This window comes from Monodelphis domestica, chromosome 4 (genome assembly GCF_027887165.1).
Source record: "Monodelphis domestica isolate mMonDom1 chromosome 4, mMonDom1.pri, whole genome shotgun sequence".
Classification (NCBI taxonomy): Eukaryota; Metazoa; Chordata; class Mammalia; order Didelphimorphia; family Didelphidae; genus Monodelphis; species Monodelphis domestica.
In genome coordinates, this window is record NC_077230.1 from 21,477,049 (window position 1) to 22,053,764 (window position 576,716).

A 576,716-nucleotide genomic window follows, 5' to 3' on the forward strand; every position below is an offset into this window, starting at 1 on the left:
GAAACAGAAATGCAGAAGAAAAACATGTTCAATCATAGTTTGATAGGGATATGCTCTGGGTTTTGATATTAAAGAATCACTCTACTGCAAATAGGAGTAACATGGAAATTGGTTTTGAAGAATGATACACGTATAACCCAGTGGAACTGCTCGTTGGCTTTGGGAGGGGGGGGAGTAAAGAGGGGAGGGGAAAAGTCATGAATCATGTAACCACAGAAATTTATTCTAAATTTAAAAAAAATTTTAAAGAAGAAAAAGAAAGTTTGATGTTGGGGAGGAGGTTGAAACTATTACTTAATGGTAAAAAGTGAAGTCAAGATGGCAGGTCAGTAAGAATTAGTAGAATGTCTTTTTCCCTCCACCTTTCTTCAGCAACTCCTACAAACAGTTACAGAAAATTTATCAGGATGAATCTTGAGGAATTCAAGAAAAAACAAACCAGTGAATCACTTTTCTATGCTTAAGTTGACACAGGGAGACAGAGATCTGTAGATACTGGAAGATAAGGTCTAGCCAGAATTGGTCCCAAGAATTCTAGTGCCCCAGGACTGTACCCAAGGGCAAGCTGAGGTCCTATACTCTCATGGAATGTGGTGTCATGCAGGATATAGGAATAAAGGTCAATTGGTGGCTCTGTTACCCTCTACTAGCATCAGTAACAGATGCAGATGGACATGCTGACGAGTGGCATTCCAGGGTGAGAAGCAGAAGTAGTGGACCCTAACCTGTGTTCTGAACAAGTAGAAAGTTCAAAAGCAAGAAATAAGTGTGGTTTATACCCCAGGAACAGAAGAGGGTCTCAATTCCATCTACTAGTCAAAACTGAAGACTGTAGAGGAATAACCAGGGTAGGAGTCCCTAAAAGGGAAAACTATCAGTCTGTCATGGACTCATCAGAACTTTTCAGCTGGCTGATAGTGCTTGAGTCCAGTAGCAGTCGACTATTGCTTAGATCTCAACTCTAGGCAGAAACTTGCAGGACTCAGACTAGGGGAACGGTGTTCAAACTTTGCCCTAGATCAGATTACTCTGGAGCACTGAAAGCTTTCAGCCCAAGGTGCCTAGGAGAGTCTAAAATAGTAACAACATACTCAATATCCCCAAGAAAGCAAAGAACCAGCCCAGACCTCTCCTCTAAAAGTGTGCAGAGCCTGGTCCTAACAAAGTTGAAAGTCAGGAAGTAGGCTGGAGTAATGAGCAAACCAAAAAAGAATTCCACCAGAAAAATCCAAAAATTTACTCCAAAACATCTGTAAGCAAAGCCTCAAAAGAAAAAAAAGATTGAACCCACATCCAACTAGAATTGCTAGAAGAAATGAGTTGATGTTTTTTTATAAACAAAATGAGAACACTAGAGGAAAAACTCAAGAGAAGAATTGGAAGAGTATGGAAGAAAGAATTGGAAAGGGAATTAACAGCGTGGTATAGAAGGCATAAAATCTCACCTAACCCACAAACCCCATGAAAATTAGAATGGACTAATAATAGTTAATAATGTCTTCACGAGAAAAAGAAATCCTTAGAAAATATTTTAAGACAAAGACTTTGAAAAAGAAAGAAAATGTAAGTGAATTTGTAGCAAAAATGACTGACCTAGGAAACAAATTGCTGAGAAAAAATTGGACTACCTAATGTCATGACAAAAAAAAAATACCCACTCATCATGTTTCAAGAAATCATAAGAAAAACTGTTTCGATATCTTAAAAAAAAATTAGAGGGCAAATTAAGAATAGAAAAATTGTATGTTGCCTTTTGAAACATCCAAATGAAAACTTCCAGGAACATTATGGCCAAAATCTAGAGCATCTACATTAAAGAAAAACTATTTCAAGTGGTCAGAAAGAATTCAAGCACCAAAGGGTCAATGTCAAACACTTGAAGGGATTTAAGGCACCCTGATCAGTGTAATGACCAACTGTAATTCTAGAACAAAAAGGGAAACATGCTATTCACCTCTTGAGAGATGAAAGATTAGTCAGAACAAGAATGTGTGTGTGTGTGTAGTGTATTACACTATACATGTTTGTAATAGGATATTTATTTTCCCATCATCTCAATTAGGGGTGGGAGAGCAAGTGGGTGGATTTTTACTCATAAAAAAATAAAATTTAATTAGAAAATTAATGGTGGGATTATCAGTGCATTCCAATTGCTTGTTATAGATCGCCATGGCTAATTACAACTTGGCTATGCTTTTCCTAAGCTTTTATTTAAAAAACAAAACAAAAAAAATTCGCTCAGGAGTGCGGACAAAAGTACAATGGAGTTTATAATCTTAACCCATAGGTTTGTATTGAATGATCACATAGTAAACAAAGTATTATGATGCAATCATAATACATTTTCAGTTTCACCCCCCTAGATGAGGGTCTAAAACAACCTGGAATTATACTAAATTCCATGCTCAGATTTATTGGAAATCTACTTGTGATTAGCATTGTCCTCATCAAACACTGTCCAATAATTTTAACACCAATTTTAAACTTATCTAATCATCCTGCACTTCCAAAAAAAGCTCTCAAATTTTGCTCTACATCAACTACATCAACATGTAGTTTCTCTTCTCTATACTTTCATAGCCCTTTGTACCTCTTATCCACTTATCATCTTCATTTTTCTTGTGCCCACTTATCATCTCGACCAGATTTCTAAAAGCAGGGAATTGTTTTCGTCTCTGTATCCTTAGAACCTGGTACTGTGCCTTGTACACAATAGTTGTTCAATAAATTTGTTAAATGGGTTTATTTTTCTTGGTAAAAATAATTTTAACTGTGGAAGCCAGGCCACTCTTATTCCTATCAACTTTCTAATGGGGTTCATTCTTTTAATCTTTCACCAATGTTTTCATGAGGTGAAAAGCTTTGAAAACACTGAATCACATTTAATTTCTTGACTCCTCTGCATTAGTATTAATGACTTCAATTTCTATAGCATTTTCAGATTTATAAAGTACTTTCCCAATAATCCTTAGGTAGGTATTGAGAGCATTATCATCATTTAAAAAAACCAAGGAACCTGATATTCAGATACAGTACTTATCATAGTTAATATGCAGGAGAGTGGAATTCAAGCTCAGGACTTCCTATTTTTAAAGCTTGTGTTTCTTTTCACTTTGATATTTCTGCCTCTGAAGCTAATTAGTTTGATCTCACAGAAAGACAGCAGTGGTTGAACTTCATTTTTACCAAAATAAAAGGCACCACCTAAATCTTCAAAGACAAAAATAGAGTTAAAATAAAGCTATGTAAATATAGCCTTTCAATAGATTTTTATACCTCAATGATACAGATACCGTTTAGATAAGACTGTGTCCCTTTAAAAGAGGCAAAAAGTTCTACATATTTAGTTCATCATCTTCAAGACTAATGATCCCAAACCAAGCATAGCTGTAAGTATCCCCAAATTGTATCCTTTTAGCACTTAAAAAAAAAAATTGAAACTAGAAGTAGTACAAATGCTCACAAGAATAGCTGAACTCTATCAGTATAACTTAATACAGAATAATTATTCCTTCTTCAAAATGGGAAAAAAAAGAAAATAAAACTTGTGGAGTGCAGAGGTGGAGGTGGTAAGGGTAAGAGAGTATGCATTTTGAAATATGATGCTAGCAACTCTACAAAGACAGTTCTCTAATACCAGATAATAACCCAGAGTTAATTGCTATGTGCCTGGTGGAGAAACTCCTCTTTGTGAGCTAAACTAGTATTTGGTCTACTATGTAGTCCTCCCTTCATTTAAAATAGCAAGTGGGACAAAATCAGATTTAAGGAAAATGACCCAAGCTGTCTAATTTATCTGAAATGGAAGTGCCTCATAAAAGCTCCAGCAAGGGAGTTTAGAGGAATTTATTTCATATGGGTGACTTTGCTGCTCAGTTCTGTTAACGTCATTCTCCATTCTCCTCTTCACAATTTTCCCATCTTTGGCCCCATGAAGAATTAAATGTCATTTCTGAGTTTCTGAAAGCACAAAAACAGAGCTTTTTCGAGGGGATTTTTTTTTTTTGCCTTATGTAACACTTGATAAAAGAGGATATCAACAAATGCCTCCCATTTTAACTCCGACTTGAATGAAAACAAAAATTGTATGCTCTTAAAAATACAAATGGCTACTGATGAACATACAGCTTATTTTTCATACACTTTAGATAACTACAAAGGAAGGTGCATCTTCAACCAAAACTGTTATTGTAGGATTTAATATAAACAAACCTTTTATTTTTATAATGTGGAAAACACTTGGGATTAAATTTGAGAATAACCACACACATAGCAATATTGCTTTATTAGCTATAGTAAATGGCTACTTTGGCTCCATGGAAACACCTGTTTCTCACAGCCCAGCCTTTTCTGTTAAACTCTAAGGAAGCAAACACCAGGGCCTAGTGACATACTTTCTTTTTGAAAAACAAAACAAAACAAAAACCAAAACCAATCCCACCAAAACAACCTGAAACAGGAGAATTTACAGCAGGCACAGAATACATCAAACTATCATTATGGAGAAGCAGCACCTCACTGCTATTCTCTTTCTCAGAGCAGTATTTCTAAGGTCATATGAATCATTTTATACCATCTCCCTCCCATTCCCCCAAGAACTGGCCACAGGCAAACAACTACAGCAGCTAGAAAAACAATGGCCCTGTTTTCAGGACGCTTATCATTTTCACATAAAGACTACCTCCCCACCCCCACCCCCCAAAATCTGGCTAAGGAAAAACAAAAGGTATATATTTTAACATTTAACACCATGACTCACATTAATGCTTCAAAACGTTTGCTCCTTAACTGAGGCCCAAATTAATTAACTATGTAGATAGAGGAGTTGAAAAATGGGATAATAAATTACTTTAAGCAGCTATAATCCCTTTAGAAGGAAAATGAAGCATTTCAAGTTTAATTTAAACACCTGTTAACTATGATTTTTCAAATGCACTATCCAAATTAATATTTTAAAACAAAACTCCATATAAATCAATCCTAACTCTAAAGTTGAGTACACATTAGCAGATCCAATACTTAATAACCACATATGAGTCTTCCTTTGGTTTAAAATAAATAAATATATATATATATATATTTGTACACTTTCAGTTCATACCCGATATTTAAAAAAATATAAAAATCCTAGAGTTGAACCAGATCCCATATAGTCACTGAACACAACTATCATGTTTTAAATCACCAATTCTCACAGTACATGATTATTATTTGCCCAGTACACTTTGGTATAGCAGGACCATATTCAAAAGTTTAAATGTGGATTATATATGTTTAACTGTTACTTCTCAAAGGCACCTGATAACTAAAAAATGTTGCCCTCAGTGGTTGCTTCTATTATCCAGTGTATCCTATGTTTAAGATACAAATTCTAAAAATAGGGTTTTTGAATGAAGGGGAGATGTTTCCAGCCCGGATATCTCATATCCTGCACATGTTCCAAAGAATAGCTACATTTTTTGAGAACTGAAAACAAGGGATAAGAAATATACATCTTTAAAAGAGCCACTATTTTTATCTTGCAGAGTAAGGGTACCCTTTTCAATGACTAAGTAGGTTTTTGGTCTATAGTCCTAAAAACCCATTATTCCATATTGTCATTTTCCAGCAGGAATAGAGTACCTAATAATTTCAGTGTGAAATGTGCATTTATGTAGCACTTGTCATTCAAACATTAACAGAGCATCAATCAGTGAACTTTGGTAGTTGTTAGAAAGACAAGGCAATTATTAATTTACAGCTAAATTTATGTTTTTGGTATTTAATTTTTAACTAAAAATTCCTTCAGCAAATATTGATTTTAATTCAGATCTAATAAAGGCTTATTTATTATCAATCAAAAACTTTAAATCTTCTTTTTCACACGAATAGATCTAGTCTGAAGTAAAGCAAGTTAGGCTTCCAAAGAGGATATGTTTGTGAGCTTTTGGAACCCTAAACAAAGTACTGAAGGAATTTATGCAAAATTATTTCAAGAAAATTGCTTCAAAGACAGATGTCTTTAAGAAAAATATAAATCTATTTTTAAAATAATTGATCTAACTAATGAAGTCCAATGAGACTTCTACTTTTGGAGAAGCACATACCCAAAGAGTGAGTTGTTTCCCTCTTATGGTTCTCCTCCCCTCCCCTCCCCAAAATGTTTTTTATAATCAGCAAACAACATCAATCAAAGCTGATGTCAATAGTATATTCCAGGTACAAAAGAGCTCAGAGAAAATGAATCAAGATGCATTATTTTCTCTATATCAATTATCAATTCTTTAAAAAAAAGGTTATCAAGCCTCCTGAGTACTTTTAAGGAGGTTTGATTCATGGACAATAGTCATTTACTTCATAGGCAGAATAAAATCATGAACATTTCCTCCTCCAACTCTTGGAGGCTGATTGCCCTTGGGGAATACTGAGAGGAGAGAAAGGAAGGAGACAGAGGGGAATTAAGGGAGGGAGAGAGGGGAAGAGAGAGATAGAGGGTGAAAGGGTGAGAGAGATATTGAGGAAGGGGGCAAGGATACAGTTAAGTGGGTAGGAATGGATAACTCCAGTAGTAGAATATTTCTAACAAAACTTAGAAATTACAAACTCCTGGGAGAGTTAGCTAAGTTTCTTAATGTGCCTAAATACATTTGAACACAAAACATAATTTTACAAAACCTGGTGAGGAATGGCAACTAAACACTGAACTTAAGTCTTCAGGAGCAGATAAAAATACTGATATTACATTCAATTTGCAGAAAAAGTGGCAGGATGGGAAAAACACTTAAGGGCAGTGAAAAGTTCTGTCACTATAAGTAGGCATTAATTAGGAAGTTGGAATAAGGAATCTTTAGTAGATCATTATTTCTAAGGCCCTCTCAGTTCCAGAAAACAATGATTCTAAGAATGTTAGCACTACATGGTACACCACTGGTTACTATGGGGCAAAAAAAAAAAAGTCAACATATCTTTAACACTTGTGGCTTTGAAAGGACCTAAATTTAACCTGTAGTGTTTTAGTAAATGACACATTTTAAAATGACATAGTAGTGTTACATTCATTCTTACCTTTTGGATAAATTATTTGAGGCATTATGACATAAATAGGGAAGCCTTGGAATCAGGAAGACCCAAGTTCAAGATTTGCCTTTGATAGGTTCTGTCCTGCCTTTGACACAGATACAGGCTGTGCAAACATGGGCAAATCATGTAATTTCTAAACATTTACAGACAAGTACTCTAAAACTTAAGTTGTGTTCTACATTTGTGGGAGTACCATAGAGTACCCTATGTTAATTAAATCACAGATTTGGATCCCTCTCCAAAATTCTTTTCATTCCTATATAACTTGTTTTTGGCATAATGAAGTAACTTTGCCCATACAAATCTATTTTATTACTAGGTAGATTTTAGGGATTTATTTTCCCCTGCAATTTTGTACCCATAAGTTTTTTCCTCATTGTATTTAATATGCACCTCTCAATTTTCAGAGCCTAAATTTTGTTAGATATTATTTGTAAGAGGTTAGAAATTTTCTTATTGTACAATCTGCAAACTACAGTGTGCAATCAAGAACTTCCTTTTTATAAAAATGCATGTTTTGCTAAGAGGTTTTGATTACGACAATGTGTGAAAGTAGTTTGTTAACAAAATTTTGATGATAGCCATTAAAGTTGAGACATTATCTAGAAAAGGGCTGCAAAGAATTTTTTTAGTAAAACCATTAAGTTAAATTTATTCTTCTCAAAAAAATGTAAATGCTTTCATTGTTTTCTTAGTAAATGCTACACCAATTCGCATTTTCATGTAATTATCAGTGACATTCGTAGCACAAAACATAGCAAAACATCTCAACTTTAATGTCTTTACAACTTATGTTGTAATCTTTCTACATCTGAATCTCAATTTTTCACATTGCTAATGGGTCTATGGTTTTAATTTCTTAGTAGTAAGAAATTGGGGGAGGAAATTGGGTGATTACAATCCAAGGATTTTCCTCTTTGCTCCTTGGTAATAAGGCAAATTAAAACAGAATTGAAGTAAAGAGAACTTATGGGACAAGATAAGTGCTTTAAATATAAAATCCTAAATTGAGGGAAAAAAACTGCTATTCTATAGTCTTCTAAATAATTTCCCACCATTTTTTCCATTTCTAAATATAATTTAAATCTAATACTTAAAGAATCTGATTTTGTTGTTATGGGTACTCTCCTCACTAAAACAGATTTCTAATCCTTTTTGACTTGGTAGGAAGGGTTTTAGAAGTTACTGTAGCTGAAGAATTCATCACCATCCAGTCAACCTAATAATAATGAATCTCTGAATTGAGATGGCCTGGTTCTCAGACAACTACAGTTGATCAGAGGGGCTTTCTTATCTTGGGAGGCCTTATTACAGACTTCTTAAAGGGATAGCATTCAAGAATGTAGGTCATTTTTGGTGCCACCACGAAGCCTCAAGGTAATAAGTTTGTTAAAAGTCAAAGAGCTCCTAATTTATAGTCTGTTGACTAGTACGCTAGTGGTAAACATTTTACAATAAAATTTAAGTTTTAGAAATTAACTAAAAAAGTTATAACAAAGAAAAAATATATAAAACATTTTAATAATTCTAGTTGTGCATACATAACTGCCCAAAGACACTGAGCTGGAAAAACCAATTATGATTGAGAAAGAAATCAATGAAAGTCCAAAACAAAAACCAAGAAACACGGTTAAGTTCAATTACTATGATACTCTTATTTTAGTCTATACCAGGCAGTGTGAAAATCTGGTTTACCAAATATCTTAGTAATAACAGCAGCAATGTAGTTTATGAAGTTGTACACTAAAATACTTAGGGTCCAGTGGGGTGAAGCCCTAGTTAACTCGGTTTCATTTAGTTGGAAGTGCTGAAAAGATGAATGTTACTATGGTAGAGAATTTTTTTTTCTTTTTTGCCATTTAGTACATTGCTTTTTAACCTTTCTGAATGGAAGACTAGAGATTCCTCAACAAATCTTTTAAATAGAATGTGTGTGTGTGTGTGTGTGTATACACATATATCAGTTGAAGGAAAATTAAATAACCTTTAGGCACTTTGAGGACTTATAATTTAAAATGTGCCATTTATATTAAAAAAACAAAACAACAAACTCAAAAATCACTACATTGCTCTCACAATAACATGCATTGTTAAATTTTCCAGTTGTACACTAATGCTTATTTAAAAATCAAGTGTAAAAAATACTGTGCACAGACCAAAGAGAGCAACTCTCTCTCTTAATTCAGTTTTCCTCATTACTGGTAATGACACAGACTAAGTGTTCTTCAAAAGGGAAGAATACAAAAAAGTTCACAAGCCCTTACCTGAAACAAAGAGGCTTAAAAATTCAAAGCAACCTAGGGCAGGATCTCCCATTAGGGAGAAAAATTCACAGCCTTAAAATGTCACAGGTTTTCCATGTCTATACAGCCACTACACTTAAAATTAAATTAAACATATTACACATTTTCCCTAAGGAGGAAGAAATGCAAAAATCACCTTTCAGATGGTGTGTTTAACAATAGTAACTGGTCCAAATAAAGCTGAAGTATTTTTGCTCATTATTGAGCAAGTTTTTAACTTGAATTAAACCTACCAATTTGAATCTCAAACGCTGTGTACAACTTTCAAGTTTTTAAGTCCAGGCTTTAATACTATAATTTAAAAATAAAAATATAATTTGTTGTTAAAATTTCCTAATACTACAGAAAACCTAGAAGCATAGATTGATTATATAGATTCCTGGAAGATAACCCCTCCCCTCCATTTTTTTCTTTTTAAACACCCTCCCTTTTAATCAAAAAAGAATGCAATTATATTTCTGTTTTGTTCAGTTCAAACTATAGTCTGTTTGAGTTTTTTTCCTATTAACTGAATTGTAAAAAACACCATCAAGCTTGTGCTCATTAAATATATATGTATATATAAAAACATACAAAAAGTACAAGATTGATCACATTAGGAAACTTTTACAGTGTCAAAGTCCTAATTGTTTCTTTTATCCTTAGTAAAGGCCAAATTCTTCTGTGCACAAAATCTTACTGTGACTGAAATTCCTGAATTCAGTGTCATGCTTTGGCATGCCATGCACAGAATTCAATTTTAATGTGCAGTCCTTCAAAAACAAAAACAAAAAAAACCCCCAAAACACACACCACAGGACAAAAAGTTCTTCTTAAATCAAATTCTATTTGTGAATTCAGCAAAATAATTTCTATAAAATAAAACAGCAAAATATTTAAATAGTATAGGGTGGGCTGTATCTGTTTTGCAGGGGTATTTGGTTCTTAGACAAGTTCCAAAAAAAAAAAATTACACACATTCAAGTTACCAATTCTCTGTTAAATACAGTATTTACTGATGAGTTTCTTGGAATCTTTAAACAAATAGTTTATTCTGGAATCGCGATACCTCAGAATTGTATTTGACTAACCAGTAGTTTCTTTTATAATCAAACCCTGCTTCTAACGTTTAAGATTTCTTTTATAATGGAAAAAGAGCTAAGACAATTCTTGTTTTCAAGTAGAATTGTGAATGAGCAGAAAACCAGCAAGTTAACTTGGTGCAGTGGTACTCCCAAGTATTGTGATTCTGACTTCCACTTCACTGGGATCCAGCAAAAGGAAAGTGTTAGAAGATTTCTCTAATAAGCTCTACCAAAGAAACAAAACAAGCACACCAAATACAGTCTATTATATGCTCCAGGCATCCTGGCATAGCAAATTTTTGCATATTTGTTTTAAATCTCTTAAATTCCTATTACTGAAACCTAAGTGTTCTTTATCCCACCCAGAGATAAACTGTTAAACATTAGATGTGAGGAACTTATGTGCAACTGAAAACCACCTGTTTATCTGTCACATTTCTCCCCCCCATTTTAATATTTTTATATTCTAGGTGTAAGAAGAAAAAGCTCTGAGCAATACAGCTGTCTCTTTGGGACAACTGCTGTCATTATGGTATTTTTTTTTCCTCATTGGCTACACTAACTTGGTGTGAAGCCATGCTAAATGTTACAGCATAACTATAGCTTCAAAGTGATTAACCTAATACCAGAATGAAAAAGGCAATGAAAAAGAGATCTAGAAACAATGTTACATCACCAATTTTCCACATCAACCAAATATTAAAAGGTTACCAGCCATTACGTTGCTCATAATAAAATCGACTCCAGTGGCAAAGAATTACATGAAATTATTGGTGTGGCTGACATGTATGGGCTCTTTTTTTGTTTTTTGTTTTTTTCTGTAAAGGAGTTGATCCAACTGCCTTGAGGCAGGCAACATCGGTTGGAGAGTGCAGCGGATAGATCAAGAAATTAAAATTTTTTTCTGTTTTCGTAGATCTGTGAGTTTCAAGACAAAAAAAATGTTTCTTGCTTAAGAATTAACAGTCAAACATTAATATACTATATACACCTTTGCCATTTACACATTAGCATCAGGCCATTTATTACAAAACACTATACACTTTCCACTGCAGGCGGGTTATATATTGACAGCAATTTTCTGCAGATAAGACAGTGAATAGACTCTCCACTCCAAGTTGATTAGGAATAGTTTTTTCTAGTTTTAAATATTAGCCAGACACAGAAAAAGGTTGGACTGTAAGGCCTGGGTGCACAGTCTTGATGGAACCAGTGAATTATGTGCATTTCACTAATCTTTTGTCTGAGGTGGGGAAACTTCTTCATTGCCTTCATAATTTTCTTGTGCTCGTTGGCCAGTTCTCTGAGGGTTGTTCATGTGATGTGCTGCTGGGCCTGTATATGGCTGTCCATGCACATGGTTATTCTAGGAAAAAATATATATGCATAATTAAAACTTTATACCTTACGAAATTTAAAATTGTAGGCAACATTTTATTTGAGAACATTTTTCATCTAAGCCTTACCACGTACCTTTTAGACACATTTATGCTAACGGTAAAAAAGAATGAAATCACCAAGTCAGTGAATCCAAATTCTACGGTGCCATTTCATGCAAAAGAAAAGCAGTAGAACAGAGTATAATACAAGAAAGTTTGGTATAAATAATAAAATAAATAACTAACTATTGTAATGCCCTTCATTTAGCATCATTAAAGTTAAACTTTGCCAAATCATTCTATGAAAGGTATAAAGTCACAGTGAAACTGAATAAGCATCTCAGAGATGCTCCCACAGAGTTGCTGGACAGGAAACATTTTTGTTGTCACAGTGACCAGTCCTATTTTTTTGTTCAGTCTATTGCTTTAATGTCAGGAAAATAAGAATTGAGTGGGTCAAGCAGTGAAAATGCCTTTTGCTGGGAGGAAATAAACATCACACGCATAATGGATTAATCTGTAAACTTGTGATAAAACATGGCTTTATCCTCACAGTAAAGATCGAAACATTTAAAGAGTCTTATTTCACTTACCAACTGCTCTGCTGAGAACATCAGTAAAGAGGGTAAGATGAAGGGAAATAGGGTTGGTGGGAAAGGAAATTATGTTAGCAGATGAAGGACATATAAAATGATTTGGAAATAAGGAAGAAAAATCTAGTTTCATTGAAATCCACTAAGTTACATATAATTGAACTAAAAATTTAAAAAAATCTAGTAAAACTGATTAGGTTTAAGAGATTTAATTCATAATATATTTTTACTTTTTGTAGGTATGGAATAATAAAACAAGATGCTATCTAGATGGACGCAAGATCCTGCCTTTAAAACGTATCCTGAGGACATGATTTTGGTGTACTTTTACTTAAGGCATAACAAAGAGAGTAATTGAATTTATTTGTTGTTGTTGAGTCATTTCATTTGTGTCTGACTCCCTGTGACCCCATTTTTGGGTTTTCTTGGTAGATAAGTCTAGAGTGGTTTGCCATTTCCTTCTCCAGATCATTTTCACAGATGAAAAAACTGAGACTAACAGAGTTAAATGACTTGTCTAGGGTCACACAGCTTACAGCTGAGACTGGATTTGAAATCATGAAGATGAATCGTCTTGATTCTGGGCTCGGTACTCTATCCACTGTGCCACTTACCTGTCCCTGTTGTATTTATATCATAGGATATATATATTCTGAATTAATTATTCTTAGAAAACATCCATTATAACAAGCAATGGATAAATAATAAAAGTAATCTATGATTTCCGCTAAAACTTTTTGGCCACTTAATCAATTTAACTTGGAAAATAGAGTTGTTTTACTCATTCAAAAGATTGTCATTTTAGTTATTTGACTTTTTAAATGTGACAGACTATAATAAATGAGATTCTACATAGATATGTACAGTGACTATAGAGTCTCAAGCTTTTTTATTTTTTGAAAGATAGGCATGCTCAGGATAAGTCTAAAAGGTCTGTAACGAGGAAATCAGTCTATTGGCAGGAAACAGGAATTAACTAGGTAGGAGAAAAGTGTTATTAGCCAAAAATCCAAAATGTATTAAAAAAACTCTATTTAAGTAGTGGTAAGGAAGAAAGAGGTACCAAAGAGCGGTAGAAAGCACATCATAGTGGGAGTTAGGAGTCCTGAATTTAAGTCTTGCTTTACCACTCAGAGTATGTGATCAGAAGTAAGGTCACTTTATATAGGTTTCTGTTTCCTTGATCTGTAAAATGAAAGGACTGAACTAGGTGATCTGCAAAGTATCTTCTAGACCCAAGTCTGTGGTTTTAGGGTTCAAGTGAGTGATTTTTATTAGCTCTAAGAAAATTAGCAATAGTTGCTAGGTTCAGAGAGCTGATAAAGTCCACTGGATTTCCCTTGAGAATCTTGGGGTCAGAGTGGAATAAGCAGCAATACTGTTTGCCTTCTGAACTAGGGTTCATTAGATACCCTTGCCTAGGATAGGGGTGATTCCAGAATTTGGAAATGGGCTAAGTTTACAGGTATATATTAAAAAACTTTCCTATTGATATAGAATCCATCAGTTTCCATTAAAAAAAATTTATATGTATTTTGGGGATGTGGATATTTTTGAATATAGATTCTGATCCTTTATTTCTGTGATCATGAATTTAATCATTGATTAGTATCTTCCTCAATGCATTTCTGTCAAGCTTTACAAGAGGCACGGTGTTTCAGTGAACAGAGCTGGCCTCAAAGCCAGAAAACTCTGAGTTCAAGTTCTGCCTCTGACAAAAGCTCACTGCATCATCTGAAGCTGCCACTTGACCTCTCAGTGTATCGGCAACTAAGACTACACGTTTCAGAGAAGTATCATCTGGCATTAGGAAAAAGTTTCTTCAGCATCTCTATGCCAATGGAATCACACATTTTCTTCCCTGAAAGATCAGAGTAAATGTCTAATCTGTTGTACCTGCTCATCAACTGAGCTTTACTGTGAATCTGCGTTTGAAGCTCTTTTATGTTTCAGCTTCCTGTCAGAATGAATCTACTTCTTTATCTAAAGTTTAAATCCATCATTCTCACAGTTAATCTATCTGAATAAATAGTCAATTATTTTCAGCATGACTGGACAACTACCATATAAGAACATTAAAAAACCTTTCATGAAAACTGAAACCCTTTGCTTTTGGTATTACTTTATCCCCATACAGCGGTACCTTGATACATGAGCACCTTAAGTCATGAGCAATTTGAGATATGAGCAGTCATGATCAGGATTTTGGAATCATGAGCTTCTGTCCATGCATGGGAGAAGCCTGAGCTGGATGAAGTAATCAGTATAAGCGAGAGTAAGGAAATGTTGAGGATTTTGGGGAAAATTAAACAGTTTATTGAGAAGACACACCCAGAAAGAGTAGCAACAGGTTGTACATTGGAGATGTGTATCAACATGTATTTCACACGTTATCGAAATGTTCAAAAGGGAGGAAGAAGCAAACTTCCATGGAAAGGTTTCTGTTGAAACAACCTCTAAGTGAAATCGAGGAAAGTGTGGCAAAACAGCCAAAATTCAATGTAGAAAATGATGATAAGTAAAAAAATAGCAATTAAGTTTAACAATAAAGTTACATATCATAAGTAATGTGTCAAGTCAATTTTGCATTTAAATGTATACATGTAATGACATGTATAGAGAGTAAGATGTATTAAGAGATAGTGTATGAAATGAAAATCTTCTCCGTCAGCACCTTCGCTTGACCTTGAAGGTAAAGAACACTTCACAAGCAAGTTTATTTCTTTACATTCTTTCTTATTATCTATAAATATATTTGTTACTTATAAAGCACATTTTCATATTTAAAAGCATATGAAACAAAAAATTTGTGTTTTTTTGAGGCTGGAATGGATTAATTGCATTTCCATTAATTTAAATGGGGAAATTCGATTTGACACACAAGCACATTGAGTTATGAGCTTGGCCATAAAACAAATTAAACCTCTGTGCCAAGGTACCACTGTATTGTTCCTTTTAATGGTGCTCAAAATGTATTTCATTTGCTCTTCACAAAAAATGTGATACTTTTTGCTCTAAGTAAGTCACTTGTTTATGTGTTGATATGAAACAACATATACTTCTATTCACAGCCACTATAACGAGACTAACTGGCCAACCTGAAAAGTATGCTGTGAGCTGAAATATGCCCCTGTCATACTCATTCTTCCTTTGCTTCCAAAAGTCACACCAGAAAACCAGTCTCATTACTTTACAGTCACACCTTGTATCAATAGAATTAGGATAGTCATTCTGGATATGGACACAAGTGTTTTTTTGGGGTGGGGTGGGGGAAAAGAAACAATTTATTATCTTACCTGCTGATACTGAGATCCAGGTGAGTGGGGATATAATGGGGCATCTTCTGGTGGAGATGATTCATGTTCATCTGGGGCATCTTGGTCATCTGGTTCCTTAGTAGACACATTTAAAAGGAAACAGAACTTGATTTCCCAGGCAAATTAAAAAATTTCAATTTCATAGTTAAGCTTCATTTTTGGTTATAGGCATTTCCATTACAATGTGTGTTTTGAAAATGGGAATTTTATTTTAATGCATTTGATATTAGAGAACATTTTGAGCATAATGTGAATTTCAAGTTTCTTCCAAGACTAACAGTGAGATAACTTAGAAAACTGCCCCACTTGATAATAATCCACAAGCTGCAATCCTTCTGTCTTCCATTTCCACAAGCAAATTTCAGTTTCTTGTTAAGGCAAGAGTACCATATTTATTATACATATTCTGGGGAATAGGAACGATGAGTAGAGGAGAAGGGATGGTCCTCATCACCCCCATTCCCTTCTGATATGGCCTCCTGCTGGCACTGAGTCTTGGAGTGGCTGCCTGCTCAACTTGCACAGAAGGTCCACTAGCAATTCAAGGCCAAAAGATCACTATTTATTGTAGAATTTATATATTCCATAATGATTTAAAATGTATAAAACTATGCTACTGTTTTTATTAGGTTCACATTTCTTATGTACCACTGACAAATTTTGTTTGTAGCCTCATTTACCCCATAAATTCTGGATTTTACTGAGAGATTCTGTATAGCATGCTGCTTTTTATAGGAACATATAATGTATAGCAGAACAACCTTTATTTTAAAGTTTCAAGTGGATTTAATGACTTTACTAAATTGTTTGTCTTCTAGGAATTCTAGCAATTTTTGTTCAAGGAAGGCCTATGTGAAGTATTTAAATATGAATTACGGAAAATTAAATTCCACCCCCTCTCCACTCTAGTTGTTGAAAAATGTAATTTTAACCTTTTTTACCTCCTCTGGACAGAGTTCACAAGCTTTTGCAAGGGTCATCCGGGCACTATGTGATCTCTCCAAAAAGTAACCATTTGATGTTTCGTTGCTTTGTACTGGAGGAGACCAGTTGTTGTATGTATATTGAGGATTGCCAGTATATGGTCGTCGTTCAAGCTCATCCCCAAGCCACTCCACTGCCCAGGTCCACTTTCTTTTTAGATCTCCATTACTCTTCAAAAAATATCAGATACATATTGTGAAAAGAAATTCTTTATGAAAACCACTGCCTTAAATATCTATTTTTCAGTAATAGTAGAGCTTAAGGAACTTAATTTGCTTAAATAATTCCAGTGGCATTAGTAGGAAAGATTTAGCATATAAATAAATTAGTTGTTAGGAAGTCTAGTACTAGATAACAATCTCCATAAGGCCAACATATTTTATCAAAACTTTTTAACTCCCCCAGCACTTAGTACTTGTGTGTATAAGTACTTAAATACAAAATTTCAGAGTAAACTTCATTTTTGAGTATTAGAAGTCTACTAAGTGTATATGGAGTCACTTTTCTATTTCTTTTAATTTTTGTCTATATCCTGGAGATAAAAAAAACATTGTTTCAATGATGTCAAAGTTGCTCCATAGTGTTTCCCATGATATATTTTCTACATTTTTCTCTGAGGCAAGAGTAGGTTGAAAACCATGACTTCCTTAATTTTCTAAATGTAAAGGTTCTTGGAAAAATCAATTTTAGGTTTCTATTTGCTTTAAAATGTAGTTTCTCATGCTGACACTGGATAACATGAAGTGTTCTCTAAACTTTTTTTTTGTCCAGGCCAACCTGCAAAAAGGCTCACACCAAGTTAAGTTACAGGGCAAGAAGGGATTTATTCCTCTGTGACTCTTCTTTAAATGGTACGTGCCTAATTTGTACCAGGCAACTTGAACATGTAAGAAAGCCAGAAAAAGATTTTAAATGAATTGTGTTGCAGTCAAGGTCATCTTTTTTTTTTTTTACAAGTTTAAGGTCACCTTGAAAGTGAGTGGTGAACAGGAATAGAAGCTAAGCCTCAACTTCAATCCAATCATGTAAGGACTGATTTCTTAGTATCTTTCCAATTGTGACCTAAATGATTAAATCAGAAAAAGCACACTGAGCAGACAGGGGAAATGTAAGGGAACCCAGAAGCCATAGATACTATCTCAAGATGCCAAATATACAAGAAAATTCTCACCTGCAGGATTTGGTAGGCTACAGGACAGTTACTAAAGAGAGCTACCATACATTTTATACACTGATAAGCTCTTTTCTGATAATGATTTTTAGAGCGTTGAATTGTATCAAATAGTCCATCTCGATCATCTGGGATTCCTTTAAGTGCATTATGAATTCTGAAAGGAGAAGAACCAGGAATTAAATTCTCAAACTGATAAACATGTTAATCAAATGTATGTGTTCAAAACTAAGAGGTATCCAAATTCTGCTGTACTGTAATTTTGTAGCTGGACAGGAGCATACTTAAAATGTTTAGTGTGTAGAAAATAGGATAAAATATCATCCAATATGATCAGAAAAGGCAGTGGATTGGTCATATAAATAGAATTAAGGTAAAAAAAAAGGGAGTTCAAGAGAAGTACTAGAACCCATGAAGTGGTTTTCCAAGTTCCTCATTTGATATCTTTTGTTTTTATATTACCTTTATTTCTGAATGTATTTCCTTCTCTTTGCCTATCTAGGTGATCTATCCCTTATGCAAATGAATAATAAAATAAGCTTCCATGCCCTTCCTTACACATAGTACTCCATCTCCTACTTTGAGCATTTTGTAGTTTCTCACATCTTATCTTATTGTCTCCCCAATTAGAGCTTCTTAAGGTTGGGACTGGTTTTTTTTTTTAATTCAACTGTCTTTGTACCTTAAGTGTTCAGTGATGTAATAATAACTGCTTATAAATGTTAGCCAACTGGAGGAAAAATAGCAAAATTAACCAACTGTTGAAGTTGACACACACAATCTTCCCTCTCCCTCCCATCTTAGCAAAGAAGGGAGAAAATGTGAGTTTCATCTCTTCTTGACTAAGCTTCAACATTATAATTCTACAACCTTCAGTTTCCTATTTTTTAGTTCCTTCCATTTATTGTTATAGCCACTGATACTTAAGAAATGTAGAAAGATCTAAACAATATCCTCCAGAACTTGATGTAAATTATGCAGGAAGAATTTACATGAGGACATGGAAAAGATCATCCAAACAATAAAAAACAGGATGAGGTGTGAACGTATGATCTGCACTGTTGTAGAGTATTTGCATTTATGTAATCAGTCACAAACAAATACCAAGTATGGTATTTGTTTTAATATGTTGCTAAATGAATTCAAAATAATTATAACAATAACTCAAAGTAAAAAAAAACTAAGAAGTAACATCAATGTAAAAGAAATATTTCTTACTCAGGTTAATTTTGCCTTCCATTGTAAAAAGAAGGAAACATTAAGAAGAACAGTGGGCTCAGGGGGGTGGAATGGGGTTAAAGATAATAAGTTGGACATGCTGAGTTTCAGATATCTATAGGATATTCAGTTAGAAGCAACTGGTGATATGAGACTGGAACTTAGGAGCAAAACTAGAAGTGGATATACAGATGAAGGATTCACTTGCCAAGATGACAACTGAATCTATGGGAACTGATGAGATCACAAAGTGATAGAGTATATACAGGGAGAAGAGGGCCTAGTATAGAACCTGAGTGTCACAAAATTCCAGAAAGGAGAGAATATGATAATCAGTGTTATGTATCTGAGATGTTAAGAAGGATGAGGACTAAAACGTTCACCAGCCAACTAGAAGGTAATTTTAACTTTGGAAAATGCAGTTGTAGTTATGTGATGTCAGATAGCAAAGGTTGAGAAAAGTGAGAGAAAATGATGTAGATCTATACCCCTTGGGCTTTCCTGGAATTGCTTTCCTGTCTATTAGACTCTTCCTGTCAGACTTTTTCTACTCAAAATTCCTCTCTTGCATTTCCATCCAGGTGAGGCTAAATATGGATGGTCTTGGGTCGTCTCTTCTTCTTTCTCTATATTATTTTGCATGGTATAATCTCTTTAGCTTCCATGGATTCATTATTATCTCTATATATCAATGATTCTTAGACCTATTTATGTGGCCTTAATTCCTCTCCCCATCCAATTATCTATTGTAAATATTGAAATAAATATCCTGTAGACATTTAAAACTCAAATAAGACAGAAATTGAACTCATTTTATTTTCCCCAATCTATCATCCTTGGTTTGAAGTTATTAATTCCATATCATTTTGACTTAGCCAACCTTTCTCCAAGTTCTATGGTTTCTACCTTTGAAACAACTCTTACAAGTTGCCTTGTTCCTCTGACATGACTCCTACTCTGGTGCAAGTCCTTATCACCTCAGATCTGAATTTCTGAGACAGCCTGCTTGTTAGGCTCTCTTGTCTTGTCCTTTCTTATTTCAATCTATCCTCTATTTAATTGCCAGTGATTTTTAATAAGCATAAGCCTTAGTATGTTCCACCCCTTCCTCCATTTCAAATGAACTCCACTGGCTACCTTTTATCTCCAGGATCAGGTATAAAATCCTTTGTTTGGTTGTTACATCCCCTTCAAAAGCTTCTTCTGTGGCTGGAATGCTCTCCCTCCGTCCTCCCATCTAATAACTTCTTCTAAGTCTCAAATGAAATCTTTCTTTGCCAAGAGGCCAGTTCCACTCCTTCTAAATGCTAACGTCTTTCCTCTGACAGTAGCTCCAATGTACCCAGGACATGTCTCTCCCATTAGAATGTGAGCTCCTCAGGAGGGAGGGAGGGAGGGAGGAAGGGAGAGAGGGAGGGAGGGAGGGGGAGAGAGAGAGAGAGAGAGAGAGAGAGAGAGAGAGAGAGAGACAGAGACAGAGAGAGAGTGAGTGAGTGTGTGTGTGTGTGTGTGTGTGTGATCCTACTCAGTGCTTAGCACAGTGCCTAGCATAAAAGTAATTGTTTCATTGTATAATTTTCTTTACCTAGGAAGTGAGAAAAGCAGAACAGATAGGGGTTAGCAAAGTTCAAAAAAAATTTTAATGACAGGAAACATTTGGGAATCTTTGTAGAAGAGAGTAGATATGGAGATTGAAATTTAGAAAGAGCAGGGAGAGTTATAGGAAAAATCTGCCATAGAAGATAGGAGGGATTAGAATCAAGAGCATATTTAGGAGGTAGTTAGGTAACTCACTCAATAGATATAGGGCCAGGCTTAGAGATGGGAAGTCCTGGGTTCAAATGTGACCTTAGATACTCCCTAGCTATGTGATCCCAGGAAAATTACTTATTAGCCTCCCCTTTTCCCCTGTTCTGCCTTAGAATCAATATACACAGAATTGACTCAAAGATGGAAGGGAAGGGCTTTTATTTGGGGGCAAAGGAACATATTTAGAGGGGCTTAACTTCAGAGAAGAGCCACCTCATCATCACAGACCTATGTAAAGAGGAATGGGGAACATGATTAAAGGGTTTTATGCAGCAAAGGAGAGAAGAGGGAACCTCATACCAAATGGTCTTTATTTTTATTTATTTATTTTGAAAAAACCCGTACCTCCCGTCTTGGAGTCAATACTGTGTATTGGCTCCAAGGCAGAAGAGTGGTAAGGGCTAGGCAATGGGGGTCAAGTGACTTCCCCAGGGTCACACAGCTAGGAAGTGGCTGAGGCCAAATTTGAACCTAGGACCTCCCATATCTAAGCCTGGCTCTCAATCCACTGAGCTATTTAGCTGCCTCCAGTTTTTATTTTTAGAACAAGGCATGAAGCAAGGTCTTTGGCTGAGAGGATAGAAGGCTGGTGTAGGAAGCTCAAGGAGAAAAGATTTGGATTAGCTGTTGTGGGGAGGGGATAGAGAAACAATTAAAAGATTATTTTGCTGGGAGGAAGGTCCACTTGAGATTCAAAGCTTCTCTATACCATTCAACTGATTACAACTGGCATCAAGAGCCTTCATTTCAGTAGAAATGAACCACCTTGATTTTTCCATATTGGCAGACTTCTGAAATGCTTATTTTTAGCTACATCACTGAATTAATAGCCTCATTGTTCCCTTTAGGTTTTTTACTTATGATGGTTTTTTTTAAAATTAATTTTCAAATTTATTAAGTCTTGAAGAGAAAGTAAATTGAAATATACAGTAAAAGTTCTGAAAATTCTAGCTTGTCTGGAAAACCTTACACCCTTAAATGCGAATGTGGTTGGGGAAAGCAGATATAAAAATGTTACAAAAATAAACTGCCTACTTTTTACCCTTGCATTTCAAAAGTCCTATCTTCTTAATTTATAGTAAGTTCTCCATTCCCCAATGTTTACAGGGCATGTCTATGTGGATATAAAAATAATAACTAAGACTGGTTTAATTATTTCTCCTCCACCTCCTAATACTGCTCTCCCACTTTCTTATTCTTGGGCATCACAATTTAACCTGTCCTACTTTATTTTACATGTAGCTCAAATATCATTTTCACCAAACCATTCCTTGGTATTCAAGAACCTGTTGGCCATTGTAGAAAACCTAAACTTATCTGCTATGCATCTCCATTAGAACCTCTTGCTTTTTTCATATTGCCAATGCTATTTCTTATTACTTCTTAATGCCTCTCTTTCCAAGAGAAGCAAGCATGCTTATTTTCTGAAATGCATAATTTGTACTGTCTCCACACTATATTGATATTTTAATTGTTAATCACTTGTTTACATGCACTTAAGTACAAATGCATAAACGGAACTTTAGGGGCTATTACTTCTTTAGTATTTCCTACTACAAAAGTACAGTGTTAATGTTTTATGCTGAGGTATTTAATAGTAGCTTGCTAAATAAATCCATTTCAACAAATCTAAAGTTCCATTTAGTTCTAAAATTAAATTAAAGTTTATGTGTACTCATCTATCAGGAAGATCAACAAAAGTGGGGGGAATGAACATTATTATCCAAAACCATGGCCTTGGTTGATTTGCCTACAATTGGTGGTTAACCACAACAACAAAGGAAGGTGGTGTTCTACTGTTTAGAATTCTCAGGCTCTCATGGAGTAATAATGTACTTTATCTACTGTATCATCACATTCTATCAAGTTTATAAAATCTGATGGGGGTGTGTGTTACAGGGCTGAGCACCATAAACATCTTGGATCAAGCAAGCAAAGACTTGTCACTGCCATTACAAGGTGTACCAATAGCCCCCCCAATTTTGTCAAAGAAGGCAGATGATTCAGAAGTGACATCAAAAATCTTTCACCAATTTATCATCTAAGTCAAATTATTTTTAAACCTTATTATTACAAATATATACACGGCTAAGCTATAACAATGTAAAAAAACATTGAAACTGTCATGAAATTAAGGCATTTTCTATAGTAATAATATTAACAAAAAATGGCTAAGGATTGGATGGTTTAATTGTAAGAAGGGCCTTTTAGAAGACTTGAAATGCTAATGGCTAAGAATGGCAAGAAACATCTAAGTAATACCATGGCTAACTAATGTGGAAAATGAAGAATGTATATACTTTCCTTAAAGAGAAAAAAGAAAGTAATTTTTCAAGAAAGTACAATTTTGTTTCTTTTACTACTACAATTTGTATTGAACATTACTTGAAATAAGTGGACTGTGACCAAAAAAATATTTTTTGCTACACTGGTGTTTAGTATCAGAATCTGTTCTATACAATAAATTAGTTATTCTAAATTCTGTGACAATTTGAAAATATTTATAAATTTTAGCAATGAACATCTAATCCAAAACATTGTAGCAATTTTAATTTTAGCAGTTATTTTTCCCTTTAAAAAAAGCAATACTACATTCTGTCTTAGTAACAACTCTAAAACAGAAGGGCAAGGGGGCAGCTGGGTAGCTTAGTGGATTGAGAGTCAGGCCTAGAGATGGGAGGTCCTAGTTCAAATCTGCCTCCAGACACTTCCCAGCTGTGTGACCGTGGGCAAGTCACTTGACTCCCATTGCCTAGACCTTACCACTCTTCTGCCTTGGAACCAATATACAGTATTGATTTCAAGACAGAAGGGGTATGGGTTTAAAAAAAATGCAACAAAACAAAACAAACCAAAAAAACAGAAGGGCAAGAGCTAGGCAAATAGAGTTAAGTGATTTGCTCAGGGTCACAAAGCAAGGAAATGTCTGGGAATGCATTTGAACTCATCAGGTCCTCCTGACTCCAGGTCTGGTGTTCTATCTGCTGTGCCACCTAGATGCCTCAGGAATTTTCTAAAAATCTTATTTTTACTGATCCTTTTTATATCATATTTACTTCTAATTATATCCCTCCCTTCTGCTCTACCTAGCAAGACAATTATCCCTTGTAGGGGGATTGTAAAAAGAAAGAAAAGCGGTGAAAAGTAACTCATATGTGGTCAATCTCTGACAATCATAGTCTTTCACATCTACAACGAAGGATGCATTTTCTAAACACTTCACTGGAGCCGAGTTTGGTCATTATAATTGGATTATATTCAGTTTTCCCATTTTCTGCAATTAGTTTTCAAAAGAACCAAATTTGACAAGATGCTAAAGTTTCCTTTGCAAATTTCTGCTTTCTTTGTTGGATTGGCCAAGAGACTAAAAATCCGATTATACTCAGAACTATTTTCTTACTAAAATAAACTAAATATATATTATGCCCTATTACAAGATACCATTCCAATGAATCACATTTTTGTGATATAGAAGACACCTAAGAAGAGTAAAGAAGTGGAATATGGAACAAATGGAGGAATTAATCCTTCTACGTGCTATACTATCACCTGTAGAACACTTTCCCTCCCAGAATTCTAAAATTTACTCTAAACACCCATTTCAAGTTGATATCTCACCCATTACCAAATCATAATTTTAAAGTTCATAAAGAAGAATTTAGGAAAATGTTCTTTGATCATGTGAAATGATTTGTGTATTGCATTATAACAACTTATGGAATCAAACACCTAGGCATTCATGTGTCAAGGTGGCATTTTTAGATATCATTTTAAGACTAATATAATGAACAGATTTTATATTTTGAATATATCTTGATCCCTTCTCCAATTTGTCCTCAGCTCTGCTCTTTACCTTTATCTTTGTTATCTTTAGATATACCAATAGATGTCTAATAAACGTTTGCTGGAATTTAACTTCAAATAACTATCAAAAACTGTTAATTTCCCAATTAAAATAGAAAATTTATCCTTAAAAAATTTTTAAAGTTAAGGAAGGAGTAACATGAAATCAGAAACGATAAAAAGTTCTTTGGAAAATTCCTATCATTAAAATTTTAACTTTCAACAGAAAAAATTCAGGCAAAGAGAGAAACTTGTCCACTAACAGAGATTTTGGCTTTGCCTTTCTTGAAAACAAGGATATTATTCCTAACAATGGCAAGGAGAGTTAGAAAATTACCAACCTGTGTGTCTGCCAGGAGTCCTCAATTAATAAGATTTGTAAAAGGAGATCCAAATAAGGTCGGAGTTCATAGGTATATGAATAGGCAACCTTAAAACAAAATAAAATGTGGTGATTTTTCTGTTTAACATTATAACCAATTAGATGATAGATGCACATTTAAAAGTTTGATTTTCTTTAACCTGCCAAAGTAGTTCACTGAGGACTGTAGAAGAGAACTGAGGATTCTCCCAACAGCAAAAACGAAGCAATTTGATGGTTTCCTCTGAGTTACTGCAGTCTTCAATAATTTTCTTCACATAACTTGTTCTCACAAACAAAATATCTGCCACATTCTGCTGAAGTGCCATTATAGGTTGAGATAAATTAGGATCACCATAAGGGTTCGAAAGAGGGGGATTACCTAGAAGAGAGTTGTTAACGGATGAAAAACTGACCATTTTCTTAATGGTAATAGAACAACGAAGATATTAACAAAGTAAACTAACCAGAAAAAAGCAGAATTTAAATCACTATCCAAGTCCCTATCTCTAGCATAAGAAAAGCAACTTTTATTAAAATTACTGTTGAACTAGCTTCTCTCTGAGCACATGTATAATTATTTTTGGGGGCACCTTGGAAATTAGAACATAGTAAGGTTCATGGAAGGGAGACAAGTTAAAAGATTCGTTTGAAGAATCTGCCAAGATTATGGAAAAGTAACATTATTCATTCATCAACCTGAGCTAATAGTAATACTTAAAAAAATATTTTTTTGTGTATTTAAATTTATTATTTAATAACAATTTAAATGCCAACCTTAAGTATGGGTGATAAGCAAATAAAAATATTTCAATCCAATTCCAAAAATTAACTACCTGATAAGCTGTTAATTTCAGAAAAATAAAAGGCTCTTTTGAATATTTTTGAAAATCCCAAATGTCAGGATTAAAAAAACAATACCCCCCCCCCGCCCGAACTCTTACAAATACTCTAAAGTATGCTTTTTGAAACATTAATTAAAAACTGCCATTTTAGAGAATCTCTGAGCCATTTTCAATGAGGTAATCTACTGAGTCTTTTTGTGTGGCAACAGTTCATAAAATTATCTATTAAAGTACAGAATAGTTTCAAATTGCAGTGGTGATGGAAATAGTCGCAAGTTTTTAAATTTATTTACTGAATAGTTACTATAGAAACTAGCACTAATTCTGGTAAATAAAACATTTAAAATGAATTTTAAGAATGTGATGCAATTTACCATTGATTGAAGACTGCATCCGGGATGATACATTGCAACAACGGATCAATTGTGACACTACAGTATATAATTTGCCTAGCTCGGCATACTGATATTTGATGGGTGGACCTGGCCCTTCATCCAGAGCTACAAGCATAAATGTGGCAGGCACACTCAGTTTCAAAAGCTGTGTTTTTTCTGCCATACCTGCAGAGTAGGAAGAGAATATATAAGAGAAGTGAGAAAATTAGGAGGGGATTGAAGGATGAGAGTGGTAAGAAAAACAATTACTTAAGAGGACATAGCTATAATTTTTATAATCCAAACCTACTCCTTAGTATCTTCATAAAGACTATGGTTGTTTCACTAAAGCTGATATTACCTTGGTGAATAGTCACCTGTGAATCCTGTGAGGAAGGCAGAGCTGGCAAAATATAAGGGAACAAAGGCTATGGAGTGACTCACTTAATGTTAAAACAACTTAATAGCAGAGGCAAAATTAGAATCCAAGTTCTATGACTTTTAGAATGTTAGTCACTAAACTAACCTGCTTCCATAAACATGACATTTGCCTTGGAGTAGTTATCTCTCAGAGCTCCAGCCATGTAGGCAAGACTAATTTATGTTTTTCCCTAAAAGGATGAGAAGCCATTCCTGATACTTGATGGGTCCAGGGAACTAAGGCTCAAGCCACTAAGGATACCTGGAGATCTCAGGGTATAAAAGTGGTTGCCTCTGAGGAGATAGTGCTACTGTATAACTAACTGTGTAACTAGGGTGAGTCAACACACTCTTTTGACTAGACCTACTTCTGAGGGGAGGAGATGAGGAGCCAAGAATTCAATGTTGAATCCTTGATGAGTATTCAGCCAAATATCCTTTTGTTAACTGCTGGATGGCTTAAGTGGCACATTTCATTTGGGTCTCAAACCTGAACTACCAGGTGTGAGGCCTGGAATGAAATGACAGAAGTTCGGGCAACATAGATGCAGAGGATGAGGTGAGTGGATGGCCAGATACAGCAAAGTGTCACTTGTAACAAGGACTCTTGTGCTTTATGGTGAGATCTCTCAATGGCATAGATGGTGGGCCCTCACTGACCTGAAGCAATTTGCTTTGTGACTGGGAAAGGAAGCTTTTGTGGAGGATAAAGACAGGACCAAAATCAAGCACTTTCTGGCAATTTTTAAGTCTTAGAAGAGCTGGATTGTTCACAAAAGGCAAACAAAAGTAAACTAGCATAGAATATTCAGCAATTAGACATGGAGCTCTGGGTTTTTAAGGATTTGCCATGAAGGCAGAGGATGGGATTGGTGGCATAAATGAAAGGAATAATTCTGATGAGGTCATTAAGTATGGTCTCTAACCCAAAGATTTTCCTGGAAAGGATATAAAATTCTGCTGAGACTGGAGAAATAAGGAAAGAATGGGAGTGGAAGTGAGAATAAGAATGGAGAACTGTCACTGGAGATTATGAAAGCCATAGGCTTATTTTACCACCCAATGATTTCCTTCACAAAGGGGTAAAGGAGTAACAGGCTCTCATCACCAGGGAAATGGAGAAGCTGCAGAAGAAGTATAAAGAATCTTATCAATCACTAAAACAATGGGTGTTGAGGTTATGGTGAATAGAGTTGATTTAGATCTCTTCGGAGTAGTTTCAATGGCTTTTGGGGGAGTTTATAGAAAACTTTTGTAAAGCCAGTTAAATCTTTTGGAGGTCTTCAGTCACAGGCTATATTTGGGTTTTTTTTTTAAGGAGGCTAAGATATAGAGCTGTGCCCTATAAAGGTAGGATTCTGTTGTACTGGTTCCTTTATGCAAGACCACAAGAGAGGAGGTGAAATTCCTAAAACGGATCGTTTTATAGGCTGGTTCTGTATTGTACCTTTAAATCCCACCTCTTTTCACATGACCTACCATAACCTATGACCAACTTATCTAGGGGTGTAATTAGATCTTTTTTTTTTTCTGAGTGGAATTTTATCCAAGGTATAGCTGTGACTTTACTTGACATGGACAGATCGATTGATAACATTTGTGTTGGAGATAAGGACAGTGGCCATCTGAACAAATATAACTGTCAGTACCAACAGACACTCTGGAATGGTGGAAGGCCTCACATCTGGTTAGGTAATTGATGCTATACACCTTCTCTCCTTTTGGGCAGGGCTCTTGACACAAGGGGTTGATAAGAAGACAATCTCTTAAGGTAGGTATCAATAAATCTATACTAAGCTATCAGACATCAGGATGGTAATGGTTCTTTTGCTCTATCCCTAGGCATCCCCTAAAGTCCTACTCTAAAAGGCAGTTTTGAGTCAATTAAATATCATATCCAAATTTCAGAGGTTTTTAGGATGATTCCCTTGGGCCATAGATGAGGCTAAGGTCATTCTAGCTGTAAGGCAATGGAAGGAGTGGAGGCCACATGCCCAGGTCATGTTGGGGGTGGCACAAACATATCAGGACTTGGTGGATGTTGGCAGTTAAGACACTGTCATAACAGGGGACTCTTCCCTGGGTCAGATAGAATGGAACAAGGCATCCCCTCCCCTTTCCATCTTCCCGTATTTATTTTAGGGGTGCAGAATGCTGAAGAAGCATTTTTGATGAGGTATAAGACCTTTTGTATAGGTCAGAGCAAGTAAAGTGAGGGAACAGACATCATAAGCTCTGGGTAATAATTACTTGTGATGGCCCTTTTTGGGCAACTTCTATTTCAGTTATTTTGGGTGGAGCCAAATGGAAACTCTTGGGAGGTGCTGAAATCATATGTAGCTAATAACAAAGAATATTAGGCCCTGGAAGTGTTGAAACATATTTCCTCCTTAGGAATGAATATGGAGGAGACTGGAGTACTTTACTATATTTAGAATAACTGTGTGGCTCTGAGAAAGTCAGATGGCAACTGGTGAAACCAAGTTGTCATATCCACTGCTATAGCTCCCAAGTCTTGAGTAAGTGATAGGTGAAAGAGAACAGCCTTTGACTAATTTTGAACACAGGAGTAGGAAAAAAAAAGCACAAGGTCAATACTTAGGTTCCCATTGAAGCAAAATGACACAAAGTTGTAATCTCATCCTTTGTCCAGAACTGCCTATTATGAGTTTGGTAATATAATATTGTTCCTTTAACAAGACTGAGAAAGTATGAAAAGTCTTTACTGCTAAATGAAATTGGTAAATTCACGATCCCTAAATCCCTTAGGAGTTTGTGAGCTTCAGTTGTGACTTTTCTAGAACCTGGGGCCTCCTCTTCAAGAGCCAGTATTTTGCTTCTTCCACTATATCAGTGGGCACTTACGAAGTTTCAGATCCTGAAGAATGCTGGCTTGCCAAGTTCAACAATGGTACTACCCACTATGAGAGGAGGACATGCTACTGTATCACTGTGGCTTATATCTGTTAATGCGATACCCTGGGGAATGGGGATCCTGTCAAGTCTTCCCAGTAGGCTGAAGTATGGTCTTAGGTATTGTTTCTGAGAGTCTTGAGAGACAGGGTAGATAATATTCGCATCTACTTTGATTGCTGGGTGGTAGCCACAAGCTTCATCAAAAGGTCTGGGGGGCTTGGAAAGAACTTTAATAGGACCAATACTTCCCCCAAAATACTAATTGTAGTTTGGCATATTAACACTCATGATTACAGATACCACACACACTATCCTGCATTGGATAACCAGGTTAATGCTCTGACAGAAAAAGGAGAAACTGAGGAGGGGGTACACTGATGATCTAATATGGAGAAAGGGGAATAGCCCAGAACCATGTGATTGGCTAATTCTATCTAATAGGGCTTATGATGTCAATTGGAGTGAAGGTTTGCAGAAGACAAGAATGGCATGATCCTATGTGACTACCAGCCTCTCTCCAATTGTCAAATTATAAACATTCGCTTCACCCATTTCAGGACTAAAATAGGTGACAGCTAAAATGAGGACATGACAGTGATATGCCAGTTCTGGACATACTACTAGCCTACCTTCAAATGGGGCTCGTACTTCTGACACTGATTTTACCAGGGTATACAACTTTTTGTACCCAAACTATCCTGCTAAGGGAGGCAAATTCTTATTTCTTCTGTAGGGATATTGATGATTAAAGAATGTGGTTTACCTTCAAATCTTTTCACTGACATATGGTAGTAATTTTTTTTTAAAAACCCTTACCTTCCGTCTTGGAGTCAATACTGTATTGGCTCCAAGGCAAAAGAGTGGTAAGGGCTAGGCAATGGGGGTCAAGTGACTTGCCCAGGGTCACACAGCTGGGAAGTGTCTGAGGCCAGATTTGAACCTAGGACCTCCTGTCTCTAGGCCTGGCTCTCAATCCACTGAGCCACCCAGCTGCCCCTGGTAGTAATTGTTTATCTTCTTTTGGGGGGAAAGCATGTTGAATTTTTGAGTCAAAGGACCTAGATATGAATCATGATTGTGGGCAAGTCATATAACCTACATATGGGGTCAGGTCATATCTGCTATAAAATGAGGGCCTGGACTTGAACCAGACAGATTCTAAGGTCCCTCTCAGATTCAATTCAAGTCTTCTCTGTATTTCTCTGAACATCTCCTATTCATTATTTCTTCAAGGATAATAATATCCCATTAAATTCATCTGACCATTTCTTTACATCAGGAATACTGGTCAAGCAGTAATATGGATGATGGATTGAAGGAGGAGTATGATGATATTGGAGCCGAGGAACTCAATAAGGAGGTTGAACTGAAATAATCCAGGTGAATAGACTTGTGTGCCTTCTAGGGCAAAGGGAGTGATTAAAGAAAAGGGGATTTTTGGAGATGTCAGAGGTAGGATTGCCAAACTTTTCAAATGACTGGATGTGGGTTTTGTGGGAGTTGTGCCATTAACAGAAATGGGATTTATTTTGGAGAAGAGGTATTGGGTTCAATTTTGGACTCTCCAAGCTCTTGATATATCTAGACAAAAAGATATAACTGACTTGCAGTCAAATGGTAACAATGAAGTAAAGTTTGGGACGTACGACAGGCCTGTGTATATGTAATTTGCAGAAGTGATAATGGAGATAAGACAATATAGAGAAGAGATAGTGGACAGATAGAGAAGAGAAAGTGGACTCATGACTGAATATTGAGGGATCCTCACACTTAGGAGAAAGGAGAATGGTAATGTTCCATTAAAGAAGACTGAAAAGGATGGCTAAGTAAATAAAGAGATAATCAAGGAAAGAAGTATCATGAAAGTTAATGAAGAAAGTTTTCAGTAAAAGGAGTTATATAATAATGTTAAAATCTGCAGAGAGGAAAAGATAAAAAACTATGAAAGATTGGATCATTTGGTAACCCTGGAGAGAAAATTTTCAGTTGAATGGTAGAACTGGATGACAGATTACAAGGAACTGAGAAGTGTGAAGTAAAGAAATGGAGACAGGTGCCATCAAGCCTTTCAAGGAACTTGGTAGTTAAAGGAGAGATAGAATGACCGCTTGAGGGAGGGATAGAATCGAGTTCAGGTTTTTTAAGTATGAGGGAGATCTAGGCATGTCTGTAAGCAAAAAAGATAGGCCATTGGATAAGAACAGATTGAAGAAGAGAGAAACAGAAGGTAAGATAGAGGGTAAGCTACTAGACTACAACAAAGGAAGAATGGAAAAAGAAGAAGAGTTATGAGATGTAGAATGGGTGCAAAAAAGGGAGGCTGGGGAAATATGGTCTACTTTCTTAGTAAAGTAGGTTGTGGAGGAGGTTGCCTTCTGAGGGAATAGGAAGGTTTAGAATGTCTGTTGTGGAAAATGTGAATGAATCAATTATGAAAGAATAAAAAGGCTGTAGTATAGTAGTAAGGGACCAATTTATATTAGATAACAGTTATAGTGTACCCAGGCAGCACAATTTTGGGACTTCCAGAAAGTTCAGAAACAGAAGGAATGAAGAGCATGATGTAGTTTGCCAAAGTACGACACAGGATTAAAAAATTCAAAGGCATCAGATAGCTAAACTGGTCAACCAAAGGTTCAAGATATGAAGAGAACTATGGGGGACCAGAGCAGGATTGATGAACTGTGAGATCATGGAGGTATGAGAGGATTGAGGGTGGAGACCAAGTTTAGGAGGGATGATGCATAAGGAGATGTTGAAAAATAAATGTTTGTACTTGGAGAGGAATTTCAGAGTTCAGAACCATTATGGTTGTAAGAGAAACCAAATATTACCACATCTCTCCAAACCTCCCTGTAAGAACAGATCATGTCTGCTAGGGGTTTCCTTGTATTCTCCTTCAATTTTGATACTATGGCTATCAGTTCAACCATACATTCTCACTAACTCTTGATTCTTTTACTCCCATTCTTATGTGTGGATGAAGTGGAGACTTAAAGGTAATGGGAGTTTAGGAAGTTGACAAACTGGAAGGCCAGTGTGCTTTGGAACACATCTATACTGAAATTTACAACAAGGTAGATAGAAAGGAAGTCTATGAAGTCAGGTAATGAACTGGACTGGGTGATAAAGCTGACCAACTGACTGTCAAAGAAACAATTTGTTAAGTGGTGGTGGTATAGTTGAGTGATGGTGGTGTGGCATTTAAAGTTCAACTGAGGAGAAAGATATATGCCCCATTTCTCCTCTTGTCCCTGTTCTTGCCAGTGACAGGATGATAGAACCCAGAATTGGAAAGGGAGGCCTTGTATGGTTCACAGGGTTGTTGGAAGAAGAATACTTTGTAGATCTTAAAAGTTATTCAGTATTACTTTCACATATGCAATCTTTAGCCCAAATGAACCATTTTTGGATCCCCAAACATGCTTTATACTTTCACATTTCTTTTGATTTTGTTCTCTAAGACTGGAAAGTAATCCTGTCATCCACACCTCATCTGAATTCCTAACCATTATTTAAAGTCATCATAAATGCCAATACTTTATTGTGGAGCCTCATGTTGCCTGACACTTCATATATCTTAAAAACAATACTCTCCCTTCAGGACTTGCATAGCCTTTCTTTTCAAGTGTCCGGTGCATTTACAGAAGTGAATATTATAGTTATCTGTATTTGTGTCCTATCTACTTTCTAAACTATAAGTTTCATTAAGATAGGGACCATGTCTAACCTTTTTGTTTCCCAGAACCCAATTCAGCACTTTGTATTAATATCTGTGCTGAGTCTATTTTTTGAATGTTAAATGCATGTAATTTTATATATCAAAATAAATGTATCAAGTTTTCTTTTTTTTTATCTTAATGCAAGGAATATGTCACCAAAAGCATAGTAAAATAAAGTTGGGTTGGTAATACATTCACATCTGATTCAACAGTCTATAGTTTTTATAATTCTAAAAGTAAATTTATAAAAAAAAATGTGGGAAAATGGAAAATCTATATTCTACAACATATATTTTGTGGAGTAACAAAAGTGGTAGAGAACTCCTAAAGGAGTTTATAATAGTAGACAACACATGAATGCAACCACAGAACAAGAATAATTCAAAACTGTTAGTACAAGGTAATACTGTAATAAGGCAACATATATTTGATGGAGAAATGAAATAAAAATGTGATTGGGGGCAGAGATTACTAATACTTAACTCAAGTAATAGAGCTTTTAGCTATGACTTGAATAGAAAAACAAGAACTTAAAATTTTATATATCAGTTGTAAATATACATCATTAATTTTAAATACTTAAAAATTGAACCACTTGAAGTATCTGCATTATTTACCTTTGTGATTCTCCATACTAAAATTAGATATTTAGGTAATGTTAAATTTTCTTCCAATTTAACAATTAAAATATCCGACTGGCACAGGAAAACTCCCTCTACCAATGCTGATTAGCACCTGCTCTGCAATTTATAATCTAGAGTTACTGAGGGCATCAAGAACTTGGGTAACTTGCTCAGGATCACATAGTCAGTATGTGTCTGAGATGGGTCATTCTGAGATACTACCTCCTCATTCATAATTGTGTTGAGGGCAAGGAAATGTACCTTATTTTAGGTATATAAAAACTATTTTACCTCTACATTTTCATCTTAAATTTTTTTTGCTTTTTTAAACCGTCACCTTCCATCTTGGAGTCAATACTGTGTATTGGCTTCAAGGCAGAAGAGTGGAAAGGGCTAGGCAATGGGGGTCAAGTGACTTGCCCAGGGTCACACAGCTGGGAAGTGTCTGAGGCCAGATTTGAACCTAGGACCTCCCATCTCTAGGCCTGACTGACTCTCAATCCACTGAGCCACCCAGCTGCCCCCAATCTTAAATGTTTTAAGGAGGCATGCAACTTCAAAAATCTTTATAGTAAGCAAATCTATTAACAAGAAGAATGTTATGGACTTTTTTGTAAATCTAAAATTTCCATACTAATTGTTGAATAACAAACATAATAAAGTTCAATTTTGAAATGACTTTTCCAATCTTTGTTTAAATTGAATAAGAATACAAGTTTTGAAGTACATATAAAGTTCTTACCTAGGTTGGCATACATCACAAACAGATTGAAATACTGCTGCAAATGACGCCCATGCTCTGAAACTTCCCTTCTGAGGAGATTTAGTACTGCTCTCAGCAAATGATCACTCAAGCTTAAATTATCATATGCCTGTTTAAAAAAAGATGATCACTGTAAAAGAAGGTTAAAATCAAGAGATTCTAGAAATCAAATGTTAAAATGCCCCAAAATAAATACCAAAGTCCTTCTGTTCTGAAAAGAGAGAGGTTTCTTTAATTTTCCTTCTTTTATAAAAGAGGGAAGGAAGATATACATTTAGTTGGGGATGAATTTAAAGCAATAGCTAATGTACTATAATCACAGTGGTAAGAAAAACAATTTTTAACACAATTATTTTTTCCTACAATGATCTTCACTAACTAGAAACGAAAAAGAAAAATTCCTAAAACTACATGAAAAAAGCTAAGACTTGCCTATAAAGTCCATTTTCAAAAACTTTAAAGTCTAATTGCAATGACAATACTAATACCTCCCAATACTTTAAGTTGTATAGAGCACTTTCCTTATAACAATGAGATAGGTTGAAGTATTAAGGACTGTCCCTATAATACAGATAGAAACTTAATTTTCTCAAGGAATTAGTTCTCAAGAAACTAATTAAATGTCCAAGCCATAATTTTAATTCTGCCTACTACATGTTAGGCATAGGGTTAGGTATTAGGGATAGTAAATGAAAAAATAGAATTAGTGCTGTTCCTTACGGAGCTTTACATATTACTAGAGGACAAGTAAAACGTTGAAATAACAATGATGATAATAATAATATTAGCACCTAATATGTGCTAGGCAAGCTAAGCAAAATAACAATAATATCTCATCTGATCCTCACAACCCTGCGAGGGAGATGCTACTATTTTACAGATGAGGAAACTAAGAGAAAAAGAGGCATCAAATGATTTTATCCAGGATCACATTGTTGGTAAGTATGTGAGACTAGATTTCAATCCAGGTTTTCCTGATTTGAGGTCTGGAGCTTTTACTCTATTTGCTTCACCACCCAGCTGTAATTACAAATAATTTGAGGAGAGATAGCACAAACTACTAGGCAGAACCAACAATTTTTCAGGAGGTGGTGGTATATGTCAAGTCTTTAGTTGGAGTCTACTCAAAAGTCAAGCTCTGTTCCTATGACAATATGCTACCTCTTTGACAATAAGGACAAACTGGAAACTAAATCAGATAACAAGTTGTTAATCAATTAAAAAGAATTATGATTAAGTGGCTCTCTCTGGTGTAGAAAACAAATCCCAATTAGATAAATAAGTCAAATTTAAACATGCTTTTTACTATTTTTGATAAGAGCTGGTTAATTTTCTGGCAATTCAGTTAAACAATTCAAAAACATTAAAAACATATTAAGGTACTGTGCTAAGTGCTAGGGATACAAACATGTCTGACAGTCCATATCTGTAGAGCAATAATAATCTAGGATAATTGTGATACGGATCTATGATTAGAGCATTAGGACTCTTCATTTAAGAAGTAGTACCAGAGGTGGGTGTGAGAGAAGATAATGATTTCAACAGGAAGAAATGTGGATGAAATCTATTCTGCGCACGAAGTAACATATAAACACACATGTATAGGTACACAGGCAGAATGTGTGAAGGCAGAATGGCACTAGGCAATGATGAATAAATTGGTTTGGGTAGAATAGGGAGTAAATAAAAGAGAGTAGTATAAATATCAAGTCCAACCCCTAAGTTCTTCAACCTATTCATCTTCCATGAGTTGTTTTTCTACTCTCTTGGCCACACACAAAGATGGCCACACTCATGATCTTTTCATTACCCACAAATGTACTTACTATCTCCATGCACTAGAATACTGACCCCCCATCCCCCAATTTATTGGTTTTCATCTCTTCTCTTTTCTCTTATAAAATCACACTTTTTGTTGGCACCAAGACCTTTAATCCCTTGAGTGCTGGATTCTTCCCCAAGGCTATTTCCCCTGCACTAAACACTCTCTTACCTTAACCCTTTGGAGAACTGATTAAAATCTACATTGTCCTTTTTTTCTTGAATAGCCTTATCCCTCATCATATATCACCAATTACACTCAGCCAAGATTTAGCCTTGGATCACTACCACCATTTATTGTCTTTACTTCTACACAAATGCTATGATGCTGTACAAAGATGTAGAAAATCACTGTTTTTCTTCACTAAAAATTTTTATGACACAACCTCAACTGAGCCCTCACTGCTATTATTAAATGATCTTTATACCTCCCTTATCCACTCACTATTCCACTCTTCACAGTGCTTCTTCCAAACTTGTTCATCCTTTTTGACAACTCCAATTGCTCTCCTTTCCTTGAATTTCTCAACTGAGACCCTTGCTTCATATTTTACAGAAAAAGATTGGGATCATTCCCCATGAGCTCCCTCTTCTTCATCCCTACCACTCTGGTATCTTCTGTCACTCACTCCTCTCCCCTTGCTTCATGTGATGAAAGTGGCCCTATACCAAGCTCAAACCTCTTCCTTGTTCAAGTGTTGCTATTCTACCCTATCACTTCCCACAAATCGTCCCCTCTCTGGCATCCCTATTCTCACTCATTTAAAATTTTCTCCTCTCTATTGACTCATTTCCTATTGTCTGCAAATGTATTCATGTCTTCCCTATCCTGAAAAATACCTGCATTTGATTTTTCCATCCCTGCTAATCATCTTTTCCAAATATCTTTTAGCCTTTGTAATTAAACTCTTCCAAAAGGTTGTCTACAAAAAGTGCCTCTACTCTCTCTTAACTCCTTTATAATCTAGCTTCTGATTTATAGAATCTTTATAATCTTACCATTTGATCAAAACTTTTCCTGCTTTTTCTCATACTATCTGACTACATCTTTGTCTTCTTTACTGGCTCCTACTAATACAAATTTTTATGACACCTCATCAGCTCTCTTGAATTGAATGACCATTTCTTAATCTCCCCCAGTCTCTCTCTGTTGACTTCTAATCTCATATTTCCATCTCAAATTGGATGTCTGGTAACTATCTTAAACTCGATGTGTCCAAAAACAGAAGATATTTTTCTTCTTAACTCCTCCTTGTATCCCAGATTCCTTATTATTGTGGAGGGCAATACCATCCTCCCAGTTTTTCACACTCACAATCTAGGAGTTATCCTGGATCCATTATCATCTCTCATCTTCCATATTTAAGCCACTGCCAAAACCTTTTGATTTCATCTTTGCAACTATTCTCTTATGACACTGACACCAATTCTCTTTTCTGACACTGCCACCACTTTAAAGAAGGAACTTACCATCACCTCATGTACAGGCTATTTCAATAGTCTATTAGAGTCTTTGTGCCTCCTTCCTCTCCAAACCATCCTCCATTCTGCCATTAAAATGATTTTCCTAAAGCACAGGTCCAATCATGCCACTCTTATTCAATAAACTCTAATGGCTCTCTATTGCCTCCAAGATCTAATATAAAGTGCTCTGTTTGGCAACTGAAGGCCTTCTTCTCTTCTACATTTTATTAGTGACAAAGGCCTCTTGACTATTTTACAAACATGACAATCAAATCCTCAGCTGGGGGCTTTCTTTCTGGCTCTCTATATCTGCAATGTTCTTCCTCCTCCACTTTGACTAGTGACCTTTCTGGCTTCCTCTAAGTACCAATATAAATATTACCTTCTGGAGGAACCCTCTTAATCTTAGTGCTCTTCCTCTCTTTATTTCCTATTTTTCCTGTATATAGCTTGTTTTGTTTACATGTTGTTTGCCTGATTAGATTATAGGCTCCTTAAGGGCAGGATTTTTTTTCCTATGCCAAACATTTTTTGTGTGTTTTTCTATGCCAAACAATTTCCCAGGTTGAGTGATGTAGTCATTTAAAAAGAAAGCCATATAATTACCTGACTAGAAGGTCCAGGAGAAGCAAAAGGTGAAGGACATGGCCCATCTTGCAATGAAAAATGTGCAATAAATACTATAAGTTTTGCAAATGCGCCCCTCACTTCTGCACTGGGGCATTCCAGAAGGTACTCAGAAAAGCGATTTGAAACATTAAAGAGGACATTATGTGCAAACCAAAAGCGTACATTCTTGCTGTGACGGAGTAGAATACACAATGCATCATACCTGAAACAGAAAAAAGAGCACATAATAAGCAATAACAAAATGGAAAGTCAATAAATGTATTCTCTGATTCTTAAACATAAATGACATTTTGTAGTTTAACCAAATAAAATATATTTTCTTAATATCCTTCCATTTTTGATTTACGTAAATATGTTATTAAATAAAAACAAAAGTTGTTCTTATTAGAAGTTCCTGAAGTGATTTATGGTTAATGACAATTACTTTACATTGATTAATCCAATTGTAAATGTATCAATGTAATGACAAAAATTCATTAATTGGGGTAGATTCCCATAGAGATTTATAGCTTACATGACATTAGAAGATTCTTTCCAGCTATAATGACTTTGTAAAAATAGCATTCCCAATTACAAACTGATAAAGATGCCTAATGGTCATCATGGCAGCTAGGTAATGTAGTGGATAGAATGATGGGCCTGGAGTTAGGAACATTCCTTTTCCCCCCAAGTTCAAACCTGGCCTCAGACCTTTACTAGCTATGTGGGCCTTGGTGAGCCCCTTCACCTTGTTTGCTTCAGTTTCCTTATGTGTAAAATGACATGGAAAAGGAAATGGCAAACCACTTTAGTGTCTCTGCCAAGAAAACCTCAAATGGTGTCACAAAGCAGTAGATATCACTGAAAAATGCCTTTAAAACAACATAGTCATCTAAATTTCATATTTGTTTTATCATATCAAAAATTGTTGAACAACAATTCTTGCACTATAATTAGGAAGTTTAATATAGCTTTCCTTACTATAGAATATTACTTGTTTCCTTTTATAATAAAGTCAATGAAATGCCATTTAAAAAACTTTGATCTAAAAGACACAAAGATATTATGAGTATTAGGAATGTGAGTGGTTTCCAAGTGAAAACAGCTGCAGAAAAACATCAATAATGCACTCTTCACTTCTATATGAGGAAAATGCAGATATTTTATAAACCTTGACTTTTGTATTATTTTGTCTCACTATTGTTACTCTTCTGTATGAGGGCTTCAGAAAAATATGAATGATTTAAAATTATATTAAGATCTTCATTATCAGAAGAAGTTAGTATAGCATAATAAAGACAACAAAACAGTATGAAAATTTAAAGCAATATACCAATCACTGGCAGGGCCACGGACTATTTTTTTTGTGTGAAATCCTGTGGTGAAAAGGAATCTAGCAGCAAGCTGAATACTAATCATTGTAATTTCTTCTGCTTCAGGCAACAGATGATCTTGCCCTATGAATAAAAATCACATGTAAAGATCAAACAAAAAGAAGTTCATTCTCATTAACTATCATCCACATATGTTTAAATCTATTGATATTGGCTAGGTACCGGGATTTAAGTAAAAGCATATATAGTCATAATTTGAACCATAACCAAATTAGTAAATTTTAAAAAGCTCTTCAGTCTTTTCCAGCATCATGTATCCACATTATCAATGTGGGAGAGTCTCAAGCAATATAATCCATAGCATTTCACACCTTAAATGATAGAAGATATTTCTATGGGAACTTTTCCCTGATCCTCCCAGCTATTAATATATTCCTATTTCAGATTACTTTCATTTATTCTGTATATAACTTAAATGTACCTAGTTATTTACACATTGTCTTCCTCAATGGAAAGTGTGCTCTTTGAGGGCAGGAACAGTTGCTTTTTGTTTATTTGGGGGTATTTTTTGCCTGTATTTGTGTTCCTATAGCATTCATAAGTACTTTTTGACTGGGGTAAAGATCTGGGATGTGATTTTTCTTAACGTCTTTTTGGAAGTGTTAAGCTGTTTGACTGAACCTGAGATTTACATGCATATCCTTTTAAAATCAAGGGTCATGTCCACATTTGAATGAAACATATGTGTGTGTGTATATATATATGTATATATATATATATAACTTTATAGAAAGTCACAAAAAAGCAATGACTACTGTGTATGAATGTTTAAGATAAGGCAAAATAACCCAATGTAATATATATAAATCCTTTCAAAATCACATATTGCATAAAATATAAAATTTAATTAGAACTGTTTGAATGAAACAAAAGCTAAAAACAAAGTTAACTTCATAAACTATTGGCAAAGATTAATGCCTCACGATTGAGATTGATAAGAATTCTTCTTTGTAGCATCAAACTAAATTGTAGGTACCTACCTGGAGGGGGGTTTAAGTATACACTGTTACAAGTCAGCAGCTTTTTTACGAACTGGAAATATTCCAAACTGTATTGCATACGATTATGCATGAATTGCACATTCTGTTTCCGTACACTTCTTTCAATGGCTGATGGCATTTTAATCTGGTGGGGTTTTGTGGTGACAACCAACTCTGAAATATATTTGATTAATTCATTGTCTTTGTCTATTGTGTCCATTCGTTCATAAAAAAGAATGTAAGCATTCCACCACCTCTTCTGGCGCCTATATGACATGCGCTTCATCATATGATCAAATACTTCACCCATGTACTCTCCACCAAAACACTGGTTTTTCATTTCTTCATCATCATCCATTTTACATTCTGTTACATCTCCATCATCAAATTTATACCAGCGATTTTTCTCACCATCTCCACCATTCCTCTGGATGATATAGGAATAATAATGTCCTCCACTTGCTTGACCACTGTGTACAAGTACACCCACCAGTCTATACTTTGTGCTTCCAGTTGGCTCATTTTCTGACTGTTCATTTTGTTGTATCAACTGATTTTCAGGGTTTACATCATCCCCTTCCAGCTTTGCAACACCTGCCACTGTATAAGGTTCCATGTCCAATTCCCGTGGAAATTCAAAGTAATCATTGAACTTGATTGCACATTCCCTTTCCCAGTCATAGTCGAATCGTTTTAGCTGAATGGCAAGAACCGGGGGCAATTTCTTAATTAGGAGGCGTTTTACTGTATCAACCTAAAAATAGAAGAGTTGTTGGATATTTCTTAGATGGTCATTAAAAAAAGTGCAAAGAGAACAACTAAATTATAGAAAATGATCATGTAGAGTGGTAGGAATTTACTTGTGAATATAGATGACAAATCAGTCCTGTCGAACAATGTGAATAAATTGATTCAGTTTTTACAAATTATCAAAATACAGCATAAGACTAATTATTTGTGGCAGATATGCTAATATGAGAGAGGATGACTTTCATTTGTGTGCAAGGTACACCTCAAGTGTGAGTAATAAAGTTTAATGCCTTAAAATTGCAGCACTGAGACTTTTGAGATCTTCTGTAATTTAGTTTTACCAAGTGCTTTCATAATTTATTTCACTTGCGTCTCTTGAGGCAACTAGGATTCAGAGAGATTAAATGACTTGTCCCAAATCATTCAACTAGTTAAAATGAGAGACAGAACATAGGTCTTCTGATTTCAGGTCTAATGTTCCTGTTACACTACACTGCAATCCCTTCTCAAACTCCGCCCTTGGGCTGGATCTCTTATCATGGCCAGAGAGGAAGTTTAGTGGCACTAAACGACCCAATCCCACTGTTGGATTTAGGTTGTAAGAACCTGTTAGGCAGCTCAATGGCCCTCTGATGCTGGGGGCTTATCATACTGAGCATGGTGAGGACACCCAAATCGGCTTGGCTTTATAGCCTTACTGCCTACTCAGGACTCCTGAGCTCAAGTAATCTCCCAGCCTCAGCAATGCTAGAAGCAAGGATTTGTAGGTGTTTATCACCATGCCTGGCTTCACGACCTTGAAATTAAAAACAAAAACAACCCCCCCCCCCCACAAATTTTCCATAGTGAAAAACCAAAAAAACATGCTTTAAAATTAAATGCCACATGATTTTGGTCACTGGGCAAAATTTATTTGAAAGTGTGAGAGACACATAATTACATGGCTTTAAGTGCCTCAAAATCAGATCCCTGAGGATGAATGGCAAAGAGGGAAGATTTCCAGAGACCAAAACCATAAATACACAAATCTAGGGATTTAACAGCAGTTCTGGACAAAAGTTTTACTTAATGGGATTGGTAGCTCTGAAGAATCTCATAGCAGCAGTTTATTCAACATGCTATAGTAGAAAGAGCAATAGATTTGAAGCCAGAGGATCTGGAATAAAATCCTGCCTTGCTATTTTTGTACTTAGGCAAGTCACTTAACCTCTGAGTCCTTACTTTATCTATAAATAAGGCAGTTGGACTAGATGGTTTCTAGGATCCTTTCCATTCTAAATCTATGATCCTATGCCAATCTAGCTTTGGGAGGTGGCTCAAGCTTGAAAGGTTTTACCTTCCTCAAGGATTAGCAGGGTAAAGTGATGCAGGACTATTATTAGGGCTTCCTGATCAGGTCTCACTGGCTATTTCTTCACGTACTATTATCCTTCCCCTTCTCCCCCTGCCCCAACAATATTCTGGTTAATTTGGAGAAAACAAGATATGTCTAATTAAAATGAACTTCAAAAAGAAAGTTGCCAATTGTCAATATACTTACCTTTTTGTTGCATTTTTCACAATGATATGCATTTGCGCCTTCCAGTAAGTCTCCCTTGACATATTGTTCCAAAGAATCAAGAAGGTTTTGGTGATTTCTAATATCTACATTCAGAGTCGTAAATGATTCTTCACATTCGTACCTAAAGGCATTATTTGAAGAGTTCAAAAGTGTTTTGCTGGGAGGCACCAGAGCATTCTAACTGACTACTTCATTTAATCTGCAGTTTATTTTATATCACATCAAAATTAGAAAAGAATGTTTTGAATTTAGCTACCATTTGCACCTCAAACATTCCTCTTGAAAATTCCTTGAAAAACAACTATTGGGTAAGAAAGGTTTCTTTTAAATAATTACATTTGGATGTTTAAGAGATTTTGGTCAGCAAGATTTTTGTTACCCTGGGCCAATTATTTATTCCACAAATATTTGAGTGCCTATGTATACTATAATGGATAATTTTGTTTTATCAACTGATTATACACCAGAGTTGATAAAAACAATCTAGAATACAAGGAAGAAGAGCCAGTTCTTTGTCCTTGACCTTGTAGTTTAGAACTTCTAGGAAACTTGGAGATTCAGAACTAGAAGCAGTAGAAACAATTTAGGAGATTTGACTTCAGAATCCAAATAGGGCCATGCCACTGTTAGTTACCCTCTTCTCAGACATATCAGTTATATTGTGCAAAGTTTTACACAGGCTTTATAGGGCTTAAGTCATTCATATATTAACACTGGTTTAAAACTGCTTCCTCATATCTAGTCAATGGCACTAAAAGAATCAGGAATTTGTTAGGGAAGGAACAAAGGTTAGAGTGTAGAACATTTTAAAGATGTCTATATCCAGTGGAAGGGACAGGTAGGTGTCACAGTGGATAGAGTGCTAGCCCTGAATTTAGGAAGACTCACTCATATTCCTGAATTCAAATCTGGTCTTAGTTACTTGCTAGCTGTGTGACCCTGGGCAAGTCACTTAACCCTGTCTGTCTCAGTTTCTCATCTATAAAACGAGTTGGGAGAAGGAAATGGTGAACCACTTCAGTATCTTTGCCAAGAAAACCCCAAATGAGGTCATAAAGAGTGGGACATGACTGAAATAAATGAATGATGACTGCCCAATGGAGAATTTAAGATACCATGAAGATGTTGGGTATCAGAGGACGATTATAAAAAAAGGTATAGAAAAGAAAATTGGAATACAAGGGACAAATTTTGTCTGGGAAGGGCCAGGTATCCACTACCTAGGTAAAAAGGTAGAACTCCTTCTAAGAGTTTGTCTGTGAAAGGGGGAAGAAATAGGTAATAGCTTGAGGGGAGAGTAGAGTGAGATGAAAAATTTTAAAAGGGATACTGGGGAATGCTTGTAGGAAGCAGCATAAAAGTCAATGGATAGAAAGAGATGGAAGATGAGAGAGGAAATGATGAAGGGGCCATCCCTTTCTCTCTCTCTGTCTCTCTCCCCTTTACAGTCTTAGTATCAAAAAAAAAAAAAAATTTTTTTTTAAACCCTTACCTTCTGCCTTAGAACTAAGTATTGGAACTAAGAACTGCGGGAGTAGAAACACAGAAGAAAAACAACTGCTTGGTTACATGGGTTGAGGGGATATGGTTGGGGATGTAGACTGTAAATGAACATCCTAGTGCAAACACCAACAACATGGAAATAGATTCTGATCAAGGACACATGTAAAACCCAGTGGAATTGCACGTCAGCTATGGGAAGAGGTGGGGGGAGGGAAAGAATGATTCTTGTAACCAAGGAATAATGTTCTAAGTTGACTAAATAAAAATTTCTAAACAAAAACAAAAACAATGGGAGGGGTGGTGGAAAAGAGGTCTAAAAGATATAAAAGGGATATGTGGTTTTTATTTAAAGTAGTCTAGGGGGCTTGAAATTGAAACTAGATAAGACACCCCCCCATATCTATTATTTATATTATATTTAATATCTCTTTTAAAAATTGAGGTCCAAATCCTCTCCCTTTCTTTGCCCGTCCTTGTCCTGTCCACTGAGAAGGCAAGCAATATGACACCAATTATACATGTAAAATAATGTAGAGTATGTTTCCATATTAGCCACATGGAGGGGAGAGGGGGGCAAGACATGTAAACAAATTATACTTCAATTTGCTCTCAGAGTTCATTAGCTCTTTCTCTGGAGGTGGATAGCATTTTTCATCATTGCATTGGTAAAAGCAGTCACATCTTTCACAGATGATTATCATTACAATATTGCTGTTATTGTGTACAGTTATCTCCTAGTTTTATTCACTTCACTACACCAGTTTTTACAGCTCTTTCCAAATTTTTTTTCTGAAACTATTCCTACACCTTGTTATTTCTTAGAATAGTATTTCAAATTAAACATATGCCACAACTTTTTCAACCATTTCCTAACTGGTAGCCAGATCTCCTTGATATCCAATTTTTGCCAACATAAAAAGAACTCTTTTTCATGACTAAAAGAGAACTTTGATGTCTTCTTTTGAAAACTGCCTGTACATATTCTTTAACAATTTATAAATTAGGGAATGGCTCTTTCTAAAAAAAAAAATTTGACTCAATTTCCTATATAGTTGAGAAAATCGGCCTTTATCACAGAAATCTGTCATTAAAACTTTAGATATTGTCTATGATATCTTTTATCAAAATATGTCTTCCTGATTTTGTTGTTCAGTTGTGTCTGACTTTTCATAACTCCATTTTTGGGGTTTCATGGCAAAGAAAGTGACTGATGGGGTTTCCTTCTCCAGATCTCCTCCACCTTTACAGGTAAGGAACTAAGGCAAACAGGGTTAAATGACCTGCCTATAGTCACATAGCTAGTCAATATCTGAGGCAAGATTTGAATTAAGGAAGATGAATCTTGCTGATTCTAAACTCAATCATCTATCCACTGTGCCACCTAGCTGTCAGATTAAGTTTCTCTATTCATCTCCTTTAATTACACGCATTTTTTTCCCTTATGCTTTGCCTTTATATCATGATTTTACTTCAGCTAAACCATAATAGATTCTGCTGTCTTATTTTTAACTCTGTAAGTCTTTCTGTTAAGTGTCTCGCTTAAACAATACATTGTTGAATTCTGCTATCTAATCCATTTTCTCCCCATTTGTTTTATAGATAAGCTCTTCACATTCAGTTATTACCATTTCCTTCTATCCTATTTTCTTCTGTATATCCTTGTCCTCCAAAGCTTGTTTTGCTTCTAACCACCGTCTCCTTTAATGTCTTCCCTTTTATTCTTTCCATCACCCCTCTTTCTCTTATCCCCTTTCTCTCCTATTTCCATGTATTTGTATTTTTTCCTCTTTGAACCAATTCCAATGAGTGAGATTCAGGTACTGCCCTCTCAATTCCCCTTCCACTGTAAAATCTCTTTCTTGCATGCCTCTTTTATGGGAGATAATTTCCCCCATTCTACCTCTCTCTTCCTTCTTTTTCCAATGCATTCCTCCTTCTCAATCCTTCATATTTGAGATCTTCTTACACAACAGATCCATACATATGCCCTCTATCTCTGTAGATTACTTCTAACTACCCAAATAATGGTAACATTTTTAAGCATCACATCTATTAATCTTCCCATATAGAAATGTATAGTTTAACTTTATTGAGTCTTTTACAGTTGATCTTTCATGTTTACCCTTTTATGCTTCTATCGAGTCTTGTGTTTTAATGTCAAATTTTCTATCCAGATCTGGTCTTTTTTATCAGGAATCCTTGAAAATCTTCTATTACATTAAACATCAGTTTGTTGTTTATCACTGTCCTGTGGAATTCCATCCTGTCGAAGGATTATACTCAGTTTTGCTGTGCAGGTTATTCTTGGTAATCATCATAGTTCTTTGCCTTCTGAAATATCATTTTCTGAGTTCTCTATTCCTTTAACATGAAAGCCACTTAATATTGTGTGATCCTAATTGTGTTTCATAATATCTGAATTGCTTCTTTCTGGATATTTGCTATATAATATTCTCTCCTTTCATGGGAACTCTGGTATTTGGCTATAATATTCCTGAGAGTTTTCATTTTGGGCTCTCTTCCAGATTGTGATCCATAGAGTCTTTGGATTACTAGTTTACCTTTGAGAGCTAATATTTTGGAGTAGTTTTCTTTGATAATTTCTTGAAAGATGCCTAGGCTCTTTTTTTGATCATGGCTTTCAGGTAGATCAGTGTTTTTAAAATCACCTCTCCTCTATCTATTTTCCAGGTCAATTGTTTTTCTGATAAAGTATTTCACATTTCCTTCTATTTTCTCCATTCTTTTGACTCTGTTTTATTGATTCTTTATGTCTCACGGAGTCATTAGCTTCCAGTTGCCCAATTCTGATTTTTAAGAAAGTATTTTCTTGGGGGAAGCTGGGTGGCTTAGTGGATTGAGAGCCAGGCCTAGAGATGGGAGGTCCTAGGTTCAAATCTGGCCTCAGACACTTCCCAGTTGTGTGACCCTGAGCAAGTCACTTGACCCCCATTGCCTAGCCCTTACCACTCTTCACAGTATTGACTCCAAGATGGAAGATAAGGGTTTTTTAAAAAAGTATTTTCTTCAGTGATTTTTTTAAAAAAACCTCTTTTTCCATTTGGCTTATTATGATTTTAAAGTTCTTTCTTTCAGAGAATTTTTGTGCCTCTTTTACCATTAGGTTAATTCCATTTTAAGGTGTTATTTCAGTATTTTTTTGGGTCTTCTTTTATCAAGCTGTCTCTTTTTACATAATGTTCTTGAACCACTCTCATTTTCCCCCTCACTTTTTTTTCCTTCTACTATTATCACTTTAACTCTTTTAGGAATTCTTTTTGGGTTTGGGTCCAGTGAGTAATTTTCTCTGAGGCTTACTTATAAATGTTTTTATGACATTGTTATCTTCTTAATTTGTGTCTTGGTTTTCACTACCACCACAGTAGTCTTTTAAGGTCATTTTGTTTGTTTGTTTTTGGTGTTTGCTCATTTTCTAAGCCTATATCTTGACTTTGAACTTTATTAATGCTGGAATCTACTCATTTGGGTAGGAAGTGTCCTAAGCTTTAGGCTTTTTTGTACTGCTGAGCTATTTCTGTGGGTTTTAAGTTTTTAGGGCTCCGAAAGTAGTGCAATCTGAAGAGAGGCATGGTGATTGCTCTCCAAGTATATGTTCTGGTTTTTACCTAGGAAAGGCCCTTGATTCTCTGCATCCACAAGCACTAGTACTACTTTTCGACCTGGAATTGTGACTACCTGGAATATTGTACAGCAAGCACTATTGCTCCTCTCTGTCTTGGAACTGTGACTAGGGCCACCTGCTTCCTTGGTGACCAACCACAAATGTTCCTCTCTGCCTAAGAACTATGATTCAGAACTGTGTAAAGGCAAAGAGTTACCAATTAGTGCCAGCAGAGTCCCCCATGTTATCTTTCTAACTAGTTGTCTGACCTCTTTTACCATTTCTGGGCTGTGAGTTTCTGAAGCTGCTGCCATTTGTTTTTGCTGTCTTTAGGGCCAGTCACTGATGCTGCAGCTTGTGTACTCTAATCTGGTACTCTAGACCTATCTTGCTGATGCACTAAGTTGTCTTAGGTTGGAAAAATGTCCTACCTTGATTTTTTGTTGGCTCTACCACTCTAAAATGATTTGAGGTTACATTTTGTTTAGAAGGGAATACTGGAGAATTCAGCTGTGTGGCTGCCCCCCATCCCCGCCACCCTCCTGGCTCTGCCCCCAAGATTTTAATGAATTTTTATTATTTTAATGAATCCCAGTGATATAATTATGTGACTTTCTTTAGTAGTATTTAGTAGCATGTGAATAGAAGCAGAGAAAGCAGATGAAGGTGGCAAACAAAAGTTGGGATTGGACAAATGGGTCAAGGTGGTAAAGGATTTGAAAGTCTATTGGTTTCTCTCCTCTCTCAAAACCATTTGCTGCATTGGGACTCAAAGGTATATTTCTGACTATATGGGGCTACTAAGCTCAAAACCTTCAGTGACTTCTTGTGTCTCAGATAAAATACAAACTCCTTTCCTTATCCTGATAAAAATATAAATTCTTTATCCTTTTAAATTACTAGCTCCTTATCCTGATACTATTCTGCTATTCCAGTCTACCTCTAGTCTGTCTTTTTAGTCACTTGTCCTGCTATTAACTTGAATACTATACTTTTTAGCATACAAATTAGAACAGTAGCTAACCTGATTTCATTGTATCACTCAGCATAGTATGCTATTCTCCATATTTATAAAGAACTCTCTCCACATTTCCATCTGCCAAAATTCCCTTCTTTCCTTCAAGAAACAGTTTGGGTAATTTCCCTGTTAATTCTTTCCAAAAGTTCAAAGAACCTTAGTTAGGAGGCACACTGTAGTCCCAATTCATATCTGTATAAGAATCTATAATACCCTCCCTCCCCATCAATTACTGAACTTCAGACTCTACATGAAGAACTCTAGTAAAGGAACTTAACACTTCACCCCAAGGTTCATTGTAGTTATTTATACCTTTAAATAGCTTTAACTATAAGAAAATCATTCCCTTAAGTTTAAATCTGCCTCTATGAAACTTAAATCTATTGTTTTTAATATTACTCTGAATTGGAATCCAAATTAAACAAATAAAATACTCCATACAATATATTTCAGATATCTGACAGATATCAGGCCTATACCTGGTTTTCTATCTCCTTCCCTCCTTTATTCCAGACTGAGCTAAACATATTTATTTCTTTTTTGATATGACTTCAAGCACGTTCACCACTCTGGATATACACACTTCTCTAGATACATGCTGGACTTGTCAATGTCTTTTTTTAAAAATGAACTTTTCCAAACTAAGCACAACACTCCAGTCTTCTGAACTGGCTAGAGTAAAATGGGACTATTATCTTCCTCATTCTCAACACTTCCTCTCATAATACAGCCTAAGGACTGCATTAACTTTTTGCCTGCTACTTTGTATCAAAATTACAATCTCATTTTCAAGGGTCTAAATTATATTTTGGGAGACAATAGATACATATATAAGTATGTTCAAAAGAAATACTAGTTTTTTGAAGGAAGGCACTAGTGTGGGGGGAGGGGTTAAGGAAAAGTGTCTTGAAGTTGAGCTTTCCACCAATGTCAAAAGGTTAAGCATAGGTAAGTTTAATAATAAACTGGGTAATATACATCAATAATGAGCCACTTCACAGATTATGCCTCCTTTGACATTTTGTTGTTGGTGCTGACAATTTATAGGCTCTTGGGAAACTAAGAGTGTTTAAAAAAAAAAGTGTCCCAGTAAACAAAAAGATGAATTTAAGAACATTTATCACAGTTATGTAGAGCAGTTTTAATATGCTTTGCTGATGAAAGAAGAAATGACAAAAGAGAAAACATGGATAACTTACAAAAGCTGATACAGATACGCAACTGAATGAGTATAATCAGGAGAACAAGTTAGATAGTGATTATAACACTACACAGAAAATACTGATTCCAGAAGACTACTGATGGAGTGTTGAAGACTAGAAGTGCAGACTGAGATATACATTTTGGTTTGAAGCATATATTTGTTTTGCATAAAATGCCTTTTTTTCAAGTTTTAAAAAAGGTTTTAATTGGGGGTGGGGTGGAGTAAAGTAGTCAAACAATGATTATGATTATAAAAAAGAGTTAAGAAAGTTATTGCAGATTTTTTTAAAATGAAGAGAATAGGAGGAAAGTTTTGTAGCTAATGTGTTGAGTTGATTATATAAATCTGAAAAGAAACAAGCTATTTTTAATAGAGATGAACTGTTTCATAAGCAATTCTCTTTTTCTGCTCTTTGTATATGAAAATTCTCATGTTTGACAAGATCAAAACAATATTTAAATGGTAATAAAAGATCAATTGAGAGCTTGATTGATGGACATGACTATGACAAGATATACATTTTAACAGAGATGAATGTTATTAATAAAAATGTACAGAAACATTGCTTGTTATAAAAAATTTTAACTCAGTATAAATTTACCAACCTTTCAAACTATGAACTTAAAAAGCTACTTATGGAAATAAAGGAAATTTGAGACTGAGGAAATGGTTCTTATATGTATGCCTCAGAGTAAAAATAATTCTATTAAAATTTGTTTATAGATTTATTACTACACCAATCATACTAACAAAAGATTACTTAAAAAACTAGTCAAAATAACAAAAATTCAATAATTTGGAAATAAATGATGGAATAAATGTAGAGATGAAAGGGTCTAGAAAGATAAGATTTCAAACTATATTTCAAAGCAATAGTCATATTTAGTTGGTACTGTTTATACACCCCAGAATACAACAATGAAGGAAAGTTCACTTGTTCAATGAAATCAGTTGGGAAAATTCAAAAGTAGCTTAGTAGAAAATATGTTTGGCTCACCATCTCACACCACATACAATAAGCTTCGACTAGTTATCTGACTTATGTTACATCAAAATAAAAAAATATCAGGAGGATAAAAGGAGCTACCTTTCATGTCTATAATTAGTAGAATTCTTAACCAGAGAAGACCACAAATAGAGAATTTTGATTATATAAAAATTTAAAATTTTGCATAAGGAAAATCAATAAGGCTACAAGAGAATCTAATAAATACAAGGGGATTTGGTCCTTAGAGACCTTTGAAGCATAGATCTCCAATAAAAGTATGCCATTCCAGATGAATAGAAGAACTGATACAAACACCCAAGTCAAAAAACCAATGACCAAAAAATAAGTAGGCAAAGGACTGATAAACAAAGGGGAAAAAATACCACCACCACAAAGAGAAATACAAATTAAAATAATTCTTAAGTTTCACCATATAAACACCAAATTGGCAAAGATGATAAAATACAGACATAGCCATTGTTAGAAGGAATATAGGATGTCATGCAGCCAATAAAACTGCTAATTAGTATAACCACTGTGATATTATATACAAAAAGTTAGTAAATTCTCTATATCTGCAACCTATTGATCATACTAAAAGATATAAAATGATAAGAGAGAAAGCTTCCAAATATATCATCATATTCATAGCAGCATTCTTTATAGCAGCAAAAAAGCTGATATGGTGGTTAAAAATGGGGAATAGATGAAAAAACTGCAGTATATGAATGAAATGCTTTTACAAAAAATAACACATAGGGAATTCAGGCAAGACCTGAATAAACTAATAGAGAATGAAGCAAGTAGAACCAGGAGAATAGGCACAACTACAATAATGTAAAGGACAATTTCTGCAAAATATTTAGTTTTTGTTTTACAAGAAATGATGGTAAAATGCATTTTATTCTCTTTTAGAAAAAACTGTCAGTAACGAGTATAGAATGTTTATCAGTTGGTTTTGCTTAATTGTTGAGGTTGGGGCTAACTGGAAAGGGATGGATGTATATAATAAGGATCAATAAGACATTTTACTATATATATTATAATGAAAAGGATATGGGTAGATAAATCAGATTTCTTTTGGAGGCCAAAGGGACCTTGGATATCATCTAGTCCAACTCATTTATTTTACAGATGACTAAGCAGGCTAAATCAAACTGATTTGCCTAAGTAATACAAATTTACAAGGAACACCAAGGAATGTTTAGTGCTGTGTTTCCCCTAACATTATACATGTTTTCACAGGTTAAAAAAGTGGTCACTAAAAAAGAATCTGTATCTTCCTTAAAAGTGTTATTCACTACATTAATATCAAGTTTCTAAAGAGAAGATATTAAAATCACATTGCAATGATTTATATGCAATAAAGGGAATTTTTATTTGGAATAGTAAAAAACCAGTACTAGGACTTACCTATGTGGACAACCTTGGCAAATCTTCTGATCAGCAAAAGAACCTCCTAAGACTTTACTTAGCATAGCAGGATGTCCCAATGCTTTTAAAGCTTCGTCTAAACTATCCACCAAAGAATTGAAAAATTCTAAAGCATCATGTTGTTCACGTAGGTTAACAGGTTCACCCCAAAGCCTAATTGTAAACAAAAAATATAACACAGTATTTTAGGGAAAAAGTTAACATAATGAAGAATATTTGTTTGTGAAAGACATGAACCTATGAACCCTAAGGCTAAGTAGAAAACACTACCATGTTATAAACACCAACTAGCAAAAAAAAAAAAAGATTTTACTCCCAATACAAAAACATAAGATTAGTACTAGGTAGAAAAGTGATCAAAAGGGAGGATATAAAAAAGAATATTCAGATAAAGAAAGCTAAAGATTTATTTATATACTCATATTGTGAACAAATTTGAATTTTAGTGATGATCGAATGTTAACATAATCCTAGTAAGCTTAACAAAACATTTCCTCTAAATCCAAGACACTCAGAGTCTTGCTCTATGGGACAACAATTAAGTCTGCTAAAAGTCAAGGACATTCTTGTCTTATTTACAAGGTAATTAGGTAAAAATATATATGCAGTTTATTTTAAGAATCTGTATCTTCCTTAAAATCTGCATGTTATCCTTAAGGAGCATCATAGGAAAACCTTTGTAAAGGCACTACTTATGAAAGAAATGAGTTAATTTGTCCTTCCTTCTTCCAGGTAGTGTGGGACAGGGTGAGAGAATATTAACTTGAAGATATCTGGCAGATAAGGCATTTGGTTAGAAAAGATTAACATTAGAACTCAAAAGAAAAAGATTAGGGCTCCCTATCTATTGATTTGGGAATTATCTGATGAGAGATCAATGAAATCATGGGATCTGATGACGATGATGATGGGATCTGATGAGAAGGTACTGAGTGAAAAGAGGGCTCAAACAAATCTTGGAATATTTACTCATGGTAGTAGTAGTGCCACATAAAAAAAGGAGAACAGATTATCTAGGAAAAAATAATATCAAATACTAGAGAAGGATGAGAATTAAGAAATCAAAGTACACATTACAGTCGCCAAGCATAAGGCTAGGAGATGAGGGAGAGAGTCAGGTGTCAAATTCCTAGAGGGAGAGAGAACAGAATTCATGAGAACAATAAGAAAACAGGAAAGCATATATTTAAATTCTAAATTAAAAGTGCCAGTAAGAGTTCAAAGGAAGGAAATAAACATGGAAGTTTAAATATTTAGTAAAGACTTCATGGAAGAAATGGAGAAATCTGAGCGAAAGATATGTAGGTTTTGGGAAAGCAAAGAGAAAGTGGCATTAACAAGGGCACAAGGAAGGTACAAATTAGCAAGCTAAATGTTCAGTGAAACAACAGACTACCTAAATGGAGATAAGTGTTCTTGGGAGAAATGGAAACTAAAGCTAGATAGATGGAGTTGGATGGAATATGGGCAAAGATAACATCTTTCTTCAAATCCATAAATAAGAACCCTCTAATTGAACCCCCACTGTGTTCTAGTCTCTTAAAAGAGAGTAAAAGAACATAGGGACTGGACCTCTAAGGATCAGTTGGTATATGGAACACCTGGAAAAAGCCATTCTATGTAGGATGAAACCTCAGCCTAGATGTGTCAGAGACAGGCCTTGAACCTTGAGGCCCTTTCTCTATTCACTATGCTTAGGCAGATAGAAATTAGTCAGTGGATTTTTAAATTCTAAAACCAAATGTGAAGCATTGATATAGCTTGCATTACCCAAGGGAAATAAATCTTTTTCAATTACTATGTTCATAATTTCAGGACTAATAACCCTGCCTGAAAGGGAGATTAGTTTAAAGAATGATCCAATATACTTCAAATAAGTAAACTATATTTTGAAAAAGTTAATTCATGTGATCCAACCATTCTGGAGGGCAATTTGGAACTATGCCCACACAGCTCTAAAAGACTGTCTGCCCTTTGATCCAGTCATAGCATTGCTGGGTTTGTACCCCAAAGAGATAATAAGAAAAAAGACTTATACAAGAATATTCATAACTGCACTCTTTGTGGTGGCAAGAAATTGAAAAATGAGGGGATGCCCTTCAACTGGGGAATAACAAATTGTGGTATCTGTTGTTGATGGAATACTATTGTGCTCAAAGGAATAATAAAGTGGAGGAGTTCCATGGAGACTGGAACAACCTCCAGGAAGTGACGCAGAGTGAGAGGAGCAGAACCAGGAGAACATTGTACACAGATATTGATACACTGTGGTACAATTGAATGTAACGGACTTCTCCATTAGTGGCAATGCAGTGGTCCCAAAGAACTTGGAGGAATCTACGAGAAAAAATACTATCCACATCCAGAGGAAGAACTATGGGAGTAGAAACACAGAAGAAAAACTGCTTGATTACATGGGTCGAGGGAATATGGTTGGGGATGTAGACTGTAAATGAACATCCTAATGCAAACACCAACAACATGGAAATAGGTTTTGATCAAGGACACATATAATACTCAGTTGAATTGAGCATTGGCTACAGGAAGGGTGATGGGAGGGGAGGGAAGGAAATAATGTGAAATAATGTGATTCTTGTAACCGAGGAATAATGTTCTTAAAAAAAAAAAAAGTTAATTCATGTTGTAATTTTTCATAACACTTCAAGTACTTTAATTTTTACCTAATTATTACTTACCTAAATTGCTTCCAAAATCCTCTTGGTACGTAGTATTGTAATCTAGAAGCTGCTAAATGACCAAAAATGACCTGAAGATGTCTTAAAACTCCAATATTGTATTCCTTTCTGTCTTCAGTTTTATTCAATGCTGGTTTGTCTTCATATTGATGAGGATACCCAAATACATCATCTCGAGGATCAACATTACTCTTAAAAAAAAAAAGAAAAAGCCAAGAACATTAAAAAAGTGTGTGTGTATGTGTGTATGTATGTATGTATGTATGTATGTATGTATGTATGTATGTATGTATGTATGTATGTATGTGTGTATGTATGTGAGAATGGTATAATGGAGTCTTGAAAATCTTTTACTTAGCTCAGGGTAAAGCACATTCAACTAATCATATTTTATATTTGTATTATAATCCTTATTTTCAAGCATTTTAATGAACAAACCAGGAAATATAATATTTATAGAAAACAAATACCTCTATTTTACATGGGTATTATTGAAGATCCCATTTGTTTCATGTCATTTATAGCTTAGGAAGGCTAATCTTTTCCAGTCACATTGTTAAAATAATCAATGATTTATACATTTTAAAATTACATTTAATTAGAATGATAGCTAATCTCAGTCATAAAAACACTTCATAATTCTAAACATTAGGAAGCTAGGGATATAATGTGTAGAACCAAATGAAAAACAAACAAAAAAAAAACATGGCAGATTTTCCTTATAGTCTTTCAACTGATATGATTACATATAGTAAGAGCTTTGATAATATTGGTGGGACTAATAACTAAAAAGGGCTAAACTTGCCTGTGTGAGTAGATATTCTAATATTCTGGCTAGTGAATATTTCTAAGATTGTGCTATAAAATAGAGGGAACAAGGAGTTACACAAACTTTTTTCCCCCTCAAAAGAAAATCAGAGAGACAGGTGGCTCAGGGGATAGAGAGCTAGGCCTAGAGACAGGAGGTCCTGAATTCAAATTTGGATTTGACAAATTCAGACACTTCCTAGTTGTGTGACTCTGAACAAGTCACTTAACTCCCACTGCTTAACAGTTCCTGCAGTTTGGCCTTTGAACCAATACACAGTATTGATATTAAGGCAGAAGGGAAGAGTTAAAAAAAATCACAGGGAAAATAGACAGTTTAATATAATGGACATAAAACTAATTCCCAGTTCTGACACTGAAGAGTTGTTTGATATATAGCATAAATATTTTCAAGTTTTGCCTTCCTCAATTGGAAAAGTAGCAGAAATAGTACTTGTCATACCTACGCTCACAGGTTGGTTTTGAAGGAAATCATTTCTAAACCTTTAAGTGTTAAAGAAATATAAGCTATTAAGGATATACCTACAATTTTAAATATTCACCCCCAATTCAGTATTAACTTAAATTTTCTATTCCCTAAGAATCATGATGAAACAGAGGGAAAAAAAACCATCAGATTTGAAGTCAGATGGCTAATTAAGTCATTTACTCTCACTAGGGCCCTCAAAGTCACCATCTGTAAATAAGGTGGATGCTAAGGAGGTAAAGGACAAAAACCAAGTTCTAACATATGACTGATACAGAAATATTTATATAAACCTTTGTTATTGTATGTTGTCATAAAAAAGAATTGGAAACAAAACAGATATCCAGTGATTCAGGAATGGTTGAATAAGATAAGAGTTTTAGCAGAATTTCATATTTAATAGAATTTATTTAAAAGAATATTATGATGTAATAAGAAACGAGTAGTACTAGAAACTCCAAGAAACAAGAAAATATTTGTATTAAATTTGGTGCAAAGTGAAATAAATAGAATCAAAAGAAAATTAAACACAAAGAAAGCAATCTAAATGAAAAGTTCACTAAAAAAGTCAAATGCTCAGCTACTGAAAAACCAATAGTAGTCTGGGAGCACAGATAAAGAACAAATTTCTTTCTGTTAGAAGAACTGTCAGCTGGAGTCATTGTGTTGGGTGCTTTGGTTGATTCTTTTTGTTACAAGATATGTTTTATTTTGGAGACCTGGGAGGGAATTTCCAGAAACCACAGTATTGTAAAAACAAATGGAATTAATAAAACTTAAAACGACAAATGGCGGGAAGGACCTTAGGACTTCCTCCAGCTGATTCATATGATGATCCTCTTTTACTATTTCCCCTCTTCCTAAAAAGAAGTCTTAGATGGTTCTAGTCTGGACTGAAAATGCTTGGGGGAAAAAGCTGTATTTTGATTACAAGCACTCCTATTTGTTTAAGACCCGAATGATATTCTTGCCAAGACACAGACATATATAGCTTCTCTTTTCAAAGAGGGCAGTAAATGTAACTAAGCTAAGTTATGATTTCTAATGATGACCTGTAAGTAGAGTTTACAAAATAAGCAGGTATTACAAAGGTAGCAATAAACTAATGAAGATGAATAATCAAGATAATAAAAATTATTCAAATGAAAATCTTTTAAATAAATGTTTTTAACCCTACATTATACTATTTAAAATTCTTAGATAGGAAATTTCAAGTATACTTCGTTGAACACATCAATTTCTAACACTTGTTTTTCCTGTCTCTGACATATACTGGCTGTGAGAATCTGGACACATACATCACTTTCTCAGTGCTCTAGGCACTCTCTAGGACTATTAAGTTGCAGAGAATTTGTGACCCGGCATTCAAAGAGGGAGTTAGTTTCCTTCTCTGGGAATTGCTCACCCCAATAAAATCATAGGTCTAGTTCCTCAACCTTTCTCTGTTACATTAAATAATGTATCACTAATCACAAAGGTGGTAGCTATTGAAGCAAGTCAAAAGCTCAAGAAGAAAGCATGATAAAAATATGAATGAAACTTTATGTCTGTGCTACCTACCACTAGTGTTTAAATTCCATATGAAAATTGAGAATAGTTTAAGCACAAATCCTATGGAAAACACAAAGTTCTAAAGTCAAAGTACAAATAGTCAGAAACACAATTTAATTCAACATACATTTATTAAGTGCCTGCTATATGTAAGGCCTAGAGGGGGATACAAAAGTAAAAATGAAACAGTTTTGTTATATAGAAGCAGCTGTGAAACACAGTGGCGAGAGCCCACTGGGCTACTTGAATTAAAACTCAGTTGCAGACACTTATCAGCTATGTGACCCTGGGCAAGACATTTAACCTTTGTTTACCTCAGATTCCAGAACTGCAAATGGAGATAATAGTACCACCCACCTCCCAGGATTGTGGTGAGGATCAAGTGAGATTTTTATAAATGTTTAGCAAAACTCAAATTGCCATGTAAATGCAAATTATTGTCATTATCATTACTTTTGTATACCAATATACTCACACACAAATATAGAAGAATGATGTAATAAAATTTACCTCATTGTCTTGCTTCTCATCTCCAGACATATCATCATCTACATCACTGCCAGTGCCTTCTATTGCAAGAATACCATTCCTGATGGCAGGAATCATGTACAGTTGCTGGATCACTGAATTCATATAACAAGTAGCACCAGCATTTTTCAGCCCCACAAATCCTTTTGGTGGTCGAGGTCCAACCGGTGGCAGATATTCCCATTCCGTAAGTGCCTCACAAGCTGAGAAAGAGTGATTAAAAGGAGTTGTCACAAGAGGACTAAAGTGCTATTGTTACTAGGAAATTCTAACAGGTTCACAAACCAGTAGACGCTCTAATAGCTTACATTTGGAGAATGCTTTATAGTTTTCAATGTGGTTTCACATATGTTCTCATATGATCCTTTTAATACTCCCAAGAGGTAAGTATTATCTCCTTTTTGCAGATCATCTCTGTGTTTGAGTTTCCTTAAAGGGTTTCTTCAAGGTTAGATGTCTACTTATAAGTTCCCCATGGCTTAGCCTAATGTATTATACAACTGGCTGTAGCTCTGCTAACACTATGATATGTAACAGTCAATGATGCATGTTATTCTGTTACCTAGTGTGAGGGCTAAGAAAGCACAGATCCATGACCTGCACCTGCAACTGCCTTGGAATACTGACTTTTTCTTTGATGTTATATGCACTATATGGCCTCATAAATGTTAAAATTGGAGGGCTTTCATAGAATCACAGAATTTCAAGACTAGAAACAACTGTAAGAGACTATTCTAGTTCAACTATATGTGAACACGAATTCTCTCCACAGATTTTTTTTAAACCTTTACTTTCCATCTTAGAATCAATACTTTGTATTGGTTCTAAGGCAGAAGAGTGATAAGGGCTAGGCAACCGGTGTCAAGTGACTTGCCCAGAGGCACACAGCTGGGAAGTATCTGAAGCCAGATTTGAACTTAGGACCTCTCATCTCTAGGCCTGGCTCTCAATCTCCACAGATATTCTAAAAGCAGGTATGTGAACTAGAACATGTGATCATATTTCCAGTAAAGGAAAAACAGACACAATTTCCCAGAATCAGGTCAGGAAATCTTTGTCTTGCTGACAATTTTAACTCTGAAAATGTATAAAAAGCTAAGGGGTAGAAGGGAAGAGAGAATTTGCATCTAATTCTAATCAGCAAAGAAGAATTGACTTCTGATTTGGAAATAACAATCTTTTCATGAAAGTGACTATATCATCTTGAGAATAAACAGTAGCCAAGGAAGGGGATGGTGGGCAAATAAATTTCAAAGGAATACGATATGCTCCCATGGCTCAAGTAATGAAATGTCTTCAGAATAGAAAATATGACAATACTATTGAGAATGAAGTTAATGAAGAAAAGGAGAAAAAAGATCAAAATGGCTTTAAAGAATCTTCTCTGATGATTTGAGATTTTAAAAGGACTTAAAAATTTTTAAAGCAGTAAAAACTTTTAAGAATAGTAGAAAAACTGAACTCTCTCTCCCTCTCTGCCTTGTCCCTCCCAAAAGGGCTATACAAAAAGCTTTTAAAAAATAAAAGGAAAAATAAAGATATAATGCCCAAGTCAGAAGCACTGTGGCATAATGGATCAAGAGCTAGATTCAAAGCTAGGAAGAGCTGGATTTAAGTTCTTCCTCTAACATAGACTATATGACTCTGGGCAAGTCCCTTTAAGTCTTCAATTGAAGCACTACTATTAGTTACTGAGAGAGACAGAGGCAGGCAATAAAAATAAACATGCATGTAAGTTCCTATTATAGCTATTATCATTAGAGAATCCCATTCTACTTTTATTTCATCTTGCATATGGATGATCAGCACAGAGTCTTATAGGACTATCATCATTCTTTTGTGCCCATGAAAATGAAATTAACTTATTTTTCTGATGGTCACCACTGACTCCCTGAACTTGAAAATTAACTTTCAAATCGCTTTTTAAACTTATGTATTGCTGGCTAACTTCATCTTACCTTTTCTCATGTGTGTACATGTGCATGTGTGGCTATTGTTGTTTTAAACCTTGAGTGCCTCACTTGACTTTTAAATATTGGACTGTGATTTCACTGGCACCTCCTGTGTCAAGCTCTATACAACAATAGAAAACAGTCCCTGCTCTCAAGAGCTTACATTTTAAGGGGGAGCCGTATAAACAAATAGGTATATACAAGATACACATACAGTAGACAAGAGGTAACCTTAGAAGGCAATGTCGTAGCAGTTAGAGAGGCAAGGAAAAAGCCTCCTACAAAAGGTATCATTTGACCTAGGTACTGAAGGAAACCATGGTTTTTGAGAGACAGGAGAAGAAGATTCTGTGCATGAAGAACATATACAAAGGAAGGAACATGGAATAAGTAGGCCAGTATGGATGGATTGGAGAGCTCATCAATAGGAGTAAAGTTTAAGAAGACTGAAATGGAGGGAAAGGAACACATACTTGAAGAATTTTAAATGACAAAGGAATTTATATTTGGTCCTAAAGATAATAAAGAAGCATTGGGGTTTTATTAAGCTGGTAATAACAAGTTCCACTCAAGGTTTTAGGAAAATCAAACTGGTAGCTATTTAGGGGAATGATTTAGAATGGTGAAAGACAATCGTAGAGACAACTATTAAAAGGTTATTGCAATAATCTCAGAAATGAGGAGAACCTGGTACCTGTGTGAACAGAGGAGATGATTTTATGAAAGTAACAATAAGAGGCAGCCAAGTAGCAGAGTGGATAGAGAAACAGACATGGAGATGGGATGACCTGGTTTCAAATCTGGCCTCAGTTACTTTCTAGCTGTGTGACCATGGCAAGTCACATAACCCCATGTGCACAGTCCATACTACTCTTCTGCCTTCGAAATGAATACTTTGTACTAAAGGCAAAGACTTTGGGGGGAAAAACTAAGCAAAACTAAGAACCAGCAAATGGAGCTGAGAATGACATGAAAATGAAGTCTGTGAACCTAGATGACCAGAAGAACGTGGGTGGGGATGGAATAATAATAATAACAACAACAACAACAACAACTAACATTTATATAGGGTCTACTATGGGCCATTTGTGACAAGCGTTATATATGATCTCCTTTGATCCTAACAACAATCTTGGGAGGTATGCTATTACCAGCCCCATTTTATAGATGAGGAAACTAACTTTTTATAGATGAGGAAACTAATTTTATAGACGAGACTAACAGAAGTTAAAAGGATTTGCCCATGTCATAGAGCTGATGTCTGAGGCCATATTTTAACTCAGATATTCCTGACCCCAGGCCTAGTGAACTAACCATCAAGGTACCTGGAATCATGTCCTATTTTGGACATACCAAGTTTGAAAGACTCAATAAAATGAGGTTAGAGGATAGGGATTGATATAGTGGTCTGGGAATAGTCAGCACTGAAACAATCATAGGAGCTAACTGGATCACTAAGTAAGAAAATGTAAAAGAAGATGGCAATGGATAGACAATGGAGGCAATAGTTAGAGAGCAGGATATGGATGAAGAGTGAGGAAAAGAGATTGAAAAGGTATAATCCAACAGGTACAAGAAGCAAAAAAAGGGCTGTAATGAAAACCTAAAAGAGCATCCAAGAGGAAAGTGATCACCAGTATTACAAGCTGCAGAGAATTAAAGAAGGATATGGAGTGATAAAAGTCCATTGGATCTGGAGACATCAAGACCACTGTTAACTTTGGAGATGACTGCTCCAATTGAATAATGAGGCTGAACACACCAAACTGCAGAGGGCTGAAAAGAGAGTGAAAGGAGAGGAAGAGGAGGCACCACTTTTTATTTAAAGAATTCATCTGAAAAGGAAGGGGAGAACAGATGGATGATGATAACTTGTACAAACAGCAGGGTTAAAGGGAGATTACTTAAAGGATGAGGGAGAATTGGACATTTTGGTAGGCAGCAAGGAAGAAACTAGCTGAAAGGGAGAGATTGAAAATTAGAGATGAAGGGGATCTGAATATTGTAGAGGCTGGATCAAGAGACTGGCCTGTGCAAGGACTACCTCTTGATAGGAGACTGGAGTGAAGGAAGAGGTAGAGGGGGATAAAGTGAGAGGCATTTGGTATGAAAAGGGAAGAAGAGAGCTTTCAGGGAAATGATTTTTTTTTTTAAACCCTTACCTTCCATCTTAGAATCAATACTGTGTATTTGTTCTAAGGCAGCATAATGGTAAGGGCTAGACAATGGGGGGTTAAGTGACTTGCCCAGGGGCACACAGATGGGAAGTATCTGAGGCCAGATTTGAAACTAGGACCTCCCATTTTGAGGCCTGACTCTCAATCCACTGAGCTACCCAACTGCCCTCAGGGAAATGATTTTTATTCCATTGAGACCACTGGTCTCATTCAAGGAATGTTCTCTTAGCTAAACAAGAGGAATGGGGAAGGGTGGAAGAGAAATAAGATGGCATGGATAAATGATAAGTGGGATAGAGAATCCACTGAGTAGAAAAAGTGCCTTACTACAATGAGGTTCTAGCTGATTTAAGAAAACAAGTTTCATATGGACTTCATCAATATGGTTGGTGACTTCTTATAGCTCCATTCACAAGCTAGAGAGCAGGAGGAAAATAGAAAGATGGCAGGAGTCACCCAGAGTTGGGATTTGTCAAGGAATGACAAAAAATTACACAAAGGAATAAAGGATTAGAAAACAGAGGAGGAGTTTTAGAAAGGCAGCTAGTAGCTTGTGGATAAAATGCTGGGCCTAGAGTCAAAAAACCTGAGTTCAAATCTGGCCTCAGACAAATACTGGCTGTATGATCCTGGGGAAGTTACTTAACCTCTGTTTGCTTTAATCCAATGGAGAAGGAAATGGCAAACCGGTCTAGTATCTTTCCCAAGAAAACTTCATGGGCAAGCATTGGCAAGCCATGGTCCATAGGGGTCAGATCCAACTAAACAACAACAAAAGTTTGTAGAATCAAATACTGAGATGATAATGGGAAGGGAGGCATGTGTAGCAAGAATAAGTATGCTGGGGGGAAGCTGGTTAGCTCAGTGGATTGAGAGCCAGGCCTAGAAATGGGAGGTCCTAGGTTCAAATCTGGCCTCAGACACTTCCCAGTTGTGTGACCCTGGGCAAGTCACTTAACTCCCATTGCCTAGGTCTTACTGCTCTTCTGCCTTGGAACCAATACACAGTATTGATTCCAGGACAGAAGGTAAGTGTTTAAAAAAAGAATAAGTATGATGACCTGAGAAAGTATTAGAGGAACTGAGAGGTTTGGGGTGATGGTAAGGACAAAAAACAAGATAAGGTATAGTAAACACATAGGGAAAGACGGAATCATAAAATATTATCAGATAAAGGAATTTCAAAGTTCACATATGTGAGGGTGAGGCATTTGTGGTTGATGGTAAGATCAAAGTTATGACTCTACATGTAGGTGAGGCAGAGTAGAGGAAGTAAAAATGAAGCAATCTGACTCACTAGAAAAACTTTGAAGACTGTAAAATGTAACAAGATATCTGTCATATGAGGTAATTAAATCTGTTCAAGAATGGATACTCATGTATGGGGGATACTGAACAAGAAATTCCTTCAACAGATAGCTGATGGGATTAGATAACACTAAGATTCTATCAATCTGCACTATAGGACTAGAACTTAGGTGAAATACGCTTAAAGAGAAGACTGAGGAGCTTTTCTATATGCATAATGTGAAAAGCAAATAAGCCTTAATGTATTAAATTTGAGATATATATTTTGTGTGCTCAAAATTTTTGGGGTGTGTGTGGGGGGGGGGGGGGGGGCTTACTTAAGATCACTGGCTATATTCCAGATAGATGAAATGTTATTATAGCAGTATCATCATGATTACTGTTATTAAAACCATTTCAACTATCAATTATCTGTGACATGAACATGTAAGCATTTAATAGGAAATATTTGATAATTTGGAGTAAATTTTTCTGTGTCAAGGTTTTTAGCAATTGTAGTAATAATGCATATATTTACTACAAATGTTAAGAGTTTGAGAAGAATCCATATGAGGTACCATTGTGAAAAACATCTGTGTCCAGTAAAATAACCAATGATTTAAAGATATTACGTACTAGTTATTGCTGTACCTATGTAATACATCTCTGTCAATGTGTCCACTATCTGTTTGAGATTTCTCACACAACCAACAGCTAATGCTACAAGCAGCTCAAAACCAGCATTGATGGTAGCTGGTGAACTACAGACTGGTATGGCCTGCTCAGCTGGCAGTTCTCCATTTCTCATGTATTGTAAGTAAACATTAGATGCAGGAAAGATGAAGTCATCAATCAACTCCTGAAAAGTAAAAAAGAATTAAATGTATTAATATATGGAGTCAAAGAAACTAATAAATGTTTTTAAAATTATATTTGGTATTTGTGGTTTTTTAAATTAATGATTAAGTATTATTTAGAGGAGATCATCATAGCAACTCACATTTATCAAGTACTCTGAAATTGTCAAAGGCCTTTTTATCACAATACTGTGAGGAAATCAGTAGAACCATTATTACTCTCATTTTATAGATGAAATTCAAAATGGGTGAGTGACTTAAACATAAAGAAGGAAACCATAAGTAAATTGGGTAAACACAGAATAGTATACATGTCAGACCTTTGGGAGGGGAAAGACTTTAAAACCAAGCAAGATATAGAAAGAATCACAAAATGTAAAATAACTAATTTTGACTACATCATTTTATAGATGAAGAAACTGAGATTCATGGACTTACCTTTGATCATACTGGAAGTACATGTAAAAAAATCAGGATTTAAACCCTTGTTCTTCATATTCCAAGTCCAGCACTTTATGTGCCACTTCAAAATTGAGCTTTTGTTCTATTTCAAAGCACTGGTAAATTTGTATTTTTATAGAAAGGGAATTTGTAGCATTACTATCAAATACTTTGAAAATAATAAAACTTCAGGGTTATTTCCCTTCCTTTTTTAGAAACTGACCTGATTTTTAATAAGATAATAGTAATAACATCTAATTGAAAGATAAAAATATATAAATCCACATGCACAAAAGCTTCTAAATAAGCACTGCATCCCTGCTTCAATAAATAAATCAACAAATATTTAAGTATCTATTTGCCAGGCCAGTTAGGTGCCATGAATATGACAGTCTATGCCCTAAAAGAGAGTATATTTTATATTGTGAGCCAACATCTTTTATAGGTAAGTAAATACAATTGAAGTGCAGCTATTTTGAAGGGCATTAACAATGGGGGAAATTGGACAGGTCTTCTGAAAGAATCAGCATTAAGAGTAAGGTTTAAAGGAAACTAGAGTGCCCAAGAGGCAAAGTTGAGGAGCAAAAAGCATTAGAGGCATTCCAGTCTATGCAAGAGAGCTGTGTGGAAGAATAGCAAGGCGGCCAATTTGGCAGGATTATAGAAAATAGGAGAGTAACGACATAAGAAAACTAAAAAAAGATTGGGGAATGGGAAGGTGAGGGAGGAAAGGATAATAAAAAGCTTTAAATGTCAAATAAAAGGAAATAAAATTGATCACAGAGAGTGTTACTGAGCATGGCAGTAACATGTTTGCCAATTAAGTAGCTGTTGTACAACTGGTCTGACTTCATGACCCCAAGGTTGATGTCATGCCAATCCTGTCCATGAGTTTTTGGCAAATTTATTGGAATAGTTTGCCATTTCCTTCTCTAGAGGATTAAGGCAAACAGAGGTTAAGCAACTTGCCCAAGGTCACACTGATAGTGTATGGGGTTACATTTGAACTCGGGTCTTTTTGACTGCTCTATCCACTGAGAACAGTTTTCACCTAATGAAGAATGAGTAACAAATTTCTAGAGGATCCAGTCTGGATTTCTCCAGTGTCATTCAGAAGTACAGAAATTAAGAAAGTAGATGGTAGAAGGGATAAATTAAAAGGTTGAAGTCTGAAATGGGAGAGGTAGGACAAGAAGGCAAGGAATATGTAAAGCTAAACTGATTAACTACAGTGTGGAAATTCTGAAGTAAGAAAAGTAGGACTGGAGCAAAGGTGATGACTTGGACCCTGCAAGTGACATAAACCATGGTGAAGATGGTCATGGATATGGGAGGAGTGAAGTACAGGGAGAGAGGGAAGAACAGCAGATACTAAATGGCCATTAAGGTCCTTTTAAACTCTCAAATCTTATGACCCACTGTGATCATAAAGAGACCCATTACAAAAGGTAGTATGCCATAATGAACAGAGATCTAGGCCCAGGTTTAGGAAGATGTGGTTTAAAAGAATGCCTCTGACACACAATGGCTATGCAATCTTTTGTGGTGGAGTTATTTTGGTTGTAGATGACTCTGTGACTTCATTTTGGGTTTTCCTGGCAAAGATATTGATTGGAGTTTTTGCCATTTCCTTCTCCAAGCTCATTTTACAGATAAGGAAACTGAAGTAAACAGGGTTAAATGACTTGTCCAGGGTCACACAGCTAGTTAAGTGTCTGAGGCCAAATTTCAACTCAGGAAGATGAATGACCTAGACAACCCCCAAAATAATCTTTGGGAGGTTACTGCTAGATGTAGAACGGATTGCTGACCAAAATTGGTAGTGGGAATTTCTTCACGGGGAATCACGTATATCACTGAAATCAAGAGTATATATTTAGAGCTGGAAGGGGTTTTCAAAGACCTCACCATTATATAGAGGAGGTAACTGGGGTACTGACATTCAGAGATATGAAGTGACTTATCTAGGTCACAGAACACATCCGTGAGACAGAATTGAACCCAGATCTTAATTCAAAGACCGATGGCCTCTCCACCATACCTAATCTAGGTCTGCTCCAAAAAGAAAGATATACATATCAAATAAGGTGGACCTATTCTTCCTCAAGAGATATACAGAAAGATTAATTAAGGTAGTTTTATTAAAACATTCAAAAGAATACATAATTTTCTAACTGTAACAGTTAAAAGATTCACAAAAGAAGTACTTACTTTAATAAGATTAGCACCCCCCTTTTCACAACCAATATGGTATTTCTTTTCAGGAGTTTGAAAGGCCAGTAACTCTTTTGTTACTCCAAGGTGACCTTCCAAGATTGTCTCTTCCACACCTGTTTCACCTGTTCTTTTAACTTCATCCTAAGAAAGAAAAGGTATTAGGAGAGTTAAGAATTTGCAGTCAGTAATGTTTAAAAACAAAGAAATAAAAAACACTTGATTAAATGCTGTATCTAGTTAAAAAAACTACAGTTCAATATTTATTAACAAGCATCTACTATGGGAAGCATACTGTACTAGGTGCTAAGGATACAAAGACAAAATATGATTCCAAATTTTTTATACACCATAAAAAAGTGAACAAGTGTGTGTGTATATATATATGTACTTGTGTACTATATAGATGTGTGTATGTGTGTGTGTGTGTTTGTAGACACAAAGTTGAGAACTGGGGGAAATTATTAAGTAATCTAAGAAATGATCACATTATTAATGTTGGTCTTATTTGAAAAACTAAAAACAGAACTCAAAATGTACCTCAGACACATTTTATTCTTTTTCAATCGTAATGATGCAAGATGATCATATAACACTAGATGATTATACAACATATGACTAAAAGTTTCATATTTCCTATAGTGATAGAATCTTAAAATATATTTCTTAAAATAACTGAAAATTTGAAAGTGACAAGTAAATGAACATTTGAACAGAAATTTAAAAATATATTTTTAGATTAAAGAGAAGTCAAATGATAGTTCATAAAGAAACTTTGTTAATTATAATTATTGTTTCTTATTAAGGGGCCAAGAACAAAATTGAAACAACATATTTATGGTTTCTGGAGACTTCTAAAAAGACTGAATAAAAATGGTCTATTTATCTTGCAATATGATAAATTGTTCACTGCAACTTACCCTGATCCTTTTAAGCCAATCAATTTCATTATTTAGAAGAACTTCAGCATTGGGCACATTAATGTTACTATTGTAAGCATAATTTAGAAGATGCCTTAATAGAGTAAAATAATCTCCTGAATGTTTAGCTTTCTCTCTTGCTGTGCTCTGAAATAGAAACCATAATGTATTAATACGCATGCACACACTCTCATATATATGTAAATATAAACTTTAAATTAAAGAGTTAGTCAATTTAAATGACTAACATTTCCTTATTTAAGGCAAGTCAAATTTTGTTCTTGTGCAGGGTCATGTAATTTTAATTAAATAAAATTCTCACAAAAAGCATAATATCGCACATATAAATTCAAAGTCAAATAGAACCTAAACCAAACTATTAAAAAGTATGTACATTAAGGGAAAAAATTACTAATATTTTTGTTCTAAACAAAACCATGCATGTAACCATCAACAAAATCACATAAGTAGACATGTTATTAATATTAATAAGAATATTGAATGTCTTACCCCTAAAACAGTAAATAATAAAGTAATGAAGAAAAGTAGAGGTCTGTGTCCCATGCAACATCTGGTAGACATTAAAAAAAACTGTTCCTGTGCCATCTGACGAACAGTTCTGAAAATGAAAATAATTAATGTTTGAAGATTGTCAAACAATAATAGAAACCTGTATTTGACAAAGCAGAAAATAAATAGTAAAAATGTTTAACTATCTCACCAACTCCTTTTAATGTCTTATTTTTCAGGTTGAGAATTAGTATTTGATTAACAACAGAAATAATAAGAGATTCATCTCTGAAAATTAAGTTTGGTTTTATAATATGATCTTTCTAAATAAGAAATTGTTCCTGTCAATACTCAAATCCATACTTCTAAATAGAAGACTTCCTTTCAAAGATTCACATCCATATACTTTCTTTCCTTCAAAGATGTACACCTCTAAAAGGATCAGTGTCCAAAGCTTCTGGCAGCCCCATAGCCTTCATAACTGATACTGGGAGACAGAACAGCATTATTCATACCTTATAAAGTTTACAATTTAATGGGAGCATGATGACATTAAAGCTGCCTGGAAGGAAAAAGAATGCTAGACTGTCACCAGAATCAGTGTTTGAACCAGAAGACCCTTTACTGAGACCAACAGTTCTCATTTTACAGATGAATAAAGTGTTCCAATATAGTAAGGGGACATAAGTCACATATCAAGGAATAAAACTAGTGTAAGCTATGAAAGGAACAGAATAATTATGCAAAGAACTGCTACCATTTGTATAGTGCTTGATAGTTTACAAAGTATTTTACTTACAAAAGCCAATGAGATAGGTGATGATGAACAGACACATTCTGACTTAAAACTACAAATACCGGAGTGTCTCCTAATGGGCTCATATCATTACTTTCATACTCATTTTGCTTATTTATAATATCCAGTTACCTTTCTTCTTTGACTTGCTCAGAGCAATTATCACATGTGATAGCCTTTAGCCAGATTTGATCAACAAAAGCTACTTTCTAGGGAGAAAGAATGAAAATATGATTTTTCATCTCCCAAGGTAGGATGGCATCTTCTCTTCAACTTAAAGTGTGTTAGAAAGAGTTATCTAGTACAGTGGTGTTAAACTCAAATAGCAATAGATTAGAGGCATATTGACTCAAAATATTACAAATTAACATGATCACACACCTCTGGTCTATCTAGAGCACTGGGGTGTTAAGTGACTTGTTAAGATCACATAGCCAGCATGTGCTAGGGGCAGGACTTTAACTCAGATTTTCCTATCTTCCAAAGCTGACTGTTCTCTACATACAATGCTACTTCCTAATAATAATGTTAGTATTTATATAGCACTCTAAGGTTTGCACAGCACCATAAAAATCTCTCACTTAATACTCAAAAGTCGGGGACATAGATGCTTTGATTATTTTTGCTTTACAGATGGGGGAAATGTAAGGGACCAAGGGGTTAAATCCCCACCCCCACCCCAACTCTCCCTCCTCTATCCTGTAGGGTCACAAAGATGACACAGGTACAGAGAAAAGAGCAATGTAACCTTGAGTATAATGATGTGAAAGCAGAGAAAAAACTCCCTCCCTGGCTCCCGATGCTCAGTTGTAGCCAAAATTATGTTGACTAATTCAAATTATGAATTAAGCTTAGTTCCCACAGTAAAAGAGATAAAATAGGAACTGCTTCTAGATTGGAAAGCAGTGGCCTAAAGCCTGATAAGAGTACCATGGTATATTAAAGCTAGATTGGTACAAGGCTGAAGAGTGTGAGAGTCTCTCCTTCCTTTGCGATACCCTATCCCAATCCTGGGATCACCAAGACCATGACAGGGAAGCTGAAACTCAAATGAAACTCATTATTTCCTCCCCAAACACCCCTCATGTGAACCTCCTTCTATCTGTCAAGGTTACTCCCATCCTTCTGGTCATTCAGGTTCACAAGTCATGGAATTATGTTCAATCATTCACTTCCCCTCTCATGTTATTGTGTGCCAACTCTTGTCATTTCTACCTCCACGACATCTCTCCTATCTGAACCATTCTTTCTACTCACATTGCCAATAACCCTAATTTATACCTCAATCACTTCTCAATGTCCCTGCTGAAAATGGCAACTCTTCTCCAGTTCATCCACTGTATAGCTTCCAAATAGATAGTCCTAATATACAATTCTGAACATGTTGCCGCCATGCTCAGTAATCTCTGCAGTCAAATTTAGTTGCTTCTCTTGGACTTGATTAGCCAGTCCTCCCTCTCCCCCTATAATCCACTTTTCTAGTTTAATTATACCATTACTCTCCTGTCTGTTCTCTATGGTCCTGCATGTACTGTTTTTCCTCTAGCTTCCTTTAATCCTTACTCTAAATGCAACCTTCTTTAGGATGTGGTCCTGCCAAACTGCCTATCTTGCCATTCCTCTAATACAACTTCCTCTAATGCTTTTCCTTTTCAAGCTTTGCTTCTTGGAAAACTCTAGCTTTCTTTAAGTGTGATCTAAACATGCTATTTTTCTATTAAATCAACTCCAGTGGTTCTCTGCTACTTCTATGATCAATTCAACAGCTTTAGTTTTATTTCAAAGTTCTTCATAGCCTATCTGCAACCTACTTTTTTCAGTAAATTTATTATATTATTTCCCTTTCTGTTGTCTATGGGCCAGCTGGCTTTCTTGTTAATTCTCCCACACAATACTCCCATCTTCCCATTCCATGTTTTTGCACAGATTGTACCCCATACCTGAAATGTTTTTCCTTATCACCTCCATTAATAAGAATCCAATTTGCTTCAGGCTCAGTTCAAGACAGTTTTTCTAACTAATTCTAATTTGCTAATGCCATCTCTCATTCACTTTATCTTGTATTTATTATACATATATAGTAGGACCACGTCTTATGCAATTTTGACACAAGAATTCTGGTATATGCAGTGGGCAAGAAGAAAAAAAAAGCAGAAAAAGGAAGTAAAATATAAAAACTTAATTACATAATAAATCTGTACTATTTCCCCAGGCTGCATAAAGCTGTGCCACGGTTTATTCAATCATTCTCATGCTCACTCTGAGAAGCATTAGTGTGTCATTGCACTGTTTTTTTTTTTAACCAAACATTACTCCTGCATCAGTCTTTGTCTAGAGTTCTTGCTTATAACAAGTGGTGTCCACATCAGAGCAGGGATTGTTTCATTAAGGTTATTTAATTATTAAAGATGGTCACAAAGATCAAGAATAGTGGTGTTAGGAGCCCTAATAAATTATAAAAAAAGTTGTAAAATGCCTAGGTATGTTTGCTTAGGAGATACTTATTAAAGAGTGAAATTAGTTAATTATTATGTTAATTATAAATTCAAATAATTATAACAAATTTACATAAATAAAAATAATTATAAAATGATATTATTTTATAAAGGATTTTGGAATTGTTTAAATTGTTTAAAAGGGCAGCAGGATTAGGAGTTGTTTAAAACAAGGTTCTACCTTACAGTTTTTAACTTGTCTACTTAAAAAATATAAGTGACTGTTGTGGGCAAGAACTTTTATTTCTGACTATAATCCCTTAACATCCATTTGGTAAATTAAAGACACTTAATATTTACTTGCTGATCAACAAATCTAGAACAAGTCAGTTAATATGCTTGAGGCTAAGGATTGAGGTATCAACCTTGTAACTGATGGGAACCAGATTAAAATGTAATAAGGTAAAACAAGGCATTCAAGGATGATTCTTAATGAACTTAAATGAAACAGCTTATTAAAAAAAGCTAATAGTTTCTTTTTACTTCTAAAGAACTCCATATCCCCTTGGTTTTGCTTAATAAAAAGCAATACAAATGAAATTGTGCACATAAGGCCCAGTTTCAACAAATTCTAATTAATTTTGACAGGCTAGATCCCTTACTGATATTGCTGTTGATACTAATTATCAATGGGAGAGGAGGTATAAAAATTTAATTATGAAACAATTACCAAAATAAATAAAATTACAACACAGATAATGTTCGTGTATGGTTTTCTAAGACAATACATGGCCTGCTGGCGTCTTTTTCCATTTGAATTTGACACCACTGGTCTAGATAACATATTAGTCTATGATCCTATGATGTAAAGACCTTTGTTGTCATGAACTTCTTTTCCCCTGTACCATACTTCAATCCTATTGTCTCCTATGCTCTGGTCTCTGGGAACAAGTGGTACTTCTCTTGGCAAAGGTAACTCCTATTTGTCCCCCTAATCCTGCTGCCCTTCCTATAGTCTAAAACATATCTTGCTCTCCCTTTAGAGACTTTTGCCTATATCTCTCTAATATCTTTCCTCATTCTTGCCTTCTCTTGATTGCCAATGATCTAGAGCTCTCCACTTTTTGTTTCTTTCTGTTTCCTTCCAATTCAGTTCTTACCTACTGAACCATATTAAAGCTTTTTAATCCATCACCTTGGTCTAAATTTAAAGGCCTTTCATCAGTCTTAATTTTCCTGGATTTCGCTGTAGTTTTTGACAATGCTGACCAGTTCCGCTTCTTTAGACGAACAGCTTTTCCTTGTCTCCCACCCCACCTCCCAAAGATTGCTCCTTTCAAATTATTTGCATTGGTATCTCATGTATGTAGGTGCCTGTCCTTAACTGTGATGCTCAAAGTTCTGGCCAGGGCACTATTCTTCTACCCTCTCTGCTTTGCTGAACTCATCCGCTTATATGGGTTTATTAGCATGAATCAGATTAGTTCTTAATTTTCCTCTTGAACTCCAACCCAGTATCATTAATTGCCGTCTATCCTAGATTTTTAGTTACTTAAAAATGTTCAACTTATTATACGTCTACCAAAACTCATTTCTTCTCTTGAACTAGCCTTCTTTTGAAGGTTGTTTACAATTGATACCTTCATTTCCTTTTCTCTCACTTTTTTCCTTAAATCTGAAGTTTGTTTTTTTTTACCTCATCATTCAACCCAAACTGCTCTCTCCAAAGATACTAATGACTGCTTAGTTGCAAAATCTTAAACGGTATTTTTTTCCATTCTTATCCTTCTGGACCACTCCAAAGTCTTTGACACTATTGCAGACATACTTTTCTTCCTTGTTTCCATGTCTTTGTTCTCTCATTCTCCTTTCTGCAAGACCGCTCTTTCCATCTTTTTTTGTTGGATCTTCATGTAGGTCATATTCACAAACTCTAGGTGTTCTCTAGGGTACTGACCTGGGCCCTCTTCTCTTTTTGTTATTTTTAATTGATCTCATTAGCAGACATAATTTCAGTAACCATCTTTATGCATATTTACTTGTCCAGTCTTTACTATTTAGTTGGCTGATAAGATATCTCTAACTGGATATTCTGTATGAACATCTAACAATGAGAATGTCCAAACTGAATTAATTTTCCTTCCCTCCAAACCCTTTTCTCTTCTGCTTTTCCTTAATACTGACAAGGATATCACCATCCTCCTAGTTACATAGGTTTGTAACTTCTGTGTCTTCTCTGACTCTTCAACTTTCTTTAATTGGCCTCTCCCACCCATTATATCCAATCAGCTGAAATGTTGTCATCTCTATAACATCTCTTGTATATATCCCTTTCTCTCCTCTGACATTGCCCCAACCCCGAAACAGTACCTCATTATCTCAGGTCCAAGATATTGCCAATAATTTACTGGTACCATTATATTTCCCTGCCTCAAGTTTCTCCCCACTTCATGGTATCCTCCACTCAGCTGCCAAACTGATCTCTTAGAAGCACAGGTCTGAACACACCACAAGCCCTTTATCATCCCTTTCCCTTTATTCCCTGTACTCTGTGGCCTACTGACATCAGTTCCCTTGTTTCTCATATAGGACATTCTATCTCCAGATTGAACATTTTCACTAGCTGTCCCTCATGCCTGACACATTCTCCCTCCTCATCTCATCATCCTACTTCCCTATTTTAAGTATCAGCAGAGTACCACCTTCTGCAAGAAACTGTTCCTAGACATCCTTCATATTAGTGATCACCCTCAATTTATTCTTTGTATTTCTTGTCTGTAGGTAGTTGTTTGCATGTGGCCTCCCTCATTAAACAAGGGCTGTCTTTTGCCTTTCTTTGTATCTCTGGTGCATAGCACAAAGCAGACACTTAATACTAGTTGACTGATATATACTTTGTACCAAGATATATACAAAGGACCAAGATGGTACTTTGCCTCTGTATATAACACAAAGCTATTGAATGTGATTAGAATAATGTTAACTGGAACGACTATGGGAGCACCAAACATGAGAAAATATGCTATATATTTAGATAAACAACGTCAACTAGAATAGGGGAAGAGAAGTTCACCTTAGTTTCAATATTTTACAAACAGGCTGTGTAAAATATTAATAGTCATGGAAGTCCATGCTGGAACATTTCAGTTTACTAAATAGAAGAATTCTTCAATAAGAAAAATATGGTTTCTCTACTACTTTTACCCCCCCCCCCCACCTGCTGTTCAATTTTCATATAAGAGAGACATAAGTAAGGACAGATCAAATCAAAGCTATGCAGTTTACTTTATACCTAAACAGATGCTTAGGGCGATGTCAAATTTTAAGAGTATAATTACTCCTATAATGGGGCCAGCACAAGTAATCCTTTTAAGTAGTGACACTGAATAATAAAATAATGAATTTTCACATGTTCAACATACTAGACCTTCAGGGATTATGCAATAATAATGACAGATTTTGCTAAGAATGAAAATAAATTTAAGTCTCAGCTCAAGTTTGGGCAAAGCAAACTTTAGATCCTTTAAGTTTCCATAGATAGAAATTTTATTATCAATTTAAACATTCTTGCCTTGAAGTGAGAACTAATTATGTGTTCTTTAGATACTTACTTGCTATGACAGTGCAAGAGCAAGTCAATGATAAATGTCTGCCATGCTTTTTCTTTACTAAGTGCATCTAAGGCTGTTGGAATCAAAGCAAAGCACAGTGTCATCACTTCCAATGCTTCACAACAAACGTGTTCATCTTCCATATCTGGTTCATTTCCTGCATTAGTCTGTAAAATTACAAGCAAAAAGAAATCATTTAACGATATGGTTGGGAACACCAATGACTTTTAGTTAAAAACTTCAAATTAAAGTGTTTATTTACCAAAAACAATTACTCTTCCCCCACAAGTCTTTATTTGTGATTTCCTTTACTCACACTGCATAATGTTCTATATAATTTGATTTAAAGTTCCTGCTTCTATGTCAAGGGCTCTGCTAGAGTACAAGACAGATACAAGTCTGAATAAAAGCTCTTCTAAATAGTATATAAATTTCAAAATATTATAGTAACATCACTAACAATTAAATTAGTACTGAATTAGTTCCATAGCTGTTTATTAAATTCCTACTATCTGCAAAGGTTTGTTCTAGAAGCAAAGATACAAAAAAAGAAAAAAAAATCTGTTAAGCAACTTATTACCTAGCAGAAGAATGCACACAAAATTTTGATGATTCTCAACAAATATTAAGTGTTGACTACATTCAATTTTAGATGGGTCAAATGAAGCAGGATGAGAAACTGAAGAGGAATAGATTACTTTGGGGAGAGGTAGGTTAAAAATGGTCAGGAAAGACTTCCTGGAAGATTATGGCATTTCAGAATGGTCTAGTAACAAAGAGAACTGTAACAAGCAGAAATATGCATGGGAGCCAAAAAACTTTTGCAAATGAAGAGATGTGGGATGATAAGATAATTGAATAATCATGGTATAGAAATTAGAGTGTGAGAAGAAAATAACATGTAAAGTAGGAGAAAAAGGTGAGGTACAGTCTGGTTCAAGAAGGCCCTGATAACCAGAATAAAGAATTTATATTTACCATATTACAGTAACATAAAGATTCATTTGGTAGCTTAATAAAAAAACAAAACATAACACTGTCTTGCTCAGCTCTGTATTTATATTTAGCTGGGTCTGGAGAATTTATAATTCATGGTGAAATTCTGTTCAACCATCATCATTTATATAACTTTTAATTTTAGAGGGACAACGTCTCATGACATAAAGGAGCTATAACTTTGCCTGAGTAGATAGCTATTTTTAAAGTTTCTGACCTGTCTACCCTAATCAGTATGAAAATACTGCTTATTATGTGCTCAGACTATTATTATAAGAAATAAAATAGTTATCTTCAGTGAAAAACAACTAATGTTCAGCAAAATAGATGCTTAACTAAAGACAGGCTCCTGTCATTTACTTATACGTCTTAGATAGGGGAAAAAAGATACAAGTAGGTAAGGCATTATGAAACGCTGAAAGGTGACAAAGTTAAACAATGACCTCAAGTAGTATTTCCTTTGTCTATAAAACCTGAATTATGTACTAAAGGAATGAGTAAAGGATACACACGATTATCAGGCATCCAAAATATCTGTTTGAGCAGACAAATGCCTAGAAAGGCTGGTTAAGGTTTTAAATTGAGAAAAAGATTTCATAGGTTTTGAACAATGATACCAAATAAAATCCAGGGGAATTGCTTGTTGGCTTTGGGAGGAGGGAGGGAAAGAACATGAGAATGACTAGTAGAAAAAAAGAAAAATATTTCTAAGAAAATTATCTGATAATATAATCAAAGATGCAGATAAATAGGTCTAAGATAATAAGTGGAAAATAATTGTGCTATATTATTAATAGATATCTAAACAAAGAAAAGACCCAAGGACAGATGCATCACTGTGGTGGAAATTTCAGGTATCATGCTATAAAAGTTTCAAGGGTAATCTTAGGAAAATATGCCTGTTTCTCATTAGAAAGGTAGGACCATGGCAACCCATTAAGAAAACAAACAACAAACAGCCTTTAATGTGAAATCATTATTCAAGTTCCATAAAAATGAAATACTCTTAAGAGTAAATGAATCATACAAACATCAAAAATCTTGCTATAAGTGAAAATGAAACAAAAGCTGCAACTGAATAGAAAGATGGTTTTCTTTGGAAAAGCAAATCAAGGAGTTTGTAGGAATTTGGTTTTTGTCCAAAAGGCAACCAAAAACACCATTTCAAGAAATACTTGGTTTCAAAAAAACCATTTTAATGAAATCAAAATATACTTTAGTAGTCAATGACTAATACAAAGGGAGGCATAAGGAAAAATGATTAAAAAATGCTATAAGATATGACTCGGGATTAAGAAACCACAAGGTTAAAGATCTATAGACTAAAAAGAAGTCACATAACTATGAAGCATGAATACTTTCTTTAAGAAAAGTATTAGGGAGGCACTAGACATGTTGACCTCCAAATAACCACACAAAAATAGAACTGTTTATAATATCTTAAAAGGACCAGGTAGGTGGCATAGTAGATAAGAGTATAGATAAGAGTCCTGGGCCTGAAAGACATCTTACTGAATTCAAATCTGGCCTCAAACATTTCCCAGCCATGTTACCCTGGGAAAGTCACTTAAGCCTGTTTAACTCAGTTACTTATCTGTAAAATGAGCTGGAGAAGAAAATAGCAAACTTTTTCACTATCATTGCCAAGAAAGCCCCAAATCGGTCACAAAGAATTGCATATGACTGAAATGACTTAACAACAAAAATCTTAAAAAATAGTAAATGACCAGCAAATAGTCAAACCATCACTATTTAAAAGCACCTACTGTATGCCAGGCATCAAGAGCCAGGTATTCAAAGAAAGGCAAAAAGCAGTCCCTGCTCTCAAGAAACTCATAGTCTAATAATCAACTGAGGAAAGGCACTAGCATTAAGGAGATAAAGAAAGAGTTCTTTTCCCCCAGAAAATGGAGTTTTAGTCAAAATCTAAAGGGATGCTAGGAGACAGAGATGAGAAGGAGAGCATTCCAATCATGGGCCAGATAGGAAAAATAAAGAATTAGAAGCTGTAGTGTCTTTTGCCAAGAAAAGTAAGGAGACCAGTATCACTTTATTTTAGAGTACATAGGGGTGAGGTATAAGAAGACCAGAAAGGTAGAAGGTGGTCTGGTTATGAAGGATTTTGAGTTCCAAACAGATTTTACATTTAATATTGAAGGTAATAGGGAACAACTAGAGTTTATTGAATAGGAGAGTAATATGATCAGAACTTTACTTTAACTGGCAAGTTACTAATAATGGGGTCCTTCCTGAATTAATTGTCTATCTAGAAGACTGTTAACTAGTTAAACGAGAGATGTAAATCTCTTCATCTCTATTTCTACCTTTCTCTATACACTAGTTTCTCCTCTACTGACTTCAAAAATGTCTGAGGCCTTTTTTCATGAAAAAAACTCAACTGATCCTACGTCTCTCATTCCTTTTAAAGCCAAGCTTTAGGGAAAAAAAAAAAGAGCTATCTATGCTCACTGTTTCAAGATTAGCTCAACAAGTTATCATCATGGACAATCACCTTTGGGGAAAAGAGTTCTCCACAACCAACACCAACTTCCACCAACAAGGCAGATAAGCCAATCTGGCTAAATCATCAAGGCACCATGAAGCACAGACAGGAAGTAGCATATGTTGAAAGCACCAAACCACTTATAACATCACCTTGACAACTTAGGACTCTGAGCTAAAGAGTATCAGGAACAGCACTGACTCCCAAACCAGTATTCCATGATTTGAGCTTATTTTTTGTCATTATTCCCTATATATAAACAGCACTAATCCATCAACTACCATCAATGAGTAGATAGACCCTAAGGACCTAGGACTACTTGTCAGAAGTTCAGTATTAGAAACTTCTATGGTTTCATTAATGAGAATGATACTAAAAAATGATTACATCTAGGTTCCTGCTGCAATCTAATACCAGTCTCTTTTCATTTGAAGTGCAGCTAAAATCTTGGCTATATGCTATCTGCGCCCATACAGAGGAGCTCTTTGAAACTAGGTATTGTTGTACTCTTCTGTGTCCATACTGTTTGGCATGGCCTTTATACACAGTAAACTTTTCCACACATGTATAACCTATATTAAGTTTAAGTTGTCTCAGGGAGGGGAAAAGGGTGTGAGGGAATTTGGAACTCAAAATGTTAGAAAATAAATGTTAAAAATTATTTTAATATGTAATTAGTAAAAAATAAAACATTAGAGAGAATTAAAAAATATTTTTCCAGTTCAAGCATTCACTTCTCAGCTCTTAGCTCTTTGCAGTCTGATCTCATCCCTTATCTCTCAATGGAAACTACTTACTCCAAAGTACCAATAATCTCTTAAGTGACCAAATCTGATTTTGGTTTTCTCATATTTAACCTTCTAGACTTTGTGCATGGAGGAGGGATTTAATAAGTTCTTAATTATTTCAAAAGAGTGGTTATAGATAATATTGCCACCTCTACAAAAGCTCTGAGAATAAGCTACAGGTATAATTAATGATATTTTCAAAGAATCTAAGATCACATTGTGAATGCATGTTAGCAAACTATGAAAAAATATACACATTTGACTTGGTAGAACACCAACTTAAAGTTCTCCTTCCAGCAAGTAGGTCCCTTATAGTAGGGACTTGGAAGCCGTTATAGCAAGAACTTTTGTCAACATATCACCATATGTAAAAAGTCAATCTTCTCTAAATCCTAATTGGTTATTTTAAGTATAGAAATGCTAAAAATTATAGACTCAAAGAGCAAATGCATTATTTTAAATTAACACAACATTTGTGTATTCTTACCTTCTCATAAATTTTACTAATATCGTCATTTGAGCTAAACACCAGTTGTACTGACCCAGACCCTGAGGCCCAGACAATTTTTTGTACAGCTCGAATTACACAGATATCAGGGATGTATTTTGATGCCTGGAAATAAATAGAACAATATGAAAAGAGTTAACAGGACTATCAAAATGGAATTACTGGAATAAATCACTTAAAAAAAAAGGAAATACATTAACCACAAAGCATAGAGGAACTTAATGTTTCTACATATTTGTTTGTGTCATTTTGATACATTATCCTAATACCTCTTAGCATAGAAAAGAAAAAGAAAAGTTTAAGGGAAAATCTTTAAGCAGGTTTGTTACAGAAACATAGTATATTTGACCTTTTATTTAAAAAATCCTATAGAACAGTATGAAATATTATCAATTTTACTCATAACAGTAATTTATCATTCTATTATGTTGAACAAGGAGAAAACAACGTAAGAAAAGCAAAATCAGAGTTTGAAGGAATTCATCCAAAAATTTAGTAAATGCTTTTGTTTTCTAACATGAGCATACAGAAGAAAAATAGGAGAACAAAATAAAATATTTGGCCACTTTCCTTTCCCCAAATAAAGCCATTTTCACAAATTGAAAACTAAACTTTTTTTATGATTAACACTAACCTCATCGGATATCTGCTGGGCAAGACGAATTGCCACATTTCTAAGCATACATTCAGATGTTGGATTAGGAATGTTTTGAAGGGCATTCTGTAGCACCACTGCTTGATCATGAGTAGCTTGATTTATCTGTAAAGAAAAAAAAAGTCTCACAAAATTAAACCCTTAACCATTTGTATGGAAAGAAGTTTTGTAAGTTAAGACTTATAATGGAAATTGATGGGTAAAAATTTACTGTACTTCAATTTCAGCGATTTTTAATTTCATTTGTATGCATATGCCAACACTGATTTCAAATCTATATTTTGTAGAAAAACTGAGAATTGCTATGACCAAAAAACTATTTACCCTTCAGAAAAACTACCAACCACTCCAAATATAGCTAGGCTTGTCCTTGATTAAGAGATATAAAATCTATTACCAGGCTATTACCTTTCCACCTTGGAAGAGTTTGCCAAAACTTGTGCAACCCTGGCAAGCCTTAAGAACACATTGTTCTTAAAAATCTCTGAGTTATAAGTAAATTAGGTGAACACAGAATAGTATACTTGTCAGATCTTTGGAAAGGAAGGATTTTAAGACCAAGCAAGAGATAGAAAAAATTACAAAATGTAAAATAAATAATTTTGATTACATTAAATTAAAAAGGTTTTGTACAATCAAAACCAATGCAACCAAAATTAGAAGGGAAGCAATGAATTGGGAAAAAATCTTTATAACAAAAAACTCTGACAAAGGACTTAATTATTCAAATTTATAAGAAGCTAAATCAATTGTACAAGAAATGAAGCCATTCCTCAATTGATAAATGGGCAAGGGGCATGAAGAGCCAATTTTCAGATAAAAAAATAAACACATGAAAAAGTGTTCTAAATCTCTTATAATCAGAGAATGCAAATCAAAACAACTCTGAGGTATCACCTCACACCTAGCAGATTGGCTAACATGATAGCAAAGGAAAATAATGAATGCTAGAGGGGGTGTGGCAAAGTAGGGACATTAGTGCATTGCTGGTGGCGTTGTGAATTGATCAACCATTCTGGAGGGCAATTTGGAACTATGCCCAAAGGGCACTAAAAGACTGTCTGCCCTTTGATCCAGCCATAGCACTGCTGGGTTTGTACCCCAAAGAGATAATAAGGAAAAAGACTTGTAAAAGAATATTCATAGCTGCGATCTTTGTGGTAGCAAAAAAGTCCTTTGATTGGGGGATGGTTGAACAAATTGTGGTGATGTTGGTGATGGAATACTATTGTGCCCAAAGGAATAATGAACTGGAATGAACTCTAGGAATTGAGTGAGAGGAGCAGAACCGGAAGAATGTTGTACTCAAAGACTGATACACACACTGGTATAATCGAATGTAAAGGGCTTCTTTACTAGCAGCAATGCAATGATCCAGGACAATCCTGAGGAATTTATAAGAAAGAACACTATCCACATTCAGAGGACGAACTGTGGGAGTAGAAACATAGAGGTCACTCATGGGTTACTAGGGATATAGACTCTAAATGATCACCCTAGTACAAATATCAATAATATGGAAATAGGTCTTGATCAATGACACATATAAAACCCAGTGGGAATTGTGAGTCAGCTATAGGAGGGGAAGGGAGGGAAAGAACATGATTCTCGTAACCATGGAAATATATTCTAAATTAACTTAATTAAAATCCCCCCCCCTCCCAAAAAATCTCAGAGAGACAACATGGTATGTTAGGAAGTGAACTGACTCTGAAATCAGAGGTTTTGGATTCAAATGGCACTCCCAACCCAGAGTTGGGAACGTCTGAGCTGAACTAGATGACCTCTTAACCTAGAAGGAAGATCCTCTGAGGGTAAACTCCATATGATCTATTGGATCATGACATGTATACTGTAAATTCCTATAGCAACTCTAATGATAAGATCATGCCAGGAAGGAATAACCCTGCCCATATTCCCTGAAGAAGCCCTGAAAGTACAATGTTTGGGTGTTTGTGTGTTTGATTTTGGGGGGACCGTGGGTGGAGGTGGGAGTTAGGACGTTTTTATGTAGTCAATCCTGTGGATCTCTAGAAGATTTCTGGAGAGGCTGTCCCGGATGGGAACAAAGGCAAACCATTAGGTTAGAATGAATCAAGAGAAGAGATGCAGCATAAAGTATTTAGAGATGGGTAGTAAGTTAACCTTTTCTCTTAGGATAAGCTACCACAACACAACAGCTCTGTTTCAATGCATATAGATCACACTGTTAGACTTAAGCCCCATGTTGACTTTTGGTTATTTTAATTGTCGTAGAAGACTTTATTATTTGTCTTAAATTTCAAATCACTATCAAAAGGGCCACGTATATTTTAAAGATAGATGAAACTTTGTTGAACAATGATTATATGTGAAAGGCGGAAAAAACAACTTTAAACATTTTGTAGTCAAATCTTGAATTATTTGTTCTCATTTGGCAAAGCAGAATAATGAAAACAGTGCCATGTTGTTATTAATATACTTTTTTTTACCGGTGACATGGGATTTGTGCCTTCTGCAACTGGTTGACAAGCTTCTGCCACAGCTCGAACGTGGCCATAGCCAACGGCAGTTAACAATAATTTGGCGATTTTAAGAGCATTAAGGTAGGCGCCCCGTCGAGTTTCCATATCTGCATTTGGCAGGAAATTATTTCTAGTTAGCATGCTCAGGACAAGAGGTAAGCCACCACTTTTTAAGAAATTATACTGAAAATCACTGGCATCTTCACCCAGAGGTGCATTGGCAGGCATCAACAAGGCATAAACTACCTGAAAGAAAGACAAAAATATAAAATCAGAAAACCAAGTGATGAAATATCTTTTCAAGTCTCTTCAATGTCTCTGTCTCCATTTCTCTTTGACTTACAAATAAGTTTTCATTACTATTTTACCTTGTTACAATATCATACAAAAGGCAAAGTTAACTAAAATGGAATAAGATAAAAAAAAAATTACCAACCTCTGTTAGATATAGCACTTGTGAGGCAGAGGGACCAAAGAAAAGTGAGTCAAGAGATGGACTGAGGCTGCTTTCTCCAAGTTTTGCATGGTCTAAGCAAATAGCTCTCAGTTTTTCAATTGTGGTATTATCTGAAAATTTAAAAACTGAGTATTAAAAACAGATTTAATTCAAAATATTTAGCTTCATATAAGATTTAAAAATCACGAGTCAACATATCAAGTCAAAATTTATTGGTCAAAAATCTCTAGAGTGACAAAGGGTTAAATTTGATAAGCAATCTGTCATAATGGATAAAACGTTAGCTTTGGAGTCAGAAAGAACTGAGTGAAAATCCCACCACAGATACAAGATGGGCAAGTCACTTAACTTCCTTTAGCCATAGTTTCCAGATCTATAAAAGGGGATAACAACTATCCTACAAGCTGTAGTAAAATTCAAGTGTGATATCTGTAAAGTACAATGTAACCCTCAAAGTGATATATAAATATTACTTTTCTTTAGACATCAAAGTAATTATGAAGGAAAAAAAATGAGTTTTCTAATCTTACTGAAGGTATCATTAACACAAGGACTCCCAATCTGTCATTTGCAAGTACCATTTTCACTCTCTCCCCTACCCATCCCGTGTCTTTCCTTTTTGAGTCTTTATGATTAAAAGCTCAAAGAAAATAAAAATCAAATAATTCTTCCTCACACACACAAAAAAAGGTTTGGAGTATTTGCATGAAAGCAATAAACATTATATACCATGTTTTCTATTATACAATAATCCAAATACAAACTATATATAAAAATACTTATTACCCTGAAAGAAACAGATTTTTTTACATGACTTAAAAAACCCCAAACCCGTACCTTCTCTCTTAGAACTGATATCAAGTACTGACTTTCAAGACAGAACAGCTATGAGGGCTAGGCAACTGGGGTTAATTGACCAGTCTAGGGTAATATCGCTAGAAGTATCTAAAGCCAAATTTGAACCCAGGACCTTTCTCTAGGCCTGGCACTATATCAACTATGCTACCTAGCTGCCCTCATGCAAAACTACTGTAAAAGAACTGTTGTACTACTGTAGCTATTTAGAGAAAAAAGAGGGAACCAAGAATTTTTCTGTAACTCCTAAATCTCTTCCCAGAGCTTATTTCCAGTTTCTAATGAGAAAACACAAGAATAATATTGTTCTACATTGCTCCAGATGTATGAAACAGATTTCATATTGTTTATCTATGCATTGAGACAGAAGGTTAAAGTTAACTATAAAAGGAGTTTTATTTTCATGCCTCTAAAAGACTTCTAAAGCAGAAAATGACAGTTTAACATTCTATTTAAATAAAACCATTGAAGGATAAAGCAAAGGTTCTATTAATATGGCATATTTACATAAAAGTTTTCATAACTCAGACAACTGAAGCTTAAAACTGTTGCTTGCAGGTTTATAGCAAGGGGACCAAGCATTGTAGTTTCTCAATAATTAAATAGTACTGTTAAAACTAAACTGAATCCAAACTTCCAAGTTGAGGCAACATCATGTTTCCAGCCATAAGAAAATGTTCATTTTTTTATATCATTGAGTAAAAAATAAGGGAAGTACAAATGAAAATGGATAAATGACCATTCATTCTTATTTCTTCCTTTTAAGTTGTCTTCAAACCCTTTATTCAGTCTACAGATTTAATCATTTGTAGACAAATCTCAGTTCTATACATAAGTCCAGTCTATCTCCCAAAGCCTTAGTTATAGATCACTAGTCTCCTGGAAATTTATTCCAAAATGGATGTTTTGGATCTATCTTAAATATGCCTAAAAGTGAATTTACGCTTTTACCCTTAAACTCGTTTCTCTTCCAAAATTTCCAGTATTATATTCAATTCCTCACTCTTCACACCTCACATCCAAATCAAATGCCAAATCTTGATGTTTCTACCTTCATATTTTTTGCTTTCACCCACTTCTCACCTTTTATAGCTAACACAAAAATTCTCCTGATAAATGTTCCTGCCTCAAGTGTCTCACCACTCCAGTCTATGCTACACACTGATGCTAAAGTATTCTTTCTTGGTTCCTTATTAGTCCTAGGATCAAATATAAACTCTTCTTCTTTAGCTTTTAAAATCCTACATGATTTCCACCTTCTATTAAGTCAGCTAAGGTGACACAGTAAGTGTTTGGAGTCCAGAAGACCCGAGTTCAAATCTAGCCTCAGGACGAAATGGCTTGGTGGATAGAGAGCCAGGCCTAGAGGTGGGAGATCTCAGGTTTAAATGTGCTCTCAGACACTTTTCCTACCTATGTGTCCCTGGAGACGTTACTTAACTACAACTGCCTAATTCTTACTTGCTCTCCTGCCTTTAAACCGATACTTTAGTATTGATTATAAGACAGAAGGTACAGGCTTTAAATAAACAAATAAATAAAAACCAAAACAACCAACCAGGATCAGGCACTAGCTGCACGATCCTGGGTAAGTAACTTAACCTGTCTGCCTCAGTTTCTTCAAATGCAAAATAGGGATAACATCTATCTCCCAGGGTTGTTATACAAATTCAATAATATTTGTAAAGTACATCCAGGACAAAAGTAGAAGTTTAATAGATGCTCTTTCTCCCCCCTTTTCCCATTTCCCTATTACAGTGCCTTGTACATAGCAGGCAATTAATAAATATTAGTTCTCTGCTGAGGAGGAAATACGTTTTGCATGATTTCATATGTAAAATGAGCACTAGATTTCTTGCCTTCTCAATGGTAGGAAAGGAGATAGAGAGAATTTGGACTAGAAATTTTAAATGAGATAGAAAGTAAAATAAAAATTATAATTGAACATTGTTGATTGAGCAATTGATAAAATTTTCAGAAAAATATGTGGGAGTGGATTAAAGCAAAGAACCAGAGCCTCCTGTTATAACTGGAAAAAAAACCCCACCCTATTATTTCATTTTTGACATGGGTCTGTCTCTGCAGGACTTTTATTACAATAGGTAAACTATCATTAAAAAAAATGCCTAAGTTGACCTTAAAATCTATTGTAACAAGGCATAATCTAACTTATTTTTACTACTCCGAGAGAATATAAAATCACTTTAATTAAGATAATCTGAATTTCAAGAGGCTCAATGTTCTTTATTCAAATTAATTTATAGTATCTGAGTTAATGATGGTTCAATTTTATTTTATATCTGATATTGTGAATTTTAAAACTATTCCACCCTAATCATACTGTACTTCAGAAGATCTGATTTAGCCATTTAGCCAGGATCAGTAACAATGGAGATACTTGGAATAACAGAATCAGGTCTTGGAAACTCTACATTTCTCCACCCTTCTTAATTTAACAAGATTAGGGAAGTCTGCATCAAACTCAAGATTTAATTACCTGAGGATAATTAATAATAATAATGCCTTCAACAGACATATGCAGAAAAAGGGACAGACCCCTGGGCTGTCCCAAGTCAAGTTAATCAATCGTTGGTACAGATGAGATGCAGGAGAGTGACACAAAACTGTACATATAAGGCACATCACTTCCTCTCTCTTCCTTTTTCCCTGGAGAGGTGACTCTGGCTGAGAGTGACATCTTGGAGTGTTGGTGGTGAGTTTTGTCCTTGAGCTGATTCAGGTTCGGACATCATAGCTGAGCCCCTTTGGAGGTCAGGCTGATTCTTTCCTCCTTCACACTCAAAATCTTACTTTCTAGATCTCCTAATCTTCCCACCCGGTACTAGCTCCTTCCTTCTTCCTTCTTCTTAATCTCCTCCACTATATTAATTAAATCACCATAAAATTTCCAGCTGAGTTTGCGTGTTTCATTAGGATTTTATAAATAAAATCTATGGCGACCAAATATAATTATTACATTCAGTCTCAACCATAATTTTAATCATTACAATATGAACACACGCTTAGAAATGTGTATCATATAAATCTGAGCTACAACACAACTATGTTACCGTACAAATTTAAAGTTAAAAATATTAAGCAAATGATTTGTAAGTAATGATAAGACAGAGTGATGTATAGTTAAAAACCAGAAAAATGCTCTCCTGTGTAAAGGATATAAACTCTTACAGAAAAATCTTAAGTATAATATACAAAATAATGTACGATACATTCTAAAGCTAAAAATAAGTAGCAAATTACTTTTCTGATTAGGAAAAATATCATATGGGTTTTAGAATTCAGCAAAAAGCTTTTAAAAATGTAGTTTTTTTCATTATCTGTTCTACAAGGAACACGAAACACAAGGTAGGTGAGAATGGGAGAGCTGAAAAGGCAAGCTAAATCAAAGATCAACAACTTTATTTTGTATTCTTGAACCAGATGATGTTTCAGGAAAAAATATCAAAATGAGAAAAAGAATGGCATCACATTGCCACAAAGGAATGCTTTCTCAACCTTAACTGACACAATATAGGTAGAAAAGCTTTGTTAAAAAACAAAACACAAATGTAAGAGAATGATATTCTTAGAAAGTTCCTGTTAAGGCTCAAAGACAGTATCCGGTTAGGATACTTCATAGATCATGCTCCTCTCCTACAGAACACCCAGAGAACTGTATCCAAGCACCACTGGTGGAAGCCAAGAAGCCTTTTAAGTCTAGAGGCAGATCTCTACTGTTATCCCTAGAAATTATAAAAGCAAAACAGTAAAGTAGAGAAGTAGGAGGAAAAGTTAATTTGTATCATTTTGAGAAAGCTAGTTGAGTTAGTAGATGAAGTACTCTACCTGAAGGAAGGTCCGAATCTCAAGACACCTAGTAAAGGTGTGTGATCCTGGTCACTTAACAAAGGTTAAGCCATTTAATCTGCCTTCCTCAGTTTCCTCATCTGTAAAATGAGGATAATAATAGAACCTACCTATCAGAGTTGAGAGGATCAAATGATAGTTGTAAGGTGCTTTTTGACAAACATTAAAATTTTAAGTAAATGCTATTGATGATGATGAATACTGCATTGAAAATACTATGTGTCATGATAAAATTACATCTTTGTAATCTTGTATTGAAGATTTCCTTTTATTCAGAATAATTTACCCCAAAATTAGTAACAAAAGTCTTGCGAGTGAGATCAATTCAATCAAAATTTGTATCACGCACAGTGCTTATTACGTGCAAAGCTAAATTTAAGCTACAAAGTTTAGGTGAGGGACAAACTAATCTCCTAGAGCTTACAATCTAACAGGAAGATAAGGAACATATTCAAATAACTGTGATTTTTAAAAATTGTAGGAAAGGTATAGCCAAAGTGCAACATGAAGTTGGGATGAGGACAGGAGAAGATCTCTATTGAATATGGAGGTGAATGGCAGATGGACCAAAGAAGGCTTCTTGAAAGAGAACATTTTAAAAGATCTTTAAAGTATTGGTAGGAATAAAATAGATATGGGAAAATAATTAACAGAGGCTGGAAAATATGATGTATAAAAGCAGATATGAATTTAGTGCAAAGGGGAAGAATACTTACATTAATATAATTAATTGTCTTTGAATCATTAAGTTATTAATATATAAATTTAATTTTAAGAATAGTATATTTTAAAATAATACATTATTATAATGAGGTAAAATTAGAAAGGTAGGGAAGTGACAAGAGTATAAAACATCCAAGTACCAGGTTAGGTCATTTGAATTTTACTTGATAGGAGGTAATGTATGGTAAAAAGTCACATCTCTAAATATATGGAAGATTAATTTGGAATTGATATAAAAAAATGGATGTGTGGGATTAAAAGGACCTACTAGTCTATCTGCCAGGCAAATTTTAAAGGCTGGTATGAAAATGTTGCACAGGCAGAACGGATAGGATCCTGAAAATGGCTGGCCATTAAAGCGAGGTAATGGAAGAGTTGAAGATGATACTAAGATTTTGAAGATGGGATAATGGATGAATGATATTGTCAATGATGGAATGAGCTATGTATGAAGTAATAGGATATTTATCGCTAGGGTCAATAAAGTGAGTTTTGAAGATATTGAATTTGAGGTAATAGAAGAAATGAAGTTATTAAATTAAATGATTATAAGCAGTAAGAGATGAGAATGTGGACCTTGGAAGAGAGGTCAGGACAAGCAATATAGACTTGGGAGTCAAAATGTGTACTGGTAATTATTCAAAGGGTGGAAAGAATGATATACCTAAGGAAGTCATATACAGAGAAAAGAAGCAGGCCAAGAATAGAACTTTGGAGAATAATTTAGAAATTTGGAAGAGACTGAAAAAATCTGTGAAGAAGACTGTTATAGACAAGCAGTCAGAAGGAAGAGAGTAAAGAGAAGGAAATATTAAGTGGAAATATCGAACCCTACAACAGTAAAGGAGGATGAGGATGGAAAAACTCATTATTGGCTTTGATGATGAAGGGCTTGCTGTCATCTCTGAAAGAGCAGATTCACTGGAACAGAAAGATATCTCCTATCTGTGTATCACAATACAGATGGCATGCACCCCAAACTGTTATTTAATCAAAACTCATTAAAATTTTTTTTTACCTGGTGGCATAAGTTTCATAAGTACTCGAGCTCCATCTCTGAGGGGTGGCATATTTAGGCTGCTACCCAAGTCTGCAACTTGCCAAAGGAAAGAAATATATCTGGGATGCATTGACATTATCTAAAATAAAATAACACATAAATATTAGTATCCTGGCTATTTTACTCAAAGTAAAAAACATTATTAATAAATGGACCAAATTAAAATATCTAAATGAGTCCACCAAGTATTCTCCATAAGAAGTTCTTATGTTTGATATTTTCCTTCCATATATTTATTCACAATTTTGCCTGATCTGAAATTCTCTCTCCACAATCTGAATTGTTAAATCTTCCAAGTCTCAGCAAAAACCTCCTATTTAAAGTGAAGCCTTTCTAAATCAAACCAGTGCACAATGATTTTACTTTCTGTCCCTTAACGTCACTTCTGGTACTTGTTTTTCCTACATATCTATAGCAGCTTGTATACTGTCTTCTGATATTCATGGAATTGTTGGATTAAACGATTGATTCACTCCTAGTACAGAAATTACCTGATTTATAAAACAAAATTTAATTTGAGTGACCACCTCCCTCTTGGACTAATGCTATTCTATGAGTGGAAAGGGTCTTAGTTATTGCTGCCAGGATAAAGTGAGAAATGTTTCCAGCATAAAGAAATACATCATAGAAAATTGTTCAATGAGGTTATGAATACTGGCTAAATGACATGATTAATGCCATAGAAATAAAATATGCAGAAAAATGTTTTAAAAATTACATATACTTGAATGTACAAATAGGCACATCATTTAATGGAATTTCTTAAATTATAGGATGTCTTTTTCTCACTGACCTTTAAAACAGACAGTTTATATTATTGTTTCCTTGAAAGACAGTTTAAATTGTTGACAATCGATTAAAAAAAGCTAACCACATCCATAGTCAATAAGAAGGGGAACATATGCATAGTTCATTAAAATTTTAATTTCTTCAATGATACATGTAAAATCCAGTGGAATTGGGCATTGGCTCCAGGAGGGAGGAGGGGAGGGAAAGAACATGAATCATATAACCACGGAAAAATATTCTAAATTAATTAATTAAAAAAATTTAATTTCTTACCTTGTCTTAGCCACATTATATCATCAAAAGCAAACTGTGTTTTAATAGTTAGCATCCCATACTAAATATTTGAATAGTTTATATTTCCTACTCACCACTCCAGGCAAACAGCTTTCTACCTCTGGATTGGGACCATCACTATAATGATTTCCATGGTTACCAGGAGAACCAGTTGATGAATCAGAAGAACTATCAGGACTTGAAGGCATATTGGAACTTATTTGTGTAAGTTTGGCTGTAATTAGCTGAAAATGATATTATATATTAAGACATAAATACAAGGAAAATATTTCCAAAAGAAAAGTATAGACCATACATATTTATATCTACAAAAAACTAAGACAACACTGAAAACATGATTTTGGAAATCAAAGTATATATTTTTAAAAAACCAGACATTTAAACAAATAGTCTTCCACAATAAACCAAAAACAAACATCAAATTTTCTTACCAAGTCTTAAAAATGTTCTTACCGTTTTATCTTTTAGATTTAATTGTCCAATTAGTTTCCTATCATCTGCAGGATCCACCAGTTCACCACCAATAAATAGCTCTATTTTTGTATGGGCACTATTAGCTTTAATACGATTGAGAATGCATCGTCTCACTGAACCAATTGTGTCATTTGTATGAGACCAGATGTCCAAGTCTTCTACCTGCCGACCTTGATTTGGAAAACGAACTACCAAAGTGATGTGTTTACCACGAAAAGCTCTGTAAAAAGAGGGAGTTAATACAATCACATAAAGATGTTTTATTGAACTATCAAATGTTATTGTTAATTAGCTACAGGAGTGATTTTACCTGGAGAATTTGATACTATTTCTAGATTAGTGACAAAATACAAGAATCTTAATACCATTAATATTTTCAGGATCTTGCAAATAAAAATTTCAGTGCTAGATTCCCTCATTGTTTGACCAACCTTACTATATAAATAATGTTACTTTGTCACAGTTTTGCTATTTATCATGCATCTAAGATATGAAACAACTTTCAAGTTTACTATTATAATTTTATTTACCTTTATGTTAGCAGGCTTGAAATATGTGAATCCTTAGCAAAAAGTATAAGATTATAATCTCTAAAGTTCAATGTGTGAGCAAAATAACAAACCTTGAATTCCTTTTGGAGAACTGTGAACACTAAAATTGGCTAAAATGTCATTTCCTTTTAAAATAATAAACTATCTTCTCAAGTACTCAAAAGGATTACACTTAAATAGTAACATTCTTTATTTATTGACAACAGTGAAGTAAATTAATTAAAAGCAAGCACTAGAGAGCATTCCCATGTAAGAATATAGCTGCATCCTATAAAAGCTTGTTGAGTTAACTATTTTATAGCAACCATATCAGAAGAAATTACACCAAATATTAGATTTTCAAAATGTTTTGCTATATCTATTTGCCAAGTTCTAAAAGACCAATTTGATTTAATTCACCTCAATTGTACAGCAATAATTTATTACAGGCCTCCTATGTGTAAATATCTAGACAAGTAGGCAATGAGGTAGATATAAAAAAAGGAAGAAAGAACAAAAGACATGGATCCTGCTCTAAAGTAACTTATTCTAAAATGTAAGGTGGGATACACCTGGGGAGGTAAACAGGAGGTAGAAAGCACAAATATCTCAAGGCAGAATGTGAAAATATATAAGGTAATAAAATTTAGAGGAGGAAGGGCATTTCAATCATAGATGATTATGTGAACAAAGATACAGACTAGAAAGTTCATATAATGTTTAAGAAGAATGTGTAGATTGGTTTTAGGTATAATACAATGCCTAATTAAAGAGTCTGGATTTATTTGGGGGGGAGAGGGGGACCACAGAAGGCTTCAGAAAGCAAGGAAGCAATACTATCCAAATTTCACTTTATATGGAGTACCACGAAGATAGTGCATAGGATGAACTAGAGAAGGAAGAGGTTAGTAGTGCTCAGATCATTTAGAGAAAGGTTACTTTAGGAGAGTTCAGATTAGGGATATGGGGTACAAGGGAAGAAAAGAAATAAAAATGTATTAAGCTCCTATGACATGCAAAGAATTATGGTAAGTGATTTATAAATATCTTGACTGATCCTAACAACAACCCTGTAAGTTGGTACTATTATTAGTTAATTTTATGGAGGGGGGAAGTGAGACTTGGAAAGAGAAAATGACTTGTCCAGGGTTACGTATTAATTATGTGAGATCTAATTTGAACTCAGTCCTTCCTGACTCCAGATCTACTGCTCTACCCATTGCCATACCACCTGCTTCCAAAGTTTTAAATTGGGAATGGCGAGACCCTACATAGAAAAAAGGAAGTTGAGAGAAAAAGGACAATTGTAAGGAAAAGGCAAGCCCCATCTAGGACATGCTGAGTCTGATGTACTGACAAAAGATGCAAGTAGAAACAAGAAGCATTCAAACTATATACACAGAAGGGTTCTGAAAGAGAGCAAAAAGAACCAAGGATAAGGCCATTGTCAATTACCCTTAAAGAATAAAGGAGGGAAACAGAAAATGATCCTTACTTCTAGTTACTTTCATTTAAAAAACTTTCAAATTTGAAAATATAACTGAAGACATGATACTTCTCTTGGAATAGAACAGTGCATGTTAAAAGACAAACGAGGCTACAAAAAAGTAGGAATTTTTTTTATGGCAAAAGTAATTTTCTGAAGTAATAATTCAGAAACAAACTTTTAATAGTTCACATGTTCTCACAAACCTTGACATAGGTAGAATTGTCCTTTCTTCATGATAATCACTGTCACATTCATTTATATATTCCCTTAAAACAGTCAAAACTCGCACCATTCGTATTGCTTCCTGTCGTGCACAATTAATACTGTCTTTGTCACCATCCAGGACACATAATGTATCATAGGAGGCTTTCAAGCGATCAAAGCAGGATTGAATGAAGTCTTCATGGATCACTACCTAAAGAAAAAGGTCAAAATCAGCCTGGTTAAAGCTGCTGACTTGAAATTTAAATAACATGTATTTAGAATTATGGAATGTCAGAACTGAAAGACAGGTCATCTTATTAAACACCTTCAATTCCACAAGGCGAGAAAAATGAAGTTCATAGGGGCAAAATAGCTAGAATTAACATTACACTTTTAAGTTTATGAAATGCTTTACATGTGTCATTCCATTTGATACTCACAACAATCCTGTGAGGCAGGTCTTGGTATCACCATTTTACTGAGATAGCAGTTAAATGACTAGCCCAGGCTCACATGAGATTTGAACTCATTTCATTGAACTTCTTGAGTTCTTCTCAGTCCAACACTATTCACTTAGCTTACTTGCCTAAATTCCTAGATAGTGCTATATACTGTTTATTTAGTTCAGTTGCAACTCTTTTAGAGTCCCTAGAACACTCAAATGCTTTTGTTTTTGCTATTTCTTTTTGTCCTGTACTTAGTTTTTAAGGTATAATCCTTCCATTCTGTTAAGCTATCTTTGCTTTGTGCTGAGAAATATTGCAATTCTTTGTTACTTGAATGCATTCCTTTGTATTCTTTGCTTTTTAACTTTTTATTTTCCATTAAGTTCAAAGTTTGTGTTTTATAGTTTGTTACAATATCTCCATTCTTTTGTCTTTCCACCGTTTCAAAGATTTTATCTCTAATTTCTTCTATATCATTTTCCAACTCAATTTCTTCCTCCATCTGCTCTTTAGTTTTGTGTTTTGCTTTTGGATCCCCTAATTCTATTTCCACGCATTTCCTTTCCCATTCATTTTCCCCATTTCCATTTCCCTCTTTGCTTTTTGATGTTACTCCTTGCATCTGGCTTCATATTCAACATTGTTTAACTGCAACTGAAACTACTTGGGAATTCTGAGGTTTTGTTCCCTGCTGGATGAATTTTTGTATAGTTTGAAGATCAAGCACACGGATAGAATTTTTGCATGTGTGGTCATAGCACTGGGAATGATTTTGTGTATTGTATTTTATGGTGTTGTTGTTTCAAGACTTCTTGCCATTGTTTTTTAAGTCTAGTTGTGCTTTCAAGTTACAAAAGCTAACTATGTGCCCCATTTTGCCACACAAAAAGCATCTCTAAAAATTGATTCTTTGGGGGGCAGCTGGGTAGCTCAGTGGATTGAGAGCCAGGCCTAGAGATGGGAGGTCCTGGGTTCAAATTTGGCCTCAGACACTTCCCAGCTGTGTAACCCTGGGCAAGTCACTTGACCCCCATTGCCTAGCCCTTACCACTCTTCTGCCTTGGAGCCAATACACAGTATTGACTCCAAGACGGGAAGGTAAGGGTTTTAATTAAAAAAAATTTTTTTTTATTCTTTGCCTATTCTGTTGGAAATCTCTTCTGGGTTTGTAAGACTGTAAAGTGGTTATGTTTTTGATTTCTTCTCTTTTTGCTTGATGGTGTTATTTGACTCTTTGAGCTGCTGTTTTAGATCTTTGGCAATTTCATCTTTTTCCTTAGCATTCTCCTTATCCCCTGAGTAAATATAAATAGATGTCTTCCTTAAATTCTATAGACTGAGTTCCTCCCATCCTGGACAGTGTAACTGAAAATATGTTTTCATGGACAGGCTGCTTCCCTTCATGAATTGTCTCCTGATGCGCTGGAGATTGCCTTCGTTCAGGCTTTGAAATCTGAGAATGTTCTCAGCGGCCTTGACTACCCTATCAAGATACACTGATGGGTGTTCTCCTATTTCCTGTCTCAGTTGCTCAAATCTTCTGCAACTATAAGGTCTTTTTGCAAAAGTTTTCATGGCCTCTACCAGATCCTCATGTGCCCTTCTTAAGTAGGGTAACTTTTAATTATTGGAAAGTTCTAAGTCTGTCCATTGTCCTGGCCATGAAGTAAGGTTAGGGTTATTTCAGGTTTCCTGGGTAAACTGATCCTTCTCCCTAGGGGTAAAAAGTTCTGTTAAAAGAATTTTCAAGTACTGAAATGTCAGATCAAACAAGCAAATGGCGCATTTGAATTCCTTAATTGCCTTGAAAGGATCTACAAAAAAGTTTGGCATTCTTGTTTTTAAGCTGTCCAGGTCCCCTGGTGTAAATGGCTTATGTAATTTAAGATGGACTATCCCTGAGTCAGCTTGCAAAGTTGTTTGATCCCTAATTGGCAAGATTGGTACAGCTGCTTCAGTCCCCTCTACTTTCTCTTCCTTTGCTACAGGTTCTGTTTTTTCTGTGTTTTGGTCATTTGCTTTATTGGTATCCCTTTCCTCTTTTAGTTGTTTGACTATCTCGGCTAAATGTGACACTCATTTACTAATTCCCAGAATCATAATTGTCACATCAACTTTGGTTTCCTGGCTACAACTTTGTTTATGCAAATTTTCAGGGCACAGTATAATTGAATCATGGAATATAATACCCCAACAAATGTGGGACTGAATGAAATCAAGCGATCTAAACGAATTTTCAGCCATTGAAAGCTTTCATATAGATTTAGTAGAAAATAAATATAATCAGGAATTATGACCAAAAAAAGGGTTTAACACATGTAAAAGAATTGTCCCATCAAAGCTAGATAACCCATGGCTATAAACAGTTTCCTTGCTGTCTTGTTTCTTAGAAAGCCTCTGGCAAAGGAAAAAATGTTAAGTTTGGCCCTTTAAGAGTTGCCTCCTCTCTTCAGAATGAGTGATATTCTGATTGGCTATGGTGTTGTTGGGCAGAGTAGCTGTACTGACTAGAACACTACTTTCAAGATGGCTACCTACTACTGTCACACTGGCTTTTGAGATATACGTAGGCCCCTAACCTCCCTGAAGCCTCTTTGAAACCTCCCACTGTCCTTTTCCTCGAAGTTTTTGATAAAATAGGCTGGAAACCTGGCTGGCTTCACCAAAAACTGTTATGATTATAACAGTTGAGAGGGAGAAGGGAATAAGGGATGGTGAAGTGCAGGGAGAGAGAGATGACTGATGGTGATGGAACATCTGTTTAGCTCTCCCTCTCCCACACTACACATACAAGAGGGGTATCCCTGTGATGATGTTTGAGCAGGGATGGACAGAGACTGCTGCCCAGACAAGAGGCTTCCGTGGGTTGAGGAACAAGACTTTTCCCCAGGGCTTTGCTAGTGCCTGCTTTCCCAGAAAACCTCCTCTGAATACAGTCCTGTTGGGGATAGGGTGAATGGCTGACAGCTGAGGATTCTGCTTGACCAAAGCTTGGTAGACAGCCTTTCCCAATTTCCTCCTGGTTTCCCTTCTTTTCTTTTATACTCCAGAGACAACCTTATCTGACTGCAATTTACTCAGAAAGGGGTGGTTTATTGATCAAGGAAACAAGGGAGAGATAGGAATGAAGGATTAGGAAACTCTTAAGAGACACCCAAGCAGTTTGTGCCCTCTCTGATAAGCCAAGCTAAATGGCTATGGCTTCTGTGGTCTTTTCTTCTTTTAGCTCTAATCCCTTTACTAGACTATGCTAAAAAAGGACACTAGTGCCTTTCTTGGGAAGGCACAGGTCAGGACAGGTCTTCGGGGTGATATTCATGAGGCCTCTGGGTTGAACTCCCCTCAGCAGCAGATGTTGATATCTCTGTTGCTTTGGTAGATGCTCCAGTGATTTCAGGGAACTTTCTAATTCTTCAGTACAAGGGGAAATTGAGGCAAATCTCAGGTTTTGGGGTCCCGAGCTCAGGTTTCCCACTTCTGTCTCCCTCAGACTCCTGAGAGCAAAAGACTCACTCCTCCTTTGTTCTATTTCCCACAAGCCACCTTGTTCCTCTGTGCCACTGGGCTCTTTCCTACACTTAGCTTACTTGCCTAAATGACTGTCTAACAATCTAACAATTCCTAGATATTGCTATTTCCTGTATATCTTATATCCTTTCATAAAGCTTGCAAAAACCTCAAATCTTAAGATGTAGCATAAAACTGCCAAAAATTTACTAAAAAAAATTTTAAGATAGGAATTAGGGGCAAGAGAGATTAGTTATTTTTACTATTCCATTTTCATTTCTATTACCTCAACTTTTATACCTAGAAATATTCACTTGTCAAAGATTAAAATGTGGTGAGTATGCTCAATATGTTGGGGAAATGGATTATCAAATTAAAAAAAAATTAACAGCCAAAACAAAAAAGTTTCTAGTAAAGCTTCCCATAAATTTGGTAATTATACTTATTCTTTAAAGGTTGACTTACCCTGATCAAAAATTGGCACTGAATCCAAGACTCAAATGAATTTATTTCATGTATCCTCAAATTATAATTAATGAGGAATTTGTTATTATGATTGTCTCTCTAAGTCTATTGGGACAACCACATCAGTTTTTATATTATATTTTGAAGAACTAAGTATTAAAGAAGACCCAAAATAATTTGTCTTTATGTGGGAACACTATAAATGATCACAAATAGGAAGACTGTTAAATTAAAAAATGTTATCTGTCCAAATTGTAACAAAGCAAGGAGAAGCATTAGATATTTAATTTATTTATAGAATTCTGTCAATACTCATTTGGCTTCCATAGACCAATAACTTGATAGATAACACAGAACTCTTTACTAAGCCACTAGAATTAATTTATACAACCAGAGAGGGGAAAAAAAAAAGTACACCTATGATAGTATTGGTATAGAATACCCTCTACTTAAAAGTTTTCAAACCTAAAGGGTAAGTGTAAAATTGGTATTTTGGTAAAATTGGAAGTTTTCCTAACCAGAATGAAATGTAACTGGGAAATATTGAACAAAATGAATCAAACAAGAGGGATAATGTTAATTTGTGGTTTTCTAAGACAATAGGCAATAGTTTTGAGTTTGATACTACTGACTTAGAGCATCAGGAGGTTGTCACTTGCTAGAGCCACATTGTTAGTATATATCAGAGATTAAGATTTATCTAGCTCTCTATCCAAATATGCTATGCTGCTTCCAATTCCACTTTATGAAGAATTAGCTGTTCCAATTTATTTCCATCATGAGGTTTTTTTCATTGTTATATGTGATATGTGTCTTCTTTCATGGAAGGAGGGATATGTAAATCTATTACTGCACGACAGCTTTGGTGATAGAGATGAGCAGTGAGGGGCTATAGTAGAAACAAGACTCTCATACTCTGATATCTTGTATCTCTCACTAGTTATAAGCTGCAAAATTTTTAATTTCAATATTAGTCAAGCATAAATCACAGAATTTATATTATTAATCAGTTACCCATTCTATATCATCAATCACCTGAAATGTTTTATACTGGGCAGCAGCTTTGTGCAGCTTGGTATTATTAATTACAACATTGTTATAGATTTACCTTTGTTCTGAATTGTGAGGCATTATTAACTACCTATAGTGGTCATTTATTGTACTGTATCCATTCCCCTTCCCGCCATGTTCCCATTCCACAAAGGTAGAGAGACCTCTCCTACCCTGAAAAATGATGACAAGTGGGACAATGGGGAGAACAGGATATGAGTATTAAGGGTTCTGGCAGTCCAGGGGAATCCCCCAAACCTGTACATGCTCCTTATTCCCTTTCTGGTGTCCTCAGCTCCTGAAGACATGCCAAACATAAAACTTCCACCCGAGTTTGGCCATGCCCATTTCTCAGGATTTGTGGGCTATAAGGAGCAACGGTGGAGACTTCCCTGGAATGGGAGGTGACAAATTCCAGACTCTAATTTGCAAACCTTGATCCATAGGGCTATTGCTACTCCAACACCAATTAGGATACTCTACTAGCCCCAAAGCTACTTTATTAGTTCCCAGGCTAATCCATTAGCTTCTAGGCTAATGCATCAGCCCCAAAGCCATCTAGTTAGCCTGGAGGTTATTCTGCCACTTTAAACCTCTTCTTCAAATAAAATTCTTGCTTTTTGATTGGAGTTTGAGTCTTCCATTCTTGGGGTGAGACCAGCTAGGTGTGCTTTTCCCATAACACTGGAATAACTTATAGCAGACTATTTACTTTTTGAACTATACAGTATCAGATAAAAAACTTTTCTAAATAAAAAAATTAATGAGAAAAATAACTTTGGTAAAAGTTTTTACAAATAACACTCAATATCAATATTTAATTCCTAAATTTTCTCACCTGATTAACTTGTAACCTTGGTCCAAGATTAGTATAGATCTCCTTAAGAAGGTCAATTGCTCTGCTGGCAATGTCATCGCTTCCCTGAATCACAACCTAGTATCATAAATATGTATGTGTTAATAGATACTAAACATATAGTTTGATCAAGTTGTAAAAACCTACATAACTCTTAGTGTAGAAAAGATAAAGGGATAAAAATTATTTATTTCACCTACAATATCTCTGATAATCTGGTGGATTTTTAGGTTTTGTTTGAATTTAAATAACACCCTCAGTCAATTATGTAAAATAAGAATCATTTAAAATGCACTTACGTATAGAAAAGACATGGTTTACTTAACCACATTAAATTAGGGGAAAAAACACTCCTTTGCTTTTACAGTTATGAATGTCTTGGTAGCCAAGTGTTCAGTTCATGTAGTGATTGAAATCAACTCTTAAAGAAGAACAAATAAGAAACTACATAGAGGTTTGGCATGAATAATCTATTTAGTATTCTGAGAGTGTCACCTGTATTTCTTTATCATATAGTCTTTTAAATAGTTTCTAACTTAAAAGATGATTAAACTTTACCTGAATAAAACTTCTGTCTTAATTTTCATGGGTTTCTAAAAAGGAACTTTAACAATAAAAGCTTATGATAGCAGATTGAATACTAATGATAAGATCTGTTCAAAGTTCTACTTTCTAAGAAAACAAAATGGTTAACATTTAACAGGATACAGAATTAAATACTTTAAAAATTGGCTACTTTGAAAGTGATTGAAGACAGAAAGGGGCAAGTATTTCAAACCTTAAAGTGCATATGTGTAAAAATGAAGATCTATGTGAATGGAAAACAACTTTGGCATCTCTGGCCAATTATGGTAATAAACAGCAAATCGGGAAAATTACTGCAGGTCCAAAGCAAAAGTAAATGAAATAAGAAAATAACAGCTCAGCATAGGCACAAATTTAGGCAGAAGTATTTGTCAACATTTTATTTTCTTAGCTATACAGAAAATAGTACAATAGACAAAAATGTTATGAATGCTGTATTCACTTATAATTCTACACTTACCCTCCAAAGATAATCTAAACCGATCAATTCTAAATCATCCATCATATAGGCTCGCCGTTTTGCTACTAGTTTCCCTTCTCGACAGTTCACAGCTTTGAAGAAACGCTCAAAACATTTCATTCCATTTTCTGTTAATAGGGAAGGATCGAGCTGAAGCACATTATTTTCAAAAAAATCCTTATTAATGTCAGGATCAAGGTCTGGTTCATCTCCCATCAACTTGGAATACCACTTAAAACAGGCTTCACGATCACAAAGATAAACTGCATTTTCAGCTAAACATTTCCAAATTTGCTTTGCCTGAGGAGCACATAGCCATAGTTGACCATCCTTCAACAAAAATCTTGAAAAAAGACAAAAAACTAGGAATTAATATTAAAACTAGGAATACATGACAAAGTCTGAGACGAAAGAGTATCAGATAAATACATTGAGGAGAGTCAGAAAGGACTAGACATTTATGTAGAACCTGAGACATGTCAGGCACAGTACTAAGTACTTCATAAATATAATTTATTATCCCAAATTTACAGCTGAGAAAACTGAGGCATGGTGACTTGTCCAGGGTAATATAGCTACTATATATGTATGAGGCTGGATCCAACTTCAGGTTTAGTGTTCAATCCACTATGACACTTAGGTGTCAACTGCCTACACCATCAGTCACAATGTTATTTCAAATGTAACTTCAATGGTCATTTATTCAAAATAGAATTGATTAAAAGAAATTGCGACTATCCTAGAATATAGATAGAAAAATTTCCCCTAAATTCAGCTAACATTTATTGAGCATGTGCACTATATATATACTATATTGTGTACTCTCTTCGGAAAAACATGTAAGAATATGAAATTAAGCAATGAAAGAATTTTCCTCCTTTGGCTTTCTAGCCTTTGAATTAAAAAGATTTTGTTTTATTATAGCACAATTGAAAACTCAATAAAAGTATTTTCCAAATAATTAAAAGATTCAGAACAGGGTTTCAATTACCTAAATGTTGTCTTACATATAGTGGGAATATTCAATAAAGAACTGTTAAATGAATTATTACCAACATAACATAGAAATACTTTAACTAGTCTTGATTAAAAATTCCTTTAAAGAATTCTTAACTTTTCCTGGCTTTCTAAATCTAGTATTTGAAATATATATATATGTATATATATATATATAAAATTATATAAATAATTCAACCTTTTCTTGAGAACTAAAGATCATAATAAATCAGTTGCCATATTGTTAAGAGATTGCAATGGTCCCAGGTAGCTCTGGGATGGAGAATTTGGCTGTAAATGCTCTCTTGCCCCTAACCACTCCCTTCTATTACTCCTTACCCAATTGTAGTCTGAATACTCCAAGAATTATGTTATCTAGAAATCCAGATAACAAAGCTAGTTAAACCAATAGGCTTAATTAGTACACAAATAAAAATGAACAAATTTTGTCTAAGATCTGAGGAGTTCTGATGCTGGCCTGCAAGTCAACCACATGACCTTTATAACAAAAGTCCACCTCTCTCTCCTCATTCATTTTACTTATTATTTTTTTTTTAACTTTTATATATCGTTGGAAGGCCTATAACTCAGAGATAAAGAAAAGTACAAAACATTTATAAGCAGCTCTTCTGGTGGTAGAAAAACCTGGAAATTAGGACTGTAGAATGGCTGAATAAGTTCTGTTATAGGAATGTGATTAAGTTTTACTGTGAATTAGTTGTTTTTAAAAAGGCATGGAGGAGGGGGAGACAGCTGGGTGGCTTAGTGACTGAGAGGCAGGCCTGGAAGATGGGAAGTCCTAGATTCAAATCTGGATTCAGACACTTCCTAGTTGTGTGACCCTGGGCAAATCACTGAACTCCCATTGCCTTTACCTCTCTCCTGCTTTGAAACCAATATAGTATTGATTCTAAGACAAAAGGTTAGGGTTTAAAAAAAAATAAAAGCATGGAGGAACAGCTAAGTGGTTCAATGGATAGAGTGACAGGCAGCATCCTGGGTTCACATCAAGCTCCAGAAGTTTTCCAGCATTGTGCCCCTGAGCAAGTCACTTAACCCCTTTTTCTGCCTTGGAATATCTGATATTCAGGATCAATTCTAAGATAGGAAGAAAATGGTAAAAAAAAAAGAAAAGAAAGAAAGAAAGAAATGGAAACACTATTAAATGATTTGGGGTGAAGTGAGCAGAAATAGAATAATTTAGATTCTTTTTTTTTTTAAACCCTTACCTTCCATCTTGGAGTCAGTACTGTGTATTGGCTCCAAGGCAGAAGAGTGGTAAGGGCTAAGCAATGGGGGTCAAGTGACTTGCCCAGGGTCACACAGCTGGGAAGCATCTGAGGCCAGATTTGAACCTAGGACCTCCCATCTCTAGGGCTAGCTCTCAATCCACTGAGCTACCCAGCTGCCCCCAACAATTTAGATTCTAACATCAATATTATCAAAATGAATAATATTGACTTTTATGAATGAATAAAAAATGAAGCGTGTAGAACTATAATCAATTCAATGACCTTTCATGATTTTCCATATCATGAGAAAATATGCCCTCCATTACAAACCGGTGAAAGATTTAAGGTACTGACTGAAACAAGTATTTTTTTGTGTAGTCAATAGGTGACCAATTTACTTTGCCTGACTACACATATCTGTTAAAAGAAATTTTCTTTTTTGTTTGTTCATTTGTTGAAATAGGGTAGAGTGGAGAAGGGAGAAAGAAAATAAATTTGTTAATCCCCCCTCTCAAAAGATGGGAAAGTAGACATATAGGTTATTAGTAGTTGAAATTAATTATATATTAATAATAATAATTCTATTGGTATTTACTATACAGTTTCAGATTTCTCCTGCATAAATAATCACATTATGAGGAAATGAATCGATAATCTTAAACTAGTTCAGCACATATGATTTTGGACTGCGTAAATGAGGAATTATGTATATTTCTAATCACATCTGAGTTCAAAATGGCAAATGAATACATGAAAAAGAATAACAACAGAAACAAACAAAACTATGAGTGTTATTCTGAATTAATTTCTCATTGACTAAAAATCTTATTCTGGGATATAGCAAGATAAAAAGGAAAAATCTTGGACTTTTGACATTTCTGAAAGATTTTAACATAATCTGATTTTTAAAAAACTAGCTAATTAGGTAACAAGCTACCCTATGTACAGAATTTTCAAGCCCCTTTATAATCCAGTTTTCAAAAAAATGTAATTTTATTGGGAAGGGCAAAGGAGGCCAGCCACAATTCAGTCATTGGAATGTCAGTTTCCAAACTACTTAGTACACATGGAAGAATTTAATCCTCTTTATCCTGACCTAGTTCCCTAACAAGACAAACTGTATTATCTTCCTATAAGGCATGACTAGTAAAAAAAATAATAATAATAACACCACACCCACAAAACACATTTTTCCTCCTAATGTGAATATAGGAATATGGGACCAAACTAAAAGTCTCCTAAACTCTTATTTTCCTAATTTTAATAAACTTGAATCATAAGAAATATAGTTTAGCAAGAATATTCTCTGATAGGCAAATTCTCCTGAAAAAAATTATTTTGAAAGATTGCCTAAACCAAAGCAGTTAAGATTTTATCATCAAAGACTCACGTTAGAATCCAACATCTTTCCATCTAAAAAATTGTGATTCAGACAGGTTCTGCTCTGAAACAGATGACAGGAGTCTGTTGAGTATAACACGGGTGAGGATCTTTCCAGCAGTGGAGAGTAGTGAGATGCCTCTGTAGTTGTCACAGGCTGCTCGTGAGCCTTTGTTCTTGTATAGGGCTACAATGGAGGCATCTCTGAGTTCTGGGGGCATGTCTTCCTCTTCCCATATGCTAGTCAGCACTATGTGGAATGCTTGGAGCGCCTTTCCATTTAAGGCCTTGTACACCTCGGTTGGGATCCCGTCTTTACCGAGTGCCTTGCCTGCACTCATTTGTTTAATGGCTTTTTGGACTTCCTCTATTGAAGGAAGGCCGTCGAGTTGTTCAATGGTGTGGTTTTGGGGAATCTGGTCAAGGGTGCTTTGGTCGACTGAAGAGGGTTGGTTGGGAAGCTGACCTAAGTGTTCTTTCCACCTGTTGCTGATGCCTTTTTTATCTTTTATGAGAGTGTCATCGTCAGAGGATAGCAAGGGAGTGGTGGTGGGTTTTAAAGGCCCATAGACAGTCTTGAGAGCACTGAAAAATTGTTTGTAGTTTTTCATATCAGCAAAACGCTGGATTTCTTCTGCCTTTTTTTCCCACCATTGGTCTTGCATCTTCCTGATCTCACGCTGCGCCGTGGATTGGAGAGACGTGAATCTGTCCTTTTTAGGAGCAGAGTTTGGGTTATTTTACCACTCCATAAAGGTTTTGTTCTTTTTGCTCAATAGGTCTTCAATAGCAGTGTTGTTCTCATTGAACCAGTCCTGGTGGCTGCGTTGTTTGGGGCCTCGGACTGCCTTTGATGTTTCCTTCACTGCATCTCTGAACTGGTTCCATTTCTCGGTTGAGCTTCCAGTGAGTGGTCCCTTGGCAGACAGCTTGTCGTCCAGGCAGAACTGGAATGTTTGCAAATAAGATGGATCTCTAAGACAACTCACGTTGTAAAATGTGCAAACTTTCTGGGCGCATTTTGGATGGCGAGGCTCAATGAGCATTTGAAGAGTCGCTCTAACCAATCGGTGGTCTGTCCAGCATTCAGCTTCTCTCATGGCTCTGGTGATCTGCACATCCTGGATGTCTCGCCAGTGTACAATGATGTAGTCAATGAGATGCCACTGTTTTGATTGTGGGTACACCCACGTTGTTTTATATTTGTTCGCCATTCTGAACACAGTATTCGTGATGGTGAGTTCCAACTCTGAGCATTTGCTGAGCAGCAGTAGGCCATTGTTGTTCATTTTGCCCACGCCGTGTTTGCCGAGCACTCCTTTCCATCTTTCATGGTCCTGGCCAATGCGGGCGTTGAAGTCTCCCAGTAGTATCAGCTCGTCATTGGTGGGCACTGAGTGCAGGATGGCACTCAGGTCAGAGTAGAACTGCTCGATGGTCTCCTCTGTGCTGGTCAATGTTGGGGCATATGCACTGATGATTGTGGCATACCGGTCTTTGCTGAGGGGCAAACGGATCTTCATGAGCCTCTCGCTGATGCCCACAGGCAAGTCTGGCAGCTGTTTGAGCAAACTGGTCTTGATAGCCAGGCCAACACTGTGGATTCTGCCTTCATTTGAGGCTCTACCTTTCCAGAAGAAGGTATATCCAGTGGTAGGTTCGCTGAGTGATCCTTCTTCTGGTAAGCGTGTTTCGCTTAGGGCTGCGATGTCAATGTTATATCGCGCCAGTTCTTTATTGATTAATGCTGTTCTTCTCTCAGGTCTTGGGGTATTCTCTCTATCAAGTAATGTTCTGATGTTCCATGCTCCTAGTAGGAGTTTCTTTGTATTTTGTTTCTTTTGATTTTGACCACTTAAAGGGATGACCTGCTAGCCGCGGTGTGCTGACCGGGTGTTTGTAGGGCAGGCAATGTTTGGGACACCTTTTCTAGTCCCCTCCCTTGATTAGGGTGAGCAGTGCTGTCTTAGAGAGGGCTGCTCAGTCACCCAGGATGCTGCCGAATGTCCCTGCTGCCCTACAGGGCCGAGCGACCACTGGTCCATGGGCTGCCTACGTGCAGGATCGTGACTACAACTGCCAGTGGTCACCTCCACCTGTTGCGTCGCCATCCCCCCATCGCCGCAGGTATTGAAGTGGGTAGACGGGGTTAGGATAGATGAGTGTGCACAAAGACACTTGTGCATGAAAGAGATTTAAGTGGAAAAGTCGATGCACAGAGACAGTCCCACTCTCTGCATTCCTATAAGACAACCTCCATATTTAGAATGTACTTCCCTGATAACTGACACTGAACTCTTACATGACTTCAAAACTCATTTTAGGTACCATTTGCTTCTTCTATGTCACATTCCCTAATTTCTTCAATATGTTCTCAGACTTTCTCACAGCTCTCTATGATTTTTTCCTTCCCTCATCTTTCTTTACCTAATATTTATTTTTGTATCCCTTGAGAAGCATGTTAGGGTCCTCAAGAGTGGGAACTTTTTAATTTTTATCTTAATATGTCCAAAATGTAGTATAATGTAAGCAACTATGATTAATAAAAGCATATTGAATTGAAATGGAAGTGAATGTGTCTGGGGGAAATGATGTTTGTAAAAAAAAAAAAGACAGCATAAAAATGGCTGATGTTAAAATTAAAACAAAACTCTTATCTACCACCTTAGAATCCATACTGTGTATTAATTCCAACGCAGAAGAGCAGTAAGGGCTAGGCAATTGGGGTTAAGTGACTTGCCCAGGGTCACAAAGCCAGGAATTATCCAAGGCCAGATTTGAATATAAGACCTCCTGTTGCAGGCCACCTAGCTGCCCCCCTCAGGTAGGAAAACATAAACCAATCATTGAATTTTATTTTTTTCCTAAGGATATAGATTAAAATCTGTGTGTTCTTGGTGTTAAAAAATTAATTTCATATTTTAAGTGTAGGATTTCATTGTAGAATAAATTTCTGTTACAAGGTATTTTGTACCATACCTCCCCACCCCCAAGGAAAATACTGAATTAGTAATTATGTGACCAAGTTGTTCCTCTTTTCTCAGTCTGTCTAGAGCTAAGTCATTCAAAACATAAGGCATACCTCTGTGATCTGTAGAATTGTTAGATGAGATCCTGTGTCGTCTAGATAAAATTCAGTAGGTTGGGGGTGGGAGGGTTGGGGTGGAAAGGGGGAGAAAGGGAGGATGGTGAGATGGGCTGTCTGAGCAGCAAGGTGGAGAAAAATGCAAGAGATATTAGAGGAATGGAAATGGTGAAATTAGACAATTGTTTATTGGGAGTAAAGTAAATGAGGACTCAAAGATAGAAGGATGGTAGAAGTGGATGCAATGGAAATTACAGCAATACCTTTTTCCTAAGGCTGGAGAAAACATGAGAATGTACAAGAGTGAGAGAGAGAGAGAGAGAGAGAGAGAGAGAGAGAGAGAGAGAGAGAGAGATTTGTAAAATCATATTTAAAAATATATTCTCGGATGAGAAACTCTAGAAATTTTAATAGTAAAGCACGCTGAAGGAACACTGAGTGAAGATCTAAGATAGGATCAGAAGTGATACTGGCATCAAGACTACATGAAAAAAAAAGGAGTCTGGGAAACAGATCACAATTAGGCATTAAAATAAGTGAGTACTGATAGGAAATTCCTGTGAGTTGCCCCAAAAGTTATAAAAATTGTATACTCTTTGACCCAGCAATACCACTCTTAGGTCTGTTTCTCAAGGTTATTAGGGAAAAAGGAAAAGAACCTATGTGCACAAAAATATTTATAGAGGCTTTCTTTGTGGTGGTAAAGAAATGGAAATTGAGAAACAGATGAATAAGTTGAGGTATGTAACTATGATGGAATATTATAGTGCTGTAAGAAATGACAAGTGACTGACTTTAGAAAAACAAAGACTTGCTTGAAATAATGAGTGAAACAAATAGAACCAAAAGAAAGTTGCATAGTGTAATAGTAATACTGTTCAAAGAGTAACTGTGAATGACTAAGTTCTTCTAAGTAATATGAGTATTTATTTATTCATTCATTTATTTATTTTTGTAAGCCCTCACCTTTTCACTTGGAATCAATACTGTGTATTGGTTCTAAGGCAGAAGAGTGGTAAGGGTTAGGTAATGGGAGTTAAATGACTTGCCCAGGGTCACACAACTAGGAAATGTCTAAGGCTAGATTTGAACTCAGGACCTCCCATCTCTGGGCCTGGCTCTCAATCCACTGAACCACCCCAGCTGTCCTGGTAATATGACTATTTAAATGAACTATAATAGACTTATGAAAGTCAAGGCACCTATTTCCAGAGAAAGAGCTAATATATGGTAGTATAGTTTTCCTTCCTTTCATCCACCCACCCACCGAACTATATTTGTGTCAAATGCCAGCTTTTCCTTGTGGGGATTGGGAGAGAGGGAGATATTTCAGAACTCAAAAATTAAAATAAATAAATTAAATAAGAAAATTTCAATAAGTCAGACACCACCTAGGATTCTTGTCTTTCTGACCAGGAAAGAACAGCTAACCTTGTGGACTTGTCTAATCTCCTATAAAAGGTAAAGAAAACCAGTGAGGCAGAATTTCTGTTCTTGATTGGATTTTAACCTGTAAGGAAAGGGGAAGTAATAAAAGAAACAAAAATGATGAAAACTCTCGGAAAGGAGTATTCCAAAATTAGAAAAGAATAGTGTCAGGAATACTAAGTATCAAAATGAGCTGTGCCTAAACAAAGTCAAGGTCAACAAAAGGGTTAATTTTAGTTATAATGGCAAAATAAGATCAAGACTGCAGAACTCAAACTCAAACCACAACTCAAAGTGGATGGAATTATGATAATATATGACAGAAAAAAAAAAGATGGAAAATTTACATCTATTCTGGTAAATTATTATTGAATAAGAAATAACAAAAAAAAATCTCAATAGAACTATGTGCTAGGATACAAGAGAATTGGCAGATGTGAGCAAAGACACTTAGTGATCTTTAAGGAAAAGCTGTAGAAAACTAGTTAAAGGATTAGAGAAAGGGAAATACTCAAAACTGGTTGGAGAAAGGGGGAAAGTTGGAGGAACAGAATCGGGAGAAGGGTAAGAGGAAGAGAACAGAGTTTACAAATTATAGGCCACAGATCATGACTTTAATTACATGTAAAAAACCTAGAATGCACCACTAAATGGATAATGAATAGCTAGAAATCAAAGAAGTTATCAGAAACATGACTTCATCTAGAATAGATCATTTCAGACTGATTTTATTTTCATTTATGACAAGTGTTCAGAGCCTGGGAGAAAAGAGGAATTTTGGAGATAGTTTACCTAAATTTCAGCAAAGCACAGACTTTTCAGGAAAAGAAGAAAAGATAAGGGCCAAATGATAAAATACTCAAGAGATTCAGAACTGGTTAACTGACTGGAACCAAAGAGTAGGTTTAAACGAGTTGACTATGATATTGTTTTATATGTAGTAGGACAGGGGTCCCCAAACTGCCACCACTGCACTTCCAGAAGCGGAACCTCTTTCACTGCTGGTCAGTGAGAGGAGCACTGCATGTGGCGGCACCGTAAAGCACTACTTCCGGTGACATTAATTCTTTGCAGGGCACCTTGTTCTGAGAGTAACTGAATGAGAACAAGACGCTGAGCAAAGGATCATGTGGCTGCACAATGGAAGGCATCAGCAAGGTGAGCGGCAATCTGGGGAGGGGATTTCGCACTGTGTATTCGGCTGCCCGGTATAGTGGTAGTGATGATGGGCCTGTGCAAGGTGTGAGTGGCCCATCACAGTCAGCGCTGCAGCCTCCATTATCCCAGACAGCGGTATACAGATTTAGTCATAGTTTTTTTTTATAGTTTGGCCCCCCCAAAGTCTTAGGGACAGTGAACTGGCTGGCCCCCTGTGTAAAGTTTGGGGACCCCTGCAGTAGGACCTTAAAAAAGTTAGTTGAAATAAAATGACCTTGGACAGTCACTAGGTGTGCTCCAGGGATATGTTTGGTGCTGAAGAGTTTAACTTAAAAATAACAAAAACAGGGGGCAGCTGGGTAGCTCAGTGGATTGAGAGCCAGGCCTAGAGAAGGGAGGTCCTAGGTTCAAATCTGACCTCAGCCACTTCCCAACTGTGTGACCCTGGGCAAGTCACTTGACCCCCATTGCCTAGCCCTTACCACTCTTCTGCCTTGGAGCCAATACACAGTACTGACTCCAAGATGGAAGGTAAGGGTTTTAAAAAAAAAAAAAACAGCGCCTTAGCTGTCCTTCAGAACTGAAATGCTCTCATTTCCTTACCTCTCATTTTAAGAAGCACTAACTTTAAGACTCAATTTGAGTGCTGCCATCTATAGAGTACCTATTTCAGATGTTTCAGTGGGTACTATCTTTCCCTCTAAAGTTACTTACCACCTATCAGATATACGTGTTCTATCTAGTAGAATAAGTTCCTTGAGATTGGGTACCATTTTTGCTTTTTACCTTGTATTTCCAGGCCTTGGAGTACCTGGCACATAAGAAATACTTAATAAATGCTCTTTGATGGACTGACTGAACTAGGGCAGTCTTTGAATATGCAGGAGATATTTTTAAAAATTTCCTGAATTTCATTCAGCAGTAATAATTCATTCCATTTTCTTTAAAAGCTATTTCTCTTAAACTAGTTTCTGTTGTTTTATTTTATTATATTTACTGTATTATTTGTGATTCCTTTCGGAAACAAGAAAACAAATCTCAAATAAGAAAATATGGAAGTTAAACTATGCCATGACTTAAGCATGCAGTAGTGTTTTTCATTTAAGTAGAACAATAGGAGTGAAAAAAATTATCTTTAATCTGTAATATGTTAAGATAGTATAATAGCATTTTATTATAAAAAGATGTATATAACAATTTAGCTATATATTAAAGAGTACGACACACAAATTTGATACATTAATATAGCATGAAATAATGCCGTGCTAACATTTTGTTTGGCAAATAATTCTTTAAAATTTTGGTTATTCCTAAAAAAACTAGCATTTCTTTTAGAGATTTTCTGAAGTCCACAGAATCAGAGTATAATAGTTGGAAAGGATTATAGAGTGATGATAAGAAATCTATATCTGCAGACATGATGATCTGGAACTCTATTTTTTATTTTTAGCACCAAACTTCCCCTCAATCAAGATTCTTGTGTTTTTATCCACTTGCATTTAAATGTTTTAAAGGTGAAACAACTTATTAAATATTAACATTTTATTTTTTAGACCCACTCAGTTTACAATGAATCAAATAATCAAAGGCATAGTTAAGCCAATAAACAAGAATCATACAATAAGAATGCCTGAGAAGGAAATTTCCCCAACAAAAAAACATAGAAACAGAAGCATGACAAGAAATCGAACACCTAAAAGGCTATATTGCTCCTCAAATTCTTATCTATTAACTATGACAAGAATTATTTCTTCAACTGATATGCATAGGAATGTTCTGGTTAAAACATTATCATTAATTAAAAATTAATGTTCTCAAATTAATCCCACTCTTATCATGTACTTGAAAGCGAAAAATGAGCAATTACAGTAGACACATTTTGAAGGAACAATGTAAACATTTAACTGTAAAAGATACAAAGATTTCTGTGGGACACTTAAATTCTAATGTGGGAAAAAGACACATGTTAACCTACTCAAGATCCATGATATGCTAATTAGTTGATTCCCTATTTCTTATCTGTCTTTCAAAGAAAGCAAAACTAGTAATTTAAAACCAACCTTAGGAAATTAAGTCGCTCTTGGACTTCTTGCACATGACTATATCTACTTCCTGGTCTTACAGTTTGTGGATCATATTCTCCATGCTCTGCAAATCAAGAAAATCATGTATTATACACTTACATCCAAATATAACAATACTGTATTGAAAAGAAAAGTTTCAATCTATCTACTAATGCCCAAAGATGGTATATTGATAATCTATATTCCATTCCTATGGCAACTTATCTTTTTTCTCTAGGCAGCAGCAATACATTAAAACCAAATATGTGCAATTTAATTTGGATAAATCTGAGGTTTAAAAATCCAATCACACTGGAATGTGGTGACCTGGCTTCAAAACAATTATGTAAGAGTAACAATAAGATATGATAGAAAGACTCTTTCTAGAAATTCCCTCCTCAGTAGATTTTTAATGACATGCATTTCCTGGATTCTCATCCTTCCTGTCTAAACACTTTAGTCTCCTTTGAAGGGCATTCATGTCATGGTCATTAATTGCTGGTGTCTCCCAATTAACTGTCCTAGTTCTTTTTCTTTTTTTCTATACTCTTGCATCTTGTGAATTTATCTACTCCCATGGGTTGAATCATTATCTCAATGCTGATGGCCATCAGACATTTAATATTCAGTCCTAGTCTCTCTTGAGCTCTAGTCTTGTAACACCAAGTGCTACTGGAAATTTACAACTGCATATTAAGGTTGACAACTAAGACAACAACCTCTGCCCCCCCCCCAAAACCCACAACTCAAAATAGTTAAAAGAGAAATTATTACTTTTACACAAACACTCACTCACTCTGCCCTTCTCCCAAAATTTGATTTTCTGAACACAATCATCTTTCAAGTCATTCATGTCTGCAACATCAGTGTGTCATTCTCAATTCCATGTCCAAATCATATGCTCAATTTTGTTGTATCTATCTCTATATCATGTCAAATCCATTCCCTTCTTTTTTCTCAGACAACTAGCACACCATGCCCTCATTCCCTTTTGCCTGGACTACTGAAATAGTCTCTTAAATGGTCTCCCTGTTACAAAACTCCCCATTCAAATCCATCCTCTACAAGACTAACAAAATGATTTTCCTACAGTGCATGTCTTACCACATCACATGCCTGTTTAATAAACTTCAGTGGTTCTCAACATTACTTCTGGAATCAAGCAAATACTATGCTGTGTGGCACTCAAAATTTCACAACCTATCCTCCTCCTTTATTTTTAGCCTCTCATACATTCTGTAGTCCAGCGCAAACTGACTTTCTTGCTATTATCCATGGAGGGGCACTATTTGTCATCTCTGTGTCTTCGCATAAACTATTTTATCCTCCATGCATGAGTGAATCTCTTCCTCTTAGAATCCTTAGTCTCCCTTCAGGATTAAGCTCAACTGCTATTTTTTGCATGAAGCTTTTCCTGGTCACCCCGGCTAGTTGACAACAATATGTATCTTTTTGGGTGTGTTCTATGACACCTATATTCATACACATTGTCACCAACATTGGAATGTAATCTCATTGAGTGGTAGGAATCTTTTCATTTCTTAAAAAATCACCAGCACCTAGTATCATGCCTAACTGAAACCAGATTCTGAACATATGATTACCAATCAATCTTTTTTTGCTCTGGCTATTCTTCTTAATGCTGATTCCTTTACTAGAACTTTTTCTATTCTGAACTTTTCTATTACTGTTGAGGGTACCAACTTCCTTCCATTCATTAAGGCATAAAACCAACGGATCATCCTTGACTTCATCGTCGTCACTATTCTTACCCCCTCTCATCCAAATCAGTTGTCAAATACTGTTATTTCTACCTTTTTATCATCTCTTGAATATGCCCTTTTCCCTCCTCTGACATTGCTACAATGCTAGTTTGCAGGCCCATATTCCCTAATACCTTTATTATAATAACTGCCAGCAAGCTGGTCTTCCTACTTCAAGTTTTTCCCCACTGCAATGATCTTTCATTCAGCTATCAAATTAATCAGCTTAAAATGCAGCTCTGACCACGTTGTTCTCAATTCAACAAACTCTGTTGGTTTGCTAAGACCTCCAGGATCAATAAAATCCTGTTTGGCATTCAAAATTCCTCATTAAATTTCATCCCCCATCCCTCCAGTTCTCTTCCACCTTACAATATTACATCCTACAAACCTCACACCCTGCCATATACATGCAACCCAGAAACAGCTATTCCTCAAACAAGACATTTCATCTCACAACTCTGGGCATTTTCACTGGCTGTTCTCCAGGCCTAAAATATTCTTTCTTCTTATTTCTGTTTCTTGCTTTCCTTCAAGACCCAAATAAAATCCTACAATCCCACATTCTACAGAAAACTGTTTGTGATGTCTCTTAATGCTAGTATCTGCCCTCTACTGATGATTAGCTATTTATTTTATCTTGTTTGTATATAAGTATTTGCATGATGTTCTGCCAATTGGACTGTTAACTCCCTAAAAGCAAGAGTCTTTTGCCTTTGTATCCTCAACACTTAGAAGTACAGTACATAGCACATAGTTAGCAATTAATGAATGCTGACTTTCTTAATTGACTACCAGCCTTATCAATCATCCTGCTGCTGTATTCTCTTATTATCTACTACTCCTACTTTCTCATTTTTAACCTTTATTCTCTTGCCACAGGGCAGCATTGGCAAACCCTTTTAGAGATCATGTGCCCAAACTGCCTATGAGTTCTCATATTGTACCAGACAGAGGAAGGAGGAAGTGTTCTCATTGGTCTGTTGGGCAGAGGTGGGGCATGCAAAAAAAATGTCCCCGGGCTCTGTGGAGAAGGGGAAAGGAGCAGCCCCCTCTAGCAGGCTGAGGCCATAGGGTTTCTAACTGAACCACTCCACTAATATTAATATGTCAAAGATTATTAATGATCATAACCTCAATATCTGATGTATTTTTCAAGAATCTCATTCTCCTTGAATTAGCTAAATGTCCCACATTTATTAGCCTCCTTCGTGGAATTTTTTCTCTCTACATTTGTTTTCTAAAATATTACTCCCTTGGTACTCTTACCTATCTCCTCATTTTCTTTTGTTAGTTTGTCATTTATATTTCCAAACTGTGGGTATCCTCAGGGTTCTCTTGTAAGTTGCCTTTCTTAATTCCTTAGGGACTTCTCCCCACCCCGCCCATATCTTATCTGCTCTAATGGATGCATGATCATCTTTAACAGGACTGCCAGAGCTATATATTTAGTCCTACTTTCTATGATAAAATGGAATTCATACTGTTTCTCCTTAATTTTTCATACCCTACCAAACACATACTGGTCACCCCAGGTCCAAAACTCCAGAACCATCTATTATTTTAACACTACCTGCCATATCCAATCATGTAAAATCTATCTCCAAAACTAACTCTCATATCTATTCTATTCTCTCCATTTGTTTTCTATCTAAGTGACTTGAAAATAGTAGATACTTAAGAAATATATAACTGGTTGAATGATTCAGATTTCAGACATTTATGCTCTTTTAGAATTTCTAAATTGTTTTCCTTGCCTCTAGTCTCCTTTCCACTCTAAATTCCACCCTACAGAGTTGTCAAAATAATACGCCTAAAACAATTCTGTTCATGTTCTTTTCCTGCTAAAAAGCCTTTAAAGTTTCTTAGTGCAGAGAAGGTAAAATACAAACACTCCGGCCAGACATTCAAAGCCCTCCATAACCTGGTTCCAAACTACCTTTATAGATTTCCTCCTTGTCAACATCACACTCTTCTGCCCAATAGACCATACTACTTATTTCCCCAAATCAATATGATTTTCCCTTTCTCAGTTCATATGGTCCCAATAATTGTCAAGTAAAACTTCTCCATCTTCTATTTTTTGATCCTTTATATAGCCATTGTTGACAGGCCTCAGTGTAAAGTGTTATTTCCTACCTCTAATTTTCTTGGAGTACTTTGTCTTGTTCTGTTCTTTGCCCCTAACCCACTTTATCCTTATGTGATATTACCTCTCACTTCCGGGTGAATACATATGCTCTCTGAGGACAAGTTTCTACTTATCTATTCCTAGAGGTTGATTAAAATGTCTTTCAAATAACAGGAACATTTTAAATGTTTGATTTTTATAAGTCCATTCTAAAGTCAATGAGTCTTAGCAAAGAGCCAGAGGACTACTGAGGCAGAATGCTGCCAGATCAGGCCACTGTTTTATCTGTTTGTTTTTGTTTTAAATAAAAACCCTTACCTTCTGTCTTGGAATCAATACCGTGTGTTGGTTCTAAGGCAGAAGAGTGGTATGGGCTAGGCAATGTGACGTACTCAGGGTCACACAGCTAGGAAGTGTCTGAGGCCAAATCTGAACCCAGGACCTCCCATCTCTGGTCCCATCTCAATCTACTGAGCCACCCAGCTGCCCCCTTTTGAGGTGTTTTTGCTTAATAGTCCCTTCTCTGTTATAAGAAAAGATTCAAAATTCCCTCAAGGAGGGAGAAAAAAGGGGGGCAGAAATGACTGATTTTTATAAAAGCATCAATAAAAGTGTTAACTAAAAAAGTCATTGAATAAGTTGGCAGAGTAATTTGGAGGTCTATAGATAGATGATGGTAAGATGAATGAGGAGAGGTGAGATGAAACAGAAGTATCAAAATCTGAAAAAGTAAAGATTACTGAAGTAGGATCATTTGGGCATAATCATAAAGAAATAATAGAAATACTTGTATTCCTTGGGCATGGATATAAAGAGATACTTGTATTCTTAAGTTTAATTAAATCGTTAGTATCTGATTGGAAAATTGATAGAGCCTCATAAAAATGAGGTTTAACAAAAATGTCATTCTAAAGAACTAGATTATATTCCCTTACTTTTATTACTATTTCTGCTGTCATAGATTTGTTCTGTTTGGCCCCAGAGGGCAGAATCAGGAATGATGGTTTGAATTTACAGAAGCCTAGCCTAAATTGGCCTCTTTTAGGTCAAGAAAAACTTCTTAAAGATTACACCTGTCTAAAATTAGAATGGATTACCTCTACAGATGGTGGATCTCTGGTGGTTGTCAAGAAGAAGCTAGGCAATACACATCTGGTATTATATAATGATGTTTCTTTTTATGTATGTTAGATGCAGAAAAACCTTCCAACTCTCAAATTTTCTAATTCTATTAACATTTTATAGTGGGGAGAGGGTTTTTTTGATAACTATATTTACATATTACACTTAATTCTTACTAGTGTGACTGTACAATGGCGCTTAGTACCCTCATATATAAAAGGTGGTCATTTAAGTTCTAATCATGACTATTACAAGAGAAAACATCCCTTTACAACTCAAATATGCCATGATAGTATCACTGTACTGCTATGAAATACAAATAAGCCCATGCTGTACAAAAATTGTACTCTAGTTAATTTTTGAAGTTTCATGTCTATTTGATTCTGAGATTCTTTATGAAAAGACTGTGCTATTTATCTTTTTAAATGTCCCACTCCATTACTTGTACTACACTTAATACATATTCAATAAATGCATATTAAGCAAAGTAAATCAGTTCTAGCAATAACAGCCTGGAAGGATCAATAAAAGCTTAAATTATGTTTAGTGTATTCTGTCTAAAAGTCTATGTGGCATAGTGGGTAGAAGAGGAGCAAATTATATTATCAGAAAGATCTGGATTACAGCTCTGCCTTTGATATATGCTGGCTAAATAATGGACAAGTCAGGAGGGAAGTATACTGTTTTTTTATCTTCATGTCTCTAGTGTTTGGTATGTAGCAAGCCTCTAATAAATGCTGCTTAAACTAAACTATTAGTAGAGATGGGCTCCAGCTTACTCCTTTTCTGTACATCCACTTTCTCCTCACTTCCCAGTACCCAGTAGCTGCATTTGGAGTTCTTTATATGATTAGGCAGGCAAATCAGTAATAAATTTGTTAACTGCATGATATTATAACAGAGCACTTTAGAGAGTTTACAAAAGAATGAATAAACAAAGAACTATGGGAAACTGTAACTAAGTTATGAGTCAGGTTTTATTAGGGGAAAAAAATGGACCCACTGCCACATTTAAGTGTTTCTTTGATGCTTCAATTCATGACATGAAAGTAACCCCAGTTATTGAAGGCTAGGACAGTGGTAAGATATGATAAATCCTAGGAAGTTAGAAAATATTTTATCCAGTCTGTTTAAGGAATAGACAAAGCCAAAGAGGTTTTGAGAAATGGTCTATGGAACACCAAAAAGTTGTAATCTACACCAGTGTAAAGGATATATACACATTAGATAAAATCACTAATCTTTGGAAAATATGGACTGGAGGGAATGAGGTCTGTATAGTTTAAGAATGAACAAGTTACAGGCATAAGGTAAATAATCTGTTATAGAGAAATCTATGTAGGGTAAATATGGTAATAAATGTCGTGAGATAAAAAGGAGTTAGTCAACAGCCCTGAAATGACAGGCTGATGTTTGGGGTCATAGGTGATTTTAGAAGGGAAAAGACTATTATAAACTTAATCAGATTTCTTTTCTTACCAACCCTTCTAAAATAAATACAGCGCCTTCTCAAAGAACACTCTAATAGATCATGGACTCATTCAAGTGTTGAGTCCCTTTACCACTACAGATCACAATCTATCCAACCTATTCTTTTAACATGCAATTTTTGTCTATGCCTTTGGACATATCTTCCACTGATGAACTACTTAACATATCAGAGACTTTCCTTGTAGTGTTATAATATTTCATGGTAACTATTATAAAAATTATCTTTTACTGTTAAAATATGGTAAAACAGATGAGAAAATAAGGAAATGTTATTAGAGAGAAAACAAAATTTTAAGTAAAATGATATATACTAAATTCTTAAATTTATTTTGATTTAGGGATCTGTATAATGAAACTTACCTTTTGCATACTGTCTCATGCTTTCCATATAAGCAGAGAGATTTTCTGCTACCAGAGTAACTAGGGCATGATTGTGCTGAAGTTGATTGATTAAATCATGACGATAAAACACATGTGGGCTTCGCTGTGTTTGACTGAAATTCAAACAGCATATAACAGTATAAGGTGACATTTAACTACTAAGTTTATTATGAATTTACACATTCTTATTTAACTATGGGCAAGAAAAAGGTAACATTTTCCATTATCACAGACAAGAAATGTTTATAATCATAATCACATTAATGTTGAGGAAGTTACCAATAGACACAAGGTTGCTTTTATTGTTTTCAAACAATAAAAATCTAAACATGGTTTATTAGAAGCGACTCCTCTCCTTCAGCATTTTTGAATAAGAAAAATCTGTTTCAGCACTCTTTAGTTTCTTTATTCTGTGATATCTTGAAAAGTCTTTAAAAAAACACTAAAAAATGGTAACTATTCTTCATATTTAAGCAGTTATAGAGTTTAATGAAAAGTGAGGAAAGTTACTTTTATTCGCTAAAAGCAATCTCAGACATTTTTACTATCAAGGAATAGAGGTCAATGAAACTCCTTTTTCTTTGGTTTATTAATGAAAGTGGCATTCTGATGTTTGAGGTACTTCTTACAGTAGATACTGTTGACATAGTTTTGCAAGAAAGATGATTAGGTACAACAAAGAAAAAAAATTGTTTCCTCTAGTTCTAGTACTCATATCTCTTCATTTTTCTACATTATATTTGTACCAGTGACAGGTTTCTTTGGTTCCCTATTTTAATGATATAAAAAAATCAATATCAAGTCTGAGGTGAGTAGGAAAAGTATTTTGTTTTAAACCAGTCCCTAAAGGTTTTGACTTCTTGATTTGTAGAAATTCTCACTAAGAAAAATTATAACCATATCATATGACTTCTTTGAGACAACTGTTATTAATACCCTAAGGACTAAAGGGCTGAATTTAGATAGAAACTCCCAGTTGAGAGTCTTGGAATAGACAGAAATTATAAAAGTTGTCATTTCTTCTGAGTGTCCGCTGTGGGAAGCAATCCACACTTGTTTCAATGATAAGTTCATTTCATAAAACATCCTGGAAATGTCTTTGAAATAAATGGACAGTAGCCCACTGGAACACCTCCGAAGGCTTAATATGGCTGTGTTTGGACTCCACTAATTTAATTATGTGATCTTAAGGAGTATTAAATTCAGAAATTTAATGATATGTCTTATCTATGAAACACGGAAAATAGACTAGATTGATTCAAAGGATTTCCAGCTCCTACATGATGCATTTCTATAACTTGATTTTAAAAATATCACTACATTATAGTTATACTTGGAATTCAATTGTAATAAATATTATACTAGGCAACTACCTGTGACCCTGTAAGAGATTTAAGAGATAATATCTGATATACTGCTATTATGCATATTGAAAAGGAAAATAATACGCAAATAGTTAATACTTTTTATGATTTCTTTGAGACAACTGTTACTAATACCCTAAGGACCAAAGGGCTGAATTTAGATAGAAACTCCCAGTTGAGTTTTGGAATGTACAGAAATTATAAAGACACCGTGTCCTTTGAATGTAGACATTTAAATCTGAGAGAAAAGTGCAATGTATAATATATATAATCTCCCAAAATTTAACCTTTGTCCTGGGGTTCAGAGCCACTGGTTTAGTATTCATCTATATGCAAATTTATATTTTTTTATACTTATTAAAAAGGACAGGGTTATAAAAAATGATGGTACTTCATCAATTATTTTCACATTTAACTCTTATGAAGGTTATAATTAAATAAAAATGTGAGCCATTCGGTACTGAATATCATTTAGATGAAGAACTCAGGATGGGAAAGTTCTGTATGAAATCTCTCAGTTCTCAGGAAATTAGTGTAATTTCAAAACCCACTTTTCACTTAGTTTATTTAAATACCAAATCATTACTCATTTTATATTTTCCACAAATTATGAGCTAAAAACTCAATTCTCTTGATTTCTAGTTCAAAGCTCTTTCCACAACTCCTACTTGCCTCCATTTTATGTTTATTAATTGCATATTCAGTTCAATTGATATTCAATTCTAGATTTTTTCATTTTGTTCAGAAAAAGACATATAAGCATCAGGCCATAATATTTCTTAAATGCCTGAAAATTCTGGTATTCAATAAGTCTAACTTCCAAAACGGAAATAAGAGCTGACAATTCTTAAAAGGGGCATAAATCATTTAAGCTCTGAAAATTAACAAGTATCAATTTTAAAAAGAATTACTCTCTATGAATGAAAGAGATCACAAGATTGCAATTAAAGAAGTCAAAAGGACAGTATGTATGGGCAGTTAGGTGGTTCAGTGGATTGAAAGCCAGGACTAGAGATGGAAAGTCCCGAGTTCAAATCTAGCCTCAGACACTTCCTAGCCGTCTGACCCCAGGCAAGTCACCTAACACCCAATAATCTAGTCCTTAATGCTCTACTGTCATGGAATATGGAAAAGGTTTAAAAAAAAGTATGAAACATACATTGTAAAATAGTCAATTCTAAGATTTTTCAGCAAATGGTAAAAACTTATTGGGAATAAATGAGGCTTTGTATTGTTAAAAAAATCACAAAAAAATAAATAAAATTTTCCTCTAAGTTACTTCAAAATACAAATTTATTAAGGGGAAAAAGGCAAAGAAAAAGCTCTTGTTACAGAAATTTCTATGAATAATCTTTATAAGTGAGAAATTGGCTGTTTGTGTACATATGTGCATCTGCATGAGAATGCAATACAATGATTGATTTATGGTTGCAAAGTGAAAAAATGGAAAAACAAGGATGTTACCGGGAAGGATTAAATATATAATTCTGTGAGCCACTTTGACATTATACTAATCTCTTTAATTAAAAAAAATTCAAACACTATAACACCTCAATACTCAAATAATAAGTTTTATGGTCACTTCATTCTTAGAAATCAAGAATAACCAAAAGTACTTTCCTAAAAAAAAAAAAATTTCAGTAATTAATTGTAAGTAGTTTAAGATATTTAAATTCCCCAAATGTTAGAGTAAACTTTCTAAATTTTTAATATTCCTTTTGCAATTTAAGTATATCACAATTATTTGAAATTAGTTGTTTTAATACAATTTTCCTTTTCCTTCATACTTAACTTTCAGATTTAATTCTTTGTTCGAACAAGCCATGATAATTATTCTCAAAGGCCAAATTTCCACTGTTCATAATTTATGGAAAAAAAAATCTCAAGATTTCTTCATCTTCAAATATAAAAATCATGAGCCTTTGAAGAAAAGTTTCTTCTTAACACATTAAGTTCATGGGGGGGGGGAGGGGGATCCATACCTCAAATTTTGTGGTGCTTCACCAAACAAACTACAAATTTCCCTAATTTGTTTCAGTGCAGGAATTACCCACTTATCATTTGTGCGAAGTTCTTCTATAAAACGATCTATCCATTGGATCTTTTGGGTGTCTCGATCCTTTAAAAAACAAAATTTCAGAGTTTAGCATAGACTGTAGCCACAAAAGAACTCTACCTTCAAAGAATTTTCCCATAGTTTAAGCAGACATACCTTGTTTGTGGAATTTGTAATTTAAAGGAGTTTATCTAAATTTGTATGACCATTCAATAAATTGAAAACTTACACATATCAGTCAAAGCATCTGCATAAGACTTAAATGTGTTTTTGAATAGGATTTTGGGGAATATTTTTTAAAGGTTTAAGGAAGCTATCAAACACTGAAGTTTAAATTTAGAATTTTAATAAGGAATGCTATTTTTCTAGAATAACTTTTTGTCAGAAAAACTTCAAATGATGTCATGAAGCATTGGACACAACTGAACAACAACATTGTGGGGGGTGCCTACATTACTACCATTTCATGTGTGTGAAATGAGGAAATCAATTCATAATCTACTATTTAATTTTTAATAGTGTCTGACTAGTTATTCTAAACAGGCAAATTTCCTTATTTCAGATTCTTCTAAAATTATCAATCACATTAAAGGAAGATAAAAGTTTTTATACCAATCATACACAGTAATGGTTCAGAAGAGAATTTAATCATTTTATGTTCTCTGAACCTCATTTAAAGAAAATTTTCTTGTGGCATCCTAACTTAATCAGATGCAAGTAGGTAAAAAATAGCAAATAAATTCCTTCCATAATATTCATCATTCCCTCTTTTCAAACTTAATTTTTAAAATTTGAACTCATATTTCTAAAGTGATAAGCTACTGGATATTCTTAGCTGGCAGCACTGCTAGAATATATAGAGTATCCAACCTTAGGTTTACCAGAATTTTAATTCCCACTTTGCCAAGGGTGAAAATTCTATTAATTGGGAAATGATTTCCTGCCAGAATGTATTTAGTAATAAACAGAAAGGTTCAATAAATGAAATTTTTATTTCACATCAACTATGGAAAGAATGTCATCTATTGATATGGGGGGGTATATACATTATAACACACATTTTCATATGGAAAATAAATATGGGTCTTTAATTTGGCCATTTGTGTATGCAGTGAATTTCACTATTCAGGAAAATCAATATAACATAATAAAAAAGACTAATTAATGTATTTCCAACTAACATCATAGAACATTAAATTTGATTACAGATAGGCAATTCAAGAACAGATTGTTTTATCTATGGAGCTGTTCCAAGAAAAGAATTTTTAAATTATGCAACATGGGTTTTTCACAATTATTTGCCAGATAAAAGACATCAAAAGTAGAAAACCACAATTTACCTCAATTGGGTTCAGAAAGTTCAAAAATTAAAATCTAGAATGAGAGAGATAATGGGAATTATTCTAAAACAAGGAGAGGAACCTGATGAGAGAAATAAGGCCAATACCCAAAGATCACTCTAAAATATCAATGATGGAATAGTCATATAATGAAGTCATCCAAATCTTAATAGAATATGGTGTAAAAAAAAACTAACAAAGTAGCATAAGGTTACCTGTGAACAACTATAATCTAAGATTTTAATGTGAGCACTAAGAGCCTGGTCCATGATATCAACCGGCACATCATCACTATGGGCCAAATTCCACAACAGGTTCAACACTTTATGGGCCATCACACCATCTTTATCATCTTCTGCAAGACGACGTATTAGCTCAAGTAATTTTTCACGCTGTTTTTTGCTTGCATTTGTCCAACTTGCCTAGAAAATAAATTCAGTACGCTATAAAGCATGTTAATAATCCAAGCCAATTCCAAGATTTGTACAGATTATTGTCATCAAAATATTGGGCTAGATGATGTTGCAGACAGAATGCAAGTCACTTAAATCTTTCTCTCAGTTTTATTTCCTCATTTGTAAAACAGGAAAAGTACTTATCTCACAGTGTTGTGAAGATGAAATAAGATAATATCAGCAAAATATCTTATAAACCTTAAAGCACTATAATGCTAGTTACTGTTACATTAAATTGTGTGAAAAACACCACCTCTTGGGGAAGAGAAAGGAAAAGAATTCTGAACTGAAAATACCATAAAGTTTCTAAGGAAAAAGACAGAATTTTAAAAATTACATCTTAGAAAGATTCAAACAAATTCAGAGGAAATTATATTAGATGTAAAAATTTTAAATAGAATGCTTATTTAAAGCTAAATATCTTTTGATAGGCTTTGCCTCAAATCAGAAATGTTACAGTAAACAAAGGTTACCACTTAAAAACCAACACAAAAAAATTAAGATATAGGCCTTTAAAAAGACTAACCATGAAGCAAAATAAGGCAAGGTTTTACATTTAAACAGAATTTTCAAAGGCTAGACTAACAGAAAAACTACACACTTAAGTAAATTTATCTATAGGCAACCAACAATTATTTTATTAAGTGCCTACTTATGTACTAGTGGGGCAACTAAGTGGAGCAATGGATGAGTGCCAAACCAAGTCAGAAATCCTGGCTCAGATTCCTCAGTTCAAATCTGCCCTCAGACACTTATTAGCTGGGGGACCCTGGGCATGCCACTTAATCTTTATGGCAAACCACTCCAGCATCTTTGCCAAGAAAACTCCAAAAGGGGTCCATAAAGAATCGTACATAAGCTAAGAGACAATTACATTGTGAAAGGCACTGTGCTAAGAAACACAAAAGTTAGTTTTTAGGCAGTCTTATTTACCATTTAGACATTGAAAGAAAAAATGCATTTACTACTTAAAGACACAGCCTAATAGTGCAGACACTTCCTCAGAACAAAAAATTATTCTATTATCAAAGTCAAAATGAAATGAGATTTTTTTTCAAACATTATCTGAAATGATTAAAATTGATTTAAAAACCCCACAATATATTCACTTTTCCATTTCAGTGTTAAGAAATGAAAATCATTCAAACATCTCTCAAGTTTTGAAATAAGCACAATTATGCTTTGAAAACTAAAAAGTGGACATATATGTATGTATTTTTTAACAACACAATTTTTCAATAAAAAAGAACAATTAAATGGTTCTGCTAAAAAAAGTGCATAATACTTAAAATGACAAATACACAATACTGTCAGTGAAAACAATTATTAGAAAGAAAATTGTTTGTTTTAGAAGATGTATCCAGACTTTCCCCACATAACTGCCAGTGATTTAGAATTATAGGAATAAAAAAAATGAAATATTAATTAACAATGTCTGATAAAAACAGAACTCTAAATATCCAGGGTAACTCTTATCAGTCCCCTCAAAGTAAAGAGAATACCCTCACCAACCAAGTCCTTCTTCAAGAGTTGACTCCAAAAAACTGGTATATTTCAGCAGTTAGGGGTTGGTGTTTTTAAAAGATTATTTTTCAAAAAGGATATATTGTTTTTACATTGGTTATATTTCCTCATTTTTGTTCCCCTCTCCTAGAGCCATTCCTTATGACAAATTATTTATAAAAACAAAAAGGGGGGGGGGGGGAATCCACACAATCTGATATCGTACCCAATGATCTGAAATTGTGAATCCTATTCTCTACCTCAGCAAAGGAGAATATTATGATCTTATAACTCTTTCTAGGTGGCCAAGTTTATATGCTTTATGGTTTTACAACATTAATTTTCTTTTAGAAATCTTGTTTTTATATCACTTAAAATAGTTCCCTGAATGCCTCCCTTTGCTAGATCTAATTAAAAAAAAAAGAAAAAGAGTAAGGAAAAGAACTCCTCAGAATGAATTAAGTGTATTGAAAAAATGATGATATAACTCAGTGTTTCATATTTGCTGACTTCCTCTCATACTCAGGGAGTATGGGGAGGTATCTTTTCAAGACCCAATCTTGATCGTAAAATTTTCAAACCAAGGATATATTAAACCTTTCCAAGTATGTTTTTATAGTCATTGTGAAAACTGTTTCTCTGGCTTAACTTTATTTTTTTTATTTTCATCTATTCATTCATGTCTTTCCATGCTTTCCTGTATTTTATCATGTTCATTGTAATATGTACCATAAATAGCTAATCCCCAATTAAAGAGTTTCCACATTGTTTCCAGTTCTGCTACTATACGGACTGCTGTTATATGTCTGGGTGTTTAGTAGCAGTGATATATTTGGGTGGAGTATAGACACTTTAATTACTTTATTTCCTTAATCATAAATTGCTTTCAGGAAGTTTGTGCTAGTTCAGTTTCCTAACAATTCCTGTCTTTCTACAACCTTTTCCAGATGAATTATTACCATTAACATCATTGGTCAGTTTGCTGGATGTGAAGTAAAACTTCATAAAATTATTCTGTCTTGTAATTCTCATTATTAGTGATTTAGAGTGCATATATGATTATTAAATCCTTTCACTTCTTGAGAATACAATTTTTTTCATACTCTTTTGACCACTTCTTTATTGGGAAGGGCTTTGGGATATATAGTTCTCTTAGCTACATACTTATCTTGGACACCAAACTCTTGTCAGAGATATTTTGTAAAAAGATTTTTTCCCAAAGTCTATTTCCCTTCTTAATCAAGGTGTAGCAATTTTGTCCATGCAAAAAGCTTTACAATTTCAAGTAAATAAAAAGATATATTTTATATTTTCTAAATATTGTTTTCCTGTTTGGTTAAGAATGCACAACTAATTCAAAACTGTAAAAAAGTACCAGATCTGGTACTCTTCTAATTTTTAATATGATTTTAAATATCTGGCTTATCCTTTTTGAATTCAGTGTTGAACATGGTGCAAGTTGGTAGCATAAACCTAATTTCTGCCAGACTGCATTCCAATCTTTGTAGCAGTTCATCAAATATGGAGTTTCTTCCTAGGCATCCCCCCCCCCCATCTTTATTGAGTTCTAGGCTCTATCTTTAATTCTATGGGTTTTTTTGCTTTCTAGTTGAAGGAGGTCCAATAACAACATGTGGGAGCAGCAGTACCACAAGATTAGGCCATGCTGAGACTAAATAACAGATATCTACCCTTTCTTCCCCCAAGTCTTCCCAGAGGAAGGCCAGGTCTAGAGCAGAAGTGACCCTCCCAAGACTAGGATTGGTAGATATAGCATCTACCTTGGCTTGGGGACCCAACTTTACAAGTGTTATCTGCCCACTGTCCCTATACCTCTCCCCCTCTCCCTAGCTACTCCAGAGGCCAACAGCTCTAGGCCAAGGCTGACATACTACTCAGTGCCATCTATGAGAAGTGTAGGACTCAGGTGCACCATCATTCATCTGTTTAATATAACAAATTAATAGAAATATAAGAAGAGTATTCCCAATTACTATTCCCCATTATCCTCAACCCGACCTGACCCACCCAAATCCTACTCTTCTTTCCCTTCTACTAAGTTCTCTGGAATTCTTGATTAATAATGAATCTTTCACATTTCTTTCAACTACTAACCTTCAGTGACCCTTGAAGATAAAATAATCCCTGACCCTTCTTCTCCACTAGCTATACTTTCACCAAATCTCCAACAGAGGCGATCCTAGAGGAAAAGTTAGAATTCTCTTTGCTCTCCAATGACACTTCCAGACTGTCTTGTTCTCATCATCATTCAACAAACAGATTTTTAGTATCAAAATTTTCACCCAATCTAACTTAAGAGTGACTTTACTATAGCTCCAGGTATTTATTTTACTATATAGCTCCAGGTTATTTTCCATTATTTTCTCACAAAATTCAACAACTGGTATAATTATAATTATATCACTTTAATTTCTTTTTCCATATGTTAAAAAAATGTTGCAAAAATCATATTCAATGTTTACACCAATTAGTAATTATGAACTCTATGACACAGGAAAATATACAATAGAAACAGAATGAAGGCTTAAAATTTTTATAGAAAAGAAAAGAAATTAAAATAAATATGCTTTTGTTTAACATTTACAAAACATTTATAAAAAAATGTTAGAAGCGTTGGATTTGACTCATCAAACTTAATTAGTAGAATTCTTCACTGAAGTCTAGCTCTTGCTGATCATTGTAGTAGGGGGACAATCTCAGGTTTATGTGCCAGCAGAAAACACTCTGGAATGTTGCCAAGCTGCCAAGTCTTTAATTATGCTGATAGATGTTTATTGCCAGTTGAATCACAAAGTGATGAGTTTTTCAGTCACCACAACTCTAGGCTGTTTTTTCCTACCTTTATTGATCCTGGAGCAAGCTATTTCACTAGTTTCTGTGCTTCAGTTTCCTTATGTGTAAAAGGGACACACTAGACTAAATGGTCTCAAAATTTCCTTTCAGCTCCAAATTCTACGATCCTAATAATTCACTGGGGGTGGGATGGGGGCACATTCTGCATTGGAATATATACTCTGATTAAAGATCTTTGAATTACTGAATAAGGCACACTAGGTGCTATATGGATGAGAAGAATTTTGAGATAATGGAATTTATCTCTTTGAGCATTAAATAAAAATTTTACAAAATTTGTTTTAATAACAATCACCAAAATCTTCCTGCCTTAGTTCAATGAACACACTACATTTATAATAAATTTGTTAAGTAAGGGGAAACATAAAAGTACTACATCAAAATGTAGTGTTCCTGAGGAGTTACCGAAGTGTGTAAATCTGTCAGTCACCATATCAAATCAACCTGGACTAAAAATACACCTATTAGATCAATATAGCAATCCTTGCTATCAGCAATCATTTTTTCTTGGTCAGTTTTTCTGTATCTAACAAGGCTTATTACACCAAAATGTCTATTTTGATTTTGGCACCTCATCAATTCTGGCCAAAATTAATTAGATAACAAAATTAGTTACATGTAAAAAGTAGGTAGCCTCTTCTTGAAACTGTTTCTAATATTAAGGAATAAAGTATTTATTTATTTATATTATTATTATATTATATTATCATGCAACATTTTCCTAATGCCAAGAGCCTTTATGATTAACTTTCAGATTCATATATGTCCTCAACATCTGAAATAATTTGAAGTGTGACAAAAGTATGAGGTATTAGTATTAATTTCATCGCTTGGATTTGTAATTTCAATTGCACAAGAAACTCCCAGGTGAAGAAAAATCTCTGTACCAATGCAGTGTGGCACATTCTATGCAACTTATCTTAAAAATGTGCCCTAGAGTAGTGGGAGGTTAAATAAATTGCCTAGGGACAGAAGGTGTCTGTGTCAGAACTGATTCCACAGCTAATTCTCTATGCATTATGCCATATTTCATCTTATTTGCTATTATTTCCTGTTGAAGAGAATGAAAAACATCCAACATAGTAAATATATTTTCTTGAATTTCTCATTTGCCTTTCAAATGTTATTTTTTGCTCATGGACTATATGTTAATGGAATAAAAATTAAGAAGTTAAAAATATTAATTTGAATCAATTAAAGGTGTGATTTACCTTAAAGCAGTCAAAGAGATGATCAAGTTGTTCAGGAGAAAAATCCCAAGCCAATTTTGCCAGGAGATCATGTACATTCTTTACAATGGCTTCATGTTTTCCTGCCTGCAAAGAGAGAACAACAATTTTATCAAACAGAAGGCTTATAGTACTGTCTTCCAAGAGGTATAAAAACAAATACTTTGGAATTTTAGGTAAAAATTTATCTGTGATGTTAATGAAAATCAATTTATTCATGAAAAATGGCATTTCTCAATTCAATATTTTAAAAAATCAAGTCATTAGATGAACAATGATGTCAAAGATGGCAGGTGGTCATAAAAATCCTATCTGAAGAAGGACATGAAGTAGAATTCTTTAGACAAACACCTATTCTTTGAAAATAGAAATTAAAGAATTTTACCAGAAGAATTATCACAACTAATGAAGTTAAGTAATTATCCTTTAACAAGTAGGCTTTAATCCTTAAGAAATTATTTTTAAAGGTTTCATACCCAATAATAATTTAGCTTTGGAGACATCAACTTTTTAATCACAAGACACCTTCATCAAGAAATTATATTCCTACAATCTCTACAAAAACTTTCCTCTTAGGTTTAGAACAATGGCTAGGAAAAAGCAGATGCTGTATAAATGTTTTGTTCCTTTTTTTCCTTCTTCCCCTTTCTTTTCATGTGAGAGTCAATACCAGACAAATTTAAAATAGTTGCTACATTTGAGGAAACTTTACAAGGAAACATTCAAACTTATGAAGCATAAGATGTGCTTTGCTTTCATAAAAGTTTTTGAATTCCTTAACTACTTAAAGGAGTGATTATACAAAAAAGAGATTATAAAAATCACTCATTCTCAAAACAAAACAAAAACTAGAAGAAAACTGTTACTTCTGAAAGGATAATTATTGTCCTTTCCTTTGATTTATAGAGACTTTGATTCTCTGTATTGAATCTTTGGATTCAGATTTAGAATTTTCAGTAGTAGAAGTTGAAAGTTTGGCTAATCCTTTTAAAGCTTTGCACAACTCCCAAATTTAAACATTCATAACTTAAATGATGAAGATATAAAATATATGATTTACAAAATTTAAAATGTTGTCCATACTCCTTTTAATAAACATTACCTCATGCATTAATTTGACATATTTTGTAAAAATTCTGATTATGAAGGGAAATATTAATTTCAAATTCCTTACCTGTGCTGCCCAAATATTATCAAGATCTTGCAAAGTGAGAGCTTTTTCTTTTATAACAAAACGAAGAATTTTCTCCAATTTTTCTACATACTGTGGTTGATGAAGACTATCCCGTAAAACTATGGATAAAATATTGTTCTGCTGTATCCATTCCTAAATGTAAAATACAATTTCAAAGCATCAGAAAAGTTAGAAGCAGAATTACTGAATAAATGTAAAATGAGGTCAGTTTTACAAAAAAATATCAATGGTTTACTCATAGAATACTTGAAAAAGTACAAGAATTACTTAATTTCTAAAATGTTAGTTCAGCTATAGAATAGAGTTCTACTACTATTAGACTCTAAATTTCAGGTAAGACGATTATATTTAATTCTCTTTCTTCTTTGTTCTGTTAGTATTCATCAAACATTTATGTTTAAGAACTGAGTTAGACACAAGATACAAAGACAAAAATGGAATATTTCCTGCCTCCAAGGAGTTTACATTTTATTGAAGAATACAAGATGTAAATGGATGAGTATTCAAAATAAATTCAAGGTAATTTAGGGGGAGAGGAGAGGAGGCCCTTGTAGCTGAAAGAGTATGCATGGGCCCCATGTAAAAGGTGACAAGTAAGTGAATGTAGAGATTCTAAGTCCCTGAAGGTGAAGACAGATTATCTAAGTCTGGGGAATAGCCTCTGCCAAGGTTCAGACATGGGAAATGGAGGGTTGTATTTGAGGAACGGTGTGGGTTCAAAAAAGAAGGTAATTATGTATAACGACCCTGAAAGATAGGTAGAGACAAGATTCTGAAGGGTCTTAAACTAGAGCCAATTAGAGGAGTCTGTATTTGATTCTAGAGGTAAAAGAGAATCACTGAGATTTCTATGCAGACTCAAGTTGTCAGTATCAATAAATAATTTCATGTTTATAAAAATGCATTACTCCCAAACTAAATTTACTATACACGCAAAAGACTATTTTTCCCTCAAAGTAGTCTGCCCAATAAATAAATAAATGAATGAATGAATAAATAAATGTGCTTCAAAAAGTTCTCTATATACAGATCTGAATTTTAAAAAACCCCGATTTTCTGCCTTAGAATCGATACTAGCTATCAGTTTCGAGGCAGAAAAGTGGTCATGGCAATTGGGATTAATTGCCTTATTTGGGTCACACAACTAGAAAGTGTTTGAGGCCAGTTAAACCCTGAACCTCTTGCCTCTAGGCCTGGCTCTGTATTCAGTGACCCAGTTGTCCAATATTAGAACTTATTAGTTTGATTACTCTCATTGTAACATTTGAGGTATAGTGCATCCAGGAACATTATCAGGGTAAGTTTCTTTCTTTGTTAACTTTCAGGTAACCTGAAGAATAATAGTATATATTCAATTAATGAAAAATTATCTAAAGCACAAAATTCTTCCCTAATAAAAGCTGTACTATTGTACTCTCTGTGTACCACTCTCATCTCAATACTGGATGTTTTAATATTTTCTAAAAATTTTAGGGAATAGTGAAAAATAATTTGATAATACAGCCTCCTAGTCATGAAATATTCTTTATAATACTGTTCTTCAAAAATTTCTTTTCTACAATTAATTCAATTAACAGTGGAGAGAAGGGACATTCCTTCTAATGCATTCTCATAAAAAATACTATTTAGTTTTAGAAATGTACCCTTTTCATATTAAAAACTGCTCATGTTATATAAGCTTTGTAGATTTTTGTTTTCTCTATGATTATGTTAGTTGCTTCCTAGTGCTGAGGCATCAGGCATAAAGTATACAACTAAGTAAGTCGGTCTCCTCAGGAGGACTTTATTTTAAAATTTTGCATTAAAATATTCACTAGCAGAGTTTGTTAAGAGAGCTTTCTGTCCTAATTCTGGTGATCAATCTGAGTAGCCAAGGAATTGCTCCTTAAACCTCTAATTAGACTTCATCTGTAATTCCAAACAGACCTTGAGTTTTTTCTTTGAATAACCTATACAGAAACTAACAGTTTCGTTTTTGGAAATTTGGTTAGCACATCTCCATTTTGTGGTCTGTTAACATGAATATTTTAAAGGTAATTTTGTCTTGTTCATTTAAAAATTTTATTCTTTATTTTTTTAAATCAGGTTATCCACAGCTGACCAATTATATTAGCATTTTTAAAAAAGCTTTGGCATATATCTATAGAATACTTTTCTTTGGTGTTTTATTGATCTTGTTTTTAAAAATTATGTAATGAGTTCGTAAGTCCTTTTCTTTTTTTGGTTAACAGGCTTTCAGAGATATTTTTTTCTGTGGATTGCTTTAGATGCATCTCAGAAGTGTCAATATAGAATACTGTATAATGATCAGTTGTGAAAGACTTTGTTACAATGATCTGGGTCAATTCTGAAGAACAAAGAATACTATCCACCTCCAGAGAAAGAACTGTTGGGAGTCAGATACAGATCAAAGCATACTATCTTTCACATTAATTTACAATTTTATTTTGGGGTTTTGGTTTTATAGAAGCATTCTTTTACAACAATGATGAGTATGAGAGTATGTTGTATATGACTATATGTATAATCTAGATCAAATTGCTTACCAAGTCTGAGGGGGGGAGGGAAGGAGAAATTGATTTTATAACTTTGGAAAACATGTTGATAACTTATTATACGAAATTGGGAAAATAAAATATCTAAGATTCAAAAGAAAAATTACCTTCCCTCTTAGAATCAATACTGTGCATTGGTTCCAAGGCAGAAGAGCAGTAAGGGCAAGGCAGTGGGGGCTAAGTGACTTGCCCAGGGTCACACAGCTATGAAGTATCTGAGGCCACATTTGAACCCAGAACATCCCGTCTCGAGGCCTGGATCTCAATCCACTGAGCCACCCAGCTGCCCCCGATATCTTTGATTTGGCATATTATCTCATCATTATAACTTTTCTTTGATATAGTTAGATTGTTTCTATTATTTTTCTTGTCAAAATTATTTAATTTATATTTTGTGCATCTGTTTTGTTCAATTCTTTGCTTTTTAATCATTTAAATGTGTCCACCTCTGAGGTAATAGTAAAAGTCTCTTAAAAGTTATGCTTTGACTATGTCTTTCTGCAATAGTTTTTCCTTTATCAATGAAGAGATAAGCTATTTTGTGCATATATACTTTGTATTAATATTGGTTCCTTATCTATTGCTTCATTAAATGTAATGCAGTTTCTCTTTTCATACCAGACTTGATATTATGGATTTTTAATTTTCTCTGATCGCGTGATAAAAGCCTATGCTTTGGGGAAATAATCTAATGAATGGTACATTTTGTTGTAGGCTATCATTTTCATTCAACATGTTCAAGCATATTTTATTTAGGTTACAGAGTCTTTTTATTTTGGTGGATGCTTTAATTCATTCACATTGAAAATTGTTAGGTTTGGTTTCTGTCATTTACTTCCTTAATAAGGATTAAAACCTTATTCCTCTTTAAGTCAATATATTGTCTGAGTAAATAATTTTGTTTATATTCCTTGATGCTACTTGACCCTAGTTTATTCCTACAGGCGGCTTTCCCCTTTTCTACTATCAGTTTACCTGTTTTATCCCCAGCTCTCTAAATTTGCTTAAAGAGTTAATTTCTTTCTTTCTTTTTTGTTTATCTATTTCTATTCCTTTTCTTTTCCCATTCAGCTGAATTAAAAATCTTCCCAGTTTAACTTATTTGTTATGTAGCTCTTTATTACAAGTATTTTGGAAAAACACTGAAAAGTGTGCTGTAATGCACTTCAATGAAGGCATCTCATTCAAAGATACATTATTTTATATCTTTTTGAAAGATTCTAAAAAACTAATGTTAACAGAAATGAAAGTTTATTACGAAAAATCACATAAAAATGCTACTATATTTTAAAACAAAATTCCATAAGGAACAGCTCCTGGATAAACTATTTTAATAAATAACTTTAGTAAGGGTCAGATTATATGGCAAATAAAGTAATAATTTGTCATACAATAAAATTAATCAATGAAGAAAGTTATTAGAACCATCAATAAAATTTGTTAAATTACCCAGATTTTTATAACTTCACACTTTGAAAAGTTTAATCAAAATTAATCTGATTTCTGTCTCAAATCATTCCTTCTGCATACAGAATTAGAAATACATAATTAGAAATAGATATTAAGGAACTTACTGCCATTCGTTCTGCAGTGAGCCACTCTTCTTCCTCAGGATTACCATGACGATGGGTATAATATGACACACTAGAGATCACCTTATTAACCTCATTTAGGGCATTCATCTTGCCATTGAAAGAAGAAATTTGTAACAACCTATAAAAGAAATTTGGTCTAAGTATTTTTTTTTCAACCCACATAAACAAATTCCAAATGGAAAGTATCTTACCTAAGTATCATTTTTAACCTAAATATTTCTAAATTTTTTACAGTTTCTTCTTGTCCTGGTACCCTTGAAGCTAAATTCTTCAAAGATTTTATTATCATAGACAAAGCATCATTTTTTGCTTCATTTTTTGCTTCTTTTTTCAGTTCATCATCAGTTAAGTTTTCTAAAAACTGTGGAACCATTTCTATAATTGGAAGGAAGTATTTCTTCACTGTATGAAGTGTCAGAAACTCATAGCATTGTCCAAATGGTCTGAAAACAAGGAAAGTGAGAACTTGTGTAAAATTAAATTTTTAATGAAATCATATTTTAAAATTTATTGGTGTTTATAGGAAACAAAATAAAAAAATGTCAATTTTAACTATTTTAACTTAATATTGGTTGAGAGAAAAATCAATCCAAAATGCAATCTTAAATTTGCAAACCAACATTTTGTTTCTAGAGTAAAATATTCAATTTGTAGTTAAACTTACTTAATAAGAGCTGCAATAATTTGGACATTCAATGCCGAGCCACTAATGAAGCGATCGTGCAAAATCTGGAACCCGTTTAATGTGCCAAATTTATTGATGAGATCCACTAACCAACCCTGTAATACATTTAACAATAAAAATTAATTTTTCTCTCTTTAGCATAAAGAAGTATTACTTACCTTAAATATCAACTTTCAAAGGAAGCACTTGATAATAGCAGAGTCCTAGACTAATAGGAAATTTAAATAATTAATTTATATAATTAGATTATTTTCTAAAGGAATTCCCTTTAAAACTATTTTATTGTACAAAAATATAGCTTATGTTTACATATAACTTTTATATGAGAGTAAAATGATTTGCCCAAAGTTGTATAATCATTTGGTAATGAACAAGAGAGAAAATCCATGTTTTCTAGCTTCTACCTCCAAGCTTTTCCCCATCAAAGGCTTTTTATGCATTTTTTTATTGTTTTTATCCTGTATGATAAAATTTCTTAAGGGGGGAAAAAAGCTTACCATGCTTTAGAAAGGAAAGCCCAATGATCACAAAATATTTTGCTTTTGTTTATTTCATATCAACAAAAGTATTACAACTAGTTACAAATTAAGAGCTCTTTTTGATGCTATAAATGTGCTATATAAATGATGCTATAAATGCTATATAAATGATGCTATAAATGTATAGTCATAAAATCCAGAAACCCCACTCACCTCACTTCCCCAGAGGCATAATATGGCAAACAGAACAGATAAGAAAATCTACTTTCTCACAATTGCCTGTTTTTGAAGAATTGGACCAATTCTTAGTTATCTCGGGGGAAATTCCATAATAACATGTATTGTCTCAAAGTTTCTTGCCCTAGGCTAAACCTACCAGAAACTTAAACTAAAAAGAACCTAGAATTGTTTCTAACATGTGAACATGAAAGGAAAATAAATTCACAAGTATGCATGACTTTAACGTGGCAGGAAAGACCTAAGAAATCAGATTATAGGAACATGAATTTCTGAAAGTTTGCTGTTACTTTTTTCCTTTTCCCAAGCCTTCTTTTAATATACCATCAATGGAAGAAAAGATAAAAAAGGAAGATATCCTTTTCCTTGAACTTTGTTATTTAAGCAGGTACAAAGGGAAGCTGCTAAATAAGGGTAGTTATAAAAGCATAATTATAAGTCAAAATTTAACATTTATTTCAAAACAAATTCAGATTTGCCCATATTCTAAAAAATATAGCATTTTCTATCATAGGAAAACATCTGTATACAGTGCAGTTTATGTTGAGTTACTAAGCACCATTGTTCAGACTATACGATAAAGTTTTTATCTGTATTGTCAATTAATAAGCATCAAATACCTACTGTGTGCCAGGCTCTTTTCTAAATGCTGGGGATATTAAACTCACAAGCAGAATAGTTCCTGTTGTCATTAAGCTTTCATTTAAAAATAGCCACCACACTCACATTAATGTTTATTCTTTTAATGAAAAAAGTATAGCTATCAGTAAAACATATTCAATTAATTGGCAGTGGAGGGAGACGGGAGGGTGAGGTTGGTAAGAGGAGAATCAAAGGAGGTATTCATTTAAACTCAAAGTAAAAGCTAGAAATGCCTTATTCCCATTCTACCTTAATTTGATATCTGCTACAAAGGAAGTCCTTTAGACAATTTTGCCTTATCCCATTTCCTAGATTAAGTATATTTATTTCTGACCTTGCCCTAGTGTCCCCTTTTTTGCCATAGATGCACTCAACCCTGAGGATCCCAAGCAAAGTTAGGGATGGCTAAGGAACAAGTTTAAATGTCTACCTAAGCAGAACAATCTTGATTGGGGCTCTATATCTTCAAGTTTTCCAAAGGAAACACAAGGAATTGCTGCTGTAATGATATCTCAATTTTTCCCTAAGGCTTTTTTGGAGAAGAGAACAAGTCATTTATTTTCATCTCCTTGGGCTTCATATTTGGAACTCTGTTTGCCAACTTCCAATTGAGGACTATCTTTTAATATCCTGTACAAGTGCACAAAATTTAATCAGTTTTGTAGATATAGATCTTTAAGACAACTTTGACTCAGAGACTTTGCTAGGAAAAATTACCAAAAAATCTCCCTCCATTTTCAGTACAAAGTAAATGCAAACTAATGGGCAAGCTTCAGTAAAGTAAGTTACTCCCCCCATGAATTTACTCCTATTCTGAGGTGGATTTTTTGCTTACCAGAAAAACTGACCTTTATTCCTATATGCTAATTTGTGCTGGGGGAATGAAAAAATTATCTCCATAGATGCTTTCAATAAAAAGGAAGAAACAAATAATTAAGTACTTTCTACCCAAAGCTTTTCACATAATACTAAGTAAAATATTTTTATTATAAAGAAACGGAACTAACCACAGACCATGGAGATTTCTCCTAAGCCACAAATTAAAAATGTTAAAATTACAAAGTTTAAGACAAAAAAATAGGAAACCCTTATCCATTGCTACTTTAAAATTTGAAACTATTCCCTTGATACTGCTTATAAAAGACCAAAATTTCACTTTACCACTTTTCCCCCTTTCATTCAATGGAAGAAGCAAACAACTGAGAAAAGAGAACTATAAACCATCAGAAATTTTTTCTAAAGGATTAGTATGATTTTTTGAACTTCCTTGATACAGAAAAACTTATAAAGTACAACACTCGTTTAAACATCTATTGACAGCTTTAGAGATGTGAATTACCCAAATTATTTCTTAGAAATGATTCTTAATTCTGAGAATGAAAACAAAATACTAAGAAAAGTTTAAATAAAACTTTGGCTATAGATATCATATTACCTTTAGATCAAATGAACAATTAAGAGGAACTTTTATTTATCTGTCAACAGCAAAAGGGTAACCACTTTCAAAATCCTTGACCAGTTGCACAAAAAAATTTCATCAACTTTGTGGATATAAATTTTTGAAAGAAAGCATACTACAGAGGGACCATTTGCTAACAAACCTGAGAAAGAAAATGTTTTTATTGTTTCCAGAAGGGAGCAAATAATAACTTATGGAATAGATCAAATGGAGTAAATTGCACCTTACTTGGGTATCAGGTGAAGTTAGGCATATTTTAGTACTAGTTTAGGGTACTTTAATTTAAAAGTATGCCCATTGTATATGATATTTTATACATACAAACATATATATATATATATATATATATATATATATATATATATATATATATATATATATATAAAATCTTACTCTAAAATTTTTTAGAGTTTAAAATATTGTCAGAACGTTTCTCTTGTATTACAGATCACATCATGCCACAGTTTGACAGAATTACATTTTGGAATCTTGTAGATTGTAGGCCAAGTTTTTGATGTATATATAATATTGTATCTATGAGAAAACAGAAGCTTCATGGTATGATCTTCAAGAAAGTATTTTGGCCAAAAATACCTAAGGCCTGTAGAATAGAAACGCTGAAGAGTTATAAATTACATAATCTACGGGGTTATCCTCCATTAGAAAAAGAAAAAAGCCTCCAAAGAGCTATAGTTAGTTTCATTTGATCACCTTATAAATTTTACTAATTGTTACATGTTTCTTAAACAGAATGATGTCAAAAGAAGTTAAATCTAGAAGATAGAATATATAAACTAAGTAGTTTCTATAGGTATGATTAAAAAGTCAAATAGAAAATGATGCAGAAACCTTCTTTTAAAAAAATAATAAATGTTTCTTGCTTTATTTTTCAAATAGATTGAATGGTTATTTAAATCTAAAAAGATGGAGCAAAAATGCAAGCGGAACTTTAATTTTGAAAACAAACCAACACACTTTTGGAGATCGTGGGTCTGGAGGACGGGCGTAGAGTTCATCTTCTGCCAACTGAACACCAGCAGGAATTGTTTCAGATGGGCGTGTACCATTATATATATGGAATTTGCAATGAGGATTTAAGGCCATAGCAAGAAGTTCTAGAAGTGGAAACCAGTCTTGAGAAAGCTTGGCCACACAAAGCTCCACTAGGCGATGAGTGTTGTTAATAATACACCTCTGTTTAAAGAAAGAAATGTTTTACACATTATAAAAATATTCCAATTTAAGCAATGGATGTCTTTTAAAATTATTTTAGCAGTGAGGTCTATTTTTCTGTATTGGTCACCTAGAGTAAAACTAATTTCACTATAGAATTTAAAACTGCTTTGCCAGTCAAAAATGGTGAAAAATTAAGAATACATACACAATCACATAACTGTTCCTCAAGAAATTTACAGGGAAATAACAAGAACACAGACAAAAAAATATGAAATAATCTGAGGAGAACACTAACAATGTTGAGATGAAGGAAGGAGGCAGCTCTTAAGCTAAGCACCTTGTAGGAAGATTAGAAATGTAGCTTACAATAGGAGAATCTCCATTCTAAGAATGTGTGGGTGGTGTTGAATACACAAAGCTCATAGATGTAATATCTAGGTTAGAGAATAGATATTTAGTAGAGTTTTTTAGAATGATTGTTTTAACAAGCTGAAACTAGATTATAGAGAATCTTAAATATATGTAAGACTACAGGGTTAATATTTTGTTCTAGAGAAAGCCACTTAAGAATTTTGAGCAAGATACTAACAAGATATGAAGATTACTTTCAGAAGACATAAAGTAAAGATCAAATGAAGAAGAGACTGAAAGATGGAATCACAAATAATGAGAAAGTTAGGTAATAACCTAGTTATTGGGGTCATGAATTAGGGTGGTGGTCATAGGAACAAAGCAAAGGCGTCAGATAAGGGAGGTTTCATGGACAGAAACTAATGCTAGAAAGAGAGAGAGAAGGAAGGCTCAAGGAGGACTCCAAGGTGGTAAAACTTGGTTGAACGGTGGTATGCTTAGTTGAAATAGGCAAAATGGAAGAGTGACTACATCAGTGGCAAAGATAAGTTTAATTCAAGATATACTGAGTTTTAGGTAGCAATGGGACACTAATGCAAAGATTCTGAGTACACAGATGATAGAGTAAACTACTAGAAGTTAGGAGATTAGGGACAGAGATATAGTTTTGGGAGTCATCCACTCAGAGATGCTAATTGAACCCAAGGGGGACCTGATGAAATCACCAAAGGAGATCACCAAAATAAAGCCCTTAACAGATACCTGTGCTTAACTGAGTATGGGAGGAAAACTATGAACCGGAAGATGATACTGTAAAAAAAAAGCCAGGTAAAAGGAGAATGAGAAGAGAGTAATGTTGCTGGGAGCCATTAAAGACCACACTGTTTGACATGGTCACACGTGGAAACCGGGGACTACAAAACAGCACCCAGGAAGGATGGAAACACCCACTGAAACTCCCCTGAGTGACTTTCCTTATTAATATTCCCTTATTATTAGAATTGCTATGATTATTATTCTTACTTAGACTCAGGAAAAACAGATGAGAGCAACATGCTTGAAGGGTTAATACAGATGTCCCACTTTGTCCCTCAAGGATATTTATTACCAGGAGATCCCACTTACAAAATTAAACCTAAGGATTCTTATATACCCACTTAGATAGGACCCTCTTTTCTAGGCATAAAAACTTCTGGCAAATCTGTGCTCTGAATTCCCCAATTTATATCTGGGTCATGTTGATTCTACTCTCTGACACTGTACTTAGCAACAATGTCTCATTGACCATCTCCCTAAGTTTCCTGTCTGTTGTTAGGTTCTATGGAAACATGTATGTTGAGAATGAAACTGTGTGCCAAGTAGATGTGTGATCATGAGGGTATAAAATAAAGTCAGGCTTCAGCCAAGGCAGAGCAGTTAATCATGTGAAAACTGTGAGGTGGGTTGAATGTGAAAGCTGTGTCCCATCCATCATTCTGCCAACACTGTGCCACCTCCAAGACCCCATCCCCTGTGGGAGGCTGGCCCACCCCACAGCATAATGTCTTAGAAGTCAATTAAAGAGAAAGTGTCCAGTAATAAAAATGAGACAGTGGTCAAAAGAGGAATATTGAGGGAAAAGCCTTAAAATTTGAGAATCATACCATTCCTATCCTTTTGAAGAACAATTTCAGTGGGTGGAAAAAGAAGATAAACTTTAAGGGAATAAAGGTTGTAAATTTAGATGCCTGTAAGAAATGTGGTCATAAAAGACAGTAAAGAAGCCAGTCAAAGGTTATCTAGTAAGAGGCTAAAGGAAGAAAGTACACTGAATGGTGATTACCTCAAAAACAACAACAATAACATCAAATATATGTCTCCTGGGCATTTATTCTAGAGGTGAAAGAATTTCCCAGAAATCGTCAAAATAGATGAACACTACACCTAACTTTGGTAATTCACATTAAATGGATAATATTGTCAGAAGGAATGTAGAAATTGCTTTAACAGATTAGGAAATATGGACAAGAAATCAGTTATGATGAGACTATCATTTCTCAAAGGATTTTATTATTGCTATTTGGAAATGTAGTTAAGAATTTTGTGTATTAAATTTGAATCATGCTTCTTTACTGAAAACTATTAAATGTCTCAGTGAGTTCCTTTGCTGATTCTGAGATTATCTTTGAAGTAAATAATGATGACATCAACAAACCAGGATACCTTTGGCATTCTTCCTGAATATAATGAAGCATTTAATTTCCTTCCCTTTTGGTATAGCTATCGATTTTATTTTTAGCCTATTTCAAATAACAATGGGAGGAGGCCTAGTTATTTCTTCAAGGAAATTATGTTAGCTTTTGTTTTTAGATAATAAAATAATATGCCTGTATTTTATGGGTTTTTTTTAATAGCACAAATGAAGTTGTAATTTATTAGTCGTATTTTTACAATTACAAATAGAATCACGTGGCTTTAACTATTTTTGTTTTAAATATAATTATGTTAATTCTTTTTCTAATGTTGATCGAAATGCATTTGTAGTATAAATTCAACTCAGAGAATACATTTTTTTGCTATATTAATATGGTTAAAAAACCACTTCAAATTATGATAAATAACATATCTGTTTTTGATTTAAACATTTCACTCCTAGGCATCTACCCCAGGAAGAACGAAGACAGAAAGGTTCTTTATATTGAAAACATTGAAATTAGCACTTTCAGTGGAAGCAAAGGAATGTAAACAGAGGTTTATCATCTGAGAAATGGTTAAACAAATTTTGGAATGTAGACATATTATTACTGTATTGTAATAAATGAAGAAAAATATGGGACGAAATTTATGAACTGGTAAAGAGTAAAGGAAGTCAATATATGCAATGATTATATATACAATGTATAAATAATATGCATAATGACTCCCTGGTAAGGGAGAGATGGAGGATTTTGAGTATGAAACACATCATTATAACCATTAAATTTAATGTGTTGCATAGTTTCTCTGACCTGCTTTCTTTTTCCCCTTCTCTTTTTGTTACAAGAGATAATTAAGTGGTTAGCAAAGAGGGAAGAGATGTATGCAGAAAGGAAAATTATATAAAAACAAAATTGAAAGAACTTTTAAAAATGAGAAAAACTATTATTTATATATCTAATTACAAGAGCTTTAAGTAGAAGAAAGTGAAAACTGCATCCATATAACAACAGATAACACAGAAAAAAACATGAGTATAGAAAGAACAGCAGCTGAATTAGACTTTGATAGGTAACAAAATCCAAAACAGACAAGAGTAGCAAAATTCATTTTCTGCTGTCTAAATACAAAACATAGGCAAACAAGCAAGATGAACTAGAGATCTTAATAACAAAGAGAAAAGTTTGACTTCTAGGTACTTGTAGAAAGGCAATGGGGTATGGTAGAAAACCAGCCTCAGAGTAAGGAAAAACCTAGGTTCAAATACTACTTGAACAATTCACTGAACAAATTGCCTAAACTTTACGTACCCTAAGCAACTTTTTAAGATTGTAGAAATTACTTACTGAACTGCATAAAGAAAAAGAGAGAAAAGTAAGGCTCTTCAATGGAAGAATCATTACTACTAATGAAATCAAATGGATTGGGAGGATGAGAAAGATGTCCTTCAGACCTAGTGGGAAGATTTGGAATTATTCTATGACTCAGGATAATCATACCTTAATTAAAAAAAAAAAAAAACAGTTAAAAGAGAAGGGGAGGAGAGTGTTGAAGTCCAAGAACTAGAGGGAGCGAGCACAATGAGAGTATTTGAACACCAAGAACTTAGAAGAAAAATATGGTTGGGAAAGAGATCAAAAAGCTGACAAAGATGCATAATTTGGTAGTGATATTGGGGGAAGAGTAGGGAAAAGGGAATGGAAAGGGCACAGAGAATTTCAATTCCATAGACAGCTTACACTGGACATCTTTTTTTAAAAAAAGAGAAGCAAATTAATGTCTTTAATAGCATTAAGGATAATTTCATCTGTCAAAAGATAAAGGAACCAACCAAGGGAAATTATATTCTGTATATGTTTTTCACCAATATGAAAACATTGAATGTTAAGATGAAAACGATGAGATTCCTCAGGAAGGATAGGGATAGGGTGTGGATTTCTCAAAATTCATCATAGGAGTGAAAAACATTGGGCATAGTCAGGTTATCAACCCAAGATTTTTGCAAAAAACATTTTTTTTACAATTCTGAGGAAAATAGACAAAAAATTCTATAGCCAAGTGAGCCCAGAAGAGATCTAAAGCTCTTTAAGACACAAATTTGAATTAGGGGGGGAAATGGAAGTTTGCTAAAGATATATTGATGCATAAATAACTCACCCATAAACATTAGATGTCAACATACACAAGATGGAACACAAGTTATGGAAAATTAAAATAAAAGGATAGCATTGTTCAATAAAAAAAAGTTTTAGGAGTGTCAAGACAAAGAATAAAGGGAAGTGCAGAAGAAAAGCTAAGCAGTATAGAACTAATTTTTTTTTTTTTAAAGAAAAAGTTCAAGGAATGAAGAGGGCCCCTGCTCAAAATGTTTGTGATTAAATGGGCAGAGTTGCTCAATTTTTATTTGGCTTCCTTCTCTACCAGGAAAAGTATAGAACAAAAAGAGTTCTATCCAAGATAAGTAATGAGATGATATGAGAGATGCCCTTGATATTCACTTGACACAGAGAACTGTATCTAAGAGGACTAAAATAATGCTTATGATTGGAGATCAAAATGACTGATCTAGAGAAATGTAGTTCAGATTTCCAAATATAAGAGAATGCACATTGCTAATTATAGATTAGTATATTTGATTTCAAAACCAGAATTAAAGAGATCTTCAGTCAATATTTGGAAAAGGAAGCAATAATCAGAAGTGACCAGCACAGGTTCATTGAGAACACATCCTATCAGACTAATCCTATTTCATTCAACAGATTTACTAGTCTGGGAGGTCTAAAAAATGTTCATAAAAATACGGTAGAGAGTTTACATAGAATCTAGCAAAACTTTAGCCTTTCGTCATATTCTCTTAGAAATGATAATTTGACTGTTATAGTTTTGCTTACATACTTTTTTATTTTCCACCAGTATAAAATATGCTGGAAAATGATTAATGCTTTGTAGAACAGTAGGAAATCTGCTAAAGCTAAGCCTCTTTCATTTCTATTTTTAAAAAATTATTTCCATCGAGATTCTTGATTTTTGATCTTCATTACTTTGTCTAGTTGTATAAAGTATCTTGAGAAATTTCACTGGAAGGGCATTAGAACTTATAAGCAAATTTAGATGCTTTCCTCCCATTAGTATGGCATAAAAATGGATAATGAATTTCTCCAAATAACTAAATTTTCTTTTATTTTTATAAAGTGTACTGCGATTTTATTGACTGAGTGTTATACGATTACCTCCCAAATATTTGCATGCTATTTTAGTCACTTTGAAGAGATTCCCACCCAATTTCTTTTGAAAAGCCTGCCAATGTTTGTTTTATATCTTGCAGCTTTATTCAAATTATCAATTTTGATTAATCTTAAAACTGAATTTCTAGATTCCTACGTAAACCATAATATCATAAAACATCATAAAACTATTAGTTTTTAATGAGTTCTGTACTTTAATCAAAGAATTTTTTTGCATTTGCAGATATTAAAATTATTTTTGTTCTATTATTACTATGGTCAACTTTATTTATATTTTTCATAATATTGATTCATCACTAGATTCGTAATATAAATCCAAACTGGTCATCTTCTTTCCTGCAATGTGCAGAGAATGAAGATCACAGTTCAGCCACAACACAGGAGCTATGAAGTAAACAGAGATGAAGTGGAGGATGGAAATATCTTTTTTCCTCATCTTTTCATGGTGTGTTTTGTCTTGTTCGTTTTGTTTTGTCCTTAGTCTCAGGTGCCAGTGGTGAGCGAGCCCCACTGGACAGGACAAGGAGCTATGATGATCTTAGATCCAGGATTCCAGGAGGATAGTACAGCCAGCTCATCTGGTGAAGAAGCTCTGAGAATCCAGGATGCCTATAATTCAACCCTGAGGTGTGCTTTGGTCTTATAACTTGTACTGTAGTCTACAGGAACTGAACTCAACTGGTATGTTTATTTGTTTTATCCCTTCGAGTAAATATTTCTTTGTCAAAGCTAATCCAACCACCAGAGTTTAAATGAGATTGAGGTGCTAGGGAGCTCCTCCCCTATGCTTGGGAAAATTTTTTGTGACCTTTTCATTAATTAATTGCTTGATTTTTAAATATAGTTAGTTTTTTAAACTGGATTCTGTCTTTATCTGTTGATATTAAAGCTTAATATGATAAATATGGCACCCAACACACCTACTGTCTAGTAGAAATGTTCACATTATTCTTTGGCACTTAAAATCAACCTAGACTGGTGCTTGGCTTTTGTGAAAGAAAATGCTGTATGAATTCTTAGGATCAGCTGATTTGTGTTTTAAATCCCCAAGTAACTGTTAAATCTTTTTTGCTTCTCTAACTAATCCTACATGTCTTCTTGTTATAATGGGTGAGTTTGTAGAAATTCCATTTGGTTTATCCTGGCAGTAGCATGGATCCATTTTGTGTGTTAGTGCATAATGTGCACATTTTGGAATAAGGACCCAGAGGAATTTGCCTAGATCTCTATGGAAAAATTGCTTGTGGTATGGAGCAACACCCTAAAGAATTTTTGTGTTTCCTGTGTAGAAAGAGACACATTTATCCCCATCCCAGTTGAAAGGCCTTATGCAATGAGGGAATCAGGAAGAATTTCCACCCAGGACAATTTTCTCATCTGAGAAAGGGGAAAGTTCCTAGTCAACCCCAGGCCTGAAGCCCTTCTGGGAAGAGTTCAATGTGGACTAGGTTTCCCTATGAGATGGGAAAAATATTCTTTGTTTTAATCTTTCACTTCTGGGTTGAAAAGGCCCTATAAAAGCTAAACAAATAGAAATATCTGGCAAACTTTGTGATATATTCCTTGTTTTGCGACTCTGCAAAATTTTATATGTGGTGATGATTATAATATTCTTTTATATGTGTGGGAATGTATACATGATTATACAACATTGACTCTTCTGAGATTTAACTATATGACACTGGAGAAGCAAGTGAATGGAAATTACTTATTCCTCTCTAGAGATCACGAGAAAACTGTTTTGAATTTGGGTCAAGGAAAAACTGTATTAATAAAAAATACACTCATGCTGGAAAATCAAAATCTGATATAGAATTAAGTATGCAATGTCACCTTTACAGGACATTCAGATGGTCTAACATGGAGGCATTGGGTTTCTCTGCACCCCCTCCCATATCCCCTTACCAGGTGGCTGACCCAGGAGTTGAAATCATGGTAAAAAAAGGAATCAGGATATCAATTAGCATGTTGTAATCAGCTAGCCAGGCAGGGAAGCCCTAAAATGCTGGGGTGCTTGAACTGAAGCTCGAGAGAGGGTTTGGACTTAAAACCAGGACTGAACTCTATAGGAAAGAATTAAACTATTTGTATATTTATTTTAAACTTTAGAAGTATTTCTTTGTCAAAGCTAATTCAATCATCAATGGTTAAATGAAACCACGGTGCAGAGGCCTCCCTTTTACAGGTGAGGAAATTCTATTGGGAGGAGGGAGAGATGATGTCACTTGCGGAGAGTCAAGACACCTCTTAGTCCCCCCCTTAAAGGTAATAGAGTACCCCAAGGAAGAGCTGAAATGAAACAGACCTAACCTTCAGATAAAACTAGCATAGTGGTTAGTTTTAAATGTGGGGTCTTATCTGGTATAAAAAATGAGTTCTTTGGTTTTCTTTGTGGATCCTTAAGAAGATTCTAGGCCCAGCATTTAAACTACTTTCTCATTGATATAAAGATAAAAGATCTATGAAGATCATAAGTACATCCTAGGAGTAAAACAAAAGTAAACTTGGAAGAAGAGGTAAAAAAAGATCTAGTAATTAGCTGACAAAGCCAAAACAGAATGTAAGCCTGGATTAGGGTGAGAACAGTAAGAAAAGATAATAAAAGAGAGGTGATACATTAGGAAATAATTTAACACGGATGAATTAATTGGATATGATTAATAGAGAAAATTTTTTAAACTGCAAAAATTCTAAAACTGCAGAGTATGTATATATTTTGTGGCAAAGGACAGGAAGAGTCATAGCAAAAAGGTTACATATAACATACAAATAGCTAGCAATTTATAGTGCTTCAAGGCATCAAGTAAGGAAAGTTAAAATTTTATTCATAAACAATATGCAAACAGTGTCTCAAAGGTGTATTATATGTATTTATATCTGACCTTCACAGCAATTCTTTGAGTTAATATTATTATCCCCTACTTTACAAATAAGGAGACTGAGGCTTAGAAAGGTTAAATGATTTGCTAGGTGCTCTATTGACTGCACTACCAGCTGCCTCAGGAGAGGCAACATCCTATAGTGTATACAGCATTAATAGCACCTGGATTGGAGTCAAGCACCCTGGGTTTAAATATCCTCATTTTGGATCAAATTGGGGCTACTGATATGACCTTGGTCAAGTTACCCTCTAAATAAGTGATTTTATTATCATTAACTTTAACAGATAAGGAGTTAACTTGAAGAAAACCTGAATGCCTTGCTCAGGATCACAGATCTAAGAATGTCAGAGGTAGGATATGAATCTAAGTCTTCTTATCCTAAGACAAGTGCTATTCAATATGCCATGCTGCCTCCATATATAGTTAGAAACATAAGCTCTCTTGCCTTTGGACAAGGATGTTCCCTGTTCCCCACATACCTATCATACTGTATTTTAATAAAGAACTAAAAAAATAAGCAAAGAACAAAACTATATTTATATAGGCTGGTGGAGATGGGGAATTTGAAAGGTATAAGAGATAAGACATAAGACGGGCCCTAGAAAATAAGGAGAGCATAGGGTAAAGGGTACAGTAGAGATTGCTACTGGAAATAAGTAGGGATTTCTTTCTTTTTTTGAGACAGAAGGACAAGAAGATACACTTCCCAGGAGTTGTGATCTTAAAAAGTTTTAAGAAGTTTCAGGGAAAAGGGAGGTAATTTCTGGGCTTTGATTGTAAAGAATGATGCTAAAATATCTGCTATTAGTGGAAAGGACAGATATCTACATATATATTGAAGATCTCATGTGAGAGAAAGAGGCATGATAAGTCTCTGTGGAAAATAAGACTGATAGTCATTAAGATCAGAACAGTGCTGACAAGTAGCAGAACAGGCAAGTGACAGTGGACAATTTCATTACTTTTTCTGGGAGTCTAGGAACAGAGAAATTTGATAGGTCCCTCACCCAGGATGAAAGATTAGCAGAAATAAAATGATAGGAGAGAGGTAAGATATTCCAGGGAACTAATTAGATAATGAATCCATAAAGCAGAAGATAATAGAGTTCAAAGCTAATAAACAAATTTTAATGCCAGATCTTCAATACATTAATGTTTCTATGGATTTTCTCAAAATTATGAACAAACACAATTGCCATTAGTTTATATAGTTTTCACAGACTAAATGCAAAACTCACATGAATTTCAAACTTCCAGCCACTCACTGCCTCATCCGTAAGGATTTTAGTGAAAGATATTGTTAGCCCATCTCGAAAAAAACGTTGACATGCTTCACTTTTAACATCAAGACCTATGAGAAATAAGAAAAGAAATATAAAGTTTTATTTATAAAATAATAATAGCATCATCTATGCCTATTATTGACCTGAACTATAATCATCCAGGTGGCTAGCAAATCAAGTAGTTAATAAATCAATAGTTCAATGAATCAAAAAAACCACCACCAATTACATTACAAACATTTCTCAAAACATTAAAATTAAAAAGCAAAATGACTGCTTTATATTTTTAAAGTGTGGAGAGATCAACATTTAACTTAATCATGTTATTCTCAATGAAATTTTAAAATGAATTCATACCCGTAATAAGTCTCCATTTATATATATGTAAATTAAAAAAAAACAACAAAGACATGATCAGTGATTGATGTATGAACTACCTAATTTTCCTCCCTGTTTTGGATTTTGTCATTTTTTCTCCTATTGAGATACTATCTAGAACTTGCCACCAGAAAAATCATAGCCTCTCCCCTTACCCTGGTGTTAGTGGAAATCATGAATGATTTATATATATAAAACACACACACACACACACACACACACACACACACACACACACACACACACACACACGTATTTTTAAAACCCTTCCCTTCTGTCTTGGAATCAATACTATATATTGGCTCCAAGGCAGAAGAGTGGTAAGGGCTAAGCAATGGAGGGTTAAGTGACTTGCCCAGGGTCACATGGCTGGGAAGTGTCTGAGGCCAAATTTGAACCTAGGACCTCCCATTTCTAGGCCTGGCTCTCAATCCACTGAGCCACCTAGATGCCCCCTCCTTATTACTTTTCAATCAGATACCCATATCTGTGCTAGCTTATTTCCCCCTAGCTTCCTTCTGATCTTGAACCCAAAACTTCATATTGCAAGCATAGCTTCTTGTCAAGGATAAGTAGGGTATGATTTTCCTCCCAAATAACCCCACTGTATTTGAACTACTTTAGTACCTATTTCCTATATATGACTATCTTTCCTTTGGGAATCTTTATATTATTTGTGATTTTTTTTCCTTCACTTACTAGCAGTTAAAAGAAGTAAAAGAAAAAGGGGCAAGGTGAAGGAGAGAATTCTTAGTTATCTAAGAAGATTTTGTATCCGATGTCTACAGCAAGCTTGGTCAAGAGCAACTGATGAAAGCAGTTGCAGCAGGTACTTTAGAAGCTCATTTCATAAATAAAAAAGCCTAAGCAGGCTCAATGTCATACATTTGGCAAGCATCAGGGGGCAAATCTAAAGAGCGGCTCCTCTAATCCCAGGGAAGGGCAAAGGTACCATACTACTCCATAAAAAGGGGTGTAGGTGGGCATATTCTTGAGAAGTTGGAAAAGTTAATGCTCTTCATTCATTCAATATGCATTTACTAAATACCTACACCACGTTCCCAGCACTGGGGCAAATACAAAGACAGAAGAAGCCAAGATGGTTTCCACATGTAAGGAGCCATTTGATTAGGGAGACAGGATAAAACTGAAATAACTACAAATGTTTGCTCAGACAAGTTGGCCTAAACTCCCATGAGCTCTAAAGAATAAGGTCTCCTCTACTTCCCTCCTCAGCAGTCATGTTAAAGCCAGGAGAATCACTACCAACACCAATTTAGGTCTGAGGATCTAAGGACATCTTATTTTTTTATTCCTATGGTGGACAAGGAAGATAAATCCCTGGATCCCACTATTATAGGTATAGGATTAAAAAAAAAAAACATATTTTGCAATATAAGCAAGTTAAAATGATAATTTATCTATTGCTATTATATCCTGTACAACACTTTCAGGTGCATAATGGTTTGAATAAGAGGAATTTTTGGACTACCACAAAAGCCTAAAAACAACATACAACATTATCTCCTATGGCAAAATAGATGGTATTTTGGCTTTTAGAGGTATATCAAAAGGCCATTTATTCATGTCTTCAAGTATTAGAGAAAATTACAAGTGAACTCAACCTTATGTTAAGTTGGAGATTGTTTGATAGAGTAAATCAGGTTTTATCATGATTTTCTTTTGACTACTCCTATGTTTTCATTGGTATAGGAAAGTCCTTCTCCATCAATGCAAACTAGCATCTTCTTTGCAATTTCTAGTTCTTGAGAGTACAGTCTAGAGACAATGAAAAGTGAAGCAACTTTCCCAGTCACACAACCATTATGGGGCAGAGGCAGAACTCAACTGAGATTTCCCCAACTCCAAGGATAGAGAAAGATATATACTAAGGCACATGGACTCTAGCATGGTAAAACAGTTTTTATATCAGTAGCAATCACTTTGACAATTTACTCCAGCAGAAATTACCTAGAAAATTTCCTTTAAATTATGTACATATAGGTAATATCTTACTAAATAGTTGAAATGCTACTAGGTAGCAAAAATGTTAAGAAAATCCAGTTGTGTTAATGTCCAGCTATACTTCTCCTCTACTGATTTCTCTGTTCTGTTTTTGGTCTTACAGTTGTGTCAAACTTTGCGCCTCAGCCTTTGGACTTCAAAGCCACATGAGAGTACATCAATAGATGATAATGCACAAACATCATTGTCATTCTCGGTCACGGAGAGACTACCACTTCTTCTTACAGTTGTGTCAATTATTGCTATTTTTTTTTAAATGGCAACAGAGAGTAGTAAATTATTCCAAAGAACAACCTTAAATAAACCAGATGCTAAAAGATGAAAAATAAGAGGCCCTCTACTCAAACTTATATTTGAACATACTAGGGCACAAGGCCTGGAGTGAGGAACACTCATTATCTTCTTCCTCAGTTCATATTTGGCCTCAGACACTTCCTAGCTGTGTGCCCCTGGGCAAGTCACTTAACCCTGTTTGGCTCAGTTTCCTCATTTTTAAAATGAACTGGAGAAAGAAATGACAAGCCACTCCAGTATCTTTGCTAAGAAAAATCCAAATGGAATCACCAAGTCAGACATGACAGAAAAAAACTTATCAACAACAAATTTACATATATGTAATTCTACCCATGGGAGGGGGTTGGGGGAGGGGGGTGGGGACAACTGCTATTTCTCCATTGAAGAAATTTCAATTCTACTTCAAAGTAGACCCATGTGGTATAAGCTTAAGAGTTACTAAGCTGTTCTTTTAAATAACATACAAAATATAAGCCATATTTCATTTCTGGATTTGCTTCCTTCATTTTATGAAGGACCTCTCCTCTTCTACCAGGACCTTTTAAAAGAACTTTTAAAAAATTACCAAGTTTTTGTGGTTGTACATTAACATGAACCAAAACAAAGCAATGAAACCATGTTTTCACATTATAAAAATGTCTCAAAATGTCAATAATTCGGCTATCTTATTAAATAAGGGAAAAGGATGAAATGTTAAACATTTGATTTACTGAAATTTTTGGTAGTTTTGGTGTAATTCTCAATCAATTTTTCAAGTATATTTTAAGTTTCCAGATGAATAAAATAAAAAATTCTACCACAGAAATAGTAGAAATCGATTTGGAGAGGGAGGGGAAGAAAATCATGAACGAGATCATCTTGAAAATAAAACAAAAGACACACAAACTTAGTGCTCCTGATTTTTAAAAGATAGTTGCTGTTATGTTAGCTTATTCCTTAGGATTCTAAGAAAGTACAGTTTCATATTCCATTAGGAAAAAGCATTATAAAGAAAAATCAAAGTCTTCAAGGTCCCAGACATTTTAATGGTACACATTTTACTAAGTAGTGATATATTGATAACTCACCTTTTTTACTAAGATCAATAGCAGCTTCTAAAAGAACTTCTAATTCCCCCTTTGGCAAAACTGGAACCACCCATCGGGGTCTGAAGGTTGTAACAAAAAGATTTTACTGGTTAATAGTGAAAAGGGCCTATAAAGAATCAATCAATTTTAACTTATTCACATTGTTGTATTTTGAGAATATAATTGAAAAATTTACCAGTCCATTAAATCACATTCTATGGTAGCCAAGGAAATCTACTGTATTCACCTAGTTCTCCTAAGCCATAAAGCAAAATACACTGGTAATGGTAGAGGAAAGGCATATTAAATTCTACTTTAACAAGATTAACATGACATCCAAATGGCTTTGAAATAATAAAATATCAGTACAAAGAGAATTTAATTACAATTTCAGAAATAGCAATATTCCTACTACTGAAAAAGACATTTATTAGAAACATCATTACTAGAAGTAGGGGTGAGTACAGATAATGAATGAGCTGCATTCAATATATATATTGAATAACAATATATATATATATGTATGTATATATATATATATATATAAACTTCTATTAATATGCAGTGGGCACCAACCATTTCTCAAGAGGGCAACTGTCACTCTTGCTTTCCAACAGGGAAATTCTTGACTCTAAGGTACTATAGAACTAGTAATTTCTTTGAGGTGTATGGAGTCTTCAGGAAAGACTAGTATAGCTCTGGCAAACCCTTTTCAGGGCTGCTTTTCTTCTTCATCACCTACTTGCCACCCACTTCTAATCTATTGCTCTAAGAAACTGTAACAGGCACAGTAGCCATATCCCAATAAACCTTCTCAGTAACCAGATTGAGGGCAAAATGACAGGCCTTCCTTGAGTAAGTTAGAGGGTTGAGTAAGTTAGACATAGGCATGTCAAGATTTTTTCCAGCAGAAGGCGTGAATGAATAAGATCAACTTGTTCCAATAGCCATGGACAATGGAAGCAGGCACTGTGGAGTGCTTAGTGCTTAGTCAGACATCAAAGAAGCCATTGTTATCCATCACCAATCATCTTGACTCTTGCCTTATCACTAGTCTTCAATGACTTTGGAAGAGAAAAGTAAGGCCAATGACTTTGCAACTCTGCCTCATATAAAACCAATTTATGTCTAAATCAAAAGATATCACCAATGATGTCATTTTGGTCCTCTGAATATGAAAGAAAACAATCAGATAACCAACTAACTAGTAATTTAGACTACATGACTCAGATGAGCCTGCCACATTCCCAACAATCACACAGCTTGTGCATCTAGGTGCTCCATCCCAGAAAGCCAATATGGGATACTGAAGAGATTACTAGACTTAAAATCAGGAGAGATGGACCTGTGTCACATATCTGTCACTTACTACTAGCTTTGTGGCCTCAAAATAGGTTAACAATCAATAAGAAATAATACAAGTCAAAAGAATGAAAAAATAGAAGAAAGTGTGAAATGTCACATTGGAAAAACAATTGACCTGGAAAATACATTCAGGAAAGATTGGACTACCTTAAAGCCAGAATTTAAAAAAAAAAAAAAAGAGCTTAGACATTATCTTTCAAGAAATTAAAGAAAACTGCCTTGATATTTTAGAACCAGAGGGTAAAAAAAAAACTTCTGAAAGAGATTCCAAAAGGATAATCCCCAAGAATATTGTAGCCAAATTCAAGAACTCCCAGGTCAAGGAGAAAATATTGCAAGCCGCTAAAAAAGAAGCAATTCAGACAGTATTGTGGATCCATAGTCAAGACAACACACGGTTTAGCAGCTTTTACATTAAAGAACCAGAGTGCCTAGAATATGATAACCAATAAGGCAAAGGAGCTAGGACTTCAACTAAGAATCACTTACCAAACAAAACAGAGCATAACATTCTTCAGGGGGGAAAAGGGGTATGTCAATTTAGTTTTTGCTTACATTATAATATCTGTGTGGTTTTAATGTAATCTGTACATCATTTTATTGTTTTGGCTTTTTTTTAATTAAAGCAAGAAAAGAAGAAAAACCTATGTGTTGCCTTTGCTTTTATTGATCTAGAAGTGTTCCTGGCCCCGTATTTAAAGTAAAAAGCCTCTCTCATCAATGGAGGGCTCTTAGTATTTTGTTCTACTTGACATGATTCATGAGATTCTCAAGCTTGCTTGAAAGATTGGTCCTAAATATTGCACTTGTCTAAAACAAAGCTTTAGCAATCCATAGGGAAGATGCAGTTTCTTGGAGAGGGATTCAATACTAATTTCTTAGTCTGAATTTCTCAAATACAAGAAGCACAGAAAGGTAAACAAAAAAGAGAAATCAAAAGGCATTCAATAAACTTAAATTTTATGTAAGCAATTGAGAATATGTAAACATGGGAAGATGATTCTTATAACTCCTAAGAACTCTATCATTATTAGGGCAGGTGAAAACAGGAACAAGATATAAGAGTTGAATATGATGGGATGATGTTAAAAAAATAAAATTAAGTCATGAGAAAGAGGAATGCATTGGAGAAGGGGGAAGAAAAAATAGAATGGGGGTAAATTATCACATACAAAAGAGGAATGAAAGAGCTTGTATAGTAGAGGGGATGATGGGGTAAGTGAGGAGGAGGCACGTGAGTCTTACTCTCATTAGTAAGGTGAATCTTGCTCAAGGTGAAGGTGCTCAATGAGGGAAGAGCAAACAATTATTTGGGTATAGAAACCTATCTGACCTAAGAAAGTAGGAGAGGAAGGGGATAATAGAAGTGGAGTAGGGCTAATAGAAAAGAGGGCAAATTGGGGAAGGTGGTGGTCAGAAACTAAACACGGGAAAACAGGATGGAGAATAATACACAATAATCATAATGGTACAAAATTTTTTTTTGAAGTCTTTCTAAAAACTTCATTTCTTAAATACATAGAGAAATGAGTTGAATGAATATGTCATTTTTGAAATGATAAATGATGAAAGGATATAAATAGGAGCACTCAGACACAGTAATTAAAGCTCTCCGTAGTCATTTAAAAATGCTCTAAATCGCTTTTAATTAGAGAAATACAAATTAAAATAACTTTGAGGTGCCATCCCATTCCCAGCTTGGCAATTATGACAGAACAGGAAAACTGAGACACATAAAAAAATAAAAAGGAGAAGAACCTATTTGTACAAAAATATTTAAAGCTGCTCTTTTTGTGGGGGAAAAGAATTATAAAATGAGGGGATACCCATCAATTAGGGAATGGCTGAGTATGCTATAAAAAGAGCTCAGAAAAATCTGGAATGACATGCAAACTGAAGCAGAGTGAAACAAGCAGAACCAGGAGAACATAGTACACATTGACAGGAATAAATTGTACGATAATTGTGAAAGACTTGGCTATTCTCAACAATATAATGATCTAAAACAATCCCCAAAAACTCATGATAAAAACATTCCAACTGCTTCCAGAGATGAATCCAGACTAGAATTTCTTTCTTAATTTCCTTTTGTTCAAATTTCCTTCCACTAAAAGATTAATATGTAAAAGTTTTACATGATTGCACATGTAAAATCTGTATGAGACTGATTGCCATCTCAGGGGGTAGAGAGGAGGAAAAGAGAATTTGGGACTCAAAATTCTTTTTTAAATGTTGGAAACATTATTTTTACATGTAGCTGGGGAAAAAAATTCTCTGTGCTTACAGTAGTACTTGGAATATAGCGGGTGTTTAATAAATGTTTACTGACTGACACACCAACTAGATAATCAGTAGAATTAGACAACATATGTTTATATTAAACATGTCTTATATGGTCCCAAAACTGAATAAGAGGAAGAGTGAAGGAAGGATTGCATTTGAGAAATTTCTCAGGGCTTTAAACACATATTCAAAATATGTCTTTGGCAGATCACTCAGGCTGTTTCTTAACCATGGTTTCTTGGTCTATAAAATGAGACCATTGTCCTCAAGAGCTTTCAAGATCCCTTCCAACTCTAAGCCCATGATGCTTAGATCGTTTATTCCAATGGTATTCTCTGACACAAAAATTCATATTTTAAAAATCAGTGTTTTTTATGATATATAGCTATCAGTCATTAGATAAACATCTTGTGTGTGTGGGTGGTGGGGAGACCAGGGAATCTTTTGGAAAGTGAGTTTTGGGGTGAATCTTGACCCAATTGGGATTCACTATAGTGTTATATATGACTGACATGCAAGTGGTGCAAAAGATATCAATGAAGAAATGTCTAATAAGAAAAGAATATGGATTGGTCATGTAGTAAAGAGGGAGAGATAACCGATGGAAAACCAAAATACTTCACTGGTATCAATAGAATGTTAAAGGAACTAAAGGCAGCTTCCAAAAAGTGGGTAATGATACTTTTAAAATATTTTATAGAAAGAAATGGTTAAGAGTCACACAGGAGGAGGGGGCATGGATGGGCTGTTGTAATCAGAAGGAATAAATAAATAATAAATTTTTTAAAAAGAAAGCATGTTAAAAACCATGCATCACTCTATCAATATATTTTTACTCAACCCCAAAGAAACAATCTGTTTTACTATTTTTCCCCTCTTCTCCTCTAAAAATATCTTGACCTCAATGTTATTTCTCCAAAGTAACTAACAACTAAATGAAAGAAGAACCAAGTAGAATAAATTACACAAAAGAGGTGCCATAAATTAAGAGGGGACTTGAGGGGGGGCATCAAGTACAGGGAAGACAGTGGTTCGTGGAAAAGAAGGGAATATACTGAGGCTCTCTGATGATGATCATACTTTACAAAATGCTCCAAGGTCTGCCTAGAGAACCAAATTAGCTCAGAGGACTGGAAATTCAGATTAAGAAATTAGTATTGAATCCCTCTCCAAGAAACTGCATCTTCCCTATGGATTGCTAAAGCTTTGTTTTAGACAAGTGCAATATTTAGGACCAATCTTTCAAGCAAGCTTGAGAATCTCATGAATCATGCCAAGTAGAACAAAATACTAAGAGCCCTCCATTGGTGAGAGAGGCTTTTTACTTTAAATACGGGGCCAGGAACACTTCTAGATCAATAAAAGCAAAGGCAACACATAGGTTTTTCTTCTTTTCTTGCTTTAATTAAAAAAAACCAAAACAATTAAATGATGTACAGATTACATCAAAACCACACAGATATTATAATGTAAGCAAAAACTAAATTGACAACTATGTAGAAGAAAAACTGGTAAAAGTATTTCTTAGAAATAACTATAACAAAATACATTCTAATAATTTCTTCCATTGTTATTTTAATTGGGATATCTACAACACCTGGGTAGTTAGGAGGACTGCTTACTGTCACTTCATTTGATATTCCTATCTTGAAGAACAAGGCCCAGCACTATTACACTTCCCCATTAACCACTGGAACTAAGAACTACTAGAAAGGCTCAAGCTTGAATGCCGCATAATATGAAACAAGGTTAAGTTTCAAGACTATCATATATAAGTAAAAATATAAACTAACCTGTTGATCATGTCGTCCAACTTTGCCAGGTCAGTGTGGGGAAATGCAGGTTCCTCATCTTCAAGCTGGGGTGGGGCATCACCTTGGCCCTGTTCATCAGGGGGTGTTGCTGGGGAGTTCTCATTAGAAGAATCAGGCGATGAAGTCTTAATTTAAAATGAAATTTTCCAGATTTAGTTTACAGACCACAGACAAAGTATATCTGGTAAGAAATCATATGTCATTTAGAAGTTTATAAATTCCCTTTAACTTCTCTTGTATTATCCTGTTACACATAATGCATATTCTCATGTACATATATCGACATATATACACATATCTCAAATTAGCCACTGTAGTACCAATATGAAACTTGTTTCCATAGAGATTAATTACACTAAATTATAAAGTTTCTTTGGATATATAGTTTTTTAAAGAAAAATTAAATTAGATGCTTAGTGTAGTTAAGAGCTTATTTGCATTTTCTGCAACTTAAATTTCTCTACTCTTATTTTCATATCAATAAGTATCTTAACTTAATAATCCACAAACAAAAATTTCACTTATCTATATAAAGGCCATATGATCCAATTTAATAAAAAGGGGGAAAAATCATTTTTTTCGGTCAATGGTCACTCAATTTTAACTAAAAAGATGCCAAGAAAGCTGTATGGAAATTACCTAATAGAGGAAGCTAGGTGGCACAGTGAAAGATCTGAACTCAGTTTGAGCTGAACTTCAAATTCTGCCTCAGACACTTACTAAACTAACTGTGTGACTCTAGGTAAGTCAATTTACCTCTCAGTTTGTTTCTTCACTTGTAAAATGGGAATAATAATAGTGCAATCAACTTCACAACATTGTTGGAAAGATCAATGAGCACTTTGTAAATCTTTTTAAGCACTATACAAAAGCTAACTAGCTAGTAGCATTTAAAACATTTTTAATTTAGTGTCAAATGCTGTAACAATCTCCCTTAAAAATGGAATATGTTGGGATGGGGCTAACGGGAAGGGAGATTCTAGAACTCAAAAAAAAAAAGAATGCTAAAAAGAAATATTTTTTAATAAAGGACATTCTTAAATGATTTGTATTCATCTCTGATTAAAGATGTGGCTCACAATATCTTCCAAGAGGTTATCCTCAATCGCCATTACCACTCATAGTCATGACTTCCTGTTTTTGGTTCTTCTATCTTTAAACATACTTTGTACAAACCTTTTGGTGGTTATAATTTATTTACTACTGTGGAATAATGGAGTGTTTCACTTATACAAATATCCTGATTAACAAAGTAGAAATGGCCATATCTATTATATAGGTGGTCTTAGTACTACATACATTAGAGCTACTTTATCAAACAAACCAAAGATGTTAAAAATAAGCCTACTTATCCCATTGTAACACCTGCATGAGGAAAAGGCCTCGTGGCTTCACTTGAATCACTGAGGGACTGGAAGGGAAGAAGGAACAAACGTAACCTGGTATCATAATTAACTGGCATATAGCCAGGTCTCCAGATAGACAGGCATATTTCTGACTTGCTACTAGAAAAATCCAAGCCTTAGGGTGTGTGAACACCTTAATGTAAAATTTTCCTCACTGGAAAGCCCAGCAGATAGGAGGAGTTCAGGGAGGTTTCTGCTTCCCTCATTTCCCTAGGCTCTTTTCCCCTTTTTGTTCCTGCGATATTCCTTCTCCCTACCTCACACAACCATCATCATGCCCCCCACCCCCACTCCGTACTACTAGTTCTACGGTAGTCCACTCTGACTACATCTTAGAACTTGTATCTTCCCAATGGTGCCCTTCCAAGGCAACATTTTCCCCACCAGGCTATCATTACTACTCCAACTGAATGAGAAGGGGGTTGCTCACTGTAATTCTTCTTTTAAGGTGCAAGACATATCATGTACTTTGACATTATGCCCTCCAGAACCACCTCCAAACTCCCTGCCATCTGACTTTCTGATACAACCTAAGGACTTCTGTTCACTATACTATTAGGACTACTGGACCTTTCCATCCAGCCTGAACACTCCTAGATGTATCTCCTAAAATTAGAACATCAGTTCTTTGAAAGGAGGAAACTTCTAATTTTCTACTTGTATTTCCAAAGCTTAGCAATGTTAGGTATGAAGTAATTGCTTAATATCATTATCATCTCTATGCTCCAACTGAATATTAGATATCTCATCTCTGTAATCATTTTAAGCTAAACAATATCCCAAACTGCACTCATTATCCTTCCCTTCCTAACCCTCTTCCTTTCTACACTTTCCAAATACTGTTTTGTTCCCCACTTCATCCTCCTGGTCCTCCAAAGCTCACCACCTAGATGCCATCTTTAACATCCTTACTACCTCTTACCCTGCATATTCAATTTGTTTCCAAGAACTGTCAGTTTTACCTGTGAAATATCTCTTGAGTATGTCCTCTTTTCTCCTTTGCTGTTACCATCATCCTGGTGCTCACTTCCTCACCTAGGCTACTTCAATACCTTTCTCACTATCAGACATGTACCTTTTTCTATTCCAGTCAATCCTTCATTCAGCCACCAAAATAATTTTCCTCAAGTATGGGTTTGACCATGTCATATCTGTTCCACTGCCACCTACTCCATTTTCACTACTTCTCCAATAAATTCCAATGTCTTTCTCTCACTTTCAGGATAGGTCTACCTGGGACATGACATGGATCCAGGTCCTGCTCAATTATATGTCTGGATTTTCAACTCTATTCTGTCTCCTCACTGTCACAAGTAGGAAACCATAGTTTTAGAGCAGATTCAAGGGGGCAGGGAAGCAGTAGTGAAGTTCCAAAGAAATGGAAGGGAGGGAGTAGGACTATCTAAAACACAGCTTACCTCTTTCAAAAAAGGTTGGACCCAAAACAAACATTTTCAGACCACCACAAATGTATTTCTGGTTTCCAAATAGAATATAACAAAAGGAACTCTAACTGAACTACTGAACTTAATTTATTCTTTTTTGAAAATTCAGAAGGCACTTCATAATACTAAACCTAAATATTCTATTTAGTAATATCAGTTTTAATTGTATTTAATAGACTTCTAACTAAAAAACTTAATTAAAATAATTGATTATTTTGTTCTACTGTCTATTCTTATGTTTCTTATGAAACCATTTTCTCTAATCATGTCAGCTCCAAAATTCCACCATTTGCCTTTGGATTCAAGGCAAGATGGATGGACATGTGATATTATAGTTTCTTTAAACTGTTTCCTCTCCCTCTCCTCCTTTCTCTTCTCTTTCAATTTGGGCGGCCTTAATATGAAACTGAAGTAAAATTTTAAATTATTGAAGTTTTTTTAGCTTGTTTATTCCTAATTTAAGAAACAAATTAACATAGTTATTTCCATTCTCTGTAAAATCCTAAATAATTCTAATCTTGTTTTAGAATATCTGGAGACCATGACTTTTAACAGATTAGTGGACTTTTGGAGAAAGTGTATTTAGACATGATTTAGAAACAGGTAGAGAATCTTTTTTTTCAAGCAGCTACATGGAAGAGCTTTGTAGTTATACCATAATTTAGTGTCTATTTCTCTCTCTCCATACATATTTGTAATTATTCATTATATGCTTTTAATATATTAAATATATACAGATAAACTGGTAGATAAGTAGGTAGGTTAATAATTAGGACCATAAAAGAAAATAGTAGTTATTTGGAGAAACTAGGAAGATTAGTTTTAATTTATCTAAAATGGCTAACTCTAGGGTCAGAAAATTGGTTTCATGTCCTGCGTCTGGAATATTAACTGTGTAATCACGATCACATCACTTAGAATCCCATTTGCTCAGGCAACTGATGAATGAAGTTTTCTAATACGAGGAGTTTCCCATACATATGACAGGTTTGGTTTCCACCTTCCCCACAAAAGTTACTTGGCAGAAATTAGACTTAAACCAAAAGAAGACAGTAGGAAAATGGTGAAAAGAGTTATCTCGCCCAACTCTTACATTTTAAAAATGAGGAAACTGAAGGCCAGGTAGACAAAGGCCACACAAGTAGTAAATGGTAAGACACAGGATTTGAAGCCAGGTTCTCTACCTCCAAAACCAAGATAAATTTCTATCCTATCATGTATCTTAATACTATGAATCACAATAAGTTCAAAATAGATATGAACAATATTAAGTCACATAAAAAATTAGGAAAATCACAAAGTATAACTGTCATACCTACATGAAAAATCTACATCAAATATCTTTGTTATGTATCTGATAATCAATATATCTATAGGTCATTAACACAGGTATTAAAAAAAGATTACTCATTGATATTGATCAAAGGATATGAAGAGTTATTCACACTGAAAGCTTCGACCCCCATGTCCTATTGCAGGATCAAACCTCAGTCTCTCTCATGTTTTGCTTCTATACACTTCCTACTAAAGACAGTCTAAAGGAAAACACAAAACTAAGTACACTATGGCTTTTTTAAAAAACAAATTTTCATTAAAAAAAAAAAATCCAAACATGAAATTCAAAACCTTTCTATTTACATTTCAGAAAGGGTATTGACTGAAAATGACAATCTTTATTACATAAATTTGACTTTTCTTAAGTATATGAATTCATTTTACAAACAGTCCTGCTATCTATCTGTAATTCCTTCTAGCCTTTCTTCTGTTTGTTTATTTTGGGGAAAGATGTGGCAAACCTATCCGCAGCTGATTTTCCTGTCTCAACACCCTCCAAATTGGAAAAAACATCCCAGCAAGAAATATGCCTAGTCAACTGATATTCTCAAAAGGCCAAGTTCAAAAAAGTTTATCACATTTCACATCTTGGTCAGGAAGAGGAAAGCATGTATTATTATTATGGCTATTCAGACCTGTAGCTATGCATTGCATTGATCAAAGTTCTTAAGTCTTTCAAAGTTGTTTTTCATTATAATACTAATACTGTATGACTATTTTTCCTTGTTCTACTAATTTTACTCTAAGTTGATTCATGAAACCATCCCTTATTAGATCATATTCATATATTATGCCACTCCCCAATTGATGGGCACTCTTAGTTTCCAACTCTTCACTACATAAAAAAAAACTACTATGAATATAGACGCTAGATAGAGTACTAAAGTACTAAACTAGAATTTCCACATCATTTGACCCAGAAATCCCACTGCTGTACATATGATCAGACATCAAATATGCACAGAAATATTTATTCCAAATTTGTTTTGAAAGCAAAGATTTTGAAACACAGTAAGTAGATGCATATTGATTGTGGAATGACTAAACAAGCTGTAGTATAAATATAGTTGAATTATTCTTGAGTTGTAACAAAATTTGAATATTATAAAAGCAGTAAGAGAATTGTGAATTGATGAAAAGTGAAGCAAGAAGAAGCAGGAAAATAATAAATACAATGACAAAAATGTCAAGAGAAAAAACTACAATGGACTTAGGGGTTCCTTCTGTGAAGAATGGATTTGGATCTCCCCTGATTGTAACAATGAAGGTACTTAGCTCTTCCTTTATTGTGAAGATTAAATTGTAACAATGCATCTCCCTTTATCTCTTCTTTGTAGAGATAGGTACTATGGGTGTGAGAAAATATTGTCAGATTTCATTAATGTACTGGATAGGGAAGTGTGACTAGGGGCATACTTGGAATATGCAATGGAAAAAAAACAAAAGATATGCCAAAATTTTAAAATTAAACTTTAAAAAGTTATTTGAAGTAGACCAACAAATGAGGTTCATTTCACTTTCAGCTGGCCCTGAAAAACAAAATGTTAAGTAAAAATATTTGGTATTAAAAAAATGAGCAATAAATAACCTTAGCTAGAATTTTGAGGTGACAATGGGAAAGAACTGCCCATGGTTGATAATTAACACAAACCTTGCTATAAAATGTATAATCTGTTAACAACCAACTCTCAATTTTATAGCTTCAGCAAGACTGTAGAGCTCTATTCCTCCTATATTTAAAATGAATTAAAAGTGATAATTTTTCTTTTGTGTTTTAATAATGGGAAATGTCAAAAGAGAATGTGTTCAAATTAAGAAATATCAGCTGGATGAATAGCCAACCAAATGGAGTTAGTCTAGTGAGTAGGGCTCAAGGACATGAAAATCAAAACAAATTTAAGGGGTCTAATACTATGCTTTAGTAGGAAGCACAAATAGGGCAATTTTGATATTAATGTGTAGAATATATTATGTATGACCTCAAAAACCAGTAATGAAAAATAGATGGCTCCATAGAGAATGCTTTTGTGTTTCACTATATTTAGAGAAATGCTCTTATTTTTGGTATATAAGTTCTAAATAAAAAAAGAGAAAGCATAGGCAATGACTATTTTGTTTCTTATTAATAAATGTGTTCTTTCCTTGATTTATAGCATTCAAGAAACTCAAGGATACTTCTATATCAAAAATGTAGCACAGGATTAGAATTCTATTAGTGAAGGAATTTTGTAATCTATTGTAAAATTCTATGTAGATACACTATAATACAATAAAAATATTGCCAAATGATTTCACTCAAGTAAACATTCTTCCTTCTTTTTTTTAATGCTTTCTGTAATGACAGTCACTTAAAAAAAGTACCCAAATAAGTTCCATAATGCCAAATTCAAAAACAAAAAACAAAATAGCAGTCTGGATTGATGCAAAATAATTGTAGGTACATTTATGTTGGATGCGATGATGACAAGCATAATTGGTCATGCTGCTTTTCTCTCTAAAGTATTAAATAGGAGGGGATAGCTAGGGTAACTCAGTGGATTGAGAGCCAGGCCTAGAGATGGGAGGTCCTAGGTTCAAATCTGGCCTCAGACACTTCCCAGCTGTGACCCTGAGCAAGTCATTTGACCCCCACTGCCTAAGCCCTTACCACTCTTCTGCCTTGGAGCCAATACACAGTACTGACTCCAAGACAGAAGGTAAGGGCTCTAAAAATAAATAAAGTATTAAAAAGGAGATTTAAATATTATTAGTATATACCATTTAATTTTCTTAGGACAATAATTTCCTAATGTTGCTCAAATTTAAGAGTCTGAAATTACTACCTATAGTTTATCTGAGAAAACATAAATCAATAACCTATTTCATCAAAGCAGAGAAATAAGCAGAAAGAGAAAAACTATACATTTTCCTTTATCCTGGAGTCCCTTGCCTTCTTGTTTTAATATACATCAAGCCTTGTCAAACTCCAACCAAGGATCATTTTCATCATCCTCTCACATTGTTCCAATTCATGAGTATGGAGCTAGAAAAAAAAAATCACAAAACTATAGTGGGTCCACTATAAATTCATATTACATAATCTCAGGAGGCTCCTCAGTTCAACAAACCAAGGCATTTGTATCTCCCTAATTAACTATCCTGGAGCAGCTGGGTGGTACAATGGATAGAGTGCAGGGCCTGAGGACTCAGATACTTATTGTTGGGTGACTCTGGGCAAGTTATTTTAAAGTTGGCTTCAGTCACTCATCTGTAAAATGGACTGGAGAGGGAATTGGCAAACCACTCTTAATATCTTTACTAAGAAAATCCCAATAGGATCATCAAGTGTCACTATAGAGTTGAAAAAACAACTAAAAATGAACTATCCCAAACACTAGGGACTGTTGTAAACATTCTATTTTTTCTTCAATTCCTCACAATATTTCTATTCCAAACCCTCTTAAATTTTAGACTTTCCCACATTCCTCACTGAAAAAATTGAGGTCACTGACCAAAATCCCTATGAGGACATTCTCCATCTTCTAAGTGGTCTAGTAGATAAAGTGCTAGAGTGGGGGTCAGGAAGAAGACAGTTCAAATCCAACTTCATACTCTTACTACCTGTGTAATATTGGGCAAATCACTTAACATGTATTTCAATCAAGATTCCTCATCTTAACTACCTAAGAAAAAAATTCCCAGGATCAGATGGATTCACAAATGAATTCTATCAAACATTCAAGGAACAACTAATCCCAATACTATACAAACTATATGGCATAATTAGCAAAGAAGGAATTCTACAAAATTCCTTTTATGACACAAATATGGTTCTGATTCCAAAGCCAGACAGGTCAAAAACAGAGAAAGAAAACTATAGACCAATCTCCTTAATGAACATAGATACAAAAATTTTAAATAGAACTCTAGCAAAAAGACTCCAGCAAGTGATCAGGAGAGTTATTCATTATGATCAGGTAGGATTCATACCAGGAATGAAGGATGGTTCAATATTAGGAAAATCATCCACATAACTGACCAAACACTAGCTGTAACAATTAGAGAAGAAAAAGAAATTGAAGGTATTAAAATAGGCAATGAGGAGACCAAGCTATCACTCTTTGAGGATGATATGATGGTCTACTTAAAGAATCCTAGAGAATCTACTAAAAAGCTAGTGGAAATAATCAACTTTAGCAAAGTTGCAGAATACAAAATAAACACACATAAGTCATCAGCATTTCTATATATCTCCAACACATTTCAGCAGCAAGAATTAAAAAGAGAAATTCCATTGAAAATCACCGTAGACAATATAAAATACTTAGGAATCTATCTGCTGAGACAAACACAGGAACTACATGAACACAACTACTAAACACGTTCCACACAATTAAAACTAGATCTAAATAATTGGAAAAACATTAACTGCTCCTGGGAAGGATGAGCTAAAATAATAAAAATGACAATCCCACCCAAATTAATTTACTTATTTAGAGCCAAAATTCTTTACGGAATTAGAAAAAACCATAACAAAGTTCACTTGGAAGAACAAAAGATCAAGGATATCTAGGGAAATCATGAAAAAAAATGCGAAGGAAGGAGGACTTGCAGTCCCAGATCTTAAACTATACTATAAAGCAGAGGCCATCAAAACAATTTGGTACTGGCAAAGAGACAGAAAGGAGGATCAGTGGAATGGACTTGCAAGACAATCTATGATAAACCCAAAGACCCCAGCTTTTGGGACCAAAATCCACTATTTGATAAAAACTGCTGGAAAAATTGGAAGACAGTATGGGAGAGATTAGGTTTGGATCAACATCTCACACCCTACACCACCAAGATAAACTCAGAATGGGTGAACGACCTGAATATAAAGAAGGAAACTATAAGCAAATTAGGTGAACACAGAATAGTATACTTGTCAGATCTCTGGGAAAGGAAAGACTTTAAAACCAAGCAAGAACTAGAAAAAAAAAATCACAAAATGTAAAATCAATAATTTTGATTACATCAAATTAAAAAGATTTTGTACAAACAAAACGAATGCATCCAAAATTAGAAGGGAAGCAACAAATTGGGAAACAATCTTCATTACAAAAACCTCTGACAAAGGTCTAATGACTCAAATTTATAGAGCTAAATCAATTGTACAAAAAATCAAGCCATTCTCCAACTGATAAATGGGCAAGGGACATGAATGGGCAATTTTCAGTTAAAGAAATCAAAACTATTAATAAGCACATGAAAAAGTGCTCTAAATCTCATATAATCAGAGAGATGCAAATCAAAACAACTCTGAGGTATCACCTCACACCTAGCAGATTGGCTAACATGACAGCTATGGAAAGTAATGAATGCTGGAGGGGATGTGGCAAAGTTGGGACATTAATTCATTGCTGGTGGAGCTGTGAATTGATCCAAATATTCTGGAGGGCAATTTGGAACTATGCCCAAAGGGCACTAAAAGACTGTCTGCCCTTTGATCCAGCCACAGCACTGCTGGGTTTGTACCCCAAAGAGATAATAAGGAAAAAGACATGTACAAAAATATTCATAGCTGCGCTCTTTGTGGTGGCAAAAAATTGGAAAATGAGGGGATGCCCTTCAATTAGGGAATGGCTGAACAAATTGTGGTATATGTTGGTGATGGAATACTATCATGCTCAAAGGAATAATAAAGTGAAGGAATTCCATGGGGACTGGAACAATCTCCAGGAAGTGATGCAGACTGAGAAGAGCAGAACCAGGAAAACACTGTACACAGAGACTGATACATTGTTTCTCCATTAGTGGCAATGTGGTGATCCTGAACAACTAGGAGGAACCTATGAGAAAAACCACTATCCACATCCAGAGGAAACACTGTGGGAGTAGAAACACCGAAGAAAAACAACTGCTTGAATAGATGGGTCAAAGGGATATGGTTGGGGATGTAGACTCTAAATGAACATCCTAGTGTAAACAACATGGAAATAGGTTCTGATCAAGGACACAAATAATACCCAATGAAATTGCGTGTCAGGAAGAATGGGTGGAGGGGAGGGAGGGAAATAATGTGATTATTATAACCAAAGAATAATGTTCTAAATTGACCAAATAAACTTATTCAAATGGAAAAATAAAAGGAAAAAAAGAAAGAACAAAAGATCAAAGATATCCAGGGAAATAATGAAAAAAATGTGAAGGAAGGTAGTCTAGCAGTACCAGATCTCAAACTATACTATAAAGCGGTGGTCATCAAAACAATATGGTACTGGCTGAGAGTCAGAAAGGAGCATCAGTGGAATAGACTTGGGATAAGTGACCTCAGCAAGACAGTCTATGATAAACCCAAAGATCCCAGCTTTTGGGACCAAAATCCACTATTTGACAAAAACTGCTGGGAAAATTGGAAGACAATATGGGAGAGATTGGGTTTGGATCAACATATCACACCCTACACCAAGATGAACTCAGAATGGGTGAATGACTTAAATAAAAAGAAGGAAACTATAAGTAAATTAGGTGAACACAAAATAGTATATGTCAAATCTTTAGGAAAGGAAAGATTTTTTATTTTTAAACCCTTACCTTCCATGTTGGAGTCAATACTGTGTATTGGCTCCAAGGCAGAAGAGTGGTAAGGGCTAGGCAATGGGGGTCAAGTGACTTGCCCAAGGGTCACACAGCCGGGAAGTGTCTGAGGTCAGATTTGAACCTAGGACCTCCCGTCTCTAGGTCTGGCTCTCAATCCACTGAGCTACCCAGCTGCCCCTGGAAAGGAAAGATCTTAAGAGCAAGCAAGAGTTTGGAAAAAAATCACAAAATGTAAAATCAATAATTTTGATTACATCAAATTAAAAAGGTTTTGTACAAACAAAATCAATGCAATCAGAATTAGAAGGGAAGCAAATACAAATTGGGGAAAAAATCTTCATAACAAAAATCTCTGACAAAGGTCTAATTACTCAAATTTATAAGGAGTTAAATCAATTGTACAAAAAAATCAAGCCATTTCCCAAATGATAAATGGGCAAGGGACATAAATAGGCAATTTTCAGATAAAGAAACCAAAACTATAAGCACATGAGAAAAAGTGTTCTAAATCTCTTATAATCAGAGAAATGCAAATCAAAACAACTCTGAGATACCACCTCACACCTAGCAGATTGGCTAACATGACAGCAAAGGAAAGTAATGTATGCTGGAGGAGATGTGGCAAAGTTGGGACATTAATTCATTGCTGGTGGAGTTGTGAATTGATCCAACCATTCTGAAGGGCAATATGGAACTATGCCCAAAGGGTGTTAAAAGCCTGTCTGCCCTTTGACCCAGCCATAGCACTGTTGTTGTTGGGTTTATACCCCCCAAAGAGATAATAAGGAAAAAGGCTTGTACAAGAATATTCATAGCTATGCTCTTTGTGGTGGCAAAAAATTGGAAAATGAGGGGATGCCCTTTGATTGGAGAATGGCTGAACAAATTGTGGTATATGTTGGTGATGGAATACTATGTGCCCAAAGGAATAATGAACTGGAGGAATTCCATGTGAATTGGAACGACTTCCAAGAACTGATGCAGAGTGCAGGGAGAAGAATCAGGAGAACATTGTATACAGAGACTGATACACTGTAGTACAATCAATTATTTCCTCCTTTATTCTAGTCTGAAAAAAAGAGGCAAACCCCATCTTCTTCAACAAAGCCCTTGCAGGTACCTTTCTTTACTCCCTTTCAGTTTCCTTATATTGGTAGTCTGTTGTGTTTCCCCATTGGAACATAGGGAAAAAATCATCCATGGAAGGCTCTTAAAATTTGAAAAATGAAACAAAGCTGGGAGGGACAGCTAATAACCAGTATGATAGGATCTAAAAAGACATTGACATTGGGAAAAATATAATATGAGAATATAAAATAAAATTCAATCAGAATAAATTCTTAAGACAAGGGCTCAAAAAATCAATTTTATACTTAAGTACAGGATGAGGGAAGAGAACTAGTTAGACTGATTAGTCAGAGAAATATCTGCTATTTTTAGCAAACTACAAATACAAAGAATCAGTACTATTAGGTGGCAGCCAAAAGAGCTAATGTTTTCTTTGATGAAGAGGTGGCTTATCTTCATGAAATAAAATGCTAGTCCCACTGTTTTCTGTTCTAATGAAATTATATCTGCAGTACTTTATTCAGTTCTGAAAACAACAACTTAAGAAGGACACTGAAAGCCTGGAGAGGGTGTTCAGGAGAATAAGTGGGATAGTGAAGTATCTTGGTTTCTGTCCATAACCAATCTAGTCATTAAATGGAAGGAATTGGGGATTCATAGCCTGGCGAAGAGATAAAATTATTGCTCTCTTCAAGTACTTGAATAGTTAGGTGAAAGAATTTCAACTTGTTGCTGGTCTCTTAGGGTAGAAACAAAAGCAATGGGTCACAAAAAAGTCAATTTAGGCATGGTGTCAGGAAATTTTCCTAATAATTAATCTGCCTCAAGAGGTGGCAAGCTCTCCTTGAGAGGTCTTCCAGCAGAAGTTACATGCACACTTTTCAAGTAATGTTATAGTAAAGATTCCTTAAGGCATCATCAAGTAACATAGAAACTAGAAAAGGAACCCAAGTATCAATGTCTAAGAAGTCTATTATTAAAAGAAAATAAAATGAAATTGAGTTAACATTCATTAAACATTTATATGCCAGGTGCTATGTTAAGTGAAAGGGATAAAAAAAAAAGGCAAGATAGTCCCAAGTCTCAAGGAGCTTACAATCTAAAAGAGGAGACAACAAGGAAACAAATATGCACCAGAGGGCAGTATATAGAATAAATAGGAAATAATTAACAGAGGGATGCCATTATAGAGGGATTGGGAAAACCTCCTGTAGAAGATGGAATAAAAAATAAAATAAATAAAAATAAAATAAAAACAGAGTAGAGAGAGAATATCTTTGTAGAAATCTTATTCACCATTTAAGCTTTAATGGTGAGTAAGATTTCTAAAAAAATGTAAACAGAAAAGTATACTAGGAAGAGAGAAGCAGGAAAGAAGTCCTAGAGCCAGGAAAGCACAGAATAATATTTAGAAACCTGAAAATAGTTTACTCTGGCTGGGTAGACCTTAAGAAAGTCTCAGAAAGTAAGGGTGTAAACAAACATTGGTGGAACTTGGGAAGATGATGAATTTTTAATGACAAGCTAAAGAGCTTACACTTTATTTGACAGACAATAGGAAATAACTGTCAGATGTGTCTTAGGAAACAAAAGTCAGCAGCATAATACTTTATGGTCTTGTATATAATGGCTGCTGGTCTACAGAGTAGAACAGTTGGTATACATCAAGATGTATGGGTAAAAACAGACAGGGGAAATAAAAATAATGAAACTTTCAACCTAATGAGGAAAAAAAATATGAGATCAACATGAAAACTGGGAGCTATAAAAGTAAGGCCTGATGTAGAACACATGTAGAACTAGAGAAGAGAAAGGCCCTGTTGGAAAAGGTTTATATTCAACCATGAGATCTCAATGAGATGTAAGTTTAATGTAATTCAAAATAAATTTAATTACATCATTTCTTATTACAATAATCAAAAATAATATTAGATTTGCTCAGTATTTTATATTTTGAACCTATAATGATTAAAGACAAATTTGTTACTAGTCCATTAAAGGGGTAGAAACTCACTATTTTCTGAAGCTAAACATTTCCCATAGATCTTTTGCTTAAATGGAATTTTAAAAATTAAAGTCTTTGTTACATTATTATAAATTCTGAATTAATTAAATGCAAATTATTGAAATTTTTACAATATACTCAAATATTTCTTATCACTATTAGCATTAAATATCAAAAATTTTCTAGCAACTCTAAACTTAATACCTAACAGGCATCTTAATTTCAGCAGTGATCTTAAAATAAGATTATGTAATAAATGAGAAGTACTACTACTATTTTTACATGATTGCAACAGAAATGGTCCTAAATAGGAATGAGAGTGAAAATGATATTACACGTTATATCTTTATATTAGTATAGTATGTATTAGGATCATAGTACAAATGAATAATACTCAAAATAAAATATGGAAAGTATTAAATGTGAGTAGAAGCCAGAGAGAATTAGAGGAGTGACAATATAGATTCTGAGGTATTTTTAAACAAATATCATATACTATTTTTAGGATTACAAAACCACAGAAAGGTAAGTAAGATCACTAGTTAAAGCTAGTGTTACAGGTTAAGTGACTCCATTCAACTTGATCAGTAAACATTTATTGAGTGCCTACTATGTGAGCCACTATGCTCAACACTGGGGATACAAAAAAGGGCAAAAGACAATCCCCTACTCTTGAGAAGCTTACAATTAATCAAGGTAGAAAACAAGCAAACAAATATATCTACAAAGCAAGCTATATACACAAGATTAAGAGTAAGGATTAAGAGAGAGAAGAAACTGGAATTAAGAGAGATGGGGGAGGGGGGGAAAACAGCACATGCTGGGGAGTTCAGTGGATTGAGAGTCAGGCCTAGAGACAGGAGGTACTAGGTTCAAATCTGGCTTCAGATACCTCCTAGCTATGTGACCCTGGGCAAGTCACTTAACCCCATTGGCTAGCATTTACCACTCTTCTGCCTTAGAACCAATACAAAGTATTATTGGTTCTAAGGTGTAAGGTAAAGTATTTTTGTTGTTCTTGTTGCTTTTTTTTTTAATTTATTTATTTAGTCAATTTAGAACATTATTCCTTGGTTATAAGAATCATATTCTTTCCCTCCCTTCGTTCTTGTTGCTTTTAAAGAGGAATGGGGAAGGCTTCCTGTAGGAGGCTGGATTTTAGCTGGGACTTTTTTTGAAAAGGCAGAGGTCACTAGTAAGAGTGGAGGAGGGAGAAGCATTCTAAGCATGAGGGACAGTCAGAGAGAATGAATGCCTAGAGATGAGAACATCTTGTTCATAGAACATCTATATGGCCAGTATCATTGGATCAAAGAGTAAGTTATAGGGGAGTAAGTGTAAGGAAACTGGAAAGCTGGGAGGGATGGGGGGCTAGGTTATGAAGGATTTTGAATGCCAAAGAGAGCATTTTATATTTTTTCCTAGAAGCAATTAGAAGCCACTCAAGCTTACTGAGTAGGAAGGGGGCATGGTTGGAAGATCTCTGTTTTAGGAAAAATACTTTAGTGGTTGAATGAAGAATGAATTGGAGTAGGGAAAGACTTGAAGCATGCAGACTCATCAGCAGGCTACTGCAATAGTACTGACATGGAGTAATGAGGATCTGTCTTAGAGTGGAGATGGTGTTAAGAGGAGAGAAGAGGACATATGTTCAAGGGATATTGTGAAGGTGAAATTAGTAGGCCTTGCTTGGATATGTGGGGTAAGAGACAGTGAGGAATCCAGGACGATTCCTAAATTTCAAGAAAGGGAGGATGATAAAGTCAACAGTGATAAAGAAGGGAAGGAAGGGGAGAGTTTAGAAAGAAAGGTAAAGACCCAGCTGAGGGAGTGGGAGGTGAAGAAGTCATGGGAAGTTCTGGAAGAATGAAAAAGTTTGCAAGACCTAATGTGGAGAGTGGAATAGTGAGTTGATAACAGAGCTAATACTAAGATTGCCTAGCAGCAGTGAGGGTCCACTTAAGGTTGTATGACTTAAATTTTTAGTGGACCAAATCAGAACGGTTGCATTTTTTTCTTCCTCTTCATTTAGTAACACGTAAAAGAGCAAAAGCAACAAATGATGGGAATGATTTAAGGCTAAAGCTTGGCTGGGTGTACTCAACGAATTACAAAGTTCCCTTAGGATTTGGGAATTAAGAGAGAAGACCGGCATAGAGTTATGAATTCATTCTTTAAGGGGTCAAGACAAGGAAAAGAAGAGAGTGTGGTTAGTGAAGAGGAGACGGCCAAAGAGAGAAATGAGGAATTGGATGTCATAGTGAATATTAAGATTCTGCAAGGGAAGACAGAGAAGTGGAAAACCAATAGATTATGCCTAAGATTTCAGAGTTCTTCAGAAAGTGAGTAAATTTATGAGTGCTTGGCAAGATCAAGGTTATGACCATCTTCATCTATAGCTGAGTTCATGGCAAGTAAGGAGGTTTAAGTGATAGGGAGCCACTGGCATTTCTGGGGTGGGATGGGATAAGATATGATCAGATCCATGTTTCAGGGAAATAACTTTGGCAGCTGTGTGATGGATGTATTGAGATGCAGACACTCAAGTCAAAGAAGTTAGGTGAGATATGATGAGTGCCTGAACTACCGAGGTGACTGTGAGTGGAGAAGAGGGCTTGTGGGGAGAGTTTTTGCAAACATATTGTAAGATTTAGCAACTGATTAGAACATCAGTTCTAGAAAATAAGCTGAGAACATAACAAATATTCAATAAATGCTTATTGATTGATTCCTTATAGTCTTCATTGACTCAAATTAACTTGGTTTTTAAAGATGTCAGACATCTCTGGAAATTGCCTTCAATGTTAGTGGCTCTTCTCCTACATTCTACCCTAACCCTTAAAAGCATGAAAGAGACAAGCAGCATAATTCTTGCTCCCCATTTGACACTGACAGCCATACTCTTTGAGCATTATTAAAAAACATGTTCCCGGGGGGCAGCTGGGTAGCTCAGTGGATTGAGAGTCAAGCCTAGAGACAGGAGGTCCTGGTTCAAATCTGGCCTCAGCCACTTCCCAGCTGTGAATTCAATAACTTTGGCACTTTACTCTCAATTTTCACTCCTACTTCAAAAATATCCATATGAAATCTCTTCTAATACTCTGAGATAAGAGTTCAAAGGATAAGAGGATCATAGAGCATAGAGTTGGAAGTTGGAATCACCCCAAAAGTCTACTACCTTCATTTACAGTGAACTTTATCTATTTCTGGGTCAGGAGGTTTTACAGGTTGCTAAGTGTCTCATATCTGCTTACGACCTTCACTTCTTTGTGGAGGTTAAGGATCATGTGTGAGGCAAAGTCAAACATTTTTGCTATTAGTTAAGGGCTAGTTTTGCAGATTTCTCCCCCCTTGTTTGCTCTCTTTAGAAATTCTTGAATACAAGGGATGGCTTCTTGTTCTAGGTAAGGGAGAAATATAGTAGGTAATATCGGTAATGTAAAATCAATAGATATAAATAAAAATTTATTTTAGAAAAATTACCAGATGGCTATGCAAAGTGGAATTTCACTAAAGAAACCAAGAGTAATAAATTTAGAGCTGGAAAGCACCTTGTAGATCACTGAATACAATTCCCTCATTTTATAGATGAGAAATTGATGTCCAAGCTGGGTTAAATGTCTTGGCAGTGGTCACACAAGGCAGTAAACAGCACAGCCAGGATCCAAACCCAGATCTTCTGATTAAAAATTCAGTGTTTCAATAAAATATTTCTATTATTTCTGTGAAATAATATAGTTTGCTCCAAAAACAACTAGTATGTCTTATTACAAGATCCCAGAGGGGCAAAGAGTACAATTACTTAACCACATTATGAAATGTTATTTTATCTATTCAGGTAAAATGCATGACTATGATTCCTTAAAATTTGAGATAATTTTAAAAATGTGAAAACACTTTAATGGTTTTGGTAGTTATTTTCTAAATTAGTGAAAATCTTCATCACACATATTTAATACTATATTTCACAAACGATATATTCTTATATAATGTGTCCAACATTTTCCACTTCATACCTGATTCTGTTGGAGGGGGGGCTGGGACTGTCCATCAGGAGCCTGGCCCTGGCTGTCATTCCCTCCTACTGGAGAGCCACGAGTCGTGGCTGTCATACTCGACACAGGGCAGATCTTTGCAATTTTGTCTGCTTATGTAGTTGTTGTGAGAGAAGAAATTATAGTCCACTTATAGAAGATGAAGTACCAGCATATGTCAGTCTTAAAAAGCTCCAAATTAAGGACAAACCATCTTGCAGAGACCATTGCATAACCTAAAATAGAAAGAAAAGATACATTTATTTTAGATGTATCAAATCAAAAAACAAGACCTTTGATTTTATATGCATGGCAAAATCACCAATAATAATTTCAAATTAAGAAACTATTTCTACTAAAGTTCATTAACTCCAATTCTAATAGGAGGTTGAGGGAAGAGGAAGAGGGAGAAAGAGGATTAGAAGTCTGAATTAAATAGGTGGGGGTAGGGTGGGAATGGGAGGGGTTCTATCCTCTAAATCAATCTTGTCAAATTCAAACAGAAACAGACGCCCATGGGGCACACATATTGATGTAGAAAAATCACAAATTAATAATGTTGCACTGTGTTATTTTATTTTGGTGAACATTTCCTGATTACATTTTAATTTGAAAACTACTCTAAATTTTAGGTTCAATTTATTAAATTTAAAACAAAGGATGTTATATCAATTGACATGTCAAAAGATTATCTTTCTGGCAATTTCAAAGATGCCATTGGCTCAGCACTGAATAATTTTAGCACAGAACTAATTTTGTTATGATTAAAACCCCAAGAAAGTATGCTGATATGCTTATATTTCCATATTGTTGATTGTCTATTTTTTCATACTTAAAAAGGATTCCTTTCCTACTCTCATCTCCTTCAATTGATGAAATTTCTCCCTTCAATGTCCAAAATATGTATACAGCATACAATTAGAACCAACTTAAATTTCAACATATTTTTGAAAATTAGTTTTGGATGAATTAAAAATTATTTTCTCTGTCTCCATCAGATTTTATCAAGTTCTTGCATTGCTGGGAAGTCTTTTAAGGAAGGCACAATTTACCTTGGGAGATCCATTAAAATATGAATGGGGATTGGGGTGGGGTGGGAGAATAACTCTTCATTCTTAAATTAACAGTGGGTAAAATAGAACTTTCTGAAAATATTCCTTAAAAATCCAGAAGCTGACTTTATATTATCGCTCTGGCCAGGGCTAGATTCTGCCAATGCTAAAAAAAAACACAAACAACAACAACAAAACACATGTATCAAGGTATAAATCTGTATTTTATAATGACAGTTTTGTCAATCATATGACACAGTAGGCAGTGATGGATTTGGAGTCAGGAAGAAGTGAGTTCAAATCTAGATTAACATCTGAAAAGTGTTTTACAATTCTTAAAGTATTAGCTATCATCACCACCATCATTTGAGGTACTCTCTTTTCACACTATCAAGAAATAATTCAATAGAAACATTTATTAAGCACCCAGTTGGTGCAAAGTATTATTCTATGTGTTAGAAGAAAAACAAATATATATGGAATAGGTCATGTTTTATTTATAATGCTTTAGATCCCAACAGGGATATTCAAACCTCCAAAAAAGTTTTCAATTCCTCCAAGCAAGCTGAAAGTCTACATGGGGAGAATATAGGCCAAGCTTATTTATAGCCCAAAGACTTGAAACAGTCATAAAAATAGCATTACACCAGTTTGAAAAGCGTTAACTACAAACTCTATTTAAAAGGGGGGAAGAGGGATATCACCCACAACAAAGTACTTAGAAATGCCAACTACTACAATACAACTTCACTAGACAGGTGTAAAGTAAGTGATAATGGAAATCTTAAAAGCAACTGCTGCAATATCAACTGAAATCAAGAGATGAAAGTAAAAAAAGTAATAAAAATGTTAAAAGAATGTACTGAAACAATGTAGCAAGAACTTATAATGCTAGAAAAATTATTTCAATAATTCTCTTAAAAAAAGAAATAACTAAGATTTCTAAAATTATTTCCAGTATTAATGAGTTATAATTTTGACTTCTAAAGCAATACTTAAACTTTTGTTTATTCCCTGAATTTTTGACGCAAGTGGTTTGTCATTATTTCATAGTCAAATTTTAAAAGGTTGCATATTTATTTGCACGTATATGCATGTGTATATTTATGTACACACATGTGCATATATAAAAACACATATACATAGGGATTATACATATTTGAAACTGATAAATTTGTGTAGAATTGTATAATTTCTTTGCTTTACCACAATTAAAACCAGTTAATTAAATCTCAATTATAATTGTTTGTATCTCTTTTCAGGCCCTTTCCTCTACTTATCTGCTGCATTTGACACTATTAAACATCCTCTCCACCTCAGTTTATGTAACACTACTTCCTCCTTGATGCCTTCTTGTGTGATCCTCCTCATCACCTTTTCTGGCTCATCAAATCCATACCATATACTGTGGGTAATTCCTACGGTTCTGTTCTTCCACCCCCCACCCCCATTTCTCTTTTTCTTGTTTCTTTCACCTCTACCAACTGCCTCTAAGAAATTTCAGACTCAATATCTCAGGTACATATCCAGTTCAACATGCCCAAAACTATTCATTGTCTTTCTTCCCAAACTAACCATTCTTCCAAACTATTCCCCATTTTCTGCTAAAGGAACACCACCACCAGTGTTCTAGTCTCTAGGGTCAAACCTCTGAAGTCAATGTCTTTTTTATCCTACTAGCTCTAATCTGTGGCCACATCTTTCCATTTCCACTTTCACATTTCTAGTATCCAACCCCTTCTCTCTCCTCAATTTAATTCAGGCTTTTATCACCTGTAACCTAGATTATTTCAGTGGTCTCCTAATTTATCTCTCTGCTCAAAGTCTCTCACTACACTAGTCCATTATACTTATTTGCCAAATAATTTTCTTTAAGCACAGTTCTGCCTATAATGTTCTCTTACTCATTCAAGTCCAATGGCTTCCTAAAATTGCCTTTGGGATTAAATACAAATTCTCTGTTTTGATTTTAAAACTCTATACAATTTAGCCCCAGCTTCTCTAGGTATCTTACTCCCACATATGCCACTCCATCTTCTCCTCTCTATGCCTTTGCATTGGCCACATCCCCTTATGTTTGAAATATATTCACTCCTCACCTTTACCTCAAAAAAATTCCCCTTCCTTTAAAAGACAGTTCAAGCACCCCCTACGATATAAAGTCTTTACTGATCTCCATGCCTTCTCTCCCAAACTACTTTCTATTTACTATGTAATTATCTGATATAGATTAGCAACCCACAGAATTCCAGTAGACAAACATCCTAAGAGAGAGAGGAGATTCAACAAAGTGTTTCTAAGTATTCACAATAAAAACCCAATGGAATTGTGCTTTGGGGGAGGGGAGGGAAAGAACATGATTTTGTAATCCTGGAAAAATACTCTAAATTAATCAATTAAATAAAAATTTAAAAGAACATTAAAGAAATAAGTATTCCCAATAATATGTGATTTTTTTGGTATTTTAAATCTGAACATACTACTCCTTCCACACCACAGGGGTTAGGGATCCAGGGCCCCAATGATCTGGAAAACTCTTGTAAAAAATTTTGGCCCTCCAATTATACCAGAGAAGTCTGAATTTCTACTTTTTCTTTTATGGGGTATTTACAGCACCTTATTGTAAAATTTAGATTAAGTATTTGGTCTCAGGCTATATGTAGCTAATCACAGGCTAATCTTTATAGCCTCTGTGTGTTATCTGCCAGTTTTCATGTTCTTTTCAGAAACTACCTTTTAATTTAACTTTAAAAAAGAAATGGGGGGGGGGGGTAGGGGTGGCAGCTGGGTAGCTCAGTAGATTGAGAGTTAGGCCTAGAGATGGGTTCAAATCTGGCTTCAGACAGTTCTAGCTGTGTGACCCTAGGCAAGTCACTTAACCCCTATTGCCCAGCTCTTACCACTCTTCTGCCTTGGATCCAATACACAGTATTGATTCTAAGGTGGAAGGTAAGGATTTATAAATAAATAAAAAGAAGCTGTGTATATGTGTGATATCAAAAAATAAAATACACTGACATTATATACTACTACACACATTTCATGCATTTCTGAGTTTCTAAATTTTTCCCGTGCTGTTTGCTGGCCAAGTATCATCTTGTGGCTTCCACAAACCATCCCTCCCCACCCCATTCCCATGTAATTTCTTATTCCAACTCTTGATATAACGAAACCATGATTGGGAAAGTTGTGATGTGGGCCTGTGTTTTCTATTTTTGAAAAATATTCCAACTTCACATTGTAACAATCTCACTTCTCAACAGTCAATATACTTTAAAGTGGAAAATAATAAAAATGAATAAATTCTCAGATCCCCTTGACATATGGAATGATAAACAACTGAACTGAATGCACTGATCTTAATGGAATTTATAATTTATTAACATTTGTGCCAAAACCTAATTTAAGTCAGAAGCATCTTTTCCCCCTCATAACTGTTTTATAAAACAATGTGTAGCTGTCAATTATAAGGAAATTACTGAAATTTCACTTAACAATGTCACAGTATTTCAATCACTCAGGGCCCTTGGACTCCAAATCCGATTTTCTACTGCAGAATGTTAACATTGTAGATGTGAAGAAATAAAGTCCTTGGTAATACATTCTGTGGGCTGGTAAATAATGAATAAAATTTCCTTCCTAAAAGAGAGAGGGGAGAGGTAAGAGACAGCTTTTGTAAGGTAAGGAATCCTTATCAAGTCCATAGTGAACAGGAAAAAGGATGATGATTCTTCCTAGTCAATCAGAAATGGAGGCTATAAAAGAATGAAAGAAATGGGCAGAAGGGATTGAAACTAGGTGAATGAAATGGATGAACTATCCCTGTGATGGGAAATGGGGACCCCTTAAAGGGGTTAAATATGGGGTGAAATGGTATACAACCTTCTCTGAAATTTTGTGCCACATCTCAGTCTAAGATGAGAATTTTAAAAAGTTCTTAAAGGCAGTTAGCAACTAGGTAAGTAATTTCTATGATCTTTCATAATCTCTCCTATTGGACTGTAACCTCCTTGAATGAAGAGACCATCTGGAAAATAACAGGTGCAAAATGCTAGTTGACTAACTGAATAACAGAGAAATAGCTAAAAAGAGGAAATTCAAAATTGATACTCCTTTAGAAGCTTAATTTCACAAGGAATACAAAAAGTCTGAAGGAATAAATCAGTACACAGGTCATGAATCAAAGAATAAAAGTTTAGAACAGAGAGAAAGGGTAGAGGATGAAGAAAACAAGATAAAGTATTTTTAGAAAAACTCAGAAAATTAAAAAAAAACAACAGCAAAAGTGAAGGGGGGAAAAGGAGGAGAGTCTTTAAGACAGAAAAGGGAAGAAATAAGTTGAGAAGAGTTAGAAAGCCAAGTAAAAAGAAAAAGGAACCAGTAAGTTAAAGTAAAATTCTAAAACCAGGGGGAAGGGTAATAAATGGATGAGGGGAATGATTTGGGGAGAAGCGACAACCCTAAGTGTGGAAAGAAAGATGCCTTTTTTAATAAAGAAAAAATAATTATAAGGAAAAATACTAAAAAACAAAGAGTAAAACAAAAAATTCTAATTCAGGAGAGGAAAAGCAATACAAAATAAAAATTATTGTTTACAAGAATGATACCTTAAAAGTAAAGATATATATAGCACAGAATACAAATGAAGAATTAGACAAAGGTAAAGAAAAAAGAAAAACAAGAATTGCAATTGTGCTATCTATATCAAAGCAAAAACAAAAACATCACCAAATAAGCAATTACTTGAAAGCAGAATACATTGAAATGTGACAGCACCTGGGGGCCAACCTGTTCCAGATGTAGCTACTACCTAAGCCTGGGAATGTGTTTCTCCTCCTAAGATCCCTTACAGGAAGAACTTCTGAAAGAGGGCTGAAAGAGGGCTTTCTTTTAGTCTCCCTCAAAGCTACTGTCCCTTTTCTCCAAGATTATCTTCAATTTATCTTGTATTTATTTGCATAGTGTCTCATCCATTAGATGATAAATGCTCATTGAGAGGGGGCTGTCTTTTACCTTTCTTGGTACCTTCAAATCTTTGGGTAGCAACTGGAATATAGTAAATGCTTAATGAATATTTGTTGATTTGACTTACCTAAAGGTAAAAGACTTCTTAAGGCAAAAAAAGAGAGATGTTATTACCAAAGATAAAATAATCAGCTAATAAATATTTATTAAGCAACAAGGTGCCAGGCACTTATGCAAAAAACTAAGAAGCTCACTACTTAATGGGGGAGACAACAAGCCAATATGAACAAACTGTATTCAGGATAAATATGAAGTAATTACTGAAAAGAAAGCACAAGAATTAAGAGGGATTGGAGACATTGTAGAAGGTAGGGTTTTAGCTGGGACTTAAGGGGAAAGCAAGGAAACCAATAGAGAGAGGTGAGGAGCAAGAGCAAAAAGGTTATGATGGGTATTCAGTGAAAATTCCCAGAGTTGAGAAATGCAGTGTTTTGTTTGAAAAATGGCAGAGGAGGCCAGCATCACAGGATTTATGAGTACATGGCAAGGAATAAGGTAAGAAAAAGCCTGGAAATGGGTTGGGGTTAGTGGTGGGGCACTGGTATAAAGGGATTTTAAAACCAAATAAAGAATTTTGCATATGATCCTGAGGAGAGAGGGAGCCACCATAGTTTACTGAGCATAGGATATGACATGGTCAGACAGGTACATTAGAAAATTACTTGGTAGCTAAAAGGAGACTGGACTGAAGTGGGGGAAAGATAAGGTATCAAGGCCCCATTAGCAGGCTAAGAAAATAGTGTGGTGGCACTAGGAGAGAAGATATGTATTTGACAGCCATTGCAAAGGTGAAATTGACACCCCCCCCCCCATATAGGAGGGCAAGAGATAATGGAGAATTGATAGTGACGACTAGATTGTAAACCTGGAAGACTGAAAGGATAGTGACACCTTTGACAGTAGGAGGGAAGTTTAGAAGTGTGAGGAAAGCATGAGGGGAAAATATATTGAATTAAATAAATAATTTCAATTACCTGAAAAAGAAGCTTTAAAATAAAAGTTTTGATTTATGACAAATAGCTCTGATTTGATTGATACAAAATACAGAGACAATTAATAGAAATATAAGAACAAAAGTGCTATTTCCCTAAATATATGGTTAAAAGATCTGAATAAGACAAAAAAAATCAAGATAATCACAAATTACTAGCAAGTTAATAAAAGAATGCACCAAATAACTAATAAGTGTAATGCAAATCAAAATCAGTCTGAAGTTTCACGGCACACTGGCATAGCTGACAAAAGATATTTGTTGACGAGGTTGTGAAAAGATAGGCATATTAATCCATTTTTGGAGGAACAGGGAATTGGTCCAACTATCCTGAAAGTAATTTGGAATGATAAGAAAATAACTGAAAAGGCCTCTAGCAAGAAATGAGATTTGAGCTCAAACTTGACAGAAACCAAGAAAACCAGGAGGGAGTCATATACAAGGAAAAGCAAAGCAGTAGAAGTAAGTAGTTGTACCCTAAAGTTCCTGGAAGGGAGAGTAAAACTTAAAAACACTAGGAAAGTAAGAATGAGCTGTAAAGGGTTTATAACAGGTTTTAACAGGGGATTTAACTTTGAATTTAATCTGTATTTAATCCCAGAGGTAATAGGGAAGTGACACGGTCACAGACTTTTGCTTTTTGGGAAGATCTCATTGGCAGTTGAGAAGATGAAATGGAAAAGAAAGAGACTGAGGGACAACTAGAAAACTACCAAGTTAGCCCAGGCCTGAGGTAGTGATGTCCTCCCACCACCAGTAGTAGAGGAAAGAAGGAAATGCGGAGGATATATGCAAGGTGTTACAAAAAAGAATTGACAAAACTTCACAACAGACTGGATATGTGGGATGAATTAAGATTGTAGAGTCAGGGATGGGAGGTCAGAGTCTTTATAAATGGTTAAACAGAGACACACTTAATAGTAGTAGAAAAGTCAGAAAGGAGAAAGGGTTCTGGTGACAATATGAAATCTTTTGGTTTGGTCATGGTGAGTTTGAGATGCTTATAAGCATGGAGGTTTGGGAAGAGGTTAGGTCTGGCTAAATATAAGAATAATTTGCAGAAACTAGTTAAGACACCAAGGTTAGTGAGTGTGACCAGAAGATCCAGTAAAGGAGATTGAGAAAGAGTTGTCAGAGATAAAAGAGAATCAAGTGAACTCTAGCAGTGTCAAGAAAACTTAGAAAGGAAAAAATATTGAGAAAAAGTGATGGTGGCAGAGGTAATGACAAAAAGAGGCCATTAGATTTGAAAATTAAGAGATGAATGTTAACTTTGGAGAAAGCATTAAGTTGACTGATAAGATTGTAGAGAGTTTAGAAGGGGAAGAATATGTTAATATTACATATTAGTAATATCGCATAACAAATATAGTGAAAAATTTTAAATTATTAAGAAAGTGAGGATAGAGGTAGCAGTCTGCTGGATAAAGTAGGATAGAAAGTGGCCAAAGGTACAAACAGGGTGATTTGCCTTGGAAAGAAGGGCTTCATGATGTGAGATAAAGTGGAGGAGTTAGGGAAAGACAGCTGAGTGATATGAAATAAGGAACAGGACAAATAACCTCAAATTTTCAGTGAAGTGTGAAGCTAGCTGAAAGTATATGGGAAAGGTATGCCATGGCAGCTTCAAAGAGGAGTCAAAGATTTGGAATAACTGCTGTAGTGAGATAATGAATTGATTGTGGAGGTACAAAAGGATTGCCTTGCTGTGGTAAGGGCTCTGTTGAGATAATATAACATACATAAGACTTGAGTCAAGAAGATAGCATACAGCTTCACCAAGGGGAGAAGAAAGGAGAAGGTAACCAGTTAGTTCAGGGGCAGTGGCTTGGTCAAGAACAGATGGGTTGGGAGATTAGAGGTCACAAAGTGAATGAAGAAAATGCTTTCAGACAGAGGGAAAGATGGAATAATGAAACGTCATGATTGGATAAAGGAATTTCAGCGTGTATAATCAAAGAATTTTAATGCTTGTAGGCTGTGGCAAGATCAACAGTATAACAACTCTGTATATTTGTGAGGTGGAGTGATAGAGCAAGTCATGGAAAGGTAGAGTAAAAATACCAGAATAAAAGGCATAGTTTGTTCCCTAAACAACACCATATCAAAAATCTAAAGAATGTACCAGAATGAATTATGATAGAGAAAGCTACAAATAAATCACAGTGAGCCATTTTTCCAGTTCAGGGTGCCTTAGGGAGACAGGTCACTGAGGGAAGGGGTCTGGCCAAGAACATGAATGTCAGCATCAGCAATAGTGGGGAACATGCTAATGCCCAAGGACAGAAAGAGGGCCAAAGTAGGGGCAAAAAAAAAGAGATCTTCATCAATCCCTGAGCAAGTTTTAGGTGTAGAAACATGTGCCATTCGGAAACTTGGGTCATGGATCCAAGGTAAAGGAGTTGTAAACATTGGCCCTCACTGTGCACTAAGCTAGGAACAAGCTCCAGGAAACAAACTAATGTGTGGCTCTGATTCCAGGAGCAGAGTTGAGCACTCCAGACCAAATAAGAGCCAGCAGTTCAGTTACTCAGAATCTACAGTCTCCCAAAGGGTGGGTAGTAGTCCAGCAGCAGTCTGCTAAAATTCCCAAGCAGAAACAAGTCAAAACATCTATAATGAAACTTAAGAACTATAGAACCTACAGACCAGGGAGGCAGGGAACAGAATCCTTATGTGATCACATCATTTTGGAGGCACCAAAAGCTTTCAGGCTTTCAGCAAAAGCTATTAGAGTAGTACAAGAACATATGAGGACAGAAATTCAAATCGAAGTTTACATAACCCAAGACTAACACAGTCTAAGTTCAAGAAGTAACCTAGAAGAATAAGCAAAAAAAAAAAAGCCTTGACAATAATGCCCCTTTCTGGTGATGAGGAAGCTCGAGAAACAGAAGAGAATGGCTTGGGAAAAAAATCTATAAGCAAAGCCTCAAAGAAGAATACAGCGTGGATAGGAACCCAACAAGAATTTCTAGAAGTAGTAAAGAAAGAATTAAAGTATATGAAAAGTGATTTTAAAAATCAAATGAGAATGATACAGGAATGAATGAGAAAATGCAAGAACTTGGAAAGAGAAACATGAAAAGTGAGTTAACAGCTTAGAAAAACTAAAGAGGCCAAATCCTTGGTGAAAAAATAATTCCTTGAAAATTGAAACAAGTCAAATAGAAGTTAATAATTCCAAAGTCAAAAAACTGAAAAATTAGAAGAAAATATGAAATATAAGATAGAAAAAACAGATTGAGATATTTTTGGAATTGTGAACTACACCTGAAAGCTCTGAACAAAAAAGAGGCTAGACATATTTCAAGAAATAAAAAAAGAAAACTATCTCAAATATCTTAGAACCAAAGGGCAAAGTAGAAATTAAAAGCAAAACAGACTTAACTGACAGATAAGCAAAGTCTAAACATATGTACCAACTGGAGAGACAGACAGAGACAGAGACAGAGACAGAGACAGAGACAGAAATGCATTTACATTTCTAAAGTTAAATGAATTACTGGAAGAAACAAACAAGAAGACTCAATTAACCCATTTCAGACTTGGATAAATTGCACCAAAAAAGTCAAGAAGAAGTTATGGATTTTGGATAAGTTAATTGTCTAAGACCTTTGCAGCCTACTGAGTGAGAATAGAAAGAAGTTTATTCAAGTGCATGGTACATTCACAAAAACTGATCATGAATTAAGGCATAAAAACCACATAAGCAAATGAAAAAAGGCAGACATATTAAATGCATTTTTACTGATATTAATGGAATACAAATTACATTACATAAGGGAACATATGTTTGCCTTTCTTATTGTATTCATGTATATGTAATAGTGATTTTTTATATTTAATTCATATAATTAATTTTAAGTTTTTGCTTGGTTATAAGAATATGTATGTGTAACATATGTATATAACCAAATTGTAAAAATTATTTCCAAATAACTTAAAAGGATGAGTGGATTAAGTCAAATTAATCAAAAAGTTCATTAAAGATGACAACAAATGAAACACCATATCAAAATTTGTACCTCTACTCTTTTATCAAATTAAAAAAAACCCAAATGACTACTATCAAAAATGAAAAAGGTTAATTTGTAAGCACTGAAAAAATAAAAGGAATTATCAGTTGCTATTTGGCTCAGCTATAGCCCAAAAAAGCTGACATCTAAATGAAATAAATGAATATTTTCAAAACTTGAATATATTATCAAAACAACTCTGAAGTATCACCTCACACCTAGCAGATTGGCTAACATGACAGCAAGGGAAAGTAATGAATGCTGGAGGGGATGTGGCAAAGTTGGAACATTAATTCATTGCTGGTGGAGCTGTGAATTGATCCAAATATTCTGGAGGGCAATTTGGAACTATGCCTAAAGGGCGATAAAAGACTGTCTGTCCTTTGATCCAGCCAAAGCACTGCTGGGTTTGTACCCCAAAGAGATAATAAGGAAAAAGACATGAATAAGAATATTCATAGCTGCGCTCTTTGTGGTGGCAAAAAATTGGAAAATGAGGGGATGCCCTTCGATTGGAGAATGGCTGAACAAATTGTGGTATATCTTGCTGATGGAATACTATTGTGCTCAAAGGAATAATAAAGTGGAGGAATTCCATGGGAACTGGAACAACCTCCAGTAAGTGATGCAGAGTGAGAGGAGCAGAACCAGGAAAACATTGTACAGAGACTGATACACTGTGGTACAATTGAACATAATGGACTTCTCCATTAGTGGCAATGCAATGACCCTGAACAACTAGGAGGAACCTATGAGAAAAACCACTATCCACATCCAAAGGAAACACTGTGGGAATAAAAACACAGAAGAAAAACAACTGCTTGATTACATGGGTCGAAGGGATATGGCTGGGGATGTTGACTCTAAATGAACATCCTAGTGCAAACAACAACATGGAAATAGGTTTTGATGAAGGACACAAGTAATACCCAATGAAACTGCAAGTTGGTTGTGGGAAGAGTGGGTGGAGGGGAGGGAGGGAAACATGGGAAAAATTTTGAATATATTCTTTGATAGGATACTTAAATAACCTTATTTTTAAAAAATAAATGGAATAAGCCATAATTAAATTCCAAAGGAGTGGGAATCATTACTTGCAAAAGAGTTCTTTATAAAACACTTAAACAATTTCAATATATAAACTATTGGGGGGAAATGATTTCATCAAATTTCTTCTTTGAAACAAAAATAGCATTAATACCAAAACCAGGGATTGGAAACAGAAAAAGAAAATTACAGAACAATTTTCCTAATGAATACATACATGTATGTTATATATCTACTTTATTCCATTGATCAGCCTCTCTATTTCTTACTGGTACTGCTAGGCCAATTCTAATTTTTTTTTCTCATTCATTCCCTTAGTATTCTTGACCTTGTTCCTCTAGATGAATTTTCTTCATTTTTCCTAATTCTATAAAGTAATTCTTTAGTAGTTTGAAATGCCATTAAATTTGTAAATTAACTTAAATAGTATTTTCATGTTTATTATATTGTCTCTTCCTACTCACAAGCAATTAATTTTTAAATGCAACATGCATACACAGTGATAAAGTTACTAGGTCTATATTACCAAAGAGATCAAAGAACAGAGAAAAAATATGTATAGCAGCTATTCTTTGTGGTAGCAACCAAATAGAAATTTAAAGACTGACCATCAACTGAGAAATGGCTGAACAAGTTATGTTATATGAATCTGATAGGATACTCCTGTGTTATAGGAAATGACAAAAGGATAGGTTCAGAAAAACCTGAAGACTCATATACAATGATACAAAATAAAGTGGAGCAGATCCAGGAAAACAATTAATACAATTATAAAGATAATCAACTTTAAAAGGCCAACAATTCCAAGAATTATGATGAAACACAGAATTATAAATAAGCCTCATTTAAGTAAACAGCTTCAGGTACTACATAGAAAATCAATACACACTATTAGAAGGATTCAGTGTATTATATACACATGTGTACACATATATACATATATATGATAAAAATGGATGATTAAAACTCTGGCCCCAAACTAATAAGACATTAACCATGGGTCGACATGGGTCAAAGGGATATGGCTGGGGATGTTGACTCTAAATGAACATCCTAGTGCAAACAACAACATGGAAATAGGTTTTGATCAAGGACACAAGTAATGCCCAATGAAACTGCAAGTTGATTATGGGAAGAGTGGATGGAGGGGAGGGAGGGAAACATGGGAAAAAATTTTGAATATATTCTTTGATAGGATACTTAAATAACCTTATTTTTAAAAAATAAATGGAGTAAGCCATAATTAAATTCCAAAGGAGTGGGAATCATTACTTGCAAAAGAGTTCTTTATAAAACATTTAAATAATTTCATACAAAAAAGAATAGTTTTGACTTCCTGGAATTTAGAAGGGCTTTTGGAGGATGTGAATTAATTAGGTTTCCTAAATTAAAAATATTTTTAAAAAACATCTAGCTAGTCAAATTCGAATCATGACCCTTTCCTTTTGTATCCATAAGTTCCTAACTAAAAGATATACAACAATCATCCCACTGACCTTTGTGTTAAAACTTAAATTTTCTACTGATGGATCCCTAAATTTATTTAAATGAGTTTTCTAGGACCAAACAAAATTTAATAAATGGCATGAAAATTATGTGGCATTTACATTTGTTGTTCTTGGTCTGCATAATGAAAACTAACACTTAAAAATCAATTATTGCTTAAATTATTATGAAATGTATTTATTGTTATTAACATAAATTATTGCTTATTAGGAAGGGAGGATAATGTGTAATGTTAATACTCTACCCCAGTCACATAAAAACATGTAATCTCCCAGAAATCAGAGCTCCATCTGGAACTTGGCAATTTCTCAATCAGAAAGCATCATTTACTGGGCACCTTCTATATGCCAATCATTTCAGGTTAAGAAGCTTAGCTTTCTATCAGGAGAAACAGCACATGCATGTCACATTGCATACTACAACATACAAAAACATGAAATAAACACAGTAATTTCAGGGAAAGCAACACTATCAACTGACTATGGTAATTGAGTTTTGAAGGAAATTAAGGATTCTAAGAGGTTAAGGATAGAGTACATTCCTAGCATTAGGGGAGGAAGTGCAAAAAAATGGAAATATGAGATGGAATGTCATGTGATAAATAGTAAGGAGATAGTTTGGCTGAACCACAGAATAAATGAATAAAAGTAATACATAATAAATCTGGAAAGGAAGGCCAGAATCAGGTTCAGGTTGTGAAAAAAATTTAATTGCTCAACAAAGGAGTTTATATTTTACATAGAAGCAATAGGGTACCTGTGGAGCTTATTGAGCAAGAGTACAATGATAAAACTTGTACTTTAGGACTATCACTTTGTATTATAAAATATCACTTTAGTAGTTGCATGGAAAAATGTTTGGAGAATAGAAATTTAAGAATCCAGATAAGATTAGTCACCAAATTCTAATGATGTTGGTAAAATCAATTAACAATGTCGATTAATCAATCACCTCTGTGCCAGATATTGCCCTAGCTGTTTGGTATACAAATACAAGGAATGAAATATCATCTCACATGGAACTTACATTCTAAAAGGGTACAGTGCAAGTTCTCTAAAAAGGGGAATATATATGTTATCTTACTATGGGAAACATGCAATTTAATTCATATCTAGTCTGTTCCTTCTCCAAGTATCCTACATACTGAACAAGGGTTTTCACAAAAGGCAAGGATTTCCTTCTAGGTCTCAAAAACCAAAAATTCTTTGGGTCAACTATAATCATACTGGGAAATATATACACACACATACCACATACATACATACATATATACACACATACACATACTATATGTGTGTGCATGTGCATGCAAAAGTTTTCCATGTAGAATGTATGTTTCTTTCACTTAACCTACCCAATTCATTAAAAGAGCATATATAAGAGAATCAGTAAGAACACTACTACAGACTATTTTGTACGTCCAGGTATGGCGAATCCAAGTTCTGGGACATAAGATGATATAGGCAGAAGGGATAAAGAAAATGAGTTCAGAAATTCCCTTTCCTACTAATGTAGGGGCTCATAGCTTTATTTAATTTGCCTTCTGGTGAAGAGGTTTACCAATGCTGGTATAGGTCTTACATATATTCACCTAAATAAGGAAGAAAAGCAATAATGATAAAGTCGTTAATGTTAGCGTAAACTATGGTCTTCTGGCTTAAGAGTAAAGATTTTTTATGTGAGTTCAGGGAAAGAAAATGCCCATAGCCTACAGAAAGATAAGAATTCAATACTACAATGATTCAGGGAAGCAATTCAGCCAGAAGCCACTGGGCTGTGTGGTAGCATATCTCCTTGAGACACAACTGGTCTAAAACTGATAGCATTTCCAGAGATGTCCAGGATTGCTACACATTAATTCCAGGCAAGAATGCACTACAGTCTGGATGCAAGAAAAAGTGAGTCATGAGTCAGATGTAGAAATAAAGGATGGCGTAATTGCCAAATTCCAAAGCTATCAAACAAAAGAAAAAATCCTACAGGAAGCCAGAAAAAGACAATTTAGATATAAAGGAATGCCAATCAGGGTCACCCAAGACCTTGCAAGTTCTACTCTGAATGATCGTAAGGCATGGAACATGATCTTCAGAAAGGCAAGAGAGCTGGGTCTCCAACCAAGAATCAGCTACCCAGCAAAACTGACTATATACTTCCAAGGGAAAGTATGGGCATTCAACAAAATAGAAGACTTCCAACTTTTTGCAAAGAAAAGACCAGAGCTCTGTGGAAAGTTTGATACCGAAAATCAAAGAGCAAGGAATACCTGAAAAGGTAAATATTAAGGAAAGGGGAAAATGTTATCTTCTTTTACTCAAACTCTCTTCTATAAGGACTACATTTATATCAACCTATGTATACTAACATGTGGGGAAAATGTAATGTATAAATAGGGGGTAAAGAAAGACCAAATAGAATAATCATTCTCACACAAAGATTCACATGGGAAGGGGAGGGGAAGAAAACTCCTATAAGAAGGAGAGGAAGAGAGGGGGGGGGGGGGTTACTTAAACCTCAATCTCAGGGAAAGCAGCTCTGAGAGGGAAAAACCTCCAGATCCATTGGGATCTTGAATTCTATCTTACCCAACAAGGGTAAGGAGAAGGGAAAACCAAGGGGGGGAGGGGGAGAGGGAGAACAAAAAGGGAGGGTAAGAGAGGGGGGAGGGGGAGGGAACAAAAAGGGAGGGACTAAAAAGGGAAACATCAAGGGAGGGGACAAGGGGGACTGTTTCAAAGTAAATCACTGGACTAAAAGGTAGAGCCGAAGAAGAAAAGGTTAGAATTAGGGAAGGCAATCAAAATGCCAGGGAGTCCACAAATGACAATCATAACTTTGAACGTGAATGGGATGAACTCACCCATAAAACGTAGACGAATAGCAGAATGGATTAGAATCCAAAACCCTACCATATGTTGTCTTCAAGAAACACACATGAGGCGGGTTGACACCCACAAGGTCAGAATTAAAGGATGGAGTAAGACCTTCTGGGCTTCAACTGATAGAAAGAAGGCAGGAGTGGTAATCATGATATCTGATAAAGCCAATGCAAAAATAGACCTGATCAAAAGGGATAGGGAAGGTAATTATATTTTGTTAAAAGGGACTATAGACAATGAGGAAATATCATTAATCAATATGTATGCACCAAACAATATAGCACCCAAATTTCTAATGGAGAAACTAGGAGAATTGAAGGAAGAAATAGACAATAAAACCATACTAGTGGGAGACTTAAACCAACCATTATCAAATTTAGATAAATCAAATCAAAAAATAAATAAGAAAGAGGTAAAAGAAGTGAATGAAATCTTAGAAAAATTAGAATTAATAGACATATGGAGAAAAATAAATAGGGATAAAAAGGAATACACCTTCTTCTCAGCACCACATGGCACATTCACAAAAATTGACCATACATTAGGTCACAGAAACATAGCACACAAATGCAGAAAAGCAGAAATAATGAATGCAGCCTTCTCAGATCACAAGGCAATAAAAATAATGATTAGTAATGGTACATGGAAAACCAAATCTAAAACCAATTGGAAATTAAACAATATGATACTCCAAAACCGTTTAGTTAAAGAAGAAATCATAGAAACAATTAATAATTTCATCGAGGAAAATGACAATGGCGAAACATCCTTCCAAACCTTTTGGGATGCAGCCAAAGCGGTAATCAGAGGTAAATTCATATCCCTGAATGCTTATATTAACAAACAAGGGAGAGCAGAGATCAATCAATTGGAAATGCAAATGAAAAAACTGGAAAGCGATCAAATTAAAAACCCCCAGCAGAAAACCAAATTAGAAATCCTAAAAATTAAGGGAGAAATTAATAAAATCGAAAGTGATAGAACTATTGATTTAATAAATGAGACAAGAAGCTGGTACTTTGAAAAAACAAACAAAATAGACAAGGTACTGGTCAATCTAGTTAAAAAAAGGAAGGAAGAAAAGCAAATTCACAGCATTAAAGATGAAAAGGGGGACAGCACCTCCAATGAGGAGGAAATTAAGGCAATCATTAGAAATTACTTTGCCCAATTATATGGCAATAAATACACCAATTTAGGAGAAATGGATGAATATATACAAAAATACAAACTGCCTAGACTAACAGAAGAGGAAATAGAATTCCTAAATAATCCCATATCAGAAATTGAAATCCAACAAGCCATCAAAGAACTTCCTAAGAAAAAGTCCCCAGGGCCTGATGGATTCACCTGTGAATTCTATCAAACATTCAGAGAACAGTTAATCCCAATACTATACAAACTATTTGACATAATAAGCAAAGAGGGAGTTCTACCAAACTCCTTTTACGACACAAACATGGTACTGATTCCAAAACCAGGCAGGTCAAAAACAGAGAAAGAAAACTATAGGCCAATCTCCCTAATGAATATAGATGCAAAAATCTTAAATAGGATACTAGCAAAAAGACTCCAGCAAGTGATCAGAAGGATCATTCACCATGATCAAGTAGGATTCATACCAGGGATGCAGGGCTGGTTCAACATTAGGAAAACCATCCACATAATTGACCACATCAACAAGCAAACTAGCAAGAATCACATGATTATTTCAATAGATGCAGAAAAAGCCTTTGATAAAATACAACACCCATTCCTATTAAAAACACTAGAAAGCATAGGAATAGAAGGGTCATTCCTAAAAATAATAAACAGTATATATCTAAAACCAACAGCTAATATCATCTGCAATGGGGATAAACTAGATGCATTCCCAATAAGATCAGGAGTGAAACAAGGATGCCCATTATCACCTCTACTATTTGACATTGTTCTAGAAACACTAGCAGTAGCAATTAGAGAAGATAAAGGAATTGAAGGCATCAAAATAGGCAAGGAGGAGACCAAGTTATCACTCTTTGCGGATGACATGATGGTCTACTTAAAGAATCCTAGAGATTCAACCAAAAAGCTAATTGAAATAATCAACAACTTTAGCAAAGTTGCAGGATACAAAATAAACCCACATAAATCATCAGCTTTTCTATATATCTCCAACACAGCTCAGCAGCAAGAACTAGAAAGAGAAATCCCATTCAAAATCACCTTAGACAAAATAAAATACCTAGGAATCTACCTCCCAAGACAAACACAGGAACTATATGAACACAACTACAAAACACTCGCCACACAACTAAAACTAGACTTGAACAAATGGAAAAACATTAACTGCTCATGGATAGGACGAGCCAATATAATAAAAATGACCATCCTACCCAAACTTATTTATCTATTTAGTGCCATACCCATTGAACTACCAAAATACTTCTTCACTGATTTAGAAAAAACCATAACAAAGTTCATTTGGAAGAACAAAAGATCAAGGATATCCAGGGAAATAATGAAAAAAAACACATATGATGGGGGCCTTGCAGTCCCTGACCTAAAACTATATTACAAAGCAGCAGTCATCAAAACAATTTGGTACTGGCTAAGAAATAGAAAGGAAGATCAGTGGAATAGACTGGGGGAAAGCGACCTCAGCAAGACAGTATACGATAAACCCAAAGATCCCAGCTTTTGGGACAAAAATCCACTATTTCATAAAAACTGCTGGGAAAATTGGAAGACAGTGTGGGAGAGACTAGGAATAGATCAACACCTCACACCCTACACCAAGATAAATTCAAAATGGGTGAGTGACTTAAACATAAAGAAGGAAACCATAAGTAAATTGGGTAAACACAGAATAGTATACATGTCAGACCTTTGGGAGGGGAAAGGCTTTAAAACCAAGCAAGATATAGAAAGAATCACAAAATGTAAAATAAATAATTTTGACTACATCAAACTAAAAAGCTTTTGTACAAACAAAACCAATATAACTAAAATCAGAAGGGAAACAACAAATTGGGAAAAAATCTTCATAGAAACCTCTGACAAAGGTTTAATTACTCATATTTATAAAGAGCTAAATCAATTGTACACAAAATCAAGCCATTCTCCAATTGATAAATGGGCAAGGGAAATGGATAGGCAGTTCTCAGATAAAGAAATCAAAACTATTAACAAGCACATGAAGAAGTGTTCTACATCTCTTATAATCAGAGAGATGCAAATCAAAACAACTCTGAGGTATCACCTCACCCCTAGCAGATTGGCTAACATAACAGCAAAGGAAAGTAATGAATGCTGGAGGGGATGTGGCAAAGTAGGGACATTAATTCATTGCTGGTGGAGCTGTGAACTGATCCAACCATTCTGGAGGGCAATTTGGAACTATGCCCAAAGGGCGACAAAAGAATATCTACCCTTTGACCCAGCCATAGCACTGCTGGGTCTGTACCCCAAAGAGATAATGGACACAAAGACTTGTACAAAAATATTCATAGCTGCGCTCTTTGTGGTGGCCCAAAACTGGAAAATGAGGGGATGCCCATCAATTGGGGAATGGCTGAACAAACTGTGGTATATGTTGGTGATGGAGTACTATTGCGCTAAAAGGAATAATAAAGTGGAGAAGTTCCATGGAGACTGGAACAACCTCCAGGAAGTGATGCAGAGCGAGAGGAGCAGAACCAGGAGAACATTGTACACAGAGACAAACACACTGTGGTATCATCGAACGTAATGGACTTCTCCATTAGTGGTGGTGTAATGTCCCTGAACAACTTGCAGGGACCCAGGAGAAAAAAACACCATTCATAAGCAAAGGATAAACTATGGGAGTGGAAACACCGAGAAAAAGCAACTGCCTGAATACAAAGATTGAGGGGACATGACAGAGGATAGACTCTAAATGAACACTCTAATGCAAATACTATCAACAAAGCAATGGGTTCAAATCAAGAATGCCCAGTGGACTTACGCGTCGGCTATGGGGGGTTGGGGGGGGGGAGGAAAAGAAAATGATCTATGTCTTTAACGAATAATGCTTGGAAATGACCAAATAAAATATATTTAAAAAAAAAAAAAATAAAGGATGGCCAGGGTACATATGAAAGAGAAAAGACATGAAAAGAAAATTTTAAAAGGAGGGGGGAGAGGGAGGGGGAATGAATTACTCTTTCTTTATGATTATAAAGATACTGTTATTCTAGAGCAGTTTGGGGAAGGTCCCCCCTGAAGTGCCCAGAGGGCAAATTCAAGTAGTCTGAGAGCTCCCCCACCCCCACCCCCCATTACCTGAGAGTGTGGAGGGAGTAAGTGCTTGTTTTGGGGACCTGGCCAGAGGGCACGTAAAAACTGTCCTTGTGCTGCTAAGATCAGAGCAGCTCCCTCCAGTGCTGGCTGGGCACTGAGCCAATACTTTGCTAATGCAATTCTACAAGAGAAATAAGGGAGTGAGATTGAAGAGTGATGAAAGATAGAGTTCAATAAGTATTAAGAGCTGGGAAAGTGATAGTGATACTTCAAACAACAGTTAATGCTTTATTTCCCAAGGCCAAATGATCAGTAATCTAATTTTATTACTAAAAACTCATGCTCCTTATTTTATTACTTTCCAATATTAGATGGTATAGAGGGTGTGTGTGTGTGTGTGTGTGTGTGTGTGTGTGTGTGTGTGTGTGTGTGTGTGTATGAGTTCCTAATAAAAGCTCTTTGGATTGCACTTATTAATATTCAGCTATTAGAAACCTAAATTTTCTATTTACTGTGACATCTTAGACAAATCATTTAACCTCTATGAGTCTCTTAAAATAAAGTCTTTAGGCTGGATAATCTCCAAGCTTCCTAAATCAACGGTCCCAAAGGAATAATGAGCCAACAAAGTATTTAAAAAGATAATATTCATCTAAATATAAACTCATACGTACTTTTAAAAAATCTCTTTCCTTTATATCCTTATCCTTAAAATACTCAATCCTTAAAAATGGTAATAAATGAAGGTAGCATTCTAACAAGTATATGAATCCATTATTATAAATCAATATACACGCATTATTGAAGTGAAAAGGCTTGACTCAGTGCATGTTTGCACAGAAGCACATCTCTTGAGAATGCTTTAGTGTTTCACCTTTCAAATCAAAGCTTTGACTATAAAAAGCAAAACGAAAAAGCTTCAAACAAAAACGTGTTAAGAGATGAAAGGATCTAGGGAAACTACAAGTAAACTGAGGATGCCTTGTGACACCTGGATGTGCAAAGCAAAACTGCTAAAAATGAGGAGATGGCAATTCAAGAAAACAGGTGCTATTTTCAAAGCCAGAAATACCAACAACTTGATCTCTAGGTCATGTTTGTCACAGAGTCAATGTGAGAAAGCAACAAAATGAGAGGCCCCACATTTTTTTTCTCAAAGAAACATCAAGTCCTTTTTCTCCTCAAAAATGATATTCAATAAATATGTTCTCAAAGAAGCCTTTCAGAAATTTGAAAACATGAGTATTCCCTTCACTTTTTCATTAGTAGAAGGAGGAAGAGAAGTATTTATTAAGCATTTATTATATGCAAAGCACGGAGTATCCAACTGGAAAAGTAAAATAGTCCTTGGATCTCTAGGAATTCACATTCTAATATATGATGACAATACATATTGTAAAAATAACCCTGCGCAAGAGTTTTCACTGAATTACTTTAAATGTAATCTTAAAATTATATTTAATAATAGCTGTTGTCATTATTTGCAATGGTGGCTACTGCTGCTTGCTCAACATGCTTATTAAACCTTTATATCATAAAGTGAATATGTATTATTCAGTTGATGATATCGAACTTAGTACTATTACAAAACAATAAGCACGAAGCCCGTGATTAGGAAAGTAATCTCCAAGTTGAACTATTCCCATTGGAAAATTCAATTTGCTTAATATTGGTTTGACTAAGACTTATGTTTTCCAGCAACATAACCCACTCTAATCTCAAGGACTGCCTGTACAAATAAAAGTTCCAGATTACATCAATAATGGCTTAAGTTTAGATTTCCTTCTCATCCCATTGAACAGTTTCAACTTATGTGTCACAATCTTGTGACACATAAGTTCCTTTAGTGGCATAAGATACCTAGAGTACAGGATGAGTTAAGCCCCATTGTACATAATTATCAAATTTATATTAAAGGATGAGAAAGGTTTATAATAGATCACTTCTATACACCAAGTACAAAGAGACAAGAGCCTTCACTTGCCTTAACCTTCTTAGGACAGCACTTTATAACTACATTTAAAACTATTCCCCAAGATCTCTAAAATGTAATCTTAATTCTTCTTAATCAACTCAGGAGGAGGAGAAGAAAGAAAGAAAAGAAAGAAATTAAAAGAAACTAACTGAAAGCAATAAAGACATATGAAAAATTAAAGGAAAAAAGCCAAATAAAAAATGATGTTAAGTGATGTTAAAATATATATATTCCAACAAAATAGTCACCCCAGTCCTTAACACGACCTAACAATAAACACAGTTAAGAATCATTACAGTTAAACAAAATGTACCATAATGTATTTTTAAGCTGATTATCAGTAATTTATTCATTAACATAAAATCATGGCATTTGACAAGTGAAATGAAATTTTTGTAAAGATGGAAAGAGATGGAAAGTATTTTGGAAAGGATCTGAGACATCATTTAGTCTAAAACTCTCCTCTTAAAAGATGAAAACATTGAAGACTGTAAAGATTAAATAACTTGCCTAGTCGAAACCAGTGCATTAGACTAGAATACCTCCTACCAGAAGTGATCTATTATCTTCTTTTACAAAACTTTCTCATCCTTTAATATTTCTCATTACCCTTATTCTTCTCAATCCTTCGATTTTTCTTAATAAAGATAAAAAACAATGTTTTATTCTATTTTCTTTTTTTGTGCACCTTTCCAGATTCTAATAGATTTTAGGGTGGAAGAAATTACACATTTGCTAAAAATAGTAGGAAAAGCATTGAATTTGATGTCACAAGACATTTAAAATCAACTTGGATATTTACTACCTTTGTGTGAACAAGTTTCATGAGCTCGGTTTCTTTATTTATAAAGTAAGTTGGATGGACTGGATGATTTCCAAGCCTGAAATGTGCTTAATATTTTACTTATTTACCAATCAAATTAATAGTACATATTTTACATATAATAAGCCAGTAATACATGGAATTGAGTAATTTTTCTTGAATTGTTTCTTCAGAAATCAAGTTTTATTGTTTTTTGTTTACCTTGACAAATGTCAAGAATAGTAATTTCCATGAAGAAAAGGAGAACTATGTGTGACACTGAATCTTACTAGCATCATTTTTTAAAAGGCTGTTAAATTTATCACTGAATTTCCAACATAGCTAGGCTTGTTTCTGTCCCCTTCTGAATATCCTTCTGCTCTCTTCTGTGTATTATTTAGTATTTCATTGCAATGCTTTTCTGTTTTGAAACTGCTATCAATTACTCTCTATATAAAGAGTTCCCTTGTAGCAACAATAAACAAATGTATACATTGCCAAGTCTGAAAACTTTGTTTCATTCTATACCTGCAGTCCTTAACACATAAAGAGACAGAAGCATGAATTATTGCTAGGTTCTGTGGTAGTGGTTGGTCACTGTCTTCATTAGTTTTAAGGCTTTCAGCCTTGCAATATTTTAGTCAATGTCTAAATTGTTTTCCTAGTTTTGCTTACTTCACTTTGCTGAAATTCCTGCAAATTATTCAAGGTTTCTGTAAATCCATTCTTTTCATCTTTTCTTATAGTACAATAATACTCCTATGTCAAAATGTTTGGTAATTCCCCAATTCATGTTTCTAGTACTTTGCTACTATAAAAAGTACTGCTATTATACATGATTTTAATAATAAAGATCTTAATCCCCTCTTCTTTTTCACTTTTTAGGGTATGTATGATTCCTTTTATTTAGGTCCATTATGTCTGGCATAAAAAGGTCCTTCATGTATTCTTGCTGATTAATATGACTTAGAATGATATTATACAGCCAACATAAATACACAGTTTGAAGACTTTGGAGGTACAATACGAAAGTGCTTTCCAGAATTGCCAATCAATTCACAGCTCCACCAACAGTGCATTAATGGACTTGTCTATCCACACCACCTCTAACAACTGCCATCTTTCAATTAGTCAACTCGCATATGTTGAGTACTTCCTATAAACCAGGCAATGTACTAGAGACTGAGTGATAAAAAACCATTTTCTACATCTAATGGGGGTGATAGCAAATGAGTATCTAAGTAATGAAAGCCTAAATTAAGTTGGTAGCTTTGTAAGAGAAGAGGATGGTTGAGATAGAAATGGCAAGATCTGGCAAATGATTTAATGTTTAGGATAAAGGTAGAGTCCAGGGAGAATAAAGAGTCCAGGATAATATAAAGGTTAAGAACCTGGGAGTCTGAGAAAATGATGGCACCTTCAGTAGAAATAGGAAAAGCTGAAAAATAGGAGGTTTTATAAATATAAGGGTTCTTTTTTGGACCTGTTGAATTTGACACACCCTGGAAATGAAACAGTTTTAAACATCCCATATTCAACTGGTTAATGCAGATCTAAAGCTCAGGGGGAAAATACTGAGGTTGGATATGTATATCTGTTAATTATATACATAAAGATAATTAAACCCATGAGAGTGAATAGGAGAAGAGGGAGAGAGAGAGGGATAGAAAGGTGGAAGGAAAGGAAAACCTACAGTGAGAGAAATCAGACGGTACAAATAAATCCATACTGAGATTTGGCAAGAGATGAGAGGCAATAGGGTATGAGGGTAAGGGATATGAGAGTACAGAACAGTGTAGAGCTGAAATGGCTAAATAGCATCAAAAATGGAAAGAGAGGAAAATTGGACAAGAAATCAAAGATCTGAACTGGCAAAAATTAAATTTATGAAGAGTGAGGCATAGGAACAGAGAATAAAAGGCTATGTTCAGAAAGAGAAGTTCTTTAACCTTTTATGTGTCATGGACCTCCCTTTGGTAATTTGGTAAAACCTATCAATGTTTTTAAATGAATACCATCCTATACACACACCCCTCAGCCCCCTAGGATTACAAAAGAAATCAATTAGGTTGAAATAAAAATATCAAATATTTTTAATAAAAAACTAAGGTTACAGGGGCAGCTAGGCAGTATAGTGGATAAAGCGGAAGCCCTGGAGTTGGGAGGATTTAGGTTCAAATCTAACCCAAGATACTGTCTAGCTGTGTGATCCTAGGCTTTATCATGCCATTGATGATCATGCCATTCCAGCCGCCACTCTTTTGTCTTAGAACTGGTACTAACACAAGTTTTAAGATTTAAAAAATAAAAAAGATTATAACTTCAGGTTAAAGAAAAAAAGATTTTTTTAAAAAGGGAAAAGGGTCACTTTGTACAAAAATATTTATAGCAGTTTTTTGTAGTGGTAAGTAAGAGGATATCCATAAATTGAGGAATGGATGAACAAGTTATGGTATATGATTGCATTGGAATATTACTATACTATAAGAAATGATGAGCAGGATAATTGGAGAAAAACCTGGAAAGACTTATATAAACTGATGCAAATAGAAGTGAGCAGAGCCAAGTGAACATTGTACACACCAAGAGCAAGTGTATAATGATCAACCATGAATGACAGCTATTCTTGCAATATCAAGATCCAAAACAATTTTGAAGGCCTAATGATGAAAAATGGTACCCCACCTCCAAAGAAGGAACTACTGATAAGAGTCTGAATGCCGAAGAAAATTTTTTTGCTTTTAATACTACTACTACTACTTTATGGTTTAAAAAAAGCCTTCCACCACATGATGAATGTGGAAATATATTGTGCACGATGACCCATGTAATAATCTAGAAATTGCTTACCATCTCAGGGGGAAGAGAGGAAGGAAGGGAAAGAATCATAGACTCAAATTTTTATAAAACTGTCTAAAATTTTACATGTAATTGGGAAAAAATAAAATATTAGGGGGAGGTACTAAGGAATTGGGAAATTAGAAAATAAGAAGAAAAATCAATGTGAAAACTAAAATTCCTTGGCAAAGGGCAGGAGTTGGAAAACAAAGGAAAGTGTTAAGACAGGTGCCAAAATATTTTTGAGAGGGAAAAAAGGAGAATTTCATGAGGGGTCAGGATGCCAGTAGCAACATGATCTAAAGAAGTACCCTTAAATAGCCACAAATAGCTATCTATAAACTGTCATCAGAAAGCAATGGGGAAAGATAAAAAAAAGTTATGATTCAAATGGAGAAAAATTATGTATATTTAGTTCCTTTCTTAGAATAACTCTAAACTGTTTTCCATTGGTGTTGCAACAATTCCCCATTCCATCAGTGTTTTAGTGTATCTGTCCTTTTCTGCAGTGAACTCTTTTGACAATTCTCATCTTTGATCATCTATACTTGTTTCCTAGGTGTGAGGTAAAACACAGAAGTTGTTTTGATTTGCATTTTATTTATTCATAATTTAGAGTAATGCTTTAAATTTATTGATAGTTTGCAATTCTTTTGAAAACTATTTTTAATAACATATACAAGGGAATTACGTTTGGTCTTATATATCTACAAGACCATACATATTAGTTACACATGTAGGCACAACACATAACATATCAGATCCTTATCAGATGCAAAATATTTTACTAAACTGATAGCTTACCTTCCTCTAGTTGCATTGATACAGGAAAATATTTTCAAATTCATGTAATCTTATTATTTATTGACTTAAGGATTCTGCTCCCAAGCATACACTTTAAGGAGGCCAATGATAAAAAGACAACAAAATATTTATAACTTCTTGTATTGGCAAAGAACTATAAGCAAAGTAGATGCCTAACAATTGGAAGAATGGCTAACTAAACAAACTGGGACACAAATATACTGGAGTATTTCTGTACTGTAAGAAATAATGAAGAAAACGAGAAATATGGGAAATTTTATATAAACTGATATAAAGTGAAATTAGCAGAACCAAAAAAACTGCACATTAAACTGCAAGGACAGAGCAGTCCTAAGCCACTGGGAACCCTTATCACCCTGCACAGATATCAAAGGGTGTTATCTTCCTTACTACCTTTCCTTTATATCAAAGTCCTACTTTCCTCTTAATCCCCTTCACAACTGAACACTGGCACTAATACCCCTCCATCATCCTCACCCCTGAGGGAAGGAGTTTAAGCTTGGGGCACTGACTCCTTCTGAACATTAAAAGGCCATGAGCCAGTACTCCCCAACATCTGTGCGTGGGCCCTCCTCCCCCCAGTGTAAATAGGGACACTCACATACATGGCAATTGCTATTACTTTGATTTTAAGGGATTCACCAACTATAATCATATCAGCAAGATGGGAAACTACTAGGCCTTGCTATCTACCTTGCACCTATACCCGATTACATCCTGAGTCTTACTATTTATTTACACCATTGAACCTTAAAAACCACTTTGTATCAGTATTGTAACTGAACCTTCCTTTATGTGTTATCTCCCCTAATATGAGTTCCATGAAAGCAGAAATTTTCTATTTCTTCAGTGCTTGAGTTATATTTAGTAAATTTTTTAATAAATTATTTTTCATTCATTCAACAATAACAACAACAAAACCTCACTAAAAAGAATACTGTGAAATAACCAAGTAACTTAGCTTAGGCCTGAGAATAAGCTTCTTATAAGCAACATAGTAGGATTCTGGTTTTTAATCCACTCTGCTATCTACTTCTGTTTAATGGGCGAGTTCATTCCATGAGAATGAGCTTCTTTAACTTCTTTCAATTGTTAGGGGCCTATGGATATGAACAATGCACGTACAATTGACCTTGGTTGACATATTGGTCAGAGTTTGCTAAGAAAAACACTAACTCAGGAGCTAAGAATTCAAAGTGAAGGCAAGAGATATACCACTAGTGGAGAGAAGCAGTACAATAATCTAGAAGTATTCAACATAGGAGCAAACAACTCACTATATCCTAAGAACCAAATGATCTACAAGAACATTTAGTGGCAGGTCAGGACAATAGTTGTTTTTATATTTTTTGAGAGAATCATTAACTATAATCAGATTGTAGGAAAAGTTAGAAGAGACCTCAGAAGTCATGTAATCCACTATTAATTGATGCTTATAAAAATGTTATCTTGATAAGCATTTTATGATGCTTAAGCTAACAATTTGAGGTTCATATGTTCATATTCTTATTTTACTAATAATAAAAGGAAGTACAATACATATTTAAAATTAGTAATGATGAAAATCTTTTTCAAACTATTGTGGTTAAAAAACTAAAATTAGATCAGTGCCACACACTATTTAAAGAACAACAGAGACAACCTCAATAACCAGGAACTTAATATTAAAATATAAATTACTTGGAGAGAAAATTCTCTTGACACCAATTGCAAGGAAAATGGGACATCAATGATGTTTGGCAAAAAAGAAAATAAATCAAGAGATAAAACAGTAATTAGGATTACATAAAATTTTGAAAAGCATTTGTACTAACAAAAACCATGCAACCAATATTAGAAAAGCTGTGGAATGGGGGGGGGGGGGGGAGATAAAGGTAAATTACATCAAATACTTCCTAATGCAAGGAGGCAAATTTGATTTCATAGGCTATCACTGAGATTTGATAGCATATATTCATTTTAGTACATATGTAAACTCACAATGAGTATGTGGATAAAGTTCAAAAGAAGGAAGAAGCAGGAATGACTATATCGTTGGAGTATAACATAGAGCATTGGTACAGGGAAAAGAAACAGATGAGAAGTTAGGGAAAAGAAATCATAAGACTAGCACAGAGTAATGGCAGAGTAGTGATGAGGGAATTCTATGATTCAAAAATATCTTCTGGAATCTGACAAAAACATGCCAGTAATTTTTTTTTGTCTTGCCTCAGTGAAAATCTCATTTTCAAAAGGTGGAGAAATCAAGGGAATTTTTTGGGTCTGATTCTCACTAACAGGGCACTGGTTGCTGGGGTCAAAATAATGAGAAACTTTTGGGGAAATGACCACCCTATTTTAAAGCTGGCTACAGCAAAAGAAGGGAAATCTGGGCAAAGCTTTATAGACACTCAAATATGGGGAAAACAAATTTCAAAAGATTCTGAAGAGGTAGGGTCACATGAACGAAAATTCTTTAGGGAAACTCAGCCTAGGAGGAGCTGGAAGATGCTCAAGAATGAAAAAAAAAATTTTTTTTTAAGGCTTTTAAAGGCTCAGAATCAATACTGTGTATTTCTTCCAAGGTAGAAGAAAGGTAAAGGCTAGACAATAGGGGGTAAGTGACTTGTCCTGGGTCACACAGCTGGAATTGTCAGAGGCTAGATCTGAACTTCCAACTTGTCATCTCTAGGCCTGGATCTCAATCCACTGAGCCACCCAACTGCCCTCCCCCCCACTGAAATTTTAAAAATGTAAAGGAAAACAATTCTAAGAAGCAGAAAAGAATAAGATAGATCTGAAGAGATCTACATTAAATGCACAGGGAATTAAAATTGATCAACAATGTTGGATTTTTTAAAGAAATGTACAAAAAATGGAAGGCTTGGCAATAAACAGGTAAATAGGTAAAGTTTAGTTATGTACTCCTGAAAGCATACGAAATGCTAAAGTTCAGAATGAGACAAACTAAGAACCACAAAAAGATTTTAGCTATATTAGAAGGAAAAAGAGAATCAAAAAAGGGAGAAGACCTTTGATTGTCTTGGATGGGACAAAGATAAATGATGGAAAAGAGCTGCTCATTTCTGTGTTTTTTTCTCTGCAAAGAAGAATGATCTTTATACTGCAAATGACAGAACAAAAATACTGAAAGGAATTTATATACAAATCAAGTGATAATGTAGTATTACCTAGCTGCCCTTAATTCCAAGTCACATGGCTAAAATGAACGATATATACCGTTAGTGATGTTTATGGATATGTGAACAAAAAGGATAGGGGACTAGACATTTTTCTCCAATGCTCACAACACCTCAAACCTCTCAAAATACAAAAATAATGCACCAATGATAAAACATTAGCTGCTTTCAGTCGATATCATAGTCCAAAAGGTCACACACACACACACACACACACACACACACACACCCTTCTCCATCCTGATCCTGAGTTTACTCAGTACCTCATCCCCACATGCCATGCTAAGTTTGCATTAGCAAACTCAAGGATCCAATACAGGCTTATGAAAAAAAACAAACTCCCAAATCCCTATCCTCTCACTTTTTCCAGTGCTTCAGGGACCCCAGTCGCAGCCTATGAAGTCTGCCCAAGGCCCTAACGCTGCAAAAATTGTCACAGCAGGTAACCCTGAAACACCAGCACACTTGCCAGTTTGGAACAGAGGGATATGGATGGGTATTTGGAGGGATGGGAGTGGCACAGAACACTCCAGTAAGCTAACAGCCATTTCCCAATAGATAAGTGGTCAAAATAAATGAAGAAATCATTCTCAAAAGATTTGCAAAGTGTTTCACAACCACATAAAAGAATGGTCCAAATCATTAATAGAGAAAAATGCAAATCAAAAAAACCCTGAGGTTTCACATCACTCACTGTAAATTGGCAAAAATTACAAAAAATAGCAACAATGTTGGAAGGGTTGTGGAATGATAGGTATACTATGACACTATGAGAAGTACATTGTTAATGGAGTGTGAAATGTCACAATCATTTTGGAAATCTATTTGGAATTATGTCAATAAAGTAACATCTCTATATATTTTGAACCAGTCTTTATAGGCTTATCTCCCAAGGAGGTACATGGAAAATAAGGAGTCAGAGATTAAAAATAAGTGGGTGGGGATGACAAAGGAGGAGATCTGTTGGAGGAGATGAGCATGAGCTTTACTTTAATTTCTGAGAAAACTTTAAACATTCAGTTAAGGAAGCAGCACTTATGAAGAGACAGCACAGCTTCAATAACAACAGGACATTCCAGACCACCTTTATTACTTTTTATTATAGGATAATTAAACTAGTGGATGAGAGGAATGCTATGGTTTTAGTTGAAATGAGTTTAAGTGTATTTTAATTGAGATATAAGCAAAGTTTCTGACAAAGTACCTCAAACTATACTCATGGAAAAGATATATATAATCACAAGTAGCTGGATAGTCTGATTCAAAATGCAGCTGTATAGCTCAATGTCAACAGGGTAGGAAGTCTCCAGTAGAGTAGTCCTGGGATCTGCGCTTGGTCCTAAGTTACTTAACATTTTTATCAATGATTTTATATAAAGGCATAGATGAAATGCTCTTCAAAGACAGAGATGTGAAGATGAGAGGGACAGCTAATACACTAGATGACAGAATCAGGCTCAAAGCAATCTGGCCAAGTAAGGGCACTGTGCTGAATTGATCAAACCAGCTGTTAAGATATGTTATGGAGGGGATTCTTTCTGAGTATGACAAACTACATGGCTGCTGAGGTCCTTTCAAACTGTCAAGTGATTCCAACTCCTTCTGATTCTGTGATATGTTAAGAGTCTGATATTCAAGACATATATAAAATAATTAACCAAAAAATAGAAGACCAAAATCCATTGTCCAATGGAAAAATGGTCAAGAGACAAGCAAATGAAAGAAAGGATATGAATTATTAAGAGAATTGCAAATTATTAAAAACTTCATGAAGACAATTCTGCGAAACTGATCAATGCATAGATCAAAGAAGGCTGGAATTATATGCAAATATTCTCTTATTTTCTCTTTTGAAAAAGTTACTTCTCATTAAGGGATAGCTTTCTGGGAAAGGGAGGAAGAGTGCGTCATGGGGGACCATAATAATAACTATAGTACTTAATTGACAAGGTATAGTTAGGATCAAATGAGATAATCATACAAAATGCTTTGGGCATCAGTTGTTACTAATAAATAAGGAAAAAAGGAATACCATGTAGATTCAAGGTAGAAAAATAAACACTTAATTTTTTAAAATACTGGAACAGGCTCAAGGCTTATTTGTTTCAATAAAGATGTGATTCTAAAAAATGTTATCAATCATTTCCTTCTTGAGATTGTTTTATAGATGAAGAGCATGAGGTAAAGAGTGACTTGACCAAGGTCACCAGCTAGTAAGCATCTGAGGCCGGATTTGAACTCAAATGTTCTTAACTCCAGGTCCAGAGCTCTATTCATTGTACCACCTAGAGGACTGCAAGCAAATGGAAGAGGGTTTGTACCAAGGTTACTAGGGGAAAACTACAGGAAGGGGGCACTAGATCTACAAGCACTTTGAATAAAGATGGCTGTTGAAGTTGGGGGCTCCAGAGCAGGGGCCAGTAAACTATGACCCTCAGTCTTTATTAATAAATTTCATTTTAAAATGTACATAGGCCTACAAAACATGGTGCCAGCAATTCCTGCCATGGGTGGTAGAGGGGGAGTGTGTTTGAGAATGAAAGAATAGCTTAACTAGAAAACCCTTACCCAAGTAATGAACTCAATGAAAAATAGAATGGAACAATTGGAACTCAAGAACCCTAAGAGACAACAGAAAATATAAGAAAAAGCCAAGATTTGAAAAAATTGAAGAAAATATATCTATTAAAAATAACTGATCCGGAAGCCAGATCTAAGAAATTGTTTATGACTTCTTCCCAAAAACCTGGACAACAGATTTTAAGAAATCATAAGCTAAAACTACCAGGTCTGTTAGAACCAGAGAACAAAGCAAAAATAGAAAGAATCCACAAATCACCTCCGGAACAAGAAACCACAAATTGAAAACATCAAGGAATATCACAGTCAAATCCAGAGTTTCTAAGTCTAAAACAAAAACAAAGCAAAACCCTAAGCAGTCAGAAAAAAAGAATTCAAGTAGCAAAGAACCACACTTAGAAACACAATACTGTACTCTAAAGAAAATATTTTTGAATATCACCAAAACAAACAAAAAAAAGACAAAAGTTTATATTAAGAGCAAAAAATAATGTACTCTGCAAAACTAAGTTCAACCCTAAGGGGAGAAAAATAGAAGAGGACTCTGAAATACTACTGATGAAAAAACCCGCAACAATGTAAACACCTTGAAATGCAAAAACTAGAGCCGAGAAATCTAGAAAAATAAATATATTTGAGCAATTGGAGGGGATGAAATAAAGAAGTGCTGACCTTTTAAAAAGGGGAAGAAGAGACCAGAGTCCCTTCAGAATCTGTCTTCAAAAGTCACAAAGGGAATGAAGATTCAAATATATTTCTGCTCTAATCTCTTAGTTTTAAAAGACCAAAGGTAGAGGAGAAAGGAAATAAAGAAAATTAATTTTCCACTATTAGTCTCTGAGTTCATAAGTAGGTACTTTTTACCTCTATATTCTTATGGCTTGGAACTTGGTAGGCATTAATGCTTATCGATTATTTCGCATAACTGGTATAAACTGGTATATAACATAAATATAAGAGCTCTTCAATCTTAACCTGATTACTTATGCAAATATTCTATCACTGAAGTTGGACCAATTGAGTATCACACCAATTAATCTCTCCTTGTAGTGGATCCCCAAACTTGGTCATCCAGTCTTACCATCTTAGGTACAAACCACACCAACTTTAGGACTCTTATCTCTACTTTAATCAGCTCTACTCTTTCCTACACCCATGCCAAAGCAGGTAACCCAAAACTCAGCCTATTTACTAAGCATGTAATAGATGTTTAACAAATGTTAAGACAAGTAAGAATCAAAAACCATCAAATTCTATAATTTGGTGTTCAATATATTCAAAAAGAATATAAAATACTTTGAGAAGGATGAACTATTAGACAAATAATACTGGGGAAATATGTATTAAAGATAAATGTAATACAAATATATTTAAGCAAGCATCTTGGCATATACCACAATGGGTTCCAATGAATATAAGACTTCAACACAGTCACAGCATTAAAAATAGGACACACAAAAACTGGAGAAAACTTCCTAACCAAACAGGCAAAGAATGACAAAATAAATAATTTTGATTACATGAAATTAAAAAGATTTTCCAATAAAAATCAATGCACCTAAGACAAGAGAAATTGCCATTTGTGGGGAATAAAAACACCCTTTGAATTGAATATCTCCGATAAGCATCTCATATTAAGACACATAGGAATTAGCACAAATGGACAAGACCAAAAGGTATTCCCTAAGACATAAGTAGTCAAGAATTATGAACAAACAGTTCTCAAAAGAATTGCAAAGCATTTATAATCATATAAAAGACTGATCCAAATCACTGAGAAATATAAATCAAAACAACTCTAAGGTTTCATTTCCTGGCAAACTAGCAAAAATGTCAAAAGTTGCAACTGGCAAATGCTGGAGAGGGCTGTAGGAAGAAAAGTATACGGGTGCAACTATAAATTAACCCAAACACTTTGAAAAACAATTTGGAATTTTAGATATAAAAAGGAATAAAAATGTTCATATTTTTTGGCCCAGAAATCCCACTTAGGCATAATACCCCAAGCTTATCAAGGACAAAAGGAAAGATCCAGTACATCAAAATTCCTTATCTAGCACTTTTTCTGATAGCCCCACCTGCAACAAACAAGAAAACACACATGCACACACACGCACACACGCATGCACACATGCGCACTCTCTCAGGAAGGATCTCTGGGTGGGGGGTCAACTGAAAATAGTGAAATAATTAACAAAAGGCACTGATAAAACCACTTGCATAGTAAAATCAATCTTTATTCTCAAGTTCCCCAGTATTCTTTTATTTTTCAATCAACATTCTTCTTACCCACTTCTCTTTTTTCAAATGGTTCTTCATTCTTCTTGCAACCTTAATGAAGGGATTTCCAAACTTTATGTAGAATCTTTCTGGCACCACCCCCATCTTAACTAAGAAACCTATGCAAATAATTTGTAACTCTTATTTTATTCAAACAAAAGAATTGCAAATTTTCTAGAAAAATAAAAATCCTGAACATAAAACAAAATCATTTAGAGGTATTAATTGCTAAAAATCCTTAAACTTTTTATATTTATAACTTATAAAAAGTATTACTATTATGTAATTCAGAACACTTTCCTAAACTGAGGTATCACTGAGAACATTACTTGTAATTCTTTTTTCAACCACTAACTGATTGATATTTTTTATAACTATACCCCAAAAATCCCCTACATAGTCTTAAGATGTTATAATTTATAATAATTGTGTCACTCATTGACAAACTAAAAACCTCTTTAATTCACTCCAAAGCTAAAATACAGTAAAAATTTTAGGTTCAAATGCTTGTTTCATCATACTAATACTAGTTTATTCAAATAAAGTAAGATTAAATGTATCACATTTGTCCAAGTTTCCTTTACTATATTTAGAAATATCTAGGTCTTTAAAAATAGAATTACTTCTATAGCCCAAACAAGTGATAACCAGATTTTCACTTTCTATTTCATTTGCAGAGCAGGTATTTTTTTAAATTTAGGAATCATATTGAAAATGTTTGTTTGTAAATATATTAGTTGCACATTTAATGTTTTTGTCAAATGAGCCTTCTTGTATCAAAATATGAAGAAAGGCTATGCATTGATTTAGTTTTCAGTGCTTGAAAAATATACATCATAAACACTCCAGTTTCATCAGGAAATTCTTGTAATAAATGAATTTTTATCTCTACTAAAATGGTAATTTCAGGGGGCAGCTAGGTAGCTCAGTATATACTGAGAGTCAGGCCCAGAGATGGGAGGTCCTGGGTTCAAATTTGACCTCAGACACTTCCTGGCTCTGTGACCCTGGGCAAGTCACTTAATCCCCAATGCCTAGCCCTTACCACTCTTCTGCCTTGGAATCAATGCACAGTATTGATTCCAAGATGGAAGGTAAGGGTTTAAAAAAAGGTAATTTCTTTGTTCATATTGAATACTCTTTCTAAGTAATTCACAATGAAAAACTCAGTACACTTCACTATGTTAAAACAGTAATGCTCTTCCTTCATCCATCAACTATTCTATAAAGAGCCTTTTCTTTTAATAAATTATTAAAATAAAACCAATTAATTGAAAATTTTTTCATATTCCTCAATGAAATTGACCACTTAGGAAGCATGCAATGTGTCAAAACTGCACAAGGGGCCACATTTTAACTAGGGTTTGAAAACTTGCATTTTTTTTCCTGACAACCTCCACCTGATGGAGTGCAGTTATCCCCTATTTTCTCTTGTTCACTTTAAGTCCAATAAATTTATTATAATCTCTCTTGGTTGCCATTAAGTAAAGCTTTGCAAATAAGTCTTCTATTTCAACAACATATAAGTAATTAACCGAGCATCCTTAACAGTATCTGTTGCTTCATCCATCTGTAATGCAAAAAAGGGGAAGATTTCTCAATTGACTGATAGCAGAGGTCTTCAGATATATATATACACACATCATTATTACAAGTCTCCTTGCCTGAAGTTTCTCACCATTCCAGTCCATCCTACATGTGCTGTCACAAAACTAGTATTTAAGTGTAGATATTCCGTAAATGCACACAGAACAAGTGTTTACTACATTTTCTACAAGTGGAACCATTCAAAACTGCATTGTATATGACAGCACTAGAATAAATTTTTATTTTATAGAATTTAGTTTCTCATAGTAAGCAATCTTTTAGTACCTTTACATGATTCAAGTAATTCTTTTGATTTCAATAACAGTTTTGTAAACTTTTTACATCTTAATTCTCTCTGAAAACTCATCTTGCCAATATGCTATGTATGTGCTACCAGTATGTCATATAAACTCAGTTTCATGCTACCTGCAATTAAAACACCAATACAAAGCAACACAGCTATCATTTCTCTGTGTGAGTGATACTAGGACTATCTCAATGATAAATATTACTTACTAACTCTTTGTGACCCCATGGACTGTGGCATGCCAACACAGTTCATGGGGTTTTCTTGGCAAAGATACTAGAGAGGTTTGCCCATTTTCTTCTTCAGAGGAATAAGGTACACAGAAATTAAATGACTTGTCCAGGGTTAAATACTAATAAGTGTATGAAGCTGGGCTTGAACTCAAACTCCAAGTCCAATGCTCTATCCACTGAACCACTTAACTCACTATCAGTGTATCTGTTTTCAATTGTTTCAGTCATATCTGACTCTTTGTAACTCCATTTGAGGTTTGCCATTTCTTTCTCCTGCTCATTTTACAGATGAGGAAACAGAGGCAACAAGGGTTAAGTGACTTGATCAGGGTCAACCAGCGAGTGTCTGAGGTTTGATTTGAACTTGGATCTTCCTGACTGCAGGCCTTGCACTTTATCCACTATGCTTCCCAACTACCCAATTTCTGTGCTAATGATTCTCAAATCTACCTATTCTGCCCCAAAGATCTGCTGACCTATTTCACATCTTCAACTGAATTCTAGACAATCTCAAGCTAGATGTTCAAATACATGTCCAAAAGAATTCATCTTTTCCCCAATGTGGGTTTTTCCCTTCTACTTTCCCTATTACTATACAGGGCAATCCTATTTTCCCCACAGCCTGGGTTACAATTTAGGAATCATCCTTAATTATTTACAATCTCTCACCTGCCTAGCCCCTTCCCCATATCCAATGTTTACAAGGTCTGTCAATTTCACCTTTGATCTGCCATATCCCCTTCTCTTCTTTGACAAGGCTACCATTCTAGTATGGGCCCTCATCACCTCATGCTTGGATGAGATAGCCTGGTGAGGGATCAACCTGCCTCAGGTCTCTCTACATTCTAATCTATCCTCCATTCAGTCACCAAAATTATTTTCTTAAAGAACAGTTCCAACTATATTATTCCCTATCCCTCCCCCAATAAGCTACAGTGACTTGCTATCATTTCCAGGATCAAATACAGAATTTCCTGGCATTCAAAGCTCATTATAACCATCTACCAGTCCAGGCTTCTTACACCCTATTTCCTGCCGTGTATTCTTTGACCTAGTGACACAGGCCTCTTGGCTATTCCACAAACACACTATCTCTTGCTTCCAGGCATTTTCTCTAGCTGACCACCATACCTGGAATGCTCTTCCTCCTCTGCTCTATTTAATGACTTCCCCGGCTTCTCTAGGTCCCAACTAAAATCCCTTTTACTGAAAGCCTTTTGTATCCTCTATTAATTCTAAGGCCTTAACTTTTGTTCATTATTTGCATTTTATCTGTATGCAGTTTGTTTTATATACATATATATATAAATAAATATATGTTTGCATGTTGTTTCTCCTGTCAAGACTAGAAACTCTTTGAGAGCAGACTGTCCCAGAACTTAACACTTAACTCTGCTTTTAAGGTATATATTCTCTAAAATTTTAGTCAGTCTATCTCTTTTCATTCTATGCTCTTGCTTGACAACTCATTCACTCTCACTTCAATATAGGGCCTGATACATAAGTAAGCACTTAATGTTTATTGATATTTATATACTTAACTTTCACAAATGGACATTATTTCATTTTTAAAGAATAAAATAAAACTTGTGAAAATAAATTTAAATTAATAGTTAAACATTTCAAAACATGTATAATTTAAGTTTTGTTCTTGTTGGGGATGCTGATGCTTTCTCTATTACTAAAAGTATAGGTCCCATTATTTGGTGTGAATAAAAGAAATATTAATGGAGACATGCAGGAAAGGGAGAAGATAAACACTCAAGGGGCAGTATCACAGCATAATAATCTTGCACAGTGGAATATGAATAGACAACTACAAAGTAGGCCAGTGTAAGGATACAACTAAGGATGCTGTCAGACCTGATAGTCAACTCAGGAGGAAAGAACCCATAACTGTCTTACAAGGAACATTCCCAAGGCTTATTTGGCCAGCAGTTGTGAATCTTGGTCTCTTGTTTCAAACAGGTCTGGTCTGAAGTTAATTCAATTTTTTAAAAGTTGTAGTGTATAATGTGCACTTGAAAATCAATAATTAAAAATCTGAAATATCATATGGTACTCTGACCTTTTGTAAAAATTACCTAAACTTGAATTTCTATATTTTATGTTCTAATCCAGAGCATTACAACTCATCTGAGGCATATCATATAAAATAATTCCTCTTCTATATTAGATTTCAGTTGGAGAGAATGACATGTTTTTTCCTTAACTAATTAGAACTTTGTTTACACGAAAGAGTATCTGTGTTTTTATGGGAGATATCTCCCAAAATATCCACTAATTTTAGGCATCCCTTTGGAGGAGAGGCAGGTAGGGTTTGACACCCCAGTTTGGAAACTTTGCTTTAAAGGGTATATTCTCTCAAGTTTAGACTTTGTCCATCTCTTTTCATACTATGCTCTCTCTCTTGAAAAATTCATTCACTCTCACTTCAATTACCAACTTCTTTATCCGTAATTCTCAAAAAGCTATATAAGTTCCATCCAACTTCTCTTCTGAGTCTAAGAACCACATTCCCTATGTCTAAAAGTCATCTTTCTGGATGCTTCACTAGCACCTCAAATTCAAAACATCTTAAGCCAAATTTATCTTTTCCCTAAAATATACTCCACTGGTTCACCTATTTCTGTTAATGACATTATCATATACTTTGTTTTCTATTTTCAAACCCTTAATATTATCTTTAACATCTTTTCTTTAACATTCATTAACCCACCAGTAAACAAACATATGCCAGGTTGCCAAGGTTGAGCTTAGGGAAACCAAGACAAAAAAAGAAGCAGTTTCTGCCTTTAAGGAAGATAATGTGAACTTAGAGAAGTGTGAGTATATCCAATAAAAGTATAAAAATATCTAAGCAAACATACCAAGTCTTGTGTCCCTCCTTCCATTCACTATTACAACACTAGAAACTCATTACTACCTGCTTGGGTTATTCCAAAAGCCTAAGTCTTCCTGATTCTATGCTATCTCTACTGCTTCATATTACCTTTATAACCTTAAATAAGACACTTACCATCTCTGGGCCTCAATTTCCTCATCTAGAAATTAAAGGGAGTTCTATATTGAACCCCAAGGCCCCTTTTCTCTATATATCTATGATCCTATTTTCCACTCCTCACAATTCCACCTTTAAAATGCAACCAGAATAATCTCTTATTCATTTATCTGGTCATACCACATTTCTACTAAGAAAACATACATTCCTTTTTATTGCCAAGCAAATAAAATCTCAATTATTTTGTCTGACATTTTCATATTACTCCTAGTACTCCCTGTGTTCATACTGTTTCCTATGCCTAGAAAATGCCTCTCATCCTCAATTGTGTTTCTAATTCCTAGTCATTCTCTAAAATAGTACTCCAATTATCATCATCTTTGCCACAAAATATCCTTTGATTCCTCCCAATTATCCCATACCCTTATGAGAAGTTATTGAAAGTGATCATTTTTTTAAAACTTAATTTTCCTTTTAAAGTATTTTGCCATTTTAAATGAACTAAACTTAATTTATGTTTCTTCTATGACAGAAGAACTATAATTACTCTAAGTTACATGGTTTTAAATCCCTATTTCTGTAAACATAATCTAGGTGATACAAAAACCAACAAAAAAATTTTTTTATCTTGTTTTTGCATCACATTTTATAAACGTAGCCATACCCTAAATAACCTTACTTTGTACAAAATTTTAAAAAGAAAATAATTCAGCAAAACTATCTAATACATAAAATTCTGTTATCTTCCATACTGTTCCAACTCATAGTCAACTTCAATAAAGAACAAAAGGAGGTACATTCTCATCTCTCTACTCTGAGACCAAGCTTGGTCATTTTATCATTTTTCAATTTCTATCCTTTGCTATGCTTTACATTTACACTGTATATGGTTTTCCTGGTTCTGCTTACTTCACTTAGTATATATTAGTTTAGAACAATTTGAAATTGCTTTCCAGAATAACTGGACCAATTCACAACTCTATCTCCAGTATAGTATGTTCTGCCACACTTGACTATTTCCTTCTTTTGTCATCTGCCAATTTGCTGAAATTGTGATTTGTTCTCACTTGCATTTCTCTTACTACTGATCTTAGACTGTCACCTGTTTGCTAATGGTCTGCTCTTCAAGTGCTTTGTTTATATCAATTGTCCAATTATCTATGTATGAGGAAAATTACCTCTGCCCCTTTTGATATCAATAAGTAACAACATCCCCTGGCATCAGACTGCAAGTGGGCTTGATCCTGACTAAGCTCCTGGCATCAGCCTGACAGTCTCCTGTATGTCCAGCCAGAGCATCAGGGTACAATACCACTATAGAGGGTAGAGTAAGGGGGGGTATACTGATTCTCAGGCAGGAAGCATGAGGCCTTTTCTACTTCTGTGTTGGGACTAAGGACTGCTGGGACTACTGCAATAGAATATAGGCCGAAAGCCAGTTAAATTGAGGCTATATATTAATCCTTTCTTTAGGAATGACCCATTTTCTTGCTCTTCTCTCATTAATAAAAATGTTAAAATCTACAACCAGACTCCCCATTTTTAATCTGAACATTAAGGAATTGTTTTATGTATTTGTATATTCTGTAATATTTTTGTATAATGCCTACAATCTTTAGATGATATTTTGAGTGTAATCTGATGAAAAGGTTTTTTCTCAGTTGGCCACTCACCTTTTTACTCCATAAATGCATGTTGGTCCAAAATGTTTTTCAATATCATGTAATCAAAATTACATACTTTTATCTTCTGTGATCATCCTTTTTTGGGTCAAGAATTTATTCCCTAGCCAGAGTTATTTAGAGAACTTGATCTGGTTCTCTTCTAATTTTGTTAATGCAACCTTTAACATTAGGTCAGGTCACATATCCATTTTTTCGTGGTAGATCATGTAAATGTTATGCCTCAACTTAATTTCAGGTAGACTATCACTTTCCCCAGGATTTAAATTCTTATGGGAAAGATTTTTAAAAATCTTTCTCAGGATTGCCAATGAAAGAAGTCCTTTCATTGGTAATTTGTTATGGTATTTATCATACATTGAGTTACTGAGCTCAGGTATAACGGATATTTCCTAGTTTTATCTGTTCCATTAATCAATTTGTTGATTTATTAACAAGTACCAAATTTTTTTTGGTGATTACTGCATTATAATAGTTTGATATCTGAAAGAGCCACTTTTCCTTTATTCCTGATTGTCATTCGCATTGATAAAGATCTTTTCCATTCTTCAAACAAATTGTTGTTTTGTCTAATTCTAAAAAGTATCCTCCAGGTAGTTGGATTGTTTATTAACTTCTATTTCTCTACATAAAGAATCTAAACCATCAAGAGTCGATTATGGACTACAATTGTCTCCTCTCCTTTCCTCTGAGACTTCTACCATCATGGTGCAGTCCCCCTCATAATGAGATCTAGATCACAATAGCCTGCTTACTTGGTCTTCTGCTTCAGGTCTCTTCTCATTCCAGATCTTCTTCCACTTAGCTGTCAGTAATTTTACTAAACCAGAAAGGGGATACAGCCCCTCTATTCAAAACCATGGTGGCTCCATATTACCCCTAGGATCAACTAAAATCTTCTGTTTGTCTTTTTAAGTTCATCCTAGCCTGTTTCCTTACTAACTTTACAGTCTTTTTGTATCTTATTTCCCCTCCAAGTGATAAAGTGACCTTTCCTTGATGTTTCTGGGATGACACCCCATCCCTGGCTCCAGATGCTACTCCTTATTCCTGGAATTCTTCTCTCATTACTTATCTCTACCTCCTGGGATTCCCTTGACTTTCTTTAAATCTCAGGGAAAATTTCATCTTCTGCAAGAAGTCTTTCCTTGGTCCTTCTTCATGCTAGTGTCTTCCCTGAGATTTACGTCAGTGTATCTTATATATGTGCTGGTTGTACATACACATATGTGGTTTATATGTTTACACATATATTCTACATATAAATAAGGGGGAATAAGGTTTAAGAAATGGGGAAGGTAGGAAGAAGCTATAACAAATTATAAACCCAGGATTTTATATTTGATCCTAGAGGAGATAGGGAGCCACTGGAGTTTAATGAAGAAGTGGAGAGGGAAAGATAGATTACATTATCAGATCTACACATTAGGAGGATTACTTTGACACTGAAATATGGACTAAAATGGCTATCACAATTGTCCAGATGTGAGTTGATGAGGACCTAAAACCAGGGTGATGGCAGTGTCAGAGGAGAAGAGAGAGGAACATATTCAAGAGATGTTTTGGAGGCAAAAATCAATAGGATCTGGAAATTCAGATTTGATTAATTATCCTATGGAGGACAAGAGACTTAGGAATTCAAGAAGACATCTGGGTTATAAGCCTGGGTAACCAGAAAGATGGTGGTGTCCTCAATAGTAAAAGGAAAAGATAGAAACATGAGTTTGGTTTTGGACATGATGCATTTTAAATGTCTATGGTACAATCCAGTTAAAGATGTTTAACAGTGAGTTGGAGATGTGAGCCTAGAGATTAAGAGAGGTTAAAATTAGATGAGTAGATCTGAGAATTCTCAGCTTAGAAATGATTGTTGAGTTTATGGGAGTTGATGAAGTGAAATAGTACAGATGGAAAAAAAGGGTCCAGGATACAGCCCCACATCTAACAGGCATGACTAGCAAAGGAATACGAGAAAAAAGTGGTTAGCCAGGTAGGAGAAACAAGATAGTGTAACCTCATGTGAAGAGAATAACTAGTAACTAACAGTGTCAAAGGCAGCAAGAGAACTCAAGAAGGATAAGGACTGAGAAAAAACCATTAGATTTGGTAATTAAGAGATCTCTGATAACTTTGAAAGGAGTAGTTTCAGGTGAATGATGAGGTCACAAGCCAGATTGTAGAGGGTTTAAAAACAAGTGACAGGAGATGAAGTAGAGAGATCCTAATGTAAATAGCTTTCTCAAGCCACCAAAGAGAGACTAGATATACAAAAGTAGTGAGGATAAGACAGATCAAGTAAGGGTTTTTTGAGAATGGGTAAGATATGAGCAGATTTGTAAACAGTAGAAAAGCATCAAGAAGGCAAGGCAATTTCACTTATTCCAGATAAGAATAATAATCATAATGATGGAAGGCTACAGAGCTGGGATTGATCAGCATCAGAAGATAGATTTCCATCATCAGAAGCTCCCCAAAATCAATGACATCACAGTCAGATTTTTTTTTTTAAGGCAATGGGAATCAAGTGACTTGCCCAGGGTCACATAGCTGGGAAGTGTCTGAGGCCAGATTTGAACCTAGGACCTCCCATCTCTAGGGCTAGCTCTCAATCCACTGAGCTACCCAGCTGCCCCCTAGACATTTTCTAAAAACCAAACAAACAAACCTTTACAAAGTAAAGAGTTTTTTAAAATTAAAAATCATATTCTATCAAATTTTATAATTCAAAATGGGTTTGGGGGATGGAGAGCTTATTAAAACTCACTCTTTACATCAGGAATAAAAGGATTTTCCAAGAAATTTTGTAGTATTTTAAAAAGCATTATTGAGACAGTACCTAACCTACTTGAGAACAAACTCCGCTTCAAGTTTCTACTTTCCCCAATCCATGTCTCAGAAATTTGTTTATTCATTTTTCCTAAAACACAAGACTGACTATATCACTCTCCTACTCAATACCAGTGGATCCTATCCACTATTTCATTTTTATCTCATCCTCTTCTAATGTCCATTTTTGGAGTTATATAATTTACATAAGTAGTAGCATGTAATTATATATGATTGAGTAATTACATGTATGTAATTTATAAATAAGTGAATATGCACATATTGGCAGGTATCCTTAAAAATTTTTACTGCTAGGGTGCCCAATAAAGAGTTTGGAGACCACTGTCCTGACCTTCAACAAACTTCGCTCCCCATGATTTACTTTTAGGAAAGGCATGTAAATGTTCTTTTATATCATTATGTCATTTCTAGAAGTTCACTAGCCATTTTATAAATAGACTTCTGTTTAAGATGGCAATGTGAAAGATCATAAAGAATGCCAGCTCTGCCACAGAAACCCCAACACATAGGTAAGAAAAGCTACTGATAAAGACCCAGATAAGACATTCTAACCAGAACTGTACAAAATGATAGCAAGAAGCCCAAAGGGCAGAAAAGCACAACCAGGAAAAGCCAGAACTAGTTCAGCTACCTATAGATTCAACAGAAGCAAGGAAAGGAATTCAAACAGGAAAATTATCAGAGATGGGAAAAGAAGAGTCAGGATAAACTGCTGAAAAAGGTCCTGAACAGGGATATTACAAACCAACACCAATTCCAATAATGGGTCTGTGAAGACAAACTGAAACCATTCCCTATCCCCAAAAAACATAAGTTAAAAACCAACTTCCAATGAGAATCATGAAAAGAAGAGAAAGACATCAAATTCAAATTAAGTTCTAAATGGATGTATGATCTATTCATTTTAAAAAGGTCATACCACAAAAAAACTAGAGCGAGGAAGAAAATATCTTTTACAACTTTGGCTAGGAGAAAAGCTAGTATTTTATTAGCTGTGTGGGCCTACGCAAGTCATTAAACCATGGTAAGTTACCTCATCTGTAAAACAAAGATGATAGTAATAACGAAGTGGACTAAGTATACAGGATGTTATGAGGATCAAATGAGATAACATACATGTTTTTGTAAGCCTTAAAGTAATATAAATGGTAGGTTAGTAGTTCATTACCAAATAAAAGATAAGGGATAATAGAAAATAAAACAAATATTTTTTATTACAAGAACTTTAAAAGTGCCCCCCATCCAAAGAAACCAATGAAGTTATAATTAAGAATTAAAACAGTTAACTAGGGAAAATATTTGCCACAAGTTTTTCTGACAAAGGCCCTACATACAACATATATGATTAAAACATATAAGAATTAATTCCCTAATATAGAAATGGTCAAAGCAACAGTTTTCAGAGAAAGAATCTAAGGTATCAACAATCATGAAAAAAATTTTCCAAATCATCCAGAAAAATTAAGATTGAAACAGCTCTGAAGTTCTGGTTATAGCAAAGAATTAGAAACTAAAGGAACACCCCTGATTTAGGTTACTGATGGAACAAGCTATGGTATAGAAATACAATAGATTATTGTGCTGTCAAAAATAACAAAATGGGTAGTTTCTGTACAAAAAGAATTGTACAAACTGAGGCTTAGTGAACAGAAGCAGGTAAACAATTTAAACAATAACATTGCAAAGGCAAACAATTTTGAAAGACTTAACTATGAACAATTCAAATTCTAATTCCAAAAGTATTAGTGATGCAGGGATGTTATGCACCTCCTGAGAGGTGAAGAATTCAAGCTGCAGAATGATATACATTTTTGGACTCAACCCAGGTGAGCATTTTCCTCGATTATGAATATGTGTTACATAGGTCTTGTTTTTAATGGGGGAGGAATAAAGAGGGATAGAAATAGAGTTGGCTTTAAAAAAAAAAGGGTAACTGTAGTAGTTTTTGAAAATACACAAAAGAGAACAGAAGGAATGCCAGAAGGAACCACAGACAAAAGCAGCTTTAAAAGTTACATGTTGAATTGTTTATATGCTTTATAAACAAAAAGCAAATGGTAAATAGTAGAAATAAAGATTGGGTGAGACCTGAACCTTCAATGCCTCACCAAAAGTCTCAGAAGATAAAAAAGACTAAGGGAAGAGGTAGAACTAATTCTAGCCACTGTCCAAAGGTCTTACCATACTACTTTGAAGACAAGATAAAACAAGTCCTATCCAATCAATCCATCAAAGAGAGTAAGGGAACTGGTTCATTTTAAAATTTCAACCCAAGACCAAAAGATGAATATAATTAAAAAAGAGACATCAAGTATGATAGAGAAATACTATGAGGTAAGAGAAGATGCAGAGGGGAAACCCAGATGAAGAAATTAAAATGAGATGAGATGATGAAGCAGAATCCCTTATTCTTTGAGTAAATTAACAAACATTAAATAGCTGAAATTACTATTAAAATAAAAGAGATTAGAAAGCAAACATGTAAGATCAGTCAATAGTGAAAACAAGCATCATTAAAAGCATTGGCACAGGGTGGGGGTGGGGGGGCCAGCTGGGTAGCTCAGTGTGTTGAGAGCCAGGACTAGAGATGGGAGGTCCTAGGTTCAAATTTGACCTCAGACATTTCCCAGTTGTGTGACCCTGGGCCAGGCACTTGACCCCCATTGCCTAGCCCTTACCACTCTTCTGCCTTGGAGCCAATACACAGTATTGACTTCAAGAAGGAAGGCAAGGGTTTAAAAAAAAAAAAAAGAAGCCATGGCACCACAATGTAATATCAGTAAGAAATATATAATGTACTGAACAGCAAAGCATCTAAGTATTTGAAGGAAAAGTTAATATAAGGAGAAATGGACCACAAAATTATGACAGGAAATTGAAGTGGCTCTTTCAAAAATCAGACAGATCTAACAAAAGATAAATAACAAAGAGGTATCTGAAGAGTTTTAGCAAATAAGAAAAGAAATAAATATAATTTGTAGCTTGCAAGGGACCTTCCTGAAATATATTCAACACATCCTTTATTGACCACAAATACAATAAAAATTATAAAAAAAGGCATTTGAGAAAAGGATTCAAACTTTAATTCTAAAAAACTGAATGGGTTAAAAAAAAACAAAAGAAAATAAAGGAAACTATAAGTAAATTAAGTGAACACAGAATAGTATACTTGTCAGATCAGGCAAAGGAAAGATTTTAAGACCAAGCAAGAGTTAGAAAAAAATTACAAAATGTAAAATTAATAATTTTGATTACATTAAATTAAAAAGGTATTGTACAAACAAACCAATGCAACCAAAATTAGAAGGGAAGCAACAAATTGGGGAAAAAATATTTAAAACAGAAAAAGCTGACAAAGGTCTAATTACTCAAATATATAAGGAGCTAAATCAATTGTACAAAAAAATCAAGCCATTCCCCAACTGATAAATGGGCAAGGGACATGAATAGACAATTTTCAGATAAAGAAATCAAAACTATTAATAAGCACATGAAAAAGTGTTCTAAATCTCTTATAATCAAAGAGATGCAAATCAAAACAACTCTGAGGTACCACCTCACACCTAGCAGATTAGCTAACATGACAGCAAAGGAAAGTAATGAATGCTGGAGGGGATGTGGCAAAGTCTGGACATTAATTCATTGCTGGTGGAGTTGTGAATTGATCCAACTACTCTAGAGGGCAATTTGGAACTATGCCCAAAGGGCGATAGAAGACTGCCCTTTGATCCAGCCATAGCACAGCTGGATTTGTACCCCAAAGAGATAATAAGGAAAAAGACTTGTACAAAAATATTTGTAGCTGTGCTCTTTGTGGTGGCAAAAACATTGGAAAATGAGGGGATGCCCTTCAATTGGGGAATGGCTGAACAAATTGTGGTATCTGTTGATGATGGAATACTACTGTGCTAAGAGGAATAATGAACTGGAGGAATTCCATGTGAACTGGAACAACCTCCAGGAATTGATGCAGAATGAAAGGAGCAGAATCAGGAGAACATTGTACACAGAGACTGACACACTGTGGTACAAGGGAATGTAATGACTTCTTTACTAGCAGCAATGCAATGATCCAAGGACAATGCTGAGGGACTTAAGAACACTTCACATCCAGAGAAAGAACTGTGGGAGTAGAAACACAGAAGAAAAACAAGTGCTTAATCACTTGGTTTGATGGGGATATGATTGGGGATGTAAACAATCACCCTGGTGCAATTATCAATAATAGGGAAATAGGTCTTGATCGATGATACATGTAAAACCAGTGGAATTGCTTGTTGGTTATGGGAGAGGTTTGGGGATAGGGGAGGGAAAGAGCATGTAATGGAAAAATATTCTAAATTAATTAATTAAATAAAAAAAGTTCAATTAAAAAAATAGAACAAAATTTTTCAAAAAGGAAAACAAAAAAAATACTCCACCAAAACTTTTAGGTTCAAACCAAAGTAGTCCTTGGAGAAAAAAAAATTAAAATGGGGCATTGAACTAAAACAAAAATAAAACAACAAAATTCAAAATTGTAATACTAAATATAGAATTGTATTACTAAAAATAAAATTGTAATACTAAAACTAGAAATTCTGAAAATCAGAAATAAAATTAACAAAAAACCACAAGTGATAAAACTGGGAACATGATTTTTCTAGGAAAAAAAAATAAATTTTACCAAATAAATCATTAGCTAATCTTTTAAAAAGATACTAAAAATCAAATTATCAAGATCCTAAATGAAAAATTTACAACAAAGAAATAAAATTACTTGAAACAATTTTACCCAACGTTATTGAAACTGGTAATGTAAATGAAATGAATAGTCACAAAAATATGAAACCTGTAGATTTTAAGAACAAAAAAAAAATTTAAGAAAAAAGAATTATATGTGAAATGCCAAATCTTCTTCCCCTGGCACTTCTAACCTTGGGGGAAAAAACAACAACAACAACAACAAACAAACATGAGCCAAAGAAATTTTCAAAGAAAAGTCACCCAGGACTAAATGGATTTACAAGTGAAGTTATAACAAAGAAACTAATTCTAGTTACAAATAAAATTTTAGAATAGAAAGGAATCCAACTCTCTCTACAAGACACTGTTCAGATACCTAGAAAGGTCTCAAACTATACTACAAAACATTAATCATTACAACTATTTCGAAATGAGTTAAAAATTAAAAACCTGATCAATGGGATTAATCTATCCCAAAAAAACAGAAGCAATTGGATCAATTAAATAGTAACAAAGTATGTTCAATAAACCCAGGGACTAACCCAGAAACTCAGGGGAAAGCAGGAAAGCAATCTGATAGAACTACTGTTCAGACCAACATCTTAAACCATAATATTGCAAAATAGATATATGCCCTAGATATAAAAAGTTAGATAAACAAATTAGAGGTACAAGAGAGAAACCTTTCTGAACTATGAAAAAGGGAAGTTCTTGAACAGAGGATAGACAGGATCATAGGCAATAATAGGTAATTCTAATCACATAAAATTTAAAAGGTTTTATACAGATACTGCTTGATGAGTACAGTTAACTTGGGAGGGCTTTGCAGCAAATTTCTGATATACAGAATAAGAGCCAGTCCCTGATAGTCAAAAGATATCAACAAGTAGGTTTCAATGAAGGAAATCTAAACTATAAACCACATGAATAAATGCTCCAAATTACTAAGAGAAAAGCCAATGAAAAGAAATCAAGTTCCACACCTCATATCCAAAAAATTTGATGGGAAAAAGTATAAGTTGTTAAGAGTGATAGTGGGAAGACAAAATACAACTATGGAGTTGTGAAATGGTCTAACCATTCTAGAAAGCAATTCGGAACCATGCTCCAAAAGTCCACTGTACCACCAACCTACTACAATACTATTAGTACTAACCATATATCACCCACCCACCCACATTAACAGAGTTAAAAAACCTAAATGTAGAAAACTATTTTAACAGCAGGGCAGTGTTGGGACCTGACATGTTAAATTTGGAAAATACAATCCCCACCTATAAAAAGCCAAGCTATCTGCCATGGAGACTCATGGGTTCACATGTTCCTTCTTTTCTGTTCTTTGTACAAGGAATTTGCTTGTCCTCCTGATGTTTGTCAAGTTCAGGATAATAAATGGAACAATTTTTTAAAATGAAGTAGTTATAAAAACTGGATCTGGTTATAAAAACTGGTAAATTTCATGTCGATGAAAACATTGAGAAATCATTATTTCAAAGAAAATTGTTAGAAGTGAAGGTAAGGTAAAAAATGGGTTTCAATCTGTATTCCATACCACATACTAAAATAAACTAGATTCAAATTTTTTTCAATCTAATCAGAAAAAATCTGGATGAAAAATAATGTCAACTATGAAGAGGAATATTTAATTAAATAGAAAGAATTATTGAAAATACAATTTCATGACAAAAGCAATTCTAAAATTTTAGAAACACAAAAAATATTTGCAATAATTTAAATAAAATTGATCTGACATTCATAGTCCACAAGGGCTTGGTACATACAAATGTACCAATACATGCCCCAATGGAGCAATGGTCAAAGGATGTATTTGACAATTTTTAAATATATTAGTAAAACAAAAAAAGGATTCTCAAAAGCAAATCAAGACCTCACTGAGGTCCCTTCCTTCTCTACACATATATAATCTTTTAATTTTAATACCTAAATATAATCACCATATACCCCCCCCCAAAGCCACCAAAATAGCAATTAATAACACAAGGTTAAGTGACTTGTTCAGGGACACAGAGGTAGCTGCCCCTAGGAGAATATAAAAAGAATTAGAAACATGAAAAATGAGTTGATAGTTATTCCATTCCTGGGATTAAATCCTAGAATTTGCATGAAAAGTAAAAGAGGACTTCCTCATATATATAAAAATAGCCAAGTTGTTATTTATTAAAGCAAAATGGAAAAAAAATAAAAATTACTTATATGGGGGCAGCTGGGTAGTTCAGTGGATTGAGATACAGGACCAGAGGGGGGAGGTCCTGGATTCAAATTAGGACTCAGACACTTCCCAGTTATGTGATCTTGGGCAAGTCACTTGACCCTCATTGCCTAACCTTTATCACTCTTCTGCCTTGAAACTAATTCAAAGTATTGATTCTAACACAGAAGGTAAGGTGTTTTTTTTTAAATTACTTATATGCCCAATTACTGAAGTCCCTATATCATAAAACATGAAAAGTACTTATGAAGTGATATAAAAATATAAAAATCAAAAGAATAAATATATTGACTATAATTATGTGTTAAAAAGCAATACTTAAAGGAACAGTAGGTAGACAGAAGGAACATGGAGAAAATACATTTGTATTTAATGTTTTATGGTTTTTTTGGTTTTACATTTTAAATTTTATATTGTAGACTGTTATTCCTTATTTTTTGTTAGCTTATAATTTCTTTCAATGACTTGAGTTTTAAAAAATACACAGAATTATAGTAAGATTATCACATAAATAAACCAATGCAAACACTTTAGATTTTAGGGTTTTTAGGTTAAAACTAGGGCCTAGATCAGTTACTTTCCTAAGGTAAATTAAGGTATGGAATCAGGTTTAGCAATTAAGAGATTTCTGTTATTTTTGATGGGAGCAATTTCAGCTGAATGATAATACTGGTAGCCAGATTGCAAAGGGATAAAAAGTAAAGTGAGGCAATGTTGAGAGGCATCATTTCCTAGGAGTTTGGCTGTGAAATGGAATAGAAATACAGTAAAAAGATAATAGGACCTTGTAAATGCCTTTCTTTCTTTGTTGTTTTTGTTGTTTTGGGGTTTGTTTGTTTTTTTAAGAATTAAGGAGAGTTGAGCATGTTTGCAGACAGCTGGAAAGAACCAATAGGAAGAAACTGAAGATTAGAAACAGAATGACTGATGGGGTACTGAGGATCCATAAGAAAGTTTGGTCTTGGCAAGTAGGAGGGTCTTCAAGAGACTAGAATAAGGAAAGAATGCCAAAATAGTCCTTCTAAGGCACAGGTCTAAATGTGCCACTTAATCTAGTCAAAAACCTTCTAGTTTTTTCCACTGCCACTAGAATCAAATATAAATTCCTTAACCTGGCATTTAAATCACTTCACAAATCTTACTTCAATTTATTTTCCCAGCTTGGTTTCATATTATTCCTTTACATGTACTATATTCCTAACTGGACCCCAAACGAGGCTATCTCTTCCCTAAAACAACATTCCATCTCCCACATACATACATTCATACATTCATAAAAGCTTGTAGTATCAGAAGCATCTAGGTGACCCAGCACATAGAGATCAAGATCTATTAAGTCACAACCCCCAATTGCCTAGTCCTTACCACTCTTCTGCTTTGGAACCAATACACAAGACAGAAGATAAAGGTGGTTTTTTGTTTGTTTGTTTTAATTGGTAGTGTCTTGAAAGCATTCCTTCTTCATTTGTACCTCTTGAAGTCTCTCTGAGGTCAGCAATTAAGCATTCCATTTATCTGTCCCTCACTCTGACAGAGGTTAGTGCTCTCTCCAAATGTTACCCTAACTTATTTGGTCCAGCATCATCACAGATCCTAGCTTAATAAGTAGGTGTTTAATAAGTGCACATTGTATCCCTCTAATAAAATATTAGCTCTGAAGGACAGAAACTGTTTAATTTTTGTCTTTGTATCCCCAATTCAATGTCTTGCCCATACAGTTCCTGAGGTTAGTAACTAACCTGATCAGTGCACAAGGAGTAGACAGTACTTGTCTTTAAGGAAATTGGTTGATGGAAACTCAAAACATTTTCTTATGTACAACATTACAAATGGTAATTATGGATTATCTATCTGCCTGGCCTATAGTTAAAGCATAATAAATGCTCTTATGTTTATCCAGCTAATTTCTCCAACCAGACTACAAAGGCTATTTATTTAACACTTAACATAGCTCCACTAAGTTCCTGCATCCTGGGGTAAAGGAAGATGAGAAAGAAATTTCTCTTAACATTCACTAAGAATAGGCCCCTAAGCAAAATTTTTAATAAATGAAATTTCAAAACCTCCCTTCTATTCTGTACTCCCTTAATTAAACTGAATACCTAGTTTCCTCCCAGTTGCTACAACCCCCTACACTTTAGCATCATTAGTAGCCTTGTCTTAAACTTCTAAAGGGCTCAAAATTCTAACCAATCCCATTCCCTCTCAAGAGTTGGACTAAGCAAACAAAGCAATGTGATTCAAATTATTCACATCAAAATTCGAAGGCTAGTTAGTAGTCCTTCAGAAGGCAATAGCATTTTGGGGAGTACCTTTTTAAAACTAAAATGAGTTTTTAAACTATTATATTCCAAAGGGGAGGGGGTGGCGAAAAACCTTAAGAAACTTCAGCCACTCTTTTGGGGTAGGCAGAGGAGCTCACCATAAAGGTGACAGGTCATCCCTGCCAGAAAATTTCTTGTAGATTTATTTGTGGAAAGGCCTATCTATACTTGAGAATGTAGCTGCATTCCAGCTCAGCTGCGACTGACCTAATAACAAAGAGAACTTTCCCCAACTTCTATACATTCAGGCTATCAGAAAAATGGAAAATGAGGGTCTAACAATTCCAGATCTTAAACTATGTTACAAAGCAGTTACCATTAAAACAATTTGATACTGGTTAAGAAACTCAGAAATCAATCAATGGAAGACTCAATATAACACAGTAAAGAAAATGTATCTAGTAATCTAGAGCATTTGATAAAAATGTAGACTCATGGGATAAGGATTTAACTAACATGAACTCTTGGTAAAACTGGACAGCAATCTGGCAGAAATCAGATTTAGACCAACACCTCACACATACCAAATGGATGTATGAACTAGACATAAAAGGTCACATCATCAACAAATTATAGGGGAGAGGGGGAAGGATTACCTTTCAGATCCATGGACAAGAATAAGAAAAAGAGAGGATCAGAGAATAAAATGAACAATTTTTATTATATAAAATTAAAAGTTTTGCATAAACAAATTTAAATAAAACAGATTATGAGGGAAACAGTAAGCTAAGAAAAAATCTTTACAAAGTTTCTCAGATAAAGCTCTTATTTCCAAGATAAAGAACTGATTCAAATTTATAAAAAAAAAAAATTCCTTTACCCAATTGATAAAATGCTTCAAATAAATAATTAAGAAATACAAATGAAAACAACTCTGAGGTTTCTCCTCACACCCATAAGATTGGCATATCTGACAAAAGGAAAATGACTAATAAAGGGCTACAGGAAAACAGGAAAACTGATTAGAACTATTAGTGGAGTTGTGAATGGGTATAGCCATTTTGGAAAGCAATTTGCAATTATATCTCAAAAATTACTAAACTGGGCATTAATTTGATTCAGAAATAACATTATTAGGTCTATATACCCCAAAGAGATCAAAGGAGAAAAATGCTGTATGTAAAAAGTACACCTATATGCTCTTTTTGTAGCAGTAAAGAATTGGAAACTAAATGGATGCCCATTGAGTAGGGCATGGCTGAACAAATCATGATTTGGTCTTTGAATGCAGTGTAATACTAAGGTGGTGTAAAAAACAAAGACTTTTTGAGAGACCTGAAAATATTTGTGTGTATACAAAGTGAAATGTGCAAAACCACGAGAACAATTTAACATTGTAAAAACAACTACCTTGAAAGACTTGGGATCTTCTGATCAAACATGATTCTGGGAGACTGATAAAAAAGGAAAGCTACTCTCATGTCCTGACAGAAAGGTGATAGATTAACCCAAAAACTAAGACACATTTTTTGGACAGGGTCAATACAGGAATTTGTTGTGCTAGACTATGATTGTTACCAGGATTCTGTTTTTCTTTCTATTATGAGGAGTAAGGGGAGGGAGTTAGGGACAGCAGTGTTTTCCAGTCGATCTCAATCATATTACAAATCTCAATCAAATTACATAATTTTAAGAATAGTCCTTGATTAACAGTCATTAATTTAAGACACAGTCCAATACTTCATCTACTTATGTGCAAATGAATTTTGTCTAGATCTGTATCACAAAGGCTTTCCCATCCCACTCCCCAACCCAGAGTTCACATTTCCTTCTTCAGGGGATCCAAAAGCTATTGATTCCAAATGTCTACAAAAGCAGAAGGGGCAGAACTAAGTAATGAAAGAGGTAAAGACAGGTGACTATAGAACTAACTATGACTAATAATGTAATAGCATTTGTGATCCTCCACAATCTGGCTCCCTTTCCATATTTATATTGTGTATGGCCCTGCCACTTTCATACTTTAATTTTCAGTCAAGGTGGTTCTAATTAGTTGTTGTTCCCTTAACTAGACATCCATCTCTTGCTTCCGTACCTTTTTACCTTGACCCTCAAATCCATAAGAGAATATTCACTACTCATTATGAACTCTTAAGACATCATGGGTACCAGGGTAGCTAGGTAACACAGTGGAGAAGGCTCCAGGCTGGACACCTGGGTTCAAATTTGTCCTCAAATATTTCCTGAGTGACCCTGCCTCCCTTCTATCTTAGAACTGATACTAAGATAGAAGGTAAGAGTTTATTTTCTTAAGGGAGGAGGAGGGAATCAGGTACCTTCGAGGCTCTTTCAAGTGCCATTTCTAATTGGGAATTCCTCTGCACTAAGAATCTACACTATGATCTCCTGGATATAGCACTCCTCTCTTAGTGTTCTTTCTCTCTTCAGATATTCTTTTATTTATTTTTCTGTTTTTAAATTGTATCCTCCTGGAAAATTTCAGGTCCACTAGGACAGTTTCTGTTTCTTTTTTTCTTTGTACTTCTAGGCTTAAGGACAGCAGTTTCAAAAAATAGTCCCCCCCAAAAAAGTTTTGAGCAAGCTATCTTTCTTAAAAGATAAAACTCAGAACCACGAGGCTTATAGGAATACTTTAAAAACAAACAAACAACACCTTGGAACCTCAGTCAATTCTTAAAAATTATTAAAGGAAAAATACATTCCTCTAGTGAAGTATAATATACTATTAAAACAAAGTACAAAATTGGTACCTCTGATGGAAAGATTTTACTTAAAGAGTTGAAAGTGACCTCAGGAATCATTTAGTCCTGGGCAGCTGCGCCTGCTTAAAATATTTTTTAAATAACTGTATTTCAATGTAATTGGTTTCCTTTGTAATCCTATACATCTTATTTTATTCATTTAAAAATTTTATGAGAGAGGCACTTTGGAGGTACTTACATCAAGCTGCCAAAGAAGTCCATGACACAAAATAAGGTTAAGCACCAATGATTTGGTCCAACTCTCTCATTTGTAAAAATTACTTTCACAAGGAAATATAGCAAATAAACAAAAGAATTAAGGCTAAAAGCTATATGCTAATTCTTAAGTCTTTTCATAGATTATGACTCAGAATCAAATAGCCACCACCGAAGCAACACTGAGGCAAAAACTTTGAAGAATGAAATGAAAATGAGATTTAATAAAAAATTTTGTGAATGTAAAGGTTGTTTTGTACATTTTAAATTCTGATATGCCTTGAATCCCATCAGTAAGAAGCTTGTCCATTACATAATGTACATTTTTGGCCACAGCAATTCATGAGGAAAGAAATCCACTAAGTCACTATAATGAAATCAGTGGAGGAAGTAGTAATGAAATAAATGGAGTTTTTAAGTATGATTGCCTAATAATAAGATATGAGATAAAACTGTTAATAAGACTGCAGCATCAGAAAAAACTCCCAGTCTCAGGAGGACCAATAGCTTGATTTCTTTTTTTTCTTTTCAACAATCTGATTTCTTAAGCTCTTTGGAAAAATGAAAAGGAGGTGGGGAGGGAGAAATCAACAATAAAGCTCAACTTCTCAAAAAACTATTAAATAAGTGATCCTATGTAAGATGTCTGTGAAGCAAAAGGTCTGGAATTGCGAACTAAGAGATTTCATACAGAAGACTAGGACACTGTATCATAAACACAATTTAATGTGATCAGTTACTGTATTACTCTATGTAATTTATTTATATACATTAGAAAGATTAATACTGTATAATGTCCAAGTGTATAATTTATAACTTATTAGATATGATCTTCGTAATCATTCCTATAAAAAATTGGATTATAAATCCTGCTGGTTAAGAATATACGGAATCATAAATCACATTTTTATTTCCATCATTTCAATTTACAACCCCTTTATCCAGAAGCATAACTAACTTAATGAAATGTTACACAAATACAAGTTGGTTAAATATTCACTGGTCTGTGACTTTCTTTGTAATAGAATGGTATTTAAAGAATAGATCCAGATGAAGACATAGGAAAAGATTTAGGGGTACATGTGGAACCCTGTAAGGCTCCCAATGTATTTAAACACCAACATAACTATAAATCAACAAATCAGAGGCACTGAAGCTATTAGGTAATAAGATACTCCTGAACTATGTGAAAATGGACAAATTACTTAATCTCTTAAAAGCCTCAGTTTCCTCATCTATAAAATGGAGGAATAACATCCCAATATGACTGTTTGTGAAGAAAATGTTTTGAAAGCTTACAATTTCCAAGTGATAAAAATCATTTGCATTTAACAACATGAAACCACTAATTTCCTGAGCACTGGTATATAGAGAGAGAGCTGGTCTCGGTGTTAGAAAATCCTTGAAGTCCTGCCTTTGACATATACTGCTTGTTTGAGTCTGGGCAAGTCACTCAACCTTCTCAGTAACACAGGCAACCAACTCGCTCATAAATAAGTGGCTATGGAAGGACTATTTTTCACCATAAATTATCTATGCCAATGAAATCATAGGTATAGACCAATGATTATTTAAAATATAACTGAGAATCAAGAAGTAAATAGGCTCTGAACAACCACAATAGATGTTACAACATGTATAAGAATAGAAAATCTGTTTTATCTCTAGTTATTCAAATTTATTTAGCACATAATTCTAACTTTAATTCTAGTTTCCTAAAGTAAAGAACATAGAAATTCCCTATTATGAGGTAACAAAGGGAAGTAGTAGCACAATGCTAATGGAAGAAAACAGCAAAGGTGATAAGCTATCAGTTAATAAAGGAGAACCAAAAGTAAATAAATAAGTCTAAACTGAAAAAGCATAGTAATCTGAAGTAACCTTACTAAGGAAATAAATAGCGGAGCATAATTCAAAGGCACAGCAAACTCAACCCTTCACAAGTTTCCTTCCAAATTACCCAATTTGGTAATTATCATGTGACTCTTCCTTCTCATTTATTTCTCCCCTTTTCCCCATTCAATCAGCTGTCAAATCCTGTCACAATCCATATCTCCTCAATCCTTATCAAAAGATCTAGTTCAGGCTTTCATTCTTTTCTCTGAGATTCCAGAAATAGACTCATGGATCAATAGAAAGAGTGCTCAGCTTAGAGTTGAAAGACCCAATTTCAAATTCCAGCTCTACTTCTTTACTATCTACTATCTTAATTTCCATGGGCCTCAGTTTCCTCATATGTAAAATGAGATACTAACTTTTAAGGTCCCTTTCAGCTCTTGATCTATGTTTCTATGATTCTGAATTTTTCCACCTGCCTGCCCCAGTTCTTTTCTCCAATCTTCAAAATAAAATTCAAATAATCTTTCCACTCTATATCATTGTGACTCCTCTATCCAAAAGCCTTCAGTGGGCTTCCCATTACCTCAAATAAACAATTGGTACTTGGCTTAGTATAATACAAAGAATTCTTGACAGACAGGAGACCTGTAGGAGAATCTTGCATCTTCATAAGTCTTCCCAGTAGATGTGAGCTCACCACATCTTCTGGGTTCAACCAGGAAACCCCTCCTCCAATAGAATAAAGACGACGAATTTTGAAAGACTTAACATTTTTGAGGATCACAAGTAGCAATGATGAATTCATATGATCTACTTTCCTGACAAGAGCTCAAGATGCAGAATCCCCCTTCCTCCCCCTGATTCTGGGGCATGGACAATGTGGGAATTTGCTTTACTTACTATGTATATTGGTTACAACAGAAAGAGGGAGAGTAGAATGAAGGTGAGAAGCAAAGAAAATACATTCTTGTTAACTAAAAAAATAAAACACGATTTTTATTAGTTGTTTTTTTTTTAGTTTTATTAGTTGGTTAATCTGTAAAATGTACTGTCCATTTCACTGATCTGCCATGAGAAATTAACTACTGTATAAATGTGAGATTATTCTTAAAGTGACTTTCCAATGATCACTCAACTGTTTAGGTTTGGATTTTCACTCTCTCATATACTTTTTTAAAAAACAAGGTCTGCAAATACTTAACAGGGGTTTAAAGGAAGGGTATATATACCTCAGGTTCCTAAGGATGTTACTAGATGTCATTACAACAAAGTCTAGTAATAATAACCAAAAAGTCACTAGCATTTCCATCTTTTTATGTTAAAATAAGCAAGATTTAAATACTTTAGAGAGAATAAGCTTCTTTTGCCTGGAGCATAAGGCCAAAAACCAAGGTACTGTTATATTACATGCATGTATCTTTCCTTTTTTTCACGATTCTCTTTAAACAGTACTCCAATCCAAAATAGACATGGTATACTAATACTATTCTTATCAAAGTCTTAATATTTGCTGAAATACTCAACAGGAAAAAAAGGCTTAGGTTAACTCACAAATGAGAAAATCATAAGGATTATTAAAGAAGTACTTAGGACTCATGCCTTCTACCTCATCTTAGTAGACAACTGGGTGAGACAAACTAAAGGACAAGAACCAGTTGGCCATTTGGTTTCACTTATTTTCAATTAAGTTCAGAAATGCTATGAAGATAACAAAAGCAACCACCACAGTCAATGATAATCAGGAAAAGGAGAAATAGATATATATATAGATCTATTTCAGAAGGAAAGGAAAAAAGGATGTATTCCTTTTTTCTCCTTCTCTCCTAATCTTCCCAACAATTGAGTCAAAAAAGAATATTCTTATTTCTCTACCTAAACAGTACAGTGAAGCCTCATAACTTGGAATCTTATAAGGACAAGCAATAAAATCATCACTTTGATGAAAAACAAGTGTTTTAAACCCTGAAAGCGTTTTAGACTTATCAGTTAAGGGAGCAAAACCAAAATGTGTGGATATATCATAAGCATGTAAATAGAACTTGGTTTCAAAGGAACCTGCTCACAAAATGACCTCCCCTAACTGTGGCAAAGAATGCTCATGACTCAGTCTCACACCCAACCAATAAGTATTTACTAAGCACCTATTATGTATAAATTTGTACACACCAAAGCACTTAAGTATAAGAACAGACTTCATCACAAGGAGTTTACAATCTAGCTGGAAATTTTACATAATAGAAACAATTATAGAAATATTTATTATTTATTATAGTTCATAATAAGGTAGCACTAGATTTGTGCCTAAAAATTGACTATCATTTAGAAAATCAAAATAAAGGAGTGATAGTATATTAGGTAAGAACAACAAAGGGGGGGGGGGAATAAGCAAACAAAAGATGAACATAGTGATGGCCTGATTACCACAAGATTAGATTCTGATACCTCAAGATTTGATACCATTGACCTGAGAAATATTTTAGAAGATAGATAGAATTCAAAACCACCTTGACATAATTGAAAAATAAAAAGTAAAACAAGATTAAAATGAAGTTCTATTTTTTTTGGAGGTTCTTTTCTTTAAGGTTTTATAAAATTTGAATTTCAGTATATTTTACTTCAACTGAATTAAATTATTATCAATGTTTCTAAAACAAAAGACAAGAAATGGTATTATGGAAAAGAGAGCTAGCCTTTGAAGCCAGGAAGGCCTAGGTTCAAATCCAGCCTGTGACCCATTATGACTGTGACCTTGGGCAAATCACCACAAAATTACAGAGAACTAGTAACTTTCATTAGTAGTTTTCCTATCCAGAAAGGAAACCAGTAAAATCACAGATCCAGTCCTCTCCCTTTCCTTTCCTAAATCTGAGACATAACTGTAAAATAATTCGGTCCTACTTGACAGTTTTTTAAAGACTTCTCAAATGAAATTCCATTTGACAAGTTATCAAAAAAAAAAAAACACCCAAGAGATTTGGCCAATAAAAATAAGTACAGGTAAAAATCTCAGAGCCGGAAAAAAATGTTCCAAATAACTAATCTATCCTTATGTATCTTGCAAATGGAACTCCTTCTCTGTTCCATTCCAGTTGTTCATTTTATAATATCCCCTACAACCTACTTTTTCCCTAGTCTCTTTTCTTAACAAAATTAGTCAATGGGGCAAGTGAGAGAAACAGTGTCAGTCCAAACTGAAAAAGAACCTAGAGCATGGGTTCTTCATCTTTTTGTATGACATGAACACTTCCTCCCCACACATGAAGGCTCTGAACTCCTCCTTAGAATAAAGCTTTTAAATGCTGAAAATAAAATATGGAAAATAATTTGTTGAAATGTCATTACCAAAAATATTTTACCAGTTCCTGGAACCCAGATTAAGAGTTCTAGAGTTATCTGAACTGGCCATGCTCTTTACAACTCTAACCTCATCTTTAACACTAAGCAGCAAATATACTTCTCTGATCCCATCACTTCAATCTTCTCTACAACAAATCTCCAAATCAACATACAGAAAATTAATGGTGTCCTGTTTCTTCTCTGTACCACTCCCAATTTTTCACTTTTCCTAAGGGTTCCAAAGAAGGCCATTTGTTAATTCAAGACTTTTTCACCTCTAGCCTCTTTTTAGGCAACATAATCTACTATAATTTGCCACTTGATTAACAATTTGGATGTCAGGTGAAGTTTGCCACAATAGGAGAAAAAATTAATAAAGAAAGAATAAAGTTGTCAGGATTTTTCCTCAAAAGGTTAATTTGGCATTCTAAGAACTTATAAAATGATTTTTAAAAAAAGTAAGGGGGCAGCTGGGTGGCTTAGTGGATTGAGAGCCAGGTCTAGAAACTGATGGTCCTTGACAAGTCTGACATCAGACACTTCCTAGCTGTGTGACCCTGGGCAAGTCACTCAACCCCCATTGTCTAGCCCTTACTACTCTTCGGCCTTGGAACACAGTACAATACACAGTAGGGATTCTAAGAAGGTATGGGTTTAAAAAAAAAAAAGTTATTCCATTTCACTGACCAAAAGCACAATAAAAGAACTGAATTATGAGGCTTAAGACAAACACTAGAAAGAGATTTCTGATTGGAAATATTTCTTTAAACACAATGGCCCAGATTTCTAAGCAACCATGAAAATCAAAGTAGCCCTTCAATAATCAAATTGTCAGCCTTCTGCCTTTGATGGTTTGCTAACATTTTTACTAAAGGTACAGGTTGAGAAAATGATGACCTTTTCAAACCAAGAATTGTATATAAAATAAAATTTAGCTCAATTTATGACTAAAAATGCAGCATTGTACTTTAATCTGAAATGGATTTTAAAACATCATTTAACCATAACAAAAACTTGAAATATAGTGTATGAACATATGTAACAACCCTCATTAAAACTCTATGGTTGAGTGAAATCTATTCATAATGAGTAGGTGTTTAATAAATTACTTGATTGGCTTAAAAACCTTGAGGCCCATGAATCTCTATAAAATCCTTTTTGTGCTTCAATATGGTTCTTTCAAAGGACTTTTAAATTTGTTTTCCCATTTTCTGAAATTTGATTTACCCAAAAAAACTTTCAGAATCCTTATATTCATATTAAGAGGCCTGAATTTTTCCAAATAGTCCCATCTCTAATCAAAGAATTAAGCATAATAAACACTGAAAAAAACAGCTGTAGACTCAAAATCTACCTAATCTTGGGGCATCGAGGGGAGACTCAGTGGATAAAGAGCCAGGACTGGAGATTGGAGGTTCTAAATTCAAATGTGACCTCAGACACTTCCTATCTGTGTGAGCCTGGCCAAGTCACTTAACCTGAACTGCCTAATTCTTATCACTTTTCTTCGTTGAAACCAATATACAGTATTGATTTTAAGACAGAAGTCCAGGACTTTTTAAAAATTCCACCTCCATAACAACCAGTATTTCCATTACTTCAGAGTATAATTATCAATGTCAACCCAAAAGGCAGTAGGCCAATAAAAAATTTAAAAATTTGTAGAAAACTGATTTTATATACTCAATTAAATTGAAAGTTCAGTTTAATGTTAACCCAAGTTTCATGTAATTCATGAATACTAAATACATATTCTACATGCTGAAAAGTCTAAGGACCAATACCTGGGTTTTGTAAATTTTTTGAACCTTCAAGGTTGACCCAAAACATTTTAGGGATAAACTCATCACTCAATTCAACAAAATGTCTCTCTGTATGACCACAGACATAACATTGAACAAGAACCATATGCTACAATTCTTTATTAATATGACAATAAGACCCTTTTCCCAAAACTGCAGAAAATTTCTATTCACAAAATGACAACTCCAAATTTAAAGAATTCCTATAATATAAATTTATTCTACTAAAGCAAACCAATCTTTCCATGATTTAGAACATTTTCTTGTAGATTAAGTGACACATAAAAAACCCATTGCAAATGCCATCACACACAAACCCCTCCATTCTCCAGAATCATCTAATTAATAAACCATGACAGTTTCAAATACACATTAAAGAGATAAACAGTCCAAAAGCTATTTTTAATGTTTCAAGATCGGGTCCTATGCTCAAAAAACAATGCGACCAGAACATAAGGGTTTTTTTGTTCATCAAGAATAAGATGGCATTTCAAGAATTCAACTGCCAGAAAAAAAACCCTACAAAATAGCTTTATTTTTAAAACAATATATTAGAAATATATTAGCATGGAAGCATTATTAGATTAAAAGCTATCAGTCAATAGCAAAAACAAAACAAAACAAAAAATGGAAATGAAAGGTCTAGCATTTAGTTCATCAACCAAAATGCTTGAAACAAAACTGAAGAGTTCTATCAATCAACTCTCCTCCCTACATGCTATTGTTATGAGAATTAAATAGGCCTCTAACACTGAAGTTTCAAGCACTTCAATATGGAAAATTTGTACAAGCCTCCAAAACAAAGTCAAAATGATGAATAGTAATAAAATAGGAAAATCTATACAAGTTTTAAAAAAAGAGAAAATTCAAAAGAGAGAAGTTAAAAGGACAAAAAAAAATCCCATCTAGTTTAGAATTGGAGGCCTGAATTTGGAATAATATGAATAGAATGACTAAAATACTCATGCCCTCTGATGCAGAGATTCTACTGCTAGACATGTAACCCAAGGAGGGCAATGACAAAAAGTAACACCCCCCCCCCAACATTTACAGCAGCATTTTTTTTGGTAGCAAAGAAATGGCAACAAAGATGCCCACCCACTGGGTCATGACTAAACAAATTGTAACACATGGATATAATAGACTATTTCTATACTGTTAAAAAAGCTCAGAAAATCATGACTAGAGAAGTATGGAAAAACTTTTATGAACTGATGCAAAGACATCAAGAAAACAATCTAAGGAGACAACAATGTAAAATGAAAACAGAAATGACAAAACAATTGGAACTGAATGCTGAACTGAATGAAAATATGATCAAACTTTGCTCCAAAGAAGGCAGTTGAAAAAAGATCTCTCGTAATATTACTTATTATTTTAAATTTAGTGAACTTTTTTCTCTTTTCTCTATTCTTTATAAGAGACTGCTCTCTAGAATATAGGAAATGCAGATGAACCTCATCCTCTGTAAGTGATATAAAACCAAAAAATATCAAAAAAAAGCTTAGGAAACACCAGTATAAATCACTTGTTTTCAAAAGCTAAATTGAAACTGATTAATATTGTGTCAATTTCTTTGAAATATTTGCCAATAAATGCACCTGGACATACCAAAAGAAAAAAGGATTCAAAAAACTTCAATTATTTGCTTCCTTTCATGTTTGGCTATCTAACACTACTCAGATGTGGGGGGAAAAGGAAAGGAGATGATGACAAAGAGAAGCTGAATTTGTCCTCGATTTCAAGATACTCAAAGAATCTTCAATTTCAAGAGTTCAGGGTTTTTTATTATTGAACCCCTTCAAAGAAACTGTCCCTTCTGTCAGTATCATAACCAAAAGCAAAGTCAGCAACCCAAAGAAGGCAGTGATCTAAAAACAGTAAATAGGTTGAAATGACAAAAATCCTTGTTAAAAGGGTAAAAGGAAAGTCTCTGCAAAACAAGTTAGCATAAATAAGAGAGGGAACTTATGGAGGTAGAAGACAGGAATGGGTGTTTTTCCTGAAGGTTTTTTGAATTGGTACTTTTCAAGCTTTTAACACAACACTAACTTACCAAATTCCTTTAGATTTGGAATTCACTTTAGACACACTACACTTCCACCTACCTTAGGTTCTGTCTGTTCCCAAACAAGGCAATAATGAAACTTAAACCACACAAGTTTAAAAATCGTGACCAAGTCCATAGACTTGATTTCCCAACTAAGAATATAAATAACTGCCCTTACCAGAAGATATACTACTGTTTTTAAGACTTTAAAACTAGCGGTATTTATTTTATAAAGCCAAGATGGCAGTCTTCTGAATTCCTGAACTACAAGACATCTAGACATTTTAAGGTATCTTTTAAAATTAAAGGATATGGGCAGTGTGCAACCAGTACTTTTTGCCATAACATTTCAAAGTACCAAATCAAAACAATGACAGTCAATATATCTCCACCATTACTCCAGAAAAAAAGTTAACAACGTATTAATAAGTCATAAGTAGGCACCTAATAAATGCAAGCTAGCTAAACATCCATGAATAATCTATTCTAATTAAGAAGCTTTTAAACACATCATTACTTTTCACATAAATCCAAAAATTTCTCCCAAAAAACAAACCTTTCATTACAGCAATTAAATGTAGGTAACCTTCACAATGAGTAAATAAATGCTTCACAATTGCTACATAAGTGTATCTGCAAGTCAAACTGCGATGAATTCAAGTAGTCTATTAAGAATGTCCTATAAATTATATCCCAAGTCCTACTAACAACCTTAACATTTTTTCTGTGCTTTATTCAGCTAACACAGGAACTTGAAAAACTATGCACATATAACCCACATATATGTATTCACCTGCTCCATACTGTTTATAGTCTATGGGCACAGTCACTGAGGAAACACCACAAAAAATATCCCTAACTTTTGGCCGCTCACCACACATGTATCAGGTTTTAACACTAATAACTTACGCAGGTGAATGTTAACTTTGCACATACAGGAATAAACGGGAAGCTGAAGGGTCTGAAGCAGGTTGAAGGCCAGTTTCTGCACCCAAACATTCTTTTCAGTTAACAAATTAAGGGGCAGTGAAAGATTGGGCTGAGAGACAGAAGTCTCGTTCAGACGTCCAGTAGGATGAGGGTTCCCGAGAAATTGCAGGTTATATGAAGAGGAGGAGGGACTGAAGAAGGGGGGAGGAAGGGAGGGAGGGGGTGGAAGAGGACTCGGGCCTGATATCCAGGCGTAGCTGGGGCCTAGTTCCATTGCTCCAAATCACTCCACCTCAGTAATGGCGTTTGGTGTCAAGTGAAATGAGCCTGGAAAGAGGGAAGAGGCAGCGGGTCTGCGAACAGCCGGATTATCAAGCGAGCTGGGCGGCTGACAAGGCTGCCCAGAGCAGTGTCAGTGAGCACACGCCGCGACTCAAGCCTCCATCCTCTTCCTCAGGCCCAGACAGGACGGGAAGGGGGAAGAGGGGGAGGGACGGAGCCGTCAGCCATTTTCCCTTACAGTCCAAAACACACACAAACACACAGACACACACGCGAACACACGCACAGGTTGGCCGCAATGCCCGGAGCGGGGGCACCGCGGACCCTGAGCACCGTCTCCAAGCACGCAACCTCCCACCCCACCCAGCCCAGGAGCGGGAGCAGGAGCTGAGAACAGACTGGAGAAAAGCCTAAGCCCCCGGGGATAGAGGGATGTAGAAACAGCGCCGCGCTCACACTCGCACACATATCTCACCCACCCCCCCCTGCCCCAGCCCTCCGCCTCCCCCAGCCCCCGATCCTGCAGTTTCATGCCGGGAGGCGCAGCGCCCGGGGAGGGGTCGGTACTCACCGCACAACACAGGCGCCTTCTCCCTACACCGAGAACACAACGAGGAGGCGGCGGCGGCCTAGGGCTGGAAAGCGGCTGCGAGGGAGGGAGGGAGGGAGGGAAGGAAGGAAGGAAGGAGAGCTCAGCCCCGGGCGCAGGCCAAGCAGAGGGGCATCGCCGACCCCCCGAACTGGGGGAAGGCAAGGGCCAGAGGCAGCGGACTGCGGAGAAGGCAGCTGGGAGCCGGGGCTCCGTAGAGGAGACGCGGCCCGGGGGTGTGAGCGCGGGGGGGAGGGAAGAAGGGGGAGGGCGGGAGGGACAGACACACCGAGGCACCCGCACCGAGGGGCCCCCGGGGGTGCACGACTCTCCGCGCCGGCCCAGCAGCCGCTGCCGCCGCCTCCGGGTCCGCTAGCGGCGGCTCCTCTAGGCGCCGGGGCTCTAACCGGGCTCAGGCGGGCGGACGGACGGACGGACGGGCGGGCACCGGGAGGTGCGTTTCTCCTGCGTCACCTCCTCCTGCTCCTCCTCCTCCTCCTCCCCGCAGCGGCGGCTTCTCCCGGCGGCGGCGGCTGCTGCTGCTGCCCCCGCTCCGGGTGTGCGTCTGCTCCTCCCGACCTGTTCCCTCCCTCTCTCTCTCTCTCTCTCTCAGTCGGGTCTCCGACAACAGTACCCGACGCGGGTACGGCCCCGCTCCCCAGTGAGAAAGGCGGCGGGCTGAAGGGCGAGAAGGCCGGCTGACGAGCTCAGGTTCCGGCGTGGGGCAGGGAGGGGCCAGGCGGCGGCTGAGGCCTGTGCGACTAGGGGACGGAGTGGATGCGGTTCCTGACACAGCGGCTGAGAGACCCGTTCGCTGCCGCTTAGTCTAATCTTCCTCAATATGGCGGATCCGGCAAACCAAAAAAAAAAAAAAAAACGCTCGGCCAGTGGCGGCGGCGGTGACGGCGGCGGCAGCGGCGGCGGCGGCGGCGGCGGCGCAGACTCCCACCAGCCCCAGCGCCACCCAGAGCCCCGAGTCCCCCCGCCCCCGCCTAGTCCCTCCCCCTTTGCCCTCCCTTTCCTCCCTCCCCTACAACCCCCCCTGCTCCCCACAACCACTTCCCCTCCCCCTCCTTCCTCTCCCCCCTCCCCCGCCCCAGCTGGTGCTCTAGGTCCCGAGGTAGCGTGCGCACCGCCCGAGTCTCGCGTCTCTTTGGAGCGCGTGTAACGGAGCGCCAGAGCGTCAGCCCGGGGAGAAAAGAAAAACCACCCTTCGCCTCCCCCTCCCTTTTCAAGAGGTGTTGCGACCGAGGGGCGTAAGGCGGGAAAGGAAACCCGCTGGAAGGATTCGCTCCTCCTTTTCCTATCCCGGTTCTGAACCCACCCATCCCCGGGTCACTCAGCGGCCAGTGCCCGTAATCTCCCCCTCCTCTCTGGGTACCGAAGCGGCGGGAGGGAGGAGGTAGTTCCGAGGATCTGCCCCGAGGGGCACCAAGATGGGGGAATGGAGGCTTAGGGAATGGGAGTCCGACGAAGGGAGAGGTTGGGGGATGGCGCGTGGGAAAAAACAAAAAGAAGAAAAGGGGCCAGGACCTGGAGGTAGGTGTAAGAAAAGAGTGAGTGGAAGGATGGTGTCGGGCGTGGGCGACGGCCGGAGGGTTACAGGGACCGCAGCATTGGGCTGGGGCCATGGACTAGACGGGGTTAATCGCACAGGCCGCGGCTGCGTTCAGACAGTTTCACTTCTGCCGCTTGTTTTTGTTCCATTGTGAACAGCGCCGTAGCTGCCCAATGCCCGGATGATGACGTCAACCAGCCACCCCTTTCCCTCTGCTTCGGGGAGGGAGGAGACTCACGCGACTCCCCAGCGGAACTCGGGGCGAGGAGGCCACGCTGATTGGCTGTTTCCCCGCCCCGGTCATGTGACTTACTGCTGAGTTTCGAGGATGGATGGTTGGGAGGGAGTGGAATGAGGGTTTAGGATGTTGTACCCTATCGGACACGGAAGGTCTGTGTGGAGCTGATAGAGCAATTTGGACCCGTTAGGACTCCCTTAGCTCCGGTCTGGAAACGTTCCCCGCCGGCACTTGAAAGGAGGCCACCCACCCCAGGAGTTTACTTCTACTTAGCAGCTTATTAGACCTCTTGGCTTGGCTTGCCTGTAATCTGTCAGTTGTAGCCCCGCGGGAGTCTAGCAGGGTTTCTAAACCCAGTCTTCAAACGAGAAAGAGTAGGGTAAAATTAAGCAATACTTAGATGAGGAAGAGAGCTAAAGTCCCTATAACATGCGCATTGTCCGAGGTTGTGTTGGCCATGTTTTAATTTTAACTCGAAATTTGAGTACTCACTGATGTTTTTAAAAGATGATAACAGTCTGTATTCCTTTCGCAAAATAACAGTGTCTACTTAACCGCGGTCTGCCTCAGATTCTTCATCTGTAAAATGTGAAGAATAGCCCCCAGAATTGTGAAGATAAAAAGAAATATTTGTAAAGCATTTTGCAAACCTTAAAATTTTATTACAGTGTGGAGGTTTTGACTAGTTTTCTAACTTAAAGTTTATTAAGGCTGTCAAAATTGAAATTTTGTTTAAAAGTACTCATGCTTACCAAATTGCACTCACAGATACTCCCTATCCTTGAAATTTGCATAGAGCAGTTTAGAGAGAGTGTGGGACACTGGAAAAAAACTCTTGAGACAGACCACCTGGTGCAAATAAAACCAGATCATGTCAGGTGTGGAACACTGACACCAAGAGTTGGAACACCTGATGCAGATTGAATCACTGATGCCCAAGTCACCTCTTGGGAGAGCCAGGCCTAGGAAAGTGGCCTCTGTGGACTGCAGTTTCTTCATCTATAACATAAGGCAGTTGAGACATGATTGTCTTCTGAGTTCAAGTCTACTAAACTTTTTCTTCCCATAAAATGTTTAGTATATTTTGATTTGAAGATAGTCCTAGTTAAATTCCATCCCTAAGCAAAGCATTTGCTCCCTCTTCAGATTTCTTATAACTTTGTATTTACCTTTCTTTTTCAGATGACACATTCTGACAAGTATTGTAGTTACTTGTGTTCTGTCCCTACTCCTTTGTAAATTCTTTAAGATTTTTTAATCTGAAATGCTTGACAGTGCCTTGCACATAATAAAACCTTAAATATATTGAATACTTGGACAGGTTATTATTTCCAGATATGAGATGTTATCAAGCTAGCTATTATTAATATGTAGTTCTAGTCTATAATTGGCAACAGGAGAAAAATAAGACCATATGTATTCTTAAGCATATTTTCTAGCCCTACCTCTAAAAGAGCAATCCCAAACTTATCATGACCAAGATATAGCTATCTTCTATACTTGCAAATCTCCCTTTTCTTTGTAGGCACCATCATTCTTCCACTCACCCAAGTTTTTAATCTCAGACACCTTTGACTTCCCTTCCATATACATCATACATTCAATTAGTTGTGTAAATCTTATTGATAATCCCTCCACATCTCTCTTATCTCTTCACTTAAGCTCTTCATTTATTCTACCTTCTTCCCAGTTTAGGCCCTTATCATTTATCTGGTCATGGATTCCCAGCCCTATTCTTCCCCTCTCCATGTTGCCTCAATGCAACTGCAAAAAAAATCTTTCTAAAGCATAAATCTGACCATGTTGTTTCCCTGCTCAGAAACCTTCAATGACCCCTGATTGCATCTTAATTAAAACATAAATGCCTCACATTGGCATTGAAAGCCCTTCATACACTATATTCTATCCAAACAATCCTAGCCCTCTAACAATTCTTTTCCCACCTCTACCGGATGTCCCCCATGCCAGTAATGTACTCTCGCTTCAACTCCATCTGTGAATTCCTGGCTTCTTTCAAATTCAACTCATGTACTTCCTATCAGAAGCTTTTCCTTAATCTTTTGTATTAGTATTTTTTCTTAAATTATCATATATATACTTGGGATTTACATGTTTTATACTCCCACCAAAATGACTAAAAAATTTATTAAGCACCTAGTATATGCTAGATATTATGCTGGTTGTTTGAGATACAAATATAAAAATGAAAGCTACCTTCCATGAGCTTACAATTCAAATAAGGGAGTGGTGACTTGGAAGAGAATTTTGTTCTGGTTAATCAAGCATGATGAGTGAATCTACTTGGCAGCTGATTATTGCTTATATCATTTCCAGAAGCAATGGTAGTATGAATTTGATTATTACTGACACTTCAAAAGATTAGTGAGGTAGGGAGCAGATCAATAGGGCTAGCTGCAAGAGATGCCTGGAGTAAAAGGGAACATGATCTAGGACTGGCTGGAAATAATGGGTTAGGTGAGTTTGTACTCAGTCATAAACCAATCAAGTTAGCTCAGCCCCAGGGCAGAGTTCCAAAGCTTAGAGGTCTGATCCAGAGGGTGCTCTGCCAGAAAGGGTGGGACAGGCTATGGCAAGGCAGATAGCAAGATGTCTGGGGTGGATAAATGTGAAGCATAATCTTTGGTCTGCAAGATAGAATGGGTAATGTAAGTTTGTAGTCAAGCCTTTTTTGTTTGGTCCTTGTATCCCCAGCATCTAGTATGGAACTTTGCTTAAATATTTGCTTGTTGAATTGGACGGCATGACTATTTTCCTTGACCATACTCCCATTTCTACTCCCTAACACCAGTAATCACATTTTTTTTAAGTGATAATCTTGAAGTGGCAGTATGCATGACGTAAAAGTAATAGATTTTCCATAGAAATCTTGGGTGATTTTAGGACCTTCTTTAACGCAAGTCACTGCATCTGTTTTGATACTCTCATCTGTAAAATAAAGAAGTTGGTCTGGATCTAGATTATCTCCAAAGACCTAATGATACTTATATTTTCCAAATAATAAATAATTTGGAAGCAGACCATTTGTCATAGGTCTGAAGAGACTGAAACATAAGCCTCCCAGTTAACCTCTCCTGTGGCAAAATACACAGCCAACAAGCACTCTCCATGTGGTTGTGGTACTGAGAATAAACACTCATTTTCTAAATGTTAGAATTTGTGGAATTAGTGTAACTACCGTTATTCAGATTTACCCAGTTGAGCCCTCTCTTTTTCCTTTGTCTTGGTTTCTCTGTCTTGTCACCTATTCTTAAACAGAAACTAGGTGAAATTAAATGTCATTACTTCAATTGACATTTGTTTTACTTCTCCTAATTTACTTGATTATAGTTAAAACTCTTAAAATTTTTTCATTATATTTCCAATGATATTAACATACATTTCCACAATGTGTACTTATTTTTCTGGCATATATAAGGAACTTCTGTCCAGCTCTTTTTTCATCACTCTCTACACTTTCCCCTTGTGAATGAGAATTCACTTTGTTTTTTTTTTATAAACCCTTACCTTCTGTCTGTCCTAAGGCAGAAGAGTGGTGAAGGCAAGGCAATTGGGATTAAGTGACTTACCCTCACAAGTCTAGGAAGTCTCTGGGATCATAATTGAACATTGGATCTCCTGTCTTCCAGGCTGGCTCTATCTACTGAGCCACCTATCTGCTCCAGTCTTATAGCTTCAGCTCTCATTTTTGCACAAATTATTCCCAAATTCATACTAACACAAAACTTTCTCCTGAGTTACAGACTTACATTTCCATGTACTTGTAAGACACCTATGTGAATGTTCTGCCAGCAACTCAAATTTAAGCTTGGTCTTAAACCAAAAAGTTTACCCTTCCTTCTGACGTCAGGGTTTTTTTTTTAAACGATTGGCATAAAAAAATCATTTTTAAATGATGATCACCCAATCTCCTATATAATATTGATAGATGACATGCTCAGAATTTAATTTAGTGTTATACCTAATCAAACTACCAAGGTATTTACACAGCTAGAGAATAAGATTCATTGGAGGAACAAAAAGTATAATCTCAAGAAAAGTAGGAATAAAGGAGAAAAAAAATCTATACCACAAATTATACTGAACAAAACTATTTGTTACTGGTTAAGAAGTTGAAAAGATCAGTGGAACAGACTAGAAATGCAGAAATCAGGAAAAAAAATGTCAAACTTAAGAACCTAATGTTTTATAAGTATTCCTGACAGCTACTAGAAAACTAGAAAATGATTTGGTAAAAAACCAAACAGGATTAGACTGGCAGTTTACAACATATATCTAAATACATAGCTCTAGCTAAATACAAAAAAATTGGAGGAAAATGGGTTGAACTTCTCTTTCACAACTATAGCTAAGGGGAGATTTTTTTAATTAAACAGAAGATCACAAAAAAAAATGTTGATTATGTAAAGTGGAAAATAATTTACACAAACTCAACAAAGCTAGACTAATAAAGAGTAACTGGACAAAACAAATTCTTTACATCCAGTATTTCTCAAAATTCTGTGGGGGACAAACACAAAATAAAGGAATGGAACAGTTTTGAAAGATTTATGAAGAGTTTGCAAAATAAAAATTGCAAACTATTAACCATATTAAAAATCATTTCTAAAAACTGAGAGTTCATCTCACACTAAGTAAATTGGCAAAAATGACAAAAACTACATTTTCAAGATGATGGAAAGATAGGTACATGAATACATTGTTAATAAACTTTGACTTATTCCAGTACATTTTCAAAGCAATTCAACATTGTGCTTAAAAATGATTAAATGATTAAAATGTGCTTAAAATGATTAAAATGCTCATAGCTTTTAACCCATAAGTATACTCTTAGGCATATACACCAAAGAGGTAAAGGTAGAACTTGATATGGTCTAATATTTACCAGAATTTTCATAGCAACACTTATTGTAATAAAATTGGCAACAAAATAATGCCCATGGACTAGGGAATGACTACACCAACTATAGTAAGTAAATGTAGTGGAATATTACTACCCTGTAGAAAATTATATGGAGAATTCAGAGAAATATGAAATCTTGATTGAGAATGAAGTAAGAGTCTAGAAAATAATATGCACATTGGATACAATATAATTGAGTGAACAATATAACAGAACTGTCATAATTATAATGACCACTTTGGCTTCAGAGAAGAATTGAGAAAATGTGCCTCCCACCCATGTTTGTGGACTAGTGCATATACTATCAGAGAGGAGTATGTGTTGATTATCTTTACAGACTAGCAAGCTGAACAGAAAAAGATGAAATTTAAATGTAAAGTCTTACCCCAGGATTCAAAATATGGGTAGGTTTGCTATAAGGAAGAACTTCCAATTAGAACTATTCAAAAGTAGAATAAGTCCATCTCACTGAAGGTCTTTCAGCAAAGATTTGGCAACCTTTTCTTAGGTATGTTGCAGAGGAATTTTTTATTCAAGTAAAGGTTATACTAGCTAGCCTCAGAAGTGACTTCCATAACTAGCATTTATATAGTGTTTTATGGCTTGCAAAGCATTTTATTATTTTTTCCTTTTTTTATTTAGAATATTTTTTCATGGTTACATGATTCATGATCACACACACACACACACTCACTTCTTTCCTCCTCCCCTCCGGAAGCCAACAAGCAGTTTAACTGGGTTATACATGTGTCATTCAAAACTTATTTCCATGTTATTCATATCTTTAGTAGAGCAATCCTTTAACATCAAAACTCCAATCATATCCCTATTGCACTATATGATCAATCACATATTTTTCTAATGCATTTCCATTTCCACAGTTCTTTCTCTGGATGAGGATAGCATTCTTCTAAGTTCCTCTGGATTGTCCTGGGTCATTTGCAAAGCACTTTACAAATATTTCATTTGATCCTCATAACCAGGGATGTAAGTGATATTCTTCCCATTTTACAGATGAGGAAATGGAGGAAAACAGAGGTTAAATGGCTGAATTACACAGCTAGTATCTGCAGCAGGATTTGAATTCAAGTCTTCCTGACAAGTACTAGCATTCTATCCACTATGGAAGTCTAGTTGGCTCTGAAATTCTATGATTAATGTGTGGTTCATGATTATCTCCCTTTATCTATTGTTGACTTTCTACTTAGCAATTTCAGTAATGGTTTCTCCTCTACCCTTCAATTCCAGGACCCTTTGACCTTACTAACCCTCAACCATTCCTACCCTTGAGATACCAAATGCTGGCTCTTTTCATAGTGGTAGAGAATTGGAAACTGAGGGGGTGTCCATCAATTGGGAAATGACTGAACAAATTGTATACATGTTGGTAATGAAATATTACTGTGCTGTAAGAAATAATAAGCAAGATGGTGTCAGAAAAAGCTAAAAAGATCTGCAGGAACTGATACAGAACAAAATAAACCAAACCAGGAGAACATTGTACACAATAACAGCAATATCCGATAATGATTATCTGTGAAAACTAGGCTACTTTTAACAGTGATCTGGGACAATCCTGAAAGACATGATAGGGAATGCTATCTACCTCAAAGAAAGAACTGTTGGAGACATCTTTCACATCGGTGGATATATGGTTTTATTTGGGGGTTTTAGTTATGTATGAGTTTAATCTTACAAACAGTGACCAATATGGTCCAACATAGAAGTGTGTTTTGCATGACAAATTCATAAAATTGTTCAAGAAGATCCATTACAAATTTGTCATCTGGTGGGCAGGGGGCAGTGGGTGACTCTGTGGATTGAGAGGCAGGCCCAGAGATGGGAGGTCCTGGGTTCAAATTTGGCCTCAGACACTTCCTAGCTGTGTGACCCTGGACAAGTCACTTAACCCCCATTGCCTAGCCTTTACTGCTCTTCTGCTTTGGAACCAGTACACAGTGTTGATTCTAAGACGGAAGGTAAGAGTTTTTAAAAAAACAAACAAAAATTTATCCTCTCCTACCTAGGTTGGATTTTTTGCAAATCATTCCTTTTATTCATTTCTTACTGTATTATTTCCCACCCATGCATTCTCCAAACTACAACTGCATACCTATCAATTCACTCAGCAGATGACCTCACTTTTCTGAGATTTTGATCACCTGATATAAACTTTCTAAATCCCACTCCTTTCTTCCTTAGAAATTCTTGATGCCTTCAAACATCATTTCCTTCTGTCTCAGGGGAAAAAAAGTGTACCACTAGTACTAAAATATCTCCTTCCTGAAGCTTTTCCTGATCCTCCTAGTGGGTAACAATGTTAGACTACATATAGTATTTTATTTCATAACTCTCAAGTATGCTTATGTAATACTAACTATAATAGTTATCTGTGTTGATGTTACTCTGTCTACTAGATCATGTCTAGCCCAAATTTCATGTCTCCTGGTTCCAAGTGAGGTACACTGTTAGATGGGAAAGAGATTGATATCACCATTTCTTCTGCTTTCCTCATTTATTCTGTTGAGAGGCTGCCCCCCAGAACTCATATATCTCCTTCCTTTCATTCACTATGATGTACATACAAGCAAGGTTCAAAAATACTCTTAGCTACATTTGAGAAATATGAGGGCGGTTAGGGAAGAGTTTCAGGAGATTATTGGGCAAGCTCCATTTGGAAGTGTTTATGTTTTCTTTCAATTTTATTATAGCTAACAAACTGGTCATAATCTATGGCCTAATGCCTAAAATAGAGTGATAGAGATAGAAGCCAGAAAATAAGAGGCTGAGAAGTCAGTGGATAGCAAAGAGGTGGACTATTCTTTTAAGAAAGTTTGCAGTATATGAGGCCTGGGATTATAGTTCAAGGTAATATTAGAATAAAAAAAAAAGGTTTTCTTGGCAGGATGAGATCTTAACATATTTGTAGACTAAGAAAGGAGTTAGCAGATGATAGACTAAAAATCAGTAAGATAGCAAAAATGATTGGTAAAGGTTGTAAAAGAGGCATAGGAATGGCATCAAGAGAATAAGCATAGGAATTTGCCTTGGCAATACAATATAACAATATGGCAAATATTTAATACCTGCTGTGAGTAGAAAAGCTAGGTGAGTTTTTTTTTTCCATTTGAATGAGTTTATTTGGTCAATTTAGAACATTATTCCTTGGTTACAATAATCACATTATTTCCCTCCCTCCCCTCCACCCACTCTTCCCACAGCCAACATGCAATTTCATTGGTTATTACTTGTGTCCTTGATCAGAACCTATTTCCATGTTGTTGTTTACACTAGGATGTTCATTCAGAGTTTACATCCCCAACCATATCCCTTTGACCCATGTATTCAAGCAGTTGTTTTTCTTCGGTGTTTCTACTCCCACAGTGTTTCCTCTGAATGTAGATAGTGGTTTTTCTCGTAGGTTCCTCCGAGTTGTTCAGGGTCATTGCATTGCCACTAATGAAGAAGTCCATTACATTCGACTGTACACAGTGTATCAGTCTCTGTGTACAATGTTTTCCTGGTTCTGCTCCTCTCACTCTGCATCACTTCCTGGAGGTTGTTCCAGTTCCAATGGAATGCCTCCAGTTTATTATTCCTTTGAGCACAATAGTATTCCATCACCAACATATACCACAATTTGTTCAGCCATTCTCCAATCGAAGGGCATCCCCTCATTTTCCAATTTTTTGCCACCACAAAGAGCGCAGCGATGAATATTTTTGTACATATCTTTTTCCTTATTATTGCTTTGGGGTACAAACCCAGCAGTGCTATGGCTGGATCAAAGGGCAAGACAGTCTTTTATTGCCCTTTAGACATAGTTCCAAATTGCCCTCCAGAATGACTGGATCAATTCACAGCTCCACTAGCAACGCATTAATGTCCCAATTTTGCCACATCCCCTCCAGCATTCATTACTTTCCATAGCTGTCATGTTGTTAACCAATCTGCTAGGTGTGAGGTGACACCTCAAAGTTGTTTTGATTTGCATCTCTCTGATTATAAGAAATTTAGAACCCTTTTTCATGTGCTTATTAATAGTTTAGATTTCTTTAACTGAAAATTGCCTATTCATGTCCCTTGCTCATTTTTCAGTTGGAGAATGGCTTGATTTTTTGTACAACTGGTTTAGCTCTTTATAAATTTGAGTAATTAGACCTTTGTCAGAGGTTTTTAAAATGAAGATTGTTTCCCAATTTGTTGCTTCCCTTCTAATTTTGGATGCATTAGTTTTGTTTGTACAAAAACTTTTTAATTTGATGTAATCAAAATTATTTATTTTACATTTTGTGATTTTTTTCCAGCTCTTGTTTGGTTTTAAAGTCTTTCCTTTCCCAAAGATCTGACAAGTATACTTTCAGTGTTCGCCTAATTTACTTATAGTTTCCTTCTTTATATTCAGGTCATTCACCCATTCTGAGTTTATCTTGGTTTAGGGTGTGAGATGTTGATCCAAATCTAATCTCTCCCATATTGTCTTCCAATTTTCCCAGCAGTTTTTATCAAAAAGTGGGTTTTGGTCCTCAAAACTGGGATCTTTGGGTTTATCATAGACTGTCCTGCTGAAGTCATTTACCCCAAGTCTATTCCACTGAGCCCCCTTTCTATCTCTTAGCCAGTAGCAAATTGTTTTGATAACCACTGCTTTATAGTATAGTTTGAGATCTGGGACTACAAGTCCTCCTTCCTTTGCATTTTTTTCCCATGATTTCCCTGGATATCCTTGATCTTTTGTTCTTCCTAATGAACTTTGTTATGTTTTTTTTTTCTAATTCAGTAAAGAAGTTTTTTTGGTAGTTTAATGGGTATGGCACTAAATAAATAAATTAATTTGGGTAGGATTGTCATTTTTATTATGTCAGCTCGTCCCACCCATGAGCAATCAATGTTTTTCCAATTGTTTAGATCTAGTTTTAACTGTGTAGAGAGTGTTTTGTAGTTTTGTTCATATAGTTCCTGTGTTTGTCTCGGCAAATAGATTCCTAAGTATTTTATATTGTCTAGGGTGGTTTTAAATGCAATTTCTCTTTCTAATTCTTGCTGCTGAAATGTGTTGGAGATATATAGAAATGCTGATGGCTTATGCAGTTTTATTTTTGTATCCTGCAAATTTGCTAAAATTGTGGATTATTTCGACTAGCTTTTTGGTTGATTCTCCAGGATTCTTTAAGGAAACCATCATATCCGCAAAGAGTGATATCTTGGTCTCCTCATTGCCAATTTTAATACCTTCAATTTCTTTTTCTTCTCTAATTGCTACTGCTAGTGTTTCTAGTACAATGTTAAATAATAGAGGTGATAAGGGGCATCCTTGTTTCACTCCTGATCTTATTGGGAAGGAGTCTAGTTTATCCCCATTGCAGATGATATTTGCTGATGGTTTTAGATATATACTCTTTATTATTTTTAGGAAAGGCCCTTCTATTCCTATACTTTCTGGTGTTTTCAATAGGAATGGGTGTTGTATTTTGTCAAAGGCTTTTTCTGCATCTATTGAGATAATCATGTAATTTTTGTTGGTTTGCTTGTTGATATGGTCAATTATGTGGATGGTTTTCCTAATATTGAACCATCCTTGCATTCCTGGTATGAATCCTACCTGATCATAGTGGATAACACTTGTGATGACTTGCTGGAGTCTTTTTGCTAGTATCCTATTTAAGATTTTTGCATCTATATTCATTAGGGAGATGGGCCTATAGTTTTCTTTCTCTGTTTTTAACCTGCCTGGCTTTGGGATCAGTACCATGTTTGTGTCGTAAAAAGAATTTGGTAGAACCCCTTCTTGGCTTATTCTGGCAAATAGTTTGTATAGTATTGGGGTTAGCTGTTCTTTGAATGTTTGATAGAATTCATTTGTGAATCCGTCTGGACCTGGGGATTTTTTTCTTAGGGAGTTCTTTGATGGCTTGTTCAATTTCTTTTTCTGATATGGGGTTTTTAAGGTAATTTATTTCTTCCTCTTTTAGTCTAGGCAATTTATATTTTTGTAAGTATTCATCCATATCACCTAGATTGCCATATTTGTTGCCATATAATTGGGCATAGTTGTTTTTAATGATTGCCTTAATTTCCTCTTCATTAGAGGTGAGGTCTTCGTTTTCATCTTGGATACTGTGAATTTGTTTTTTTTTCCTTTTTTTAATTAGACTGACTAGTACTTTGTCTATTTTTATTTGTTTTTTCAAAGTACTACCTTCTAGTCTTATTTATTAAATCAATAGTTCTTTGACTTTCAATTTTATTGATTTCTCCTTTGATTTTTAGGATCTCTAATTTAGACTTCATCTGAGGATTTTTAATTTGTTCACTTTCTAGTTTTTTAATTTGCATGCCCAATTCATTGACCTCTGCCCTTCTTAATTTCTTAATATATGAACTCAAGGATATAAATTTCCCGAGTACTGCTTTGGCTGCATCCCATAGGTTTTGAAGTCTCATCATTGTCATTTTCTTCAATGAAGTTATTAATTGTTTCTACAATTTGTTCTTTAACCAGTTTTGGAGAATCATATTGTTTAATTTCCAATTAATTTTTGATTTACCTCTCCATTTACACTTACTAATTATTATTTTCATTGCATTGTGATCTGAGAAGATTTCGTTTATTATTTCTGCTTTTTTGCACTTGTTTGCAACGTTTTTATGCCCTAATGCATGGTCAAATTTTGTGAATGTACCATGTGCTGCTGAAAAGAAGGTATATTCCTTTTTGTCCCTATTTATTTTTCTCCACATGTCCACTAACTCTAATTTTTCTAAGATTTCATTCACTTCTCTTACCTCTTTCTTATTTATTTTTTGGTTTATTTATCTAGTTCAGATAGAGGAAGGTTCAGGTCTCCCACTAGTATAGTTTTTCTATCTGTTTCATCCTTGAGCTCCTCTAGTTTCTCCTTTAGAAATTTGGATGCTATGCCATTTGGTGCATACATATTGAGTACAGATATTTCCTCATTGTCTATACTACCATTTATAAAGATGTAATTACCTTCCATATCTCTTTTAACTAGATTTATTTTTACTTTGGCTTTGTCAGATATCATGATTGCAACTCCTGCCTTATCAGTTGATGCCCAAGAGATTTTGCTCCATCCTCTTCCTTTCACCCTATGCGTGTCTACCTTCCTCATGTGTGTTTCTTGTAGACAGTATATGGTAGGGTTTTGGATTCTAATCCACTCTGCTATTCGCTTGCATTTTATGGGTGAGTTCATTCCATTCACATTCAGAGTTATGATTACTAGCTGTGTATTTCTCAGCATTTTGATTTCTACTCCTGGTCCTGCCTTTTCTTCTTTCACTATTTCCTTCTACACCAATGTTTGTTTTTAATCAGTCCCCCTAGTTCCCACCCTTATTTTACTTCCCTTTCTACCCCTTCCCTTCTTATTCCCCCCCTTATTTTCCCAGTAGTCTTTCTAAAATTACCCACTCACCCCCTCCCTCCCTTGTACTGCTTCCCTCCCCACCAGTCCATTTGTTACCCTTCTACTCCCCTATAGGGTGAAAAGCTATTCTCTGCCCCAATGGATTGGATTGTTCTTCTCGCTTTCAAATTTCAAAGATTTCAAAGCAAATAAGAGTTGAATATTTCCTATCTCCAACCTCTTTACCCTTCCAGTGTATTGATGTTCTCCCCCCTCCCGCCATGAGCTTCTTTGTGACATATAAATTCACCCCCATTTGTTTCTTTTCCCATTTCTTTTAGTATTAACCTTTTTTAGCTCTAGTTGTGTGTATACACACACACGTGTATGTATTTATGTATGCATATATCTATATACCTATTTATGTCCTTTCATCCTATACAGTTTGTCACTGTTCCCTCTAAGTGTAGTTCTTTTAGCTGCCCAGGTGATAACAACAGTTTTTAAGAGTTACCAATGACCTCTTTTCTTATACAGATACATATCATTTTAACTTATTGAGTCTCTAAAAAAATTTTTTTGTGTTGTTTTGTTTTTCTTTTTTCCCTCTTTTTAAATTACCTTTTGATGATTCTCTTGAGTTCTGTGCTTGGACATCAAATTTTCTGTTCAGGTCTGGTCTTTTCTTTACAAATTCTTGGGATTCTTCTATTTTGTTGAATGACCATACTTTCCCCTGTAAGAATAAAGTCAGTTTTGCTGGGTACTTGATTCTTGGTTGTAGACCTAGTTCACTTGCTTTCTGGAATATCATATTCCATGCCTTTCGGTCTTTCAATGTGGATGCAGCCAGATCCTGGGTTATGTTATCCTCACTGTGGTTCCGTGGTATCTGAATGACTTCTTCTTGGCAGCTTGTAATATCTTTTCTTTGGTCTGATAGTTCTTGAATTTGACTATAACATTCCTGGGTATTGTCAACTGGGGATTAAGTACAGGAGGTGATCTATGGATTCTTTCAGTCTCCACTTTTCCCTCTTGTTTTAGGATATCAGGGCAGTTTTCTTGAATAATTTTCTTTAGTATTATGTCCAGGATTTTTCTTTTGTCATGGTCTTCTGGTAGACCAATGATTCTAAAATTATCTCTCCTTGAACAATTTTATAAATCCTCTGTTTTGTGAATGAGATGCTTCATATTTTCCTCAATTTTTTCATTCTTTGGTCCTTGTGAGGTCACTTGATTCCAATTGTTGTATTTTGGTTCTTAAAGACTGGATTTCATCCCTGGTCATCCTTTTCCTTCTGGTCTGATTTTCTTTGGAGGTCATCTTTCATCCTCTTTACTTTGTCTTTCATCTCCTTTGTCTCATCTTTCATCTTCTTTGCCTCATCTTTCGTCTTCTTTGCCTCATTTTCCAGCTAGCTGATTTTGGCTTTCATAACACTATTTTCTTGTTTTAGTTCAAGTGCCTCTGTTTCCAGATGACTTATCTTAGTTTTTAAGTTCTTTTCCCAATTGTCTTCATTTGAGTTCTTCCACAGCCTGTATCCAATTTGCTGGAATTTCTGATTTATTGTTTGCTGATCTCTCCCCCTCTTCCATTTGCTGAATAGAAGCTGTCTGTTATAATTTCTTTCTTCTTTTTCTGTTGTTTTCTCATATTAACCCCTTCTTTGCTCCCTGTATGTGTCTGTGCTCTTGTTCCTCTCATTTTTTTTGATTTTGGGGCTGTCAGTCTCCCCTCTTGGAGCTTTGTCAGATCTCTCAGTGTAATCTCCAGGGGAGGAGTGCTGGCTTCCCTGTCCTCTGGAGGCTTTTGATGGAATTAAGTTCAGCTGGGTTGGGCTGTATGTGCTCTGAGGCCAAAACCTCCGGTAAGGCCGGAGCCAAATGGAAGGACTTAGCTGCCCAGGCTGCCAGCTCTATGCTCCCTCTCTATCTCCTTTCCCGCCATCTGTGTTCAATACTCTGAGCTTGGCACAGCCCTGCCCACAAGGTACACCCTTTAGACCAGCACCTTTGCCCACCCAGAGGTTCCTGCTGCCACTGGGAGCTCAGCGCTCGGGGGGGATGGGGGGGTCCTGGGACCTTCCTTCTGCCTTCCCCTTAAACCCAAGTTTTCTTGGATTCCATCTTTTGGGGGGGGGGCATACCTTTTGAATTGAGTCCAGCAGGAGGGTTCCCCAGCTCTGTCTTCTTGTTGGGTTTGATTTTCTGTCCCCTAGGAGCATTTAGTTTGTGATTGGTAAGGAAGGGTTTACAGAGGTCTGAACTATTACTGCTCCTAAGCCGCCATCTTGACTCCACCCCCAGGTTGTGTCTAGGTGAGTTCTCTTGACACTGTCATGTTAGTTGCACTAGTATTCATGGTTCATATACCTTTGGTTTCAGTCATCAGTTAAAATCAGATTATTGCTAACATATCACCAGGCCATTGAGCCTCAGCCTTCAGTTGCCATAGGTAGAGAGGTCCAGGGTGTGGCAGCTTTTACGCCAACATGTTACTGTACTGTATATTGTGGAACTTGGAACCAAATAAAATACTCTAGATGTCTTGTAGCAAAATTCTCTAGCAAATCAAATTCACACATAGGCATAGAGTCAGTATGTTGGAACTTAGCATTCAGTCTGTTCTTCTAACCCATATTATTGCATCCTTTCTGAAAAAAATACCACAAGGCATTTTATCTATTAAAAGTTTTTGTCTTAGGAACAACACCTGTGTCTCATAGGTCAAGCTAATTTTCTCTAAAATGACAGTGAAATCATCCTTAAGGCTTAATTAGTCCAGGGACCCAATGCTTGAATGATTAATATAGCTTTTTGGATCACTAAGGGATAAAGAACTGAGCAGATGAGGTGGGGGGAAAAAAAGGAGTAAATATATTGCAACTACTATGTACCCAGCGCTATGCTAAGCACTTTTTATAATTTGGAGGTCCTTTTGAAGGATTTACAAGTCAGTAAGAGCTGGGTAAAGGTGGACACCAAAGATGGATGAGCAGTCCTGAAAATGGCTCTGCGTGCTCTCACCCTAGAAGTGCTAGTCCTCCCAGAACCCCCCATATGTCCCAAACACTGTCTCCTGTGGCTCTCAGAAGCTATAGCATTCACAGCAGCCACACCCCAATAAAATAATTTCAGACCAGCTAAGCCAGGTTGAGGGTAACCAACAGGCCTCAAACCCATTGGTGAATTAGAGGGATATCTACCCCAGGCATGTGAATTACAGGGATGGGATATCTACCCCAAGCATTCCCCCAGCAGAATGGGTCAATGCAAATACATTCTAACAACCATGAAAACAGCTAAAGTAGGCACTGTAGAATGCTTAGAGCTTGATTGTAGACATGAGAGATACCAAGGGGCCATTGCCAGGAGTCCCAACTTTCGTCTTGCCACTGGTCCTAGATGACTGGAAGAAAAAGTGAGGCTGACAATTTTGTGCAATTCTTCCTCCCTTAAACCCCATGGTGTCATTCCCCTCTTTGAAAACAAAGGACTAATAATATGCTTTGCCAAATCTCAACTCTAAATTATTCCCACATCTTTCAGTTGTGCTGAATGAATCCACTAAAATTTTGTTAATCTCAATTAGATCTTTACTGCAGCAAAACTTTCTATTCCTCACCAGCTGATTCTTTAGCCAACTCTCCATAGCAGGTGTTCTCAACATTATCTCTTCACAAGCCTCCTCCAGCCACTCTCAGCTGAGTATTTCACCAGATTGCTGACAAAAGCGAGATCTTTTTCCAAGATCTCCCCCTTCTTCCCTTCTCATGTCACCCTCAAATACCTCCTCTCTCACTCCAGTTTCTGATGAAAATGTGACCCTTCTTTTTGCCATAGCCAACTTTTCTACATTCAAACTTAATCTCATTCTCTCCAATCTTTTCCAGCAGATCACTTCTACTATCATCTCCACTCTCATCTTCCAGCTTTACTTCCTAGTTTCTTCTTTACTACTTAAATATATGGCTATGTCTTCCCTATTTTTACAAAACCTGAATTCGTTCCTATCATCCATGTTCCATCGTTCTCCTCCCCTTCCTGCTATGTTTCTTGAAAAAGCCACCTCTATTGACTCATTGTCTTCTAAAAATCTCTGCAGCCTGACTTCTGACTTCATCATTCAGCTGAAACTGTTCTCACCAAATTTACCAATGATCTCTGAATTGCTAAATCTAATGTCCTTTTCTCAGTCTTCATCTCTTTTTTTTTAACCTAACTACAGCATTTGACACTACATTCCTTGATACTCTCTCCTCTCTAGGTTTTTGTTCTCTTCCTACCTGTCTGAATGTTCCTTCTTAGACCCCTTTTATCTTTTTCCTTATTATTCCTTTTAATTATAGGCATCTAGTTTTGCTTTGAACTCTTTTTTCTCTCCCTATTCTCTAATTTGGTGATCTCATCAGCTCCTTTGGGGTGATTCCCAGATCTGTTTAATCACCTATAGGCTCTATTTCTCCAGAGTTCCAATTCTACATGACCTGTTTCCTCTGGGCATAAGTATCCCATAGATATCTCAAATCAGCATGGTTAAAAGAGAATATATACCTTCTCTTTTATATATCCTTAATGTAAAGGGTACCTCACTACTATCTTCTCAGTCAGCCTGTTTTGCAACCTTGTTATCCTCATCTTCTAATTTCATATATCTATATATTGCCAATTCTTGTAATTTCTTTTATAACTATACTTCTATACATTTTCTCTCCCTTCACCCTAGTTTAAGACCTCATTATCTCTTCCCTTGAGTAAAATACCCTTTTAATTTTCTCCCTTCTCAAATCTCTTACCACTCATCCTGTCATCAATTACCAAAGTGATTAAAGATTAAACAACCTAGTTCTAATCCTACAACCCCCACCCCATACACAATGAATACCAGTTATTCTCTTATTATCTCCAGGATCAAAATATAACATTTTTTTATTTAGCATTAAGGTGGTACAGTGGATAGAATGCCAGGTTTAGAGTCAGGAATACCCAAATTAAGATTTGTCCTTAGACACTTTCTGGCTATGTGACTCTGGCCAAGTCACTTAACCCTGTTTGTCTTAGTTCCCTCATCTGTAAAATGAGCTGAGAAGGAGATAGCAAACCACTACAATATCTTTGCCCAGAAAACCCCATAGGGGGTGAGGAAGGTTGGACACTAAATAACAACAATTTAGTATTAGTTCTTTAAACCTGATTCTTTCCTATCTTTTCAGTCTTCTTTACCTTTTGTTTGTTGCTTTCTCTGTTATAGTGTAAGCTTCTTGAAGGAAGAAACTGTTTTTGCCTTTCTTTGTTTCCCTAGGACTTAGCAAAATGCTTTACAAAGTTAATATTTAACAAATGCTCAGCTTAACTCTGTGCTCTCTACAATCTAGCTACATAGGGTTTCTTACTGGTCCCGAAACAAGACACTCCATCTCCCATCTCCCTGCCTTTGGTCTGATTATTCTCCATTCCTGGAATGATCTCTTTCCTCATCTCTACCTCTGAGATGCTCTGGCCTCTTTCAAGACTCAACACAAATTTCATCTTCTGTCAGAGGCCTTTCCTAATCTCCCCAACTGCCTTTCCCTTTTAAGGCCTTATATAGTCTGTATGTATCTTCTACATATCTGTGTTTACATATTATCTTCTCATTAAAATTTAAGCTCCTTAAGGGGAGAAACTTTAAAAAAATGTCTTTATATCCCTGTAACCTCAGGGCCCACATAGTAAATGCTTAATAAATGTTTGTTAACTTATTGACCACCAAGGAAGTTGGGTGCCTATGGTAGAAATTTAAATAAAAACCTGATGAGTCATTAGAACAATGGTCAGTTAAGATATAGTCCAATTGGGCCACTAGATTCTATTAGTTTGAGAATCTACAGCAAACTCATTTTTGCAAAGCCAGTTAAATTGGTTACTGGTTCTGCATAAAAGCCATTCTTGTGTGAGTGGATAAGATAGTTATGTATACCTGACCCAGTGAGGATATATTCTCTTAAAGTTTTCTATCTGATGGAAGTCAGCCAAGGGGAAGGTGAAATTCATAAAAAGGGATGTGTTTATTGTATCCTTTCCCAAAATAATCCTTTTCAACCTTTGACTAATCTCCTTTGCAAGCAATTAGTTCCTACCTTCTGGGTCCACCCCACCCCAGTGGCATGAGGTTTTTAGCTGTAGACTTTCTTGGCCACAACACTACATATACCTAGGTATACTGACTAATGAGATTTGAGTAGGAGAACAAGGCAGATATTTTGCAAATGGGTGACAAAGTTCGGTGCTTGCTACCCCACCTCTCCTAAAAAGAGCTTTGGATGTAGTTTTCAAAATACAGGGTTGAAGGCAGGTAGGTGGCTTAGTGGATTGAGAGCCAGGCCCAGAGATGGGAAGACCTAGGTTCAAATCTGGCCTCAAATACTCCCTGTGTGACCCTGAGTAAGTCACTTAATCCCCATTGCTTAGTCCTTACAGCTTTGTCTGCCTAGAAACCACTACATGGTATTCTAATACAAAGAGTAAGGATTTAAATTTTTAAAAAAGAAAAACAGTTGATTGAGGAGATTATTACTCGTCAGTTTATGGGGATTAATTATTATGGAGATTATAATTAATTATGGGGAGTACAAACTATATCACTATATCTAAGACTAGGGCATTAAGTGCCCTACTGTCCATTAAAGCTAAAGTCATCACCTACAGATGTTTAGAAGCAGCTGAGTGGTACAATAGATAGAGCGCAGGGCCTGGAGTCAGGAAGACCTGAATTAAAATCCAGTCTTAGAAACTTGGTAGCACTATGACCCTGAGCAATTCATTTAAATTGTTTGCTTCAGTTGCCTCAACTGTAGAATAGGGATAATAATAGCAACCACTTCCCAAGATTGTTGTTAAGATCAAATAAGATTATATTTGCAAAACGTGCTTAGCATCGTAGGCAACCATCAGGGATGCTGGGGGAAAGGGGAGACCACTGGAAGAAGGGCTGTCTTAGGAATAATCAAGAAGAGGAATCACATCCAGATCACAGTTTTGGGGGCCAATCAGAATAAATGGGTTGTAGAGTGATGAAGGTGGAATGCATCTGACAGTGTATAGTGAATAAAAGGGAGATGAACAAAGTTGTCATACTAATCACTACATCCATTCCCCATCTAATCACTTATGGATCAGGTAGCTGAAGGCCTTGAGTAGGGTATAGGGTTATTTATCTTTTCTCCATTCTGGTGGCTGAGATTAGTCAGGAACATTTCTTTACCTAAGAAGGATAGAGTTAATAGATATCTGAAAAAAGGTGAATAGCGATAAAAAGGAATATACCATCTTTTAAGCAACACATGGTACATACAAAAAGATTGACTATGTTCTAGGGCATTAAAACATCACAAACAAATGCAGAAAAGCAGAAATAATGAAGGCAACTTTTTCAAATCATAATGTGATTAAAAATTATAATTAGAAAAGGTTCAGGGAGAGGCAAAATAAAAACTAATTGGAAATTAAATAATATAATTCTTCACCTAAGAAGGAGCCCAGTAGAGCTTTATTGTCTTTCCCTAGGTGTTGGAGACAACTCTCAAGTCATCACTCTCTTAGTTTGGTTCAATATGGGGTTGAAATGAATGAGTCATTTAATTTGTTTCACATACTCATAAGTCATTGAAAAGTTGACAAAAGGAAGTTTACTTTGTGTTAACATAACAAAGATACTCAACAAGGATATAGTGGCACTTAAGCCATTGGATACAAGGCACTTTTTTTATCTCCATATGGAAACTCATCTGGTCATCATGTTGGGATATGATGATGGATATGGTGACTCATTCCATCTTCAGAAATATACCAGTTCTGAGTGTGTATGGCTAGGACTTTTTGTGCCTTTCAGTGACCAGGATGCTTCACGAGGGAAGTCTTTGTCCCCTTTTATGAAAAGTTCATACCTACATATCAGGGAAGAAGAGTCTGGGTCTTCCCATGTTGCAGATGAGAAGAAAGGATCTTTATTAGGGAAATACTGGTAAATATTAGTCCTACTGTGTGTGAGCTGCCTAAACTCTTCCTCATAGTGCTTATAGCTTGGTGGGCAGAAACAAGAAAAATATTCTACTTCAGGAGAAAGCACTGATGTCCAGCACTATACCAATGAATGCAAGAAGAGGTCAGACGCCTTGATACAGTAACAAAAGCCAGTGGGGGCTCTTATGAGGAACAAGACAAGGAACAAGTCCTAGACCATTCAGTCAAGATTTAAGAACTATAATGGATAGGGAGAAACTAGGTGATTCTGGATGAGGAAAGAACAAAATAACTGATATTTGGTTCCCTACAGTCAAAGAAAAAGAAGCCCAGGGCTTTATTGAACTGTAAAGGCTTTATACAACACACATTCCCTACCTATATATTCTTACATCCCATATTTACCCCATCTCTTGTAAGTTTGCCTTTTTTGAATGGGGCTTGAAATAGGTCTTGTAGGTTCTAAAGTATGCCATGTAGGAAACTTTTCCCCTTGGGGCATGTATGACTGTGAGGTCTATGCTTTTGGAGGTCTCTACTCATAAGGATCAGGCTGTTTCAGAACTTAGTAGATACCAAGGGGAAGCCAGATCAAACAACCATTGGGCCTTTGAAGCTACAAGCTCCCCATAGTGGCCACTTTCTATGGCACTTTTGAAAAGCAGTTACTTGTCTCCTGCTGAGTGTAAGCTGCTACCGAATACCATGATGGTCATACCATCATCCTTAGTCTGGCATTGCTTACTATGAATTGGGTGATAAAAGATGAAGCTCCATAAAGAAAAGTAGGGAACAAGAAGATGCTATTGTGAAATGGAAATGGCTCATATTAGATATAGCTCACTTGAGGCTCTCAGCTGTTAGTGTCCTTCATGAATAGGTTATGACCTTGTTGGAGATTAAAGCCTTCAGTAGCAGGTCAAAGGCACTAATTCCTCCTGCCAAGATATGGTTCCTGAGAATTACTATTGCTCCTGGTTCATTGATGATTCTATTTGTTACAAAAGAAGCATGTGCACCTGGACCTCAACAACCATCAGCCTACTACTAATAATACCATTTCTTAGAAACTGGGAGTCCTGGCGAGTCTTCCAGGTGGGCTGAACCTTGCCACATAATTGATATGTGAGATACTCTTAAAGGATACAGCTAAAAAATCTTCTACACTGATTCCTAGGTGGTAGACATTGGCCTCATAGAGTGGTCTAAGATTTGGAGTGAACAGAACTGAACAACCAAAAGCTTCTGATGCCTTTTGGTGTCACACAAGTAGAGGAATATTGCTGATGAAATCCCCTTCCCAAACAATTATGAGACATCTTAGCACCAACTGGAGACACATATTGTCTTCTGAACTGAATAATTAGATTGATGCCCTTATAAGAATGGCAATGAATAGAGAGAAAGTCTGTTGCCAAAATGGACACAAGAGCTGTGACTCAGTGTTGGCATGGCAATGGAACCATGTAATCTCCCTAATTTAAGAGTAAGCTACTAAAGATAAGGTACCTACTTCAGACCAGTGGGAGTCCTTGTGCCATTTGGAGTATCAAAGACTATTATGGTATAATCCTGTGTGATACTCAACTTGCCTCTGACAGTCTAATTAATTATATTGATCCTTTTCTTCAGTTTTAAGACAAGGAGCTTGCCTTTACCAGCCTTCTGGCTGTTGCACAAAGATACTCCTCTCTGCTCCAAACATTTTCTCTGGCTGCCCCCTAGACCTAGAATTCTCTCCCTTCTCCACTCTATTTACCTCCCTGGCTTCCTTTAATTCCCCAACTAAAATTTCACCTTCTATAGAAAGCTTTATCCAACCTCTCTTAATTCCAATGCATTGTTATTATTATTAGTCATTTCCAATTTATCCTGTGTATAGGTTGCTTTTCTTGGCATGTTGCCTGCTCCATTAGATTGTAAACCCCTTAAGGACAGGGATCTTGCCTCTTTTTGTATCCCTAGCATTTAGCACAGTGCTGACACATATTAGGAGCTTAACAAATGTTTATTGATCATTTTGCTGCATATAGTATATAGCATTGCAGTGCCAGTTAAGTCATGGGAGCCACCATCAAAGCTCTACCAAAATAAATCCTTCCTTTTGTGTGTACCCTCTATACAGTTGCCTCTGATCAGGATATCTAGTTTACTGTGATGGAGTCCATGACCGTCACATTTACTCAGTTTTCCACCTCACATACAAGAAGATGGCAATGTTGAACACATGAAAGAGTTCTTGAACAACAGCTTCTTGATTATATCCCTGTCTGACTACTAGTTTTCAATGTATACTCTCCCAGATCCTGTATCTATGATGAATCAGCAGGATCCTAGAAAATGAGTGTTTTTCCTGAGCAAATGGTTTCTTAAATCTGTCCTCTAAAAAGATGTACCTGATAAAAATGTACTGTTTTTAGACCTGATCCCAATTGACCCTCTCTGGCCCTTCTTTGTACCTTACCCTTTAAGGGATTTTAAGCTGTCAGGTTTGGAAGGTTTCATATATCCTGGGTAAGTGGTTCAGGTGTATTTGATTGGTAGATCTTTCACCCAGAATGGTTTAGACAAGTCCTTCCTGGGTATTAGCTTGGGGCCAGGGTTGGAGGGTGCAGTGGATTGGAATTGTTGTAGGGTAACTTGATTTCTAATGACACAGAAATAAAACTATCTCTGGATAAGTATGAAGAATGCAAATTTACCTGGAATGAGATACCTTAGCTAACTTAGTAGAAATGATGAGTGCCTAAATGAAGGGAAAGAAGATTCCTTATCCAATTTCCACTTTGGGGCCACGTTGGCAGGTAAGAGTCAAGGGGGTCTGGGTGAGTGCCCCTTCCTTTTTCATTCTGAGACATTGATAAGCTTCTGCTGATCATGATAATGTTGCTGTTACTGTCCTGGGAAGATGGAAATGGGGCCAAGAGAAAGCCAACAACTAAGAATTGATCGTTGTGAGTACCTCTTTGTGATATTGTCCTTTTCCCTCCCTTCTGGAGGAAAAAAAGGCAACTATTATTAACTAACTTCTCCAACTTTTGTATATTCATCCTATCCATAAGGAAGGAAGGAGTTAAAATCAGAAGTCAATTTTCTTCTCTGCAGTTAGCACAAGTGCTACTAATGCTGGCTGTCTCCTATCCAAATCCATTGTTCTCTTCCCTTTTACTCAATGTGTTTTTTTTTTTATTGCTATATGAATAAAAATTTGAATGAAACAACTTTTTTGTATGATTAATGGTAACACAGGTAGGAATATGGGAAGTTTGGATGAGGAGGGGGCAAGGAAGAGAGATGCAAAGTGTGAGGGGAGGGAAAAAGGAAAACATAGTGCCAATTCCAAATTTACAAATGTGATAGAGGTACATTGAGATAGTACAGTTCTTCTATGAGTTAACACAGTTATTCTATGAACAGGATGGTTTACAAAGAGAAAGAAAAATGTAAATTGTCCCCTCACCATGTTAGAGATAAGCCTTTGAAGTAAAAAGGAGCTGAGACCCCAAAAGGGATCTTTGTTTATCATCTAGGTTACCATCTACGTTTTGCATGGGGGTCCCTTTTGGATTCTTTATCAGCACTCACAGTCTACTTCTTATTAAACTTACTATTCACAGGGTTCTTGTGAGGATCAAATGAGATAATATTTATAAAGTATTTAGTATAGTGTTCAAAGGCACTATATAAATGCATATTCTCCTCCCCGTTAAAGTATTTATCCCATGATCTAATGCTATGCCAGAGGATACGTTCCTTAATTTCCCTTATATTCTATAGATGTGAATTATCTCATTATTCTTGAAGGAACTGCTTGGGCTTTTTTTATAGCATTTAGGAAGCCATTGGGAACATAAACTTTGTTGGGAATCCATTAAAAAAATTAATAGAATTTATCCACAAGTATTCCCCTCTCACCCCCAAGCTGTATCACAGAAGGCATCATCCAGTAGATAGACATATTCATACAAATTATGCCTTTTGTGTTTGCACCTTGCATTTTGGAACATATAGGTTTTCCTTTTTCTTCGATCTCCTTGGGAAACAGACCCAGCAATGGCATTGTTAGGTCTAAGGGTATATATAGAATTTTGGAATTCTCTGAGTGTAATTCTAAATTGCTCTTCAAAATGGTTGAAACAACTCACAGTTCCACCAATAGTGTATTAGTGTCTAGTGTATTAGTTTGGCGGAAGTTATTGGGGGTGGCACTTGAAAAGACAATATCTGACCCTACCTGGGAGTTCAGAGATATTTCCAGAAATGATATGGACATATATCAAAAACACCCCATTTGATTTACTGGGTATGTACACCTGATATGCAATGATCTACTGAGGTAGAGAAGAGTGCATCAGTTTAAAAAAGTCTGGGGTGTTGCCTTTCTTTCTTGTTCTGAAACTGGGAACTGTAATTCTTTAAGGGGCTTCCATTGAGGGAAGGGTGAGGGGATAAAGTTTGCAAGTGTTGCCTTGAATTGTTTCATTCCTTTCTGTAATTTCAAATGGGCGCAGAAGAGTCTCATGTATTAGAATTTTTCTTCCTTTAATTTTGCCTCTTCACTTGCAGAATTTGTTGTTAATGAAATAGTTAAGTTTAAACACTATTATCTTGAAGGCTGAAGCATAAAGTTTCTTCCCAGAGGTAAATTGGGTATTTTTTTTTGATTGGCACATTGTTTTCTGTGTTCAGAAATTCTAAGCAGTTTTCTCATACTGTTTACAAGGTGTTTTTTTTTTTAACCTTGTTTTTTTCTGGGAGACTTAATAGCCTTAAAGTTTGTCTCTATGCATCCTATCTTCAAGAAGAATGTTTTGTTTGTATAAAAGAATATTTTCTTTTAACATTATTGCTTGTTACTATTCTTCTAGATTGCCCTTCAAATATATGTATATCTCTTATTTCTTTGTTGAGATTTGCCTCCATGAATTTAAATTTTTCTGATCTGCTGATTAATTCTGATATATAAACCATAAATTCTTCCCTCAATTATTATTTCTTTCTCAACCATTCAAGAACATTCTGCTATGATTCCATGATTTTATGGGAATCCACAGTTTTCTCTTCTTCGTTAAGTGTCTATTCATTTCTTTGTTTTGCAATATTTGTTCATAGATATCTGGACTTGTTTAGATGATCTGGATGCCATCTTTCCTTCTATTGTTAACATTTTCCCTATAGATTTATTTGATTATGCTTATAGTCTTTAACTAAGTTTTCGTCTTCCTAAGATCTTTGATATTTTCAATCTTTATCCTTTATGTTGCCTTATTGCTCACTTTCTGACTTCTTTCTCCTTAATGGCAGTTTTCCCAGGTTCTGGTTTCAAAGTGGTCTCACCTTCCTCACATATTGGGAAATTTTTTTTTTCTCATTCTCAGTCTCTGTCCCAAATGACTTCTGGGAGCATGAGGAAAGAACTGGCTTCAGCTGAATACTAGTCTCCTCTTTTTTCCAGGTATAAAGGAGCCTAGAACTGACTCATGCTGGTGATCTGACTGAACACTGGACATACTGGCTGAACATACTTTGCCTCAGCTGTGCCAGACAGAGCAGGCTTCTGTCTTTTGACTTTCTAGAGTACGGGGAGATGTTCCAGAGTTGAGTTCTGTTGCAAACTCATGACCTGGCTTGTGCAGCCCTGGCAGAGTGTGGTGGTAGCCAGTAGAAGAAGGGGTGTGGAACTGAGTGAGGGTGTTACCTCCTTGCACAACTTAGTATCTTCATAAGATTGGTCGCCCAGCTGGGCTTGCCTGTCCTAAGATGCAGCATCATGAATTGCTGGCCCAATCTGATGTTGGACTAGGTAAGACTGGTTCTGCATCAGATCTGGTTGCTTCTGAGTTGGGCTAGGAAGTTAGAACAGTAGCTAAAGCCATTAGAACTATGGGCTTGTATGAGAAACTATCCCCATCGTGTTCTCCTTCAAGACAACATTTAACACAATTTTTAAAAGTGGAATTGAGTGGAATTATATGAAGAGACAGACAGAGACAGAGAGAGAAGTGTTCATACTTTATGAAGAAATCACTGGATGTTAATACTTCTTTTTATCACATCAACATACCATCTGTGACTTAGTTTCATGGCTACATTAGTTGAGCAAGGGAGCTCTCACTTAAGCTTAAATGTCTAAGGACTCATTACTCATACTTAACACTTGCTTTCTAAACAATTATAGAATTGTATAGAAAATGCCTTAAGAGATGATGAACATGAAGAATTTTATAGAAATTTTAAAAGACTTATGCACACTGATGCAAAGAAGTATATTGGATTCAAAAAGTTGATCTGGGTTCAAATCTTGTCTCTAGAATTGAGTACCTGTGTGACAGTAAGTCACTCCACTTCCTCATGAAATATATTTTATAAATATGTTTATATATAAACATATTTATTATAACATTTATTAATTTATTAATGTTTATTTTATAATAAGCTATTATAAAATAGTGGTAGATTGGATGACCTCTAAGGCCCTTCTGGATCTATATGTGTGTTCCTATAAAAATAAAAGTTGAAATCAACATATTAATTATCATAATTATATGAAGAAAAACCTCACAAAAATTTAGAATTCAGAGCAATTCAATGACCAGTCTTGGACCCAGAGAATAAGTGATGAAACATTACCTCCCCTGCTAGATATAGTGGTGTTCTACATACAGGCACAGAATACATGTAAGAATCTTTTTGTAGCCTCACAGAGCTGGAATTAAGTATGAGAAAATGAGCCCTTTGCCATTAAGTAATAATACTTCTGTCAACTTGTTGGATGCTATTATGAAAAGTGATATGTTCTGGAGTGTGTGAGACTAAATATGAATGAATACTCCAAGTATTTAAATTTATAGGATTTTTTAAAAATTGTATTTAGTCGATTTAAAACACTTTTCCTTGGTTACAAGAATCATATTCTTTCCCTCCCCTCTCCCTACCCCTTCCCACAGCTGATGCACAATTCCACTGGGTTTTACATGTGTCCTTGATCAAAACCTATTTCTGTGTTGTTGGTGTTTGCACTAGGATGTTCATTTAGAGTCTACATCCCCAATCACATCCCCCTTGACCCATGTAATCAAGCAGTAGTTTTTCTTCTGTGTTTTTACTCCCACAGTTTTTTCTCATAGATTCCTCCAAGTTGTTCAGGGTCACTGCATTGCCACTAATGAAGTCCATTACATTCGATTGTACCACAGTGTATCAGTCTCTGTGTACAATGTTATCCTGGCTCTGCTCCTCTCACTCTGCATCAATTCCTGGAGGTTGTTCCAGTTCACATGGAATTCCTCCAGTTCTAAATTTATAGGATTTAATAACAACAAATTGAGAGAGAAATGGGTTCCTTCTGCCGAGTGAGCAGAGCACAGAGCCAGAGATCCACAACCCCCATGCTCAAACCAAAGAAAAAGCCCCAAATCCCCAAGGGTTTCAGCAGAATTTTTAAACCAACCCACACAGAGATGCAAGACAAGGGACCCCTGGGAAGAATAAAGAATGCTGGGAAATCAAGTCCCCCTGGCCACAATATTTTTTTTTTTTAATCCACAAGATTGATTGAAAGAACACTGAACTCTTAAGTATCACTGTAAGGTACTGACTTCCTTTGGTTGGAGACATGGAGAAAAGATCTCTAGGGAGGCAACTGAAGGAGAATGATTTTTGAAGGCCGACTGAAACCATTAGAACTAAAGGCTTGTATGAGGAACTGTCCCCATCATATTCCACATCCTCCAGGGCATACTACTCGAGACTGATAAAAGTAGACTGCTACTGGGGGAGATCTCCCTCTCTCTTTCTTATCTCATTCCTAGCTGAAAAGTTCATTATTCCTATGTGTTTTGTTATAGTCATATCTATAGGGCTTCTCTAATTTCTGCTTGCCATTTTGCTTAAATAAATGAGTTTCTTACCTATTCACTATTCACTGTGTGTGTGTGTGTGTGTGTGTGTGTGTGTGTGTGTGTGTGTGTAACAAAGTGATTGGAAAGGGAAAAATTGGCAAGTTTGGCTAAGATCTACCCTTTCCCATAAGATTGATCAGAGAAGTGGTTTGTGTTCTGAATCCTTTAGAATCATATCCCCAGTCTAGAGCTTTTTGAGAGGTGGCAGATAAATTCTTGAAAGATTCCCCTCTAAGAGAGTAACAATAAGAGAGATTATTCAGTTTTACTTGTCCTGAAAAATGAGAATAATAATAATTATTCTAGCTTCTTGCCTCAAGATGGGGTGCTGCTGGTACTGGCAACTTTCTTCCTACTCACTACAAAGGTGGGCCTTTCCCAGAGCATTTACTTAGTATAATGCCTGAGGTCACATAGTAGTAACTTAATAAACATTGAATTGATTTGAATCCAGGCCCACCAAAGAGCCATCCATCCTTATATAATTAGTTAGCAACCAAATATATATATAGATAGATAGATAGATAGATAGATAGATAGATAGATAGATAGATAGTGTATGTGTATTTAACCTTTTTGTAATCAGGCAAAACTCAAGTGTGAAAAATGAACCCTCTGCAAGATAGACATATATGTATGTATGATGCACACTTACACACACACATATATAGAGAGATGGATATATACATAGGTATGTATACTTACACAAGTAATAAAGACAGTTAATCAAATAATAAAATCAGCTTAATTAGATGGCATCTAACTAGAAGGAAGATTACATGATATTCCTAACATTGTTTTTACTCTTGGCCTTCAATGTCATAGTCACAGACAGTGTTAACTCTTTCTTTTGAAGAGCCAGCTCCCAAACCTCTTCTTTCCCCTCCCTGACCCCTAACCCCAGGAGATCCTATCCCTCCCCCCTCCTGACATATGCCAGGAGCCATAAAGACCCTAACCCCAGGAGTTCTTGTCCCTCCCCCTCCTGACATATGCCAGGAACTGATAACACCTCATCCCTAGGAGTTCCTGTTCATACTTCCTCCCCAGGAATTCCTCTGCACTCCCCCTACCACAAAAGTGTATAAAAAGCCTGCAAGCCCCAGACCCAGGGCCAGCCATTTTGGGGGCTGAGCTGCAGTTTGCTTTGATAAAACTCTCTCTTGTGTGTTACATTGTTGGTCTGGTTTCATACTTGGGATCATAACCAGACACTTCATATGGGGGCTCGTTCCAGGATCCCATGAAGAAAACAGAGTATGACCAACAGAGGGAGGGGACCCCAGTCCCAGGGGCAACTCGAGACAATGGGATCCAGAACATATCACATCTCAGTAGAGGAAGGTAGAGTCTGGTGAGTAACCTCTGGAGGTGTTGAATAAATGTGTAGAGAATGTTGTGTGAGAGTGTGGGGGTAAGGTCTCCTGAGTCATCAACATATGACTATGTGGCTGACCACTGGTCACTGGCCCAGGGGTTATTCGGAAGGGCCTATTGCCAAGTCGGACTAATCCGGGGGAACTGCCCACCTATTTCTGAGTGTGGACTGGGAAAGTACACAGTTCCTATTTCCCATGAAGGGATAGATTGGAAATCCTGGGAAGCGTGTGGACGAAGGCTCTGACATCCCTCTTGGCTACTTTCACTTAAGGATCCCTGACTCCCTCTCCCTTGAATAGGCCATGGGAAGGATTGGTTGGACTCGACACCCTTAAGCAGGGTATTCTGGCCAGTTGATTTTAGTCAACTTTATTTGTGGGGTTAGAGTCCCCACTGAAGGAGTTAGAGGCCCTTGCCCAGGGTTAGAGTCCCCACTGCAGGGATTAGCGTCCCTTGCCTGGGGTTGAGTCCCTGGTTCCGGGTGGTTAGAGGCCCCTGGTTGGAGTTAGGGGTGGTTAGAAGCCCCCTGGTTGGAATTCAGGGTGGTTAGAGGCCCCCTGGTTGGAAGTAGGAAACCCAGTGGACACACTGGAGAAAGTGGGTGCGGCCCCAGGGGACACCTGGCCACATTACTTTGTTTTTGGGACCACTCACCCCTAGCCCCTTGGGGTGAGTAGAGGAGCACATCCAGCCCAATGTTCATATTTGTTGTGTCTGTCTTGACTGTCCAGTCTGTCACATATTGTCCTGTCTGCTTTTGTGTTGGGAAAAATTGGCTCTAAATAGCTTGGGGGAAAAAACCCAATTTCTTTTTAATGTCCATGTTACACCCTTGATAAGCAAGAGGCATGGCCTATCCATGGTACCCTAAAATTGTAATGCCATCCTCTACTTGGGTGATGGCTATGCTGGACTTCTCCCTTTTCAGTCTGGGAAGCCTCAGGTGAAGAGTGGCTACTGTGAACCTTAAAAATAGGGACTAGCCAACCCAATTAAGACAAAGGGAAAAGTTTCCTCACAGGCCCCTCCAGTTGGGAAGAGATCAAATCTAAGCAGCCTAAGCGAAAATTCAATTGGGATTTTTGTTTATTTGTCTGTTTTCTCTCTTGTTAAATAGCTGAGCACCAATCAAGGGAAAAATGAGGAAATTGGCTTTTTGATACCCTAAATTATACCACCAGGTGACAATTGGACATATTTTGCAGGAAAGAGGGCATAATATGGACAGAAGCCCCTCACCCTTTGCTTAGATTTTAAGGCAAGGGCCCGCCATCCAGACAGAGAAGATAAGAAAAACTAGCAACTGGGTAGCTATCAGTTCATTGATCAGATCTGCCTCCCTCCTCTGCTGCAGGGAGGAAGAGGGTTGATTTTGAACAGAAAGACAACTAGGAAGACCCCAGTCTCATCTCTTACCCCACAGTTAGAGGCACTTTTCACTTAAGGTTAATTCTAAGAGTTGATGATTGCAACTTGGGAGGATTGCTAATGATTTCGAAATGGTACAAATGTAATTTCATGTATTGTGGTAACTGTTTGTCAGTTAAATGTGAAATGTTAGCCAGATTTTATTGAGTAAACAAAACTCATGGTTAGAAGTTTGTTTTGTTAGATCTTGCAATGCATAATGGTTTAAGTAAATTTGAGAATTATCTAAATGTGATTGATAGTCAGCCTGACACAGAGAGGGAATGTTTTATTCTGTAGGGACAGAAACTGTACTGGCTAATTTATAGATGTAGAAGTCACCCAGAAAAAGTTATGTTGTTGAGAAGAACTTATTCTAGAATTTAGACTTGGGATTTCTTCAAATCAGCTGTAATTTTAATGTATGTGCTGTCAGAACTAGCAACAAGAAATCATATGACACACAAGAAGTTTTTAAAGTGGTTAATCTGTGCATGGGATTTAATAATACAAGTACTAAGAATTTGGTATTTTGCAAAAAAAGATAAATGGTGTTGTCTTTAACTAAGGTTATATGAATTGTTTTCCACCCAAGTAGGTTACGGGTATATGATATACATACTATATGTCCTTAACAAGACAAATTTGACCAGCCCTGAAATCAAGAAGGGCTTGTCATGAGGATTAAATACAATTCAGTACAATACCTTTCCTCTACTTACAATAATGATAAAGAGGAGAAACCAGAAGAAATAAGAGTAATGGATAGAGATACTGGTTGATGCTATGAATTCTAGTGTGAAATAGATAAAACAAATCATAAATTGGAATAATGTTGATGGAATTTAATCAGGTATGTAGCAATGTTTTGAGCTAAAAGAAGATTAAACTGGAGGTTCTATTCTACTTTAGACAGAAGTTTGAGATAAGTACAGGTAAATGCTTTGCACTTCAGTTTGGTTACACACTGAAAGATTGCTAAAGGACTAAATCAAAGTTATTTGGAAGTGTGGAGTTCAAACTGAAATCTACTGAGAGTAAATTATTATGAAAGGGGTTTGATGCATTCAGTGCTCGGCAAACACGGCGTGGGCAAAATGAACAACAACGGCCTACTGCTACTTAGTGAATGCTCAGAGTTCAAACTCACCATCACAAACACTGTGTTCAGAATGGTGAACAAATATAAAACAACGTGGATGCACCCACGATCAAAACATTGACAACATCATTGTACGCCGGCGAGACATCCAGGATGTAAAGATCACCAGAGCCATGAGAGAAGCTGAATGCTGGACAGATCACCAATTGGTTAGAGTAACTCTTCAAATGCGCATTGCGCCTCACCATCCAAAACACGCCCAGACAGTTCGCGCATTTTACAACGTGAGTCATCTTAGAGATCCATCTTATTTGCAAACATTCGAGTCCTGCCTGGACAACAAGCTATCTGACAAGGGACCACTCATTGGAAGCTCAACTGAGTAATGGAACCAGTTCAGAGACTCAGTGAAGGAAACATCAAAGGCAGTCCTAGGCCCCAAGCAATGCGACAAGAACAACACTGCTATTGAAGACCTATTGAGCAAAAAGAACAAAGCCTTTATGGAGCGGCAAAATAACCCAAACTCTGCTCCTAAAAAGGACAGATTCAAGTCTCTCCAAGCCACGGTGCAGCGTGAGATCAGGAAGATGCAAGACCGATGGTGGGGAAAAAAGGCAGAAGAAATCCAGCATTTTGCTGATATGAAAAACTACAAACAATTTTTCAATGACCTCAAGACTGTCTATGGGCCATTAAAACCCACCACCACTCCCTTGCTATCCTCTGACGGTGACACTCTCATAAAAGATAAAAAAAGGCATCAGCAACAGGTGGAAAGAACACTTAGGTCAGCTTCCCAACCAACCCTCTTCAGTTGACCAAAGTGCCCTTGACCAGATACCCCAAAACCGCACCATTGAACAACTTGACGTCCCTCCTTCAATAGAGGAAGTCCAAAAAGTCATTAAACAAATGAGTGCAGGCAAGGCACCCTGTAAAGACGGGTCCCAACCGAGGTGTACAAGGCCTTAAATGGAAAGGCGCTCCAGGCATTCCACATAGTGCTGACCAGCATATGGGAAGAGGAAGACATGCCCCCAGAACTCAGAGATGCCTCCATTGTAGCCCTATACAAGAACAAAGGCTCACAAGCAGCCTGTGACAACTACAGAGGCATCTCACTACTCTCCACTGCTGGAAAGATCCTCGCCCGTGTTATACTCAACAGACTACTGTCATCTGTTTCAGAACAGAACCTGCCTGAATCACAATGTGGCTTCCAACCAGATCGCAGCACCATTGACATGGTCTTCACGGTGAGGCAAATGCAGGAAAAATGCCTTGAACAGAACCTAAGTCTCTACATTGTCTTCATAGACCTGACAAAGGCATTTGACATAGTGAACAGGGACGCATTGTGGGTGATCCTCAGCAAGCTCGGTTGCCCAGCAAAATTTGTCAAACTAATCCAGCTTTTTCATGTCGTCGACATGACAGGGGAAGTCCTATCTGGTGGAGAGACTTCTGATTGCTTCAACATGGCGCGAAACAAGGCTGTGTCCTCGCTCTGGTACTATTCAACCTATTTTTCACCCAGGTATTACGACATGCTGTGATGGATCTAGACCTGGTCGTCTACATCAAATCCCGACTAGATGGCTCACTATTCGACCTTTGCTGCCTGACTGCAAAAACAAAGACAACAGAGAGACTCATCCTGGAAGCTCTCTTTGCAGATGACTGTGTTCTCATGGCCCACCAAGAAAAACATCTTCAAACCATTGTGGACAGGTCTCCACTGCAACAAAACTGTTTGGCCTGACCTTAAAAGACTGATATATATTAATTTAAGGTCGCCAAGGAATTCAGCTATGTAATTCCTAAATGAAAACTCAAGTCAGCAGTCAACCTTTTTATGGAGTTTTTAATTACAAACAGGAGGAAGAAAGGTATGAGAGAGAGAGAGAGAGAGAGAGAAGGGAATAGGGCTTAAATACCCCCTCTATTTAGGCTGGGCCAAAAGGCCCAAGCCCTTACATAGCTGAGGCAAAGAAAAGAGATCAGCCCCTATCACTCACGTGACCAAAATGGAGAAACAGTCTCAGGGGCCTCCACCTCCAGCCTCCTTCAGAGCAAAACTTCTCAGAGCACAACCTCTCAGAGCAAAACCTCTCGACCCCCTCTTTCAGTCCTCAGACCCCGCTATCTTTAAGGAAACCATCTCAGTTCTCACATCTACCAATCACTGTCCATGTCTTCCCTGTGCCAATGGTGGCTCTAGCTTAACCCAGGACCGCCCAGAGGTCTGTGGCTTTGCACATGTCTGTTGAAGGTCATATTCTCAAATAATTAAATTTTGATCTATGCTGTAGCCCTTCCTAAATCCTGTTAGGACTGAGTAGGGTGGAGATTGTAAGTTCCAAGACCTGGTTCTGTCATTCCAAGTATCTCTATTGTATCAATTCTAAAATCAATCATGACTCAAAGAACTTCCTGTTCTATGCTTAATCATAGGTCAAAGCCCTTTCCATTGTTCAGCAAAAGGTTTCTGTCCTAAAGTAATCTTAAGAAGGGAGGAGAAGGACCCTCCCATGCCAAGGGGGTTCACATTCCAATAGACTATCAGTAGGAAATTTTTCAAGTATGAAATTTCCCAATGGTGAAATTTCCAACATTATAAGTCTAAGAAATTTTAAGGTTTACACTATCAGCCTCAGCAAAATAGAGGTGCTGTTCCAACCTGCACCAGGGAGGCCAACGAACCAGCCATGCATTACAATCGACGACACGCAGCTTTCTAACGTCAACACTTTCAAGTACCTGGGCAGCACCATCGCCAACAACGGGTCCCTAGACCATGAGATCAATGCCAGGATACAAAAGGCCAGCCAGGCACTCGGGTGGCTATGCTGCAAAGTCCTCCAACACAGGGGTATAAGCACTGCGATGAAGCTCAAAGTGTATAACGCAGTGGTCCTCAGCTCGCTCCTGTAAGGTTGCGAGACATGGACACTGTACTGAAAGCACATGAAACAGTTGGAGCAATTCCACCAACGCTCCCTCCAGTCAATCATGAGGATCCAATGGCAGGACCAAATCACCAATCAGGAAGTCCTCAACAGAGCCAACTCCACCAGAATTGAAGTCATGGTTCTCAAAACCCAGCTACAATGGTCTGGACACGTCATCCGCATGGACCCACAGCGAATACCAAGACAGGTGAACTGTCAGCTGGACTCAGGAAACAAGGTCGACCAAAGAAAAGATTCAAGGATCAGCTAAAGTCCAACTTGAAGTGGGCTGGCATTACACCAAAGCAACTACAACTTGCTGCCTCTATCAGAAGCAGCTGGATTTAACCACATTAACCCACATTAACCATGCCGCCACCACCTTTGAAGATGAGTGACGTCGACGTCTTGCCACTGCGCGTGAATGCCGACACCAGGCCACAACCGCACCTCCCGTAACAACTGGCGTCCCATGCCCCATGTGCCACAAACTTTGCGCCTCAGCCTTTGGACTTCAAAGCCACATGAGGGTACATCAATAGATGATAATGCACAAAGACAATAGTCATTCTCGGTCACCGAGAGACTACCACTAATAAGCTCACTGGTTAAAGAAGGATGGGACAAGGCTGTTAAGTAATAAAATCTAAATTTTAGTCAAGCAGCCTTAGGATAAATTACTCACAAGCTATTAACCCCTTCCTTGCACACAGGAAGGAGAAAGAAGTGCTTATAATTGTTCCACACTGATACTTTGGGACTGAAATAGGGACCTCCAAGAGTTAACAACCACCATGTGATAGAACTTAAAGGTGAGTATATTTTAATTGTATATTTTGGAGGTTTTAAGGTGCTCAACCAAGCAAACATTGCTAGCCCTGTCTGACCAAGAAGCTTGTTTGAAGCTGTAGAATCTTAATGCAAACATTCCATGTCCAGAATGATAAAATGAGTTGAGTGATATGTAATTGATAAGTTATCTCACACAAATTTTGGGGATAAATTGGTTGATATTTTGATTACATTTTGATCTTTATACAGATATATTTGGCACATAGTAGCCAAGGAATGGGTAGGACATTAGAAATGGCAAATATGTGAAAAATGCTTGCTCAGAATTTTATCACTATTATGTGAGTTGCTGCTAAAATGTGTGTTTTAAGTATTGTTTGAATGAAAACAAAAGCTCATTGTAAACCTGGCTGTACCATAGATTTTGTTCAATACTCAATGGTTACCTCAGTTTACCAATTTGTACTATGAACTGAAATTTATAATGGATGAGCCCTATGCTAAAAATGCAGTGGTTCAATGATGTAATCCTTTAAATCAGAATTCTTTTGGGTTACATATTAGCAATTGAAGTGATACCAATGGGAGGTTTGTTTGACTTAAGCAAGTCAGAGAAAGTGGGAAGGTATGAAGAAAGGGACTTTGATCTAAAGTCCATAAAGCTCAAGTATGTGGTTTTGTAAAGGAAGAATGGAAGTTGTGTTCTACTTTTTAAGCAGAGGGGTTTTGAAGGAAGAGAGAGAGAGAGGGAGAGAGGGAGAGAATGAGAGAGAGAGAGAGAGAGAGAGAGAGAGAGAGAGAGAGAGAGAGAGAGAGAGAGAGAGAGAAGGTGAAAGAAAACATGTTCTGCTCTCATAATTGGATCTTTAACTTAGGGATAATATCTAGCTAGATTTGATGTATGTGTTGTGTGAAAATCACATAATAATTCTTTAATTTCTCTGGACAGTTACCCTGAAGTGATTCCTGTATGTCCTTGCCTTAGTCTTTCAGATGGCCTAGGTCCAAGAGATGATACAGCTTTGATTTATATTACTATGGAGCTACTCAATTCAGCACTCATGCTCTTTATTTTAGGTTTTGTGACTAAAGTGTGATATGTAAATTATTGCCAAAATACATAAGAATAATTGAGTGATCAGCCTTGTAGGGATATAAAAGGCTTGTTTGAGGGTATGGAAATTTGTTTCTGGACTGCTGATAAGCAGAAGTTCTCTCAGCTGAAATGGGTGAGACTTGTCTTTTAAGGAAAAAGAAGGCTTCTGGGATCGAATGGTGACAAATACCCAAAGGACAGAGAACATCCTGGGATGGTTACAGAGACATATTCTGGGCTCACCTGAGAATGGACCTTTTCTAACCATCTATGCTGTTAATCCTTGAGTGACACAATGATGGCATGAGCCAGTGATAGCTTTGGCCTGTACATGAAGCCCTCACTATGTGTCCCTTGGGACATGAGGAAATATTTTCCCTGTTGGGCCTTTTCCTTTGTGACAAATTCCCATAATCAGCACATAATGCCAGTTGTAAAATTAAAGTTTCCATTTCCTCAAACAACCTTAATAATTGAAAATTCTTAAATTGTTAGGGAACATACTTTGAAAAGTAGGTGAAGTTTATTAATAAATGGCTTGTATTTGTAGCTTTAATTTACCACAGTTGAAGTTTAGATCATGAGCTTGAATATATAGCTCAAAGCTTTCTTGAATTTCCCCCAGAATCTGGGTTAAAGGAATTCATCTGTAAAATATTGTTACTCAAGTGTTTATAGATGTTTATAGTTAATTTGTACTTTGCAAAAGGATATTCTTTCAACTCAGGAATCTGATTTCTTAAAGGGATCTATTCCTGTCAGAAGATGTCTGAAGAAGTCTGTTGGCTAAGATACCCAAATGCAAATGTCTAATATCAATTACTATTTTACTAATTTTCTCTGTTTATATCTGCTGTTCTAGTTTTTGCCCCAGTACTAGTTTCTACACTACTATCTTAGGGGATGACTCTCCCCCTTGTGACCTGTCTGCCAATTGGGGGAAGCAGTCGCTGGACATCCTTCAGATCTCCAAGCAGGTTCCCACCTACCTAGGACCCAGGCATTCACTGAGGACATGCCCCTAAAGACCCTGTGCTTATAGCCTTTCCCTCCCTGTTCAAGTTTTGGCTACTCCCCTATGGGATATGTATTTGTATGCATTTATAACCTTGTCACTTCTCTATCTAGGGTAGAAGCACTCATAGGAGTCACCCTGTTGCCACTGTCATCCCGGCAACTATTCCAGCCTGAAGCCCTGGACAGTCAATACCCCTTTCCTGACAATAAGCAGGGACAGCTCTACGACCATTCTCAGCTCTGAAGAAGCTACAGAATACTGAGGCCATTTCCCCTTTTCCCTTAGATATTTGGAGAAGGGGAGATGACATGGGCATTGTACCCCCAGAAACTCAGGCAAACTATTATCAGGGAAATTCTTCTGCTCCTTTCCATCCTCATGACTCCTAGCCTAAGGATTCTTTGCTTTTATGCTGATTATATGGGGCTAGTTAATCGCCTAGTAGCCTTTGTCAAGGATCACATTAATACTGTCTAGCTATGGCCCTTCACCAACAATATCAAACTCTGACTCTTACTAAATCCCCTTATGAGAATATGGTCAAAGTGGGGAATGAAGAGCCAACTCCCAAACCCCTTCTTTCCCCTCCCTGACCCCTAACTCCAGGAGATCCTATCCCTTCCCCTCCTGACATATGCCAGGAGCCATAAAGACCCTAACCCCAGGAGTTCTTGTCCCTCCCCCTCCTGACATATGCCAGGAACTGATAACACCTCATCCCTAGGAGTTCCTGTTCATACTTCCTCCCCAGGAATTCCTCTGCACTCCCCCTACCACAAAAGTGTATAAAGCCTGCAAGCCCCAGACCCGGGACCAGTCATTTTGGGGGCTGAGCCCAAAGTGCACTTTGCTTTAATAAAACTCTCTCTTGTGTGTTACATTGTTGGTCTGGTTTCATACTTGGGATCATAACCGGGCACTTCACTTTGCCATAGGATAAGGTCCTATGGGGTAGAAAAAATCTAAATCAGTTAGTGAAAATTATAATAGTGAAACAAATTAAGCTTCATATGTAATATTTATTGAGAAAAAAGATTGAAGAATAGGGGATACAGAAGGTTTTATAATGAAGAATGGAGGAGTTGAAGGGAGAGAGGGAATATGGCTGCTGGTGAGGTAAAAGAAGAGAGATGCCTCCTGCCGAGAGGCTATTTTGAAAAATGGGGTTCCCAAGAAATTGGCCACTTATGAGCCTGAGGGAACTTCTTCTCTATAGGATTGATGTGGAAGATACCCCAGAGCATGTAAGCTTGGACCCTCCTGAGGGGCAAGCCTCCCTCCAGACCAAGGTCACACAGCAGGGGTCCAATAAGGACTGTTTATAGTTGAATGGCTGTCCTGAGGTTCAGTTCCCTCTATGTTCCCTGAAATGTCAGTCCTCTTATCTGACTGTGATAGTCAAATAAAGATAACTTTTAAAAACAAGTTGGATTTGGAGGGTATCAAGGAAGAGGGAAGAGGGATACTTAGGTGAGGTTTGAGTCTCTCTCAGCTTTTGAGCCAAGGCCATGCCTCACAGGCTGGTGGAGGGTTTCTCTTATTCCTGTCTATGCTATATCTGAGCTAACTTTCTTAATTTCAAAAGTCTTAGTACATATATGACAACCAATTAATTTTTTTACTGTATGCTTAATAACCACAACCACCAAGAAACATTTAACTACAAAAATGCATTAAAAAATCATGTGCAAAACTACAAACCCAACCTTGTTTACAATTTGTTTAAAAATGTAAATTACAAATGTATGCTAACTTAAACAAATTCTGCTGAGTTCCTTATGACTTTGTTTTACCTGGATACTTTTTATCTTGGTTTTGTAGCTTCTTAAAAAATAATATGGTATGTCTTTTTTATTCATTTTTTTCCTTTTCCTTTTTATGTTTCCCTTATTTTCTTTATATTTTCAAAATTTGTCATTTCAATAATGTAGGGGTAAAAATACATAAATACTCCTAGTATTGAAAAATATGTAGGAATTTTAATAATAGATTAAAAGGGAGAGAAAGGGGGGAAAAAGTTCTTTCAGTCAAGTGAGTGGCAAAAAATTGGAAAATGAGGGAGGTGCCCTTCAATTGGGGAATGGCTGAACAAATTGTGGTATATATTGGTAATGGAATACTATTGTGCTCAAAGGAATAACAAAGTGGAGGAATTCCATGGGGACTGGAACAACCTCCAGGAAGTGATGCAGTGTGAGAGGAGCAGAATCAGAAAAACATTGTACACAGAGATTGATATACTATGGTACAATTGAATGTAATAGACTGCTCCAGTAATGGCAATGCAGTGATCCTGAACAACTTGGAGGAATCTACGAGAAAAACCACTATCCACATTCAGAGGAAACACTGTGGGAGTAGAAACACCAAAGAAAAACAACTGCTTGAATACATGGGTCAAAGGGATATGGTTGGGGATATAGACTCTAAATGAACATCCTAGTGCAAACATCAACAACATGGAAATAGATTCTGATCAAGGACACAAGTAATACCCAATGAAATTGCGTGTCGGGTGTGGGAAAGGTGGGTGGAGAGGAGGGAGGGAAATATTGTGATTATTGTAACCAGGGAATAATGTTCTAAATTGACTAAATAAACTAATTCAAATGGGAAAAAAATTAATTTTGAGGGTCCTTCCAGGATGTGCACTAGGGTTAGGGGCTCTCTGCCCCCCACCCAACATTGAAAATACATGGCTGTTCCAGGGGAAAGGATTTAACTCTATTTTCTTTCCCTTCTCCCTTCCCCCCTCAAACAGTCCTTAAGCCTGGGCTTAGAGGAAGTGTTCTTTTGGAATTTGTTTCTTGAAACTGTATTTTTCTCCCCCCCCCCCCCAACTTTGCTTGTAGACTGCCTGCCTCTTTAGCATATCTAAAGTCACATTTTCCTTGGGAATGCTTGCCTTCATTAGCATTTTAAAAGCCACTCAAAGCTTTCCAGGAATACTGCCTGCCTTTCTTTAGCATGTTAAAAGACAATTTTTTTTTGGCTTTCTCTTTATCTAACTGCTTGCTTAAATAGGTCTACTCACAGGTGCCTTCCATTCTACATGAATTTATAACACCACCCACTATCGAGAATTGAAATTGCAGGAAAATATAAAGAATCCCTTTGCTACAGCTACTAGTGATCTAAAATAATGCTATTAAATTGAATACATTTAAATAAAAGGATTATTAATAGGAAATATAAATAATATTGAATTTAAATTAAAACCAAATTTCTAAATTTGAACAAAGCCAACATATAATCAAAATAATTACATGCAATATTAAGGAATAATTTTAGAACATAATAGTATTAATAATACTATGAATAATAATTAATTTTCAATAACTATTAGTCGTTGTTAATTACTAATGGTTACTATTGATTATTGATACTTGTTTATTGTTTGTGGCTATTAATTATTAATAATAACTATAATGAGTGATTTAATAATTATAATAAATACAATTGTTAATAATTATTAATAACAACAATTATTATACTAAATACACATTCATTATTGATACTATTGCTGTGCAATGATAACTGTTTCCTTAAATTAGCCTTTTATTTTAACTCTCCTCTCTTTGCCTTCCACAATAACATTGAAGAACTTTGTGTCTCCATTTTTTTTATGTTTTAGGAACTTTTAATTGTTTAAGCTAACCATTTAGCAATATTCAAACTAGCTTATATAGGACATACAGACTAGACAATATGGGAAATACTGCAACACATCAAAGGAAATCAGGAAATATTCCTCCTGATTCAGCCCTGTATAAATTTTTAAATTCCTGGAATGATCCAAATTTGCCTAAGGAGAATTAGATGACAAAGAATTAAGCTAGAAAGCTTTTTAAGGCATGGATGTACATATCTTTTACCTAGCCAAAATATGGCTATTTTGACTTCAAGATCTTAAAAGATTTGAAGTTAGCCATTGAAAACAAAGAGTCCAAAGATTATAAATACTTGTACTTTTGGACACATCTCATTGATGAATCAACCATTCCCTCCAGTAAGGAAACATTTCTTTCTTTGGATCCAAACCATTCTAGCATAACTCTTTCAGTGAAATCTAGCAAGAGACATGCTCTGTCATCCCACCTGGCCTGTGAGGAGGTTTCTCCACATACTGACACAAACCAGGACTTGAACCCCTCAGCTCCTCTCCCTGTCAGACATCACTTATCCCCTACTCCTCCCATCCTCTTTCCTCCCAATCTACCTCTCTACTCTCCTTGCCTACCCATCTCCCCTATCCCCATCTGTACCATCCCTGCTTCAATCCTTTTCCATATCCTTCTTCCTACCCACCTTACTGTGACCCCTCTAGACCTCACCCATCCTACTCCTCTCCACCCCATACCCAGTTCCACCTCCCTTTCTATCCACCCTGCATCCAGCCACTCTCCCATTCCTCTTCACCATGCCACTGATCCTTTTGCTCTACCTCCCCACCTGTTGATCAGCTCCGTTCATTCACCCTGCCTCCTTACCAGCCTCACTACAACCCACTCCATTGAACTCCAGAATACAGGCCAAGCAGCAGTTGCCACAGATGATTCAAATAGAGGTCTTTTCCCTCTAAGAGTTGTCCCTTCATATAACAGACGTGGAAAATTAGTAAACATTAGATATCATACACCTTTTTCTCCACAGGACATTGAGAGATTCAAAGAAAAAAACACTTTCATATGAAGCTGAGCCTCTGGTGGTGATAAGTTTGAAAGCATTTTTTGCACATATAATCCCACATGGCTTGATGTAGAAGATTTGGTCCAGTCCTTGCTAACAGAAGGGGAAAGGAATAAGATTCTTTCTCTTGTTAGTCAGGCCCAAAGAGAGGGAACAGCTCATTGGCCAACTGAAGATCCCAAATGGGACCCAAATTCAGAGCAAGATTACTTACAACTGTGCCAGGCTAGAAATGCATTGATAAAAGCTATGTTCTGATAGGCCTGGTACATGGACTAAATTTGAAAATCTTAAGCAAGAAGATAGCGAAAATTCCACCCAATCTATAGATAGACTTATTGAGCTGGGATGAAGATATACTGAACTTGACCTGGATAGAGAATGGGACCTTAGCCAAATCAGAATGCAATTTATGAAAAAAAAATTGTAAGGTAGTTAGAAATTATTTTATGACCAGGTGTCCAAATTGGCCTACTATGGACCTTGAAGAATTGAAAGAGTAGCAGTTTATGCTTTTGAGAGACATAAGGAACAGGAGAAGGAGAACACTGATTTAGTGGAAGCATTAAGGAAGGAAATAAAGGAATTGACTGCTACACAGAGTGAGAAGGATAAGGAGACATTGAGGAAGGAAATGAAATAATTAACTGAAACAGTTGTAAAGGCAAAGCCAGGAGAGATCATAGCTCCCCTACAAGACTCCACAAAACAACCAATAACATGTTACTTTTGTGGAAAAGTTGGTCATATGATTATGAATTGTAAGAAGAAGAATCAGGAAAATAGGAATAGAAGTTTCAGGAATAGTAATATTAATAGAAGAAATAGTTATTTGAATGAGACAAATCAAAACTCACACCCAAACACCTGTACTCAATGTAGGAACTCCCCTCAGCATGGGAGACCCCAGAGATGTGGACATAGGGATTGTGATAACTGATGGTACTTGGGAGGGGAAGGAACCTCAAAGAGTGTAGAGGTGAATTTTAAGCCTTGTCAGACCACATTGCCTTATTGATGTTAACTGTTGCAATTTGTCCCCCTCCCCACAATGAAGAAGTCTATGTAACACAATTCTAAATACAAGATATATGTAATTTAATGTTAACTACTTCATAAGTTATCAAAATTGAAATATTCTGTTAAATCGTCTTCATTTGTACCTCCCCTATGTCTATGATTATACTGTAGTATATCTTTGTAAAAGTCCACAAACAACATTTTGTTCCTTTTTGCCTTTGTTAATTGTCACCCAGAGATGATAGATGAACTCCATCGAATTGGTTTCAAACTATATACATATTTTGGAGAATTTAATTGCCTAATAATTTAAATTGATTTTACTGAGTATTCAAACATGATTTTCAGATATTTGGGAGCATCTCTACCTCTGATCATTTATTTTCCTGCCTCTTTAGTTGTTTGTTATGAGGTAAGGCTCTATTTGTAGTTGAAGTTAAATGGCATTGTAGTATTTTCCCATCTCTGCATTTATTGTAAATGTAATGGATGACATCTGTAGTGATTTTCACTTTTTAGTCCTCGGCTCCATGTGAAAATGGTTGGGACATATTGGAGACAGTTCTGTTACACTGTTATAGTCTTGTAGACTATAACAGGAGGGTTAAGAGGGAGGGAGGTGCCCAAGTGGCTTAGTTTAACCTGTAATGTTTAATAATCTCATCCAGGAGGTGGGAATTATTTTTTTTCCTGTGAAGCCCTGTACTTTAGAAATGGATTTATTGTATTTGTAATTCTTCATCAACTGTACAGAGGTTTCTCTGGGTTTTTTCTCCCACCGAATTTTGGAATGATGGTAATAATAGACTTTGTTAAAAATATCTTTGCCAAAGTTGAAAGATTGGCTAAATCTGTAGAACTTGTGAGAAGTATCCATAATTTCAAAGGTTTTGGGATGTTACACAGCAACTCATGTGAATCCTATTGGGAGTTGGTTTGTTTGCAGTTATCCTTAAATGGGCTCTTAAAATTTTGGGAATTTTGGTAGTTTTTAGAATCTGTATTGGTTGTCATACTACTGTTTTTAAAAGGTTTTTCCCTGGTGAAAAAATATACACTGACAGTGTGGATCCTGGCCAAGTTAAGAGTGATATACATTTCATTTTTGAGTGAGCACCTTTTGTGTTGTGCCTCTGCTTGGCTAGCACATTGTCACATGGAATATGAACTGTGAAATAATTATTTTTTTTAATTATTTTTTTCTCTTCATGTTTGTAATGGGATATTGATTTTTTTCTTTCTTTTCCCCCTAACATTGGTGATGCTTGAAGCACATGAAATGGGCAGGTGGTCTTTATTTTGTATCCCTTTTATTCCTTAATTTCTAATGATCTTTAATAAATCTCCTAATATATAATATATTTATTATTGAGATATAATTTTAATTTTTCCATTTATGGCAATGAGAAGGGATGAGAAAAACTATCAATTTTTTAATAAGATAACTTGGATAAAAAAAATTTTAAGCCACATTTCTCTTGCCAAGGATTTTCGCCCACCCTACCCACCCTCTCAAACTCTAAACTCTCTTTGGAGCTGCTGCCTTTTTCCTTCCCTACTTTTTGCCTGGTTGCTCTCCCTGCTGGTTGGGCTATTTTTAGCTGGGGGACTCTTGGTAAAGAGGAGATAAGTCATTTCTCTTGCCCATCTACTTGAGCCTATGTTCCTCAGTTCCTCGTTGCTGCCTCTGGCGTTGCTGAATATGCTGCCGATCCAGCTTCCTGGGTTGTCCCAGCCATCTGCTCCTGACCTTCTTGATTCCTATTGCTCCTCCTCCTGCACCTGCTCTGGCCCCAGCCCCAGCTCTGGACCAGACCCTGATAGATGCCATAGTTGCTGATCCTTTTGGTGCTGCTGATTGCTGCCTCCAATAAGCTGGGAGTCCTTGGAGCCTCTCTCTGTGCAGCTGGTAAAAGACCTGGGTGTACTTTCCCTAGGCAATAATTAGCCTCCACCTGACAGGGGACTTTGAGGGGGGGGAGGGAAGAAGAAAGTTATTCTTCCAAAGAGGAAATAAATTACAAGCATGGTACATTATATGAAAGAGCAGCGCATTACCTATCTCAAACAACTTCCAGTTTTAGTATGTTTTTTTTTTTTTTCGTGAGTGCACTTATCCTTTCACTCATCTTGTCTGAGATTCAGGGGAGAAATTCATCTCTCTACAACCCTTTGCCATTTGGACCTGCCCAGTCTCTAAGATTTATCCAGTTTGAGGTTCCTCAAACCCATGTTCTCCCTTGCTATGGGAAATTCCACAGTTCTGACAAGGAATCTGAATGGACAGAGAAAGTAACATTAAAGAGACTGGAGGTGAAAATTTTAAGCCTTTACAGACTCCATTGTTTTATGAAAGTCTCTGTATTTTATTGTATCTTTCTGATTGTCTGCTTTAAAATTTAATTCTGTTGTTTTAAGTTCATATATTAATGTATTCAATACTATTCTGTTACACCAAATCAGTTTAATCTACTGTGTTTTAACTATTAGATATATTCTGTTACTTTCCCCCTATAACTACTAAACAAAATATTGGAAAAGCCCATAACCAGCTTTTTCTTCCATTTTGGTTTTGTTAATTGTCACATAGATGATGAATGGACTCAACCTGGCTAACAACCTTTGAAAAAATTAATGAGCTAAATTTCTCAAGTTGATTTGAAGGGGTACTTAAACATGAATTTTAGAATTTTTTCAACAACTCTGACTTATCATTATGCCTACCTTAGAGTAATTTGTAACAAGAGGTAAAGGGTCCATTTTAGTAGCCCAATTGAAGGATAATTATAATCGCCACTTCCCATGTTTGTAAAAATATGAAGGGATGAGACATAACACTCTCATACCAAAGGAACTGGGAAGTTGATCCCAGGGCATGATACCCCTGGATGGCTCCCAAGAGTGACCATCTCTCATTTGTAAATCATCAGATTACTCTACCCTTCTACCAGAATGTTCTAGATTCTTGGTGACTTTTTTTAGACCCAACATCAACAGTGCAGAGGTTTGTTTTTTTTTTCTAGACTCCTCTACCACTTTTATGTAATGATAGCAGTAATAGATTTTTAAAATATCTCAGCCAGTGTTGGAAAGTTGCTGCACCTGAAAAACTTGTGACAAGTATCCATTAGCTTTAAATGTCATCCAGCAGACTCATGTGAATCCTAATGATAATGGATTTCTTTGCTATGTGAATCTTAAAATTTCTCAGACTTGTGAATGTTAAAAATTCTGAGACTCTACCTTAGAACATTTGGTTAAAATCATTCCCCATTTTAAACAATGAAGGTACTTGATCAGGAATGTGAGAACTCTAACATTACTCCACCCATACTTAAGCATACTTTAGAAGAAGATAAAGTTGTAAACTCCTTACTGAAAAATGAAAAGTACTTAACCCATACTTATAGTGAGGCAAAAGCCCTTAAGCTAACTCTATTTTTAGATCTAATACAAAAAGGTGCTAAGTACCTATGAAGGTCAATTTAATCACTAAAATGTCAGGCAACTTGCAAACTTGCAAGGGACAAGCTTAACAAAAGAGGTGTGAAGTTTTAGTCTACCCAGAGAAGTAGAGAACTAAAGAAGGTGTGAATTAGGAATGGTCAGTCCTTTGGAAAACATCTACTGTGATTGGTAGATGTGAAAACTTAGGAGAGGTGACATAGGAGAAAATTCTCTTTAAAAGGAGGTCAGAAAGGCCTCTGAAGTTAGTTCAGCTTGCCAAAGATGAATTGGAGGGTTCGGTGGCTGAACTTAGTGGAGCTGAGAAGCTAAACTGGAGTGTCTCTCTGAACACTAGAATCTTGCTTGGGACTAATCTTGTGTTGAGTGGATTAAAGACTGACTGGTCTCTCTTAAGGCTCAGGCCTAGGCCAAAATGGCCTACATTATTTCCTCTTATTCTCTCTCTCTCTCCCTTTCCTTGATTCCTTATTTGTGTTAATTAAAATCTCCACAAAAACCCAGCTGACTTGGGTATTTCATATTTGGGAATTTTTCCCACTTTATTTTTAATATAAAATCAAGACACAAAAAATTATCTTTACAAGTTTTGGCAATTCAAAGTCTTGAAACCATATTTTCATGGTCACAGTTTAAGGCAACCACTCTTTTAACTATAACAGCTATTGTCATTAAATTGGCTGTTATAACTTTGAGGATATTGATAGTTTTTGAATGTGCATTACCTGTTGTATTACTGTTCTTTATAAAAAAAAAAACTATTACCTTGTGAAAATCATTTGCACTCACAGTGGATCATGGCCAGGTTTGAAGAAGGACATGGATCTCATTTTTGGGTGAGAAACCTTTGTTCTCTACCTTTCCTTAGCTGACACAGTGTGTCAATGATTGTAAACTATATATTTTTTATTTTTAAAAAATCTTTTATCATTGTTTTCTTTGTGTGTGTTATATACTATTTCAGTATTTCTTTTTTCTCTTTTTTGTATTTGAAGCACATGTCACCAGTCAATCAAGGACAAGGTCAAAAAGGACCAAACCAATCCAGGTAGGATTGATGGACTTCTAAGCCAATACGAAAGGACTTGTACCTAGTGTGAGACTCAAGGTTGTGGCACCTGACATATGTTAAGATGTAGGACACCTTGTACCACACCTTGTACCACACTCTTTGTGAAATATTCACAGACAAGTACTGAAGTTTGGCTATCATCCTGGCTCCCCCTATTCCTAAGAGTAAAGGTAAAATCAGTCCAGGGAATGACATTTCCCTATCACAGAAAAATCTAGTCTTTTTCCTCTTATAGTATGGCAATTTCCTGTAGTCTTAGCTGCAAATGGGTAAGTGAAATATTACTGCATTTTGTCCTACAGACTTGTGGGACAGAAATAATTTTAATTGGGCCCTGATTCAAGTACTTGTTATAGGTTTATTTTCCTTTACTTAAATTTTTTACACATAAGACTTTGATTATCTATATTTCATTCAGAACTTATTTTTCCCCCTTTGGAGTTTTTTAATGTTTTTTATTTCTCTTGTCAATTGATTCATGTGCCTCATAACTCAGTCATGCATCCCTAAGTGATCCCTGTGTTTTTCAATACCATCTTCGGGGGGGGGGGGATGTATTATTATTCTAAAATGCAAAGTTTAAATTATTTTTGAGAGTAATTTTAGGATAAGAAACATGCTACCTCTCTGAATCCAGAAAGTGAACTGTTTGGAGAAGGCACCATAAAGATGTCTCCACAGACCACAAGCTGCACTGCCAGGGACATCTACAGAGTCTCAAGGAAGAAAGACTGGAACATTATCAAAGCAAGGATAATGAACGTTTATTGTATGCAATGCACAAGATTTTGTTTTTTGTTTTTTTTATTTTGTTTTTTTGTTTTTTTAAAACCCTTACCTTCTGTCTTGGAGCCAATTGGCTCCAAGGCAGAAAAGTGGTAAGGGCTAGGCAATGGGGATCAAGTGACTTGTCCAGGGTCACACAGCTGGGAAGTGTCTGAGGCCAGATTTGAACCTAGGACCTCCCATCTCTAGGCCTGGCTCTCAATCCATTGAGCCACCCAGCTTCCCCCTAGCACACAAGATTTAAAACTCTTCTCGAGAGAAACAATCTATCCTCCCCAGTCCTCCCCAGAATGTGAACAGGGAAGTTAACCCGTTCTCAGAATTTCTTGGAACTGTTTATGCAGCCTTGAACTGAGATTTCTATGTTTTGGTGTACTCAGCAGGAATAGTATGTCACAAACACCTGGGAAGAGGAACTCTATTCCCATGAGGTCATGGAAGGTTCACTACACTGCACAAGAAGATCCAGAGTGAACTTTGGAATGTGGTGATTTGAACTGTATGGGGTTGAATGCATTTGTTTTGTATGTATACTCTTATGCCAAAGGGGACTGCCCCCTAGCTGGCTTTTTGTGATTGCGCCAGCAGTCATTGGTTTTGTTCTCTTTTCCTTTTATCCCCCAAATTATTATAATTTTAAAGTTGGTTATGTTTAAAGATCCATTGGAGAGATTAGTCTTCCATGAATCTCAGGGGGAAATGTATAATTGAAACATCTGTTACCCTAAAAAAGAACTACATTTCCTGGGAGCCCATTGACTTCCTATCCTTACACTGTAGACAAGGGATATTAGGTGGGGAGGTTGAGGGTCCCACACTCTTTTTGACTCTGTAGACAAGCGTGGCAGTGGTGAGTGGGGATTTTTAAACGGCTAATCAGCCATGGGCATGTGGTCTTTATTTTGTATCCCTTTTATTCCTTCATTTCTAATGATCTTTAATAAATCTCCTAAAATGTATTATTTTTATTGTTGCACATTAATTTTAATTTTTATACCTCTGAAGCCATAGCATGCCAACAGCGTGACATATGCCGAATGCATAACATGAGTCCATGTAAATTGTGACTCTTTTATCCTTTGCAATGACATATGCATGTTTTAGAACTGTGAGTTCTGCACCTTGTGAGCTTACCTTGAGGGTAAGGAAGCTGACTAGAGAGTCGCAAATTTGGTAACTATCACAGATCCTGTATAGCCCATGCCATCCTTCATAAATAAAGAACCATCTGTAAATAATGTTAATTCTGAATTATCCAAAGGGTAGTCCAATAAATCATTATGAGATTTATCAGCAATGGACACTAAAGATATACAATCATGTAGTGGTTCTTCAGAAGTTGGCAAATTGGGGAGCAAGGGTGCAGGATTAAGAACTTCACAGCATTTTAAGGTGATTTGTTTGTTATTCAATGGGGTTATTTTAAATCTCATGATTTTTTGATTGGTAATGCTTAGATCCTATGTCTTAATAATAATGCCTTGACCTTGTGCAGGTACATTATGGTCAGAGGGCATCCTAATACTAAATTGGCAGATTTGGTTATTAATAAAGCTGTGCGAGCTACTCCCCTAAGGCATGGTGGTGCTCCTGAAGCAACTGGGTCCAACTGGGCATAATAATAGGCTACTGGCTGTTGAGCAGGTCCTAAAAGTTGAGTTAAAACACCTGAAGCTACCCCTCTCTGTTCATGGACATATAAAGTGAATGGCTTGTTGTAATTTGGGATATTTAGAGCAGGGACAGACAGGATAACGTGTTTTCGATTTGAAAAAGCTGTCAGATGTTCATTTTCCAATTTAAGTAGTTCAGGGACAAATTTTTTTGTGAGTGACACAAGGGTCTTGGTGATTTCCCTATAGGAAGGGATCCACTGCCTATAAAATCCTGTTGCTCCAAGAATCACCCTTCATTGCTTTTTAGTGGTAGGAGCACTTAATTTTTGGATACTTTTAATACTTTTAGAAGAAATAATACAGGACCCAGCAGTTAAAATAAAACCTAAATATTATACTTTAGGGAGAAACCACTGAACTTTGTCTTTTCAGACTTTGTGGCCTCTGTTCTGTAGTTCCAAAAGGAGGTGTTTGCTGTCCTCTTGCATGCTTCAGCATTAGGTGATACCAAGAGTAAATTGTTCATATATTGTATTAAACAGCTGTATTTAAATTTAATGGCATCAGTATCAGCAGTTAAGAATTGTGTAAACAACGTAGGACTGTCCACAAAACCTTAGGGTAAATGTGTCCAGGTCGAATTGGAACCCTTCCATGTGAAAGCAAAGATATGCCTGGAATTTTCATGTATGGGTATAGAAAAAAAGAAAAAGTAGAGCACAAGTCTACTACAGTAAAGGATATAGCTGTGCTAGGAATACAAGAAATAATAGTGTTTGTGTTGGAAACTACAGGGTGTCTTTTTATAACGTGATTGTTAACCACTCTCAAATCCTGGACAAATCGATAGAGATGCTTGCCATTGGGCCTCAGTCTTGGTTTCTTAACAAGGAGGATGGGAGTATTATATCCAGATTTACAAGGAATTATGATGCCTTGGTCAATTAGTGCATTTATTACTGGTGTAATGCCCTCAACTGCCTCCTTCAAGAGAAGGTGGAATGAAATAAGGTGGGCTAGATTTTGTTTGAATTTGTACAGGGACAGCTGATTTAAGTAGGCCAACATCAGAAGATGATGTGGCCCAGAGAGACTCAGGTATATCATTTGGGATTTGAAAAGGAAGAGCTTCCTGTATATCCTGAGTGTCTGAAAGGACTGGGAGTAAAGTTAAGGTATCCTCTAGCAACTCTAATTAGATAGAACCATTAGGAGAGCAATTTATTGTAGCTCTCAGTTTACATAGTAAATTTCTCCCCAGAATATTTATAGGGGAGCCATGCATCAAGAGGAAAGAATGCTCCACTGACAAGATTCTCACAGACACCATCCTAGGGGAAATCTTTGGAACTGTTAGGGGTGTACCTGATACCCCCACTACATTTCTTGAGCTGATGGAATTGCAATCTAAATCAGATGTGCTCCCCAATACAGACCTTGAGGCTCCTATGTCCAGAAGACAGTCATAATAAGTGTTACCAACCTTAAAAATCATGTGAGGGAACAACTTCCGGTCAAGATGGCGGCGTAGAAGCAGCGAAAGTTCAGACCTCGGAAACCCTTCCTTACCGATCGCAAACAGAGTGCTCCTAGGCCACCGAAATTCAAGCTGAACAACAGGATAGACCTGGGGAAACCTCCTCCTGGACCTGGATCAAAAGGTACCACACCCCAAAAGCCAGAACCCTAGATCACTCGGATCTAAGGGGTAGACAGAAAGAAGGTCCCAGGACCCATCCCCCCCAACCCAGAGTGCTGAGCCCATGGCAGCAGCAGGAACCTCAGGGCTCTGAGGACTCACCTTGAAAGCAACCTGAGCCAGTCTCCGGGGCTCCCAACACAGACAGCAGGGAAACAGAGAGAAGGGGGAAGCCTGTAACCCCCTAGCTGGGTCCTTCCATCTGAGTCTCAAGGGAGGTCCCAGCTTTAGGACACCAGCTGAACCCAATCCCATCAGGAGCCCTCAGAGCTACTGAAAGGACAGAAAACTCAGGGCTGGCAAAGGGGTTGCTCTGAAGAGCTTACCTTGAAAGTAACCTGGGCCAGTTTCCGGGCATTCAACACAGACTGTGGAAGAGGAGGTTGCTGCTTTTTTCTTCTTCTTTTTTTTTGGCTTGGGGATTATTCAGCCCACACCACCTGAACCTAATCCCATCAGGAGCCCTCAGAGCCCAGGCAAGCCATGACCCCTCCCCCCTTAGAGAGCAGGGTCTTCTGAAATAACAGAAACCTAGAGGCGAGGACAAGATGGCAGCCTAGAAGGAGCATAGACCTGGCAGTCTGGCCAGAGCTTTGGAGATCCTCCATATCTTCTCCAGCCGTCCAGAAAGTTTAAAACTCAGAGTAAACCCAGCCCAACTAAGCTGAACTCAATCCCATCAAAAGTCTCCAGAACACAGGGAAGCCCAGGCTCCCCATCCATCCTCATTGACTGCTGGACTTTAAGCCAATCAAAAGCCTCCAGAGGACAGGAAAGCTCAAACTCCCAACAACCCTCCCCCAGAGATTACACCAAGAGATCCTCTGTTAAAGCTCTAAGAGGGGAGACTGATAGAAGTCCCTAAAAAACAAAAAAATTAGAGGAACAAGAGCACAGACAAATACGGGGAGGAAAGAAGGGGTGAATTTGAACAAACAGCAGAAACAGAAGAAAGAAACTATAATAGACAGCTACTACTCACCAAATGGAACAGAGGGGGAGAGATCAGCAAATGATAAACCAGAAATCTCAACGAATTGGAGACAGGCTGTGGAAGAACTCAAAATACAACTAAGAGAGGCTGAAGACAATTGGGAAAGAAACTTAAAAATTAAGATAAGTCTTCTGGAAACAGAAGCACCTGAACTAAAACAAGAAAATAGTGCCCTGAAAGCCAAAATCATCCAGCTGGAAAATGAGGCAAAGGAGATGAAAGATGAGGCAAAGGAGATGAAAGATGAGATAAAGAGGATGAAAGACGATCTTCAAAGAAAATCAGACCAGAAGGAAAAAGACGACCAAAAAGCCAGAGATGAAATCCAATCTTTAAGAACCAGAGTAAAACAACTAGAATCAAGTGACCTCACAAGGCAGCAGGACACTATAAAACAAAACAAAAAGAATGAAAAAATTGAGGAAAATGTGAAGTATCTCATTCACAAAACAGACGATTTAGAAAATCGTTCAAGAAGAGACAATTTAAGAATAATTGGACTACCAGAAGACCATGACAAAAGAAAAAGCCTGGACATAATACTAGAGGAAATTATCCAGGAAAATTGTCCCGAGATCCTAGAACAAGAGGGGAAAGTGGAGATTGAAAGAATCCACAGATCACCCCCTGTATTTAATCCCCAACGGACAACACCTAGAAATTTTATAGCCAAATTCAAAAATAATCAGATGAAAGAACAGGTATTACAAGCTGCCAAGAAGAATCCATTCAGATACCATGGAAACACAGTGAGGTTAACACAGGATCTGTCTGCATCCACACTGAAGGACCAAAAGGCATGGAATATGATATTCCGGAAAGCAAGGGAACTAGGCCTACAGCCAAGAATAAAATACCCATCAAAACTGACTATATTCTTACAGTGGAAAGTATGGTCATTTAACACAACAGAAGAGTTCCAAGCATTCATAAATAAAAGACCAGACCTGAACAGAAAATTTGAAGTCCAACCACAGAACTCAAGAGGATCATCAAAAGGTAATTAAAAAACAACAACAATAACAACAAAAAAGTTTTTTTAAGAGACTCAATAAGTTAAAATGATATGTATCCCTATAAGAAAAGAGGTCATTGGCAACTCTTAAAAACTGTTGCTATCACCTGAGCAGCTAGAAGAACTACACTCAGAGGGAACAGTGACAAACTGTATAGGATGAAAGGACAAGACATAAATAGGTATATAGATATATGCATGCATAAATACATATACATGTGTATGTATATATATATATATGACTAAAGCTAAAAAAGAAAAGAGGTTATGACTAAAAGAAATGGGAAAAGAAACAAATGGGGGTAAATGTATATGTCACAAAGAAGCTCATGGCGGGAGGGGGGAGAACATCAATACACTGGAAGGGTAAAGAGGTTGGAGATCGGAAATACTCAACTCTTACATACTTTGAAACTGACCCAAAGAGGGAAGAACAATCCAATCCATTGGGGAAGAGAATAGATTTGCGTCCTATAGGGGAGTAGAAGGGTGAAAAACAGACTGGTGGGGAGGGAAGCAGTACAAGGGAGGGAGAGAGTGGGGGGGAAATTTCAAAAAGACTACAGGGGAAAATAAGGGAGGGAATAAGAAGGGAGGGGGGTAGAAAGGGAAATACAAGGCGGACTGATTTAAAATAAATCACTGGACTAAAAGGTAGAGCTGAAGAAGAAAGGTTAGAATTAGGGAAGGATATCAAAATGCCAGGGAGTCCACAAGTGACAGTCATAACTTTGAACGTGAATGGGATGAACTCACCCATAAAACATAGACGAATAGAAGAATGGATTAGAATCCAAAACCCTACCATATGTTGTCTCCAAGAAACACACATGAGGCGGGTAGACACCCACAAGATCAGAATTAAAGGATGGAGTAAGACCTTCTGGGCCTCAACTGACAGAAATAAGGAAGGAGTGGTAATCATGATATCTGATAAAGCCAAAGCAAAAATAGACCTGATTAAAAGGGATAGGGAAGGTAATTATATTTTGTTAAAAGGGACTTTAGATAATGAGGAAATATCACTAATCAACATGTATGCACCAAATAATATAGCACCCAAATTTCTAATGGAGAAACTAGGAGAATTGAAGGAAGAAATAGACAATAAAACCATATTAGTGGGAGACTTGAACCAACCATTATCAAATTTAGATAAATCAAATCAAAGAATAAATAAGAAAGAGGTAAAAGAAGTGAATGAAATCTTAGAAAAATTAGAATTAATAGACATATGGAGAAAAATAAATAGGGATAAAAAGGAATACACCTTCTTCTCAGCACCACATGGCACATTAACAAGGATTGACCATACATTAGGTCACAGAAACATGGCACACAAATGCAGAAAAGCAGAAATAATAAATGCAGCCTTTTCAGACCACAAGGCAATAAAAATAACGATCAGTAATGGTACATGGGAAACCAAATAAAAAACTAATTGGAAACTAAACAATATGATACTCCAAAATCATTTAGTTAGAGAAGAAATCATAGAAACAATTAATAATTTCATCAAGGAAAATGACAATGGCGAGACATCCTTTCAGACCTTTTGGGATGCAACCAAAGCGGTAATCAGAGGTAAATCCATATCCCTGAGTGCATACATTAACAAACTAGGGAGAGCAGAGATCAATGAATTGGAAATGCAAATAAAAAACTCGAAAGTGACCAAATTTAAAACCCCCAGCAGAAAACCAAACTAGAAATGCTAAAAATTAAGGGAGAAATTAATAAAATCGAAAGTGATAGAACTAACTATTGATTTAATAAATAAGACAAGAAGCTGGTACTTTGAAAAAACAAAATAGACAAAGTACTGGTCAATCTAATTAAAAAAAGGAAGGAAGAAAAGCAAATTAACAGCATCAAAGATGAAAAGGGGGACATCACCTCTGATGAAGAGGAAATTAAGGCAATCATTAAAAATTACTTTGCCCAATTATATGGCAATACATATACCAATTTAAGTGAAATGGATGAATATATACAAAAATACAAACTGCCTAGACTAACAGAAGAAGAAATAGAATTCTTAAATAATCCCATATCAGAAAATGAAATCCAACAGGCCATCAAAGAACTCCCTAAGAAAAAATCCCCAGGGCCTGATGGATTCACCAGTGAATTCTATCAAACATTCAGAGAACAGCTAATCCCAATACTATACAAACTATTTGACATAATAAGCAAAGAGGGAGTTCTACCAAACTCCTTTTACGACACAAACATGGTACTGATTCCAAAACCAGGCAGGTCAAAAACAGAGAAAGAAAACTATAGACCAATCTCCCTAATGAATATAGATGCAAAAATCTTAAATAGGATATTAGCAAAAAGACTCCAGCAAGTGATCAGAAGGATCATCCACCATGATCAAGTAGGATTTATACCAGGGATGCAGGGCTGGTTCAATATTAGGAAAACCATCCACATAATTGACCACATCAACAAGCAAAACAACAAGAACCACATGATTATCTCAATAGACACAGAAAAAGCCTTTGATAAAATACAACACCCATTCCTATTAAATACACTAGAAAGCATAGGAATAGAAGGGTTGTTCCTAAAAATAATAAACAGTATATATCTAAAACCATCAGCTAATATCATCTGCAATGGGGATAAACTAGATGCATTCCCAATAAGATCAGGAGTGAAACAAGGATGCCCACTATCACCTCTATTATTTGACATTGTACTAGAAACACTAGCAGTAGCAATTAGAGAAGAAAAAGAAATTGAAGGCATCAAAATAGGCAAGGAGGAGACCAAGTTATCACTCTTTACAGATGACATGATGGTCTACTTAAAGAATCCTAGAGATTCAACCAAAAAACTAATTGAAATAATCAACAACTTTAGCAAAGTTGCAGGATACAAAATAAACCGACATAAGTTATCAGCTTTTCTATATATCTCCAACACAGCTCAGCAGCAAAAACTAGAAAGAGAAATCCCATTCAAAATCACCTTAGACAAAATAAAATACCTAGGAATCTATCTCCCGAGACAAACACAGGAACTATATGAACATAACTACAAAACACTTGCCACACAACTAAAACTAGACTTGAGCAATTGGAAAAACATTAACTGCTCATAGATAGGATGAGCCAATATAATAAAAATGGCCATCCTACCCAAACTTATTTATCTATTTAGTGTCATCCCCATGGAACTCCCAAAAAATTTCTTTACTGATTTAAAAAAAACCATAACAAAGTTCATTTGGAATAACAAAAGATCAAGGATATCCAGGGAAATAATGAAAAAAAACACAAATGAAGGGGGCTTTGCAGTCCCAGACCTCAAACTATATTACAAAGCAGCAGTCATTAAAAACAATTTGGTACTGGCTAAGAGACAGAAAAGCGGATCAGTGGAATAGACTGGTGGCAAGTGACCTCAGCAAGACAGTATACGATAAACCCCAAAATCCCAGGTTTTGGGACAAAAATCCACTATTCGATAAAAACTGCTGGGAAAATTGGAAGACAGTGTGGGAGAGATTAGGAATTGATCAACACCTGACACCCTACACCAAGATAAATTCAAAATGGGTGAATGACTTAAACATAAAGAAGGAAACCATAAGTAAATTGGGTAAACACAGAATAGTATACATGTCAGAACTTTGGGAGGGGAGAGACTTTAAAACCAAGCAAGACATAGAAAGAATCACAAAATGTAAAATAAATAATTTCTACTACATCAAATTAAAAAGCTTTTGTACAAACAAAACCAATGTAACTAAAATCAGAAGGAAAACAACAAATTGGGAAAAAATCTTCATAAAAACCTCTGACAAAGGTTTAATTACTCAAATTTATAAAGAGCTAAATCAATTGTACAAAAAATCAAGCCATTCCCCAATTGATAAATTGGCAAGGGACATGGATAGGCAGTTTTCAGATAAAGAAATCAAAACTATTAATAAGCACATGAAGAAGTGTTCTAAATCTCTTATAATCCGAGAGATGCAAATCAAAACAACTCTGAGGTATCATCTCACACCTGGCAGATTGGCTAACATGACAGCTATGGAAAGTAATGAATGCTGGAGGGGATGTGGCAAAGTAGGTACATTAATTCATTGCTGGTGGAGTTGTGAACTGATCTAACCATTCTGGAGGGCAATTTGGAACTATGCACAAAGGGTGATAAAAGAATGTCTACCCTTTGATCCAGCCATAGCACTGCTGTGTTTGTACCCCAAAGAGATAACGAGGAAAAAGACTTGTACAAGAACATTCATAGCTGCACTTATTGTGGTGGCCAAAAATTGGAAAATGAGGGGATGCTCTTCAATTGGAGAATGGCTCAACACATTGTGGTATGTGTTGGTGATGGAATTTTATTGTGCAAAAAGAAATAATAAAGTGGAGGAATTCCATGGAGACTGGAACAACCTCCAGGAAGTGATGCAGAGCGAGAGGAACAGAACCAGGAGAATATTGTACACAGAGACTGAGACATTGTGGTACAATCAAACATAATGGACTTCTCTATGAGACTAATACTTTATAATCTCTCCAACAGTTTTCAAAGTTTTCTACTTAGGGGGTCAATCGTTATATCATACCTTGGGCAGAGCATGACATCTCACAAAGTTTAGATAAAATATCTTAAAACATGATCTGTGACAAGATTTTTTTAAGTAAGCACATCTCTCATCTCAAACAATGAAGCTGTATGTGACAACTTGTTATACTAGTTGCTATTCTTTAAAGATTTTAAACTATATACTGCTACTTTGAATGTTAAAGCGAACTTTAAAGTAAAATGATGAGGAAATAAGAATTTATTAAGTCTGATCCCAGGTCTTGGGACAAAAATCCACTATTCGATAAGAACTGCTGGGAAAATTGGAAGACAGTGTGGGAGAGATTAGGAATTGATCAACACCTGACACCCTACACCAAGATAAATTCAAAATGGGTGAAAGACTTAAACATAAAGAAGGAAACCATAAGTAAATTGGGTAAACACAGAATAGTATAAATGTCAGACCTTTGGGAAGGGAAAGACTTTAAAACCAAGCAAGACATAGAAAGAATCATAAAATGTAAAATAAATAATTTCGACTACATCAAATTAAAAGGCTTTTGTACAAACAAAACCAATGTAACTAAAATCAGAAGGAAAACAACAAATTGGGAAAAAATCTTCATAAAAACCTCTGACAAAGGTTTAATTACTCAAATTTATAAAGAGCTAAATCAATTGTACAAAAAATCAAGCCATTCCCCAATTGATAAATGGGCAAGGGACATGGATAGGCAGTTTTCAGATAAAGAAATCAAAACTATTAATAAGCACATGAAGAAGTGCTCCACATCTCTTATAATCAGAGAGATGCAAATCAAAACAATCTGAGGTATCACCTCACACCTAGCAGATTGGCTAACATGACAGCTATGCAAAGTAATGAATGCTGGCGGGGATGTGGCAAAGTAGGGACATTAATTCATTGCTGGTGGAGTTGTGAACTGATCCAGCCATTCTGGAGGGCAATTTGGAACTATGCACAAAGGGCGATAAAAGAATGTCTACCCTTTGATCCAGCCATAGCACTGCTGGGTCTGTACCCCAAAGAGATAAGGGACAAAAAGACTTGTACAAAAATATTCATAGCTGCGCTCTTTGTGGTGGCCAAAAATTGGAAAACGAGGGGATGCCCATCAATTGGGGAATGGCTGAACAAATTGTGGTATATGTTGGTGATGGAATATTATTGTGCAAAAAGGAATAATAAAGTGGAGGAGTTCCATGGAGACTGGAACGACCTCCAGGAAGTGATGCAGAACGAGAGGAGCAGAACCAGGAGAACATTGTACACAGAGACAAACACACTGTGGTATAATCGAACGTAATGGACTTCTCCATTAGTGGCGGTGTAATGCCCCTGCACAATCTGCAGGGATCAAGGAGAAAAAAACACTATCCATAAGCAGAGGACAAACTGAGGGTGTAGAAACACGGAGGAAAAGCAACTGCCTGACTACAATGGCTGAGGGGACATGACAGAGGAAAGACTCTGAGCGAACACTCTGATGCAAATACTAACAACATGGCAATGGGTTCAAGTCAAGAACACATATGATACCAGTGGAATCACGCGTTGGCCACAGGGGGGTGGGAGGGAGGAAAAGAAAATGATCTTTGTCTTTAATGAAAAATGCATGGAAATGATCAAATAAAATACTATAAAATAAAATTAAAAAAAAGAAAAAAAAGAATTTATTAAGTCTACCAGGGCAGGTAGGTGGTTCAGTGGATAGAGAGCCAGTCCTATAGATGGAAGGTCTAGAATTCAAATCCAGTCTCAGACATTTCCTAACTGTGTGACCCTGAGAAAGTCACTTAACCCCAGCTGCCTAGTCCTTACCATTCTTCTGTCATAGAACTTGATACTCAATATTACTTCCAAGACAAAAGAGAAGGTTCAAAAAAAAAGTCAATCATATGCTAGTTAATGTGCTAAGTGCTCTACAAACATTGTCTCATTTGGTCCTCACAACCATCCTGGGAGGTAGGTACTATTATTATCTCCATTTTACTGTTGAGGAAACTGAAGCAAATGAAGATTAAATGGCTTGCCCAGGATCATGAAGCTTGTAGGTATTTGAAGGAGAATTTTAAAATCAGGTCTTTCTGAGTTCAGCACCTATAAGTTATATACTGTTTTACCTAGATAACACACCTGATACTCTTTTCTATTGTTTTGTGCAGGTTTGTGGTCCTTATACTCTATACATATGACTAAAATTTCTTTCTTGAAGGATAAAGTGTGATTCAGGAAACTCCAGTTTATCTAGAATCTAATTTATCAGAAAGCTCAAGATAGTAAACAATCACCTCATTACCCTCAGCAATTCACATACAGTAAGAAAACAAATGGTATCTAAATGAGTCATTATAAAGAATTAATTTTTTAAATTTGGTCAATTTCAAACATTATTTTTTGGTTACAAAAATCATATTCTATTCCTCTTTCCCCTCCCTCCACCCTTCCTGTAGCCGACATACAATTCCACTGGGTATTACATGTGTTCATGATCAGAAGAATTAATTTTTTAATCTACTTCCAGGGAATGATATAGGATATATTCAGATTAAGATCATAGCACCTTAGATTTAGAGCTGGAAAAAGACCAAAGAAATCACCTAGTCACCTAATTTTTCATAAATAAGGAAACTGAAATCTAGAGAGTAAACTTTCAGAAATTGTTAAGGGTCACAAGATAGTAAAGAGCAGAGTCTGGAATTTGAACTCACATCCCCACATCACCTGACTTCAAATCCATCAGTCATTCCATTGCAACCCAATGCCTACCATAATCTCCTAGATCATTATCTTGTATAAATGGAAATTTTGAGCCTTTGGACTTCATCCTCCAGAAGTCCCTTAGTATTTCCCAAAATTCCCCCTTTTTTTGCATCCCTGCATTTTGTGTGATTATATTTAAGTGACTGTAACTCCTCCCTCTTCCTTTTTTTTTTTGGACCTGTGACCAGACAGTTCTTTTGCCCTAGTTATTATTAATAAAACTTTAAAAATACAATATGTAGTTATTGAATATTAATTTTAAAACCCACATTTTGGCTTACCATGAAGGGATTATGAATTCTCAAAAAATACAGATAGCTTTACAGTAAAGATAGTAAGTTTGCCTGGTCACTGCCCACCATAAGGGTCCAGTGGCTCCTACCCTGCCCTGCCACATACTGCTGGCTGGTATTTCTCCTGTACATCTGCTTGGCCAGCATTCCTCACCACTCTCCACCCAGCTTGGAGCCTCCTCTTGCCAAAACCAGTCCCACCACAAGAGCCATTTTTTTCCACAGAGGGTGACTTATAACAATCTTTCCACCCCAATCCCTTTCCATTCTCCACATGTGTGTTTCTAGCCTGCCATAGCCATTTTTCAGGATGGAAAAAGAACATCACACCTTCTAATTTTCAAGCAGATTTTTTTTTAAAGCTGATCCTGGACTCCTAATTTATAAGGCTGTTAATAAATGTTTTTCACAGGGTGGGCAGTTAGTTCTAAATCAGTAGATTTAAAGTCAGTTCTAGGGAGTAAGCCTGATTTTTTCCCTTCTTTCTTTTGATCCAAAACACCAAGGAGAAGTATTTTTTCTCTCTTATGCAAATATGCTATTGTTTTCCCTCAAAGTTTTGCTTCTTTCCGTTTACTTTTTAAACAAACCCCATTCAGCATCTTTCAGGAAAAATGCTATTGCAAAGCATGCTTTAAACTCTGAAAGAACAGTTTGAGTTGGTAGAGCTAAAAACTGCAGTTTGGATCTGCTTAATTCTTTTCCTGGTATTTTTTATTTTCATTGGAGTTTTCCCACTTTATTTCCTTCTCCTTGATAATATGCCACAAGCTAGGCTGCTTATGCTACAAACAACCTGAAATATTTTGACAAACCTCTAAAAGTCTTAAATTCTCTCAACATGCAAAATGGAGATTCTGCCCTTTGCTTCTGTGAGGAAATTCAGACCTCTGACAAAAGAAATCTAAATAGAAAATAAATACTGGGGCAGGGAAAGGAAACTTTAAAAGAGATCTGGAAGCTTATTGCTAACTATTTTGAGTTTATTCTCCTCCTATAATTTAGAACATGTCTATTGGGATTGGTAAAAAAAGATTTTGACTGCACTGCCTTCCTGTACCTTTATTTATATTATTGTATTTACTGATTGCTTTAAGGATTAAATTTTTTAAGTTTATCTGTATTAATCTAGTCAATGCCTTTCTGTAATACTGAATCATTTTAAGCTACTATGTTTTGCCTATGCTGATCTTTAATTTGTGCCTTTACTTCTGCTGAAGAACAAAATTTCTCTGTATAAGCCCATGAACATCTTGCCTAAAACCCTTGTCACTAGATCCATTGAAGATCACATGTTGCCTTTATTAATTGTCACATAGATGATGATGGATGGATTTCAACAAAACTGGTTAAATTGTGTGCAATCTTTGGAGAATTTAATGACCTAAGAATTTAAATGGTATTTCTAAGGGGTCTTCAGAAATAATTTTAGTAACCAATAGTTTCTGAATGTATGATTTTTGATATTTATATATATATGCATATATATATATATATTATAAAGAATGTTGTATTAAAGGTAGAGAAACAAAGAAATGTTCATACCAAGGTGTTTCTATGAATCAGGAAGCCAAAAAAAAAAAGAGTTCCTGCAAAACTCTTCATTTTCATTTACTTCCAGCAGAACAATCTAGATTTCTTGATGATGTGCTAGACCCAAAAAAGTTTTACTTTGTTTAAAAATGTTTTCCAAGGTTGAAATATTTGCTACATCTGTAAATATTGTGACAAATATCCATCAGTTCATAGGTTTTTTATGTCATACAGCAACATATGTGAAATATGATAGTGGGTTTGTTATTGTAATTAACTGGGGTATTGTGAATTTTGGGGACTTTGGTACTTCTTTGAATGTGCATTATCTACTGTATTACTATTTTATTCTGAAAATCATTTGTACTCACATGGCTGAAACAGTGTGTCACTGATTTTAAGCTATACATTTTTGATTTTTAAAACTTTTTCATTATTGTTTTTTCTTGCATGTGCAATATAGTATCTGAGTTTTATTTTTCTCTCCTTTTTGTATTTGAAGCACATGATAACAGTATTGAGAAGATTTTTTCTTTAATTTTTTTATTTTGTAGTAATATATGTTTTGAATACATTTGTTCTAATATTAATGCATACCCAAAAAGCTTTAGACTATAAAAATGATGCCCTTGATTGTTTAAAAAATTGTGGGACTTTGCTTAATGATTCTGTCAGATTCCAGGACAAGAGAATACAAAAGAGTCATTGCATAGTGCCAAAGAAGCACAAACCTAAACTGCATAGTGCCAATTAAGCACAAAGTCAAAGAGACCAACCAATCTTAATGGGATTGATGAAAATTTTGAGCCAAAACAAGAGGACTTGAACTTGTTTGGGGATCGAGGTTGCAGCTATTTAACATGTGTTAAAGGCAGGTCTTCCTTGTCTCACATTCTACCAAGTATCTCAAATTTGGCTCCTACCTGGCTCCTATAATCTAGTCCCCTTTCTGTCTTTCATGGTGTGGCAAAGTTTCTATAGTCCTGACTACTGATTGGGTAGTGAATAATTTCTTAAATCATTTTAATTGGGCCCTGATTCAAGGACCTGTTATAGGTTTGTTTTTCCTTTACTTAGATTTTTTTAGACATAAGAATTTTACAATTTGTATTATATCCCCAAGTTGTTTTTCTCTTTTATTTGGATTTTTTCATGTTTTTTATTTTCTTTTACAAATTGATTTGTATACCTCATAACTCAGCCTTGCATCCCTGAGTGATCCCTGTTTGTTATTGTAGCAGTCCACCCCTAGCTATGGGCAAGGGGAACAGTTGGTATGTACAGATTGCCTTAGAAGAGAGCATGCTCAGTCTTGAGTATGCTTAGTATTGCACGTGGCTGGGAAAACCTCTGACCCTTGACCCCAGCTTCCCCCAGGTTAAGTGGGAACACAGGTTTCTTTGTGCTCACCTGGTTAAGAGAAACCACACCTATACCTTATCATTAACCAATGGTAATCATCCCTATGTACTATGTATATTCGCATATAAATAGGGCCCAGCCAGCTCCGCCTTTCCCTCTTCTGCTCTTGCTCCCTTCCAGCTCACACTGATGGCTATCCTTGCTGGAGCCTGGCCTTGGGCCAGGCTCCATCTTTAATCTTTCTCTATCATCTCTCTGACCTGTGTGATATTGAATCTGGATCTCTGGACTGGTAAAAGCCTTTGGAAAGGTCCTTTGATCAGAGCTTGGCTGTGGCTTATTGGTAATTAATAAAGACTCATTCCTGCCACCTCATATCTCTACTTCGACTCCGTCATCCCCCTCATGGTATCTAAAACTTCTATCCTTTCTCTATCTTCCTACCTTAAAGCTTCTCTCTCCCCTCGGAGGAAGTTTTAGTTATTATTCACCTCAGGGGGGCCAAGTTATTGTTGTGAACTTTGATTTAAATTTGAGCAATTTTAGGATAAGACTTGCTACCTCCCAGAATCCAGAATGTACCTTGAAGATAAATGTCTGCAGAGACGGCATGTTCACCAGAAGATCCAGAGTGAACTTTGGGATCTAAATTGAACTATGGGGGGTTGAAACACCTTTGTTTTAAATGTATACTCTTATGCCAAAGGGGACTTCCCCCAAATTGACTTTTTGTCAATCTAGTAATCATTGGTTTTGTTCTCTTTTCCTTTTATCCACAAATTATTGCAATTTTTAAGTTGTGTATGTTTCCATGATCCTTTTGGGGAAACTGGTTTCCCCAATAGGATCACAAGGGGATATGTATAAATTGTGATTTTGAGCCTTTGGACTTTGTCCCCCAGACATCCCTTAGTATTTCCCAAAATTACCTTTTCCTGGGTGATTATATTTAAGTGGCTGTAACTCCTCCCTCTTCCTTTTTTTTTGGACCTGCGACTGGGGTGAATTCAGGCAGTTCTTTTGCCCTAGTTATTATTAATAAAACCTTTAAAATATAATATGTAGTTTATTGATTATTAATTAAAAAACCCATAATCTACAACATTGTGCAGTGATAGTTGTGTTAATAACAATAACCTAAACACAGGACAAATTCCCAAATCATTATAAAAGATTAAATTATATTCAGTATAGTTTTAAGTGTAACAGTTAAATTAGTTTCTCTACTAAGAGTATTTTATTTTTAGAGGTTTATTAAAGATTATTAGAAACCAAGGATAAAGAAATACAAAATAAGAAAGCACATGCCTAGGGCACATTAGCCCATTCACAGCCACTTACTCTACATCTTGCATGCCAGGCAGAGATACACGTGTGCATAGAAGCAGAAGAAGCGCGTGTTCGGAGGCAGAGAGCCCTTTAAATAAAAATTGTTTTCTCACACTCAGGTGAGATTATAGGGAATTCTGGGAAGTACCAAGAACTTCTGGGGATTGAAGTCTGGGGTTCAAATCTCCATTTTTACCCAAGTATACAGTCATCCCTCACCTTCATGGGAGTTAGGTTTCACAGACTCCAGCAATAAGTGAAAATCCACGAAGCAGTGGGAGAGCAAACATACCGATGCTATAGTCACTGAGCCAATCAGCACCCAGAATACAGAACATAGTGCTTTGGTTGGTCACTTTTCATTCCATCAGCCAATAGTGTGCTCTGTACAATCTCAGGTTGGCAAACTTATGCAAGTGGTAGTGGCATACTGTATTTCCATTGTGTACAGTATAGCATTCATCAGCAGAATCCTGAAATAGCAAGAACTCCATGATACAGAATTAGATAATTTTTTTTTAACCTGTGATACAGCAAAGCTGTGATGAGTGAACCGTGACTTGGCAAGGGATGACTGTATTTTATTATAATCGAATTCTTTGAGAATGGAAATGGAAAGCAATTTGGAAATATACACAGAAAATTGTTAAACAATGCATCTTTTGACCAAACTATACCACTAACCAATAATCAAACGTGATTCAAGAAAGAGGAAAATGGAATTTTTGTAATAGCTTTTTTTTGGGTGGTGGCAAAAAACCTGGAAAGTAATGGGATGCTGTTCAGTTGAGGAATAGTTGAATAACTTGTGGCATGTGAAATGATGTAATGATATAGTGCTATAAGAAATGAGGAAATACATGAGTTCAAAGAAATATAGAAAGATATTTCAACTAGTACTCAGTGAAGTTAACAGAACCTAAAGAATACTTTATATCCTTAACAATTCTGAAGTCTTCAATAAACTGATGAAAAATGAAATGAGCAGAAATAGGAGAACAATTTATACTGTGAAGACAAACAACTTTGAAAGCTGTAAGGACAATGATCCATGATTACAAAGGACTAATAATGAAACATGCTACCTATCTTGTGACAGAAGGATTTTTTTGTATATATAGTGTAAAGATTAAAATTTAGGGGAGACGGGGAGACTGAGGCAGAAAAGAAAGGTAGAAATTAGTTTCTCTCTGCAAGGAGTATTATATTTTTTAGAGTTTTATTGAAGATTAAGGATTAAAGAAAATACAGGATAAGAGACACGTGTCCAGGCCATAGAGAGGCCTAGATGCAACCTCACCTACATTATGAAAAAAAGCCATGCCTGCCCCAAAATGGAAGTCCAAGAGCCAAGAGAGCCTCAAAAGCCTTTGAATCAGCTTAAATACCTTCTCGATCTCGGCCCAGGTGAGATTACAAGGCATTATGGGGAAGTGGAGCAAAGGCTCATGGGGATTGTAGTCCTGTATTCGAGTCTATTTTTTACATCCTCCCATTTGATCGTTTGAAAAAAATTAATTTTTTTCCAAAGGATCATGAAAACATAATCAATTTAAAGATTACAATAATTTGAGGATAAGAGAGAGAGAAAAAAAAGAATAAAACCAATAATTGCCGAACACATTGACAAAAAGCCAGTTAGGGGGCAGTCCCCTTTGGCATGAAAGTACAGATACAAATAAATGTTCAATCAACCACACCCAAAGTTCAATTTTGTGCAACTTGGGGTCTGGAGGCTTCTTCATGGTGGCTTCTCCAATAGTTCAGTTTCTGGATTCAGGGAAGTAGCATCTTCTTTACCTAAAATTCTTCTCAAAAAGGAATTTAAACGTTGCAATTTAAATGATAATATTTTTTTTACATTCCCCCCGTTAAGAGGGTGGTTAAAAAAACCGGGATCACTTAGGGATGCATGGCTGAGGTATATGAATCAATTGGCAAGAGATATTAAAAAGACATCAGAAAAATCAAAAAGAAAAGAAAAATCTCTGGATGAAAATATAGACTATCAAAGTCTTATGTGTAAAAATTCCAAGTAAAAGAAAAATAAATCTATAACAGGTCCTTGAATCAGGGCCCAATCAAAATGATCTAAGCAATGAGGCATTTACCTAGTCAGTAGCCAGGACTACAGAAAGGTACCACACTATGAAAGACAGAAAAGGGGACCAGATTATATGAGCCAAGGTTTCCGGGATACTCGTCTGTGAGTATTTTCAGAGTGAGTGTGAACACAAGGAAAGCCTATGTGGTAACACATGATAAACACAGTAACCTCGAGTCTTCACACTAGGTTCAAGACCTTTGTATTGGCCTAGAAGTACATCAATCCATCCTGGATGGGCTTTTCTTTGGCTCTGTGCAATGGCTCTAGTGTGTATATCTTGTCCTGGAATCAGACAGAATAATTAAGCAAAGTCCCATAATTTATTTAAATAATTAGTGGCATCATTTTTATAGTCACAAGCTTCTTGGGCATGCTCTGACAAATGTATCTTACACTTGTAGCACTGAAAAGTCAAAAAGTTAAAGAAAATCTTAATGCTGGTGACATGTGCTTCAAATATAAAAAGAAGAGAAAAAATAATAAAAAAAACTGAAAAAGTATATTGCACATGCAAGAAAAATATAATAATAAAAGAGCTTTAAAAAATTCAAAAATATAGCTTATAATCATTGACACTCTGTGTCAGTTAAGAAAATATAAAATACAAGGCTTTCTCACCAAAAATGAGATCCATTTCCTCTTAATATCTGGCCATACTCACTGTGAGTAGAAGGCAAATGAATTGAACAATGTTAACAATTTTTTTTCATCTTTAAAAATACAGTAGTACAAATATGTAGATATCAAATTCCCTAAAATTCTCAATAGCCCAATTAATTACAATAGCAAACACACTTTCATATCTCACATAAGTTGTTGTATGACATTTTTCAAACCTATAAATTGATGGATATTTGTCACAAGTTTTTACAAACATAGCAATCCTTCAACCTTGGTAATGAACATATTTTTTGTTAAAACAAAGTAAAACTCATCTAGGGTCAAGAACATAATCAAGAAATCTATATATCATTCTGGTGCAAGTAAAATAGTGAGCTGAAGAGTATAAATAAAGGGGTGCTCCTTTTTTGGAGGCTTTTAGGGATACAAATGCCCTGAGAATAACTGCCCAACTTCCATTCACATATTTAGAAATGCGGGAAGGTTGGGGGTTATAAAATGTATTTCACTTCAGCTAATGGGCCTTAGGGCAGGCAAAAATAACCAGATTGTTAAAAAAAAATTCCAAAAAACCATAGGTGGAAATTTAAGATTCGAATTTAGAGAAAAAACTGTAGCTTAGAGGCAATGGTTTGAGATTCATATGCATTGAGATGATATTTGGAATTATGAGAGTAGAAGATATTCCCCCTACTGTAGACCTTTTGATGATGATTAATGTTCATTCAAATGCACAAAACAAATAATTCATATGATCATCCTTGGAATATTTGAGAATTTGAAGGCAATTAACACTCAACCATTCATAGTCCTTATTGCTCAGAATGGTATGAGTACAATATTTAGAATCAGAAGACTTGATCAGGAGTCTTTGCTCCACACTCAGAATCCACCAAGCCTCCATTGTTAAGGCACACATTTCACAGAATCTCAGCCCTGGAACCACAGGCATCGTAGCAATTGTGGTTGTACATACAGGAGGGTTCCTAGCAAAGTGTTATGGTTCTTGGGATTCAGTGGAAGACAGCTGGCAAGACCCATTCCACCAGCTTGTGGGTGACCACATCTGAAGAACATCTGAAAAGCAAAAAGAACAAAGCTGAGGGTTTCCTCCCAAGGTGTATAGCCAATAGGAGAAAGAGGAAGGAGTAAGAAGGGAAAATCTAGGAGGGGGTTATTGTTCTTCCCCACAAACACCATCTTCTTTTGTAGAAGATGGGGACTTACGGGCTTGAAATACTGACTACACTGTTAAATCCAGTTGATAATATTTTTTGTTTTATTAAACTTTTTTCTTTTTAAAAAAATTCTTAATAAAAAGAGATAGTTATTGGAAAAGGAAGTAGGAGGGATATATTCAGAAATTAGAGTAATATTTTGGTTTTGTTTTTAATAAATGCTGAGGAGTATGTTCAGTGACATATAAACAGTATCTCATTAATTCTCACAATAGCCCTGGAAAGAAGGTGTTGTTATCTCCATTTTACAGTTGAGAAAACTGAAGAAAACAGATTTTAAGTCATTTTCTCAGTCACACAGCTAGTAAGTATCTGAGGCCAGATATAAACTGAAGTCTTCTTGACTTTAGGCCAGAAAATCTATTTACTGTATGTTCTAAAAAAAAGAAAATCAGTAATCCCTGTGTATTGTACACAGGAACGCTGTACCCTAGCATCTTATTCTAGAATATTTTGGATGACTAGAAATGAGTCTATTGTACTGATAGATCAGATGGCTATAATTCCAAGTTGCCTTAGTAGAATTGTCACTATCTTAACCACTGGGTTAACTAATTAAACTAGGCCACTGAAGATAGCATGGAGATTAGTTCCCTTTTGGCATTTTGAAATGAAAAAAAAAATAGGGTTGATTTTTAACATCACACTCAATCAGTTTGCTTCACATGAGTACATACAAGTACAGTGCTTGGCCCTGGTAAGTGCTTAAGCTTGGTGACATTAGAAGTGTTCCCAGGAAATGATAGTTTTCTTTGAGTCTACTAACAATTTCTGTCAATACTCTAATCGGAAGATGACTTCACAGCAGAGCTCTTTTGTAATTAATTTTTGTTTAAGTTAATTTTTACAGGGCTCACTATATATTAGCCTCTGCTGTTTTAATATAAGAGGGTCTATTTAATTAAGATACTTATTTAGCTTAAAAATAATTAAAAATGAATAGAATTTTTTGTCAGTTCTTCCTGTTAAAGAAAACATGAGAGTACAATTTTATTTTCAGCCACTTTACTTTTTTACTTTTACTTTTATTCCAAACTAAACAAGTACTAATAAAAATACATTTCCATATATGTATTTGGGACATATGTATAATAGAACTGAAAAAGATGAAACTGCATATCTCTCTTATACACAGATCACTTTTTTCTTTAAGGATATAGTATATTCAACTAGTAGCTTTCAAAGCCATGTTGTTTATCTTTCTCATCTTCCTTCTTTTCTCTTCCCTACATTTTTCAAAAAGATATCTCATTAATTTTCTTTCCTTCCTTCCTTCCTTCCTTCCTTCCTTCCTTCCTTCCTTCCTTCCTTCCTTCCTTCCTTCCTTCCTTCCTTCCTTCCTTCCTTCCTTCCTTCCTTCCTTCCTTCCTTCCTTTCTTTCTTCCATCCTTCCTTCCTTCTTTCCTTCCTTTCTTCCTTCCTTTCTTTCTTCCATCCTTCCTTCCTTCCTTCCTTCCTTCCTTCCTTCCTTCCTTCCTTCCTTCCTTCCTTCCTTCCTTCTTCCTTCCTTCCTTCCTTCCTTCCTTCCTTCCTTTCTTCCTTCCTTTTCTCCCTCCCTACCCCAACCCACTCCCATTGAAAAACCAAAAAAACAAAGCCATTATTTAAAAAAAAAAAAATATATATATATATATATATATATGGGGGACAGTTGGGTAGCTCAGTGGATTGAGAACCAGGCCTAGAGATAGGAGGTCCTGGGTTCAAATCTGGCCTCAGACACTTCCCAGCTGGGTGACCCTGGGCAAGTCACTTGACCCCCATTGCCTAGTCCTTACCACTCTTCTGCCTTGGAGCCAATACACAGTATTGATTCTAAGATGGAAAGTAAGGTTTTAAAATATATATATGTATGTATAATCAGGAAAACAAGTTTTCTACATCATTTTTAGTTACTTGTCTATCTTTTATGAAAAATTATAGTTATTACATAGCAACAATGCATAATTTCCCCCATTTTCCTTTTATATTAGTTGTGAAATTTGAAAGAGGTTTCTTTTTATGGAATATAGCTTTTGCCTGAAGCTATTCACGCACATGGTTGAAATATTTTATTTTCCTTTTCTTCCCTCAACAATGCTTTTAAATATAGTCTTTCTTGACTCTATATTTCTCTTTGGTTTATTGTTTTGCATAGCAGCTGTTTTTTTTTAAAGAGAACATTGGGAAAATGGTCATGGTAGACAACTCCAGTTCATTTTTCTAATACACTTTTCAATTTGGTCTTCCTTATTATAGCTTCTCCATCTTCCACAAAATTTACCATGATTTCCTCTATTCTACCCCGTGAAGACAATTTGAAGAGGCATCAAAAGTTGTGTCTTTTGAAGTATAAAAGTATAGTTCTCCTGGGATCTAGAACAAATGGCTGGATAATTATCAAGAGATTTAACCAAAGGAGTCCTTTTTGTCAAAGTTATTATCTGGTTTTTGATCTTGCAGTAAGTGAATTTGTAAACTAGTTCCTTCACAGAGCTCAGGTTTTAGTAATGCTATGGAATGTGTGTCTTTATAATTCTCAAAATGTTCATTGAGACCTCATTGAACAAAAGTGCCATTGAAAATCTGGCTAATGGGGCAGTTGAGTGGCTCAGTAGATTGAGAGCCAGGCCTAAAGATGGAAAATCCTGGGTTCAAATCTGGTCTCAGATACTTCCTAGCTGGGTGACCCCAGGCAAGTCATTTAAACTTCATTGCCTAGCCCTTAATGCTCTTCTGCCTTGGAACCAATATATCGTATTGATTCTAAGAAGGAAGGTAAGGGTTTAAAAAAGATTTGGTTAATGGGCCAGTTAGATGGTTGGTTCTTTGAACTGATCCAATGGTCTACAAAGCAATTTGGAATTATGCCCCAAATGTCACTAAATTATGTCACTAATTCTTTCACCCAGTGACACCACTACTAGTACTATATTCCAAAGAGTTCAGGGAAAGAAGAGGACCCACATGTACAAAAATATTTATAATTGTTCTCTTGGTCATAGCAAAGAACTAAATTAAGGGGGCATCCATCAATTAGGGGAATGACTAAAATTATGAACTAACAATATGTCAATTTAATGGAATTTTTTGTTCCATAAGAATTTATTAAAAAATGTTTTCAGAGAAACCCTGGGAAAACATTCTTGAACTGATGACAAATGAAGTGAACAGGAGAAAAAGGACAATGTGTACAATGACATCAGCATTATAAGTAAAAACAACTTTAGAAGACTTTTGATCTCTGATTAATGAAGTGACCAACCATAATTCTAAATGACTTATGATGAAACATGCTACTAAAAGAGAAGTGATAGACTCAAGGTACCAAAAAAAAAAAAAGCATACATTTGCAGACATAGCCAAAGTGGAAATTTATTTTGCTTGACCATTCATATTTGTTACACAAGTTTTTCTTTTCCTTTCCCACCAATTTGTAGAGAAAAAGGGACTACAGATAGGGTAATGCCCTCTACCAAAAAAATCAATCTTTAAAAAACAAAAAGGCAGTCAAGAACAGAAGACCAGGAAAAAAATCAAGACAAAAAAGGCAATTTTGAAAGTTACATATTCAATTCCTTATCTATTTTAAAATATAAGGATCATACTACATGAGAGTTGTGGTTTCCTGTACAATCCTATTTTTCTGTTCTTCTAGGTATGTGGAAATGCTCATTTGATTTAGTATTTATTAAATTCAGGAAATTTCCTTTATCTTTGGAATATTTTAGTTTTTCCAGATTAGTCCAATCTGGCTCATTCCTAAATCTATTCTTGTTTTTTCAAATGTAATGTGCAAGGGCAGCGAGGTGGCTCAATGGAGAGAAAGCCAGAACTGGAGATGGGAGGTCCTGGTTCAAATATGACCTCAGATACTTCCTGGCTATGTGACTGTGGGCAAGTCACTAACCCCCATTGCCTAGCCCTTACTGCTCTTCTGTCTTTGAACTGTGACTTAGTATCAATTCTTAGACAGAAGGTAAAAGGTTTTGTTTTTTTAATGTAATGAATAAAAAATTTATGTTAGTTCTATGTTCAAGGTAATATACTAGATGCCATGAATACAAGGATGGAAAATGAGATAATTCTTACCTTCAAAGAGTTTATAATTTAAGTAGCGGGAATCAGAAACCTTTATAATACAAATGAAAATTTGATTATGTTCATAGGAAGAATAAATAAAGTGGTTTGTGATAGTTCCTTTCTTTCAGAAGGCTTCATCCTACCTTTTACTTCCCCCAAAGTGCTAAAAGATAAGCTATAACTTATTCTCTCCTCTGGCAGTTTCCTCTTAATTTACTTCTAATATTTCTTTCTATTCTGTACAAGGTAAAAAAAAAATTTCCAATCTAAGAAGGTGTCTGTTTCCTGCTAATATGTCTGTAATCAGCCTTTGTCCCACAGGAGACAGTGATTCAAGAGACTGGGAGCAGCTATATCTCCTGCTGGCAGGAATATTCCCATCTAGACTCAAATGATTCCCACCACCACCACCAGCTAGCCATGGAGAAGGGATGGTTGATGTTTAGTAAATGCAAAAATCTTCATGAGTCTGGAGCCAAAGTTGAGAGGATGAGAGGCAAGTGGGCATTCTTTGCCCGTTTTTTAACTCTCTAAGGGAGGAGTTTATTATTCTTTCTTCCCCATGCAATCATTAGTTTATCTGGGGATGAAAATAAAGCCGAGCCCTCATTGAGCGGGGGGGGGGGGGGGGGGGGGGGGTGAGGCACTTGAAACGGATTGCCCTGGTGAAGAAGGATGATTTCCAAAAGAAATATCTGCTCACAGGAAGGGAGGAGGGGGAAGCAAATTCTCTGGGCATGCTCAGACTCATCCTGTGGGTCAAGGTATGACTGACAGCTCAGCTTGCCTTGCTTTCCAGCACTATCTGGTAAATTAGACACACGACGTGACTTCATTCACATCACACTCCTTCAGAATTTATGACTATTTGGACAAGAGTTTGGCTTATTTTCTCCTTAATGTTAGGCAATTTAATAATGCTCATGTATCAGGGAAGTATTTTCCTTTTTCCTTCATTTTCCTAGTAGCTGGGAATGCATGAGGTTAAAAGGGAATGAGAAGAAATTTATATATATTCTCCTATCTGAAAGGTGGAGGGAATAGGGGAAATGGAACAGTCCTGGCTAACTAACTGGAATACATTTTTTTTTTTTCTGAGCCTCAACTAGCACCTTTGGAATTCAGAGCAAGCAGCACCACAAAAATAAAACCAGGAACCTTAAATCAACAGTTTTAAGGCTTGTTTGGCTGACGGAATGCCCCCTGGGCAAAGATACTAGAGAGAGGACATCGGAGGCAGAGAGTGCAAGGATGGAGTCAAGGAAGAGCTGGCCTGCTATAGATGCCTCGTACGTTTCTATTTTAAATATTTCTACGTAGGTACTAAACTCGTTTGTTTCTGCTGAGTGTTCATGCCGCGAGCACCTTCAACATCCGGGTGCCCCGGGTCTCTGCTCTGGATAGACTGCTTTTGGTCAGTTGACCACGTTTAAACCCACAGCCCATCAGAGAACACTGGAGAGACGGGGGTCTCGTCTTCACTCTTATAAAGCCCAGAAACATCTTGGCAAACATCGCCTATTGACCTGGGGAGAGAATAGAGCCGATTGCAGAACTGTCCTGTTTCCCCACGAACATCATCTTGGAAAGGACGAGGCCATTTTAATTCGCCGGAAACAAAAGGTTCCGGGGAGGTACCCTACAAGGGAGGAAGCACTCTCGTTTGGTACATCGTTTGAGCGTTATGCCAGGAGAAACTGCATTTCCTGCCATGCCACCAAAACTCTGCAGCACTTCCAAATGGGCTGGCTTGGGTCTTGGATAGGTGAAAAGTTCCAACACGGGAGCTACAGTAAAAAAAATCACGAACCTCTTTAAAGATTTTAAAGGCTTAAATGAGAGAACTTCCACTGAAATCTTTCTTCTTGCTCCCTGTGGTCCTTGGGCAAATCGTGCCATCTTCCTCCATCTCATTTTCTTCGCCTGTAAGGTTAGGCGATTGGGCTTTAGGATGACAGGTCCTTTCCCATTCAGAAGCCTATGAATTGAGGACAGCTGTGTAGCCCAGTGGATTGAGAGCCAGACCTGGAGATGGGACGTCCTGGCTGTGTGACCCTGAGCAAGTCACTTAACTCCCACTGCCTGGCCCTTAGCACTCTTCTGCCTTGGAACCAATACATAGTATTGATTCTAAGACTGAAGGTGAGGATTTAAAAAAAATCCTATGAATCTAAATACTAACAATTAATATGCTAACTACAAACCACTGAGAAGTGGTCATTAAAACAGATGCCTTAAGGGTTTCTTTAAGGATAACACACTGTTGGCCTAGTTAGAAAAATATATTTAAAATAAATTGTAATTCTGATTCTGTGCTTATTTAGTTGGTGAAGTGACTAGACTTTCTTTTTGTGCCTTGTATTACATTGTATCGTTCTTGATCTTAGAGCATATCTTTGAGCACGCACGACTCTCAGATAAAATATATTCTTTCAGGGTTTTCTCTATAACTCCCAGTTATTGTAAGGATATAATGAGATAAAATTTGTGAAGTACTTAGCATAGTGCTTGACACATAATAGGAATTAAATAAATGCTATTATTATTACCTTTTCTAAATCTCTTCTCTGTCTCCTCTCTCTGTCTCTCTGTCTCTCTGTCTTTGTGTCTCTCTGTGTCTCTCTGTGTCTCTCTATCTCAACTTCTGTCTCTCTGTGTCTTTGTGTCTCTTTCCATGTCTTCATAAACCTTTCCATCTTAGAATGTATACTGTGTATCGGTTCCAAGGCTGAAGAGCGGGAAGGACTAAGCAATGGGGATTAAGTGACTTGCCCAGGGTCACACTTCTAGGAAATGTCTGAGGCCAGATTCGAATTGAAGACTTATCTCCAGTTTTGGTGCTCTGTCTACCGAGGTGCTTAGCTGCCTCACTTCCATATATTTCTAGATTATCACAAGGGAACTAGGCAACATCAACTGTCAATCATTTTCTTGGTCAGTGGACATATCTCGTCAGACTTGGACAAAATACCACCCTCCTGTGGGCAGAGCTTGGACAGCAGTTCACTCTTCTTCAGAGGTGTGGTTCGTGGAATTCTTGTAAGTCCCCCCACTCTCATAGGGGTGACTCATAGGGCTTTTAAAAATCCGTTAACTCTCCCCAACATAGAGAAAATATGGCAACTAGAAAGGGGGAAAGTAAAAATACCTGAACTTTGATCCCTCACAGACCAGGCTGCTTACAAGCTTACAAGTTAAAACCAAGTGGATGTTGGAATCAAGGTTCTTGCCAATTGTGCAAAGGATCACGCCAAATTTCATTCACTTTGTCCAGTGGCACTAAATTAGGTCCATGTCCCAGGATCAGCAAGTGCTTTGGTTTTTATGTTGCTGTTGTTTCCCATAAATTCCTGTGTTTAAAAAAAGAAAAACATGGAATTGCATTTTAATGTAGCTTCTGTTGTCGTAAAAGCACTAGAAAAATCAATGGCTATGATAATTTATCTGGACTTCTGGCATACATTGCTAAGCATACAGATAGGAACTGCACCCGTGATTTCTGTTGTGCAGGAAGCTCTTAAGTGAGGAAAATTCCTCCCACAATGTACCTTCTTCGCAACTTTTAATTGTAAAGTGTTACCTAGAAAAGAATCACATATCTAGGAAGTATCTAAGGCTAGATTTGAACCCAGGCCCTCCAGACTCCAAACCTGGCTTTTTGTCTATTGTGCCAGTTAGTGGTCACGACTTTTACTGAACCACTGAGGAGCATGGTATTTTCTGGTCCTTGTTCAGACTTATACCTCTTTTTCTATTTTTTTTCCCAGATTTATCCCTCTTTTCTACCAGACCAGACATTCTGCTATTCAATAAAACTTTCAATGAAGTTGTGGCATATGATTGTGATGTATATACTATTGTGTTATAAGAAATGACAAGCAGGATTATTCCAGAAAAACCTAGAAGGACTTACACTAACTGATTCAGAGTAAAGTGAACAGAACCAGGAGAACATTGTACACAGTAATAGCAATATTGTATGATAAAGAACTATGAATGACTTAGCTATTCTCAACAAATGATCCCAAAGGACACAGGATGAAAAATACAATTTGCCTCCAAAGAAAGAACTTATGGAGTCTGAATCCAGATCAAAGCATGCCATATTTTACTTTCTTAATCTTTTTGGTTGAGTTTACTCCCACAAAAGAACTAATATAGGAAAATGTTTTATATAATTGCACATGTAAAATCTATATCAGGTTGCTTACTGTCTCAGGAAAGGAAGAGGGGAAGGAGGGAAGGAGAGAATTAAAAACTCAAAATAAAAAAAAAACAGGTTAAATTGTTTTTGCATGTAATTGGGAAAGATAAAATAAAAAATTTAAAAACTTATAATGAAATGGAATAAATGCAACTATGGAATTACCATGTTGACATACATTTAAAACATCCCCCAAACCTTCACAGAAAGAATCAAAAATGTTTACTTCAGTGTAATAGACCAAGAAAAAAGGTAACAATTCAGAATCACATCAGAACTAGTTATCTCAGAGAAAGGTCTCTTTGGATATCCCACTGAGATATTGGATAGAACTGGGAAGATACCAGGCTCTAGCATCAAATCAAAAGGTCCTAAAGAAAACAATTCTATGCATTTGTGCTAATATCAGGTTTCAGTCCTGAAGAGATCACACTGACTCCAAACCCAAAGAAGTGAAGATCACATAGTGAGTGTTGAAAGTTAGATGAAGATAGAATCCTGTTCTTGTCTCCTAATCCAGAGCTTTTTGCCATAGATTAGTGATGGCAAACCTTTTAGAGACAGAGTACCAGGCCCCCAGACCGAGTGCTGTGCCTGCCCCCCAATGGCATGCCATGTCCCTCCCCCTTACTGAGTGCCAGGTGCACCCCCTCCTCCCTGACCCCACAGAGGAGGCAAAAGCACTTCCATTGGGCTGCTGGGTGGGCATAGTGAGGAATGTCCCCAGTGAGTGTAGAGAGGGGGAAGGGAGTGGCCTAAGCACTCTGCTCCCCTCTAACTCTGCTGCCTGTGAGCTACCCACCTTATCCCCTGTGCACTCCTATTGGGCTGTTGGGCAGAGGGGTGGGGGATGTGAGAAAATGTCATCAGGCATGGTGGAGAGGGGGAGGGGAGTAACTCCTTTTTGAGTCCTTCTGCCTTATTAGTAATGAACTTGGGGCGGGAGCAGGGCATCCATGTGCCCACAGAGAGTGCTCTGTGTGCCATCTATGGCACCTGTGCTATAGGCTCACCATCACTGACCTGGACCATCCTGACCTATCTAAAGCATGCACTGTTTCCACCCCACCATAAACTACTTTCAAGTTAAACCCTCTAAGTTCCCCAATCTAGAACTCAGTAGATGTATAAATATTTCATATATATATATTTTAATTATCATAACAACTTCTGAGGCAGACCCCTATATGTCAGGGAGAATCCTGCTGCTGCCACAGGTGCAAACCTCTAAGTTTGGTAAGAGTCCTTCCTTCCACTTGTGTCCCCCAACAGCTGTGCCTGACTTTGAGATCACAATTATCTTAGTCTCTTGATTTTCACCCCACTGCTTCACTGTGACAATGGCTAGCTTTATAAAAACCATCTGTCTTCCTACTACTTGCTTTTAAGTAGCCTATTTTCAATTATCACCTCTTCAGCATCAGGTTTCCTGAAAGTTGACACTAATCCTTTTCTCACCTATATTATTTCAGAGTTTGAATGCTTCATATTTGTTCCCTGCTGGCCACAAGACAGTTCCTGTCATAACCTAGGGCTCAAGCTCATTTCCATAAGATTCTTCTTATTGATGAGCATCAAGTAATAATTTTCCACCAATGAAAAGAATCTTATACAAATAGGCTTTGCCCCTGGTTAACATGGTAGAGAAGAAGTGAAATAATCTAGGAAGAATAACATTCCCAGGAGGAAAAAGAAAATCAAAGTCAGTTTTAGCAGATTGGTAGATATGTGGCAAGGAGGAAAGGGCTTCTCCTCAAGTATGCCCAGACACAGTAAATCTGGAAAAGATGGAAGAGCCTCAATTGGGAATTATTCCACTGAAAAAGAACACTTCAACTGATTAGCCAGCATTTTGCCCTGGTTCCTAATATAGTCTGTAACTAGGTTGAATGACTAGAAGTATCCAGATAAAGAGAAGTAATAATACCCTGTCCTGGTGAGACCACACTAGGACTATTTGGAGTAGTGTTTTAAATCTGGATATAGATTGGGCTTTGCATTTGAATAAGAAAATTGAGGAACAAGAAAATGTCCATAGGAGGAAAAGCAGAATGGTAAAATCCATGGAAATCATATTCTATGAGAAGTTATTGAGGAAATTGCAGATAGCTTGGAGAAAAGGTCTAGGAGAGGATACTGGTAGGTTGTCTCAGTGGAAGGAGTGCTCACCCTGGAGTCAGGAAGACCCAAATTCAAATCTGACCTTAGACAGTAGCTGTGTGACCTTAGGCAAGTCACTTAACCTTTTTTGCTTTGATCTATTAGAAAAGGAAATAGCAAACCTCTCCAGTATCTTTGCTAATAAAATCCCATGGAGAAAATGAAAAGAACCTTTATGGTTTAAAATATTTATAGCAGCTCTCTTTGTGGTGGCAAAGAATAGAAACTGAGGGGATGCCCATTAGCTGGGGAATGGCCAAAAAGTAATGACATCTGGTTGTGAAGGAGTATTATTGCACTACAAGAAATGATGAACAGGTTAGCTTTAGAAAAACATGGAAAGACCTACATGAAATTATGAAGAACCAAGAGACAGAAACAGAAGTATTGCTTGAAGAATAACATGTATTTTTATCATCAGAGATAGAATTGATAAATAGAAGTAAACAAGCCATAGTTTTACATACGTATACATGTTTTTTGTCAAATGCTACCTTCTCAAGTGGGGGAAAGGGAGATATCTGGGAACTTTAATGTAACAAACAAATTAATTAAAAAAACAGACAACCCCATGTACTATGTGTTCCACAGGGTCACGAAGAATAGGACACCACTGAATAACAGCACTACCTATCCCATGGACAGAATAGCTATATGCCTATCTCCAAGTATATGAATAGTTTAAAATGTTTAAACCAATAAGATTATTTTGCATTCTGTCAGAAGGTAGAAGTAGAATCAGTAATTCTAAGTTATGGGGAAATTACTGCGTCTTAATATGTATTTATCCCCAATACTGGAAAAGTTGGAGCAAAGACTGGACAGCATTCTGTTGTAGATGCCCATAAACAATTTCTTCATTTGGAAGTGGATTGATAAGATAATCCTTTCAACTCTAAGATTACATACTTGTTTAAGATATGTCCTTTTTTTATAAGAGTATATTTGTTGTGACTTATTTAATTAAAAATGTTATCATTTCCCCCTAATTACATGTAAAAACAATTTTTAGCATTCATTTTTTAAAAACATATTTTTGTCTTGAATTCTCTCCCTCCCTCTCCTCCCCCTTTCCTGAAAGAGTAAGCAATCTGATATGAATTTTACATGTAAGGTCATATAAAACATTTTCCCCATATTAATCCTTTTATGGAAAAACTCAAAAAAACAAAAAATGAAGAAAGTAAAATATTGTATATTTTCAATGTGTGTTCTTCCATCAATTCTTTCTCTAGAGGTGGATACATTTTTTTGTCATTAGTCCTTTGGGATTATCTTAGATCATTGTATTGCTGAGAATCATTGTGTAATATTGCTGTTACTGTATGCAGTGTTCTCCTGGTTCTGCTCACTTCATTCTGCATCAGTTCATATAAATCTTGCCAGGTTTTTCTCAGATCATTCTGTTATTTCTTAGAGCACAATGCTATTCCATTACAATCACAAACCACACTTTTTTAGCCATTCCCCAATTGATGGGCATCCCCTCACTTTGCAATTCTTTGTCACCACAAAAAGAGCTGCTATAAATATTTTTTGTACACATAGTTCTTTTTCCTTTTTTTAAAACCCCTTTGGGATACAGACTTAGTAGTGGTATTCCTGAATCAAAGGTTGTTTTGTTTTTTTTTAGCCCTTTGGGCATAGTTCCAAATTGCTCTCCAGGGTGATTGAATCAGTTTACAACTACCCAAACAGTGCATTAGTGTCTCAGTTTTCCCATATCCCCTCTAACATTTGTCATTTTCCTTTTTTTTTGTCATCATCGTCAATCTCATAGGTATGGTACCTCAGAGATATTTTCATTTGCATTTCTATACTCAGTAGTGATTTAGATTTTCACATGACTATAGATAGTCTTGATTACTTCATCTGAAAACTGCTTGTTTATAACCTTTGACCATTTATCAATTAGGGAATGGCCTGAATCCTCATGCAGTTGACTCATTTCTCTGTGTATTTGAGAAATAACATCTGTATTAGAAAAACTTATACATTTTTTCACAGTTATGATTACTATATATTTCTATTCATCTTATTTCCCTGCCAGTTGTCCGCTCTCTTCTTTTTCACCCTTTTCATCTTCAAAAGTCTTTTGCTGATGACTACAACCTCCCTCAATCTGTTCTCTTTTCTATCAGCTCCTATCTTCCTCTCTTATCCCCTTCTCTTCTTATTTTCTTATAAAATTTTCTTTTAAAATTTTCTTATAAAATAAGATAAATTTCTATACCCAAATGAGTGTATTACTCCCTTTTTGAGTCAATTCTGATGAGAGTAAACTGTCCTCACTACCTCTCCTATCTTCCCTACTACAGAATTCTTTTGCATCTCTTTTATGTGAGATAATTTACTATATTCTATCCCTCCTTACTCTTTTTCCCCCATTGTATTTTATCTTTTGTATCTTTCTTACCCTCTAATTTTGCTTTTTTAGATATCATACCATCATATTCAACTCACACCCATTCCCTCTGTGTACGTAAACTCCTTCTAGCTGTCCTAATTATAATATAGGTTTTATTTAAACCCTTACCTTTCATCTTAGAATCAATACTGTGTATTGGTTCCATGTCAGAAGAGACTTGTATTTGAGAGTCAAATTTTCTACTTAGCTCTAGTCTTTTCAACAGGAATGCTTGAAAGTCCTCAGTTTCTTTGAATATCCATTTCTCCCACCAACCTCCGGTAGGTGATTCTTGGTTAATCCTAACTCCTTTGCCTTCTGACAAGTCTTCCAATTCTTTAATGCATAACTACTAAATCTATACTATCCTGACTATGGCTCCATAATATTTGAATTGTTTCTTTTGGCCTGCATTCAATATTTTCTTATTGACCTGGGAGTTCTGAAATTTGACTATAAAATTATTGTGAGTTTTCATTTTGGAATCTCAGGGGGTGATTGTTGGATTTTTTTGATTTCTATTTTTGTCTTCTGGTTCTAGAATATCATGACAGTTTTCCTTTATAATTTCTTGAAAAATGATATCTAAGTTATTTTTATGATCATTACTTTCAGGTAGTTTAATAATTCTTAAATGGTCTCTCTTTTTTTTTCTTCTATTTTTCAGATCACTTGTTTTCCCAATGAGATAGTTTATATTTTCTTCTATTTTTTCATTCTTTTGAATTTGTTTTTTATTATTTCTTGATATCTCATTGTCATTGGCTTCTACTTGCCCACTTTTAATTTTTAAGAAGCTATTTTTTTTTCAGTGAGATTTTGTACCTTCTTTTCCTTTAGGCCAATTATACTTTTTAGAAAGTTCTTTCCTTCAGTGAATTTTTATACATTTTTTTTCCATTTGGCCAATTTTGTTTGTTTTTTGCGAAGTTTTTCCCTTCAGCAGATTTTTGTGCCTTTTTTTTTAACCATTTGACTTAAGGTATTCTTTTCTTTTTTTTTTATGCCCACTTTACCAAGCTGTTTTTTTTTCCTCATAACTTTCTTGCATGACTCTCATTTCTTTTCCCAAATTTTCCTCTACTTCTCTTACTTGTTTTGTAAAATTCTTTTTGAGCTCTTCTAGGAATTCTTGCCTGAGACCAATGCTTATTTTTCTTTGAGGTTTTGATACAGTATTTTGGACTTTGTTATCTTTTTCTGAGTTTCTGTTTTGATCTTTTCTGTCTCCATAATAACTTTCTTTTGTGGTTCTCATTTTTGTTGTTGTTAGCTCATTTTCTCAGCCTTTTTCTTGACTTTTAACTTTAAAACCCTGTTAAATTTGAATTCTGTTCCTGGGGTGAAGGAGCCACTGTCTCCAGTTTCAGTTTTTTTGTGCAGATGCTTTCAAAGCTAATTCTGGACATCTGTAAATGTTCAGTTCTTCCAAGGTGGTATGATCTCAAAAGAGGTATGTTTACTGCTCTCCTGGTCTGTGCTCTTGTCTATGAGGGACCATAAGCACTCTCTTCTTCCCTGGAACTGTGACAAGGGTCTTAGTTCTGTGGCCTCAAGTACCCATGTGCTATTATTCCTCCTTACAGCATGACTGTGACCTGGATCTGTTTATGGGAAATGCAAGAGTCCTACACCCAAAGCCAGCAAAAGGACCCCTGTAATCACCATCTGACCAGTTATCTGGTTCTCTTACCATCTTTGGGGTGGGAGCTCTGGAAGCCTTTGCCACTGATTCAGCTGCTCCTAACACCTTTGCTGGCTTGCCAAAGTGGGGCCTACCCTAGTGAGCTGAACTGTGCTCTCTCACCCTAATGCAATAGATCTTTCCTGTCAAACTTCTAAGGTGTATTATGCTGAGAAATTGTTCACCCTTTCCTTTTGTGTCTCCGGCTGTTTCAGAATTTGTTTTGAGGCATTATTTTAAAGTTGTTTGGAGGGGTATTTGGGAAAGATCAGGTATGTCCCTGCATTTCTCTATCATCTTGGCTCCACTATCTTCCCTCCCCCCATTCCCATATTAATTTTTTAAAACCCTTACCTTCTGTCTTAGAATTGAGGAAAGTGAAAATGAAAACTCCTATCTCACTCTGATCATTCTAAAGCTTTATTGAAACTAAAAGCAACCAGAGTTTCCCCCAGCTAAAATTAACTAACACTTTCACCTCTACTATCCCCAATCACCACCCTCATTCATGAGAGAGAACCCCCTCTTCTAGGCACCAGATTGGTCACCAGTCCTGTTGGGAAGTAGGAGGGCATGACCCCTCCCTAGCCCAGGATTGGTCCAATTCAAGACCAATCCTACACCAGGAAGTAGGGGGTGTGGTCCCTCCCCAGCATGGGATTAGTCCATTCAAGATCAATCCCACTCCAGGAGGTAGGAGGGACCCCTGAGGCACACTTGGGGATGCAGCTCCCTCCCCCCTCACAACATTTTGAAAGTCACAAAATCAATATGCATTGATTCTAAGGCAGAAGAGTAGTAAGGGCTAGGCAATGGGAGTTAAGTGATTTGCCCAGGGTCACATAGCTAGGAAGTGTCTGGGGCCAAGTTTGAACCCAAGGCTTCCTATCTCTAGGCCTGGCTCTCTATCTCCTGAGCTACCTAACTGCCCCCTACTTCCATTTGGCTTTTTAAAAGTTTTATTATTTCTCATGCTTTTATATCATCTTAATTTAAGAATAAGTTTCTTTCTCTACCCTTATCCAAGAAGCAATCCTTTGTAACAAAAGGAGGAAAAAAAGCAATTTAGTAAAATTAACCAGAATATCAATCAAGTCTGACAGAAATCAGTGAAATTTGAAAAAAAGACAAATGTAGGCTAGATATCAAGAAAAAGTTCCTAATAATTAAAGTTATCTAAAAGTGAAATGTCTTGCCCCAAAAGGTGGTGGGTTCTCTTTCCTTAAAAGTCTTCACGGAGGAACTGATTATAAGGAATACAGGATGTCTCAAAAGACTTAGTGTGGATTTAAACTTAAATAACTTCATAAGTATAAATGCTATAGACTTTTTAAAAATCATAATTTAAAAGCTAATTTAAATTTCTTTAATACTTATTTAGTTTTGAAATTTTCAATAATTAAATTTTAACAAAATTAGGCACTCTGTCATTCTGGATTGTGTGTACAACAGTTTCTGGATACCCTTTCTCATACTGGTGAATCCTTTAAGGAGGTTTCTATCTTCATTAGACTTGTTTACGGGATCACATCAAAATTGTCGTGTATGTGACAAAATCTCTTTCTTTGGATGATCTTAGAGCTAAGATTACAAATGCAATATTTTTAGTGTAATAGCTTATGAATTGTTAAAAAGTTCAAAAATCATTTAGGGCAATGTATAGCACAAGATAGTGATTGTGTTGAAAATTCATATTAAAAGTTTAAATAATTTTCCCTTCAAATATTATTGCAGTTTTAAAAATGTGTAGCATTATACTTCCAATGTAATTATAGCTTAAAATTGAATTATGATTTTTGGGACATCTTAACTGGGCAATTAGTTCTATACCTGTATCCTTTATCTCTGCAAAAAGAGGGAAGGAGGCACATTTCTTCTTCTTATTTTTTTTTAGGCCAAATTTGGTCATTATAATTATATAACATTCTTTAATTTAAAAAATTTAAAAAACTTTTCTTTCCATATCCATTTTTATAGTCATTGTGTATGTAGACTCTAACTACTTCACTATGCATCAGCTCATATATTTTTCCACATTTTCTTGAATTCTTCACTTTCATCATATTTTATATGATATTCCATTATATTGCGCACACCAATTGATGGAACCACTTCTCAAACAATGAACATTGTAGTTGATTTAGAATATTGTATTATTCTATTTATTTAATTTAAACCAATGAAATTGTATTAACTGTATCTGTTCAAAACTATTTCTGTATTTTAAAAACAAAATTACTTTTAATTTGTTCTAGAGCATAATCATATTGTTTAAGTGGAAAGAGTACTGGATTTGGAATTATAAGATGTGAGTTCAAATGCAAGTTCTCTCACTTATTACCTGTGTGACTTTTCTTAAACTCTCGGGATCTCACATTCCTCCTAAGTAAAATGAGGAGGTTATATGATATGATGCCTAAGATGCCTGCCAACTCTAAATCAATAAGCCTCTAACAATAAACTATTTCTAATTTATAAAAAATATAATTTTTATTTTAAGGCCACATGGTATAATATATAGCTTACTCAACTTGGAGTCAGAATGCCTTGGGTTCAAATTCTGCCTCTAATATTTACTCTGTGATCACAAACAAATCACTTAACCTCAGTAAGACTTATAAATTACAGAAGGATTATTATCTGAGAAGATAAAGGTTCTCTTGATATAAACATCCAATTTTTAAACTTTTTCTCATTTTTTATGTATATTAAGTGAGTGAAGGTTAACTGGTTCATTCTTAAGAGATCAAATTGGTATTATTTATCTGTAAGACTAACGTGATAGCCAATGATTATAGAGCATGCTAGTGATCCTATAAAGTCTACTCTACAGAATAAAAAAAATCTAATTTTTAATTTAGTTCATTATACACATATGCATAACAATAAATGCACACTCATACACACACAAAGACAGGAAAGAAGCACCCCCCAGAAGTCCAAAGAAGTCTCAAAGCAGAGAAGCTAGTGGGAAACCAGGAGATGGCCATTCTGGGCCCCTTCCAGTTTTGGAGCTTTTGACTCCAACCTCCAATGAGAAAGTCCAGTTAGAGGGCCAGAGGGTACTTTGAGCTATGTCTCCCAAAGCAGATTCCATCTTGCAAGGCATTGAGATCTTGGCCTCCATCATCCAAAAGTCAAATGTAGTCTGAGCCTTAAAGGTTCTTGGGGTTTAGGGATTGGGATGGCAAGGCTTTCTGCCAATGACTCTATGTCCTTTCTAGGGTGTTTCCCCCTTTGTAAAAGGATGATCCCCTAAATTCTAGGTCCATTTGACTACTAACCATCAGATTAGCTTTTACAAAGGAAGATTTACTTCAAAAGCAAATAGACACTTACTCCCAATTGCCTCTCTATTGCCTCAGTGTTTGAGAAGAAAAAGATTAGGTTCCTTTAAATTACAAGCCTAAGGCCCAAAGGCAAAACATTCCTCAGTCTTGAGGCTACCTGGCTTTGTCTCACCTAGCATCCTAGCTCCAAGGTTGCCATGGCTAAAACTCCCAGGCCCATTGGGGATTGCTTCCTGCACCTGAACCAGAGAAGGACTAAGGAAATGCAACAGAGTAAACACCTCCAAGCTGATTTCTCAGAGCTAGGGGGAAGGTGGTTAGTTTATCCCTCCCATGTCTCTTCTCCCTGTGATCTTGCCTGTTTAGTCTCAGGAGGAAAGAGAGATGGTTCCAGTCTGGCAGTTTTAAAGTTGCAGACTGTCCTCCCTTGAACTCTCAATTTTGCCATCGAAGGACGGGATAGAACTTTTTGGATCAAACTCCCATGTTGAAAGCTGCGGTTGCTTTCATGGAGTAAGACCCCATGAGAAAGAGGCTCCATAGGTTCTGTATGTACTGTCAACATGGAATCTAGGAATCCCAAACTTGTTACCTAGTGAGATCTGATGAACCCCAATTTTCAGGACTAGCTTGTAGATTGGAGACCCCAAAGCTTGTCCTTGTTCCCTGTTCCCCAGGGAATCTACCCTGAAAGGAATCCCAAGTTAGCATTTTCAGACTGAGTGGGAGATCTTCAGGGAAATGACAATCCTAGCAGGGTGAGATAAGCATATGCTTTGTTTTAGGTAATCTCCACTATGGTATCCCAGACTCTTTCCCAAGAATATCCAAACCTGTGGAACCTTCCTTTAGTATCCATTGTAAGCAGCCCCTTCTCTTACACCCTAGCCTCTAGCTATGACTCCTTTCCCAACCTTGATTGTATCCTGTCGGTGTAGTTTGAACACTCCCATTTTCTTTGTAGCTATAGTGATGTCAATCATCTTTCCCTGCCCCTGGATTTCCCAAATGGTATTGAGGTTCCCCAAATTCTTTTGTTCCTTGGAGTTGTCATCTAGCATTGTGGCACTCCCCAGGGATAACATCCCCAGAGTCCAGGGTTTGCACTCTGAAAAGGTTGTGGCACCAAACTCTGAGTAAAGGGCCAAATTGGACTTATCCCTATCCTGATTAAAGACTTGGTCTTTCTGAATATTTAAAAGTTCTGTGTTATTTCCAAGTTAACAGTACCAAGAGACCTCATGGCCCAGCAGGGCTAACAGCAGCCATAACAGCTTATATTATGTATTATAATATAATTTATATATCAATTGAGTTTATAATAAATAATTAAATTAAATCATTAAACTCACGTTAACTCAACTTCAATGCCTAGGTTTTCCCCAAAGGTAGAAACAGTACCAAACTAACTGTCATGGCAAATAGTATTTAGACTCTCATTTTCTTCATGTTCAAAAGGAAAAGATCCAGCGTTATGATCTTGACACACACATACCCATCTATATGAATTCAAATATTTGTGCCTTTGAACTCTGGAAAATTAATTAAGAAGAAACATTTCCAGACGGTACAACAGGAAAAAATAAAACCTTGAAACTTTTGCCATTGAGTTATGGTTTGCCTTCTCGCAATCCCATTCCACTCATTAATAGTTATAAAAACTAATGTTAATTGACCATCTGATTTTTTAAATAAGTTTCAAATGTTATAGAAATGAGAATAAATAGTTAAGGAACTAAAGAGTCCAAATCCGGGTTACTTTGGACTGGACCACATTCTTCCTTCCATCAGATTTGAAAGGAAACCGATAGGGAAAGGTCAAAACAGGTAAATGGGGAAATGGCCCCACTCCAGGAATCAAAGGAGGTTACTCTGGTGGTAAGGGAATAGGGAGGAAGGGAGAGGTCTTGTGAACTGTGTTTGGGTGTCTTCCTGACCCCCACAGTGTGCTTGTTCCACTCACTCTCCCTCATGCTCACATCTACTTACCACCTTCTTCTGTTCTCAACTTGAAGTCATCAGCACTACAGCTCCAATTTAGACCCCTTGCCAATGTCCTATGCTCTTCTCCACTTGCATATACCAGTCAAAAGGGCATAGCCCTAGTCAACATGAACACAGTTCCACTTGGTCTTGAGGAGCGATTCCTCAGTCTGCTTCCCTCCAGTTCTGCTGCTTCCTGGCAGAAATCTCAGAAAGGACACAGGAACTTGGGGAGAGCTAGGTAATTACGCCTGCTTACCTGTGGGAATGTACTTCTGGCCCAACAAGTCTCCTTGGTAAAGGCTCTGGAGAGGCAGACAATCTGCACTGAAACAAGGGCTACATTAGCAAATGGCACATCCATATAGAGTAATGATGAACTCCTCATTGCTGTTCTATGTAAGGACTTTCTGGAATGGGAAGTGGGAAGTGGAGACATATGCAGCATATAACTATCCAACTGATAGCTTCATTGGAGGTGGCCTAGACAGCTATCTTACACAGAGAAGGTCAATAAACTAGAAGATTCTTTTTTTAGATTTGTGGTGCTATAGTTCTATTTTTGTTCCAGCAGTGTTATACACAATTTTCACTAACAAAATATATGCCAGAGGTATAGATCTTTCTGGACCAGTGGGAAATATTTTGAAATTTTATTCCTTAACAATCTTTATAAAGATCATATATTATTCAGTAACTTTGTCATAGTTTCCTTTCTATGACTAAAATTTGACTCCTTTCCTTCCTTTTATTTTTTAAATGTTATAAAAACCACATCTCATACTTGTCAAATATACAGAATATGGTTCATAGTCGATAATAAGTAATATTTAGACTGCAATCTTATTATGTGTATCCATTCTGCTAACATTATCAACGCTAATTGAGTTTCAACACTCATGTATTAAAAATGCCAATTTTTATAACTCAGAGGATAGATTCCAGAAGAGTATGAGATCCAGGGAAAAAATGAAAAAACTCACTAAGGATATGGAGACTGAGTTCCTTACAATTGTATAGGTAGGGAGCTGTGGTCACTCCTTCTTCCAGTCTCCCATCTCTGTGTGGATGGTGCCACTTTTCTCAGCCTCTCCTTTCAGGTTTAATTTTCTCTTGTCCTTCTGTTCCTAGGAAAAAAGGTTTTCCTTTCAAACTTTCCTTGGGAATAACTGAAAGGGCATTCATTAAGTACTTAAGTAATAGTGCTTACCCCCACTCCCCGATCCCATTGTTCTTTAATACCTTCAAAGGGAATTGGGGGGAATCTGGTCTCAGCCTTTGGCTCAAGTAGGGACCCCTGTTGGGAGAAGATATTCTGCTCTCCACATGGGTGGGAGCAGCTTCTTTCCATTTGTTGTGCAGCCAGAACTGGCCATTCTTTTAAAAACTACCAGTTTTTCTTCCAGTTGCTTTCTCCCAATTTTAGGGACCCCAAGAACTCCATTTAGCCACTTAACAGGTTAGCTTTTTAAAGAAGTAATATTTGCTTCAAAGGTATAGTAAGAATGTTTCTTCCCAGCACCTCAGGGGCTTAATCCCACCCTACCCCCCAACACTAACAATGCAGTCTCTGAGGAGGAAAGAAGCATAACTTAATTCAGTTCCCATGTAATAAAAATTCCAACAAGTTCCAAGTCCAAAACTCTCTCTGTGCATGCATCCTAGGACCCCAGCTTTTTCAGGGCTTTCCTGTTGGGCAGATAGCATCATTAGTCCTGGAATCTTGGATCCAAGGTCACTGTGACTTAAGCTTCTAGTTCTGAGGATTCTGGTTCACTTTCCTTTCCCCCCATCCCTATGCCAGGTTTTCTTCCCCCAGAATCCAAAATGACAAATGAATGAGACTAAAACCGAAGCCCATTTCTCAGAGACATAGGACTTAAAAGAAGAGAGGGATGATAGCCTTTCCCTAGCATTCAATTTTATGCATGGTGTTAATGCTGTTCCAGATTGGTAGTTTTTAAAAGAACAGTCAGTTCTAGCTGCACAGCAAATGGAAAGAAGCTGCTCCTACCCATGTGGGGAGCAGAATATCTTCTCCTGACAGGGCTCCCTACTGTTTCTTACATGGATATTGCCTCTATTTTAGGTCATTAGTGTGTTTTCCAAAGCCAGGATATCCTTACTCTGTGCAAAACACTGAAGATACAAATAAAAAAGCAAAATGGTCTTTCTTCTTAAGTCTTTAATAAAAAAACCCTAAATATCCATTGATACCTTTTGTGTTTACATCATCTACATTTCTGTCATATCTCTTCCTGTCTTCTTTCCCCAAGAGTCATTCTTTATAACTAATACTTTTCAAAACAGAAGTATGAAATAAAAAATCAAGTTCAGCAAAATCAATCAATACATGGAAAAAATATCTGATGCAATGTTCCCCACTTGTGGACAGACCCCTCTGGGAATTTAAAATATCTTCTTTTGGGGCAACTTTGGTTTTTATCATTTTACAACATTCAGTTTTGTTGTTCCTTCCAGTTGCGCTGCTATAGAGTTTGTATAATGTTTTCCAGGTTCTGCTTACTTCATTTTGCAGCATTTAATTTAAATTTCCATTCTTTTCTTTATTGTCCTTTTTGTTGTTTCTCACAGTTCAGTAATACTGTTACATTCATGTGCCAGAGGTTGTTCCCTCCCCAACTGTGAAAGATGAAGTTCAGTAAGATGGTGGACTCCTCTCAATGAATCACTAAGATGGCGTCCAAGAGCCTTTCCATCAAAACAAGTTGTTTCAAGTTTCCCATTTTAAGCCCCAGTTCAGATAGATAGAATGGAAACAGTCCCTGTTTTGATTGGTTAAAAGACTATAGGCATGCAGATAGATAGGACTGACATAGTCCTTGTGTTGATTGGTTAATGCCCTCTTGAATAATTAGGATAGTTGGATTTGTGAATTGCTTGTTCCAATTAGCTAGCTTTCCAGATAAGATTGTAATTTTCAAGTAATCAGCCAGTGGTTATTGAGGGGAGGAACCATCTTTGCATCAGGGACTAGGATAAAAGAAAACTGCCTGTTCCCATACTTTGTACTTCCTTGCTGGCAGCCAATTCTTGAGAGGTTGAAGTAAAAAAGCCTTTGGCACACTGAGGAGTTCAGGATTCTTTTGAGTAGGTGGTTTTTCCTCTCATTACTTTGTTTCTAATTCTTGACTCCCACAAGAAATGTGGCTATAAATATTTTGGTGTAGATTGAGCCTTAATTTTTGTTGTTGATCTTGTGCTATTCTTTGTCTAGCAGTGGAAACTCCAAGTCAAAGTATATGGACATTTTGAGCAATTTTTTTTGCAAAATTCCAATTTATAGCCTCATCAACAATGCAATTCTAGTGTGACTATTTTTCCAGAATTTCTTCAACATTGACTCTTCCTATCTTTTCCCATCTTCACTAATTTTCGCTGTGTGAGGTGAAACTTAGGGGTCTTTAGATGTGCATTTCTTATTTTTAATGATTTGGAGCATTGTTTCATCTGCTTGCTAATTGCTCCTTTTCTTTGAGCTCATCTCTTCGTGAATGCCTTTTAGTCTCATATATTTCTACTAGTTATCTTGCATATTAAACACTTAGGAAAGATAATTGATAAAACCATAATCTAAACTAACTACTTCCCTTCTTATCCCATATTTCATTTCTGCAAAAGTTTTTTGATTTAATATAATCAGAATTATTTATTTTGTTTGTTTTTCATAATTACCTATATCCTCTGTTTGGTTATTCATCTCCATCCTCATAAATGTGAAAGTTAAAAATGATTTCTCTTCTAAAATTTTTATGGCATAATCTTTAATATTCAGATCATTAAATTTATTATGGAATCTGGTATAAAGTATCTAAGCTTAATTTTAGTCAGACTAAAATCAGAAGTTCAAATAGGCAATTTTTTCTCAGGTAATTTATATTTGGGAGTTTATTGAGACCAATTATTTATTTATTTAAAAAACCTTCCTATATTAATAAAATAGAGAAAGAACAGATCAATGAATTCAGAATACAATTAAAGAAACTAGAAAAAGAACAAATTAAAAAACCCCAACCAAACTAGAAATCCTAAAAATTAAAAGCATAATCAATAAAATTTAATGTAAGAAAACCATTGAATTAATAAATAATTCTAGGAGTTGGTTTCATGAAAAAATCAATAAAATAAGTAAATCATTGGTTAATTATGATTAATAATGATTCTAAAAGAAAAGGAAAAAACTCAAACGTTATCATTAAAGATGAAAAGGGTGAATATATTCCTAATGAAGATGAATTAAAGGAATTTTTAGGGGTTCTTTTGATCAATTATATGCCAACAAATTTGAAGTGGAAGATATTTACAAAATATAAACTGCCTAGACTATCAGAGGACAAAATAGAATATCTAAATAAACATATTTTAGAAAAAGAAATTGAATAAGTGATAAATAAATGAACTCCTTGAAAAGAAGCATCAGGACCAAGTAGATTCACCAATGAATTTTACTAAACATTTAAGGGTTAACTAATTTCAATATTAAATAAATTATTTTAAATAATAGATAAGTAAAAAGTTTTACCAAACTCCCTTTAAAAAACAAATGTGCTACTGATACCTACACTTGGAAGAGCAAGAACAAAGAAAGAAAATTATAGGCCAATTTCCTTAGTGAATATGGATGCAAAAATCTTAAATAAAATTCTAGCTAGGAAACTACAATATATCACAAAAATGGGTCAAAGTTTTCTGCCCAAGTCTCATACTTCTTTCTGACATTTGGAGTTATCTTAAATAAAATCTGTTCCTTATTGGCTCTAGGGTCTTCTATTGACCCAGATATTCAGAGTCATGTAGAACTAGCATGGCGATAAATCAATAAGCTCTGGGTAATACCAGCTGCTTCCTGATCCCATGTGGGCCAACATTGACAGTCCTATGCAGAATACCATTGCACAACTGACAACTGCTGTTATGTTCTCCATGGGAGGTTGCTTTCTGAGTAGTGTCAACTTCAATCATTTAGCAATATTGAGCCTCACTTCTTAGTTTGTATTACTTCTCAAAGTCCTTCAGCATCCATCTGCCCTGTCCACTGATCATCCACAGACCAGTGAAGCAAAAAGGTGGTTTAATGAAACAAGGTTCACATACACTGCTGCTATGCTGTCTAGTACAAGTGCCAAACTCTTAACTCCTTCCAATGGATGTTGAGTTGCTAGTCTATACCTTTAAATGATTCTTAAGATTTTCAGGAAACAATATGGTGCAGTGGATAATGTCCTGGCTTTGGAGTCAGGAAGATATGTATTCAAATCCAGCCTCCGACACTTCCTAGCTGTATGACCTGTGGCAAGTCTCTTAATCCTATCTTAGTTTCCTTATCTGTCCTATGAACTAGAAAAGGAAACGCTAAGCCATTCAGGTATCTTTGCCAAGAAAACCCCAAATGAGGTCACAAAGAGTTGGCTATGACTGAAACAATGAACAAATACATTCCTATAGTTTGGATAACTTTGAGACAGTATCCAAGTGGTTTCCCTGTCTATAGTGGACACTGAATTTATGATGAGTCAATGTTATTAACCATCCTTGGCAAACAATAGCCAATTTGGCACTTGTCAAAATGTATCAGTATCCCCACTTGAAATTTAGTTTCATAGAGAGAGTCTTAGAATTCTTTACCGGCTCACTTCAAAGCCAAGGGCTCCATATAGGAGTCTTCATTATCACTAAGCTTTCTGCTGGCATAGACAAGCATTTTGTGACAACATTCACTCTTTTAGGACAATTCTGTTTCTAAGCCTTCCAAGCAAGGGGATGTATGAAGATCAAAAGGGGTGTCTAGAACTGCATGAGTCAATATTGGTGGTGCATGAATAAGACAATTGAACAAGTCTCAAAATCTTGTTCACCTTTTCTAATCTTCTTTTTTGACACTTCAGTTCTAGATCTATGAGTATTATCTTTCAGTAGTTTAGCAAACTAAGTATAATCCTTCATAATTTTATAGGAGTCATGTCTAATTCCTTGAAATGTCATTTATCTTGTAATTTCCTTGAACATTGCCACTTTGAATATTACTCTTGTTTTCTCTGGGTCATTGTGTAGTATTTGCTGAGATATTAAGCCACCCACATTTACCAGAAATTCTGCAAAACTGACAGCTGTCATTTGGCAATTTCATAATAGCCACTCTCTAGCATGTCTAATATTTCATCAGTCTCTCTTCATGTCTTTCAAAAAATGAGTTCGTGTATTTTAGCAACATTTCCAAATTCATATCTTCAACTACTTTCTCTATTAGCTAGGGGAAGGTGACAGGTGCTCCTGAGATACTATGAAGCAGAAACTCAAATTGTTCAAATTCACCTCAGTAGATGAAACTTGTCTTCATGTGTATGTGTGCGTGTTTGCACAAGAATCTCACAATAACCCAGTCTATAAATACAATATTGAAAACTATCAGTTGCCTAAGAAACTAGAGCATACTGAATTAGTCACTTATAATTCTTTGGATTGGAATCTGTTGGTCCCACCTTACTATCTTCCCCTTTTTCTTTTGCACTATCACTAGAGGTGATGCATGTGGGCTACTAGATACTATGACATTATTAACCAATAGGATGTTTTCTGAGATCTTCTGCCATAGCTAAATGAATCTTCCCAGTTCATTCTCAAACAGTTGGAAGTCAGTGAGATGTGTCTTGTGACACAACTTGCTATATATCTCTGGATAAATTCTCTTCTCCTACTCTAGAGCTCAGATGCTCTAGAGCTCTTTATTGCCTTCTAGTACAAGAAGAATCTACCTCTACAAAACATCACGAAGCTTCAAATCTTCAAAATCTGAAAAAAAAAATGCTTCTTTTAATAGCCCCCAAGAGCTTTCAACTTAACCACAGGCTGTTTCTTGTGCAGTGGTAACTGCCTTTATCTGGTGACCAAGTTCCATAATCCTCTTGATTGACTCGTTCATATATTTATATTGCATTTTTAGTCTCCTCAATGATGAGTTGGTGGATTAATTCTGTGACTACAACTGAGGTAGGGAGAGAAAATGCCCTTCATATACTGATTATACTCTCTTACTACATTGGATCACTCCCTCCTTAAACACTTCTGTATAATGTTCCTTTACAAAATAACACTTAAGAGGATCTTGACAAGAAACAAGTTTCTCTTCACCTTCTTTTTTTCTTTTTTCTTCTCAAATTTCTTATAGATCCTCATAGATCAAAGTTAACTCACAATCTCCCTGATTCCACAGTGATGCAGAACTGTCGATCCTGGCTTCAGTGCTCTTAAAGAGATCCTGAAAGTTACTATGACCTCTGTAGAAGAGGTTTTTTAAACAGATGCCTACATACGTATTTTATGCGGAATAAATAAAAACAAATACAAGATATTTCAGCCTAAGGTAACAAGGGAAGGAGGTCACTAGCAGATGGGAGTGAATCTGGAAAAGACTCATGTACAGGATAATGCTTGAGTTGTGTCTTAAAATGAGGGATTCTACAAAGTAGAAGTAAGGGATGGAGTACATTATGGTCATGGGGAATGGCTAGTACAAAGGCACAGAGACAGTGAAGGACATAGAAAAGGTCAGTTTGGTGTCTCAATATAATAGATAGAAAGTGGCCCTTGAACTCCAGTAGAGTTGTATTCAAATTCTGCCTCTGACAGTTTTATCTGTGAGATTTAACCTCTTAGTTTCTCTATGCAACTCTCTTAAGCTATAAGTTACAGATAAAGATGAGTAGCATATTTGAATAGGTGGAAGATACTACCATTGAAACTGCTGACATATGTCCTCTCTCTCTAAAAAAAGAATAAAAATTTTTTATTTTTTATCAAGTACAATGTAACTCTGATGCCTAGAATTTTTGTTAAAGCATTTCTTCCTCTGCCTTTCCCCCCACATGCATAGCTCTAATATTTCACCACCTTTTTCCCACCAGACATACATTTTCCCATGTCTCTTTGTTCTCAGCCCAGTAGCATGCCCATTACTAAGTACTGCTTGACGGTTATAAATAAATCACTATGCTGAATAAAAAAAAATCCCTACTCTTGGTGGATGCCTTCTATCCAAAATGAGAGATGATTTCAGTGTTTCACAGATATCCACTATTATATGTTATAAAATTAATTATTGTAAAATGTAGTGATTCTTTTGAGAGTGAAGGTCATGTATAAGCATTAGCTTTTAGTTTCCCCAACAACACTACCAAGAACTATTAGTAACCTTAACATAGGTGGAGAAGGTATCATTTTCTCTGATCCAATTTGAGTTTTCTATTCATAAATTTACATAGGGTGACATAATATAGGTAATGTTAATGCAAAAATGAGTAGGGTGGGTTTAATGAAATGACTTTAGAAAGGAAAGCAGCACTGTGTGCTTTGGATTTGTATAGTCCAACAGAATACAAATAAGACCCTAAAGGACAAACTTGAAACTTTAATTGACTTTTGTCACATGTCCACTGTACATTTTGCCATTAATACTTCAGGCTTTTCTGGAAGGCATTCAAGAAAGACTCTACAAAAAAAATTCTCTCAAGTTACAGAAAAGAATCAGAGCATACTTGCTAACACATTAAAAGCTGTTGATAGTCTACTATAATTTTATAATTGAAGATCTTTAAATGAATTTAAATGCACAGGTAAGAAGAAACACAATATAGCACCACAAGTAGTCAGTCCTTAATTAATGTTTGTTGAATGGATTCACCATTTGTTTTGTTGTGACACTCTTTGGTGTTCTATCTGTGCCTTTTTATTTGCTAACTGAGTCATGCTTTTATTTATTTATTTTTTTAACCTTTACCTTTTGCCTTAGAATCAATACTATGCATTGGTTCCAAAGCAGAAGAGTGGTAAGAGGTAGGCAATAGGGATTAAGTGACTTTCTCAGGGTCACACAGCTAGGAAGAGTCTGAGGCCAGATTTTAACCTAGGATCTTTGATCTCTATACCTGGCTCTCAATCCACTGAGCCACCCACCTGCCCCTACCCCCCCAATACCCTCAACACGTGCTTTTAAATCCAATTTACAGAATTCCAAATTGTATTTACCACATTTACTTCCTGAAATTAAAAAAACTCCCTTTTTAAAGAAATTTAGTTTCGATTTATTTATAAATTTATGAACCAATTTTTAAAAATAAATTCATTAACAAATTATTTATTCATGTATTTAATTTATATTACTCATTATTAGTGAGAGTAAATTAATGATATTTGATCATCCTAAGTCTAGTGGAAATTGCCATGAAAGGCCTGCTATCTTGTCATATGTGTGAAGATAGGATTAACTCTCTCCTTTCCTCTTTTTAGCTAATCAAATCAAGAACTTCAAGTATCCCTACCTGACACTAAGTAAGGAGAGTTCACAAGTCACTTGCTAAAGTGGGTGACAACTCTAGAGGCCACTGCCCCATATTCCTGGGCAGTACTAGGCAAATTGAAAGACTGATTGGTTCCCATAAAGTGGAGAAAGGACAGAAAGTGATGTGGGAAAAAGACTATAAAAAGTCCTTAACTTCCAGTCTAAGGAACTTCTCCTTTGAACTTCTTCTCCTTTGGAGTTTGTCTTTGGATACTCTGAATCTGTGAGCTGGACTGAAGGAGGAGACTCTTTCCCTGGATTTTGCATCAGCTTGCTGGGTGAGTAGCTAGCCTTCTTTTCCTGGCTTCTGGAGAGATTGGTTCTGGAGAAGCCTTCCTTTCCTGGAGGAGGCTGCTTTGGTGGAATTCTAACTGAAGATACTACAGGGAAAGAAGAGGCAGGGGGCGGAGAGAACCGAAACTATATATATACAACATAACAACACATGTACACGAAAAGGAAAAGGAATTGTGGGAAGCATAGTCCAAGGGTTCAAGATTATAATTAATACACTTCCTTCCTAAAAGTCTTTCTTTTATTATACCTCTATTAAACTAAATTGTTAAGAGCAGCTAACAGACTTGTGACTTAAGAGTTAATTTTTTAAATCAATGACCACAATATTACTTTAGAACTTTCATATGTAGGAAAAAACTCAAGTTTAGTTTTTTACATATGATAGATCTTTTCTAAGAGGAAGTTTAGAGAGTTGAATTGTGCAACAGCTGATCTCCATATAATCTAGAGGTTCAATGATATAGGTTTACTGAGATTTTATAGGATAAAAGATCACTTAAGGACAGCAAAGTTAACTGCTAACATCTGAACTTAATAAAGAATAGCTACCATTCTTATAATACTTTGAGGTTTGTAAAACACACACATGGATATATATGTGTATATATCCACATGGATGTGTGTTCTCATTTTATCCTAAAAACAACCCTATGAGGTAGGTTTGATAATTTTTCTTTTTTACAAATGGGGAAACTAGATCTGAAAGAGAATAAGAAGTATGGCCAGGGTCACACAGTTTTAAGAGTCAAGATTTGAACTTAAGTCTTTCTGACTTAAGTCTAATGACCCATCTTTTGTGTTATCTGATTTCTTTTCTTTTTTTCCTTTTTTATAATTATATTTATTTATTTATTGGTTACAATACTCATTTTATTTCCCTCCCTCCCCTCCACCCACCCTTCCCGCAGATGGCGTGCAATTTCACTGGGTATTACTTGTGTCTTTGATCAGAACCTATTTCCATGTTGTTGTTTGCACTAGGATGTTCATTTAGTGTCTACACCCTCAACTATATCCCTTCAACCCATGTATTCAAGCAGTTGCTTTTCTTCAGTGTTTTTATTCCCACAGTTTTTCCTCTGAATGTGGACAGTGTTTTTTCTCGTACATTCCTCCAAGTTGCTCATGATCATTGCATTGCTGCTACTAGAGAAGTCCATTACATTTGATTGTGCCACAGTGTTTTCTGTGTACAGCGTTTTCCTGGTTCTGCTCCTTTCATTCTGCATCACTTCCTGGAAGTTGTTCCAGTCTCCATGGAATTCTTCCACTTTTTTATTCCTTTTAGCACAATAATATTCCATCACCAACAGATACCACAATTTGTTCATCCATTCCCCAATTGAGGAGCATCCCTTCATTTTCCAATGTTTTGCCACCACAAAGAGCGCAGCTATGAATATTCTTGTACAAGTCTTTTTCCTTATTATCTCTTTGGGGTACAAACCCAGCAGTACTATGGCTGGATCAAAGGGCAGGCAGTCTTTTAGCATCCTTTGAGCATATTTCCAAATTGTCCTCCAGAATGGTTGGATCAATTCACAACTCCACCAGCAATGCATTAATGTCCCTACTTTGCCACATCCCCTCCAGCATTCATTACTTTCCTTTGCTGTCATGTTAGCCAATCTTATCTGATTTCTTAACAATTAAAAAGAAATGGAAATTTGGTGCCATTTAGGGAGGCAACATTCTAAATCTATTTTTTAAAATAGCAAAGTCCTCCTGAGAACATTAAAATATTTCTTCCTGCATCCATCATCTGCAATCTGCCTCCTGAATTCTGCCTACTTTTATGTCCCTGTTTTCTCTAGTGATTGGAAGTTGAATATTGATTGACCCCTACTTCTTGCGTTGAGACATGACTGCTTTGGGATTTTTCTTCTGTCTACTTTTGTTTATAAGCACCTGAGTACTTCCAAAGGATACCAATAGTCTTTTTGTGTAATTCTCTATAGGATGAAAGGTTTAATAGCTATTTCTCTTTAGTTTTCTTTAATACTGTTGTTTTGGGCTGCTTTTTAAACATTATTGAGAGTTTGTGTTTATTTGGCTCCTTGTGTCAGGTCCTAACAACACATGACATCTCCCCACAATCCCTAAAGCACACCTCTTGAAAAAAAATATTTTCTGGGTAATGCTATATAGATGACAAAATCTCAGAAGAAATAAAGTTGAAGGACAATCAAAAGGAAATGTCAAAGTACATGGGGAACCATGGGAGACTGTAACACATTCCCAACAGGAACTGTGTTAGAGAATAGTTTAAAGGATAACATTGTAGAGTTCTGTGGCCTAAAAAAAGAAATGAATACAGGCATGTAGTAAGAATAAAAAATAACTAATGGTTAGTTCTCATACTGCACTAATATTCACCCAATGTCAAGAAAACTAGAGGAAAGTCTTCAGTATAGTGGATGTTCCCTAGAGAAGATTATTGGACATGGACAAGAGTGGCCCAGGATAAGTAGGCATGAGCAGTTTGCAAACTGTATCATTGAAATGAATATTTGTATTGTTAATACCATAGATCATATTGTGGAAAGAGAGAGACAATAGAAGCTTTATTGTAGCCTGGCCAAGATATTATTCCCTTTTTTCACTTAAACTCTTTGTCATCGTTCAATCATATTTCAGTTGATTTCAACTCTCCATGACCCTTTTAGGGCATTTTCTTGGCAAAGATCCTGGAATGGTTTTCCATTTCCTTTTTCAGCTCATTTTATAGACGAAGAGCAGAGTCAAATAGGGTGAAGTGCCTTGTGAAGGAGTCACACAGCAAGGAAGTGTCTGAGATCAGATTTGAACCCCAGAAGATTCCTCCTCCTGACTCCAGACCCAGCATAATAGCTACCTTCTTCAAGACTTAGTCAATCCCTTTTTCCACAAGAAGCCTTTCTCAGTCCTATCCCCAATACCTTTCACTACTGCCACTACTCTGGAATGACTTCCCATTTATACTATATGTATTTTGTATATCTTCTATGTATGTCACTCTTCGAATATTATCTCCCCCATTAGAATGTGAGGCTCTCGAGGGAAAGGACCCTATTTTCATCTTTCTTTGTATCCTTAATGCTTAGCATGGTACTTGGCACATAGTAAGGCATATTTATAATACTTATTAATTGGTTAATTGTTATCTTAATTGATATTTGGCTTTTTAAAATCAAGACCTTGGAAATGTTATCAACTAGGGAATTTATGCTTATTGATTGACATGTCAGTGTCTGAACAGATCCATGGGGTCATGGGAACACCTCAACTAATGATACAGATTACAGTCCTCTGTGCCTTCTCAGCCTTAGTAATTCCTTATTAGATCTGTGTTTAATATGTCAGATAATCTACTCAATGTACTAGAACTCATTAAAAATATATTTATAGATACTAGTGCAATGTTGGAGCATTGTCCACTTGTTAAATGCCCATCTGTCAGTCCTCACTTTTCCTACATTATTAAATTCATCTACTTTTTGTTTTTGTTCTTGGTGATTGCTTCTCTGCAAATTACTCCTTGTTAAGATGTTATAGCCCATCATACCCACTATTGCCCTTTAGGTTATCCGCAATTTCCATTGTTTGGAGACTGTGATGTTCCATCATTTGTTGTCTTTTATTGCATTGCCGATTTCTGAAGCAGTGAACAGGTTGGGATTATTGAAAACATCGCCAAGTTTCCTGAGTGTAAATCAGTCCCGTCTCCCCTTCCTCTTCAATTTGTTACATCATCTATCTGTAGCACCTATCCAAGACAAATGTAGTAATAGAGTAATTAATTGACTTGCCAGCCAATTGCATATCCTAATTATATTTTCATCTACTTTTTTCCAGGATAAATGGCTAGATTAATTTATTTAAAAGAATTTTGTCCCGTATCCTAAAGAGATCAAAAAAGGGAAAAGGACTTTTGAACAGAAATATTTAAAGTATTTCATTTTGTGTTGGCAAAGAATTGAAAATTGAGGGGATGTCCATCAACAGAGGAATGACTGAACAAATTGTGGTATATGATCATAATGGAATACTACTGTGGTATAAGGAATGAACAGGACAATTTCAGAAACACCTGGAAAGGCTGCAAAGTGAAGTGAGCAGAACCAGGAGAACATTGCACATAGTAATAGTAATATTGTAGGATGAACAACCATGAATAACTTAACTATTATCAGCAATGTAAGGATCCAAGACAACTTTGTAGGATTCATGATAAAAAATGTTGGAGTGGGGGGCAGCTGGGTGTCTCAGTGGATTGAGAGCCAGGCCTAGAGATGGAAGGTCCTAGGTTCAAATTTGGCCTCAGACACTTCCCAGCTATGTGACCCTGGGCAAGTCAGTTCATCCCCATTGCCTAACCCTTACCACTCTTCTGCCTTGGAACCAATACACAATGTTGATTCCAAGACAGAAGGTAAGAGTTAAAAAAAAAAAAGAATACTGGAGTGGCTTACTATTTCCCTTTCTATCTCCTTTTCCAGATGAGGCGACTGAGGCAAACAGTAAAGTGACTTGCCCAGAGTCACGGTAACACAGCTAGTAAATGTCTGAGACCAGATTTAAACTCAAGAAAATGAGTCTTCCTGATTTTAGACCTAGAACTCAGTCTACTGTACCATCTAGCTGCCCTTAATTTGAGTAGGAGGCATTTTGTTTTAGGAGAATCTTTAATAATATATTGTATTGTAAAACGGTTTCCTATAACCAACAAGCAATAGATGAAACAGGATTTTATCTTGTTCTGTACTTAGCTATGTGTGTGCCTATGAAGATGTGAATCATTATAGACACTAGGTTGTGAATTCCTACATGGTTTTTCATGTATTTTCATCAAGGATGTGCTGAATGTCTATAGAGGCTATTTTCATAAAAATTACGTAAAGATGAGTCAATCATTTGTATTCCACTTATATCTTCTTAGTCACTTAAAAAAATAATACCAGCTATTGACATGGGCACTGTTCCCCCAGAAACCCAGGCCAACTATTATCAGGGAAACTCCCTTGCTCCCTTGCATCCTAGAAACACCCAATGATCCACCTCCCCCCCCCCCCCCAGGGTCCTGAGATGTTTATCCCCTTTGATCATCCTCTAGATTTAAGACAAAGAGATGAATATTTATGCCTCCAGGCAGACCCCAGTCAGATGACTACCCCACCCCACCAAATGCCAGAGTGACTACCACTCTAAGTGAAGCCATGATGTAGTATCTGTTGTAAAGAGTATAAAATCCTCAGAACTGATGTCTGGGGGACAGCTTTTCCATCCATGCTGTCCTCATGGGGAACAGCCTTTCCATTCATGCTGTCCTCCCAGGAACTGCTCCCCATCTTGCTGTCCCACCTTGCTATCCTCCTGGCCATTCTCAACATTACTTTCTAAATTAATAAATTTCTCTTTTTGTTTTTAAGCTAAGTTTTGGAGTCTTGCATTCTTGCAAAAGGCATCCTTCCCAAACTCCAGGGGTACACATCTGAACCCCATAACACTATGATTTTTCATCTATGCTTTGGTGGGGAAAACAACTGGTAGGACAATAAATAACTTGGAAGCGAAGATAGAAAATGCTATCCACACACAAGACTAATAAATAGAATAGCACAATCAGAACTCAAGGACTGTAAGAGACAACAAAAAGTATTAGATTAGAGCTGACATGATGGGGAAAATAGAATAAAATGTAAAACATGAACCATCAGAAACAAGTAAACCAAAAAAGAGATTGAGGAGAAGCAATATAAGAATCATCAGACTCCTTGAAAACTATGATAAAAAATATTCTACATAGCAAATTTTAAGAGATTGAAAAAATAAAACTGCTTAGAACTATTAGAAATAAAGAGCTAGGTGAAAACATAATCTTTACTCACTTCCTGAAAGTGTTAAACTACCCAGGAGTGTCATTTCCAAAATCCGGAGCATCCAAATCAAAGAAAAAACAGTGCAGACAAAGAGAAAGAAAGAGTTCAAGAACTAAAGAACTATAGTTAGGATCACACAAGAGTTGACCAATAAAGCCAGGAAAGAAGGAGATCTTCAGGGAGATAAAGTATTAAAATATGGTATTCCATGCTATAAAATCAAGAATAAGTTACTCTGAAAAATTGAGCAAAATCCCAGAGGAGAAAAATAGGAAAAAGAATTTTCACATATTCTTAATGAATAGACGTAGAGCTAAATAGAAACTCTGAAGTGCAAAACAACAAACAAACAAGCCAAGGAAACAACAAAAAAACTGAGAATCAAATGATATATAGAAATAGGTGAGCAACTGCAGGGACTAAATGATGATGAAATTATTCTATTCTGCTAAGAGAGACTTTCTTTTGGAATCTCAGTGTCCTAAAGAGTCACCTAGGGTGTTAACATGCAAACATTGGATGTAGTTTTGTTCTATTTGAATGATTTTGAGAGAAGAAAGTGTCAGCATGGAATCTAGAAGTCCCAAACTTGTAGCATAGTAAGATCTGATGAACCCCAAGTTTTGGGACTAGCTTCTAAGTTGAAGACCCAAAGTTTATACTAGTTCCCTGTTCCTGTGAGAATCCACCCTAAAGGGAATCTCTGGTTAACAGTTTCAGGCTGAATAATGGACCCTCAGGTGAATGACACCCTAATTGGGTAGGACTAATCATATGCTAAGGACCCTCTTTGTTTTAGGTCATCTCCCCTATGGTATCAGACCCTTTCCCAAGAAGATCCACATCCTTTAGTATCCATTGTAAGCAGCCCCTTCCCTTAGATCCTAGCCTCTAGCTATGATTCTTTTCCCAGGCTTGATTGTATGCTGTCAGGATAGTTTGAACACTCCCATTTTCTTTGTAGCTATAGTGATGTCAATCATCTTTCCCTGCCCCTGGATTTCCCCCAAATGGTATCTAGATTCCCAAATTCTTTTGTTCTTTGGGATTGTCCAATCTAGCGCTGTTGGCTTTCCCGGGGTCAGTGTCCAGAGCAATAAGAGTTCAATTCTCAGACTCTGGGTAGGCATGTGGTGCGCAGCTCTGTGTAGAAGCCTACTCGTACACTGAACTCCTTTTCCTTGATTAAAGAGTTATTTTTCTGACTATTTAATAGTTCTGTGTTTTTTTCCAAGTCAACAAAAGCAAAGGACAGGAAAAGAGAATACTGTAAATTAGGGAAAGAATGAAGAAAAACGGAGAGGAATCTACTTTTTTCAATTAAAGTGAGTGAGAAGAATGTACAAATGGAGATGGGATAAAGTCAATCATTACATCAACCAGAATTTATTGAATATCTTTATGTGCCAGGCACTGTATTAAGTGCTAGGGATACAAAGACTGATCTCTTACCCTCTTTCCCTCTCTCTCTCTCTCTCTCTCTCTCTCTCTCTCTCTCTCTCTCTCTCTCTCTCTTTCTCTCTCTCTTTCTCTCTCTCTGTCTCTGTCTGTCTCTGTCTCTCTGTCTCTCTCTCTCTGTCTCTCTGTCTCTCTGTCTCTCTCTCTCTGTCTCTCTGTCTCTCTCTCTCTCTCTCCCACACCCATATTTTCCTCAGTGAAAATGAGAAAAAGCATCAGTTAAGTGGACATGTAGCTCAAAAAAAAAAATAGCCATCAAAGCTACAAATTAAAAATCCCAACACAAAAACAGAAGTTCCAAAAACCAAATGTGAAATAAAAAGCAAAAAATTGAACTAATAAATAAACAAAGAACCAGTTTTTTCACAAAACTAATAAAGATATAAAACAATAGCTAATCTTATTAAAGGGAAATCTCAATGCCCAGATCAAAAATAAAAAGGAAATTTTTAAGAAATAAAGGAAATTATTAGAAATTACCTAGTTATATGCCAACTAAATTGTTGATAAACAAAATAAATGACTTTTATCAAAAGTAAAATACAGATAATAGAACAGGAAATAGAAAGTTTAAATAATTTAATCTCAGAAAGAATTTAAGCAAGCCTGACAGGAACTCCAAAAGGAGAAAAAACCCTTGGTGTTAGATAGATTTACAAGTGAATCCTAACAAACATTCAAGGGACTAGTAATTCCAATATTATGTAACTTGTTTTGAAAGAGAGATCCTATTAAACTCCTTGCATGAGATTAAATATTGTACTGGTACATACACCAAAGAGAGAGAAAGCAAAGAATTAAAAGAATAAACCAATATCTTTAATGAATATTGATGCAAAAATATTGCATAAAATGTTAGGAAAGAGATTACAACAACATTTTGAAAAGCAGCAGCAGCGGTGGCAGTGTTAAAAATGTAAGCATGTTTAAAAGATCACTTCTAGAAGTCTCTGCAGTGCTTAGGGACTTGTAACCAGCATGATCTGTAAACAGGAGCTGAAGAAACATAATATTATTATGGGAACTTACCCTCCAGATGATATCCTAATGGGCCCCTTGTCCCAAGAACTAAAACTGACATATCCTTATTTATGTACTGCCATTAAGATATGTTAGCTCAAGGCTTCAGGTTTCACTGACTTAGGTCACTGGCCAGACCATATGTTAAAAGGAAGCATCTGGGACTAAGACTGATGTGTCTTCACTTCTGGTGCCTGATTCTCAAGACGACCACCTACCTCTAGCCCTCTATATAAACCAGACCTCTGCAATGCTCGGGGTCTTCCACTTCTTGTGGAGGCCCAAGCTATAGCTTGAATAAAGTACCTCTTGTGTATTGCATTACCGTGTGTGTCTCCTCATTGGAATCTGAACCAGAACTGGACGGAACATTTGGGGGCTCATCCCAGGATTCCAAAGGTTTAAACCACACAGGTAAAGGTACTTGAATCCCTGAAGGAAAATCTGAGTGTGTTTGTCTGTGTGAATGTGTATGGGGACGGGAGAGTCTGGATCATGGCATACGGCTAAGTGGCTGGCAGACTCCATGCTCCATGGATTATATGGAGATGGCTTTTTTCCAAGTCATATCCATTAAGACCCCTTTTCACCTTTTCTGAGCGAGGACTTTCCAAGTTTGTGGTTTCTGAGTCCCGCGAGGGGCCGGATTGGAAAGTCTGGGAAGCAGAAGTGTTGTTTCAAGAGATTGAGAGATTTCCCTTCTAGAGGATTTGTTAAGAGCACTCAGTAGGAACTTTGGGGTGGTTAGAGGTCCCCCACCCCAGTTGGACTTGGGACAGGGACAGGGTATCTGCAACAGAGGTTCGAGGACCTCTGAGGACCCAATGAGTCTTAAGGAGCACCTTTAGATGGTGAGTGTGAAAAATTTCTACGCTGGCAGACATGCCGAGGAATAGGTTCTCTAAGATAAGCCCCTAGGGTTGGGGGAGTGTACTCTTGCCTGCCCCAAAACTTAGTAAAGTTTGTATCTCTATTGTTTGTCTTCTACATCTATTTGTTGTCTGCCCTTTACTGTTTGTCTTGTGCGCCTTTCTATATTTGGGCCTTTTAATAGTCTTCATGGGCCTACAAACATCTACCCCCTTAGATTTGGCCCTGGCTCACTTCTCCATCTTTAAGGAGTGAACCCAAAATCTCTCCCTCTCCATTAAGAAGGGACGCCTTGTCACCTATTGTGATTCAGAGTGGCCTACCCTTGAGTTTAGATGGCCGAAAGGAGGCACCTTTAACTTGTGGGTCATCTCCCATTTCAGTTCCCATATCCTGGACCCCGGAACCTCCAGTCACCCAGATCAGGCCCCATTTATAATCTTCTGGCTCTGAACCCACCCTTGTGGTTGCAACCTTTCCTAAAACCTTTGCAACTTTCCCCTTCCCTACCCCCCACAAGGCAGGAGTCTCCCCAAGTTCTGGCCCTCCAACTACAGGTGACCACTTCTCCCCCTTCCTCACCCAAGAAACCATTTCTACAGGATTCAGACAATAGTCCCCATGATCCTTCCCTGCCTCCTTATGCCCCCTTGTATCCTGATCTAAATCATCTTTCAGGGGAGGTAGTCACAGCTGCTAGCTCCCACTCTAGTCCCCCAGAAAGTCACACAAGGGGAAGAGGGAGGGCGCAAACCCTGGACACCAAGGCTGAGAAACCTTCTTCTACTAGTGCCATCTTACCTGTGTGGGTCATGGGCCCATCAGTTCCAGGTGCCCCCGAACTTTACCAATATTGGCCATTTTCTTCTAGTGACCTCTATAATTGGAAGACCCCAAACCCTCCTTTTTCCCAGGAGCCCCCCAAACTAATTGATCTATGAGAGTCTATTATGTCTACCCACAGTCCCACTTGGGACGATTGTCAGCAGCTTTTGCAGGTCCTTTGAAGAGCGTGAATGTATCTTCACGGAGGCCTGCAAAAATGTGCCTAATGGGGTCAATGGCCATCCCATTACCCAGCAACACCTCATCAAAGAAGCCTTCCCTCTCACTCATCCCATTTGGGATTTTGAGCAACCTGAAGGTAGGGAGCATCTCTGTGTCTATCACCAGATTCTCATGACTGGTCTCCGGACTGTGGCCCGCAAGCCCACTAATTTGGTCAAGGTTAATTTAGTTAGGCAAGGGGCGAATGAAAGTCCAACAGCTTTTTAAGAACGTCTGCAAGAGGCATTCCGGCTGTATACCCCCATGGACCCCCAAGCAGAAACTAGTTGGGCTGCCATCCTTTTAGACTTTGTTAACCAAGCAGTGCCAGATATTCACCGCAAGCTCCAGAAGACGGAGGATTTGGGGAACCAGAATAAATCTGACCTCTTACGAATTGCGAAAAGGGTTTTTAGCACCTGAGAAACTCCAGAAGATAGGGCTGAAAGGAAGGCTCTGGAAGGAAAAGAGGAGAGAAAAGAGAGAGAGAAGAGAGGGAAGAGAAACGCAGGCAGGAAGAGAGGCATAAATACTGTAGATGCCAAAGAGAGGTGACCCATATCCTGGAAACCAGCCTGGTTCAGACTCCTCAGACTCCTCTGACTCCTCCAATGGGTAATCCAAGACCTCAGGGGATACCCTACAGACCTGTCCCTCAAAGGCTACTGGGGTGGAGGAATGGGTGTTTTAACTGTGGTGAAGAGGACCACTGGGCAAGAAGTTGCCCTCAACCCCGCCGGGAGGGGGGGCATGCAAGAGAGAAAGCAAAATATCCTCGCCCTTCAAGGAGAGGAGGATTGAAGAGGACAGGTCTTGTCATCACTCCCTGAGTCCTGGGTAACCGCTAAAGTGGAGGAAAAACTAGTTAAATTTTTGGTAGATACTGAAGCTAACGAATCTGTCCTTAGGAACCCCCTTGGAGATGTTTCTTCGCAGGCTAGTTGGGTCCAAGGGGCCACCAGAACCTGCTGCTATAATTGGACTACGAAATGCTCCGTTAATCTAGGATCTCATCTGGTGTCCCACTCTTTTCTCATTATTCCAGAGAGCCCTGCTCCCTTATTGGGCCGGAATCTCTTGCACAAAATTGGGGCCCACGTTCATTTTACAGATTCAGCAGTTTCTGTCACAGACAATACTGGTGCCCCCTTACAGCTCTTGACTTTAACCCTCCCAGAAGAATACCGCCTCTATGAGCCCCTCTACTCCCAACTGCCAGCTTCCATCCGTGAGGATGTCTGGTTGTGGGTGGATCGGGGCAGAACTCTCAGGGATAGGTCTGGCCAAAAACAGACCCCCTGTCATTTTCACCTTAAAATCAGGTGCAATGCCTATTTGGATTAAACAATACCCTATGACCCTGGAGGCCTGAAGAGGTATTACCCCTCAGATCAACAGACTCCTAGACTTGGGTATCCTGGTACCTTGTTACTCCCCCTGGAATACTCCCTTACTACGGATCTGAAATCCTGGAGGGATAGAGTACCACCCAGTCCAGGACCTAAGGGAAGTGAATGCTAGAGTTGAGGACATCCACCCAACTGTGCCCAACCCCTACACCTTGCTCAGCTCTCTCTCTCCCGACTTGACCTAGTATACTGCTCTAGATCTGAAGGACGCCTTATTTACCTTACCCCTGGCGCCCTCCAGTCAGCCAATTTTTGCATTTGAATGGTTTCATGAAAATACTCAGACCTCCGGGAAACTCACCTGGACTAGGCTACCCCAAGGATTCAAAGTAGCCCCACACTTTTCAGCAAAGCCTTGGCCAAGGACCTTCAAGATTTTTGAACTACCCACCCTGAGGACGATCTCCTTTTGTCTGCCTGCACCTCAGATGATTGCGATTAAGCCACTCTAGCTTTTCTAAAGACCTTGGACCACTTAGGCTACCTCAACCCCGTCCCAATCCAAGAGCCGGACCCCCTATAGCCCCTGTTACAGACCTCCTACCTATTACTGAACCGATCCTTCCCCAACCTCACTGAGAGTTGTTGGCTCTGCCTAGATGCTAGACCCCTGTACTATGTCACTATAGCACTGAATACTTCCTACCATACCTCCAATGAAGAAACATCCCTCCCCCCCCCCGAGTGTGACTTGGGTGACAGGAAACCGGGTCTCACTTTGCAGTCTGTCTCAGGGGCTGGCCACTGTATAGGGAACATCTCCAAACCCTTAGCCCAGGCCACCCTATCCTTCATGGATGAAAGGTATCTCCTTGTCACAGTCCTACCCTGCATCCTCTTTCATCCTGGGGAGGACCTTTTCTGCTACTGGGATGCTCACTCCCCAACACCCATCAGGACTAAACGGGAACCTATCATGGCCATTACCCTCACAACCATTTTTGGCCTAGTGGATATAGGAACAGGAATAGCCTCCCTGACCCTTCACCATCAAGGCCTTTCAGCTCTCAGAGCTGCAGTAGATGAGGTCTTAGCCAGAATAGAGACCTCCATCACGCATCTCAAAATATCCCTTCCCTCTCTGTCTGAAGTAGCTCTCCAGAATCCCAGAGACCTGGACCTCCTTTTTCTTCAACAGGGAGGCCTCTGTGCAGCCCTTGGGGAGGAATGCTGCTTTTATTCAGCTCACACTGGGGTCGTGCGAGAATCCATGACTAAACTCATGGATGGCCTTGCTACCTGACAACAAGAGCAAGTATCCCAAGAAGGCTGGTTTGAGGGTATTTTCTATCAATTCACTTGGTTCATGACCCTTATTTCCACTTTATTAGGTCCCCTTTTCATTCTCGTCATGTTGCTGACCTTTGGTCCTTGTATCATTACATTAATAGACCTGTGTGCTTTGTAAAGGAGCACATTAACACAGTCCAACTCATGGTCCTAAGGCAGCAATACCTTCCCCTAAACAACATCCATACCCCTATGAGGACACTGTCCCTATGAGTAGAATTCCTCATTGTCCTAAAAGAAGTGGGGAATGAAGAAACATAATATTATTATGGGAACTTGCCCTCCAGATGATACTCAAATGGGTCCCTTGTCTGAAGAACTAAAGCCGACATATCCTTATTTATGTACTGCCATAAAGATATGTTAGCTCAAGGCTTTAGGTTTCACTGACTTAGGTCACTGGCCAGACCATATGTTCACTGACCTGACCTAGGTCACTGGCCAGGCCATATGTTAAAAGGAAGCATCTGGAACTAAGATTAATGTGTTTTCACTTCTGGTGCCTGATTCTCAAGACGACCACCCACCCCTAGCCCTCTATATAAACCAGACCTCTGCAATGCTCGGGGTCTCCCACTTCTTGTGGAGGCCCAAGCTATAGCTTGAATAAAGTACCTCTTGTGTGTTGCATTACTGTGTGTGTCTCCTCTTTGGAATCTGAAACAGAACTGGACAGAACAGAACATCTGTAGGATTTCATTCTCCAAAAGGAATCACTTTTAAGTTTGAACTTTATACTGGGTCTTCCCCCATGACAGTGATGAACAACTTTAGTAAACATCCATCTCCCTGTTTTAATTCTTGCCTAATATTTATGGTTAGAGTGTTGTCAAGTTATCTTTGTTGTTATATTTTTCAAGGAATATTGAATTATTTTGATATATGGATGAGAGACACTTTATTTTAGGGGAATCTTTAAGGTAGAATGTTGGTCTACCAAATCCGCAAATAATAAGCACAGTAAGATCTTGTATCAGATAGACAGACATACATAGACAGACAGATAGATGGATAGATAGGTAGACATATAGATAGATGGAAAGATAGAAAGATAAGTATCTAGCTAGGTAGCATTTATTAAACATTTACCATGTGCTAGGCACCTGTACTAAGCCCTGAGGATATGAATACAATGAACACAGTCCCTGCCCTCAAGGAACTTATAGTTTAATGGGGAAGCTAGAACATAAAGAGAAGCTAGAGAAGTAACTAGGTGTCAGTGGATTTAATGCCAGGTCTGGAGATGGGAGGTCCTGGGTTTGAGTCTGGCCTCAGGCACTTCCTAACTGCATGACCCCAGGCAAGTCCCTTAACCCTCATTGCTTAATCCTTAATACTCTTCTGCCTTGGAACTAATACTTGTATCAATTCTAGGACAGAAGATAAGGGTTAAAAAAGAGGTGGGAAAAGCTAAAATGGGGGAGATTATATGCTTTACATAGAAATGGGCAGGAAGTGGTATGGAATCTCCTTTTCCTCAAGATGGGGTGAAGGCTTTACCCATCAGAGGTGGGAGACCTAAAAGCAGAGTACAAAGTTGCTATAGGAAGGAAATGAGGATGATGACTGGAATGTAGGTGGCATGATGAGGAGATTGATCTATATGACAGTAATATAACATGATGAAAGCCTGTCCTGGGAATATATACAGCGACTCACTTTAATAATTTAATACTGTCTAGTATCCTGCTTTCTAATTCAGACCACACATGGGTATTCTATGTCTACTGCCTGCTCACTCTGTGTCTTTTGATTGGGTGCTGAGACAGAATGAAATGCCCAGACAAATGATACCCAGGGAAGGGAAGGGCTCTCCTAGTGGGGAAGCAGTAAGTAAATAATGATAAGAGTGGCAACATCCAGCTCTTAGCTGCCTATATCTTCCCACCGTGGCAGACATAGGATCAGGAACATGGCTCCTCGGTTCTTTTATCTCTTTGCCTTTGTTTTTTCTTTCTTTCTTGGAGTAAGGGAGTATTAGAGAGGGAACAGAGTCAGCTACAACTTTGTGAACTTTGGAAGGCAGAGAGAGTCACCAGATTTCCAGAATCTGGAATCCATACTAGTTAATCCAGATGAGATGACTGAGGCACTGCAGAGCAACATGCTTGACCCAACCCTGTCAGTGTCAGATTGACTCTAAGATGCTGTGCCTTGCTTCAATACGGTATCAACTCTATCCATTGATTATGGTCCATTTGGAATCCCAGTAAACCTGGTAGAAGCTCATGAGCTGTGGATTTAGGAGTACAGATCCAAGTAGTACCTTAACTCTTGGGTAGTTCTTCTCAGGGGGGTCTAACCCATGAGTTCAAGTTGAGGTGTGTTAACCAAGAGGGATCTGCTATTGACTTGTAGATGATGACCTGAATCAATAAAGAACAGTTTATATGTGTAAATTATTAATCAAGGAAGTTCCCTGGATGAGATCAACTAGATAAACATCCAGCACAGTGAAATGTTGCTTGGAACATTTAATGAATATCTCCCATAGAGTTTAGAGTAGGGCCCCTTGTTAAGGGCACAGAAGGAAATTCCTAATTAAGAAGCAGTCCTGAGAATTAGGATGAGGACCCCCAGAGTTTATATGCTACAATAAATAAAGATATCATCTACCATGCAATTGATACTACTTGTGAAAGCATGCCTGTTTCCTTCTAATATTCCTGTTGAGATTATCTTTATGTATGTGAATGATTCTCAATTTTAAAATTTAGAATGGGAAATAAGGACATAGGTTGGCAGTTTTTAATATTTTCTTGGTCATTTATTTTGTTTTAATTAGGTCTAAAAGTTTTTTCTTTATGCTGTTAGTATACCATGCATTTTATTTTTTTTCCAGAGAATGAGTAGTTTATTTTTTAAATTTTCATATTGTTCGTTTTTGTAAATGAATAATCTTATAAAAACAACCCCCCCAAACACATGCCCAAATAAACAAGTGAGAAATCATATGCTTACATCTGTATAAGTTTTTTTTTAAACCCCTATCTTCCACCTTAGAACCAATACTGTGTATTGGTTCTAAGGTAGAAGAGTGGTAAGGGCTAAGCAATGGGGTTTAAGTAACTTGCCCAGGGTCACACAGTTAGGAAATTTAAACCCAGGATCTCCCATCTTTGGTCCTGGCTCTCACTCTACTGAGCCACATAACTGCCCCTTCACACAAGTTTTCTGAAGTTATATGATCCAAATTATCTGCCCCACCCACCTTCTTCCCTCTCCCCTCCAGGAGCTGGCAAGTAATTCCATCTGGATTATACATGTATTATCACACAACATATTTCTATATTATTCATTTTTGTAGGTGAATAAATTTATAACACCAAAATCCCAAAACATATACCCAAATAAACAAATGATAAATCACATACTTTCATCTGCATGCCTTGCTCCAGCAGTTCTTTTTAGAGATGGATAGCATTCTCTATCATAAATCCCTCAAAAATTGTCCTGAATCGTATTGCTAGGAGTAGTTGTCTATCACAGTTGATCTTCCCACAATATTGCTATTACTGTGTACAATGTTCCAAAAAATTGGAAAATGAGGGGATGCCCTTCAATTGGGGAATGGCTGAACAAAGTGTGGTATATGTTGGTGATGGAATACTATTGTGCTAAAAGGAATAATAAAGTGGAGGAATTCCATGGAGACTGGAACAACCTCCAGGAAGTGATGCAGAGTGAGAGGAGCAGAACCAGGAGAACATTGTACACTGTGGCACAATTGAATGTTATGGACTTCTCTACTAGCAGCAATGCAATAATTCAGGATATTTCTGAGGGACATAAGAGAAAGAACGCTATCCACATCCAGAGGAAGAACTGTTGAACTCAAAATGCAGAAGAAAGATATTTCCTTGATCACATGGTTCGATGGGAATATGATTGGGGATGTAGACTCTACATCATCACTCTATTGCAAATATTCATAATATAGAAATAGGTCTTGATCAATGATACTTGCAAAACCCAGATGAATTGCATGTTGGTTATGGGAGGGGAGAGTATGGGAGGGGAGGGAAAGAATATGAATCATGTAACCATAGAAAAAATATTCTAAATTAATTAATTTAAAAAATTTTTAAAATTACTCATAATTCAGAAAATAAATAGAGCACTATAGATATATTCTATACTAGAATTACACAAGGTTTGGGGATTTTAGAGTTGAAGAGGATTTTAGAAATCATCTACCCCCACCTCCAAGAGGTAAAGAAACTTGATAAATGCCACATATTTAAGCAGCAGAGCTGGTATCTGAGTTGGGGAAGTATACTGCAAACCTCTAAAGTTTCATGGAAATGCAGGATGCTTATTATGTTATCTTATTCTTATATTTTCTTGATGAAGTTCAGCTGGAAATGGACTAAGAATGCTGGCATTCTTTGGACTTATACAGGTAGATAAAATTACTGATTTTTCTTAATGGAATAAAAAATTGGGATGTAAATGCGTCTTCTTTATGCTCATTGAAAGCATCTTGGGGACAAATCTAATAGCAGATAGGATGACAGAGATGACCATGGACCTTGACCTAATCCTACATGGTTTTAATTTCTTCCCTAGCTTCTCTATATTTTGAAATCTTTCTTTTCCATTTAGTTTAGAGATTATAAGTATTATATATCCTAATACTTATTAAAAGTGTTGTTCATAAATTTTTATGTATCAACATTATGTCTGAATATTGGTAGGCAACAGTTCTATTTGTCATTATGCTATATTTCCTATCCAATGAGACAGAGGTTCAATGCAGAGGTAGTTAAGAGGTGCAGTGAATAGAACATTGGGTCAGGAAGACCTAAGTAAATAATCTGACCTTGTATACTTACTAGTTCTGTAACTCTAGGTAAGTCACTTAACATCTTTGCCTCAATTTCCTCAACTAAGCAAAATGAGGATAATAATAACACCTTCCTTATAGAGTTGTTAGGAGCAGCTAGGTGGCACAGTTGATAGAATGTCGGTTCTGGACTCAGAAGGACTCATCTTTCTGAGTTTAAATCAGGCCTCAGACATTTATTAGTTGAATGACCTTGGGCAAGTCATTTAATTTTGTTTGCCTCAGTTTCTGTAAAATGAGGTGAAGAAAGAAGTGGTAGATCACTACAGGATCTTTGCCAAGAAAAAAAGATCTTTGCCATCCCTGAATGGAATCATAAAGAGTTGGACATGACTGAAAAATAACTGAACAATACAGAGTTGTTGTGAGGGTCAAGTGAGATAATATTTGTAAAGTATTTAGCATAGTGTCTGGCACATAAAAGGTGTTATAAAGGTACTCTCTTCCCTCTCTTCTCCCCCTATTGGTTGAACCCACCAGGATTTTTTTTTTCCCCAAGCAGGTGGTATCATACTTTACTTTTTATTTGTATTGTCTTTTCTTTTTTCTTTTTCTTTTTTGAAATTTTTATTTAATTAGTCAACTTAGAATATTTTTCCTTGGTTACAAGAATCAGGTTCTTTCCCTCCCCTCCCTCACCCTTTCCCTTGTCCAGGTGCAATTCCATTGGGTTTTACATGTGTCCTTGATCAAGACCCATTTCCATACCTTTGATATTTGCACTAGGGTGATCATTTAGAGTCTACATCCTCAATCATATCCCCATCAACCCTTGTGATTGAGCAGTTGTTTTTCTTCTGTGTTTCTCAAATAGAAATAATTCTGGGCTAACTCATTCTCCTGCTATTTTTCTTTTATACTTAATAATCTATGAGCTATTTCACAAGTAGATACACTTTTTAATTGTGGCATTCCACTTGAGTAAAGTTTATTTTTTCCAGTATTCCATTCCAGTATTATTTCCAGTAAAGTTTATTGGTTGAGTTCTCCAAGACACTTTGAAGTCTATATTTGCAGTATAGAGATTTGTCCTTTGTTAGATCATGAAAAACACTGAGATTCTGATGCATGATTCTAACCACCACTTTGTGTCTTACTGGGTATTATTATTATCTTGGTCATATTTATTTCAATGAGGTTCAGATGGAAATGGTCTGAGAATAAATCATATGCTTCTATTATTACTATAAATTAAATATCCTTGGATTTATAGCACAATGAATAGAATAAATGATTTTTTAGTTGAATAAAAGTATTAGAATATTTGTTTATCCTCTGTTGGCTGAAAGCTTCCTTTGTACAAATCTAATAGGAGATAGGATGATGGCAATGATATGTGGCTAATCCTGTTTCCACAAAACTTTAATCTCCCTCATTAGGTCTCTCTTCTGGAAAGACCTTTCATTCTATATAGCTTGGAAATTATGAATATTTGAATCAGTGACATCTATTAAAATGTTTGAAGTTTTTGTGAATTAAAGTCAAGTCCAGGTAATTATGGGCAGCAATTCGGTCTGTGATAATGGTCCAAAACTGTTTATTGGATGAGTCCTCCTGGATATTTTGAAATCTGTATTTGTGGTATTTGAAGTTCCTGCATTAAAAGCTATCCCTGATCCTAGCTTAACAATGCCTTGTTTACCCTAGGGCAAAGGGGAAAAAAAACTCCTTATATCCAATTTAGCTCTTTCTTTGGGAATTTTATTTAAATATTAATAAAGTTATGATCCTTATGTTCTCTTACATTTGTAGTTCAGAGTCCCCAAGTTAGGGAAATCTAGCTGTTCTGGACTGAAGTAGAGGCTTCTGTCTTAATTCCTTTTTGAGTACTCCCAATTGATCACTGGCACTTTCTATTTGTCTTCTACTGCCACACAATTAATATACACATATGCATTTCAAAGCTGCTATGATCAGAAATAATAAGAAAAATGAGTAGTAAAAATGCTTTCCAAGATATAAATCCATTAACAATTTTAATTTGTGGGTCTCCAGATGTTGATTACTCTTAGATTCTAGGGATAATCCTATGGGTCTGTGCTCCCAACATCTTAAAGTTACAGAACCAGAGGCAAACAATTTAAGTGACTTACCCAGAGTTACAGAAGTAGTAAAGTATATTAGACCAGATTTGAAAACTGGGACTCAGGGTCCAGTGTTCTATGCACTGCATCACTTAGCTGGCTCTCTGCTTTCACTGGATAGGAATTATAGCATAATGACAAAAAGAACTGTTGCCTACAAATATTCAAATATAATGTTGATATATAAAAGTTTGTGAACAACACTTTTAATAAGTATTACAATATATAATACTTATAATCTCTAAACTAAATGGAAAAGACAAATTTCAAAATCTAAAGATGTAAGGAAAGAAATTAAAACTGTGTGGGTATAGGTAAAGGTCCATGGTCAGCTCTGTCATCCTGTCTACTACTAGATTTGTCCCAAAGATGTTTTCAATGAGCATAAAGAATTTATATTCTGTCTTTTTTTATTCCATGATTAAAAAACAGTCATTTTTTTCTACCTATGTAATTGATATAGTTCAAAGAACCCTAAATATGAAAGCATAGTAGCAGTATGCCAGTATTCTTGGTTCATTTTCAATTGAACACCATCGAGAAAAGATGAGAAGAATGAGATGATATAATACACATTCTACACGTCTATAGCTCTTTAAATAAATAAATTTTAGAAGGATTATTTAAATAAAATTTAGAAGTTTACAGTATGCTTCCCCCAGATTAGATGCAGCTTTGCCATTTACTAAATGTGTGATGTTTATCAAATCACTATCCCTAGCCAGACCTCTACTTCCTTAGCTGTAAAATGAGGAGGTTTTCTTAGATGACCTCTAGGACCTCTTCCAAATCTAAAATCCCAATACCTTTGTAATCCTAGTGTGGAATATTGAATAGTACGCTATTTATTATTTGAATTCTGCCAGATTCTTAATTCTTCAAAAGTCTTTTTAGAGTTATAACCTTGATTTAACCTCACTTTTCTTGTTGTTCCCCAATCCTAGTACTCTCTCTTCCACCCTACTGACCTTTTTGGCTTCCTTTAAGTTCTAATTAAAATTCCATCTCCTATAGGAAGCCTTTTTCTATCCAACACCTCTTAATTCCTGTTGCTTCTCTTTATTATTTCCCATTTATCTTGTATATAGCTTGTTATATATATATTTGTTTGCATGTTGTCTTCCCTATTAGACTGTAAGTTCCTTGAAGGCAAAGACTGTTTTTATCCATTTTGCATCCCCAGGGCTTAGCACAATGCCTGCCACATAGTAAGCACTTAATAAATATGTACTGATTAATTGATTAGCAGGCTTGGTCCCCAGAGGACAGCTGCTACTTTGGACTCTAAGTACAACCCTGTAAGAATTTTCCTTTCATGAGTCCACCTCTAGCTTTCTTTTTTGTTGATAGGGATCATGTTCCTGGATATTGTTTCTTTCCTTAAGTAACTCCTCTCCCCCCCCCCCCCCCCCCCTGCCCAATCCATGTCTGCTGGAAGCATTTCTGTATTTCTCTCTGAATGCCATGTATCCTACGGGTCCAGTAGCTCTGATGAGGGATAATGGTGAGAAGAGAAAAGAAAATTCTCTTTTCCCCCAACTATTCTTAAGTATGAGTGTAGGGATCACCTCACAACTTCCTGCAGTTCTCACTGCTACATTGCTTGCTTTTTTAAATGTAGGCTCAAGGGAAGTGACATGCTCTTATTTCTATTTGTTTCCTGTGTAATGTCAGTTAGCTTCACCCAATGACCAAGACCTTATAATCCTCAGAAGTTGATCAAGGCTTTTCACACATTGTTGGAGGGTCTTTGGCAAACTCCTTAAAACTTCCTTTACATTTATAATTACAGTCTTGATTTTCTGTGACTGTATCAATATAGGTGTGGGAGGCGGGAATCATATCATCTCTCCCCTATGGATTTGTTGGTCTATTTGTTTATTTTATGATTTCTGTATATGTGTATATAGTTGTTTTACACACACATCTATGCATCCCTTAGACAGATAGATTGACAGACAGATAGATTGACAGACAGATAGATTGACAGACAGATAGATCGATAGACAGATAGACAGACAGACAGACAGACAGATAGATAGACAGACAGACAGACAGACAGACAGACAGACAGACAGATAGATAGATAGATAGATAGATAGACAGACAGACAGACAGATAGATAGACAGACAGATAGATAGACAGACAGACAGATAGATAGACGGGAAGATAGATAAACAGACAGATAGATAGATAGACAGAGAGATAGATAGATGGATGGATGGATGAATAGACAAGTAGATAGTCAGTCAGAGAACTGGAGAGAGATAGACAGACAGACAGGAAGGCAGGCAGGCAGGTGGACGGACAGTAGAAAGATAGATAGACAAATAGGCAGATAGAAAGGCAGACAAAAAGACAGGCAGGCAGGCAGGTGGATGGACAGACAGACAGATGGACATAGATAGATAGATAGATAGATAGATAGACAGACAGACAGACAGACAGACAGATAGATAGATAGACAGACAGACAGACAGATAGACAGACAGATAGACGGGAAGATAGATAGATAAACAGACAGATAGACAGACAGATAGATAGAGAGAGAGATAGATAGATGGATGGATGGATGAATAGACAAGTAGATAGTCAGTCAGAGAACTGGAGAGAGATAGACAGACAGACAGGAAGGCAGGCAGGCAGGTGGACAGACAGTGGAAAGATAGATAGGCAAATAGGCAGATAGAAAGGCAGACAAAAAGACAGGCAGGCAGGCAGGTGGATGGACAGACAGACAGACAGATGGACATAGATAGATAGATAGATAGATAGATAGATAGATAGATAGATAGATATGCTCTTTCATGCCATGTAGTATGCTGGAGCCTTTATATCAGCCTTATGCAATGTTTTGGTTCAGAAAAAGAATAAAGAAAAAAACAGACCAAAAGGATGCCCCTAATTCCCCTTAGAGGATTTCAGGTTGGATCTAGAGAATAAGTATTCACTTAGGTCCTATCAAGCAAATGTCATAGCTTATAGTTTTTACTTGCCAAGTGAGTAATTACCATCCTTTTGACTTTTAACTAAAATGTGATTTAAGCATCTCCTTCCTTTGTTTCCTCACCCATAGCCTTTTCCAGCCTATCCATTCTCTTCATCCCCTTCTCCATTCACTAGTTACCTTTCACATTCTGAAGCTGGCACAGTATGCTAAACAAATGTCATGTTTTTCAGCAGACTATGATTTATATTTTCATAATAAGCTATAATCAGTACTTTATGCAACATGAAGTTAAAAAAATTTTGGCAGCACCTCTTGTGCTGCTGAGGGCTTTTTCACCCATAATTCATTTTCCCAAGGCCTGTCAGTGCTCAGACACACAATAAAAAACAAAACAAAACAAAACAGAAAACAGCCCACAGAACCCAAATATAGAGCACTGGAGCAATAAATTCTTGAATGTGTCTAAATTTGAAAAGACAGGATTTGCTAGTTCTAGCCAAATTGCGTCATGATGACTCATGGTGGCAGCCCTCTCAAAAATGTCTACTGTTTGAAATATATTTGATACTATATATTAGAACTCTGTGGGAGTCATTCTCTGAGAAGGGAATGACATAATTTGGTTTAACTTCACAAAAGATTTGTTGATTATAACAATGTTTGCTTTTGTTATCAGTTTTCCTTGTTCTTTCACAAAACTAAAAATGTAAACCCCTATGGCTAATCATGACTTCATCCTGCAAATTTAAGTATGAATCTTCTTTTGGATCTTATCTGTAACCAAGAATATGTGTCACATACTGGTTTGAGTATAGGCAGCCTATTACTGTAGGCTCTATCTTTATGTGATCAGGATAGAGGGCCAAGGCATGATGTCATTCCCTTACTTTTCCTCCTCCCACTTTTCCTCTGGGCTGGCTCACAGACCCAAATGAGTTTCCCAGAGAGGGGTGCTGACCTAGGTCAGTTATATAGCTGCAAACTGCTCTCCATGAAATAAAATTATAGTTTCTGAGCCCCAACTAGTGTGATTCCCATTTACACAAATCAGTTACAATGGTGCCATGAATTCTAAAATATGAAAAGTTACTAAACAAGAAGGAAAAAGAAATTATTAATTGATTAATAAAAATGATTTTTCTTAGTACCAGACAAAATCAAGAATAATTAGCTTTGCGCAGTGTACCCATAAATCTGGGTCACACCAATGCACATGGTGTTTTTTTGGAGAAAAGAGCAGGAATACACAGAAACCTAGCAGAAAAGCACATGAGTAAAGAAATCTACATGCCTAGGACAACTCACAACTCTGGATGGAAGAGATAGATGTCTGTGATCTCTCTAGGCCAGTCTGTAGCATGAGTCATTTTTAATTCTTCTTGGGTCTTCTGTTCTCCTGCTGGGGGAAAAATACTGCTTCTCTTCTATGCTTTGGCTAATGAATTTGCATTGAGTTCTTTTAGTTAAGAGTAGCCTTAAGGGTGGCATATACAGAGCTTCCCAAGTTTGCTTCTTTGGCAGGATTCTGAGGTAATAACACTTTTTACATTTAAAAAATTTCCTTTTAATCCTAAGATCAGTAAAACAATTCAGGCCCTGCTCTCTCTAGCTTTTGAAGGATGTTCCCCTTTTGAACCATAAAGGCAATAAGAGGAACACAGGCAAGTCTTTTAAGGGATTTCTCCTCTTTTTAAGCTAGAGGGGGAAAAAAAGCAGCCCTTGCTTACTCTAGCCAAATCATCAACTACAGCAGAGGATTTGTTTTCCAATCAGTATTTTCAAATAGTTGCATTCTTCCAATGAGGACAGATCAGCTGTCCTCACCAGCAGCAGAGCCCCCAGTTAGCTGGTTTCAGGTTATGCCAGCCTCTCAGCTCCAGTGGCTTTTGCATTCTATCTTCTTTTGTCTTGGTTTCTATAAGCAGATTTTCATATTGGCTTCTCTGATTTTTCTCTTGCCCACAGCTTCTTTGTTTCATGATTCCTGATCTAGTTTTTTATCTCTGGCTTCTCATGCCTCAAATCAAGTCTTTCTCAGGCAGAATGACTCATGTTTAACTTGTTTGAAAAACCTCAATTCCATATTTGTCAGATAACTCACTACAATCTGTTTATGACATACAAATAGTTGTTGTACAATAGTTCTTAGACTAATTCTAAATTTCCCAACAAGAAATTCTGATGTCTTGAAAATAGTCATATTTATATTAGCAGTTCAGAAACAGGCATCTCTATAATTATTTACTAATTTTGCCATTGAGGGACATGTTTTTTCATTCTGGTCTCAAAATGTTCAGTGTCTCTCCTCAAGCACTTTTATGGGAGAGACTGCTTTTTCTTTCAGGTTCCCTGAGAAATTGTGATTTTCCTCCATTCTTCACACAAAATTCTCTTTTCCCATTTCTTTCAGCAAACAAAATGTGTACCTAACTCTTCAAATTAGGTCTCTGAAGGAAAAAAAAATTATTGAAAAATGACTTCAATTGTATATCACATTCAAGTTGCATAAGACTGAGGGAGAGTGTGGCCATTATTTGAAATAATATGATGTGTTAGACCATCCTCATAAAGATTTTTATAGAAGTAGCAAAATAGACCCATGGGTCTGCTCAAAGGCTTCTCAATTCACTTTAAAAACATTTTTAAAGCACATTTATTTCCCCCCATTCTTTTGAAGTCTTCCTCCTTTTTATGATACCTTACAAAACATTTCCAGGGGTGTTAAGTGTGTGTTGCCTCCATTGTCCTCTTCTTCTATAAGGCTAATAATTCTCCTTGAGAACTATTTCTATTTTACCACTTAGCACATTCAATGATTTCATCTGTAGGGTACAAATGTGTTACTTTCATTGTTGTCATCATGAATACAGATCACAAACACAGATCCTAGCAGATTCATTTAATTTTGCCTGTTTTTGTTGTTCTCCTACTGTCACCTGTAAATGTTCTTGGGATTATTTAGTTTAGCTAAATCTCTCATTGACCTATTTGCTTTTATATAAGTTAATATTCTTCCTAATTCTCTGTCATTTCATCTATGGTGTTTTGCAAACAAATTATTACTCCATTTCTTGGATATCCTGCCAACTTCCCCCACCCCTTCCCTAGCCGACATGAGATTCCACTGGGTATCACATGTGTCCTTGCTCTGAACCCATTTCCTTGTTGTTGGTATTTGCATTAGGGTGCTCATTTAGCATCTCTCCTCAATCATGTCCGCTCAATCTCTGTAGTCAAGCAGTTGCTTTTCCTTGGTGTTTTTACTCCCTCGGTTTGTCCTCTGCTTGAGGATAGTTTTGTTTTTTTTTCCTCTTAGATCCCTGAAGATTGTTCAGGGACATTGTAAAGCCATTACTGGAGAAGTCCATTATGTTCGATTGTAGCACAATGTATCAGTCTCTGTCTACAATGTTTTCCTGGTTCTGCTCCTCTTGCTCTGCATCACTTCCTGGAGGTTGTTCCAGTCTCCATGGAATTCCTCCACTTTATTATTCCTTTGAGCACAATAGTATTCCATCACTAACATATACCACAATTTGTACAGCCATTCTCCAATTGAAGGGCATCCCCTCATTTTCCAATTTTTGGCCACCACAAAGAGTGCAGCTATGAATATTCTTGTACAAGTCTTTTTCCTTATTATCTCTTTGGGGTACAAACCCAGCAGTACTATGGCTGGATCAAAGGGCAGGCAGTCTTTTAGTGCCCTTTGGGCATAGTTCCAAATTGCCCTCCAGAATGGTTGGATCAATTCACAACTCCACCAGCAATGCATTAATGTCCCAACTTTGCCACATCCCCTCCAGCATTCATTACTTTCCATAGCTGTCATGTTAGCCAATCTGCTAGGTGTGAGGTGATACCTCAGAGTTGTTTTGATTTGCATCTCTCTGATTATAAGAGATTTAGAACACTTTTTCATGTGCTTATTAGTAATCTTGATTTCTTTAACTGGAAATTGCCTATTCATGTCCCTTGCCCATTTTTCAATTGGAGAATGGCTTAATTTTTTGTACAACTGTTTTAGACTAGCTTGAATTCTAACATTAACATGTGTGTATACAATCATAAGGCTGTGATCATCTACTGGCATGTTTCCAATTAATGATACCTTGTAGACACAATGAGCTATTATTAGCTATTTTAAAAAAATAAGTTTTTTAATTTTTTTATTTTATTTGGTAAATTTCAAACATTATTACTTGGTTACAAAAATCATTTTCTATTCCTCCATCCCCTTCCCAAATCCCTCCCATTTCATTGGGTATAGCATGTGCCCTTGATCAGAACCCATTTACATGTTGTTGATGTTTTCACTAGGATAACCATTTAGAGTCTACATTCCCAACCATATCCTCCTTGACCCATGTATTCAAGCAGTTGTTCTTCTTCAGTGTTTCTACTCCCACAGTTCTTCCTCTGAATGTGGAGAGTGTTCTTTCTCATAGATCCCTCCAAGTTGTTCATGATCACTGCATTGCCACTAATGGAGAAGTCCATTACATTTGATTGTACCACAGTGTATCAGTCTTTGTGTACAATGTTTTCCTTGTTCTGTTCCTCTCACTCTGCATTACTTCCTGGAAGTTGTCCCAGTTTCCATGGAATTCCTCCAGTTCCTTTGAGTACAACAGTATTACATTACCAATATCTACCACAATTTGTACAGCCATTCTCCAATTGAAGGGCATCCCCTCATTTTCCAATTTTTGGCCACCACAAAGAGTGCAGCTATGAATATTCTTGTACAAGCCTTTTTCCTTATTATCTCTTTGGGGTACAAACCCAGCAGTACTATGGCTGGATCAAAGGGCAGGCAGTCTTTTAGTGCCCTTTGAGCATAGTTCCAAATTGCCCTCCAGAATGGTTGGATCAATTCACAACTCCACCAGCAATGCATTAATGTCCCAACTTTGCCACATTCTTTTGCCACAACCAATCTGCTAGGTATGAAGTGATACCTCAGAGTTGTTTTGATCTGCATCTCTCTTATTAAAAGAGATTTAGAACACTTTTTCATGTGCTTATTAATAATTTTGATTTTTTAAACTAAAAATTGCCTATTCATGTCCCTTGCCCATTTATCAATTGGTGAATGGCTTGATTTTTTTGTACAATTGATTTAGCTCTTTATAAATTTGAGTAATTAGACTTTTGTTAGAGGTTTTTGTAATGAAGATTGTTTCCCAATTTGTTGCTTCCCTTCTAATTTTGGGTGCTTTTGTTTTGTTTCTACAAAACCTTTTCAATTTGATGTAATCAAAATTATTTATTTTACATTTTGTGACTCTTTCTAAGTCTTTCTTGGTTTTAAAGTCTTTCCTTTCTCAAAGATCTGACAAGTATATTATTCTGTGTTCACTTAATTTGCTTATAGTTTCCTTCTTTATATTCAAGTCATTCATCCATTCTGAGTTTATCTTGGTTTAGGGTGTGAGATGTTGATCCAAACCTAATCTCTTCCATACTGTCTTCCAATTTTCCCAGCAATTTTTATCAAATACTGGGTTTTGGTCCCCAAAGCTGGGATATTTGGGTTTATCATAGACTGTCTTGCTGAGGTTATTTACCCCAAGTCTATTCCACTGATTCTTCTTCTATCTCTTAGCCAGTACCAAATTGTTTTGATGGTGTGACAAGGAAATCACTTTAAAAGACTGATATATATTAATTTAAGGTCGCCAAGGAATTCAGCTATGTAATTCCTAAATGAAAACTCAATTCAGCAGTCAACCTTTTATGGAGTTTAATTACAACAGGAGGAAGAAAGGAATTAGAGATAGAGAGAGAGAAAAGGGAGAGAAGGGAATAGGGCTTAAATACCCCCTCTGTTTAGGCTGGGCCAAAAGGCCCAAGCCCTTAGATAGCTGGGGCAAAGAAAAGAGATCAGTCCCTATTACTCACGTGACCAAAATGGAGAAACAGTCTCAGAGGCCCCCACCCTCAGCTTCCTTCAGAGCAAGCTTCTCAGAGAACACTCCAACCACTCAGACAAACTCCTCAACCACCACCTCTGAGTCTTCAGACCCCTCTCTCTTTAAGGAAACCATCCAAGTTCCCTCCCCTCAGTTCTCATATCTACCAATCACTGTCCATCAATTTCCCTGTGCCAATGGAGGCTCTAGCTTAACCCAGGACCGCCCAGAGGTCTCTGGCTTTGCACATGTCTGTTGAAGGTCATATTTTCAAATAATTAAATCTTTGATCCTTTGCTACAGCCCTTCCTAAATCTTGTTAACCTGAGTAGGGTAGAGATTGGAATAATTAAATTTTGATCTATGCTGCAGCCCTTCCTCAATCCTGTTAGGACTGAGTAGGGTGGAGATTGATTCCAAGTATCTCCATTGTATCAATTCTAAAATCAATCATGACTCAAAGAAATTCCTGTTCTATGCTTAAGCATAGGTCAAAGTCCTTTCCATTGTTCAGCAAAAGGTTTCTGTCCTAAAGTAATCTTAAGAAGGGAGGAGGAGGAAACTCTCATGCCAATGGGGTTCACATTCCAATAGCCAAGACCCACTATCAATAGGAAAATTTTCAAGTATGAAATTTCCCAATGGTGAAATTTCCAACATTTATAAGTCTAAGAAATTTTGAGGTTTACAATGGTCACTGCTTTATAGTATAGTTTGAGATCTGGGACTGCAAGTACTCCTTCCTTTGCATTTTTTTTCATAATTTCCCTGGATATCCTTGATCTTTTGTTCTTCCAAATGAACTTAGTTATGGTTTTTTTTTTAATTCAGTAAAGAAGTTTTTTTCATACTTCAATGGGTATGGCACTAAATAAGTAAATTAATTTGGGTAGGATTGTCATTTTTATTATGTTAGCTCGTCCCACCCATGAGCAATCAATGTTTTTCCAATTGTTTAGATCCTAGTTTTAATTGTGTGGAGCATGTTTTGTAGTTGTGTTCATATAGTCCCTGTGTTTATCTCAGCAGATAGATTCCTAAGTATTTTATATTGTTAGGGTGGTTTTAAATGCAATTTCTCTTTCTAATTCTTGCTGCTAAGATGTGTTGGAAATACATAGAAATGCTGATGACTTATGTGAGTTTATTTTGTATCCTGCAACTTTGCTAAAGTTGTTGATTATTTTCACTAGCTTTTTGGTTGATACTCTAGGATTCTTTAAGTAAACCATCATATCATCTGCAAAGAGTGATAGCTTGGTCTCCTCATTGCCAATTTTAATACCTTCAATTTCTTTTTCTTCTCTAATTGCTACTGCTAGTGTTTCTAGTACAATGTTAAATAATAGAGGTGATAATGGGCATCCTTGTTTCACTCCTGATCTTATTGGGAATGCATCTAGTTCATTCCCATTGCAGGTGATGTTGATTGATGGTTTTAGATAAATACTGTTCATTATTTTTAGGAAAGACCCTTCTATGCCTATGTTTTCTGGTGTTTTCAATAGGAATGAGTGTTATATTTTGTCAAAGACTTTTTCTGCATCTATTGAGATAATCATGTCATTTTTGTTGGTTTGCTTGTTGATATGGTCAATTATGTGGATGGTTTTCCTAATATTGAACCATCCTTACATTCCTGGTAAAAATCCCACCTGGCCATAGTGAATAACCCATGTGATGACTTGCTGGATTCCTTTTGCTAGTATCCTATTCAAGATTTTTGCATCTATGTTCATTAAGGAGATTAGTCTGTAGTTTTCTTTCTTTGTTTTTGAACTGCCTGGCTTTGGAATCAGTACCATATTTGTGTCATAAAAGGAATTTGGTAGAACTCCCTCTTTGCTTATTATGTCAAATAGTTTGTATTGTATTGGGATTAGTTGTTCTTTGAATGTTTGATAGAATTCACTTGTGAATCCATCAGGCCCTGGGGATTTTTTCTTAGGGAGTTCTTTGATGGCTTGTTCAATTTCTTTTTCTGATATGGGATTATTTAAGAATTCTATTTCTTCTTGTGTTAATCTTGGTAATTTATATTTTTGTAAATATTCATCCATATCACCTAGATTGGCATATTTATTGCCACATAATTGGGCAAAATAGTTTTTAGTGATTGCCTTAATTTCCTCTTCATTGGAGGTGAGTTCTCCCTTTTCATCTATGATATTGTTGATTTGGTTTTCTTTCCTTTTTTTTAATTAGATTGACAAGTACTTTGTTTATTTTGTTTTTTTTTTCAAAATAAAAGCTTCTAGTCTTATTTATTAGTTCAATAGTTCTTTCATGTTTGATTTTATTAATTTCTCCTTTAATTTTTAGGATTTTTAATTTAGCTTTCTTCTGTGGATTTTTAATTTAGCTTTCTTCTGTGGATTTTTAATTTTTTTACTTTCAAATTTTTTGATTTACATGTCCAATTCATTAACCTCTGCCCTCCCTAATTTGTTAATATATGAACTCAAGGATATAAATTTCCCCATGAGTACTGCTTTGGCTGCATCCCATAGATTTTGAAACAATGTCTCATCATTGTCATTTTCTTCAATGAAATTATTAATTGTTTCTATGATTTGTTCTCTAACTAACCGATTTTGGAGAATCATATTATTTAATTTCAAATTAATTTTTTATTTGGTTCTCCATGTACCCTTACTGATCATTATTTTTATTGTGTTATAATCTGAAAAGGTTGCATTTATTATTTCTGCTTTTTCTGCATTTGTTTGCCATGTTTTATTACCTAGTACATGGTCAGTCTTTGTGAATGTACTATGTGCTGCTGAATAGAAAGTGTATTCCTTTTTGTCCCTGTTTATTTTTCTCCATATGTCTATAAACTCTAATTTTTCTAAGATTTCATTTACATCTTTTACCTCTTTCTTATTTTTTTTATTTGATTTACCTTAATTTGATAGTGGTAGGTTCAGGTCTCCCACTAGTATAGTTTTACTATCTATTTCCTCCTTCAATTCCACAAGTTTCTTCTTTAGAAATTTGGATGCTATACCATTTGGTGCATACATGTTGATTAGTGATAATTCCTCATTGTCTATACTGCCTTTTATCAGGAGGTGTTTACATTCCCTATTCCTTTTAATCAGATTTATTTTTACTTTGGCTTTGTCAGATATCATGATTGCAACTCCTGCCTTCTTTCTATCAGTTGAGGCCCAATAGGTTTTGCTCTAACCTTTAATTCTAACCTAGTTAGTATTACCCACTTCAGGTGTGTTTCTTGTAGACAACATATGGTAGGATTTTGGGTTCTATTCCAATCTCCCATTTGTTTTCATTTTATGGGTGAATTCATCCCATTCACATTCAAAGTTATGATTATCACTTGTGAATTCCCTAGCATTTTGATATCCTCTCCTAGTTCTGTCCTTTCTTTTTTTGCTATATCCTTTTAAATCAGTGGTTTACTTTTAATCAATTCCCCTAATCCCCTCCCTTAATATACTTTCCTTTCTGGCCCCTCCTTTTTTGTTCCTTTCTTATTTTTTTTAGGGTCTATTAAGTTCCCTCCCCCCTCTCTTTCCCTCACTTTTTGTACTCCCTTTCCCCTTCCCCCTTAGTTTTCCTTTCTCACTTACCCTATAGGATAAGATAGAATTCAAGACCCCAATGGATCTAGATGCTCTTCCCTCTCAGAACTGATTTCTCTGAGAGTGAGTAAGGTTTAAGTATTACCTATTAGCACTCTCTTCCTCTCCTTCTTATAAGAGCATTCTTCCCCTCCCCTTCCCATGCATATCTTTGTGTGATAAAGATTATCCTTTTTATTTTGTTTCTTCAAGTATCTCTTGGTGCCATCTTTCATTCCCCCCCATCCTTTTTTCTTTTTTTTGCATATCATCTTATAGCCCTTAATGCCCCAATCTCTTCCTGTGAGTGATTCTTCTAATTACTATAATAATGAATATAATTTTGAAAGTTACAAATAATATTTTCCCCATATATTGAGATATATAATTTTATCTAATTGTGAGCCTTAAAGAAGAGAGTTTGAATAAAAAGACATTCCTCCCCCCCTTTCCTTCTCTTTTTTATTTACCTTTTCATTTTTCTCTTGATCTTTGTCTTTGGATATCAAACTTTCCACTTAGTTCTGGTCTTTTCTTTACAAATATTTCGAAATCTTTTATTTTGTTGAATGCCCATATTTTCCCCTGGAAGTATATAGTCAGTTTTGATGGAGAGGTGATTCTTGGTTGAAGACCCAGTTCTCTTGCCTCTCTAAACATCACGTTCCAGGCCTTGCTGTCCTCTAGTGTGGAAGCTCCCAGGACTTGTGTGATCCTGATTGGTTCACCTTGGTATCTGAATTGTCTCTTTTTGGCTTCTTGTAGAATTTTCTCCTTAGCTTGAAAGCTCTTGAATTTGACAATTATATTCCTGGGAGTTGTCTTTTGAGGATTTAGTGTAGAGAGTGTTCTATAAACTCTTTCAATGTCTATTTTCCCCTCTTGTTCAAGAACCTCAGGGCAGTTTTGTTGGATGATTTCTTGTAGGATGATGTCAAGATTTGTGTTTATTTCTGACTTTTCAGGTAGACCAATGATTCTCAAATTGTCTTGTCATGATCTGTTTTCCTGATCTGTCATCTTGTTAGTGAGATATTTTATGTTTTCTTCTATTTTGTCAGTCTTTTGATTTTGCTTTTTTAATTCTTGCTGTTGTGCAAGTTCATTGTCTTCCAGTTGCCTAATTCTGGTCTTTAAAGACTGATTTTCCTTTTCAGTTTGGTCTTTCCTGCTTTTCGTGGCTTCCAGCTGTTTCTCCAATTGGGAGTTCTTGTCCTTTAAACTGTTATTTTCTCTTTGAATGATATCCCACTTTTTTTTTTTGCCAGAAGGCTTCCATATTTTTGATAAGCTCCAATTTAAATTCTTTAGGAACTTGTGGATAATTTTCATTTTTTGGGAAGGTTTTGACTTTGTTTGAATTTCCTCCTGTATTTCCTCTGTAGCCCGGGTTTTTCCTCTAAAATTTTTTCAGGGTCAATGCCTTCTCTCTCTCTCTCTCTCTCTCTCTCTCTCTCTCTCTCTCTCTCTCTCTCTCTCTCTCTCTCTTTGTGAAGGGAGGTTGTAGCTCCTGGGCACAATTTGCCATCACTGTGGAGGCTTTTCCTTCCTTTTTAGTCAGAAATCTGAGTCAGATGGGCAGGCTCTCTTTGTATGGAGTTAAGGAGCAAGGATTTTGCCTGAGGCCAGCTCTGGTATCTCCACAGCTTTTGCTATTTGCTGCCCTTCTCTGCACCACCTTCCTGAGAGTGCCCATGGTCTGCATTCCCCAGCCTGCCAGGTTTTCAGATTTAGCTGCTCTCAGGGGTAGGACTTTGGTGGTCCTAGTCAGCTCCCAAGGACCTAGAGGTGCCCCTTGCTCACTCTAGAGGTGCCCCTTACTCACTTACTGATTCTGGCATACACTGGCTCTGACTCTAGATCCGTAGGTGGGGTGGGGGAGGGTAGATCAGCTCACGTTTGGGTGAGAGCTTTTTTACCCCCTTATAGTGTGGAACTGCCCAAATCCCATGTACCTTCAATGCTGCACCCTACTGTAGAGTCCCTTTGTTCTCATGCATTTGGGTTTTTTTTTTTGTCTTTTGAGGTAGTCTATATTGATGGGTGCTGAGTAGAGGAAGAATCCCACATCTAGACTGCCACCATGCTTACCCGGAAGTGTCTAAGTCTATTATTAGCTATTATTAGTAGGTATTTATCAGAATGAAATAGTAAGAAAACAGTAGCTTTCTGGAGAGCAATTTGGAACTATGCACAAAGGGCCCTTTGACTCAGTCATACAACTACTGGGTTTGTACCCTAAAGAGATAATAAGGAAAAAGACCTATACAAGAATATTCATAACTGCACTCTTTGTGGTGGCAAAAAATTGGAAAATTGGGGGATGTCCTTTGATTGGGGAATGGCTAAACAAATTGTTGGTGATGGAATACTATTGTGCTGTAAGGAATAATGAACTGAAGGAATTCCATGGGAACTGGAATGACCTCCAGGAATTGATGCAGAGTGAGAGGAGAAGAACCAGAAGAACATTGTACACAGAGACTGATACATTATGGCACAATCGAATGGCACACTTTTCTACCATCAGCAATGCAATGACCCCAGACAATCCAGAGGAACTCATGAGAATGAATGCTATCCACATCCAGAGAAAGAACTCTGGAACCAGAAATGTATTAGAAAAATATATGCTCGATCATGTAGTACAATGGAGATATGCTTAGGGTTTTGATGTTAAAAGATCACTCTACTGCAAATATGAATAACGTGGAAATATGTTTTGAACAGTGATACATGTATAACCCAGTGGAACTGCTTGTCAGCTTTGAGGGGGGGGGAGGAGAGAGCGGTGGTGGTGTCAATTATGAATCATGTAACCCTGGAAAAATATTAAAAATTTAAAAAGACAGTAACTACAAAGCCTTTCCATTCTAATCATGGCTTACAGTTTCTCATTAATACACACAGTTCCCTTAGGAAGAATGGGCACAAACTTCTAATTGTAGTGAGACACACATGTAGGCAACTCACTGCACCAGTAATTTAGACATCTTCTTTCTCTGATGGAGTCCTCACAAAGCTCTCTACTTGGTATAATGTCGCTGTTGGGAAGGTTACCCAGTTGGACTCCTAGTGTCTGTTCCAGTCTAAAGCTTTTCTCTTGATTTTCAGGGTTCAGTCTCTCTTGAGTCTATAGCCAACTCTCTTTTCTGTTGTCAGAGGTTATGGTCCTCAGAACTGCTTTCTCCCTTGAGTGACTGCCTTTTTGTATCCCTATCCCTGCTTCCCATTGCCCCAACGAGTCTCTTCCACAGGCATCTTCTGGCCTTCACTCAGCTAAACTTCCCAACTTTCTCTAAGACTTAACTATTTAAATCCTTCTGAGCCATAACCCACTTTCAGGCTATATAATCACTGTCCCTTTTGGTCTTCTCAGAGAAAGTTATCCACATTTCCCAAGAGGATCTCTGGATGTCAACATCTTGTTAATTCATTAACACTTTGTTGTTGTTTGTAATTATATTCACTGAGCTGGAATAAAAACACAATCCCTTCTTAGAGTTGTATCCTAAACCAGTATAACGAGGGTTATTCCATGGAACATGTTCAGAGTTGCCTGTCCTTGTTCTGATCAACTAGTTGTGCTGGCTCAGCTCTTGAGCACGTTGAAGATGACAAGACCATGCATCTGACTCAGAGCTGAAGGATGTGGGTTCTTTGGAATTATGAAATCATTTGTTCATTGATTGTTGAGCCAGAGGAACAATGACTCATTGGACCTTTAAAAGAAGAGACAGCTTCCATCTAGGTCTTTTCTTTTAATTCTTTCATTGGCACTATGTAACTCTGAGCTTTCCAATGTTGGGAAAAGAAAGGATCACATCTTGTTCACCCCATATTAAGGTGACTGTGGCCATGTGATAAGCAGAGGATTCAATCGAGAGAGGTTATGCATAGGACCCTGGATGCCCTTTCCACTGTTTATTTCCTTTGTTGAGGAGATTATTAAGCATCAGCCTCAAAATAGCCTTGTCCAGACTGAAAGGTGACCTTGTGAGTTGTCTCCTTTTGCCATGCCATGACGTTGGAGTGGAGAAGATATATTCCTTTCCCACCCTTCAATGAAAAGTTAAGAGTTATGTGATGCCACCTGGAGGGTTAAAGGAAGAAATTGTATGGAAACTGCCCCTTCTTTTTAAGAATCCAATGAGTCATTAGGTCTTCTTGCTTAGCAGCTAATGAGAGGATTACTTCATTAATTCAATAAGCCCACATCCTTCTGGGCTAGAGATGTGACAGGGTCATTCCCAACATGACTAAGTGCTGAGGCAGCATCAGGAAGGGCAGTGTACTCCAAGGATAGCTTCTGTTATATATCTTCTAATGTTACTGTCTCAGTAAATTGCATTTTGTGCCTTATTTCAACCAGTTATGTCCAATGAAATATAAGTTATCACACAGGTTAAACAGAAGTAGGAAGAAAAAGGTGATAACCATAATTCTCCAACTAGGACAGATCACATTAGCCTGGGAAGTGGATATGCAGATTAGAGGTCAATATACCAGCGGAGAATTATCTTTAACAAGTGAGGTTAGGAATTTAGATGATAAGAAACATTGGGAACTTGGAGCCAGGGCCCTGAAAGATTTACTTAATAGTCTATAGCTTCACACTGGCTTTTAATGTCACTTACCTATGTCTTTCTGGCTATGTAGCCCTTGTACCTTCACACCCACAGGGACAAATGCTTTGGCACAGGAGCTGCCATTATCTTCACAGTGGTTCATTTGCTTGCGTTCTCTAAAAATACTGTGGGATAAAATGGTAAAAACTTCATGAAATGATGTTTCTTTACCATTCGGCACAAAATAATTCCAGTTCTTTAATCTACATTTGCTTCTTTGAGGAAGAATCTTCAAACTACCCTTCCATTTGGTTGTTATTTCTTTAGGTCTTCTAGTTTTCATTGTATTCAATACTAGGACCTTCTCTTTTGCTCCCATTTATGGCCACAATGTTGTTGTTGTTGTTGTCATTTCTTTCATTTTCAAAGGAGACCAATGACATCATGGTGAGTTTTGCCTTGCTTTGACTATGAATTGGATTTTAGTGAGGAAGAGTTGTGCAAAATCCTCAGCCTCATTCTCTCCTCTAGAGTCATCCAAATCCAGTGACAAGACAAAAGTCAGGATGTCTGGTGATAATCCGGGATGCAATGGATGATCTTGGATTCTCTGATACCTTAACCAGGCTCTAAACATTCCACAATGTTTGCTTCAGTCATTTTCATAGTCATTTTAACAGTCTTCTCATCTACCCATTCTTCCAAGAGAAGTCTTCACGTGTATGGGGTAGACTTCCCCCTAAGTGACCAATCCTTTTAGAGCTTGCCAGCTTCCCTCAACCTGCTTTAATAATCAGCCAAAATGGTTTTACAAGTTGTGGTCACCATGAATGCTAACAGCTTCATAGAGCTCAAGGTGATGGATGAGCATCCCTGAAAAGGGCTCAGCAAGCCTTCTTACCAGAGGTGCTAGTCCTCTTTGAAAACCCCGAATAATGGGCCCGAAGAATCTGAAAGAAAATAATATGGAAAGGTCTTAGAATCAATTCTGTGGCCAGTCAGAGGACTAGCAAGAGATCATGCCTCTTCAGCTTCAGTAGAAAGGGAGTAGACTATAGGTGTGGAATGAGGCATACATGATCAGGTACGGCAAATATGTTGATTCATTTTGCTTAACTCTAACTGGGAAATTATATCCTTATAACAAAAAGAACACCAATAAAGCATTTATTCAAGACAGCAGGAAAAAGGTGGCCACCCTTGAAGCAATACAAAGTGAGGTGATTTTAATAATCCCACCTCATTGCCTGAGAGTTTTTCTGAGTCTAAGAGAAATCATCAGGGCAAATATAGACAGCTTTATTGGCTCCTGAACAAGTGGAGAAGACTCCATTAAATAGGGAATGGAGAAGTAACCTTTCTGAGTATCAGAGGGGAAAAGCTCATCAGTATCTGTTGTCATGATATTGAAATCTAGAATTGGTGCCAACATCTCTCAAAGTGAAAGAGTAACAGGGTCCTGTTCCTTAATACCAAAGGGGACCGGACTCAGTTAAAAATCCCTGATGTGGTACTGTGCCACCATAGCTCTTAGGCAGCCCCTAGACAGGGAAAACTCTGGAGAATTCACCTTCTTTGCTAATATAGATTATATTCAACAACAGAATAAGACTTTCCTGTGTGGCAGGTTTGGATTTTAAATCACCTGCTGGAACCCTATTAAAATCCTGAATGATGACACTTACTGGGAACAGCAGGAATAGAAAATTGCCTGTTCGGTATTGTAAGTAAGTGAGAATCTATAGAGATACTTGTTCTCACTTGGCTGATTGGACATTTTCCCCCCTAACAGTTCTGGTTTGCTTTCTTCTACCTTGCAATAACATTTCCCTTTAAAAAATATTATGAACTGTGTGCTTGTGAGAGGAGTTGCAGGAATCAAGTGAGGTTGTCCATTTTCTGGACAGGAACTACAAACTAGACCTAAAATGTATGTATTATGATGACGGAAGGTTTGTGCAAGAATGTCCATATGGCTGTGGATCAGTTTCTCCAACCTCACTGGTTACTGGAAAAAAATAATTCATTGATAATACCAATAGTGAATACTAATAAACTATCTTGAAATGATGTGATTCTTTTGAATTTTTCATCAATTTGCCAATATCACCATGGAAGAAAATCTGAGAGGTATTTTTTACTTTGATTCATTTTATGATTTGCATATTTACATTGTACTAATTGCATTGAACCCTAGTATTCTACACCCCTCTCCACATGCTCCCATTGCTAAGTGAAATTCATAGCAACGATAAAGATGCTGACCTAGTTGTTGGTTTGTTTGTTTTTTTAAATTAAATTAAATTATTTCAATTAACCAAAATTTATTTTCTTTCTCTTATAGTTTTCCTTTCTACTGGAAAAAAGATAAAAAACCTCTTGTAAAATATGAATAATTAAGAAAAATAAATTTATTCAATAGCCAGTTCTAAAAAACATATGCCTCATTTTGTACCCTGAGGTCAAATCCTCTCTGTCAGTAAGTAGGTACCATGTTTCATGATGAATTGTCTAGAATCATGATCAGTCATTGAGTTGATCAGAGTGCCTAAAGATATTACCATGACTTGATTTAAAAAAAGAAACCCTTAACTTCCATCTTAGAATCAATACTATGTGTTGATTCCAAGGCTAACAAATGATAAGGACTGGGCAATGGGGGTTAAGTGACTTGCCCTGGTTCACACAGCTAGGAAGTATCTGAGGCCAGATTTGAGCCTGGGACCTCCCATCTCTAAGCTTGGCTCTCAAACCACTGTGCCACCCAGTTCCCCCCAATTGGTAGAATTTTAAGAAGTTATTTATATATCTTCTGCAACTTATGTTTATTGCCACAATACACAATAATTTGTGACTTATTTTAACTGTCTTCTCTCCAAATGGAAGGAGAGATGGCAGCCATGACTTTGTTTTGATTTGGAAGATGGCAACAAAAACTACTGGTCCACAGAAAGTTTCTACTCAGTTAAGAGCATACTAATTTCATATTTAAGCCGGTACAATTTTTGTTTTTACAATTCATTCAAATCAAAAAGTTTTCTATAACCTATTTCCTTGCCTATACTTAGAAAAGTGGTCAGACATGGAGGAGCCAAAGGCATGATGTCAGGGATTTTGAATTTTATTCTGGAGTATTGATTTCCCTTCAATTCTGTTATTTTGAAGTTTTCATTATTACAACAAAGGCTGATTATTCTTCATCTGCATCATGATGGAGGAAAATTTAAAATATGTGGAATAACATGGTAAAGTAACAAGCTTTTTGGGCCTTAATTTCCTCCTCTACAAGATATGGGGAATTAGGTGGTGATTCTGTTGGTGATCAAATGTTATACTACCTACAAATTCATTAATATGGCCCTATTTCTGAAATCATAAAATTAACTCTTACAATGAAAGGAAAACTACATTGTCTTTTGAGGGTCAAAATTCATCAATTCATCATTTAGCAATCCATTGTCATTCATATATTCTAAACCTTTTACTAGAATGTAATCAGCAGGGATGCATTGGTTAAAACTAAATAAAAAGTTCCCTAAGTTCTACTTTCCCTAGTCCTGAGTCAACAGCACTTCCCCATTTTAGCACTTCTACTTCCTTTGGTCTGCTTCATCTTTGGCATACCATTGTCTGACGTCAGAAGTTCAACTTCTTCGCATGTGTCATTGCATGCTCCCCTGGCTAATCTAGCATGATGTTGCTAGACTTTCCTCCTGACTAACTAATGAAATGATCTTCCTTTATGCCTCACCTCCTCAGGATCCTCTTTCTGGATGACTGAGTCTACGGTGGGTAGGATACAGCTCAAGGAGAAGGCATGGCTAGCATATAGACACCATGAAAAAAAGTTACTTCTCACAGACCCATTGCATAAGAGAAACAGTCATTTGCCAATACTATGTTTTCCTGATCCTACACTGGGCATATCTGCCCCTAATCTCTTTGGCTTTGGATCCATTATTCTGTACTGCTGTTTACAATTTTCTGCCTACTCCCTATGTAAACTCTTTTGACTTTGACCTTAGAATGGTATTCTGTTTATTCTTTTAGATCCTGGCATACAAGTCAATTTTTTTTCTTCCTGAAGCATCAGTGGACATTCCAAGGTGAGCTTTCCAAGGTGATAAACACAGCTATTCTCAGGCCTTGGTGTCTGGCCTACAAAGCTTAATGAATGTTTTTATCTACCCATTCTTCCCAGTCCACCATAATATGTTAATAGGGTAAAAACAGAGAAGGCTTGCAGAGAGCTTCCTTCTAAGGAATGTGCTTTTTCCTAGTCTCTTTCTTGATCTGCTTTGTTATCTAATCTAAAGGAAGGACTTTTTGGTTGGAAATGTAAGGCCAGACTGATTGGATAAGGTGATGATATGGCAGACCAAAATTGGTGGTGGCCTTGGAGATGATAGAGGAAACAAAATAAAACATTTCTCTAATTAGATTCCTTTCTAAATGAATGAAATGGCTTTATCCTTTGGAGTTGTACTCTTGCTATCTCAAATTCATGTGCATGAAACAAAAACCCCTTGCAATCAACACAAAATATTCCTTTTTTTGGTGAAAATTTTATTTAATTAGTTAATTTAGAATATTTTTCGATGGTTACAAGATTCATTTTCTTTCCCTCCTCTCCCCCCAACCTTCTATAGTTTACGTGCAATTCCACTGGGTTTTACATGTGTCATAACACAAAACATTCCTATGTGTGACCAGGCACAGAACAATTATAAATTTTGGTGGAGTTGGATGGATCACCATCTATTAAGGTGAAGTTTTGTCTAGGGAATATTTTGGAACTGTTAGAAACTTCACTCTCTTCCAAGCTTATTATCAAATTCATTTTTAAAACATCAATATAATTGATCTAGTCTAACTACTCAGGTTTAAGGTTTAACAAATGTAACAAATTATTTAATAAGAAGGTAATAAGTACTCATAGACCATAGAATAATCCTTTTTTTTTTTAAACCCTTACCTTCCATCTTGGATGGACTGTGGACTGGCTCCAAGACAGAAGAGTGGTAAGGACTAGGCAATGGGGGTCAAGTGACTTGCCCAGGGTCACACAGCTGGGAAGTGTCTGAGGCCAGATTTGAATCCAGGACCTCCTGTCTCTAGGTCCGGTTCTGTCACTGAGCTACCCAGATGCCCCCCCCCCCCCATAGAATAATACTTTAAAAACCACTTTGATTAATTGACAATTTGAAAAAATCAACATCAAGGTTAAAAATATATAAAATTTACTCCCTTCTGCTTCCACAATCTCTAGACCATTAGAAATCAGGAGAGTATTCTATTGGCAGTAAACATAAAGTAGTTCCCATAGTAAAATTAAAAAAAAAATGCTCAATTGAGCATTCAGCAGTAAAGTCAGAACTATTTTTCCAGCAGGATGCATCCCCTGGTAAAGTCTTTAAAACCTACTATGTCAGAAAAATCCCTGCTCTCATTAAAGGCTAGTTTTATAGAAAGGAAGAGTGAAGTAGCAGGGGCCAGGGAAAGAAGGAAGGAGGCTCAGCAAATGCGCTGCAGTTTCTCAGAGGTAGCTTCCAGGGCGCATTTGAGATCTCTACAAAACCAGAAAAGCCCCTGGTGCAATTGGATCCCCTACCTTTCAGAAGGCTGCCATAGACCTTTGGAGAGCCCATTCTCAAGGCTAATTAGAATTCAAGATGGCTGTCCATTTCAAGGAACTTTTCTTGGGAAGAAGGAGAAAAATTAAAAAGAGAATATGAGTTAGAAATGATTGAATTCTAACCAGCATTATACTTGTTCCCCCGATCTTATTCATGCCAAGGCCAATTCTGCTCATCCATATACCTTGACCTCACTCTAATGGTGCAGGGCTATTGGCTCCAGCCCTATGTAATAAAATGAATGACAGGGCCACATTATCAATGCTAATTCCTTCTCAATCATTCCCCTTAAATCCTTTCTTGTTCCAAGGCATTGGTAAGGCAAAAAGCTATTATAAACAGCTGAGCCAGCAACCAATTCTGCTTTATATTTGTTCCTCCTTTGTCAGTACATCATTGCTTCTTGGCAAAGAGGCCAATGTCTCATGTTTTTTGGACAAAATGAAAATAAATTACAAAATAGTTCCACAGTACGAGGACATGAAAAGCCTATTCTTAAGGAACCTCTTACTAACCCATTCATTTATCCCACGTCATATATTATCCTCCTTGTAGCTTGTGGGAGAGGAATAGAATTTGCTTCTTCAGCCAGCACTGGAAAGGTTCATTTTTTCCTTAGCAAAAGTCTACGTGATAAGAGCTCAAAGCTCAATGGCAGAGGTGAAAGCTGCTCGGTTAATTTAATTTAATTCCATTAATCAAAGGCCTTGTTTAAATAAAGACCTACAGAACTCCACCAAGACTCATCATTTGTGAGGAAGTTGGACAAATAAGACCGTGATACACACACAATATTTGACTTTTCAGCTATAAGTCAGGGTACTTTAACTCATCCCTGAGAGCTGAGAATCTATCCAATTTTTAATGAACTCCTAAAATGGAGACGCCATAATTTCCCTAGGCAGAAGATGACGGTAGAAGCATTTGTTTTTTATCTTTCTATCCCCACCACCTCCACAAAATCCGACTCTGAAGCCTGCCTTCGTCATGGCATAGAAGTCATACTGAATTTCTTAAAGTAATTCCAGTTATCCTACCATATTGGAAAGGTACAACGTATGGTCCTGACACCAGAATGAATCTGTTTTTTGAGAACTAGCCTACATCATTATGGAGAGGCTCCATTATATTATATTATACACACAACAAAGATAAGCAAAACTTATTTTTTCTGGATACAGCCCTTACTCATTTCCATCTAGAACCTATATGTTGTCAGTAAGGCATGAGGTGACTCACGTGGTCTCAGGTACCCTACCAGGTCTTAGAGTCCCCAATTAAACCTCTACACATAGCTGGGACCTTTTGTGCCCCCAGACCAAGAAGTTGCTTTGGGAAGCTGGGGTCAATAAGTTTGCTTGGGAGAAGGAAGCTGTGTCAGGGAAGTCAGGGAAGCTGCATCAGAAAAGCTCGGATCCTATTATAAATCTCTTTCTGATTCTGTAGTTGTTCTGGCAAAGTAGCAGAAAAGGAGGCAAAGGTTCCAATTTAGTGATTAGACTGTATAGAAAGGTTAGTCTAAATGTGAGATCTTTGTTCAGCAACCAATAAATAGACATAGCATGGGAGGAACTAGATCCCACCAATATGGACAGTTTCAAGGGGATAATAAGGAAATGGAACTACATAGAAGAGTGCGTTTCTACTTGGAGAGGCAAATAAAGAAATGGATAAAGATGTTTTTTTCTATATCTCCAAAGATAAGAAAGAATAGCCTTTCATGAGCCATTAAATATGTGCAAAAAACATCTCCATGAAAAAAATGCAAGTCATGCACCAGCATCATTTGCAGAGGATAAAGAAGTAGAAAAATGCTATGAAAATCTCAAGAACCTCCAAAGTAAATCAACATGTGCTTTGATACTTGGTGACTTTACTGCAAGGGAGAAATAGGTGAAAATGGCAAGAAATTGTGGGAAACGATGGATCAGAAAGAAGCAATGAGAGAAGCCAACAAGAAAAAAGCTCATGTATCATTGTAAGAGGGGCTGCCCAGGGGAGACTTCATCAAAAGCTGAAGGTTTGGGTGGCTAAAGAATAGAAATAGAATGAGGTAGACCTTCCTGACTGTAGGCAGAGTCTGATATTTGGATAGTTCATTTGCTTATGAAGAGGACAGTCTCAATTTGACTCCAGGGCACGACTGCCTTTATATTTTTGCCTCTATGATTCCCAGCGCTATAAGGAGGTAGACCTGAATAAAGTGAGCCTGACTATCCTCAGACAAGGGGCTTACTGAGGGAAGGAGTTTTTAAGTAAAGAAGGATTATCAAATAGAAGAGACAAGAGTTCTCCAATTTCCTTCCTGGAAGTGACAAATATTTGAGTGGAGACTCTGAAGGACTCAAAGGGCAAAGGCTCCTGCTGAAAGATTTTTATAGAATTCTTGGGAAAGAGGAGAGAGTTTAGGGGGAAAGAGACTAAACATATATATATATATATATATATATATATATATATATATATATATATATATAATGAGCTTTATCTGAAAGGAGTACTGAAAGGAGTACATAAGTACTGAAAGGAGTACATAATAGGTACTAGTACCTATTATGGGTCAGTCACTTTGCTAAGTGCCTTATAGAGATCTCATTTGTTCTTCACAACTGCCCTGTGAAGTGAGTGCTAGCATTATCTCCATTTTATCATTGAGGAGACTGAGGCAGAGGTTAAGTAACTTGCCCAAAGGCACCCAGCTAATAAGTTTCTGAGGCTGAATTTGAACTCAGATCTTCTTGATTTGACTAGCTGCCTATGAGAGGGGGGGGAGGGAGGAATGGAGGGAGGGAGAGAGAGAGAGAGAGAGACAGAGAGAATGAGAGAGAGACAGAGAGACAGAGACAGACACACACACACACACAGAGGGAGAGAGAGAGAGAGAGAGAGAGAATGAGAGAGAGACAGAGAGAGAGAGAGAGAGAGAGAGAGAGAGAGAGAGGGAGGGAGAGAGGGAGGGAGGGAGGGAGAGGGAGAGAGAATGGTAATGCTTTATCTGAAAGGAGCATAGTACCACATAGCCAACAGGAGATTGCATCTACTTCTGAAAGAATAAGCCAAGGGAGCCCAGCATATTGACCTTCACTCTAAGAAGAGCACAGCAGCTAAAATTATCTGCTTCACCCAACTAACAGATGCTGTCCAGCTGTAGAGTACCATGCCTGTCCCAGACCAGCAGTAGCCAGAGCCTGGTGAAAGAATCAATGTGACAAGGGATTGATCTGAGATATTAAAAACTATGAAGAACAAGCCCAGTTGAACCATTCATCCAGCAAAGATATTTTGCACTCCTTAGAACAAACCAAGGTGGACAATGGAGTAACTTGTTCCATCAACAATGCCCCCACTCCCACAACAAATTTCATGAGGACCCTCATGAGAGAGAAAAATTATCAAAATGTTGAGGTTCTGGGGTTGTGTGATGCCTCAAACATGTGTGTTTCCTTCAGATACACCTCACTAGGACTGAATTTTATTATTTTTTTTAATTTAAACATTATTTTATTTGGTCGTTTTAATACATTACTAGGACTGAATTTTAAATTCATCCTCTCCCTCCTGAATTTGTGGGAAGTCTTGACAAGAAGGAAGGGGGGATCGAATGCCTCAGGTGTGACAGCTTGCCAAGCCCTTTTCAGAGCTGGTTTCTTCCTCTGGTGACTCCCTGCCACCCAGTTCCCACCCATCACTCCAAAAAGCTGTGGTCACAGCAGTCACAGCCCAGTAAAGCATCTCAACAGATGGGCTAAACCAGGTTGAGGGTAACTGACAAGCCTCAAACCTATCAGTGAGTTGGAGAGACGTCTACCCCAAGCATGGGAAGACTTCCCCTGGTGAAATGGGCAGATAAGAAGCTTGTTCTAATGGCCATGAAGGCAGGTGAAGCAGGCATTGTCCAAACTTGGAACTTGTTTAGATATCAAAGAATCCAAGGTCATCTGCTGCATTCCTGGGGCATCTTCAGTCATCTTGACTTTTGTCTTGCCTTTGGACTTGGATGACTCTGGAAGAGAGAGTTGAGGCTGATGACTTTGTGCAATGCTACCTCACTTAAATCCAACTTATGTGTAAGTCAGAAGACATTACCCAGTGATGTCATTTTGATTCTCTTTGGATAGGAAGGACAACAAACAATCAACCAACTAACCAGCCCTTGGGTTAATAAAATGCTTTATAGCTGCTATTCTTCCTATGATGTTTAAATAAATGCATTTGCTAAATCTACTGGTTAAATTTTAAAATCCATCAGAAGCTTGTGAGGTAGTAGTTTGGACAGCCATCTACAAGGTTATCCCTCCAACCTGGAAAGTAGTAGCAGCTATCTTCCATTCTAGTCATCTTACCAGTACCAATTTGGAATAGGAAACCCTAGAAAGTAAGGAAATGATTGAGAGATCCACATTAAAAAAAATTCTTTTAAAGCAGGAAAGGCTTGCTCTTAAAAGGATGCAGCTGTGGTTCAGGGCTTGCCTCTAGTACATACTGGTTTTGTGTGATCCTGGACAAATCACAACCTCTATGTATGCCAAGCAACTTTCTAAGTCTCTAAGTTGCAGTTTAATAGCTTATTTGCATTTATAGAGTTTCATTCCTGGAAATACCTTGTAGCATCAACAGAATTGCAGGTCCAGACCACCCTAAAATTTCTTTTATAAATGTGTTTACATTTAAATGATTCCATCCAACTATGATTTTCTCAAAAGAAATGTTGTAAGTCATTAATTTTTCTAAAAATCTATTTTTACCCCATAGAATTATGATCATCTTTGTAAGATATTTTCTTATATCCTCTCTTGCTTTTTGGTATTTTATAGCCCCAACATTAACTTTCATTACTTATTTTTGGCCAGTAGTTCTGTGTGATTTGGACTGATGCTCTTTTGTCACTGTTTAGCCACTAGTAATATTATCTCTTTGATATGGAAACTCTAGAACTTCAGGATTACATTTCTGGGTGAGCTAAACCTTGAGTTCCTTTTCCTGAACATCCTGTGGATTCTATTCATGTGTGCTTTGTCCCCCTTTTCTCATAATTCTGGTCAATATTTTTATGGAAAGCCATTACTTCTTATATTATCTTTTTGAGTTCTGCAATTGACATCACATTATCTTTGTTTATAGATGTGTTCATATAGTTTCCTTGCCTTTTGACTTTGATTAATAGTTTGTGTTTTATGTTTATGTTTCTTTATATTTAATTTTCACTCCCTCCATTTTATTTTCCTGGGTATCCACTATTATAACGTTTTCCAGCTTCTATTCTAAATCACTGGCCCATGTTTAAAGGCTTTTAAAATTAAGAAATCTAATTTTCTTCCTTACATTTTACATTGTTTTTTAAAATTATGCTTTTCAATGACTCATGAGTTCTTGTGACCATTTCATTCTCTTTTTCTGGGATTCTTGTTGTAGTTATTTTAAGATTATTCTCCTCTTTTTGAGTGTTTTTCCAATATTCTTCTTATTCAAGGTTATATCATTATTTTGGAAGCTGTTATGATTGTTATTTGCTGATTTCTTTTTTCTCTGAAGAAATTTCAGCTTATTTTTTTCTTTGGGGGAACTTCTTTACTCTCTTTTAGTTTATATGGTACATTTGTAACTGTTTTGAAGTTATCAAAGGGCCACTCTTACTCAGTTCTATTGCCATAAGTTTCTCAAGCCCTTTTTTTTCTTCTATCAAAACCTTATACTTTCACCTTCATCCTATAATTGTGTATTTTTACCCAAGAGTGGCTAAGAATTACAAAAGAAAGTGAATAAGTATTGTCATTTGCAGTTATAAATATGTTGCATTTGCTTTGTGAGCAATGAATATTAATAAAGAGAAATCTCATTACTTTTGTCTCCATTACATATAATCTCCATCCACAGAACATTAGTTTTATGCATTTTTAAAATTATTATTGTTGAGTGATTTCAGATACTCTCTTTAACACGAATCATGGCTTACAAGTTAGAAGACTATAAGCTCTAGGAGAAGAGTGACTGTTTTATTTATTTCACCTTACACATAATATGCAGTCAACAAATAATTATTGAATTATTGGCTAAATGAGTATTTCTTTGCTAGCAGAGGCAGCATGATTGTAGGGGTTGAAAGTAGTTTCAGTATCTGAAAAGCTTGGCTTTAAATCTTGTCTCTAATACATAATGGCAGTGTGACTTTTTAAAATTGTAATTAATTTTTAAAATTTAATTTAAGTTTTCCTCAATTACATGTAAAAACTGTTTCCAACATTTTAAAAAGAATTTTGAGTCTCAAATTCTCTTCCTTTCCCCACCAGCTATAAAATGGTAAGCAATCTGATAATTCTACATGTGCAATCATGCAAGATATTTTTTCATATTGATCTTTTGTGGAAAGAATCTTGACCAAAAAAACTTAAGACAAAATGAAAAATGTTTGCTTTGATCTAGATTTGGACTCCATCAGTTCTTTCCCTGGAAACAGATTACATTTTTTATCATGAGATGGTTTTGAATCATTCATAGTGACTAAATTATTCACAGTAAAATATTTATGTCACTGTATACAAAATTCTTCTGGTTCTGCTTACTTCACTCTGTTTCAGTTTCTTTAAGTCTTTCCAAATGTTTCTCAGCTCTTTCTGCTCATCATTTCTTATAGCACAATAGTATTCCAGTATAATCATATACAATAACTTACTCAGCCACTCCCAACTGATGAGTATCCCCTCATTTTCCAATTATTTGCCCCCATAAAAAGAGCTGCTTTACATATTTTTGTACATTTAGGTTCTTCCCCTTTTTTGCTTTTTATCTCTTTGTGATACAAACCTAATTATGAGATTGCTGGGTCAAAGGCTATGTACTGTTTTATAGCTCTTAGGACATAGGTCCAAATTGCTCTCCAAATGGTTGAATTAGTTCACAACACCTCTAACAGTGCATTAGTGTCTCAATTTTCCCACATCCCCACCAAGTTTTTGTCATTTTCCTTTTCTGTTGCAATAGACAATCTGATATTGTTGGAGTGGTAACGTCCTCGTTGTTTTAATTTGCATTTCTCTAAGTGATTTAGAGCATTTTTTGCATGAATAAAATAACTATAATTACTTTGTCTGAGAACTGCTTGTTTATAATCTTTGACCATTCATCAATTGGGGGGAATGACTTATATTCTTATACATTTGACTTACTTCTTTATGGACTTGAGAAATGGGACCTTTACTAGAGAAAGTTGTAAATTTTTTTTTGCAACATTATGATTACTCTGTATTACTCTTGTAAAATTAAATTATATCTCTAGTAATAAAAATATTATATTTTATGAGGATTAAGGATTATTAGAATCAAGGATACAAAATAATAACCACATGCCCAGGGCTAATTAGCCCATTCAAAGCTTACTTACTACATCATTGCAATGGCCGAGCAGAGCATAGACGAGAAAGAAAGAGGGAGAGGTAGGCATTACTGCCAGTTAAAATACTAATTGTGATCTCGCCCAGGTGGAGACTCAGGTGAGATTATAGGGAATTCTGGGAAATACCAAGGACTTCTGGGGATTGAAGTCTAGGGTTCAAATCTCCATTTTACACTCTCCATTCTATTTCCTCCTGTTTAATTTCACATTCCCTAACAAGCCCTCTTTCTATCAGACCATCCCACTCCTTTTATTCTCTTCCCCCTCCTACTTTCGAGTAGTGTAAAATAGATTTCTATACCCCATTGATTACATATGTTCATCTCTCAGTGAGCAAATTCTGATTAGAGTAAGGTTCACATCCTCCCCTCCCCACATCTCCCATCTTCCCCTCCATTATAGAAGCTCTTTCATGTCTCTTCTGTGTGAGATATTTTACCCCTTTTTGTTTTTCCCTGGCCCAATTCTCCTAATGCACTCCTCTTTCTCATGCCTTAATTTTATTTTTTAAGATATCAAATTCAACCCATACCCTTGCCCTCTGTCTATGTATATTCCTTCTAACTGCTCTATAATAATAGTTTTTAGGAGTTACAAAAATCATCTTTTCATGTAGGTATGTAAAACAGTGTTACCTTATTGAATGTCTTGATTTCTCCTTTTTTTGTCTACCTTTTTATGCTTCTCTTGAGTCTTGCATTTGAGAGTCAGATTTTCCATTCAGCTCTAGTCTTTTTATCAGGAATGCTTGAAAGTCCTTTATTTCATTGAATACCCAATTTCCCCCCCAAAAGGATTATGCTCAGTTTTGCTGTGATTGCTGGTTGAACTCCTAGCTCCTTTGCCCTCTGGAATATCAAATTATAGACCCTCTGATCCTTTAATGGAGAAGCTGCTAAATCTTGTGTTATCCTGATTGTGGCTCCATGATTTTTGAATTGTTTCCTTTTGGCTGTTTGTAATATTTTCTCCCTGATTTGGGAGTTCTGGAATTTAGTTATAATATTCCTGGGAGTTGTTCTTTTGGGATCTATTTTAGGAGCTGATCAATGGATTTTAAAAATTTCTATTTTATCCTCTGGTTCTAGAATATCAGGGCAATTTTCTTTGATAATTTCTTTTTTTTTCTTTTGTACCTTTGCCTTATTTGTTAGTATCAATACCACCTATTTGTTCCAAGACAGAAGAGTGATAAAGGTAGATGATGAGGGTTAAGGGACTTGACCAGGGTTACACAGCTAAGAAGTTTCTGAGGCCAGATATTAACCTCTGGGCCTAGTTCTCAATCTACTGAGTCAAATAGCTGTCCCCCACCCCTGATAATTTCTTGAAAGATGATGTCTGAGCTCTTTTTTTTTTTAATCATAACTTTCAGGTAGTCCAAGAATTCTTAGATTATCTCTCCTGAATTTATGTTCCAGATCAGTTGTTTTGCCAATGAGATATTTCATATTTTCTTCTATTTTTTCATTCCTTTGACTTTGTTTGATTATTTCTTGATGTCTCAGGGAGTCATTAGCTTCTACTTGGTACTTCTATTTTTAAGTAATAATTTTCTTGAGTGAATTTTTGTACCTCCTCTTCTATATGGCCAATTCTACTTTTAAAAAAAAATCTTTTCCTCAGTGAATTTTTGTGCTTTTTTCCCCAATCTTTTACTTTTCTTTTAATTAAAAAAAAAACCTGTTAAAATTGGTTTCTGTAACTGTGGGGCAAAGAGCACTGACCCAAGCCTCAGATTCTTTGTATAGCTGCCTTCAGAGCTAGCTCTGAGATCTATAAAATTTTAGTGCTTCCAAGATATCACACTATGTAAGGAGAGGGGTGTTTAATGCACTGTGGGTAACCAGAGGCACTCTTTTCTGCCTTGGAATTGTGACCAGGGACCTCTGCTCCCCTACAGCCTCAAACCTTAGTGTGTGCCAGTGCTCCTCCTCACCTGAAACCCCTATTTAGGATTGTGACCTGGATCTGCATATGGGCAACATGATAAGATAAGATAACACTCAGAACCAGCAAAGAGTTCTCTATAATTCTTTTTGAATAATTATCTGACTTCCCCATACTGTCTGTGACTGAGAACTCTGGAAACCTTTGTTGCTGATTCAATCATTCCCAAGGCCTATTGGCACATTGAGACCTGCCTTGGCATGTTGCTTTGTACTCAACTTCCTCTCTGGTGCAATAGATTTTTTTGTGCTGAATAGATTTTGGGCTGAAAAATTATTTTACCTCATATTTTTGTGGTTATGTTGCTCCAGAATTTGCCGTGAGGCATTATATCATAGTTGTTTTTTTTTTTGGAAAATTTTATTTAATTAATTTAGAATATTTTTCCATGCTTACAAGAATCATATTCTTTCTCTCCCTTCCCTCCCATAGCCGCACAATTCCACTGGGTTTTACATGTATTGTTGATCAAGACCTGTTTCCATATTATTGATATTTGCACTAGGGTGATCATTTAGAGTCTATATCCTTGATTGTATCCCCCTCGACCCATGTGATCAAGCAGTTGTTTTTCTTCTGTGTTTCTACTCTCATAGATTGTTGAAGGGCAATTTGATAGAGATCAGGTGGGTCTCTGTACTTTTCCACCATCTTGGCTTTGTGACTTTTAACCTGGAAAGTCACTTAAATTCTCAGGATTCCATGTGACTTTCAAGACTATAAGTTGCAAAGACAGTGATTGTCTGCATTAGTAGAGAAAATTCCTCATTGGAAATTCCCTGTTTCAATGACATCACAGGTCTAGTCCCAAATAATTTTTTATTTTTTTTATTTTTATATATTATACACACACACACACACACACACACACACAGAGTTTCCAGTTAATCAAATTTCCATGGATTTTTAAAAATTTAAAGTTCTAAGACTTCAAAAAGTACACAAATACCTAGTTTATAGAATAAGTTTTCAGAGAACACTCATATTACATGCTAATTCCATCCCTCACTAACTCTTATGTCATCAGGGAAATGGATGCCTGGAAATATCTTTTATATGCATTCTTCGCAAGAAGTGAGCTAAAAGTATTAAAAAAAAGGGGGAATATAAAAGCATCCTTTTTGGTTTGAGAGTGCCCACACCCACTCGAGCTTTTTCAGGCCACACACTCGCCTGAGTATAAGGCTTGTGCCACCAAGATGACAGAAAACCTTGGCTCGTGGCTGTTTTGCTCCTTCAAGCCAATGAAACACTTTTGGCCTTATAGCAATATAACAAGAGGCATTAACGCACTGTCAAAGTGGGCACGGAGCAAAGCAGCTTGCTGTGTTTTCTATATTCTCTTCAGGTTTAGTTTTTTCTGCTTCTTTTCAAAGCTTTTTCTGCTTCTTCCATATGGACTGTGAGGTCGAGGGTCAGCCGGGCATTGTTAGTAGCAGCATGCTTTTGGAAGGATGATTTGAATTTTGTTTCCAACTTTACAGATAAAATAGGGCAGGGCTGGAATCTAATGACGTAATCTGGGAGTGAAACTGAGCGAAACTGAAATCCTCAATGACCCCGATAGCACGATAAATCTTTTGAGTACGTTTTTCATTGTTGATTCAAATTGTAAATCTGGGATGCAGGAGATTGTTTGGCATCATTATTTACTGAACCATCAGACTGAAGGTTTTCCAAGTAGTTTAGTGGAGGATTTTGATAAGATTTCACAAATGTAATATCCTATAAATGGGCTATATTCAATTTATCATAGTTTAGAGATGGATATACCCGGAAAGGGAGTTCTTTATTCAGGAAGAAACTTACATGCAAACGCAACAACCACTTATTAAGCCTCTACTAAGGGCAAGCCACCAAATTCAAACGCACAATGAACGATAGTTTCCACTAAAATTACATTCTATTGAAAAGAAAACAGTAACAATAATAACTAACTTGTTCAGTGTTTATTATATGCCAGTTACTATGCCGAGTGCTTTATTAATATGTAATTTAATCCTCTGGGAGGTAGGTGCTATGGTTATCCACATTTTATAGTTAAAGAAACTGAGGCAAACAGAGTTCAAGTGACTTGTCCAAGGCCACATAGCTAGTAAGAATCTCAAGCTGGAACTGATCTCAGGTCTTCTTAACTCCAGGCCAGGACTCTATTCGCTGCACCATCATATTTATTTATGAATTTTTCTAACCATTTAAACAAAAATATTTTATTGATTTTTTAAAAAAATTGCTATCATTTCCTAAACCATCCAATAAAAACTTCCCCTCTGACAAAAAGAATACTTAAAAAAAAATAAACACATTGGCCATAAATGATAACATCTACCTTATTCTGCATTAGTCATCTACCAAATTTCTCTTGATAGAAGGAGATATGTAGATGTTTCCCCATCAGTTCCCTGAAATAATTTGAATACCACATTAGCCAGAGGTGTGATGTCTTTCAATGTTGTTTCCTTTATATTATTGTGATGGTTGTGTCCATTATTGTCTCAGTTCTCTCTCTTAACTTTGTCAGTTAATACAAGTTTTCTTGAGTTTCTCTAAATTATTCATTTTCATTGTTTCTTATGGCACGATGCTATATTTTAATATCTATGTAAATTTGGCCAGTCATCTTATATTCCATAGGTAGTTTCCTGTTCATTATTACCAACCACCACCATCCCCCTCCACACACACACAATATCTCTATAAATATTTTAGTACATATCCATCATTTCCTTCTGCCTTTGACTTCTTTGGGTCGATTCTCTAAGGCTTTAAGTTGTAGGAAAGGAACTCATCTGACCAGTAGGGGAATTCTCACAGGATTTTTACTATACCAATAATGCCAAACATTTTTTGTAATATGAACCCCTTCCAACAATAACGACAAAAATGCTGTGAGTTCAGGATAATTTAATACATTACTCAGAATATTCATAAGCAATTATTTACTGTTTAACTTAAAATATTTTTATTTTAGCACAAACTTCTAGGACCATCATTGCAAATGCCCAAGAGGTTTGAGAACCACTAAATGAGAAATGCCACACTATGGTGATGAAATCATAGTGTTAAAAAATATACATATTTTTAACTCTATGATATATATCTATATACATATATATTTTTGTATATATACACAGTGATTCCTTACCTATCAGAGGAGTTACATTCCAGAGAACCCCGTGATAGGTGAAATCCACCAAGTAGCAGAGTTATATTTCTTTTATTATGTATATATATTTTAAGGCTTTATAAACCCTTCCCACCATCCTATAAACCTTTTTCACACTCTTATTAACCTATAGTCACTAAGCCAATCAGCACCCAGGGTACAGAACACAATGCTGTGGTTGGTCACCTTTCATTCCATCAGCCAATAGTGTGCCATGTGCAATCTCATGTTGGCAAACTTGCACAAGCAAGTGGTGGTGGCATACTGCATTTCCATTGTGTAAAGTACAGCATTCATCTGCAAAATCCCATGATATTGGGAAAATTCCACGATACGGAATTAGATAAAAAAAAAAAAACCTATAATACAGTGAAGCTATGATAAGTGAACTATGATATAGCAAGTGACAACTATATATTATATATATAACTTTATTATATATAGAGAGAATAATTTGATGACAAAGAAAGAAAATTGTGACAACTTAAGAATTTGAAAGAAATATGGAAAGATGTTTTGAGTGATAATACATGTATAACTTGAATTTGAAAGATTTCCTAAAGGAGATGGCACCTGAATTAAACCTTGATGGGTGCTGAAGATTATAAAAGGCCATGTGAGGAGGGATGTATTCCAGGTAAACAAGTCAGCTTACACAAAAGAACATAGAGTGGAGATGGAATTCTAAGTATGGAAGGAAATAGAATTTTAGAAATACTGTGTAACAAGTAATCTAACTTGGCTGAGTTAGTAAGTGTTTGGAGCAGAATGTTATGAAATATCTGGGAGGCTATGACCACATTGTGAAAGTATTTAAATGCAAGGTTAGAGAGGATGTATTTATGCTAGAAGCAATATGGGACCCCTGAAAGCACTCAAGAAAAATCCAAATGTGATTTAGTTAGAATGGTTAGTATTGAGTACAGAGATATTCCTTAATATATCCAGAACTCAGTCTGCATTTGTTCTTGGAAGACTCAAACTTGTCTTACTGTGACTGCTACCTTATCTCCCTTTAATTCATAAACTCTCATGTTATTTGTAGAATGAATACTCCCTCCAAAGTTTATTTATTGTTACTACTGCCAAGATAGTTCTTACAATCAATTTCAAAGCACGAAACCATCTCAGGAAGTACTCGGTAACAGGAGATGGACTTTCAGAGTTTACTGACCATTTGTAATCAACATCAAAGAAAGTTGCTATAAGCCTATCATGACAACATTTACTATTTGCTTTCTCCTATTCCACACCCTCTTGTCAATGCTAGTTCCTTCAGGAATAGTGGCGCCAAAGTGGGTTGGAAGTCCATGAGCAGAGTCTAGTGAAGACTGGAGTATAGGTGTGCTAGGCAAAATTTCATAGCAGATGGTTTATCTTGTATTCTTGTATAGACATATATAAATATATATTCAGCTTAATACAAGCATCATTAAATGCTCACTGTGTCCAAGACAGTATGATAGCTACTGGAATTCAAAAAAATGGATATGGCACAGCCCTATTCTCAGGGAGCTTGCAGTCTAACTCTTATGGAAAACTGACCAAGGTTGGTGGTTTGTATGATAAAAGATTGCAGACCTCAAGTGCAATATTCCTTGTTTCCTGTCAATCCAGTGCATAAAACTTTGGTGAGCCTGCTTCTAGGAATGCTTAATAGAAGGGTCGGTCCTCCCTCCCACTTTAGAGCAGGCATAGATATTTTCTGACTGTGCTGTATTAGCATAGTGCACAGTGATGACAAGACTTTTAATGAGCCAAAATTGAGTGTCTGTACAAAAGTTTTGCACGAATAGCTTTTCACTTGCTTCCCTATTAGTTTTCTAGTAAGAGGCAAAAACTCCCGAGTCACTGGAGAAGAAGATCAAATAACCATTTCTTCTCACCCAGTTGCCATGTGTCCCTGAGCATGTGGTTATCTATTCTTTTGTTTTTATTCTTTCCTGATCTTTGGTGAGATGGTATCTGGAGGTCAGAGAGACCAGGTTATAACTTGTGAATTTCGAGACGAGCCATCACAAGTCCATTAACTATAGTCAGAAGTAAAGTCGGCCAGCAACCCTAGCACCCAGGTCTGGTGAGGAACCAGCCCTGAAGAGATTACTCAACTCATTCCAGTAGCACTAGGTCTTGCAATTAAGGAAGCAACTTGTCCCATCGGCTTTGCCACAAGTCAAAGTGAACTTGATGGGGATTCCTCAGAGAGGAAAAAAGGATTCTCAGAGCTAGGAAGTAGGTAGAGGGAATATTTTGTACAATCCACTTTAAATTTGATCCCTCTCTCTCTTTCCAAGGACCAAATGGGTATGTAGAGGAGAGTTTGCCTCCCAATTTTGGGGAATGCTTTTGTAAATTCTACCCTTTGCTTTGCCTTTTCAGTAAATATTGTTTTTTAAAAGTTCATTGATGTTAACTGGTTAATTGGTAATGGGGATAATATAATAATAATAATCAATTGGCTAATTGATATTGGAGGGGACCCTGGATAGGGGGCTTGTCTAATATAGTACTAAAATTCCCAGCCCCTCAGTAGTAACCCTGGAAACCTCAGAGGAAGAGTAGTCTCAGATGCCCTCTGGGAAATCAATCTGCTTATGGGAGTGGGAGAGTTACATTAGAGTGAATGTTATACAACACTGAGCGAATGACATATACACAAATAAATCCAAAGGAGAAACCCAGGCAAAGTTCAATGAGAAATTTAAGGGGGGAGAGATTACTTTTGACTGAGAAATCTTTATGGAGGATTTTATGGAGAAGGTGGTACATGAGTTAGTCCTCAGAGGAAGGGAAGAACTTCTATATATGGAGAATGGTGGGAAGAGAAAGGTAAATTTTTAGATGTGGAGCATTATGTAAGCAAAGGAAGAAGGCAAGAAAAGCCAAGATGACTATGTGGAAAAGTACAGTTTGATTACAGTATAGATAAGAGTAGATGAAGAAGAGGTAGATTAGATCAAACTTAAAAATAAGTTTGACCCTGATTTTTGAGAGCCTTAAATGCCAGACTAGGAATTTTGTATGTTATCCTACAGACCATATCTATCAATGAGCTAATCAACAAGTATTTACTAAGTATTTGCCATGCACCAGGCCCTATCCTAAGCACTAGAGATACAAGGGCAAGAGTTACATTAGAGTGAATGTTATACAGCATCAAGAGAGGTAACATAAATTCAAAAGAGAAACCATAATCTCAAAGACCTTACAGTCTAAGGATAATCTACATACATATGTTTATATCCTGTGAGATTAAAAATGAATAAATACTCAAAATATTTATTATGTAGTATTTAATAATAATAATAAAATGTAACATTTATTGGGAAAATGGGTGGGATTGAAGAAAAGGGGATATAGAAGGTTTTATAGCAGGGAATGGAGGAGTTGAAAGGAGAGAGGGAATATGGCTGCTGGTGAGGTAAAAGGAGAGGGATGCCCCCTGTTAAGAGGCTATTTTTGAAAAAATGGGGTTCCCGAGAAATGGCACTTATGTAGCCTGAGGGGATGTCTTCTCTATGGATTGATGCTGAAGATGCCCCAGAGCAGGTAATCACAGACCCTCCTGAAGGACAAGCCTCCCCCCAGACCAAGGTTGCCCAGTAGAGGTCCAATAAGAACCATTTCTAGTTGAATGGCTGTCCTGAGGTTCAGCTCCCTCTATGTCTCCTGAAAAGATAGTCCTCTTATCTGACTGTGGTTAATTAAATAAAGATAAAATGTAATAACAAGTTTAGATTGGAGAGGTATCAGGGAAGAGGGAAGAGGGGAAGATTTCCCTAGATGAGGTTTTTGAGTCTCTCTCAGCTTTTGAGATGAGGCCAGGCCTCACAGGATGGTGGAGGGTTTCTCTTATTTCTGACTATGCTATATCTATGCTAGCTTTCTTAATTTCAAAAGTCTTAGCAGTAGACAGCAAGAGGAAGAAAAGTTCTGACTTTCAGAGCTGGTTGGGCCTGTTTCTTCAGGCTGACACTCCTGAAGACTGGCCTTATAGTTCAAACTGCTTCCCTTAAGTCCTTTTGTCAATGACATGATCACAGGAATCCAGGGAGAGCACACAGTTGGGAAAATCAGGAAAATAGAGCCAAGTTGCCTTCAAGTTCCATGGCCAGAAAGTAAGTGCAAGTCACAAGACCAACTGCCACTCCCAGTTGCTCCTTCCCCCACCAACTGTCAGTCTTGTCAATATCTTCTTTCTAACACTCCCATTGCTGTTTATTCCAACTCAGTGGCAGAAAGTCCAGAACTTGCTTTAGTTTTCCTTTCCACAGTGTATAAGGGGTTAATTCAGTCAAGTGAGCAGAGCTCAGAGCCAGAGAGACGCACACCTGCTGCACTTTGCCAAAAAAAAAAAAACAAAAACAAACAACAAAAAACAAAAACCAAGCTCCAAAAAGAGTTCCACAGTGTGGTTCTCAGCCAAATGTATCTTCCAAGCCTCCATATGTAAAATGAGGATGTCACTTAAAAGGATGCTGGTTAAATGTAGTTCAGATGTAGCAAATTTCTATTTGTACAATACGTAATATCAATAAAATGAATACAAGATGATTATGGGGAAGGAAACTAGAGGAAATGGAAGGGGAGGAATCAGGAAAGCTTCCTGTAGGAAATGGTACGTGATCTGAGTTTTGAAGGAAACTTGGAACTCCAAAGTCAGAGGTGAGAAGAAAATTCATTCCAGGCAAGGGGAACAGCCAATGAAAAACATTTGGATGAAAGACAGCATGTTGTGTAAGCAGAATAATGAGTGAAATAGTATCTGCTGCATTGAAGCGTGTGAGAAATAGAGTAATAGGTAAAAAGAGTGGAAAGAACAGGAGAAGTCAGGTTGTAAAGAACTTTAAATGCCAAAAAGAGGAATTATATTTGATACTATAGGTAACAGAGAAAACCAGTGTGTGTGCATATGTGTACATTGTGCATGTGTGTGTGTGTGTGTGTGTGTGTGTGAGACATAATAAGGCTTGCACTTTAGGAAAAGTACTTTGGCAAAGATGTTCCAGATGGATTGGCATGGGGAAACGTCTGAGGCTTGGAGACCAAACAGCAAGATCTGGCAATGTGTAAAGATTAAAATTAAGGGGAAACTGAGGCAGGTAGAAATTAGTTTCTCTCTATAAGGAGTATTATATTTTATGAGGTTTAGTAAAGATTAAGGATTAAAGAAAATACAGGATAAGAAACACGTGCCTAGGCCAGAGAGGTCTAGACAAGATAATCTCACATCATGGAAGAGCCGCGTCTGATCCAAAACGGAAGTCCAAAGAGACCACAAAAGCCTTTGCAATCAGGTTAAATCCCTTCTCGATCTCAGCCCACCTGAGAATTCAGTGAGATTACAAAGCATTTTGGGGAAGTGGAGCAAGGGCTTGTGGGGATTGAAGTCCAGGATTCATGTCTATTTTTTACAAATGTCTTGGGTGACTGTGCAAATGGACAGAAAGGGATGTATGCAAGAGATGTATGTGAAAAATGTAGTGTCAGATACACAGCAGTTGTTTAAATATATAGATTTTGCACAGCATGGATAGCTATGACATGAGGTCTAGTCCACCTCTGTGGAGAAGAGAACCAAGTGCAGTGCTTGAACCACCAGAATACTAAATGTGGGTGAGGGCAGTCAGGTCTTAGGATCAAGGTGCTCTTTTTGCCAGGCTAGAATTATATCTATCTGCCATCCCTCAGACATACATCTGACCTAGGAGTCCTACATTCAGTATGAAGAGGCACTGCTCTATATTATTATAAAGTGCAGTTAGCTTACCCTTGCCCACTTAGTTTCTTCTTATCAGATGGTTATACAAAAGACTACCACATATGTCAAATAGTGAATAAATCCACTAAACTAAGTCAAAAAAGGAGACCTAAATTTGGGGATTTATGCAGAGCAGAATATAATAACATACAAGAGTGAATGAATTTTTCAGACGGGATCAAGATAAGGTCTCAGTTCAAGTCAAGAAAGCAAGCCCAGTCTCACCCAAGGGGAGAGCGTCTTTCCAAAGTTTCTAGGGTGGCAAGCTGTAAATCAGGGGCATCCTGAAGATCTGGTTTCCCAGATATATCTGTAGCTTCTAAAATCATGGGGTATCCTTCCCACATATAGCATGGAGCTCAATATTCTCTCTGTCAGTCAGGAATCATGTCTTCCACCATATTCAAGCCTCAGCACAGGACGGCACCTTTCCCACTCCATATTAATGGGACTTAGCTTAGAATAAGATAAATGGGACCACTGATTGGACATCTGGGAGTGAAAATGCGAGAATAATACTGAGGTTACAAAGCTGGAAGAATGGTGATGTTCTTCATGGTAATAGGGACATTCAGGAGAGGGATGGGTTTTAGGGGGAAGACAATGAATTCTGTTTTGGATATTTTGAATTTGAGGTATTTAGAGAACATCCAGATGGAAATGTCTAGTAGACATGATGTGGGAATATAACTCAGGAAAGAGACTAAAGACATGCATACATACATACTACATATGTGCATATGTACATATGTGAATGTAATAATGCTTACCCTTGTCCTGACTTCTTGAAGGCCAGATGTGTTACATATTACCCTTTTCCCAAGATTCTCCAGCACCTTTTTTTAAAAATCCTTATCATCGGTCTTGGAATTAATAGTGTGTATTGGTTCCAAGGCAGACAAGTGGTGAGGTCTAGGCAATGGAGATTAAGTGACTTGCCCAGCCAGGGTCACCCATCTAGGAAGTGTCTGAGGCCAGATTTGAACCTAGGACCTCCCATCTCTAGGCCTGGCTCTCAATCCACTGAACCATCTAGCTGCCTCCTCTCCAGTACCTTAAAGGGAACTAAGAGTGTCTAGGTTTGCTGTGCCAACCACAACTGGTAGCATTACTCTGATGGTAAGAGTAGGGTCTCCTGTTCCTCCCAGTTCCATCCATCTGCTTAACATTCAGATGAGTTTTTATAAGGGCATATTTACTTATTATATCTTAACAAACATACAAACATATCAACAACATTTTGGAGGCATAATCTACCCTTTTATACACATTTAATCTCAAGGGAGGGCAAGGGGATTGGGTTCAGAGTTTAGTTTATTCCCCACAGAGCTCAGTTCATGTGCAACTCTGTCTGTCTGTCCTCATCCAAGGTTCAAGACTCTGGCATTTTGGCTTTCAACATCTCACCTAGTATCTTTATTCTAAGGTTGCCATAACTTAAACTGGGTCTGGTGGGGATTGCTACTGGTACCTAGATAAACAAAGCAAATAAAGAAAACAAAATAGATACACAAATAAATGAAACAAATGCAAATAAAACAAAACAGAAACAAATCTAGTCCATTTTTGAGAGTTCAAAGGATAAATGGGAGAGCAAGTGAAATAGGTTTTATCAGTTCAGCTCATAGCACTTGAGCTGTGGGTGAACTATGATTGTCATAGTATGGATATAGGAGGAAGGAGCATAAAGGAAAGGGAGAAGAAACTGTCCCAGTCTGGCTAGTTTCAAAGTCACAGCCTGTTCTGGTCCCAAAGCCAATCAAAGGAGGTCACTCATGGGAGGGAAGAGCAGAGAGGCAGAGTGTCTTCCTGGTAGGTGATCTGGACATGTCCCAAGGTCCCATTACAGATATATGTGTAGAAGTCATCTACATAGAGATGATAATTAAACCCATGGGTACTGATGAGATCACTAACTCAAAAAGAATGGAGAAAAAAGAGAAGTGAGTCTATGCATAGCCTTGGGGGTAGACTCACAGAGGGTGAGACACATTATAAATGAGCAAAGGAAACTGAGAAGCAGTTAGAGAGAAGAACCAGCCAGTGGAGTCATTGCAATTCAGAAAGGAGAAAACCTAGGAGGAGAGGATAGTCAAAAGGTTCAAAAGATGTAAAGAGGTCAGGGAGACCTGAGAGGTTATTACAATAGCCTGCATGAGAAGAGATGAATTCCTGGTAGTCACTCTTTTCTCTGTTGAGATAGGATGCACCATGACATTGCTCTTTAGACTTCCCAAAGGCATTCTCCTTCCCTGCCCCATTCTCAAACGTTCCTCTTTCAGCCTTGACCTTTTTGTCAAAGCAGCAAGTCTGGCACAATCCAACCTGAGCCAAAGCTCAGAAGATTTTCTCCAAAAAAAAAAAGCAGCTGTCATTGACTATGATTTAGCCGTTATTATTTTGTGTATTTTATCCCCAATAGTTCAAGCAATTTTCAGAGTAGTCCAACAAATAAAATTGTATTCAGGAATACATAGAATAAAAGAAAAGATAAAAATAGACCCAGATATCCGTATTCCAGATCAGCTCACTTCTTCCACAAAGGAGAATTTTCTTGGTTTTCTTGGTTGTCTATCTTCCTGTCTGTCTCCTTTCTCCCCAACACACAACTCAGTTGTTCCAATATAATGGGTCAGTCTAATACCAATTCCCAAACCTTGGCTCTCTCTGCTTTTGTCTGTATCCAATGGGTAGCCTCAAAGTGCAAAAGAAGCAGATGTTCTTAGGTATTGGAAGCAGCCATATTTCTTTTCCACAAATCAATTGTCCCACTTTTACAGTTGGCTACCTACTTTCCTGCTAACAAAACTACAGTTTGTGATCCTAGCTTGGTAAAGGAAGCTTATTAAATACATTCCTGCTAAAGTGTGAATGACCAACAACTCCTTTAACCATCCCAGGAATATTTACATTTTTAAAAAGGACTCTTGTTAAAAAAAATGTCTAATTGATACAACTGCAGGCATTGTGAGGAGGATATTTTTGGTGGTGGTGGTGGTGGTGGTAGTAAGGCACTTTTACCTAGCTCCCTTATATATACACCATGAAGACTCTCACTTCTTATCCCTATAGGTAATACTGATCCTATGCTAGGAAAGAGTTGGGAGAAGAGACACTGGGCTTGGTGGGGTTGTTCTGGTACCATGTAGGAAATGATGAGAAACAAACATTTCTTACTCAGGAGTATAAAAACGTTCCCATCATTGTCTAGGATCTTCACCAAGGTTCACTTGACCTCCTTTAAAAGGAAGACTGAAGTTTTATCTAAGCTTCTGAATCTTGAAATAAGATGTAGGATTAGACAAAGAAAATAAACTACTCGTCCTTAAGGTTTAGGTGCCTTAAACAAGTGGTAAACTGGCCATTCTCTTTCTCTAAATTATCTGATTGATGTTGCTTTTTACTGTTGTCATCTTGTTCTTATAGGAGCACTTTCTTTCCTACAACTATAGGCTGTGCTTTCTTGTTTTTTTTTTTTGTAAACAAATTAAATGTCTACAATGCCTTTCCTTTGAAAATTTGAATTTTTTTAACCTGACTCTCAGTAAATGAATAATAATTAATTTAATTAAGAAATTTAAATTTAAAAATTTAAGAATTTAAAATTAAAAAATTAAGAAATGAGAGCATTTTGGACCATTAACTTGGGTGTCTCTTTCCACAAATGTTATCTAAGCCACAGATTTCATAGCATTGTTAAGGCTAGTTTTAAAGAAGCCCTGCCTAATCATCTTTTCTTCTCTCAAAGGCTATGGTGTTTCAGGCCTGGAACCTGGGCCAAGAGAGTGGTATTTGGGTGATGGAGGTTTTAAAACAACTGACTGTTATTGTTAAACTCTTATGACTTGGCTTTTCTCTAGAAGCTTAAAAAATGACCAAGAAGGTAAGACATGTAAGTCATCAACTGCCTTGTGGTAGTTACCAGTAACATTATCTCCTAATTATGTAGCTAGTTTACTGTTTATGGCTACAAAATATTATTATGATTCTTGGTTATAACAATAAGATTTAGCAAACAGAATACCTTTATATGTACATGTATAGATGGTGTTAAGGAGTTTTCCTACAACGCCCTTACAAAATCTGAATACATTTCTAATTGGGTCATGAAGGTATTCCCTGTCTTAGCAAAGTAGCAATCTCTTGGGAGTTTAAAACAGAAAAGTCCTAGAGAATTGAGAGGAAGTGCTTGTGGGAGGGCTTTGTAGGTGTGATTCCTGAAGGGGAGTAAGGAGAGAATTTCCTTTTCTTCCTTCCTGCCAGTCATGACTTCTAGGAATGATTTGCTCAGAGGGAGGCACCAAATCCAATAGTTCCAAGAGTCCATCAGTTTAAAATAGCAATGGAGGAAGAACCTATACTCTGAGAGGAAATCGCTGAGAAGTGAGGGTAAGGGAGGACTTCAAATCTTTAGATGGTAATCCTGCATCTCCTTTCTTCCCTTGAACTCCTTCATGGGAGCCTCAAACTTTTTCTTCTGGGCACAGAAAAACCTGTTTACTTCTCTTTGTTTTAAATGTTTACTTTGTTTATGTAATGTTATGTTTATGTAATGTTAACTATCAGTGAAAAAGCTACAATTCAAAGCTTCACATACCTAAGACAGAGAAAGAAAGAGAAATCTACTTCAAATAGAGTACTTGGAAGAAAGAAAGCAAGAGATTTTTTAAAATGAAATTTAAAAAATTGAAATGTGAACTCTAGAAGAAATATTGGAAAAAGAATAAAAATTGTATGTGGACTGAATTAAAAAGAATTCAATGACTCCTTGAAACAATGAGAAATATTAAAGCAAAAGAAAAAGATTTAAAAGGTTGAAGAAAATGTAATCTATTATCAAAGGCAACTAACCTAGAAAATAGATCAATTAGAAATAATTTTAGAATTAAAAAAACCTAGATAAAATAGTTCAAGAAATCATTAACAAAACTACCCAGAGGATGGATCATGAAAAGAGTATTAAAAAGAAAAATGAGAATGATCAGTGTTTGGTGAAGAGGGAAAAAAGAGGAACTGTGGAGTACTTTCAGACTACTTTAATGTTGATCACATGTAATCCTTTTCACCATCTTTTTCTTTTGAAAAAAGGGAAAAGAAGAACAAAGAAATGGAAAAATGTAAGAGGATCTGATATAGGGAAATGCATAATTAACAATCATAATCATGACCATGAATGGTTTAAACTTACACAGAAAATGGAAGATGATAGCAAAATGGATTAGAAAGTAAAATATAATAATAGGTGGTCATAAAAAATGCAGTTGAAACACAAAGCTTCACACAAGTTAAAATGAGAGGCTGGAGTAAAATTTATATACTTCAGGATTTTTTTAAAAATAGGAAAGCCATCATGATTTTAGCCAAGATAATAGAAAAAATAGGCATGATGAAAAGATAAAAAGGGAAACTACATTATGTTTAAATGTACCATAGAAAATAAAATTATTTCATTATATAATGTGTATGCACGAAATGGTATAATACCACAGTACTTATAGGAAGATTTAATTGGAAATTTAAATTTAAAAAAAGTTCTCAGAAAAAATTATATTTGATAAATTTATTGTGATTACTGACTGGGAATAGAAAGAAATATATATTTTTTTACCTCTATATGGCATATTTACCCAAACTGACTATGTTCTAGGGCATAAATGCCTCATAAACAAATAAAAAATAAACAGAAATACTAAGTATTTCCTTTACTGATTACAATACAACAGCAATTATATTAGGTAAAGGATCATTAAAGGAAGAATTCTAACTTAGATGGAGACTAAATAACTTAATCCTAAAGAACTGATGGGTTAAAAAATAAAAGACAGCAATATTTTCATTGAAGAAAATAACAGAAATAAGAGAGCATACCAAACTTTTTGTTTAAATCCTCACCTTTCTTCTTAGAATCAATACTGCATATTGGTTCCAAGGAGAAGAATGGTAAGGGCTAGGCAATGGGGGTTAAGTGACTTGCCTAGAGTCACCCAACTAGGAAGTGTCTGAGGTCAAATTTGAACCCAGGACCTCACATCTCTGGGCCTGACTCTCAATCCATTGAGCCACTTGGCTGCCCCCCATACCAAACTTTTATCATGTAGTCAAAGCAGTTGTGAGGGGAATATTGTATACACATATGCATATATTATTAAACATTTTCATGAAAAAAAAAGAGAAAAGGTAGATCAATGAATTGGATATTCAACCAAAGAAAAAATAAGAAAGCAACTAATGACACCTCACCCCCCCCCAAAAAAAACCCTACAAAAATAAAAAAAATTCAAGGAAGAAATGTACAAAATTGAAAGCAAACTCTCCCCCCACCCCTTCCACTCAACTGATAAATTTGGAATGATTTCCTCCCCCCAAAATAATAAAATAAATAAACCATAGTTAATATTTTTAAGGAACTAAGGAAAACAAAATTCCAATACCAAAATAAAAAAGAATATTAGGAAAGGAGCTACATTAATAAATTTAAGATATCATTAATCATGCTATAGAAATATAATAGAATATTATTGTATTATAAAAAATGACAAACATGAAGAATAAAGAGAAGCATGCGAAAACTTATATGGACTAGAACAAAGAATAACCAGGAAGATAATGTGAGGGGCAGCTTGGAGGTTCAGTGGATAGAGAGCCAGGCCTAGAGATAGGAGGTCCTGGGTTCAACTATGACCTCAGACACTTCCTAGCTATGTGACCCTGGTCAAGTCACTTAATCCCCATTGTTTATCTTCTACCTTGGAACCAATACACAGTATGATTCTAAGATGGAAGAATAGTGTTAAAAAAAAAAAAGATACTATCACAATGATTGCAACAGTGTAAATGGAAAGAACAAAACAAGTGAAACTGGATGCTATGAAATTGCTAAGAAATTATAATAGGTTGCCCCCTAAAGAAGATATATAAAAAGATACTTTCTCCCTCTTCTTTGCATGCATAAGGGACCTTATGTGCAGAGTAGTGAATACAATGCCAGTCTTTTTCTTTAATATGTGAATTAGTTTGACTGAACTTTAAAAAAAAATTTTATTTTGTTATAAAAAAATGCTCTCTGAGAGAAGGTAGGATCTCAACAGGAATGCAGGTGATATAAAAAGATAATTAGTTAAATTTTACTTAAATTTTTTAAACGAGACAATCACTTCTTTTTATAAGAGTAAAATTAATGATGCACACAAATGAATAATACTTCATTCTCCCATAGAAGTGCCATTTTTTAAAAATCCCTATCTTCTGTCATAGGATCAACACTAAATATCAATTCCAGGGCAGAACAATAAGAGCTAGGAAATTAGTGTTAAGTGACTTGCCCAGGGTCACACAGACAGGTAGTGCCTGTTCAGATTTGAACCCAGGAACTCTTGTCTCTATGTCTGACTTTCTTTCCACTGAGCCACCTAGCTGCCCCCATGTTTTCTTTCATCCAGTGGTACTGGGTCATCAGAGGCATCCAGTTCATGACTACTGCTCTTTTTGCTTCCTTCCTTTTTTCCCATAGTTTTTTTGGGGGGTGGGGGAGAGGGAAATTTTTGTAAGTTCCCACTAGGTAGTCCATTAGAAAAAAAGGTTTCCTACCTTTTCCATTTATCTGAAATAGGGATATTCAAAAGGGTGAGTAGTACTTCCACAAACTCCAAATGTCTTTGACAAGTACAACAACCAAAGGATACATAGCCTCACTTTACTAAAAATATAATTTCATTGAGCAATGAAAATGAATAGGAAAAGAATAATTGAGACTCTTTTGATGTTTGATGTACAAAAATATATTCTACTTCCTTCTGAGGCTCAGCAAATACATTTTAAGGTCAGGTATATTCTTCCTATTCATGTTATCTTTTGAAAAATCTGTTGGAGCCTAGCAAATTTCAGAAAGATATTTCTCAATATGGAACTAGGCTACAGAATCACCAATATGATCATTGCAAATACTGACAAACATCTGATAATAAAGTCACAGTGATCCTCTTATAAGCAAGAGAGGACCTAGGAAGTAGAGAAAACGTATATTTGTGAATGAAAATTCTAATGTTTTCAAGGACTTTCTCTTCTTTTTTTTTTCAATCTTTACCTTCCATCTTAGAATCAATACTAAATATTGGTTCCAAAACAGAAGAGCACTAAGGGTCAGGAAATTGAGGTTAAGTGACTAGACCAGGGTCACACACTTAGGAAGTGTCTAAAGTCACACTTGAACCCAGGACCTTCCATCTCTAGACCTGGTTCTCTATTTAATGAGCCACCCAGCTGCCCCTCAAGGCCTTTCTAATGAAATCCTAAACCACTTACATAAACTATGAGTATACTAGTAATGATTCATTTGGAATCCCAAGATGGTAATGTCCCCTTGTTTTCCAAAATTGTTTTTTTTTCCTTTTTTTTTTGAGGCAAAGGAAGTTGTAAGTAAAAGGTCTATGTGCAAATTCTCCCTTTAGGAATATATCTTTTAAAAATGAAAATCTATTAAAGATTAGCATTAAAAATTCAACTTTACATTAATACCTTCAAATCAATCTGAAAAAGGATATTACTTATTTTGAGCCTCTGTCTATTGCTAGCATGTACTAGTTTTGTTCAGTAAATCCCCCAAAAGAGTCACATGTGAGAGTTTGCCTGTAAAATGGTTCAAGTTTCATGTATCTCTTGTATAACTTTGCAAGTGTGATATGAATTTATTTACCTCATCTTTATCAATATTTGTAGTGCTAATCAATGAGATAGGAAAGGTCCCAGAAGAGATCACTAAGGACCCAAGATCATACCTGCATTATTCATATTTTTATACTCTGTATTTAATGAACTCATCAATGTGTGAGCACATCCTTCAAATGATCCTGAGTCTCCACTGCTTACGTTAGTGAAGTCTTTGTTCTGGCATCAATTTCTCTTTTAAAAGGTGTGAAATTCCCCTGACACAGCTGACTCATCTAAAGTTTGAGTTCCTTGTCTTGTGCTGGATTGTTCTATTGATGCAACATTGAAGTCCTGATGCCTGATGAGGAAGCAGAAAGGCAAAGGTTTCAGGATGCAGAATAAAAAAATATACAGGTATATACAGGTATACCTTCCACACTGCAGTTTTCCCCATCCTGGTTCTGATATATTACAGGCTGTCAGGAGATTAAATTGGGGTGTTCTGCAGTAGCCACAGGCAAGATGCAAAGGCCAGCAGATGACACAGAAGTATAGAAACTCAGAAATGCATAAAATATATGTATAGTATTATATAATATCAACATATTTTTGATGCCATAAATATACACAATTTCTTTTTTTAAATAAGTAAGAAATTAAAGTTTGTGAAAAGAAGGTGAAAGCCAGTAGATGACACACAAAGGCTAAAAGTATAGAGATATATTAAATATTTTAGTAACTAATAAAGCCATAAAATGTATGTGCTGTTACATGTAATATTACCTATACCGTATGTCTTATTATTTAATAACATAAATAGCAATGCATTTTTTTCCCTAAAAATTAAGTTTTGAGAAAAAGAACTATGATTCTATGTAGTGGGGATGCCACGCATGTTTCTGGCAATCTCTCATGTGAGATTTTGTGATGATCTTGCAGTACGACCTTTTCATCTTGAGGTGTTTTTTTAAAATTTTATTTAATTAAGTAATTTAGAATACAGGATTCAGGTTCTTTCCCTGCTCTCCCCCAATCCCTCTCCCATAGCCGACACACAATTCCTCTGGGTTTTACATGTGTCATTGATCATCATCTTGAGTTTTACTTGGATTTTCCAGAATGCTGGGGTGCCATGCCCTTTACCCCTGAGATGTGGAAGGGATACCTGTATATATTTTTAACATGGCTAACGAAGGAAATAATTTTGTTAGACTTAGCATATTTGTTACAAAAATTCATTTTTCATTTTTTCTAGTGGAGAAGGGAGTGGGAGAGTGGGGGGGGGGGAAAGAATTCTATTAATTAAAAAAAATACTTGAGTTGAATGACTCCTGGTCAGCTCATGCACCTGAGCTACATTTTTAGATTTGATCTTTCAGAGGGAATGAAGAATACAGGGAAACAAGAGAGTACAAGAGCTCCTTGGTCCTGGACTTGACTTCTTTATCCCAGGAACCATGTGGCCCTAGGTTAGATTACAATTGGAAGTAGTAGTGAATAAATTAGGTATTCCTGGGCCAAGCTATCAATGGTAGGACTTTTATTAAGCAGCAGTGGTGGCGAGACAGAGAAATGCCATAAATAACTAGATCAAGTTGGAGCTAGAGACAAGGACTAGCAAGGGGCAGTCAGTAGTTATTTTCTGAATGTCTGCTATGTGCCATGTACTAGGCTAAATGTTGGAGATTAAAAGATGGGTAAAAGACAGTCCCTTTCTTGAGGAATCAATCCACAGTCTAAAGGGAGAGACAACATGCCAACAACTATGCACAAACAAGCTACATAGATAAATAGGATATCATCAATAGACTGAAAGCTCCATTTGTAGATGAGGACCATCTGTGACAAGGACTGTTGTCTATTGGCTCAAAAGGAGATAGGGTAGGCTTCTCTAGCCTCTTCTCCCCCTTATCCTTCTCCAAGGGGTGCTTTAATTCCAGCCAGAGCTGGGACCAGCTCTCTGGACTTGAATTATATTTTTCTCTTCCCTTAAATGCTGTTAGCCTAGGGAATATGATTGAGTGCAATCTAACTTTGTCACTATTATTGGGGAGGAATGAGGACCCCAAGCATTATATCCAAAGCTTGATCCCTTTCTCACCAAATACCAGTTCCATAATGAACAAACAGCAAATAGCAAAGAAAATCCATTTATCCAAATCAGTAGCAAAATATAAATCAGAGAAGTTATAAATGGGAGGATAAATATACCCTATAATACACAGTAAAGGAGCTCTTCTATAGAAAGAGATAACAACTCAAGGGAGGACTGGATTTCACCAAGGGAAACTCCCCAAAGTCTCTAGTATAGCTAGAGAATATAGCTGGGAATAGAGACATGATGGAACCTGTCAGTGCCTCTCATATTTTCCCAGAGTCTTCCTTTAGCAATCTGAAGTAGAGTTTGCTTCTTCCATCTTCTCTCTCAAAGTTGGAAGTTAGAAGTACTTGAAGAACTTTGAGTTTGAAGAGTAGCAAAGAGGACTTGAAACTTGAAGAGTTCCAAATAGGAAAGAAGAAGGTTCTAACTCTACCACTCTCACCAACTCCACTTTCCCCCTCACCACCATTAAAAAAAGAATACCATATCAATGGACTTTGTGATAGGGGATATACCACAGAGGGAAGGCAATAGCATCAAGGAACATTGGGAAAGGCTTCTTGTAGAAGATGGGATTTTAGTTGGGATGTGAAGCACACCAGGGAAGCCAAGAGGCAGAGATGAGGAGAGAGAACATTCCATGCATTGGAGAAAACCATTGAAAATGCCCAGAATCAGAAGACAGAGTCTTGTTTGAGGAATAGAAAAAAACCCAGGGTCACTGGTTCACAGAATATGTGGGAGATTATAAGAGGTAAGAAGTTTGGAAAGGTAGGAAAGGCCTAGGTTATAAAGGGCTTTGAATACCAAACAGAAAAAAACCATCAAGTGGAAGAGAAAACTCAAAATTTGTTTTTTACTTGTCCTCTGATTTGTGTGAGTGGTAAAAGTCTGGGGAAGAGAAATCTGATATTTATCCCAATTGTACCTATTCTGTGTGTGTGTGTGTGTATGTGTGTGTCCAGAGTAATGGTACAAATGTGGAGAACTCTATAGATTTCTGAGAATGGGAATTCACTAGAAGTGGAATGAAAGTTGTCTTGACTATTTATAAACTCAGGTGTAGCTATTTTTCATTTTTTGAAGGGTTAAATAAAACTTGTTCTATATTCAGCATTTTCTTAGACGATGTGTTTATATGGAAGCCCTTTCTGATTTTTGAGAGAAATTCAGATATGAACTATAATCTCATATTTCCTGGGGAAAACACGGTGGGGAAAAAAATGTGACAAATTTTGATGTTAAAAGGGAAATCCTGGGTAAGGGCATATAAATCAATTAGAGGGAAACTTCAAGATTGAACCTAGACCATTGTTAATCCAGAACTTTGACTTTAAGTCATAAATTACCGTGGGAGAGATTAGGTTTGGATCAACACCTCACACCCTACACCAAGATAAACTCAGAGTGGGTGAATGACTTGAATATAAAGAAGGAAACTATAAGCAAATTAGATGAACACAGAATAGTATACATGTCAGACCTTTGGGAAGGGAAAGATTTTAAAATCAAGCAAGACTTAGAAAGAGTCACAAAATGTAAAATGAATAATTTTGACTGCATCAAATTAAAAAGTTTTTGTATAAACAAAACCAATGTAACTAAAATTAGAAGGGAAACAACAAATTGGGAAACAATCTTCATAACAAAAACCTCTGACAAAGGTCTAATTACTCAAATTTATAAAGAGCTAAACCAGTTGTACAAAGAAATCAAACCATTCTCCAATTGATAAATGGTCAAGGGATATGAATAGGCAATTTTCAGTTAAAGAAATCAAAACTATTAATAAGCACATGAAAAAATGTTCTAAATCTCTTATAATCAGAGAGATGCAAATCAAAACAACTCTGAGGTATCACCTCACACCTAGCAGATTGGCTAACATAACAGCAAAGGAAAGTAATGAATGCTGGAGGGGATGTGGCAAAGTAGGGACATTAATTCATTGCTGGTGGAGTTGTGAATTGATCCAACCATTCTGGAGGGCAATTTGGAACTATGCCCAAAGGGTGATAAAAGACTGTCTGCCCTTTGATCCAGCCATAGCACTGCTGGGTTTGTACCCCAAAGAGATAATAAGGAAAAAGACTTGTACAAGAATATTCATAGCTGCGCTCTTTGTGGTGGCAAAAAATTGGAAAATGAGGGGATGCCCTTCAATTGCGGAATGGCTGAACAAATTTTAGCACAATAGTATTCCATCATGCTAAAAGGAATAATAAAGTGGAGGATTTCCATGGGAACTGGAACAACCTCCAAGAAGTGATGCAGAGTGAAAGGAGCAGAACCAGGAGAACATTGTACACAGAGACTGATACACTGTGGCACAATCGAATGTAATGGACTTCTCCAGTAGTGTCAATGCAATATCCCTGAACAATCTGCAGGGATCTATGAGAAAAAACACTATCCTCAAGCAGAGGACAAACTGTGGGAGTAAAAACACAGAGGAAAGGCAACTGCTTGACTACAGAGGTTGAGGGGATATGATTGAGGAAAGACCCTAAATGAGCACTCTAATGCAAATACCAACAATATGGAAATGGGTTCGGAGCAAGGACACATGTGATACCCAGTGGAATCATGTGTCGGCTATGGACGGGGTGGTGGGAGGGGGGAGGAGGAAAAGAAAATGATCTTTGTTTCCAATGAATAATATTTGAAAATGACCAAATAAAATAATGCTTAAAAATAAAAAAAAAAGTCATAAGTTACCATAAGATTTATGGAAACTTGAGCTTGAAACATGGAGAGAAATGGAAGTCAAATAGTTCTGAATCTAGAAAGTGTTTCAATTTAAGAAATATTTACCTCTAAGTATTGTTAATTAATTGTAGTTGAGACTGAAATATATTAATTAGGTGGTCACCAGGGATTTAATTTCTAAATCCCAAAATGAATTATTAAAGTAAAATTTAAATTATGATAGTTTATTTACAATAGAAAGAAGATATTAAGAAAGAGAAAAAAGGAGAAAGAGAGAGAGAGAGAGAGAGAGAGAGAGAGAGAGAGAGAGAGAGAGAGAGAGAGAGAGAGAGAGAGAGAGAGAGAGAGAGGAAACTCCGTCTTCTTCTGAGCCAGGTAGAAATACTAAGACCCAAATCAGGGAAGAGTCTCAAGACAATGGGCTTTTCTCAGAGGTATTACACCTTCGAGAAATGCAGGGTTCCTAAGTCAGCCTTTCACTCACCAATGGTGACTGTCTAAAAGGAAAAGCAGTCTGAGGTTTTCTGCACTAGTTCCCCCAGGGGTCCAGTTCCTCTAGTTCAACTCCAAGTCAGAGAATCCTCCATCCAACTTGAATCTCAAATGGAATATATCTTCTTCTAGTCTCTAATCCTCTTTTTAAAGATCTTTTTCTCTTGTGTCACCTCCCCTAAATTTCACGTCTATCAATCACAGCAGAGACTCCTCTCCAGGACTGCCCACTCTTTAGTTCACACCTTCTTTGGCTTAGATCATACCTTTTGGGTTACTTAACACCTTTTTTGGTTAGTTCACCTTTCATAGTTACTTAATACCTTTTTGTAGTTAAAATGGGCAGATCTACTTAAAATACTGAGTTATCACCTTTTGGGGATTAAAATCTAAAAATAGACTGTGGATTAAAATTCAATCTTCTCAAAAAAGGAAGGGCTTCATTGTTACAATCAGGAGATAGCTAAATCCAATCTTTACAGTATAAAGCCAGCACAGTGGGTAGAGACAATCCTTAAAAATGTACCTCCCCTTTGATTTTATAAGGATATTCTATCTCCTATATTGTCTCTAAACCTGAAAAATACTCAATACAGTTTGCTGACTATCCACAAGGAAAAACAATTCTACAATGTATGCAGTGGACTTGCTTACATTTTTATTCCTACCAACTACTATGAACATAAACACTGCAGGAGCTATGCTATGTGTTGGCAACTAGTAAGAATGAGAGAATTTTTCATATAATTGACTTGAGAAGAAGTAGTTGGAAATTGATATTTGCTTGGTGGAAATAAAATTTTACTGCTCTTTGAGCTAAACTCATTAAGTTAGAGTAAAAAAAAGATATAGGGAAAATCAAACAATCTTTAATTAGAGAAAACAAGATTGCAGCCATCTTTTATTTGCTAAAGTGACAGGTCATTGGGAAAAATACAGGATACATTCAAGGAGACTAGGTGAAATATTCACTGTGCAAAAATGAATAGAAGAAGATGAATGAACTGGCTTGATTTTTAAAGAACAAAGGACTGCATTTGTTCTGATTACATGTACAACCACAACACTGGATTTCAAGCTTCTTTCATTCCTACATGCTATCGAATTTAAATCAGAAAGGAATTCATAGGGAATGAGACCTAAAGTCTCTTTGTTTTTCTCCCAGCTTTTTTTTTTTATTGTAACTAGGTGACAGGGCTGAGAAATATGCCTTTTAAAGTAGCTGGATATATATATGGTTTGTGGGGAGAGAGAGAAGAAAGAGGAGTAGATCTTGCACCTTTTATTTATGTATTTAACTATGAAAGCCTTGACTATACACTTCAGATATAACTCTTACTGTTCTTCTATCTTGGAACCAATGCACAGTATTTATCCTACGATGGAAAGTAAAGGTTTTTTAAAAAAAGGAAAAGAAAAAGCAGATCAATGAATTGGGTACACAAATGAAAAAAATCTAGAAATAGAACAACTTTAAAATTCCCAATTAAAGACAAAATGGGAAATCTTGAAAATCAAAGGAGGAATTAATAAAATTTTTAATTGAAAAATTTTGTTTAACTAAATAATTTAGAATATTTTTCCATTGTTACATGATTCATGTTCTTTCCCTCCCCTCCACCCCTCATCCCCCATGTACAATTCCACTGAGTTTTACAAGTGTCATTGATCAAAATGTGTAATGGGAAATCTGTTACTGTAAAAACTGCATTTCCCACTGAATTCCTGTCATTATGTAATTCCTGTAGAGAGGGGATATTAGGCAGTAGAATGGACGGTCCTGGCCTTTTTTACTTCCTGTTGGCGACTGTAGTGATAAGTGGAGATTTGTAATAGACTGATTAGCCATGGGCATGTGGCATTTTATTTTGTTACCTTTTTATTCCTTTATTTCTAATGATCATTAATACATCTTTTAAAATATAATATTTTAATTATTGACATTAATTTTAATTTTTACAAAGACCTATTTCCACATTATTGATATTTGCACTAGGGTGATGATTTAGAGTCTACATCCCCAGGCATATCCCCATCTATCCATATGATCAAGCAGTTGTTTTTCTTCTGTGTTTCTACTCCCACAGTTCTTCCTCTGAATGTGGATAGGTTCTTTCTTATAAGTCCCTCAGAATTGTCCTGGATCACTGCATTGCTAATGGAGAAGTCCATTATGTTCGATTATACCACAGTGTATCAGTCTCTGTGTACAATGTTCTCCTGGTTCTGCTCCTCTCACTCTGCATCAATTCCTGGAGGTTGTCCCAGTTCCCATGGAATTCCTCCAGTTCCTTTGAGTACAACAGTATTCCATCACCAGCATATACCACAATTTGTTCAGCCATTCCCCAATTGGAGGGCATCCCCTCATTTTCCAATTTTTTGCCACCACAAAGAACACAGCTATAAATATTTTTCTAAAAGTCTTTTCCCCTATTATCTTTTTTGGGGTTCAAACTCAGCAGTGCTATGGCTGGACCAAAGGGCAGACAGTCTTTTATCACCCTTTGGGCATAGTTCCAAATTGCCATCCAGAATGGTTGGATCGATTCACAACACCAGCAAGGAATTAATAAAATTGAAAAGAATAAGACCACTGAAATAATAAATAAGAGCAGGAGTTGGTTTTTATGAAAAACTGAATAAAATTGATAGACCATTAAAAAAGGAAAGAAGAAAAATTAAAGAATTTCCTGTTTCTTTGCCTGATTATATAGGTGACTGAGCAGGGATCCTAAGATGAATATATTCAGGCCTTGAGATAACTTTGTGAGCTTGGAAAATCAGTAGACTCTGGGCCCTCACTCAGGACTGATTTCACAGTAGAAGATATCCCATTTACATTTTATAAAAAAGTAGAAATTTAGTTCTTTACCCAAAGCATAAAATAATTACATATGATATCATATAATGTGATAGATATGATAAAGTTTTCATGTTTTATGTCAAATTATTTCTTTAGGAAGTATGGATTCATCTCTCTATGCTTGGGAGGAAGTAAAATGATTAGACAAGCATAAATTGACCCTGGTTTTTCCATTTTTAAAATAGCTAAATCCTAGAGATAGTTTTAGGGATCTGGGAAACTATTATATACTTAAAGGAACCAATTCTAATGAGGGTACCACTACCCTCCTAGTTAGTTATTCTGCAACTTAGAGGTTATCCTTCACTCCTCATTCTCTCACCCTCCATATCTGTTCAGTGATCAGATCCTGTCATTTCTTTTTTTTAAATTTTAGTTGATATCTTTTGTTTTTCAGATCATCATAGTTTTCTCCTTTATACCTCTCTTCCAGAATTGTCCCCTATAAAAAACATTAATTTAAAGACAAAAGAAAAAGAAGAGGGAAAAACCAACACAATTGATCAATCAAGAAATCTAAAATTATATGCAATGTATAACACATGTGGACATCCCAGACTATGAAGAGATAGATGGGGAGTATTTTCTTGTATGTCTTCTTTTGAGCCATCTCTATGCATCTTGTCTTTGAGATCAGTAAGTTTTGTTTGTATGGAAAGCATGTTTTCTTTTAATGTCATTGCATTTTGTTTCTCTGCTTCCAGATTCCCTTCATTTCTACATACTAGCTTTGAATTCTGTTGCAAGCCCATGGATTGGCTTGTGTAGTCCTGTTGCCAGGAACATGGTGGTGGGTGGGTGGGAACAGGGACAGGGGTGAATGTGCAAGAGTTAAGCATTAATTCACAGAGTTCTTACCTTTTTTGAGTTTTTGGTGGCTTGGACCATGGGGTTACATGAAATTACCTTATCTCTGGTACATAATTTCTGTTTTGAAGAAGTTTGAGAGGTCTAGATGATCAGAGAAAAATGCCCAAGTCTCTATTTTGTTGTTTATGTGACCTAGAGGGAATAAGGGACACACACACACACACACACAGACACACACACACACTAAATAATGTAATAATAGAAGATATTTATAAAAAACAAAATTTTAATTAAAAAATAAAAGCAATGAATCAAGTACCATAGGACCAAAGAGGAACAAAATATTCCATTAATTTTTAAAAATGACCAGCAGTAAGAAATAGCTCTACCTCCCTGTTAGGAGGGAGAGAGGACTGTGGAAGAAGCATACAATTGTAGGGAAATCCATGCAAAATGATGAAAAAGTAGCATGATAGGGAGAAATGACCAATATCATCTGGGAGATGCTAGGCAGGTAGGGAGGTAGAACAGTAGATAGATCCCTGGGCTTAGAGACATGAAGATCTGAGTTCAAATCTGGTCTCAGACACTAACTGGGGATGTTATTTAATCTCTGCCTCCCTTTCCTCAAAAGTTAAATGGGCATCCATAAGGGCACCCACCTCCCAGGTTTGTTGTAGGGATCAAATGAGACGATATTTGTAAAGGGTTTAGCATGGTGTCTGGCACGTAACAGATGCTTAATAAATGCTTGTTTTTTTCCTATCAAGAGGCAGAGAAAGCACAGCCAGTCAGAGTACCCAGGCAATATTCTACATCACTAACACTACACGGAAAGCCATTTATTTTCTATGTATTCTGATATTAGTTCTATTTGTTTCTCTTGCAAGTAATGCTTTGAAATTTGTGAACCTGTGCGCTGGTAAGGAGAGTTGGTCATTACATCTTGGGGTTCCAAGAATGACTTTGTTCCCAAATTAATTTTGTGGGGGCATTAAGTCAGAAAAGTCAGGAGTCCCCCAGAATGTACCATGACCCTTTTTGCTAGAATGGAGTCTCTGATCCATGTATATCAAACACAGGACTCAAGCTGCCAAACTCAAAAACAGAAAAAATCAGAAACTGGAAAAGAAAAGTCCTATTTCTATAGGTAATACTCAGTGCTTAGGAAAAAACTCCCAGAATTTAGGGACACCGTCAGGCCAGGATCTGAAAAGAAACATGTATTTTAGGACATGAAAATGGCTTCAAGATTCCAAATTGAGGTCCTCTAGTCCTAGGCACTATGACAAGTGTCTCAAGAGAGCTGAAGGAATTTTCATACATTTCTATTCTATATTCCAGATCAATTTTAAACTGAAAGCAAACAGTTAAAAAGTTTAGGGATTTTCCCCCTCTTGAGAATGATTTACTTTTTAGTTAGTTCCTGATTTATATGATTTCCAGGTACCTAAAACATCTGAAATACTACTCCACATCCCAAAATGTTATATTCCTTCTACTCCATGCACATTCACTCACTCATTGGAAAAATTCAAATTTTCTTTTTCCCTGAGGAGCTACTAAGCCATAATAGCCCAACATCCTAAGCATTCTTAGAAATAAATAAAGGCTCTAGATGAGAGAATTGAGTTCCTCGGTGTTCTTTGCTCAGAATCTAGAACCATCCTAAGGTGGGGGGTCATGGTGGCTGTCTTCTGTTGGAGAAAAATTAAGCTGGGATAAATTTTAAGTTTTCCTATTATAAAAGTGTTGTATAGATTATGCATAAATTATAAAATTATTCTATAAATAAAACAATAAAAATTATATAAAATATTATAAAATTCTAGAATATACATGTATATATGTGTGTATGTACATGGATATATACATATCCCACACCCCCACCCCCATCTCCGATAAAGGTCTGTAATCTACATAGTTCAAAACTGAAGACCCCAAAACTGGGTGGTTGAAACTTGAAACAGAAATGGGGAAAAGCAATAATCTCAAAACCTCACTTCTTCCCCCAATAATATCTCTATTACTTTTAGTGTAGGGCTGCAAGCAATTTATCCTATTGATTTTAGCCCCATGTGGCCTCCAGCAGGAAAAGGAATTAGATTAAGCTGGCTAACAACAGATTTACTCTTATTCTGCCTGTGTAGGAAGGGAAGGCACATTTGGGATGGCAGTGTGGCGCAGTGAAAATTGTTCTAGATTGGGGGGGGGGGTGAGGTTTCAAAGGTCCTGCTGTTACGGAAGGTGAGGGTTTTTTTTAAACAATAAAAATGGAACAAGGTTATTTATGATGTACATATAAATACATAAAGAATTACGCACTAGTTTTGGAAGCATTTTAACTAATATTTGGAATATAAGGAACTAAAGGTTTCCAGCTGCTCTCAAGGTTCAGAATTAAGGTAATTAAATCAGAAACATCACATGTTATCAAGTGGGACAAAAAAGAAAGAAATTTCTCTCAAAAAGAGGAAATGTTCACACCAAACATAAAAGAATGATGAGGATAACTCCTGATTTCTCAGGGTTGTCAGTGGCTCTCTTGGAATGGCTTCAGGTAGTGAGATCTAATCTTCTGTTCTCATAGATCAGGAACTTGAGTCCCATCAGCAGCAGCCTTCATTTTCTTACATGGTCTTCTTCACATTCTGAATTGACGTCATGTCTCAGGATTCCTTAGGTGCTGATTTTGGCAACTCACAAGGCTCATATTTATGTATCTCTTCTTGCATCTGTGTTTTGGTATCTTCTACTGACGGGCTAGAAATTTCTTTTTCTACTAGTCTTTCCTGACACTCTATGCCTTGGATAATCTCCTTTAGTTTTGATCCATAATTAGTAAAAAGGGAGAAAATAATTAGTAAATAGTAAGTTAGTAAATTGATAATAGTAAATTGTTAAAAATAGGGACAGGGACTTCATGTCTCTTTGGAGCCTCCAAATATGTCAATCTAAAATGATGAGGATTACCAAAGTAGCAGAAATAAGCATTTTTAATCAAGGCAAAGGAATTGCAATTCTGAGTCATCCCCAAAGAACCAAACTGCAGGAATGCCCAAGGAGGGGCAGAAGGGGAAGGATTTAAATTCACTTCACCAGGGAGGAATGTGTGGAGGGGCAGCAGTAAGGGGAGTGACTGACATCTGATTAGATCAAGGGCTCCAGGTGTGACTGATACTTGATCAGCCCAAAGGGCTCCAGATGCATTGAGTTTCCAGAGATATCATGAGACCTGCTCCAACCAGGAGGTCAATGTAGCCCCTTCTGATAACTGCATCCAACATAATAAATTAATAGTAAATTAGAGAACTAGAAAATAATAATTAAAAATTGAAGACTAAAGAGAGAGGGAAAGGAAATTTATGGGGTGGAAAAGAGAGGAGGAGCATCTTCCATCCTTTCTCCCATCAATTTGATATATATATGTCATATATTTCTACAGCATAGGTTTGACCATGTTATAACAAATGTTGGTGGTTCCCAATTATCTCCAAAATACAAATTCTTGTTTGGCATTTATAAACCTTTATAAATGATCTTCAATCTACTTTTCCAGGCCCATTAGACAATGCTCTCTTTCACACTCTTTGATCTAGCCAAATTGGTTTTTTTCTTATTCTTTCCATAAGACATCTTATCTCTTGTTTTCAGGCCTTTGCAAGAGTTGCCCATCATTTTTAGAACTCATTTCCTCTTTACCTTCCCTCTCTTAAGACCATTAATTTCATCCCAAACTCAGTTTAAGTAATACCTCTTACTGGAGGCTTTTCTTAATCCCAAGTATTCATGACTTCTCCCAAACTACCTTGCATTTGTTTTGTATATATTTTAAATATTTTTATAGTTTTATATATTACCTCCTCTTCCATTAAAACATGAGTAACTTGAATGGAGAAACCATTTCATTTTGTCTTTCTATTTTCTGTAGCTGCTGTCCCACAATGGTTGATGTCAATGTCTGCATAGGGAGGCAAGGACAGACTGGACCTGATGGAGAAAGGAGATTTGAAGCTCTGTAAAGATCTCAGGAAAAATGCTAAACCACATCTAAGAGAAGAATCTCCAGAACTCCATGAAAATCACTTCTAGGAGCTGTGAGTTACTAGTCTGCTACTCATTTTCCCTAAACTATTGTTGTTCAGACATTCAGTTGAGTCTGACTCTTAATGATGCCCTAGGGTCTATGAATTATTTTTTGGTAAAGATATTTAAGTGTTTTGATATTTCCTTCTGTGAAGATTGGATTTAGCTATCTCCTGTTTGTAACAATGAAGATACTTAGTCTAACAAAATCAGAGATGTCTTGGGAACTTTACATTACTCCACCCTACTTTGTCTAATAAAATCAGGAATTTCTATAACCATACTTAAGGTTTAGGTATTTAGGAAGATGGCCTTTGATAGAGAAAAATGACAAATCAGAAAGAGCTGACAGACCCCTGGGCTGTCCTAAGACAAGCTTAAGCTACCATTGGTACAGATGAGATGCAGGAAAGTGATGTAAAATCATCTATATATTTCGCATCACTTCCTCTCATTGCTCTTTTCCCCCTGAGATGTGGCTCTGACTGGCAGCTTGCTAAGTGTTCCAACATCTTGGCGTGGTGACAGCTATTTGTCTGGGTTTTGGCAGTGAGTTTGCCCTTGAGCTAACTCAGGTTCAGGCATCTTAGCTGAACCCTCTTGGAGTTCAGGCTGATTCCTTCCTCCTTTACTTTCCAAACTTTATCTTCCTAAAAGCCTCTAATCTTCCCCTTGGCAAAGGCCAGGTGGGAGAAATCGTACACCTTTTCCCTCTTCCTTCTCCTTAATTTCTTTCCTCTATATTAATTAAAATCACTATAAATTTCCAACTGACTTGGATATTTTATTTGGGATATCCCATGGTGACCAATAATTAATATAGTTTAGGTCATAATGCTAAAATTATCCTTTACACTTCTTCAGTGGGTTAAGACAAAGGTTGACTAGCTCAGAATCACACAGATAGTAAGTGTCTGAGATCAGATTTGAACTCAAATCTTCCTGACTCCAGACCTATCATTCTATCCACTGAGCCACCCAGCTGCCTCTCTAAACCTTTCCCTACTTTTTTCTTCTAGATTCTACATATACTTATAGGGATGGTATTATAGACTTTGGGGAGTTGTTTTATAACAGTGGTTCTTATCAAACCTTAGAAAGCATTTCTTTCAAAATTGACCAATTGAAATGAACTACTTATTATGGAGAGAAGATACCAGGAAGGGTTCATGAGCTGTGGCATTGGAAATATTTTGCCTTGGGTCACCTGGGTGCCTCAATGAATAGACATCCAGGCTTGGAATCCAGGAAGTCCTGGGTTCAAATGTGGACTCAGATACTTCCTAGCTGTGTGATCCTGGGCAAGTCACTTTAACCCAAATTGTCTACCCCTTACTACTTTTCTGTCTTGGAACTAAAACTTTGTGTTGATTCTAAGACAAAAGGTAAGGAATTTTAAAAATATATATACTACCTTTGGGATATATAATATATAGTATTATATATACTCAGTAGTATATTTATATAATATATATAGAATATTTAACAATAAATTATATGCAGTATAATATATTATATATATAGTATATGATATGTAATAGTATATATAGTATATATACACACATAGCATATATATAATACTATCATATAGAATAATAGTATATATAGACAAGTAGTTTGTATATACTATTCTATATAATAATAATAGTACATATGATATGTGTTATATATATACCCAAGTAGTATATTATATACTATTATGTATAATAGACATGTATAATAGACACTATTATGTATAATAGTATATAATATACTACTTGGGTATATAATATAATATAATAGTATAATAATATAATATAATATATATAATAGTATATAATACATGTATAATATGCAATGTATGAACACAAGTAGTTGATAAAATATATAATATAATATATAATCATGTTATATATACTATATCATATTATATAATAATATATATATATAGAATATATATGTGTGTATATATACATATATATACACACACACATACACGTGCACACACACACAAAACCTTTAGAGCCCTGAGGAAATGAAGTCACTGAGACCTGACTTATCAGTATGGATCAAGGTTGGAGGAATGAGCCTAGTGAATATACTATATGTAATTAAGAAATATTTATTGACTTATTTCAGAGGAATAATATTAAGGACAAAAAAGAAGAAAAAGAATTAGGACTCTTTAAATAAATCAATATTTAATCAGTAAACATTTATGAAGCACCTGCTTTGTCATGCACTAAGCTAAGCACTGGACATGTAATTCACTCTGCTCTGGAAATTATGAAAAATTTAACCAGATTTGCTGGAAACTGGGCCTTAGAACTCAAGCTGGTTTTTCCCTTTGGCGTATTTTTCCATGATCATAGGAGACCAAGCAGACGCCAGGAAAGATGGTGAGCTCTAGAGAGTTCCTAGATTCTTCATTCAGTGCCAGTTATCCTTTGAGATGAGTCCTCTACCATGGCTACTACAGTACTGGAGGAAGAGGAGGCTTAGTTGGCCATTTTCTTCAAGATTACCTCCAAGGTTAGACACATTCATGGCAGGATTATCATTTAGTCACCTCTACTTGGGTAAGAAATAAACAAAAATGCTAGTCAGGGGCTGGAGCTGGCTCAGTTCCCTTTGTATTCAGTTAGAGGTAGGGTCCAAACTCTGTCTTGGGAGAACAGTTTATTCAATTGTGGGAATTGGAAGAAAACCTTGTTGCATTATTTGAACCAAGCCCTGTGTGGCTGGGAAACTGGACCCCTTGTACCTTCTGTTGAGAAACCCTTACTGGTTATGCTGACCAGAAACCTAGACTGATTCAAGGAGTTTTCTCACAGTTATACATCTCAAGTAACCCAGATGTTTTAGCTGAAAACTTGCCCTGTAAGAATCAATCAGTTATTGTTTCTGTTTTCCTTTGATTGTATATAGGCAGTAGGGAGGAGTGGGGCAACTCTTTCATTCTTCCTCTTCAACCTTGGAAAGTCCCTAATATTTCCTCCAATTAGAAATCAGATTACCTAAAGTTGTATTGTTTCCTTTTAGCTGATTGGCTTTATTTGACTCATTGTTTTTAATGTATAAAAGTATAAAAATATCTCCCCCTCCATTTGGGGTCCAAGCCCAAGCTGAGGAAGGAGCCTGGTTCTAATTTGTTAAGCAATATCCATACATTGCTTAGTAAATCAATATGCTTGGAATATTGAACCTCTGTTTCCTCAGTCATTTTGTCTTTTACCTGTCACTTTACAAAGTGTACATTACTAAATACTTCTTTTCTTTTCTTTTTTTTTAAACCCTTTTATCTTAGAATCAATACTAAATATTGATTCCAAGGCAGAAGAGAAATAAGGGCTAGGCGATGGGGGTGAAGTGCCTTGCTCAGGGTCACATAGCTAGGAAGTATTTGAGGCCAGATTTGAACCCCAAACTTCCTGTCTTCAGGTCTGGCTCTCTATTCACTGAGCCACCCAGCTGTCCCAAGTGCACATTTTCAATTGTGTCTGACCTGTCAAGTCTGATGGATTTTCCTCCACAACATGACTTGCTCTTTAGATCCCACCAAAGAAGACACAGAGAAGAAAGCTATTAGCTTTAGCAAGTAGTAACTTGCAGATTTTATTGCTATAATCTTCCCCCTCTGCCTCAATACCCAGCCTTGGTCTTTCTTTGTCCTGCACATGACCACTAACATCTTCTAAGAGATGCTTGTCCCAGAGCTCTGTAAGGTCAGGGTTCTGATTAGCACCTAATTTTTGTTTTATCCTCTTCATTCATTTTTAATCAACCTACCTAGTTCCATTCCCATGTTACACCATAGATCATGTGGTTATTGAAGTGTTGAAACTATTCATAAAATTATTATGCTAAAATTAGTGCCTGTAGAACTCTTGTTATAATTATCAACTTATCATAAAAGAAACCAATATTTTCCATGTTGTTTATGTAAATCCTCATACATTTTTACCTCAGTAGTTCATGGGAATCTGTTTCAAAAGCAGATTTAACAATCTTAAGAATGTGTGTAAAACTCAGATTTCTTGACCTTTGTAAAGTGATTGTAATTGATCTTAGAGCATGCCCAGATCACCTATAAAGGCATCCTGCATCCTTCATTCTCCTGCTGTCAAAATGAAAAATAAATACCGGTGTGAAGATTGGATTAACTCTCCCCTCCTCAATTTTTAGCTAACCAAATCAAGAACTTAAAGTACCCCTACTTACCATTAAGTATGAGAGTTCACAAGTCACTTATTAGAGTAAGCTCACATCTCCAAAAGTCATTGCCCCTCACCCCCACCTTGGGCAGTACTAGGCAAATTGAAAGACTGTGATTGGTTTTTGTGAAGAGGGACTGACAGGAAGTGACAGGAAGTGATGTGGAAAAAGAAGCATAAAAGAAAAGACCAACATGGTCTAGCATTCATTCCCTTCCTGATGTTTGGAGAGATTGGTTCCGGAGATTCCGTTCCTGGCTTGAAGGAGCCTTTTTCCCTGGATCCTGTGTGGGCTTCCTGGGTGAGTGGCTGAGATTCCTACGTTGGCTCTGGAGGAGGCTGTTTTGGTGGAACCCTGGCTGAAGATACTACCTGGACTTTTGGCTGAGGCTTACTGGGAAATCCACGTAGAGACAGAGTCTTGGGGAAGCCCCTACCAGGGCTGAGCTAGACTTCACCAGAGAAAGGCTGGTAGCCTTATTAGGAATCTGTCTCTTTTATCTGTATTTCCACTTTCACTTGTCCCTACTCTTTGTAAATAAAAGCTACTAAAAGTCATTTTGACTTAAGCAATAATATTTTAAAATCGGTGACCACAATATTATTTTATAACTCATATTTAGCATAAAACCTAAATTTAAACTCTTACACTGGGAAGCAATTAATTATGCCAGTCAAATTGGCATTCATTGTAGAAAGTTGTAAATTACAGTAAATTACAGGGTCCAGGGCCATCCTAGTTTGGCCAAAAGATCCAGAATTCATGTGTCAACTAGCATAGATAGAGTCAAATTACACATACTCCTCTTTAAGGAGTCTTTTGAATATTTTTTCTCAGAAAGGGTAACCAGAGAAGGTCTCCTTTTTCAAGAAGGTCTATTCTATGAAGTAATGATCCATCCCATATATGATAAAAGCCAAGGTCAGTCTTACAAGCTTCAAAGCCAATTGAGATATCATAATGTTTGGCCACATTCCAGGATGCTGGATGCATGCACACAACTCCCCTTGGCAATTATTCAATCAAATAATAATTAGTATTATTCTTTATAGGTTATCACTAAAGTACTGATTATCTAATAGGATTACATGCAGAGAATACCCAATTATACAGAGGCATAATATAGTGAATATAAACCGAAGTTGCTTAATGGGATTACTTTTTACACTACCATAATCCTCCTTTGACTGGCTGTATAGCTAAAAGAGGGTATGGCTCTCAAAAGTGACAGACTGGGACAATCATCCAAAGGATGAAGATCATAATTCCTCCACAGCATGGGATCTATGAAATGAATTGACAAGGGGGAGTAAGGACTTCCTTCTCCTGCTCCATCTTTTATCCTTTGGCTCTGAGAAATGGACCTAGGGATCCTGTTTCTGTTCTGTGTCATCAATCATTTTCAGGGGTCTGTGGCAATCCCCACTGGACCCAAAAGTTGTAGCAATGATGAACTTGGAGCCAGGATTCCAGGCAAGATGTTGAGGCTTTGAGAAGATAGGATGCCTAGAACTTGCGTCTAAGGGGACTTTGGGAATTAGAACCAGGAACTGTGTTTTATCAAAACTGAGCAAAGTAATGAACCTAATCCCCTTCTCCCCAAAGACTAAGAGGGAATGGAAGAGAAAAAAAAAATTTGTCTCCCAAATGTTGTGGAGTATTTGTGAATTTCTTTTGAAGCAAATATTCCTTTGTAAAAGCTAATCTGACTTTTAATGACTAAATGGACTTGGAGTACAGGGGACCTGCCTTTCACTTGAGAGAATGCCATAGGTGGGGAATGGAGACATTGGCCAAGAGCCAAAGCATTCTTCAATCTCCTTTGAGGATACAGATAACCACAGGGAAGGAGGGAAATGTTAATATACCTGGCCGTTAGGCAATGGGGGCCAAGGTGGTCAAATACTACAAAAAATAATACCATCTCAGACTCTGATAAGAGATTTAATTTTTAAAAATTGTATTCAGGACATAGTGAAGATAATGATACATTTTTTTTAAAACCCTAATTTTTTATGGAAAAAACCCATGTTAAAAAAAATGCCCCAAATCACTAAATTGTTTTCTAGTGTGGTAGAACCAATTTATATCTCCAAAAACTGTAAATTAGTTTTATAGTGCCACAAGCAATGTTTTCCCATCTTTTAACATCTTTATTAACTTGCAATGTGCTGGTTACTCAGCATCATTTTAATTTATATTTCTCTAATTATTAGTAACTTGGAGTATTCAGAAGTCTACTTTAAAATGCATAGTATTCTATAAAAAAATAAATAGTTGACATCGCCTTTTCATAGTAAATAAACAAAGTCTTGAGCACAGATGCATTTTTCACTTCCTTATTTATTTATAGGGTTTATGTACTTCAGCAACAAATGTAAAATAGTTATTCAGGTAGCCATATATTTTTTTAAAAATGTATTGCTCCTTTTCCTGTTACATTAGTATAAAGTACTTGAAAGTATCTATTTCATTTTTGTCTTTGTATGCCTCTATCAAAGAACTTTGAATAGTGTATGGACACAATAAATATTTATTGAATTGAATTAAAGGTGAATACATGGATTAATTTTAATTAATTTAAATTTAATTTTAATTTTAATATTTATTGTAATTTAATTAATTTATATAAATGGTAATAACCTGAGCCAATATCTATTCTTTTATCTATTTCCCATGTTTTGGCATCAATGGTTCATTTAACTTTCTAGATGGCTCAGTGGGATAGAGAATGGGCTTGAAGGCAGGAAGACCTGAGTTCAAATATGGCCTTAGACACTTAGCTGTATGAGCCTGGACAAATCACTTAACTGTTGTCTTAAGGCACCATAGAAGGAAATGACAAGCCATCTTTCTGGGCATCTAGGTGGCATAGTGGATACAGCACTGGACTTGGAAATTGAAAGCCCCATTTTCATGAGTTCAAGTCTAGCCTCCGACATTTACTAGCTATGTTTGCCTCTGTTCCTCATCTGTAAAATGAATGGAGGAAGGAAATTTCAAACCACCCTACTATCTTTGCTAAGAAAACCCCAAATGGGGTCATTAAGAGTGCAACACAACTGAACAACAAAACTCATAAGATTTCACTTATTTGGACACAACGAAATAACAACAAAACACTTATTATGTATGCTGTTTCTTCTAATTTGGTATACATGGATGACCAATTAGGAAACGATCTATGACAGTAACCAGCCATTTCCTATATGTTAAAATGTAAACCATCTCACTTCTTTGTCATGTTATTGGATTCCTTCCATGTCTAATGCCTCCTCACTCTTCTCAATGAAACTATTCATTATATACAGGACTCAGGTTTCTATATTCTAGAAATTGTTGACTGATTTCTTTTCTTATTTCCAAACTGTGTTTTCCAAAATACTTTTTCACTTGCATTTCTCTGCAATTCCATCTATGCACCGAAGTCATGGATTATTAAAGTCTAACCTTGAAGAACTTAGAGACCCATAGGAGTTGGGATACTGAACCATCCTTTGTTCAGTGCCCATTCATGAAGTTTATGCTGGGTTTAGTCCTGGGAATCCTGACCTCTGAATGAAAGGAGAGAGTTCCCCATTCTCACTCAAGTCCTCACCCCTCCCCCTGGGAAAGATGTACTTCTCACCTTCATTATGGCTCCTGTCAGAAGTCTAGGATTTTCTCTATATCAGGAATAATAAAAAAAGAGTATTCAGTGTCCAATAGGAATCATGCATGAAACAGGTAATTTATTCCTATACCCAAAAGGAATGCTACACAGAAACTACCCACTCTACAGCACAACAGCTTAAAAAAACCTAAACTTCCTAACAATTTATAACTATGCTTACACTTCGCAGAGAGATTGAGGATACTCAGATTTTATCAGAACAAAAAACACTTTGTGAGATTACTAATTACAGTTTGCATTTCACTTTGGCTCTCCATCTTAAATTCTTAAACCTTGGAACCAATTGCTCTTCTCACTGGTTCCAGGTAAAGAAAGACAACATGGCAGCTGGGACCCCAAATATAAGCTTACCTGATAAAATCCATGTCCCACATAGGCACTAGCTGTGGTGTGGGAGAATGAATACCACCCATCCTCCCACACCTCTTTGTTTTGGCAAAGACACAGAGCCAATTACTTTTCCTATGGAATAGTACCAGGCAAGGAAGTACCCTCTGATATCTCTCTTTCCCTCCCCCTGAACATGCCCCCCAAAAGGGAAGGAAGTGTTTGGGGAAGAGATAATCAAGGGATAACTCAGATTTTCATACATTCTAACAAGTTCTAATTCAGGTTTTCAGGCAACCAGGATGTCTGTCATTCCCACAAAGCCTGAACAGTGATTCACCCTTCTTGGAATCCCTGGAAATTTCCAAGGAAGCTCTGGGTGCACACTCCCTGAAATGGTCCTTATATGTCTCTTCAGTCTCTGCTCTTTTAGTATATGTTTTAATTTGAGAGGCTTGTCAATTTTAAAATAAAATTCTCACAATGACTGGCACATAGTAGGTGCTATATAAGTGCTATCATCATCATCGTCGTCCTTTGCAACAGATGTTGGCATATAATGATAGATTTCTTTGCATATATTTATTATGAGCTCTGCAATATGAGATGACCTAGTTTCCCTTGTAATGATATTTCTTGTTGCCTTTGCATGCAACAAACCAATTCCACAAACTTTTTTTTTTGTTTCTCCAAGGAAAACCTGTGAATCATCCTTCCATTTAACTGCAATTACTTTTTGTATTTTGCTTTTATTTATATAAAAATGAAAACGATTCAGTTTTTCTAGCAGCATGTATTATTGGTCACTGGACAAAGGTATATTATTTGGAGTATTGACAACTGTATTAATGCTTATAGATAGTGAGTCTTGGCATCCTCTGCCTTCTTGTGAACTATTCTGCCTGCCACTGTTAGCTCAGAAGTGGAAGGTCACACAGAACTGAGGCCAATTTTGTATTTTTCTTTATTTCATAGGTCATGCTGGCCAAATAATTCATCATCAAGGAGTCCATGCCCTGGTGATTAACTCTCTGAACATAAGTAAACTGTTCCTTGGACAGCAAAAATAGTTTGTTAGTAGTACTATACCGTAGACGCATTCTAAGCTTCTGCTCACCCCCTAATCCATTCATTATTTAAGGATTTAGGAATAATATTAATTCTAAATTCTTTATTCAGGAATTACTTAAAATAATTATAAATAATATTAAGAAATGATGCTATTTTAGTCTAGAGTTCTTTTGGACTCATCTGCATTAAATAAACTATGGCAATATCTAATCAGTCCTAGACTGAAATCCTCTTTAAACTTCCTTATTCAAAGGCCCAATCAGTTCCTAAAGTTCAAGGTGGAACTGGCTTCTGCCTGATTATAGAATTAAGGTTTTGACTGAAGAAGGCAGAAGGCTATTTGATTAATTCAAGTAGGAGCAGTACCCTTGACTTGATTGAATAGTCTTAGGAAGATGATTCTCTAGAGTGCACCAAAATTACTATTGTTCAGTTAAGGATATTAAAAAACTGGAATCTCTTAAACCCTGAAAATTATAGGGAGAAAATGACATATCAGTGAAGTTCTCAGTGGCACAGGGAAATTCAGCCCCTTTTGTGTTTATCCCTCCCATAGCTACTGGGCCTAGAATTTAATTAATAAATTTGTTCCTAACAGACTTCAACCAAACTATCAGAATGCTGAGTTTTTCTTCCATAGTTAATGATACTGTAATATGGATTCGAATACTTGATAGGAACTAGAATGCCTTAGGACCTCTGCTCCGAGAAATTTCATGGTCAACTAAATAAGAGATGAGGGTCTTATTTAAAAACAAAACAACCAACAATATTAACAAAAAAGAAACTTGAGGGTTTGTTTTTTTAATAGAGCTGCTGGATCTTGCTCTTTCCTCATTTAGTTAGGCTTTTGGAATCTGACCATTGAAGAGAATGGCCCCGTCTGTTATATGATACAGTAAGAAGTATTTGTTCTTGCTTCTATTCATGCTCTTGTTTGTAATCATTTTATGTGCCTCAAATTGTGAAATTAAGCCACATGAGACTTATTTAGTAGAAGTGGACTTGTTCTGTGTTTAGATACATAGTAAACTATTCATGAGTGTTAGACCATCTGGACAAAGAAGTAGCAAAGATTTTACAAATTCAGAGCAGCCAGAATTGCTGCAAAAAGAAAAATAGATTCCCTGTAATTGAGTTGAAACTTGGACTCAGGTTTTCACCAGGCAGTGAAGCCTGAAACCAGGCTCTTCAAATCATTAAGAGCTAAAGCCTGATTCCCTCCTAAGTCAGTGGATTTTGAGGAAAGTTCCCCTCCTACTCAGGTGAGGTCAGAATTGAGTATCCAACTTTGGAAGAGAGTGAAGGAACTTTAAAGTGAGGAATAAAGCCTATAAAAATTTCTGGGTTTCAGGAAGGGCCAGTATTTCATACTTGCCCATTCCAAAAATGAAACTTACAGTTCTTAGACAAACTGAATTGCCATATTAAGCCGATGAGTTTTTTTTCCCTTTGATTTTATTTTATTTTTTTGGTTACAATACTCACTTTATTTCCCTCCCTCCCCTCCAACCACCCTTCCCGCAGCCAACACGCAATTCCATAGGGTATTACTTGTGCCCTTGATCAGAACCTATTTCCATGTTGTTTGCACTAGGATGTTCATTTAGAGTCTACATTCCCAATCATATTCCCATTGAACCATGTGATCCAGCAGCTGTTTTTCTTCTGAGTTTCCACTCCCACAGTTCTTTCTCATAATTCCCTCAGAATTGTCCTGGGTAATTGCATTGCTGCTACTAGAGAAGTCAATTACATTTGATTGTGCTACATTGTATCAGTCTCTGTGTACAATGTTTTCCTGGTTCTGCTCCTTTCGCTCTGCATCACTTCCTGTTCCAGGCTCCATGGGATTCCTCCACTTTATTATTCCTTTTAGCACAATAGTATTCCATCACCATCATATACCACAATTTGTTCAGCCTTTCTCCAATTGAAGGGCATCCCCTCATTTTCCAATTTTTGGCCACCACAAAGAGTGCAGCTATGAATATTCTTGTACATGTCTTTTTCCTTATTATCTCTTTGGGGTACAAACCCAGCAGAACTATGGCTGGAGCAAAGGGCAGACATTCCCTCCAGCTTCATTATTTTCCTTTGCTGTCATGTTAGCCAATCTGCTAGGTGTGAGATGATACTTCAGAGTTTTTGATTTTTTGAAGGACAAATCCTTTTATCTAAAATAACAGATGAATTCAATAGATTTTTGGGGGGAGAGTAGGTGAATGAATGAATTGAGTAATTTTCCAGCAAAACTAGTGTCTTATTTCCTGGGTTTTGTTTATATTTTAATCTATTCAGCAGAAAGGTATTTGATTCCTAACAAATCAAAGTCAGCTTTAAGAATTTATTTTTTATCTCTCAGTAAGGGGAAAAAAAAAAACATCTAGGAAGTTTCCAGCCTGAGTCATTGTCCAATTGATAAATGGTCAAAAGATAAGAACAGGTAATTTTTGAATGAGGAAATCAAAGCTATATATAGTTATATGAAAAAAATACTCTAAATTGTTATTGATTAGAGAAATGTAAATTAAAAGAACTCTCTCGCCTATCAGATTGACTAAAGTGATAGCAGAGGAAAATGACAAATGGAGAGTATGTAGAAAAACTGAGATACTAATATTTTATTGGTGGATTTGTGAGCTGATTCCACCATTTTGGAGAGCAATTTGGAATTATGACCCTAACCCAACAATATCACTAATAGGTCTGTTTTCCAAACTGATCAGGGAAAAAGGAAAAGAACCCATGTGCTCTAAAATATGGAAAGTGAGGGGATGGTATAAAATATGGAAAGTGAGGGGATGGTATAAAATTAATAAGCAAAAAATAAACTATTTATTGAAAATATAAGGATAAAAAAGGATTTCTAACTCTAAGGGATTCTAACTCCACTCAAATAAAACTCCCTGGTTTCACAAGGAACCACTTCTCCTGTTTCCACAGGCTACACCGATCCTTCCTGATCTGACTAACCCAAATTTTCACTATTCTACAATAAGCTGAACACTATTATCCTTATACAAAGTATATAATTATTAACTTTGTCTCCAAGTTATAAAATAACAATGACTAGCTGGTTGAGCCTCAATAAGAACCAAGTTAGGATTCTAAGCCTTAGCAGACTTAGAGTCCAGACCAAAGACCAGGTCTTTCTTTGGTCTTCTCAAATATAAAAACAATTTATGTAGCAACAATAGATAGTCAGTAGTGTTTCCCAATTTGGAAAAGGAAAATAACCTAGCTCCTTCAGGTTTTTCCCTCCTTTCCTTCTACCTCAGACAGTAAGGAGAGGGAGAAAAGATGTCACCTCTTCCCAGCACTCCAAGAGAGAGTAACTGCTACTCCCAGAGACCAACTGCCACAGAAAACCCATTAAAACCTCCCCCACATACTGTCAACATTGGAAATTGACACTCTGTCTTAGATCTGCTTCAAACTCCAATTCTTTTTCGAGCCAGCTTCTTTACTTTTTATCTCTAAACTAATATAACAAGACCCAATTTCTAATATCAGCCTTAAAATGCCCATCAATTGAGGAATGACTGAAGAAGTTAATTAGGGTATATGATTACAATGGAATACTATGGTAAGAAATAATAAGCAGGTAAGTTTTAGAATAATATGGAATGATTTTCTTGAATAATGAAGAGTGAAATGAAGAGAATCAAGAGAATATTGTATACAGTAATAGCAATATTGTTTGAAGAGTAAATGTGAGGGGTAGCTAGGTAGCATAGCAGATGGAGTGCCAGGTCCACAGAAAGAAGCTGGTACTGCATTCAGAGTCTGCCCTCAGATACTGTGTGACCCTGGGCAAGTCACTTAGCCCCCATTGTCTAGCCCTAACTGCTCTTCTGCCTTAGACTCAATGTACAGTATTGATTCCAAGACAGAAAGTAAAGATTTTTTTGAAAAAAGTAAATGTGAATGAATAAATATTTCTGAGTTATAGAAATATTCAAATCAGCTATAAAGAATTTATGAAGGAAAATGTTATCCACCTCCAGAGAAAGATCATTTATCAATTGGGTAATGACTCAAGCTGGAAACTTTCTATATTCCTGATATATGGAAGTATGCATTATATTGTTTCACATACAAACACACATTTATATATATGTGTGTGTGTGTGTGTGTGTGTGTGTGTGTGTGTGTTAGCTTTCTCTAATGTGGAGTTGGAAGACAACTCAGGACTCAAAATGTAACCCTCTAATTAAAAAAAAAATTTCCAGCCTGATCTAGTACATCAGAACTCTGCTCTATAGAGTTAACCTTTTCTCTTTTGATTTGGAGAAAATAGCTTTTTTTTAATTAATGCTTAAAAAATAACCTTGATGGAAAGACCTTTCTTAAGTATAAGGCAAGTAAAATGCTTTTGAATTTAGCACCCCTTTTAACCTCACTCTCCCAACTCTCACCGCCATTGCCAAGTTGGCTTTCCAGAGGAACACTGGTTCTGGGAGGTAATACCATGAGTGAATGTATCTAACTCTCACAAATCTCCATCAGTGTGCTTCTTATTATCAATTCAGTCAGTATATTCACTCTGCTCTGAAAAAAACCAAAAAACAACAACAAAAAAAACAACCAAAAAAACCAAACCTTTCTTTTGTTTACATTTTTGTTGCTGAAGTTGAGTTCTAAGTCTTGACTATGGAGATCCAAGCAAGTTGAGGACCCTTAGCCTAAATTTGGCACAGCTTGAATCTGAGATTTATCACCTCTCATATAGGAGGGAGAAGAGGAATAGACTCTCTTACTCTACAGAATTCTTCCTGATTTAAAGTTGGGTTCCTTCCATGAGGGTCCCCACTTTAATTTATGGTTGCCACTTCAGTACCTCTTTGGTCATATGCAGATGAGTGGCTGGGATGAAAAGAGTCTACCCTGGGGGCATGATCTTAGTTCCAAGGCAGAAGAGTGGTAATGGTTAACCAATGGGGATTAAGTGACTTGCCCAGGGTCACACAGCTAAGAAATGTTTGAGGGCAAATTTAAATCCAGGATATCCCATCTCTAGGTCTGATTCTCTATCCACTGAGCCACCTAGCTGCCCCTGTTGACCTTTTTTCAAAGCCTCCTCTCCAAAGGTTGTGGTATGCTTCATCTATACCTGAAAGGGCCTCATCCTTAGATGTTAGGGTCTCTGTCTTTGCCCCTTATGAACTTCAACTTTGCTAAAATCTAAAAAGTGCCCACTCACATTCTGAAGAGACAACACTTCATTGTTTTTGGTGGGAAGAATTTGCTTGACAACAGTGGTCTTTGTATTACATTTTTTGCCTAGTGAATTAGGTAAAAAAAAAAGTCTAAAAAGAATAAGCAAAGACCAAGAAGTAACAGATTCTTATTAAGAAACCAAACTGAACAAATATATGTACATGTTTTTAATATATAAATTGTATATATGTAAATAAATAAATACATAATTTTATATATAGATATATTTTTTTACAAAGAAAAAGAAGAAACTGTGCTGTTAAACCTGAAATTTCATCTGTGATCACCTAGAAGGACTTGAGTTAAAAAGAAAATTGTGCTAATTTTGAAAAGATATAGATTCAGTAGAAAGAGAGGAAACTAGGTCTAACAACAAAATTGGAACAATTGAAAGTGCAGTTTGGAAGCAGAGGAGTATATGGTTAAGAAATGAACTGTGACATGCCAAAGGGAAAGGGAAAAAAATGAATCATCACTAAGAAAAATGCAGTTCTGTGACTTGCAACAATTAGTTTAGGTTAATTAAAGTCAGGAAGAAAGAATTAAAAAATTAAAAGAGTTTAAATTAGCACAATATTGTCTTGAACTGTGGTTAAAATACAATAAGAAATCCATAGAGATGCTCTTAATGTCAGAAAAAAAATTTTAATAAAAATTTATGAATTATTCTTATTCAGTCATTTCTAATTCTTTCTGACGGTTTGTTTTTGGCAAAGATACTGGAGTGGTTTGCCATTTTCTTTTCTAGCTCATTTTACCTGAGGGGGAAAAAAAAAAGGTTAAATGTCTTGCCCAGGGTCACACAACTAGTAAGTGTCTGAGACCAAATTAGAATCCAGGTCTTCCTGATTCCAGCCCTGGTGCTCTATCTACCTGTCTAGAGGCTAGACTGGTGGCTTGATTTTTTTTTCTCTAGTATTAAGAAGAGAAAATTAATGGCCTTCACTTAAACAAGTATCAATTCAAGGTTCTCATTTATGTATCAGCTATAAGAACCTCTAGCAAGAGTCTAATACAAAAAAAGGACAACAATAAATGAATAAATGAAAAGCTCGGAATCCTGAAAATGGCAGTATAATTTAAAAGAACTTTCAAAGATTTCTCTGAGATGAGGGAATAGCAAGAAGATGCAAAGCTATTGCCTTGCCTCTAGAGGTATGACCTCTACTTGGAGAAATACTTGTTATAAATATAAGATTCTTTACTAACAAGGAAAAAACAGTTTCCATCTCTGGTAAAAAAGACTTATGCCTCTCACAAGGAGTCCATAAAGAATTCAGGAGTCAAAAGGACAACTGAAAAAAATCTAGGATAGATAGGGAAAGATTGGGCCAGTAAAAATATAATTGGCAACAGGAAAACTATCTTTTGGAAAGTATCTGGAACAGGTGACGGTCACTAAAAAAGACAATTCCTCCCCAGGGAACTGGAGTTAGGTTTGAGCCCTCTAAAGATTTTCAAGCTTCAATTTCATGGATGTTGGTATCTTTGTGGATTTGAAAAAAATAGCAAGTTATCATAGGATAAACTTTATAATTCAGCAGATTAAAATGTAGATTTATTTTGGTTTAATAAATTGCTTGGGGGAAAATTATTATTTCTGGCCTAGTTTATCCATGATCTGGATAACAAGTGGGTGACACTGATGTCATACCTTTGTAATTTTGAGGGTAAAAGCAATAATTATTCTTGTGTTGGTTTCTGAATGCAACTGACAAAGAAGACCAGGATTGGAAGATGCATGCATGGAATACTTTACCACGTAAATGATTTGAGAATGAATTAAACTGGATTCACGTTATTAAACGAAGCAATAAGTTTTGTTTTTGTTTCATGGTACAATTTTTGAATTGTATTCTATTAATATTTGTCTTGCAGTATACTTTTTGAAAATATTAGATAGTCATGGTATTCGTTTTTGAGAATGATACCTGGAATGTGATGACTGTGTACCATTAGGAGTTTAAATCTACTTTGATCTGAATAGCAGGATGGTTTTCTGAGTCAAATACGATGATTGTCTTTGCTCTGAATACTTATGAATTAGAGCTATATCACAGAGTAGAAGCATTTGCCCATGAGGCATATTTTACTTCCTCTAGTCAGTGATTGTCATAAATATTTATATGCATAAACTGTTAAATTGAAGAGTTAATGTGGATTTGGTAAATCATATAGCAAACATTGCAAAGTTATCAGAGAGTCTGGTTTGAAAACAGTTAAGTTCACAAGGACTAGGAATATTTGGAATGCAATCAAAATGCAAAATAGGCAGGACATAGTATTTCAATGACAAATTTGATTTTTCTCTAGAAACGTGATGAATATAGTGATGTCACCTATTCAAATGATGCCAGTCTTATGTCTACTGTAGGACCTGATCAAACCTCAGGCCCCTGAATGGAATCCCTTTCCATGGAAGTGGAATATTCCAGTATGTGAGGTCCAAGAACAACCCTTTGTGGCTTTGTAGACTGTGCGAAGCTTTTGTAAGGGGGCTGGCTTAGAAAAGCAATTTCAGTCTATCCTCCTAAAGTGGCCTGCCAGTGTAGCTTGGGGTTATTTACCACTGCATCTTGTGTACCTAATCTATTCTGCTCTCCATCACCCTGGTTCTTAGCCAGTACCAGATTGTTTTCATAGCTTCCATTTTGTAATATGGTTTGAAATCTGAAACTGCGAGGCTGCCTTCCTTACCATTTTTTCATTGATCCCCTTGATGTTCTCCATGGTTTGTTCTTCAGATGAATTTTGTTCCTATATTTTTCTAGCTCTATAAAATAAATCATTGGCAGTTTGATGGGTATGGCACTGGATAAGTCAATTAGCTTTGCTAACATTGTCATTTCAATTATATTGGCTCAGTCTACCCATGAGCAATCCATATATCTGCATTTGTTTAAATCTATCTGGATCTGTGTGAAGTGTTTTGTAATTGTGTCAATATAATCCAATGTCATGACAAGTAGACCCCCGACCCCACCCCACCCTGAGTATTTTATATTGTCTGCAGTTATTTTAAATGCAATTTTTCTTTCTGACTCTTCCTGCTGGATTTTGTAGAAATGTGGATGGTTTATGTTGGTTTATTTTATGTTCTGCAAGTTGGCTAAAGTTGTTTCAAATAGTGTTTTTAGTTGTATTCTCTAAGATTCTTAAAGTATAACATCATATCATCAACAAAGAGCGATAGTTTTCTTTGCTTATTGTTTATTTTTATTGCTTCAATTTCATTTTTTCTTTATGATTGTATTTCTAGCACAATATTGAATATAGTGATGATAATGGGCATCATTACTTCACTCATCATCTTACTAGAAAGCCTTCAACTGTATTCCCCTTAGTTAATGCTTACTCTTGGTTTTAAATAGGTACTGATTATTTTAAGAAAATTTCCATTGATTACTATACTTTCAAGTGTTTTTAACAGAAATGGATATTGTATTTTGTCAACAGCTTTTCTTCATCTATTGATATAATCATATGTTTTTGTTGTTATTGTTATTCATGTGCTGTTATGCTGATGATTTTCCTAATATTGAATCAGAACTACATTACTAGTCTAAATCCCACCTGGTCATAGTATGTTATCTTTGGGATATATTACTATAATCTCCTTGCTAGTATTTATTTAAAATTTTTGCATTGACATTCATTAAGGAAATTGGTCTTTAGTTTTCTTTCTCTGTTTTTGCTCTTCTTGGTTTAGGTATAAAAACCATATTGGTGTCATAAAAGGAATTTGGTAGGGCTCCCTTACCTATTTTTTCAAATAACTTATGTAGTATTGAAATTAATTATTTCTTAAATATTTGGTAGAAGTCACTTGTGAATCCATTTAGTGCAAGGAATTTTTTTCTTAGAGGGTTCATTGGTGGCATGTTCAATTTCTTTTTTTCTAAGTTAGGGTTATTTAAGTGCTCAATTTTCTCTTCTGTTAATCTAAGCAGTTTATGTTTTTGTAAATATTCATATATTTTACTTAGATTGTCAGTTTTATTGGAATATAATTGGACAAAATAACGTCTAATATAGCTTTAATTTCATTTTCATTGGTGGTGCATTCACCTTTTTATTTCTGATTCTAGTAATTTGTTTGTTTTTTTTTAAATCAAGTTGTCAGTGGTTTATTTGTTTTTGGGGGGATTTTTTTTTTGTTTGCTTTTTAAAACCAACTCCTAGAGGTTTTTTTATTTTAATGAAATTTTTTTCCTTTCAATTTCAGTAATCTCCCTTTTCAGGATTTCCATTTTGGTATTTAATTGGGGATTTAAAATTTGTTCTTTTTTCTAGGATTTTTAGATGTATTCTCTTTCTCTTTTATTAATGCATGCATTTGGAGATATTCATTTCCCCTTAAGCACTGCTTTGGTTATATTCCACAAATTATGGAATGTCATCTTGTAGCAATTAAATTAGTTTCTCTGCTAGAAGTATTATATTTTAGAGATTTATTTGAGATTAAGAATTAAAGAAAATGCAAAATAAGAAAACACCTGTCTAGACCCAGAGAGCCCATTCACAACCACTCACATCTTGCCTGCTAGGTAGAGAGTCATGTGTGCTCCAAAGCAGAAGTAGGAAGAGAGAGATAGTAGGCTTTACAGCCAGTTTAAATAGAAATTTTGATCTCGCCTAGGTGAGGATCTCAGTGAGATTAGAGGGCATCCTGGGAACTAGAGCAAGGACTTCTGGGGATTGAAGTCCGGGGTACAAATCTCCATTTTTACATTCCCTTATTTGATCGTTATTGGGGAAAGAAGTTTCCCCAAAAAGGATCATGAACACAGAATCAACTTAAACATTACAACAATTTGAGGATAAGAGGGAAAAAAAGGACAAAACCAATAATTGCTGGATGCATTGACAAAAAGCCAGTTAGGAGGTAGTCCCCCTTTGGCATGAAAGTATAGATACAAATAAATTTTCAATCAACCACACCCAAAGTTCATTTTTTATCTTCTTGTGCAGCTTGTGGTCTGGAGGCTTCTTCATGGTGTCTTCTCCAACAGTTCAGTTTTTGGATTCAGAGAGGTAGCATCTTTCTTTCCTAAAATTCTTCTTAAAAGGAATCTAAACTTTGCAATTTAAAATAATATTTTTATATTTCTCCGTTAAAAGGGTGATTGAGAAAACACAGGATCACTTAGGGGTGCATGGCTGAGGTATGAGGTATATGAATCAATTGGTAAGAGAAATTAAAAAGACATCAGAAAAATCCAAATAAAAAAGAAAAAAGTACTGGATGAAAATATAGACTATCAAAGTCTTATGTGTAAAAATTCCAAGTAAAGGAAAAATAAATCTATAACAGGTCCTTGAATCAGGGCCCAATTAAAATTATCTAAGCAATGATGCATTAATCCAGACAGCCAGGACTACAGAAAGATACCACACTATGAAAGACAGAAAAGGGACCAGATTATAGGAGCCAAGTAGGAGCCAAGTTTGGGGATACTCATCTATAAGTATTTTCAGAGTGAGTGTGGACACAAGGAAGGCCTATGTTGTAACAAATGTTAAACATAGCAACCTCGAGTCTTCACACTAGGTTCGAGACCTTTGTATTGGCTTAAAAGTGCATCAATCCATTCTGGATTGGTTTATCTTTGGCCCTATGCAATGGTTCTTTTGTGTATATCTTGTCCTGGAATCAGACAGAATCATTAAGCAAAGTCCCATATTTTTTTTAAGCAATTAGTGACATCATTTTTATAGTCTCAAGCTTTTAAGGAATGCATTAGCATAATAGCAAATGTATTTTAAACTTATATTACTGCAAGATCAAAAAAGTTAAAGAAAACCTTAATACTGGTGACATGTGCTTCAAATATAAAAAGGAGAAAAAATAAAAAACTGAAATAGTATATTGCACATGCAAGAAAAATATAATAAAAGAGTTTTAAAAAGTCAAAAACATAGCTTATAATCATTGACACACTGTGTCAGCTAAGAAAATATAGAATACAAGACTTCGTCACCAAAAATGAGATCCATTTCCTCTTCATATCTGGCCATGATCCACTGTGAATTTCACAAGATTTTTTAAAATATATATATATATTTTATATATATATATAAAGAACAGTAGTACAAATATGTAGGAATCAGTATCCCCAAAATTCTCAATAGCCCAATTAAGTACAATATCAAACAAACACACTATCATATTTCACATGAGTTGCTGTACGGATATTTGTCACAATTTTTACAAATGTAGCAAATCTTTCAACCTTGGTAAACATATTTTTAAGCAAAGTAAAACTTATTTTGGGTTTAGAACATCATCAAGAAATCTAGATATCATTCTGAAGTTAAGTAGTGAGCTGAAGAGTATACATGAAAAGTGCTCCTTTTTGGAGACTTCTAGAGGTACAAATGCCCTGTGATTAACTGCCCAACTTCCATTCACATTTTTAGAAATACAGGAGTTGGGGGTTAAATATTTCACTTCAGCTGCTAGAATGGGCCTTACCTCATGTTAGGGGCAGGCAAAAATGACCAGAGATTGTTAAGAAAAAAATTCTAAAAATCATGTCTAAAGAACCCTTAAAATCAGTAGAGATATTTAGCACATTAAATTTTCCAAAGGTTGTTATACAATTGTAGCAATTTTCTGATGGAGTCCATCTATCCTCTATGTGACAATTTACAAAGTCAAAAATAGAAAAGCTGTTTTTATATGGGCTTATTCAATAATGTTCATTCAGTATGGTTATAGGGGAAAAGCAACAGAATTTAGCAGTAGTTAAAACTCAGTAGATTAAAATGATACAGTCTAACAATAGTATGGAATACAGTAATATATGAACTTAAAATCACAAAGTTAAATCTTAAACAAAACAATCAGCAAATGCAATAGAATACAGAGATATTTATAAACCATTGGAGTCTGAAATGCCTTAAAAATATAACCTCCAGTCTCTTTAAAGTTCCTTGGCTTTTTTATCCATTTAGATACCTATTGTCAGAAGGCAGATTGGTATGGGCTAGGTAATGGGGTTTAAGCGACCCGCTCAGGGCCACACCGACAGCAAGTGTCTGAGGCCAGATTCCAACCCAGGACCTCCCGTCTCTAGGCCTGGCTCTCAATTCATTGAGCCACTGAGTTTCTTCCCCATAGTAAGAGTGGATTTTAGGAATTTCAAAGTTGGCTAAAGAGTTGCAGGAAGCTGAATTTTTCCCCTGGCATGCAGGTGAAATAAATGAAATTACCAGAACAGTCAAAAGATATTCTTTTAAGTACCCCATGCTTGTAAGTTACTGTTTGGAAAAGTCTCTTCCTTCTTTCCCTTTCTTTCTCCCCTCCTGTGATCCCCTGCCCCCAGTCCACATGGAGGCTAATCGTAGCCTAAGGGAAAATTACCCCCATTTTTTACCAGCTGATAGAAATGAGTCCTGGGCCTGGGATGATGAGTCAGAATTGCTGGGCCAAGTGGTTCATCTGGGTCGGGATTGCAGGCTGGCAGGCCGGGGCTGGGAGATTGCTGGGGCACAGAAGCGGTCTACTCTAAGGCTAGAGTTTTCTGGGGTGGGCAAGTGGGTCACCAGGTGAGCGAGATCTGGGTCAAACAGGTCCAGACGCTGGGAACAGGAGCTGAGCCAGTCGGGCAGGAAGGGCGAGCAGGTGAGCAATATTGAATCAAGAAAGTCCAAAGTGGATGGCTGCAGGCCAGATCTGATCAAGAGGGTTTTCTAAAAAAGCATCTTGAAGAAACGTGGCTTAAAAAACAAACTAGGCAGTAGCTATTAAAGGCTGAACTAAAGATCAGAAGATTGAGGGTATTTTGTTTTCCCGAAGTGGTGTCACCAAAACTGTAGCAGTTAAATTAGTTTCTCTGCTAGAAGTATTATATATATATATACACACACAAGATTAGAATTAAAGAAAATACAAAATAAGAAAACACCTGTCTAGACCCAGAGAGCCCATTCACAACCACTTACATCTTGCCTGCTAGGCAGAGAGCCACGTGTGCTCTGAAGCAGAAGTAGGAAGAGAGAGACAGTAGGGTTTACAGCAAGTTTAAATAGACATTTTGATCTCACCCAGGTGAGGATCTCAGTGAGATTAGAGGGCATCCTGGGAACTAGAGCAAGGACTTCTGGGGATTGAAGTCCGGGGTACAAATCTCAATTTTTATAATCTCATAGTTGTCACTCTCTTTAATGAAATTATTGATTTTTTCTATGATTTTTTTTGGCCCACTTTCTCTTTAAGATAAGATTATTTCGTTTCCAATTAGCTTTTAATATATGTTTCTTTGGTCCTTTAGTAAATGTAATTTTTATTGTATTATGTTCTGAAAGGGGTTCATTTAATATTTCTACTTTTCTGCATTTGTTTGTGACGTTTCTCTGTCCTAAGACAATACAGTAAGAAAAGGCATATTCCTTTCTATTTCCATTCAGTTTACTCCAGAGAGTTTTCATGTCTAGCCTTTCTAAAATTCTATTCATCTCCACGACTTCCTTCTTGTTTATTTTATGGCTAGATTTATCTAGATCCAAGAGGGAAGGCTAAAGTCCTCCACTGGTATAGTTTTAGTGTCTATTTCCTCTGTAAATTCATCCAGCTTTTCCTTTAGGAATGTGGATGATATGGCATTTGATGCATGTATGTTTACTATTGATACTACTTCATTGTCTATGTCCTTTTACCAAAATATAGTTTCCTTGCTTGTCCCTTTTAGTTAGGTCTATTTTTGCTTTATCTAAGATCATGATTACTACCCCTGCCTTATTTACTTCAGCTGAATCATATTAGATTCTCCTCCAGCCCCCTATTTTACTTCTATGTATGTCTATTTTTAGTGTGTTTCTATAAATAACATATTGTTGGATTCTGGTTTCTAATCCATTCTGCTACCCACTTCCATTTTATGGGTGAGTTAATCCTATTCACATTCATAGTTATAATGGTTGTGTCCATTTCTTCCATTCTATTTTCTTTTGTTTATCCTCTCTCTTTTAATTCTGTTCCTCCTATAAAGTCAGTTTCATTTCTGACCAATGTCTTTTATCTGCCCTCTCTCTTATCACTCCTCCCTTCCTACTTCTCTACAAAGAGAGATTTCTATTTCTATTACCAATTCAATATGTATAGCTATAGTTTTCCTTTTTAAACTAGCTTAGATGTGTGAGATTCAAGTGTTGCTCTCTTCCTGAATATTTCCCTCCACTCTAAAAGTTCTTCCTTGCATACCTCTTTAAGGTAAAATGATTTTCCTTATATGCCCTCTCCTTTCTTTTTTCTAATAGTGCACCCCTTTTTCTTGGCTATCCAATTTTTTTACTTCACCCCAGCATGAATGACTCACTCCAAACCCCTCTTTCCATTTAGAATCCTCCTAATTTCCCTGATAATGATAGTTTTTCAGAGATATATGTAGCATCTTCCCACATAGAAAAGCACTCAGATTAACCTTATTGAGTCCCTTATGATTTCTCTTTCATCTTTACCTTTTTTTATGCTTCCCTTGAGTCTTGTATTTGAAAGTAAAATTTTCTATTCAGCCCTGGTCTTTCATGAGGAATGCTTAAAAATGCCCTTATTTCATTAAATATCCATTTTCCCCCTAGAGAGATTATACTCAGTTTTCCTGGCTAGGTTATTCTTGGATGTAATAATCCCAGAACTTTTGCCTTTCAGAATATCATATTCTAAACTCTATGCTTTTTTAATGTGGTAGCTACTAAATCTTGTGTGACTGACTGGCTCCAGGTGTTTTTCTGGAAGCTTGAAATATTTTTTCTTTGAACTGGAAGCTCTGGAATTTAACTATAATATTCCCGAGAGTTTTCATCTTGGTACTCTTTTGGGTTGGGTGATCAGTGGATTCTTTCAATTTCTATTTTACCCTCAGTTTTCCCTAAGGCAGTTTTCCTTGATAATTTTTAAAAATATGATGGGTATGCTCTTTCTTAGAGCATGACTTTTAGGTAATCCAATAATTTTTAAATCAATTTTCCTCAATCTATTTTCAAGTTTAGTTGTCTTTTCAATGAGGTATTTCACACCCCCCACACACACACTTTACTTTATATTTGATTATTTCTTGATATCTAATGGAGTCATTAACTTCCAGTTACCCAATTTTAATTTTTAAGAACTATTTGAGCTTTTGTTACCTTTTTCTCATTTGTCCACTTCTGCTCTTGAAATAGTTATTTTCACTAATGAATTTTTGTGCTTCTTTTTCTATTTGGCCAATTCCATCTTTTAAAATATTATTTTTTTCAGTAGTCTTTTCTGCCTCTTTTACTAAGATGTTAATTTTTTTTATAATTTTCTTCCTTTGCATTCATTTCTTTACCTATTTTTTCCTCTCCTACTCAATTCTTTTTTTTTTATTTAAACCCTTACCTTCCATCTTGGAGTCAACCCTAAATACTGTGTATTGACTCCAAGGCAGAAGAGTGGTAAGGGCTAGGCAATGGGGGTTAAGTGACTTGCCCAGGGTCACACAGCTAGGAAGTGTTTGAAGCAAGATTTGAACCTAGGACCTCTCATCTCTGGGCCTGGCTCTCAATCCACTGAGCTACCCAGCTGCCCCCCCTACTCAATTCTTAAAACAAAACAAAACCAAAAAACAACCCTTACCTTCCGTCAAAACTGTGTATTAGTTCCATGGCAGAAGTAATACTGTCAGGGTGATTTGCTCAGGGTCGCACAGCTAAGAAGTGTCTGAACCTAGATTTGAACCCAGGACCTCCTAACTCTATAGAGGTCTGGTACTCTATCCACTGAGCCACCTAGCTGTCCCTCTACCTCAACCCCATTCTTAATTTATTTTGAAAATCATTTTTTTAGTTCTTCCAAGAATTCTCATTCAGCTCGTGTCCAATTCACATTTTCCCTTTGAGACTTTGTTTATTGCTATTTTTGATTTGGTTGTCCATTTCTGAATTTGTGTCTTGATCCTCCCTATCAACATAGTAAATTTTTATGGTCATATTCTTTTTTGTTGTTCTTTGCTCATTTTTCAACACTGTTTCTTGATTTGGACCTTTATTTTATGTTAGCCTCTATTCCCAGTATGTGTTTTGAGGTGGGGCACTCTGTCTCAAGCTTCAGACTTTTTTACATGCTGTTTTCAGAGTTAGTTCTGGGGTTTGGAATTTTTTTGATGTTTCCAAGAGTGTGATCACTTTTAGCTTGTGAGCTCCTGAAGCTGCTGCGGCTCTTGCTACTACCACCTAGTCCCACCCTTGGTATATCATCCATTTGGGGGCTAGGTCTGCCTCCTCTGTGGCACAGATATTTCTTTCAAACCTCCTATTTTGTCTTGGGCTGAAATTATGTCTCCTTTATTTTGGTTAGAGGCATTATTTTAAAGTTGTTTGGAAGAGAATGTTAGTTTGAGTACCTCTTTACTTCATCTTCTCGGTTCTCCACAAATGTATTCTTTAAGAAGGTATTTGATAGGTATGCATACTTGGTATTGTGACTGGTGAAAAATGAAATGACTGAGGAAACAAAGGTTTGAGCTTCTGAGTATATTGATTTTTTTAAGCACTACTTTTCAATTGCATAACAAATTGGGACCAGGATTCCTTAGCTTTTGCAATGGACCCCAAATATGGAGAGAGAGAGATTTTTATGCATTAAAACAACTAATCAAATAAAACCAATTAATTAAAAAGAAAACAACTAACCAGGATATAAAATTAAATAATATGATTTCTAATTGGAGAAAAGATTAGGAGCTTTCCAAATTGGGAGGAGGAGAATGAACAAGTACAATTTTTTAAATCAGAATAATGTATTTCATTCCCCCCATGTGTCTGTATTCAATCAAAGTTGCATGGAAACAATAACTAATTGACCAGGATGGGGCCAGTTTTCAGATAAGACATTTATGGTGCTTGAAATGCATAATTGTGAGAAAATTCCTACCATCAGTCTTCAGATCTGACTGGTTTCTGGTCAGCATAACCTTGGTCTTTATTTAAGGAACTCTAAGCCAGAGATGGAAATATTCCAGCTTCCTAGCCATGCAGGGCTAGCTCCAAACAATGCAATAAAGTTTTCTCACAGAACAGAAATTGAATTGAACCCATAATTGAACAGTGAGGGAAATGAGCTAGATACAGAACTAAGTCACAAAAAGGAGTTGGTTGACTCAAATCTCTCAATATATAAAGTGTCTATAATGATCAATATATTGATTGCTACTATTGATAACCATACTTTTCTTTGTAATGATATCATGGCACTTCATAAAGCAATAAATATAGTCTTGGTTCCTGGTAATGGTGATCCAAATGGGATGGGACTATATTGTTAGTATCTAAAATAATTGGGGAAAAGGTAGATAATAGCAAATGCTATGTGACAAATAGCAGCAGCTACCTCATTGGCATAATTTAGAGCCTTTACTAGGACTTACTGCTTCTGAGAGGTAAATAATATTTGGTTGGTTGCTTTCAGGATGAAACCAACTTAAGTCTGTCTGTAATGTGTCTAAAAACCTAGAAAAAGATCTAGAGTGTGTGAATTTTAAAACTTTTCCACCCTACTCAGACCTTGCTTTAGAAGATTTGATTTAGCTACTTCCTGATTGTAACAATAGAGATACTTGATCAGGAATGTCTTGGGAACTTTATATTGCTCCACCCTACTTAGTCTAATAAGGTCACGAGTGTCTGTACCCATACTTAAGGATTAAATATCTAGGGTGCAGCTGACAGACCCCTAGGCTGTCCTAAGTCAAGCTAAGCTACCATTGGTATAGATAAGATGCAGAAAAGTGACATAAAACCATCTATCTAGGGTGTGTCACTTCCTCTCTTCACTTTTTTTCCCTGGAGAGGTGGATCTGGCTGATCCCTTCCTGTGAGCAACCTGGGTGCCAGTTTGATCCTGGAACTCAGCCTGGAGGAGCTCATTCAGACAGTTTCCTTGAGACGGTCTCATGGTGAGTGATAAGACTGACTCCCTTTTCCCTTGGGCTCAGGGAGACCCCTTTAGTCAAGGCCTTTAACTCCTGCCTGGCTCAGTCTGAGCCGGAGCCGTTTAAATTAACTCTTCTTCTCCCTCTCTCTTCTCCTTAATACCCTCTCTCTATATTAATTAAAATCACCATAATTTCCAGCTGACTTGGGTATCTCATTATTTGGGATATCCCGTGGTGACCAATTAATTCAGATTTTAAATCACAATGCTAAAATTATCCTTTACAAGTGGAAACAATAAAGACAGAAGCCAAAGTGAACCAGATCCAGGTATATTTGGGAGAACTACACATTATTTCTGCACCAGGCAAACCCATGAAAACTGGCTTGTCATTAATGCGTGACACTGTCCTATAGGCTGAGATGTTCCAATGCAAGAGAACATGTTCTGAGCATCAGGAACTCTTTGAACATCTTACCTATGGGCAAGATGTGATGAGCTCACTCATCAATCTTGTCCTGACAATCTACATGATAATTCAGGAGTCCTTGCTAGCCTATGGCCCCGGAGTTATATCTAGAGTTTCTTTGGTTGGGAATAGAGCCCTTCACAATGTACTATACATGCCTGTGGACCCAACATTTGAGTCTGAGCCCTGACACAAGGACAACAGGAAAGATGGATGTAGAGTTGACCACAATGATGTATGAGATCAAATCCCTGAAAGAGCTTTGTCAGTTCACATTCATATTTCTGGAATAATGCCAGATATTTCATATTGAATCAGAGAAGCTTTCTGACTTTTATAATCGTCCAGCTGAAGTATGCCCCCCAATTAAAGATGGCATAGTTGCAATGAATGATGATATTTGTTGGGTTGATCCAATAATATAAAGTATATTCTGCAGATGAGCTATAGCTACATTGGAACACTAAAAATATTTTCAAAATATCCATTTGTAATAGCTTTGATTAAGAAGATCAGACTATCTACTGGCTAGGTGCCCAACAGAATAATGTTATTTTTGAGTCCCAGTTGCCTTTAAATTGGACTACCTTCATCCCAGAGAGCTTCCCATTAGCTTTCTGGCTACTGAATAGGATTGAAAGACTGGAGGCTCACCTATGTTTGAATCCTAGGTTTGTATCTTCACCTAGTACATTGCTTTCTGTTTTTAGTGTTCAATTGTTTCAGTACTGTTCAACTCTTCATGACACCATTTGGTGTTTTTTTTTTTAAACCCTTACCTTCCATCTTAGAATCAATATTGTGTATTGCCTTAGAACCACTAAGGCAAAAGACTGGTATGGGCTAGGCAATGGGGGTCAAGTGACTTGCCCAGGGTCACATATCTGGATTTGAACCTAGGACCTCCCATCTCCCATTAAGAGCCTGGCTCTCAATCCACTAAGCCACCCAGCTGCCCCTCATTTGGTCTTTTCTTGGCAAAGATACTGGAGTAGTTTACAATTTCTTTCTCCACCTCATTGGACAGATGTGGAAACGGAGGCAAACAAGATTAAGTGATTTGCCCAGAGTGAGGCAGAGGCAGCATTTGAATGCATGAAAATGAAACTTCCTGATTGCAATCCCAGTGCTTTGTCCATCAGTTTCTTTCTTTCCCTCTACCCCCCTTGCCTTCTGTCTTAGAATTAATACTAAGTATTGGTTCAAGGGAGAAGAGTAGTAAAAGTTGGGCAATGGGAGTTGCTCAGGTTCACAAAGCTCAGAAATATCTGAGGTCACATTTGAACCGAAGATCTCCCTCTTCAGGCCTGGCTCTCAATCTACTGAGCCACCTATCTTCCCCCTATCTACCAGTTTCTTAAGGGAAGCTAAGTTAAATTTCCAGGGAGGAATTCTGTTCTGTCTGAAGATTAGTTTTATTATGTTGGTAACAGAATAGAGGTTCTTTAGATTAATATAATTAAGAGCAATACCTCTTTTCTTTCTGACTTTGACTGGTTTAAATGGCTTTAAGAAAACTATTCTTGAGAGTACACCAAAATTAAGTGTCTGGTGTTTTATTTAAGTTTCTCAAAATCTGTAACCAAACATTACACATTTGGTTAATCTCAAATAGAATTTTCTTTTGCTTTGTTATTGAACAATGCCTTTGTTTCCTCTGTTATGGAGCCATTTAAGTGTAGGAAGAAAATGGCTTGAGTCAGAATCCTCTACATCCAGGAAGTGAATTCACTTCTCCTTGGATTTCTGCCCTTGGAATTACCCCCAGTCTTCCTGGCCCCCTTCCTTTCATTGGCTGGAGGGTAATGGATGTTCAGAGAAGACTAGCATTTCTAGTGTGAGGGCTTGCTGCATCCTTTTCAGGGCTGCTCATCCTTCTTTGGTATTTCCATGCCACTCACCTCTCACCTGTGGCTCTAAGAAATTTTAGCATGCCCAGCAACCACACCTTAGTAAACCCCTGGGCAGATGGGTTAAGCCAGGTGAGGATAACCAAAAAGCCTCAAGCTTGTCAGTGAGTTAGAGGAAAAACCTAGACATGTGAAGATGTCCCTCAGGTGGAATAGGCGGATGACACTTCATTCCAATGTCAGGGAAACCAGCAGAAGTGGGCACTATGGAGCACTTGGAAGTTGGTTAGACCTTAAAGAAGCCAAGGTCTTCCACTGTCAAGTCTACCTCAGACAGATGAAGACTTCCCGTGCAGAAGGGGTAGATGAGAACAATTTGTTCCAAAAGCCATGGAGGTAGTGAAAGCAGGTGCTATGGAGAGCCCAGAGATTGAAGAAGTCAAGGTCATCCACTGCATCCTGAGCCATCACCACTTGTCTTGATTTTGGTCTTGCCATTAGACTTGGATGACTGTGCACTTTGTTTTTGTTTTGTTTTAATTTGGAAGTTTTTATTTAATTAAATAATTTAGAATATTTTTCCATGGTTACAATATTCATGTTCTTTCCCTTCTCTCCTCCCACCCTCCTCCCTTAGCTGATACAAAATTCCACTGGGTTTTACATGTCATTGATCAAGACCGATTTCCATATTATTGATATTTGCACTAGGTTGATCCTTTAGAGTCTACATCCCCAATCATATTCCCATCAACCCATGTGATCAAGCAGTTGCTTTTCTTCTGTGTTTCTACTCCCACAGTTCTTCCTCTGGATGTGGATAGTGTTCTTTCTCATAAGTCCCTCAGAATTGTCCTGGATCATTGCATTGTTTCTCATAGAGAAGTCCATTATGTTTGATTGTACCACAGTGTATCGGTCTCTGTGTACAATGTTTTCCTGGTTCTGCTCCTTTCACTCTGCATCAATTCCTGGAGGATGTTCCAGTCCCCATGGAATGCCTCCACTTTATTATTCCTTTTAGCACAATGGTATTCCATCACCAACATATACCACAATTTGTTCAGCCATTCCCCAATTGAAGGGCATCCCCTCATTTTCCAATTTTTGGCCACCACAAAGAGCGCAGATATGAATATTCTTGTACAAGTCTTTTTCCTTATTATCTCTTTGGGGTACAAACCCAGCAGTGCTATGGCTGGATCAAAGGGCGGACATGACTGTGCACTTTGACTTCACTTAAATCCAATTTATGGGAGAGTCAAAAGAGGCCCACAGTGATGTCATTTTAGCCCTCATCAAGTCTGAAGGACAATAACCAACCAGTTACTTCCAATACCTCCATTTTAAGAAAACCATCCAGACTGTCTTTGTCTTCATTTCTCTGTAAGCTCCACTCCTGACTCTAGACTCTCTACCATCCTTGCCTGGATATCTTTCCCCAATCTTTTTTCAGTTTCCTTTTATATATTGTATTCCTCCATCATAATACAAGTTACTTCTTTTTTTTTCCTGCTCTTATTTGCCTTCCCACTTTGCTAGCACTGTCTCTGGCACATAGAAAGGACTAAATAAATACTGGTTGAATTGTCAGAGAGATTTTCAAAGGCATGGGAAAATACTGCCTTTTTTGGATTTCATCCTCTCGCTATGCTTACAATTTATTTAATGAATTTGGTTCTAACAGACTTGTGCCAGAAAAAGCAGTGATGAATTTTCTTCCACAACATTCAGATGGAAAGGTTAAAAAAATAGTCATTTGGAGGTGACCAGAAACAATCCATTAAATACTAGAAGAAGGTATGTTATCTAGTGGAAAGAACATTAAACTTGCAGGCAAGAGACCTAGACTCCAGTTCTGGCTCTGCTGCTTATTCCTGTCAAGACCCAATCAGTTAACCTTTCTGATTCTCAACCTCCACATGTATAAAATAGGGTTGATACTACATATGCTAGTCAATTCATATGACTCTTGATAAAGAAAAAGGCTTTTAAAACCTTTAATGGCAATTGAATGTGAGTTCTTCTTTTGATATATGGACAGCTAGGTGGTACAGTGGATAGAGCATGGGCCTGGAATCAGGAAAGCCTGAATTTAAGCTTAGCCTCAGACATTTAGTAGCTGTGCAACCCTGGGGAAGTTACTTAACCTCTGCTTGCCTCTCAGTTTCTTCATCTGCAAAATGGGAATAATAATAGCAGGATCAAATAACATAATAATTGCAAAGCACTTAGCGCAATGCCTGACACATAATAAATACTATATAAATATAAGCTATTATTGTTGTTGTTGTTATTTTTTTGACAGGTACTGACTCTGTAATGCTGTGCAAGACATTTAACCTCTTAGTGCTCCAAGCAACTATATAAGTTGTGGAAAAGTTTTTGACCTGCATTGGTAGAAGAAATTCCTTACTTTCTGTTATTGTCATTTAGTTGTTTACATTTGCATCTGATTCTTTGTGATCCCATTTGGGATTTCAGAAATACTGGGGTGGTTTTCCTTTTCCTTCTGCAGCTCATTTTATATATGAGGAAACTGAGGCAAATAGGGTCAAATGATTTGCCCAGAATCACACCTAGTAAATGGTCTGAGGCCAAATTTGAACTCAGGTTTTCCTTACTCCAGGGCTGATGCTCTATCCACTGTGACTTAGCTGCCTTTGTGAGGTGTTTTACACCAGTGAAATCACAGGTCTAGTTCTTATCCCCATTATTATTTTTTTTGGCTCAGTCATTTCAGTTGAAGGAGAATTTTCTGGAGTCCAGGTTCTGGAATTTTATCCACTGCTTCAGCTGGTGGCTATTACAACTACTACTACTACTACTACTATTACTACTACTACTTATTATTATTATTATTATTATATTAATGTAAAAAGAGTGATTTCAATTTTTAAAAATAAAAGTAGCCATTGAAAATAGGTGTTCCAAGCCAATCTCTTTCTGCTCCTTGCCAATGCATGTCCAAGTTCAAGTTTGAGCATTTCTCCCATACCACACCTGGACAGCGGTCAGCCCAACCCTCGTGGTCAGGGCATGGTGGAAGCCAAGTGGAAGGGGCAATGTGTCTCTGACATTCCCCTCTGAACTTTGGTCGATGGGCTGGGAGAATAGCATCACCCGGAAGGCGTGTGTTGATGAAGGGATGAGTCAGAAGGTCATTTCCTGGCTCTGGCTAATCCCCTCATTTTATCTGGGTCTCCCACCCTCAGCCTTGGAGTTTGGTCTTCCTCTCAAGCACCGCCAGTGGCTGCTTTCCGATTTGCCCTGCAGTAACTTTACCTTGAGCCATGTCTGAATGAACTGTGGCCAGCAGGAACCATGCAGGCCATCAACCTCTCTCTTTGTTCAGCCTCCAAGTCCTCGGCTATGACCTGTTTCTTTTTAAAATGCTGCCAGCCACGCCAGCTTCTCCCTTAAGCTCTCTTGTGCTCCTGAGCCCTTTTGTGCTTTATTTATTTATTTTTTTGATTTTGTGCTGACGCGGCCAGTCTTTCTCTACCTGCTCATGAGATTGAAAATTGCTAAAAAACTGTCTGTGCCCTTTGATCATGCAATGCCACTGCTAGTTCTGTTCCTAAAGAGATAAAAAGAGAGACAGACAGAGAGACAGGGAGAGACAGAGAGAGACAGAGAGAGACAGAGAGAGAGAGAGAGAGCGACAGACAGACAGACAGAGAGAGAGAGAGAGAGAGAGAGAGAGAGAGAGAGAGAGAGATAGAGAGAGGAGAACACCCACAGAGAGACAGAGAAAGACAGACAGACAGACAGACAGGTACAGAGAGAGAGAGAGAGAGAGAGAGAGAGAGAGAGAGAGAGAGAGAGAGAGAAACAGGGAGAGAGACAGGGAGAGGGAGAGGAGGACACAGAGAGAGAGAGAGACAGAGAGAGGGTCTACAGCTAACAAAAACACTGACAGCTGCTCCTCTGGTAGTGACAAAGAATTAGAAATTGAGGGAAAGGGAGAGGAGGACACAGAGAGACAGAGAGAGAGAGAGAGAGGAGAACACACACAGAGAGACAGAGAAAGACAGGCAGACAGGCACAGAGACAGAGAGAGAGAGAGAGAGAGAGAGAGAGAGAGAGAGAGAGAGAGAGAGAGAGAGAGAGAGAGAGAGAAAGGGAGAGAGAGAGGGAGAGGGAGAGGAGGACACAGAGAGAGAGAGAGAGAGAGAGAGAGAGAGAGAGAGAGAGAGAGAAGAGAGAGAGAGGGAGAGAGCGAGGGAGAGAGACAGAGAGAGAGGGAGAGAGACAGAGAGAGAGAGAGAGAGAGAGAGAGAGAGAGAGAGAGAGAGAGAGAGAGAGGGAGAGGGAGAGGAGGACACAGAGAGAGAGAGAGAGAGGGTCTACAGCTAACAAAAACACTGACAGCTGCTCCTCTGGTGGTGACAAAGAATTAGAAATTGAGGAAATGCCCACCAATTGGGGAATGGCGGAACAAATTGTGCTCTATGGTGGTGATGGAAGACTATGGTGCTATAGGAAATGAGGAACAGGATGATTTCAGAAAGAGCTGGAAAGACCTCCATGACCTGAAGTAAAGTGAAATAAGCAAAACAGGGAGAAAATTGTACCCAGTAACAGCAATATTATACAATCATCAACTGTGAAAGACTTCATTTCTCTCAGCAATATAATCATCCAAAACAATTTTCCTTTTTAAAAATTTAATCTAATTTCTTTCCCCCACCAATTACATGTAAAAACAGCTCCCAACATTTTCCCAAGAATATTGAATTTCAAATTCTCTTCTTTCCTCTCTCTTCCCCAACTCCCACTTTCTTGACATGGTAAACAACCTCATTTAGGTTCCACATGTGCAATCATGCAAAACATTTAAGATTGGGGGCAGCTGGGTGGCTCAGTGGATTGAGAGTCAGGTCCTAGGTTCAAATCTAGCCTCAGACACTTCCCAGCTGTATGACCCTGGGCAAGTCACTTAACCTCCATTGTCTAGCCCTTATCAACTCTTCTGCCTTGGAACCAATACACAGTATTGATTCTAAGATGGAAGGTAAGGATGTATATTTTTAAAAAATCATTTTTCAATATTAATCTTTTTGTGGAAGGAAACTCAAATAAAAAAGTTAAGAAAGTGAAAAAAGTTTGCTTTGGTCTGAATTCAGTCTCAGTTCTTTTTCTCTGGAAGCAGATGGCCTATTTTTCCATAAGTCCTTTGGGATAGTTTGGGATCATTGTATTGCTGAGAATAGCTGTTATTCACAGTAGTTCATTGTAAAGTATTTCTGTTACTATGTAGTGTTCTGGTTCTGCTTATTTCACTCTGCTTCAGTGCATGTAAGTCTTTGCTGGTTTTTCTGAGCCCCTCCTATTTGTCATTTCTTATAGCACAGTGGTATTCCATTTCAATCATATACTATAACTTACTTAGCCATTCCCCAATCAATGGGGATCCCCAAATATTTGCCCCCACTAAAAAGTGCTGCTTTACATATTTTTGTATATATTGGTCCTTTCCTTCTTTTTTTTAAAAACTCTTTTGGATACAAACCTAGTCATATTATTGCTAGATCAAAGATTATGGACTGCCCTTTGGGCACAGGGGTCCAGGACAATTATGAGAGAAAGAACAGAATGCAGATCAAAACATATTATTTTTTACATTACTTTATTTGGGTTTTTATTTGGGGGTTTTGGTTTTATATGACTATTCTTTTACGCCAATGACCAAATAATATCTGAAAAATGGAGCATTGTCAAAACCAGGACTCGAAATTGGGTCCAAAAGAGAACGACCAAGATAAAAGTACAGATCCTAGGAAACACTGATTTGAAACCAAGAGCTAGCATTATTCATAATAGAGATTTCACTGTTAGACACTTCCCCACTAAGAATGGAGTGAAGCCAAGATGCCCCCAACCATCACTATTATTTCTCATCATTCCAGGAATTCTAACTTATTGCAACAATACAAGAATGAGAGAAGTATACGGGTATATTGTAGGGAGATTCTTGTTGAAGTATGTGCTTGATGGCAGGGGATGGCTAATTATATCACAGAATATGCAAAGAAAAATTGTGTAATCTCTGATGATTTCTTAATGTTTCTAAAATAGAGAAAGGAAGGGTGGGACCGTGTAGTTCCCTAGCTGAGTATGAAGTTACAAATGGTTGTGCTTCAAAGAAACCATTTACCTTTAGAACATAACTATCCCCTTGGAAAACATTTGCCCCTAAATATTGGAGGAGTGGAGTGAGAGAACCCATGCTTTGGAATTAATAAAGAAACTGATAGCAAACAAGAACTTTTCTTTAAAAACATGCACTTTTTGTCTTAGTAATGACTCTAGAACAAAAGAACAATGACCAGGCAAAAGGAGTCCAGTGACTTGCCCATGGTCACGCGGCTAGGAAGTGTCAGAGGCCAGCTTTAAACCCGGGTCCTCCTGACTCCAGGCCTGGCACTTTATCCATTGGGTCACCTAGCTGACCCACATAGGAACTTTTCAAAAGAAAACACAAACTTAAGCACTTGAAAAAAGTGTTCAAATTCACTCATAACAAAAGAAATGCAAACCAACCAACTCTGAGACAGAAAAGGGCCAGATTCAATATTGGTAGGGATTTATGGTAATTAAATGTATTAATTCACTGCAAGGGGGTTTGTGAGTTGGTTGAATTACTTAAGAAAGCAATATGAAATACATAACAAAACTTACAAAAAACTGTATATACTTCGACCTATCAACCTCATTTTTAAGGATCTAGTGACAGCAAGAAAAGTTGCATCTGCACAAAAATATTCATACAAGACCCATTTGAAAAAGAAAAAAAAAGAGGGAAAATATCATATGGTCAATAACTGGAAAATGAGTATAAACTCTTTGACTGTTAGGGAATATTATTCAGCCCTGAAGAATGACAAAGGTAAGGGTACAGAGAAATATGGGAAGAATAAAGCGATATGAAATTTAAAAAAACAACTAAAAAATCACACTGACCACACCTCACCTCATCTGCATCAGTGTTACAATTCTTCTAAAGTTTCTCTAAAACTGTCCCTTATAGTCACTTCTTTTTTATTTTTTTTAAACCCTTACTTTCTGTCTTGGAACCAATGGTTCCAAGACAGAAGAGTGGTAAGGGTTAGGCAATGGGGGTTAAGTGACTTGCCCAGGGTCACACAGTTGGGAAGTGTCTGAGGTCAAATTTGAACCCAAGACCTCTCATCTCTAGGCCTGGCTCTCAATCCACTGAGCCACTCAGCTTCCCCACCTTATAGTCACTTCTTATGGTCAGGAACATCCTCTAATAGTAGGTGTCCCTTAGAGTTCTATCTTGAGTCCTCTTCCTCCTGAGATACTTTTCTCGATCATCTTGATAATCTTATCATCATCTACTGACAATTCTGAAATAGACAATGTCCTTCCCCCAACTCTCTGCTGACTTCCAGGCTGGCATCTCTAATTGCCTTTCAGATACTTATAATTGGATTCCAGTAGATACCTTAAAGAATATCTAAGAGACTCTTCTTTACTCTTCTTCCATGAGTTCAAATTTGGCCGCAGACAGTTATTGGCTGTGTGACTCTGGCCAAGTTACTATTAGCCTTAGTTCTTTAAATTTAAAATGAGTCAGAGAGGGAAATGGGAAACCACTGCAGTATATTTGCTAAGAAAGCCCTAGATGGGATCATGAAGAGTTCGATGCAACTAGTAAACAACTGAACAACAAGAGACATCTTAAACGCATCATATTCAAATCAAAATTAACTATCTTTTCTCCTTACATTCTTCCCCTTTACCATCTGTCAGATTCACAAGGTAGAAACTAGCCTTGATTCCTCTCTATCTCTTATCCCTCCATTTCCCATTTGTTTCCAAGTGTATAGATTTTGCCTTTGTGACATCTCTATAATATGCCTCTTTTCTTCTCTCCACTCCAATCCATCCTCTATTCAGTCACTAAGGTGATTTTTCTAAAGTGCAGGTCTGACCATGTCACCTGCCTGCTCAATAAACTCAAAGGGCTCCCCATGGCCTTCAGCATCAAATTCCAAAAGCTGTTTGCCATTCAAAGCCCTTCATCACCTAGCCCGCTCCTACCTTCCCAATCTTCTCACAGCTCATTCCCCCAATACATACTCTTCCATCCAGTGAAAGTGATCTTGCACTTCCAAGAGCAAGACATTCATCCTTCAGCTCTAAGCATTTTCTCTGGCTGTCCCCCATGCCTAAAACGCCCTCCCCCTTCATCTCTGGCCTTTTGGCTACCCTGGTTTCCTTTAAATTCTAACCAAATTCCCATCGTCTACAGAAGACCTTTCCCAAGCCCTTTAAATTCTAGTGCCTCCCCCCCGTTATTTCCTATTTATATTGTATATATTGTATTTGTATAGATTTGCTACTTCCTTGTCTTTCTTCCTTGTCTTTCTCTTACATTGTAGCCTCCTTGAGGGTAGGGACTATTTTTTTCCCTCATTTGTATCCCCAGAGCTTAACATACATAGTAGGCAGGAGAATTTACTCACCTGGTCTTATTTTTGTTAGATAATTAAGTTTTTATTCCTTTGACTTCAAGTGATTATTAATAAAGTTTATAAAATTAATATTTGGAGTTGTTAGAAATTAATTTCAATCTTACACCATAAATATTTATTGATTATTCAATATGGTTGTTGATACCTTATATATCTTCCTTTGAGAACTGTTTGTTCATATCTTTTAGTCATTTATCTAATGGGGAATGATTGTCATTTTTTTTTAACCCTTAATTTTTGTCTTGGAATCAATACTGTGTATTGGTTCCAAGGCAGAAGAGTGGTAAGGGCTAGGCAATAGGGGTTAAGTGACTTGCCCAGGGTCACACAGCTGGGAAGTCTCTGAGGTCAGATTTGAACCCAGGACCTCCCATCTCTAGGCCTGACTCTCAATATACTGAGTCACCTAGCTGCCCCATGTCATTCTTAATATTGGAGTAAAGTATGTGATTCTTAATACTCTCTCTCTTCTTTTCTGTACCCCAGCTCAATAAATATGGGAGCAAAAGGGTATCACCTAGAACGGGACACTATTTTATATATTTTCTTTGTTTCTTAGGTTACCATAGCTAAAGAGTGTCTAACAAATGCCATATTTATATGTAACAATATAACATAAAATATAATAATACAACATAATAATATAAAAATACTTTACATATATCTATACTGACTATGCAACTCTGGGCAAGACACTTAACAACAGTTGCTTAAATATTATTGTTCTTTTGCTTTGGAACTGATATGAATTCTAAGAGAGAAGGTAAGCATTTAAGCAAACAAATACTTCATTCATTCCCAAAGCATTTATTGGACTTTTACTATGCTCAAAGCACTGAGCTAAGCACTGGATATACAAGTAGAAAAACACAATTCCTGCCCTCAAGGGATTCACATTCTAATGTAGGGAGACTCCACCTATGGAAAATTTTTGCTACAAGTCAGGCAAAAAGGTTCTGTGATTCTTAAGATGCAGTGGCAGAGCAGATAGCACTGCCACTTCTTTGATGTGCTTTTCCCTAATACAAAGATATGTTTCTATGATTGAACTATTTGACAGTGCTAAGGACTTTGGTGGCAGGACTATCTTTTCTGAGTCTTCAGTAGCTATAAATTACCTAATAGTAACAGGGCCTTGGGGATGAGCTTCTCAGTTCTTAGCTAGGCTACTTCACAATCACTTTGTTGCAAGGTTGAAGCTTTCGGCATGGTAGGTCCTGTTAGAACTTGTACTCCATTGCTACAGTCTTCAGAAACCCAGGGTTACCTCCATGTTATGATGAAGCAACATAATAGGGTGTTGACAGTATTATAAAATCATATATTAATATTGACCTATAATAGTTTGATTGTCATTACATAGTTTGTATGTGCTTATATAAGTTTATGATTTTTGAGTTTTTATTTTATTACTTGGTAGAGTCTTTTGCACCTAATGGATGCTTACTTGTTGATGAATTCATAGATCAATAAACTATTGAGGTTGGTTATATGAATGGATGCCAAATGAAATAAGCAGGGGGCAGCGAGGTGGCTCAATAAAGTGAGAAATGGGAGGTCCTGGGTTCAAATGTGGCCCCAGACACTTTCCAGCTTAACCCCATTGTCTAGCCCTTACCACTCTTCTGCCTTGGAACCAATATACAGTATTGATTCTAAGATGGAAGGTGAAGGCTGTTGTTTTTTTTTTTAATGAAATAAGCACAATGTATTTTGTAAGAGACTAACTACTTCAAACCCCTTTTGAACTTTGGACTAACAGTATCTACTACCTAGAAAAAGACCAGGAATACAGGTTTGGCAGATAGCAAAGAAAATGAATGACTCTGTTCCCTGGTAATCTTTTCTCTGTGTCTAATTTCTTTCCAATCCATCTAAATGGGAGAATGAAAGATGCTTAGGTTTGAAAATTGGGAAACTCCAAACTGCAGTTATTAGGTAAATACTGGGCTTAAAAATTAGCCTTCAAAGACTGAAATTTGTCAAGTATATTGGCTAATCACCCTACGTTCCAGAGAAGCAGTGCCCTGGAGAGCAGCATCCCACAGAGATTATGAGTCAGTCCATTGCAGCATCATCCAATAGAACATCAGGTAGAAGCAATTAGAAAACAAGTCCAGCAGAGACTACAAAATCCAGTAGCATATCAACAGGCAGAAATAGCCTACACTAACAATTAGACCAATGATGACTATAGGAGCAATGAGGTAGAAGAAAAAAAATGCTTCATTGGAGACATGACCTGGTCAAATGTGTTCATCATATGTGTGTTCTTCAATTTGTGTGCTTTAAAAGAATGTCCACTCTTCTCTCTGATGTGTTCTGTACTTGGAAACTATAACCCAGTTTTAAGGGGGAAACAGTCGTAGCTACTTTGTATAGCTACTTTTATTGCATTTTATTTTATTTTTAAACTCTTACCTTCCATCTTAGAATCCATACTGTGTATTAGTTCCAAGACAGAAAGGCAGTAAGGGCTAGGCAATGGGGGTTAAGTGACTTGCCTAGGGTCACACACCTAGCAAATACAGCCATTTTATTAAATACTTTTGCTTTAAACTAATTGTCCCTTCCAACTGACTATTAAAAGCATCTGGATGAAAAGTTGTAAATATAGTTTTAAGGATGTAGAGCCAAAGTACCTTGAACTCATCCATGGGGAATTCTTGTCCTACAATGAGTGGAGTGTCTCTGGGAACTACAACTAATAGGAAAATGAACTCTGAATGATTGAAAAATAATTGTTTACAAAACATAATGAAATGCACTTCCATTTTTTTAGAAAAGAAAGACAATGTTATATATATTTTCAAAATTGGTCACTATATTGGGATTGTTTAATCATTTTCTTTTGTTAAAAGGAATGGTTCATCCTGGGAAAGAATAATATTTCTGAAAGTATCAGATAAAAACAAAAAGCATCAATAACACTTAAAAACAACATGAACAAGTTAGTTTAGAATACTCTTGAAGGCCCTTCTAAATCTAAATTCTATGAATTTGGAATTGTAATGTTCTGATAATTTATGCCTAGAATTTAAAAATAATGATATTTGGGGGAATAAATTTGAAAAATCAATCATGAAACAATAAAAATAAGACACTGAAATGGGCTTTTATTTTTTATTATAATGATTTTATTTTGCCAATTACATGGAATAACAAATTTCTGCATAAGTTTTCCAAAGCTATATGATCCAAATTGTCTCCCTTCCTCCCTTTCTTTCTCCTTCCCAAATCTGGCAAGCAATTCAATCTAGGTTATACATGTATTATGCAAAATATAGGAAATGAGTTTGTAAAGACACATATTACTATGTTCAAAACATAAAAGAAATCACTTTCAGTGTAAAACAATTGGTAGGAATTACGCCAATGTTCTCTGAGTAAGGGGATTTCTCAAGGAGAATGGGTTTGCCTAAGCCTACCTTAGATTTGATGACTTTGGCATGGGGTCCATTGGTAATCTGGAAGAACCCTAAACTGGTATGCCTACATTTGTTTCATTTCATTTTTATCTCATTGATTTTACTGCACGTTGCTTCCTGGTAAGAAGTCAATATATTGGCTGTATTCTAGCACTATGTGAGTCCTTTGAAATCTCTAAATTTAGCCCTGTTCATTTTTCCCCATAAAAGTCAAATACATTGAGGTTGAGAAAAGTGTTTTCCACCAATAAGATAAAAATGACATTATAACTTAAATTAATTGACAGACTTAGTGCTGTATCAGTCAAACTACCAAAGAATTGCTTTACAGAATTAGTCCAAATTATAATGAAATTCATTTTATGGAACAAAGATAAAAAAACTCAAAGAAAATAATAAAAAAATTTTTTTCTATGGTTATATGATTCTTATTCTCTCCCTTCCCTCTTTCCTCCCTGATCCTGGAGTTGACAAGCAATTCCACTGGGTTATACATATATTATCACTCAGAACCTATTTCTATATTGTTCATTTGTGTAATAGAATAATATTTTAAAACCAAAACCCCAAATCATATGCCCAAATAAACAAATGATAAACCATATGTTAAGAAAATAATTTTTAAAATGAGAATGATGATAGTTAAAAAACTATCTATTAAGAAGTCACTGTGTACTTTGTACTATGACAGTCACTGGGGAAATAAATAAGGACAAAAAAAGGTTCCTTCCCTTAAGGAGCTCACATTCAAGAGGAAAGAGGGAAGAAAACAAGCACTTATTAAGCACCTACTGCATTCTGGTGACTGTGTAACCATCTTAGGACATAGGTGCTATTACTGTTCTAATTGAGGAAACTGAGACAGACAGAGGTTAAGTGCCTTGCCTAGGGTCATACAGCTAGTGAGTGTCTGAAGCTGCATTTAAATTTAAGTGTTCCTGAGGTGCTGCAACATATACAGTGCCTGGAAGTAGGAAAGACCTGAATTCAAATTTGACCTCAGACACTAACTGAGACCCTGGGCTAGTCACTTAACTCTGTTTGCCTCAGTTTCCTCATTTGTCAAATGAGCAGGACAAGGAAATGGCAAGCCATTCCAGTATCTTTGCCAAAAAAGCCCAAAAAAGATATCATGAAGATTTGGATGTGACTGAAAAACTGACTGAACAACAACTTTTGGACTCCAAACCCGCCTCTATCTCACTACCTAAAGGGGGTTGTTGGTTGTTGTCTTCCTTACTCAAAATGGACCAAAATGGCATCACTGCTATCTTTTGACTCATGCATAAATCATATTTAAATAAGGCAAAGTTGCACAAAGTCATCATCTTGTGACAAGGAAATCACTTTAAAAAGACTGATATATATTAATTTAAGGTCGCCAAGGAATTCAGCTATGTAATACCTAAATGAAAACTCAAGTCAGCAGTCAACCTTTTATGGAGTTTAATTACAAACAGGAGGAAGAAAGGTATTAGAGATAGAGAGAGGGGGGGGGGAAGGGGAGAGAAGGGAATAGGGCTTAAATACCCCTTCTGTTTAGGCTGGGCCAAAAGGCCCAAGCCCTTAGATAGCTGAGGCAAAGAAAAGAGATCAGTCCCTATCACTCACGTGACCAAAATCGAGAAACAGTCTCAGGGGCCTCCACCTCCAGCTTCCTTCAGAGCAAGCTTCTCAGAGCACAACCTCTCAGAGCAAAACCTCTCCAACCCCCCCCCCCTCAGTCCTCAGACCCCGTTATCTTTAAGGAAACCATCCAAGTTCCCTCCCCTCAGTTCTCACATCTACCAATCACTGTCCATGTCTTCCCTGTGCCAATGGTGGCTCTACCTTAACCCAGGACCGCCCAGAGGTCTGTGGCTTTGCACATGTCTGTTGAAGGTCATATTCTCAAATAATTAAATCTTGATCTATGCTGCAGCCCTTCCTAAATCCTGTTAGGACTGAGTAGGGTGGAGATTGTATCAATTCTAAAATCAATCATGACTCAAAGAACTTCCTGTTCTATGCTTAAGCATAGGTCAAAGCCCTTTCCATTGTTCAGCAAAAGGTTTCTATCCTAAAGTAATCTTAAGAAGGGAGGAGGAGGAACCTCCCATGCCAATGGGGTTCACATTCCAATAGACTATCAGTAAGAAATTTTCCAAGTATGAAATTTTCCAATGGTGAAATTTCCAACATTTATAACTCTAAGAAATTTTAAGGTTTACAATCCCCCCTGATGATCATTGGGAGACTAGTCTCCCCATTGATCATTTAACATAATCATTTTGTAGTTCTAAATTCACTTCTAACTAAAGATATACACAATATTCAATTTTCTAAGAGAAATTAGAATAGTGAGAGAGGAAATAGAAAAGAAAAGAAAGCAAAACCAATGTTTTGCTAGGCGCATTGACAGAAAGCCAAATTAGGGGCAGTCCCTTTTGGCATAAATGTGTACAATTACAATAAATGTTCAATCAAAAGTTCAGTCAAATCAATCATATCCAAAGTTCATTCTTGATCTTCTTGATGAAGTGTAGGTTTTTGGCATCTTTCTGCAACAGTTCATTCTCTGGATATAAAAGTTTCAAGCTTCTTTCTTGAAGATCTTTTCTCAAACAGAATCAAAAATCTTTGATTTTTATAACAGTAAAATCTTAAACAAAAATCAAAATTCTTGGATTTTTATAAAAATACAATCTCAAACAAAAAAAAATTCAAAAATAAAAAAAATTCTTAGATTTTAAATTAAAATACAATCCCCCCTGAAGTAAGTATTTTAAAAAATATCAAGTTTAGCTCAGAATGCAATGTTCAGTTATGAGAGTGTATGTGTCAATTATCAAAAGAATAGAAAAATAATCAAAAAACATAAGAAAAATTCAAAATAGGCCTTGTATAGGTCCAGTTTAAAGTAATTTCTATCCCACAAGTATGTAGGACAGAATGCAGTAATATTTCACTTAGCCATTTGTAGCCAAGACTACAGGAAGTTGCCATAATATAAGAAGAAAAGAATTAGAATTCTATTTTGATGGGGAAATGTCATTCCCTCATCTGATTTTTTTTTCCATTCAGGGATATAGGGAGACAGCATGATAGTCAAGCTTTGTACTTGTTTGAGTACTTTGTAAAGAGTGTAGATACAAGGAAGTCTTTTTTTTTTTAAAATCAATTGTTAAAACCTTTATTTTTCATCTTAGAATCAGTTTCTAGTGTTGGTTCCAAGGCAGTAGAGCGGCAAGGGATCAAGTGATTTGCATAGGGTCACACAGCTATGGAGTGTCTGAGTTCAGATTTGAACCCAGGACTTCTAGTCTGATACAAGGAAGTCTTAAACATAAGTTAAGCGTCGCAACCTCGAGTCTCACTTTAATATTTCTTGTGTGCTCTATTGGCACTATTCAGGTTTAGTCTGTGCTCCTTGTTTTTATCCCTTTTCCTGGAATCAGACACAAACATTAATCACAGTCCTATAATATTTTATCAATAAATGGCAGGTTCCCATAGTTTAAAGCTTTTAGGCATATATTGATATTATAGCAAGAGTATATATATTAACTTGTATTACTGCAGGAAAAAAAATAATATTAATATTAATTATGTGTACCTTCAGTACAAAAAATAAGAAAAAAAATTCAAATATTCTGATCAAAAAATAAAAGAAAAGAAATAAGGAAAATAAGGAAAAAAATCAGTAATTCAATGTGTTCTTGAAAAAACAGCATCCATTTGTCTATGGATTATTATCTCCAATTCATATGATAAGATAGAGTCACAATTCAGATGATAGGATAGAGTCAATCAGTCTCAGCAGAACATGCTTTCTTCACATGTGAGCAGTGAATCCAAGAGTCTCTTTCTCCAATCTTTATAGATGTTGGAGTAGTTAATAATATTTGGAATGGTCCTTCCCATGAAGGTTGAGTTGCTCCAGTTCGCTTGAAATTCTTGATATAAACTTTATCTCCTGGGTTCAGGTCATGCAGAGAAAAGTCTAATGGTCCAGCTTGTACTGCAGCTCCGGATTCATGAAGTTCACGTAGTTTGTGCTGTAACTCCTGTATATAGGAAGCAATAGTAATATCTCCCCCTAATAGCGATGTATAAGCCGGGGAGAAAGGCTTAGCCTGTATAGGCGGATGTCCAAAAAGCATCTCAAATGGTGAAATATGTAAGTCTCCTCTATGCCTGCTTCTAAGATAAAATAGGGCCAGAGGGAGAATTTCAGGCCATTTTAAATGGGTCTCAGTGCATAATTTGCCAATCATAGTCTTAAGTTCTTTATTCATCCTCTCCACTTGGCCTGAGCTCTGGGGTTGATATGGAACATGGAATTTTGGAGTTATCCCCAAGCAAGAATATATTTGGTTTAAGACAGAATTGGTAAAATGACTCCCTCTATTGGAGTCAATACGTGCTGGCAGGCCAAAACGAGGAATAATTTCCTTTAAAAGTATCTTTGCAACAAAATCTGCTGTGGTTCAGGTCGTAGGATATGCTTCAGGCCATCTGGTTAGTTGATCTACAATTACTAGACAAAATTTATAACGTCCAGCCTTTGGCATCGTTATGAAATCTATCTGTAGATGTTCAAAAGGTGTGTAAGCCAGAGGATGTCCCCCAAAGGCTTTTCCCACGATATGCATGTTGGTCATATGCCTGGCAGATAGGGTAGGCTGAACATACTTTAGAGGCTACAGTAGTTATACCAGGGGCTATCCATACTCTCTTGACAGAGTCCACGATGCCCTGGGTGCCAAAATGACCATTTTTATGAATAGATTGGCAAATTTGGTTATAGAAACTTCTAGGGAGCAGGGGTTTTCCTTCAGATGACACCCAGACTCCATTAATCTGTTTTGCTTTAAATTTTTGTTTCCATTTTTCCACTTCCTTTTCATTATAGGAAAGTGATAAATTTAAATTATCAATGGTTGTTAATGTTAAAATTAATCCAGGTCCTTCTATGGCTGCTAGTTTTGCAGCTGCATCTGCTCGGCCATTTCCTCTAGAGACAGGGTCAGAGCCACCTGTATGGGCAGAGCAATGAACTACCGCTAGGGCTTTAGGCAGTTTGAAAGCAGAAAGAACTTCATTAATAATTTCCGCATTAGCTATGGATTTTCCAGCTGAGGCTAAAAATCCTCTCTGGAGCCATAACATCCCAACTGAGTGACAAATGCCGAAAGCATATCTAGAATCCATATAAATTGTTGCCTTTTTATCCTTGGCAATTATACAAGCTTGTTTTAGAGCTATGAGTTCTGCTCCTTGAGTGCTAATGTTAGAAGGTAGTGAAGCTGACCATTCAGTGGCAAATTCTGAGACTACGGCAGCTCCAGTGTAACGTATGCCATCCCTCATAAAAGAGGAACCATCGGTAAATAAAATCAGATCTGCATTGTCTAAGGGAGTGTCCAAGAGATTATCTCGAGACTTTTCTGCCATGGTCACTAATGTTTCACAGTTATGTAATGGTTCTCCTGAAGTAGGTAAATCTGGAAGCAAGGTGGCAGGGTTAAGGGTTGAACAGCGTTTCAAGGTAATATTTTCACTATTTAATAAGGTTATTTCATACCTTGTAATTCTCTGATCTGAGAATGCCTGTGTTCTATGTTTTATCAATAATGCTTCTATCTCATGTGGGCACATTATTGTTAATGGACATCCCAATACTAAATCAATGGTTTTTGTTACTAGTAAGGCTGTAGCAGCTACTCCTCTAAGGCATGGTGGTGCTCCTGCTGCTACTGGGTCTAGCTGGGCAGAATAATAAGCAATTGGGCGTTGAGAAGGTCCCAAAGCCTGAGTTAACACACCAGAGGCTACTCCTCTTCGCTCATGCACATATAAAGTAAATGGCTTGTTGTAATCTGGGATGCCTAGAGCAGGGGCAGACATGATAGCCTTTTTTAGATCTGATAGAGCTGACAAGTGTTCAGGCTCTAATTTGAGGGGTTCAGGAACCGAATCCTTTGTTAATGCTATAAGGGGTTTAGTAATTTCCCCATAGCAAGGAATCCATTGTCTACAAAACCCTGTTGCTCCTAAAATTGCTCTCAGCTGTTTCTTAGTGGTCGGAGAACTCAATTTTTGAATATTCTCAATTCGTTTTGGAGAAATATAACGAGCACCCGCAGTCAATATGAATCCCAAATATTCTACTTTTTGGAGACACCACTGAACTTGATCCTTAGAGATTTTATGTCCTCTTTTGTGCAATTCCAAAAGAAGGTGTTTGCTATCTTCTTGACATGTTTTTGCATCTGTTGAAGCCAAGAGTAGATCATCTACATATTTGATTAATTTGCTATTTTTAAATGTTATATTGTCTGTGTCTTGGCTCAAAATTTGCTCAAATAAGCTTGGACTTTCGACATAACCCTGTGGCAGCTGACACCAGGTATATTGTGAGCCCTTCCAGGTAAAAGCAAAAATATGCCTGGAGTTCTCATGTATAGGTATGGAGAAGAAAGCTGAACACAAGTCTACTACTGTAAAGTATGTAGCTGTGCTAGGAATGGATGAAATAATAGTATGTATGTTAGAAACTACGGAGTGTCTCTTTATAACGTGATTATTCACTGCCCTTAGATCCTGTACGAATCTATAGAGGTGCTTGCCATCGGGCCCTCTTTTTGGTTTTTTAATTGGCAGGATGGGCGTGTTGTATTCAGATTTGCAAGGGATTATTATTCCCTGTTCTATTAATGAGTTAATAACTGGTGTAATACCCTAAATTGCCTCCTTTGAGAGGGGATACTGAGGGATAGAAGGAGGTGGGCTAGATTTAGTTTTTATCTGCACAGGAACAGCAGATTTAAGTAAGCCTACATTGGAAGAAGATGTGGCCCAAAGAGACTCCGGTATATCTTTAGGTATTTCAAAAGTGGAAGGCTCTTTTGCCTCCTGGTTTTCGGAGAGAAGTACAGGGAGTAAATTTAAAGATTCCTCTGGTACTTCTAATGATAATGAGCCATCTGGGGAGCAGGTTATTGTGGCTCTGAGTTTGCCTAGAAGGTCCTTCCCCAGCAAATTTAAAGGGGAGTCAGGCATCAAAAGGAAGGAGTGTTGTACCTCTAGGGGTCCTACAGACACCATTCTAGGAGGAAGTCTTTTAACTCTTTGGGTTATTCCTGATACTTCCATTACATTCTCTGAGTCAACAGAATAACAATGTAAATCAGGTGTTCTCTTTAATACAGACTAGGAAGCTCTGGTGTCTAATAGACAATCATAATAGGTGTTACCCACCTTTAAGGTAACATGGGGTTCATTAGTATGGGGGGCAGTGGATAGGGACAACGGGTAGTAGGACATCAGGGTCCGGGAAATCAAAGGTTGTATCCCCTGATTCCTGTGCCCCAGCCCCAATCCCTTCTAGAGTTATCCAAGTTCAGTGGCAAGACAAAAGTCAAGACAACTAGTGATGGCTAGGGTGGTAATGCATAGCCTTGGGCTTCTTCAGTGTCAGCCAATTGCTGAGCACTCCCACAAGTGCCTGCTTCCTTCTTGGTGGCTGTTGGAGCTGTCAAACGGAAAAAAACAGAAAATGAATGGCGTGGTAGTTATAACAGATCTTTGATTGGGACAAAAGAGACATCATTAAAAAAACTACACAGAATCACCATCTTGGGAGGACTAAGACATACAACAATGGAATACTAGGAATTTCAGCTGATCTACAAAAAGTGGGGAGCTTATATAGTCTTAAAGAGAAAAGGAGGAAGGGAAATAAATACAATATGTGAATTTGCAAATGCTTGGGAAAGGGGAGGTAGCCAGAGAGGGAAACAACATGTAGATTACTATGTATAAGCAAGCTATCTAAAGCAAGCTATCTAGAGTGAAAATGGGAGGTAGACTCAGCGGGAAGGGACTGGGGACTATTTTGAGGGAGAGTAGCATGGAATATCCACAAAGGCTTCCTGCACAAGGTACAGTTTGAAGAAACTCTTCAAGGAAGCCAGAGAAGCTAAGAGGCAGAAGTACTAAATTGGGAGGTAAAGACATCGAGCATTACTATAACCCAAACTGTAAAATAAAGCAATAATCCAAACTATTTGGTACTGGTTAAAAATATAAATGTTGATCAATATAATAAACTAGATGAGCAAGACCCCAAAGTAATCACCAATTAACCAATCACTGAGCATTTATTAAATTCTAGGCATTGTGCATGGGACTTCAGAGATAAAAAACTGAAAATTGATTTTAATTTTTTAATTCAATTTTTAAGACTTAGTCAAGTTGGCATAGGTTTTTATTTATTTTTATTTTGTTTGCTCTTTTTTAATTGAAATTTTTATTTATTTAATTAATTTAGAGAATTTTTCCATGGTTACATGATTCGTGTTCTTTCCTTCTCCCTCTTCCCCCATCCCCTCAGCCAACGTGCAATTCCACTGGGTTTTACATGTGCCATTGATCAAGACTATTTTCATATTATTGATAATTGCACTAGGGTGATCATTTAGAGTCTACATCCCCAATCATATCCCCATCAACCCATGTGATCAAGCAGTTGTTTTTCTTCTGTGTTTCTACTCCCACAGTTCTTTCTCATGAACCCCTCAGAAGTGCCCTGGGTCATTGCATTGCTGCTAGTAGAGAAGTCCATTACATTCAATTGTGCCACAGTGTATCAGTCTCTGTGTACAATGTTCTCCTGGTTCTGCTCCTTTCACTCTGCATCACTTCCTGGAGGTTGTTCCAGTCCACATGGAATTCCTCCACTTTATTATACTTTTGAGCACAATAGTATTCCATCACCAACATGTACCACAATTTGTTCAGCCATTTCCCAATTGATGAACACTCCCTCATTTTCCAATTTTTTTTCCACCACAAAGAGTGTGGCTATAAATATTCTTGTACAAGTCTTTTTCCTTATTATCTCTTTGGGGTATAAACCCAGACTGAATCAAAGGGCAGACAGTCTTTTAAAGCCCTTTTGGCATAGTTTCAAATTGGCATAGGTTTTTATACTTGTTCTCATCACATAAGTCCAAACACCTTACCTTTGTAACTTTGCCCTTCACCTACAATCTGGAGAAACTTGCCTAACGGTAAAGCTTTTGTCTTATAACCACTCCAACCTTTTACTCAGGTAGCCTTTGGCCATTTGAGTCTCAATTTTATTATTTTAATTTATATGTTCACCCTGTTATCTTCCATCTTTGTAACCTCACCCACCACCCACTCAACCCACCTTCTATTTAATTCAACCAGACTATTCCCATGTCTGTAGACTAATCCAATCACTTGAGGATTACTTTCATTTCACAATGTTGAAGTAATGGGGAGGAACTGAGGTGAATCTTAACCTGCCTCCTCACTAAAATATCTATCAATCAGGATTGTTTTACCTTTGCCAGTGAGGTCCAAATGATGTAGGTTCAGACCAATCAGAAGGAAGACTCAGGTTTAAAGACCATAGGCCTTCATGCAGAATTTTTGATCACTGTCAGAAGCAATTGATTCAATTTATTGGTTATTGCTAGCCTGACTCATAAATCGATCATGCTTGGATCATCATCTCTCAGTTTACCTTAATTTTCAAGTGTAACAGATAGGAATACAAGGGAAGAAATCTTAATCCTTACGCTCAAGGAGTTTACATGGTTTTTCCTTTTTTTTTTTAATTAAGATCTTTTATTTTTGTCAACCTGAAAAAAATCAGAGAACTAATGGATATTTATTTGGAGCAAGAGAAACTATAATAAAGAATATCACACAGAGTCACCACTTTGGGAGGACTACAGTTTTGGAAAAGACACACAACATGAAGGTGGCTGAAGTGAGTGCTATGGAGTACTTAGAATTTGATCAGATATCAAAGATGCCAGAACTATCCACTGTATCCCAGGTGATTACCAGTCTGCTTGACTATTGTTTTGCCACTGGATTTAGATGAATCTGGAAGACAGAGTAAGGCAGCTTTGTATAACTCTGACTCACTTAAGCCCAATTTATATGTGAGTCAAAAGACATCACTCATACCATTTTGCATTTTACTATTTTATTATTATCTCATTCCACCCCAAATATTCATAGGGGCTATTTGTGCCCAACCTGTGGTAGAACCTTCCAATCTCATATTGGTTTGATCAGCCATAGTCAGAACCCAGCATAGTAAAATCATCTTGGTTTTCTTTAAGTAGGAAGGATAGCAACCAAACACGGCTTTTTCTATTTACATTGTTGTAGTCATTGAGCATATTTTTTAAGTTTCATTTAAATTTTCATTAAATATTATTTTTTCAATTACATGTAGAAATGATTTTTGACAACTGTTTTTGGACTTTTTATGTTTCACATTCTTTCCTTCTCTCCCTCCCCTATCTAGAAGGCTATAGGCAGTCTGATATAGGTTATTTTGGAATCTTGTCTTGCTGATAATAGTTTAGTCCTTCACAGTTGATCATGGCACACTATTTCTGTCACTGTATATACTATTCTCCTGGTTTTGCTTATTTCACTTTGCACTAGTTTATGTAAGTCTTTCCAGGTTTTTTTCCAAACTTCTCCTATTCATCATTTCTTATGGAACAATAGTTTTCCATTACCACCATATCCCACAGCTTGTTCAGTCATTCCCCAGTTGATGGACACTTCCTCAGTTTCCAATTCTTTGTCATTACTGAAAGAGCTGCTAAAAGTATTTTTGTACAAGTAGATCCTTTTCCCTTATTTCTGATCTCTTTGGGATACAGACCCAATAGTGGTATTGCTGGGTCAAAATGTATGCATGGTTTTATAGACCTTTGAGGGTGGTTCCAGATTGCTCTCCAAATAAAAGAACAATAAAGTTTTACTATGTGTCCATCTCATTGGCAAAGATGATAAAAGATTAAAATGGCAAAGGTTGAAGGGAAGACAGGTTCATTAATGCTTTATTGTTGGCGTTGTTGTGAATTGGCCCAACTGTACTGGAAAACAATTTGGAACTTTCAAAAAAAAATCACTAAATTATATCTGTTCTTTAATTAGGATTTACCACAAAAATCTTGATAGCAACATATGTTGTGAGATAGCAAAGAACTGGAAATAAAGCGTGTGTCCATTGATTGGACAATGTCTTCTATGAATGTAATGGAATATTATTGTATTTTAACAAACAATGGATATAAATAATACAGAGAAATTTGAGATTTGTATGTGATGAGAGTGAAATAATGAGAACTAGGGGAATCATTTACATAATAAACACAGTGATGTAAAGGAAAATAGCACTGAAAAACATCAGATGGAGTAGCTCAGTGGATGGAGAGCCAGATCTAGGAATGGAAACTCCTGGGATCACATCTGCTGTCAGATATTTCCTAGCTGTGTGTCCCTGGACTTAATTAACTCTTAACTCCCATTGCCTAGTCCTTTCCACTTGTCTGTCTTGGAACCAATACATAGTGTTGATTCTAAAACAGAAAGTAAGATTTGAAAAGAAAAACATTAGGACTCTATGGGAACAAGGTGGGAAAGGAGGGGTATGGAATAGTCGCACTAGCACTCAAAACTATACTACAAACCTGGAATTCTCAAAAACAATTTGGTACAGCTTTAAAAATAGACCCATCAGTGAACAGATGAGGTACACAGTATATTGAAGAAAAAATATTAGTAGTTCCTAGCTGCTGAGACAAGGATGCACTATTTGATAAAAAAAAACAAACAAACAAAAAAACTGCAGGGGAAATTGATCAGCAGTATGGAAAAAAATTAGGTTTAGACCAACACTTCATGCCTTCTACTTAGATAAGCTCCCAATGGACCAGTACAAATGTGACCTAGAACAAAAAGAGAGAAACGAGGAACAATTTACTTACTGAATCTCTGTATAGGGGAAGATTCATGACAAAACAAGGGATAGAAAAGATTACAGAAAATGAAATAGATAACTTTGATTACATGAAATCTGTTTTAATATTTGTATAAATAATAAGAAGTAAATTTTCAATGACCAAAATTATTTCAGAAAGAAGCACTTTTCCCTTCTCTCAGCCAGTGTAGTAGGAGACTATAGATGTTGGGATGAAGCCTGCATTATCCAAAGTAGTCAATATGGGACTTGGGTGTTTTTTTAAGCTGTATATATTTGTTATAAGACAGTTCAATTGTGAAATGACCGTTTTAAGGAAATGAACATGATATTAAAAAGAAGAAAAAAAAAGAAATCAATAACCCATTTATGCATACAACCCAGTATTGGGACCAGTTTCCTTCAGGTCAGGCACAAGTTTCCAGAATAGCTACTCAGACTTTTGGGAATTGTAGCCCAGGCATTGTCTTCTCTCCAGAGGAACCTTTGAAAGGGACTGAAATTGAGAGGAAGGGGATAGAGCAAAAAGCAAAATATTTGATCTTCCCCTCAAGCGCATGTGGAACATTCCAAATGATCATAAAATAGAATATAATGTATTTGGAAGAATGTCCCACATGTATTTGGGGGAAGAAGGAGCCTATTTTTAGCTTTTCCTTTATACTCTCTTCAAGTATCAATAATATTTGAGACTATACCTTTCCACCCCAAATCATGCTACTTCAGGTCCAGAGAATTGGACTGGAGTTCAACCAAAACCATGGATTATCAGCCTCCATTAATGGTTTTATTTTTTTCTGGTAAAGCCAGGGGACAATTTAAACCAAAGGCATTCAATAAAGTCTCATAGTTTAAAAAAGTAAAAATAAGACGTTTTTTCATATATTTGTGTTAGACTCTCCTATATGTAGATATAAGAACAGGGTGATCTCTTCCTTATTCCAAACATTATTTTCTGGTTATGACTAAGTTAACTTCCTTTTCTTTAAATTTTTTCAAGATTACATGTTAATATAAGTTTTTCTGACATTTTGCAACCATGTTCTCTCCCTTCCTTCCACTCCTGCCCCCTCCCCAAGAAAGCGTGTAATATATAGGTTGTACATACTTTATAACATAAAACATATTTTCATATTTGTCATATTGTGAAACAAGACACATATTGCTTACACTAGGGAAAAATTCATGGAGGAAATAAAATGGAAAATGGCATGTTTCTTTTTAATCTTTATTTTCATTATTCTTTCTTATTTTAGATTGTCTTTAGCTCTAAATATATCTCTGTCCCCTTCCCCCTCTTGAACTATCATTTATAAAAAAGAAAGAGAAAAATAACAGTTCAGTAAAATTAACCAACACATCAATCAAATCTGACACTGTATTCAATAGGCAGAACTCACTCTTCTATAGTTTTTAAGATGAATAGGATAGGTAGTATAAATGTTATTATGCCATTTTTTTCCATTTCCTGTGAAATTAAAAATATTTTTTCATATTTTTCTTTATTTTTTTAACCACCATCACCAAAAATCACTCATAAAAACAAATACCTAAAAAAAATTATATGCAAGATTGCAAACTCCACATTGTTTATAATTTGTTAAAAATAAATTATATATATACATATACATATATGTGTATATATATTATCTGCTTTTAAGTTCCCTTTGGATTTGTTTCTCTTGGATACTTTTTTCTCTTGATTTTGTGACTGATCATTTTTAGAATGTAATCTTGGGATGTATTATTCTTATTCTCTTTTCATCTCTTCATAGATTTCCCTAATTTTCTATTTCCAATATTTGTCATTTCAATAACATAATACAATTCATTATGCTCAAATATCACAATCTAGTCTGCCTTTTCTCCTATTCATTGTATTTGTGTTATTTGCAGGCATTTTGTCATAACAAACAAAGCTTCCATGAATATTTTCATATAAACACAACTTTTTACCCTCTAGATAATGCCTTTAGAGCTTACTCCTAATAATGGAATCTCTAGGTCAATGATCATGAACAGCTTTAAACTCTTAATGTATATTTACATCTTGTTTACTAAAATAAAAAATTAATCCACAGCTGCCCTAGAATGTAATAGTAGACCTATTTTCCCATGTTCCTATCAGCATTTAATTTGATTGTTTTAGCCCATTTGATTCTCAGTTAATATATGTTGCCAGGACCATGTTTTGCTAGATTGTTCCTTAGTTGGCAGATCCAATCTGTTTCCAGGACCATATTCTTTCCAAAATAAGTCTTTCCAGCTTGGTCATACTCAGTGGAACTTTCATTCAAGTGCCACAACCCCTCACGGATGTGAGATTACCTCCATAATATGATGAGTGTTAATGCAAGACTTTTGTAGAGTATTTATACTCTAAGCCATTATGTGCATGCTCAGGGTTAGATCAACACTAACCACATGCAAGTTCTTTTCATTTCCTTAACTTCTTTTTAATTAATTTATTTTTTGGCTAGATTTATCTAGCTCTGAGGATGGAAGATTAAAGTCCACCTCTATTTTTCTTTTGTTATCCATTTCCATTTGTATCTCATTTGATTTTTCCTTTTAAAATCTGAGTGTTATAATATTTGGTGCATACAGAATCAATATTGATAATGCTTTGTTATCCATAGTAATCCTACCCTGCTCATCCATTCTAATTATATCCATTTTAGCTCCGATTCTGCCAGAAATCATGACTGCTACTTCTTCCTTCTCTGGATCAGCTAAGTCAATATATATCCTGCTCCAGCCCTTCACCTTCATTCTATGTTTGTCTCTTATTTCCAGTGTGTTCCTTGTAAACACCACATTGTCAGGTTCTTGTTTTTGATTCTTTCTGCTATCCATTTTTTTCATATGTGTGAATTCATCCCATTACACTCAATATTATAGTTATTAGTTGTACATTTCTATCTCCTCCATTCCTCTTTACTTGCCCCCTCTTTATTTCTGCTGTATCCCTTTTCAGATGTCCAGTTTCATTTGACCAATTCCTCTCCTGTTCACTTCCCTTCCCCCAAATCCTCCTTTATCTCTCACCCTTTACCTTTTATTTTTTATTCTATTCACCTTTCCCCAAATCCCTTTCTTATCCCTCAACTGTGCCTTCCTACTTCTTCATTTCCTTATCCCCTCACCTTGCCCCATGACCTCTTGATATCTAATCCCCTCTGAGTATCCCTTCTTTCCTTCCCTGTTCTTATCTCTTTGCCCCCCTTCTCTTCCCAGTCCCTCCCTTATTCCATTCTCATTCCCTTCTATTTCCTGTATATTAAGAAAAATGTTACCCTTTGTAATTGTGTATGTTGTTCTTTCTCTATCCCATGTCTGATGAGAGTAGGTTTCTACTCCCAGCCCATTACCTCTTTCTTCCCTTTTCCTGGCAATTCCTCCACTCATTCATTCACTCTAGGAGATAGTCATTCCACCCTGCCTCTCCCTTGACCTCGAGTCTTCGAGCCATACCTGCCCTTTCAAAATACCCAGTTAATGATGCTATTCCCAGAAGCATAGATGACAATTAGAATCAAACAATTCCACCTTTTGGGTTGCTTATAATTAACCTTTCATTACCTTTGTAGGTTTTCTTAATAGATCAAATTTTCTGCTGAGTTCTAGATTTTTCCAGGAATAGTTGAAACTCTTTTATTTTGCCATTTTTTCCCTTTTATAATTATGCTCATCTTTGTTGGATATGTTATTCTTGGTTGTAAACCTAGTTCTTTTACTCTGCAAAATGCTATGTTCCATGTCTTGCCTTCTTTTAATGTTGTGGTTGCTGAATCTTGCGTTATTCTGACCATAGCTACACAGTATTTGAATTGTTTTTATTCTTGTTGCTTGTAGTATTTTCTGCTTAACCTGGGGTCTACTGAACTTAGGTATAATGTTCCTGTGCATTTTTATCTTTGAGACTCTATGAGGTGGTGATTGGTGGATTCTTTCAATTTATATTTTACCCTCTGTTTCTAAAATTTCTGGGCAGTTTTATTTGATTATTCCTTGGGGTTTGGTGTCTATGATCCTTTAAAACTGTAAGTTTCCAGGAGTCCAACTATTATTATATTGTCTTTCCTTGGTGTATTTTCTACAGCAGTTGTTTTTGTGATAAGATGTTTCATACTTCCTCTTCTTATTCCATTCTTTTGATTTTGCTTTACTATTTCTTTTTTTAGGAAATTTATTAGTTTCTCCTTGTCCAATTCTAGTTCTTAATGAATTCTTTTCTGCTGTAAGTTTTCAGATCTCTTGTTCCATTTGAGTGATTTTTCTTTCATAATTTTCTTCATTTTCTTGTATTGCTTTTATTTTTTCTTCAGATTTTCCCTCAACCTCTCTCATTTGTTTTTTGAGGTTTTTAAAAAGCTCTTCCAAAAGCTTTTTTTTGAGTTTATTGCCATTTTTTATATTTTTTTGTTGTTTCTGAAGTATTTTTACTTCTCTGTCCTCTAAGTTTGAGTCAAGGCCTTCTCTCTCCCCAATAGCTGTCAATAATAGTGCTTTTTCTCCTTTGCTTGCTCATTTTTATTTATTTATTTTTTAATTTAGTAGCCAGACCTTAATTATTGACTCCTCCCCCTTCCCCAGGCTCATGGTTCCTTTTTTAGCTGATATATGTTATCTCTGGGTTTGGGATTTGTGTGTACATGTGTGTGTTTGTTTTTCCTAGGTCCTATTTAGTTATTGCCATTTTTGTAGTCTAGAGTTGAATGTACTCCTGGTCTCCTATTCAAGCCTCAGTTGGTGATTAACTTCCGGTGCTCCAATCAGAGCCCATGGGCAGTTCTGCTCCTGCAACTACAAGCAGCCAGTCCACCTACCCCTGTGGCGATAACCAAGGACTCCTCTCTCCTGGGAGTGACCACACCTGTCAGGCCCCAGTCCCTCACCAAACACATTCACAGATGGGCATTGATCATTCATTCCTCACTCCTTTTCTCCCACCACGGCTGCAGCACTCTACAGAGCAAATGTCCAGGACCCATTTCTCAGGCTTCCAAAGTCCCTCATTTGTTAGAAATGAGTCTTGAGTTCCTGCCCTTGAGGGCGGGCACCCTCAGACTACAAGGTACCCACTACTTCAGTCCCCCGCTGGGTCAGCTGGAGTGGGGGAGCTACAGTCAACATTTATTTTATTTTTTCTTCTTTTTTGTCAGTTCTTTTTCATTCTTGATACTAATTGGTTCTCTTCTTTCCAAATTAAGGGTTTATCTATCTTATTTCTGTAAGTATTTAATTAATCCAATGGTTTTTGTTTCAATTTTGTAGAAATTTTTATTTCTCCAGAAACATTAAGAGATGATCATATATTACTGAATTCTTCCTGATAGATTTGTTAGAAACTCAGTCAAATCCAGATTTGAACAAGAACCTCCCTATAGAATGCCCATTTCTGGTGATTTCCCTCTGAGATAATTCCCTATATACTACTGAGAGAAGATATTTTGGCAGAAGAAATGTATTTGCAAGGAAATGCCATGGAATGCAGTGGAGCAGTGATTGACAGGAGAGAACCTGCTTAGAATCTCGGAGAGGGGTTTGGTCTGAAAGTGGAAGTTCAACTGCCAGCTTGGGCAACTCTGAGGAGACCCTTACTCCAGGCCTTGGAACTGAAACCCTCCCTGCAAAGGATATCCCCACTGATCCTGAGATCTGCAGAGTTCAGAAAGCTTTCTTGGCACTAGAAGAAGAACAAGATCAAGAGGGAGTAGAGATGAACCCTACTCTGCTTGGCCCAAAGGATAGTCCTAGGGACAATGGCTCAAAGTTGTAGAGAGGCTGATTTTGACTCAATGTAAAGTGGAAATCTAACAGATGATTCTAATTCAACACTGGAATGGGTTCCCTAGAGGGAGTTCCTCCCAACCCTGCACCCCCCAATCCTCTATCCCCATCTCTGAGTTCTTTTTCTTTTGTTTTTTTAACCCTTAATTAATACTGTGTATCGGTTCCAAGGCAGAAGAATGGTAAGGGCTAGGTAATGGGAGTTAAGTGACTTGCCCAGGGTCACACAGCTGGGATGTGTCTGAGGTCAGATTTGAACCCAGGACCTTCCATCTTTAGGTTTGGCTCTCAATCCATTGAGCTCCCCCCAGCTGCCCCTCCTTCCCCACCCACCCCCACCTCTGAGTTCTTGAAGCATAAAATGGATAGATACCACTAAGAATATTGCAGAGAGGATTCCAGCTCAGAAAGGGGTGGGGGGTAAATGACAACCAGGAGGTTCAAAAACCTTCACTGGAATGCTCATTCTTATGGTTAGTTTGAGTGTCAAAGGTCCAAACTGTCTCAGAAATTTCTGAAGAGCCTCTGGAGAATTAAAGGACAACAACACATTTCTATTCATGAAAAGATACACTCAGATTTGTTGGACTGGCAATTTCAGGCTGTTAGCCAGTTTCTTTCTCCCTCCCTCCCTTCCTCTCTGTCTCTTCCTCTCTCTCTCTCTCTCTCTCTCTCTCTCTCTCTCTCTCTCTCTCTGTTTGTCTCTGTCTTTATCTCTCTGTCTTTGTCTCTCTCTGTCTTTGTGTCTCTCCCCCCTCCCTTCTTCCCCCTCTCCTCTCTTTTCTCTCTCTTCCCCTCTCCCTCCTTCTCTCTCTTCTTCTCTTTCTCTGTCTCTCACTCCCCCTCTCCTTCCTTATCTCTATTTCTCCCTCCCTCTCTGTCTCTTTGTCTCTCTGTCTTTATCTCTCTCTCTGCTTCGGTCTCTCCCTCCCTCTCTTTTTGTCTCTCTCTATCTCTCTGTCTTTATCTTTCTCCCTCTCTCTCTCTTCCCCTTTCCCCCTCTTTCTCTTTCCCCTCCCTTCTTCCCCCTCTCTCCTTCCCTCCCTCCCTCCCTCCCTGACTGTCTCTCTCTGTCTCTCTGTCCCTCCCTCTCCGTCTCTCTTTGTTCTCTGTCTGTATCTCTCTATCTGCCTTTATCTCCTTCTCTCTCTCTCCCCCTTCCTTCCCCCCTTTCTCTCCTTCTCTTCCCCCTTCTCTCTCTCCACCTCCCTTCTTCCTCTCCCTCCCTCTCTCCCCAGCTTTCTCCCTCTTTCCCTCCCCCCTTCCTCTTTTTGTTTCATAGTAGAATACCAGCAGGCACAAAGGGTCTTAGAGAGGTGACTGCCTAGCAACAGATATTATTAGAAATAGTCAAACAAAAGCACAAAATATTCATTTTTTATAAAACGGTGCTCCCCAGGGTCCTGCAGCAAGTTCGTTGCCCATTCATGTAAACCCCCAAGCTGTCCTCTACCACTGTAACACGCTGCTTTCCAGCTCGGACATGTTAATAAGCCTTGGTGCTGGGAGCTTCCCTCTGGGTCTCTGTGCACCACGTCCTTACCCTTGAGCTCAGGAGCTTTCCCAGACTCCTCAGTGCCCAGCCAGCCAGTTTCTGCATGATCTAGAGCTGCAGGTGCATTGCCTGTGGCCGAGAGCGAGCAAGCCAGGAGAAGCCGGCCACAGAGCTTCTGCTCCATAAAACGGGGCATCCATAGCACAGACTTCCTCATTCAGAGCCCTCGAGCAAGAACGGCTCTCAAGGAGCAATTGAGACACAGTTACTGGTAGTAAACTAGCCGGAGCCGGAGGGACCAAAGACTGAAGGGCTCCGAGGCCTTTCCTGGACATCTCCCCAAGCCCAGCCATCCACTTGTCACCAGCCCAGAATCCTCTTCTAAGCCCGAATAGCATCAGCATGCAGTGGGGTGACTTCTTACCTCCGCGGAGAGCACTTAGTGGGTGTTCTGCCGTCTTCTTTCATTTAAACAATTATGCACTTGATACCTTTGACTGACTTAAGAACTCAGATCCCTCGAATGCCTCATTGTGGTTCCAGAGGACCAGCCACCTCCTGATAGAGACGGGATGGAGTTCAAGTTGCGTAGATCTGATGAGACAGGATGAAAATGAGACACGTTTTCAGACAGGGCTGCTGTGAGAATTTCCTTTGCTTGGACAATACAAGAGTGTTGAGACCTCAGGGGTCTTGGGGGAGGCTAGGAAAGCAGGACTCCTGGAATTGTTTTTCCTTAATGTTCTTAAAAGAAGAAAGGAAAGAGAGGAGAAAGAAGTCTACAGGAAGGGAAAGGAATGGGAAAAGAGAGATCTCACCTAATTTTGTGGGCAAGTAGAAGACTGTGCAAGTGAGGAAGGGGTCCGGAGGAATGGGTGACACGTGAACCTTATTTTTATCTAAACTTGGCGAAATAGAAAAGAATACACACACATTTGGATGGAGACATAGATTTCTGTTGACCAAGGAAGAGAAACACATTTCACTGAATGGAGAAGGAGGATAGAAAGGGGGAGAATAGAGAGGAGGGAAGAAGACAGAGTAATTAGGGGAGTCATTGAAGCAAAACAAAAGCTGAGATAAATTGTGAAGAGAGATATAAAGAGGGAAAGAAAGGATAAGAGCTTGTGATTGGACCCTTGGTGAGGGAAAGAGAAAAGGGAATGGGAGCAAAAACAGCCATGTCGCACAGTGATGCTGAGCCCTCTTCTCCCTTTCCACTCTTCTTTTTTATAAACAGGGGGTTGGAGTGAACAAATTAAAAAACCCCAGAAGAAAACCAAACTAGAGATCCTAAAAATTAAGGGAGAAATTAATAAAATCAAAAGTGATAGAACTATTAAACTAATAAATAAGACTAGAAGCTGGTACTTTGAAAAAACAAACAAATAAACAGGGGGTTGGAAATACTAATCATCACAATGGGACCAATCATGATTCCAGAGGACTCAGGATGAAATATGCTAAACATGTTTTTCATGACAACTCCATGACATTTAGACATGACCAATGAGGGAATATGTGTTGCTTTACTATTTTTACTTTACTATACTGCTTTACTAAGTATACATAGTTATAATGCAGGGTTTGGGTTTTCCTTATTTCTCACTAAGGGTAGCTAGGTGATCCATGGAAAGAGTGCTGGCCCTGGAGTCAGATCTAGCCTCAAACTAAACCTCTGTCAGCCTCAATTTCCTCAACTGTAAAACAAGGACAACAATAGTATTTACTTTCCATAGTTATTGTGAGGACAAAAGAGATACTATTTCTAAAGTGTTTAGTGTAGCACCTAGCACAGAGTAGGTAATTAGAAAATGCATATTTCCCCTTTCTTTCCTTTCAGTTTTTTTAACAGGGAGGAGATAAGAGAAAATGGATTTTTAATTCATTTAAAAATTATTTTTTGTTTTTGTTTTTATTTATGTGTTTCTTTTATATTTAATGCTGCTAAGTTTAGCAGGGAAACAGTTAACTGGGGGAGGAGGGACCATTGCATCGTTTCTCTGATGAAGCTTTCATTTCCTAGATATATAAGGAATTGGTGAAAATTTTAGTCAGTAAACATTTATGAAGTATTTACTATGTGTTGGACACTGGCCTGAGCACCAGAGCCACAAAGAAAGGCAAAAGACAATCCCTGCTCTCAAGGGGTTCTCAATCTAATGGGGGAAAACAGTACAGACAAGGCTGACAAAAACATTAAACTTTGAAAAGAATGCACCGCAACTTTCACCTTAAGTTAGTGGCATGCTAGGTCACACGGATACTCAATTCTTCCACTTTTGGGTCCAGCAATGATATTAAAAGAATGTCAAATTGAACAGTCACCAAAGAATCCAAAAAGAAACAATAAGTAAAGCTTCCCGAGGCGAGAGAAGCTTTAAGGTAGGAAGATAGAGAAAGGATAGAAGTATTGAATACCACGAGAGGGGTGGCGGAACCAAATTATAGATATGAGGTGGCAGGAATGAGTCAGAAATCCAGGCCTTATTAATTATCAATGAGCCACAGCAATACTCCGATCAGTGGACTACTCAGAAGGCTTGTACCCGTCCAGTGATCCAAACTTAATACCACACAGGTCGGAGAGATGATAGAAAAAAGAAAGTGCCTGGCCGAAGGCCAGGTCCCAGGTGAGAGAGATAGAGAAGGATTAGAAGGACAGGCATCAGGGCGAGCTGAGATCCAAGAGGAAGAGAGGAAGAGCAGAAGAGTGGAAGAGGGGAAGAGAGAGAGAAAGTGGAACTTGCTGAGGCTGTATTTAATCTCTTTGATACGCAAATATACACAATACATAGGGATGATTATCATTGGTTAATGACAAGGTATAGGTGTGGTTTCTCTTAGCCAGGTGAGCACAAAGAAACCTGTTTTCCCACCTAACCTGGGGGAAGCTGGGGTCAAGGGTCAGAGGCTTTCCTAGCCAAGTGCAAGACTGAGCGTGCTCAAGACTGAGCATGCTCTCTTCTAAGACAATCTGTACATACTAACTGTTTCCCTTGCCCATAGCTAGGGGTGGACTGCTACATCAAGTTTTTTCACTCAGCCCAGGACTAAACACACACACACACACACACACACACACACACACACACACACACACACACACACACACGCGCGCGCGCACGCGTGCACGCGCGCGCACATCTCACATTCATACACCATAAATGGTAGAAAGGAGTCCTGCCAGAGAAGTCAGAAAGAACACAAATAAACAAACCAGAAACCTACATAGCACCAGGAATTGGGCAACTTGAGGAAGATCCCTACCCACTTATATAGGACCTATTGACTTCCAGGCATTGTGTTAAGAACTTTACAAATATTGTCTCATTTTATCCTCATAACAACCCTGTCAGGTAGGTGCTGTTATGATCTCCATTTTACAGTCAAGGAAACAGAGGCAAACAAAGGTTAAGTGGCTTGCCCAGGATCACTTAGTAACTAAGAACTTTGTTCTTCATTTCAGCTCTTTATCCACTATGCCACTTAGCTACCTCCCAGAATTAAAAAAGCTACAGGAAATACAGAGAGCCATCCAGTACTCAGACTGGGAAAGCCCCCAAGAGGACAGAAGAGACTGGGGAAGTCCCATGCAAGAATAGAAGAGTACCCAGCACTTTGATCAAGTAAGACATGGTGGAGGGGCTAGGTTGGAAGAAGATCATCATCTTGATCAAACAAGTCCTGGGTGAAGAAGAACACTACACAGAACCTCAATCAAGAAAGACTTGGAGAGACAGAGACTATGAAATACCTTGATAAGGAAAATCCAACTTCAATCTCTCACTAGGCCTTTTAGTACTCAGAGTACAAATACACTAAAAGACAGAAGACAGAAATCAAGACTCTATCTAAGAGTATATAAGGGAGTGAAACATTATTCTGGGCATCAAGTCCCAAATGAAGAATTGAAGATAACAATATGTGGAACAGAACAAGACACTAAATACTATGGAGCAAAGCGAATGAAGAATAATTCAAGAATAAACCCCAGAAAAAGAAAATGAAACTCAAAGTAGTTTCAGAGAAGTGAATAACCTGAGAACTATGATTATAAGAGTTAAATGGAGGAAATGAAGCAAGAGATTATAAATAGAAGGAAAATTATGGAGGAAAGACTTGGAAAGAGAATTAATAATAGAACAGAGCATTATCCAAGAAATGGACTTCCTGAATATTAAAATGAACTAAAGAGAAATCAATAATATGAGACAAATATTAGAATATCAAAATGTTGAAAAAATAGAAGAAAATATAAAGTCTATTATCAAAAACAACTCACCTAGAATATAGGTCGAAGAGAGGTGATCCAAATATCATCAAACTTCCTGAAATCCATGACCAAGACCAAAACAAAACTTGGAAACAATATTTTTAAAAATATTATGAATGAAAATTTATACACTTATTAGGGGAAAGAGAAAATAGAAAGAACATACTGATGAGTTCCTGAAAGAAATCACAAAACAAAAATTCTCAGGAATATACTAGCCAAATTTCAGAGGTAACAAGTCAGAGAAAAAATTATACAAGCAGCCAGAAAGAAATATTTCAAAAACCAAGGAACCACAACCAGGATCACATAAGAATTGACAATTATAACTTAAAGGTATAAAAGATCTTAGAATGTGAAGGAAGGAAATTAGAAATATATTGATACGATTTGATAACATAAGGAATTTTGTGGGGTTGTCCCAAAGGCTGCAGAGTGGCTGAGGCAAGGAGGAGTTCTGTGCATGAGCTTGGAACTTTGAAGGAGAAAGGCAAGCAGAGTTCTGGAAGCAGTTGGTCTCTGACCTCTGAAGAGACTGGCCAACTCAGCTTTTGCTCTCTGAATATAGCTCTGCTATGATAGGAAAGAAAGGGAACTGTTAAACCATCTGGAGGGTTTTCACATTCCTCACAATGGAAATACATCAGGAAGAAGAACTTATCAGATTTGCTGCTGTGAGGACTGTTTTGAAAAAGGAGGAAAGATCAGAAGACTGTGTTTGCCTCTGACTCTGAGGGAAACCTCTGGAGTCATATTCAACTGTATTGAAATCAGCCATTTTGCTCTGGAGATAACTTTAATTAATAGATAATTAAGGATTTAGTTAGTTTAGCATAGATAGTTTGGGATTTCTAGTAAGAGTTAAAGAGAAATAGTATAGCTCAGGTGAATTCCTGAGATTTGAAGACTTCACCTTGTGCTGAAATTTAGTTGGGTGGAGTGATTTAGATTATTTAGTGATAAGGAATCCATCCATATAGCCTTAAACTTTTAATATATATAAATAAATATTATGTTTTAATAAGAAAGATCTCCAGACAAGTTTGTGCACTGAGCCCTAAGAAGGGAAATTGTGAATACTTTGTGATCATCCAGCAAAGTATATTTTAAAAAGTATCCTCCTTAATAACATCCTCTATTATCCCAATATTACAAATATGAGATTCCAAAAGTTAAATGCTTACCTGCAGGTGTAATTTATCCTAAAAAACAGTATAATCATAAGGTAACAAAGATAATTTTTAATGGAAGACTATCAAATATCTTATTGAAAAAACAACTGACCTGGAAAACAGATTCAAAAGAAACAATTTAAGAATCATTGCATCACCTGAAATTCATTCCCCCCCAAAAGTCTAGATATCATATTATAAGAAATTATCCATGAAAACTGCCCCTGATCATCTTGAATAAGAGGGCAAAATAGAAATGGAAAGAAGCCACAGGTCACCTCATGCAATAAATTCCCAAATGACTGCTCTTAGGAATGTTATACCCAAGTTTAAGAGCTTCCAGGTCAAGGAGAAAATACTGCAAACAGCCAGGAAAAAAAATCAGATATCATGAAGCCCCAGTCAGAATTCTGGCAGCTTCCACATTGAAGGACCAAAAGGCTTGGAATATGATATGAGACAAATATTAGAATATTTGAATTAGAATTAGAATTGGAATATTAGAATCTGATATTCCAGAAGGCAAGAGAACTGGGTTTATAACCAAGAATAACCTCCTCATCAAAACTGATTATATTCTTTCAGGGGAAAGTATGATTATGTAATAAAACAGAAGATTTCCAAGCATTCCTGAAGAAAAGGTGAAACTTAAACAGAAAATTTAATATTCAAATAGAAGATTCAAGAGAAGAATTAAAATGGTAAATAAGAAAGAGAAAAATTTTAATTTCTATATGGAAATATAATATCCATAAGTCTTAAAAGTTGTTATTATTATCATAGTAATTAGAAGTATATCTAGAAAGAGGGTATAGTAGTAAACTATTTAGGATAATATGTAAAAAAAACTAGGGGTGAAAAAGAGGATTGTACTAAGAGAATTGGGAAGAGAGAAATAAATGGGGTAAATTATATCACATAAAGAAGCACAAGGGTTGGGGGTGGGAAATATTATTATAGTGGATGAGAGGATGAGGGTGGCTACAAGTAACACTTAAATCTTACTGTTATTGGAATTGTCTCAGAGAGAAAAGAACTGTCAGATTCACTCTCTGGGGTAAAGAATCCTATCTTACCATTTAGAGAAGTTGAAAGGGAATAAGAAAGGGGGTTGTGAGGAGGGGAGTAATATAAGGGAGGGAGATGTTGGGGGGGGTGATTAAAAGACCTTTTAAAGAAGTAGAAAGGAAATAAGAAGGGAGGTGGTGTAAAGGAAAGTAATAAAAGGAAGGGGAAAGGGGGGAAAGGAAAACACTGATGTGGAGGGAAAGAATAAAGGGAGAAAGGGTGGGATTAAAAGAAGAAATCAAGATAGAGGGGAATACACAGATGGTAATCATAACTGTGAATTTAATGTGATGAAGTCACCCATAAAATTGGAAGCAGATAGTAGAATGGATTAAAAAACAGAATCCTACCATATTTTGTTTATAAGAAACATGTTTGAGATAGGTAAATACACACAGAGTAAAGGTAAGAGGTTGGAGCAAAATCTATTGGATGACAACTGAGACAAAAAAGCAAGAGTAGCAATCATGATCTCAGACAAAGCTAAAGCAAAAATAGATCTGATTAAAAGAGATAAGAAAGGTAATTTTATCTGGATAAAAGGTAGTATAAATAAGGAAGAAATATCAGGACTTACTATATATATACCAAATATATATATACCAAATGGTAAAGCATCTGGATTTTTAAAGGAGAAATTAATGGAGCTTAAGGAGGAAATAAATAGATAGTAAAATTATGCTAGTGGGAGACCTCAGCCTTCCCCTATCAAAACTAGATAGATCTAACCAAAAATTAAATACCAAGAAGTAAAGTAAGTGAATGAAATTTTAGAAATTTTAGATTTAATAGATATCTGGAGAAAACTGAATAGGGATAAAAAGGAATATACCTTCTTTTCAGTAGCACATTGTACCTATACAAAAATCAACCACATACTGGGGCATAAAAGCTTCACAACACAATGCAGAAAAGCAGAAATAATAAGTGCAAATTTTTCAGATCATAATGTGATAAAAATTATAATCAATAAGGATTCATGGAGAGGCAATTGAAAATTAATTGAAAACTAAATAATCTAATTCTTCAAAATGGGTGAGTCAAAGAACAAATCATAGAAACAATCACTGATTTCATTGAAGAGAATTAAAATGAGTAGCCAACATATCAAAACTCATAGGATATAGCTGAAGCAGAACTCAGGGGAAAATTTATATCCCTGAATGCTTATATCACTAAAATAGAGGAAAAGGAGATCAATGACTTGGGCATGAAACTAATAAAACTAAAAAAGAACAAATTAACAATCTACAATTAAAAACTAAATTTGAAATCCTAAAAATAAAAGGAGAAATTAATAAAATTGAAAGTAAGAGAACTATTGAAATAATAAATAAGGCTAGGAGCTTGTTCTATTAAAAAAAATCCTAAATAAATTAGATAAGAGTATTGGTTAATTTGATGTAAAAAAATAAAAAAGAGAATCACATTACCAGTATCAAAAATGAAAAGGGTAATTTCACCTTTAATGAATAGGAAATTAAAGCAATCATTAAGAGCTATTTTGCCCAATTGTATGACAATAAATCTTATAATCTAGGTGAAATGGATTAATACTTGCAAAAATATAAATTGCTAGATTGACAAAAGAAGAAATAGAATACTAAATAATCCCATATCAGAAAAAGAAATTGAACAAGCCATCAATGAATTCCCCAAGAAAAAAATTCCCAGTGCCAGATAGATTCTATAAGGATGATATTAGAAATTGTCTTGTTATATTAGTTTAGAGATAAGAAGTAGAGAAGCCAACTTGAGAAAGAATTGGAGTTTGAAGCAGATCTGAGACAGGAGTGTCAATTTCTAATGTTGACAGTCTAATAGTTTTTCTGTGGCAGTGATCTCTGAAAGTGGCAGTTATGCTCTCTAGGTGTGGCTATTACTCTGACGGAGTTGGCAGCGGCTCTCTCAGAGTGCTGGGAGCATGTGACATCTTCATTTCTTTCTCTTCGCTGTCTGAAATAGAAAGAAAGGAGGGGAAAACCTAAAGAAGCTAAGTGATTTTCCTCTTCCAGCTTGAAAACATTAGTGACTCTCTATTGCTGTTTCACAGATTGTTTTTATAGCTGAGAAGACCAAGAAAGACTTGGTCTTTGGTTTGGACTCTCAGTCTGTTAAGTCTCAGAGTCCTAACTTAGTTCTTGCTGAGACTCAGCCAGCTACCCTTTGTTATTTTTATAATTTGGAGACCAATTTAAGAATTATATACTTTGAATAAGGATAATAGTGCTTAGTTTATTGAAGAATAGTGAAAATTTGGGTTAGTCAGATCAGGAAGGATCAGTGTAGCCTGTGGAAACAGGAGAAGTGTGGTTCCTTGTAGAACCAGGGAGCTTTACTTGGGTGGAGTTAGAATCCCTTAGAGTTAGAAATCTTTTTTTATCCTTATATTCTTAATAAATAGTTTATTTTTATATAACAAGAGTGTCCTTAGCATTCTTGCACCTGGCCCTGAAGAGAAGTTCACTCATGAGTTTTACTTCAATTATATAAACTAAAGATACTTTGTAAACACAAGCGAAGTATCTAATCAGTTTACAATCCATCAATAATCAATGAATTGCTCATTATTTTTATAATTTTTCCATATTATTTTTACAGTTTGCAAGTGAATTTTATCAAACATTTAAAGAACAATTAATCCCAATATTATACAAAGTATTTTGTCAAAATGAGCAAAGAAGGAGTTCTACCAAATTCTTCTTATGACATAAATATAGTGCTGATATCTAAACCAGGAAGACCAAAAACAGAGAAAGAAAATTATAAACCAATTTCCTTAATGAAAATTGATGCAAAAATCTTAAGTACTAGCAAAGAAACTACAGCAATTTTCACAAGGATTATTCACCATGACCAAATGGGATTTAAACCCAAAATTCAGGCTAGTTTAATACTAGGAAAACTATCAGCATAATTGACCATATCAGTAATCAAACTAACAGAAATCACATGATTATCTTAATAGATGCAGAAAAAGCTTGACAAAATACTACACTTATTCGTATTGACAACACTAGAAAAAACAGGAATAAAAGGGCCTTTTCTTAAAATAAGTAGTATTTACTTAAAACCATCAGCAAGTATCATCTCCAATGGGGATAAGTTAGAAGCCTTTCCAATAAGATCAGGAGTGAAGCAAGGATGCCCATTATCACCTCTACTATTTGACATTGTACTAGAAACACTAGCAGTAGCAATTAGAGAAGAAAAAGAAATTGAAGAATTTAAAGCAAGCAATAAAGAAATTAAACTATCAATCTTTGTAGATGATATGATGGTGTCCTTAGAGAATCCTAGAAAATCAACTAAAAATCTAGTTAAAATAATTAATAACTTTAGCAAAGTTGCCGGGTACAAGATAAACCCACATAAATCATCAGCATTTCTATTTATTTCCAACAAAACTCAACAGCAAGAGTTAGAAAGAGAAACTTCATTTAAAAACACTCTGCAGGGGCAGCAGAGTAGCTCAGTGGATTGAGGGTCTAGCAGTACTAGATTTTAAATTGCACTATAAAGCAGTGGTCAACAAAACAGTATTGTACTGGCTAAGAGTCAGAAGGGTGTTTCAATGATAGACCAAGGGTAAATGACATCAGGAATCTAGTGTTTGATAAATCCAAAGGTTCCAGCTTTTGGGATAAGAATTCAATATTTAACAAAAACCGTTGGGAAAAATTGGAAAACAGTATGGCAAAAATTAGGTTTAGATCAATATCTCACACCCTATATGTAAAAGATAAGGTCTTTTGGTATATGATTTAAACATAAAGAGTGGTATTATAAGTAAATTAGAAGAATGTAGAATATTTTACCTGTCAGATCTATGGAGAGGGGAAGAATTCATGACCAAACAAGAGATAGGGAACTTTACAAGACGTAAAATGAATAATTTTTATTATATGAAATTTTAAATGTTTTTGTACAAACAAAACCAGTGCAACCAAGATTAGAAGGGAAGCAACAAACTGGGGAAAAAATTTTATGACAAATGTCTCTGATAAAGTTCTAATTTCTCAAATCTATAAAGAACTAAGTCAAAGTCAAAGTCATTCCCCAATTGATAACTCTGAGGCACCACCTCACACTTGTCAGATTGGCCAATATGACAGTAAAGGAAAATGATAAATGTTGGAGGGGATGTGGCAAAATTGGGCACTAATGCATTGCTGGTGTAATTGTGAACTGATCCAACCATTCTGGAGGGCAATTTGTAATTATGTCCAAAGCACTACAGAAGAATGCATAGCTTTTGATCCAGTAATAGCACTACTAAGGGGGGAGGGAGTTGACCTATTGTACAAAAATATTTATAGCTGCTCTTTTTTGTGGTAGCAAAGAGTTGGAAATTAATGAGATTTCCCTCAATTGGGGAATGACTGAACATATTGTGTTATATGATGATGATGGAATACTATTGTACTCTAAGGAATGATGAGCGGGATGGTTTCAGAAAGAGCTAGAAAGACCTACATGAACTGATGCAGAGTGAAATAAGCAGAACCAGGAGAACATTAAACATAGTAACAACAATATTGTGAAATGATCAAAAGTGATAGACTTGGCTGCTAACAGCTGTGCAATGATCCAGGACAATTCTGAGGTCTTATGAAAAAGAATGCTATCTATCCCCAGAAAAAGAACTGTTGGAGTGGAAATGTAGGTGAAAACCTATGACTCATTACTTGTTTATTTTGGTATATGTTTGGGGGTTTTGGTTTTATAAGATTACTTACAAAAATAAATATTATGCAAATATATTTTGCATATAATACATGTATAACTCAGATTGAATTGCTTGTTAGCTCCAGGAAGGGGGAGGAAAGAAAGGATGGAGACAATATAGATCATATGACTTTGGAAAATTTATGTGGAAATTTATTAAAATAAAAAAATCAAATATTCCTGATAAAAATATCAGAGCTGCATTGAAACTCTCAAACACAGGTTTAAGAGAAACAAAGAAAGGGGGGGGGAACTGTTGAATAAATAGAAGAGGCTATGTGAGGATGAAGGGCATATTATTATAGTATGAAAAAAATCGACTTCCTCTTCCTAAAGATTTGAACCTCTATGTACCTAGACAAAAACAAACAAAAAAAAGATAACAAGTTTTGGATCTGAATGGAAATTTAGAAAATCTATATATAATAAGACCAGTGGTTATTTTAAAATAGTAATGAAAAAGAATATACATAATTCAGAGGTAGGCATGATACTTTTACAAATACGGGCCATGTACAAGGGTATAAAAATCAAATAAGCAAATGCAAAATTTAAGTATGTTCTGTACTGAGATCAATAAAATGTCATTGAAGAAAGGACTCAGACTTACATGGAGACTTGCATAAATTTTATCCTAAGTAATTGATGTATCAAAGAATGATATAAAAAGTAGTAATAGAAACAGCATGGCATTACAAGTTCAAAATGGTACTGTTTAGGGGGGCAACTGGTTGGCTCAGTGGATTGAGAGCCAGGAGGTCCAAGGTTCAAATCTGACCTCAGACACTCCTAGCTGTGTGACCCTAAGCAAGTCACTTAACCCCATTGCCTTGGAGCCAGTACATACTATTGATGAAAGGTAAAGATTGGTTTCTTTTTTTATCTTAATTTTTAAAAAAAGAGGGTACTGTTTAGGATCCTGTGAGAGAAGAAAATTTTACTGCAATTTCAGAATATTGTCTTGATGGTAACCTCATGTTCAGTTCCCTTCAGAAAATAAATAATCCATAAGGTTTAATGCTGGGAGTACTTTACATATTTTCTGCATCTATTTATTAGGACCTCTGAGTCCTTAGTATATCTTGCATTTTCACTGGAAAGAAATAATTTCCTCTACACACTCTGCATTTATTATCTTGAGTACTTATACAGGATTTGAAGACCCTATTACATAACTTACATTGGTGGAAATCTAGTCTATTTGGAAATTTCTCAAAGTAAACTCTGAGGGGAAGCATATAAACCAAAAGAGGTTGATTTTTTAGTGCAAACATAAATAAAAATATAGATCTTGTGCATGTAAAGTCAGAGCCAATGAGGATTGTTGGTCCCTGGATTATAAGCATGTAGTATGTTCTTTTCTCTGCCTCTGATAATCCAAAACAATCTATTGTTGGACCTCTTTGAGATCCATAAGACTCATTTCCAGCAGGCCACTTTTGCTCTGGACCTGCCCCTTTTTCCTACATAATGCCGACTCCTTTTCCTGTCTTTTATGGAAACTTATTTTTCCTATTTGAATTGCTGGCCAATTCCTAGCAACTCCTTGACCTTGATAACAGAGATGAGAAACCAACTAGTAACATTGAATGAGAACCTATAAAAATCTATAAATGCCACGGTCCTTGTCTGACCTGGAGAGCTATCCAGTTACTTTTAAATTTTTATTATTTATTTATTTTTAACATTCTTTTCACTTAAAATTTTGAGTTCCAAATTCTCTCCTTCCCTTCCACCCACTGAGAAGGCAAGCAATATAATAATTATAGAAAACATATTTTCATATTAGCCATATCACAAAAACATGAGAAAATTATACTTCACTTTATACTCAGTTCCTCAGCTCTCTCCCTTTGGAAGTTCATTATGAATCCTATGGAATTATCTTTGTCTAATGTATTGATCATAGTCAAGTCTTTCACATTTGACCATCAACACAACATTTTTGTTTTTGTGCACAATGATCTCCTGGTTCTTTTGATTTCACTTTCATGTAGATCTTTCCATGTTTTTCTGAAATTACTCACTTCTTTATTTCTTATAGTACAATAGTACTCCATCACAATCATATGTTACAGCTTGTTCAGCCATTCCCTAACTGATGAGCATCACCCCAATTTCCAATTCTTTGTCCCCACAAAAAAGAGCTGCTATAAATAGTTTTGAACATACAGGTCCTTTTCCTTTTTCTTTGATCTCTTTGAGATGCAGATCTAAAAGTGGTATTACTGGGTCAAAGAATATGCACAGTTTTACCACCCTTTCTTTGGGCATTGGTCTCCAGAATGGTTGGACCAGTTTACTACTCTACCAACAGTTCATTAGTGTACCTATTTTCCCTTATCCTCTCCAACATTTATTTTAATTTGCATTTCTCTAATCAATAGAGATTTTGCATTTTTTTCATGTAATTATAGATAGATTTGATTTCTTCACCAGAAACTGCCTGTTCATATCCTTTGATCATTTATTAATTGCAAAATAGCTCTTATTTTAAAAAAAATTTTGATCCAATTCTCTATACATTTGAGAAATAAAGCCTTTATTGGAGAAATCTGTTGTAAATTTTTAAATATTATTTCACTATGGCACCTTTTTAGCAAAATGTAGTTTCCCTAATTATCTCTTTCAATTAGATTTATTTTTACTTTTGCTTTATCTGAGATCATGATTACTACCCCTGCCTTTTTCACTTCATCTGAAGCATATTACAGTTTCTGCTCCAACTCTTTATTTTAACTCCGTGTGTCCCTTTCTTTTTCATGTATCTCTCTTGTAAACAATATATTGTTGGATAATAGTGTCTAATCCATTCTGCTTTCCACTTTTATTTAATGGGTGAGTCACATTTACAGTAATTCTGTATTTCCTCCCTTCTTATTTTCTTCTGTTTCTTCTTCTCTCTCTCTTTTTATCCTGTCCCTTCTCAAAAGTCTATTTTGCTTGGAATCACTGCCTCCCTTACTCCACCTTCCTTTTATCATTCCTCATCCCCCTTTCTTATATCCTTTCTCCCTCCTATTTCCCTATTGGGTAAGATAAATTTCTATATACAACTAACTGAGTGTGTATATATTATTTCCTCTTTGAATCAATTCTGATGAGTGAAATTCACAATGCCATCCCCCTCAATTTCCCCATCCTTGCATGCCTCTTTTCTGTGATATAATTTCCCCCATTCTTTTTTCCCTTTCCTCTTTACCCAGAGCATCCCTCTTTCTTGCTCTTCCTTTATAATTTTGAGATCATTCCAGCATAAGGGATTCACACCCAAGCCCTCTATCTTGCCTCCTTCTAACTATCCTAATAATAATAAAGTTCTTTGGAGTTACATGTATCATCCTCTCATGTAAGAATATAAAGGACATAATATTATTAAGACCCTTATGATTTCTCATTCATGTTTACCTTTCTGTGATTTTTTGAGCCTTATGTTTAAACACTAAAATTTCTATTCAGCTGTGGTCTTTTCATCATAAGTGTTTGTCAGTCCTCTATTTCATTAAATAATTTCATTAAATCCTTAATGGATTATATTCAGTTTTACTGGATTATTTGTGGTTGTAATCCTAGCTCCTTTGCCTTCTAAAACATCATATTCCAGGACCTCTGCTCTTATATGATCTTGAGTATTTTTTTTTTCCTGACAGCTTGAAGTATTTTCTCTTTTGCCTAAAAGCTATAGAATTTGGCTCTAATATTCCTGGGAGTTAGGGTTAGGGTTTTGGGATCTCTTTCAGGAGGTGATCAATGAATTATTTCTATTTCAATTTCACTTTTACTGTTTGTATCTAAGATATTGGGGGAGTTTTCCTTGGTAATTTCTTGAAATACTATACCAAGACTCCTTTTTTGATTGTGGATTTCTAGTAATCCTATAATTCTTAAATTATCTCGATGTAAGCTGTTTTCTAGATTGGATGTTTTTATGATGAGATACTTCATATTTTCTTCTATTTTTTTATTCTTTTGACTTTATTTTATTCTTGAAGTCTCATGGAGTCATTAGCTTCCACTTGACCAATTCTAACTTTTAAGAAATTATTTTCTTCAATGAACATTTGTACCTCTTTTTCCATTTTGCCAGTTCTGCTTTTTCAGTAGTTCATTTCTTCTCTGAATTTTTGTGCCTCTTTTTGTTTGCTCATTTTTCCTAGCCCATTTCTTGACTTTAACTTTTATGTTAAAGTTGAGTTCTGCACACCATGGGGCAGGGAAGCACTTTCCCAAACTTTAGGCTATTTTATGTTAGTTTTCAGTGCTAGTTCTGGGGGGTCTGTGAGTTTTTGGCACTTCCAAGATATTGTTATCTTGGGAGAAGCATGGTCACTGCTCTCCTCTGCACTATGGTCTTTACTCAGGAAGAGTCCCTATTCCTCTGCATCCTGAAGCACTAATGCTCCTCTTGGCTCTGGAACTGTAACAATGGGCCCTTCTCCTTTGTGGCTGACCACAAGAACTTCTCTTCACTCTGGAACTATGACCCAAAACTCTATATGAATAACAAAGTTGCCAAATAGTGCCAGCTGTACTCAGGGACAGCTATGGGGTCCCTGTAATCCCTTTATAATCAGTTGTCCAGCCTCCTTAACATCTCTGGACTGAGAGCTCTTAAAGCTATTACTGCTCCAGCCACTTTTACATTGTGCATGTGAACTCCAGAATGGCCCCCAACTCAGTGTTACAGACCTCTCTGATGGACCTCCTAAATTTTCTTATGTAAGAAAAAATGTCTTACCTTGATCTTTTGATTTGAGGTATTATTTTATAGAAAATGTTAAGATATGTTGAGTTGAGCTGCTGCCTCTTTTATTTCTTTATTTCACCTCAAAGTTGTACAGGTCTAAGGGAGAAAGGATTCTATACATTCTTGACACTGATTAATAGGAATAATGGAAAACTGATGAAGTTAAGAAGGCCCCATTTGAGGGTAACTTCCCTCGTGGAACATGACTGATTTTCCTTCTTCTTCCTTCTGTAGCTTGGAAACCAAATGAAAGAGAAAACTACCTCTAAACAGAGATAGTTTAATGGAAAGGACCTAGAGGGATTCGAAATGGGAAAAAAAAACCCAACTAGAGTCAGGGAAGCATAACCCTTGCAATTATTAAAAAAAAACAAGTTTATTGAGGGTAGGGAAATGATAAAGTCCTATATCTACCCAGCCATAGATCCTCCCACCAATCTACTCTCTTCCTCTTGGGTTTGCTCTTCTGGTCTTCTCAAGCCCTTCTTATTCACTCCCTGATCCTATCTAGACCCCAAAAAGCTATCTGACTACCTATCTACTATAGATTGTCTTTAAAAGGCTGAGGATGCAGGACTCACAGATGTACTGAGTCCTTACCCAGAGCCTGGGATTAGCTTCCTAGGTAAACCCAAAGTTCCAGTTGACAAAACCCTTGGGTTTACCTTAACAAAGTTGTTTCTGACATGTTGATCTCTGTACTTCAGGGAAAGGCAGGTATCCTCCAAGGCAGCTCTCCAACCCAGGAATTTTCCTAATCTTTCAACAAGATTAATCTTTTCCCAGAGAATGCCAGAGCAAAGATCCTCCTTGCCAGCTCAGAGGAAAACTAGATCAGGAGAGACCGTTAAACCCAGTAAACTCCCAAGATCCTCCTGTCCTACCAGAATCTTCTCCCAGAGTTTGTCTCTAAATTTTCCTCCTTTCCTCTTAAAGACAATCTGTGCATTTTTCTCTGTCCCTTATCACTTATTCTTACACAGTGCTCCTGAGGTCTTCTCAGTATTCCTGGTTTTATATTTCCCTTGTTTCCTCAGCTACTATATTTTTGCCACTAGGCATTTCATCTTCAGCTGTAGGCTTTCCTTTGTGTGCATTAATATGCAACAGAATATAGTCTTGGTGTTTTAAACATTATTAGTTTGTGAAAACCTCTACTGTGAGAGAAGCATTTTGTAAACTATTAGATGATATCTAGAAAGACAGTGTGATCTAGCAGACAGAAGGACTTCCAGAACTAGGAAGAACTGAGTTGAATACCTCCCTCTGATATATACTAACTGTGTTAACTTGGACAAGCCAACAGAAAGTCACAAGCAACTTTCTAAGGCTAAAAGTTGCAAAGCGTTTGTCAATCTGCATTGGAAGAGGGGGCACCATACAACAGTACAATCATACGTCCAGAGAGAAGAAAGTTTCATATAAATTTATATAAATTATAAAATAATTAAATTATTACTTTTATTTTATCATCATCATCATCATTAATTTTAAGTACCCAGGATGAATGTGGCACTAATCTAAGTTTCTGGAGAATTGTTCCTGAATCAAAAAACTTATGTTTAACCTTATCTGAAGCTTGCTAGTTGAATGACTGAGTATATTGCTCTCTCTCTTATGCCTTAGTTTCCCCATTTGCAAAATGATAATAATACTTGTATTAACCTAAGTTCAAAGGTTGTGAGAAAGGTGTTTTTTAAGCTTTAAAGGTATTAGTTAAACAGCAATGATCATGGAACTTCTATCATTTATTTATTAACATTTTCTCAGATTTAGATCAATATATAGATTTGAGTTTCAGATGCTGTCACAAGTTTTTTTTTTTAATTAAAAAAGAGAGAGAGAGAGAGAAAAGGACTTTAATGCAACAGTTACTCACTTCTCTTGCTGAGCTTCAATCTAGACCCAGATAGAGGAGCAGTTAGCTGCAGAAAATGGACAAGATGCTTTGATTTCAGTTTTTTAGGCAGTAACTTCCTTATTTTCATTTCCTCTATCTTCTTCCTGGGTTTACTCACTCAGGAAGAGCTGAACATCTGACCTTTGAGCATACAAGAAAGAACAACATATTCCTATAGTACCATATAGAGATATAGTACCACATATGCATATATATATATACACACACATACATACAGATATACACACATGTATGTGCATATTTATATATCTATAGGAAAATAGATAGATACACACATGTATGGGTAAGGCTCCACTGATTATCCCAACTACTTTAATGTAATTATATTTGTTAGGTAAGAACACTTTTTGATTGAATCAAATAATCAGAATAGAGTATCACCATGGTCAGTACATGCCCTTGAATCAATCCAAGTCATTGTACAATGGAAGAGAATTGGGTAACATCCTTCAAGATTCATACAATAGAAAGAAGCTATCTCAGAACCAAGAGATCAGTTCTGAGGTTTTAGATTTGAGAAGTTGGAGCAAGCATGACATTTTAGCATATGTTGAAGGCAAACGAAGAGGAGATTAAGCTGTAGCAGAGAAGGGAGATATTAAGGATAGTCATTAGCTCTTCAGGCATCTCAGAGCAGAAGACCCAGGATGAGGCAAGTTCCCAAGAATAGGTCAACAATTTTTCCCAACTACCCTTTTCTGACGCCTGTCTATCTATTATATCACTCTAATATAATTTGCTGCTTCGTTGCCCAAATGTTTCCAGTAAACTGAATTTTCTCTCAACCACAAAGAGGTGAGGGGTTAAGAGATAGATATAAATGTAGAATCAGGCAGAGATCCCAATTGCTGCCTGAGTGCTAGGAATTTCCCTAACGGGAGCCTCAGAGTGATTATTACTAAACTCAGAACTTTTCATCTAAAATAAATTCCTTCAAGCATAAAACAGGAGAACCAAGTAAACCTTAAGGACCATTCTATTGACTCCAAGGCTTAAAATGGCCTAAATAGTGTAGCTGAGTCTTCAAAATTTACTCTCTTTTCTTTACTGGAATTCCCAGAGAGAGTCCCAATTCCATATATTCCAAAATAGGAGCATAAGCAATAGCTCCTTTCAAATCTATATAACCCCTAGCTTTAGGGCAAGAGGAGAAGGGAGACAGAGACCTCCTCAAGGTACTACATCATCCTTGGTAAGCAAATCCTTTAATGCCACATAATGCCATGGTTCCATGGATTGAGAGGAACAAACCGGTTTGCCCTTATCACCCTCTCTGCCCTTACAGCAAAAAATTTGTCATCCTCAGCAAATCACCTGGGTTAAATTTGGCCCTTTTGTCTGTATTCTCACTTCTGGAAAGTCATTTCAGTGTTTTGGGAAAATGTAAACCTTGTCTTTTCAAGTGTCACCCCCAGTACCTTGCAGTAAAGAGTCTTGACAAAGTCCAGGTGGCATTGTTCTTAATGGACTCCTAAATACTATATAAAAGCAATTTCAAGAAATTCACTCAGCATAGTTCCCAAATAACCTCTGAATTAGGAGCCTGCAAGGAGGGTTCAGACCTACAGGAGCCCATGATGGACATGCAAATGATGATCAGCTCTAAATACAAAATTATGTAAATTCTCTTCCAAATGAAAAGTTAGATTTTACAGTATTTGTACCTAGGGAAAAAAAAAAACAAAAAAAAAACACGTTTTTAAATTGCTTTAAGTGCCAGAACACATTCAGCCCCAAAGACTCTCTGTATGTCTTAAAATTATGTTTATATTCAAAGAAAAATTAAATCATTTAAAAAGACCTTTAAAAAACTTCTATTTCTAGCGACTGAATATATGTAGCTTAATTATGGTTTCCTTATGCTGGTGATAAAGTTTTTCTATGGCTGTTAGCAATAGCCAAGGAATACTAGTCATTATGCTACTTTTATTATCCTTGTCAACAGCCTTACACACTCATTAGGACGCTCCCACTGCGTCACTGGGCGCCCCCTCCCTGTCCTTTTCAGATGACTCTCAGTATGTGGCCAGAAGCAAGCCTATGAAGAGATGCCAAGCTTTTATATCGAACCATTCAATCGTCAGATCCTCTATTTCTGCACCATACTTTCCCCACGTCAGCTATAAGGTTATTTGGTACAAATCCTGCTTGCTCTGCCAAATGTTCTGGGTGAGACCCGACTCAGGCCAGTGAAGTGGTTCAGATTCTGGAATGGAACAAAACGAGGCTCTTGTGGACAGCCTGGCATTTAACAAAAAGAAGCTTATTTAATAATGGCATGCCATGGATATTCATCAAGGATATGGCATTGAATCAGGTAGGCACAGGTCCCTTCCCTTTATCAATTGCCAGAGTGGCACATTCAGTTAGAAGTGTATAACAATGGGGCAGCTAAGTGGCTCAGTGGATTGAGAATCAGGCCTAGAGATGGGAAGTCCTGGGTTCAAATATGATCTTGGATACTTCCTAGCTGGGGGACCCTGGGGCCACCTAACCCCCATTGCCTCACCTTTACCACTCTTCTGCCTTGTGTGTAATGGAAATCTGATACCCTAAAAACTGCATTTCCCAAGAGCCCACTGACTTCCTGTTGTTACATACTTCCTGTAGACAGAGGGATAAATTTAGTGGAGCTCTTGGTATCAAGCTCTTTGCTTCTTGGGTTGCCACCATGTTGGTAAGCAAGGGTTTTTGAACAGGTAGATTAGCCACGGACACGTGGTTTTTTATTTTGTTACCCTTTTATTTCTTTACTTCTAATGATCATTAATAAATATCTTAAAATATAATATTTTTAATGATTGAAATTAATTTTAATTTTTTATCCTTGGAATCAATACATAACATTGATTCTAAGACTGAAGGTAAAGGTTTTTTTGTTTTTGTGAAGTGTATGATAAGGAACCTAGATTCCTTGGGAACTTCTTTTTTCTACCCCCATACTTTAAACTATAGGGAATAATTAATAATATGGAAATAGATCTGGATCAATGACACATGTAAAACCAAGTGGAATTTCTCATTAGCTTTGGGAGACTAGGGAGAAGGAAGAGGAGAGAGAAAGAACATGAATCATGTAACCCTGGAAAAATATTCTAAAATTAATTAAATAAAAAATTTCAATCAAAATGTTTTATTTTATTTTAAAAATAATTATAATTTTATTGATTTAATTAATTAGATCGATAATTAAATAATTATAATAAAAATAAATTAAAATTATTTTTATTTTTTAAAAATATTGGGAAACTACATTAACTGATTATACCAGGGTCTTTTGGACCAATTAATTCTCAAGGACAATTTAATTTCAATTTTAGAGAAAAACTAGCCTATTCTCCATGGACTTACTTGGAATGGAGAAACCGGGAGGAAGAAACTGGAGATCCTTCATTTGACGAGAAGAACCAGAGAAGCTCCTTGATAATTTCCCACTTGGATGCTCTCCTGGACTTCCTCACTGTTTCCAGAAATATATCTTCCCACATCAGGTCACACACCCTTCCTCGGTACCCCCTGCCCTCAGGGGCTTGCTTTTCCTCTAACTGGAGGGAGTAGAAGGTAGATGCCAGAGACCTCCCCCCCAGATCCTCCATTTAAGGAGGGACACAAGGGTAGCCACCCAATAATTTCCTTCCTGGAAATTCTCCCAAGATGTCACCATGTCCCTGCACAAGAAGGCAGCCTCTTCTGTCTCCTCAATCCCTAGCCCTGACCTTTTCAGCTTTTTATTTTTTGTCTTCCCCTTAGAGACCGTGAGCTCCTTGAGGGCAAGGACTGTTCTTTGATTTTATTTGTATTTCAGTTTTTAGCACACAGTAGGAGCTTAATGTTTATTGACTGACTGACCTTTTATCACAAAGAGTATGGATACTTTTGAATTAAAATATGAAAAATTTGGTCCATCGTCTGGATCTTTTCTCAAATCTAGATAGAGTTAGAAAAGAAAGAACAATTGATGGGTTGTTCTGTGGCCACCCTGTAACTACTGCTGACTTTGTGTGAAGCATTTATTCACTCCTATATTTCTGTTATTTTGGGTATTCAAGAAACAAATAATCTCAGTAGTTCTAGTTTTATTTCTAAACAATATTCCAAGCTCTATTATTGAATGTCTTTCTTTTCTCCTATATGGTCAACTTAGAAGGTTATATAAGGATAGGTCACCTTAGGCTGCAACCTGAGCCCCAAAGCTCTTCACATATGGTGTCCTGTCCCACTCCCCCTTTTCCTCAGTTATTTGACCTTCTACCAGTAATTCTGAGCCTATTTTCCCTAGAATCAGTTGTTTGGAGCTTTGCAACACTAGTGCCTCTGGACTGTAGCCCCCAACAAGCTTCTGCTCCTGAAGGACTAGGATAAAGTTGGCTGTCCAGGGCTATGCAAAATTCTTCAGCCTAGAGTTGAGGTTTCCATAACCCTTGAAAGTAGGAGTTGGAGTGGAGGAGTGGATTTTTTAAACCTTTATATCTAGGAAGAATCTGAGGTCAGATTTGAACCCAGGACCTCCCCATCTCCAGGTCTGGCTCTCTATCCACCTAGCAGGCTCCAGGAGCAGGTTTTGATGCCATCTTTGCATCTGGTTCAGCCTTGCTCTCAGTATCATGCAAGGTAGGGAAGAAGTGCTGAGTGAAATCAGAGTCCTTGAGCCCAAGTCTCTGGGTTTTTTAACCTTCATTTGGATTTTAGGTGTCATAAACCATGGAAACAACTGAAGCTGTCATTTTGACACATAATTTTTGGGTTGAAAAACTTTGAGAGGTTGTGGGTATTGGAGAAAAGTCTGGTCTGATATTTTGTTGTTCATATGATCTAGAACAAGAAAGAAAAGTGGAAATGACAGAATCTTGGTATTTCCATCCAGTTCACTTTGGGGTTTTTTATTTTTTTCAACCAATGTCAAAGCTTAATTTTTTGATCCTAGGACATATTTGTTCTGTGGGCCTCATACCTTTGTCCAGAATCATCCTTTAAAAAAAAAAAAACTCTCTTACTGCAAGGTTTTAAGATGTCCCCTTTGAGCCCACCATTCCATTCCACATGTGTAATTTAGTAAATCATGAAATAAAAATTTCTAAATTTAATTCTTTGTAGTGCCACACCCAGAAACCAGTGAGAACGTTGGGGCCAGGAGCCAGACACAAGTTTTTAGTTTGGGTTGCCTTTGGAGTTCATTCTGGCTTTGGAAAACAAAGAAATTACCCTGGAGGTAAGGACAGTACTGACCAGAGACTTAGCCTTGAGGTCAAGGGAGAATGATGGAGGCTGGAGCCAGGACAGCATCCCAGCTGGGGTCTTTCTGCTGAACTTTTCCATTGTGGTATGAACTGCATGCTGGCCAGCTGGCAGCTTCCTGTGGCCAGGGTGCCAAAGAGAAGCCCTAAGAGCCTGGGATACTGTGATGAGAAGCAGGGGAAGAACCTGGACTTGGACAGTGCCCAGCTGACAGACAGAAATGGCACTTTGTTGGGGAGACTGACTTGGAGATTCCCTCTGCCATCTGGGCTCCCCTGGGAATGGGGATCCATTCACACCTACCTGCCTTTTTCTATTCCCTGCATGTACCCATTCCCCAACAGGGACCAAGTAAAGAGGAAGCCAGCGACGTGATTTTCTCTTCTCTTCCCCTCCTTGTCACCTTGAGACCACATTTCAAACTACTGTTTCACATTTTCTAAAAGATGGCTAACAGTTCATATTTGTGCATCTCCACTTATTTGAATGCGAGTGGTTTGACTGGGTAGGAAAGAACCCACCCAGAAAGAAAGTAGATTTAAATGGTTGTTTTTAGTATGGATTTTGCCCGTGTAGACTGGTTGGGCATCCGAGTCACACATTTAACTGACTGCATTTGAGGAAGAAAACAATTTTCAGGGCCACTTTCCCCTGAGATGTGAGCCAGTAAAAGAAAGATAAATATTGGGGTGATTAAGCAAGGCAGCATGACAAGAGCAGCAATTTTGTCAGACTGGGTCTCTCATGAAGGGAAAAAGGGAGTAAATTGTTGGGAAAGAAAGTCATGTCTTTGTGAAAGTAGAAGGAAAGGAATTCTTCCTCTATGCAAGCTAAGAAATGATTGGCTGTTCAGTCCACCTTGCTGGGGCAGAACCATTTGGTATAATAGGGAGAAAGACTAGATCTGTGATTTCACCAATCCTGAGAGTGCCTGGTGAGGAATTTCCTCAATCAAAGAAGGCTGTCCCTTTACAAGTTAGTATTTTAGAGAATTACCCACGACACTGAGACTTTGTCACCCAAGGTGTGTGACTCAAAGTATCTAGTATTTGTCAGAGGTGGGCCTTGAACCTAGATCTTTCTGACTTGCAGGTCAGCTTTCTATCCATAATACCAAAGGCGTGAAACTCACAGTTTATAGGAACCAGATTAAAATGTAATGAGGAAATAGTTAATGAGATAAATAAAAATGCAGTACAACATAGATAATGTGAATTTGTGGTTTTCTAAGTCAATAGCCTTTAGGGAACCCTTGATATTAGAATTTGAATTCACTACTCAAGCTGAATTTTATTTTGCTGGATTATATCTATTATAGGGTGGGTTAAAAGAAGGGTTCAAATTAGCTATATATGTATTATATATATGTATATATATATATATATACATATATATAATGAAAGGTTTGTTTTACTAAAGGGAGAAAGGAAGGGAAGGGAATCAGGGAATAACTTACTTCTAAACCACACCAGATATTAAAATCCTAAACATTATATAATTATTCTAAACTAACTAATTAATTAAAGTTAAGGAAGAAGTGGTAGAGGCAAGGACAAAGGACCCAAAGAAATCTCACAACACAGGAGTCCTTTCTTTGATCCAAACAACAATCCCAGTAAGATGTCACCAGTACAGCAGAAATCCACTTCTCTGTTCCAGCAGCAGTAGAAACAGGCAGAATATCAGGACAGCCAAAGAAAGAGGGAACCAATGGCTTTCTGCATCCACAGCTACCCTCTGGGTTATCCTGTCAGCTAGAGAAAATGCAGCCTCTCACTCCTCCAGAGTCCACCAATTGCCAGCAACTGCCTATGTGTTCAGTTCCTCATCTCCTGAGAGCTCTGAAATGTTGACTCTGTCATTACCCTGTTGTACCTTTTTGCTTCTTGCTTTTTTCAAAGCTAATCCTTTACAACATATCTCAAATTGCCTTCTACTTTCCAGATTCATAGCTCTTAAGATGTTTTTCCTAATAATCCATTCAGTCAGTTGATATTTTGATTTTTCTTCACTCTTCTAATAGATGAGATGGATGCCAACATTTCATACATTGGCCAATTCACTTTCCATGATTACCAGTTTTGGAAAAGTCAGCAAACCCACTTCCTGATGAGTAGAATCTTTTAATCACTTTTAATCATTTTTAATCACTTAAAGCCACAAACCTATATCTTTGAAATAGTCTCTATCAGGGGGCAGCTGGGTGGCTCAATGGATTGAGAGCCAGGTCTAGAGACATGAGGTCCTGGGTTCAAATTTGGCCTCAGACATTTCCTAGCTGGGTGACACTGGGCAAGTCACTTCACCCCTATTGCCTAGCCCTTACCACTCTTCTGGGAGTATTAATTCTAAGATGGAAGGTAAGGGTTTAAAAAAGTAGTAATTTAAAAGAAAAATCACTGGTAATATGTCTGTCTTTTATTTGTTTAAAACAGCAATACTTCTTTACTCTCTTTTGACTGTTAAGGAACAATGTTACTGCCACCAGTCATTCCATGATATATCTCTCTTTTAAAAAAAATATTTATTTATTTATTGAGTTAATTTAGAACATTTTTCCATGGTTACAAGAATCATATTATTTCCCTCCCTCCCCTCCACCCACTCTTCCCGTAGCCCATACGTAATTCCACTGGGTATTACATGTGTCCTTGATCAGAACCTATTTCCATGTTGTTGGTATTTGCACTAGGATGTTTATTTAGAGTCAACATCCCCAACCATATCCCCTCAACCCATGTACTCAAGCAGTTGTTTTTCTTCGGTGTTTCTACTCCCACAGTGTTTCCTCTGAATGTGGATAGTGGTCTTTCTCATAGATCCCTCCAGATAGTTCAGGATCACTGCATTGCCACTAATGGAGAAGTCCATTACATTCGATTGTACCACAGTGTATCAGTCTCTGTGTACAATGTTCTCCTGGTTCTGCTCCTCTCACTCTGCATCACTTCCTGGAGGTCGTTCCAGTCTCCATGGAATTCCTCCACTTTATTATTCCTTTGAGCACAATAGTATTCCATCACCAACATATACCACAATTTGTTCAGCCATTTCCCAATTGATGAACACTCCTTCATTTTCCAATTTTTTTCCACCACAAAGAGTGCAGCTATGAATATTCTTCTACAACCATGATATATCTCTTGAAGTGCTAAGTCCACCACAGATAAGAAACCTTGTAACCAAGGCTTGGATCAAAACAGGTTTTACTGGGAGGTAGCTAGATGGCTCAGTGGATTGAGAACCAAGACTATGGTCAGGGATTCCTGGGTTCAAATCTGACCTCAGATACTTCCTAGCTGTGTGATCCTGGGCAAGTCACTTGATCGCCATTGCTTATCCTTTACCACTTTTCTGCCTTGGAACCAATATACAGTACTGATTCTAAGACAGAAAGTAAAGATTAAAAAAAATTTTTAATTGAAAATTTTTATTTAATTAATTAATTAATTTAGAATACTTTCCCATGGTTACAAGAATCATGCGTAGCCAAAGAGCAATTCCACTGGGTTTTACATGTGTCATTGATCAAAACCTATTTCCATAATATTGTTATTTGCACTAGGATGTTCATTTAGGGTCTACATCCCCAATCATATCCCCATCGACCCATGTGATCGAGCAGTTGTTTTTCTTCTGTGTTTCTACTCCCACAGTTCTTTCTCTGAATGTGGATAGTGTTCTTTCTCATAAATCCCTCCAATTGTTCAATGGATCATTGCATTGCTGCTAGTAGAGAAGTCCATTACATTCAATTGTGCCATGGTGTATCAGTCTCTGTGTACAATGTTCTCCTGGTTCTGCTCCTTTCACTCTGCATCAGTTCCTGGAGGTTTTTCCAGTTCACATGGAATTCCTCCAGTTTATTATTCCTTTGAGCACAATTATATACTACAGTTTGTTCAGCCATTCCCCAATCGAAGGGCATCCCTCATTTTCCAATTTAAAAAGTTTTTTGTAAAGAAAAGGCTATATCTCTCTGCCTCAGACTACAAGCCCTTTACTTTGAAGCACAAGAAAAAGCTTACTCTCTCTTCTACACAAACTGTTCACTCTTCCTTGTTCTCCATCTATGTAACAGACTTCATGCTGGTTATACACTTTCTCTACTTATGTTCCAGTATGACCTGCAAGTTAGCCTTTGTTGTTTTCTCGGTGGCAACAGGGCTACAACCTGGACCCTGGATCTCTAGGTTCCAAAAGAGTGTTCTTTTTCCCCCTTTATTCTCCACTATTTGGACTCTACTTCCAACTATCCCTCCTTTAAGACATGAAGAAAAAAAAAACAATTTGACTTAGACCAGGTTTTTTTTTTTTTCCAGGACCAAAAGCTATCAAGGAAGTGTGAAATAGCTGCTGGTGGGATGAACTAGTTAGGGAGCCCTGGGTTCATTTCCAGCCTCTAAGTCAGCATTTATCAAGGCTTTGTGTCAGATGCTGTGTTAAGGCTCAGGAATACAAAGAAAGGGGAAAAAAGTTTCTCATTTTAAGGAGCTCACAATTTGAGAAAATATATAAACTATGATGTACAAATAAGATATATGTAGGATACTTTGGAGGTAACATTTAATTTTTTTTCATTAGAGATGATCATAAAGCATTAAGAGAGATAATGAAAGGCTACTTTCAAAAGGTGAGATTTTAGAAGGAATCCAGAAGACAGAGGTGAGGGAAAGCAACCCAAACATGGGAGGCATTCAATGAAAATACCCTGATTTGGAAGAAGTAGTATGTTATACTAGCAGAAGCAGAGAGGCCAGGATCTCTAGATGGCAGAGTTCATGGAGGGGAATAATTGTGTAAGAAGACTAGAAAGAGAGGGCAACTAGGTGGCTCCGTGGATTGAGAGCCAGGACTAGAAATGGGAGGTCCTGGATTCAAAACTGATCTCAGACACTTCCTACCTGTGTGACCCTAGGCAAGTCACTTAATATCCATTGCTCTTCTGTCTTAGAACCAATATGCAGGGTTGATTCTAAGATGAAAGATAAGGGTTTTTAAAAATTTAATATGAATTATTAATAATATCTCATTACTTTTGTTAATTCTAGATAATTAACAAAACAGTAAGTCAAGTCCTAATATGTTTGTTGATTTCTAAGGTGTAAATTTTATGGTTGTTTTTTCCCAACCCCTTCTGAATTGACTCTAGTCTACCTTTGACCTCAAAAGTTACTTCTGGCTCCAAATCTATCATTCAAGAATGAGGCAAGAAGGTGTAACTTGATTTAAGATTTTCTGGGGTCCTGGAAGCTGGCAGCTAAGAAAGTGACCTCAGCACAAGTCTTAGTCCTTTTCATCACTTTCTCCCACCTTCTCAGTGAAATCACATAGAAGCAACTTGGTGAAGTGTTTGGAGTTGGATGATCCTACTTCAAATCTTAACTATATCATATGTATGACCTTGGCTAAGTCAACTACTCCAAACCTCAATTCCTCACCTGATCAAGCTGGCGGTGGGAGTGGGGCTGGGCCTGGGCTAGATGGCCTCTTGGGTTCCTTCCAATTCTAAATCTGTAATCCTTTTTTATATTTAGAACCACTTCAAGGTCCAAGGGGTCAGACTTGAACCCAGGACCTTCCATCTCTAGGTCTGGCTCTTAATCTTCTGGGCCAACTAGCTGTCCTTACAGATTAAACTTAAAAATGGGTCATGTATATATTTTTTCTTGGAGAGTCCATAGTTAAACATTTACCTAATGCTTAAAGGCCAACATGATATGACTTTACTAAGGTCACACGTATGGTGTTTAATTCTATATTTTAAAGAATTTTTTGATCTGGATTGTAATATTTTAGGATCCATACACTCAGTGATTAGGTTCAATTCTGGGAGCACCAAGACACTAATGAGATAGATTGGATTCCTTTTTTTACTCCTTTTTTTTTTTCTTTAAATGTTCAATTCCAGAATCCCTGGGAAAATTTCTTAACATTTTGTGTGGTTCATTTTTAGGGTCCCCACCAAAAATGAAAAGAAGAAAATTACTTAGGGGATAACATAGACCAGGTTTGGAAAAGGCATTTATTTCCTCCAAATAAAATTACTGCCAGACACCAAAAGACTTACAAATGCTCATAGAATCTTAAAACAAGATACAGTAACTTAACTACCAATATGTCAGGGCAGTTGGATGGTTCAGTGACTTGAGAGTTAGGTTCAAAGAGAGGAGGTACTGGGTTCAAATATGGCCTCAAATACTTCTTAGCTGTGTGACCCTGGGAAAATCACTTAACCCCCATTGAATAGCCCTGGCACTCTTCTGCTTTAGAACCAGTCCATAGTATTGATTCTAAGATAGAAGGTAAGAGTAATGCAAAAAGAAAGTAATAGCCTAAAAAGTAAAATTGGTCAACTGGAAAAAGAGGCACAAAAATCCAATGAAGAGAAGAGGGTCATGAAAAATAGAATGGACCAAATGGAAAAGCAGGATCAAAAGGTCATGAAAGTAATTCAGTCTTTAAAAATTAGAATTGGGCAAATAGAAGCTAATGACTTCACAAGACATCAAGAAACAATAAAACAAAATCAAAAGAAGAAAAAAATGGAAGAAAAAAAGAAATATCTCATTAAAACAACTGATCTGGAAAACAGATCCAGGAGAGACAACACATCATGTAGTTTTCAGGATTCCTGAATGAACATTTTTATATTTTACCTCATCTGTTTTTTCTAAATGATTTCTTTGCCTCTCCCAAAATTAAATTAAATAAAACATTTTAAAAAATAAATGATTTCCAGGCAGGTCTTTGTTTTCTGTCAAGTGAGATTAGACTTTATGTTACTCCCTCTTTAAACTATCATCTTTTCTTCAGAAAAAAACTTTTTGTTGTTGGCCAGCTTCAACAATCTCTCCAATTTCTTAAACTCAGAAGTGTTGTGCCAAGTTTAGACCTATCTATCATAGGCTTGAAATTCCATTTTCTATCCTCATGGAAGAAAATATGATCCAGATAAGGCAGCCAGGGATCCAAGGCCCAGTTTTAAGTTGCCTTGGCTCATATATTTGGTTTAATTACCATGCTCTCATAGATACGCTTTTCACCCAGAAAAGGACATTTCCCTCCTTCATCTCTTAGAGGAAAGTCTAAGAGGGAGAACTCCTTGTGTGAATTTCAAAGCTACTCAACCCTGTTCAAACCATTCTTTAGAGGATGGGATTTGGCTATTTCCTGATCAATAACAATAGAGATACTTGGAATGACAGAATCAGGTCTTAGAAACTACAATCATCACCCTACTCAAGGTAACAGGATTTAGAAAGGGCTGCAGCAAAAGCTCAAGATTTAATTATTTGAGAATATGGCCTTCAACAGACACGTGCAAAGGGGACAGACCTCTGGGCAGTCCTGGATTAAGCTAGAGCCACCATTGGCACAGGTGAGACACAGGAAGTGAGGTAGAGGACAGCTGAAGAGGGCTTCCTTCTTCCTGTGTGGAGGAGAGTGAAGTTGTTGGAGCCTGGTGCTTGGAGTGGAGGCCCTCAGACTCTTTCTCCATTTTGGTCACGTGAGTGATAGGGACTGATCTCTTTTCTTTTCCTTGGCTATCCAAGGCCTTGGGCCTTTGGCCCAGCCTAAGCAGAGTGGGTATTTAAGCCCTATTCCCTTCTCTCCCCTTTCTCTCTCTCTCTCTCTCTCTCTCTCTCTCTCTCTCTCTCTCTCTCTCTCTCTCTCTCTCTCTCTCTCTCTCTCTCTCACCTTTCTTCCTACCATTTGTAATTAAAAACTCCATAAAAGATTGACTGCTGACTTGAGTTTTCATTTAGGAATTACATAGCTGAATTTCTTGGTGACCTTAAATTAATATATATCAGTCTTTTAAAGTGATTTCCATATCACACTTGTCACATAGGAGAACCAAAGAAAGGGAGTGAGCTAGAATCTCTCTCTCTTTTGTCACAGGGAAAAAGGTCATAGATTTAGATCATGAAGGGACCTCAGAGACCACAGACATCAACCCCCATCAGGAAGCTAAAACTAATGGAGTTTAAACTTGATCAGAATCACAATTATTAAGTGTCTGATTTAGAATTTAAACTAGTCTTCCTGACCCCAAGTTCAGTGCTCTACTGGCTACACCACCTACCTGCCTAAGGCCATATCATCAGGTATTCCTTGGAAGGAGGGGATTCCATTCAAATACTAGCCAGACCTTGCTTATTTCTCAGGTCCGTTGGGATCGGGTACATTCAGGGTGAATGACCTTTGGCAACCTATAGAGAAATTGCTTTACTAGAGTACATGGTTCCTTCAGTGTGGAACCAGCACATGTGGTAGCTGGAAGCAGGCAGCTGGAGGCATGCTACATAGGATGTAATTCTAATTATAATAGAAGTCCATCAATACCCAAATGGTTCTCCCTTATTGATTCTGTACCTGTAGTTCAATCCCTAAATGTTTTTTACTCAATGGCAAAGTTGGAATTTGTCTGGTTGATTAAGCAAAAGCAGTCAATGTGGAAAAGTATGCAAGCTGCTCAAAATAACAATATAACAATGACTACCCTGGCTTATATTACCTAAGATAACCCCTCTTCCAAGATGAGAGGGCAATGGGGTGGGGCTCATCCTCTCTCTACTATTGGCTTCTTCCTTGTAGGTCACCTTCCTATGAAATCATTTCCTCCATTCTTCTCCCTTCTCTCTTTTCCCAATGCATTCCTCTTTCTCTCCTTTTCATTACTTTTTTTTTTGATCATTCCAACTTAATAGTCTCACACCTATGTCCTCTGTCCATATTGATTGCTTCTAACTACTCTAATAATGATAAGATTCTTAGTAGTTACATGTATCATCCTCACATAAAGGAATATAGATGATATCTTAAATCCCTTAAGATTTATCATTTATATTTTCTTTTTGTGATTCTCTTGAGTCTTGTGTTTAAATCAAATTTCCTATTCATCTCTGGTCTTTTCATCAGAAAATGCTTGAAAGTCCATTATTTCATTCAATATTCATTCCCCTCCCCCACTTTGGATTATATTCAATTTTGCTGGATAAATTATTCTTGATTGTATTCCTGGCTCCTTTTCCTCCTGGTATATCACATTCTAAGCCCTCTACTCCTTAATAATGTCAGCTTCTAAATCTTGTGAGCTTCTGACTGGGACTCCATAGTATTTGAATTGTTTCACTTTAGTTGCTTACAATATTTTCTCCTTGACCCAGGAATCCCCAAATTTAGCTACAATATTCCTGAGAGTTTTCTGTTTGAGATCTCTTTCAGTAGCTGATTGGTGGATTCTTTCCATTTCTACATTGTCCTCTTGTTCTACAATATCTGGGCAATTTTTCTTTATAATTTCTTGAAATATGTCTAGGTTCTTATTTTGATTGTTACTCTCAGGTTGTCCAAAAATTCTTAAATTGTTTTTCCTTGATCTGTTTTCCAGGTCAGTTATTTGTTTTCCTATTCCCTTGACTTTATTTTATTGGTTCTTGATATTGCAGGGATCCATTAATTTCTACTTGTCTAATATGAATTTTTAAGAATTTATTTTCTTCAGGGAGATTTTATAACTCTTTTGCCTAACTGCTCATTATTTTTTCATAATTTTCATTTCTTTTCCCAATTTTTCCTTAACCACTTATTTGATTTTTTAAATGATTTTTGCTCTTTTTAAAAAATCTTTTTCTTTACTTCTTGAAATTCTTATTGAGCTTTTAGCTAATCATCATTTTTCTTTGAGGTTTTGCATGTAAATGTTTTCAAGTCATTATCTTCTTCCAAGTTTGTGTCTCGATATTTCCTATATCTCAAAATGTTTTATGTTCAGGGGTTTTGATGAGGGTGGGGGTGGGGAGTGCTCATTTTTCCAGCCTATTTTACTTTGAACTTTATATAATAATTCGACTCTTTGCACCTCTGGAAGGGATGGCCAGTCTGATCTTCTATAGCTCAATCTGGAGGCCTATAAGTTTTCAGTGTTTCCAAAGCAGTAAACCTCAGGGAGAGGTTTGGTTGTTGCCCTTCTAGCCTGCACTCTGCTTCTTACTGAAGTAGGGTCCTGTTTTTAAAAAAATATTTTAAGAAAGGGATGTAAGCTAGAGGAGAGGCTTGGACCCTGAGGTATATGGAGAGAGAGGGAAAGGGAGGAGAAATCCCCCTTTCACAAAGCTGGGTACAAGGAAGATAGCAGATGTAATGGGATGGCACAGAGAGAGGAGAGGGGGTTTAAAGATTTTCCCCCTTTCTGCCTTCCTTCCTTAGCTAAAGCTACTCTCCCCAATTCACTCTTGTCCCTCTTGTCCCCCCTCCACTACTTGAGACCCAAAGGGTCTCCCCTTGATCCATTCACTCACACTCAGCTTGGGGAACAGATAACTTTTTAATGTTTACCCAATCAGGTACTACAAAAGGAAATAAAGGGGAAGAATGGGAACAGGAAAGTGGGAAAAAGGGGTCCCTGTCTCTTTCTAAACCCTTTTCCTCCCTCCTTAAGTCTGGGGTGGAACTAGGACCTTGGCAGCCTTATCCCCCCCAGGCCTCCCCCTCCACCCTGAGAAAATCAGGTCCACTCACCCCTGGACAACAGGAGCTGAGGTAAAGTCTGCTCAGGTTTCTCTTCAGAAAAGTCCCTTCAATTGGGAAGTGTTGGGGGGCAGGGGAAGATTTCCAGTCACCAGCAGGAAAAATGTGTAACCCTCAGGAGAAAGTCTTTATCCACCTTCTCTCTTCAAAGTCTCAAGACCAAGAGACCCTCACTGCTCTCCCAGCCAGAGTCTTCTCCTCCTCTGGATTCTACTCCTGGGGCCCCTCCCCTGGCGAGGTGATCAATTTCACATACTCTTCAGTCTGGCACTTTTTCTCTAGTGCCAGCCTCTATCACAGACCCTGCTTCCTTTTTACTGAGACAACTTCTCTTTGTCCTGAAACTGTGGCCCAGTATTAGACTATATTCCCAAATGGTGCCAAATTATGTGCCTAGTAATATTTCGGGAGTCCCCTAGCATCTTTTTCTGATCATGTATTCAATCACTTTACCATCTCTTTGTATTGAGTATACTGAGGGCTCCCACTATAGCTACTTCTAAGGCTCACAGCCAAAGCTACTTCTCACTGCCACCCATATGCCATCCTCTTGGTCCCCCCTACCCCAGACCCCTCTGAGCTGCCCGGGGCTAGAACAGTTACTCACTGACTTTTTGTTCATTTTTCTTCTCAGAAGTCAATTTGGCATTTTCTGTGGATTTTTTGTAGGAGTCATTTTGAGTATAGTTGTGACCCTCACTCTGCCATCTTGATTCCAGCTCTCTCCTTCAAAAGTATAGCTAGAATAAACAGAGTTTTCCTAATAACTGGGAACATAAAAATCCCTCACTTCCATATCATCTCTAGGGATTAAAGGGGTTTAGCTCACTTTCCATATAGCATCTTTCCTTCTCCGTGCCACCTTATCCCTCTGCGTTTTGGGAACCCCTTGTTTCTCAGAGCTTCCCTACGGGGCTGGCTAGTCACACATCCAGCCTGGAATCCTGGCTCAAATATGGCCATGGCTCAAATTCAGATCTTGTGGGAATTCAACCACATGGATCTAGAACTGAAGAGGACAAACCAAACCAAACCCCAAGTCTATTTCTCAGAGCAGCAGGATTAAAAAGAGAAAGAGGGAAAGGTCACTCTTTACCCATATTATTGTTTGATTCATGGTGACCAAGATGAGGTGAAGAAGACCTTCACCCTTTCTGGACACTATAGGAGAAGACCGAAAGTGTCCTCGTCTTCTAGTTTTAAAGACATAGCCTGTGTCCAGTCAAAGGAAAGAGGTCACTTCCATCCATGTGGTAGGGGAACACAAAATGTCATTTCTTAAAAGCAGGTGCCTGGTTTTCCCTCATGACTGCCTCACTTATAGGTGATCTATGCATACCTAAAGCAAAACATTAACAACAGTGTGTATGTGTGTGTTTCCCACAATATTTTTCTTGTGGTATATTATCACTTTCATTTTTCACTGAAAAACCGAGTTGTATAGAGACAAAAACTTATATAGTAAACTGAAGGTGGGAAAGGAATGAAGAAGACCTCTTGGCTTTAGGGGCTTCATGTTATTTCCTTTGACCACTCTATTTTAGGTATTTGCTTGTGCTTTTGTAATACTTTTGGGGATCTAATGCAGTTTAATTTGGGAAATATTACTTTGAAATTAAGTGCTGGAGGGTCTTAAAATAAAAAGTCACTTTTTGGAACAATAGAATCATAAAAAAGGCTAACTGGGTGTGTAAGTGATCTAGGATATTTTGGTTAGAAACTAAATTTCAAATATGTATAATGTAACACCTCTGAAATTTTAACCTCACAGTTATAGCCATATGTATTACACATATATGTATGTATAGATCACGTATGTGTATATATCTATATGTAGCAATGTATATCTACAGAATTCAGTTGATTCATCTAATAAAACTTGTTTCAAAGAAGCAAAAAAGTATTTAAGTAGTGGGGAAACTACATTTTAAAAAACGAGTAAGGTATCTGTTATTGCCATGAGAAAAGCCACAAAATGAATACTTGAGACAGATTTTCAGGAAGAAGCAGGGCAAGGGGTCAAGGAAAGGAAAAAGATTTTTAGAAATGAGGACTAAGAAAAATATATGTTCTTTCCTAGGAGATCAGGCAGGGAAAAGCAGGGTAAGAATGGATAAAGTAGGGAAACAACGATAAGAGAAAAATATATTAGTGAATGTCAATGTAAATAAAAAGATAGAAATTAGGGGCATTAATTCCATAATCAAGAATAACAATTTCTAATAGGGAAGGGGAGAAAAATGAATGAGGAACTATACCAGAGATAGGATAGAGTATGTAACAGGAAACAGAGAAAAGGTACAGAATCCTCTGAAAGCAGAAAAGGGAGGGGAAAAGATTAGGAAAAATAATCAGAGCAATTGTCAAAGAAAACTTTAAAATGCTAAAGGTGAAAGACTATTAAAATTGCCAACAAATATAAGGAAGTCAATGCTTACAAGTTTAAAAGAAGAGAGACTCCAAATTTGTTATTCAAAAGATTAACATGATATGGATCTCAAAAGTCAGCAAATTTTCAAAAGTGGTATAGGCAGGTTCCAACCTTTTTTTCCCTAGGGTTCTGTAAGGAAAAGGAAGGGTGACTGGTTTCTGACCCTAAGCAGTGAGGGTAGGGAAATTTCTTCATATCCTTTCTTCAAAATCTGTTACAGATTAATAATAGTTAGCCTATAATCTTACATAAATAAAAAATTTAAAAACCTTTACCTTCCATCTTAGAAGCAATACTAAATATCGATCCTAAGGCAGAAAAAGCAATAAGTGCTAGTCAGTGAGGGTTAAGTGACTTGCCCAGAGTCACACAGCTGGGAAATGTCTGAGGCCAAATTTGAACCAAAGACCTTCTGTCTCTAGGCCTGCCTCTCTATCCACGAGCCACCTAGCTATAACTATTTTCATATGCTTTTATTGATGACTTCTTTTTCATATCACTTTAATTATCCCTAATATCCCTCTCCCAAAAAATAGTCCCATAACAAATAGTAATTTTTTAAGATTAAAAAAATAGGAAGAAAAAAATAAGCACAACTGATCAATACCTTGGAAAAAGTAAAAAATGTGTACAATGTGTACACCTCTGGACTTCTCATCTCAAGAATGGATATGTTGGGGGTGACTTCTCATATATATTCATTTGAGTCATGCTTGATCCTTATAATTTTGTTACAGTCACCTTTTTTTTTGTCAAACCCTTACCTTCCATCTTGGAATCAATACTATTCATTGGTTCCAAGGCAGAAGAGTGGTCAGGGCTAGGCAGTGGATATTAAGTGACTTGTCCAGAGTCACACAGTTGGGAAGTGTCTGAGTCCAGATTTGAAACCAGGACCTTCCATCTCTAGACCTGGCTCTCAATCCACTGAGCTACCCAGCTGCCCCCTCACTTTTTATTTTTTATGTGTATGATTGTCCTTTTCATTTACATTGTTGTAGTTATTGTGTATAATAATCATATATATATATATATAGTATATATGATGTGATTGTTATATAAAATTATACTATATATCACATTGTGTAAAATAATTATACAGTGGCGCCTTGACACATGAGTTTAATTGTTCCATGGCCAGGCTTTTTTTGCTCATATGTAAGATCAAAATTCCCATTTAAACTAATGGAAATGCAATTAATCTGTTGATTTGGTTTATATACTTTTAAATACAAAAATGTATGTTATAAATAACAAATAAATATATTTATTGGTAATAAGAAAGAATGTAAAAAAATAAACTTGCTTATGAAATATTATTTACCTTCAAGGTCAGGTGAACACGTTGGCAGAGAAGGTTTTCATTTCCTGTGCTATCGCTTAACATAACTTACACTCTACACACGTAAGGCTACATTTAAACGCAAAATTGACCTGACACATTACATATGATATGTAACTTTATTGCTAAACTGAATTGCTATTTTTTAACTTTATTTAATTATCATTTTCTTCAAGGTATCATGATGCATGCACACACAGATACATTGTCTTCTTGGCTCTATTTCCTATTTCACTTTGAATCAGTTCATGTAAATCTTTCCATGCTTCTCTATTTATCACATACATCATTTCTTATGGAATACTATATTCCATTTTATTCATGTCCTACAATTTGTTTAACCATTCCCTAATAAATGGACAACTTCTTTGTTTCTAGTTCTTTGCTATCTTAAAAGCACTGCTATAAATATTTTGGTACTGTATAGTTCGAAATTCTTGAACCCCTAAACAAAACTACACTCCCCAAATTTCTTTTCTGTATTGCTAGAATCCTTTTCCCTTTTCCTGCGTCCTCATCTTTTGCATGATTGTATTTAAGTGTCTATAACTCCTCCCTCTTCCTCTTTTGCACTTGTGACCATGCTGAAGTCAGGTAGTACTTTTGCTTTAGTTATTATTCATAAAACTTTATAAAATATAACATTTAGTTATTGATTATTAATTTTAGAACCCACAGTTTGGCTTACCATGAAGGGATTACGAATTCTCAAAAAAAAATTTTTGAGCAGATAGCCTTACAGTAAAGATAGTAAATTTTCCTGGTCGCTGCCCACCAAGAGGATCCCTGGCAGGGTGTGCCTGTGCTCCAGCCCCGCCCTTCCAGATTTTCTCACCGCTCTCCGCCCAGCTTGGAGCTTCCTCTTGCGGAGACCACTTCCGCCATAAGAACCTGCCAGTCCCAGCCATTGTTTCCACAGAGGGCGATGTATCTTTCTGCCCCAATCCCTTTCCACCCTCCACGTGTGTGTTTCTAGCCTGCCATAGCCATTTTTCAGCGTGGAGAAAAGAGCCCCACACCTTCTAATTTTCAAGCAGATTGTTTTAAAGCTGAAGGACTCCTAGTTTAAAGGCTGTTACTAAAGGTTTTCACAGGGAGGGCAGTTAGTTCCAAATCAGTAGATTTAAAGTCAGTTTTGGGGAATAAGGCTGGGTTTTTTTCCCTTCTTTCTCTTGACGCAAAACCCAATTCAGCATCTTTCAGGAAAAACGCTATTGCAAAGCATGCTTGAAACTCTGAAAGAACAGTTTGAGTTGGTAGAGCTAAAAAGTGCAGTTTGGATCTGCTTAATTCTATTCCTGGGCTTTTTGTTTTCTTTGGAGATTTCTTTCCCACTTTATTTCCTTCTCCTCAAGAAGATGCTACAAGCCAGGCTGCTCATGCTCTAAAACAACCTGGCATACTTTGGCAAAGTTCTAAAAGTCCCAACTGCTCTCAACACGCAAAGTGGAGATTCTGCCCTGTGCTTCTGTGAGGAGATTCAGAGCGCTGCGAAATGAAATCTAAATGGATAATAAATGCTGGGGGAGGGGAAGGAAACTTTAAAAGCGATCTGGAAGCTTATTGCTGACGATTTTGAGTTTATTCTCCCCCATAAGAGTGAACAAGCCTATCGGGATTGGTGAAAAGGATTTTGACTGCACTGCCTGTCTACACCTCATCATTGGTTTATATTATTGTATTTACTAATTGCTTTAAGGTTTAATTTTTTTTTAAGTTTATCTGTTTTAATTTAATGAATATCTTTCTGTTATACTGAATCATTTTAAGCCACAATGTTTTGCCTATATTGATCTTTAATTTGTACCTTTACCTCTGCTGAAGAACAAAATATCTCTGTATAAGCCCATGAACATCTTGCCTAAAACCCTTGTCACTAGATCCATTGAAGATCACCTGTCACCTTTGTTAATTGTCACATAGATGATGATGGATGGATTTCAACAAAACTGGTTAAAATTTTAGAGAATTTAATTGTAATTTTAAGGGGTCTTCAGAAATAATTTTACATAACCAGTGGTTTCTGAATGGATGATATTATATATATATATGTATATATATATATATAAATATTATAAAGAATGTTGTATTAAAGGTAGAGAAACAAAGAAATGTTCCTACCAAGGTTTTTCTATGAATCAGGAAGTCGAAGAAAAAGAGCTCCTGCAAAACTCTTCATTTTAATTTACTTCCAGCAGAACAATCTAGATTTCTTGATGATGTTCAAGACCCAAACAGGTTTTACTTTGTTTAAAAATATGTTTGACAATTTTGAAAGATTTGCTACATCTGTAAAAATTGTGACAAATATCCATCAGTTAATATTTTTTTTAATGTCATACAGCAACTTATGTGAAATATGATAGTGGATTTGTTTGCTATTGTAATTAACTGGGCTATTGTGAATTTTGGGGACTTTGGTACTTCTTTGAATGTGCATTATCTATTCTGTTACTGTTTTATTCTGAAAATCATTTTGTACTCACACATGGCTGACACAGTGTGTCACTGATTTTAAGCTATATATTTTTGATTTTTAAAACTTTTTCTAAAAATAACCTTTGATTATTTTATTGCATGTACAATATAGTATTTGAGTTTTATTTTTTCTGTCCTTTTTGTATTTGAAGCACATGTCAACAGTATTGAGAAGTTTTTTCTTTAATTTTTTTAATTTTGCAGTAATATAAGTTTTAAATATATTTGTTCTAATATTAATGCATGCCCAAAAAGCTTTAGACTATAAAAATGATGCCCTTGATTGTTTAAAAAAAATTTTACAGGACTTTGCTTAATGATTCTGTCTGATTCCAGAACAAGAGAATACAGAAAGAGCCATTGCACAGTGCCAAAGAAGCACAAAGCTAAATTGCATAGTGCCAATCAAGCACAAGGTCAAAGAGACCAACCAATCCTGGTGGGGTTGATGTAATTTTGAGCCAAGACAAGAGGACTTGATCATGTTTGGGGTTCGAGGTTGGGGCTGTTTAACATGTATTAAAGGCAGGTCTTCTGTCCCATATTCTACCAAGTATCTCAAATTTGGCTCCTACCTGACTCCTAAAATTTAGTCCCTTGTCTGTTTTTCATGGTGTGACAAACTTTCTGTAGTCCTGGCTACTGATTGGGTAAATGAATAATTGCTTAAATCATTTTAATTGGGCCCTAATTCAAGCACCTGTTAATGATTCATTTTTCCTTTACTTAGATTTTTTTTAGACACAAGACTTTTACATTTTGTATTTCATCCACAAATTATTTTTCTCTTTTATTTGGATTTTTTCCATGTTTTTTATTTTCTTTTGCAAATTGATTCATATACCTCATAACACAGTCATGCATCCCTGAGTGATGCCTGTGTTTGTTATTATTCACCTCAGGGGGGCCAAGTTATTGTTGTGAACTTTGATTTAAATTTGAGCAAATTTAGGATAAGAAACTTGTTACCTCCCAGAATCCAGAATGTGCCATGAAGATAGATGCCTGCAGAGACCACATGATATATCAGAAGATCCAGAGTCAACTTTGGGATGTGAATTGAACTATGGAGGGGGAGGGGGGTGTTTGAAATGCCTTTGTTTTTCATGTATACTCTTATGCCAAAGGGAACCGCCCCCAAATTGGCTTCTTGTCAACTTAGCAATCATTGGTTTTGTTCTTTTTTTCTCCTTTTCTCCACAAATTATTGCAATTTATAAATTAGTTATATTTCCATTATCTTTTTGGGGAGACTGGTCTCCCCAGCAGGATCACAGGGGGGATGCATAGTTAGAAATTCTTGAACCCCTAAACAAAACTACATTAACCAAAGTTCTTTTCTGTATTGCTAGAATCCTTTTTCTTTTTCCTGAGTCCCCACATTTTACATGATTGTATTTAAGTGGCTGTAACTCCTCCCTCTTCCTCTTTTGCACCTGCGACCACAATGAAGTCAAGTAGTTCTTTCCCTTTAGTTATTATCAATGAAACTTTATAAAATATAATATTTAGTTATTGATTATTAATTTTAGAACCCATAGTACATATGGAGACTTTCTTATCAAAGGCTACCTGGACTACAAGTCCAGGATTATAATAGTAGAGACTCTAGTTTAGCCCACCTGTCAAGATGATTTACCAGAATATGGCCACTGTGTATATTATAGCTTCTTGGAGCCACAGGTGAGAGCTGGATGGCAGATGGACACCAAAGGAAGAAAGAAGCTGTGAAAAGGGATTGGCGAGCCCTCACATTAGATGCACTAGTCTTCTCTGAATACCTTGTACACCCCTAAATATGGTGTAAAAGATTGTCTTAAGCCTAGTCTGATCTAAACCAGACTGCTTTCCAGTTTTCCCAGCAGTTTAAAAAAAAAATCAAAGTAGGATTTTTTTTTCTTAGATCATTTATATTTTAACTTTATCAAAGACTGATTTGCTGTGTTTCATTATTTCTGATTTTACCTTGTCTAGTCTGTTCGGCTCTTTCTTTTTTTAAAACCAATACTAATGGTTTTGATGACTTTATAGTGCAGATTGATGTCCTTTATCCCTACTTCTTTTTATGGCTGACTTGAATATTCTAGATCTTTTGCTTTTTTCAAATGAAGTTTATTATTATTTTATCAAGTTCCAAGAAGGATTTTCTTGGTAATTTAATTGATAGAGCATTAAAAATAGAAATTAACTTGAAAGAATTGTCATTTTTATTACTTAGGATGACTAATAGAATAAAGCAATAATAATTGGCAGCATGAGCACTGAAAAGTCCTCCAGCTATTTACATCCTTTCTTATTTCTATAAGGAGCACTTTGTAATTAAATTTAAATGAGACTTTTGTGTCTTTGGTAGATGGATCCCAGGTATCATATGCATTTGCAGTTATTTGGAATGAGATTTTTTTTCTATTAAAGCTTCTTAAAGCAAGCTTTTGTTATTATTATATAGAAGTTGTTGATTTTTGAAAGTTTATTTTGTAGCCAGCAATTTTGTAATGATGTTATTTAGTATATTTGCCAATTCCCTCAGATTTTTCAAGTATATCAGCATATTGCTGGCAAATAGGGATAGTTTTATCTCTTCTTTATCTTTATGTCTTTATTTCTTTGTCTTGTCTTATTACACTTGATCGCATTTTCAGTATTCTATAGCATAATAGTGGAGGACGTGGGCTACTTGCATCACTGCTGTATTAATTTCAAAAGATTCAAATATATCCCCATTTCATATCATACATCCTTTTGGTTTTAGATAGATACTTTTCATTATATTTAAACAGGTTCCTCTATGCCTATACTTGATAGGGTTTGGGGCATAAATGAGTGTTATGCTTTGGCAAAGACTTTTCCTACATTTACTGAGATAATCACATGGTTTGGGATATTTTGATTTTGATTAATTATGTGGATTGTTTTTGTAGTATTGAAACATTCTTTTGTCCCTAATATCAGCCAAACTTAGTCATAAGTTATTTCTTGGATAAATTGCTATCGTCTCTGACAGGATTTTGCTTAAAATTTTTGTGTTAATATTCATTAATGATATTGAGTTATAGGTTTTTGTAAGCTTAAAAATTAATATGCAACTCCAAGTATTATATATTATAAAGTTTATTATCTAACAAAATGGAACCATATCACTAAATTTTTCTACCTGCTCAAAAACCATGTCCACAGAAAGAGCACCACAGGAAGAGAAGAGAGCTGAACACGGAAATCCACCCAATTTATCAGCATGTAATGACAGGAAGTGAGTGGGCTCCTGGGTAATGTAGTTCAAAGGTACAAGATTTCTAATTACACATTTTCCTTTGCATTTTATCATTTCCTGGTTTAAATACTAGGAATATATTTCTCTCATAAAAGGATTCTGTTAGGATGATTTCATTCTCAATTTCTGAGAATACTTTGTGAAGTTTGGATTCTGATTGTTTATTAAAAGTTTAATAGATGAGGCAGCTAGGTGCCTTGGTGGATTGAGAACCAGGCCTAGAGATGGGAGGTTCTGGGTTCAAATCTTACCCCAGATATTTCCTAGCTATGTAACCCTCGGCAAGTCACTTGACCCCCATGGCCTAGCCCTTAACACTCTTTTGTCTTAGAACCAAAACACAGTATTGATTCTAAGATAGACATAAGGGTTAATTTTTTTAAAGTTTCATAGAATTTGCCAGGGAATCCATTAGGACCAGAATTTTTCCTTTGTTAGTTCCTTTAAAGCTAGATCTATTTCCTTTTCTGACATTAAATTATTTAAGATCACTATCTGATCTTCTGAATGTTTTGAGTATTTTATATTTTGGAAGATATTCCATTTCTTTTGAATTCTTAGTTTTGTTAGCATATAAGTGTACATAATGTATTCTTATTCTTTTTATTCCTAAGTTTGTTTGTTATTTTTTTGAACATCCAATTGCATCACCTCTTTTGTTTGTTTACCAGATCATAAAATAATATTGGTCCATTACCCTGACTGTAGTCAAGGCTCTACAAAAGCCTTATGATGATTGTCAACAAAGGAGGGGCTATTTAGGATGCATTTTTGTTTGTGATTTCACCTTGCTCATTGGCTATTTTGTTGATTTTATTTTCCTACCTTCTGTTTGAGAAAAAAAATTATTTGTTTTTATCAATCAAGAACTATCAACTATCTGTGCCAACCCTACCCCTCAATTGAGAACACAAAAAAGACATTTTACAAACATGTAGTCAATCAAAACAAATTTCCACATTGACCGTGTCCAACAAAGTCTGTCACATTCTGCCTTCTGAGTCCTTTATCTTTCTGTTTCAGGAGATAGCTGGTATATTTCATCATTAGTCCTCTGGAATCCTCATTGGTCATTGTGTTGATAAAGATCAGCAAATAGTATCCCATCTCATTTATATGCCATAGCATGTTCATCCATTCCACCATTTTTGAACACTACCTCAGGTTCCATTCTTGACTGCCTCAAAAAGAGAAGTATCCTTAGAAGTTTTTTATTTATTTTCTTGTTTTGCTTAAAGTTTGAATCTGCCTTTTCCTCATATCTTATCAATATTTTTTGCCTTCTGAGTGGATTCTTTGACTAAAGCTTCAGAACCTGTATTTAAAATGGCTCAGTGGAAAGAAAGTCCTGAGTTCAAATATGAACTAAGACACTTCTTAGCTATATAGCCCTGGGCAAAGACACTTAATTCCAGCTGCCTATGTCTTAGTGCTCTTCTGAGCCTCGGAACTGATATGATTCTAAGACAGAAGGCATGGGTATAAAATAAAATAAAATAAAATAAAATAAAATAAAATAAAATAAAATAAAATAAAATAAAATAAAATAAAATAAAATAAAAAAATAAAATAAAAAAATAAAATAAAATAAAATGGGGACTCTGTATAGTTTTTCTCCACATTTCCCAGTAGCTACACTGCTTTGGAACATCTTTGTAACATTCCTTCATGACCCTGTGATGAGAACTTTGTCCCTACCCACTAATTTTTATCTTCCTTTTGTGTATTATCTTGTTTTCTTAGATGGTGAACTCCTTGAGGTTAGGGACTGTCTTTATTTTTCATATTTATATCCCCAGAGCTTACTACAGTACCTGAAGAATATTAGGGATTTAATAAATATTTACTGACTGACTGCCTAGGGCTAGTCCCTATACTCCCTCTAATTCCTCCATTCCCTTATCTCCTTTTTCTCTTCTTTTCCTGTTGAGTAAAATTAATTTTTGTACCTAAATGTGTGTGTGCATATTCTAACTTTAGACCAGTTTAGATGAATGTAAAGTTCAAGTGTCAGCCAATACCCTCTGCTTCCTCCTCCATGTTTGTATAGATATCTATTTGTGGATTCTGATTATGAGATAAAATTTTCTAACTACATTTTCCCTCTCTCCCTCCCTAACCCCAATATATTACATCCCTCCTTTTCCCATTATTTTCTTAAAATAATCAAGACATAACAGAACCATTCCCAGGACTTGTCTAATTGAACTCTTTTTGTGAACCTAGATCAGTGATGGTGAACCTTTTAAGACTGAGTGTCATGCCCCGTCCTCCAACTTCTCACCCAAACCCACCCCCCTTACCTCAGAAAGGGGAGGGAGGAAGTGCTCCCATTGGGCTGCTGGACAAAGGGAAGGGAGGCAGAGTGAGGAATGTCCTCAGATGCACAGAGGGGGGAGGGGAACAGCTCCACCTGGAGTCCTTCTGGCAGAAATTTCTAGTAACAAACTGATGGGCAATGATAGCTGTGTCCTCAGAGAGGGTTCTGTATGCCCTTTTTGGCACCCATGCCATAGGTTCACCATCACAGACCTAGATGATAGGATTCAAATGCCTTCTTTTTAAAAATCAGATTAGCTAAAGGTTATCAGTTTCAATAATCTTCAAAGAACTAGCTTTTAGTTTAATTGGTCATTTCTATGGCTTTTGTTGTTTCCAATTTAACTATTTCTCCCCTATTTTAAATATTCTCTGTTTTAAGATTAGTTATGGTTGGCTTCTAATTTTTAAAAATGTTCATTAATCCTCTTTTTTTTTTCTATTTTGTTTAGTTATATTGGTAAGAATATGATTTTTCCTCTGAGAACTGCTTTAGCTATCTCCCAGAAATTTTAGTGTATTGTTATATCATTATCGTTTTCTTTTACATTTACTAATTGTTTCTATGATTTGTTCTTCTATCCACTTATTGTTGGAGCAGCTATGAAGAACAGTGGATAGAGCAGTAGGCCTGGAGACAGGAAGACCTGAGTTCAAGTCTAGTCTCAGACGTTTACTAGCTTTGTTACCCCTGGTAAGTCACTTAACTTCTTTCTGCCTCAGTTTCCTTGTCCATTAAATGGAGATAATAATAGTATCTACCTCTGGGAGTTGTAATAGTGCCCAGCACATAGTAAGTACAATACAAATGTCAGCTACTTATTATTATTGTCATTACTTGGGATTTCACTGTTAAATGCCCATTTAGGTCTTTGTCTTTTGTTTGTGGTCCCTGAACCAATGACTTGTTTTGTTGTTATGGTCTTTAAATGATATATTTACTGTTTTTGCCTTTTAAAATTTGTTTTAGATATCACTGTGCCCTAATGGATGGTCAGTTTTTATAAAAGTTCACCATGGGGTTGAGAAATATGTATGTTCTTTTGTAGCCCTATTTACAAGATATCACATGTTTTCCACCTCTAGTTTCTCTAGAACATTTTCAGTGCCATATTTCCCCTTTTGTTTATCTTTCTGTTAGATTTAATCCAAAATTGAAAGCAGAATATGGACGTCTCTGTCACTATTGTTTTACTTTCTGTATCTTCTTATAGCTCAGTTAACATTTCTTTTATGAATTTGAATGCTAAGGTCTTTGGAGTATGAAAGTTATTATTGATGTCAGTATGTAGGTTATGGTAATTTTCAGGATAATGTAGTTTCCTCATTCATCCCTGAAAACAATACAAGTGATTATAAATGAGAAAATAGCTGAACAAAATATATTTAAGTGGAATGATGAAAGGGATGATTTCAGAGAAACCTGGGAAGGCTTGTAAGAACAGACACAAAATACTCTGAACCAGAAAAATCTATCAGTAAAGTATTTTAATTATAAAACATTATTCTAAAGTAAAGTTGGATCAAAACAAAAATCAAATTGTTTACTGAAATCATACAATAAAACATAGTTTATACTTAAAGTCATTGAATTTTAGAACATAAAGCAAACTTAGAAACCAGCCCCTCATCAGATAATAGTATATAAAAGACCCTTGCTCTAGTTTATTTCCTGTTCTTTCTATTGGATGGTCCTGCAATATGTGGCAATTACACTGAAGGTGATATATGAAATTATTATTATTTTTTTAAACTCTTACCTTCCATCTTAGAATCAATACTGTTTATTGGCTCCAAGGCAGAAGAGTGGTAAGGGTTGGGCAATGGAAGTCAAGTGACTTGCCCAGGGTCACACAGTTGGGAAGTGTCTGAGGTCAAATTTGAACCCAGGATCTCCCACCTCTAAATCCACTGAGCCACCCAGCTGCCCCCTATATGAAATTATTTTGAGTAGTAGAAATGAGTCTCTAGTTAAACTCTAAGTTTCAGTTCAAACTGCATTAGAGACGAGTTTATCTTTTCCCATTTCCCCTCAGCATTAACCAGTAGTTTGAATAAACAAGCTGCATGCAGGAAGGGATGACCCTGCCCTTCCCACACGATTTCAGCACCGTGGAAAGTTGTCAATACAGATAACAAGTACATAAATACAGCAGGAGCCCGGGAAAAGCATCTGGGAACTAAGCGTTCCCCGTCCGCACTGCTGAGAGAATAATTGAAAATGCTGTACAAGTGACAGAGACCTTCGGAGCGTTCCCAATGGCTGTGGTCTGGAAAGACAGGCCGGTTTGCTCCGGGAAGAGTCAGATCAAGGATGACGGCGGCATCTTTGGGGGAGGCATGTCACAGATGGCAAGTGCGAATGAGGGTGAAGACTCCCTCCAGGTGGTTTCCGATTCCCGTTTCGGTAGTTCTTCCCGTGAATCTCTGCCGATCCCCAAGTCTTCTTTGGTGGGATTCGTCACCGAGGAGATGGGTGGCATCTGTGTTTTTCGAGCTTGTATGATTTCCGGAGTGATATTGGACTTATTTTTGCCATTCTGTAGGTTGCAGGCGGGAGGCAGGGACGTGACCCAGGCTGATTAGCTCACCGCAGTTATCAGTCCTTAACAGTCTCTCGCTTGCAGTCTTAGGTAGTTTCAAATCGGCTTTAGAGAGGATGCCCAGGGTCAGCTTCGATCCCCCGCCCCGCCCCGCCCCACCCCCACAATTAGAGGTTAGAAAAAGAAGGCAATTTCTTCCCAGCACCTCCTCTTTTCCGGTTTCCATCTTCGGGTTCCTAGCCTTTGCCTTCCTTCTTATGTCCTCCCCATTTTTCTTGTATCTGCTAAATAACTAATCCCAGCTACAGTGTTAACAGATCGTTGAGATGTTGAGATGTTGGTTTAAGACATCGAGATCGCCCCCCCCCCCCGGATATTTACATTTTAAAGGGGAATTAAAAAAAAAAAACCGATTGAAGACCCTTCCAGAGCCAAAAGAATGAAAGGATTATTGTGGAACACTAGGTAGCAAGGCTGACATTTTGTCGTCATTTTAACAGATTTCTTGTAAAATCCTCGACAAATTAATGAAATAAAAATGCCCTTTTTTTCTGAGGAATGAATGAAAAACGCTTATTAAGGACCTGTTCCGGACCAGACCACAGGTCCCTGGAGACAAAGACAAAAGTGAGACTTCTTGCTCTCGGGAAATTTACATTCTACTGGGGGAAATAATGCACAAAAGGCAGGAATCATCAGGTAGGGGAGGTTTTTGTCTGTGGAATTCCAGGAATTGTGAGTGGAGCCATTATCCTATTATTACTGGTTTGATCATTCTTATCGTGGTAAGGTGGGTGGGTGTGTGTGGGGGAGGCGGGGGAAGGGCTGCGCTAGATATGTCTTTGAGCAAGCTAGATGGCAAGATTCCCAGCCTCCTGATCGGTGGGCAGAGTTCCAAAACTGACTGGATTAATTCCCCAAGGGCATGGGGCTTGGTGTCTGATGTCCGCGACAGAACAGCTGGGCCTGGGAGACATCTGTGCAGCTAAAGGGGATTCGGAGAGAAGGAAGCCCTTTTCTATTCATCACATTCATGGTTACTTATCCTTTTATTCTATTTCCAACACTCCGGGGAACATGGCTCCTCGCCCTTCCCCCAGCCTAGGTGTCCTTCGCTACACCTGTGCTCTGGAGGCGGTAATGACATTTTGATTCCTTCTCCCCCACCTTCCCAGTGTGATCACCAAAGGGCACTAGATGGCATAGGCGTGGACGCGGCGACGATTCTGACCTCTTTACTAAATCTGACCAGGACTGGTTCCGACTCCAGGGTGGAGCTGCTATGAATTGCTCAAAAGGTCAGAGTCTGCCTGGTGCTGTATTTGAAAGACGTCCACAGATTAGTTATTTAAAGCTGATACAGCGGGAAAGCTCTGAAATCAGAGGATCTACAATTAAAGGTCTGTGTCTGGCCCTTCCTACCAATGCGGACTCCATCAAATTGCTCAACCTTCCTCGCTCTGTTTCCTCATCTCCTTAGAAGGGAGGGTCTCTGAGGAACTATGCAATGAAATGTCATCCCGAGACCACTGAAATTAAAACCAGTTTACATAAGGGGCCAATATTGGACTCTCAGCTTTCCTTGTGCTCTGTGGCCACATGCCAGTGCGCTATTGGTACATTTCCATGCTGTTTGGTGGCTTAAAAAAAATCATCTAATGGAAACCAGGTGACCCCGCCCGTCTTCTTCTGTGCTTTGGATCCCAATAGAAGGAATTTACAGGATGGAAGGTCTGGAACCACCCTGAGCTTTGAGAGATGAGTTGTCACTTTATATAGCTCCTCACTTCCTGGGTTCCAGCTCCAAAACATGGTGTCTCCGCTCCACCCAGTCCTTCATTATCCCCACCTTTTCCCCATAGGAACTTTGGACTATCCATGGAACTATCCAGATTGATGAACTTTACCCTTAACTTATCTGGAACCTGACCAACACCTCACTTCCTGACAACCAGTTCCAAACCATGATTCCTCCTGCTCCTATCTCACTTTTCACATCCCTTTAATATGTTATCTTAAAAACAAACAAACAAAACCCCCTTACCTTCAGTCTTAGAATCCATGCAGAATATGGAGTCCAAGACAGAAAGGGCAAGGCAATTGGGGGTTAAGTGACTTGCCCAGGGTCACACAACCAGGAAGCATCCGAGGTCAAATTGGAACCCAGGACTTTCCATCTCTAGGCCTAGCTCTCTCTCCATTGAGTCACTTAGCTGCCACAACATGTTATCCTATGCTATTAGAATGTAAGCTCCTTAAGGACAAGAACTACATACATGTACTGTATTGCCCAGCACTTAACACAATGCTTGGCACATAAGAGTTTAATGAATCTTGGAAGAAAAACATTTTTCCCTCTTCAATTTATTTCCTCTTTCAATCTCTATCTTTGCACTCAAAAACTTGGATACAGATTATGGCAAATAACTATAATAACAGATTTTACTTACATATATAGAAATATGAATAAGCTTCTAGAAGGAACATGTTTTCAGTTAAAGGTTACAATAATGCTATGGCTGGGTGGTTACTTGAATCCCTTTCACTTTCCTTCACTTCTTTTCCTTTCTTTCTCTAAGGAATAATAAGGACAAAAAATTTACTGGGACTGGCAGATTAGCAGCATAGAGAAAACTAGATGGTTCAGTGATTAGAAAATTGGACCTGGAGTCAGGAAGACCTGAGTTCAGATCCCAGCTCAGACACTTACACAAGCTATGTAATTTAACCTCTCTCAGCCTCAATTTTCTCAATTATAAAATGGAAAAAATAATGACACTTACTTCTTTTGGTTGCTATGAAAATAAAAATTAGATATTATTTGTAAAGCATTTTGCAAACCTTAAAGTGTTTTCTGGATGGTAGTAGTAGTCATAGAAGTGGTGATGGTGACAGTGGTGATGGTGGTGGTGGTAGTAGTGTTATTCTCTGGGTTAATCTTCTGGTAAAAAGAGGAAGAATAGAGTGCTTTTAACACTCTCCTTTTCCCATCTTGATCCCTTGGTGAGTCAGTTCAATTCTATACTTTTTCTCTTCTTAAATCATTTGCTCCTTTATTGTGTTACCAATCTCACCCTACCAAGCCACAGATCACTAGTGAGGAAGGACACCCATGCATGGAGAGTACATACAAAGAAGATAAATATAGTCATGAAATATAAGTGAAGGAACACACACCAGGAAACCAGTGTAGACACATGGTTAGGACAAATCAAATCTCCAATGCTATAGAGCAGCTCATTTTCTCTGATAATACTGTTTTGCTTCCTTCTGCTTGGAGTTGGGTCTCTGCTCTCCACCAGGTATGTTGTCTTTGCTGGGTACTTCCACTAGACTCCTTGTCATGTAGCTTTTGTCTCTTATCATCTTCTGGGCTTCAGCTTCTAAGTCATCTGTTGGATGTCATCTGTCAAGATGTCAGTCATCTCTAGGACCCATTTACCAAGAGACAATAACTAGAGAATCTATTCCTGATAGGGCAGGTTGATGATTCATTAGTCCAGAACTGAGGTTTGAGACTGCCAAAAACAACCAACAAAAACCAACCATAGTGACCCCAGGCTAACATAGTATTATGTTATGTATTATGTAAATATTAGATGCTAATATTATTATCTAACATAACAGAGAAACCCAAGAGTAGATCTACTAATCAGTAAGTTCTTTGGTTGGCAGCTCTTGAGGTATAATCCCCTCAGGATGGATTCAAACAAACGTTTCCTCCATCCTCAGTTCTTAAAATAACCAGATTGTAGAAAGAACTGAAAGGGACTTGAGGTCATCTTGTCTTATTGTTGTTACTCTCACATTTTGTTTCTTGTCTGTCTCCTTCTTGTCATTCTTCTGTTAAACTTTTTCCCTGACCATTTCCTAAGGTCTGTAATGCTCTCTTTCCTCAACTCAGCCTTCTGGTCTCCTGAGTACCTTGAGATTCAGTTGAAATCACATTTTCTATAAAAGGCTTTTCCTATGACCTTTCCCTTTCTCTACCCTTTTCTCTATGTCTTCTCTCTGAGACTACCTTCCTTTTATACTGTAAATAAATTGTAACTACTTAGTTGTTTTCGTTTTGTCTCCCCCAATGGAATGTGAACTCCTACAGGGGAGGAAATATATTTTTGTCATTGTCATCTTGTTGTTGCTATTGTTGTTGTTCCCTTCCTCCTCCTTTTTTCTTCCACCTTCTCTTTCTTCTCCTCCTCCTCCTTTTTTCTTCCTTCTCCTGTACTCCTCCTCTTCCTCTACTTTTTCTCCCTTTTCTCCCTCCTCTTCCCCTTCTCGTCTCTCTCTCTCTTCCATTTCTCTTTCCTCTTCCTTCCTTTTCTTCCCCTCCTTTTTTCCTTCTCTTTCTTTTTCTCATTTTTCTCTCAGAACTTGGCAAGTAATAAATGTTTATTGACTGACAAAAAAATTAGTGACAGAATTAATAAATGAACCCAAGCCCCTAATTCTCAGTCCAGTGCTCTCTTCATTATATTCTGCTGACATTGTCTATTATATTGATTCTTATCTTACTACAAATGATGAAGACTTTTCTATAAGACTTTTTGTGGTGTTTATCACTCTCAAAAGCCTTTAATTCCATAAACCAAACTTCAGAGAGTTATTAGATTTTATTTATGGTTGGACTTAATAATTAAATTGGTGGTTAGACTTGAATATTTTTTGTTAAATTTATATTTATGGTTGGACTGGATATATTTAATTGGTGGTCACCAGGTATTTAATTTCTAAATCCCAAAATGAATTACTAAAGTAAAATGGAATTTATGATAGTTTACTTACAATAGAGGGAAGATATTAAGGAAGAAATAAAGGTGGGGGATGGGGAGTGGAGAGAAAGCTCTGGCTTCCTCTGAGCCAGGTATAAATTCCAAGCCCTAGCCAGGGGAAAGGAGTCTCAAGATGATGGGCCTTTCTCCGAGGTTCACACCTCCAGAAAGGGCAAGGACCCAAGTCAGCCTTTCTACTCACCACAGTGCCTCTCTAAAAGGAAAGCAGTCTGAGGTCTCCTGTACGAGCTCCTCCAGGGGTCCTGTATGAGCTCCTCTAGGGGTCCAGTTCCACAGCCAAGTGTCTTCACTCCAAATCTGAGTGTGTGTCTTCCAGTCTCTCCTCCAAGTGACTCTTCTTCATTCTTCATTTCAATTCCAAATGACTGAATGAATCAATGATTCTCCTTGTGTGCCTCTAGGAAATAGAAATCTATTTAAAGATCTTTTTCTCTTGTGTCACTTGCCCTAAATTTTATGTCTGCTCCTTTCCAGGACTGCCCACTTAATGTATGAAATGGGTGTTCACACCTTTTGTAGTTAGTCATACCTTTTGTGGTTAGTTAACACCTTTTTGTGGTTAAATGGGTAGATCTACTTTAAATACTGAGTTAACACTTTGGGGATTCAAATCTAAAAATAGACAGGGGATTACAATTTTATCTTCACTATCAAGCAAGAGCTAAGTACCTTCATTGTTACAATCAGGAGATAGCCAAACCCAATCTTCACAGAGTATTACTCTTAAGCTAATACTTCTTAGTATTATAGGATGTAGAACTGGAAAGAACCTTAAAGATAATTTAGTAAACTTCCTTTTTTAAAGAAAAAAGAAACAGAGACCCAGATAGGGGAAGTGATTTACTCAGTGTTAGAACTGCAAAAATTAACAGAGCTGTGTTTCAAACATAGGTCCTCTGACTTCAGAGCCAGTGATGTGGTCTCTACATTACCTCCTTTGGTTGTTATGAGAACCACAGAAAGCAGGAGCCTTGCTTTGGAAGATGAAATTCCACATCTAAAGTATAAAGCAGGTCTGTATTCTTCTATCCCTGGTTCTTTTAGATTTATATTTAAATAACTCAATATAGCTATCAGATAAATAATGTCTTTTAGACTTAGCAAGTGCAAATGATACTTTATTAGTTTATTTTGACTTATCTTGAATCAAGAGTTATGAAGCAGTTTATGCTATTGACCAATGTAGTGTTATAAAGAGCAACTTAAGATAGGGGAAGAATAAAATTGCAATTTCTATACCTGCAGAGATCAGGGGAGTACTGGCATTCCCCTACTCCTTTCCTTTTAAACCTGAATAGACTAGGAAAGAGTCCCTGATATTTGAATAATTCTACAAAGTTATTCAAAAGGGGGCTTGTGGGGACTATTGGAATCGATTTGAGAAAATTGGAACTCTGTTTTATACATAGTCACATACTATGGAATCACTATACCCACAGCAAAATCCAGTTGAAATTTGTGAGCGGTAGCATATCCCTGATCCCTGCAAAGTATCTTATGAGGCCAAAAGTAGCAGGAATGAGGGAAGGTTTTTGAAAGAGGCAACCTGATCTAAAGTTGTGTTCTGACTTATAATACATTTACTACTTCAGGGACACCAAAGCACTCATCCAAAATGGAACCCATGGTGGAGAACCTATTGCCTGCCTAAGTAATAATTGAAGTTATTTGCTGGAAGTTGAAGGCAACTATGGGTGAAGAGACATAGAGATAACCATTTTCTGTAAGCTACCAACAAAGAATCTTGTTCAGTTTGGATGAGGAACCATGGCAAGGAATGGTGACTGATTAGAGGAAGTATTTTCTGGGAATCGATAAAAGGCAAGACTTTAAGTGACCGAAACTGTATCTTCCTTTGGAGAAGGTTGCTCCCAGGTGAATGTGGTTATTTCCTATTTGCTATTGTGTGAACCCTATTTACTCACTTTAACTTTTAAATAAGCCTACTTATTCTTTGAGTCCTATGAACCATATATTTACAAAGGGAGTTGGTAATAACACTCTTGGTGGTGTCAGACAGTGAATTTTTCAAGTAATCTAGTTGGGGGGAAAATGAACCAGAGAAGGGATCCCAGTTTGTTGTTGTTCAGCTTTATCTGACTCTTAATAATACCTTGGAACAGATTGTTCATGGAGTTTTCTTGACAAAGATACTAGATTGTTTGACACCACATTTGAACTCCGGTCTTCCTGATTCCAGACCCAGCACTCTATCCCCTGAACCACTAGCTGCCCCAAAGTTTATCTGGGGCTTCTATGACATCTGAGAGCCTCTGATTCTAGAGTAACATGATAAAATCAATAGCAAAATAGAAATCATCATGCTTGAAAGCCATTTCCCACCATTTAAATGGACTATACCATTTTCCTGAGACAGTGGCTATGTGCCTTCCACTGAGTGTGTGCAGATGGGAAACTGGTGTGAAGGGGAATTGTGGGAAGAGTGACATTGTTAGCATTCTGTTGCCTTTAAAATGATATTGCATAAAAATTTAAATAAATAAAATAAAAAAGAAAAACAAACAAATAAAATGATATTGGAATGACTTGGGTTTGATCCTTTGCAAGGAAAGGAATCCTCATCCCAAAAAACTATATCCCTCCCTTTATATTATTCTCTTGACCTTCTCTATATTAATTAGTTCCCCACTGACTTTTAAATTCTTTCTCCTAAACCCAACCCATAGGCACCACACCTTGGGTTTGTTATCTTGTAGGTTGGCTGGTTTCTGACTTCGCTCTTTGGACTATAATATTCAATTATTCAATTCTGTATTGTTTTCAGACTACCTTTGCCTTAGCTTCCCTCTGTCTAATGACTCATGTCTATGACTGACATTTATATCAATTAATTAAATGACACAGCTGGTAGCATGACTGAGCAAATCATATAATCTCTCAGTGCTCTCCAGACAACTGCATATTGACTTAGAAAACCATAAATCAACATTATCTATATTGTATTTTAATTTTTTTGTTAAATATTTCCCAATTACACTTTAAATCTGGTTTGGGCTTCACTAGGGCTAGAGTTTGATATCTCTGCTTTAGGCATCTCTCTGAGACTGTAAGTGACATAGAAGGTGCCAACCTGTATTGTTAAAGGGAATTTCATCCCTCAGGAGTTTTAGATGATAATGAAATCACAGCTCCAGTTCCTATCCCTATCCTCATGTATATTATTGTTGCCTTATTATACCTTCTTTTATGAGTTTTTAAAAATTGATGTTTATTTTTAAATAACCTTTACTTCTCAATAAATATCTCCCCTCTTTGCCCATTAAGCCTTATAAGAAGGGATAAAAAAGCAGTTCAACAAAATTCACCCACACATCCATAGAGTCTATCACTATAAGAAATTATCCATATCCATAGCCCCCTACCTAATCAATGAAGGGAGAGAAGTACAATTTCTCAATTCTTCTCAGCAGCCAAGCTTAGTAATTATATTTCCAGTGTTCAATTTCTTTTGTTCTTTGCATCTTCACTGCTGTAATTCTTATATAAATTGCTTCCCTGATGGTGCTTACTTCACATCAGTTTAGTTTTCCCATCTTTCTGTAGGTTCTTTATAATTCAATGTTTCTCACAATGTAGCAATATTCTTTTATATTCACCTTGGCTTGGGAGCTCTTGAACTTGGCTATAACATTCCTGAGAGTAGTCATTTGGGGATTTATTACAGGAGATGATCTATGGATTCTTTCCATTTCTATTTTACCTTCCTATTCAAGAATATCAGGGCAGTTTTCTTGAATAATTTCTTGTAATATGATATCTGGGATTTTTTTTTGGTCATGATTTTCAGGTAGTCCAATAATTGTTAAATTGTCTTTCCAAGATCTATTTTTTCAGGTCGGTTATTTTTTCAATGAGATATTTTATATTATCTTCTATCTTTTCCATTCTTTTGATTTTGTTTTATTATTTCTTGGTCTCATGAAGTCATTAGCTTCTATTTGTCCAGTTCTAATTTTTAAAGACTGAATTTTTTCCAAGACCTTTTAATCCTCCTTTTCCTTTTTGTCCATTCTACTTTTAATGGCATCCTTTTCTTCATTAGATTTTTTTTACTCTTTTTCAGTTAACCAATTTTACTTTTTAAGCTGTTATTTTCTTTTTTATTACTTTAATTTCTTTTCCCAATTTTCTTTGATCTTATTTGATTTTTTAATTCCTTTTTAAGTTCTTCCAGAGCTTGAGACAAATTCCCTTTTTTTTCTTAAAGTTTTGCATGTGGTCTTTGGATCTCACCATACCCTGTTAGTTTTGTACTTTGCCCTAGAAACTTACAAGGGTTAAGTGTTTTTTTCTGCTGTTTGCTCATTTTCCCAGACTTCTTCTTTTTTTTATTGTCAGAATGGTTTAGGCATTCACTGCTACTAAGCTGCCATCTTGGCTCCACCTATTCTGTTACATTTGAGTAGTCAGTTGGTGGGTACCTACTTTGTATTGAGTTCTTTGTTACTATAAAAAAATGTTATGCTATACTATGAATATACTTTTCTTTCTGTCTTTGACCTATACTTAGCAGTGAGAACTCTGTTTCAAATAGTATTGAAAGTTTAGCCACTTTCTTTACATAATTACAAAATGCTTCCAGAATGATTGGACCAGTACCACATATGCTTGTTTTTCAACAACTCCTCTAACATTGATTATTCTAATAACAGTCACTTTTACCACTTTGCTGGGCATAAAGTGAAGCCTCAAAATTCTTTGATGTGCATTTATCTTATTATTAGTATTCAGCAGCTATATCATGGTAAAACTCAGCAGATGGGCTAAACCAAGTTAAGGTTAACAACAAGCTTCAAATCCATTTTGGCCTTAATGTAATAGGGGGGGGGGTAAAAGGAAGGGTTCAAACTAGTTATAACTATATAATAAAAGGCTTATTAAACTAAAGGGGGAAAGGATGGGAAGGGAACCAGGGAATGACTTACTTCTAACCCCCCACCCAATTATTAAACCCTAAACTTTCTAAATTATTCTAAACTATCGAATTAAATGAATAAGTAAAGATAAAGAGGGATTTGTAAAGTCCACAGGACCCAAGATTCTTACAACACCAGAGTCCTCCTTTGGGTCAAACAGCCTCAGGATGAAGAGTCCTTCACAGGATCCAAGGGGGAATGAGGATTAACATACATACACACTGTCCACCAGTGTGAGGTGAGCCCTCACTCAACCACTCCTTGAAGATGGTCCAATTCCCTGGCAGTTCCAAAGTTGTTTTTCTTCACAGAGAGAAACCTCCACACCTTCTCTGCCTCCTTCCAGAGTGGCACCCTTAGTTTCCTTATCAGTCCTTAACTGTCTCTCTCCTACCCAGTGCTTAGAATGTTGACCCAGTCCTTGCTCTGTGGAATCTTGGTTTTGCAGCATCCCATGCTGTCAGTCTGCCTTGATAAGTCCCCTTACTACCCAAGGAACTCACATTTGAATGGGGCAGGAGTTCTAGTAAATGTTTAAGAACCATGGGAAGGGGGCAAGTATGCAGGACACACTTTTAGTTTGGTCTGCATTATTTACAGCGTGGGATGCTAAATCCCCCTTACTACACTTGAGAGCAGAGACTACTCTTCCATTTGTAGATTTAGCACTTAGCACAGTGCTTTATATGCTGTAAACTCTTGACAAAAACTTTAAAAAAATTCATTCATTTAATTTTCTAGTATTTCCCCTTGATACACTCTTATTTTCATTCTTTAAAAATCCTTATCTTCTATCTTAGAAAATGGTAAGAGGGAGGCAGCTGGGTAGCTCAGTGGATTGAGAGTCAGACCTAAAGATGGGAGGTTCTGGGTTCAAATCTTACCTCAGATACTTCCTAACTGTGTGACCCTAGGCAAGTCACTTAACCCCCATTGCCTAGCCCTTACTACTCTTCTGCCTTGCAACCAACACATTGTATTGATTCTAAGATGGAAGTTAAGGGTTTGATTAAAAAAAGAAAAGAAGAGAAAATGGTAAAAGTTAGGCGATTAGAGTCGAGTGACTTGTCAAGGGTCACACACCCAGGAAGTATCTAAAGTAAAATTTGAACCCAGGACCTTTCATCTCTAGGTCTAGCTCTCTGACCATGGAGTCACCTAGCTGCCTCCCCCTTTTTTTCTTTTAAAACCCCTTGCTGCACTCTTAAGAAGAAGAAGTACATGGCATTATCTAATAAGTCAATTTATTCAGCTACTTTAAAGTACATTTAGCAGATAATTGAGCTTTCTGTTCCCATGAAGACAGAGTTCTCTTCAAAATCAGACATGGCACAAGAACCAATATTAAGGCTCTTTTATGGTCAAGGTGGCTAGGTAGTAACACCTCTACTAAATTTTTCAGGCACAAATTCTTTATTTATTATCAGAAAAAGGAAGGTTAGTGGTTTTGGCAAGAGGCAACTGTGGGTAAGAACACTAAGAAGCTCAATAACCTTCCTACTATCCTGAAATGCTTTCAAGTCAATGCCCCAAAACAACAAGGAGATGAAGGAATTTATCGGTAGGGCTTGAGATTGATTCTCATGATTCTGCCAGTGAAGGACTTTATAGCATTGGAGAACAGAGCCAGGAGGCATAATTGGCCCATGGTCACAGCATAGCAGTAATGCTGGTGATGTCAGATATTCTCATCTGTGTTGCTTTGTGTTGCCCGAGGGCAGCTAAGTCTCACAGGGGGATAGAGTGCTAGGAAAGGAGCTAAGAAGACTCATCTTCCTGAGTTCAAATCTGGCTTCAGACACTTACTGACTGTGTGACCCTGGGCAAGACACTTAACCCTGTTTGCCTCAGTTTCTTTATCTGTCAAATGAGTTGGAGAAGAAAATGGCAAATCATTCTGGTATCTTTGTTAAGAAAACTACAAATGGGGTCACAAAGAGTCAGATATGACTGAAAAACAACTGAACAACAGTTGTGTGCTTCCCATAAAAGTCCTGATGCCCATGTTCTGCTGCCAAGATGCCCGTGGCCCGAAGCACAAAGAGCACCAGTTTCACAAGTCAAGCCAACAAATGCTAATTAAACACATTATGGACAAGGCTCAGGGCACTGAGATTTGAGGTTATAAACTTGAGTCATGAAGTCAGTGACAGCCAGGCTTTTCTCTAGGGTAAGTCAGTGCCAGAGGTTGAATAGTTTTGACATTCTGAGCCCTTAACAAGTATTTAACTCAGTGCTGGGGCAGATTCACAGTTACTTTGGAAAGAAATTGGAACTTACCTATCATTTCAGTCTCTTTTCAGACTTGTCTGACTCTTTGGGATCCCATTTGGGGTTTTCTTGGCAAAGATGCAGGAGCGGTTTGCTATTTCCTTCTCTGGCGCATTTGACAGAAGAGAAAAAGGAGGCAAACTGGATTAAGTGACTTGCCCAGGGTCACACAGCTAGTAAATATCTGAGGGCAGATTTGAACTTAGGAAGATGAGTCTTCTTGATTCCAGGCTCTCTACTCTATCCATTGTACCACTGAGCTGCTCCAGAGGAACACATAAGAGTCCTGAAAAACTCACCCACAGATACACATCTTGTGATGCAGCATCTCTGTCTCTAGTCCTAGCACTCTCTCCACGGCACGGCATAGATCCTACTTGTGTGGAAATTTTTACTCCTAAGCAAATAATGCGTCTGGGTTAAGGACATGAACATGTCCTTAGTTAAGGGAAGGGGGAAGGATATTATTCCATCAAGGTGAGACTGAGATGCTGGGACACAGGCTCTAGGACTCTCTTGGGGTTAGGGTAGGGGTAGGGAGAGTTCATTCTAGCATGCAATAGGCATCTCCTTTTAAAATGAATTCTTCTTATAAACTGGATGTTAGCTCTGTTCTTTCTACACTGTGCAACACTGAAAATTCTGTCAGTGTCTACCATCCTGTCACAAAACCTGATTATCCCATCCTACTTAGAGCCACTGAGGTGCCCCCCTCATCTTTGCTTGGATTTAAAGCCTATGGATACTTTGTTAAACAAGAAAGAATTCCAACACTTCAGGCACTCCTCGAGGTCAGTCATGAGTTGGCCACAATCCAAAATTTACCAGTGCTCACTTGAGTCATCTGATATTGTAACTAGATAACTTAATGGACATGTTAACCATCTCTTTGGGTTCTCTAAACCTATCCTTGTGCTCAATTAGAAAAGCCCAATACTACGTACTTGGGCCATATTTTCTTAGATCTCCACGAAGATTAACATCTTCCATGAGTTCAACTTGATTTTATAATGTTATTCCTTCAGCTTTTATAGATGGCCACATAATAAACAGCCATTCAAAGAGCATTTCTTTATCTTTTGTAAAGCCACAGTTAAAGACATTGTCCATTATATTCCCCCAAGTTCCTTATATAAAGATCCACTAGATAAAGTCCTCCTAAAATCCAGTGCAAGGAAAAAATTTATCTCCCCAAATGAACTTGTATGCTTCCTTTCATTGGACAACAGGAGCTATAGAACCAATGGGCTTCCCTTTTTGCTTTCAGTGCCAGAACACTCAGAACTAAATTCCCTACTCAACTGCACTCCTTCCAGGTGTCCAGGATGAAGAAATGCCTCTTGGAAATGATAGAAAACATCTTTACTGCTCAAACATTTTTTTTCCTTTTCTTTCTTAGTATCACTAACCTTACTCTAAACCTTGAGGATCAGGACTAGTTCTCCCTGCTTTCTGAATAAGAACTCAGAAAACCTCTTCCCCATAATTTATTTTATTTTTTTAAGTTTTGGAAATTTTAATTTAATTAATTTAGAATATTTTTCCATGGTTACAAGATTCATGTTCTTTCCCTCCCCTCCTGTAGCTAACACACAATTCCACTGGGTTTTACATGTGTCATTGATCAAGACCTATTTCCATATTATTGATATTTGCAATAGGGTGATCATTTAGAGTCTACATCCCCAATCCTATCCCCAGCGAACCAGGTAATCAAGCAGTTGTCTTTCTTCTGCATTTCTGTTCCCACAGTTCTTCCTCTGGATGTGGATAGTGTTCTTTCTCATAAGTCCCTTGGAATTGTCCTGAATCATTGCATTTCTGCTAGTAGAGAAGTCTATTACATTTGATTGTACCACAGTGTATCAGTCTCTGTATACAATGTTCTCCTGGTTCTGCTCCTTTCACTGCATCAATTCCTAGAGGTCATTCCAGTTCCCATGGAATTCCTCCACTTTGTTATTCCTTTTTACATATACCACAATTTGTTCAGCCATTCCCCAATTGAAGGGCATCCCCTCATTTTCCAATTTTTTGCCACCACAAAGAGTGCAGCCATGAATATTTTGATACAAGTCTTTTCTCTTCCCCATAATTTAAACAAGAAAAAGATCAGCGTTCATAAAGACAAATTTGAGATTGTCAGTCTTTGAGATTTAGAAGTACCAGACTTCCTGTCAGGAAAACTTCAGTTCAACTTCTACTTCAGACACACTTGTTGTGTGATACTGGTCAAGTCATTTAACCTTTCTCAACCTCAATTTCTTCATCTGTAAAATGGAGTTAGCATCTACCTCACAGGATCATTGTGAGATTCAAATATGATAATGTTAAGTATCCTTAGAAATGATTGCTATTATTATTAGTCTAACATTTACCTGGAAGGAATACCTCCTATAGCCCAAGTCGTCATCCAGTCCTTGGAGATGCCTACCAAAGGGGAATCTACTACTTTAGACATGGTTTGAATAGCTCTAAATGCTAGGAAGTTTTAAATTTCTGAAATAGTCCAATGATTCTGCCTGAAGACCATTGGTCCTGTGCCTCTCTTGTGACATCTCTAATTGTATATTTTTCTTGTCCCAGTCCCAGAGCTAGGAATTGGGAAACAAACTGGTTGTAGAAGAAATAAAGGCAGCCCCACTTTGGGAATGCATATGCTGCCCTCATACCCTGGTATTGTTGCCCTTGCTTCACCCTCCATGATCCTTTAATCACTCTAATTAAGCCATATGACCTTACCTCAAACACATCAAATATTAAAAAAGCTTTTTGCTTTCAGCATTGATTGGGCTATCTTATCTTATTTGCAAAAACACATTATACCCAGCATGTAACTTCAAAAGTAATTGAAACATCATTTGAAACCAGGTCCTCTGATTCCAAATTCACTACAGCAGGAGTTTTATGTCATGGACCTTTTTGCCACTCTAAGTCTTTAGAATAATCCTTATAATTCTAATCTAAAATCTAATCTCAATTAAAAAAATAAATTACCTAGGATTACAAAGGGAACAAATTTCTGAAATGCAAAAAAAATATGTTGTCATATAGTTATCAATTAGATATAATATACATAAAATTCTCATGTATTGTAGTTATAAATTAAATACATTTTTTGGATGAGCAACTAGGTGACACATTAGATAGAATGTTAGACCTGGAGTCAGGAAGACTCATCTTTCTGAGTTCAAATCTGACCTTAGACTTTTATTAGCTATATTACACTGGCCAAGTCACTTAACCCTGTTTGCCTCTGTTTCTTTATCTGTAAAATGACCTGGAAAAGGAAATGGCAAACCATTCCAGTATCTTTGTCAAGACAACCCTAAATGGGATCATGAAGAACCAGACCTGACTGAAAAATGACTGAATAAAACATATGAAACTTAAAGTTCGTGGACCCCCAGATAGTAAAGAATTATAGAAAATTATAACCTATGTCACCTGTGCCCTCATATTATTCTCCTACTTTTTGTATTATTATTTTCTTCTGGCCTAGGTAATGTTGAAGATTTGGGAGAAAAGCAGCTGTTTTGACTAATCTTGGTGAAAAACCAAGGTAGTTCCTTTTCCTTGTCACTAAGACATTTGGGGAACATGAGCTCTGAATGAGCAGCAGGCCACCCAATAGGAAATAAGGGACAAATTAATAAAAAGCATTTTAGTACTTCCCTAATTTTTTTTTCACTAGTCTAGTGTCTGTTTTGGGAATCTCCTTTGACCATAAATAGAAAGAAGTTTAGGCTGGAAGTGGATGTCTCCAAAAGGAGCATGAACATCGCTCCTTTTATTTTATTTTATTTTTTAATTTAATTTATTTATTTTTAAGTATTTTTCAATGGTTACATGATTCATGTTCTCTTCCTTCTCTCTTCCTTCCTCCCTCCTGGAATTGACAAGCAATTCTACTGGGTTATACATGTATTATCACTCAATACTTATTTCTGTATTATTCATGTTTTGTAATAGAGTAATCTTTTAAAACCAAAATCCCAAATAAACAAGTGATGAGAGATATGTTTTTCTTCTGGGTTTCTGCTCCCACAGTTCTTTCTCTTGATCTGGATGGCATTCTTTATCATAAGTCCTGGTAGCAAAGTCCATTACATTTGATCATCCCACAATGTTTCACTTACTGTGTACAATGTTTTCTTGGTTCTGCTCATCTCATTCTGCATCAGTTCATGTGGATCTTTCCAGTTCATATAGAAATAAAGCAGTTCATCATTCCTTATAGCACAATAGTATTCTATCACCATCATATACCACAATTTGTTCAGCCATTCCTCAATTCAGGGACATCCCCTCATTTTCCAGTTTTTTGCCACCACAAAGAGCACAGCTATGAATATTCTTGTACAAGTATTTTTTTAAATTTCTTTGGAGTACAAACCTACCCCTAGTAGTGTTATTGCTGGCCCTTTGGGCATAATTCCAAATTGGAAAGGCACTAGAATTGAAGAGAGGTTGGCAAAGAATTCTTAAAAAGGTGGGATTTTAGATGAGACTTAAAAGAAGCCAGAAAAGCCAGAAGGCAGAAATGTGGGGGGGGGGAGAGAGAGAGAGAGAGAGAGAGAGAGAGAGAGAGAGAGAGAGAGAGAGAGAGAGAGAGAGAGAGAGAGAGAGAGAGAGTTCCTGACATTAAGGGACAGTCAATAAGAATGTCCCCAAGATATCTCTTTATATGGGAGGTCCATATATGGAAAATATTGCCCTGAGGACAAAAAGAAACCATAAAAATCTTCTAGTATAAATGAGCCAAATATTGGTCATGTTTCACTTTCTTCATTTATAATAAAGTTTAAAGTTAAATGATATTTAAGATCTCTTGCAATTCTAAGATGATATCATCGAGGAAAAACAATAAACATATCAGCTATTCATTCTATTTTTATTCCCAAAATTTATGTTTTTAATCTGAAATTGTTGCTGTGAGTAAGAAGTTCTACTTTGACTACAGCCATCAATAACCATTAGTAAATGAAAGTGAATTTTTTTTTGCATTTCAGAAATTTCAATCATAGCTATATATTTCCTAAAAGAGAACCAAGCTCAGCCAATGTGCCAATCTCTGATCAAAATTTGAGAACTTAATTAAACTAATAGTAGTGCACTCTTGAGAACAGAAAAACTCCATTAAGAGAACCATAATTCATGAATTTGCTAATTGTTTACACCTGATTTGGACCTCAGTCAGCCTTTGGTAAAGGATCCAGCATAAGACCCTAGGGATGACTTGCTATTTAACTGATGAATGGGAGCTGACACGATTTTGTTTGCTTTCCCTGCATTAAAATGTGTATATTAAAAAATTATGAAAGAGGCTATTTTAATCCTACAAAAAAGGCTTTCCATTTTGTGGTCTTTAAAAGCCTTTTATATGGAGAATAACTCTTGCTATTGTGCTTGAATAATTGGTTCAACAAAAAGAAAAAAGCAAGTACAATATATCACTTTCTTTGCTTGAAACTCAAAGCAACCCTTCATACTTTTCTTCTTTGTCTAAGCTTTTGCTGTGGCAGATACCATCAAGATGAATTTTTCCAATTAAGCTTTGTTCTTAGTGTTTATGGGTTATTTAATAAGACTCAGTATTATTAACTTCCCAGTTCCTTATCTTTTACTGATTTCCTAAGAAAAACCTCAATTTCACATTTCCAGAAAGTCACTAAGGACATTTCCCTCCCCTCTCTCTTTTAGACATAAGACCTTGTACACTTCATATTTAGTATCTCAGTTTGCTCATCTATAAAATGTATGGGAGGAAGGGAGAGTGAATTAGATTATCTCTCCTATCTATTGCAGTTCTAAAATTCTGTGACATTTTGATTCAAATCCCTACCTTCAGTATACTAAACAGAAGTCTCTATCTGCTGAGAGGCAGTGTTGAGCAGTAGAAAGTATATTGGACTTGGAGTCAGAAGATCTGGAATCAGGACTAGCTGGGTGGTTCAGTGGATAGATAGGGTTAGATAGGACTGGAGAAAAGAGTTCCTGGTTTCCAATCTGCTCTTCCTTGCTGTATGATCCTGGCCAAGTCACTTAACTCCCATTGCAGAGCCCTTACTGCTCTTCTGCCTTGAAACCAATACATAGTATTGATTCTAAGATGGAAGGAAAGGGTTAAATAAAAGAATAAGAAGATCTTGGATCACCCTCCAACTCTAGTACTTAGCTATGTGACCATACCTCTGGTACATGACCCTTTTACTACTGAGACTTCCCAGGGAGCCCAATATCAAGCTCAATCCAGGCCACCCACCTATGACAGTCTTCTTCTCCTAGGCTGAAGTATAATGTTTACACTTTCTTTATTTTTATTGCTTTTTTTTTGCAACATGGCTAATATGAAAATATTTTACATGACTTCACATGTATAATTGATATCACATTTCTTGCCTTCTTAATAGGTAGGGGAGGGAAGGGGAGGGAGAGTTTTTAATCTGAAAAATGTTTTAAATGAATGATAAAAATAAACAAATTTATTTTTAAATTTTAATAAGGTTTGATTTAAATAACTTAATAAAATATAATATAATTCATTTAAAATAAATGTTTAATATGGTTTTAAAATAAATATTTATATACTTAAATATTTAAGATATTTAAAATAAATGTTTAAAATAATTATTTAAAACAGATATTTAAAATAATTTCATAAAATAAAATTTCATAATAAATTCAAATAATTAAAAAAATTTTAAATGAAAAACAAAAAATTGTCAGTCCTCCTTACCAATGCAAACCACTGGTTAGTTTCTAGTAGATTTCCTTCTCTGTTGTATCTACTTCCTCCACTAGTGCTTATTCTCTCTCTGTCTATTGACTGCTTCTGTGCTGACTACAAATATACTCATATCTTCCTCATGCTGAAAAAAAGAATCCTCATTTGATCTTATAATTCCTACTACTTATCATCCCATATCTCTCCTTCATTTTATAAACAAATCCCTTGAGAAAACAGTCTTCATTCAATGCCTCCCTTTCATTTCCTCTTACTTGCTTATAAAACCCTTTAAACCTAATAAACCTTGTAAACTGGCATCTGCTCTCATCACACAACCGAAACAGGTTTCTCCAAAGTTATTGGTGATCTCTTAATTGTCAAATCCAGTAACCTTTTTTCAGTCTGCATTCTTCTTGACTTCACAGTAGCCTTTGACATCATCAATTATCTTTTTCTTTTGTATATGCTCTCTTTTCTAGACTTTCATGATGCTGCTCCTTCCTTGTGTTTTTGTGATGCCTAGAACTGAACACAGAACTCTGGATATCATCTAAGGCAGGATACAATGGAACTATAAGCAGTCTGAGTGTTCTATTTTAACTTCTTTTCCAGATTTTTCTCCAAGTCACTCCCACAGATTTCTCCCAAGTCTCTGTCCTTGGCTCTTTTCTCTTCTCCCTCCATATTGTCTTCTTTAATGATCTCGTTAATTTATCATTTAGGGAATGGCTTGTATTCTTTTTTTAAATTCTCCATATTATTCATTTTTGTAAGAGAATCATCTAATAAAATCAAAACCCCAAAACATATGCCCAAATTCTCTGGAGGTGGAAATCATTCTTTTTCATAAGCCCCTCAGAATTGTTCTGAATCATTGCATTGCTGTCAGTACCAGTCTATCACATATGATCATCCCACAATATTGCTATTACTGTGTATAATATTCTCCTGGTTCTGCTTATTTCATTCTGCATCAATTCACATAGATCTTTTCATTTCTTTATGAAATCATCCTGTTCATCATTCCATATAGCACAATAGTATTCCATCACCATTATATACAACAATTTGTTCAGCCATTCCCCAACTGAAGGGCGTCCCTTTAATTTCCAATTCTTTGCCACCACAAAAAAGAACAGCTATAAATATTTTTGTACAAGCAGGTCCTTCCCCCCCCCCTTTTTTTTGTCTCTTTGGGATATGGACCCAGTAGGGGTATTTCTGGATCAAAAAATATGCCTTTTAGGCATAATTCCAAATTGCCCTCCACAATGGTTGGATCAATTCACCACCCCATCAGCAGTGCCCTTGTGTCCCAATTTTGCCACATCTCCTCCAATATTTATCATTTTCCTTTACTGTCATATCAGTCAATCTGATAGGTGTGAGGTGGTGCATTTCTCTTATCAAGGGGGATTTAGAACATTTTTTCATATGATTATTAATTGCTTTGATTTATTCATATGAAAACTGAATGGTTCATATTCTTATATTTTATAAAATTCTCTATATATTTTAGATATAAGACCTTTATCTGAGAAATTATCTACAAAATTTCTCCCCAACTTATTGCTTTCTTTCTAATCTTGGCTACATTTGTCTTATTTGTACAAAAAACTTTTCAAGTTAATGACTCAAAATTATCATTTTATACTTTCTATCTCTTGTTCATTCATAAATTCTTCTCCTATTTGTAAATCTGATAGGTGATATGTTCCCTGTTCTATTTTGTTTATAATCTCCCCCTTTATACATAGGTCATGGATTTTTCCTTAGTATCTATTTGAAGTCATTGATAAACATTATCTGGAATAGGGATAAGTTAGAAGCCTTCCCTAAAAAATCAGGAATAAAACAAGGATGTCCATTATTACCAATATTACTTAATATTGTATAAGAAATGCTAGCAATAGTAATAAGAGAAGAAAAAGAAATTGAAGGTATCAGAATGGGCAAAGAGGTAATAAAACTATCATTTTTCACGGATGACATTTATATAAAATGCTACAGATTGAACTAAGAACTTAGTGGAAACTATCAATAATAGCAAAATTTAAAAATAACAGCAAATCAATAATAGAAAAGTCAATAATAGGAAATAATAGCAAAGTAGCAGGATATAAAATAAGCTAACATAAATCATCAGCATTTCTACAAATCACTAATCTTCTGCAAGAAGAGATAGCAAGAGACAACCCATTTAAAGTAATCATAGATAGAATAAAATGCCTAGAAGTAAATCTTTCAAAACATCCAGGAGCTCTATAAGCATAATTATAAAACACATATTATACAAATAAATTCAGTTTTAAATTTTTGGAAATATATATGTTTATATATGTCTATATCCATTCTAATTTCTCTCCAGAGCTAGTCTTGCATCACCAATTATCTTTTGGACATCTCAAAGTATCTCTGGGTTTGCTCCAAACATTAAGAAGTTTTCCTTATATCAAGCTTCAATCCTCCTTGCAACTTCTACCCATTATTTCTAGCTTTGCTCTTTAGGGTCAAGAGGTACAAGTGTACTCCCCTTTCATATATCAGCCTTTAAGTTACATGAAGACAGCTGTCATACAAAATTGTTCTAAATATCCCCAGTTCTATTTGCTGATCTTCTTTTGACATACATTCCAGTCCTTTCCTCATCTCTGCTCTAGCTTTTTTATGTCTCACCCTCAGACTCACCCCTTAAAGCACCAGACCCTGGGAGTTAGGTCCAGACCTAATTGTCTCCTTTCTTTCCTTCCCTCCCTTCCCCTCTCCTGTAGATTGTAAGCAATTTAATCTGGGTTATACATGTATTATCATGCGAAACATACTTCCATATTGGTCTTTGTTGTAAGAGAATGCTCATATATAACCAAAACCCCCAAACAAAATCATAAATAAACTAAAGTGAAAAATGCATACTTTGATCTGCATTCCAACTCCAACAATTTTTTCTCTGGAGGTGGATAGCATTCTTTGTCATAAGTCCTTCAGAACTATCTTGGCTCATTGTATTGCTGAGAATAGCTAAGACTTTCACAGTTGATCAATCATTGCACAATATTGCTGTTACTAAGTTCAACATTCTCCCAGTTCTGTTTATTTCATTCTCTATCAATTCATGTAGATCTTTCCAGCTTTTTCTGAAACCATCCTGCTAATTATTTCTTACAGCACAACAGTATTTTTTCAACATATACCACCATTTATTCAGCCATTCCCCAATAGATGGATATCTCTCAACTTCCAATTTTTTTGCCACCATGAAAAGAGCTATTTTAAATAATTTTGTACAACTAGATCCTTCCCCCTTTTTTGGGGTCTCTTTGGGATATATAGACATAGTAGTGGTATTACAGGATCAAAAGGTTTGCACAGTTTTATAACCCTTTGGGCATGCTTTGAAATTGCCCTCTAGAATGGTTGGATCAGTTCACAACTCCACCAACAATGCATTAGTTGACATATATAAAACCCAGTGGAATTGCTCATTGATTTCAGGAGGTGGATGGGAAGAGGGGAGAGAAAGAACATGAATCATGTAACCATGGGAAAATATTCTAAATCAATTTAATTAAATAAAAATTTTCAAATAAAAAACCAAAGCAAAACAACAACAACAAAAAACCCCAATGCATTAGTGTCCCAATTTTGTGTGGTGCCTACTACTGAACCAGTATTCTACATTTGGCCCAAGTCTATGACCTCCTTTCTTCTGGACATCATACCTCACTTAATGCAGACTGGGAGAACATAAACTGTTATGTCTGATTATTGACTCAGAATGAGCTTGTAGCTTACTAAACTCTCTAACATTTCCCCCCTTTAACCTGGTTGTCTAGTCGTTCCTTTCCTATGCAGTCTATTAAATGGATTTTTGGAAACTAAGTATAATTTAATCCTTATTAAATATTATCTCTTTAAAAATTCATTATTTGGCCCATTGGTCAAGACCTATTGAGAGATCTTTTTGGATAAAGAGTCTGCCATTATGTGTGTTAGCCATTCTTCCAAATTTTCTGTCATGTGCAGATCTGTCAAGGATGATGACTTTACCTTCATCCAAGACACTGATAAAAATATTAAATTGCACAGGGTGGTTCTCAAAGACCTTTTCTTAAGACTATATGAAACCATTAATTATTCTAGTGGCAGGTATTCAACCAGTTCCAAATTCACCTGACTACTAAAATTCAATGAGCAGCTAAGTTAGTGCAATGGATAAAGTGTCAGACCTGCAGACTAATCTTCCTAAGTTCAAATCTAGCCTCAGACACTTCCCAGATGTCTGAGTCTGGACAAGTCACTTAACCTTGTTTGCCTCAGTTTCCTCATCTGTAAAATAAACTGGAGAAGGAAATGCCAAACTCCTCCTGTATCTTTGCCAAGAAAACCTCAAATGGGGGTCATGAAGAAGTTGGATAGGACTAATATCAAGTAGAATTCAAATTCAGGTTCTGTGACCCCTTTGCCTCTCCACAACTCTTCCTTCCCTTCCCTTTTTACTTGATCCTATAATCTCAGCTTTTTATCCATAACTGAGAACCCTGAAATACAGCTTTGAAAAGAAAATTCTTTTTTAGAGAATTCTGCTTTATTTTATTTTGGTTGTTTACCACTTAAAGTAGACATTTAAACTGATGTCATAGTTTTCCCAGTGGTTAGTGCTGAGAACAGGATGTTACTGTTCATATTTATTAAGGGACCACATTATGTTATGCTCAGAACTAGCGTGGCCTCGTCAAACTAGCTTTGGACTGGCATCAGGAGACCTGGTTGCAAGTGCCAGCTGTGCCCCTTCCTAACTCTGGGGCAAGTCATGAATAGAACAGCTCTGAATCTTTTTGCATAGATAAGTTCTTTTTATATGATTTTAAGATAAAGGTCTATTTATGAAATTGCTGGGTTCAAAGGTATAATCAATTGTATAATTAACGAGAATTTATTGACCACATGCTAAGTCCTGGGCTAAAACTTGACAAAACCAGCACAAAAGTGGATTCTTACTCTCACAGGGTTGATATTCTGCTACTAGGAGGAGGCACCATTTTCACACACACACACACACACACACACACACACACACACACACACACACAAATTCAACCTACAGGAATGGGGATAGAACACTAATCAATGCGGAATTGGGAAAGGTCTTAAGCTGGATCTTGAATGGAACTCTAAGAAGGGGTTCCAAAATGTAGAACTGAAGTTCCAGAGCATTCTATGGACAGAGAGTCTGTACAAAGGCTGGACAAAGAGGTGGGAGATAAATGTCCTAAATAGGAAACAGTAACTTAATTTTGCAATGCTTCCTAGAGGTCGCCATATTGATTTCCAAAATGGTTTCTTTGGTCTATGGTCCTATTGACAATGTATTGAAGAACCTACTTTCATAAAACCTCACCTACATTGGATTTTTATAGATTAACAAGTTATATTTTCTACTTTGTAAATTGCCTCTATCCTTTGACCATTCCTTCTTTGGGGAGTATGTTTATTTATCTTATACATAGCTGCATCAGTTCCTCATAAGCAAGTGGTGATGTTCTCTGGGTTAAAAAGGAGACTGTTAAAAAAAAAGTCTAAGGTAGAAAGGTAAAATGAGACTTAAGATTTGATTGGAGGCTTTTGATTAAGGTCATAGATTTAAGGTAGAAAGATAAAATGAAAAATAATAATATCCTCACTTGGGATAGGCCAGTTTTTATATTAAAGGGACAATAAAGGGAATAAACTTCCCTGAGGCATATTGTTGAGGCACATTGGATAGAGCCGCTGGACCTGGAATTGGAAAGATCTTAATTCAAATCCAGATTCAGACACTTACTAGCTTTGTGACCCTGGGCACAGTGCCTCAGTTTCCTCATTTATAAAATGAGTTATAAAAGTTAATGTCAAGTCTCCACTGTCTTAGTGAAGAAAATCACAAATGGGGCCACAATGAGTCAGACGCTATTGAAACCATTGAACAACTACAGTCTCTGTAAAGAGTTATTCTGCTTTTAATAAACCACATTAAATACAACATTTACTCATTACTTATGCAAAACCTAAGGTAATGGTTGGTGCTCAGTCTTTCTTTGCTATTATAGAGGAGTGTACATGGTATTGATTTTAAAAATAAAAATCTATAGGTATCTCTTTAATAGGATTCAAGGACGCAATCAGGGTATGGGAAGATTATTCTCCCTATTTGCCAAAAGAATCCAGGTAGAGTATAGGATCTCTGTCTCTGTCTTTCTGTTTCTATTTCTCAGTCTCTAAACTTGGTCTCCGTCTTTCTCTTTGTGTCTGTTTCTCTTTGACTTGCTGCCACTGTTTTTCTTTGTCTTTGTCTCTCTATTTCTATCTTTCTCTGTCTCTTCCTCTCTCTACCTCTGTCTCTTTCTTGGTTTCCCTTTGTGTGTCTCTGTCTCTATCTCTATTTCCATATCTCTTTCTCTGTGCTTGTGTATCTATGTGAGTTTTTCACTCTCCTACAAGACATCCACCACCTCTCTCCTACAGTCTCTCTATTTAAAATTGAGTACATACTCAAATCACAAAGAAGTCACAGCCTGTCATAATTCAGATGAAAAGTAAGTCACATTAGGTACTTTGAAAAACAAGTACTAGGAACAACTTGAAGAGAAAAAAATTTGGAGTAAATCTTGCCATTTGCAGTCAGAGAGGAAGGGAAAATTAGACACTTCATCACACTTTCAATAGATCTCAGCTCCAGTTTGTTCTAGACATACTTCTTTGTCAGGGGTAGGAGTAAGTGGAGGCAGCAGGAGATGAGACTAGACAGTATCTAGATTCTAGTTGCATCAAAAAAAAAATGTCTGCCAGAGCTTTTCTTTCTAGATTCTCTCTCTCTCTCTCCCTCCCTTCCTCTCTCTCTCTCTCTCTCTCTCTCTCTCTCTCTCTCTCTCTCTCTCTCTCTCTCTCTCTCTCTCTCTCTCTCTCTCCTTCTCCCCTGCTCCCATCAGCTCTCTTACTCTCCAAATATTGTTCCCAGTCACTTTGGCTCAGTGCCCTACCCAAGAATGCTTATTTTTATTATTTCAATTCTTCAGCTCTTATCAAATATTTCTCCATATGACACAGATAATCAGGTTACATTCTTAAGAATTCTGGATGTCAGAGCTTTCACTCATAAATTCCCTTTAAATATTTCTTCCAATTTTTCTTTTCATTAACTTCAATTTTGCCTCTAAAAATATCCTTCTCTGTGAAAACAAATAGATCTTTTTTCTTCCCGGTTTTAAAAAATGATTTTGTTAAAGTATAAAAAATATTTAGACTACTGATCGAGTTAAAATTGACTACCATTGTACAGTGTGAGTTGTGAATCTAAATCTATTTTTGGCCATAGAACCACCTAGTTTCCCCAGTAATTTTTATTGAATAGCGAATTTATTGAATTGAAAATAGAATTTATTGAATACCCCAGTGGTTCTTGAAATTGAGTTCATCAAACACTAAACTTTTGTATTCTTTGGGTTCCAGTTCTGGTTTTTCTGTCCTTTTCCTATTGTGCTATGTCTTTACTATATTCCCAAATTCCATACGGTTTTTATAATTATTGCCTGAGAGCAGAGTTCAGGAAAGTGTAGCCGTTAGGCCAAATCTGGCTTGTCACCTGTTTTACATATCCCTTGAGTTAAGAATGGTTTTTACATGAGTGGTTGTCCTTCTATTGGGGAATGACTGAACAAATTGTGGTTTCTGACGGTGATGGATATTATGCTATAAGGAATGTTGAACTGCTTGATTTCTATATAAACTGGAAAGATCTCCACAAACTGATACAGAGTGAAATGAGCAGAACCATGAGAACATTGTACACAGTAACTGAAACATTATGGGACAGTCAAATGTGATAGACTTTGCTACTAAGAGCAATGCAATGATCCAAGACAATTGTGAGGGACTTATGGGAAAGAATGCCATCCAGATCAAGAGAAAGAACTGTGGGAGCAGAAACACAGAAGAAAAACACATGATTAATTATTTGTTTATATGGGTATAAGATTTGGGGATTTGGTTTTAGAAGATTACTATATTACAAAAATGAATAATATGGAAATAAGTTGCAAGTGATGATACATGTATAACAGTGAAATTGCTTGTCAGCTCCAGGAGTGGGGGAAGTAAAAGGGAAGGGAGAGAACATAAATCATGTAACCATGTAAAAATACTTTAAAAAATTTTTAAAGAATGATTTTTATAGTTTTAAATGGTTGAAAAAATTTCAAAAGAATAAAAACATTTTGTGATGCATGAAAATTATATGAAAATTAAGTTTCAGTGTCCAGAAATAAAACCAGGCTTATTTGGCTACATATTGGCTATGAATACTTTTGTGCTACAAAGGCAAAGTTGAATAGTTACAACAGAGACCCTTTGTGGAACTCCTCATACTGCACAGACTGCACAGACTCAGTGCACTAAAATCACAGTGATACAGTTGGTTATAACTAGACAGTTTTTCAAATGCCAGGCATATATGCTATACTGAAACAAGAAAAAACAACTTTTAAAAAAATCACCAGTGTAGACTCTAAAAGATCACCCTAGTGCAAATATTAATAATATGGAAATGGATCTTGATCAATGACACATGTTAAACTGGCCTAACCTAAGTGAGGAAGCAAGTGGAATTGCATGTCAGATATGGGAAGGGGGTGGGAGGAGGGAAGGGAAAGAATATGAGTCTTGTAATAATGAAAAAATATTCTAAATCATCTAATTAAATAAAATTTAAGAATTAAATAAAATAGGGGGCAGCTGGGTGGCTCAGTGGATTGAGAACCAGACCTAAAGATGGGAGGTCCTAGGTTCAAATCTGGCCTCAGACACTTCCCAGCTGTGTGACCCTGGGCAAGTCATTTAACCCCCATTGCCTAGCCCTTACCGCTCTTCTGCCTTGGAGCCAATACACAGTATTGACTCCAAGATGGAAGGTAAGGGATTAAAAAAATAAAAAATTAAAATAAAATAAAATAAAAATCACCAGTGTATAGCCATCATGTCAAAACAAGAAAAGAATTTTTTTATGTTTTAATATATATATTTATATATATGTATATATTTTTAATTTTTGCTCAGGGCCAAGAATGAAATTTTTCTGAATGAGAAGAACCATCTTCAATTCATTGAACACTGAATGGTTTTGGAATTAGTTTTTGTTGCAGACTTAACGTTTATTCATGAATTCAATCTAAAATTATGAAGCAAATCAGTGCCTATCTGCAAAACTACTGAAGTAAATTTAATTCATTGACAACTAATGTTTGAACCACAATTTCAAGCTGTTTCCAGTGCTATCAAAAGTTAAAACAAGACACAAGATCTCCATTTCCATACAAATTGACAGCAGATATCTTTTCAGACGTCAAACTACAGTTCCAGCACTGTTTTTTAAAACCTTGTGCAAGTGTAAAATAAATTTCCATATTTCAAAAACCATTCAACTGTGCAAGTGAGAAACTTCCACCCAACTTTCAATTGGGAAATGATTAATCCTCAATAAAATGACATGCTAAAAGGGAAAAACAATCAAGGGAAAAAAACCAACAGAATTCTATAAATGTGATGAATATGCTCAATTAAAATCATATGCTCATGGACTGATATCAGTATTTGGCAGTATCTATCTATATGAAAAGACATTTTCCAAGATTAAATTTGTAAAAACTCATTATAGATCAACATTAACAGCTAACATTTGCAGTTGATTTGGATGACAGGGAACACTAACTTTGAAGCCCATTTAAATGAAATACTCCCCCCCCCAAAAGAATTCCATTCATCTTATCAGTATATGAATATTACAAAAATATATACATAATTAGTTATATTTTGAATTTTATCAATAAATAAGTTATTTTTTCTCTTGTTACATGAGTTCCTAAATAATAGCCTCAATTTTTCCCCTTGACCTGTAAAATATTTACAATCTGATTTTCACAGAATAAGTTTGTTAACCCATGCTTTAGAGTACATTTTGATGTTTGGTAGTATTATTCTACTTCAAAAGTTTCTTTTTCACAGTTCTTGATATTCTCGTCTTTTTTATGAATTTTGTTCAACCTTCAATTTTATTAAAAATATTATTTATAGATCATGTGTCAGAAAAGTTCCCTTTCTTTTTAACACCTTCCTGTTTGTAAAGATAGAAAAGGCAACAAAGAGAGAGTGAAAAATAGAAGAGAACAGGATGGATGGCAAAGTATAATTAACAATTATAACAATGATTGTGAAAAGGATTCATTCATTCATAAAATAGGAAAGGATAGCAGAATGGATTAAAAAATAGAATCTAACAATATGTTGTTTACAAGAAACACAAGGATTCAAGTAGAGTTAAAATAAGAGGCTGGAACAAAATCTATTATGCTTACATTGAACTAAAAAAAGCAGTGCTAGAATTCATGATTTTGGATGAGGCAACAGTAGATAGATAGATAGATAGATAGATAGATAGATAGATAGATAGATAGATAGATAGATAGATAGATAAAAAGAGATAAGCATGGAAATGCCATTATACTCAGACACAATTAATGAATCAATATTAACATATATAGATACACATTTATCTATCTCTATATGTATATATACATATTTATATATACACGAACATCTGTTTTTGCAGACACACACAAACTAGGAAAGCATCTAAATTCATGAAAGAAGAGTTAATCAAATTGGAGAGGAGAAACATTTATATATAAGAAATTGTGGATAAATGATCAAAGGAACGAATATAAGGTATAAGGAACAATATGAAAAATGCTTCAAATGATTCATATAGAAATACAAATTTAGGCAACTTGGAGATTTAACCTTAAACTTATCAGATGATTAGAAGCAATCAAAAAAGAAAATGTTGGAAAGGCTACGAGAAAACAGGCAAACTGTTGGTGGAGCTGGGAATTCGGAAAGCAACTTGGAATTATGCCTAAAAAGTCATTAAATAACACATATCTTCTGACCTAACTATATGACTACTAAGCCTTTATCCTAAAAAGATCCAAAAAAGGGGAAGGAATTCCCAATTGTATAAAAATGTTTGTAGTAATTCATTTCAAAGTAGTCCCACACTGTACTAAGAGGGTGATCATCTGCTGGAATTAGCTAAATAATGTGTTGTTCATCCTTCATTTTCCAAGAGAAGCAATGACATTATGGAGTGATGTCTTGACTCTCACATGAATTGTCTCACTCTCTTTCAGAGTCAACAAAGTCTAATGGCAAGACAAAAGGCAAGATGATTGGGGATGGCCAATCATACAGAAGATGATCTTGGCATCTTCCATGTCTGACCAAGCTCTAGGCTCTCCACAGTACCTGCTTCAGCCTATTCTCATCTGCCCATACTGCTGGGGGAAGTCTCCACATGCTTGGGGTAGACATCCCTCTAATTCACCAGTGGGTTTGAGTCCTACCAGTTATCCTCTGTCTGGTTTAGCCCATCTGCTTGAGATGGTTTATGGGGTTTGACAGTTGCCCATGCCACTGCTTTTGGGAGCCACAAATGAGAGATGGGTGACAGGTGACCACCACAGGGGGATGAGCAGCCCTGAAAAAGATTCAGCAAGCCTGAGCACCCCAAGGGCTAGTCCTCCCTAAACACCCCATGCACCCCAAATAAATTATAATGTTTTGAGTATAATGAAATTGTATTATGCCATAAGAAATAAATGAAAATGAGTGTTCCAGAGGAAGCTAAAATGACTCCTATGAATGGTTGCAAAATGAAGAGAGAAGAACGAGGAGAATAATGAATATATTCTTATTGTTGTTCTATTGCTCGTTTATTGTTCAGTTGTTTTTCAGTCATATCTAATTCTGCTTGATCCTATTTTTTATTAAAAATTTTCTTTTCATACTTCATTTTCATGTTTAATGACACCTATAATATTCAACAAAGCTGGTTGTTAAGCTATAATAACGGTCCAGCTGCAAAATTAATATGCTTTTTTCCCCTTCTGAAATTCAGCTCAATAGGTCAACAGTCATTTCTTTGAGTTATATACTATAAATGAGCCCCACGTATTTTTTTTAAACCTTACCTTCCACCTTGGAATCAATGCTGTGTATTGGTTCCAAAGCAGAAGAGGAGCCAAAAGGGCTAGGCAATGGGGGTTAAATGATTTGTCCAGGGTCACACAGCTAAGAAGTGTCTGAAGTCAGATTTGAACCCAGCAAGATCTCCCATTTCTAGATCTGGCTCTCAATCCACTGAGCCACCTCACTGTCCTGGCATTTGGGGTTTTCTTGGCAAAAATACTGAAATTGTTTTCCATTCCCTTCTCCAGTTCATCTAAAGGATAAGGAAACTGAGGCAAATAGTCAGATTTGAACTCAGATGAACTCTTCCTGACTGCAGGCATGGCATTTGATCCACTGCACTACATAGATGCTCTAAAATGTAGAAGAGGATATATATATATTTTTAAGTTTTTGAATTTTTTATTTAATTAATTAATTTAGAATATTTTTCCATGGTTATGAGTCATGTTCTTTCCCTCTCCTCCCCCAACTCCCCTCCCATAACCAAAGCACAATTCCACTGGGTTTTACATGTGTCATTGATCAAGACCTATTTCCATATTATTGATATTTACACTAGGTGATCATTTAGATATAGTATACATGGACATTTTCTTCCCTAGAAATGCATATTTGTTATAAGTATTCTCTTATTCTTGTTGTTGTTGTTCAGTGAAGAGGGACAGTGGGAAGGAGATTTTTTGTATACGTGTGTGTATAAATGCAGAGGCAGGGGAAAGGGGAAAAGAAAGGGGGGGAAATGGGAATTTTGATGGTATCTATTCTGGTCATGGTCCTGGGCAAGCTTATGTATAGCTCCAGCCCCCAAAGTTAGCCGTGGGGTAGGGCTTTGTGAGTTAGGGGTTACAGTGGGAGCTGGCTGTTTCTATTCATGGACTGTTCAAGTCAAATATTCATAAATTAGACATGAGCTCTAATTACAGATTATTTACTTCAAAATATTTCATTTAAAAATATTCTCTACATTAGACTGTCATTAGTGATAATATATTTAAAGTAAAATGAGGTTAAATCCAGAATAATGCCAAGGTCAGTATACACAATTAAATTAGCATCGACAAAAATAAATTTAAAAAATGCATCCTTTTCAATAAGAAAATAAAATGAGTGCCATATTTTGTAGAAAGCTTTCTCTGCATCTAAGAATATAACTGTCATCTTTATTATTCTTCTTTTGTATGAGATTTGTATTTCTTCTGTAATAAAACCATATCTATCCTATTTGTTAATCCTATTTTGGTAACTAAAAAACTTTTACTGTTGTATTCTCTTTGTGATTTATTATTTTTCATGTAGCAATTAATTAATGGTATTTTCTATACATACTATTTTTATTTTCTAGTTTTATGTTCTAGCTTTGCCCTCTTTTTTTCTGTTAGGAATAAATGTCATGCTGTATTATGAAAGCAATTAGTTAACAATCATGTTTCTCTGTTTTAAAACTATCTTTGTAAGATTACAAATTACTTGTGGGCAGCTCGGTAGATCAGTGAATTGAGAGCCTGGCCTAGAGGTGGGAGGTCCTGTGTTCAAATTTAACCTCAGATACTTCCCAGTTGTGTGACACTGGGCAAGTCACTTAACCCCCATTGCTTAGCCCTTACAGCTCTTATGGCTTGGAACCAATATAAAATATTGATTCTAAGAAGATTAGATTTTTTAAGTTACTTGTTCATTACATATTTTATAGAATATCCTTGTGAAACTTTCTGGGCTTGAAATCTTTTTGTAGGGCAAACCTTTAATGAATCATCTCATTTATTCTAAGATTTCTCTACTAGTTTGGGTGTTTTGTGTTTTCATATACATTGATCCATTTCAAATTTATTGGTTTAGATCTATGTATAGTATAATATTTTCTTGGCACTTTCTTGATTTCTTTTACCTTTTGGATCATTCCTTTCTCATTTATAACATTGTTGAGTTATTTTTACTATCTGTAAAAAAATTAGATTTACAAATTATCAATTTTGTGAATTTTTAATAAACAGCTTTTGACTTTATTAGTCATTTCAATGATTTTCTTTCTTTTAGTTGCCTTGATCTTAACTTTAATTTCTGCTATTTCTCTACTCCTCTTATTCCCTTCTTGGCTAAATAAAGCCATTCATAGTCTAGCCCTCTTACCTTCCCAGTCTTCTTATACCATACTCCCTGCCTGTATTCTTAGACCCAGTGACACTGACCTCCTGACCTGACCACAAACAAGACACCATATCCCTCAGCTCCAGGCATTTTCAGGCTGCCCTCCATCCCTAGAACACACTTCCTCTTCCACTCTGATTACTGACCTCTTTTAAGTCCCAACTAATATCCACTTTCTAAAGAAAGTCTTCCCTAACACCTTTTAATGCCAGTGCTTTCTGTCTGCTAATTTTTTCCCCTATTTATCTTGCTTATAGTTTGCTTTGTATTTATTTGCTTCCATATTTTCTCCCTCTTTAAACTGTAAGCTCTTTGAGAGTAGAGATTGTCTTTTGACTCTTTTTGTATCCTTAGTGTTTGGCACAGTGCCTGTTACTAGTAAGTGCTTAATAGATGTGCATTGATTGATTAATTTCCTTAAGAAAGCCATGGATAATTAATGTTTCTACTTCCTCTCTCCTTACTTAATCCTAACCTTCTACAATCTTTTATCCTGAACTTCAAATGAACCAACTCTCTTCAAAGTCACCAATGATCTCTTCATCACCAAATTTAATGGCCTTCTCCTAATTGTTAAATTTTTTTAACCTTCAGTAGTCTTTGATTACCCACTTCTCTTGGACATTCTTCTCTCTAGGTTTTTGTGATAATTCTCTCCCTGATTTACCTCCTACCTTTCTGATCACTCTTCACTTTCTTTTGCTGGTTCTTCATCTAAAGTATGTCTGGATGGCCTCCAGAGCTATGTACTGGGCTCTCTTCATTTCTCTTTCTCAATTCTCTCTCCCTTGGCAATCTCATCAACTCCCATGGGTTCAGATATCATCTCTATGCAGATGATACTCATATCTCTAGATGTCTTTGCAACTCTTACCTCTCTTCTGGGCTCCAGTCACTCATCAACACCTAGCATTTGGATGTCTCAAAGTAGAAGCCCCATAAGCATCTTAAATTCAATATGTGAAGATTAGAACCAGACTCTTCCCTCTTCCAAACTTTCCTATTACTAGTGGGTCACTACTGCCTTCCCAGTCAGCAAGACTTGCAACCTCAATCTCAGCATCATCCTGGGCTTCTCTTTTATACTGAGCCCATATACCCAATCTCTTGCCAAATTTTGTCATTTCAACTTTCCTAACATCTCTTATATAGATTCCTTTTCTCTAGCTACCATTCTAGTACAGAATCTTATCAGCTGTGAATTTTAGTTTTACTCCACCTTGCTTAGTTTTTAGAATTCTAGCAACCAGGAATGTATACACCCCCACTTAAGGATTGAGTGTGGGGAGGAAGGCCTATGACCGGCATGTGCTAGCAAGTGACAAATTGGAGATGACTTACTGACCCCCTGGGCTGTCCTAAGCCAAGTTTAAGCCTCTATTGGTACATGTGAGACTCAGGAAGTGATATAAAGAACTGCCTTTATATTTTGAGTTACTTCCTGTGAGGGGCTTTTGTAGCTTTTTCGGATTTGAGTGGTAAAACTTGACTTGGAAGAACTCTGAAACATGGGTCCTGAGAATGCTTCCCTTAGGCGACCACGTGGTGAGTGTTAAGGCTGACTTCCTTTTCCCTTGACCTTCCTAAGGGTTCCAGCCTCCAAGGAGGTCCCTCATCTTGGAGGAGGCCTCTTAGCTGGAAGCCGAGCTAGATTTAATCTTCTGGGAAGTCCCTTGGCTGAGAGGCCTCTGAACTCCTCCTGGCTCAGGCCAGGCCAGAGTAGATCTTTACCCCTTTCCCTCTTTCTCCTTCTTCTTAATTTCTTCCTTCTATTGTAAATAAGCCACCATAAAATTCCATTTTCTGACTTGAGTATTTCATTGGGATTTAGAATTTAAATCCCTGGCGACCACTAAATAATATATTCAATCTCAACCCAAAAATGTACCCATTACACAGCTAATACCTAACCTATGGCAATATCCTTCTGGTTGGTCTCCTTGAGTCTCTTCCCCTTCCATTCATCTACCAAAGTGATTTCCCTTAAGAGCTTGTCTGACAATGTTACCTCCTTACTGAATAAACCTTAGTGGCTCTTTATTACCTCTGGGATCAAATAGAAAGTCTTCTGTTTAACAAATAAAGCTTTTTAGAATCTGGTTCCTTCCTGTCTTCCCAATCTTCTTGTACTTTACTCCCTCCACATACTTCATTATTTAACAACATTGACCTCTTGTTCCTCAAATATGCATTCCAACTTCACAGTGACCCTTATACTTGGAATAGTATTCCTCCTCACTTCACCCTGGCTTCATTTGAGATTGCTCAAATCCTGTCTTCTGCCAGAGGTCATTCTTAGTGTCCTCTTCCCCCAACACCCCCACCTCTCACTGTTAGTGCTTTCCTTCTGAGATTATTTTTCATCTACTGAATATATATTGAATAGCCATAGCTATTTGCATATTGTCTTTGCCATTCCAAGGTGAGCTCCTTGAAAGCAAGGACATTGCTTTTTCCTTTATTCCTATTCTCATTGATTAGCACAGTTTCTACCCCAGAGTAGATACTTCAAATACTTGTTGCCTAATTGCTTCCATTGTCTGTTGCTTTGTTTCTTTTCTAAAATGTGTAGCTCCAGACCTAAGTTTTACCCTCTTTCTCTCTGTCTGTCCATCTGTCTCTTTTCTCTCCATCTCTCCACCTCTCTGTCTTATCTATTTCTCTCTCTTGCTCTCCCCTTGATAGAGTCATCCAGGCTAAAAATTGGCTTCTAGGTCCAGTTTGGCTGCCTACTAGTTATTCTAATATATCATATCTGTGCTATCATTGTTTTTGATGCTACAAATTCTTTTTTTAATAATTTCACTTTGAACTAATGATGATTTAATATCATTTTTTTAATTCCACAAGAATATTCACCTTTTTCTTTCTTTGCTAGTGTGGGCCTTCTTTTGGAGGCAACAAGGATTAAAAGTCTGGTAAATGAAAAGCAATGACACTTTTCATCCAGATATTCTCCAGTTATCACTGATTTGAGGAGAGGGATGAAATGCCCTCTACCACAGCTTAGAATGCTGAGAGTACTTACATCTAGAGACTGGTGGAAAATGGCAGCAATGAAGAATTTAGATATGGGCCTCCATGTTGAACTTTTCTAGGATGGGTTGAACTTAAGGCTCAACCATTTTTCACATGATTTGGAGGAACCCTAAGAGGCACCAATGTTGTATTAGAAAGGATAATCCAGAGACAACTAGCACTCAGTATATATGAAATCTGTTGGTAAAAAGACTGGGATTTGGCCCCATCTCAGAAAAAAAAGGGCTCCATCCTCCTTTTATTCACCTTCATATTATACTTGCTATTTTTACCCCTCTCTCTACTAACCCACCAATGGAGAGAAGGGAATAAACCATTACTGTTTCCCCTTTCCCTAAAACCCTCTTTAGAATTATTATCTCTTAATTTTGTTTTCTTATGTGACACTATATAAGAAGCCAGAGAAAGAAGAGATTAGAAGAAAACGGCCAGGAGGAGAGATCTAAATTTATGGAGAGTTTGTAAATACAAGATGAAGCTCCCAGGGAAATTCACACATTTCATAAAGATGAAAATTCACTTATTAGCCAAAAGGAAAATAAAAGAGTCATTCTGGGGACCACATCATCTGGTTAGATGCAAGCCAGTACCAGGGGTGGGTAAGTAAAGTGGTAGCCACTCACATTGTCCCTTTTCTTTAGAAATAGCTGTGGTGGGCTTGAAAAGCAATCCTTGCCTTCCTGGAGGGTGGGGGACCAAGTTGCTGGGAAAGGAGAGCAAAGTCACACATCCACAAAGGGAAAAGGAAGTGAATTCCTCCTTAGAAGTCCCCAGTTAAGCCACTTCCGCTAGAAGATGATTCACAATTTGGGCTGATCTGCTCACCAGCACCATCTGGTGGTTATACTAGTTATATTGCATAAAGTTCTATATTTCCCTTTTTCTGATGAAATCAAGATCATTCCAATCACCTCATTTCTCTCTGGGCCTTTCCCCCCAACCATTTAGCTACATGGGAGAGTGGAAGATAGAGTTCGAAAATCAGAACCCTCAGAATGCCAGAATCCTCTCTGAATTGTTAGGGAAATAAGAGTTTAACTATGAGAAATCTAAATTTGGGAAGTAGAGTCAATGCTTTACATGTGGTTAAATCTCTGCTAGTGCCCAAAGGCTCTAGATAGCTGGAGTCAACCTTCCCTTTGTTCTACAGAGACAAAAATTGAGAATCCTCTGCAGGGGAGAGAATAAGATTCATCCACCAAGACTCTCGTGAGAGCCAGGCAGAAGAGGCTGCTCTCAAGATTTTTTCTTTTTATGCTCAAAGATTTCCCTCACTTTTCCAAACTAAAAAATGCTACATATAAATGGATATTTCCCCAATGAAATGCAAAAGAAAAGAGAATGGATTAAAAAGCAATCACAGAACAGATTAAATTAACAGTTAAAGCAGAAAGATATAAACAAATTCAAAATGAAGAGTGGACTTTAAATTTACTATATTACTGCAAAATCATGAAAATCAGGAGTAACAATAATAATATTGGACAAAATCAAATTCTCACACTGAAGTCTGGGAGCATGGCACAGCAGAAAGTGTTAAATGCTATTTTATTTGTGATTTGTCCTCTTGGAATAGAACACAACCTTACTTTTTCTGTTGTTAAT

The 576,716-nt window shown here is 36.3% G+C and overlaps 1 protein-coding gene and 2 long non-coding RNA genes across 5 annotated transcripts; 2 read left to right on the forward strand and 1 right to left on the reverse strand.

Moving 5' to 3' along the window:
* Positions 1–10,168: 10,168 nt before the first annotated feature.
* On the reverse strand, positions 10,169–248,142 carry USP9X (ubiquitin specific peptidase 9 X-linked). Of its 3 annotated transcripts, none has more exons than XM_056826165.1 (45): positions 247,989–248,142; positions 178,519–178,772; positions 160,662–160,807; positions 155,221–155,300; positions 151,412–151,524; positions 141,320–141,538; positions 137,507–137,622; positions 137,034–137,285; positions 136,822–136,960; positions 132,672–132,824; positions 131,480–131,584; positions 125,652–125,858; positions 124,023–124,159; positions 120,656–120,789; positions 113,786–113,873; positions 102,447–102,789; positions 101,384–101,479; positions 95,077–95,288; positions 92,834–93,074; positions 92,455–92,604; positions 91,256–91,376; positions 84,772–84,902; positions 84,303–84,581; positions 81,811–81,936; positions 81,156–81,281; positions 76,382–76,548; positions 69,540–69,648; positions 69,030–69,176; positions 68,107–68,253; positions 65,234–65,456; positions 59,164–59,384; positions 55,809–55,999; positions 53,092–53,265; positions 43,323–43,464; positions 41,033–41,786; positions 39,992–40,115; positions 38,656–38,881; positions 34,744–34,873; positions 26,321–26,506; positions 25,263–25,483; positions 25,082–25,170; positions 17,871–18,027; positions 16,657–16,869; positions 15,695–15,790; positions 10,169–11,792 (listed from the first exon to the last, which is right to left on the reverse strand). In XM_056826165.1, the coding sequence occupies exons 2-45, from the start codon at positions 178,612–178,614 to the stop codon at positions 11,658–11,660; spliced, it is 7,662 nt and encodes a 2,553-aa protein (XP_056682143.1). In that variant the 5' UTR covers positions 178,615–178,772; positions 247,989–248,142; the 3' UTR covers positions 10,169–11,657. The 3 variants fall into 3 exon arrangements, with proteins under 3 accessions (XP_056682143.1, XP_007493402.1, XP_001366553.1); XM_007493340.3 differs by lacking the exon at positions 247,989–248,142 and adding an exon at positions 246,438–247,278 and having other exon boundaries at positions 65,249–65,456; XM_001366516.5 differs by lacking the exon at positions 247,989–248,142 and adding an exon at positions 246,438–247,278.
* LOC130458996 (uncharacterized) lies at positions 19,296–59,417 on the forward strand. Its single transcript, XR_008918301.1, has 2 exons — positions 19,296–19,485; positions 59,190–59,417. It is a non-coding gene; the product is annotated as an uncharacterized LOC130458996 (long non-coding RNA).
* On the forward strand, positions 247,557–287,083 carry LOC130458997 (uncharacterized). The gene is made up of 2 exons (XR_008918303.1): positions 247,557–247,994; positions 277,694–287,083. It is a non-coding gene; the product is annotated as an uncharacterized LOC130458997 (long non-coding RNA).
* The last annotated feature ends 289,633 nt before the right edge of the window (positions 287,084–576,716 follow it).

Bases quoted from the DNA above. Each gene is read 5' to 3' on its own strand.
- USP9X (XM_056826165.1), bottom strand. From the start codon at position 178,614: ATGACAGCCACGACTCGTGGCTCTCCAGTAGGAGGGAATGACAGCCAG. The intron at 92,605-92,833 runs GTAAGAACATTT...TATCATTTTCAG, and splicing joins TAAATCTAAAAGATAAAACG to CTAATTACAGCCAAACTTAC. The intron at 25,171-25,262 runs GTTAAAGAAAAT...TTTTGTTTTAAG, and splicing joins TCAGTGAACTACTTTGGCAG to GTTGCCTATTCATATACCTA.